Genomic DNA, 435,127 nt, shown 5'->3' with positions numbered 1-435,127 from the left:
AGTCACCGGAATTCCGTGCGCCCTACGCCCTAGCCAACAGGTAGCCCTCCCCCCCCCTACTCGGGGAACGGTTGCGCTTTTGGGGAGCAAAGTGGGACCGCCATTCGGGCGTTTCTAGGTCTCTCTCCAGACATACTCTCACCCTCCGCCCCCATCCCGCCCCACAAGAGAGTGTCTGACTCTTGGATCCGAGCATCCTGGGACCCATTTAAAATGCATTTTCTGGACCACAAATCCTCAGGCAGAAGCCGGCGGCCCCAGCCCTCCTGGAATGCGTGCGGGAAATGGTAGCAGCCCGGTGCAGTGGGCTGATGGGGGTGAGGAGGCTGCCCAGGGTCCTCGCTCTTGGGGAGTGTGGGCCGGTGACCGCAGCGCGGTGAGCCAGAGACTGCAAGCCAGGCCTGGAGCCTGAGATTAGCACAGGAGAAGAGGTGTGATTCGGAGCCTCCAATCAGCCAGGAGCCCTGCTCAGATCTTCCCCTGTCCGAGAGAATCAGGATGGTCCCGACTCTTGGCTCACGGGGCTCTCAGGAAAATCAGCCCCTCCCGGGAGTCCCAGAGTTCAATCTCAGTCTCTTGCCTTGGGCACCAAAGCTCCCTCCCCAGAGTACCAGCAGCTAGGAGTAGTCACCTCCTCATACACCCGCTGTCAATGAGGGACATTTAGGGCGGTCGGCTTTGTTTTGTTTTGTGCAGTTACAGTGATTCATTGAGCTTTCTAGCGCTGTCTCCCTGTGCCCCTCTACAGAAGTTCTCTAAATGTCTGCGGTGGCATCATTGGACCAGCTACGTCTTGGACTTTATTCGAAGCTGCCAAATTGCTTTCCAAATACCTGGAGCAATTGACCTCTCACCTTACAGTGTGCCTGGGTTTGTGGTTCTCTATTTCCTGGCCAGCACTGGTGTCCTCAAACTTCTGATTTTCTTTCCATTTATTTTACTTTGTTCATCTAAATGGGTATGAAATAATATCTCTGGGCTGTTTCATGTCCATGGAAATTTCTCTGTTGTAAATGTGTGGGCCAAAGGAACTGCACCTTGTCCTCAAGAGATTCAGGTTCAAAACTTGGCCCGGGGGCCCACCAGCAGTATGGCTTTGGGCAGTCACCTAATGTCCCTGAGCTCAGTTTTCTCATCTGTAAAATGGAGATGGCATGGTTCCCATAGGGTTACCGTGGGAATTCGAAAGCTAGGCGCCCAGCACTCAGTAAGCGCTCGGGAAGTGGGAAGTAATGTTACTGGAAGCCAGCCCCACAGGGAGGGTCATGGATTCCTGCATGGAGACGCCCAGCCCTCTGCCTGTTGGAATAAACATTGCCACCACTCGTATGTTCTACTTTTCATTTCTTCCATTTTATTTCCAACCCTTTTGCTGCTGAATCAGCAGCCCTCCTTCACACAAGCAGTGGATTGCAACTGAGATCCTTTTGAAACACGGTGGTTGCTTCCAAGCAGTTACTGGTCAGCACCTTCCACCTTTGGCCAGTGCACGCTCCGCTCCCTTGCAGTTCCAAGACCCCCATCTCCAACTGACCCTCTCTCATCTCCTGCAGTCAGTTACTCCAGCGGTGACAGGCTCTAGTCTCTGAAATGCAGATATTAGAGCCATTTGTTCTGTGCAATTTGGAAATCACTCCCCCATAAAGTAGGGCTGGCAGTATTGATTTCGTTTCGGAGGAAACTCTCCAAGCCTATAAACATAGTACCACCCAGCCATTTAAAAACAAAAACCAGGGAGAAGGATAAAAAAGCTGTAACCCACAAGTGAGCCAGGCACTAGGATGAAGACCTGACATTAGTCATCTCATGGACTCAGGTGGTTTGGAATTACACTCTCCTTTTTGAAAGAATCACTTTTCCCCACCAAGGTAAAGTGCCTTGCCAGAGGGAAAAAAATGACTGGGCAGGATTCAAGCCCAAGTCTGCCTGCCCTTCCAGCCTGCACCCTTTCTGGCCTCCAGGCATGGGTCCTTGCTGTCTCTTTTGCCTGGTGCCTCTTCCCATGACAGTAGAGCTTTCTGCTCTCAGCTCCAGAGAGGCTTCCTGACTGTAGTGCAGAAAGAAAGTTCCCCCTTCATCCCCACAAAAGCCTATTGATCTCCTTCAAAGAACTGAGCCACAATCAACTTATCTGTGCTTGTCTTCTTGTCTTTGCCTGTGTTTACCATAACACTGTGAAATGTCCACAAGATCCCCCATTCCACGTGATCTTCTTTCAGTGTGGTGTTGACACACCTCCTGTTGAGGGACTGCTTTGGGGGAGCAAAGTGGGACTGCCATTTGGGCGTTTCTAGGTCTCTGTTGAGAGGTGGGCTCTGCATTCCCTTCCCCTGAATCTGGGCCAGCGTGTGATTATCACAGAAGTGACAGGATGTGACTTCAAAGGTCAGTTCATACACAGCAACACAGCTTCTGCCTCATGCTCTTGCGGTGCTCAAGCTTGGAACCAAGTTGCCATGATGTAAGGAAGCTCAAGCAGCCCCTGGACGTGCCAACAAGGAGAGATACACGGTCCTCCAGCCCACAGCTCCAGCCAGACTCCCAGCCAGCAGCCAGCACCATTTGACACCCATGAAAGTGTACCATCTTGAAAGTAGACCCTCCAGACCCCAGGCAGGCCACCCCAGCTAAAGCCACATGCAGCTGAGACAAGCATTCCCTACCCCATCTTGTCATAATTTCAATTTTCTGGAAGAAAAAAAAAAGAAGATTGTTGTTTTAAGCCAGGCATCACACAAGCCATAACCCAGAGGCCAAATCTAGCCCACTGCCTATTTTCATAAACAGAATTTCACTGAAGCACAACCATGGCCATTCATTTGTGTGTCCAGAGTGGCTTTTACACTGCAACATAAGAGTGGAATCGTTGTGACAGACACTATATAGCCTACAAAGCCTAAAATATTTACCATCTTGTTCTTTACAGAAAACGTTTACCACTCTTGGCTCACGGGGCTCTCAGGAAAATCAGCCCCTCCTGAGAGTCCCAGAGTTCAACCTCAATCTCTTGCCTTGAGCACCAAAGCCCCCTCCCCAGAGTACCAGCAGCCAGGAGGACAGTCACCTCCTCATACACCCGCTGTCAATGAGGGACATTTAGGGCGGTCGGCTTTGTTTTGTTTTGTGCAGTTACAGTGATGCAGTGAGCTTTCTAGCGCTGTCTCCCTGTGTATTAGTCTTCAAGGGCCATCATAACAAAACACCGCAGACTGGGTAACTTAAACAACAGAAATGTCTTATTGTTTTGGAGGCTAAAAGTCCAAGATCAACTTTCTGGCTGATTCAGTCCCTGGTGAGAGTTCTCTGCCCAGCTTGAAGATGGCCACCTTCCCACTGTGCCGCGACCCAAGCCTCTCTCTTTTACTGGGCCCTACATCTCTGCTCTCAGCCAGCCTGCCTTATGTTTCTGCCCTCCATAGACCAGCTTTCTCTGCTGCAATCTGCTCTTCCCATCCTGATAGTTGCTAACCTGGACTCTGGAGATCCTGATTCCTGAGTCTTAGGAGAGACATTCAGCCTGGGTCAGGTGTCCCTTTCTGACTCGATTAGCTGTGGTCAAGTAGTGGGGTCCAGGGTCCTCCCTTGTGATGGCAGAAAGATGTGATCAGCATTTCTAGTACAAGTAGAGGAAGCAAATGGAGCCAAAAATTGGGAAATGGGGTCTGTCGATAAGGCATGATTTAACATTGAGAATGGAAGAGTGTTGAAAAAATGTTGAGCATGATTTTACTTCCTTACTTACTAAGATCTAGAACTATCCATGACTCCAGGTAGTGCTGTTACAGGTCATTCAATTTTCAGATGAAGATAATTATGAAAAGAGAGGTGGGAGGAAGGAAGAAGAGGGGAATAAAGCAGAAGTAATTTGGATGGATTAGCAAGAAGGAAAAATAAACTTTGTGATGATGATGATGATATAAAGGATAGTGAAGATGATGATGTGTTATGATGATGGGGATATGGTGGTGATGGAGATGATGGTGATGATGGTGTTGGTGATGGTGATGATAGTGTTAGTGATGATGATGGTGGTGGTGATGATGGTGATGATGGTGTTGGTGATGGTGATGACAGTGTTAGTGATGGTGATGGTGGTGGTGGTGATGATGGTGATGGTAATGAGGACGGTGACAATGTTAGTGATGATGGTGATGGCAATGGCAATGGTGGTGATGGCGATTGTGATGATAGTGATGATGATGGTGGTGATGATGGTTATGGTGCTGATGATGATGGTGATGATGGTAATGATGACAGTGATGGTGATGTAGTGGTGGTGATGGTGATGATGGTAATGATGGTGATGCTGGTGATGGTGGTGATGATTATAATGATGGTGATGGTGGTGGTAATGATGGTGATGATGATGGTGATGTAATGGTGGTAATGGTGATGGTGGTAATGACAGTGATGGTGATGATGGTGATAATCGTAATGATGATGGTGATGATGGTAATGGTGGTGATGGTGGTGATGATAGTGATGATGGTGATGATTGTAATGATTATGATGATGGTAATGGTGGTGATGATGATGGTGATAGTGACGATGATGGTAGTGATGATGGTGATGATGACAATGATGGTGATGAGGATTATGAGAAGGGTGATGATGGTAGTGATAATGATAGTGATAATTGTTACATGTATGTGCCTGGCTCTGTGCTGAACCTACATTATCATATCGTATTTAATCCTAAAGCAACTTTATGAGGCTGGTAGTAGTACTATCCTCATTTTACACATGAGGAAATCTGAAGCTCATAAAGGCCAACTCACTAATCTAAGGTGGAAGTGAAGAAGCAGTTGGCAGCACAGCACAGGCTTGCAGCCACCACACTCTTCTGTCTCAAGTGTGTAAATGTCCCCTCACTGGGAAAAAATGAGTTGTCTCTGGCCAAGCCACATATCTGTATAATTTAACGAATACTTAAATAGTAAATGCTCAGATCATGACCACCCAGGTCAAGGAATTAGACATTATTGGAACCCCCAAAACCCACTGTATGTCCCTCTCTAATCATAACCTTCTGCTCCCTCCAGACAGAGCCATTAACCTGAATTTATGATGAACTTTGCTTTTCTTTATAATGTTACCACCTGTCTATGTGCATCTTAAGCACTGTGGCCTAGTTTTTCCTGTTTTTGAGCTTCGTGGGACTGGAATCATATCAAATGCATTCTTTTCTGCCCAACATCATGCTTGAGATTCACCCATGTGCCTGGGTCCCTTAGGTTCATTTGTTCTCTTTGCTGTATAATATTCCATCCTATGAATATTGCCAATGTGACTGATCCCTTCTACTGTAGGTAGACGTAAGAGTTGCTTATGGTTTGTGGCTGTTTTCATTAAAAACAACTGCTTTTGGCCAGGCACAGTGGCTCACGCCTGTAATCCCAGCACTTTGGGAGGCCGAGGCGGGTGGATTACGAGGTCAGGAGATCAAGACCATCATGGCTAACATGGTGAAACCTCGTCTCTACTAAACCCATAATACAAAAAATTAGCCGGGTGTGGTGGCGGGCACCTGTAGTCCCAGCTACTCAGGAGGCTGAGGCAGGAGAATGGTGTGAATCCGGGAGGCGGAGCTTGCAGTGAGCCTAGATCACACCACTGCACTCCAGCCTGGGCAACAGAGTGAGACTCCACCTCAAAAACAAACAAACAAACAAACAAACAAACAAACAAAAAAAAACTTTCACTTTCTTGTCTGTGTATTCTGGAATGTGTGCACACATCTCTTTACTGCAGAACACTCATTTGCTCTCAGCCTTCACCATAAACACCCTCTCCAGGGGTCCCCTGGAGCCACTTTAGGTGTCTCTGAGCTCTGTCCGCACCCTGTGCACCCCCATTATAGCATATACCGCTCTGCCACATAACTATCTTCTAACTCATGGTCTCGTCCACTCAAGTGGGGAGAGGGGAGTGCTGCCAGATTTCTCTTCTCTCTCCTCTCTTCTCCTCCTCAGCACCTGACACGATGTCCGGCACACAGCAGGGATGCAATCATTACATTTTTGAGTGAACGATAAATGAACAAACAAATACATGACTGGGAAGTCAGCCTCCTCTAAACATTTGTTGAATCAATGCTTGTCACATTAAGTGAAGGGTGCTGTCTGAAAGTGCTTTTAAGACACTCAGCTGTGGCTATTTCTGTGATCTATGTTTTGACCTCGTTTGACATGAGCTGATATTGCCAACACGGCACTTGGGGACGGCTGTAGAGAGAGTTACAGAGGTCCCACTCACCCCTTCCTGCTTAGCAGATGATGCCAAACACATAAAGACATCCAGACCGGGCGCGGTGGCTCACACCTGTAATCCCAGCACTTTGGGAGGCTGAGGCGGGTGGATCACCTGAGATCAGGAGTTTGACACCAGCCTGGCCAACATGGTGAAACCCTGTCTCTATTAAAAATACAAAAATTAGCCAGGCATGTTGGCACACACTTGTAGTCCCAGCTACTAAGGAGGCTGAGGCAGGAGAGTTGCTTGAACTCAGGAGGCAGAGGTTATAGTGAGCTGAGATGGCATCTCTGCACGCCAGCCTAGACAACAGAGTGAGACTCCATCTCCAAAATTAAAAAAAAAAAAAAAGAAATGAAAAGAAAAAAGAAAAAGACATCCAAAGAAACGCTTCCCCGGATGGATTGCTTTTATGTCTTCTCTCCTCCTTGTCTGGCTCCCAGGGCTAACAGGTATGATTAAACCTCATTAGAATGAGGCGGCTAGAGGTTTTCTCGAGCCTTTGTCTTACCTACCGTGGATCTGACTCACTGTAGATCGTCACTTACCTACCGTGAATCCGTCCATCCCCGTGGAAGGTCACTGACCAGTGTGGGCAGCTGGAAGAGGTTCGTGAATCTGCTGGTTCATCCAGGAAGGCAGCGACAGTTGTAGAGTCTGGGCAAGGCTTTCGAAAGGGGCTGAGCTACTCCAGGAGGGTCGGTGCACCCAAAAGTCAAAGCCAGGGTGGAAAGGCTCAGAAATTGGAGAGATGAACCCAAAAGTCTTAACAGTGCACTGGAGCCCTGGCCCATGTAGACCAGCTTCCTGCAGCGTGCAGGCGAGTTCCCACCTGTCCCGTCAAGGTAGATTTTCGTCAGCGCTCACTGGCCTCAGGATAACGCCCGGTCTCCTTCACACGGATCCCAAGGCTCTCCCAAGCTGCTGTCTGCCGAGCCCTCCTGCCTCCCCGTCATCACCCCATGCTCCGGTTCCCATATCCCACCTGCTTGAGCTGGCTTCTGCCCGTACATACTCTGTTCCCTCTGCCTGGTCTATTCATTCAGGTCTCTCCTTCTTCCGGGAAGCCTGCCCGGCCCCCCACCCCACCCAAGGCCAGGATGGGTGCTCCTGCCCTGCCCTCCCATCACCTCTCGGGCCCTTTGTGTCAGCACTCGGCACCCCTGTGGCTGGGTTTGTATCATCATCAGTGCTTGTCACAAAATGCTTCAGGCAGGGACCAGGTCTGCTGTGTTCATGTTCTCTCCCCGGAGCAGTAAGTGTCTGTATACAGTAGGTACTCAATAACTGTGTGTGGGCCACCAAACGAATGAATATGGTGGTGAAGCATTTTCTTGGGATCACAGAGCAGCTGAGAGTAACAAGGGACTGAGGACAGCTCCCTTTGTCTTCCAGAACTTCCCCAACCTTGCCTTCTGCCTGGACGGGCCGGGAGGGCCTTGCCTCCTCCTCCCCTGTGCCAGCGCAGTCTGCAGGGGGCTTGGGTTGCCCAGGGGCCACTCCCCTTTACTGGGGCAAAAGCACTCAGGTGTCTCCGTATACTTAGCCATTGTGTGGGACAGGCTTGGCCTGGGTGCTGACAACCTGTTTCAGACCCTGGATCCAGCTGTACCTGAAGCCAAACTACCTCTGAACTGACCCATTTACCAAGGAATAGGCACCAACAAATTCCCTTTTTGCCTAAATCACTTTGAGTTGGATTTGCTAGCACTTGAAAATGAAAAACTTTTTTTTTGAGATGCAGTTTCACTCTTGTTGCCCAGGCTGGAGTGCAGTGGTGCAATCTTGGCTCACCACAACTTCCGCCTCCCAGGTTCAAGCGATTCTCCTGCCTCAGCCTCCTGAGTAGCTGGGATTACAGGCGTGCACCACCACAACCAGCAAATTTTGATATTTTTAGTAGAGACAGAGTTTCTCCATGTTGGTCAGGTTGGCCTCAAACTCCCAACCTCAGGTGATCTGCCCGCCTCGGCCTCCCAAAGTGCTGGGATTACAGATGTGAGCCACCGCGCCTGGCTGAAAATGAAAAACTTTTAAAAAACATTTATTGAGATATAATTTACGTTCCATACAGTTCACCTGTTTGAAGTGTACAGTTCAACATTTTCAGTGATTCATCAAGTTGTAAACTATCACCACAATGTCATTTTACCTTTTCACTACCCCAGAAAGAAACCCCATACCCTACCAGGCAGAGTGGCTCACGCCTATAATCCCAACAGTTCGGGAGGCTGAGGCAGACAGATCCCTTGAGCCCAGGAGTTAGAGACCAGCCTGGCCAACATGTTGAAACTCTGTTTCTACCGAAAACAAAAAGTTACCCGGGCATGGTGGCATGTGCTTGTGGTCCCAGCTACTCGGAAGTCTGAGGTGGAAGAATCACCTGAGCCCGGGAGGTCAAGGCTGCTGTGAGCTGTGATGGCACCACCGCACTCCAGCCTGGGTGACAGAGTGAGACCCTATCTCAAAAAAGGAAAGGAAAGGACAGGACAGGGCAGGAAAGGGAAAAGGAAAGAGGAGAGGAGAGGGAGGAGGGGAAGGGAGGGGAAGGGAGGGGAAGGGAGGGGAAGGGAGGGGAGGGGAGGAAGAAAGGGAGAAAGAGAGGGAGAGGAAGGAAGGAAGGAAAGAAAGAATGAAAGAAAGAAGAAAGAAAGAAAGAAAGAAAGAAAGAAAGAAAGAAAGAAAGAAAGAAAGAGAAAGAAAGAAAGAAAGAAAGAAGAAAGAAAGAAAGAGAAAGAAAGAAAGAAAGAAAGAAAGAAAGAAAGAAAGAAAGAAGAAAGAAAGAGGGCAAGCCCATACTCATTAGCAGTCCCTCCCTCCCCTTTCCCCCACAGTGCCCTCAGCCCCTGGCAGCCACTCACCTGTTTCCTGTTTCCCTGGATTTCTTAGTTCCAGAGATTTCCTGTGAATATAATTCTGTGATATGTGATCTTCTGTGTTGGCTTCCTCCACTCAACGTAGTGTTTTTGAGGTTGCTCCGTGTTGTAGTGTGCATTGGTGCTTTCATCCCATTTCCATCCAGTTAATCTTCCACTGTGTGGCTGGACCACACTTTGTTCGTCCATTCATCAGTGGATGAAATGTGGGGTGTTTCTAGTTTGGGGCTATAATGAACATGCACGTACAAGTGTTTGGGTGGACACACATTTTCAATTTTCTTGGGTATATACCCAAAAGTAAAACTGCCAGGTCATATGGTAACTGCATATTTTACCTTTTAAGGAGCTGCCAAACTGCTTCCACTGGGGCTGCATCATCCTTCCTTCCCACCAGCAGCATACAAGCATTCCAGTTTCTCCACATCTTCTTTGATACTTGTTTTTGTCTGTCGTTCTGATGACAGCATCCTCACTGGTGTAGGGGCATCTGTCCAGCATCCTTGCTGGTCTGGGGGCATCCAGTGTCCCCGCCGGTGTGGGGGCGTCCGTCCAGCATCCTCGCCTGTGTGGGGGCATCCAGCGTCCTCGCTGGTGTTGGGGTGTCCAGTCGGGTTGTGATTTTCACTCCCTGATGATGAGAGGTGCTGAGCATCTTTCCAAGCGCTTCTTGGCCACCTGTATGTCCTCTTTGGAGAATTGCCTGTTCAGATCACTTGCCTATTTTATTTTATTTTTCTCCAAGTTATTGGTAGATACTTCACCCATTTTAAAATTTGTACTTTTATTACTGAGTTATAGGAGTTCTTTTGTTTGTTTGTTTGTTTGTTTGTTTTTTTGAGACAGAGCCTCATTCTGTCGCCCACGCTGGAGTGCAGTGGCACCACCTCGGCTCACTGCAAGCTCCACCTCCTGGGTTCACCCCATTCTCCTGTCTCAGCCTCCTGGGTAGCTGGGACTACAGGCGCCCGCCACCACACCCGGCTAATTTTTTGTATATTTATTAGAGACGGTGTTTCACGGTGTTAGCCAGGATGGTCTTGATCTCCTGACCTCGTGATCTGCCCTTCTCAGCCTCCCAAAGTGCTGGGATTACAGGCATGAGCCACAGCACCCGGCCTCACTTACAGGAGTTCTTTATACATTCTGGATACAAGTATCTTATCAGATATATAATTTGCAAATATTTTCTTCGATTCCATGAGTGGTCTTTTCACTTTCTTCGTGGTATCATTTGCAGCACTTATTTTTAATTTCAATGAAGCCCAGTCTAAAATGTTTCTCTTTTTTTAGCTCCTTCTTTGGATGTTGTGGCTGCAGGAGCCTATGTGATACACTCACCTTGTTTGTGAGGATGCTCACCCGCATCCATCCTCTTCTGCTCCGTGCCCTCACGGCCCTGTGAGGACAGGGAGTACAGCGTGTGATGCTGGCCGCCGCCATTTCAGATGTGGCAGCCCTGCCTCTCAAATGAGAGCCTTGTGCCCTGAGGATGGGGCATGTGTTGGAACCAAGACATCAGTCTCATCTCACCCCCATGACTTGTTCTTGGAGACAGTGACTCAGGAGCCTGGACAGACCAGGATAGGCCCGGCTCTGAGACACTCACTCCTGCCCCACACTGTGCCCAGAGCTGATGGGATATCCAAGGGCTTCCTGGAGGAAGGGCTGGTCCCAGGATGGCCATCGGGGAGTGGAAGACATGGTTGAGGGGGAGGTCACAGAATGAGAGCTCAAGTGGAATCCCACCCCTTTGGGGACCAAAGGTCGTGGAGCTCCCTTAAGCCTCAGTAACTCTCCCACCCCATGACGGCTTCTGTGAGCTCCACCTTATCCAAGAACACGTCTTGCCTTGTGCTAGCAGGAGTGAGTCTCTGCCCTTCACCAGGTGGGGAGCTGGGTGGGATCAAGGCTCTTCTGTATGCTCCGACCCCCGCCCCACCCATCCTTGCTGCCCCCAGACCAGACCCTCCACCCTGAACGTTCAACAGCTCACTCTGTTCATCCAAGAAACGTGAGGTCAGGGCTGGGAACGCAATCGAGAATAAAACGGACGCAGACTTTACCTGTGTGGCTGGCGCGTGACACCACTGTAGAAGCTCAGTGCATTCATTTGGCCAATGGCGAGTACAGTTGCTGATGACTTGAAGACCGGATCTGGCTGGCAAGCAGTCACGTCAGTTTCAGAATCTCCTAACTGAATAAGAACTAAAGAGCTTCTGGAAGCCCGAAGTGCGCTCTGAAGATTGGTGTTCAGTCCTGACTCTGTCCCTTGCTAACTGTGTGGTCTTGGGCAAGTCACACAGCTTTTCTGAGCCTGTGAGTTGTCAACTGTCAAATGGGAAGAAGAAATCACCCCCTCCTCTCTGCACAGAATGAGGTTGTGTGCACATTGCAAATGTAAGTGACTGTCCCTGTTAACAGCAGCAGTCCCTGCTGTCCATGTACAAGTGTGTACCAGCACTAAGGACTAAGCGTGACTCCACTGCATCCACACAGCCCCGCTCGGGAGGCAGGACCAGGGCTAAGCACGACTGCGCTGCACCCACACAGCCCCGCTCAGGAGGCAGGACCACGACTAAGCGTGACTCCCCTGGGTCCACACAATCTGACTTGGGAGGCATCCCCAGGAAAAGGAACAGAAGCCTCAAGAGGTGGGAATGGCAGAGCCACTGGCCTGGAAGCTCTGTGTGTTTCCTGGAGAGTTGGGTAAAGAGGACATGAACGTATTACAAGGGAGGGTGGTACTCATGCCCCAAAGTAGAGACCAGGATGCCAGTTGCGTAGACAGGCCCTACGCTCCTAGGCAGCCCCTGTGCTGGAGCTGGGATTGCCCCACTGCCTCACGATTGTAAATAACGCCATTGCAGGGACCATGTGCACATGGAGGCTGCTGAGGCGGGTGGTGGGGACGAGTGGTCTAAAAGCTGGCTGTCTGAATTAAACTCCTAATGCCACTTCATTCTGGCTGGGCAACCGGAGGCTCCTCAGGGCCCCAGAGCCTCAGTTTCTTCCCTGTCAGAGCAGCCGCCTCCCAGGGTTGCTGAGAAGAGGAAACCGGAGCCTCCACCATGGCCAGGGTGCCATGACATCTGCGGTGAGCACGGAGTCACTCTTCCAAATGTTTCCGTGTGTGTGTGTGTGTGTGTGTGTGTGTGTGTGTGTGTGTGTGTGTCTGCTTCCTTCCAATAAATCCCAAAAGGTGGAACAGCAGAGCATGTGCACTTTGCAAATTCTCTGTCTGTTGCCCGGTGGTTCTGTATGTGCCAGGCTGCCACACCTGCCCACATGCATCAGAGTCCCCTGGACTCTTGATCAAATGAAGGTTCTGGTGCAGGAAGTCTGCGAGGGGCCCAAGACTCTGCATTTCTATGGTGGTGCTAATGCTGCTCTTCTGGGGCCCACACTCTGAGTGGCCAGGGACCCAGGTGTACACGTCTCCCCCTACCATCCCTCTTGCAGGAAGCAGGAGGCAGATGACAGCCCAGGGCTGTGTGCTCATGGTCAGGCTTGACATGTGGTCATCAGGCTGGAGAAGCCCATTCTTGGGATGCTGCCTGCGTCTGGGCAGGGCTCCTGCCTTCTCCGTGGTACCTGAATCTCTGCCATCAGCCGCCAGTCCAGCCCGGCTGTTGATGCAGCCAATTCCTGCCAAGCCGATCCGCCCCAGGGAGGATCAGAGCCACCCGCTCTCCGTATGTGGACCAGGCAGTGAAGGGCCTGGCCGGAGGCATCGGGAAAGGCCGGAGCCCTGCGCAGAGGGGCTGGAAAGCTCTCCTGCAACTTCACAGCCTGTGGGCCTCCGTTCCTGAAGCCGCCTGGCGAGCAGGCCCAGAGAGGATCGCGGACCAAGGGAGACCCCGTCTGGACGGCAGCGACCGTGCAGCGCTGCAGCTGCCTTCTCTCCATGGAAATTCCCGTGTGCGCGATTCCACCCCCAAAAAGGCTGCAAATGCCCGTGCACTCCCCGGGCTTGGGGGGAATAATAACCCAACTTCTTATCCACATGGATGTTGCGGGAGAGAGTGCAAAATATTTAGTTTGTTTTACTTTTCTTTTTTTTTCTTTTTTTTTTTTTTGAAATGGAGTCTCGCTCTGTCGCCCAGGCTGGAGTGCAGTGGTGCGATCTCAGCTCACTGCAAGCTCCGCCTCCTGGGTTCACGCCATTCTCCTGCCTCAGCCTCCCCAGTAGCTGGGACTACAGGTGCCCGCCACCATGCCTGGCTAATTTTTTTATATTTTTAGTAGAGACGGGGTTTCACACTGTTAGCCAGGATGGTCTCCATCTCCTGACCTCATGATCCACCCGACTTGGCCTCCCATAGTGTTGGGATTACAGGCGTGAGCCACCGCGCCTGGCCTAGTTTGTTTTACTTTTCAAATGAACCATATGAAATTGTCAGCATTTGGCTGTTTTACATCTCTTAAAGGGCAATTTCACATGGTCTGATGTGAACCCTCCTAGCAAACCTTCAGGGTAGTTTTTGTAACGACTGCATGCACAGGACGCGTGATGCCGGCAGGCCTGTGCACAATCATCATCACACAATTGCTGATGGCCTTTGCCATACACTCCATGGAACCTAAGATGCCACCAAGCGTAAGGGGCTCTGGGCCCCTTTGCCTAGTGACAGCCGAGGCAAGCCGCTGACCAAGCTCTGCAGATTTGCAAACAGTTTGCTCTCCCCAATGTTTCAGGGCTGCTGTGCATGCCCAGAGCCACACACCTGTGAAGACTAATGAGCTGGCCCAAGAGAAGGGGTCCCCCACCCACCCACGAGCATCTGCCTCCTGCAGGCAGGGGCAGTTCTTACCACCAAGGCCTTGAAGGGCAGTCCTAGGGGAGAGCCATGGACCGGGGCGGGAAGACGGAGGCCAGACTGCAGGCTCTCAGCGAGGAAAGGGTTCACCCAGGGGCTGGGGCTGAGCTGAGGCTGAGCCCAGGAGATAAAGGCGCCAGTGCTAGCTGATGGAGGCCTGACTCACCTGGCCCTGCCCTTCCAGAAGGAGGCTCTCCGGGAGAGGAGGCTGGCTTCCCAAGCCAGGCCAAAAATGGCCACAGGAGCAAGAGAAAGAGACCCGCTGGGGGCTGTGTTGTGGTTGGCGTGTGGGGTGGGTGAGGGCTTCCCCACACATGAGAAGGTCTGAAGCTCGTGCTCGCACCAGGTCTAGTGGGGGACACCTGGGCCTTCTTATCAGCTTGCCAGGGTCTGGGGCAGAGAGCAAGGGGCAGTAAACACATATGTGTTCACACGTGTGTCACTGAGGGAGTGTGACAGCCCCCATGAGCCCTGGCACACCAGCATCCCCGTCAACATGGGGGTGTTCAACCCGGGCCTCTCCCTAGAGCATCCTCACAGCAGTGAGCCTGTCAAAATACACTCACGATTTCCAGCTATGAACAGTTCAACATGTACCAGAAACCCCTGTACCACCCCCCAGCTTTAACAAATGTTCATCTTTTCCATATTTGCTTCGGAGTGTTCTTTAAGGAGACGAAAGTTAGAGTTGCAGCTCTCCCCCACCCGCCCTGCCCCCTGCAGAGGTTACCCCTCCCTGAAGCTTTGCGTGCCTCTCACGCAGTTTTGCTACCATTGCTCCTATGCCAACACCCGGAAACCACGCGGCACGCAGGATTCGCGTACAGGGCATCACGCTGTCAAATTCTTTAACAACTGGCTTTTTTCTACTCGATATCACGTTTTTGTTTGATTTCTTTTGTTTTGAGACGGACTCTTGCTTTGTAACCCAGGCTAGAGTGCAGCTGCATGACCTCAGTCACTGCAACCTCCGCCTCCCAGGTTCAAGTGATTCTCCTGCCTCAGCCTCCTGAGTAGCTGGGATTACAGGCACCTGCCACCATGCCCGGCTAATTTTTGTATTTTTAGCAGAGACAGGGTTTCACCACGTTGGTCAGGCTGGTCTCGAACTCCGGACCTCAAGCCATCCGCCTGCCTCAGCCTCCCAAAGTACTGGGATTATAGGTGTGAGCCACCACGCCCAGCTGCTGTAACATTTTTGGTTAATCACCATTGACTCAGGTAGCTCTCATCGTTCACCTGCAGTGTGGCAGGGGACGCTCCTCCACCTGCAGCTATGCCACAGCTCATGCGCCATCCTGCTTCCTCCCGGCAGACAGGTTGTTTCCACATTTCCCTTACCGTCCTTGTTTTTAGAAGAAGAGCACAAGACTGCACAGCCAGGAAGTGGCAAGACTGGGACACGCACACAAGGCTGCAGACCCCACATTTCCCATTCTTGCCACGTCATAGGCCAGAGTTTACACAGCAGCTCACGGAGCCTGGGTGAAACGACAAACCTCTGGCTGAGCGCACCCCTGGTGCTGGTTTTAGAGATAGGTCCTCAAATTCCTGGGCACTCTGCTCCTCAAGACGAGAGCTTAATTCTCCTGCCCCTGGGTGCAGGCTGGACTTAGTCATTCACCTCTAACAAGAGATTATGGCAGGCATGGAGCCATGTGGCTTCCAAGATGAGGTTACAAAAAGACCGTGGCCTCCGCCTTACTGTCTCAGCCTCTCTCGCTCTCTGTGGCAAGCTGCTGTCACGCTGTGATCTACCCTACGGAGTCTCAGGTAGCAAGAAACAGACACTTCCCGCAAACAGCCAGCAAGGGCCTGAGGCTGGCCAATGACATGGAAGTGGGTCCCGCAGCCCCATTTGGAGCCCCGTGACCCCGGCCCCGGCCCCGGCCAATGCCTTGACTCTGACCACATGAGATCCCTGGGCCAGCACTACTCAGCCAGGCAGCCCCACATTCCCAACCCACAAAAACCGTGAGATGATAAACGTGTGTTGTCTTAAGCCGCTGAGGCTGGGGGTGTGTTAGGCATCAGCCGATAACAGATGCACGCACTCAGCACAAGGAGGCCAGGCGAGGGGACATAGATGAACTTGGGCCCAGCAGCTTCCACCACCCACAGCCTCGAGACGGCTCTTCCCCATCATGTCCTGGCCTCAGAGGGCATGTGACAGCACACACCCTGGGCCTGAGGTCGCAGCCACCAACGTGGACCCCGTCACAGTGTGCTGAGCTGTGCCCATGCCAGAGCCGACCCCCAGCATGTCGATGTGCACAGGGATGTGGGGATAGTGAGCGCCTCCCTCTCGCAATTTCCCTCCCTCTCCTAGGCCAGCTGCCCTCTCTCCCCCATCCTCTGCCAATTCCCTCGCTGCCTTGAGTCTAGAATCAGCACAGAGCCAATCCCGGTTTGCAGGGAGCCAGCCCTCAGTGGAGCTTTCTTCCTGAGTCTAACTTGCTGACACCAAACCCGGCAGGCTTCGCCACAGGAAGGGTTTGGGACTCCTCCCCCCAAGTGCTGAGGGGCTTGGGAGTCAGACAGACCTGGGTTTCCCATCTGTGCCCACCTCACCCTTCTCCCTGAGCCTCAGGCCTCACTCCCCTCATCTGTGAAGTGGGATCAGTCACCTACATACCTTCAGATGACAGAGATCCCAGGAGATGAAGCAGCCAGTGCACCGGGCGTGCCACATCTCAGGTCATGGTCCACGCGAGCTCGGGGATTGGCCAGGAGGTTCCCTCTTGCCCACCCCCGGCACCCCACCTCCTGCTCTCGGTACAAGGCCTTGCTGCTGCCTTGGGTACCATGCTGAGCAGCGCCTCTGTCCCCCAGGCCCTAGTCATGCTGATCCCTCAGCCTGGAATCCCCCCTGCTCCCTGCTAACTCTTTTTATTTAGGCAAAATTCACATTAAAAAATGTATCATTTTAACCATTTTATTTTACTTATTTGGTTTTATTTTTTAATTTTAGAGATGACATCTCACTCTGTCACCCAGTGTGCACACTGGCGTGCAGTGTTATCACAGCTCACTGCAGCTTCTGACCTCCCGGGCTCGAGTGATCCTCCTGCCTTGGCCTCCCGAGTAGCTGGGACTACAGGCATGTGCCACTGCGCCCTGCCTATTTTAACCTGAACAATACAGTGGCATTTGGTACATTCACAGAGTTGTTGCAAAGAGCAGCACCATCCATCTAGCACCAGAGCACTCCCATCACCCCAAAACATCACCCCAAAACACCCTGTCCCCGTTAGCAGCCACTCCCCCTTCCCCTCCTAACCCCTGCCCCAAGCCCCTGGCAACCACTCATGAGCTTTATGTGTTTATGGATTTGCCTATTGCAGACATTTCACATAAATGGAATTGCAATATGTCATCGTATTTTATGATTGGATCACAGTTTCCAGGGCATGCTGTGGTGTGACTCAGAGCTTCTTTCCTTTCCGTGGCTGAATAACACCCCATTGTATACACACTGTGTTTATCTGTTCATCCATGACAGACCCTTGGTAGTGTCCAGCCTCTGGCTGTTGTGGATGATGCTGCTGTGAATGCGGGTGCACAGATATCTGTCTGAGCGCCGGTTTGAATTCTCTTGAGCAGACACCTAGAAGCAGAATTGCTAGGTCATAGGATGATTCTCCATATACCACCCCCCATACCCAATTCTTACCCATCCCGCAGAGCTCAGTGCTGTCTGGCCTTTGTCCACCTCCTTCACATCCCTCCCCCACACTTTCCCATTCTACTTGGCTTTGTGAAACCTTCTGGATGAAGGGGGTAAGCCTCCTGCAGGCAGGGATGTGTGCCTCGCTCCCCTGAACCCTGGCCTGGCACATGAATGCCTGCAATCGAGTATCTGTTCATGTGTGAATAGAGGACCACGTCTGGCCAACACGTGTGCAGAGATGTCGCCAGGCAGCCCATGAATCTAGGAGCGAGGGCCACGCCAGAGTCCGGGGCACAAGGTAGGCTGGAAGTGCTGGGAGTTTACGCCCCAGGAGCAGCCCTTGTCCAACAACAAACAGGAGTCAAGGTTTGCGGTTTGTCCTACGACTGCCCCCTGCCCCCACACTGCAGCAGGACAGAGCCCCAGCTGCTCACTGCCACATCCTGTCTGGCTCCTTCCCTTCCCCACCGCGCCCCCGCTCTCCCACTGTGCTTCTTGGATCCCCTCCCGACAGACTCTTTCTACTCAGATCCCAGCTCCCAGGGAACCGGCTCCCCAGGGAATCCAATCTAAGACAGCAGGGCCAGCCTCTGGCCCAAGGGAGGAACCGCTTTGTCATTAGTAAGAATGAATAATAATTTAGAAGGAGAATGAATAACAACTAGGGGACCTTCCCAAGGCCACTGCGCCAGGCACGGCGAGGTTTCTCCTTCTCTAGGGCTGCACGTGGTCCTGGTCCAGATTTTAGGTGACTCACATGTGTATGTGTGTGTGTGTGTCAGAGTGTGTCTCTGTATGCATGTGTGTGTGTACATGTGTAATGTACATATGTACAGATGTATGTGTGCTTGCATGTATATATATGTATATATATGTGAACTGTCCCTGTGTGCATGGCTGTGTATATATGTGTATGTGTGTACTGGTATGTGCGTACATGCACGAATGAGTGCGTGTGTGTATATGTATGTATTAGTGTATGTGTGCATGTGTGAGTTTGCACACCTAATAATATCAAGTGCTTATCATGAGCCCAGTATTGTTCTAAGAGTTTTATTTTTTTTAACCCACTTAATTCTCACAACCCTATGATTCGGGTCCTACAGTCATCCCCATTTTACAGATGAGGGAACTGAGACTCTAGAAGCAAAGTGGTTTTCCTATGACCACACAGGTGATGGCCAGTGGGGCTGGGATGCAAAGCCCTCCGGCTGGCTCCGCACCCACCTCTTCCTGGGCCTCCGAGGCAGATCCTGGAGATGGGAGCAGGGCTGTTTCCCCTGAGCCACACGGCACAGGGACGCTCTGGGCCATCTTTCCCTTGGTTCTAGCTCCTTCCCGTGCTAGGAAGGCAAGAACGCCAGCGTGTATCTAGCGCGTGTGCTCATGCCACAGCCAGGAGGAAGGACTCCAGGAGACAGGCGGCTCCTGCAAGCTCACGGGGCCGGGGTGGTGTGGGAGACAGGGAGGCTCTAGAACGCCTGCCCGCAGCCTGGCCTCGGAGGGGAGGGGGAGCCCCACCTGTCCTCCAGGCTGCAGAGGCCTTTCCGTTTCTGCTAAGTCCTGGGAGCTTTGCTCCAACATCACCCGAGGTCTGCGCAAGCTGCACGCCTTCTTCGACGGCCAGTAGCTGGCAGGGCCGTCTCTCTGGTCTGAGGCAGCCCTGCCCTGGCTCTCGGGCTCGGCCGCTCTCCAGGGCACCTCCCGCCTGGCCTTGGTTCCGTCGGGGGAGCTGCCTTTGTTCTCTCGAACCTCCGGCTTTAGTGGGAAAGAAGAGGGCCAGGAGGGACCCACAGGCCGAGAGGAGCCTCCCACACGTATATTTAGCTGGAGCTGGGCTACCTCCCGCCTGGCTCCACGCCTCATCTGCCTGCTGGAGTTGGATCACGGGACCCGAGAGGAGCCGCCTGCGGTGACGCTGCCGACAGACAGGCTGGCCCAGGCCAGAAATGGTATGTTCTGCAGCTTTTCCTGGACCAGAGGTCCCAGGACAGCGCTCGGTTTTTGTTGTTGGAAAATCAACTTGTTTTTTTCTCCATTTGATTTTTGAAAATTTGTTTCCTTATGCAAGCAATATATATTCACTGTAGATTAATGAGAAATATAAATCATCATAAAGAAAAGTTGAAATCGCCTCTGCTCCACTATACAGCAAGGAAATGAACAGCTTCGTGCACACACAGCAGGGATGACTCTCACAGCACAAGTCTGTGCGCAAGAGGCCAGACCCTGGGAGGCTCCGTTTATGATGACTCAGAGGCCACAACCTTGGAAACCAGCCTGGCGCATTCGGAGCTGGGCTGGCCACCCTTGGGAGAGGAGGGAGGGCATGGAAAGGGGTCTGGAATGTTCTATGGCTTAATCGGGTGTTGATTATACATGGGAATTTCATTTGTGAAAATTCATCAAGCTGGACGTTCACAGTTTGTGCACTTTTCCATATGTATGGGCAATAAAATGTTTACTAATATTTTGCTAAAATTTTCCCCCTTTCTATTCTCAAGGAATTGTCACTATTAATATTTTGGGGTGTTTCCTTATACACATTTTTCCATGCATATACATATTTTTTTTTCACAGAAAAATAAAATCAACTTCTACCTCCTGTGTGGTCACAGGAGGCAATAAATGCTGAAGCCACAGTGTGGGGGTCCCACGCTGAACCCTCCAGCCAAGCTACTCACCTCCCGAGTTGTTGATGTGTTGGCGACAGTAGGAACTCTCTAGGTGTGAGCTCTTTAACTTGCTTTTTTCACTGAATCTAATGAAAACATCTTTCCAAACCAAGAACTAACACTTGTGCCTTACATACAAGGAAACCGTAAATACAGGGCAATGTCCAACTGGATCCTCTAAAATGTTTTTTATCCATCTTGAAGATGTAAATATTTTGATTGTGACTTCGAAAAGTCACAAGAGAGCTTATAAAACATAATTCATTGATTAAATTAGAAATGCATTTTGAAATCAAAAGTGAGATAGGACAGGGTGTGGGGTAGAGACTAGCCAGTTGTTCATCAAATTGCTTCCTCTTACTCCTGACAGGACAGGTTGTCTCCATTTCCCAGCCTCCCTTGCAGTCCGGACAGTCACATGACAGAGTCTGTCCAATGAGATTGGGACATAATGGTGGGCACCGCTTCCATGCCTGGCCTTGGAAACTCCCCACACCCAGCCTTCCCAAGTCTTCCCCATCTTCTGGCTGGATGCCAGGAATCCTCCCCAGACACTGGAGCCTAGGTGATGGTGAATCCACCACAAGGAAAGGGTCTGGGCCCTGAGTCAGCATGTGGAAGATCACCCACACACACCCAACTAGAACTTGTGTGAAGAAACCCATGGCACGACCTCTCGTAAATGTCTGGGTTGACGGTGCGGCGGTTGACTCACCCTCATGCAATGCATTAATTTAGAAGACATGCTTCTTCCGCTTCACATTTGGGTCCCTTTACTCACATCCATCACCTGTGTCATCAACACTGGTGCCATTATCTTCAGGAACCACTTCTTGAGTCTTCTCACTCTGTTTTCGGAAGCACATCATCATCTTTTCGCTTCTGAGTTCTTTGAGATTTTAATCCACTTGGGGCACGGTTGAGGGTCATTTTATCAAGACACAACTCTCTGCCAGGCACGGGGCTCACACCTGTAATCCCAGAACTTTGGGAGGCCAAGGTGGGTGGATCACTTGAGCTCGGGATTTTGAGACCAGCCTGGCCAACATGGTGAAACTGCATTTCTATAAAAAATATAAAAATTAGCTGGGCGTGGTGGCATGCACCTGTAGTCCCAGCTACATGGGAGGCTGAGGTGGGAGGATCTCTTGAACCCGGGAGGCAGAGGTTGCAGTGAGCCAAGATCACACCACTGCACTCCAGCCTGGGCGACAGAGCAAGACTTTGTCTCTGGAAAAAAAAAAATTATGACAGGTTTTATTCCGCGCCCGCCACACCCCCGCCCCTACCAACCCCTGCTTTTTGACTTGTAGGCTTCAGTTCTGCTCCTCACAACCAGTGTTTCTTCTTTTTCTTTTCTTTTTTCCCTTTTTTTTTTTTTAAGACAGGGTCTCACTCTGTCACCCAGGCTGGAGGCAGTGGTGCTATCATGCTTCCCTGTAGCCTCAACCTCCTGGGTTCAAGTGATTCTCTTGCTTCAGTCTCCTGAGTAGCTAGGACTACCGCCGCCCACTACCATGCCCAGCTAATTTATTTTTATTTTTTGTAGAGAGAAGGTCTTGCTGTGTTGCTCAGGCTGGTCTCAAACACCAGGGATCAAGTGATCTTCCTGCCTAAGCCTCCCAAAGTGCTGGGATTACAGGGGTGAGCCACCGTGCCTGGCCCAGTGTTTCTTTTTAAAGACATGTTTAAAAGGCTTATTCATGTCAACATCTACACTGGGAGGTCCTCCCCCAGGAAGAGCTGCTGAATCTGTGGGGTGGTTTTTTGTTATTGTTTTGTTTTGCCTCCTTTGTTATTGCTTCCCTCAGTTTCTCCTCTCAATTTCTTCGTAGAGCCTCATTTGAGGTTGTTTCAGAACCACGTGTCTTCCGCAAACAATACTTGGTCGTGCAAAGTGAAATCATTAAAACACTAACCTGTAAAGACTCAATTATTAGATGACTTTCTTTTTAAACTGATATAGTTTGTTTTTATGATTATTTTATTTTTATTTTGGAGATTTGCAAGCCCATAAAAGGGTAGGGTCAGTAGTATAATAAACACCCATGGCTGGGCGTGGTGACTCACGCCTGTAATCCCAGCACTTTGGGAGGCCAAGGTGGGCAGATCGCCTGAGGTCGGGAGTTCGAGACCAGCTTGGCCAAGATGGTGAAACCCCGTCTCTACTGAAAATACAAAAATTAACCCAGTGTGGTGGTGCGCACCTGTAATCCCAGCAACTCGGGAGGCTGACACAGGAGAATCACTTGAACCTGGGAGGTGGAGGTTGCAGTGAACTGAGATGGTGCCATTGTACTCCAGCCTGGGCAACAGAGCAAGACTCCATCTCAAAAAACAAATATAAAAACAAAAACAAACAAACAAAAACACCCACGTACCCACCACTGAACTTCCATAATGATCGATACATGGCCAGTCCTTTTTTTTTTTTTTTTAGACGACGTTCCCCTCTTGTCGCCCGGGCTGGGGTGCAGTGGCACCATCTCAGCTCACTGCAACCACCGCCTCCCGGTTTAAGGGATTCTCCTACATGGCCAGTCTTGTGTTCTTGTGTTAGCTCCACCACATCCACCACACCCCTGTTGAAAGGGATCTGTTTTGGGAGTGGAGGGAAGCCTTGCCTGATATTTAATGTTATCTCATATACTCACTCAAGATCATTGAAAAAAAACCATTTACTATGGAAAATGACAAACACGCATCTATCTAAGAAGGCAGAGTGAAATGAACCCCGTGTGCTCACCTAGGGTGCCACCTGGGGTGCCCATCTGGGGCCCATCACCAGCTTCCACCTGGGAGCCATCTTCTCTCCTCTATTCTCCCATTCTACCTCCCCCAGATGGTTCTGAAGCGAATGACAAACCAGCTGTCCTCCATCCAGGCGGTGTTCAGGTGGCGTCCAGGCAGTGTCCCCACTGACAGCTGTTTCTGTGCACATGTTATTGAAAGATATCGGGGGGAGGGGGGAGGGAAAGCATTAGGAGATATACCTAATGTAAATGATGAGTTAATGGGTGCAGCACACCAATATGGCACATGTATACATATGTAACAAACCTGCACGTTGTGCACATGTACCCTAGAACTTAAAGTATAATTAAAAAAAAAAAAAGAAAGGTATCAGCGGGACAGCCCTGGAGATATCCAGGGTTTAGGTCTCAGCACTCCATTTAGGTCTCAGCTGCGTGCCCTTGGGCAGCGACTTCCCATCTCTGAGCATTCTCCCTACAGGGCCTTCCTCAGAGGGCTTCTGAGGGCTCTGTGTGAAAACATCTGTGAAATGTGGAACACAAGAGATTCTGATTAGTGTGATTTATGTACTTATTTATTTTATTTTTTTGAGACGGAGTCTCACTCTGTCACCCAGGCTGGAGTTCAGTGGCACCATCTCGGCTCACTGCAACCTCCGCCTCCCGGGTTCAAGTGATTCTCCTGCCTCAGCCTCCTAAGTAGCTTGGATTACAGGCATGTGCCACCATGCTTGGCTAATTTTAAAAATATTTTTGGTAGAGATGTGGTTTCACCATGTTGGCCAGGCTGGTCTCAAACTCCTGACCTTAAGTGATCCACCTGTCTTGGCCTCCCAAAGTGCTGGGATTACAGGCATGAGCCACCGCGCTCAGCCTATTTTTGAGACAAGGTCTTACTGTTGCCCAGGCTGGAGTGCAGTGGCGCAATCACAGCTCACTGAAACCTCCTGGGCTGGAACCATCCTCCTGCCTCAGCCTCCTGAGTAGCTGGGAGCAAATTTTTAAATATATAATTCCAGCTAATTTTTTTTAATTTTTTATTTTTTAGACATGAGGTCTCTCCATGTTGCCCAGACTGGCCTCAAACTCCTGGGTTCAAGTGATGCTCTCACCTTGGCCTGCCAAAGGGCTGGCATTACAGGTGTGGGCCACTGCACCTGGCCTGATCAGTATTTCTTGATAACTGCTTTTTAAAGTATTTTAAAAGCTGAGGAGGGGTGGCTGGTGCCAGGGTGTGGAGGACAGGTTCGTTCATTTGCAGTCTGTGCCTCACTGAGGGGTGGGAGGGGTAAGCCCCTCATTCAGCTAGGAGGCCACAAGACCCCCCAGTGGATGTGTGGGAGAGGGTACCTGCTCTTACCCAGGGAACACGAGATGCTGGTGGCTGCCTTGCAGGGGTTCAACTGGAACACCAGCCATTCCTCCCAGGGCGCTATTGCCATATTGGGGCAGGCAGCATGAATCACTGTGTTCACCCCCACGGGCTGCCTGCCCCATAGATGCCCATGGTGACGCCGAATCCAGAAGGCTGGGATTGGAGAAAGAGGCCGGGCGTGGTGGCTTACGCCTGTAATCCCGGCACTTTGAGGGAGACAGAGGATCCCAAGGAGGCCGAGGCAGGCAGATCACTTGAGGTCAGGAGTTCAAAACCAGCCTGGCCAACATGGTGAAACCCCGTCTCTACTAAAAACACAAAAATTACCCGGGAGTGGTGGCGCATGCCTGTAATCTCAGCTACTCAGGAGGCTGAGGCAGGAGAATCACTTGAACCCGGGAGGTGGAGGTTGCAGTGAGCTGAGATCACACCACTGCACTCCAGTCTGGGTGACAGAGCGAGACTCCGTCTCAAAAAAAAAAAAAAGAGAGATGGGGTCCTGTGGTCATGAGGGTGGGGGCCACCATGGCCCACACTGTTGCTCGCACCTGCTGTCTGGGTCACCCCCACAAAAGCTTTCTGCACCCAGCTCCGTCATCCGCCCGACCAGTCCGCTGTCCACTCCCTGCCATGGGGGAAGCTATCGTACGAACTCCCCCAAGTCATAACCCCTGTACCTCTGAATGTGACTTTATTTGGTGACAGGGAGGTGATCAAATTAAAATGAGGTCATTAGGGTGGGCTGTAATCCCATATGACCAGGGTGTTTATAAAAAGGGGAAATTTGGACACAGACATGCTCTGAGGGAAGACAATGTGAAGAAACACAGAGGGAAGGTGCCGGCTATAAGCCGAGGAGCGCAGCCAGGACCAGGTGCCCCCTCACTGGCCTGGGAAGGAACCAGCTTTGCCCATGCCTTGATCGCAGCCTTCTGGCCTCCAGAGTGAGAGAATGATTCTCGCAGCTTAAGCCCCCGGCTGTGGCATTTGTTATGGCAGCCCAGGGAAATTCATGCACTCACTAGCCAGGACTGATTCCTGCCGGCTGTGGGCAGGCGGTTGATCGGAGAGGCTCGTCGATGCCAGGGAACGCCTCCTCATGAGTCCAGGCTTCGAGGAAGTGGGCAGTCCCCCGGCTCCCCCCGCAGACTCCTCTCCCCTGTCATACCCAGCGTGGGCGTGACACCATCGTCTGTCCTCACACAAACCAAGACACTCACTGGAAAAAAATACCAAGCCCATTCTGGTGTCAGCATGATTCGATCTGGGGGACAGGATTGCTGTCTCCCGCCCCTCCAAACCCAGCTTGGGAATTTGAATAAACTGAGGCTTGCTGGAGGGCTTGTTGTTATGGAATTGGAGCAATGAGAAGGAAAAACCATGGAGATGGCTATTTTCTTCCTCTTTTTAAAAATTTAAATAGTTCATGCAGGGAATGCACACAGATTTGGAAGTATATCCTTAGAATTCAGACATGGGCCTTAAGATTTTCACTCTCACCTCTACAGTCTCACACTGTCTGCCTTCCAGAACAAGGAATCCTTTTCAGAGCCAGTTCAAGAATAGGCCACTAAATGAAATCGGCTTTAAATTTAAATTGTAAATAATTTAGGTTGGGGGAAGAGAGGCTCCTACAGGTTTCTTTCTCTTTGTCCTGCTAAACATGTAGCACAGGGTTTGGCCAACTTTTCCTGTAAGGGCTGGATAGTGAAGATTTTTGGCTTTTGCACAAATGGTCTCTGTTGCAACCCCTGGGCTCTGCCATTGGAGAAACAGAAGAGCCATAAGTAATATGTCAATGCACAGGTGTGGCTGTGTTCCAATAAAACTTTATTTGCAAAAGCAGGCTGCAGTGGGATTTGGCCCAAGGGACGTGGTTTGCCGAACCCTGATACAGCTCCTCTAAGCTCAGAGGAACTCCAGCGTCCACCCGGGTCCCGCTCTCTCAACCCTAGGGGAAAAAACAGCGTGACCCTGAGGCCCTGCTGGGTTTGAATCCTGCCTCCAGAGGTTCATTTCTGCGTGACTCTGGGTAGGTTATCGACTTCTCTGAGCCTCATTGATAAAAATGAAATTCCCACAGTCCTCTTCTTTCTGGAGCAGAGCATGGCTGGCACGTAAATATCATTCAGGAAGGGGACCAGGGAGGCTCCTCCCTTAGGCTGGGGTGTTGGAGGTGTGGGAGCTGGAGAAGCTGGGAGGCCGCGGTAATTAACGAGGCGGCCCACTGGGGACAGGAGGAAGGGATCGGTGCAGGGAGGAGGAAGCAGGCAGGAGCAGGCTGGGGGAGGCTCCTCGCCTCTCAGCAGAGTCTGCAGCGATCAGCCACTCTTTTTCTAATGCTTGTCTCTGCTCTCTCCTCCTCTAGACTCTGCTGTCCACATGGCAGGGACCAGGGTCATCCTCAGGAATGTACCCCACTCCTCAGCACAAGGTGGCTGCTCCTCGAATCTTGGTTGGACACACAGATGGGAGATGGGAAGGCCGCTTTGCACGGGGAAAGTGAGTGTCCCTGCTGCCTTAGGGTGGGGTAGGCTAGGGAAGCGGGCCAGGGAGGGAAAAGCAACAGAAACACAAGATGCATGGCATGGATAATATGTGGATCCTAATTTTAAGAAATCACATAAAAACATCACTGGGGGCTGGTTGCCGTAGTTCACGCAGAGGCGGGAGGATCGCTTGAAGGCAGGAGTTCAAGACAGTAACATAGTGAGACTCCCTCTCTACAAAAAAAAATAAGAACTAGCCCAGTGTAGTGGCACGCACCTGTGGTCCCAGCTACTTGGGAGGCTGAGGTGGGAGGATCACTTGAGCCCGGGAGTTTGAGGCTGCAGTGAGCTATGAATGCCCCACTGTACTCCAGCCTGTGTGACAGAGTGAGACACTGTCCCAAAATAAAATAAAAATAAAAAATAGGCCGGGCATGGTGGCTCACACCTGTAATCCCAGCACTTTGGGAGGCCAAGGCAGGCGGATCATCTGAGGTCAGGAGTTTGAGACCAGCCTGGCCAACATGGTGAGTCCCTGTCTCTACTAAAAATACAAAAATCAGCTGGGCATTGTGGCGGGCACCTGTAATCCCAGCTACTCAGGAAGCTGAGGCAGGAGAATCACTTGAAGCCTGGAGGCGAAGGTTGCAGTGAGCCAAGATCACACCACTACACTCCAGCCTGGGCAACAGAGCAAGACTCTGTCTCAAAAAAAAAAAAAAAAAAAAAGACTTTGAGGACAGGTCTCATACTGTGTTCTTACCACAAATAATGGGGACATGGGGAGTGTTCAGGAGGTGCTGGATGTGTTGCTTTCCCTGATCATGGTGTTGGTATCATGGCTGTTTGCCTATGTCCAAACTCATCAAATTACGCATTAAATATGTGCAGATTTTTTTTTAAGACAGAGTCTTGCTCTTTTGCCCAGGCTAGAGTGCAGTGGCATGATCGTGGCTCACTGCAACCTCCGCTTCCCAGACTCAAGCAATTATCATGCCTCAACCTCCCGAGTAGCTGGGATCACAGGTGCGTGCCATCGCATCCGGCTAATTTTTGTACTTTTTGTAGAGACAGGGTTTCGCCATGTCGGCCAGGCTGTTCTTGAACTCCTGATCTCAAGTGATCCACCCACCTTGGCCTCTCAAAGTGCTGGGATTACGGGTGTGAGTCACTGTACCTGGCCAGATTTCAATATATTAATTATATTTCAATAAAGCTTTAAAAAAGAAAAAAAGCACTGGCTGAGCTAAAAAAAAAAATTTAAAAGCATTCAACCATGCCCAAGGGTACATCTGCCCAGCTGGTAGTGTTCAACCCAACAGATCAACCTCCTCCTCCTTTTTTTTTTTTTTTTTTTTTTTTGAGATGGAGTCTCGCTCTGTCGCCCAAGCTGGAGTGCAATGGCGCAATCTCGGCTCACTGCAAGCTCCGCCTCCCGGGTTCACGCCATTCTCCTGCCTCAGCCTCTCCAATGAGCTGGGACTACAGGCGCCTGCCACCACGCCCGGCTAATTTTTTTTTTTTTTTTTTGTATTTTTAGTAGAGACGGGGTTTCACCATGGTCTCGATCTCCTGACCTCGTGATCCGCCCACCTCGGCCTCCCAAAGTGCTGGGATTACAAGCGTGAGCCACTGCGCCCGGCCCCTCCTTTTTTTTTTTTTTTTTGAGACGGAGTCTCGCTCTGTCACCCAGGCTGGAGTGCAATGGCGCAATCTCAGCTCACTGCAAGCTCCGCCTTCCGGGTTCACGCCATTCTCCTGCCTCAGCCTCCCAAGCAGCTGCGACTACAAGCGCCCGCCACCATGCCCAGCTAATTTTTTATATTTTTAATAGAGACGGGGTCAATCTTCTTCTTTGCAGCAAATAATTTTACATGTCCATTGCTATCCTGAAATGAAATGCACGGAAACCTGCAAAACACCTTCTTCAACTCCACATAATGCCCCAACTGTAATATGCAGCTGATCAGAAAGGAATAAACATAAATATAAAATAATGGGGTTTCCACGCCTCCCCGGGGAAGAGAGAACAGGGCTGTCATCTGCTTGCCACGGTGGCCCACAGTGGCCATGACAGCAAACGGTGGCAGCCAGCCCCATTGCGGCACCGGGAGCACTCACCCACCTTACCCCACTTGGCCACTGGGGATGTGGTTTTCCAAAGTGTGAAAAGCTCTGTTCTGAACCAAACGCAGTCTCCCCTCCATCGGCAAAATCCTTGCATTCCTGGTAACGGGTGGAGTAAAACTGTGCAGTGCACGTTTGTGTGTACAATGAAGTTTGGTCCTAGATACACATGGTTCTGAACAGCTTTCTCACCTGAGTGAACATCCTAGAGGCAGGATCTGGCTGAAGGTCAGGGGGCAGGTGCGCCAGAGACTGCAGAGAACCAGGTGGCCCGGCTTCTCAGGGGCATCTTCCTGGGGAGGGGAGTGTGGGTGGGAACCAGAAGCATTGGGCAGACCCCAGCCCAGGCAGCAGGGCGATGCCAGCGGGCTACACCTGTAACAAGAGGGAAGGCGGAGCTCTGGAACAGAGCTTCGGGTTAAGTCCCAGCTCCACCACCTGCACCTGTGGGACCTCAGAGAGACACTCAGCCTCTCTGAGCTTGTTTCCTTATTCGAAAAGCATAGCTTCCAACAATCTCATTTCCAGGCCTCCCTGTGAAGTTTGCATGTGCTTTTGCCTGTGCCTTACTTACAGGCCGTGCACTGTCCATGAGCCCCAGTGGGGTTGTGATGATTCCTGGTAGGAGGCCGGGGGCAATGCCAGAAGCCTGGAGGCCGTGTGAGGATCATGGCCTCATGAGTCAGGTAGGAAGCTGCTGGACAGAGAGATCTCAGAGTGCAAGTTGCACAAATGTACAACCGAAGGCATGGGCCGGGCGCGGTGGCTCACGCTTGGAATCCCAACACTTTGAGAGGCTGAGGCAGGTGGATCACTTGAGGTTAGGAGTTCAAAACCAGACTGGCCAACATGGTGAAACCCCTGTCTCTACTAAAAATACAAAAATTAGCCAGGCGTGGTGGCAGACGCTTGTAATCCCAGCTACTCCAGAGGCTGAGGCAGGAGAATTGCTTGAACCCGGGAGGCGGAGGCTGCAGGGAGCCGAGCCTCTCCTGCACTCCATCACTGTACTCCAGCCTGGGTGATGGCGTGAGACTCCATCCCAAAAAAGGAAAAGAACTGAGGGCATTAAAATGGCCTTGACCAGTCATGGGTCTCTCCTGGCCCAGCACAGCCCCTCGGTGGGTCTCAGCCAAAAAATGACCTGGATACGGGCTTCCCAGGACGTCCCCTGGCCCCTGCCTCATTCGTCTTCCCTCTGCTGGGGCTGCTCTGCTTGTCACCTCTGGTTAGATTTTAAAAATCCTGCCCGCTTCCCACCACGAGGCCCCCAGGGTGGAACAGGCCTCACCAAGCGGCCAGCTGTCCCGTGGTTCACAAAGCAGCTTCAAAGTCCAGTGATAGATGGCCTTGTCCAGGCCCGAGAATGTGACTCAGAAGAAAAATGAAGCCAGGTGTGAGTGGCATTCAAGTGAGGGAAAGGCGGCCCCTGGCCCAGCACTGTTCCCAACAGCCTTGCCTCTGTCACTGGGCAGGAGTCACCCTCATGTAATGACGGTGCTCACCTTTCCCACCCCGCCTCCCCTGTCTCCAGGCGAAGCCATCCCAGGAGCTGTAAGCACCTTGTGCTATATTGTCACCCCCCTGCCGAGGGCACCATGGGGGCCACACCAGACCATGCTGGAAGGACACGGCCCACAGCTTTGGGCTGCCTCTGTGGCTGCAGCTTCTGACTGTAAGATTTCAATCTTCTTGATTGAATAAGCAAATGAATGAATTCATTCATTCGATAAATATTTGTTAAACTCCTGGTGTCAGTCCGTGAGCTCAAAGCTGAGCAAATAAAGGAGGGAAGGAGAACCAGTCTCCATGCTCGGAGCAAACCCTCATCCTGATCACAGTGAAGACGTCTGGCATTTTCCAGCAGCTGTTCCTTCTCCCTCCTCACCACTGGGAGGCCCAAGGGCTCCGTGGACACGGGACAGTCTCCGGCCAGGGTGGCTGGCCTCCACCACCAGGCGTTCCTGGGATCTGGAATATAGATTCACATGGCCTCAGGGACAGCCACCACCTGGCAAATGAGCCTGGAGGATTTTTACCCAAAAAGAGCTGGTTGCTTTGCGGTTCATCCCAGCTTCCCCAGAGAGCTCAGGGCAGGAAGAGCCCTGGGCATTGCGAGGTGTACCCTGTGCCCCGCTGACGGGCAATGCGGAGACCCAGGATGGGGAGGGACTTGCCCAAGGTCACTCGGGAGTGAGGGGCAGGCTCTGGAACTCCCAGGCCCTGTCAGAGCAAGGAATGCAGGGCTCGGGCCAGAAGGTCAGTGGGCAGCCCTGGGAGCTGCCTTTGAGGGTCTCCTCTCTGGGCAGGAGACTGTGCTGGCGCGTCCACGTGGACTGTCCTGCCCCCAGCATCCAGTGTTTGGCACCAACCTCCGTCACTGCTGCTGGCTGTGAGGCTGTGCGGCCTCCTCTGTGTGTTTATCTAAGGGCCGTTGCCTCTAGGAGCTTCTGTGTTCTCACAGGCAGGATCCAGAACCCCCTACTCTTGTTCTGGGGAATTTCTCCACTCCAAAGGGAACTATCTGGATTACAAGAGACTAAAGACAAAGGGCCATCTGAGGCCCCTTCTCCAACTGGCTGGAGTGGGCTTTGAGCACACATGGCCTTGGAACAGCCCATTGGGCGGCCTCCGTGAAATTCCCTAGAAATGATGAGACTTCCCTGTGCCCAGCCCCTGCCCCGCACGGGGAGTTCACACCAATTGTTCTTCCCCGGAGACTCCTGCCAACCAGGGAACATGACACTTCACAGTGAGGGGCCCGAGGCTGTGGGCAACAGGTCCCGCTGGGGACTCTGGGCAGGATGCCACCTTGAGACGTCACCATGGCCACAGCAATCATGCCAGACCAGCAAGGGTGTCCTGGACACTGCCCAGGTGCTGACCCCATCATCAAAGCAGACACTGGACACTGCCCAGGTGCTGACCCCATCATCAAAGCAGACACTAACTGTCCCTCCCCCCTGACACTGCCCAGGTGCTGACCCCATCATTGAAGCAGACACTACCTCGTCCCCTCCCGCCCCCCAGCAAGAAGATGCCAAGCCCTGCGAGGTTTGCCTGTGCTCAGCACTTTGTGGAGGAGCGGCATGTTTTCGTGGGCACAGAGACAGCTCTGGTGAGGATGTAAAATAGTGCAACTGCCATGGAAAGCCATCTGGCAGTTCCTCAAACAGTTTAACCTAAAGTTATCGCATTTTGCGCCCCCCACTGTGCTGGATATCTACCCAAGGAAATGGAAAACATCTGTCCATATAGAAGCTTGCACGTGAATGTTCACAGAAGCCGTGTTCATAATAGCCAAAAGGTGGAAGCAACTCAAATGCCCATCAAATGATAAATGGTTAAACAAAACGTGCTCTATCCATGTGGTGGAATATCACTCAGCCATGAAAAGGAACGCATCCTGACACATGCTACAATGTGGATGAACCTTGAAAACATCATGCTGGGTAAAAGAAGCCAAACCAAAGACAAATATCGCATGATTCGATTTGTATGAAATACCCAAATCGTAGACACAGAAAACCCGAGTGCTGAGGGATGGAAGGATTGGGGATTGACAGGTAGGGGTTCAGGAGTGATGAAAATGTTCCAAAACTGACTGTGGTGACGGCTGCACAGCCCCGTGAATCCACTGACTGCTCTTGGCCTGTAAACTTTAAATGCATGAACTGTATGGTATGTGAATTGTATTTCAATAAAACAGTTAAAAACAAAAACAAAAGTTAATGGAAGGCAAGAATGTAGAACAACTGGAACTCTCTGATACAACTAGAGGGTCTTTAATTGCAGGACTTTGTAAAACTGGCAACATCTATGAAAGCTGACCACACACAGCCCATGACTTCAGGTCCCACTCCCAGGACTCAACAGATGTGAGTCATTTGTCCACCAAGAGGCATGTGCAAGAATATTCACAGCAGCATGAATGGTGTCAGCCCTAACCTGGGAGCAACTCACACAAATGAATACACTGATTTGCTCTATTTGTACCATGGAATATCAGGGAATACTATGCAGCAATGAACATGAATGAGCTAAAACAGCATACAACAGCGTGCAAGACTTGCACAAATGTGGCAATGGGCGAAAGAAGCCAGGCACACAGACAGCACATGCTGTCTAATTTCACTTACGGAAATCTCAGAGATAAATCGTTTTTTTTTTTTTTTTTTGAAATGGAGTCTCACTCTGTCACCCAGGCTGGAGTGCAGTGGCGCAATCTCAGCTCACTGCAAGCTCTCCCTCCCGGGTTCACGCCATTCTCCTGCTTCAGCCTCCTGAGTAGCTGGGACTACAGGTGCCCACCACCACGCCTGGCAAATTTTTTATATTTTTAGTAGAGACGGGGTTTCACCATGTGAGCCAGGATAGTGTTGATCTCCTGACCTCGTGATCTGCCTGCCTCAGTCTCCCAAAGTGCTGGGATTACAGACGTGAGCCACCACGCCTGGTCTTTTTTTTTTTTTTTTTTTTTTTTTAATATGAAGCTTTGCTCTGTCTCCCAGGCTGGAGTGCAGAGGCTTAATCTCGGCTCACTGCAACCTCCACCTCCCAGGTTCAAGCAATACTCTTGCCTCAGTCTCCCAAGTAGCTGGGATTACAGGGACATACAACCACACTCAGCTAATTTTTGTATTTTTGGTAGAGAGAGGGTTTCACCACGTTGGCCAGGCTGGTCTCGAACTCCTGACCTCAAGTGATCCACCCACCTTGGCCTCCCAAAGTGTTGGGATTACAGGTGTGAGCTGCGGAGCCCAGCCTAATCTCAGAGATAAAGCTGATTAATGGTCAGATTACTGGTTACTGTCAGGGAGTGGACAGTCTAGGAGGGGACATCAAAGGGGCTTCTGGGGGCTGGTAATGCTCTATTTCTTGGCCTGGGTGCTGTTACATGGCAGTGTTCACCGCGTGCAAATTCAGCTCATGACGCATGTATGACTTGTGAGATTTTCGCATGTATGCCACACTTCTATTAAAACTCTACTAGTAGGCCGGGCCCGGTGGCTCATGCTTGTAATCCCAGCACTTTGGGAGGCCGAGGCGGGTGGATCACGAAGTCAGGAGATCGAGATCACGGTGAAACCCCGTCTCTACTAAAAATACAAAAAAAATAGCCGGGCGTGGTAGCGGGCGCCTGTAGTCCCAGCTACTCGGAGGCTGAGGCAGGAGAATGGCGTGAACCCGGGAGGCAGAGCTAGCAGTGAGCCGAGATTGTGCCACTGCACTCCAGCCTGGGCGACAGTGCGAGACTCCGTCTCAAAAAAAAAAAAAAAAAAAAAAAGTCGCCGCCTGCCCCTGCCGCTGCCGCCTGCCTGTCTTTCTTTCTTTTTTTCTTTCTTCCCTCTGTGGCCCAGGCTGCAATCTACTCAGCTCGCTGCTGCCCGCGCCGCGGACTGCCTGGGACTGCCGCCGCGCGCCACCGCTGCCTGCTTTTTCTCGTTTGGCTGCAGGCGCGCGGTCGCCATGTTGGCCACGCTGCTCACCAGCTCCCGACGCCGAGTGCTCTGCCCGCCTCAGCCTCCCGAGCCCCTGCCCGGCCACCGCCCCGTCTGGGAGGTGGGGAGCGCCTTCGCCCGGCCGCCCCGTCCGGGAAGAAGTGAGGAGCGCCTCTGCCCGGCCGCCCCGTCCGGGAAGAAGTGAGGAGCGCCTCTGCCCGGCCGCCCCGTCCGGGAAGAAGTGAGGAGCGCCTCTGCCCGGCCGCCCCGTCTGGGAAGTGAGGAGCGCCTCTGCCCGGCCGCCCCGTCTGGGAAGTGAGGAGCGCCTCTGCCCGGCCACCCACCGTCTGGGAAGTGAGGAGCGCCTCTGCCCGGCCACCCACCGTCTGGGAAGTGAGGAGCGCCTCTGCCTGGCCACCCACCGTCTGGGAAGTGAGGAGCGCCTCTGCCCGGCCGCCCCGTCTGGGAAGAAGTGAGGAGCGCCTCTGCCCGGCCGCCCCGTCTGGGAAGAAGTGAGGAGCGCCTCTGCCCGGCCACCCACCGTCTGGGAAGTGAGGAGCGCCTCTGCCCGGCCGCCCCGTCTGGGAAGAAGTGAGGAGCGCCTCTGCCCGGCCGCCCCGTCTGGGAAGTGAGGAGCGCCTCTGCCCGGCCGCCCCGTCCAGGAAGAAGTGAGGAGCACCTCTGCCCGGCTGCCCTGTCCGGGAAGAAGGGAGGAGCCCCTCTGCCCGGCCGCCCCGTCCGGGAAGAAGTGAGGGGCCCCTCTGCCCGGCGGCCCCGTCTGGGAAGTGAGGAGCGCCTCTGCCCAGGCACCCATCGTCTGGGAAGTGAGGAGCGCCTCTGCCCGGCCGCCCCGTCTGGGAAATGAGGAGCGCCTCTGCCCGGCCACCCCGTCTGGGAAGAAGTGAGGAGCGCCTCTGCCCGGCCGCCCTGTCTGGGAAGAAGTGAGGAGCGCCTCTGCCCGGCTGCCCCATCTGGGAAGTGAGGAGCACCTCTGCCCGGGCGCCCCGTCCGGGAAGAAGTGAGGAGCGCCTCTGCCCGGGCGCCCCGTCCGGGAGGAAGTGAGGAGCGCCTCTGCCCGGCCGCCCCGTCCGGGAGGAAGTGAGGAGCGCCTCTGCCCGGCCGCCCCGTCCGGGAGGAAGTGAGGAGCGCCTCTGCCCGGCCGCCCCGTCCGGGAAGAAGTGAGGAGCGCCTCTGCCCGGCTGCCCCGTCTGGGAGGTGAGGAGAACCTCTGCCCGGCCACCCATCGTCTGGGAGGTGAGGAGAGCCTCTGCCCGGCCGCCCCGTCTGGGAAGTGAGGAGCGCCTCGGCCCGGCCGCCCCGTCTGGGAAGTGAGGAGCGCCTCTGCCCGCCCGCCCCGTGTGGGAAGTGAGGAGCACCTCTGCCCGGCCACCCATCGTCTGGGAAGTGAGGAGCGCCTCTGCCCGGCCACCCATTGTCTGGGAAGTGAGGGGCGCCTCTGCCTGGCCACCTATCGTCTGGGAAGAAGTGAGGAGCGTCTCTGCCTGGCCGCCCCGTCTGGGAAGTGAGGAGCGCCTCTGCCCAGCCGCCCCGTGTCTGGGAAGAAGTGAGGAGCGCCTCTGCCCGGCCGCCCCGTCTGGGAAGTGAGGAGCGCCTCTGCCCGGCCGCCCCGTGTCTGGGAAGAAGTGAGGAGCGCCTCTGCCCGGCCGCTCCGTCTGGGAGGTCTACCATGGAGGCCAGAAGCAATGTGGGGGCTGGACGTGGTGGCTCACACCTGTGGTCCCGGCACTCTGGGGGGCGAGGCGGGTTGATCACTTCAGGCTAGGAGTTCGAGACCAGTCTGGCCAACTTGGCGAAACATGAAAAATACAACAGACAAACCAACCAACCAACTCAGTGACAACAAAACAGGTCTACCCTGGAGTCATACTCTAATTTTTTCTATTTTCCTCCTTTCTGATCCTTTATCCACTTTCTTTTCTTCCTCTTCCTTCTCCTCTTCTTTGTCAAATAGAGGATTGAGTTATTATCACTGATCCACATAAAGTCCCTCTCTACCTTATTTTAACTCCCACACCCCATTTCTATTCCCCGACTTCCCGTGTGTAACCTTCCTAATATGTTTGATACGCATCTTTTTGTTTGTATGTATTTTTAGAAAATGTTTATTGTTTGTGTGTGCAAAAAAAATTAATTAAAAAAAAAAAAAAAAAAAAACTCTACTACTAGAGGGCCGGGCGCGGTGGCTCACGCCTGTAATCCCAGCACTTTGGGAGGCCGAGGCGGGTGGATCATGAGGCCAGGAGATCAAGACCATCCTGACTAACACAGTGAAACCCCGTCTCTACTAAAAATACAAAAAAATAGCCGGGCGTGGTGGCGGGCGCCTGTAGTCCCAGCTACTTGGGAGGCTGAGGCAGGAGAATGGCGTGAACCGGGGAGGTGGAGCCTGCAGTGAGCCGAGATCATGCCACTGTACTCCAGCCTGGGCGACAGAGTGAGACTCCGTCTCAAAAAAACAAACAAACAACAACAAAAAAAACTCCACAGTAGAAATACATTGGCCGGGCGCAGTGGCTCATGCCTGTCATCCCAGCATTTTGGGAGGCCAAGGCAGGTGGATCACGAGGTCAGAAGTTGGAGACCAGCCTGACCAACATGGTGAAAGCCCGTCTTTATTAAAAATACAGAAATTAGTTAGGCGTGGTGGCATACACCTGTTCTCCCAGCTATTCAGGAGGCTGAGGCAGAAGGATCATTTGAACCCAAGAGGCAGAGGTTGCAGTGAGCCGAGATTGCACCACTGCACTCCAGCCTGGGCGGCAGAGCAAGACTCCATCTCAAAAAAAATAAATAAATAAAATAAAATAAAAAGAAAGATGTTTTGGCAGTTAATGAAAGAAAATATCCCAATGTCCTTCAATGGATGAGCAGATAAGCTGCGGTCTCTCCATACGATGGAATAGTATTCAGCTGTAAGAAGGAACAAAGCATCAACACGCTACAACATGGATGAGCCCTGAAAACGCGTACAAAGGGGAAAAAGCCACACACACAAACTCACACGGTGTGATTCCACTTACATGAAATCTCCAGCACAGGTAAAAGCCGACGAGGGGTGGCCAAGGAAGAGAGGGGACAGGGAGGGACTGCTCATGGGGACAGAGCTTCCGTGTGGGATGATGAAAAGTTGTGGAATTAAATACTGGTAATGGTGGCAACAACTCTGTGAATGCACAAAATGCACACGTTAAAAAAGGAAAAATGGTTAATTTCCTATTTAAAAAGAAGTTAATGCAGTGCCAGGTGGAGAGCCCAGTGTAAGAAGGGCCCAGACCCCTCACGGACAGGCCGCTCTTGACAACACCTCGGTGTGTATTTTTATTTGGGGTCCTCACTGTCTGCCAGGCTCTAGGATAAACCCCTTTCCTACTGCCCTGGTCCATGTTCTGTGGATTATAACAGAATACCTGAAACTGGGAAATTCACAAAGCAAAGGAATTTATTTCTTACAGTTATGGAGTCTGAGAAGTTCAAGGTTGGGAGGAGCCTTCTTGCGGGTGGGAGCCCTCCGCGGCGCCCCGAGGTGTCGCAGAGCATCCCCTGATGCAGGGGCTGAGTGGGCAAGCTCAGGTCTTTTGAATAAAGCCACAGTCCACTTCCATGAGAACTCACTCCTCTATTAACCCATTAACTCAGGAATGGCACAGTCCTCACGACCCAATCACCTCTTAAAGGCCCCACCTCTCAACACGGCTGCACTGGGGATTAAGTTTCAACATGCAAGGCCGGGCGCGGTGGCTCACGCCTGTAATCCCAGCACTTTGGGACGTTGAGGCGGGTGGATCACCTGAGTTTAGGAGTTCAAGGCTAGCCTGACGAACATGGAGAAACCCCGTCTCTACTAAAAACACACAAAAAATGGCCGGATGTGGTGGTGCATGCCTGTAATCCCAGCTACACGGGAGGCTGAGGCAGGAGAATCGCTTGAACCCAGGAAGCGGAGGTTGTGATGAGCTGAGATCGTGCCATAGCATTCCAGCCTGGGCAACAAGAGTGAAACTCCGTCTCAAAAAAAAAAAAAAAAAAAAAAGTTTCAACATGCATTTCAGAGGTGACAAACATTCAAACTTCAGCACCTACAATCTCTCGTTTCATTCTTGACACTGTCCTAGAGGCATTGCTGTCACCACCCTCATTTTACAGAGGAGTCAGATGCCCAAAGAAGCCGAGCTTCCTGTCCAGTCACAGAGGGCAGAGCCAGACTTGAACGATTCTGCCAAAGGCCACACTTTAGCTGGGCTGGGCTGCTACAACTCTTGGTCTATACAGATGCCTGGCTTCCTACCACCGATGGGAGATCGGGACTAGGGTTCCTCAATCCACAGCTCATCTGGGGTGGCGGCAGGGTGAGCCACTTGCTGACAGGTAGCAAGAAGATGGGTGGATTGTATGGCCCCCCGGCAAAACACCACCTCCCCACCAAGCCTTCCCCTGAGGGGAAAGACAGGGAGGAAGGCGGGACTTGAGCCACTTCCTTAAAATAAATGCCCCTACACACACACACACACGCACGCACGCACGCACGCACGCACAACGATGAGGATGCCGACGGCCACGGCAGCGTTTAGTTCATGGACAGCCCTCTACAGCCCAGGCCTGCGGCAGACAGTTCCTGCCTCCTTCCCTTTGATTCCCACAGGAGCCTTGAAGCAGGTCCTAGTGTTTCTCCATTTATAGCTGAGGATACTGAGGCCCAGGGTGGCTCCGCCTGCCATGCACAGTGGGGATTCCAGCCAGACTTGGACTCCAGAGCCCCCATGTGACACCACTCGCCCACAGGTAACCTGGGTCCCGAGTACTCCCCTGCGATGACAAGGTGGGGTTAGCACGGCGAGCCTTGGAACCCTCCCCAGGTGGCAGGTTACATAATGAGAGAGAGAAGCCAAGATGCAGGCCCAAGGTCAATGTCTAAAAACAAAAGTCTCCGTCATTCCCCAGGAGGTGGTGGTAGGTGTTCAGAGGCCACCACCTGTGAGAACCAAGCTGGCATGCTTCAGGAGAGGCCACCAGCATTCTGGCCGGAACTGGAGACGCCCTGCAGGGCTGGGCACGACTGCGTGCGGAAGCAGCGGGCAGGAGTCAAGCTGGCCCCGGCCTGGACTCGTCTCCTCCAGCAGGCAGCAGGTAGGATCGCAGGACTAAGGCCATAGAAAGAGGCGGCCACCCGGGCAGGTGCTCACGGGCCACAGGGAGCTTCTTCAGATCTGGGTTCATGCTCACGAACGAGGAATCTGCCCGGACGGAACCGGGCCTTGCCTGGCCCCGGGAGGGATCATTTAGTCATTCAACAAGTAGTTACTGGGTGTTGTGATGGTCAATTTTATGCATCAAATTGGGTGGACGATGGCGCCCACATGTTTGTCAAATGTTATTCTGGATGTTTCCATGAGGGTGTTTTGGAATGAGAGGAATATTTTGATCGGCGGACTTCCAGTAAAGTAGGCCGCCCTCCAGAACGTGGGCCTCATCCAGTCAGTGGAACAAAAAACACAAAACAAAAAAACTGATATTCCCCAAGCAAGAAGGAATTCTGCCAGCAGACGACCTGGGACTTGAGCTGCAACATCAATGCTTCCCCAGGTTGTCAGCCTGGTGGCCCACCCTGCAGACTGTGGACTTGTCAGCCTCCACAATCACTTGAGCCAATTCCTTCAAATAAATGCCTCTACACACACACGCACACACACACATATGCACACACAAGCATGTGCACACACGCACACACCCCAACACATACACGCACACACATGCACTCTTTTGGTTCTGTTTCTCTGGAGAACCCCACTATAGACACCTACTCTCTGAAAGGGCTGGAACTCAGAGTGGTCACCCAGCCCCTAAGGCCTCAGTCTGCCCTGTGTGTTAAAGGTGGGTAGCAGCACTAGACCTTCAAGTACGTTGCAAGACCAAACAGGACAGGCCAAGCGCGGTGGCTCATGTCTGTAATCCCAGCACTTTAGGAGGCTGAGGCGGGCGAATCATTTTACGTCAGGAGCTCGAGACCAGCCTAGCCAAAATGGTGAAACACCGTCTCTAATTTAAAAACACAAAACGTAGCCAGGCATGGTGGCACGTGCCTGTAATCCCAGCTACTCAGGAGGCTGAGGCAGGAGAATTGCTTGAACCCAGGAGGCAGAGGTTGCAGTGAGCCAAGATCGGTCCATTGCATTCCAGCCTGGGTGACAGAGTGAGATTCCGTCTAAAAAAAAAAAAAAAAGAAAGAAAAGAAAAAAGAAAAAAAAAACCCAAACAGGACAGAGCAGCTGCAAGGCCTTTACGGGCCCGGGAGGCCAAGGCTGTCTGCCAGGTGCAGGCTCCTCCGGAAGCGCTCTCTGACCTACGCCATGGGACTGCACCTCTGGGCCTGCACTTCCTTGTCTGTGAAATGGGGTGGTGATAGTTTGACCTCATGGGTAGCGATCCTCTAGTGAGGACCAAACAGAACTGAATGTGTGCAGCAGGTATACGCCTGTGCCCACCCACAGAGGTACCCAAGAAACTGCATCTGGATATAAATCTGTAGTCAAGCCAGGGACTTTCTTCATCCCAATCACCTGGGAGCTTGTCTAAAAATGCAGGTTGAGGCCGGGCACAGTGGCTCACACCTGTAATCCCAGCACTTTGGGAGGCCGAGGCGGGCGGATCACCTGAGGTCGGGAGTTTGATACCAACATGACCAACATGGAGAAACCCCGTCTCTACTAAAAACACAAAATTAGCCGGGCATGGTGGCACATGCCTGTAATCCCAGCTACTTGGGAGGCTGAGGCAGGAGAATCACTTGAGCCTGTGAGTTGGAGGTTGCAGTGAGCTGAAATCACACCACTGCACTCCAGCTTGGTCTAAAAAAAAAACAAAAAAAACAAGAGCGAAACTCTGTCTCAAAAAAAAAAAAAAAAATGCAGGTTGCTGAGCCCCTTCTGACCCACCAGGTTTCAGTCTCTGGGTAACAGAGCTCAGGATCTGCATGTGAAGCACACCTCCGGCTGACCAGGAGGCACTTCTTATAGAGGGGCAGCTAGGACCCTGCATGCAGACAGGGCTGTGCTCTCTCTAAATGGGCAGCAGCAGGTCTCCACCCTGGGCTGAGCTGAGTTGGGCTGGCGCTGAGTTCTCGGCCACAAACAAACATCGCCTGATAATGAGCTACCTCATTACTTCCCAGACTGGCACCCCCCTCTGCCACCATCTGCCATCTCACCTGTCACCTGGCACGGCCCCCATCCTCCCATCAGCAGGAAGCAGGGCCCTGCTGCCTCGAACCTCCTTCCACCAAGTCGTGCCTGCCTCTGCTCCCACAGGAGGCGGGGGGACGGTCCTGCATCCAGGCCATGCCACAGACATGAGCTGGGGGTGCGGATGGGGGGACAAGCAGTTGGCTCCCCTGGGCACGTTCTCACATGGTTCCTTGGCTGATGTTGAATTTATTAGGCAGGGAACTGGGTTACAGAGTGCAAAGTTCCTGAGGTGCAAATGTGCCAGCCCCAGCTCCATGCTCCCTTCCTACAGAGCTCCAGCTCTGTCCAGTGCACCAGGGTGCCGCTGAGAAATGACCTTCTCTGTGGCTGGCAGGGCCATGTTTCCAGCGCTGCCAGTGAGACGTGCAGGTCAGTTCAGCGGCTTCTGGAAAAGCCTTTCCCTCAGCTGTACCGTACACTGCTCTCCCTCCAGCCTGGTACGCCTTGTGACCTTGGCGGTGGAGCCACTGTCTTGCAGTCAAGAGGACAGGAATGGGTGAGGTTGCTGTTCCAGTGGAGCTCCTGCCTGGCCAGGACTGCCTGTGCCTGGATGCCACCCGTCCTGGGACGAAACCCTCACCTTAGCGCACTGAGCCCTGTGTCTGCTTCTGTGGCCCACAGCGACACGCAGCCCCGGCTGGCTCAGGAATAAAGTGAAAATACAGTGAGACGTCTCCCTCACAGCCCTGTCCCGTGCCCAGCTTCCTAGAGGCAAGCAATATGACCACTTTCTTGGGGTCTTTCCAGAAATTCTGGATGCGCAGATAACCACATGATCATATGTTGTTTTGTTTTTGTGCCCAAATGGTGGCATAGAGCATGCAGACCACGCTGCCTGCCCTCGTACCTTCTACCAGACGATGCACCTAGACGTCCTCCACAGGGCAGTTACACTGGCTGCGCATCACTGCGCAGTGTCAGTCACCTTAATCGGTTTAACCCATCCCCTGCCGATGGTCGTTTCCAAACCTTAGGAGCAAACGCTTTGGCAATGACTTTTAAAGGTACTATTTGGACAGACGTTGACGAAAGACGAAGGCGCCCTGTGAAAACCAGGCTGTGAGGCTCAGCCAGAAAGCCAGCAAGGAGGCGTCGCTTTTGATTTCCTTCTCCAACCAGGCCTGGGCTTGGCCCTCCCCAAGCGTAGACCCGCCCCAGGATTGGCCCCACCCTCTGGACCTCCCATAGCTCCCAGAAGGCCTGGCCCCACCCCTCCTTGGCCCTGCCCACAGGACAACTGGCTCCTCCCTCAAGCATGGCCCTACCTCCAGGAGTCCTGGCCCCACCCAAAGGCCTGGCCCTGCCCCTTGAGGTCTGGCTTCTCCTCCAGGCCTGGCTCCAGCCCCAAGATCCTGGCAACCGCTCCGGTCCTAGCCCAACCCCTAGGAGACAGGGTACCAGCCCAAGGATATCTGGCTCCTCGCACAGTCATGGCCTCATCTGGAAGCAAGGCACCACCCCAGGAGGACTGGCCCCGCCCCTTGAGGTCTGGCTCCTGCTCCAGGCTTGGCCCCATCCCCAGGAGACCTAGTTCCGCCTCAGGGAAATCTGGATTCTCCCCCCAGTTACGGCCCCAACCCCAGGGGACGTGGGTTCTCTGCAGGAGCCTGGCTCCACCCCCAGGCCTAGATGCACCCTAGGAGGCCTGGCTCCCCCCCTTGAGGTCTGGCTCCTGCTTCAGGCCTGGCCCCATCCCCAGTAGACCTAGTTCCACCTCAAGGAAATCTGAATTCTCCCCTCAGTTATGGCTCCAACCCCGGGGGACGTGGGTGCTCTGCAGAAGCCTGACTTTGCCCCGAAGCCTAGCCCCACCCCAGGAGGCCTGGCTCCACCGCCAGGAGACCTAGTTCCACCCCAAGGAGATATGGCTCCTCCCCCAGTCATGGCCCCACCCTGGGAGGTCTGGCTCCTCCTCCGAAACCTTGGCTCCGCCCCCAGGCTCTTTCTCCCTCACTGGGTCCGGCCCCCACGGCCTAGTTCCCGGGCCGCCGAAACTGCCTGCCTGCTGGTCTTTTCATCGCCACTCCTGCCCCCTTCTGACTCCCCATCCATGCCACTCACTCTTCTTAACACCCTCCAGGGGCATTGCGCCCCCAGAGTGAGAACCAAGCCCCAAGACTGGTTCTGGGGCTTTAGGGTACTTGCCTTCCTGGCTTTTCTGTGACTACACACATGCTGCTTCCAACCCCGCCCCTGCTGCGCCCTGCTGCCCAGAGCGCCTCTACCCTGCAGACCCTGCTTCCAACGGCAGGCCAGGTATCTGCTCCCCCAGCCCCCGGGTCCCCCAGCCAGAGCCAGCCACTCATCTGTCGCCTGGTGCCCCCCTCCTCTGCGGAGCTTACAATTCTAAGAGCTGACGACGTCTACCGCGCGCTCGCATTTTGCTCGGCGCATTTCCTAGCATTGTCCGTCTCACTTAATCCTCAAACCGCTTAGGGAGGTCAGACCATTGTTACTCTCGCCCCAGAAGAGGAGACAGGGGCTGTTTGCATCCGTGTCCCCTGGGCCCAGCACATGGGGTTTTGTTGGTTGAAAGAATGCGTAAATGGGGTGGGCTAAGGAAGAAAAAGAGGCAAAGACAATTCCGGTTTCCATGGCAACGGAAAGGCTACAGGACCGTGAACAGAGCGGACTGAGGAGGGAGGTGACCTGGGGAGCAGGATCAACCGTGGAATTTCAAGGTCGAAGGGACCGTAGGTTTCCTCTAGTCGAGATGTTCTCGCCTGGGGTCAAGTTCACCCCCCCAGGGAACATTTGGTAATGACTGGAGGCATTTTGGATTGTCATTTTGCTTAGGGGGTGGATGCTACTGGCATATAATGGATTGCGACAAGAACTATTGCAGGATGCCCTGCGGTGCACAGGTCAGCCTCCACAACAGAGTTATCCAGCCCAAAATATCAACAGTGCAGAAGCTGAGAAGGCCTAATGTGGTTTAACCCTGTTCTGGGTTAAATTTTCTCTACAACATTCCACCCCCACCAGAGCTTCTTTCAGTCTTTGTTTAACCACTTTCAATGATGGCGAGCTCACTACCTCTACAGGCAGCTGGTCCAAGGTGATGGGCTTGCACCAGTGCCAGAGCTGGTGAGACACCCAGAGGAAGTTAAGCAAAAGCCTCAACAACAATAAAAGCAAGCGCTTGGCTGTCACTGAAGGGCTTCAGGAGGGGCAACCCCCCCCCACCCCGCCGCCCACCACACACACACCGCCCAACTTCAGGCTGTCCTTAGATTCTCCTCCATAGAGGAGTCTCCAGAAACCAGGGGCCTGGGAGGAGTTCAGAGGGTCCTGTTGGTTCTTGCCCTAGGATATTTCAGCCTGGAGCGGCAGGGTGGGAGTAGGGAGAGGCAAGAAGGAGGCAGGACTTGGCCACCTTAATTTCTAGAAGTAAAATTAAGTTTCTGAAATATTAAAGCCTCATTAATGATTTGCATGTGGAAGTATTGAGGGGGAAATGTATGTATTCTGAAACACATTGAAAAATAAAATGGATGGGTAGATGGAGTGATGGGTGGAGGAGTAGATGAATAGATGGATGGGTGAATGAATGTGTGGGTGGGTAAGTGGATGAGTGAATGGATGGATGAGTAGATGGGTGGATGGGTGAATGATGGGCAGATGAATAGGTGGATGGGTGGATGAACTGATGGCTGGGTGGGTGGAGGAATGGATGGATAACTGGACAGATGGGTGAATGGATGAACTCATGGGTGGGTGGATGGCTGGCTAGCTGGCTGGCTGGATGGATGGATGGACGGATGGATGAATGGGTGAGTGAATGGTCTAATGGTTGGATGGGTGGGTGAATAAATGCACAGATATGTGATCAAGCAAATGTGGAATATTTTTTATTGTTCTATGATTAAGCCTATGTCACAGATAAGGAAACAAGGGCCAGAAAGTTTAGGGAAATCAGTCAAGGTCACCCAGCTAGTGAATCATGGGGCCAGGATTTGCACCTGGACTGGTTTTGCAGCGCCATTTCTCCGCACCCCTCTGGAACTCACCACTCCCATAGGTACTTATTGAGGGGCATGGCTGCTCCAGGATTTATATGGGAAAATCGTCCTGACAGCAGCCTCACCGGAAGGGTTTGTCTTGAGGCTGCATTTGCAGGGCACTCTGTACAACAGCCTTGATGGTACCGATGGGAATAGTGAGGTGGGAACAGGTAACAGGTGTCAACTTAGGGAAATCAGATGCTGTTCCTGACCAAGCGCTCCTTTAGATGCCAGAAGGAGAGCAGCGCGCCGAGACAGGCAGGCCCTGCCCTCATGGAAGTGGCACTCTATTTTCCACCTCTTCATTAGTATTTTACCAGCAGGTTCTAAAGCAAGGGTTCTAAACCCTTTTCATGCCATGGATCCTTTTGCCATTCCACTGAAGCCTGTGGATCCCTGCCCAGAATAATGTTTTAAATGCATAAACAAATGCATAGACTATAATCAAAGCCAGTTACATATATAGCTCTAGATGGAGATTTAGTGATAGGGGTTTCTTTATAGCACATCAAATAACCAGCTCTAACCATCCCATCTCCTCTGCTAGAGGTGGGCCTGTGTGGGGCGGTCAGCCGCTGTGGAATCCTGCAATTCTGGTTTAGTGCTTTAACCCCAGGGGGTCAGTTGGACCTGGGCTTGAATATACCAGTTCACAAGCTGGGGGACCCTGAGTAATGACATCACCCAGCCTGGATGTTCTCATCTGTAAAGTGGGGGTGATCACGGCGCCTGCCTGGAAGAGGAGGTAAAGACAGTGCTGCTATGAGAAGTCTGTCTGGACACTAGCTGCGGGGTCCCTATCGAGGTCTCTGTGAGCAGCAAAGTCACAGCTGACTGATGCCCCTGAGTCCAGGGTCTGTGTGTGAGATAAAGGTTGGTGAAAACAGGCACATACATTTTGCTTGCTAGGTTCACAGGCCCCCAAAGTCCTCCATGAGTCCCACGGAAATCCCTGTTCCTGGGGGAATCAGACATCCACTGCCTGCACCAGCAGACACTCTTGCCCTGTCCTTGTCCTCCAAGCAGTGGGAACTTTTAAACCTCTTGAGCCCAAGTGGCTGCAAGAATGTCCAGGCTGTTAGAGGACAATGACTCCCGCCCCTCCCAACCCCCAGGGGCCAGCAGGCTGATGTTTTGCTTTCTGTTCAGCCTGGAAGGGAAGCAGGGTCAGCCCTGAGCAGGGACAGGCCTGTCAGGGTCCCTCAGACCTTGAGCCAGCAGCTGGGGAGAAGCGACGCTGTTTTTGTGCCTGCTGAGTCCCTGGGGCCAGCCAGCCAGGAAGGCCACCCGGGGCCAGGCCCCTCTACTCACCAGCCAGACAGCTGTTTTCTTAAAAGTCCTGGCAGGATGGAAAAGCTCTGGCCCCGGCGGGAAGTGGAGACATTACACAGCTGAGTGATCCCAGCTGTGGCTGGGGCCCTGGGCCTCTGTGATGTGGTCCCAGGCTGGGTGTCCGCCTTACCTGTGGGGGAAGGAGTGTTGCCCACTCACCTCCCTGCCACTGGGGCCCTGGCATCCAGCCCTGCCGCTCCTGCCTGGACCAGAGGGGAAAATTGAGGGCACTCGGGTAGGGGAACAACCACGCAAATGGCAGGAGCCGTCCAGATTCCTGGGCGGGGAAGAGATTTCGCTGACCAGAGAGGAGCGGTCCTTCCGGGGAGACGCAAGCCTCGCGTACCCTGTGCCACTGGAGTTCAGCAAGGTTCAAAGCCTGTTTCTGGCTGAGCGGTCGGGGGCCAGTCCTGTAACTTCTAGCGTCCTTCTCCATTCGGTGGGGATCGCAGGGCATTCAGTCCTAAGAGGGAGCAGGTGCGGCAGGCCCGCATGGGGTGGGGGAGAAAAGTGCGCCAGCACTAATTAATAACAGTTGCCCTCTGGGCCTTGGCTTCCCCCCGGTTGTAAACTGGGAGAGCCGACCTCTAGAACTGACCTGACCCCTTCCTCTTCCTGGAAACAGAGCCCAGACTCCCGCTTGGCCAATCATTGAGCCTCCTGCTCTCCTTTAAAAGCTCATTTGGGATCAGGTGCAGTGACTCACACCTGTAATCCCAGCACTTTGGGACGCCGAGGCAGGAGGATTGCTTGAATCCAGGAGTGCAAGCCTGGGCAACATGGCAAAACGCCATCTCTACAAAAAAATACAAAAAGTAGCCGGGCATAGTGGTGCATGCCTGTGGTCCCAGCTACTTGGGAGACTGAGATGGGAGGATCGCTTCAGCCCAGGAGGTCAAGGTTGCAATGAGCCGAGATTGTGCCACAACACTCCAGCCTAGGAGACAGAGCGAGACCCTTTCTCAAAACAAAACAAAACAAAACAACAACAACAACAACAACAACAGCAAAAAACACCGTTTGGTTTAGTTTTGTGCCTGGAATGTGGAGAAAGAACAAAAGCATCACCCCCCACGTGGCCTCCACCCCATCGGAGTCCAACTCCTCCGATCCATCCCAGGCGGGGCTGCTTCCCCTCACACATGTCCTCACTCATCATCACACCAAACACACACTCACAGCGGGCACTGGACTGCTTTTCCCACCTCATGTCGTGCCATTAAGCATCAGTGCACGTTACGCTGTAATTCTCGTAAACGCTGCTTGTCCTTGCAACATTATTTATTTATTTGTTTATTGCAAAATAGCTGTTTTTCTCATTGTAAGAGCCGTACATACTTATTGCAAAATATTCAGAAGATTGAAAGTGTAATGAGAGGAGGGAGGGCAAGAAGCTGCCATAGTCTCATGACCCAGGAATCATCACTGCGAGCCCCGTGGTGCGCGGATTGCCAGATCGTGATTTTCAAAACTCTCCACGTAAATGTATTGATTGATTGATTTCCAAACTTCAGATCATACCTACAGATCTGCTTGCCAGTATATATATTTTTACATCATCTGCATGGCTATGCACATGTATATGCATACACTCATATGTTCACACTATACATCTATGCATATAACATTTTTATTTCATTTTATACTCTTGCAATTCCACTGAGATTAGGACAGTGAGGATACTAAAATATGTCACCTTTAGAATTTCTGTACACACACGGGCACCTTTTCAGATGTGGTGCTGTCTTTCTGGCTTGCCCCTATGTGAGGCCTCTCCTGCCAGCCCCGCCACATCCAATCTCCTCTCTTTTCCACCCGCCCCATGCTCTGGAGGCTGACCCACCCCACCCCACTGAGCTCTCTGCCTTTCAGTTGGATTTAACCAACAGGAGACTGGGACACAGCAGAGAGTGGGAGGAGAGGGAAGCGTGCCTACCCCCTGTCTCCTCCTGGTCGCTGGCGGTGGGTGGGAGCCTCCTTCCCTGCTGAAAGCCTCAGCTCTGTTTGGGCCTATGGGTGGTCCCAGCTTCCCTCTTTCCATTCCTGTGCTGCTTCCTATCCTTCGACAACCTCCTTTCACCCCCTCCTCAACACATCTTTATAACCCGCCCCTTCACTAGGTCCTAGAACCTGCCTGACTGTTTCTAATCTAACGCTGTTACTGCATTCCATTCTGTGCAAGTTCATCGGTTCATGTCACCAAGCCTCTACGGAGTGACCATGAGTGGTTTCCGACTTTTCGCAATAATTGTGAAACCCCATTACTCTTGTTTCTTCATGCTTGCCCTTGTGCCTGTCTTTGGGATAAATTCTGGGAAGTGAAATTGTGGGGTTCCAGGATAGGCACATTTTAACATTTCTAACCATCGCTGTCTCCTTTTTTAAACCATCTCTTTTGTTGATCCCACAATATTCCATCTAGAGAAAATGGCATCATTTATTCTACCATCTCCCCCAGTTGGACGTGTAAGTTGCTTCCAATATTTTCTATTGTGAATCACACTATGATGAGCATCTTTACGTGTGAAGCTTCTTCTGTACCGAGGATTGCTTTCTGGCTGTGTAGTTTTGTTGAATCGGCTCAGAGAGGACACACGGGGACCTTTAATGCAGTGTTTGATGGTTCATTTAAAACAATCATAATTGGCTGGGCGCAGTGGCTCACGCCTATAATCCCAGCACTTTGGGAGGCCAAGGCAGGCGGATCACCAGGTCAGGAGATCGAGACCATCCTGGCTAACATGGTGAAATCCCGTCTCTACTAAAAAAATACAAAAAATGAGCCGGGCATGGTGGCAGGCCCCTGTCGTCCCAGCTACTCAGGAGGCTGAGGCAGAAGAATGGCGTGAACTCGGGAGGCGGAGCTTGCAGTGAGTTGAGATCGTGCCACTGCACAGCAGCCTGGGCGACAGAGCAAGACTCCATCTCAAAAACAAACAAACAAACAAAAAAACAAAAAACCATACTTGCCAAAGTTCAACTCTGACCGAGTGACAAAAACTAACAATTATAACTGCTTTATCTCTAGATGTCTGTGTGTATTAGTCCGTGTGGGCTGCTATAATAAAAACTCCACGAACTGGGTGGCTTCTAAACAACAGAAATTTGTTTCTCACAGTTCTGGAGGCTGGGAAGTCCAAGATCAAGGCCCCGGGAGACTCGGTGTCTGGTGAGGGCTTGCTTCCTGGTTCACAGATGACGGCTTCTCACCGTGTCCTCACACGAAGGAAGGGGGCGTGAATCCCATTCACGAGGCTCCCTCTGGACCTCATCGCCTACCACAGGCCTCACCTCCCAATGCCATCATTTTGGGTGTTAGGATTTCAACATAGGAAATTTGAGGGGGACACACTCAGCCCATATCACTGTGCGTCCATTGGTATCAAGGCCAAAGCACCTCCACTAGAAGAGCACGTGCAGTCGCACAGAAATATGTAACCTTAAAAAAATAAAGAAGCGGCCAGGCACAGTGGTTCACACCTGTAATTCCAGCACATTGGGAGGCCGAGGCGGGTGGGTCACCTTGAGATCAGAAGTTTGAGACCAGCCTGGCCAACAGGGCGAAACCGTGTCTCTCCTAAAAGTACAAAAATTAGCTGGGTATGGTGACGCCTGCCTGTAGTCCCAGGTACTTGGGAGGCTGAGGCAGGAGAATCGCTTGAACCTGGGAGGCGAAGGTTGCAGGGAACTGACATCACACTGCTGCACTCCAGCCTGGGTGACAGACCAAGACTCTGTCTCAAATAAATAATAAAATAAATAAATAAATAAGCAACAAAAATCTAACCTAAAGCTTCCCCCGGAACTGCTGCTCCCGCTCCCTTTCCTCCTACAAACAGAAGCTAAACGTGCTTGGCTGCTATGTTCCAGCCAGGCTAAGGGCGCAGGGAGAGGCCCGGGCTCGGGGCCTCTGGGTGGTGTCCTCTCCCTCGTGGGGCTCCCGAGCCCTCTGTCCAAGAACAGAGCCCTTGCTGATTACAAGGGGTCTGTCATCCATCGCTCCTCTCGGCATGAATGAATTTCAGAACTCATTGAAAAAGTGAGTCACTGGCAGGGAATCTCTGACACGTGCTGCAGAAAACCTCGTGATCCAGCGTGCACCTTTCATTCCACCCGATTCAGAAATCCTCCTGCTGGATCCGACGCCTCCAAAGCGCTCGTGTTCCCCTCTGGAGCCTCAGAGCATCGTCTGTTCATCTGACTCCAGCGTTCCTCCAGCGGAACCTTCGCTTTCTCTCAAATACGTGGGTGTTAGGTGGACTCTCCCCTCTCTGCCCTTGAGGAAATCTTGTCCCTCTGAGGGAACGCCAAGCCGGAGCCACATGCACATCTGGGCTCTGATCCCGCCCCCACTCCAGGGGACCCTGCTGACAGCCCCCCTACTCCAGGGCCGGGTCACTTCCCAGTGGAAAACAAAGGGCAGGTCATCTTTGCATTCATTCATCCATCCTTTCCAGGAGCGTTTGTATGTGTAATGGGCATACCTTGTGCACCTACTCTATGCCACGTACTTGACAGGCAACGTCCAGTCTCACCTGTACAACAGCCCTGTGAGCTGGGTATTATTAGCCCCTTGTACAGATGAGAAGACTGAGGCTCAGGGGTAAAGTCCCCCACTCATGCTTGAGAGTGGTGGAGGCAGGACTCCAGGGCTGACCCACATAGGCGGAGCCCACCCTTTCTCACCATGCCTGGAGCACCTCCTCAGGCATGCCCTCAAACCACCCACAGGCCAGGGAGGGGGAAGGACACCAGGGCCCAAGTGCAGTGAAGGTGCTGCCACCTGGAGGGCTGTGTGCAGCAGCTGGGCACAGCGCTGTGCCGAGTCAGGGTAGGAGCCGTCTGCTCCCAGCCCGAGCTGCCCACCTGACCCGGGTGCAGCTACCACCAAGCTGGGTCTCAGAGCCATAGGGAGCTGGGAGCCAGCCTACTTCTCAGCCCTGCTGTAGCCGGACTCTTGTGGGGGCGCCCTGCCTCCTCCGGTCTCCTGTCCTCTCCCTCTGCCTGAGCCCCTGGGACTGTGTAGACGAACGACCACACTCTGCGTGGCTTACAGCAGAAATGTGCTCTCTCTCTCACAGTCCTGAGGCCGCAAGCCTGGAATCAAGGTGTGTGCTCACTCTGAAATCTCTAGGGGAGGACCCTTCCTGCGCTGCAAAGTGGGGACAGTGATTGGCACCACGGGGGGTCCTGGGGGAGACTGACTGGGCACGAGGGCACCCTGCAGAGGCGTTGGGGTCCCTCCATGCAGGCACAGTGGCCAGACCTTCCCTGGTTTTACTGGAGAGGGTAGAGCCATGTCTAGTGGCTGCAGGCATTGCGGGGCTTGTGGCTGCGCTGCCCCGGTCTCCTCCTCCGTCTTCACATGGCCTCTTCTGTGTGTGTCTGTTTGCCTCTTATAGGGACACCCGGCATTGGACTTAGGGTCGCCCCTCCTCCAATACGGCCTCATCTTAACTAATTACATCAGCAAAGGCCTCATTTCCAAATAAGGTCACATTCCCAAGTACCAGCGGTTTTGACTTCAACATATCAATTTTTGGTTTTTTTTGAGACAGGGTCTCGTTCTGTCTGTCACTCAGTCTGGAGCGCAGTGGCAAAATTTGGCTCACTGCAGCCTCCACCTCCCAGGCTCAAGTGATCCTCCTGCCTTAGCCTCCCTAGTAACTGGGACTATAGGTACGTCCCATCAAGCCTGGCTAATTTTTGTATTTTTGGTAAAGACAGAGTTTCGCCATGTTGGCCAGGCTGGTTTCAAACTCCTGAGCTCAGATGATCCACTGAGCTTGGCCTCACAAAGTGTTGGGATTGTAGGTGTGAGCCACTGAACCCGGCCTTAGACATATCTTTTTAGGGATTCCCCTCTCCACACCCTCCAATAAAAGCAGGGACGGTCTGGCCGCGGGCCTGTGTGGGGAGACCGGTGCCTTTGCAAGACACACCCGGTCAGCACCCCCACGACCCTCTGTGGTGGTGACCATCATTGACCCCACTTGAGAGGCCCCGCAGCCTGCCCATGGCTGCACAGCTCGAGCGTGGTGGAGCCTCATGGACCTGGTGTGCGGACCCTGTGCCCCCCCACTCCGTCCACCAGGATGGACTGCCTGTCCCCGAAACACACGGAGGTGGAGAAGACGGGACCCTCGCAGGGGTTTTCGGGCCAACGGGAGAGGTGCGCGGTGCACAGCAATGGCTGTGTAGGCCCCAGAGCGGCCCAGGGCTGCAGACGTTGGGGGTCTCACGTGCAAACTGTGCTGGGTGTGGGGTGAGCGGCAGTGTCTCAGGGTCGGGCGCTCCCCACGGGGACGCATCCCAGTGTCCTCACAGGGATGCAAACTCCAGAGGGGGAGGCCCCGTCCGTTCTGCTCACCATGGCTCCCAACCCCAGAACCCAGCCAGGCCCCATAAGCACGTGGACTGACGGAATGGATTTCCTGGTATTCAGGGAAAGGAGAAGTCCAGCCTCAGTTTCCCCGCCTGCAAAAGCGGGTGGGCGGGACGCCTGACGTCCTTTGGAAACTGCCCGGGCGAGCCACCTGCTGGACGGCGAGGGTAGCACACCCGGTGGGAGTCGTCTCCAAAAAGCCCCAGGTGCTCAGCCTGGCCTTGCATGACCCGCCCTTCCCTCAGAGGCCACTCCCTCGGGCAAAAAAGGCCAGGAGCCTCATTCCCCCCGAGCCCCAGGTGGCACAAGTGGCCCCATCCCTGTGACAGACAGGGGCCGAAGGGGGAGTCAGGACCTGGGCAGTGGCCCAGGAAGGACATCTGCATCCAGGGAGCTTTGAAACCTCGTCCTCGGCACACTCACACTCACACTCACATTCATCATCACACACCACGCACACTCAGACACACACAAACAATGTCACACACCCACACAAACACGCCTTTCACATACACGCTGGCACACGTACACAGCCACACGATCACACATCCATGCACGCACGCTGCCACGTTCTCACACATACGTGCATGCACACTGCCACAAACACACATCCACGCATGCACACTGCCACACGCTCACATACAGGCATGCACACTGCCACACGCTGACACATACGTGCATGCACAGTGCCACGTGCTCACACGTATGTGCACACATACTGCCACACACCATCCATGCACCGCCCCCACCCTGCACACCCCCACCCCACGCCACACTGCCCCCCATACAGGCATGCACACTGCCACACGCTGACACATACGTGCATGCACAGTGCCACGTGCTCACACGTATGTGCACACATACTGCCACAAACACACATCCACGCATGCACACTGCCACACGTTCACACATCCATGCATGCGCACTGCCACACTCTCACACATACGTGCACGCACATCGTCAGTCACATATCCATGCACGCACAGTGCCACACGCTCACACATCCATGCATGCACCATACCACGTGCTCACACATACGTGCACACACACTGCCACACGCACCGTGCTCTCCCCATGCAGTTCTCCCTGAGAAGGGGAATGAGGAGCAGGAAGGAGCTCCCAAGCTCCCTTGTAGCTCCTTTCCCGGGCATGGTTCCAGCCCTGTGTACACAGAGCTGTGCAGTATGCACCGTGCAGCCTTTGTGCCTTGACATTCTGCTTTGGACCTGTATCCATGTAGCCTTAGTTCGTTTCTTGTCATGGCTCCAGTGTCCCACTGTGTGAATTTGCCATAATTTATTTATTCATTCTGTCAGTGGTTGCTTCCAGGTTGCCTGCCATCCTGGGTGACACTACTGTGAACCATAGAGGCTTGTGCTTAAAAGAGGGGCATCTGGCTGTGGGGCGCATACACTGTCCGCTCCACTGGCCATTGGATGTAGCCACCCTCTTTTCAGCAAAGTGCACGATGCCCGCTTCCCTTCCTCCCCTCCATCACTCAGGTGGCCAGGTTTTTAAAGTTTTGCCAATGTGCTGGGTGTGGACAAGCATCGTGTTGTGGCTTTGACTTGCAATGTGTCAGCCAGCAAAGGCACTGGTTCTTCAGACACTTAGTAACCACATACGTTTTCTCTTCTCTGACTTGCTTGTGGCTCCTTTTGCCCGTCTTTCTTTCTTTCTTTCTTTCTCTCTCTCTCTCTCTCTCTCTCTTTCTTTCTTTCTTTCTTTCCTTTCTTCTTTCTTTTTTTCATTTCTTTCTTTCTCTCTCTCTCTTTCTTTCTTAAGACAGAATCTCACTCTGCTACCCAGACAGGAGTGCAGCAGCCGGATCTTGGCTGACTGCAACCTCTGCCTCCCAGGTTTAAGCAATTCTCCTGCCTCAGCCCCCTAAGTGGCTGGGATTACAGGCATGTGCCACCACGCCCAGCTAATTTTTGTATTTTTAGTAGAGACGGGGTTTCACCATGTTGCTCAGGCTGGTCTTGAACTCCTGAGCTCAGGCGATCCGCCCATCTTGGCCTCCCAATGTGCTGGGAGTACACGCGTGAACCGCTGCACCCGGCCTCCATCTTTCTATTTTCTTGCTTGTCTTTTATGTGTAGATTTTCAGAAGTTCTTTACAGAGTGTGGACACTTACTCTTAGTCCATTACTTGCATTGCTGATAACTTCTAATCTCTGAGACTTGCATTTTCACTTTATTTACGAGAATTATTTTAAACAGAAGTTTTAAAATTTTGACATCAAAGTCATCAGTATTTTCTCCTACAGTTTGTGGTTTGGAGATCTTGTTAAAGAAATCCTTCCCTGCCCCAAAGTCATAAAGATATTATAGTTTTTTCCCAAAAAACCTCAACATGTTTTGATTTCTGCAATTAGAGCCCTCTTTGCTGTTAATAGCTGACTCTCCAGCAGAGGACTGTCTGGGACTGCGGGGTAGTTAGCACTCCCAGCCCCCTGCCCTCTCCCTGGTGCCTTCTCCCCTCTCTCCACCCCCATTTTCTCTTCCTTCCTCCCTCTGATCCACATGCCCCCCGCCCCCACGCTAGAGTGTGGCCCAACCCCACCGTCCCCAGCACTTCCTCCCAGCTTGGCTCCAGCCCACACCATGGTCAACAAGAGCACGGCCTGCAGACATCGGCCCCGCCCACAGGAAAGTCAGGGTGGCTTCAGATGGGAATTCCTGCTCTGTCTGCTACAGCAGGAAGGGGGCACTTGGAGGCAGAAAGCCCTGGATCTGAGCCCAGCTCCATTGCTTGCCTACAGTGTGATCTTGGCCACGTTTCTTAGCCTGCCACCAATGTGTGCCACAAAACATGCCACCACCCACTCCAAATGCCCTGCCCCATGAATGCCACAAAACATGACACCATGCCCACTCCAAATGTTCTGCCCCATTCCAGCCACAGACCATGCCACCATGCCCACTCCAAATACCCTGCCCCACGCCTGACACATCATAAGGAACCAAAACCACCAGGGATCCCGTGCCCCATGTCTTCCATGGCCCTTCACATCCATGTCTGCCCCTGCCCACTCTGTTCTCTGCTCAAGGTGCTGACAGCAAAAGTAGACCCTGCTGCCCTATGGCCTCTGGCTGGCTGTGAGGTGCCCTGGCATGAGATCAGCACAGGGCAGCAGCAGGAGGCTGGTGCTTACCTCCCCAGAGCCCTTCAGTCCTTCCCCAAAGGTCACACCCTCAGCAGCTCTGAACCCCACACACCTTCCCCTCCAGGTTCCAGCGCCACAGCCTTCCTCCCTCAGCCCGAGGGATGGCAGCTCTGCAGCCAGCTCCTGAGGGTTGCTGGGCCTGCTGTGGTCCCCACCTGCCCTCACCTTGTAACCCACACCTCTATAAATCATTCCCTGGTGTAGTTCTGAAGCAAGCGTGCCAGGCATTTCCTGACCGAGGGACCAAGATCGCCTTTCTCCTTCGGAGATCCCCAATCCCTACCAACCCAGAGAGAAACGCCCCAGGAAAGTGAGTAAGGCCTGGCAGCAGGCGCCCTAGGAGGTCTCAGAGGCAGTTAATGCAGTGGTGGATGATGGCTGTGTGTGTCCAGGTCGGATCACTGTGCTCCCCAATTTGGCTGTCATAAACACAAACGGACATGGTCAGCACACTGGGGCAGGCTAGGAGGTCAGACCAGCCCTTCTCTGCCCTGAGCGCTGATGAAAGTAGCGAAACGGGGTGAGGGGAGTGGTGGGGGGCATGGGGCACGAGGGCCTGGCTTGCCAAAGTCTTCCCTGGCACTTCATCAAGGTTAAAGGGGGTAGCCTCTTCCCATTATCCCCCTGCCTGCTGGAAAGCTAGATTCCATCAGGGAGCAAGGACAGTAGGAGAGAGGGTGCCGTAGCAGGAAGGGCCTGGCTCTGAAGTCCTACCTGCCCTCGCTGAGCTGCCCGCCATGCTGTTTCCTACTTGGGTGGCTTGGGCAGGTCCCTCAGCCTCTCTGAGGATTACACAAAAAGTGTCTGTGAAACATTCAGCCCACGCGAGCTCTCAGCCACCCTTAGCTTTCACAGCTGCAGTTGGGAGCATTCTTACGACTAACACAAAAAACAGAGCTAAACATGTTCTCCGGACACAAGAAAAAAAATGCATCAATTTCAGTGTTAAATTAATGACCACTGACCTCTATGGCTTTGCTGGACAGAGGAGGACATCAAGGCCCAACAGAGGCGAGTGGCCGGCTAGGGCACCCAATGGTGGCAGAAATGGTCCAGAAGCACAGGCCTTTGGAATCTGTCCTCACCGTATCAGGGTGTGGCAGACACATTCCAGGGTGACCCTCAGGGAATGTGTGGTCCCCTCACCTTGAGAGTGAGCAGGGCCTGGAACGTGCTTTTGAACAACAGAAAGTGGCAAAGTGAGGGGCAGCTCCTGTGAGCACATTCCATTATGTTAACTCCATTTCAGCAGGCCGGAGTGAGGAGATCTCCTGCCAGCCTTGAGGAAGGAAATACCCAGGTCGTGAAATGCCCTCAGATGGGGTCACACAGTAGGGGACAAAGGCAGCTCCCAGGGGACAGTCAGTCATGAAAGCAGGCCCCCAGCTGTACAACCACAGGAAATACATTCTGCCAACAGCCTGGATGAACGCAAAGCAGACTCTGCCCCAGTCGGGCCTGCAGATGAGAATGCAACTCAGCAAACACCTCAGATAGAGCTTCGGGAGACCCTGAGCACAGACCAGCTAAGCTGTGCCTGGATGCCTGACCCAGAGAAATGGCAAGATCATAAATGTGTGTGTTTTGTGTTTTGGTTTGGTTTTTTGACATAGGGCCTTGCCCTGTCACCCAGGCTGGAGTGCAATGTTGCAGTCATATCTCATTACAGCCTTGACTTCTTGATCTCAAGCAATCCTCCCACCTGAGACTTCCAAATATCTGGGACCACCACCACAGGCACGCACCACCACACCCAGCTAATTTTTTTTTCTTGTAGAGACAAGAGGTCTTCCTATGTTCTGTGATTTCAAACTCCTTGGCTCAAGCTGTCCTCCTGCCTCAGCCTCCCAAAGTGCTAGGATTATAGGCCACCCCACCTGGCCGTGTGTTGTTTTAAGCAGTTAAATTTGTAATACAATGCAGCATAGGAAACTAATACACACAGGATCACTCTGCGTGCTCCCAAGCCAAGAGAAAACATCCCGTTCTTCCTACCAGCAGCAGGCACTCTGCTCCTAATCTCTCCTTCGCTCATGCACGGATTTGCCGAGCACCGAGGCTGTGGGCTGGCTCATCCAGGTGCCAGGTGTTACGGTCTTCCCGTTGATCTCATGGTGAGACAACACCTGACTTCTAAACACGCTTATGGCTGCACCCCACAGCCTCCCTCGAAGGTAGATATGGCCACATGATGAGGATGAGGATGAAAAGTGATGTGTGTACCTTCTGAGCCTCTCCCTGCACAGACTGGGGAGTCTCCCCCTCCCCTGCCCCTTCCTGCTGGCTGGAGTGCGGCCCACTCTCAGCTCTCTCTGGGAATTACCCTTAGCAGAAGAGAGCTGGCTTGCACAGAGGCACACCTACTCTGGGAGGCTATAGAGGCCAAGCCCCTCACTCCCATTTGGGACAACTGTGATGGCCCATGCCAGCCTCAGAGCCCTGGCGGGAGCATCTCAGCCACCTCCTCCCTGTGCTGGTCCTGGCTCTCCCTGAGAGCATGCCCAGGTCCCTCCTGCATGCAAATCTCCCCCACAGCTCTGCTTCCCGGGATCCTGCCCTGCAGCACATGGACAAGGACCACACACAAGGGGAATTGTGGAACGACAAATGAGAAGGTGCCCCGGCCACAACAGCTCAACCTCGGTGTAAGAGACAAAGACAGAAATCACCTTCCACCTCTGGCAGTCTCTGCCACTTTGATTGTCTTTGTTAGAGCACCCAAACCAATGCCCTCGTTAATATCCCAGGTTAATGATGCATGGGTGTTCAGCGTGGATGGAGTCCCTACCATCCTGGGGCACCTATAAAAATCCCTCCACACAGAAAACCATGCCCTTCCAGGCTGAGTCCACTCAGATAGGGAGTGCTTCCTTAGTCTGTTTTCTGTTGTTGGTAACGGAATACCTGAAACTGGGCGATTTATAAAGAAAGGGAATTAATTTCTTACAGTTATGGAGGCCCCAAGTGGCACAGGGCATCCCACAGTGTGGAGGCTGACCGCTCACTCAGGTCTTTCTTCCTCTTCTTATGAAGCCATCAGTCCCACTCCTGTGATAACTGACCCACTCCTAGGATAACCATTAACCCATTAACCCGTTCATCCGTGAGTCCACCAATGTTAACGTGTTCATCCGTGAGTCCACCAAGGGATTCATCTACTGATGATGGCAGAGCCCTCTCAACTCAGTCATCTCCTCAAGGCCTTACCTCTCAATGCTGCCACCGTAGGGATTCAATTTCAGCATGACCTTTGGAGAGGACAAACATTCAAACCCTAGCACGTCCCTTTCTCTAATTTGCAGAAAGACACCTCATGCCCTGGCCAAGGCCCCACTTCATGGGCTCGAAGACCCACAAGGGAGAAAGCAGCGAGGGCCGCTTCCTGCCCACAGGAACCTCGGCACAGACTTGGGAATGCAAATGAGGTTGGTCACCACACAAACGGGTGGCCCACAAAGAGTAGGAAATCCTTATATGGAACTTCCTACACAGCCGCGTCTTGGCTGAGAAACATGCGGTTCACACAGAACCGTGCAGTGCCTGCCTGAGTGTAAGCTTCCATTTTTAGGATGATTTTTGGACCACACGTGGCAGCCCTACATGGGAAGCGGCAGAAACGGGCTCCAGAGGCCGTCAGGAGGCCTCAGATCCTGGAATCTGTGCCAGCACCTTCAAGGGCTCTGCTTATGGGAAAGACCTGAAACTTTGTGGATGAAACGTTGGAAACGTATTACAAAGTTTATCACACCAGTACACATGTTTTGTGCTGAATGCACAAACAGAGAAACAAAACTTGTTGACGAGCAGAGTGTTCTCTGCAGTGCTTCTCAGCGCACCTCAAAGTAAGGAGGTGCAGTGAGGTAGGTCGTGTCGTTTCTGAGGAAGCAGCAGCAGGGTCGCCAGCATGCAGGGGCCACTAGCTACCTCCAGCTGCAGAGGCCTTCGGCCCTCTCCTGCCCAGTGCCACACCCCTGGAAGAAACGCGCTGGGGTCCACACACCCGGGACTCCCTGGTCTAGCCAGGGCCTGGTTCATGGAAGCGCTGAGTAAATGGGTGATAATTTGCTCATGGATTGTCCCTAAGCCAGGGCAGCTCCCTGTTTGAACCAGTTTCAACAGAATCCATTGGAAATATGTGTTGGATAATCTCAAGGCCCCTGCCGGATCCCTGGATCCCTTTTTACCATTTTTGTGCACTCCGAAGCTTTGGAGTGTTTATACCTCCAACAGCCAGCACCAGCGGCTGCTTAAAGCAGTGGTTCCCAAACTTCTTGGCACCAGGGACCGGTTTCGTGAAAGACAATTTTTCCATGGACCAGGCAGGGTGAATGGTTTCAGGATGATTCAACGTATTACACTTACAGTGCACTTTATTTCTATTATTATTACATTGTAATATATAATGAAATAATTATACACCTCACTATACGGTAGAATCAGTGGGAGCCCTGAGCTTGCTTTCCTGCAACTGGACAATCCCATCTGGGGCTGATGGGAGACAGTGACAGATCATCCGACAGGAGTTTCTCGTAAGGAGTGCACTGCCTAGATTCCTCGAATGACAGTTCACAATAGGGTTCGCGTTCCTATGAGAATCTAATGCTGCAGTTGATCTGACAGGAGGGGGAGCTCAGGCCGTAATGCCAGCGATGGGGAGCAACTGTAAATACAGAGGAAGCTTCACTCACTCACCTGCCACCCGTCTCCTGCTGTGCAACCGAGTTCCTAACAGGCCATGAACCAGTACCAGCCATATTTCAAAGGCTCAAAAGCCACATGGGACTAGTGGTCACCATATCGGACAATGCAGATCTAGAACATTCCATCAGTGCAGAAAGCTTTATTGGGCAACACTGGAGTGTAAGCTTCATATGGGAAGGGATGTGTGTCCGTGCTGGTCACTGCCGTGTGACAGATTATCATGCATTAGATTCTCATAAGGAGTGTGCAACCTAGATCCCTTGCACATGCAGCTCCCAATAGGGTCCACGCTCCTATGAGAATCTAAGGCCGTCACTGATCTGACAGGAGGCAGAGCTCAGGCGTTAACGTGAGCCATGGGCAGCAGCTGTAAATACAGATAAAGCTTTGCTCACTCACCTGCTGGTCACCTCCTGCCGTGGCCCCGGGGGTTGGAGACCTTTGGTTTAGAGGGTGGCCCATGGGCTCTCTGAGGCCGCTTCACCCTCATCCATGGAAATGCCTGGGAATTTAGACCTCCCTAGACCGCCCTTAACCAAAGACAGGTGAGTTCTGGGTGGGTGTATGAAGCCCTCAGCTCCCTGGTCTCAGGCTGGGACATCCCTGGGTGTGATTGACCCTCCACAGTTCCCCTGTGGGGTCGGGCATGCCCTGCCCACCCCAGCTCCTTCAGGCTGCGGAAGGACAGTACCCACATAGCACCCTGCCCAGCTTCCTTCCTTTTCCAGTCCAGCTTCCCACCCCCAACCTGTGTCCCCAGGGAGTACTCCCTGAATAGTCGCTGCGAAACACATTCTCATCCTAGGGGCTGCGTCTGGGCAACAGCTCCTAGGAAAAAGGTCTGGTTACGCAAGCAGATTCCTTGGCACACCCACCCACAGGAGGGAACCCACACTGTGCCGCCGTAAAAGAAAAAAAATAAAGAAGCGGCGAATTTGGTGACAGCTTTGGAAAATAGTATTTAGTGAGAAAAGCAAGGCGTAGAAGCCTGGCTGTGGCATCTTTATTTTCTAAGCAGGGAAAGGTAAAAGCGGACGGCATCTTGTACTTGCTGCCTCCCTAAAGAAAACAAACCAGAAATACAAGAAGCCAATGAAAGCGGACACACAGGGCGCCAGAGTGGGGTAAGGGTTCCCAGGCTCTCTGTATGTTTGGATTATTGAGTCATGTGGATTTGCACAGATCCCAAAACCAAAACAGATCCCTAGGCCCCGCCGTCCGGGAGTCTGACGCAGCTGCTCTGCGGTGAGGAGACGGAGGCTGTGTTCCCGAGAGGTTCCATGGGGGACAGTTGCACCGCCAGTCTTGGGGACATTGTTCTAGATGATTTCTTTGAGAGGTCTGAAACAAAACTGAACCACTCACCAGCAGCACTGTCTTCCTGGATGCAGCCAGCCCTGCTGGAAACGGGTGGGAAGCCTGTCTTCTTCACTCCTGGGGGCCTCTGACGGTGGGTGTGAGTCAGGGGCTCCTGGCAGAAATCGACCGCCCTTGCCGGCCTCCACGGGCCCTGGAAAGCCTGAGAGCCTGGCGCTCCTGCCACATCCCCATTGCCATGGCAACGGCAGACACAATGGTTTCTGTGGAGTTCGGATCTATAAATAATTTCTAGATCAGTCTTGGCGAGGTGGATGGGGTGGGCACTGAAGGGAGGTTCCTGGTGGCGGGCGGGACGGGCTGCTGTCCACAGGCCATGCCAGGCCTGGGGCAGCGAGGTGACAGCCCCCTGAGTCAGATGCTGTGCCCAGGCCAGTCGGCAGGAGTGGCTTTGGCAGGCTCCACAGCAGTTTCTGCCCCAGAGAACACGCGTGGGACAGTTCCATCTAATTTGTGAGTCCTGGAGATGTGTGGACCCAGGGTGGCTGCACAGAACCCAGGGTGGCTGGGTGGAGGGGCTGTAAAAAAATCCCTGCTGGTGATCTGGGCACTGAGGAAGGCTCAGGGGTGGGAGTTGGTCACCATTGTTTCACCACTCAGGAGGCCCCTGTTCAGTGTCTCGGCGTTGCTGGATGGACCCTGGTGGGGTGATAACAGGGTCTGAGTGTCTGGACTCCATTCTCTCTGCTTCCTCTGTCCATGTTTTAGGAATGCCCTATTCAATGAGCCCTCTCTCTCTCTCCCTTTTTTTTTCTTTTTCTAGCAGTGTTTCCAGGGAAGGGCTCATATTCCCCACACTAGGGGCTGAGAGGGTGGATGCTTCTGGGTAAATCATTTGAAAATCAAGCAGATCCAACACCTTTGCTATCTATGATTAGAGTGAGCTCCCTGGGAGGGGCCCCCAAAGGGCTCCTGAATGGCTGTGTGCTGCCTGGCATTAGGAGTGAGGGGCATGGCCCTGACACTGGGAGGGCAGGCGTGTGAGCAAGTGCAGCCTACGGGGAGGCAATTTAACCACAGCCCCGGCACTGACAACGGCAAATCCTCCTGCGCAGCAGTTCCCCTCCGAGGATTCTTGCTGACTGAGGCACTGGCATAGGGGCACGAAGGCATGTATGTGCCAAAGGCATGACCCACGCCACGCATTGATTACAGCAGAGGCTGAGAGCAGCCTCATGCCTGTTGGTGGAGAGGAGTGGAGGACAACCCAGTCCCCGTGCGCTGAGAGCTCTTGTGCAGTCAGCAAAAAGAGTGGTGGCTCCACCCAGGTGGACACAGAACAGCTTTCAAGAGAAATGAGAAGGGCTAGAGGTGGAAGCTCACGCCTGTCATTCCAGCACTTTGGGAGGCTGAGGCGGGCAGATCACCTGAGGTCAGGAGTTCGAGACCAGCCCAGCCAACGTGACAAAACCCTGTCTCTACTAAAAATACAAAAATTAGCTGGGTACGGTGATGGGCACCTGTAATCCCAGCTACTTGGGTGGCTGAGACACGAGAATTGCTTGAACCCAGGAGATGGAGGTTTGCAGTGAGCCGAGATTGTGCCACTGCACTCCAGCCTGGAAGACAGAACAAGACTCTGTCTCAAAAACAAAAAAAAAAAAAGAGAGAGAGAAATAAGAAGAACCAGAGGCACCCAGAGCATGGGCTGCTACTGTCTGTGTAGGAGGCCATGTAATGTATCACACATGCAGAGCTAAGTGTGCATACACATACGTGTGCACGAGCACATATGCACACACGTAGCTAGCAAAAGGGGGTCTGGGACCCTGAAGATTTGGGGTGGAAGGAGGCTTACTTTTCAGGGCATCCGTTCCTGTACCGTTTGGTTGTTGTATTTTTTAACCATTTGCATATGATAATCTTTCAATTAAAAATAGTTGAGCAAGGTGTGGTTGCATGCACCTGTCATCTTAGCTACTCAAGAAGCTGAGGTGGGAGGATTGCTTGAGCCCGGGAGCTTGGGTCTAGCCTGGGCAACATAGCCAGACCCCCATCTCCAAAAAGAGTTTTAAAAATAGATGAATGGAAGTTTGGAGAAAAAGGAAGGAAGAGGAAAGGAGGCAGGAGGAAGAGAGAGAGAAAGGTGTACCCCACACTGCGGAGGCAGCAGACCCTCACCTGAATTCGGCTCCCCGTTTCCCAGCTGTGTGACTGTGGGCAAGTCACTCGGCCTCCCTGCAACACCACTTTCCTGCCTGTGAAATGGACCCACGGATAAACCAATCTCACCAAGTTGTTGCCAGGATCAAATAAGTCACAAATGAGAAAGGATTTAGGAATCTGCAGCGGGCGTTTTCCCTTGAAAATGGCCCATGGCTCTTGCGCACACGCGTGTGCCAAACAGATCACATAATGATTTTCATTTACTCTAATCCTCAGGCTGCCCGAGCTGGCTCTCAGGCGTACGCTGCGGGAAGATCTGAGCACACAGGCCCCGCCGGGGTTCAGATCTGGACACCCAGCAAGGGCTAATAAAACACAAACTAAATATTCCTCTGGCCTCCCCCACGGAGTGTTTTTCTCTGATTCCGGATCGGCCCTTGGGCTGTTAGAAAACATCTTCTGGGGACAAAGGGCAAGCGGTGGATTTGTGTCCCCTACAGAGAGGAGGGCTGGAGTTGTGGTTCTCTAAGAAGCCACGTGAACCAGAAGCGTGTCTCAGGGGCGGCGGCGTCTGCCCTCAGCCACGCTGGAGTCCGCTCCAACTGGCAAGTGGAGAAAAGGAAGGAAAAAATGAGTCAAAAGGAATTGGAAACTGTGTTGCTCACAGTTGTGAAATGAATGTAGGTCTCCAACATACGCTCTGGCCTGGAGCATTGTTGTCTCTGCGTTGCTGTGTTGACAGTGGCGGAGGAGAACTCACAGCAGTGGTGAACATCAAATGTCAAGTGTCATTAGAAACCAAGAGGGGGGCAGATTTAAAAAGAAAAAAAAGCAGGGAAAGCATTCCACCTTTAAACAGAAGCCTTGGGCAGGGTATGATGCTCGAATCTCATACTTCAAAACGTTTTTGCATCTTCAGGAAACCATACAGGAACTTGACTGTGAGGAGCTATAGGGCTGCCTGGTCATTTGGACGTGGCCATGTTCACATAAAGACTCAGTGCTCGTCAGCTGGAGTTTTGGATTCAGGGAGGTGGAAACAATTTAGACTTGGGGGTGTTTGTGGTCAGCGGTTATAAGCGAGTCTCAGGGTTTTTCCCACAGTTGATGAAAACAGTTTCATTGACATCAAAAACATATATCTATTTTGAAACAGGGTCTTGCTCTGTCCCCCAGGCTGGAGTGCAGACGTGCAGTCATTACTTACTGGCATCTCCAACTTCTGGGCTCGAGGGATCCTCCTGCCTCAGCCTCCGGAGTAGCTGGGACCACAGGCGCATACCATTTCCCCTGGCTAATTTTTAAACTTGTTGTAGAGATGGGTTCTCACTCTGTTGTCCAGGCTGGAATGCAGTGGCGTTAGCCCACTGCAGCCTCTGCCTCTGGGTTCAAGCAATTCTCCTGCCTCCGCCTCCCAAGTAACTGGGATTACAGGCATGTGCCACCACATCCAATTTTCTTTTCTTTTCTTTTTTTTTTTTTTTGCATTTTTAGTAGAGACAGGGTTTCACCATGTTGACTGGGTTGGTCTCAAACTTCTGACCTCAAGTGATCCACCCGCCTTGGCCTCCCAAAGTGCTGGGATCACAGGTGTGAGCCACCACGTGTGGCCTATATATATTTTTAATGCAGCCATTGGGCTCCGTCACCAGAGCTGATCCAGTTAATCTGGGACGAGGCTCAGGAAGCTCCATTTTAAGAGTGACACAAGTGATGGGGATGCACGCCAATGTCAGAGAAACCCAGGCTGGAATAGGGGGACCCCGAGCCCCAAAGGGCATGCAGGACAATACACCGGAAGTGCAGGAGAAAATTATTATCACTTTAGCTTCAATTTATCTCATCCTTTTACACTTTCTCTTTTCACACTTTATAATGTGCATGAAACTCAGCTGCAGAGCCCAAACGTATGTTTTATAAATAATGAGGATAAAAACGAACCCCTGCACTGCCGCTGTGCCACAGCCCTGTTCTAAGCCTTGTAAGCATATTCACTCATTTACTCCTCAGGACTCTGGGAGAGATTATTACCGTCTGCTATGAACTGTGTGCCCCTAAAATTCATATGTTGAAGCCCTCACCCCCAGTATGACGTTTGGAATACGGAAGGGATAAAGTTTGCCGAGGCTGTGAGGGCAAGACCCAGATAAGGTAAGGATTAGTGCCTGTATTAGCATGTTGTCACACTGTTATAAAGAAATATCCCAAACTGGGTAATTTATAACGGAAAGAAGTTTAATTGACTCACAGTTCCACATGGCTGGGGAGGCCTCAGGAAACTCACAATCACGGAGGAAGGCGAAGAGGAAGCAAGGATCTTCTTCACAAGGCGGTGGGAGAGAGAAGAGCAAGGGAGAGCAGGGAAAACTGCCTTATAAAACCACCAGATCTCGTGAGAACTCCCACTATCACAAGAACAACAAGAGGGAAACCACCCACATGATCCAATCACGTCCCACCACGTCCCTCCCTCAACACTTGGGGATTAAATTCAAGATGAGATCCGGGTGAGGACAGAGAGCCAAACCATATCAGCATCCTTGAGGCAGGAGAATAGGGTCTGGAGGCAGGGAAACTAAGGCTCTTTCACGCGGATTTCGTAGAACTAAATTGAAAGGAGAACCCTAACTTTCCACACCTAAGTAACAAAAGGACCACAGGATACCCCTTTGCAAATCCCCACCTTTTCTGCTGGGCAGATGGGAAATTGAAAGTACCTCTGATTCGTTGCTTTTTGCAACCAATCAGACGTTTGTATAGGAGTGTAACTTTGTAACTTCACTTCAGCCTCTGATTGGCTGCTTTCCACAACCAATCAGATGTTTGCATAGGAGTGTGAGCCTTGTAACTTCACTTGACCAACCAGACTGATTGCAGGCCGCCAGTTCATCTACGTGGGGTGAACACCAAGTGGTCACTGGGGAACCTCTAGGGGGTATTTGCACCCGAGGAGATACTGTATCTGGGGCCCTTGAGTCCCTATGCTGGAGCCTACTTTCACCCTGTGGAGTGTACTTTCATTTTTGATAAAACTCTGCTCTTGTTGCTTCATTCCTTCCTTGATTTGTTTGCACATTTTGTCTTATTTGTTCAAGATGCCAAGAACCTGGACACCTTCCACCAGTAACATTCTCATCGGAGGGACATCAGAGCACATTCTCTCTCTCTCTCCCTCCCTCCCTCTACGCCACGTAAGGACCTAGGAAAAGGTGACCAACTACAAGGCAGAAGAAAGCTTCATCAGAACCTGACCCTGTTGGCTCCCTGATCTTGGACTTCCGTCTCCAGAACTGTGAAGTCTAAACCACTCAGTGTATGGCATCTGTGTTATGGCAGCAGGAGCTGAGACATCCTGCATCATGCAGATGAGGAAACAGAGGTGCAGAGAGGTGAAGCAGATTGGCCGAGGTAGAACAACGAGAAAGCAGGAGAGCTGGGATTTGAATTGAGGTAGTTTGGCTGCGGGTCCAGGCTTTTAATCATGTATTTGGGGCATGCTCCTTTAAAACAAGGAAACAAAAACTCCTAGAGGAATGTGTTTGAGGAAGTCTGGAAATGCCTGGGTTGGAAGGAAAGGGTGTGAGAGTCTATGGTAGACAGAATAGTGACCCCCAAAGTTGTCCATACTTTAACCCCCAGAACTTGCGGATATCTACCTTGCCAAGTAAATTACCAAGTAATTTACCTTAGTTGGCAGAAGAAACTTTGCAGATGTGATTTAAAAATCTTGAGGTTGGGTGGGGGGGGTTATCTGGGATTATCCTGGTGGCCCCAATGCCATCACAGGGATCCTGGTGACAGTGAGGCAGAAGTCAGCAAGGAGAGAAGATGCCACCCTGCTGGCTTAGAAGACAGAGGAGGGGCCATGAGCCAAGGAATGCAGGCGGCCTCCATGAGGTGCAGAAGACAAGCAGACAGTTCTTCCCTGGAGCGTCCAGAAGGAGCAGGCCCATTTTAGACTTCAGAACTCCTGAACTTTAAGATAATAAACGTGTCCTGTTTCAAGCCACTAGTTTGTTGTAATGTGTTGCAACAACGATAGGGGAAAAATGCAGATTTGGAGAGCGAATGACTGGGGGGATGATGTGTTTGCAGGGAAAGTGATTCTTGGTTTGGAGCTGAAATAAGTTGGCCTGTATACAGGTTCCTTTGCAATGTGACTCAGCAAATCTGCAAAGGGCTTTGTGATATTGTGATATAATAAGAAATATATATTTGGTCTCCATCCTGGTTCCGGACACAGAGCTCCTAAAATCCTCCGAATTCCCTGAGTGATAAGGGTGGGAAGATCATCTTTTGTTATTCATAATGACAACTGTCTTCATCCATTTGTGTTGCTGTAAAGGAATACTTGAGGCTGGATAATTTATGTAGAAAAGAGGTTTATTTGGCTCACAGTTCTGCAGGCTGTATGGGAAGCAGGGCACCAGCATCTGCATCTGGTGAGGACCTCGGGAAGCTTCCACTCAGGGCAGAAGGTTAAAAAGAGCAGGTGTCATGTGGAGAGGAGAGAGGCAAGTGGGGGAAGTTGCCAGGCTTTTTAAACAATCAGTTCTCTCAGGAACTACTAGAGCGAGAGCTCTCGAGAACTCACTCATTACTGCATGGGCGGCACCAAGACATTCGTGAGGGATCCGCCCCCATGACCCAAACACCCCCCAACCAGGCTCCAGTCCCAATGTTGGGGGTCAAAGTTCAACATGAGATCAGGAGGGGACAAATATCCAAACCGTTATTAGTAACCACATCTGAGTTTATGCTGATGAGGTGACTCTTGGAGGATGGGGGCTGGTCGCCAGAGGAGGGTTAGAACTTCAGTCCCCCTGCTCCCCAACCCCAATCTCCAAGGAGGGGAGAGGGGCTGGAGATGGACTTAATCCTCAACGGCTCATGTTGTCATCAATCACGCCTGTCTAATGAGACCTCCATAACACCTGTCAATGACTGGAAGGGGGTTTCAAGAGCTTCTGGGTGGGGTTAGTGAACACATCAAGGTGCAGGGAGGGCAGTGCACCCGGAGAGGGCACGGAAGCTCTGCACCCCTCCTGCACCTCCGCTACTTACCCCGTCCATCCCACCCTGTCCATGACTTGACTGTTCCTGAGTCATATCCTTTATAATAAACCACTAAACATAAGCAAAGTGTTTCCCTGAGTTCTGTAAGTCATTCTTGCCAATTTTTTTGTTTGTTTGTTTGAAGCAAAGTCTTGCTCTGTCACCCATGCTGGAGTGCAGGGGCTCCCTCTTGACTCACTGCAGCCTCTGCCTCCCAGGTTCAAGCAATTCTCCTGCCTCAGCCTCCCGAGTGGCTGGGACAATAGGCATGCACCACCATGCCTGGCTAATTTTTGTGTTTTTAGTAGAGACGGGGTTTCACTATGTTGGCCAGGCTGGTCTTAAACTCCTGACCTCATGTGATCTGCCTGTTTCAGCCTCTCAAAGTGCTGGGATTACAGGCATGAGCCACTGTGCCCAGTTTTGCCAATTATTGAACCTGAGGAGGGGGTCATGGGAACCCCTAAATCAGCTATAAATCATAGCTGACCAGTCTGGAGGGAGGCTCAGACTTGCATTTGGCATCTGAAGTGGAGGCCATCCTGTGGGACTAAGTCCCTAAATCATGGGATCTGATGCTAACTCCAGGTAGTGTTGGAAATGAATTGAACTGTAAGACGCCCAGCTATGTCAGAAAGTTGGAAGATTTGTTGGTGTGGGGAACCCCTACGCTGCCATTTGCTGTCAGAAGTGAAATGCTCCATATAGAAGAAATATTTTTTCCTTTCTAAGCTTTGACAAATAAATAGAACGTGGCAAAAGCGATGTTGTGTGACTTCAGAACCTCAGTCCCAAGAGAACTTGCTGTTGCCACTCTCAACCCTGACGAAATGCTGTGAAGATACCAAGGCTGCCTACTGGAGGATGAGAGGCCATGTGGAGCAGAGGAGCTCTATGTGAGCAGAGCCAGCAACCAGCATGACCACCAGGCCTGTGAGAGAAGCTTCTCAGACCATGCAGCTCCATTAGCCACCAGATTACTGCAGCCACACAGGTTATCCCAAGTGAGACCAACAGAACCACACAGCAGAGCCCAACCCAAACTGTCCTGCCTAAGGATACATATATGATAGAGCCGGATCGCATTGCTTCAGGAACAGAGGTTGAGTGAACACCTGACAGATTACCTTCTAGCTTTTTATCCTCTCATCACTTTCCTCACCTCCTACCAATTCCAATAACATCAAAAGCAGTGAACATTGGTTCAACCTCAGTTATCCTCACAACCACCCTTGGACATGGTCAGTTGTATTATCATTTTACAGATAAGGAAACTGGAGCCAAGAGAGCTTAATGGACCTGCCCAGGATCACTCAGCAGGCGAGCAGAGGGAGTGGGATCAGGACCCCGTTTTATCTAATGCCAGAGTCACCATTATTGTGGCTTTTGCTAGCATGCTGAATTCACTCATTCATTCAAGGCCAATTTATGGAGTCTTTTATGTCTGGTGCTTGGGATGGAAAGATGAACAAGAGGGACGTGGTCCCTTTGTCAATAGCTATCTAACGAAGAATCACAAGTCATGATCGTCACTGGGCTTTGTGTTGGCTTCAGTGATGAATTTAGGGTGCCTGTGAAAGTGGCCATTTGTTCCAAGTATAAATTATGATTGTGTTCAGCTGTGAGTCACAGGAACCCTCTTCCAGGAGATTCTACAGCTAAGGGTGGAATTTTTCACATAAGAAGACTGAAGAGGGAGGCCAAGGTGGGTGGATCACCTGAGGTCAGGAGTTTTGAGACCAATCTCACCAACATGGAGAAAGCCCATCTCTACTAAAAATACAAATTTAGCCCGGCATGGTGTCACCTGCCTGTAATCCTAGCTACTCTGGAGGCTGAGGCAGGAGAATCGCTTGAACCCAGGAGGCAGAGGTTGCAGTGAACCGAGATTGTGCCATTGCACTCCAGCCTCGTGACAAGAGTGAAAGTCAGTCTCAAAAAAAAAAAAAAAAAGTAAAGGAGGCATTTTACATGCATCTTTTGCACTAAGTACTCTCAACTCCCCTGTAATTGGGGAATACTATTAACCCAATTTTACAGTGAAGAAAACTGAGGCTCAGGGAGACACTAAGGAACTTGCCCATGAGCCCACAGCCAGTCTATGGGAGAGCCAGGAATTGGGCCCAGGCCTGTCTGATTCCAAATTATTGCTCTAAACTCTTCACTATAGTAAAGCAACGTCCAGGTTGCTTGGGATTGTCTCCTTCCAGGATGCTAGTTCAGTGGCACGGCAGCTCAGAAGGCTACATAGGCTGGAAGCTTCCATGTCTCCCAGCCCTCTGCCCTCCCTCAGCAGGAACGAGGGACTGGTGCTGGGAGGGAAGAGCCCTGTGCTGAGGGCGTCCCAGGCCCGTCCGCCACATCCCTCCAGGACACTCGGTTCTGTTATGACTCGGCTGTGTGGCGTTCGTTAGGCCTCATTTTGCTGACCTTAAAAAGTGACCAACAGCAGAGATCAGTGGTCCTCTACAGAGGCTGTGCTACCCCCGGGGGCCTTCTGGAAGTTTTCAGGAGTACAACAAGTGGGACAGTCCCCCAAATGAAGAGCTCCCCCAATCCCTCTGCTTTTCGATGTCCCACGAGGCCCTGGTAAATGAAAAATCCTCTCGTATAACATGGGTATAGAACCGAACTCCGGGTGTGTCTGTTTTTTGCATCATTGTCATATACGTTAGATATTCTGGGAATGCAACCACCGTGTGATTAGGGGAGAACTCCCTCTGGAGTTGCCCAGGATTTGGGAAAATCCCATTACCAGCAGCAGTACCTTCCTGGTCTTTGAGCCTCCACAGGACACACCTGTGTCCACCTGCACCTGTGGCTGTCACATTTATGTGACTGTCTGTCTAGGTACAAGCATCAGGCCACTTCATCATGTCACCTGACATGGCCAGACCCTAACATTCACCTTGTACAATCCACATTATTTTATTATAATTGACTATCCTTTTGCAATTTTTCTCTATGTTACAGTCAGGGCATTATATTGATTTCTTTTTCTTTTTGCAATTGGTTTGTAGGTGGGTTAGATTTTCTATGAATTTCATTGCAGAATAATAAAAGAAGCATTACAAAATATTCGATGCTAAAAAAAATAGCGTTGGTCATGTGTGATGGCTCACACCTGTAATCCCAGCACTTTGGGAGGCCAAGGCAGGTGGATCCCTTGAGCCCAGAAGTTTGATACCAGCCTGGGCAACATAGCAAGACCCCATCTCTATGAAAAAATTTTTAAAAATTAGCCTGGCATAGTGGTGCACACCTATAGTTCCAGCCACTTGAGAGGCTAAGGCAGGAGGATTGCTTGAGCCCAGGAGTTCAAGGCTATAGTGAACCATGATCTCACTACTGCACTCCAGCCTGGGCCACAGCGTGAGACCCTATCTCAAAAAAAAAAAATGTATTGAGGCTGATACGGTTCCGGGAAACACCGAGATATATGATTTCTTAAGATCCCTTCCAGTTTTTAAATAATTAAACCTGACCTCATAAAACTTTTTCCATAATTCTAGTAAAACCAAGTGCATAGTGCCTTTTAAACAATCCCCAAAGCATCGTTGCACCACTGTGACCCAAGTGTGTCCAGAGGCTGATTAAAATTAACAAACCCTGAAGACTCTTAAGAGGCTTCCTTCTGGCCCTTGGTAGAACAATCTCTTCTGCGACGTTCAATGACAACATCTTTGCCTTGTTTATTTCCTTTTCACCTTAACAAAGAGAAGAGCTGATGCCCTGAACTCAAACTTTGTTATGCTGTCTTTGTGCTTTGACAAGTTCAGTGCTTAACTAGAATATTTTTGTTTTTGTTTTCACTGAAAAGAAAAAAAAAGAATAAATAGAACTCCAAGGAACTTTGGTAACATATTTTTATGTGCTGGAGTGAGTTCATGCCGTATGACATTCCTTTCTATTAATTATTTCTCCTGGATTTGTCTTTCCCTCATCTCTTTTCTAACTGATAATATTCTTTTTTTTTTTTTTTTTTTTTTTGAGACAGAGTCTCACTCTGTTGCCAGGCTGGAGTGCAGTGGCGCAATCTCGGCTCACTGCAAGCTCCGCCTCCCAGGTTCACGCCATTCTCCTGCCTCAGCCTCTCTGAGTAGCTGGGACTACAGGCATCCGCCACCACGCCCGGCTAATTTTTTGTATTTTTTAGTAGAGACGGGGTTTCACCATGATAATATTCTAACAGCAGCCTGCAGGACATTCTGGATGGGCACGGCCTTTTCTGTCTGCACAGAACAGACTGTTCACAATGGCTGGTGTTGGAGATGCCTTGCAGAACCGGCAGATGAGCCAGGGAGTGAAAAAAAGCAAAAAAGAGAAAGTGGAGAACAGAGTCAACCAAAACCAGGCAGGGAGCGCTGCAGTACCGAGGTGTTCAGGGTGAAAGATATCCCCCAAAAATGCATGTCCACCCGAAACCTCAGAATGTTGCCTCATTTGGAAATAGGGTCTTTGCAGGTGTAGTTAGTTAAAAATGAGGTTCCATTGGAATAGGATGGGGCTTAAATACAATGACAGTGTCTTGAAAAGAAGAGAAGAGGACACAGAGACACACAAAGGGGAAGGTGCATGAAGATGGAGGAAGAGATGGGAGTGATGCATCTATGAAACAAGGAAAGCCCAGGAATGCCCAAAGCCCACAGAAGCTAGGATAGGCTACGAAGGTCCTGGCCACAGAGCCTTAGGAGTGAGCACAGTCCTGCTAATGCCACACTTGTGTCCTGCAACACTGTGGGAGAATAAATGCTTATTCTTTTAAGTGACTTAGTGGATGGGCATTTGCTATGCAGCCACAGAAAACCAATCCCAGGATCACAGGAAAAGTAATCTTAACACTAACCCTAATCGTACCCCTAAACACTAACCTTAACTCTAACCCTAACTCATGACCTTAACAATTAACCCTAACAGTAAACACAAATGCTAACCCAAAGAGCTAAAGCTAACCCAAAACATAACCTAACCCTCAACCTAAATACTAATCCAACCCAACCCAGAAACCTAACCATAACCCAAAGCCATAACCCATAATCCTAATCATGACCCTAACCCCAACACAGACCCTAACACGAGCCCTAACCCTAGCCCGAAACACTAAACCTACCCCTAAAACCTAACTCTAACCCTAGCCCTAACCCTAAACACTAACCCTAACCCAAAACCCTAACCCTGCCACTAAACCATAAACCTAAGCCAAAACCTAAACCCTAACCCTAACACTAACCCTAAATCTAACTCCTAAAACTAAACTCTAACCTGAACCCTAAACCTAACCTTAACAATAAACCTAAACCGTAACACTAACCCTATGGCCTAACCCTAACCCTAACTCTAAACCGTCACCCTAACGTTAACCCTAAACCCTAACCCTAACCCTAACCTACAGGTGGGAGAGCGATCTCCACCTGCTCCACTCTCCCTCCATCTAGCTAGCAACCGCAAAGTTGATTTTTAGAACCTGAGTGATGTGTAGGGTGGAGGAAGACCCTGCCAGGCTCTTTGCCTCACCCACAGGTGGGTGGTTTAGAGGCTGACCCCACCCTGGGTATTCCTTTAGCTCCAGATAAATGAGCCACTTCCTACATGCTGGGGGCACTTGGTGATAGGAATAATGACTGACATTTACTGAGTTCTTACCATAGTCCTGGAACTATTCAAATGAATACATAGGAATTTAAACACTCTATATTCTATTGTATTAATAATTTTATTAATAGAATATGTATATTCTATTAATGATGTTATCATCAAAATAGCAATTGTATTTTATAAAATACTAGTCACCATTAGTTGTAAGATACACCATTATGTTACTATGGTTTTAAGAATTAAAAAAAGAAAAACCTGTCAACTAAACACATCATTACTTGTAAACACATCCTAATTTTAGAGATGTTAAAATTCAAATCTTAGAATCAATAAAATACGAAGCCTGGTACAGTGGCTCATACATGTAATCCAACACTATGGGAGGCTGGGGTGGGAGGATTGCTTAAGCCCGGGAGTTCAAGGCCAGCCTGGGCACCAGAGCAAGACCCCATCTCAACAAAAAGATTAAAAATTAGCCAGGCATGGTAGCATGCCTGTAGCCCCAGTTACTCAAGAGGCTGAGGCAGAAGGATCACTTGAACCCAGGAGTTTGAGGCTGCAATGAGCTCTCCCCACATCCCTAGGCAAGAACTCTAAAAAAAAAAAAAAAAAAAAAAAAAAAAAAAAAAAAGACTTCCACATCTGGGCCAAGATGAAACTCCCCGGCTGTGTGACTCTAGGACCCAAGCTCTTTTTTTTTTTTTGAGACAGAGTCTTGCTCTGTTGCCCACGCTGGAGTGCAGTGGTTTGATCTCCGCTCACTGCAAGCTCTGCCTCCCGGGTTCAAGTCATTCTCCTGCCTCAGCCTCCCGAGTAGCTGGGACTACAGATGCCTGCCACCATGCCTGGCTAATTTTTTGTACTTTTAGTGGAGACGGGGTTTCACCATGTTAACCAGGATGGTCTTGACCTCCTGACCTTGTGATCCACCCACCTCGGCCTCCCAAAGTGCTGGGATTACAGGCTTGAGCCACCGTGCCTGGCCTCTAGGGCCCAGGCTGTGAACCACTGTCCCACAGGGGCTATCATTAGGGCACTACCAGCTCTTCAGCTTCAAGTGTCTTAGGCTGAGTCTACCAATTATCATCCAATATCCATCTTCTCACTCTTCCTTTAGCATCAGAGCCCTTGAGTTTCCATGGGGCACAGGATCAAGCGCTAAAAGCTGCATCGCCAGCCTTTCTTGCAGCTAGACGTGGCTGTTACAGAAAGAAGAATATAGGAGAGCCAGGGTGACATCATTTAAAAACTCAGCTCCGGCGGAGTGCAGTGGCTCACACCTGTAATCCCAGCACTTTGGGAGGCCGCAGCAGGTGGATCACCTGAGGGCAGGAGTTCGAGATCAGCCTGACCCACATAGTGAAACCCTGTCTTTACTAAAAATACAAAAAAAAAAACAAACGGCCAGGTGTAGTGGCAGGCGCCTGTAATCCCAGCTACTCGGGAGTCTGAGGCAGGAGAATCGCTTGAACCTGGGAGGCAGAGGTTGCAGTGAGCTGAGATCACCCCATTGCACTCTGGCCTGGGCAACAGGAGCAAAACTCTGTCTCAAAAACAAAAACAAACAAAAAACCTCACCTCTATCTTAAAATTAGCAAGACACATTCCTGGCTGGTCACACTCCATGGTCATAAGATGTTTACAGTTGAGGAAACAGCCTGATGATACCTGCAAGAACACACTCCACTGACAACGGAATGTCCAGATGTCCCAATACCCATAACAGTGCATGCTTTCAGGATCATGATAGTCGTGCTGGGATGTATTTATGCGCTAAGTGCCAAGGACAGTTTTCTTTTTTTTTTTTTTTTTGAGACAGAGTCTCGCTCTGTCGCCCAGGCTGGAGTGCAGTGGTGCCATCTCGGCTCACTGCAAGCTCCGCCTCCCGGGTTCACGCCATTCTCCTGCCTCAGCCTCTCCGAGTAGCTGGGACTACAGGCGCCCGCCACCACGCCCGGCTAATTTTTTGTATTTTTAGTAGAGACGGGGTTTCACCGTGGTCTCGATCTCCTGACCTCGTCATCCGCCCGCCTCGGCATCCCAAAGTGCTAGGATTAGAAGCATGAGACACCGCGCCCGGCCTGACAGTTTTCTTTAAATCAGGAAACTAAGAAACGTTGTCATGCTGTGAGCCCATCCACATGCAATAGACACAGCTTAGCTTTTCCATAGATAAGGCCTCTTAGTAAGAGGAATTTAAAACGACGATGAGGCACTCCTCCTCTTGCTTTCTGAGGGTATAACTTTCTCTCTGGGCTGTAACTTTCTGGACTTTCTGGGCTGTCACTGAGTAGTGTTCAATAAGCCATTTCTTCTCACTGCATTCTGAGACTCACTTTGAATTCTTTCCTGTGAAAGATCCGAGAAGCCTCTCTTGGGTTCTGGATCAACACGGCCACGTGACACAGTCCTGGCCAGTGAGATGTAAGTGGAATACACGAATAAAGCTCTGGGCCTTGCTCTCATTTCCTCTTGCCTCTTTGCCTGGATGGAATGTGTATGTGCTGGCCGGAGCTGAGGCAGCCCCATCTCAGATCTTAAGATGGAAACCACATATTAGGTTGGCAGACCAGCCAGACAAATACCAAAGTGCACCCAAAGTTGCTAGGCTCAATCTGGGGCTGTTTCATGAGAAAGAAACAAGCTTCTATCTTGTTTAAGCCACTGTCATTTTGGCCTTTTTTCTAGCAGCCAGAACGTGTCCTGATGAGCACACTCAATGCTGCCCTAGAGGCGTGGTCCTGGCCCTCCAAGAGCTGCAGGCTCATTAAATGAGAATGAACAGAAAACACCTAATGCGGGGCTGGGCACAGCACGGGCCCTGGGTAAATGTTAGTTCCTCATAAAACATGGCTGACTCTGGCATGAGTTGCTCGGCTAGCTTGTCATTCTCCTGCTTTCTTCAAATCCTATCCATGTATGGTAGGAAAAGCAGTATTACTCTTGTTTTTCTTTTTCTTTTTCTTTTTTCTTTTGTTTATCTTATTTTTTGAAACAGAGTCTCACTCTGTTGCCCAAGCTGGAGTGCAGTGGCATGATCTTGGCTCACTGCAACCTCTGCCTCTTGGGTTCAAGCGATTCTCCTGCCTCAGCCTCCCAAGCAGCTGGTTTTACAGGTATGCATCACCACACACAGCTAAGTTTTTGTATTTTCAGTAGAAGCGAGGTTTCACCATGTTGGCCAGTCTGGTCTCCAACTTCCGGCCTCAAGTGATCTGCCCACTTTGGCCTCCCAGAGTCCTGGGATTATGGGCATGAGCCACTGCACCTGGCCATGTTTATTTTTAGAGAGGGTCTTGCTTTGTTGACCAGGCTTGAGTTTTAGTGGTGCAATCGAGGCTCATTGCAGCCTTGATCTCCTGGCCTCAAGAGATCCTCCTGCCTCAGCCTCCTGAGCAGCTGGGACTACAGGCACATGACACCACACTCGGCTAATTTTTGTATTCTTATTTTTCTAAGTTCCCCTTCCAAAACCTCCATCACCTTCCCCTTAAGAAATAAAACGTTTTCTTGAGAGGCAGGGCAGCAAGAGTCAGCTCCTGCCTTTATACGACAATGGACTTTGGCTGCCATCTCTCCCTGTCCATCTGATACTGGCTTCCGCCTCTCCTCAATGGCCACCCCCAGCCAACTCCCTGTGGTCCTGACAAGGTCAGTGCTCCTTGTCCCTACCCTTCATCAAGCCAGAGGATGCTCAACGGTGCAGCCTAGCCAGCCAGAGTTCCCCATCCCTCTGGCTACAGTCACTGATTTAGGGACGTGACCTGCATGCAGGCTGGATTGATCTGAATCTTTACTAAGAATAGGCCAATGGTGTTGGAGGGATGAAGGTCTATTTCCTCAATTCTGACCTATGGGGATCACGAAAGCTATTGCAGGGCACATTGCAAATTACCCCAAAACGTAGTGGCATAAAACAAGTATTGATTAAGCTTCTGGACTCTGGGGATCAGGACAAGGCACAGTATGGTGCTGGCTTCGAAGGGCTAAGTGTCCCCAAAGAGAGGGATGTCAGCAAAACTGGATTGCCTTTCAGGACCCAGCCTCAGAAGTCATAGAATGTCGCTTCCAACATTTTCCATTGGTTGAGATGGTTACAAACGACACGTGGATGGGACATATGTTGGTGTGGCCAAATTTAGAATACACAACCTGCCACAGAGCCTGGAGCTACTATCATCCTTGCTCAAGTGGATGAAGATATCTAGAAAGTGACATCACCACAGAGAGGAAAGCAAAGCCGAGAGAAGGGGAGATATCATTTGAGTCCCTGGATCCAGTTGCGCCTGAAGCTAGACTCACCTGCAGGGGCTTTTTTTCCAGTTAAGTGAGCTATTGATACTATTTTTGCTCAGCCGGGCACGGTGGGTCACACCTGTAATCCCAGCACTTTGGGAGGCTGAGGTAGGTGGATCACCTGAGGTCAGGAGTTCAAGACCAGCCTGGCTAACATGGTGAAACCCTGTATCTACTACAAATACAAAAAATTAGCCAGGCGTGATGGCAGGCGCCTGTAATCCCAGCTGCTTGGGAGGCTGAGGCAGGAGAATCACTTGAACCTGGGAGGCAGAGGTTGCAGTGAGCAGAGATTGCACCATTGCACTCCAGCCTGGGCAACAAGAGTGAAACTCCATCTCAAAAAAAAAATATATATATATTTATATATATTTTATAATATATAATATATATTATTTTTGCTGTAAGTGATTCAGGTTGAATTTCTGTCATTGGCAGCCAAAAGAGTTCTGAGCTCACTAAGGGGCTCAACTGAGCCAGGACAGGATACTCTGGGACTTTTAGCAGCACAGAGCACTAGCTGGTGCTTGGAAATGATGTTTCCTCTGCTCTTGGCTAGCTGGAATCCCCAGGCCAGCATCTCCAAAATGAAATGTGCCCCTCCCTTTAGAAGGCAAGAACTGATGACGGTGAGATTTTTGTTTGGTTTGGTTTGAAGTAGCCCAAATGTCCCCTTCCTGCCACGAGGGCAATGCAGCTTCCATCTTACGGCATCTGGGAGGAGGCATTTTTATGGCCTGGATCACTGAGACGGGAAGAGGGAGAGCAAACCGGGGGCTGGCACATTCCTTCCGGCTGGGTCCAGGGAATGTGGCTATTAGGAGGGGGACAGCCGCCACACCAGGCCCCTGTGATGAACCACGCCTCTGCTTTTGCACGCCTGATTCCTGGCTGTTAAACCCTGTAAAGAAGGTCTTATCCCCATGCTACAAAGGAGGAAACTGAGGCAGAGAGAAGGGATGCAACTCGCCCAAGATCTACAGCTGGGAAGTTGTGACACCAGGCGTTGGATTTCTGACTGCAGAGCGTGAATTGTTTCATGCCACATTCACGGAGATAGGAGGGACACGGGGGAAGGGCGTTCAGGGCGAGGCGGACAGAGGCTTGGCGTTGTGTGGCGATGGGGCAGCTGGCGTGTCTGCTGTGGCCGCAGGAAAGAGAGGAGGGCCTGGGTGTGGAGTGGACACTGACCAGGCGGCCTTTCTCCGCTCAGATAAATGAGGTTTGGCGTCCTGCCGGGCCATTCTTTGGTGGCCTCTGTGTAAGCTGAGGCCTGGCTGTCCTCAGCCTGGCTTCTGGCTGCTGGTGAGTGGCTGTGGACCGTCTCCCACTTGCCAGCATCGCCTTTGGTGCTTGGCTGGGTAGACAGAAATGAGTCACACTCCCCAGTCCTGCCCAAGCTCTCCCTCCCTCTGCCCGGGGCACAGGCTGCCCGGTGTAATCCAAAATAAGCAATGTGTGGCCTCAGGGGTTGCGATGGGCAGGGAGGAAGCCCCATTAGGCATTCCTGTGAGGACAGCGTCCCTGAGCTGGGAGGACCCCGGTAGCTTTAGACTGGTCAGAGGACGGCGTCCGTCAGAGGTCTGAGTTCGGAGATTGTCCGTGCCTCCAATCAGCCACGCGGCCCTGAGCAAGTCCCCTCTGTAGCATGGAGCAAACTGATCCCGGCAGAACCTCCCAACCAGAGGCTGCTTGTTAGTCCCCATCTTTCAGGCCCCCAACGCTGTTCCACTCCGGCCTTCCTGTGGGCTGGCTCTCATCTTACCTCTCCTCTCTGTAGCTAGCTCAGGTCCTGCCGGTAAACCCTTGCCTACAGCCCCAACACGGTTAGCAAGAGCCAGGTTCTGTTGCTTGCAACCCCAAAACCCTAGCTGGAGGAGCAACTGAGGCGTGTTCCGTGTCACCCCACCCGTCCCACTGCCCACGTAACGGCCAGCATCCCGATGGGGCCCAGCGTGCTCAGCCTTGCATTGCACAGCGTGTTCTGCCTCAGTCCCATGGCGGCTCAGAGCCCACGCCAGGCCGGAGCCAGGCTGAAGGAATCCATGCTGGCGGCACAGATCCAGCATGGGAAGTGTCGCGAGAAGTGCTCTGCAGAGCCTGAGCGGGGAGCTTTCCAGAAGTGGGGTGCGGCCACATGTGTCAGAGCTGCTGGGGAGTGCCAGGCAGGATGTGATTAATGTCGGCCGTGGGTGTGACAGCCAGCCAGCCCTCAGCCTCATTGTCAGAGTGGCTCGAACGCATCCCCCTTTCCTCTCCCCACCCCTGCTCGCAGCACCCACCCCTGCTATGTGTGGCATCCCCTCTCCTCCCTCCAAGTGTACTGATCCACGGTGCCAGTCACTTAAAAATAGCATCCTGCCCAAAACGTAGGCATGAGACGGAACTCCAGAAAAGGAGACAGCACCCCTCTTGTGCCTTGGAGCACACAGATTCTTGAGCAATCTGTCCCTGGCGCTGACGAGGAGGGCCTCTCGCCGGCACCTTCTGTTCCGCTGGGGAAGGGAAAGCCCATGTTGTAAGTCCCCCCATCTAAAGCCGGCATCTCTGCTCCACAGGGGTGGGGTGCTGGGCCACAGGGCTGCCCAACCAGGGTCACTCTCTCCCTGCCCAGGGGCTGGCCTGAGAACCCTACCCTCACCCTTCCTCACCCTCTCTGCTTCCCCCTGGGGGAGCCCTGGCACGAGATGTGAGGGAGAGCGGGGAGGGAGGCTGGGGTACTTATCCCCCATCTTTCTCCCTACAAGGTCAGCACAGGCTGGCCATGACCTTGACAGAAATTCTCAGGTCCCTCCACCTTCCACCCCACCTCCATCCCTCAGGACCCATCGACCCATCGAATTGCGTTTCCTGCAGACTTTCTGTTGGGCGGCGTGGTGGGTAATAGTCAAAAAAAACAGAAGGAGCCAAATCGTCCGAAAATAGAGGTCAATTGAGTTAATGACAACAATGGCACTGAAGAATCCTTTGTGGAATTTAAGAAGGATCTTTTAGGCTGCTGTGTTTCTTTGAATCTGAGAGGCCATCATTTGTTATTTGTATTATCAGTGTTATCATAACCCCCATTTTGGGGGGAAAAAAAGAAGAAATAGCTGGCACATTGCTTTTGACATTGATTCTAAAACACATCCTTACTTTGAAACATTACAAAGTGAAAAAATATGCAATATGGTAAAATGTAATGATTTGGAGAATGTGTTCTCCATATATTTTTAAGTTTTAAAAAAGTGGGTTAAGATATATTATGCCTGGTATTAAGAAAAAACTAACATGTCTATACATACATAAACTATCCTCACTCAACAATGACCAGATCCTATGAAATACACACGCATACACACCGACAGGAAAAAAAAACAGGAACGAGAGCTAACAAAAGGCCAGCGGTGCGGATCGCCGGGCCGTGGGGCTACATGCACTTTTGATTTTCTTCTTTGTATTTTTCTATTTCTGATTTTCTGATTTTATAAGCAGACAACTAAAATAATAATCGCTACCACTGATTATCTCCTTTCTGCCTATCAGCACTTAACCTGTGCTGAACGCTTTGTAATGACGAAGTCATTCAAGTCTCCAACACCCATGGGAGTAGGAATGCTGGTTACCAGCTGCTCCACACACTGGGAAACGGAGGCTCAGGCAGCAATGGAGCTGGGACCCAAACCCTGGTCATTCCGACTCCGGAACCGAGGCCCTTAACCGTTATATTCTAGACACAAACTTCACCCTAAGGGTTTGCAGCTTTTTGAGAATTTAACACAGTGTTGCAAGAGGGCACCCAAGGAAAATGTCACCCCTTTGCTGGCCAGGCAGGGACGCTGAGATGCTGACCACAGAGAGCCAGCCTCACAGCACAGCCTAAACAGAGGCTCGGGGGTGCAGGTGAGGACCTCCAAGTCTCTCTGGTCCTGAAAAAGCAACGTGTCTTGTGAGCCAATAAGGAGCCCCTTGGATGCCAGCCGGGCTGACGTAGCTCAGGGCATCTCCGAGGCACTGTCAGCTGAGGCAGGACAAAGGAAGTGGATGTTCCCATGGCGCCACGCTACGATGCCTTGACAAGGCCCCCTGCACCCCGTTTTGTGGTTCATTCTTGTTTTGCTGAAAGGAGCTCTTCCACTTCCTCCGAGATAAACATTCCTAACATCATTTCTTCTGAGCCGGCCAGCCAAGAGAACAGCTGGGAGCTCTCTGAGCACGGGGAGAGTGCGTTCATTTTCTGGAACTCAGCTGAGAATCTTTTCGCCAGGAGACCCCAAGAAGCCATTGCAAATAAACAAAATGAAGTTGCTGGGGGAACTGGCGGCCAGGAAGCTAGAGCTGGTGCAGCCCTGGGGAGAAGAATGGAGTCAGCCCCCAACCCTGGGGTTGCTGGTGCTGGGCGCTGCAGTTGGCGGGCACTGGGCTCCTCTGGATGCCAGGCTCTGCATGTCCAGAACTGCAATCCTGCATGTCCATGAGGCTGCCCCATTGCACAGAGGAGGAAGCTGAGGCTCAGAGAGGTGATGCGAGGGATCCCATGGCTGGAATCCAGCCTGAGCATGGCCTTACAGCTTTCCCACTCTTAAAACTCTCCCAGGTCACAGACTCCTTAAGAATCTGGTGAAAGTTACAGACCCTCTGCTTTAAAAAAAAAAAAAAAAGTAATCCTAAAGTGCCGAGATTGTAGGTGTGAGCTGCCATGCCTGGCCCCAGTGAAAAAACATTTAAAGCTTCATTAATTAAGACATGCCTGTCACCTTCCACCAGGACTGTGAGGCTTCCCTAGCCACGTGGAACTCTCCAGCCCCAAGAAAGGCCTAGTTTAAATGCCACCTTTTCTGTGAAGCCCGATTGGACTTTCTCAGGCTTGTTTTCCCTTTGGACTTCTAGAGCATCTTGTAGACAATGGCAATTATCAAGGCCCGGATATATACATTATATGATTGTTATGTCATTATTCATGTGGCACAGAACAACAAATACGGATCTTGCAGACAGAAAAAAAATTGTGGTCATCCTCTTTATGAACTTTCCTGATTGATTTCATAAAACATCTATAATCATTGTTTACTCTGAGTTTTTTATTTTATTTTTTGAGATGGAGTTTTGCTCTTGTTGCGCAGGTTGGAGCGCAATGGTACAATCTTTGCTCACTGCAAGCTCTGCCTCCTGGGTTCAAGCGATTCTCCTGCCTCACTCTCCCAAGTAGCTGGGATCACAGGCGCACACTGCCACACCTGGCTAATTTTTGTGTTTTTAGTAGAGACAACGGTTTCACCATGTTGGCCAGGCTGGTCCTGAACTCCTGACCTCAAGTGATCCGCCTGCCTTGGCCTCACAAAGTGCTGGGATTACAGGCGTGAGCCACCACACCCAGCCTGGTCAGGGTTTTTAGATAACTCATAGACGTGAATTCTTCAGGGCAAGAGCCACCAAAGTGTTTAGATCATAGATCCTAACAGGCAAAACCTTTCCCACAGGTGCCCACCATATAAGTGCATCTTAAAACTTATGAATTATATATATGCATTGCTGCTCTCATATTTTAATAATCATAAAACTCCTGTCAAAATGGATTTTTTTTGAGATGGAGTCTTGCTGTATTGCCCAGGCTGGAGTACAGTGGTGTGATCTTGGCTCACTGCAAACTGCACCTCCCAGATTCAGGATTCTCCTGCCTTAGCCTCCCGAGTAGCTGGGATTACAGGCGCACACCACCATGCCTGGCCAATTTTTGTATTTTTAGTAGAGACAGGGTTTCACCATGTTGGCCAGGCTGGTCTTGAACTCCTGACCTCAGGTGATCCAAGGGCCTTGGCATCCCAAAGTGGTGGGATTACAGGCGTGAGCCACGCACCCAGCCAAAATGGAAATTTCTAAATGCTGAGTAAAAGATTAAACAAACAATATTCTTTTTAATGTCTTGCTAATTATGATGGTTTCCATTACATCTCAAGGCAAAATACGCATTTGGGGTGAGGATTACTGTCAACAGTGATGGATTTTCTAATCTGTACTTCGAATAGACTTCAGGATAATTAGGGTTTGTGTGACTGTCCTCTGCGGGGCTGACTGGCTGGCTGTCTTTGTTTTTACCTTGGGATATGTCGCATAAAGAGCTCAGGCCAGGAATAAGACAGCTGCTCTGATGCGTTCTCTTTACTCTGCCTGGCTTATTAGTGTTTCCTTCATTCCACAGTTCCTTTGTATGAATCTTTTTAAGGCATACACCGAATTTAGTTAGAACCAGACAAGATAGGTACCAGAAGCTACAGATCCACTCTACTAAACCAATACTTCACCAACGTATGTTGCCATATTTTAACATCTAACAGACAGGTGTGCTGGCTCACGCCTGTAATCCCAGCACTTTAGGAGGCCAAGGTGGGCGGATTGCTTGAGCCCAGGAGTTCAAGACCAGCCTGGGCCACATAGTGAGGCCCCATCTCTACAAAAAATATAAACATTAGCCAGGTGTGGTGGTGCATGCCTCGGGTCCCAGCTACTTGAGAGGCCAAGGCAGGAGGATTGTTTGAGCCCAGGATGCAGAGGTCGCAGTGAGCTGAGATCGCACCACCGCACTCCAGCTTGGATTGACAGACCCAGACCCTGTCTCATTTAAAAAAAAAAAAAAAAAAAAAAAAGAGCTAACAAACTGGCAGATGGGACTTCACCGCGACACTCCCGTTCATCATGCAAGGTTCCCTTGGGTGACAGCTGAGGAGCCACCACCGCAGTGCCACCAAGCCTGAGGGGTGTCCCCCCCTGTGACCTCAGGTCCCCCTTCTGCCTCTTTGGTCCTCCATTCCTCGTTCCACCAATGCCCAATATTAAATTCTCTCTGCTAAACTAACCAGTGCGTTTTCCGTTTTTCTGACTAGACTGTCATGGGTACAGAGAGCCAGTGTCAGCTCAGAGTCAATATTCATAAAACCTGATTTCTTGCTTAACCTTAAGCAATAATCTCATCCCTTCTTCCTGGTCCTCAGTGGATCACCTCACACCCCAGGGGCATGATCACGGCTCTCGAACATAGAACACATGGGACATTTAATGCTAACTTAATTACCCCCATCATTGGCTTGCTGTGTACCCACTATGACAGACTGAATCACGGCCCCCAAAAAGATGCCCACGTCCTAATCCCCAGAACCTGTGGATGTGACCTCACGTGGTAAAAGCGATTTTGCGGATGTGATTAAGTTACGTATCTTGGCCAAGTGCGGTGGCTCATGCCTTGAATGCCAACACTTTGGGAGGCTAAGGCGGAAGGATTACTTAAGGCCAGGAATTCAAGATCAATCTGGGCCACATAGTGAGATCTTGTCTCTACAAAAATAAATAAATAAATAAATAAATAAATAAATAAATAAATAAGGGAAGGGCGCAGTGGCTCATGCCTGTAATCCCAGCACTTTCGGAGGCTGAGGTGGACAGATCACCTGAGGTCAGGAGTTCGAGATCAGCCTGGCCAACATGGGGGAAACCTCATCTCTACTAAAAATATAAAAATTACCCAGGTGTGGTGGCCCGTACCTGCAATACCATCTACTGGGGAGGCTGAGGCAGGAGAATTGCTTGAACACAGGAGGCAGAGGTTGCACTGAGCCGAGATCATGCCACTGCATTCCAGTCTGGGTGATAAAGCAGGACTCTGTCTCAAAAAAAAAAAAAAAAAAAAAAAAAAAAAAATCCCAGGTGCTTTAATCCCAGCACTTTGGGAGGCTGAGGCAGGCATATCATGAGGTCAGGAGATTGAGACCACCCTGGCTAACACGGTGAAACCCCGTCTCTACTAAAAATACAAAAAATTAGCCAGGCATGGTGGCGGGCGCCTGTAGTCCCAGCTACTCGGGAGGCTGAGGCAGGAGAATGGCATGAACCTGGGAGGTGGAGCTTGCAGTCAGTGGAGATCGTGCCACTGCACTCCAGCCTGGGTGACAGACGGAGACTCCATCTCAAAATTACATAAAATAAATAAATAAATAAATAAATAAATAAAAATAAATTACCCACTCTCGGGTATTTCTTCACAGCAGCCTGAGAACAGACTAATACAGTAAATTGGTACTGGGAGTAGGGTGCTGCTATAAGGATACTTGAAAGTGCAGAAGCGACTTTGGAACTGGGTAACTGGCAGAGGTTGGAACAGAGGACTCAGAAGAAGACAGGAAAATGTGGGAAAGTTTGGAATTTCCTAGAGACTTGGAGAGCTCAGAAGACAGGAGGATGTGGGAAAGTTTGGAACTTCCTAAAGACTTGGTGAATGGCTTTGGCCAAAATGCTGACAGTGATGTGAATAAATGAAGTCCAGGCTGAAGTGGTCTCAGATTGAGATGAGGAACTTGTTGGGAACTGGAGCAAAGGTGACTATTGCTGTGCTTTAGCAAAGAGACTGGCAGCATCTTGCCCCTGTCCTAGAGATCTGTGGAACTTTGAACTTGAGAGAGATGATTTAGGGTATCTGGTGGAAAAAATTTATAAGCAGCAGAGCATTCAAGATGTGACTTGGATACTCTTAAAAGCATTCAGTTTTATGTATTCACAAAGGTATGGTTTGGAATTGGAACGTGTGTTTAAAAGGGAAGCAGAGCATAAAAGTTTGGAAAATTCGCAGCCTGACAGTGTGATAGAAAAGAAAAACCTATTTTCTGGGGGTTTTGTTTGTTTGTTTGTTTGTTTGAGACAGAGTCTTGCTCTGTTGCCCAGGCTGGAATGCAGTGGCATGATCTCGGTTCACCGCAACCTCCACCTCCCAGGTCCAAGTGATTCTCCTGCCTCAGCCTCCTGAGTAGCCAGGATTACAGGCACCTGACACCATGCCTGGCCAATTGTTGTATTTTTGTAGAGACAGGGTTTCACCAGATTGGTCAGGCTGGTCTCGAACTCCTGAGCTCTGGTGATCCACTCACCTCAGCCTCCCAAAGTGCTGGGATTACAGGCATGAGCCACTGTGCCAGGCCAGAAAAGCCTATTTTCTGACAAGAAATTCAAGCCAGCTGCAGAAATTTGCATAAGTAACAAGAAGCCAAATGTTAATTGACAAGACAATGGGGAAAGTGTCTCCAGGGCATGTCAGAGACCTTCACAGCAGCCCCTCCCATCACAAGCCTGGAGGCCTAGGAGGAAAAAGTGATTTCGAGGGGCAGGCCCTGGGCCTTGCTGCTCTGTGCAGTCTCGGGGCTTGGTGCCCTGCAACTCAGCTGTGGCTAAAAGGGGCCAACATACAGATCAGGCCATTGCTTCAGAAAGTGCAAGCCCCAAACCTTGGCAGCTTACATGTGGTGTTGGGCCTGCAGGTGCACAGAAGTCAAGAATTAAGGTTTGGGCCAGGCATGGTGGCTCACGCCTGTAATGCCAGCACTTTCGGAGGCCGAGGCGGGTGGATTACCTGAGGTCAGGAGTTCAAGACCAGCCTGGCCAACATGGTGAAACCCCATCTCTACTAAAAATACAAAAATTAGCCAGGCATGGTGGCACACCCCTGTAATCCCAGCTACTCAGGAGGCTGAGGCAGGAGAATTGCTTGAGCCCGGGAGGCAGATGTTACAGTGAGCTGAGATCATGCCACTGCACTCCAGCCTGGCCAACAGAGCAAGACTCTATCTCCAAAATAAAAAAAAAAAAGAATCGAGGTTTGGGAACCTCCACCTAGATTTCAGAGGATGTATGAAAACACCTGGATGTCCAGGCAGAAGTTTGCTGCAGGGGTGGAGCTCTCTGCTATGGAGAACCTCTGCTACGGCAGTGCAGAAGGGAAATGTGGGATTGGAGTCCCCACACAGAGTCCCCATTGGGGCAGTGCCTAGTGGAGCTGTGAGAAGAGAGCCACCATCCTCCAGGCCCCAAAATGGTAGATCTACCAACAGTTTGCATTGTGCACCTGGAAAAGCCACAGACACTCAACGCCAGCCCACAGAAGCAGCTGGGAGGGGCATGGGAGCCCACCTCTTGCATCAGCGTGACCTGGATGTGAGACATGGAGTCAAAGGAGATCATTTTGGAACTTTAAGGTTTAATGACTGCCTTATTGGATTTCGGACTTTCATGGGGCCTATAGCCCATTTGTTTTGGCCAATTTCTCTCATTTGGAATGGGTGCATTTACCCAATGCCTGCATTCCCATTGTATCTAGGAAGTAACTAACTTGCTTTTGATTTCACAGGTTCATAAGTGAAAGGGACTTGCCTTGTCTCAGATGAGACTTTGGACTTGGACTTTTGGGTTCATGCTGGAATAGTTAAGACTTTGGGGGACTGTTGGAAGTGCATGATTGTGTTTTGAAGTGTGAGGACATGAGATTTGGGAGGGGCCAGGGGTGAAATGATATGGTTTGGCTTTGTGTCCCCACTCAAATCTCATCTTGAATTGTAATCCCATAATGCCCACATGTTGTGGGAGGGACCTGGTGGGAAGTAATTGAATCATGGGGGCAGTTTCCCCCATGCTGTTCTCATGATACTGAGTAAGTTCAAGACCAGCCTGGGCAACATAGGGAGACCTTGTCTGTACAAAAAATTAAAAAGTTAGCTAGGCATGGTGGTACACATCTGTGGTCCCAGCTACTTGGAGGCGGAGGCAGGAGGATCGCTTGAGCCCCAAGAGGTCAAGGCTGCAGTGAGCTGTGAACACACCACTGCACTCCAGCCTGGGTGACAGAGTGAAACCCTGTCTCAAAAAAAAAAAAAAAAAAAAAAAAAAAAAAAAAAAAAAAAAAAAAGAAAAGAAAAGAGGGAGACAAGAAGTTCAAAGGTAAAAGAAGGGGACGTGACTGTGGAAGCAGAGGGCAGAGTGATGCACTTTGGAGATAGAGAAAGAGCCATGAGCCAAGGACTGTAGGAAGCTTCTAGAAACTACAAAAGACAAGGAAATGGATTCCCCTCTGAGCCTCCAGAAAGAACCAGCCCTAGCCAAGTGCGGTGGCTCACACCTGTAATCCTAGCACTTTGGGAGGCCAAGGCAGGCGGATCGCAAGGCCAGGAGATCAAGACCATCCTGGCTAACACGGTGAAACCCCATCTCTACTAAAAATACAAAAAATTAGCCGGGCGTGGTGGTGGGCACCTGTAGTCCCAGCTACTCGGGAGGCTGAGGCAGGAGAATCACTTGAACCCAGCAGGCACAGCTTGCAGTGAGCGGAGATCATGCCACTGCACTGCAGCCTGGGCGACAGAGTGAGACTCGGTCTCAAGAAAATAAAAAAAAGAACGAGCCCTGATGACACCTTGGTTTTAAACTCATGGAACTCATTTTGAACTTCTGGCCTCCAGAACTGTAAGAGAATAAATTTGTGTTGTTTTAAGCAACTAAGTGTGTGGTAATTATTGTTATGGCAGCAACAGGAACTTACACGCCTACCCAGAAGGCAGCATAAATCCCTTAAATTTTTCTTTCCCAGTTCCCTGGACAAAGCAAGGAAGCTCGAAAGACTTTGAAGCCTGTCCTCATAGAAAAATGTCAACCCCTGCTTCAGTGTATGCTAACATGCCAGCTGACTACTAGGAGATTCAACTCTCTTCATTAGAGTCCAACCCAGGCCACACCCCAAGGGCTGTAATAAATTGGCACTGAAGTTCATAAAACTCAATGGTTTCGGCCAGGCGCAGTGGCTCACACCTATAATCCCAGCACTTTGGGAGGCCCAGGAGGGTGGATCACTTGAGGACAGGAGTCTAAGGCCAGCCTGACCAACATGGTGAAACCCCTTCTAGACCAAAAATACAAAATTCAGCTGAGCGTGGTGGCATGTGCCTGTAGTCCCATGTACTCAGGAGGTTGAGGCAGGAGAATCGCTTGAACCCAGGAGGTGGAGGGTTGCAGTGAGACGAGATTGCACCACTGCACTCCAGCCTGGGCAACAGAGTGAGACTCCATCTCAAAACAAACAAACTAACAACTCAATGGTTTCACTTAGGAGCCTTGACTTCCTCCCTGTTTTACTGGCCCAAGTCCACTGATAATGGTATCAGTGTCCACCACTCTTGGGTGCCTACAATGCGCTGGATCCTCAATATTCATGGTCCTCGAGCCACACAGCAATGCTGCAAGGCATTACCCATTACACAGCGAGAAAACGAAGTCACAGAAGGAGAAAGGCACACCCAAGCCCACACAGATAGGAAGTACAGAAACCAGGTTTCCAAAGCGCTGGCCTTTTCCAACGTTCTCACTTATTAACAGCTGCTAACCATTAACAAGCCAACAGGGTGAGGAGCATTCCAGCGCAGCCTGCTTGGAGCCGAGGCGGGGCGGAGGCTAGTGTTCATGCGCGTGATAATCACGGCACAAGATCCAAATGAATGCTGAGGACTAAGAATGTTGTGGACAACGTGCCTATTCCGCAGGTGTCCTCCGTCAGGGCCAGCCGTGGGCTCAACAGCAGGAAACCACGGATAGACAGCCTCTCCAGCCTCCTCCTGGTCACACTTCCTCGGAGATGCTAATGAGTGACAAGACTCAACAACTTCCTTCCCTCCTCCTAGCACTGCTGCTGGTTCTCAGAGAAATAGCCATGTGAACAGGAAGGAAGAAAGTGTGTCCACGGGCTGCGCAATCCATTGCCAGTGGGGCGGGGATTCATCTGGCAGACCTGGCCTGCAGACAACATTGTTGGAATGAGTCCACGCAATGATCCGGGAGTGTGAGCGTATCTGCCCAGCTGAAAAATGAGTGATTACTGAGCACCTACATGATCGAAAATGGGCTGTAATGCAGGAGGATGACCACGAAGACTGTGGGAGCAGCAGGGCAGCAGCAGCCCGGGACGACAGCAGCCCCAGCCCACCACCCTGTGGAAAGCAGCCGAGGTCTAGGGGAGATCTGGGGTCAGACAGATCCGGGTTGGAAACCCGGCAGTATAGCTTACCAGGTGTGACCTCACACAAGTTATATAACCTCTCTGAGCCGTACTAGCCTCATATACAGATGGAACTCTGATTGTGTTCTGGCACTCAGACTCTTTGCACAGCCATGGCCTTCAGGGGAGCCTGGCTCCAGCCCCAGAAGGCACAGTCTAACTGCTCAAGGGTGGCCATGGTGACTCTATTCTCCCGGGTGGTTTACGTGGCCAAGTGAGACAATCCGGCCAATGAGAGTCTGCAGAGGGGCTTCAGGGAAAGGTATTTTTTTGCCTTTATAGTCTTTCTTCTGCTACTGGCTGCTGGCTGGAATGGCTGCAGCCACTTGAGTGTATGAGGACAGCCAGGCTGAGGCTAAGGCTGACACGCTAGGAGGGCAGAATGTATAGACGGAAAGAGCTTGGGTCCTCAGTGGTGTCCTTGAGTTAATGAGTCAACCAACCCTGGAGAGCCTCAGACCTCAGGACTTCTTGACAATGGCTTAGGCCCTTTGAGCTGTATTTTCTGATGCGTGCCGCCCAACGCACCCTACCTGGGGCAGGGCTGTGTTGAGGATTAAATGTGTAAAAAGCCTAACATGATGCCAGGCACACAGTAGGTCTGTTGTTGAGGAGATGATGACATGAAAAATGTCACAGCAAAGCAACATGATGCTGGGGCTTTATTTACTCATGCATGCGTCATGCTCGCCAGCTGGGGACATAAATTCCTCAGGGGAGACACTGCCTTGAGCCTCTTTCCTATGCCCCAGTGTCTGCCTTAATAAATGCTCTGATACTGACCCCATGGTAAACAATGAAGTTTGCCTTCTGTATCCATTAACCATGGCTACAAACATACTGAATAAGAAATCATTGACAAAAAATACTCATTAATTCTCACACATCTGCGGGCAGGGGAGGCTGAGGGTCAGCTGATCTAGACTGGGTTCAACTGGGCAGCTCTGGACTTACCCATCTTGGGGTCCACTAAGGCCTGCTGATCTGGGCTGAGTTCAGCTAGGATGGTTCTGATCCCTCTGTTTCTCACGTTTCTCGTGGGACTAGAGGGCCAATTTGGGCATGTTTCTCTGTGGGTGACGGCAGAGGCATAAGAGAGCAAGCTCAATCACAAAGACTTTGGTCAGATCCTGCCCACTGTCCTTCCTCATCTCCTTTGTTTGCAGCTATGCGTGGCCATTGGTACAGTATTGGCAAATGAGATTGAAGCATAAATCTATTAGAGGGTTCCTCAGGGGAAAAAAGAAGCATTTGCTTTTCCTCATCTGCTGGTTTCATCCCTTACTCCCTTTTTCTTGCACTGAATGCGGGATGTGATGCTTGGAGCTATGGCAGTCATATTGCTACCATGAGGAAAAGCCAAGAGAATTGTGGCTGCTGGCCCAACATAACTGAGCATCATTGCTGGTGCAGCATTAGCAACTGCCCATCTCTGGACTTCTTGTTCTGTGAGAAAATAACCCTCTGTATGTTTATGTCACTGTTAATTGCAACCAAAGGCATTTATCACTAAAACCCAAAAGCAACTAAACAGGATAGTACAGCATCTATACTAAGTGGACTGTTGGAATAAATGAGAAAGTAATATACTGTGTTTCAATTCAAGTTCCATCAGCCATTCATTCAACAAATGTATATACTAGTCACTGTGAGCAAACTGACCCAGCCCCTGCCCTCCGAGGGTGTCTAGGTAGCAGGTTACATGGGTGAAGTCTTATCTAATGACAGAAGCTTGGATGGATAGTGAACAGAACACGTTACTGAAAAATGTTCTCACATCTATTACAGAAAAATTTGGCCAAGCATATAATTGATCCAGAATCTGAAGATGTTGTGAATCGGATCAGTTATTTTCTGCACCAGCAACCAGTTCCCAAATACAGGTTACTAAGTGGATTTGCCGGTTGACCCCTGGAAGTCCCTCTGACATGTTGAACTTTACTTTCCTCATTTGCTAATTAAGAGTTAATCTGGATGACTGCTGAATTCTCTTCCAGTTCAAGTCTTTCCCTTCCTGACATGAATGCCATGTTATAAGAAAATATTAACAATATTTTGGGAAAATTCCACTTTACAAGCATTTGGGTAAAACCATAGTTATACATGACAAACCATAATTGATAGATGAGATAGCCCACTCTTTGGAGAAATTAACGTAGTACCATAATCTTTATAGAAGAAAATGTTTCTGTTTGGCAGAAGCATTGTAAAAATTTATGTAAGAAGCCAGAACAGGCTGGGCATGGTGGCTCACGCCTGTAATCTCAACACTTTGAGAGGCCGAGGGAGGCAGATCACCTGAGGTCAGGAGTTCAAGACCAACCTGGCCAACATGGCGAAACCCCGTCTCTACTAAAAATACAAAAATTAGCTGGGCGTGGTGGTGGGCACCTGTAATCCCAGCTACTCAGCAGGCTGAGGCAGGAGAATCACTTGAACCCGGGAGGCAGAGGTTGCAGTGAGCCAAGATCGCACCACTGCACTCCAGCCTGGGTGAAAAAGCGAGACCTCGTCTCAAAAAAAAAAAAATGCCAGACATGGTGGCTCACGCCTGTAATCCCAGCACTTCGGGAGGCTGAGGCAGGTGGATCACTTGAGTTCAGTAGTTCGAGACCAGCCTGGCCTACATGGCGAAACCCCATCTCTACTAAAAATACAAATATTAGCTGGGTGTGGTGGTGGGTGCCTGTACTCCCAGCTACTGGGGAGGCTGAGGCAGGAGAATCACTTGAACCCGGGAGGCAGAGGTTGCAGTGAGCTGAGATCGCACCACTGCACTCCAGCCTGGGTGACAAAGCGAGACTCCATTTCAAAAAAAAAAAAAAAAAGGCAGAAAGACCACCAGCAAACATTTAATAAGCACCAACTACATACATGGTACCCATCTGGAGCTGGAAATCCAAAGTGACAAACTTAATCAGCCGCAGCCCTGACTCCTACTCTCAAGGAGCTGAGAATTTAATTAAGCCTCTGGTCTATGTGTATTGGCATGGCCAGCTTCCACAGGAACACACAGGTGGCCTTTACTGTGTCTTACACCAGTGGTCATTCTGATGGTTCTGTGCCAGCCTCCTAGTGAAGAGCCATCCCTGGGTAAGAGAAAAGAAGCAGGCATGCCAAGACTCAAATATGTGCAAGGAATCATATGTACGACACATGGACCAGCAGGTTAAAAAAGTGTTAACCCCAAACCACTCTCAAAGTCTTAAGCTGAAGCCAGCTTTCAGATATATATTATTATATAGTAATACATGTTAATATACATTAATATGCAATTTGTACATATTAGTATCAATAGGAACACAGGAACCTACATATGCACACACACATACTTACTAGAGCTGCTGTGGCTCAAATGCAAGGGCAAAATCCTCTGCTTCCTCGGAAACCCCCTAACGCGATTAGGATCACACTGCAGAGAAGACACTGGCTTCATCATCAAGCAGACCTGGGCCTGTCCTTCTCGGCTGTCTACACTGGGCAAGTGGCTTCTCTAAACCTCAGTTTCTTCATCTGTAAAAGGAGAAGAATCTTCTACTTGCAAGATTGCTGTGAGGGCCAAGCGAAATTAGGACATGACACCCCACCCACCAGCAGGTCTCAACAGGCGTCAGCATCCGGGACACCAGCCACAGCTGTGCGGCTTCAGGAACCTAGGCCACTTGACCCGCCTCGCCAGAGTCGCCATCCAGACCCAGCCTTGATCCACAGCCGCTCTGGAGGGGACGGGGCAGTGGGATTTGGGATCCGGAGACCTTGGTTCAAGTCCTAGCCCTGCTGGTATCTGCTGGCCTTCCCCAGGGCCTGATTTCCCCCTCGGCCAGGTAAGGATAATGATCTATTGATTTTAAAGCATGTAACCAGGGCTAAATGAGGCATGAAAGTGCTTTGTCCCCTGGCACTTCTGCCCTTCCTGTTTTTGGTGCCAAAACCCTTAGCCTGGCCAGGCTTGGCGAGAGGCACCGTGAGGCTGCTAGCCTGAGCCCTGGCTCTGTCCTGGCTGGCGGGCTGTCCTTTGCAAGTGACCACTCTGCCCCAGTTTCATCTGCAAATGATAACAGCCAGCACCAGCTTCGCTCATGACGGAAGCCCCGGTGTTAAGCCCCTGCCTCCGCCTCCACTCGGCCGGCTCCAGGCAAGGCGGCCACTGTGGCGGTGACTGTCAGAATTGCTCTCTTACAAGGCGCTGCTTCCACCAAACTCAGGTGGGGGTGCCTGTGTTGCAAACACAAGCACAGACACTACACACACATACACAGCACATGCCACACACATGCACACACCACACACACCACACATACCACAGGCATACATATAAACACACAGCACATAGAACACACACACCACATGGAACACACACACCACATCCCACACACCACACACATACACCACACCCTACACACATACAGCACATGCCACATGTATGCATGACACACACACATACCACAAACATACATAAACACACATCACACATACACAGCACATGTCACACACATACCACACATATACACACCACACATACTACACACATACATAAACACACACATCACACACATACAAAGCACATGTCACACACACCACATATACACACCACATAGCACACACAACATTCACACATTTCACACATACCACACACACCACACAGATAACACACATACCACACATAAACACATACACCACACATACACAGCACATGCCACACACATATACACACCACATAGCACACACAACACACAATTTCACACACACCACATGGCACATACACACCACACACATACCACACACACATATACACACCACATAGCACACACAACACTCACACATTTTACATATACCACATGCCACACACACACTACAAACACACATACCTCACACATAAACACATACATCACACACACAGCACATTGCACACATAGACATACACACCACATAGCACACACAACACACACACATTTCACACACACCACATGCCGCACACACACCACACACAACACATATACCACACATAAACACATATGCCACACACATACCACATACACACATATACACACATACACACCACATAACACACATCACACATGCCACACACCACATACACACCAATGTACCACACGCATACACACACTTGCAGACCACATACCACACATGTGCCCCTACACACATATGCACACACACACACACACACACACACACACACACAGGTAAGGGGTGTTCATTTGGCGTCAGGAGCTTGCTCACGGCTCCAGTGCGATGGGATACTTCCCACCCGGGCACTAGCTGCATTTACGTTGTTTACGTGATGGAGCCTTTCGAAGGATCCCCACCTACCTCAAAACACCAGGGTGGCCAGGCATGGTGGCTTACGCCTGCATTCCCAGCACTTTGGGAGGCTGAGGCAGGCAAATCACGAGGTCAGGAGATCGAGACCATCCTGGCTAATACGCTGAAACCCCGTCTCTCCTAAAAATACAAAAAATTAGCCAGGCGTGGTGGTCACCTCTAGTCCCAGCTACTCGGGAGGCTGAGGCAGTAGAATGGCATGAACCTGGGAGGTGGAGCTTGCAGTGAGCTGAGATCGCGCCACTGCACTCCAGCCTGGGCAACAGAGCGAGACTCCATCTCAAAACAAAACAAAAAACAACACCAGGGTGAAGACCTTCTCAAAGTGATGCCAGCCATTGTTTCCTGAGCACCTGCTAAGCATTTGCTAAGCATCATCTCAACTAATTCTCCCAGCCATGCGGCGAAGTACATATTTTTATATCCATTTCACAGAGGAAGTGGTGGGGGGACTGAGGAGGTGAATTGCAAGCTTGGGGAGGTGAATTTGGACACAGACACGTAGGGGAGACAGTCACGTGAAGACAGAGGCAGAGACTGGAGTGATGAGTCCACCAGCAGAGGCCCCCCACAGATGGCTAGCAGCCCTTGGAGGCTGGGAGAGAGGCCCTCAGAACCTCAGAAGGAACCAACTCTGCCAACACCTTGATTTCTGGCCTCCACCTCCAGAACTCCAAGAGGATTAATTTCTGTTGTTTTAAGCTATCCAGTTCATGATCATTTGTTTACAGGCACCCTAGGAAACTGTGTTTAAAAAAAAAGAGAAAGAAAAACAAGGCCCAACGCAATGGCTCACACCTGTTCCCAGCACTTTGCGAAGCTGAGGCAGGAGGATTGTTTGAGCCCAGGAGTTTAACACCAGCCTGGGCAACAAAGCAAGACCCCATCTCTACAAAAAATTTTAAAAATTAGCTGAGTGTGGTGACACACATCTGTGGTCCCAGCTACTAGGGAGGATGAGGTGGGAGGATCTCTTGAGCCCAGGAATTCGAGGCTGCAGTGAGCTATGATCGCACTACTGCATGCCATCCTGGGCCATAGAGCAAGACCCTGTCTCTTAAACAAACAAACAACAAATAGTTTTAATCTCTGACTGGCTACAAGCCTTGCCACCCCCTATTTTATTATACCATCCAGTGTCACTCATTTATTGTTTGCCTGGCCCTTAAAGGCATTTATTTATTTATTTATTTAGCTTTTGTTGTTTTTGTTTTGTTTTGCTTTTTTGAGAAGAAGTCTTGCTCTGTCACCCAGGCTGGAGACGAACTCTTGCTCTGTCACCCAGGCTGGAGTGCAGTGGCGTGATCTCAGCTCACTGCAACCTCCGCTTTCCAGGTTCAAGCGATTCTCCTGCCCCAAACTCCCAAGTAGCTGGAATTACAGGTGCCCACCACCACACCAAACTCATTTTTGTATTTTTAGCAGGGATGGGGGTTTCACAGTGTTGGCCAGGTTGGTCTTGAACTCCCAGCCTCAAGTGATCTGCCCAGCTTGGCCTCCCAAAGTACTGGGATTCATGTACTGCCACACCCGGCCAATAAAAACTGTTAAAAACGGAGAGAAACATAGACCAAAAACCTGATAGAAAAACGGGCAGAAACAGGCATCTTATTGAACAAGATACAAAAAATGGCATCCCCACCTAGTTCTCTGACCCTTCCAGAGACTTCGAGATGTCGTTATAACTTAATAAATCTGTTTCTGCTCAAGCTAGACATCATAGATTCTATTGTTCCTAATTTATTTGGTGGGCACAGGCTATTTACAGAAATCAATCCACCTCGAATCATGAAGGCTTTCCTGCCTGCAGTACATCCAAATGTTAGACACCAGATCCTGAAACAGTTTTAAAAGAGGAATTCATAGATGTATTTTCAAGCAATTACAGTTTTATCCCAATGTGAGTACTGCCTTCTAGAGTGACGACTTTGAAGGAGAGAGAGTTTTGGGTTTGGGTGAGCCCTGGTATGTTTGTTCATAAACAGAGCTTTTAGAGTCACACCTCATCACCCAAACAATATGTTAGATGCCTTTGGAATGTTTTTTTTACCCACACTTGAGTCTGGGAGTGTCTCATGTCTTGAGACTTCATTTCGAACAAAACAGTGATGGTAACGTGAAGAGGATTCAGATGGCACTGGCAAGCTCTCCAGTTCTTCCATTTTCTTGATACTTCTCTGAACCCTACACAGGATCTAGGGGTGACAGATCGGGTGTCAACCTCTTGAAAATTCCAGGGTAAGCAGGACTGCCTTTGGAAACCCTCTCAGCATAGAAACAACCTGAATGCCCAACAAGAGGGGATTCTTTGAATAAATCACGCTACATCCAAACAAAGATTTGTGTTGCCCTTAAGAGCCATGATTTAGAATAGAGTCATGGATATGAAAAGACATTTGGGATGTATTGTTAAGTGAAAAAAATAGATTGCAAAATCTGGAGTACCATCCTATTTTTGTGTCCTATACTATTTTTTTGTAAAAGTATGTGTGCATAAATATATTTGAATACAAAAGTGTCTAGAAGAGTATCTTTTACAGTTGGTTATGACTGGGAAGTGAGATGATTTGTGGCTTTTTATACTGTTTTTTAGCGAGGTATAAGCTGTTCATAAGGAACATGTATTGCATCATAATGAGACAAAACAACACAGTCATTTACATGTTTTTAAAAATCCTGTATTCGCTTGAAAATACTCCAGAAAGAACATGTGTGTATGTCGGGGGTGGGGTGACAGAAATGGATGGAATAACAGTGGCAAAATGTCATCTTTGCTGAAGCTGGCCAAAGGGGACTATGAGAAATCACCATATGATTCTCTTGACTTTTGAGTGTGTTTGCACATTTCACAAGAAAAGGTGAAAACAAACTAATAAAACCAAGGTCAGCAGTGAGTTCATCCTTGGCTTTTAGAGGATATCACAATTGCAGAGCAAGAAACACAGAAATATGAGAAACAAATATACAACAGAAATAAGGCTGCAAAACTTAACGCTAAGAACCCAGCAGCCATCAGCTGTGCGACCTCAGGTCAATAACAGCCTTGTAAAGCCTCAGGTCCCTCATCTGTAAAACGGGAGGAAACCCTTGTTGCGTGGCAGGCTTGTGGTTCACACTGAAAATTCTAATTATTACTGTGGTTGCCGTTGTTCAATCCATAGGCCCTAGAAGTCTGGAAGCAAGAACTCCACACCCCAACAGTGGTTTCAAACTTTGGTGTGCACTGAGATGACCAGGGTTACTAGCAAAAATGCAGATTCCTGGCCAGGCACGGTGGCTCATACCTGTAATCCCAGCACTTACGGAGGCCGAGGCCAGTGTATGGCTTGAGGTCAGGAGTTGGAGATCAGCCTGGCCAACATGATGAAACCCCATCTCTACTAAAAATATAGAAAATTAGCCGGGCATGGTGGTGCGTGCCTGTAATACCAGCTACTCAGGAGGCCAAGGCAGGAGAATCGCTTGAACCAGGAGGTGGAGGTTTCAGAGAGCTGAGATCGCGCCACTGTCTGGGTGACAGAGTGAGACCCTGTCTCAAAAAAAAACGTGGATTCCAAGGTCCTACCCCTAGGGATCCTGACTCCATATGTGGGGCCAGGCCTAGGAGCCTCCACTTTAAATAAGACCCCAGGCCGTTCCCACTGGGAAATGCTGCATCTAGCCCCACACCAAAGACACCTGGGTAAGCAGGTCTGCCATGGACAAAAACGCCTCGTTGTGCAGAAACCGGGGCTGGACGTTGTTCGGGGCTGATTGCCCACTTATGACTCTAGGTGGACTTTGTCTGCAGTCAAGGCTGGAAAAGCTGGCAAGCAACAGACGTCTTTGCAAAAATAGCAAATAAAGAATATGTCACATTTGTGGTTTCCTCCTGGGAGGGGCAGAGTCTACGGGCAATTGACTTAGGGCAGAATCCAATTCCAACACGAACTAACTGTGTGGCACGGGCCGAAGCCCTTGACCATTCAGTATCTGCATGTTGGGAATTTTAATAGCAGTATCAGAAACAGCCCCATGGGGTTTTGTCAATTACACGAGGCTGTCAGGAACCGAGGCCTGGAGCCAGGACCCCATCAGGAAGTTTAGGGATCCACTGGATTTATGGCCTCCATGCTCAGCGTGTCAGGTCCCAAACCTTCTCAATCACAGGAAAGCAGGACTCAGGCCAAGGGAAGGAAGCGCACGTCGCAGCTGGAGACCACACACACCTTGGCAGCACCGCAGGGAGAGACAATTCCCTGCCGCGCCAGGCTTCTCTGTGCACTTCCAGCCCCGATCACTTAAGGAGTCCCTGTCCCACTCTGAGTCTTTTTCTGAGGCCTCCGTTTGTGTTGTCCTGCTCCTGGCCTGGCCTCCAGATCCCTCCTCTCGTGGGGTCCTAGGTCGGAAGGAAAAGCAGGATGGTGGCAGTCTGGGGGAAGAGCACGTGCTTGGGGTCCCCGTGGCCCATTTCTGGGCTTGGCCTGGTCACCTGCTGCAGTCAGTATCACTCATTCAGACCTAAGCAGCAACGCCAGGCGGGTCATGTCCTCCTTGTGTAAAATTGTTTGGGGAATTTGTGGTGAACTCCAAATCTCTCTCTCTCTCTCAAAATTAATACTATTAGAGTCATTTGTGCTCGACTGCAGCCCTATGGAAGGGACAGCCCCCACTTCTCCCCTCGCCTCTTTGTGGTTATTTGTAGGGTAGTCACAGGAAACCAATACAACGGCATTTCCCCCTAAACATGAATGTGGCTCTCAGCGCAATCCAGTTCACAACAAATAGTCCATCCTTCACCTATAGGACCGGGCCTCGGGAAGGGCTCAGGGGCCTCAGAGGCAAATGACACCCAGCCCTTCAACCCTGCACAACCACAGTCCTCACACCCAGTGGTAACCAATTTGGCTGAACAGCACCCTAGACTGTGGGCTCCCCCTGGTGCTGGGCCCCCTCACAAGGAGGCAGGGCCCACCCTCCTGATCTAGCCTGAGCCCCTGAGTCCTCTCCCAACCTCCTCCCACCGATCTCAGCCACTCCAGCAAGGCGTGGGGCTGGTGTCCTTCAGCTGCCTCCCTCTCCAGAGGAGGAAAGGTGGCAGATGTCGAGGCAGAGGTGGAGAAAAGCTCCTGGCACGCTTGCAGCCGGGGTCACCTTGTGCACGGGCAGTCAGGGAAGGGGGAGACAGTAGGTGCCCCATGTGGAAAATCAGAATCTCAGGGCCAGGACCCAGAGAATGCTGGAAGGCCCGGGAGGTCAGCGCCTGCCCTCTCCCAATGAGGGAGGCCCCCTCCCTCAGGCAGCCTGCCTGCTTCAGAGTGGGGAGTCCAGGTTGTCAGTTCTGTAGGGTCGATGGACCTGGTCTCGTTTGCCTCTGAGGCCCCCAAGCCCTTCCGGAGGCCTGGTCCTGTAGGGCAGGGATTTCATATTTGTTGTGAACTGGATTGAGCTGAGCCACACTGACGTCTGGGGGGAAATGACATTGTTTCAGTTTCCCTGGCTGCCCTACAAATAACCACAACACGTGTGAGTGCAGGGGGGTGGGGGGATGGGGGTGGGGGAAGGGTGGAGGCTGGGGGCTGGGGATGGGGTGGGGGAGGATGGGGGAGGGATGGGGGCTGAGGGTGGGGGTGGGGGATGGGGGTAGGCAAGGGTGGAGGCTGGGGGCTGGGGCTGGGGGTGGGGGAGGGGTGGGGGCTGGGGGATGGGGATGGGGGTGGGGGAGGGGGAGGGGCTGGGGGTGGGGGTGGGGGATGGGGGTAGGGAAGGGTGGAGGCTGGGGGCTGGGGCTGGGGCTGGGGGTGGGGGAGGGTGGGGGGGTGGGGCTGGGGGGTGGGGTGGGGGGATGGGGCTGGGGGAAGGGTGGAGGCTGGGGGCTGGGGCTGGGGGTGGGGGAGGGTGGGGAGGGATGGGAGCTGGGGGTGGGGGTGGGGGATGGAGATGGGGAAGGGTGGGGAATAGGGGTGGGAGTGGGGTGGGGCTAGGGATGGGGGAGGGTGGGGGATGGGGGTGGGGAGGGGTGGGGCTGGGGGTGGGGGGGGAGGTGGGAGATGGGGTGGGGGATGGGGATGGGGGTGGGTGGGGTAGGGTGGGGATGGGGGGGGTGAAAACAATAGCAAGTTATCTTCTCACAGTTCTGGAGGCCAGGAGTCCAAAGTCAAGGTGTGGGCAGGGCTCTGTTCCCTCTGGAGGCTCTAGGGGAGGGTCCTCCCTGTCTCTTGCAGCCTCTGGCAGGCCCAGGCACTCCTCGGCTCCAACCTCTGCCATGCTTGCACATAGTCTCCTTTCCCCCGAAGTCTCTATGTGTTCTTTTCTGTATCTTGTAAGGACAGTCTCATTGCATGTAGGGATCACCCTAATCCAGTGTGATTTTATCTTGACTCTTACCTTAATTATATCTGCAAAGACGCTTTTTCCAAATAAGGTCACATTCTGAGATTTGGAGTAGAGATAAACTGTGGGGGGACATGATTCAACGTACTAAGCCATTAAATGACAAAGAGCACGCAAGAAGGACCAAAGAGGCAGCGGGAAGTGGGGAGGACCTTGATCCAAGGACTTCCACAGCTCAGGCCTCCCTTGTTCCAGCCAGCAAGGGCTTTCCATGAGCACCTTTGACTTCCACTGCTAGCCAGGATGACGGGTTCCTGGCTCTCTTCTACAGATGAGGAAACTGAGGCTCAGAGGCCTTTGAATGTATAGCCAAGTTCACACAGTCAGCCAGAGCTGGGCCTGGAGCTCACTTGGTACCAAAGCCTGGGGGTTTCACAGCCAGCTCGGGCTGGATTGAAGAAGCCCCACCCCCACCCCCAGCACTAATGAGGTTCCAAGATCTTTCTCCAAGGAGCTTGCTTTATCAATAAGAAATGAATCTTTTGTTTTGTTTTTTAGACAGAGTCTTATGCTGTCACCCAGGCTGGAGTGCAGTGGTGGGATCACCATTCACTGCAACCTCCCTTTCCTGGGCTCAGGCAATCCTTCCACTGCAGTCTCCCAAGTAACTGGGACTACAGGCACATGCCACCACATCTGGCTGATTTTTGTATTTTTTGTAGAGATGGGATTTCGCCATGTTGCCCAGGCTGGTCTCGAATTCCTGGGCTCAGGGATCTACCCTTGGCCTCCCAAAGTACTGGGATTACAGATGTGAGCCTCTGAGCCCAGCCAAACTGTCTTGATGTTCACGTTCTTTCACTACCTTAGATTATGAATATTGGAATGTGGCTAGTTCCCTGGAATCATATTAAGAAGTGAGGTCCAGGAGAACAACGATTAATTATTAATAGAAATCAGCCTAGACCTGGGAAATAAGATGAGGAGACCCAACTGTCCCAGGCCTTGCCCTTGTGCCCATGTGGGAGGCCATCCTGACTCCATTTAGACTTTTGCTTCTTCCTACACTGACAAAGAACACTGGGGCAGCTCCAGGGAAATGTGTCCAAGGTGTGGAGGGGGCTGGGGGAGTGGAGAGCAATTTTTTTTTGTTCCCAACTGTGCCTTTCTGCAATGTCTGTTCATCCTTGAAGACCTAAGACTGGAGAATGTGGGGTTTGTCTGTTCTGGAGAGACTGGGTGGGGAAGGGGGGGTCTCACCATGTTGCCCAGGTTGGCCTTGAACTCTTGGCCTCAAGCGATCCTCCTGCCTCGGTCTACCCAGTAGCTGGAACCACAGGCGTGCCAGATTCGGCTGAAGAGTTTTGTTAGGAAGTTTTCAGCACCTTGGACCATATCGTGAAAAAGTTCATTCACTGATTCAACCAATCTCTACTGTGCACTGCCCAGAACCAGAGTCTGAGCTCCACGGGGTAGGGAGGGCGCCAGCTTTGCTCTCAGCTGCCCCCGGGCGCTTGGGACCTGGAACCCAAGAATGAACAGACCCCGTTCTAGATCAACAGACATTCAAAGCAGCGCTCTAGGGGTTAGGGTAGGGGAGGAATGAGCATCCAGCCCCGCGGCTCTGCTGCTTTGCCTGTGTGTAAGTGGTGGGATTTAAAGGTGGCTGGGTGCACCGGCCCTTCCTCCACCTGCAAGCCGGTGCCAATGCAAGTGCCAGGGGAGGGTGTCGTTTCTGTTTACTTCCAGCCAGGTCAGCTCCCTTGCCCCCGCCCCTGTGTTTGCATTTTCTCGGTTTGGCGAGCTGGTGAAGTAGCCGCGGAAAGAAGGCGGATTTAAAGGCTCCATTTGGAAGAGGCTTTTGGAGAAAGCTTGCACCTCCCATCACACCCCCAGGGCAAGTCAGCCGCCTCAAAAGTGCCGGTGCCGGCCCTCTGTGAGCTCAACACCTTCGCACAAACCCCCGGGAGCGGTTATTATTACCCTCATTTTCCTGGGGAGGCGCCTGGGGCTCAGAGAGGCCAAGTGACTCGCCCAAGGTCACACAGCTTAGCAGTGGCCGACCCGAGATTGGAACTCGAGGCTCCGGACCCCGCGGCGGCCGTTTCTCGAAGATACCCCCTACCTCCCTCTTACACCGCTCAGGAATAAAGCAGGAAGGCCGAACGCCCCGTTTTCGCCCAAAAACAATGCTCCACGCAAATTTGCGGGAACAAAAGCAACCAGAAATCCAGCCCGGATTTTCCGCCTCTCCGATCTCCGCGGACCAATCGCGTCCCGACGGCCGCCGAGGGACGAGAGGCGGTGGCTCCAACATGATCGACAGCCCCCAGGGAGGCGTGGCCGCAGCACGGGCGAATGGGAATGGGGACCCAGCACAATCACGGGCAGAGAACGGGCCGCCTGAGCCAATCAGCGGGGGGGGGGCGGGCCCGGCCGGCCCGGGCTGTCGCGAGAGGCGGCCACCCCGCCCACTTCTGCTGGTCCCGGCCGCCCGTCAGCCGCGAGCGCGACGATCCCTCCGCTCCTCGGCGGGCGCCTCCCCCGCCGTCGCAGCCGCCGCCGCCGCGCTCGGGTCCGGATCCGTCCGCCGCGCGGGAGCAGCAAGGCCGGCAAGTCCCGGCAGGATCCCTCCGCGCCTCCCGCCGCGCGTCCCTCCCCCTCCAGCGCCCGTTCCGCGGCCGCGGCCCCCAGCGCTCCCCAGGCGGCGACGCCGCGCCCGCGGCCCGGGGTAACGGCCGGCCTGGGCGGAGGCGCGGGCGGCGGAGACGGCATGGCCGGGGCGGCTCCGTCGGGGGGCGGCCCGCAGTGACAGACCCTGCGGCGCGGGGGGAGATGGGGGCGGCCGCCTCCCGGGCGACGACGACGACGACGACGAGGAGCAGCCGCCGCCGCCGCCGCGCACCGGCCGCCGCTGGGCACGGGCGCGGGGAAGGCGCCTCCCCGTGAGCGGGGGGCCCGAGGCCGCTCGCCGCCCCCGGCCGCCCCGGCCGCCCCGGGCCCCCCCGGCGCCCCGCGCGCGCCCGCCCGCCGGCCCCTGACGGGAGCCTTGCCCGGCCCCGGTCCCCGCCCCCGCCCCGGCGCCCGCCCGGCCCGCGGCGCCCGCGCGCCCTCGCCCGGACCCGGCCCCGGCCCGCGCGCCCCCGGTCCCGGCGCGCCCCGGCCGCGGCCCCAGGCGCCCCCCGGCCGCCCCCGCGCGGCCCCCGGCCCCGGGTCGCGGCGCGGCGCGGGCGGCAGCATGGTGGAGAAGCGCTGCCCGCTGCAGAGGGACGGCGTGTACCGCTGGTTCTCGGAGCTGCCATCGCCGCAGCGCGTGGAGTTCCTGTGCGGCCTGCTGGACCTGTGCATCCCGCTCGAGCTGCGCTTCCTCGGCTCGTGCCTGGAGGACCTGGCCCGCAAGGACTACCACTCGCTGCGCGACTCGGAGATCAAGGCCAACAACCCTGCCGACCTGGGCAGCCTCACCAACCTGACGGACGAGGTGGTGCGCAGCAAGCTGCTGGTGTCGCTGGCGCTGCTGGGCTCGGAGCAGCGCGAGGCGGCGGGCGTGCTCTACCGCACACTCACGCACATCGACTCCATCATCCACAACTACGGGCTGCAGCTCAACGAGGGCCGCACGGGCGATGAGTTCCTGCTGCTGTTCACCATGGCCTCCAACCACCCGGCCTTCAGCTTCCACCAGAAGCAGGTGCTGCGCCAGGAGCTCACGCAGATCCAGAGCAGCCTGAACGGCGGCGGGGGCCACGGCGGCAAGGGCGCGCCCGGGCCGGGCGGCGCGCTGCCTACCTGCCCGGCCTGCCACAAGGTGCGTTCCCGCCCCGAGCTCTACCCTGTACCCGAACTCTGCATCCCCAGCTCTGCACGCCAAGCCTCCAGCCTGCACCGCGAGCCCCCACCCAGGCCTCCAAGCCTGCACCACGACCCCCCACCCACGCCTCCATCCTGCGCCGAGAGCCCCCACCCAGGCCTCCAGCGTGCACCACGAGCCCCCAGCCCGTGTCCCAAGCCCCATCCTAAGCCTCTATGTCGCACCCCAAATGTCTGCCCCACCTCTCCAAGCCTCCACCGTACATCCCAAGTCCCCACCCCGTGTCCCAAGCCCCCATCCTAAGTCTGCACTCCTCACCCTAAGTCTGCACTTCAAGCCCCAAGACCTCACCGTGGCCTTGAGCCCACACCCTCAGTTCCCTCTGCGTGCCCCAAAGCCTCCAGACCTCCGCCTCGCGCCCCTTGGGCAGGAGCGGCTGCAGGGGCCCTGGGTCCGAGGATCCGCGGGAGCGGTGCGGGAGACGTCCGCGGTCAGAGCTCACAGTCTCAGTGCCCTCCTTTCACTTAGCCGGCTGCAAACGCGATAAGGCCTTTGTCCCCTTAATGGGGCCCTTGGGTGACAGATAACAGACATTGCGGCGCCTTGGTTTCCCCAAATCTGGTATTACCAGAAAAGGAAGGAGCCGTGGCCATGCCAGAAGCCGCTGATGAGGTGAACATTGCAAGGCGCTGGGCTTCGCCGTCTGAGCCGCTCCCTCCACACAGGTGGAGGGCCTGCTTGGGGCCTTTGTCGCTGGGGGCTTCCGCGCGGGACGTGGCTGTCCGTGTGAGCTCATTTATGGACACGTGCATGCTGTATGATGTACGCGTGTGTCGCATGTGGGCATGTATGTGTGCACGTGTGTATGAATGTACACATGCCTGTGAACGTTGTGTGTGGTTGTTTTTAAGAGCCGGGCTACCTGTAACTGACAGAAAAAGACTCCTAGAGCCTTAAATGCCCGTGAAACCTATTTATTGGCGACTCTTAGAAACAAAACCCAGGCTGACTTTTGAGTGGGAGAGCACTGGTGCCTTAAAGAATGTTAGGTTAGGTTAAAGATCTCCGGTCTCCAAATTGAACCGGAAGGGCATCCTGGCCATCCACTTAGCGATGTGAACTTTTGTCTAAGTGTTTCAGAACTGAAAACGCAAAGTGTTTGGGGCTCCAGCTATTTTGAACAGCCCCCTGCAATCCAGTGCCAAACTTTTGCTGCCGGAAGAGATTACTTTGACCTGGTGTGATGTGTATTTAGAATACAAACCGATTATTTTTTTGGAAGGGAATAGGTTGCAGTCGGGACCAGTCTTGCTGAGTGCCTCTTTGCAGTGTCTTTAAGTTCTTTGAAGTTAAAACTTTGCTTTTATGAGTGGCTGAGAACACCGTCTGGTTTGCTAGGTTTTGTGTGTGTGTTTTTAAAGCAGTCTTTCAATCCTAGATTGTGGCTTTTCCTTTTTAATGTCTTCCTCTAAGAAGTGGTTGTGGTACATACATTGGTTTTTTTAAATTGATTTTTTCGTGTGTGACATTTACCTCCAAGACTATAGTTTTCTTTTTAAGTTCAGCTCCCACCCTACATTTCAGGCTGTGTGCTGCGCAGAGGGTCCTAGGAAATGTAGTTGTTTCTAGTAATCTGTGTAAGCCTTGACATGCCAGCAAATTGTCGCCTATTCATGGAATCTCAGTCATTTATGGTCAGTTTCATGTGCTGTTACTCCTTTGTGTAGATTCCACCCACTAATAATTTCTATGGCTGTTGCTACAGTAACGTCATCTCTTTAAGGGGATTCTTAATGTGTGAGCACGGGTGCATCACTTTATGCAGACAGTGGTGATTATTATTTTGGTTGGGCAGTGAGCTAAATCTAGAACAAAAATGTCTTTTATAGGAGAGCCTTTCTGTCAAGCAGAAATCCCTTTGATGAGACGAAGGGGCTAATCTATTCCTCTCAGCTCGGCCCTGCACCGCTCCCCCGCCCCTCCCCAGCCCCAAGGCCATGGGCACTGAATTTACCAGCCCTGCAACCTTGGCCAGGATCCTTCTGCCTCTCAGTGTTGTCCCTATTGCAGTGGAAGGGATGTAACCTACCTCACAGGCTTGTGTTGAGGATTACATAGGTAACATACGTGAGCTTCCAGCAGAGGTGCAGGAAATGCTGCTTTCTCCTTTATGGCCTCTCCGGCTTTTAACATGCATTTTTATAGAGGTATGCTAACTTAAAGCAAGGCATGTTTTATAGATTGAATTATTTACATCTTGGCTATGACCGTTTATGTGTTCTAAATTGGTTTTTGAATAGTTACTTGGAGCTGACAATTTTTTTGTTTCATCTTTGGAAAGCTGGAAGATTCTGTGACCCTTAATGAGAGGATTATTATAAGGAGTAACCTTGGGCTGTCATTTCCGTATTTCAAAACAACCGTGCTTTCTAGTTTTCCCTACATCCCTAGTGTCACTGCAAAGCTAATTTCAGCCCCATTCATTTAACTTTCCTTTCTGTTGCTGCTTCAAAGCTAAGGCTGACGTTGATGAACCCTTTATTGCTTGGAGCAGGCAACTCAAATGAAATCTAGCACTTAAGTATTTTGCTTTCTTAGTTTCTAAATCTAACATTTGGTGTATTCCTGAAAAAGCAGCACCATTAAAGCTGTCTGCATTCTTCTGTAAGCTGTTGAATTTTGTTTTGAACTCTTTGAGCTTGGAGACTTTGTATTTTTCTTTTAGAGATACAAATGTTAATTGCTTTTTAAATTCTTTATCCAATTTGAATTTTTATTTCTTGGCCTGGCAAGGTGGCTTACGCCTGTAGTCCCAGAAGTTTGGGAGGCTAAGGTGGGCAGATCGCTTGAGCCCAGGAGTTCAACACCAGCCTGGGCAACACAGCAAAACTCTGTCTCTACAAATACAAAAATTAGCCAGGAGTGGTGGCACACACTTGTAGTCCCTGCTACTTGGGAGGCCGAGGTGGGATGATTACCTGATCCCAGGAGGTAGAGGCTGTAGGTGAGGTATGATCATGCCACTGCACTCCAGCCTGGGTGACAGTGAGACTCTGTCTCAAAAAATTTTTTTTAAATTTATTTTAACTGGATTTTCCGAAATAGTCATTATTTGCAATTCCTTATCCAAATCCTGTGTTTTTATTTAAAAATTCTTATTATTCTGAGGACTTCTAGAGGTGTAAAAGTGGGGGGAGTATAAAGTAGAGATACCTGTATTTTACTTCAGAAAGAAAAATACTTCCAGTAGCCCCACTGATGGTAGACTGAATTAGTTGTACTCTGCCTAGTGGCTGGTAATGCTGCTGCTTGCTGCTCCTGCAGTCGCCTGTTCCAGGTTGCCAACTGTGGGGGATAGTTGGCTTAGACTTTCCAATGCCTATTTTACGTAAATAAAAGACCATAGTTTTGGAAATAGTTAAAATAAATCCTTTGCAGTTTTTTCTTTGTGTCATTGATAATTAATATGCTATGGTATATGCACATGCTTATTCGTGTTTTAAAAATAACAGCTTTATTGAAAGAGAATTCATATACTATGTATACCCCACCCTTTTAAAGTGAAGTCATTGGTTTTTAGTATAGTCATATAGCTGTGCAAGCACGACCACTGCCACTGAACATTTCCGTCACCCCAAAAAGAAACGCAGTGCCTATTAGCAGTCGCTCCCCATTCCCCCTCCCCCCAACCCTTGACCACCCCTTTTTGTCTCTATGGGTGTCTTTTTTGGACGTAGCATGTAAGGGGACCACACACCGTGTGGCCCTTTGTGACTGGCTTCCTTCACTCGCTGTTGTGATGTCAGGGCCCGTCCGTGCGGTGGGTGTGTCAGCACTTCCTCCTCTTTCAAGACTGAGTGGCATTCCCCTGTGTGAAGAGGCCGAGCTGTGCTCACGCGTTCTTCAGTGGGTGGACCTTGGGGTTGCTTCACATGCTTGCTTGTAGACTTTTGTCTTCATGGTTAATAGGCTCTTTGTCTTCACCCCCGTGCACTGTGCGTAACACTGAGCGTGTCCTCTATGGACCGCTGGCGCACGTGTCGGTGCAGGGCTGTCCTGAGGGCTCCTGTTCCACCTGGTAGATTGCTAGGTGCCGTGTGCAGAGAGCTGTGTAGGTGTGGCCTCAGCTAGCCTGGGGAGCTGCAGTTGGAGGTGGCAGGGAACTCTGTGCTGTCGGTACAGAGCCTCCGGGCTGGTGCATTTGGTCAGCGACAGGTATGGGGGAGCAGGGCCTGGTGGGCAGGGGCAGGGCCCCGCCTGAGCTCCAGCTGTGAGGGCCCTGCCGTTTGTGTTTCAGCATCTTCAGGGTATGGATAATGAACTGCTTCATGGGGCTGATTTTTTTAAGGGGGTACTAAAAAAATGATGTTTTTAAAGTTTTTAGTGCAGGGGTGTGGTGGGGTGGTGGTCTTCCTTTAGGGGTATGTTCTGTGGAACAGTTCTCGAACTCTCTGTGGCTTGCATTGTGAGTGCCTGAGGATAAGCACTGTAGAAACTTCAGATAGACACAAATACTGTGAATAAACCTGCTGAAAATGTCTGTCCAAAGATGAGCAACAGCTTTTGCTTCGTTGCTTTTCGTAAGCTGTTGAAAGTCATTGCAGTTCAGAGGTGAAACATGGGATAGTTCATCCTCTGGTTATCAGGCAAAGTATAAGTGGTTTCTTTTAGTTTCTCCTTTAGCCCTAAACTCTGGGCCTATTGCAGCCAAGAGTCATCTGGCATTCCATAAGAACGGATTCTCTCTGGAGCAGCTGTTGTCACTGATGGTTAAAGGAATAGCTGTGACCTAAAAGCACTGTTTTGTCTCCATCTTTTACACTTGTTCTCCTGGGCAGCTGGGAACTGCCTGGTCTATGAACTTGTCTGTGAACTAAGTCTTCTGGCTGTCTTTGTATACATTGCTGTTTTTGTTATTATTATTGCATTACAGGAGATACAGGAGATAATATTCTAACACATAGTGGATTTTTTTATTTTTATTTTTGGCCAGCTGTTACAGGTCTAAAACACTGTCCTGTTTCATAGTACAGTACAGTACATGATACGGGAACTGAGGCATACAGTCATGTGCTGCTTAAGGACACAGATACGTTCTGAGAAAAGCGTCCGCAGCTGATCTTGCTGTGTGAGCACCACAGAGTGCACTTGCACAAACCTGGGTGGCAGAACCCGCTACACCCCTAGGCCACATTGCAGAGCCTGTTGCTCCACGGCTATAAACCTGTACAGCATGTTACTGTACTGAATACTGTAGGCAGTTGTAACCCAGTGGTATTTGTGTATCTAAACACAGAATAGGTACAGTAAAAACGCATTGTTAGAATCTTAGAGGACCCCTGGTCCGTGCGGTCTGTCAGTGATGGAAGCATCCTTATGCAGTGTGTGACCGTGCTGGGATGCAGTTCTGATTGTTTTCTTGGTGGTAGTATTTTTGTTGATGCCATGATGGAGCTGCAGTAGCACTGCCATCTACTGTGTAATGGCTTGGATTATGTGGTACTTTAATTACTGTCCTTTGCCCTCACATTACATGAAGGCCATTTACTTTGACATGAGCTAGTTCACATTTGCCTCATTTAGTTGAACACACATTTGAGTTGTGCTGTTTTATACTGTGTTCTGGAGCACAGTTGTAGAAACTGGAAATTCTGTGTCATATTTGGATTTGATGAGTAATATGATGGTATCATTTGTTCAAGTGCGAAGATAATTGGAGATAAGCATCTGCGTTAGTCTTGTCACTGCAGGTGAAGCTTACCGCTTACTTAGGCTTTAGTTTACCCATTTTCTCTTTAGTCCTGTAAACTTCATCTACCTTTTGGGTTAACATGCTTTTCCAACAAATCTGTATGAGTCTTAAAACTTCAGAGTCCAGCTAGGAGAATAGAATAGTAAGAGGTACTTGTGCTGGGGCATCTTTGTTGAATTGATGACGAAGAAATTTTTGTTATGCTAGGAAAAATTTCTACTTTAGTATTCTCCCCCACCCCCCACCTTAGAGGGATTAGATTTTAGAAAAAGATCCTTCTTTTTTTCTTGTTGTTTTTTTTGTTTTTTGAAAAACTGCCAATTGGAACAGTAGTTATCTTGTTAGTTTAAGTAAGAAGTGTAGCTGCAAGTTACCTAATTAGGGTACATTATTGAAGGGCTTTTGGTTTTGGACTTTAGTCTTAACATACTCAGTTTAGAAATTAGTTTTAGCAAGGTAATTTTTTTCTCCAGTCTCTGTAGATGTTTTTGTCGTAGAGAGACCTTACACATTGTAGAAACATTTCCTGTCAAAGGTAAAAAGAGATCATCCAGAACTAACAAAATAGGTTAATTCTTAGCAGTTTCTGTTTTGTTTTGGGTTAAAAGACCTGAAGCTACTTAAAGTGAGAGGACAGAAGCAAGACAGAGTTGCTCTTCTAGCAGCCGTGTGTCGTGTCTGATCAGGGCATGATTAAGCAGGACAGGATTTCACATGCCGGCCACAAAGCCCTGGACCCGGCCGCCCACTCTCAGAGAGGGGCACTGTGGACCCCGCCCGCCATTCACTACCCAGCTTGCCAGTGGGGCGGGTGCTTTGCAGGCTCACAGAAAAATCACTTGCCCTTGAAATGTCTTATCTGGGCCTGGACACCTCCCTAGTTTCTCTTGTGTTTCCTTTCTGTGTAAGGCTGGTCCCTCACCGCTGGTTTGGTCACAGCCCTCTGTTTCCTCAGGGTCACTGGTAGGTCAGCGTTTGAACTTCAGTCCAATCTTTGACCTCTAGCTCCACCTGACCCATAAACCATAATGGTTCTCTGATTTGTATTTTCAACAAAACCCCACCTTTAACACCACTCACCTCTACCAGCCAACAAAACCCCGCCTTTAACACCACTCATCTCTACCAGTCCCTCTTCTCTTGGTCGCTTCACCACTGAGCCCTCCCTGAGCAGGTAGCAGAAAAGGCTTTCCATCCCGCTGAGTGGTGCTGGTCCCCGCGAATAGGTTGGTGTGTGTCTTTCCAGACACGTTTGTGCACATATATGTTCACACGTTCTTTCAAGACACCATACACATGCTTAGATACACGTAGGATCTTACGTACACGCTGTTCTTCATGCTGTAACACAGCCACGCTTCGTGAAGTCAATCCTGCTGTCTCTAGTTCCTCACCTTCAGTTATTCCTCAGCCTCCTGTGACCTGCCTTTTGCCTTGAACCTCTTTGACAAAAACAATTTTTATGGAAGAGTATTGAGCAATCTCTTCAGCGAAGAAGGATTTTAAATCAGTAATGTAACCAGAGGTAGGAAATGGAAAAGTGCCAGAGGCTGCTGCATGGAAAGTCCCTTCTCCCACAGATGGCAGGGAAGGGCACCCAGGACGTTTTAAGGGTCAGGCAAGGTTCTCCTTTCCCTGGGTGTTGATAACTTTTATTTCACATGTGAAAAACATGTTTCTTACCCTCTTCCCAGCCATCCAGTTCCCCTCTTTGCAGATAGCACACTTCCTCATAGAACCTTCCAGATAAACCATATGTATTTACAAGTAGGTACCTGATGTCCCACTGCACACACAGGTGCCTCCTGGTCTTCTCTTGGCAGTCTTTCCAGATGAGGCTTCTCCGTCAGTCCATAAAGAGCTTGTTCAGTGGCACAAATGTGTTATTTAACCAGGCCCTGTTGATAACATTTTGTTCCGTCGGATTATTACAAACCAGTGCAGTGTCATTTACATATTATATACATATCACCTACATGTTACAGACAACAGATGGGACCTTTCACATTCAGGTAAGTCTACCTGTGGAGCAGAAATCTGGAAGTGGAGTTGGGTCAAACGGTCTGTGCTTTTGTAATTATTTTACGTGTTGCCAAGATCTGCTTTTAGAATTCCCACAGCCACGTACAAGGCCTGTTTCCCTAACCTTTAATGAGCCCAGTGAGTTAGCCACTTGCTGGTTGCGGCCATTCAGTTAGGTGGAGACTTACCCGGTGTAATAGTTTTATCTTAGGAGTGAGGTTGAATACTGTTTCAGGTAAACTATTTCATTGATATTTGGTGAGCTGTTTGTCTCCTTTGCTCATCATCTCTGTTGAGTTGTTGGTCTTTTCTTTTTTTAATTTTTACTTTATTTGAGACAGAGTCTCACTCTGTCACCCAGGCTGGAGTGCGCTGGTGTGATCTCGGTTCACTGCAACCTTTGCCTCCCGGGTTCAAGCAATTCTCCTGCCTCAGCCACCCAAGTAGCTGGGACTACAGGCACCCGCCACCACGCCCGGCTAATTTTTTGTATTTTTAGTAGAGAGAAGATTTCACTGTGTTATCCAGGATGGTCTCAATCTCCTGATCTGGTGATCCGCCCACCTCAGCCTCCCAAAGTGCTGGGATTACAGGTGTGAGCCACCGTGCCTGGCCCTACTTTCTTATTTTTAACTTTATATTTTTCAAAAGCTGGCATGCAAGGCCAGGTGCACTGGCTCACACCTGTAACCCCAGCACTTTGGGAGGCCAAGAGAGGTGGATCACTTGAGGCCAGGAGTTCACGACCAGCCTGGCAACATGGCAAAACCCCGTCTCTATTTAAAAAAAAAAAAGAAAAAGAAGAAGAAAAAACTGGCATAGAAAAGCTTTCATTGGGAAAAACTCTCTGACACGAGGGTTGGGCTTTAGGTTACCTGGGTTGCACGCATACAAGGTTGTGATGTGTCAGCTGAGAGCTAGGAAGAAGCTGCGTGGCAGCATGATGCTTTGGTGGCCTTGTCTCCTGTGGAGCCTGTGGAGGCATGTGTGTGGATGAGTTCATTTCCATGGAGTAACATTTTTAGTTCTGCAAGTAAGTTTGTCTGGATTATATTTCTTTAATGCTTTTAAAACTTTAAATCATGGTAAGCCTCGATGTTTTAGTTTGCTATATAATGTCTGTTTTAGTTTGCTGCATAACGTCAATAAATTGAAAAACTGTTACTCATTCTAATTAAGGTTTCATTTGTATTTTACACTTTCAACAGTGACATCAGATTAACTCTTAAGGGAGCATTATGGAATCATTTGTCTAATTATTTGGGACATTTGCATAAAAGCATCAATAGAATTACCAGAAAGAAATTATATCCTTAGGTTTTTTTATTTTTTTGAGACGGAGTCTCGCGTTGTCGCCCAGGCTGGAGTGCAGTGGTGTGATCTCAGCTCACTGCAACCTCTGTCTCCCGGGTTCAAGCGACTCTCCTGCCTCAGCCTCCTAAGTAGCTGGGATTACAGGCATATGCCACCACACCCGGCTAATTTTTGTATTTTTAGTAGAGACTGGGTTTCCCCATGTTGGTCAGGGTGGTCTTGAACTCCTGACCTCAGGTGATCTGCCCACCACGGCCTCCCACAGTGCTGGGATTCCAGGTGTGAGGCACCACGCCCAGCCTATCCTTAGGTTTCTTACTGACTCTAATTAAAACATGTATGTATAGGAACTAGTGCTAGAAGGATTATAGTCTAGACTTGAAAAAAGATTAAACTGTTTGAAATAGGAAGAGATTTAGTGTATGCGGAAGAGGAACAACCCTCACCCCTACTCTGTTTTGGGCATTTTAATAAAATTTAGAAGCTTGAGAATAATGCTAACAACCCAGTTATAGTAAAATTAGTAAAATTGGCCGGGCGCGGTGGCTCACGCCTGTAATCCCAGCACTTTGGGAGGCCGAGGTGGGCGGATCACAAGGTCAGGAATTTGAGTCCAGCCTGACCAATATGGTGAAACCGCATCTCTACTAAAAATACAAAAATTAGCCGGGCGTGGTGGCGGGCGCCTGTAATCCCAGCTACTCGGGAGGCTGAGGCAGGAGAATCGTTTGAACCTGGGAGGCAGAGGATGCAGTGAGCCAAGATGGTGCCACTGCACTCCAACCTGGGCAACAGTGAGACTCCGTCTCAAAAAAAAAAAAAAAAAAAATTAGTAAAGTTAATGAGATACTTTGAAAGCATGGAGTATTGAGGTTGTGTGGGAAGCACTGTGTGGTGTGTGAACTCTACCCGGACACAAATAGATACTCACAGAACTTGCATGCCACCTCTGGAGGATTCTCCTGACTCCAGGTTCCTGGTGGAGTGTCTTTCATATGTGAGAACTCAGGCCGTTTTCCAGTTGGTTCCCACCTTCACTGCACCCCGAGTCCCGGGCCTTGTTTCTGTTCTTTTCCTCGATTCTGTTTCTTTTCCACCACTGATCAGTTTTGCCTATTCTAAAACTTCCTTTAAGCAGAATCATGGAATTCCTGTTGGCTTACTCTCTGTTGGCTTCCTTCGTTGCGTGATTTGAGTGGCTGGTCTAGGGATGACAGTGTAGATTCTGAGCTTTCCACACTGCATTGTGCCACACGTCATGCAGTGTGTCATTTCTCAAAGCACTTATATGTGTGAGTTGAGTTGTTTTTTAAATAGGTAGAAGGCTTTTAAACCAGCATACCATTACTATTGTATTGAGGAAGTTAATTTATCAATGTTATTTTTCCTTTTACAATTGCTGATAAAGATATGAGGTGAGGAGCAGCAGGTTACAGAGAGGAGCGATGCCTGGGGGTGTGTCAGTGTTTCTAGGCGCGTGCAGTGATGGGCAGCAGACCGGGGAGCGATTCGGTGGAGGCATGTAGGTGTTTCCCAGGTGTGTGCGGTGAGGGGCGGCAGGCTCAGGGGTATGTGGTGGGGGTGTATCATTGTTCCCCAGGTGTGTGCGGTGAGGGGCGGCAGGCTTAGGGGGATGCGGTGGGGGCGTGTCGGTGTTCCCCAGGTGCAGGAGGCTGCTCTGAGGGTGTCGCATGTATTTCATTTAATCCTCATAACAGCTCCATGAGTTAGGTTCTATTTTTGTCCCCATTTTAGCAATAAGAAAACAGACACAGAGAGGTTAAGTATAAATAATTTGACAAAGGTGAAATTAGTAACTGGCTATTTTTATTATGTGAAGTTAAAATTGTTTGTGTGTTGACTTCATCATTTAAAGTGAGAGGAAGAACCTGAGGAATATGAAATGAGACGAGGCGGAGAGCCCCAGACTCTGTGGCTGGTAGAAGTAGGGAATGTGACCTCATCCCCGGATTCTGCCAGCTCTGCTGATGCCCGGGGCTGCCCCGTGTGCGCGGCCGGCCCTGGGCGGGATCCATGGTCTTGGTGACAAAGCTCCTCTCCCTGCCTTTTTCCCCAGCGGCTCATTTTTATTCATTCAGCAGAGAGTACGTAACTGATAGTCCTCAGGACCGCAGTCTAATATTTTGTTGGGGTTCCTTTTTTTCTTTTCATTTAAAGGTAAAACCTACATTTAGTGAAATGCACATATTTTAAGTGTGTCATCTGAGTGTTTTCACCACTTCAATCTTTTTTGGTTTTGTTTTTTGTGTATTTTTTTTTTTTGAGACGGAGTCTCGCTCTGTCAGGCTAGAGTGCAGTGCAGCGATCTTGGCTCACTGCAACCTCTGCCTCCCGGGTTCAAGCAATTCTCCTGCCTCAGCCTCCTGAGTGGCTGGGATTACAGGCATGCACCACCATGCCCGGCTAATTTTTGTATTTTTGTTACAGACGAGGTTTCACCATGTTGGTCAGGCTGGTCTCAAACTCCTGACCTTGTGATCTGCCCTCCTCAGCCTCTCAGAGTGCTGGGATTACAGGCGTGAGCCACCGCGCCTGGCCACCACTTCAGTTTTGACAGAAGCAATAAGCCTTGATAGGGGTTTGTGCAGTATGACCGTTGCCCAGAGAATTCCCTCCCGCCATTTTCCAGTCAGTTCCCACCTTCTCTCACCCCCCACCCCCAGGCCTTAAAAACTCTTTTTCCTCTGTTCTGTTTCTTTTCCACCGTTGATTAGTTTTGCCGTTTCTAAAACTTCGTTTAAGCAGATTGATGGAATTCCGTTTTATCTGTTGGCTTCCTTTGTTGCATGATCTTAGTGGCTGGTCTAGAGATGACACTGTAGATACTGAACTTTCCACAGTCTGCTTAGAGTTAATACTGTACCCCGCCTCATGCAGTGTAAGAAGCTGGTCACTGTCTTGCAACCAGGTGCCTTCCCGGTCCTTGCTGTGGCAAGTGTACATATTACATCTATGCTATAGACATAACAATATATATAGTATTGTTTGCTTCAGTACGAATGTACCTTTAAAAAAAATACGAGGAAAATATTGTCTTTTATGTATACTCACATATTTACCTTTTTTTCCCCAACTCCTAAGTGGAACCAGGCCTATTTACCATTTTGGTGCTTTTCATTCCTTACTGATGCAGTTTGTTACCATATCCTTTCAGTCTGGCAAATTCGCTTTAGTATTTTCGGGAGTGTAGGTGTGCTGGCAAGAAAGGCTCTTAGTTTTCTTGTATCAGAACATGTTTCGCTTTCACCCGTACTATTGAAGGATGTTTGCACTGGACGTGAGGTCCTTTATTGGCAGCTTTCTTCTACTGGGGCTTTGAGAGAAGTCGAGACCCTGTCTCTCCTCCAGGGCGCCGCTGTTGGCTGCTCCCTTGTGCTCACGAGTTGTTTTTCTCCAGCTGGCTCTAAGATGGTCTGTGTCTTTGGTATTTGAGCAGCCTGACTGTGATGTGTCCAAGTGTTATATTGAATTTATCTTATTTGGTGTCCTGAACTTACTGGATCTGTAAATTTACGCCTTCTGCCAACTGTGGGAAATTTTCAGCCATAATTTCTCCAAAGTGTTTTTCTACCTCAATCTCTCTCTCCTTATGGGACTCCAGCTCTAGGTATGTTAAACTGTGTGATATTGTCCCTGAAGCTTTATTCGATTGTTTTCCTTTCAGATCTTTTTTCTCTCTCTGTTCTTCGGGTTGGATACTTTTTAATTGATCCATCTTTAGATTCACTGAGTCTTCTGTTATCTCCAGTCTGCTGTTAAAGCTCGTCCACAGGATTTTTCTTCGTTTAGAAATAGCATTTTTTAGTTCTGGAATTTCCTTTTTTTTTTTTTAAGACAGAGTCTTGCTCTGTCACCCAGGCTGGAGTACAGTGGCACACTCTCGGCTCACTGCAACCTCCGACTCCTGGGTTCAAGCGATTTTCCTATTTCAACCTCCCGAGTAGCTGGGATTACAGGCGCCCACCACCACACTCAAGTATTTTTTTTTTTTTTTTTTTGTAGAGACAGGGTTTTGCCATGTTGGCCAGGCTAGTCTCGAACTCTTGACCTCAGGTGATCCGCCTGCCTTGGCCTCCCAAAGTGCTGGGATTACAGGCATGAGCCACTGCACCTGGCCCTGGAATTTCCATTTTTTAAGAAATGTTCTGTTTCTCTCTTGAGACCCGTTTGGCTTGTCCAGCCCAAGTCCCTTTGCCTTTCTGTTCCTGAGCCCCATTGTAAGGGCTGCTGAGTCCCTGCCTGTGCTGGCAGCGTGCATGTGTCCTGTGCCTGGTCTCCAGAGCTAACCCTTTCCTCTTTGTACAGGTTATGTTTTTGTTTCTTTCCATGTCTAATAATTGTGGATTGCTTCTTGGATTTTGTGAGCGATCCGTTGTAGAAACTCTGCACTTCATTCTATCCTCCTGAAGATTGATGATGCTTTGTTTTAGCAGGCAGTCAGTTTGGCTGGACTCAAACTCCAGATACTCTTCCTGTGTTATCAGCAGCTAATATCTCACTCAGTTGCTGTAGTGTGACCTTGCTGTCCTGGACCTGCCCCGTGCCTGCCTGTTTGAGGGCTCACACAGAGTTGATGTGCAGAGCGTGCTGTCCCCTCCCAGGGTGCTCTCCCTTCCAGGGTTTCCCCTGTCGCTTTCCAGCTGCGATCATCTACCAGAATTCTCCTCTCTGGTTTTTCAGGTGAGACTGGGGCTCTCTCTGAGCTTTAGGTGCCCCCCTTCTCTGATGAGGACCAGGTTCTGCTCCAGGACAAGAAACCCAGGCAGTGCTCAGCTCGCTCTGGGCACAGGCCCCCTCCAATTTCTGCTTTTCTTGGTCCTGTTCAGTTTGATTTTTTTTATGCTTTGTCCAAAGTTTATCGTTACCTGCAAGAGGATTGGTCCAACGTCTCAGCCATTACTGAAAGTAGAACCACCTGCTTTATATACTCCAGGGGTTGCAGAAATAAATATGAACCATGTGTTCTAGGAAGGATTCATTCTCCCTGAGGAAGGGAGGCTATGAAGGGGGGTTTTATACTAACTGGAACATGTGCTGTTAAAAGGATGAGGTGCTGTGCAGAGAGAAGGCTAGGATGGCCCAGTGCCTTGCAGTTCACGGGTCCATATGGAGGATGTCAGTGGAATGGTTGTCTACATGCTCTAGCCCCTGGTGGCAGTCAGCCATGGGAAGGAGAGTCAGGCGTGTGGTGAACTTGCCAGAGAAGCAGGCCTGAGCTAGGATTCACCTGTAGCCGTGAAGTTCACTTGGGCACATACCAGGTGCCTGGGGGGTGAGAGACTGGTCATAGCTGCAGTGGGAGGTAAATCTGAAACTTTTTGGCCTAAATGTCTTCTGTGATCAATCTAGGTGGGCCCTTTCTGGTCTGATCTTTTGTTGCATGGCTGACAGTAAGAGATGGGGTCCCTGGCTCTGAAGCAGTGATGCCTTGTTCATAATAGGGTATCCCAAGAAGACTCCGGGAATAGAGTTTGTGGTGCCTGCAGAAACAAAGCCTGTAGCCGATTTCACTGACACTTTCTGGACCTTGGATGCACTCTTGTTTTCAGCCAGGGGTTCTCGCTCCTGGCCTCTGCAAGTCCTGTTCTTTCCCATCCTAGATGCCTAAATGTTCTGACACTGAACCTATACTGTGGCTAGTATCCCCAAAGGGCTATAAAACAGCCATTTGAACGTGCTCACTGCTTTGAATGGTCCATCTCAGGGAGTTGAATATTATAGTGGGAACCAAAATGGTCGTTATAGCATAGTTTATTTACTGTGATTAGACATTTAGCCAGCTTCTCTAAGAAAACCCCAGTATTTAAGCATATTCCTGGCCAAATATTCACAATAACAATATCGTATGTAGTATGTACTTAAACGTCAAAAGTCCTGAAGATGGGCCGGTCACAGTGGCTCACACCTGTAATCCCAGCACTTTGGGAGGCCAAGGCAGGTGGATCACCTAAGGTCGAGTGTTTGAGACCAGCCTGGCCAACATGTTGGAACGCTGTCTCTAGTAATAATACAAAAATTAGCTGGGTGTGGTGGTGCCTGCCTGTAATCCCAGCTACTCGGGAGGCTGAGACAGGAGAATCACTTGAACCCAGGAGGCGGAGGTTGCAGTGAGCTGAGATCACACCACTGCACTCCAGCCTGGTGAACAAGAGCGAAACTCCATCTCCAAAAAAAAAAAAGTCCTGAAGATAAAGATAACCTTAGGGAATGTCTCATCTGCCATCCTCTTGGATGTGGCATCAGTGGAGTTAGATTACACCTATGCCTGCAATGGAGAGGGTGCTGGCTGCAGCCTCTGCCCCTGAAGCTGTTGCAGCTCACTGTTTCTAACGTTACGAGTGTCACATAATTTAAATTTTTGCTTACACTGGGTGCAGTGGTTCATGCTTGTAATCCCACTCACCACTTTTGGGAGGCTGAGTTGGGAGGCTCTCTTAAGGCCAGTAGTACAAGACCAGCCTGGGCAACATAGGGAGACCCCCATCTGTACAAAAAATAAAAAATTAGCCGGGCACCGTGGTACACGCCCATAGTCCCAACTACTCAGGCGGTTGAGGTGGGAGATTGCACTGAGCTGTGATTGTGCCACTGCACTCCAGCCTGCGCAACAGAGCGAGACCCTATCTCAAAAATAAAAAATAAAAAGTGAATTTTTCTTGAGGGGGAAGGGACCATCATGGTGGCTGTTTTCTTTACTTTAGGACGGTATCGTCTTCAGAGATTATTGAGATTGGGTTGTTTGTTCCCACGTGGCCATGTCCTGTCAGTTTGCTTCTGTGTGTTCCCTTGCTGTCACCTGTTGCTCCTCAGTGTTGACATTGTACCTTTTTCAAGCAGCCTCTGATTGGTTTCTCCCCCACCCCGCCCGCGCCATAGCGGTGCTGCTGGTGGTCTGCTCTGTGGGGCCGTGTTGAGAGGGAAGCTCTGAGGGAGGGGCTTTGCGTGCATGCCTTGGTGCACGGTGCCAACCTGGATCCCTGTGGCTGTGGAGTGGGCGTTTGCTGTTTGCCAGGCTCCATCCTGAGAGTCACGCATGGTGGACCGGCTACTTCAGTCCTTGCACCGACCCTCGGAAGTCAATATGGTGACTGTCCCCACTTTACAGATAGGGACACAGGCTTGGAAAGGTCACATCACCTGTGTCGCACGGCTAGTGATGGGGGCCGGCCCTCCCGAGGGTCTGACTCTGGGGCCGGCATCTGGCATCACTGCAGGAAGTTGACACTTTCACTATTATATTCTTCTAACTTACTTCAGTTCCTGCCCTACCCCCAGCCCAGTTTTACTGACACTTGCACTTGTCTGTGCAAGCATTTTCTCTCCTGTTGCATAAAGTCGTCTTTTTTTAGTGGAGGGTAGTAGTTGCTCAGAAACACTAGAAGACAGCAGTGGTCAGAGCCTGGTCAGCAGTGAAGGTAAGCGCCATTGCCGGCCTCCGACCTAGTGGTGAGTAGGTCGCTGCTGGACAGGAGGGCAGGGAGGGGCTAGGAAGGCAGAAATGAGTTGTTGCTCCTGAGTACAAGCAAGATGCTGGTGTTCTCGCTGAAGTCAATAAATCTGTTAAGATGCCCTTTTAACCCTGTTTTATGGGATTACAGGACTAGGAAGTATGTCTTTAGCCTACCTAGGGCTCTTGACTTCAGACTCCCCGCTGTTTCTGCAGGCAGTGTCTGGAACAGGGATTCTGGGTGTGTCGGAGGCTGACTGTAGGCAAGCCCTACTCCAGAGGTCCCATGTGGTTGGCCCCTGAGACCCTATCTCAAGAATAAAAAAAAGTAAATTTTTCTTGGTGGGGAAGGGACCATCATGGTGACCATATTGCTTTACTTGGCACCTGGAGGTCTGGAAGCCCCCGTGGGTGGGCAGTTAGGGCCGGTGTTCCTAGAGGAGGCTGTGATGCCCTGTGGCTATTTCTGAAAGAGATTTGCATCTGGTCACCCTGGGAGCCTGTCTAGTTAAGTACTGGGTTCCCTTTGCTGAGATTTTGAGCAGTGATCTTTTTTCTCTCTTTCTCTTTTTAATGAGTAGAGCTCTAGGTTAAGAAATATTAAAAGGAATGTTTTTACATGGAAAATGTTTTTTTGGTTAGCGTTGGCTTTCACTTGGCCTAAGTCAGCAAATAGCTTTCACTCTTAAACTATCTGTCTTCTTGTTCTGGTTTTTTAGAGACACGTAATGACTATTTTAGTAAAATGCTTACAAATCTCTTTTGTTTTTATGTTTTATGTTTTTTACGTTGACTTAAAAGTATTTAACAGACGTTACTCCTTCCTGTGTAGAGGTAGGTTAATTGGAAAACAAATTGAAAACACTATTTTTTCATAGTGATGTTTACTGTATTTTGTTTGTAGGGGTAGACACTTTGGAGTAGTTCATGTTAGCCCCTGATGCGCCCGGCCCTCGAGATATGTGTGGAAGGAAAGTGTGGTTATGGTTTTAGAAGCTTGCTTTTTCTATACTTTTCATATCATTCATATCTTGTAGGGAGGTATTTATATTTAGACTTAATATCTGTAACTTTTTTAAATTCTAAAAGTAGTGATTGTTCCTCACAGAAAAATTGGAAAACAGAAAAATAAAATAAAAATTACCCAGAGATAAATGCTATTAATATTTCGGTGTACCTTTGTCTTTTCTCAGTGCCTGTTTGCACACAACTGACGTACGTTCTGCCCATTTTCACATTATCTGTGAGCATCCTGCATGCCTTTTAAGACTGCATAATATTCAGTCATCTGGAGATACACATTTATTGACCTGTTTCAATAGTAATCTGTTGCTGGGATGTTTATGTTGTTTTTCTTTTTGCTCAAAGCTGAGATAAATCTCTTTACACACAAACCTTTGACTGCATCGCTGATTGACTGTATCCTAACAGCAGACTCCTTCCAGTGGGATTAGTGGGTGAAAAGCTACAGATGGAAAGAAAGTTCATCACATCCTGCCTTGTTGCTGTCCAGACAATGGCCCCAGTTTACACTCAGCTGAGGACGAGGCCACCCCCCTGTAGCTTTATGAGCATTTGACTCTTGAGAACATTTTAACTGTAGTCCAAGTAATCAAATAATTATTCAAGCTGTAATGCGCTTGTTTTCATTATTTATTTATTTATTTATTTGAGTTGGGGTCTCATGCTGTCTCCCAGGTTGGAGTGCAGTGATGTAATCATAGCTCATTGCAGCCTCAACTTCCCAGGTTCGAGTGATCCCCCCACCTCAGCCTCCTGAGCAGCTAGGTACAGGCACATATCACCACACCCGGGTAATTTCTAAATTTTGGTAGAGATGTGTCTCACTATGTTGCCCAGGCTGGTCTTGAACTCCTGACCTCAGGAGTTCCACCCACCTAAGCCTCCCAAAGTGCTGGGATTACAGGCGTGAGCCACTGTGCCTGGCAAGTGCACTGGTTTTAGAACAGACGATCACATGTCATGGTAGAGTTTCTACTTGAGAAGATGGGCCCGGGCCCCCAGTGCAGAGAACACAGAGCTGGGGTGGCTGTGGGTGGCTCTGTCCTCATCCCCAGTGCTTCTAGGGGTGTGCTGCCCACAGGGGTGCAGCAGATGCTGCAGACACGGGGAGCCCTGCCTTCCGGGAGGCCCAGTTCACAGTGCCTCACCTGGGTCCTCCCAGAGCTCCAAGTCTCTGTGACAGCACTGAAGCAATTTTGTTGTCCTCCAGCTACACCACAAGCACCACAATAATAATAGCAACTAACATTTTGGATGCTAACATTTTTCCAGTTCACAGTACTAGAAATGCATTTTATTTAATTCTCACAGAAGCCTTAGGTAGGTGCCATTATTTCCATCCCATAGCAGAGGAAACAGGGGCTGCCCTGGGTGGACGCAGCACTGGCCGCCAAGATGGCTCCTGACCGCTGTGCTCCGCTCGCCTCCTTGGATTTAATCTGCGCAAATCACAGACCTCTGTAGTTACAGGACCTAAAGTCTGCAGTTGATTCTGCTCCCTACTGGCCAGATGACCTTGGGGAAGGCATTTAGGAACTGACATTCAGTTTTTCTTGTTTTTAACATGGAAATAATTTGATCTGTGTACATGACGCTTACTGCAGGGATCAGATGGATGATCGCATATGCCCGCATAATGGATACTTGGGAAGAACTGTACAAAAGGTGGTTATAGCCGGGTGCATTGTCTCATGCCTGTGGTCCCAGCTGCTCAGGAGGCTGAGGCAGGAGGATGACATGAGCCTGGCAATTTGAGACCAGCCTGGGCAACATAACCATGTCTGCAAAAAAACAGACAAAAATGCGAGTACTTTTCGTTTTTTTATTCTCCATGGTCTCTCACAATGTGTCTTGACATCTTAGGCATTCCATTGGCACTTGGCTTTTTAAACTGACGGTATTCTTTTCAAACATGATAGACCTGGCTTTCTCAGCCTGCGTGGTTTGCCAGCTCCCGGGTCTTCCACATGCAGATGCAGTACTCAATATTAGGGAGAATAAACTGTATCAGGGAGGGCCTCTCAGCCTTGGCACTCCTGAGGCCTGGGGCCAGGTACTTCCTTGCTCTGGAGCTGTCCTGGGCGCTGCAGGATGTGTAACAGCATCACTGGTCTCCACTGGCTGCATGCCACGAGAATCCCCACCCCAGTTCACAGAAAATGTTTTCAGACGTGGCCAGATGTCCCCTGGGGACAAAATTGCCCCCAGTTGAGAACCACTAGGTTAGGGAATAATAAGACTTTATAAGTTAAGTTAGGAAAAACATCTAACAGTGTCCTAAAAAACGGGGGAACGGGTTTGAACCTGAGGCACTAGATGATAAGGAACTGTTTTTAGGTTAAGCCTGGCACGGTGGCATGCGTCTCCTGTAGTCCCTGCTTCTCCGGAGGCTGAAGTGGAGGACCGCTTTTTTTTGACTATGTAATTAAGGGTATCGTTTATTGTAATATAAGAACATATTCTAAAACAGCTGAATGAACATGCACAACACAATATGATGAGACATACTCTCCTGAATTTATATAATTTTTCCTTAGGATATCTCTTAATGAGCAATATTATCTTTAAAATGTTAAATAAAATCCTCACCGTTGGCCAGTGGGATACTGAATACCAGTATTTAAGGAAGAAACCTGAAATGGTTACGTACAGATGTCACCATCTGTACCTCTACCCTTCCTGCTTTCAAAAGGCCACTTAAACTTATTCATATAAAAAAACACATGAATCTTTAGAGAACACATAGAAATAAATGAAGATTTACATCTATTAATCTGTCTTAAATGTACCATTCTTAAGAGACAGAAAAACACTGATCTTACCTTGAAATAGCTGTTAGAAAAAACCGTTCGGCCGGGCGCAGTGACTCATGCCTGTAATCCCAGTACTTTGGGAGCCAGGCGCAGTGGCTCACGTCTGTAATCCCAGCACTTTGGGGGCCGAGTGCTGTGGCTCACGCCTGTAATCCCATCACTTTGGGAGGCTGAGGCGGGCGTACCACGAGGTCAGGAGCTCAAAACCATCCTGGCTAACATGGTGAAACCCCGTCTCTACTAAAAATACAAAAAATTAGCTGGGTGTGGTGGTGCGTGCCTGTAGTCCCAGCTACTCGAGAGGCTGAGGCAGGAGAATCACTTGAACCTGGGAGGTGGAGGTTGCAGTGAGCCGAGATCGTGCCTCTGCACTCCAGCCTGGGCGACAGAGCAAGACTCCGTCTCAAAAAAAAAAAAAAAAGAAAAAAACCGTTTGACCGGGGAAGTTCAGAGTCCCCAAGGAAGTCAAGTTGTCATCTCCAGATCCTTGGCAACTATTCCAATTTTCAGAACCAACGGGAATTGGTGGGATGACATTAAAAATAGGCTTCTGATCCTGCTGTTGAGAAAGGGATGCTGTATTCATGTCATAGTGGTAACATCCGTCTTCCACAGGTACTCACACCGTGAACAGAAATGGCAGACATTTTATTACCAATCATATTTGCTCCAGGAAAGCTTGCCTGACAGTAAACTGTGCCCAGTTTCTCTTCCTTAATTACCCCAGGGGTGGCCGGGCATGGTGGCTCATGCCTGTAATCCCAGCACTTTGGGAGGCCGGGGTGGGCGGATCATGAGGTCAGGAGTTCGAGACCGGCCTAACCAACATGGTGAAACCCTGTCTTTACTAAAAATACAAAAATTAGCCGGGCGTGGTGGTGTGCGCCTGTAATCTCAGCTACTTGGGAGGCTGAGGCGGGAGCATTGCTTGAACCTGGGAGGCGGAGGTTGTGGTGAGCTGAGATCGTGCCTTTGCACTCCAGCTTGGGCAATAAGAGCAAAACTCCGTCTCAAAAAAAAAAAAAAAAAAAAAATCACCCCAGGGGTGCAGAGTTCGATGAAATCTTTTTCTGTTTTTGCTTGGGGCAGTGTTACATTATTGGAGCTTGACAAAACCAGATCTCCGTTATCCTTAATTTTGGGTTTAGTGTCCAGTAAAATGAGAGGCTTGCAGTCGTCATTTGAGTTTCCTTCCGAAAGGAATGAATTGTCTTCTCCCGCCACAGGAGAAGGCAGACAGTTTCCATCTATCAACAGGTCTGATCTGGTGGAGGACCACTTTTGAGGCCAGGAGTTAGAGGTCAGATGGGGCAACATAGCGAGACCCTGTCTCTTTGGTAAAAAAACAAACACAATTTTTTTTTTTCCATGAAAAACACTTGACCTCCAAAGTGACTGTGAGGGTTTTCCAGGGCTTGTTTTTATGTGGCATGCTGATGTGAATACTGTTCAGGTCCTTCATATTTGTAAAGAAACAAGGTGAGGAGGGCAGTGGCGAGCTGCCCCTCTGGTGGGCACGGTTAGATGTGACTGTCCCAGTAGGGGCTCCTAGGCATGGAGAGTGGAAGCCATCACAACTTCAGTTTCTCCAGCCTCTAACTGGGAATTGAGCATTCCCTGCCTTTATGGAAGCAGGCAGGAATCCACAGTCATACGAACAGTACCTGTGACTTGGTCACAGATGGAGTCACAGACACTTTCATTTCACAGTTGTGGAAAGCATCTTAAAGTCTCCTTTATCCTCAGTGCTCCTGTGAAGTGACCTGAGACCCACCTACTTTGTTGGAGAAGCCCATTCGTCTTCTAATACTTAGATGACGGTTTTCAATATAATTGGCTTTGTTTGCAGTCCTGTGTATTTTATGCATTTAAAATAGTTTTCTTAGAAGGGCTCAGTAGGTGTCATCAAACTGCCAGAGAGGTCTCTGGCACAAAGAAAAGGTTAAAACCCTGCTCTAAAAGCTCACTGCCGTTTTTCTGAGCAGTTTTCAAATGCCCACCAGTGGGGTGCAGCGAGTCTTCTGGAGACCCAGGCTGCCGTCAGTGTTGGGGGGGCTGTGCTTCCATCTGACTGCGTGAGCACGTCCCACTTGGATGACTTTGGAGGAGCTTTCAGGAAATAGATTTTTAGAAATTAATTCTCTTCTAAAAGTTATGGTCTGGTCCGTGAACATTAAAGTGGGTTGTAAGCACAGAGCTGTAAAGAAGCCTGTGTGGTGCCAGGTTTTTTCTGTTAGGCGGCATGAACTGAGGAAAAACCTTTTTTTAAAAAAAGCGTAAATACCTGAGGCGGGGGGTAGTTAGCAGGGGTCACAACCCACAGCCAGCGTCAGCTCTTCTGCAGGCGTAGCTCCTCACCCTTGCCTGGAAGGGCCTTTGATTCCCTCTGGTCTAATTGGGCAGTGCGGGGATTCCCTTTTCCATCCCATCTAAAGGGACGTTGCGGAGACCAGGCTTGGTGGCTCACGCCTATAATCCCAGCCAAGGCGGGAGGATGGCTTGAGCCCAGGAGTTTGAGATCAGCCTGGGTAACATGGTGAGACCCTGGCTCTGTTTATTTTTTTAAATAAAAAAATAGGAGGCTGTCAAGCCTTTGACTGTTTTGATCATGGTGAAGATTTATCTTGAAATACTCATGGAGCATCATTATCATCTGGGAGCTAGTTAGAAATGCAAGATTCTCAGGCCCACCCCGGACCTTATGAATCAAACCTGCGTTTCAACCAGATCCGGAAGCATTTTGCACATTAAAGTTTGGAAGCAGAGACCTCGTCTCTTTAAACTGTAACAGTAAGAAGGTTAATTGCATAAGAGCCAGAGGCGGGCTGCCCAAGTCCAGGTGCCCCTAGATGTGCGGCCAGTGTGGAACCTCAGTCAGCTTTCCTGGAAGAGCCACAGAGGCGGGTGTGCCCCGTGACTACCAGTAGCTTGCTTCAGAGTCATATTTCATTCCTGGGTTAGCCCTTTGTAGATCTGGTGGAACACTCTGATTGTCTGTTACATAATGTAGATTGCAGAAATTTTTCTTTGAAATAGAAGTGCTTTTCAATTTGTTTGATTCTGAATTTGATTAAAATTTGGTGATATCGTGATGTATTTTACAGATCCTTATTAAGGGCCTGCTTCATGCCAGGCCCAGTTCGAAGTGCAAAGGAACAGCAGTGAACAAAGGAAACCAAAAACACAGCTGCCTTGCTGAGCATTGAGAAGTCTTGCTAAGAAGGACATTTGAGTATAGATGGGAAGACACAGGGGCGCTTCTAGGCAGAGGGGACAGCCAGGGCAAGGGCCCCAGGCAGATGTGACTGCTGTGCCCAGGGCAGCAGTGCATGGAGTGAAGAGCTGGGGGAGGACTTGATGTCAGGTTGCAGGGGCCAGGCAGAGGGTCTTTGTGGGTCTTGGGAAGAGGCTGGCTGTGGAGAGGAAGAGAGCAGCTTCTCGTTGCCTCCCTAGCAGTAGCAGAAGGCAGCCTTTGGAGCCGGTCAGTCTTCCCTCTCGTGCACATCAGGCCAGATGACGAGTCCTGCGGGTGAGCCTGAGTCAGAGAGCACTTGAGTGGAACATAGGTCACGTGGAGCAAGCTAACTTCACCAAAAATAACTCCAAAACAGCATTTCTGGGAAACACAAGTGAAGACAGATTTCAATGTAAACAAAGGAACAAAGTTACGATAAAGGCTTGATTGGAAAAAGTGAACATTTGGAAAACTAAGAAATGCGTTGGGAAAATATACGGAGGAAAACAGGTCTTTCTTTTCCAGCAGTTGCCATTCTGAAGAGTTTTCCTTCCTGTCTTGATGTCAGATGCAGTGCGTGTGTTTTGCTAGGGTGGCTCATGGGCTTTCCCCTTCCACTTGTGGTTGTGGCAGAGGGACCTACAGCCTTTAGCTCTTCCTGTCTGTGTGGGGAAAAGACTTCCTGTTTTCTCTGGGTCTCCTCTTTGTCCTTGTCGGGAATGGACCGGACGATGGGTGCAGTGTAAAACCTGGACTTGGGGTCGTGGTTGGTTCTCAGCCTAGCCGCAAATTAGAATCACTAGAGAAGCTTCAGGCACAAAACAAAAGAAAGAAGCCCCGTTTCCAGAAACTTCGATTTTGGTGGGGAGCGTGGGACGTGGTCTTCTCAGGGCCTTGGTGTTCCAGTGTGCTGTCAAGGCTGGGAAGCACTAATCAGTACTGCTCTCCTTCTCTCCAAGGCTGTGTTCTACCCTGCTCAGCCCTCCTCTCCCCTTCCTCCCCCAGCAGGCTGAGAGTTGGGAGGCTGGCTTTTCTTTGTGTCTCTTTGGAGTGTTTTAGGGTGGGCAGGCGGTGCGTGTGTGCGAGAACGCACTGATCACACGTATTTCTTTTTGGGGCAGGAAGGTTTGCCACTGCCAGCAAAGTTGGAAATGCTGATGCTGGCTGTCAAGACAGCTCACTCTCAACTGTGCGTGGTGGTGTGCACCTGTGGTCCCAGTTACTCAGGAGGCTCAGGTGGAAGGATCACTTGAGCCCAGGAGGTCGAGGCTGTGGTGAGTTATGATTGTGCCACTGCATTCCAGCCTGAGTGACAGAAGAGACTCCGTTTTGTTTGTTTGTTTGTTTTGTTTTGTTTTTCTCCTGAGACAGAGTCTTGCTCTGTCACCCAGGCTGGAGTGCAATATGGTGCAATCTCAGCTCACTGCAACCTCCACCTCCCGGGTTCAAGCGATCCTCCTGCCTCAGCCTCCTGAGTAGCTGGGATTACAGGTGCCCGCCACCACACCTGGCTAATTTTTGTATTTTTAGTAGAGATGAGGTTTCATTCACCATGTTGACCAGGCTGGTCTTGAACTCCTGACTTCAGGTGATCCGCCTGCCTTGGCCTCTCAAAGTGCTGGGATTACAGACATGAGCCACCGCGCCCAGCTGAGACACTGTCTCTTAAAAAAGAGAAAAGGCAGCTCACTTTCTGTTCTTAGAACCAGGACTTAGAATATGTACCAAAGTAGCTAAGAGAATGTGGAGGTTCATGCATCAGGCCAAATCCATCTGCTGTGGTTATATTTCTTTTCTTGAGATAGGGTCTCGCTATCGCCCATGCTGGAGTGCAATGGTGCGATCATATCTCACTGCAGCTTCAGACTCCTGGGCTCAGGCGATGCTCCCACCTTAGCTTCCCAAGTAGCTGGGACTGCAGGCACAGACCACGACACCCAGCTAATTTTTGTGTTTTTGTAGCGATGGGGGTCTCAATATGTTGCCTAGGTTGACCTTGAACTCGTGGCCTCAAGTGATCCTCCTGCATTGGCCTCCCAAAGTGCTGGAGTTACAGGTGTGAATCACTGCACCTAGCTGTGTTTCTTTTTTCTTTTTCTTTGAGACAGAGTTTCATTCTTGTTGCCCAGGCCGGAGTGCAGTGGCACAATCTCGGCTCACTGCAACCTCCAACTCCCGGGTTCAAGCGATTCTCCTGCTTCAGCCTCCCCAGTAGCTGAGATTACAGGCGTGCGCCACCACGCCTGGCTAATTTTGTATTTTTAGTAGAGAGGGGTTTCACCATGTTGGTCAGGCTGGTCTCAAACTCCTGACCTGAGATGATCTGCCTGCCTCGGCCTCCCAAACTGCTGGGATTACAGGAGTGAGCCACTAAGCCTGGCCTCGGCTGTGTTTGTTTCTTTTCTTTTTTCTTTTTTTTTTTTTTTTTGTGAGGTGGAATCTCACTCTGTTACCCAGGCTGGAGTGCTGTGGCGCGATCTCGGCTCACTGCAAGCTCCACCTCCCAGGTTCACACCATTCTCCTGTCTCAGCCTCCTGAGTAGCTGGGACTACAGGTGCCCGCCACCACGCCTGGCTAATTTTTTGTATTTTTAGTAGAGACAGGGTTTCACCGTGTTAGCCAGGATGGTCTTGATCTCCTGACCTCGTGATCCACCTGCCTCGGCCTCCCAAAGTGCTGGGATTACAGGCGTGAGCCACTGCACCCGGCCTTGGCTGTGTTTCTTATACAGTTAACGTGTTAACCTCCTGAGTTGTCTTGCAAAGTAATATTTACTGTTTGGAACTAAAAATCTCCTTGTGTAGGATTTGTATCGTACTTGTATCGGTTCTGTTATCTTGTTTAATGGGAAAGGAGTTCGTTTCTGGGTTCTCTAACCATAGAATAATGAAAGAGACTTTGTTAAATCAGAAGGAAATCACCCAATTTAAATTACAAATATAAGGAATTCAAAAATTTAATTTTCTTGATAACATGTTATTAATGTTATCCAAAGAATTGACTTTCTGGAGGAGTTACCGCATGGCTAGGACTTTTTTTTTTTTACTTTTTAAAAAATTTAAATAGAGACAGGGTCTCGCTATGTTACCCAGGCCAGTATCAAACTCCTAGTTGCAAGCAGTCCTCCTGCCTCAGCCTCCCAAAGTGCTGGGATTATAGCCATGAGCTGCTGCGCCCGGCCTTGTTTTCCCGAGTTATATAAACTTCCCAATTATGTAGCCCTTTGACGAGTTGCTTTTCTTGGAAGGCATCTGTTGAGCCGCGTGGGATCTGTTAGTCCCTCTCCCTGCATGCACAGCCCAGGAGGGCTTCCTGCTGGGGGGCAGGGGCTTTGACAGAGCTGGGAGCAGAGGATCTTGCTATGGACTGGGTGTGGCCCCTGCGGCTCGCTGTCTGTGGGATACAGCAGGTGCTGGTCCTGCCGGAGTGGCGGCAGTCTCCACCCTTTCCTCTCAACTCCAGCCTCCGCCTCCACTTTCATCCCGTCTGAGGTCGAGGCCACGCCTACCTGGCCAGCCCTCTGCAGAGCGAGTGCTGGGATCTGTGCTTGTGAGTGAACTTAGGGGATGTCTTGGTCAACTGCCACCTACCGTCCAGGTATGAGATGAAAGAACAAGCGGAGGCTGCAGAGGTCAGGCCATTTTCCGGGCTGCTTGTGCTGTGCACTTTCCCATTCTGTGAATGCAGCATTGCTTATCAGCTCTTTTGATGAACTTTAAAATCTTACGCCTCTCTCTCATATCCTCCGAAATTTTGAAATACATTGAGACTGTAAAGAAGTTACAGCATTGGCCATTTTTATTCTTCTAAATCCTATAAGTTATAAATGTGTTTTGGCTGTGAAATTTTAAAATACTGATGTGGGGGGGGAATGAAAGTTACTGCTAACCTCCTCCCTCGCCCCTCTGGGCCCCTTCTGGCTTACTCCACATTCACAGCGTCACTGAACCCAGGAAGCAGGAGGGGTGGGACGAGCCTGGCTAGCCCCTGGCTTCTTTCTGCGCTTGTTGGGAGCACTAGTGGTCAGGAGGGCCTTCCCTACCCACAGCTTGGGGGCGGCCGTCACCTGCAGGTACACTGTCTGTGCTTAGCAGGTCTCTGTCTGTGGGGACTGAGGGTGTGCCCCACTTTCCCTATCACAGACACTCCTGCAGTGGGCACACCCCATTAGGTCTTTTTCTCACGTGTGAGTACTTGGTATGGTGAATTCCTAGAAATGGAATTGGGATGTAATTTTAGGATATGCTTTTTCAAACTGTACCCCAAATAGACCCAGTTGTATTCTGTTCTTTACTGTTGTTTTTAAAGCATTTTATGATTTAAGATTTATAGAAGGAGAATGTTAAGTCCTGTTGCGTAATTCATTTTATAGGGAGCTATTTGATTTGAAGAAATATGAAAATAAAAGTTTGCCTCAAATAAAAATATATAATTCACGCCACCTTGGCTAACATACTTTCTTTTTCTTTTTCTTTTTTTTTCTTGGAGATAGAGTCTTACTCTGTTGCCCAGGCTGGAGTGTAGTGTCGCCATCTTGGCTCACTGCAGCCCCTGCCTCCTGGGTTCAAGTGATCCTCCCACGTCAGCCTCCTAAGTAGCTGGGACTACAGGCACTTGCCATCACGCCCGGCTAATTTTTGTATTTTTAATAGAGATGGGGTTTCACCCTGTTGGCCAGGCTGGTCTTGAACTCCTGGGCTCAAGAGATCCACCCGCCTTAGCCTCTCAAAGTGCTGGGATGACAGGCGTGAGCCACCGTGCCCGGCGTCTTTGGCTACCATAGTTTCTGTGCACCCCGATGAACCTCAGCCACAAGACGTAAGCTCCCGTGTTTGACTCAAGTTATCTGAGCTCTTTTGCACTTTCAGTGGAGAGTAGTAGGTGAAATTTTCATCTTTCTTGGGGAAAGATTATTATTATAGTAATACATGTTTTGTAGAAAAATGGAAACCAAGGTAATTATGAAAGACTTAATTAACAAATAAAATTGTCCCCTATTAACTCCGTGGGAGAAAATAAGGTGATTCTGTTTCTGTTCCCTCAGATCACTCCAAGAACTGAGGCCCCTGTCAGCAGTGTCAGTAATAGTTTGGAGAATGCCCTGCACACATCAGCACATTCCACGGAGGAGTCGCTGCCCAAGAGGCCCTTAGGAAAACACAGCAAAGGTGAGTGCACGCGCGGGCTTCAGGAGGACGTCTGACAGACGGAGGATGGGTACACCCCAGATCCCCGTGAGGGCATTGTTAAATGCTTTCAGATCTTTCATAAATGCTAATCTTATGTGTATTTTTCTAAATTCTATAAGCAATACACGAATATGCTTTGGCTGTAAAAATCTCAATTATTGATGTTTATTAAGGAGAAGTCCAGACATGGTTTCTCACGCTTGTAGTCCCAGCACTTTGGGAGACTGAGGCGGGCGGATCACCTGAGGTTGCGTGTTCGAGACCAGCCTGACCAACATGAAAAAACCCCATCTCTACTAAAAATACAAAATTAGCTGGGCGTGGTGGTGGGCCTCTGTAATCCCAGCTACTCTGGAGGCTGAGGCAGGAGAATTGCTTGAACCCGGGAGGCGGAGGTCGTGGTAAGCCAAGATCACGCCATTGCACTCCATCCTGGGCAACAAGAGCAAAACTCCGTGTGAAAAAAAAAAAAAAAATCAGCCTGGCCTGGTGGTGCACGCCTGTAATCCCAGCTACTTGAGAGGCCGAGGCAGGAGAATTGCTTGAACCCAGGAGGCAGAGGTTGCAGTGAGCTGAGATCGTGCCACTGCCCTCCAGTCTGGGTGACAGAGATTCCATCTCAAAAAAAAAAAAGGGTGGGAGGAATATGCTTTACACCCTCCTCCCCACCCCACATGGAAATCATCCTTAACCAGTGGAGCGGTGTTGTCCTGAAGCGCTCTCTGTGGTGACGGAGTGTTTTCCACCTGCACTGAGTTGGTCGTCACCAGCCACACGTGCCTTCCTGTGCACTTGAAACATGGCTAATGTGACTGGCTACCTGAGTCTTTATTTTTCTTTCATGTACACATGGACAGCTCAGTGTGGGTAGTGAGGCGCGGCCTGAGCCCTTGTGGCTCTGCACACCAGCCTCTGCAGTGTTATGATCAGCTGCAAAGTTGGTAACCATGCCATGGTAGTAGGGGCTTTGGGGAGGGGAGAGTAAGGTGGTTTGTAGGACTAGATGGACCAGATAATGCATACCCGGTAAAATAAATGCTTGTGTGGTTTGCAGAATCGTTAGTAGTGGGGAGAGAGAGACCAGGGTGGCGCTTTTCAGTGGAGTCACTGGTCCTGAGCCCCCATGGCATGGAGGTACCGAGGCCGGCTGTGTCCACATCTGCTGGCCTCTATTCTCCCTGTGTTATTTACAAAGATGTTTGTCTCCTAGCAGGTGCGCCACGTGAGGCCCGGAGCTGTATTCGCTTGCCCTGTGCGATGTCTGTCCCCCCCGTCCCCCCCATCCCTGTCCCTGGCGTGGCGCTTCGTGCCTTCCACAGGCTTCATAACTGCTTTGTTTCTAAAGTCCCGTTCTGACAAAGCCTTGGAGAGCCACCTGTCTCTGATTTAGATCCTAACTCAGGAAGGACCCATTTCCCCAGCAGCTGCAGCCTCTGTTGATGTAATGAGCACGGTATGGTATGGAGACAGTAACTCCTTACTGCAGCCCTGCGACGGCTCCTGTCCCCACTTGACCCTCGTATTAACCCCCTGAGGTCGCAACAGTCTTTGTCTTATCCACTGCTCTTGGGAGGGTCTGTGGCTCTTGGTTGAGCATCTTCACTGCAGCCTCATCCTGGTGATGCCGCGGTGCTCCAACCCCAGAGCAGACACTTGGCATCGGAATGGCAGGGAGTCCTTCCACTGTAGAAAAGGCTCCTCCTCTTCCTTCCCCACGCCATCCCAGGAGAAAGGCCTGCCGTGGAGTGCCTTTTCCTTTGTCCCTAGACAGTCCAGCCTAGGAATCTGTGCCCTGCACACCCTGTGAATCTTAAGGGATGGACCCTTCAGTGCTTTTTCTTCAGGACGTAATTATTGACATCCCCATTCTTTTTTTTTTTTTTTCTGTATAATTTCAAAGTAGCGAGTATCATTGTCTTGTCTGCATGCTTTGGTGCCCAGAGAGACAGAGGGTGAGCTGACTCTCATGTGAGCTGTGGCAAAGCCTGCGTAGGCTGGCGGGTCGGCTCTGAGGCCACGAGTGGTCATTCTCAAACCCCACAGTGCTTAAAATACCGCAGCGAGCAGACGCTGTTCATTACCTGCAGCATTCTCCATTCATTGGTCATAGAGAGTTGTGGTTTCTCTTGTCCAGAAATTGGCAAGCGAGTTAACTTGGTTTTCTTAGTCACTTTTCATGTGAATCCTTTTAATATTCTGTTGGGTGCAGGTTATTGCTCTTCAGAAAGTCTAAAGTCACTCTAAGTTGTATAGTTTTATTACTATAAAGTTTTTTCTCTGTCTTTTCTGTATCCTACTTCTGTTTTGGTTTTTCTCTGCTTCTTCAGAAGTCTTACGTGATACAGTTTAACTTACAGAGTGGTCAGACGTTTAAAAAATTTCTTAGTATATGAAAGGTTAGGGAAGCTTTTCTATACTTGAACAACAGTCCAAGCACATGACTAATTCACATAACAGATAACTGACTTACATCATCTTCATAACAGCCTTGTGAGGGTTGATTATACCTATTTAATTCTAACTGATCCCATGTGATGATTTTTACCCCATTTTACAGATGGGAGAACTGAGTCACAGATAAGAAATTTTCCTGAGGTCAGCTGGGATTCAAAGCCAGAGCTAATGCTCTTAACCCTGTGGCCGGCTGAAGAAAATAGCAGAGGAAAAGAAAGGTGGGACTGTACTGAAAGTGGGAAACACACCGTTGTATGGGCAGTGCCTACGAGTACACATGAACTAGTGAAACCATTCTTTTTTTCCTGACCTATTTATTGTGAACATTTTCCAGTTCAAAAGTAGAGATCGTAGCCTAGTAAACCCCGTACCTGGTGCCTGGCCGCAGCTCCAGGTCACTGTGTGTGGCTTCTGAGCCCCCTGCCCCTCGTGGATGTGCTGAGAACTGCGGTGCGCTCTCCAAGCGCTCTCGTCCCTGTGTTGATGATTTACTGACACTCAGGGAAGCTGTCATAGCGTACAAGCTGAGATGGAAACTGCTTTTACTAATACTCTCAACAAAGTAAGTTCTGTAACTTTGGACTTTGAGGAATTATAATTTTTAAAAGTTTTCTTTTTGTGAGACAGTGAAGGAGGTATACTTTAATTAAACTTGTTTATATACCAGTAGTTCTCAACCTTTTTGGTCTTAGGACCCCTTTGCACTCTTAAAAATTAGAGATTCCAAAGAATCCTTGTTTATGTGGGTCATATCTACAGGTATTTACCATATTACCGATTAAAACTGAGTTTTAAAAAATTATTTTAAATGAATGTTTTCCATTGTGTGCCCCTGGAGTTTGTGTTTGCCATGCAGCATTGTTACAACCAAAGAGAGCTAAAGACCATACTCCAGAACAAAATCTATCCCAACCAATTAGAACATGAGTTCTAAGAAGACAAGAATTCACCTAAAATCTAAATTATTATTTTTTTTTTTGAGACGGAGTCTCGCTCTGTCGCCGAGGCTGGAGTGCAGTGGCGCGATCTCAGCTCACTGCAAGCCCCGCCTCCTGGGTTCACGCCATTCTCCTGCCTCAGCCTCACGCGTAGCTGGGACTACAGGCGCCCGCCACCACGCCCAGCTAATTTTTTATATTTTTAGTAGAGACGGGGTTTCACCGTGTTAGCCAGGATGGTCTCGATCTCCTGACCTCGTGATCCACCCGCCTTGGCTTCCCAAAGTGCTGGGATTACAGGCGTGAGCCACCGAGCCCGGCCCTAAAATCTAAATTCTAAAATGCCCACAGTCTGTGGCCTTTCCTGGGTTGTGCTGGGATTCCAGTGTGCAGCTGGAATCGAGAAGCCTTGATAGTTTGAATTTCTTTATTGGTTCTTTATCTAACATTTTATTATGAGGACTTTGAAACACACAGTAAAGTTCAAAAAGTTTCGCAGTGAGTACCCTTCACCTAGATTAGACAATTTCATTTTACTGCATAGATGGTTTTCAACTTACAGTGGGGGTTGCAAGTTGAAAATACCACAAGTTGCAATGCACTGAATACGCCACACCTACTAAACATCTTGGCTTAGCCTAGCCTACCTTCAGTGTGCTTAGAACACTTGCATTAGCCTACAGGTGGGCAAAATTATCTAACACACAGCCTACTTTATAGTGCAGTGTTGACCCTCTCATGTAATCTATTGAATCTGTACTGAAAGTGGAAAACAGAATGGTTGTATGGGCACTCGAAGCAGTTTCTTCTGAATGCATGTTGCTTTTGCACTGTTGTAAAGTCGAAAAATCATTAACTCCAGCCATCTTCAGTCGGGGGCCATCTGTACTTACTATTTTTAAGCTGGTTGCCTGTAGCATTCCTCAGCCAGGGGTTCTGATTTGAACCCCAGGGCACAGAGAATCATTTGAGTGACTGTTTTCTCAATTTCCCTAAAGAAAATGTGATTAGAGACATAGGAGGAGTAAAGTTCTTCATCGTATAAGAGCTTCTGTGGGACAGTAGGACTTTGCGCCCTCTATGAGCTCCCCAGTTAAGAGAAGCAACAGGAATGTAATACACATCTTTACCTTTTCAGGCTCTACTCTGAGTTAATGTTGAGCCACTCCAGGTGACACAGAAGCCTCTTGTCACTGTGTTGTTCAGTGGGGTGCCGAGGCCAGCTCATGGTATCTCCTGAGAGCCGGTTGTTCACTTTCCAGTATTTTTTTTGGCGGGGGCGGGAGGGCGCGGGCAGAGTTTCACTCTTGTTGCCCAGGCTGGAATGCAGTGGCGCGATCTCGGTTCACCACAACCTCCACCTCCCGGGTTCAAGCAATTCTCCTGCCTCAGCCTCCTGAGCAGCTGGGATTACAGGCATGCGCCACTACGCCTAGCTAATTTTGTATTTTTAGTAGAGATGGGGTTTCTCCATGTTGGTCAGTCTGGTCTTGAATTCCCGACCTTAGGTGATCTGCCCGCCTCGGCCTCTCACAGTGCTGGGGTTACAGATGTGAGCCACGGCGCTCGGCCTCCAGGATTTTTTAAAGCCCACTGATGTTGCATTGGTGGCTGATGGTGGCATGTCGTCAGCCGTGGCAGAACATTTATGCTTTGTGGATCGGCAGATGACACAGATCAGGGGCTGCCCCATCCTCACCAGCTGTCAGCCGTTACCAGGCATCATCAGTGCAGCTCTCCCCCATCCCCTATGTGTACTTGTCACATGGGTCCAGCTACGTGTGCTCTGCACCATGTAAAACACGCCTAGGATTTTTGCATCTATTTTAAGAAAGGAAAAGGAAAAAGATGATATTCTTTTATGTTGTCCATACTATTTACTATTCCCACTGCTCTTCATTTTATCCTGAAAATTGGAATTTCCATCTGGTCTCATTTCCCGTTAGCCTGAAGAACTTCCTTTCACATTTCTTTCAGTGCAGTTCTGCTGACAGTGGATTTTAGTTTTCATTTATCTGAAAATATCTTTGTTTTGCCTACATTCTGGCTAATTATGGAATTCTTCATTGAGAGTTTTTGTTTTAACTTTAACAATGTCATTTTGCTCTATTCTGGCTCTTGTTTTTCTAAAGAAAAGTCCTCTAGCATTTCTATCACTTTGTGCCGTGGGCCATTTTTCTCTGGCTGCTTTGAGGATGTTATCTTTGGTTTGGAATGGTTTGTCTATGATGTGCCTTGGTATAATTTTCTTTTATTTCATTTTTGTTTGCTGAACTGCTTGTCTGAGCTTATGTTTTGCACTACAACAAAAACTTTTCAGCCAGTATTGAAGTATTCTTTCTTCCTCATTCTCCTTCTCTTCTCCATCTGAGACTCCAGTTTTCATGTATGAGAAACCTTTGGTCTTGTCCCACAGATCTGAGCTGAAGCTCAGTTCATTTTTCAAATTCTTTTCTCTCTCTCCCTCAGACAGGACATCTTCTTTTTATCTATGTTCAAGCTCTTGTACCCTTCTATCATTTTCAGTCTGCTGGTACACCAAGCTAATGGATGTTTTCATACCGGCTACTGTATTTTTAGTTTTAGAATTTCTATATGGTTCTTTTTTATAATTTCTGTTTCTCTGCTGAGATTCTATCCATTCATTTATTGTGGGCATTTTTGTTTTACATCTTTGAACATCATTATAATAGCTGCTTTCAAATCCTGGTCTGCCAGTTTCAGCATTGGGGTCACTTAGGGCTGGTGTCCATTCATCGTGGTTTCTCTTGAGTTTTCCTCACATTTTCCTATTTTTATGAGTGTCTAATTTTAGATTGTGCCATTGTGTGTGATTATAGAGTTTCCAACTTTTCTCGTGTTCTGAAGAGTGTTGTTGTTTCTCTCTTGAAACAGGGAATATTGTCTGGACAAGGTCGAGGCTTCTGCTGGTGGGGGCGGGCAGCAGATGGAGGTGCCTTAGTCCTTAGACCGCACCAGCTGTGTGAAGTCGGCCCTCCATCCGTGGCTGGGGCAGCAGGTGTGCGGTGGGCACGTGCAGAGCCTGGGCTTTGTCTGGGACGCTCTCCTTGGTGAGCAGCTGCGCTCATCCCAGCCCTATCCCCTCTTCCCAGGGCTGGGCACTGACGGGAGCACTGACAGGGCCCGCCCTCGGGTGAAAAGCACAAACCCGCACCCTCCCGTGTTCTGCGGCCTTCCTCCAGGTTCTGCCTGCTCCCAGTACTCTCCAGTGACTTCAGAGGGGTGTTTTGTTCTGTAAATATATTTTTTTCCCTGAATTTTTCTTTGTTATTTGTGGAAGGGTTGGTCCTGTAGGAGCTGTTGCTGTGACTGTGGCCCAGCGGGCCCAGGTCATGCCACATGCCCCTGGTTGGGCTCTGCATGAGCGCTGCTCACTCCCAAGCATGGCTTTGTCCCCCAGGAGCACCCCCTTCCTTCCAGCAGGTGGCCTTGCTGGAGGTAGTCACAGGTCAGCGTTCCATCTTCCAGCTTGTTCGGAAGCCAATCTGCCCCTCTATTTCACCTCCCCTCCCAGGCTGTGTCCCCTCCTCTGTCAAGGGAGACGGGTGCTTGGCGTCCACCTGTGTGTTCAGCCTTCTCTCCTTTCTCAGGGTCCCCAAAGTATCTCCACTTGGGCGTGGGCACATGTGTGCACTTGGGCCCCGAGCCGTCCTCCCTGTCACCTCACAGCCACGCTGCCGGAAGGCATGGGGCTTCGCTGTTTCTTTTACCTGCACCACTCACCCCAACCTCAGCATCTGCACCTCCCTGAAACTGCTCTCACGAGGAGGGTCACCAGGGACTTCTCAGCTGACCAGCAGGGTAGGTGCTTACAGAGCTCACTGCCTTTTCCTGGCATTTGTGACTACCCTACCCCAAACTCCATCCTCCCTTGGCTGCTTCTGTTTTTTTCAAATTGTGAAATGTCGTCCCTGTGAAGCTGGTAGGCTCCATTAAATCGGAGTCCTGAGAACACCCTTGCCTGGCTTTCCCCTTGCCTCTCTGTTTCTTTTGAAATTCCCTCTTCTTGTGTCCCTCAAAGGCTAGTGGTCCCGATAGCGCTCTTCTGTACTCCGCTTTACGCTTTCCCTGAGCCGTCTTACCCAAGCCTGTTTTGCAGCCACTTTCCCTCTCTTGGTGGCTTTCAGCTCTGAGTTCAGCTGAGACCCTTATAGACTCCCAAGTCCTCATCAGCCACTGGTAACGTGAATATTTCCACCCATGCAGGCAGTGGGTACGCAGTCGCCCACCCAGCATGGAGCTGCCAGCTCCTGCCTGCCCTCGACATGGTTCCAGCGTTTGTGATTGATCTCAGCATTCGAGTGCTTAGAGCGAAACCTGTACGTCGAAGGCAGCTCCTCTCGCACATGGTGGCTCTGGCCCTGCAAGGCTGTCACCGTCTCTTCCCCCTCATCTGGGCCTCCATCTTATCTGTCACTTCGGGGGTCCCTCTGTCTCTGGCCTTGCCCCTCTTCAGTCTGTCAAGCAGGGACCAGTCCAGTATACACTGCGTCACTGCATGCCCCTGCTTACGGCTTCTCCGTGGCGGCTCAAGAACGCTGCAGTCAGCCCACACTTGCCCAGCCCCGCGCCGTGCAGGGAGAGCCGGGATTCCTTATGCTCAGGCGAGGACATGCGGCTCTGAGGGGTGACATAACTGCCCAGGCTCATGAGCTAGAAGGTATCACATTTCAAACCAAGACATCTGAATGCAGCGGACCTGCAGGATTTCTTTCCATGTTCACTATGGTGTCACCAGCCAGGGAGCTGCTGCCTTTGTGTGACCTTCTTCCTTCCCTGTATCAGCTCCTGACACTCCCCTTCCACTTCGATGACAACAGCACTGCCCTGCTCCTGGGCCCTGACTGCAGCATCCCTCTGCCCAGAATAGGCCCTGCCCTTGAAGCCTAGCACAGCATCACTTCTTTGAACCTTTTCATTTTTATATCAGTTATGGCTGGCGCTGTGCTTAGAACATGCTAATGCCGAACATAATGTTTACCTTCGTATATAAACTAGTGACCTTCCTAAGTCCCCTAAATTCAGGTGCCACATCACTAATCGTTAAAAATGGAAATTTGTCTGGGCACGGTGGCTCACACCTATAATCCCAGCACTTTGGGAGGCTGCGTTGGGTGGATCACCTGAGGTCAGGAGTTTGAGACCAGCCTGACCAACATGGTGAAACCCCGCCTCTACTTGAAATACAAAAATTAGCCGGGTGTGGTAGCCACGTGCCTGTAATATCAGGTACTTGGGAGGCTAAGGCAGGAGAGTTGCTTGAACCCGGGAGGCGAAGGTTGCAGTAAGCCAGGATCACGCCATTGCATTCCAGCCTGGGCAACAAGAGAAAAACTCTATCTCAAAAAAAAAAAAAAAGGCTGGGCGCGATGTCTCACGCCTGTAATCCCAGCACTTTGGGAGGCCCAGGCGAGAGGATCACCTGAGGTCAGGAATTCGAGACCAGCCTGGTAACATGGTGAAACCCCATTTCTACTAAAAATACAAAAAATTAGCCGGGCATGGTGGCACGCACGTGTAATTCCAGCTACTCGGGAGGCTAAGGCAGGAGAATCGCTTGAACCCGGGAGGCAGAGGTTGCTGTGAGCCAAGATCGTGCCATTACGCTCCAGCTTGGGCAACAAGAGCAAAACTCCATCTCAAAAAAAAAAAAAAAGGAAAGGTGTTTACTTCCTGTTTTTGCTACTTTAAAAATATTATCAGGCCAGGTGCAGTGGCTCATGCCTGTAATCCCAGCACTTTGGGAGGCCAAGGCAGGCAGATCACTTGAGCTCAGGAGTTCCACACTAGCGTGGGCAACATGCTGAAAATCCTTCTCTACAAAAAAAAATGGCACATGCATATAATCCCAGCTACTCAGGTGGCTGAGGCAGGAGAACTGCTTGAGCCTGGCAGGTGGAGGTTGCAGTGAGCTGAGATCATGCCATTACGCTCCAGTCTGGGCAACAGGAGTGAAAGCCTGTCTCAAAAAAAAAAAAAAAAAAAAAGTCTGTTACCAGCTTTATGTTTTCCCAGTTATTCACTACTTTTGTTTCTCTTTGTGAAGTACTAACAAATGAAATTAATGCAATGTAGCTAGATAATAAAAAACCAAAGAAAAATAAATTATATCATATTCTTAAGTATAACATGGCACGTCCTAAAAAGATGTAGGGAAGAAGGAGCAGCTTAATCACTGTGATGGTGAATGTTCAAATTCTAATAACAGCTAGAAGAAGTAATGCTTCTAAAAATTATCCCATTAACATAGACAAGTAAATGAAAGTGAGAAAGTAAGTTGATATTTTAGGAAAATTATTATTTAACTGCAAGTCTTAAGAATACAGTTTTCCAATTTTTTTTTTTTGAGATGGAGTCTCGCTGCCGCCCAGGCTGGAGTGCAGTGGCACAATCTCGGCTCACTGCAGGCTCCGTCCCCCGGGGTTCACGCCATTCTCCTGCCTCAGCCTCCCGAGTAGCTGGGACTACAGGCGCCCGCCACCTCGCCCGGCTAATTTTTTGTATTTTTAGTAGAGACGAGGTTTCACCATGTTAGCCAGGATGGTCTCAATCTCATGACCTCGTGATCCGCCCGCCTCGGCCTCCCAGAGTGCTGGGATTACAGGCGTGAGCCACTGCGCCCGGCCTCAGTTTTCTAATTTTTAAATGAAAACTGACTTTTGGTAATAACATTTTAAAGCAGGAGTTATCTGCGGTGTGATTGTGGTACAGCTTTTAGTTCAAGTGTGAAGACATTTGGTTGTATTGTATAGGACTTAGAAGAAGGGGCATCTGCTGGAAAACAATGCTGGTTCTTTTTCTCTCTTTTTTTTTTTTTTTTTTTTTTTTTTTTTTTGAGACAGGGTCTCACTCTGTTGCCCAGGCTGGAGTGCAGTGCCTCAGTTTTTCAGCTCACTGCAGCCTCGACCTCTGGGGCTTAAGCAATCCTCCTGCCTCAGTCTCCCCAGTAACTGAGACCACAGGCACACACCACCACACCCAGCTAATTTTCTTTTTTTTTTTTTTTTTTTTTGAGACGGAGTCTCGCTCTGTCGCCCAGGCTGGAGTGCAGGGCGCGATCTCGGCTCACTGCAAGCTCTGCCTCCTGGGTTCACGCCATTCTCCTGCCTCAGCCTCCTGCATAGCTGGGACTACAGGTGCCCACCACCACGCCCAGCTAATTTTTTGTACTTTTTAGTAGAGATGGGGTTTCACTGTGTTAGCCAGTATGGTCTCAATCCCCTGACCTCATGATCCGCCCGCCTCGGCCTCCCAAAGTGCTGGGATTACAGGTGTGAGCCACCGCACCTGGCCATTTTCATATTTTTTGTAGAGACAGGGTTTCGCCATGTTGGCCAGGCTGGTCTTGAACTCCTGGGCTCAAGCCATCCACCCACGCCGGCCTCCCAAAGTGCTGGGATCACATGCGTGAGCCCCCACGCCCGGCTTATCCTGGGTGGGGATTTTTTAAACTCTTCCCTCTACCATAAATAATATTCCCTTTACTGTGATTTTTTAAGCATAATTTTGTTAATTGTTGAAGTGGTTTCTTATTGTTGGGAATGTAGATTAAACCACTTAATAAAGATACCTTGAAAGCAAATTAAAGAAAGACATTTGGCAGAAAACTACTGGTTTTTTTTCTCTAGCTGTCTGTCGACCTAAAGAGAAAGGGATTGGGTTTTGCCCGCTTGTTGGCGCTGCTGAGTTGGTGGGGGGTCTGTCGCTGTGCCTCTGCACCTGTGTGGTGATTTGCTGAGTGCTCCTCTCTCCTCCCTCGTGATCATGGATGGAGGGCCTAGGAGCCCAGCAACCATGGTGTCCTTACCCCTGCGCTGTGCCCCTCAGCCTCTCTTCCCTGCATCCCTCCCTTTCTACTTGTTTGCAGAGTTTTAGAGATAGGAACAATTAAAATGTGCCCAATTGTTTTTATGAGGTTTTGTTCTAGAGAAAGAATGTAAGGAAGCTTGTAAAGACAGACCGCAACAGGGTTAAGAGACGCCTGGGATGTGTTGGTCAGCTACAGCTGTGTAACAGCCAACCAGCAGAGCTCAGGAACACCCGAGATGAGCGCCTTCCTCATGGATGCGTGGGCTGGCTGGTGTCACCTGGGCTATGCTGCGTGACTGTATAGGCCGTAGTGGTTGGGGCGGCTCTGACTCGGGTGTCCCTCATCCTCCTTGAACTGGGGACCAAGGGCACATGGGAGCCGTGAGGAACGTAAGGCCGAGCTTGGGCTGGCACACGGTCGCTTCTGCCTCTTTCTGATGTCCACAGAGAGTCTCATGGCCACAGCCCCAAATTCAAGGATAGGAAAGTCTACAGCACCGTAAGCCAGCTGCAGCATGGGTTTCAGTGTGATGAAGGGTAAAGAACTGTGGCAGAGAATTCAGACTACTGCAAAGTACACAGAGAATTCAGAGAACAGAGGCTGATCTTTTTGATAAGCATCCTACTTAGGGAAACTCCAATTAACATTCTGTGGGAGGCTGAGGGGATATTTTATTTGTCAAATGAAAGCTGGGTGCCATGAAAAAAGAAAACATGAAGACCAAGGAAGAGTTGTTGGGATGTAAAAGTGACCACCAGAACAAAACATTCAGTAGTGTTCGAGGATTGCCGAATGTGGAGGTACAAGGTAGAAGGTGAGTGGCGCAGATGGGCAGCCAAGCTCGGCCTCTGAAATGCAGGGTGGCTGGAAGAGAAGATGAAAGGAAGGAGCGTGTTTAGTACGCACGGGAAGGCCTCGTGAGTCTTCACACGAAAGGGCAGACTGAGTGCTGAGAAAGGTGAGTTCAAAACACCCATGTCGAGACGCATTGTTGTTTTTTTTGGTAAGGGATCAAGAAATGATCTTACTTGTTTTCGAAGGAGAACAGCAAAACAGATTTCACCTGTGAAGAAACCAGAATCAGGCTAACATTGGACTTGCCATTTGCAACAGTGGATGCCAGAGGACTGTGGAAAGCCAAGTTTTGAATGAAGGTTATTTTCATTCAGAATAAGTCAAAATGTTTCAGGTTTTGGAGCATTTTGGATTTTGGATTTTCAGATTAGGAATACAACCTGTATATGGAAATGGAAGAAGTTAATGATTGTGAAGAAGATTATCTTCTTATGGAAGAATGGTATGCATTCCAAGCAGTAGATTACACATACATTAATGCAATTAGGTTTTTTTCTACCAGCAGAACAAAGAAAGGCAGTTAACTCCAGAGGACTCATACCTGCTTGTACACACGGATTGTCCAGGGATGTCATGATTCAAGTCGCCAGTCATCAGGGAAATGTACATCAAAGCCACAGGAGAGTATCATTTCTATTCACTGAGGTAATGAAAGTCAGAAGGACAGAATAGCAAATGTTAGGATCAGAAGCAGCTGGAGCTTTCATCCACCGCTGATAGGAGGATAAAATGGTACAACCATTAAGGAAACAACTTGGCATTTCTTATGAAGTGATAAATGTATCTTATATTCCTGCAGTTCTCGTCCTAGGGAATTTATCCCAAAGAAATGAAAGCGTACTTCCACAACAGCACTTGGAGATGAAGGCTTATAGCAGCTTATGCATAATAGCTCCAAACTGGAAACAACCCAGATGTCCGTGAGTAGGAGAATGGATAAACAAGCTGTGTTGTATTTATACAGTGGAAGAGAACCCAGTCATTTTCAAAGCTAATACATGTAACCACATAGGAATCTCAAAAATACAATGTTGAATGAAAGCAGGACCCATGTATGGTCCTCTTTATATGACGTTCAAGACTTTTTAGAGAACTGAAAAGCACTGCATCTTGATTCAAGGATTAGAGATCACATGGGCATATAAATGTACCCAAACTCATTGAATTGTACACTTCAGATCTCTGCATTTTGCTCTATGTAAATTTTGCCTCAAATTAAAAAAAAAACAAAAAACACCTGACCCCCTTGCCGTTTCACACAGGCCCTTTGCAGTCTGGCAGGTGTCCAGGCTGCCTGCTTTGTTCCCCCTTGCCCAAAATATGTGTGGGTGGAGGGGTGAGGTCTCTTTCTTCCCCTATCTTTAAGAATATTTATGTGTCTTATAAGGCCGTGCCCCAAAAGAGCTTTACCGGAATGTCGTTTCCTGGTCTATTGGCAGAATTCTGTCATCTTCTTCAGTCTTAGATGACGTTATATGTATTTTGAATGTGAAAATTCTCACGTGCTATTTGTGTTACTAAATTGTCTTCCCATATAGAATGTCGGTTTGCTGGCCGGGCACGGTGGCTCATACCTGTAATCCCAGCACTTTGGGAGGCCAAGGCAGGTGGATCACCTGAGGTCAGGAGTTCAAGAGCAGCCTGGCCAACATGGTGAAACCCCCGTCTCTACTAAAAATACAAAAAAACTAGCCAGGCATGGTGGTGTGTGCCTATAATCCCAGCTACTCGGGAGGCTGAGAGAAGAGAATTGCTTGGGAGATAGAGGTTACAGTGAGCCAAGATCGCACCACTGCGCTCCAGCCTGGGTGGCAGAGCGAAACTCTATCTCAAAAAAAAAAAAAAAAAAAGTCCATTTGCTGACCTTGGCTATAAACCAAGGAAAGCAAAGCCACTTTTCCATCATCTCATTTGCTCAAAAGGTAGAGTTTCCTGTCAGCATTTCCACTGGCACTCTGATTCAGGAGCTGGCAAACTTTTTCTGTAAAGGGCCAGGTAATTCATGTTTTTGTGTTTGTGCGTCATGTATAGTCTCTGTCTCATAATTTATTTTTTTTTTTTTTGAGATGGAGTCTCCCTCTGTCGCCCAGGCTGGAGTACCGTGGCGCAATCTCAGCTCCCTGTAACCTCCGCCTTCCAGGTTCAAGTGATTCTCTCACCTCAGCCTCCTGAATAACTGAGATTACAGGTGCGTGCCACCACTCCCAGCTAATTTTTGTATTTTTAGTAGAGACGAGGTTTTGCCATGTTGGCCAGGCTGGTCTCAAATTTCTGACCTCAAGTGATCCACCTGCCTTGGTCTCCCAAAGTGCTGGGATTACAGGTGTAAGCCACCACACCCTGCCAATTTTTTTTTTTTTAATAACTTTTTTTTTTTTTTTTTTTTGAGACGGAGTTTTGCTCTTGTTGCCCAGGTTGGAGTACAATGGCGCGATCTTGGCTCGCTACAACCTCCGCCTCCCGGGTTTAAGTGATTCTTCTGCCTTAGCCTCCCAAATAGCTGGGACTACAGGCACGTGCCACCATGCCTGGCCAAAATTGTTGAAAGTTTAAGAAAAATACTGTCGATGTTTGGAGTAAGGAGTACCTAAAAATATTTTTTAGCCGGGCGCGGTGGCTCACGCTTGTAATCCCAGCACTTTGGGAGGCCGAGGCGGGCAGATCACGAGGTCAGGAGATCGAGACCACGGTGAAACCCCGTCTCTACTAAAAAAAAAATACAAAAAAATTAGCCGGGCGTGGCGGCGGGCGCCTGTAGTCCCAGCTACTCGGAGAGGCTGAGGCAGGAGAATGGCGTGAACCCGGGAGGCGGAGCTTGCAGTGAGCCGAGATCGCGCCACTGCACTCCAGCCTGGGCGACAGAGCGAGACTCCGTCTCAAAAAAAAAAAAAAAAAATTTTTTAAATCAATTGATCAGGAAGATGATAGGACCTAGAAAAATAGGTTGATTTCCAAACAGCATGCGTAATTAGAATCTTCTTTAATTAAAAAATTAGTTTTCCCTCAATCATTATTTAATTTGCTTTATTTTAAAATTTGGCATCAAAAGAGACGCTACAACCCTTTTCTGGAAAAATATTTGTGATATGCTGTGGTTTTGCCCGGTCTTCAGTTCTTGGCCAGATGGTTAGCACGTGTGTTTCTCTGGTCAGCGCGTCATCACATAGTCGTAGCAGCTGAGCCCACACGCCGTGGCTTGAGGGGCTATCTGGTAATAAAATATCAAAGGAAACTTCAAAGGAACATCTGATCACATGGTGGCCTGTTAAAACTTATACGGAGTAATTCCTGAGGATTTGGAAGAATGGATTATGGTCCTTCAGAGTAAAAACAAAATACAGGAAGATAACACAGCAATCATAATTAACTAGAAAGAAATAAATTTAACCTCTCCAATCAAAAAAATAAGAAGCACTGACAGACAGTGCCTTTCTTCTGATGGTACACACTGAGGGAATAGATCTACGTCTTTAAAAATGGTTCATTTTAGGCCGGGCGCAGTGGCTCACCCCTGTAATCCCAGCACTTTGGGAGGCTGAGGTGGGCAGATCATGAGGTCAAGGGATCGAGACCATCCTGGTCAACATGGTGAAACCCTGTCTCTACTAAAAATACAAAAATTAGCTGGGCATGATGGCTCACACCTGTAGTCCCAGCTGCTTCAGAGGCTGAGGCAGGAGAATTGCTTGAACCTGGGAGGCAGAGGTTGCAGTGAGCCGATGTCATACCATGCACTCCAGCCTGGTGACACAGCAAGACTCCGTCTCAAAAAAAAAAAAAAGTTTATTTTGAAAAACAAAATCACAAATTTTTAGAAAAGTTGTCACTACAATATAAAGAACTTTCCTGAAACATTGGGAGTGAATTGTTTATCTGATCCCCCAGCATCCCCAAATCTTGATCATGTGTTTTCTGTAAACAATGGCTTTCTCTTACATCACCACATAGTACAGCCATCAAGATCAGGAAGTTGGCATTGAGATGTCACTATCCTCTAGTTCTCAGGCTTACGTCCATTCCGGCCATTGTCCCAGTAATGCCTTTTATACCCAGAGGATCAAGTTCTGAATCCCAGGGTGCATTTGGCCTCCTTTGTATCCTTCAGTAGCTGCTCCTTCGTCTTTCCTTGTCTTTCATGACCCGGATACTTTAGAAGATTATGAACCACTGATTCTGCCAACCATCCCACAATCTGGGTTTGTTCAATACTTCTCCTGACTAGATTCAGGCTGTACATCTTTGCCAGGAACACGCTACGCTGCTCTCACTGTGTCCTGTCAGGTGGTACAAGCTCTCAATTTGTTCTGTTACTGATGACAGTCACTATATTAATTTTCATGCTGTCTGCCAGGATTCTCTTGTGTAAAAATTACTTTCTAACTAGATAAATAGTCTGTTTCTTATCAGACTTTCAGCTTAATCATTTATTTAAGTTTGTATGGGATTATTGTTTCCTGTTTTATTCAGTGAGTTATAATCCATTAATGTCATTACTCTGAAGTTGAAGCTGTACCAAATTTGGCTGGTGGGAGCCCCTGAAAACTGATGTTTTGTGTCTTTTTGATATGTCCTGTCATTCTATGAGCACTTCCTTGCTTTCTGGCATAATAAGATGTTCAAGGCTCAGCTTTCTTTCCCCTAGCCCTGAAATCAACAATTTCCAAGGGCCTTGGTTCGTTTCATGGGAAATGGGTTTTAGAAGCCAAAATGTGATGCTGTGTGTGTGCCCTGCTCATGGAGTGTGGCTGCTCCCAGGCCTTCTTAGTGACAGTCTAGCACCACGGGGCCCTTTCTAGTTTTTTCCTTTTCTTCTTTCTTTCTTTCTTTCTTTCTTTCTTTCTTTCTTTCTTTCTTTCTTTTTCTGTGATAGAATCTCACTCTGTCACCTAGGCTGGAGTGCAGTGGCACTGTCTGGGCTCACTGTAATCTCTGCCTCCCAGGTTCAAGTGATTCTCATGCCTCAACCTCCTGAGGAGCTGGGACTACAGGCATGGGCCATCACATCCAGTTACTTTTTGTATTTTTAGTAGAGATTGGGTTTCCCCATTTTGGCCAGGCTAGTCTTGAACTGCTGGTCTCAAGTGATCTGCCTGCCTCAGCCTCCCAAAGTGCTGGGATTATAGGCATGAGCTACAGCTCCTGGCTTTTTTTTGTTTTTGAGATAGTATCTCACTCTGTCACCCAGGCTAGAGTGCAGTGGTGTGATCACTGCTCATTGCATCCTTGAACTCCTGGGCTCAAGGGATCCCCCAGCCTTGGCCTCCCGAGTAGCTGGGGCTATAGGTGTGTACCAGCACATCCAGCTAATTTTTTAAATTTTTAGTAGAAACAGGGTCTCACTATGTTGCCCAGGCTGGTCTCTAACTTCTGAGCTCGGGCAGTTCTTCCTCCTTGGCCTCCCAAAGTGCTGGGATTACACGTGTGAGCCCCCATGCCTGGCCACTGTCAGCATCTTTTAAATTCACTGATCCCAACTCAGCTGAGTTACCTGGTAGCAAATAAAAGGCTCACTTGACAATTCCTGCATTGATAAAAAGCTGCCCACTAAAAAAAAAAAATTAGGTTTCTTGGAAGCAGGAGTGCTTTCTCATTGAATCTTTTGTAGAGCCGTCAGTGACCCCAGGGCCTGGAGCCCACTTACCAGTGCCGGTGGGAGGTGGAAACCCGACCACCATCCAGGCCTCTGCCCTTCCGGTCACAGTTGTCTGAGGAATTCTATCCCAAGGCATCGAAAGCTGCTTGGGACCACGTTAATGATTTTTGTTTTCAACCATCAAACCTATTTTGAACAACTCGAAAGCAGAATAGACTGCTTTTATATTACCCACATATTTCACATTTCTATTGCTTTTCTTTCATTCCTGATGGTCCAAGTTTCCTTCCAGTTCATTTTCCTTCTATTCAAAGAACTTTAGCAGTTCTTTCAGAGCAGGCCTGCTGATAGACCGTCCTCTCAGTTTTCCTTCATCTGAGGATGTCTTATTTCACCTTCACTGGATGTAGAATTACAGTTGGTAGTTATTTGCCTTTAGTACTTTAAAATATGGTTCTACTCTCTTCTGGCCTTCATGGTTTCCGGTGAGAAATTCCCAGCCATTTGAATGGTTTTCTCTTATGAGGTAGTGTATTGTTTTTGATTGCTTTCAAGATTTTTTTGTCTTTAGTTCTTAGCATTGTGCTTATGGCATGTGTGGGTGTTTATTTGTTTGGGCTTATCTTGTTTGGATAAGCTCATTGAGCTTCCTATGCATAGCCGTATGTCTCTCACCAAATTTGGGAGTTTTTCAGCCATTGTCCCACCCCTACAGTTGTAATTTTTTTTTCTGTAAATTTTCATTTGGTTCTTTACATCTGAATTTGCGCAGGCTTTCTGTCTGTCTGTGCACCTCAAGAGTGTTTGCCCCTCCCTGTTGGGGCATTGTGACAGTAGCTGCTTCAGTGTCTTTGGTAGTTCTAGCATCTGTGTCATCCCAGTGTTGGGATCTGTTGATTTTCTTGAATGATATGATATGAGACTCTGACTCATCTTTAATCCTGCAGAGAATGTTGATGCTTTTGGTTTGGAGCAGTTGACCTGTTTGAGTTCTGACAGCAAGTTCTGTGCAGCCTTCTGTAGGGTGTGGCTGTGGTGCCAGCTCCATTTTCCCAGCTTTGGTGGTGCTGTTTGGCCTCGTCCTTTTGGGGGCATTGCTGGCCGTCCAGCCTGAGACTGTGGTGGAGGTGTGTTCTGCAGTTCAGATTGTTACATGTGCAGCCCCTGGGTGAACGCATCAACAATGTCACTGGGTTGCTTCCCTGAAATCTTCCCTCTCTGCTGTCCTTCTGTACTTCCAGTTCCCAGGGGCTCCCCTTTTTGGTCCTCCAGCCAGAAAGCTGGGGCTTTAGCCCTCTCTGCTGTGCACTTCAGTGACCATCCCCATCTTCATGGGAAGACAGAGAGAAGAAAAGGCAGTGAGGAGGTGTCACCCCACCTGGAATCGCAGCCCCCACATCAGAGAGGAACGTCTCCCTTCCAGGGGCTTTCGTTGCTGCTCCCTCTTACCTGGAACCAGAGTCCCCCAACACTACGTTTTCATAGGTCATCTTTAGTTCAGTTTCCCTGAAACACAGGTTGACTCCAAAAAAGTAAGAGGAAAGCCGTAACAACTTTATGAGAGTGCCTTTTTAATGCATTAGAATATGTGGCTATTTATTGATGAATTATTTTTAATCTCAGAGTTGTCGATTGTACCTTTAAGAAAAACATACTTTCCTACAATAAGGCCCCTAACTTTATTTGCTAAAATCAGAATTCTAATTCAGATTTTGTTTTGTGTTCTTACTCTGGAGGCACAAATGGAGTAACACTGGTATGTTTATGTTGGAGAGGAGTTTTGTGTTGCCTTTCAAACTTGAATCCAATAGAACTACAGACTTAAACAATAAATATGAATGGGAGATAAGGAAAATCAAAGACAAAAAAAAAAAAGAAATGGACTTAATAAAAGATTTTTGTACATAAATACTTCTGACCCCAAGACAAAACCAGGAAAAATGAAGCATATTAAGGTAATGTAGGTGACTCTATTAGAAATCAGCTTGAGTATGTATATGAAAATGTATGGGAGGCCGGGCGCAGTGGCTCACGCCTGTAATCCCAGCACTTTGGTAGGCCGAGGCGGGTGGATCACGAGGTCAGGAGATCGAGACCATCCTGGCTAACACGGTGAAACCCAGTCTCTACTAAAAATACAAAAAATTAGCTGGGCGTGGTGGCAGGTGCCTGTAGTCCCAGCTACTTGGGAGGCTGAGGCGTGAACCCAGGAGGCGGAGCTTGCAGTGAGCCGAGATGGCACCACTGTACTCCAGCCTGGGTGACAGAGCAAAACTCTGTCCCCAAAAAAGAAAAAAACACTGTATGGCAACAGTCACATATATATAATAGCAGATAGAAGACTGATGTTAGAGAGTATTTCTGTGCTTTCGTCTGAAAACGAAGGGCAGGGCTGGGCGTGAAGGTGTAGGCCTGTAATCTCAGTACTTTGGGAGGCCAAGGCAGGCAGATCACTTGAGTCCAGGAGTTCCAGAGCAGCCTGGGTGACATGGCGAAACCCCGTGACTACAAAAAAAAAAAAAAAAAAAAAAAAAAATATATATGTATATAAAAATCAGCTGGGCATGGTGATGCATGCCTGTAGAGTCAGCTACTCAGGAGGCTGAGGTGGGTGGATCACTTGAACCCAGGAGGTTGAGGCTGCAGTGAGCCAAGATCACACCACTGCACTTCAGCCTGGGTGACAGAGTGAGACTCTGTCAAAAAGAAAATGAAGGGTATTTTGTTGTGAGGAATCAGTTTATGCATAGTCTGGGATGTGGCCAGTGACCTCTGGAGACTTCCCTGTTCGGTGCCTTCCTGAAACATGTTGCAAATTCTGTTTTATAAAATGTCTGCTCTCTGTCTAAAACTTTAGAATCAGCTGGGCACAGTGGTTCATGCCTGTAATCCCAGCACTTTGGGAGGCCAAGGTGGGTGGATCACTTGAGGTTAGGAGTTCGAGACCAGCCTGACCAATACGGCAGAACGCTGTCTCTACTAAAAATACAAAAATTAGCCAGGCGTGGTGGTGTGCGCCTGTAATCCCAGCCTCTCAGGAGGCTGAGTCACAAGAATCGCTTGAACTCCGGAGATGGAGGTTGCAGTGAGCTGAGATTGCACCACTGCACTCCAGCCTGGGTGACAGAGCAAAACTCTTGTCTTAAAAAAAAAAAAATCGTAAACATAAACGCATACTGTTGCATGCATTTCAGTCAGTGAATTCAAAGTGCATGTTAGGCCGGGCATAGTGGCTTTCACCTGTAGTCTTGGATGTGTAGAAAGCTGAGGCAGGAGGATTGTTGGAGCCCTGGAGGTCGAGTGCAGCCTGGGTAACATAGCCAGGCCGTGTGTCTAAAATAAATAAACTTTTAAAAATGCTTGTTGGTAGCATAAAATTGTGTGGGAAAATGTTTGGTTCCTTTTAATTAAAGGATGTAGAGAGCTGCTGGTAGACAGCAAAATAGTTTACAACTATTGGGCTGGTTGTCCTGTGGTTTGATTTACCAACCTAGTCATTGTAGAATTAGGTATATAAGATACAGAATTGATGTGGTTACCTGTATTTTGACTTTGTAACATTTTAATCATCCTCTAAGATCTTGTTTGTTTAAATTGTATGTGGTTTCTTTTAATGTAACTTGTAAGATGTATTTATTTTCTATGGATATCTCATTGTTATACCTACATCTTTTGGGTTGGAGGTATATGTGATATTTTGATATGTGTATGTAATGTGTAATGATCAAATCAGAGTGAGGTGTCTATCTCAAGATTTCATCTTTTTATTTTTTAATTTATAGGAATATCATAGGTTTTTGATTCGGCTTTGCTTTACTTTGGAAATCGCACTTGGTCATTAAGGCGAAATGCGAAGTGGGAGACTGCTTAGCAAAGTGAGGAGTAAGAACTTGTGGCCAGGCACAGTGGCTCATGCCTGTAATCCCAGCACTTTGGGGGGCTGAGGCAGGTGAATCACAAGGTCAGGAGATTGAGACCAGCCTGGCCAACATAGTGAAACCCCCATCTCTACTAAAAATACAAAAATTAGCTGGGCATGGTGGTGTGTGCCTGTGGTCCCAGCTGCTCAGGAGGCTGAGGCAGGAGAATCACTTGAACCCAGGAGGCAGAGGTTGCAGTGAGCTGAGATCACGCCACTCCAGCTTGGGCGACAGACCAAGGCTCCCTCTAAAAAAAAAAAAAAAAAAAAAAAAAGAACTTGTATGAGGGTTGTCCTCCCAGGCCTTTTGGAATCCTATAAAGAAGATTCCATAATCCATACCCAGGGCACTTCAGAAACGAAACTTACTTAGTAATATTCGTGGCTTGTTGTAGCTTGTTTAAATAGCAATACAGTGGTAAATTTAGCTCCTAGGTTTTTGAGTCCCCTATAAACCAGAAATACATCTTAACTAAATAATACAATCTGCTCATTAGTAACAAAGATGAGGCAGGACACGTCACTTCTGGAGCCATAGGCTCCTTGGAGATAAGTCAGTTGCATTTCAGGGACTCCACTGTAGGGCCCTCTGCTGTTCCTCAATAGCGGGAGGAAGACCGGGGCAGTGCTGATGGTGGGCCCGGGCCTCATGTGAATGCCCCAAGGGGAGGAAGACCGGGGCAGTGCTGACCATGGGCCCGGGCCCCGTGTGAATGCCCCAGCAGGGCCCTTTATTTCTTAGGGATTTTATATCTTTATACTTATTAGGACCATTTCCTGTTTTTATTCATATTTGGTTACAAACTATTGGCATTTTAAGCTACTATCCCCATTAAACAAATGAGGAAGCAGACACAAAACTGACCTTAGTTACTGAATGAATATTCGAACTCAGGCCATGAGAGGCATCATTCCGTCTCCTTCCCGTGTGTCATTAACTGTGAGTTGCTACTGGCTGGAAGACTTGCTCTGTATCTAAAAAAGTAAACACATTGCCCACAAAACCAACATGCTGCTTTTTATTGGTCATAGTTTTATTGAAAGAGCCCTTTCAGACTTGGCTGCAGAGTTTCATAATATCATTCTTATACATGCACAGAAAGGAAAATATCCAAATAAATGAGGTAAGATGCTCCTGCAGTTGACGCACAGAGTCCAACTCTCGTGCATCCTGTCCAGCCGGCTGGGTCGAGGTGTCCATTCCTCATGTGCAGTGGGCTCTGTGTGCCATGCAGTGCTGCGGCACCACAGCATTGGAGCACGCGCCCAGTCGCTGTTTCGGAGTTTCTCCTAAGCTACTGTACCTGCTTTCTGGGTGGGTTGCTGGCTCTTTCCTCATTTTCTCCATAGGTGGCAGGCTGTCACAACCATGTGATTCCTGCCACATGGCCAGCAGCAGGTGTGAGATGGCCCTGGCATCTGATTGTAGAGGTATTGACATGTAAAAGGAAAAAATCAGAAACTGTACACCTTGGCATCGAAACACCACGGTGTGGTGTAGTTGGACCAAAGGGAGGCCTGATTTCTGACATCACCATTCTTATTCCAGCTTCCCTCCCTTTTTCAGTTACATTAGAGTACTGGTTTCTAAATGTAGGTGTTGATTCAGTTACAAAATGACAGTGTATGTGATTATACATTTTATCGAAGGCTGTGTGATCTAACTTTGTAAGACTCGAGGAAAATGCCTATTGTGTACCTGGAATGAGAAAAGAAGAAAGGTTTGAACAGACAAACATTTCAAAGGGAAAAGTATATCATCCTTTGTGTTCTTATTTCAGAAGGAGGGCGCAGGCCTGGCCCAGCCTCGGGTCCCTTTGCCCCAGCCCTGTTTGTCCCCACACAGGCCTGCCTGGGTGCGGTGCTGACCAGCCTCAGTGCTCCAGGAGAGCCTCCTCATGGCCTTAGCTGCCATGCACTGTGGCCGAATCGCCGTTTTTAGGCACGCTGAACGCTTTCCTCACGGAGGCTTTCTGGCCAGCGCGGATCCTGTCTTTGTGGTCCCTCTGGCTCTGCTCTCTCAGGTGATGGGGTGACATTTGCCCCTGAATTTTTTTGTTTTTTTTTGAGCTGGAATTTCACTCTTGTTGCCCAGGCTGGAGTGCAATGGCGCAAATCTCTGCTCACCGTCACCTCTGCCTCCTGGGGTCAAGCGATTCTCCTGCCTGAGCCTCCCGAGTAGCTGTGATTACAGGCATGTGCCACCATGCCTGGCTAATTTTGTATTTTTACTAGAGACGGAGTTTCTCCATGTTGGTCAGGCTGGTCTCGAACTGCTGACCTCAGGTGATCCACCTGCCTCAGCCTCCCAAAGTGCTGGGATTACAGGCGGGAGCCACTGCCCCCGGCCACCCCTGAGTTTATCTAGGCATTTGCTTACGCTCCGCAGAAGGCAGTGGGGCTGACCAGGGAGGGAGGGGAAGGCGGCCACAGTGGGGGCAGACTGGAAGTGGGTTGTAATGAGTGTCTGCGTGCAGATAGGTATTCGCTTTGAGATGGCAAAACCACATTACAGAAATGTGGTGAAAAGCTACTCTTCACTTCGCCACCGTACACAGCTGTTCCCATCACTTTCGATCGTTTAGTTTTAGTGTTTTCATTTCCATTTTAAACAAAACTGTCATCATGTTATGCGTAGAATTTGTAATTTTCCAGTTAATATCCAAGCCTTTTTTCTTTTTTTCTTTCAAGTTCTGGGGTATGTGTGCAGGATGTGCAGGTTGTTACATAGGTAAATGTGTGCCATGGTGCGTTGCTGCACCCACCAACCCATCACTTAGGCATGAGCCTGGCATGCGTAAGCTATTTATCCCGTTGCTCTTTAAGCCTTTTTTCTGGTTGTGGTTTTTAGAATCACAAACTCTAATGGCTCCGGAGTTGAGAGCGTGCTTAAATCTTTCCTGACCTTAACTCAGGCTGGTCACGCAGCCCGCGCACTAGCCCAGCCCCTCACTCCTTGTACCTGGTCTTCCCTCTCTCCCAGGCTCCTCTTTTCAGCTTTCAGAGCCCGTGGAGCACGTGGGGTCCAGGGCAGGAGTAGAGGGAGCCTCGCTGCGTCCCTCCTGGGCCCGGAGGTGCCGTGGCGGGGGGTAGCCATTCTGCAGAGGGATGCGCCAGCATTTGGGGCCTGGAATTGGAAATGCCTCTTTTATTGGAAAACAGCTGAATAACACTCATCTGCTTTTTCCCATTTTCCTGTCCAGATATGAAATATGAGTGAGTCACTTCCTACTCTCAGTCCAGATGGGTTTTTTTTCTTTTTACTTTTTTCATAGACCCTAATATTATTCAGTCCTGGGACATGAGGTACACATGGTGTTTGTGGCCAGGGAGAATGCTGACTACATGTTTCTGTTTTCATTGACACTATATGTTGTTTTAAAAAGTAAAATATATGGATTAGAGTGATGTCATTGTGGGAAGTTTTAGAAGTACTGCTTCAGAAAAACATAAAAGCTATGTATTTGCTGACAGTCTGACTGAGGAAGTCAGGCAGGAACAGCATGTAGTTTCACTGAATGAACATCAGCAGGGCTCTGCAGCCTCTAAATGTGCTGTGCTCTTTGTTTTGCCAGAAAGGAAATAAACATTTGTATTTTTTATAGTAATTCCTTCCTGTGAGGTGCTATTTTAAGCTTAAAGAACTCTAAACCGAGTGGACTCCCGCATCTGTGAGATGCACGAGGTTCCCTGGCGGAGCAGGTGGTGCCGCTGGGAGCGCCGCGCCCGCTGCCTCGTGCTCCACGACCCTCGCAGCACCTGCAGGGTGACCTGTGACGTGGCTGGGTGTTTGCGGCACATGCTGGGGAGCGAGCGAGGATGGTTGGTTCACGCAAGGTTGGCTGGCTCGTTCTGCAGAGACACAGGGAGTCAAGGTCGTTGGCTCCGGGAGCAGGGTGGTGCCTGGCACAGCTCCTCAGCCATGGTGTCATGGGGTGGCCACAGAGGACATGCAGATGAGGGGCGTGTGGAGGCCCACAGAGGTGCTCACGGACCGGCGGGAGCACACCGCCCAGCGTGGCAGCCACGAGCCTCCCATGGCTGCGGAACCCTCAGCGTGGTTCTTCAGGACAACTGGGGGTTGAACGTTTAAATTTATTCGTTCTTAATTAACTTAACTTGTCACGGGTGATTTGGGCAGTGCAGGCTTAGAACCATCCCCAGAGTGTGTGCACAGAGCAGGTCCTTGCTCTAGGGGAGGTTCGTGTATGTTAGGAGAAGAAGTTGCCAAAAAATGTGGGGAATCGTTTAAAAAATTATTATGTACTGTAGCACTTCTCAGAGCCCTTAATATCCTAATGTACATTGACAGTTTACAAGGAGTTTCTGAGATTTTTTTTTTCCAAAAAAACTTCTTTTTTTTTTTTTTTGAGATGAAGTCTCACTCTGTTGCCCGGGCTGGAGTGCAATGGCGCGATCTCGGCTCACTGCAACCTCTGTCTCCTGGGTTCACGCCATTCTCCTGCCTCAGCCTCCCGAGTAGCTGGGATTACAGGCGCCCGCCACTACGCCCAGCTAATTTTTTGTATTTTTAGTAGAGACAGGGATTCACCATGTTGGCCAGGCTGCTCTCGAACTCCTGACCTTGTGATTCGCCTGCCTCGGCCCCCCAAAGTGGTGGGATAGCAGGCGTGAGCCACTGCTCCCAACCACCCCAAGAAGCTTTTTGGCTATACAGTTTTTTGAGGTGGCCGTGACCTTGTGTGAGCACTGGCGCCCATGGAGAGAGGGCTTTGGAGAACGGTGGTGCGGGAGACCAGACGGTCTTTGGGTGCCTGCAGGAAGTGTCATATTCACAGTTCTGAGAAGTTGTGTTGAGTATTTCACGTTGGACAAAGTTAGATTCTACAAATTAGCAGACATCCCTGTCGCACACGGCCAGGTGGCCTCCAGACCCAGCAAAGGCTGGTGGAGGAAGGCGGGAGAATGCTCCCGTAGCCACTTTCCCACTTATGTGTAAAGCTGCGGCGTGGGGCTCCTGGCGCCTGGGAAGTGTGGAAGCTGGCAGAGCTGGGTGTGTTGGGCAACGAGAAACATCAGCGCTGGATCAGCAGGGCAGGCCTGCCTTGATGCGGCTGAGTCAGAAACTACAGCATGTTCGATACGCGGCTGTTTTCTTTTGAGCAGATATTTGGGCTCATTTAAAAATAGTGCTTAAAACCTAATAGTATCATCTTATTTTTGATGAGAAAAACACACAGCAGTGTACGTGGAAACGGGGCGACTAGGCCGATGCCTTCCGGGCTCCCGCGAGGCCGCTCGTCGCTCTGGCTGTCCATCCTGTGCAGCTTCATTCACTGCAGCTTCGATCTGCTCCAAGACAGTGCTGTCTTCCTGATTCCCCCAGGACTGCTATTCTGGTCTCCTCATCTTTGCCCTCGCAGAGAAGGATGAGAATGAATTCTCTTGAAAAGAAAGGCCAGGCACGGTGGCTCTCGCCTGTAAATCCAGCACTTTGGGAGGCTGAGGCGGGCGGATCACCTGAGGTCAGGAGTTTGAGACCAGCCTGGCCAACATGGCAAAACCCCGTCTCTTCTAAAATTACAAAAATCAGCCAGGCATGGTGGTGCATGCGCCTGTAATCCCAGCTACTGGGGAGGCCGAGGCACGAGAATCGCTTGAACCCAGGAGGCAGAGGTTGCAGTGAGCCGCTGAGACAGAGTGAGACTCCGTCTCCCAAAAAAAAAAGAAAAAGAAAATACATAGAAGAGGCTCCCCAGGTGACTCTGTTCTTGGGGAAATATTGTCTAAAACAGTCACAACTGAAAATGCTGAGCATTAGCTTTTCAGAAGTTGGGACAGATGTGTAACGGTTTTGAGGGTGAACTCGGGAGGCCGCACAGATACTCCGTTGTAGCTACTGCTGGGCTTTCGCTGGGTCCGTAAACGTATGTCTATACTCCAGTGCTGTTCCTGCTCTTCCATTGCCAGGTGTGGCTTTGCTTTCCCTCCTTTCGGTTGTGAATCTGCCCTGCATTGGTGCTGCTGCCCGCCTTCCTCTCCGGGCTCTGGTTCTAGGTGAGATGCCACCGAAGTGACAGGACAGCCTTGCGTGCTGAGAACCTCGTTTTGAAAACTGCTAAATATCAAATGCTAAATAATCGTGTGTATACTTCAAGCTCTTATTTCATTTTTGTTTTTTGTTTTACTTTTACAGTGAGTGTTGAAAAGATAGACCTGAAGGGATTATCACACACAAAAAATGACAGAAATGTTGAATGTTCCTTTGAGGTAAGATGCTAAGTTTTTTCCCCTCTCTCCTGTAAGGGTAGGAAGAAAACACTTACCCTGGAGATTCTTTTCTTTCCTAGCTAAGGCTGTGCCTTGTGCAAAGCCCTGTGCCAGTGCTGTATGGGAAGCTGGTCCTGGGCTCCGGGTGGGCCACCTCCAGGGTGGGGTTGTTGGCTGCGGGGCTTCTACAGGCGGGAAGGGTGGGGGCTCGGGCAGGGCCTGGGGTTGTCAGTGCAGGTGTGAATGGTGCATACTTCAGGGGGTCTAGCAGAACTGGATGAGGCAGCCTGCAGAGCAGTGCACACAGAACCCGGGGCTGTGGTGCCTGTGGAGACTGATGATGAAAGCTCCTTGGTCTGGGCGGGGAACACTCCTTAAACTGACACATTCAGGTGCTGGGAGCTGGTCACTGAAGTTGGGTACCACAGAGAATCAGGAGAGATGAGCAGTGTTGTGTTTCCGGGTGACCCACAGTGACCAGGGTCGAGACGGCCAGAAGCCCATTTCCCTCTCACAGCAGGGCGTGCAGGAGGCCACCCCGCTCCCTGGACGCTGTGCCCCATCAGAACCTGAGGATGCCCTTAGGGGTGCAGGCCCCTTCTGGCTGCTCTGTGACATCCCTAGGATGTGGCCTTCTGCTCCCGGCCCAAGGTGCCAGCCAGGGCACCAGTCCTCAGTCGTTCGTCCTGGGCAGCAGGATGCAGGAGGAAGAAAGGCAGGCTTGAATTCTTTCTCTTGGGGAACATTCCTGAAAGCAGCCTCTAGACACTTCACTTATATTTTGTTGGACAGATTTACTTTCTTGGTCCCACCTGGATGCCTAACAGGCTGGGAAATGTGTCCCGGCTGATGGTGCCGAGCTCCCAGTCAGGCCTCTGTTAGGAACCCTGGCAGGGGACATTCTCCTTGGACCACGTGTGCTTCGAGTGCTGACTGCTCTTGAAGGTCGGTTCCCAGCGTCATAGGAGAGTGCTTTCCGGACAGAACTCCTGTGAGCATCTGGCATGACTCATCTGTGCAGCTTACTAATTTTTCGAAGAGTGTAGCTACACCAAAATACTTCAAATCCTTTTTCCACTAAAGGGGCGAGTCTCCACTTGGTTTGGGAGACTGTTGTGACAAGCAGTTGTTACGCTGTGCGTTTTTCTTTTGAAAATGTAAGGAAAATCCTCAGCTGCTGAGGTTTGGAGGTTGCTGGCGCCTGTGATGGTAGTGCCAGAGTCTCGGCGCCCACGGAGTTTCTGGGTCTCATGTCGTGCAGCCCAGGCGGAGCCCAGGGAAAGACCACAGGGGCCCTCTGAGTGCCCTGGAACCCAGCAGCAGTCCCAGTGACCCTAGGTATTTGCTGACATTTTGCAGTGGTCGCGTGTGACACCTTCCTTCATGCCTTGCATTGCGGTGTCAGGCCTCTTCAGATACTGGTGGGGACTGCGTGCTTAAGAAGGTGACGTGCACAGAGCTGTCTGCGCATATGGTCGTAGCACAGTGGGCTTTGATTTGCTCCTGATCCTTAGTCCAGTTATTTGTGGTGAGGAAATTGGGAGTCAGGTCCACACAGTGTAAGGTGTGAGAACTTCGTACAACCTGACCGGCCATAGCTTTGCTTTGCTGTTTTTCTCTTTTCTTTCTTTTTTTTTTTTTTTCTAAGACAGAGCCTTGCTCTGTCGCCCAGGCTGGAGTGCAGTGACGCGATCTCGGCTCACTGCAAGCTCCACCTCCCGGATTCACACCATTCTCCTGCCTCAGTCTCCTGAGTAGCTGGGACTACAGGTGCCCGCCACCACACCCGGCTCATCTTTTGTATTTTTAGTGGAGACGGGGTTTCAGCATGTTAGCCAGGCTGGTCTCGATCTCCTGATCTCGTGATCCACCCGCCTCGGCCTCCCAAAGTGCTGGGATTACAGGCGTGAGCCACTGCGCCTGGCCTTTTCTTTTCTTTTCTTTTCCTTTCTCTTTTCTTTTCTTTTTTCTTTCTTTCTTTTTTTTTTGACACTGTCTTGCTCTGTTACCAGGCTGGAATGCAGTGGCATGATCTTGGTTCACTACAGCCTCGACCTCCTGGGCTTAAGCAGTCCCCTCACCTTAGCCTCCTAGTAGCTGGGACCACAGGCACATGCCACCATACCGAGCTAATTTTTTGTACTTTTGTGGAGATAGGGTTTTACCATTTTGTTCAGGCTGGTCTCGAACTCCCCTACGCAAGCAATCTGCCCACCTCAGCCTCCCAAAGTGCTGGGATTACAGGCATGAGCCATCACACCTGGCCAGATTTTTCTATTTTAGAAATCAAGTTGATTCAGAAAGTTAGCGGGGCACAGTGGCTCACATTTGTTATCCCAGCACTTTGGGAGGCCAAGGTGGGTGGATCACTTGGGGTCAGGAGTTCAAGACCAGCCTAGCCAACATGGTGAAACCTTGTCTCAACTAAAACTACAAAAATTAGCCAGGCATGGGTGGCGGGCAACTGTAGTCCCAGCTTCTTGGGAGGCTGAGGCCAGGGAATCGCTTGAACCCGGGAGGCAGAGGTTGCAGTGAGCCGAGATCGTACCACTGCACTCCATCCTGGGCGACAGAGCGAGACTGCATCTCAAAAAAAAAAAAAAAGAAATCAAGTTAAAGTGATATGGAAAGAACTAGAGTAATTAATTTTGAAAAGAAGAAACAAATTGGAAGACTCGCCCTACCTGATTTCAAGACTCCTTGAACAGCAGGATCACAACGCTGTGAGGTAGCAAAAGGGAAGGCAGCACAGATGAGTGGGACAGAAGAGGCTCCAGACAGACTCACACACACGCCGGGTATGAAGGAGTGCCACAAAGAAAGGATGCGCTTTTCAGCAGACACCCTGGAACAGATGTCCGTATGCAGGAGAAGCGAGCCTTGACTCCCGCCACATCCCTTACGCCAAATTAACTCAGAAGTGATCAGAGACCTAAATGTAAACCCAAAACAAAAACTACTGGGAGGAAACAAACTTTGTGATTTTAAGTTAGGTGAAGATTTCTGAGATACAGTGCCGAAAACATCTATAAAAGACAAAGTCGATGAATTAGAATATATTAAAATTTAAAACTTTCTCTTTGAGAGACACTATGAAGAGAATGAAAAGGCACAGATTAGGAGAAAATACTTGCAAGTCATGTAGCTGATGAAGGATTTATATGTTCAAAATGTATAAAGAATTCTCAAAACTTTTTTTTAAGAGATAGGGTCTCCAGCTGGGCGTGGTGGCTCACGCCTGTAATCCCAGCACTTTGGGAGGCCAAGGCGGACGGATCACCTGAGGTCAGGAGTTTGAGACCAGCCTAGCCAAGATGGCAAAACCCTGTCTCTAGTAAAAATAGAAAAATCAGCCAGGCGTGGTAGCCGCTACCTGTAATCCCAGCTACTCAGGAGGCTGAGGCAGGAGAATCGCTTGAAGCTAGGAGGTGGAGGTTGCAGTGAGCCAAGATCATGCCACTGCACTCCAGCCTGGGCAACAAAAGCAAAACTGCCTGGAAAAAAAAAAAAAAAAAAGAGAGATGGCGTTTCCTTCTGTCACCCAGACTGGTCTTGAACTCTTGCCTCAAGGGATCCTCCTGTCCTGGCCTCCTAGGTTGCTGGCATGAGCCGCCATGCCCAACAAGTTGCTTCTTCTTATTAAGTTTTGAGAGTTCTGCCAGGTGTAGTGGCACATGCCTGCAGTTCCAGCTACTTGGGAGGCTGAGGCAGGAATATCCCTTGAGGCCAGGAGTTCAAGACCAGCCTGGGCAACAGTGAGACCCTGTCTCCACAAAGAAAAAAAAAGATGATTTGCCAAGGAAGATACATGGGTGGCAAATAAACACATGTGAAAAGATAGTCACCATCGTCATCATTAGGAAAATGCCATGTCAATCACAGTGAAAGGACGCTGCACACCTCTTAAAATACTTGAATGAAAAACGCCGGCCCTACCCACCTCAGGCTGCCGTGTGGGGGAGCTAGAATCACATTCACCGATGGTGGGAATGTGAAGTGGTGCAGCCACTTCGGAAAACAGTCTGGCAGTTTCTTAAAAAGTATGACCCGTTCGCCGGGCGCGGTGGCTCACGCCTGTAATCCCAGCACTTTGAGAGGCCGAGGCAGGCGGATCACGAGGTCAGGAGATCGAGACCATCCTGGCTAACACAGTGAAACCCCATCTCTACTAAAAATACAAAAAATTAGCCGGGCTACTCGGGAGACTGAGGCAGGAGAAGGGCGTGAACCCTGGGGGGCGGAGCCTGCAGTGAGCTGAGATCACGCCACTGCACACTCCAGCCTGGGCGACAGCAAGACTCTGTCTCAAAAAAAAAAAAAAAAAAAAAAAAAAGTATGACCCATAAGTTCCAGCCTAGGTATTTACCCTGGGGGAATTAAGCACATGTTCATAAAAGATTCATGCATGAATGTTTATAGCAGCTTTGTTTGTAACATTCCAAGAGTGTAAACAACCAAGACACGCGTTCACAGGCGTGTGGACAGGCCAACCCTGGTGTTACATCCACGCAGTAGAATACCACCCAGCAATAATGCTGAGGGGTCTCAGAATGGACAACTGAGATACTCAGCCATATGCATGAATCTCATGTTGTGTGAAAGAAGCTAGACAACTCCTTCCAAAAAGTTTATATTCAGTCCGTTTATGAGTCTAGTTACATAAAATTCTAGAAAATGCAGACTCATCTGTAGCAACAGAAAGCAGTCAGTGGTTTCCTGGGGAGGGGCTGGAGGACACCTCAGGGGTGATGCTCCCTGCCGTGGTGGGGCATGGCTCACAGGTGCCCTCAGATCAGAACAGCAGATGGACCCCTTTAAATATGTGCAGTTCATTGTCAGCTATAATTCATTACAACTCCTTTTGTTAAAAAAAAAAAATACTTGAAGATTCACATTTTCCTTTTGTCCATAGAACCTTGACTAATGAAAATCAAATTGTTATTTAAATAAATTGTCCTTTGTAAGTGGAAATAAATAGCAATTATACTGTGACCAGAGCAATAAACCAGCATTCGTAGGAATGTGTGCTGTACTTCGGTGAGGTGGAACAGTCAGTTGCTGACAGTATGGCAAGATTCAAAGAAACATTTTTTTCTAAAAACTTTTACTTATTCAGGGAGAAATAAATAACTTCTCCCTGTCCCACTGATTTTCTCAACCTTGTTTCTTGTTTTAATTTTTATGTATCGTTGTTTTCCAGGATACAAAAAGGTTACTGTTTTATAGGAAGATATAAGTAACTGGATTAAGATGAGTTCAACTTTGTTTTCTATGGAGTTGGTTTTGATTTTGCTGAAATTGTAATTGCTAGTTCCTAGTTGCTGAGGAAATCAAATCAATATGCAGGAAGCAAATGATGGAACCTTTTTGATATAAAGTCAGCATGTAGGCAGCTGAGGCAGGAGCATCACCTGGAGGCCAGGAGACTGCGACCAGCCTAGGCAACACAGTGAGACCCGTCTCTTAAAAAAAAAAAAGAAAAATCATAGAGGCCAGGTGCAGTGGCTCACGCCTGTAATCCCAGCACTGTGGGAGGCTGAGGCAGACGGATCACTTGAGCCAGCCTGGGTGACATGGTGAAACCCCATCACGACAAAAAAATACAAAAAGTAGTTGGTCATTGTGGCACTCACCTATATTTCCAGCTACTGAGGAGGCTGAGGTGGGAGGATCACTTGGGCCTGGGAGGTCAAGGCTGCAGTGAGCCAAGATCATGCCACTGCACTCCAACTTGGGCGACAGTGAGAGACCTTGTCTCAAAAAAGAAAAAAAATGATAAAACAATACTAATAACTCTTACTAAACCATCCTTTAAAGTCACCCAGACATTATTTTAGTGTTACCTTTTCTTTGAAAGTTTATTTTTTCACTTGGGTGGCTGAGGCACAAGGATCGGTTAAACCCGAGAGGCAGAGGTTGGTTGCAGTGAGCTGAGATCGCGCCACTGCACTCCAGCCTGGGCGACAGAGCAAAACTCTGTCTCAAAAAAAAAAAAAAAAAAAGTTCATACCCCGAGCACCACTGACTGCTCCGAGTATGCTGTCAGTCGCTATTAGCAAAGAAGGAGTCCTGGCAATTGTGGTTTCCCTGAGTTTATCACGTGCACATGTGCACAGCATAGGGCCCAGTGATTCCTCAGGCATTGCCAGAGCAGCAGGCACTAGGTAGACCCTGTCCCCCAAGGTTGGGGGCCTGTGGTGATGAGTGTGGATGCAGAAGGCGAGCCCTGGCGGAGCCAAGTGGAGATTCTGGGTGTCTTCATGTCTCACCCAGTATCCAACACTATTTACACTGGAGCTGTTTTGTGTTTGTTTGCTGACTGACAGGGACTTAGAAAGCTGCTCCTTCGCCCACATCTTCCCCCGTTGGCTGGAGCTCCTCTGGCGTGCATGCGAGCACGCGTCCTGTAGGGGTTTTGCTCTGCTCAGTAGACCGCTGCCTCGTCTTCCTGCCTTTAGTTGAACATTTCATTCCTACTGGCCTGGTTTTCATTTCAGAGAACTCTTGAGCTCTGACAGTTCTTTTTTCATAGCATCCTGTTCTCGGATATGCCTTCTTCTCTTAGCTTAGTAAGAGTATTAATGAAAATTTTTTAGTTTTCTTAGAGTCCGTGCTTTCCCTCGGCTGCTGTGTTCTCCTTACTGGCTTTGCCTGTCTCTGTGCTGGGCCTTGGCTCTCCTCAGGGGTCTCCAAAGGCCTGGGGGGTCCTGGGCTGCCTGTCCCCTCAGGGGTGTGGCTGGGCCCTGCCCCCAGAGGTGCCTGGCTGAGCCTTTTCTTGTGCAGAATGAGGCCACATGGCTCCCGTGGCTCCGGAGGGGGAGGCTGTGTGGAAAAACACTGATGTTCAGAGACAGTCCACAGTGAGCCGGAGGAACTAGACTCTGCCTGTGAAGACGTCCTGAGCATGCGTGAGCTGTGTGCACATTTGGCTTTGGGGTATGATTAAGAGGCTTTAAAATTCGTACAGATAAGGCTAAGTAGCTTTTCAGGGACGTGATAGAAAATGCTGTGCCAGAATCTAATTGGCAGCACTTTTTCTTGGTGAAATGTAAAGTAATGGGGTAGCTGGTTGTGGATGCTTGCGAGTTTGGTTGGACACATGTCCCCATAGTACAGGTCAGGCAGGTATGACAAGAGGACACTCTTCCCGCCCCCACGCCTCTCCAACGGCCGGTTCCCCTCCTGGCGCTCTGGGGCAAGTGGGCAGGTGAGGTAGAAGGCTCGGCTGGGTCTGGATCACGGCTGCTGCAGCTTAGCCATCAGCCAGCGTCACCTGCAGAGCGACATGGGCAGGTCTCCGCCTGGCTGTGCGATCTCTGTTTCCAGTGCTCACTTTCTGACAGCCTTAGGGAGGAATGTGAGCTGCACCTGCAAGTCAGAGAAAAATGTATCCGAATACAAAGTAGAAGAGTCCTGTGTAATTAAAGTGCGTAACTGTTGGAAAAGCAGGTTGTCTGTTTCAACATAAGATGGTCTGTCCACACCACGTTTTATCGCTGGGGTGTTGGATTTCACATCTTCCCTGGGTTAGGGCGCAGTAGGAAAGATTCAGCCTAGAGGCAGGTGTGACAGCTGTGCAGAGGAGACGTTTTCTATGACACGCTCTACTTTGAAAGAGACACACTGTCAGCAGCGCGGGGGCCAGCCATCTTCACGGCAGGGGTTTGTGCCTGTTGTTGGCGGTGTTCTTGGAGTTCTGTGTGGGGAGCAGCTTAGGAACCTCTCCCCAAGATTTTTGGTGTTGAAAGATTTTAATACTTAAGTCAGAGAAGTAGCTTAAACATTTTCTTTTCTTTTTTTTTTTTTTTGAGACGGAGTCTTGCTCTGTCCCCCAGGCTGGAGTGCAGTGGTGCGATCTCGGCTTACTGCAAGCTCCACCTCCCGGGTTCACGCCATTCTCTTGCCTCAGCCTCCCGAGTAGCTGGGACTACAGGCACCTGCCAACACACCCGGCTAATTTTTTGTATTTTTAGTAGAGACGGGGTTTCACCGTGTTAGCCAGGATGGTCTCGACCTCCTGACCTTGTGATCTGCCCGCCTCGGCCTCCCAAAGTGCTGGGATTACAGGCTTGAGCCGCCACGCCCGGCAAACATTTTCTTTTCTTTTCTTTTCTTTTTTTGGATGGAGTTTCGCTTTTGTTGTCCAGGCTGGAGTGCAATGGTGCGATCTCGGCTCACTGCAACCTCCACCTCCCGGGTTCAAGCAGTTCTCCCGCCTCAGCTTCCCGAGTAGCTAGGATTATAGGCACCTGCCACCATGCCCGGCCAATTTTGTATTTTTAGTAGTGACGGGGTTTCTGCACGTTGGTCAGGCTGGTCTCGAACTCCCGACCTCAGGTGATCCACCCACCTCAGCCTCCCAAAGTGCTGGGATTACAGGTGTGTGCCACCGCGCTCGGCCTCAAGCTTTTTCATTTTAGGTGTGGAAGATTCTGGGTGGCAAGGTGCATGCCTTGCAGCCGTTAGTTCCAGGGACGTAGCTGCTTGCCTTGATGAATTCTGGTAGGCACTGGGGTTCTGGTGAAGAAGAGGTGGCCCTTGCCTGTACTGGCCTGTGTGTTATGAGGGCATGATGAAACAGACCCAGGAGTGACTGCTGCGTGATGTGACGAGACTGGCCTCAGTTTCAGCAGACAGGAGGGTGGATGCCTCGGGGACTAGACTCTGCAGGCCGGTGGGTATGGGTGTGAGCGTGGGAGCAGAGGTGGTTTGGGTGCCTGTGAGCTCTCTTTGCTCTAAATCAGTGTTAATACAACGTTTTCTTTTGCATAATGTATTTGGTCATTTTATTTGCCGACTTGAAATCCCCCGGCTTCTTGTGGACTTGAGTGCAATTTGCATTTGGTGCTTGTCCCTTCCTGACCTGGCCTCCTCCCTGTCATTTCAGGCCATCCCTTCTGTCCATCTCATTCCTGTAGCTAACTTCTTATTTGCCTTTCAGAAGTCAACCCCAGCTCTTCTCCATGGAGAAACTCCCTCTAATGTGCAAACAGTACACTCTCCTTCCCCCTCAGTCAGCTTTGGTTAGCACCTCATGTGATGACCATTGTGATAGCCGGGGGAAAGCTGAGCAAAAAGACACCGCCCCTTCCCCCTGGAGCTTAGTGTGCGTCTGGGGAGGTGGACGTCCGTGGAGCCATGCAGTGACACTGCCCACTGCTGCATGCTGGGAAGGAAAGCTGATGCTCACAAGGGCTGGGCACACCAGGCGTTGCAGAACCCCCTCCAGAAAGCTCTTTTCACTCCTCTTCCCCAGACCCCTCCTCTGCTGCCCTAGTGATCACCGTCCTGTCCTGTTGCTATCAGTGGACTCACACTGCCCCCACAGCTCTGCAGTGTCCTGAGAGCAGGGCCTGGGCTCACTGTGTGCCCACAGCACCTGGGCGGGCGCACCACGGGCCCTTACTTGTGGTGGAAGGGCTGCTCTCTGGGAATGTGTCGGTCCTGCATCTGAGGCACATAGGCTCACCTAAGAAGAGGAGTTCCCCTGAGAAAGTTAAACAGGGCACACACAAGCAGTTGTCAGGGATTTTCTAGAACTTACAGGAGGCAGCTGTAGACCCCAGTCTGGAGTAATTTGGTGATATCTGAATAATTGCATAAAACAAGTTAAACTTTAGGGGGCCTGGAGCTCTGTGACTGTTCTTTCTGTAACAAGTCAAGGGATGCTTAGGTGCTTCCCACAGCAGGTGCACAGCCCACCGGGCTCAGCTGCCGACTGAACGTGTGCCCCAGTCGTACCAGGACACGTGTGCTGGGAACCAAGTATGTGGTGTCTGTTTCTAAGGTTTGTTTGTTTGTTTGTTTGTTTTTAAGGTCTTATGGTCTGATTCTTCAATAACATCAGTAACCAAATCTTCCTCTGAAGTGACTGAATTTATTTCAAAGGTAAGGTAATCAAGGGCTCTTATAAAAATTGAAAGAATCACATTCCCCAGTGGCTGATGATACCACAGAGTAATTTCAGAGGCCACTCCCTTCAGCTAGCGAGTGAGCGTGTGCAGGGCGGGGCCTCCTGCCCAGCCACAGTGGAGTCCCAGGCCCGCTGCCGACAGGAGCGCTGCTGCGAGCACAGGTCCGTGACCCCGCGGATCCCTCCTTCAGTTGTTGAGACTGAGATGAGGCTGAGAGATGCGCCAGGCATGAGCGACTGATGAGGACGTTTGGTTTCTTTTGTTGCTTTTCATCCCCCAAGTTTTCTTGGCAAAGGCTGGAGGAGAGAGGCACGCTCAGGTGGCTGAGTGGGTAGAGACTTCACCTGGTTCTACCTTTATCTGTTTTTTTAATTAATTAATTAATTTATTTATTTATTTATTTTTAAGAGACTGGATCTTGCGCTCTTGCCCAGGCTGGGTTGTGGTGGTACCATCACAGCTCACTGCAGCCTTGACCTCCTGGGGCTCAAGTGGTCCTCCCACGTTTATCTTTACAAATATCTGGTTCAGCAGATACCATTGAACAAAAAGTTCCGCTACTAAATAAATGCCTCTTTGCCTCCATGTGCTTGTATACACACAGTTGTAACTGCACACATGTTTAGGGCCCACTGGCCTGTGCTGTAGCGTGAACCACTGTCTCAGCCAAAGTGATGCATCTCAGGCAGTCACCTTTGTGAATGGGATAACATATGTAAATGTCTCCAAAGAGAGTCTTACTTTTCATTATAAAGCCAAGGCCTCCTCCTGCAGGAGAACCGTGGAGTGAGGACGATGTCTGATTACACTTATCTTTTTGGCCTCTCAGGCATTGAAGAACACAACAGTGCCCCACGCCTTCGAGGGTAACACACACCCCCCCGGGAATCTGCTTTTCCCTCTGTAGTGTTTAAAATACTAGATCTCCTCGCCTCTGCGTGTAGTTTCCCCTTTTGTTAAACACAGCTTCCCTGGACTCCACTCATGCCAGCTGGAACTTCGACCTCTCATTGGGCTTTTGTCTCAGTGTTTTTTTTTTTTTTTTTTCTTTGAGATGGAGTCTCACTCTGTTGTCCAGACTGGAGTGCAGTGGTGCGATCTCGGCTCACTGCAACCTCCACCTCCCGGGTTCAAGCGATTCTCCTGCCTTAGTCCCCTGAGTAGCTGGGATCACAGGTGCACACCACCACGCCCAGCTAATTTTTTTTTTTTTTTTAATTTTTAGTAGAGACAGAGTTTCACCATATTGGCCGGGCTGGTCTTGAACTCCTGACCTCGGCCTCCCAGAGTGCTGGGATTACAAGTGTGAGCCACTGCATCTGGCCTAACTTTGGAAAATTCTTATCCATTTTCTCCTCAAGCATTTCTTCTGCCACATCCTCCCCTCTCCTGGACTCCGGCAGCACGAGCCTTAGATCCCTGGTGCTGCCGCCCCACTGCTCTCCCATGCTTGTGCATTTTTCTGTGTGTGCGTCTGGGTGGTTCCTGTGCCCGTTTCCACGCCAGCCGATTCCCTCCGTTCTGCCCAGGCTGCTGCGGAGCTGTCCGTGTACTCAAGTCCTCATTTCTGCTGCCAGGGGTTTCTTTTGTGTTTTTTCCCCTAGGTTTTCCATTTGATGTGTTTATGAAGTTTCCATCTCTCTGCTGAAAGTTCCTGTGTGTTCGTGCATGTTGTCGTTTTCACTCGGTCCTTTAGTACGTCCATCATAGCTGTTCAAAGTCCCTGTCACGTAGGTCCCACATCTGAGTTATTTCTGAATCTAGTTCTAATGATTGCATTATCTCTTGACAATAGTTTTTTTTCTCCCTTTATTCCTTTTTTTTTTTGGTATGTCTTGCAAATGTCGAGTGAATGTCAGACATCTTTAGATGACCGTGGAGCCAGAGGAGAGTGATATTTATGCCTGGAAAGGGTCAACACCTCTTCTGCCAGGGCCCTTAGTGGGGTCCTGGAGGCCGTCTGGGCAGGACGGAGCTGGCACTGGGCTCTCCTGCTGCCTCTGTTACCGCAGGGCCTCTGCAGTGGAGGCAGCTGCTGCCTGAGTCTGGAGGGTCTTCTCCGTCGTTTGCTTCCCTCCCAGCTTTCAGCCATCCCTGCAGGCCTGTGGCACACAGCAGGGCACTCTCTACCCTCTTGGCCCCTTTTCGGGGGTAGACCGCTGCTGCTTGTTTGCGACCTGGTACTGGGCTTGTGGTGGCAACGGCCTTCACTCTCGCAGCCCAGCCTGATCCTGGGCAGGCCTGTGTGCCTGGGCTTTGGGGCAGCACTTCCTCAATGCCTTGCCCTCCCTGGCAGGAGCTGACCTCCTCCAGCGCCAGAGCGCTTTTGCTTTTCTCCTTCTTCCAGGAGCAGCAGGTCTTCTCGTGACTGGTGGCAGAGGAAGGGAAGTATTGCCCTTGCCCCACTCCTAAAATCTGGGGCTTTGGTTTGGGCTCTAGGGCCAGGAGCAATTTTTGTCCCTCCTGCAACGTCTTAAGGGCTTTTCCTCAGATGCAGAGAGTGGTCCTGGGAATTGCCCTAGGCCTGGTGCCCCGTCCCCAGGTGCCACCGATGGGGCTCTCTTTGGCTCCTCCTGCGGAAAAGAACTTGGAAAGAAGGGCCCACTTGCCCCGCCTGGGGCTCCGGCGTTTCTGTTGGCCACGTCAGCCTGTGGCAGTGTGTCCATCAGAGCCTGTCTCTCCGGACCTGCTGGTGTGGCAGCCACCGGGACCTTGTGCCCTGGCTTCTCGTGGGGGCAGGTCCCGTTTGAAATTAAGTTGACTAGGGCCGGGTGCGGTGGCTCAAGCCCGTAATCCCAGCACTTTGGGAGGCCGAGGCGGGCGGATCACGAGGTCAGGAGATTGAGACCATCCTGGGTAACACGGTGAAACCCCGTCTCTACTAAAAATACAAAAAATTAGCCGGGCGTGTTGGCGGGTGCCTGTAGTCCCAGCTACTTGGGAGGCTGTGGCAGGAGAATGGCGTGATCCCGGGAGGCGGAGCTTGCAGTGAGCCGAGATCGCGCCACTGCACTCCAGCCTGGGGGGGACAGAGCGAGACTCCGTCTCAAAAAAAAACAAACAAACAAAAAAGAAATTAAGTTGACTTAGTGGCCCAGCAACTCTCAGATGGGCTCAAGGAACGCTGTGATTGTGCAGATTGTCAAGCTTTTCCTGATGTAACTGTGAGAGCGATGTTCTTTTGTGACTTTCTACACCCTATGTGGATGTGGGCCCCAGAATAGCTCTGACGGGAGGCGTAAATCGTATCAGACCAGCAGGCGGCACCATGGAGCCCCTACCCCAGGTTTTCCTGCAGTAGCAGAATTCTGCTGGTGTTGGATGGGTCTGGACACACCTCCTCTGCCCTGTCCTCTCTTCCAGCTATCCCAGCTCTACCCTGAAGAGAACTTGGAGAAACTCATTCCTTGCTTAGCTGGTCCGGATGCATTTTATGTGGAGCGAAACCACGTGGATCTGGATTCAGGCCTGAGGTGAGACCCTTACCAGGCACCTGGCGCATCCACAGCTGGCAAGGACAGGCTGGTCCTGTGGCCAATGCTATGGTCCTCCAGGGAGCTCCGGAGGACACGCAGCCACCTGGACCTGTGTCTCTACTTTGCCTCTAGGGATTTCCATTAGTTCTGGACGATTTGGGAGCCCTCAGTAAGCTAAGGGTGGTTCTGAGTGTGTGAGGAAGGGAATTCCAGGGTGGGTCCCACCACGTCGTGGGCTTTGGCAGTCCTGTGAAATACTCCTGGGCTGCTGTTTCTATCCTGTAGCCCAAGGTTGAGACGATTCCCAGATAAAATTGGCATCTCTTAAATAGTTTCTCTGGACCGTCGATCGTGTCTTGGCTCATGTGGCACACGAAGTAACATGGCCTACCAGTTCCGTAAATGTGCTGCTGCCGGGGCCCTGGGGACCAATGTCCAAGCCCCTTTCTGGCTGGTGGGTGGCACTGATCTCACGTCAGAGGGCATGACTCCTGTCGTCGACCTTGGTGACCATGAATACAGCATGGAGGGGAAGGGCTTGAAGAAGCAGTGGCAGTCGGGCAAGAACTCAGTTGAATTAAAGCAGGAAGAATATGAGGCTCTGGCACTTCTGGGTTTTTTCCCCTAATACACATTTCTCTTGATTAAAAATTAAATTTATTTCTTTCAATTCGTCAGCAGCAATGCCATTTTAATGTTGATAAGACCACTTGTTTGCCTTTTAGGTACCTGGCCTCATTACCTTCTCACGTGTTGAAAAATGACCATGTCAGGAGGTTTCTCAGCACTTCCTCTCCCCCCCAGCAGCTTCAGAGTCCAAGTGAGTTTGTAAAATATGATTAAATAAAAATTTTAAAAAAAGGAAAAAACAGCTGGCGCAGTGGCTCATGCTTGTAATCCCAGCACTTTGGGAGGCCGAGGCGGGCGGATCACCTGAGGTCGGGAGTTCAAGACCAGGCTGACCAACATGGAGAAACCCTGTCTCTACTAAAAATACAAAATTAGACTGGGCGCGGTGCCTCACGCCTGTAATACCAACACTTTGGGAGGCTGAGGTGGGTGAATCACGAGGTCAGTAGTTCAAGACCAGCCTGGCCCAATATGGTGAAACCCCATGTCTACTAAAAATACAAAAAAATTAGCCAGGCGTGGTGGTGTGTGCCTGCAGTCCCCGCTACTTGGGAGGCTGAGGCAGAAGAATCACTTGAACCCGGGAGGCGGTGGTTGCAGTGAGCCGAGATTGCACCACTGCACTCCAGCATGGTTGACACAGCAAGATTCCATCTCCAAAATAAAATAAAATAAAAAAATACAAAATTAGCCGGACTTGTTGGCGGGTGCCTGTAATCCCAGCTACTCAGTAGGCTGAGGCAGGACAATCACTTGAACCTGGGAGGCAGAGGTTGCGGTGAGCCGAGATCGCATCATTGCACTCCAGCCTGGGCAACAAGAGCAAAACACCGTCTCAAAAAATAATAAAATAAATCAAATATTTTCATTGTCTATACATTTTTATGGTGTTTATTTTTAAATTTATAGGTCCTGGCAACCCCTCCCTTTCTAAAGTAGGTACCGTGATGGGCGTGTCTGGAAGGTGAGAAATCTTCTATGTAACCAGCACAGTTCAAATAAGCATTTTACAATGTTTACTTTGAGTTCTGTGTAAAGTTGGTCCAAGAATTAAGTCATGCTCAAGTTGAGTCTTGGATGATATTGAGAAGAATTGGGTAGAGAAGATTCAATTTACGATTTCCAAAAACAGAGTTCTCTAAGCCACTGGAATCAGAATTCCCAGGGACTCCTCCCCAGTGCAAGGTCCTGGGCCCCGTCCCGGATGTAGAAAATCAGAATTTCCAAGAATTTGCCTGTGAGAAGCCTGCTCCCAGAAGCATGGGGTCACGCTCCTGAGGAGCGTCCCCTGTCAGTGCGGGCCCTGGGTAGCCGCAGTCGCATGCCGGCAACACAGAGGCCCCCCATCTTTGCTGACAGTGAGGTGGGCCGTCGCAGACCGCTGCACATGCACCCCCATAGGGAGTCTCGTGGAGATGTAGTCTGGGCGCGAGGTTTTGAGGAATAGACTGGCATCCTCCTGGTGTCGGGGTAGGGTAAGCGCCCAGTCAGCGGGTGTGACTTTGCAGTTAAGGAGCAAGGCCAGACTGGAGTGCTGGTCATACCTTCTAGCCTTCTACGTTTTACTTTTCTAAAAAAGTTGTATTTGAACATTAAAGATTTAATAGTCTGTTTTGATTTATGATTTATCAGTGTCATTCTGTGACTTAGAAGTAACAGAAATACTTATTGGAGTAGCATGTTTTTAAAAAATACAAGTAACAGAAAGTTAGCAGCTAAAGCAGAAGTCTGGTGGGGACAGATACATGCACATACATAATACACATATGTACACAGAAGTAGACGCATACTCCCAAGCATAGGCAGAGGCATGTGTGTCTATATGCACAGCCGCCGGTATACACACATGTACACAGGCATGCACTACAGAAACCTTAGCTGCAGAAAGGTGGTTGGGGACGGAGGGCAGTCATAGCACACCAGTGTTTGCAGTTCAGGGTGGCCTGTGACGACAGGGCCGGCCAAGAGGCAGAGGCTGGCACAGAAAGGCCTAGAAGTGAGGTCTGTGGTGGAGTCTGTGGTTGTGGAAGCCACAATCTCTCTGTGTCCCGCCTGCCCCTGTCCCACAGGCCTGTGTGTGGAGTGGCTGGTATCCCGTCCTCGCAGAGCGGAGCCCAGCACCATGGGCAGCACCCAGCTGGCTCAGCCGCCCCCTTGCCCCACTGCTCCCATGGGGGCAGCGCGGGCTCAGCCCTGGCCTACCGGACCCAGATGGACACATCGCCTGCCATCCTCATGCCTTCCAGTCTGCAGACCCCTCAGACCCAGGAGCAGAACGGGATTCTAGACTGGCTTAGGAAACTGCGTTTGCACAAGTATTACCCCGTCTTTAAGCAGCTCTCCATGGAGAAGGTATGTCAGTTGCCTGGCTGGCCGTACAGAATTGCTGTTTTCTCAAGACCTCCCTGGGGGAATTGAGTTTCCAAAACCAACACAAGGTGGAGGAAGTAGGGAGGCCGAGGCTCCGCGCCTGTTCTTAAAGGGGACGATGGGCTTTGCAGAGGCTGCCTGCAGCTGCAGCCAGACAGAAACAGGACATGTTGTAAACAAACAGCTTGTCTAGGTGCTTCGAGACCTTCACAAACTAGATGCTCTGACGGGAGGGACAGTCCTTCCCCAGAGCCCTGCTGTGGACAGAAATCCTGAGCTCTGGCACGGTGCCCCTTTTAGACATCTCTCGGCATAGCTGGCGCAGTCATTGCGGCGGGCCAGATCTAGAGGAATGGGTGCATTTTACATCTTCCAAGCAGTTGTACCTATAGAATTCTTAGGAGGAACATTTTTTCACTGTTAAAAACATACAGAAATTTCTTAAGTCTTGATGTCAATGATAAAACTAGATTAAACCCATACAAGGTATTTGAGCTCTGGACTCCCTCTGCTGGGCAAACCGGCTTGGTGGCTTTTATCTATGTAAAAATTTCGAAAAATCTACAGTTGAATCTAGAAATCAAGCTTTTACTACACAGTTAAATCCAAATTGTAAGTATATTTGTAATACCCTTTGTTTAGGATTTGTGAATTTTTTTTTTTTTTTTGAGTTGGAGAGTCTCGCACTGTCACCCGGGCTGGAGTGCAATGGTACGATCTCGGCTGCCTGCAACCTCCGCCTCCCAGGTTCAAGTGATTCTCCTGCCTCAGCCTCTTGAATAGCTGGGATTACAGGTGTCCACCAGCACACCTGGGTAATATTTTGTATTTTTAATAGAATCGGGGTTTCCCTATATTGGCCAGGCTAGTCTCGAACTCCTGACTCGTGATCTGCCCACCTCGGTCTCCCAGAGTGCTGGGATTACAGGCATGAGCCACCGCACCTGGCCAAGGATTTGTGAATCTTAAAAAGCAGAGATTTTACTAACCTTGTTCATAATTAGTTTTAAATGTTTTATTCTTGTGTTTGCATTGAGATGGCCTAAATCACAAATCATGTTAGGAAATAACATGAAAATTAGAGGCTGGTGTGTTTGCGTAGCACCAGCCTACACAATGGAGTAGCCACACAACCATTCAGCATGGATGGCATCTGCTTTTCTGGATCACTTGCTACCTGACAAAGTTGCTGTCATCCCTGGCCAGGCGCGGTGGCTCACGCCTGTAATCCCAGCACTTTGGGAGGCCGAGGCAGATGGATTATCTGAGGTCAGGAGTTCACGACCAGCCTGGCCAAGATGGTGAAACTCCATCTCTACTAAAAATACAAAAATTAGCTGGGCGTGATGGTGGGTGCATGTAATCCCAGCTACTCGGGAGGCTGAGGCAGAGAATTGCTTGAACCCGGGAGGTGGAGGTTGCAGTGAGCCGAGATCACACCACTGCACTCCAGCCTAGGCGACAGAGTGAGACTCCATCTCAGAAAAAAAAAAAAAAACCCAAACAAAATAAGAGCAAGATTTTTGTCTCAAAAAAAATAAAGGAAAAAAAAAGACAAGCATCCTGCAGAGGGTGGTGGGTTCTGAAGGGACTGCACTGTGATAGGGCCATCCTGGGGAGGGTGGGAGTGGCACGCTATCATAACTCGCATCTCCACGGTGCTTCAAACTGTGACTTATGCAAGACGTTTTCTTTAGTCACCTGCCCCAAAGCAACTACCTGCTGGTATTTACTCACAGAGCAGAGGGCAAGTGGGCGCCTTTGGCAGAGCCGCCAGCCTGTGAGGTGGTGCACCCATCCACACGGCCTGCACAGAAGGTGCCCTGGAGGGGCTGGGGACACTCTTGCTCAGAACCATGTCTCGGAGTTGAACCGTTGACACCAAGTCATTTAGCAAGTAAGCGTTCTAGGATTCCCCAGCCTGTAATTGCTGAGTTCAGCTGGTTCTGTTTGCATATTCCAGAGGTAGAATAAATGTACTGAATTCAACTCCAAGTTCTTTGTTCTCAGAGTCCTACTTATGTCACCATAACTTTGTAATTTGTTTTTTTCTGTGAAAGTTTTTGAGCCTTACTGAAGAAGATCTGAATAAATTTGAGTCTCTCACCATGGGGGCAAAGAAGAAGCTCAAGACCCAGCTGGAGCTGGAAAAGTGAGTGTGAAGTGGGTTTTGAAACCTGTATTTATTTCCGTTTCTCATGTGCCAAATGGAGTGCTGAGGCTTCCAGTGCTAAATACTAGTGATTGGATTAGTTTCTGTTGCTTTTCCGGTCCTTAGAAGAGCTTTTATTTATTTACTTATTTATTTTTTTGAGACGGAGTCTCACTCTGTTGTGCCCAGGCTGGAGTGCAGTGGTGCAATCTCGGCTCACTGCAACCTCTGCCTCTCGGGTTCAGGCGATTCTCATGCCTCAGTCTCCCAAATAGCTGGGATTATAGATACCTGCCACCACGCCCGGCTAATATTTTGTATTTTTAGTAGAGATGGGGTTTTACCATATTGGCCAGGCTGATCTCGAACTCTGGACCTCAGGTGATCTGCCCGCCTGGGCCTCCCAAAGTGCTGGGATTACGGGCCTGAGCCACTGCGCCCGGCCTAGTCATGCTTTTAAAGTTCTACAAATATGTCTTAGGTTTGACAGGAAAGAAACTTTATAGTAAATTTGACCAATCAGAATGATTTCCTTGCCTTAATGCTCTGGGGGGAGTTTCCCCGTGGTGTGGAGTAGACCTGTCTCGAAGCCGCATGTGAGGCAGCACCGGGAGGCAGTGCTCACTTGTTCCTGTGCTTGATTATTTCACAGGGAGAAGTCAGAGAGACGGTGCCTGAACCCCTCGGCCCCGTCGCTGGTCACCAGCAGTGGTGTGGCTCGAGTGCCCCCCACCAGCCACGTCGGGCCCGTGCAGTCGGGGCGGGGCAGCCACGCAGCAGGTGAACAAGGGTGTGCCAGGCAGATGGGTTACTCGTACACAGAGAGGGCCGGTGTGCCGGGCAGGTGGGTTACTCGTACACAGAGAGGGCCGGTGTGCCGGGCAGGTGGGTTACGCAGACACAGAGAGGGCCGGTGTGCCGGGCAGGTGGGTTACGCAGACACAGAGAGGGCCGGTGTGCCGGGCAGGTGGGTTACGCAGACAGAGAGAGGGCCTTGTGTTCCTTTTGATCATCAGATTTCGAATCACACCTATTTGATTTTTACATTTTTAAATCTTTATACTCATTTTCCATTAACTATTATAGTCTCTGCCATAAGAAAATCGAAGGGACAGTTGGCTTAGGAGCTAGAGGGCAGTCACCTCCCTGAAGTTGCTTGGGCAAAAGGATCAGGTCCAGAAACTGCGACAGTGAGAGTGAGCTCGTGGGGGTGAGCAGAAGTGAGAGGGGAGTAGCCGGCCCTCTCCCCAGGACTGGTGCCCAGAGGCCACTTTTAAGTCAGTGCCTTTAATGTTGACCCATCAGTGACATGGTTCTCCATGGACCTTCCTGCTTTGGGGAACCCGCAGTCTCAGCGATTTGGTTTTCATCCTCCCCTCTCAGAAAGGGTGGGACACCTGGCGCGCTTGCTCCGTTGTCTCACAAGAGGAGCCCGGTTTTCTCCACAATAGAAATAGGAGGAGCAGTAGCTCAGGAGGAAAAGAAAAAATAAACCTGGCAGGATGGATTTTAAGTGGTGATTTGACTGAAAAGATCTCCGTGACTGGGCCGGCCTCGTGAGGGGGTGCAGTGTGGTGCTGTGATAGTTCCTGGTGGTGCACTGGGGGTTCCCCACACAGGGCATTGTTCTGGGGTTGATGGTGGGGGCAGGCAGGGCCCTGGCTGAGGGGGTGTTGATTATCGCTGCCATTTGAATCTCTGCTGCATCCGTCACCGTGCGGCCTGGGCCGGCGTGTTCGTTTTCTGACTCTGAGCCCTGCGTGCCCCTGGAAGGAGCACCTGCCGACAGTGCGATGCAGGGGCACGGAGTGGGGCTGAGCCTGCGGGGGCGCTAGTTGAAGGCTGCTCCTCTGTCCCTTTTCTGCAGAGCTGCGGGTGGAAGTGGAGCAGCCCCATCACCAGCTGCCCCGGGAAGGCAGTTCCTCGGAGTACTCCAGCTCCTCCTCCAGCCCCATGGGGGTGCAGGCCCGGGAAGAGAGCTCCGACAGCGCTGAGGAGAATGACAGACGTAAGGGCACGTGCGCGGCGCTGGCTCGACCTGGCCCAGCTGTGGAATGTCACTGACCGCTCTGTTTCCCTCTCTAGGTGTGGAGATTCACTTAGAGAGCTCTGACAAGGAGAAGCCGGTGATGCTACTGAATCACTTCACTTCCAGTTCCGCCAGACCCACGGCCCAGGTTCTCCCTGTGCAGAATGAGGCCAGCTCCAATCCATCAGGCCACCACCCCCTGCCCCCGCAGATGCTGAGCGCAGCCTCACACATCGCACCCATCCGCATGCTGAATTCCGTGCACAAGCCGGAAAGAGGGAGCGCGGACATGAAGCTCCTCTCGTCTTCCGTGCACTCTCTTTTGTCTCTAGAAGAAAGGAATAAAGGATCTGGACCAAGAAGCAGCATGAAAGTGGACAAGAGCTTTGGCAGCGCCATGATGGACGTGCTGCCCACGTCCGCACCCCACCAGCCTGTGCAGGTTCTCTCTGGGCTTTCGGAGAGCAGCTCCATGTCACCCACAGTCTCCTTTGGTCCCCGGACCAAAGTCGTGCATGCGTCCACGCTGGACAGGGTGCTGAAGACAGCACAGCAGCCGGCCCTGGTGGTGGAGACCAGCACGGCCGCCACAGGGACGCCCAGCACAGTCCTCCACGCCGCCCGTCCTCCCATCAAACTGCTGCTGTCGTCATCTGTTCCTGCCGATTCTGCCATTTCTGGGCAAACTTCCTGTCCTAATAATGTGCAAATAAGTGTGCCCCCTGCAATAATAAACCCCCGGACTGCTCTGTACACAGCCAACACCAAAGTTGCCTTTTCTGCAATGAGCAGTATGCCAGTGGGCCCCCTGCAGGGTGGCTTCTGTGCAAACAGCAACACTGCCTCTCCCAGCAGCCACCCCTCCACGTCCTTTGCCAACATGGCCACGTTGCCCAGCTGCCCAGCCCCCAGCTCCAGCCCTGCGCTGTCCTCCGTCCCTGAAAGCAGTTTCTATAGCAGCAGTGGCGGTGGCGGCTCCACAGGAAACATTCCTGCCTCCAATCCGAACCACCACCACCACCACCACCATCAGCAGCCCCCGGCACCCCCGCAGCCTGCCCCGCCCCCGCCGGGCTGCATCGTGTGCACGTCCTGTGGCTGCAGCGGCAGCTGCGGCTCGAGTGGCCTGACTGTCAGCTACGCCAACTACTTCCAGCACCCGTTCTCCGGTCCGTCCGTGTTCACCTTCCCGTTTTTGCCCTTCAGTCCCATGTGCAGCAGCGGCTACGTCAGCGCCCAGCAGTACGGCGGTGGCTCCACCTTCCCCGTCGTGCACGCCCCCTACAGCAGCAGTGGGACCCCAGACCCTGTCCTGAGTGGGCAGTCCACGTTTGCCGTGCCACCCATGCAGAGCTTCATGGCAGGGACAGCAGGGGTGTACCAGACCCAAGGACTGGTGGGCAGTAGCAATGGCTCCAGTCACAAAAAGAGCGGGAACCTGTCTTGCTACAACTGCGGGGCCACTGGCCACCGCGCCCAGGACTGCAAACAGCCGTCCATGGACTTCAACCGGCCAGGTAAGCGCGCACCATGGCCGCGCCCACCAGGCTCCCGCGGGACCAGTGCACGCGAATGCTTGGTTTTTATGAAGAGTAAACTTACTTCTTTGTAAAGCAAATAATTTTTCGAATGCTTTTTGAAAGCGCGTGGAAATCTTCATGATAGGCTGTGAGGTCCCCAGAAGGGCTGCTGTTGAGTCGAAAACGGTCATGATGATTTCAGACAGCCTCTGGTTCTAGAAGGTGCTTAGCCGGTGTGGACAGGGCCTCCCTGGGCTGCCGTGTCCTGATTCGAGCCCGGAGAGGCAAGTGTGAGGGATTCAGTGCTGCCCCCTGGCTTACACTGGGGCCCTCAGGCTGTGGTGCATCATCAGTCCGGACCCTCTGGGGTGGGGCTCGCTGTCCCGTCTGCCCTTTCCTGCTGGCGCGGCTGTGGGTGTGGGGGGCTGTCACCCCTCAGCCATGCTGCATCTTCCGTTCCCTCCTGTTTTATCTCCACTATTTTTTTGTCTTCTTTAGTCAAATCCCAGTGGATGTCTGATGTAGTTATTATAATAGATTTCTTCTTGCTGTTTTGGAAACTGGGGACTGGGAAAGTGGGTCCCAGCTCTGACAACTCACAGTGCCACCTTGCCAAAGTCACTTGATCTCTGCAGACTTCCAGTTGCTTCTAAGGGTTGCACTAGGTCTGTGGTTCTCAGACCTACCTGTACATCACGGTCACCTGGAGAGTTTTTAGAAACAAACCTGCTGACTCAGCAGGTCTGCAGGCAAGGTGGGTTGACAAGTGCTCTGCCATGCGGGCCCGGGTGAGTCTGTGCCTCCCTTCATAAAGCTGGCTGCATCTCCAGAGGCACGGGGCACTCACCAGCGCTCACCTGCCCTCACCCAGTGAAAGGACGCGTGTTAGAGCAGCCCGCCTGACGTGTGCAGAGCCTGAGTCCCAGAGGAAGCTCCCAAAGAAAAAGATTGCAAACTTTTCCTGAGTCATTTCACCCCGGTCGGATTGGATAAACTCGTAAAATTAGGTCCCATTTTGCAGGGGCAGGAAGGGAGTAGAAACGGTCAGGACGGGTGGCCTAGATTTCCAGCACCAGAATCTTGCCCAGTGGCTCTGGAAATGACTGGACAGATTGGTGGTTGGTGGTGATTCTACAGTCATTCAAATTTGACCTCTTTTTTCCCCCTCTCTCTAGGTACTTTTAGGTTGAAATACGCCCCTCCAGCAGAAAGTCTGGACTCCACAGATTGATATTTTTCTCTGGCAACAGAACATTATTAAGCCATGGAGACATAAGGAAAATTAAATACAAAACTGAGAAGTCTAGTTGCTGTTGAGCTTAATCTTTTTAATCCAAAGGTGCTTTACTTTTCCTAGACTGGATAGAAAATCTAGCGTAGAAGTGCATCAAACTCGATTTATTGCCAAAACCCTAGATGGGAGCTTGGTGTCAGAACTTGCCTAGTGGGCGTCCCCGTGGCTGGTGAAATCAGCCACCTACACTTCTGGTTGCAGTGCAGAGACGCCATGTCTGCCGAAGAGCATTGCCAACACTGGCCCTCCTAGGCTCACACGTCAGTTCCAGGGCAGCTACACGTGGTCTGAATCGAGAACTGAGCTTGGAGTTCTCCAAGTGGAGTTCCACCCGCCGGACTCCTGACACCCCTGGGCTAGGGAAAATGTCGACTTTGTTTTGTTCTGTTCCTAAAGTGATTAGCACTAATCTCTGGGATTTTTAAGGATTGCACTACAGAAGAATGTACCCTGATGTAAATCTCTGCAGTTCTGGGAGCCAAACTCCTCTGAGAACAGTCAGTGCAAGAGACTCCAATAATCCGTATTTAAAGAGTCAGCACCAGCAGGCTACTCGACTTAGGACACAACAGAGATTTTAGTATTTCCTTCCCTCCTCCAAGCACTTGTAGCAGTTTCAGGTTTTTGATTTTTTTCTGCAAATAAATCTAAACTACATTATTAAATAGAGATAGTTTACTCGCAACAACTTAATTTCTAAGGGTCCAAGTCCCAGAGAATCCATAGTCGTCAAAGCTTTGAGAGTTTATCTTTCTTCCCAGCCGGTCAGTGGCTTTGAGCCCTATCTTCCACTACAAATGACCTCTCGAGGGGGCACGGCGACAGCGCGGCTCTGTGAGTGGCTGTGAGGATGCTGCACGTCCTTAGCAGAGTTTGCAAGTTGCTTTATCTCCCACGGGCTCCCCAAGAACCTCCAACCCCGAGGCTTATCGCTAGCGGATTCACACCTGAGACAGACATTTCAACAACGATACAGTCCTGTCATTTATCAGCAAAAGATTGGGGATTTTCTCCTGTCAACTTCTTTTGTATTAGGCTGTGTATTGATAGTTAATTCCGTTAAAAATTACTTGGAAAACAGTGGGAAGTGGTAGGACTCTGGAAGAGGCCACACACCCGAGAGCTACGACATGTGTGCAAGTCTGGTTTTGGTTAGGTAGTAATAAAAGTCCTCACCGTCGATCTCTAAATTTCAACCCACGGAAATGAAAGCCTTTTGTCAGAAATTTACAGACTTAAATCTTCAAGGTTAAAGGGAATTTTCTGCTCAAATAATACTCATATCTAAAATGCTAAAGTCTTCAATGTTAAAATACTGATGGGTAAAATCTTGCTAGGGATTTTGCAGTTGGATATTTTTTAAAAAATTACAATATTCAGACTATTCTTAAAATGGGACAATCAGCCTCATGAATAATTGATGTAAATCAAAAGAATACCCTAGAATGAGGCATTGTGATGTGAGGGTTCAATTTTAAGAGCAGTTCCTAACTTCAGAGAAACTAAAGCAGAAAGTTGTTACATTTTTTTTATGACAGGCTTTTAGTAGAATTTTTTAGTTTTGTTTTAGTTCAATTTTATTTCTATGCAATGCAGAATTAACAGACCTCTTCTCCTCATGGTACACAGTATTACAGTGTTGAAGTAATGGTGATGCTTATTACAACAGCTATTTAGGGGAATGTTACGTTGATCTCTTAAATTATAAACACTACAAAATGTCAAAATAATGAGAACTGACACAACTTTGCCTTAAAGAGTACTAGACTGGACCTTCTCATATTACGTTAAAGGAAGACTTAGAGTGTTCATTGATGTTTACGATTTTAATATTTCTGAAGGCCATTACAGTGGCCTGGATATGTGCTGAAAGCCAAACTTTTAAATTTTTTGGTTTTTTAAACAAAGAAATATTTTAAATAAATCCTATTTCAACACTGAAATTGTTGAAAACCGTCTCATAACGAAAGGAAAAAACATTTAAATTTTTGTTTTAGTGGTCAGTATAGGGGAATGAAAGCGTCTGTTGTTACCCATGTAACTATTTTGATAAATATTAGAGGTTAACCTTAAATCCAGCAAAACATTAAAACAGAAACTTTTCAACTTGAAGCCTGCCATTCAGCGTTGAGGTAAATGAGTTCCGACATTGTCACGGCTGTGTTCCCGGCAGCGAAGGTCTCTGCGGAGCTTCCAGTCGTCTTGAACGTGCATGGGCAGTGTGTGACATCTCCAGGGAGGCTGTCCGAAGTCGAGAATCGTGAGCTGTAAATAGAAACTACACAGTGCAGAGCAAATGGAACCACCCATCCGTGAGGCCTCTTTCCTGAGGGAGCCGCACACTTGGACTTGAGAGAATTTGCCAGCAGTGAGCTCGGATGCATCTCTCCGAAAGCAACCAAGGTCGGTGCGCCTGAAGAGCGTTTTGTGTTCATCGGACTTCCTCATCTGAAAACACAGAACATACTGACCCTTTCAAGTACTTAGTCATTCTCCTGAAATTGTGGTCTGTTTCAGAATGCTGTGGCAACCAGGTAGGTGGGGCACTGGCCACGTGCCACGTCTCTGCCCTTTGTAGTCTGTCAGATATTAAAGTTTCTAGCCCTGTTTTTTTAATCTCCAAGAATGGGGAAAGTGGAATGTAGAGATGGAAGCAGAACGTGATGTTGGGATACAACAGCTATTTAATCCTTCTTTTTATTTTTTAAGCAAAACACTCAATTTTCTACCTTATTTTCTAATGTTGATTTCGTGGTAATATTGACAGTTGCAAGTGTTTAACATGAAACTCGTTGCTAAAGAGCACTGAGGAAATGGGAGCTAGCACTTGTAATAAAAATGAAGACAAAATATTTTCTCGAATGCATACATGTGATTGGGTATTTTGAGAACCAATATCATCTGTCATCTCCAAAAGATTACAGGAGTCAGCTTCTAAATATAGTAGTGTTAGAAGGTTTCGTATTTTTAATTCAGTACTTAGAATTCTAGGTGCTTTATTGCCCAAAGTCAGCACAGTTACTTTATACCACAGCCTCTGTCCTGGGGCACAGTAGTGGGGCAGGGTAGTGACTTTGCCTGAACATCACCCAGCTGGAACGCCTCCCCCATCTGAAGAGAGGCTGAGCCGGGCTTTAGACACTTGCCAAATGGGAACTGGGTTGCACCCTCCTTGCTCTCTGTCATTTTCTTGTCACTCTTCCTGCTTCCCAGTGTTTTGTTTTATGCCTTGCTCGTTGTACATCGTGATGACTGATGGTCTTCAAGGTTGTGAGGAAAGCCGTCTCCCTGCTTGACTCGACTGCTGTCCCAGAGGAGAGTTCTGTGCGACCTGAGCGGCGGTGGCTGCCATTTCCAGGATGCAGGTGACTTCCAAAGAATGAGTCAGGTGGCACTGAAAGCCATGGGTTCTGAAGAGGCGAATTTGTTGAAAAGTCCCAAGGGTCTGAATGAAAGCATCTTTAATCAACACTCAACACTCGCAATATTCTAGAAAACCATATACTGTGCTGGTTGAGGCCAAAGGTTAACATTGCTCCACTTGGTTCACCAAGGAAGGGGGCAGTGGCCATCCGCCGCGGCCTCACGTGCGTTGTAACAAGCCCTCATCACATGTATGAGTCTCACGTGCACAAAAAGAGAAGGCTTTGGTACTGAAACTGGACACCTTGTGTACTCAAGATACCTTCACAGCTTCTATTGGACATATTTTCTTTTTAGGAATGAAGGAAAATTCTCCCATTTTTGAGCCATTCTTTTGTCAATTCTACAAAATTGCATGTAACTTTATAAATATTTTTAAAAGATATAGTTTTGTAAATATTTAATATTCCGCTAATTTGATTTTGAATTGTAAATGTCAAGTATTCTGTTTTTGGGGTTTTTATGTTTTATTATACTTTGTTAAAAAGGACAAATTGTACATTTTTAGAATGTTTTTATGAGTAAATTTAATGTACTGAAAATAAAAATTTTAAAAAAGACTGATTTCACTAGGTTTTTGTCTCAGAATATGAAGCACACACCTTTTCAAATCAGTCTGTCTCCAAACTAGGGGTTCCATCCTTTCTGCCCTCTCAGATTTACAAAAGGGATACCTGATTTTAAATCTATTGATTCTCTATCAAGTCGCCAAGTTGTTTTTTTTTTTTTCAGATGGAGTTTCGCTCTTGTTGCCCAGGCTGGAATGCGGTGACACGATCTCGGCTCACACCAACCTCCCTGGTTCAAGCGATTCTCCTGCCTCAGCCTCCTGAGTAGCTGGGATTACAGGCATGCGCCACCACGCCCGGCTAATTTTGTATTTTTTAGTAGAGACTTGGGTTTCTCCATGTTGGTCAGGCTCGTCTAGAACTCCGGACCTCAGGTGATCTGCCCGCCTGAGCCTCCCAAAGTGCTGGGATTACAGACATGAGCCACCACACCTGGCCAAGTTTTGTATTTTTTTTTTTTTTTTTTTTTTAAGTATCCCTGTTAATAACAAAGATGTAAATTCCTGATTGGGGTTAAAGATGTTCCAGCACGAGTTTCCATAAAAATGAAAGTTGGCATGAATGGATCTCAGATACCTTGGGAATGTGGCCCTACCCTGAAGTGGCTCTTTCCCAGGGAAGGAGCAGGCCTGCCGTGGAGGGGGGTGACACAGTGACACAAGCCACCAGCTGCCACATCAGCCTGTGACTGACTTGGCAATGTACAGAATCACTCCCATGGCATCTAAGACCACACCCTTCTGGATTTGGGAGGTGGCAACATACTGAGCATGTGCTCTGGTGATGTCAGGGAAGTGGGAGGGGATACAGCACCCACGGGGAGCTCTGAAGATGGGACAAGGGACACAAACGCTTCTGTTGAGCAGCTGGCCTGGGAAGGCAGTTTTCTCAGGTCACTCCCTTGTATTTTTCAACAGACTTTTAGGTGCCTACTTAAACCGGAGCTGGGCTCAGAGTTCCCTAGATGATGAGGTTGGCCACTTTTTGTCTGGTCTGAGTGCTGAAGTGTTTGTGCTGAAGTGTGTTTGTACATGGTGCCAGCAGCTCCCCACTGGGTCCCCCAAGGGTACACTTTCTCGACCACACACACATACCTAATACTTATGGTGGTGGGTGGTTTACAGCAGTAGGTTGTTGGGTGTTTGTTTATTCCCACAAAACACGTAGGTCAGTTCGCATCCATCCTCATAGCCCGTGGCACGTGAGTTCTCAACAGGATTTGGCTTTGTAAAGGCCAGACCTGGTGGTAGGGCCTTGGCCAAGGTGGAGGGTGCCCTTGACAAGGCAGAGGCCCTCAGAGGGCGGTGCTCCTCCATGTGAGTGCCCCCTCTGCATGAGAGGACCAGCCTGGATGCCCCTCCTCGGAAATACAAGGACCCGCTTGGCTTTGGAAAGTACAAACAGTGTGGGATCCAAGTCTCAAATACGGATCCCATTAAATTGAGCTTTGATGACAGTTTTTAATTGTGCCTTTATTCAACTTAGTTCATTAAAAATGTACTTGTTTTAAAGATCCTATAAATAAAGTGACCACTCACATGGGATATGGGTCACCCCTCAGCATGTTATTTTTTGTTTTAAAAAGCAGTATTTCTTATAGGAATCTTACTGATCACACAGTAGTTACAATAATGTCAGATATGATGTATACAGTCTAAATGAGACAGGCCAGTTAAGAATTTACATAATGTAAAAATACACATATTAAAAGTTAGCCAAGTGGACAGACGCATGCGGGGCGGTGGGGAGAGCAGGTGACAGGAACTCCTTTAACAATCAGTAGAGGGCCCAGATGCAAACAATCTGGTTTTGCCCGTTACAGTAAACAGCTTTCACTAACGTATACAGGTATTTCATACACATCTAAACACATAAGGGTAAGTTGTGACCTGCTACACATAGGGTCTAAAGTGGTGTAGTTGTGATTTTCCTGTGATACTCCCAAGAAAACTGTAAATAGTGAACCCCCATGCAAGTAGTGGGAAGCACTAGTCTTTTATCACAGGTTGAACCTGAGGAGGTTTAACTCTTGACAGTATCTGTAAAGAGCGTTCGGCTCTTTTTGCTGTTTTCTCCACAACTGACATGCATTTGGTGTGGGAGAATTCTGATGGCTGTCTGACCTAACAGTGATAACTACTATTCAAAATGTGGGAACCTTTTCAGTAATACTGAGTTACACATTTAACATTAAAAAAACAAAAACATGGATCATCCACAGCTTTAAGCCAGAAGGCAGAAGGGAGTGTGTCTGAATGTTAATGTTTTCAGTTACACTATTTTGTGGTTTCTCCCTCTGTACTCCAGAATGACACTGGTACACTGCTGCTTTCTGTAACAACACAGGCACTAGTTTGAACTCAGACAAAACCTGAAACGGAAGAAATGCCACTCCTTCTCCAGGGTCTTTTAAGAAACTACATCAAAATTATAAATTATTCAAGTTTCCTTTTGAGTGGTGTCTTTATGTGTGTAACTATCTAGAGAACAAACCAAACCAGAAATGTCTACCCCTGCAAGAGTGTGGACTTGGGGTGTGTGTGGTTCTGTTAGGAGTCAGGGACCTTCAGCAGTTTACAGTCAGGGCCGTTTTCTTACACAGCCCGTTTACCCTGCATTTGTGCCAACTGTGATGATAAATGCGTTTTGCGGGGATTACGCTTCACAACTCAGGCCTAAAGATCCTCTTAGGGAGATCTCTCTAGCTGACTAGAAAAATTCTACCCAAAAAGGCGGCGGGTTCTGTGAACCTGAAGAGAAGACTCAGGGTCTCTCTGAAAGCCTTTAAATTACTGCTGGAATTACAGGTTCCTATTAATGAGAAAAGAGCATTAAAATAACTTGAAGGTCTATTTTATTGGCAACTTAGAATGCAAAGTATTTTATTTTTAAACTTTTAAAATTTGAAAACAAGCTAGCCTACATTAAATAATATAGTTTCCAAAGCTGAATGTGCTCACTTGGAGCTCAGTTTTTCTGCTTGAAACACAAACACAACTTCCTAACACTCCTAGGTGGGAACACTACTGTTTGATGATCTGTGATTAGATGAACTGATCGACCTCAGATGGTAACATCCCTTTTTTTTCCTTGGTAAGGGTTTAAAAAATTCTAGAATAGATGCATTTTTTTCTAGTTTTACACTGACAATTTCATCCCAAACGTCTCCTGGGAGGCATAGACCATGTACAGGAATCCATCTTCATCCTTCTCACTCTCATACACCTCTGAGATTGGTGTGGAGACGCTGACCATGCTGTGTCCGTTCACCAACAGGAAGAAGGCCTGATTAGCATTGAGCTGTAAGCGCCTTCTATTGAAAGAAAACAACGTGAAGAAATATTGGCAACAATACAAGAAGGATGAAGCATGTGTTAAAATATCACCCAATCTGATCAATAAAATATGAATATGTTCTAAATGCTCTTGAATCCAATACTTCTCATAAAGCACAGGACATTTCCTTTGATTATACTGACATGAGCTATAATCACTGAAGATTACACATTAGGCCGATTTTAAACTAGTATGCTATCTGAATAGCTGTTAAAGTGTCTAACATGAGAAAGCAGTTCAAATACAGTTTCCAAACTATTCTAAGATCTAAGCCTCTGCCACTTACTGCCACTCACTGAGTCTACATTCTCTTTAACTAGCTTTGCTGTACAAAACCCTGTAACATTGATTTTAAACAGGAAACATCTACACGATATGATGAAAGAAATGGGATCTGCAGTCTAGCAAGTAATATAAAACCTCAAAAAAACCATTTTATAGTTTAATTAAGTTCAGATGGTTTTAACCATAACTGAATCAGAACTAAATTCAGCTGAAAAAGATTTTTTTTAAAGATTTTAACCAGAACTAAAGATTTATCTGTAAGTTTCGTAAAGAATAAGAAGTTACTCAAAGGAAATTTATTATGAAACAAAGGTGACTGAATACCTAATTATCTTGATGAGCTCACTCATGTTGACATGGTCAGGTACAAGGAACTTCGTTTTATCCAGGACAGGAAGCTGCTTCTCACCCTTGTATCGTTCTATTATCACCTGGAAAAGAAGCCAGAAGTGATTTTAAAATAGTCATCAGGGCCAGGCACGGTGGCTCACGCCTGTAATCCCAGCATTTTGGGAAGCTGAGGCAGGCAGATCACGAGGTCAGGAGATCGAGACCATCCTATCTAACAGTGAAACCCCGTCTCTACTAAAAAGTACAAAAAATTAGCTGGGCGTGGTGGCGGGCGCCTGTAGTCCCAGCTACGCAGGAGGCTGAGGCAGGAGAATGGCGTGAACCCGGGAGGTGGAGCTTGCAGTGAGCTGAGATCGCTCCACCGCACTCCAGCCTGAGTGACAGAGCGAGACTCCGTCTCAAAAAAAAAAAAAAAGTCATCAGGCTGGGCATGGTGGCACATGCCTGTAATCCCAGCACTTTGGGAGGGTGAGGTGAGCAGATCACCTGAGGTCAGGAGTTCGAGACCAGCCTGGTCAACATGGCAAAACCCCATCTCTACTAAAAATACGAAAATTATCCAGATGTGGGGGCAGATGCCTGTATTCCCTCCCAGCTACTTGGGAGGCTGAGATAAGCTTGAACCTAGGAGGCGGAGGTTGCAGTGAGCTGAGATTGCACCACTGCACTCTAGCCTAGGGCATAGAGCTAGACTGTCTCCAATAAATAAATAAAATAGTCATCAACAATTAAAAATATACAAAATGCCTCCTACATTCTAACTGGCACATGCCAAAATGGGTTTTGAAACAGCACATTCACTAGTTTCCTCATAGCTCTCCTGTGAAGAGTGATCGTTTGCTAGCTTAGACATCTACCCCTTACAAAATATGGTACAAGAGACACGATATGGCTGCCACCAGGTAGGAAGTTGGGGAATATACTTTACTATGTATCCTTTCATTCTGTTTCAGTTTTGGAACCATGAAAAATATATACCTAGTCAGAAAAAGACCTCATGCCTTATTACCGAGGCAGAGAGGCTGGGAGCTAGCAGCAAGCACAAAACATCTGAAACTCACAATTCCAAAACTACCATATCCTGAGACATGGCTGAAGTTTTTTTTTTTTTTTTTTTTTTTTTTTTGAGACGGAGTCTCGCTCTGTCGCCCAGGCTGGAATGTAGTGGCATGATCTTGGCTCACTGCAACCTCCGCCTCCCGGGTTCAAGCAATTCTCCTGCCTCAGCCTCCTGAGTAGCTGGGATTACAGGTGCCCGCCACCACGCCCAGCTAATTTTTGTATTTTTAGTAGAGATGGGGTTTCACCATGTTGGTCAGGCTGGCCTTGAACCCCTGACCTCGTGATCCACCCACCGCAGCCTTCCAAAGTGCTGGGATTACAGGCGTGAGCCACAGCGTGTGGCCAGCTGAAGTTCTAATGAAAGTAAATGCATGTGTTTTGGGAGCCGCAGTGACTCAGGCTGGTTGTTCTGGTGCATAAGGAGGTGAGGCTATGCGTTCCAGGCCAACCTGGGAAACATAAAAACTCTCATACATTAAAAAAAAGTAAATGCATGTGTTTTAATAAATGTGTAAGTTCCTAATTACAGTAATATGCTCAATGTTTTTCCACGCTAGAGACTGTCTAGTTGACATGAAAAAATTATATTTCACAAGGCAAGTAGAATCCATTATTAGCTGGTTCTAGAGATAAAGTTTTGTGCATAATGACCTGGTACTTTCATTTTGATAAAATATTTCTTTAAATGAGGTTAAAAATACAAATATTTGAGGCTGGGCACGGTGGCTTATGCCTGTAATCCCACCACTCTGGGAGGCCGAGGCGGGCAGATCACAAGGTGAGGAGATCGAGACCATCCTGGCTAACACAGTGAAACGCCATCTCTACTAGAAAAATACAAAAGAAACTAGCCGGGCCTGGTGGTGGCTGCCTGTAGTCCAGCTACTTGGGAGGCTGAGGCAGGAGAATGCCGTGAACCCAGGAGGCAGAGCTTGCAGTGAGCCGAGATCACGCCACTACACTCCAGCCTGGGTGACAGAGCGAGACTCCGTCTCAAAAAAAAAAAAAAAAAAAAAAAAAAATTATACATATATATATATACACACACGCACACACACATACATACACACACACACACATATGTATTTGAACTACACAGGGAACAAATGTAGTTTCATATTATGAATTTAAATAAAGCCATCAGGCCGGCGTGGTGACTCACGCCTGTAATCCCAGCACTTTGGGAGGCCGAGGTGGGCGGATCATGAGGTCAAGAGATCGAGACCATCCTGGCCAACATGGTGAAACCCTGTCTCTACTAAAAATACAAAAATTAGCTGGGCGTGGTGGCACGTGCCTGTAGTCCCAGCTATTTGGGAGGCTGAGGCAGGAGAATCACTTGAACCCGGGAGGCGGAGGTTGCAGTGAGCTGAGATTGCACCACTACACTCCAGCCTGGGCGACAGTGCGAGACTCCGTCTCAAAATAAATAATCCATCAGCTCCTCACCATACTTCCTTTCCATGGAGCAAAATATTTTGTTTTTTTAGTTCTAAGCTGCTATAATATCTGACCACAGATGAGCCTCTGAGTCTCATTAGCATCTGTGTTTACTGAACGCTGCGGACATCTCTATATACAGTAATTCTTCTACCCTGTCACAACAAAGAGAAGTTGAGTGGCAGGAATGGGAAATCTTTACATGCTTCTTTGGGAAAGAAAAATGCTTATTTGTACATTGTTCCATTGTGTGAGACCTACATAGGGTTCTGTATAAGGCTGAGTCAAGCTGTCATCATCTTCCTTGGTAAGTTTCAGAGCTTTATCTAGCGGGCACGTTCAGAAATGTGATATCCACAAGGAAATATCAGTGTGTAGGCTCCACCTGCCTGAGTTTAAGTGGTAACACAAATTAGAGGCAGTACAGAAATCTTGGCTCCTGAGGCCAGCCAGGGGCTCATGCCTATAATCCCAACACTTTGAGAGATCAAGGTGGGAGATCATTTGAGCCCAGGAGTTTGAGATCAGCCTGGGTTGTTAAACATAGCAAGACCCTGTGTCTACAAAAAACTTAAAAAATTAGCCAGGTGTGGTGGCATGCGCCTCCAGTCCCAGCTACTCAGGAGGCTGAGGAGGGAGGGCTGCTTGAGCACAAGGTGGCTGAGACTGCAGTGAGCTATGATCGCACCACTGCACTCCAGCCTGGGAAACAGAGTGAGACTCTGTCTCTTAAAAAAAAGGATACCTCTCTCTAGTTTGTGAAACTGACACCCAGGGCTTGGCTGTCTGGTGATTCCTGTAAAAACCCTGTCAAGTGCATGCACTTATGCAGTGCTCTCCTCTGCGAACATTCATAACTAAAACCGAGGCCTGAGACTACCTACCGGGATTTTGGTTGGATGCTGCTCTCGAATAAGTCGGACATCTTCTACTCTTTGTTCTGCAGTGAAATGAAGAGATAGAAGCATTATTAAGGGCCGGACAGCTTCTTCCCAGCACTGCTGCTGGTTCTACATCCAAGTTCAGCTGTTAGCTGTGGCACAGCAGAACCGTGAAGACATCTTTCCTAGGACTTAAACAAACAAAACATGAACACTTCAAATCGGATAAAGGTTTGTATCTAAGGCCAAGGGCAACATAACATACATGGCTCTATCAGGTGATAGGACAAAGACCAGGAACATGGAACAACTAGTTTCAAGGAATTGGGAGCCCAAAGTTTGTCGTCAGATATACAAGGCAGACCCCCTGCATGAGTCCCAATCCTTCCTCCAAAGACCACTACCACCTATAATATTAACTTCAATTGTTGTTAATTTTCCACACTTGAAGTTGGAAATGGAATCCGTTATCAATCAGGAAATGCAATTTTTCCCTTATCACTTCCAGCTTTTTAATGATATGGGGCTTAAGAGAAAATAAACTGCTCAAGAGAATGGAATATGATGCCTGTAATCCCAGCACCTTGGGAGGCTGAGGTGGGCAGATCACTTGAGGTCAGGAGTTCGAGACCACCCTGGCCAACATGTTGAAACCCTGTCCAGTCTCTACTAAAAGTATAAAAATTAGCCGGGCATCATGGCACATGCCTGTAATCTCAGCTACTCAGGAGGCTGAGGCAGGAGAATCACTTGAACCTCGGACACGGAGGTTGCAGTGAGCAGACATTGCACCACTGCACTCCAACATGGGCAACAGAGCCAGACTCCGTCTCAAAAAAAAAAAAAAAAATCTATTCTCCCTTTTAATAGAATCACTTACTGATACTTTCAACAACGTACTAGACTGTGGGCAATATAGAGAAAAAAACAAGCCAACTCCAGTTCTCAGAAACCCAAAAATACAGTTAGAGAGAAGTTATTTACAAAGCAATATGTGTATTTTTAAAAAAAGGCAATATGTGAACACATGACTTAGATGGCATTATTTAAAATCTCCAAAAAAAAAAAAAAAAGAGCAAAATAACCTTGATGTACTATGGTAGGATTGATTCTCATGGTAAGGGCAAATAAATAATCAATGTCATGAACTTCCTGAGACAGAAAAAATATGGTGTGACCTACATAAATATGACGTTACTCTAATATCATTGCCAATCTCATTTGGATTAAAACAAATTTTAGTATCATTCGTTTTTTGAGATGGAGTCTCACTCTATTGCCCAGGCTGGATTGCAGTGATGCAAATCTCCGATCACTGCAAGCTCCGCCTCCTGGGTTCACACCATTCTCCTGCCTCAGCCTCTCGAGTAGCTGGGACTACAGGCGCCTGCCACCACACCCAGCTAATTTTTTTGTATTTTTAGTAGAGGCGGGTTTCACCCTGTTAACCAGGATGGTCTCAATCTCCTGACCTCGTGATCCGCCCGCCTCGGCCTCCCGAAGTGCTGGGATTACAGGCGTGAGCCACCATGCCCAGCCCAATTTTAGTATCACTCTTTATAAAAACTTTTAAAATTCCTATGTTCAAGTACAGCCATAAGTTCGACTTCTGTTTCCCCATCCAAAACTTTAAAATCAGCTTCTAAGATACATTACTAACCATAAACATCTTTGTGACAAAGACTGCAAACTCATGGATTTCTACCAGTGCATATTCCTATTGAATAAATATGCAAATGATAAATTTAGTGGCTGGGCACAGTGGCTCATGCCTCTAACCCCAGCACTTTGGGAGGCCGAGGCAGGTGGATCACAACGTCAGGAGTTCGAGACTAGCCTGGCCACAATGGTGATAGCCCATCTCTACTAAAAACAGAAAAATTAGCCAGGTGCAGTGTCCGGCGCCTGTAATCCCAGCTACTTGGGAGGCTGAGGCAGGAGAATCGCTTGAACCCGGGAGGCAGAGGTTGCAGTGAGCCGAGATCACGCCACTGCACTCTAGTCTGGGCGACAGAGCAAGACTTTGTCTCAAAAAAAAATGAAAAATAAAAATAATAATGATAAATTTCGCTATTGTTAATAGTAAAATTAACCTAGTGGCTCTTATCCTTTGACTCCTTCTCTACTTCCCAGTGAGGTTTTCAGTGACCCCTCATCATCACCTCTTCTAAGTATGAGACCTCTTCCTATGCCTGTCCTACCCCAGACCCTCTTCACAATAAAAACCTCCATGTGTCAGTGTAGATTATTTCAGTGTATAGGGTAAATCACGATTTAATTCACTCCAGCAAATAAGTTCTCTTTTTTTTTTTTTTTTTTTTTTTTTTTTTTTTTGAGACGGAGTCTCGCTCTGTCACCCAGGCTGGAGTGCAGTGGCGCAATCTCGGCTCACTGCAAGCTCCGCCTCCCGGGTTCACGCCATTCTCCTGCCTCAGCCTCTCCGAGTAGCTGGGACTACAGGCGCCCACCACCACGCCCGGCTAATTTTTTTGTATTTTTAGTAGAGACGGGGTTTCACCGTGGTCTCGATCTCCTGACCTCGCGATCCGCCCGCCTCGGCCTCCCAAAGTGCTGGGATTACAAGCGTGAGCCACCGCGCCCGGCCAAGTGGTACCTCTTTCATACATCCTGGAATGTTTCACATTTAAAAGCTTATCCTAATAAATCTACAAGTAGAAAAGTTCAGGCAGAGGCGAAAAATTTTTTTTTTTTTGAGATGGAGTCTTGCTCTGTCACCCAGGCTGGAGTGCAGTGGCGCGATCTCTGCTCACTAAAAGCTCCGCCTCCCAGGTTCACGCCATTCTTCTGCCTCAGCCTCGTGAGTAGCTGGGCCTACAGGTGCCCGCCACCGTGCCCGGCTAATTTTTTGCATTTTTAGTAGAGACGGGGTTTCATCATGTTAGGCAGGATGGTCTCGATCTCCTGACCTCGTGATCTGCCCACCTCAGCCTCCCAAAGTGTTGGGATTACAGGCGTGTGTCACCATGCCCGGCTGGAAAGATTTTTTTTAATATAGGAAACTAGGTTTGGCTGGGTGCGGTGGCTCCGCTTGTAATCCCAGCACTTTGGGAGGCCGAGGCGGGCGGATCACCTGAGGTCAGGAGTTCAACCCAGGAGGCGGAGGTTGCAGTGAGCTGAGATCAGGCCACTGCACTCCAGCCTGGGTGACAGCGCGAGAGCCTGTCTCAAAAAAAAAAAAGGAAGAAGAAAAAAACAGGCTCTATGAAGTTTCAAAGTCCGAAACTATAGCGTTTAAAGTTATCTTTATCCTCATTTATTCCCAAAACACGACCTAAAAAGACAAAAATATTATTTTCACGAAAGGTGGGAAGTATATAAAAGACAAGTTATTTCCTTAAGCTGTAAATCACACCCACGTCCCATAGGAGCATCTTAGCATGCTGTCCAGCAGCAATGAAAATCCAGCACGGAGCCTGGAGTAAGTGGCTGTGCACGGTGCACACTGATGCTCCACTCTCATTCTTCAGGAGACAGCTGTTTTAGAGGCTAACAGTATATTTAACAAAAGCATTTATCAACAGCACAGTCAATGGCATAGAAGGAGGGCAAGTCTTTTACTCCCTGTTTCGTAATGCTGTAATCATCTGTTTTTGTCTCTCTCAACAGACTGTCCCCCTGGCAGTCAAGGACCCAGCTCCAGTCCAATCTGTGTTCCCCCAGGGCTCAGGCTTGTACACAGAAGATAGTTAATCAACAACTGAATGAAAGCTGTAAAATAGACATGAAACACTGCTCCAGATGCACACCAAAATCTAATCTACTTCCCCAGATTTCTTTCTTCTAAAACAAAAAAGAATCCTTAAAAGCCTTTACAAACATTCAAACAAGCGGTAGGAGCCTAAAGTGTCCTATTTTTATGAACACGTTCTTTGCAAACTTGTTTTGAGATTATCTTCAGTCACTTTAAGTAAAATTTCAGTTACACATATTTTCCAGGATTTACTTCTCAGAGAGAAACTGAAGTATTCCCCCTCCCCCAGGCCAGGCGTGGTGGCTCATACCTGTAATCCCAGGACTTTGGGAAACCAAGGCGGGAGGATCACTTGAGGCCAAGAGTTCAAGACCAGCCTGGGCCACACAGCAACAACTCTGTCTGTTTGGTTTCTTTTTTTGGTAGAGATGAGGTCTCACTATGTTGCCCAGGCTGGTCTTGAACTCCCGAACTCAAGCGATCCTGCCTTGGCCTCCCAAAGTGCTGGGATTACAGGTGTGAGCCACCATGCCCCACACAATTTTAATTTTTGAAGTTTAATTTTTCCAATACATCTCCAAGGACACACTATGTCTCCTGACTCACAGTCTTGGTCCACTTAATATACTGGAAATGATGGCTACCTACTGGAGACTGGAAGAATTCATGCCAGGTTAAAGGTACCAGTCCAGACTCTGCCACTAGGTGGACCATGATCTTCACCACCAGGCCCCACCCAGTTTCTTTGGCTACAAAAGGAAGGGGTTGTTTTCCGTAATCCTTAAAATCCATTTCAGCTTTGAGAACCCTCTCAATCCTGGTAGAGTTTATCAGCAGAGTTATATTCAGTTTTAACCTTAAACTCACTCGCTTGGAAAGACAAAGTACCACTCAAGCTAACTGGGGCTAATCTTAGGCTCCATAAACAGGTTCTCTCTAAAGATTGATTTCCCTCACTTACTGTGCTACACATGTCTGGAAACTGTCAGTACTCATGATCAAAATTACCAAAATATTCACGAACTAGAAAGATTTTTTTTTTAATTACCAAGATCAGAAGCAACGAAAGGTAACAGCTGTTAAGATATTTGACACGTTTCTACAAAGTGACTATTAAAGAGATATTTAAAGGGGAGGGGGCAAAATAAAGGTGAGCCAAGGGAAAAACCCTGAAAATACAGTATATATAAGATACATACATCAATGGGAAAAAAATGGGGCATTATTGCTGGTCTACCCTCAGGGCCACTTTTAAGTTCCAGGAAATTCCTTGTTTGGATGTGTTAGTGTCACATTTCCTACCCTTACTACCTACTCTTCGCAGAGATTTTTCCAGAATAACCCAAAAAAAGTACCAAGCAAAAAAGAAAATAACTATAGTTTCTGTTATGAGAAAAAGGGCAAATCTCCTACACAAATGTTCCCAGTTAACTTTTCATTGGTGAAAACAGACGCCAGGTCTGAGGTGGGCTGCTGGTTCGCTTTAGCCTGGGAGGTCGATGCTGCAGCGAGCTATGATTGCACCAGTGCACTCCAGCCCAGGTGACAGAGTGAGACACTGTCTCAAAAAAAAAAAAAAAAAAAAAAAAGGAAAAGAAAATCTGTCTTAAATGCTGCTCTCAGGGCTTAATAAGCATAGATACTAGTAAAGAGTTCATTAAGATTACTAACAAGAAAACTGCTAACAAAAAAGGCATGTGTAAGTCTTGCTAACCAACGGACTGCCTCAAGAGGCTGAAAAGATGCTTGGTAAGCCAAGGTCCATTTTCATTTACTGAAGTTTCTCAAGCACAAGAAATAAAATAATAGTCAATGAGACCTGCAAAACTATATCCAAACTCAAATGAACGCTAAACTCTTTCTAGACTCCGGGAAACTAGGCAAAAGCAGACAAACAGCACCACTGTGTGGGCTCCCGACGAGGATAGCGGGAGGCATTCGCCGTCCACCGCGATGAACACGGTGCTTCCCTACCAAACCGGTGCCTGGAACTTAGGCAACAACAGATATCTGGATCTGCTGCGTTCTCTTGCTCAAACGAGGAACAATCACTTCGCATCATCTGCGTGGAGTAAACATTGCGATGGTGACACCTGCATGTTTAACCAAATGCCAGGACACCTAAGTTGGGTTTCCAGTCTGAACCGGCAGAAAAGGGATGTATTCGGTATTCCTGGTGTCAAGGTGAGAACATAATCGCAAACCCAAGAGAAGTCTCCCACCCCAGCTCCTGGGCTACAGACAGGAACTGTCAACAACGCTGTGGGCCGTCCCGGGCGTGGCGGGGCCGGGGCCCAGCACGTTGCCCTCCTCTCCACCGAGGCACTGGGGTCTGTAAGAGGCACTCGCACCCGGGCGGGCTCCCTCGACGGGAAAACTAGCCCTGAAGGTGACGCGCTGGGTCCCGGCGCAGCCCCGCTTCAGAGCCGAACTGCCCCGCGCGGCCCCGGGGGCTCTTGGGCCCCAGAAGCGCGACCCGCGCCCGCAGCGCGCTTACAGGGGCGGCGGTGGCCGGGGTACTGCAGGGACCCCGCCGCGGAGGGCGCGGGGTGATTCAGCAGGCCCGGGGCCCCGAGCGCACCGGCCCCCGCTCGCCCTCCGCCAGCTGCCTCCTCCCAGGCCTCCGAGCGGTCCGCAGGCCGCCCCGGCCCAGACCAGCCCCCGGCCCTCCCGGCTCGGCCCCGGCCTGGGTCCCTCACGGGGCCCCGGGACCCGCGTCCCTCGGCCCCGCCGGGCGGCAGACACCGGCCCCGCTCGGCCTCCCGGCTCGGCCCCGGCCCCTCGCGGCGTTCCAGGCCCTGCCGCCCTCCACAGCTCGGACCCCGGCCCCGCCGCACCCGCCGCCCTCGCGGCGACACTCACCGAAGGTGCGGCGCTGCTTGAAGGTCTTCTCCGACGGCATGGTGCGGGGATCTGGGTGGCGGCGGCGACAACGACGCGAGGGTCCCGGCGGCTCCTGGGGGAGGCGACGGCCGCGGCGGCGAATCCGACTCTGGCGATAGCGACTTCCCTTGAATCTCCTCAGCCCGCAGCCTAGTCAGGTGACTCGCAGAGCGTCATCGGGGGGCGGGGCCAGAGCCGGCCGGGGCCGCCGCCATGACGGGCGTGGCGGAACCCAGGTGCGGCACGCAGCGTGGAGGCGGGGCAGGTATGTGCGCGTGCGCCACGGGCGAAACGCGCGCTCTGCGCATGCTCCCGGTCGTGCCCCAGCCCCGCCCAGCACCGCTGGGCGCCTGAGGCGCCAGAGGTGACGGTTGTGGGCTGGCCCGCACCCCGGGGCTGTGGGCGCTCCGGAGCCTGCTGCCCGGCCCTGAGGAGAGGGCAGTGCCGGGCGGGGGAGGCTGAGCCACAGGCTGCGTGTCCCGGGGCACTCTTGAGGGAGCGGTCAGAGGAAGGGACAGGGAGCAAACCCGACCATCCCTTCCCCTCCAGAGAGAGACTTGGCGGTGCTGGCCGAGACGCCGGCACCCCGGGCTGAGGCGCGCAGGGCAAGCCGCGCCCTCTCTGGGAGGCAGGGTCGCCGCTCACCGGTGGAGCCCTGGCCCCCTCTGCGTGCAGGGGCGCGCGTGGTCCTTGGGTGGCTTCCGGGGAGCGGCCACTGGTGACCTCCGCCCGCGGTCACTCGACGCCCAGCCTTGGGGCGTCTGCGGAACTGCTTTTGTCCGGAGCCTTCATCCTAGGCGCAGTCCCCTCTCCCAGTCCTCCCGCCGCGGCGCTCGGAACGCCCTTGGTGACTGTAAGATCTTCCTACCGTTAGGTCGCCTGTGGCGATCGCCGGGCCTGCCCACGTCGCTAGCCGCCCTGTCTACCCCTCAGCCTCCCAGCCGCTAAACTCGCTGGACAACCTTACACTAGTGACAGTTTTTCAGTCTTGGACTCAACTGTGAAAGGGCAGTCATATTTGAGGACTCCAAATGGTCTGCAGTGCGTAAACCACCACGCGATATTTGGTTGCTATTGCCTGCCTCAGCCTGTGGCCAACGTGTCTCTGTAGGAACAGCACTAGATTCTTTGGGGTTTTTTTGAGACAGGGTCTTGCTCTGTTGCCCAGCCTGGAATGCAGTGGCACGATCATAGCTCGCGGCGGCCTCGGCCTCCTGGGCTCAAGGGATCCTCCTGCCTCACCTCCCGAGAAGCTGGGAGTAGAGCCGGGATCTCGCTGTGTTGCCCAGGCTGGTCTTGAACTCCTGGCCTCAAGGGACCCTCCCGCCTCGGCCTCCTTAAGAGTTGGGATTACAGGCGTGAGCCACTGCTCCCGGCTATTTGGCTGTTTTTGTTCTTTAACATCTAATACTTTGAAAGAGCCCTGTAATTCCAGGATTTCTCCTTGTGACTTTGCAAAAGGCTTTCTTCTATCCCAATTGGTTAAAGTAATTGGATTAGGCTGATACACTCTACACTGTCAGCTTGAATCATAGAAAACATCTGAAAATAGCCAGGAGCGGTGGCTCAAGCCTGTAATCCCAGCTCTTAGGGAGGGAGAGGCTGGGAGGATCGCTTGAGCCCAGGAGTTTGAGACCTGCCTGGGCAACATAGCAAGACCCCGTCCTCCACAAAAAAGAAAAAAAAAGTATGAAAATATATTTATCGCACCGGGTGCGGTGACTCATGCCTATAATACCAGCACTTTGGGAGGCCAAGGCAGGAGGATCACGAGGTCAAGAGTTCGAGACCAGCCTGGTCAACATGGCAAAACCCCATCTCTACTAAAAATACAAAAATTAGCTGGGTGTGGTGGTGGGCGCCTGTAATCCCAGCTACTCGGGAGGCTGAGGCAGGAGAATGGCTTGAAACCGGAAGTCAGAGGTTGCAGTGAGCCAAGATCGTGCCACTGCACTCCAGCCTGGGGGAAAGAGCGAAACTCCGTCTCAAAAAAAAAAAAAACAACAATGAAAATATATTTCTCAAAGTGGTTTTATACAGTTGGGATTTCTTCTAGAGAAGCCAAGTACTGTCATAGATCCTTGTATAATTAATTACTCCCACCATCAGAAAAATGATGTTAGTTGCAGTTCTTTATTGTACCACTGTTTATTTTATTTATTTATTTATTTGTTTTTTGAGACAGAGCCTTGCACTGTTGCCCAGGCTGGAGTGCAGTGGCGCAATCTCAGCTCACTGCAACCTCCACCTCCCGGGTTCAGGTGATTCTCCTGCCTCAGCCTCCCCAGTAGCTGGGATTACAGGTGCCTGCCACCATGCCCAGCTAATTTTTGTATTTGTAGTAGAGGCAGGGTTTCACCATGTTGGCCAGGCTGGTCTTGAACTCCCGACCTCAGGTGATCCACACGCCTTGGCCTCCCAAAGTGCTGGGATTACAGGCGTGAGCCACTGCGCCCAGCCAATTCTACCACTCTTTGTGAAATAACGGTGCATTTGTGCAGGTGGCACTTTCTGTCCTTGATTTTTTTTTTTTTTTGGTTATAGTTCTTTACCTCAGACATCTCTGATAGTCATACAATTAATAAAGAAGAGTACTTAAACATTCTCTCTGGTTTCCAGATTCCCAAATTTTTAACCTCTAACGCTGTGCCTTCACGTGATCTAGGACAGAGTTCAGAAGATGTCTATAGTCTGTTGGTTTGTATTCTGTGAAAATAGAAAAAAAAATCCGGTAAGCGCATATTATGTACCTACCTTCTGCCAAACACAAAAGTATCAGTTTTGAAGTCTTAAAAGAGAGTGGAGTCTGTGTTGCTTTCTTTTCTGGATTTTTATGATATTAAGTATTGACTGGTGAGTACGTTCTTGGCTGAGTTGCTGCTTTGTAAGAAATGGGCTTTTTCTTTCTCTTGCTGGACAACTGTTCCAAATGCAAGAAGAAGGGAAAAAATCAATATCTGGCATATGGAGATGGGGGAGGGGAAGCAGAGTCTCATATTTTCCTACCCTTGGGCATCCATAAAGCTTTACCAAATTACTCCAGGCCTTGGATTCATTGCCAGAGGAAGTAGCATCGACAGTTGTGTAGTAATGGGCCAGGGTTACTCTGCGTGTTTTTGAAATATAGGACTGAAGTCCACATTTGCAAAGCTGACACTTCTACGCCTAACTTCTAATTCCAACTTGAATCTAAAGCCACATATCCTTCTATGGCTTTCAGAAAAGAATCCAAAGCGATTGGGGTATAAAGATGGCTCATAGGTTTCATCCCCGTGTAAGAATAACACATTTAGTTAAATAATTATATCTATTGTATATATATTATAATAGTGTACATTCATATACAAATAAATATAAGAAACAACTTCATGTAACTTTTGGAAGCATAAGTGTGCTTGAGTATTTATGAAACATTTCATGTGACCCAAAAGACTGCAGTTTAGTAGAAATTTAATGTAGTGAACGATATTCAGAGTGGTAAATTAATATTACTCATGAATTACTTTAAGCTAGTTAATATAAGCATAGTGTAATATAAACGTTAATGTTCCCTGTAATAATCCATGTAAAGTAGAAAAGGAAGAACACATCTTTCATTTTAATTTACTCAGTGTTTTCTCTAGGAATTTCATGGTGCCTTTAAACTACCAAATAATCATTCATTCTCGAAAGTCCAGAAGTGGCACCCTATTCCTTTTTTCATACCATGAAATGACCATAACCGTGGGGAAATGATGTAACCGCTAAGAATTGAATGTGATGGCCCAGCATGAGTGATGTAAGTGGCTGTAAATCATGCTGTCTAGCTGTGTGTAAGAACCTGTCAAATGAATCACACAACATTAACCTGACCTACAAAAAGCATCGGGGTTATTTTTTGCCACACTCAATATGGACGGCAAGTCACGCGTAGACTTTGCTCCGGGCCTCAGGCCTCCTGGGCCTCTCCCTCCTCTCCTCTTTCTGATTGGAAGAAAGAGGCCACCGGCTTCGTTGTCTGCACCACTATAGGCCCAGTGTCCTATCCATCGTGGTGTCATCGCTTTGCTCTTGAGAGCAAGTAAACAAACAAGTATTGCTCAAGAGGAGTGCAGGGAGCTATTCTCAGAAAGGATTTGGTCAGGAGGATTTAGGGGTTGACACTGAATAGACTGCAGTCTTCAGAATGTCTTCCCTGGATTCTCCAGGGAATAAGGAGCCGGAGCAGGCTGTATGTTGAGTGTCCCCCTCCCCAGGGAAGTTTGGCCTGTTCAGCTTCAAGAATCTGCAAAGTAGAACGCGTGGTAAAGCATTGACAAATCAGTCACGCGATCCGCAGCTGTAGTTCTTAAATGAGTGTGTAACACCAGGTGGAACGAGCTGAGGTTCCACTACGTTTTTCTTTGCCTGTTTAATTCTAAACAAATTCTGTAGGACTGCTGTGTTTATAGCTTTTGCTGCATTCCCGGACTGTTAACGTGTGCAACTGTGGAGGCTCCATCAGCCCGCTTATTTTAAACTGCAATCCTCTTGTTAAAAGTTTGAATATTTTCCCTTCTTTCCAGTTAGTGTGACTAGTTCTTTTGAGCAGTGGGTAAGATCCCATTTTTTCACATTCGGATTTTGAGAACTCATTGGGATACAGTTAACGTGGCTTTCTTACTTTCTTTTTTTTTTCTTTGAGATGGAGTCTCACTCCGTCGCCCAGGCCAGAATGCACCGATGCCCAGCGCATGTGCCGTAATCTCGGCTCACTGCAAGCTCCGCCTCCCGGGTTCACGCCATTCTCCTGCCTCAGCCTCTCCGAGTAGCTGGGACTACAGGCGCCCGCCACCACGCCCGGCTAACTTTTTGTACTTTTAGTAAAGACAGGGTTTTACCCTGTTAGCGAGGATGGTCTCGATCTTCTGACCTCGTGATCCGCCCGCCTTAGCCTCCCAAAGTGCTGGGATTATAGGCGTGAGCCACCGCGCCCGGCCCAGTTAACGTGGTTTTCCTCAGTCCAAGAAATACTACTTGTGACCTTTGAGGCAACCAACTGGAAAATGCCCAGCCCTATATTCGACTTATTTCCTTAGATGTTATCAGTTCTCACTAACAAAGAGGTCATTATTGTAAAGCCTCATAATAGTGTTAAAACAAATGATCTCTTCTATCTAGTTCTTCCTCGTTTTAGAATGCACGCACCCTCCTTATTCTTTAAAGGATACATTTCTACATAAAGGATTGTAAACGTGTTCCAAGGATGTATTAAGCTGTCAGGATTCAATGTGTAGTAGTTTTCTGCTGGCAATGTCTTTCCCCTTGGGTTCCTTCCCACCAACAGGTATTGCGGAAGCTCTCACAGTCATTCTTTTCTTTCTATTATTATTATTATTTTTGTAGTGATGGGGTTTCACTTTGTTGCCCAAGCTAGTCTCCTGGGCTCAAGCAGTCTTCCCTGCGCAGCCGCCCAAAGTGTTGGGATTCCGGGTGTGAGCCACCACTCCCAGCCTTTTCTTTCTATTCTAAATGGTCAGTGCTAATTCCATCCTTCCACAGCTTTGGGTACATGGCCTTCCATTATTCTTGCTGTCTGTCTTTTGTCCCTCTAATCCTGTGGTTTTCATCGTTGGTTATTCATATATCACCAACCATCTTCTATGGTTACCATTTTCTTTCAAACAGCTCATTTTATATTTAAGGTATATCAAAATAGATTTGCCATTTCAGTAATGACCCTGCAATCATAAATTTGATGTACTAGTTACATGTTTCAAATACTAAACCACAATAAAGGCTGGGTGCGGTGGCTCATGCCTGTAATCCTAGCACTTTGGGAGGCCAAGGTGGGTGGATCACCTGAGGTCAGGAATTTGAGACCAGCCTGGCCAACATGGCAAAAATCCATCTCTATTAAAAAGACAAAAATTAAGGCTGGGGGCGGTGGCTCACGCTTGTAATCCCAGCACTTTGGGAGGCCGAGGCGGGTGGATCACGAGGTCAGGAGATCGAGACCATGATGAAACCCTGTCTCTACTAAAAATACAAAAAATTAGCCGGGCGTGGTGGCGGGCGCCTGTAGTCCCAGCTACTTGGAGAGGCTGAGGCAGGAGAATGGCCTGAACCTGGGAGGCGGAGCTTGCAGTGAGCTGAGATTGCGCCACTGCACTCCAGCCTGGGCGACAGAGCGAGAGTCCGTCTCAAAAAAAAAAAAAAAAAAAGCAAAAATTAGCCAAGTGTGGTGGCACTCGCCTGTAATCCCAGTTACTCAGGGAGGCTGAGGCAGGAGAATAGCTTGAAATGGGAGGTGGGGGCTGCAGTGAGATTGTGCCACTGCATTCCAGCCTGGGTGACAGAGTGAGACTCTGTCTCAAAATAAATAAATAAATAAATAAAAATGTTTCTGTACCACATAAAATCGTCCTGCATACAATTCATTTGCATACCACGCTGCTCACTGAAGCCTGAGCTGGCTTCCCAAAACACCACTTTCATCACTGTGTCATTCCCGAATTTGCGAGGGCTTCATCTGGTCTTCCACGAGTTCACATTCTAACTCCATCCTATATTTTATCCCTTTTTCTTGTCATTTTTCTTTTCCATCCTATATTTTCAGCTTCTGCTCAGACCACACCCTGGACTGAACCAGCCTCCTGTTTCCCTCAGGCCTCCTGAGTCCCTGATCTCCGGCAAGTGATGCTCCTTCTCACCATTGTCTATGCCATTGTGTTGAAAACTCCCTTCCTGGCCTCGCCTACTACATGAGCCAGGGACAACCAGCTGTCCTTTTTTTTTCTTTTTCTTTTTCTTTTTTTTTGAGAAAGAATCTTGCTGTGTCGCCTAGGCTGGAGTGCAGTGGCTCAATCTCGGCTCACTGCAAACTCGGCCTCCCGGGTTCAAGCAATTCTCCTGCCTCAGCCTCCTGAGTAGCTGGGATTATAGGTGCCCGCTACCATGCCCGGCTAATTTTTGTGTTTTTTTTAGTAGAGACAAGGTTTCACCTTGTTGGCCAGGCTGATCTTGAACTCCCAACCTCAGGTGATCTGCCCGCCTTGGCATCCCAAAGTTCTGGGATTACAGGTGTGAGCCACCACGCCTGGCCGCTATCCTTTTTTTCTAGAACATTCTCCCATCAAGTGTTCTCCTCCTGGCTAACTCCAAATTTTCCTTTTATTTATAAATGTTATTTCCTCAAAGAACCTTTGATCATCCAAAGTCTGGTCTCTGTTATAAGATCTTGTTAGTTTTACTTATTGTTAGAGCATTACAATTTATAATTTATGTATTTATCTATGTGGTTACTTGTTTAATGGCTGATCTCCCTGGTAGATAGCAGGATGTTATTAGTTGAAACTATTTTTTTTTTTTTTTTTGAGCCACCATGCCCGCCTTTTTTTTTTTTTTTTTTTTTTTTTTTTGAGATGTACTCTCCCTCTATCATCCAGGCTGGAGTGCAGTGGCACGATTTCAGCTCACTGCAACCTCCACCTCCTGAGTTCAAGCAATTCACCTGCCTCAGCCTCGTGAGTAGCTGGGATTACAGGCACACACCACCACGTCCGGCTAATTTTTTTTTTTTTTTTGAGATGGAGTCTCGCTCTCGCCCAGGCTGGAGTGTAGTGGCACGATCTCAGCTCACTGCAAGCTCTGCCTCCCAGGTTCACGCCATTCTCCTGCCTCACCCTCCTGAGTAGCTGGGACTACAGGCGCCCGCCACCAAGTCTGGCTAATTTTTTTGTATTTTTAGTAGAGACGGGGTTTCACCATGTTAGCCAGGATGGTCTCCATCTCCTGACCTCGTGATCCACCCGTCTCGGCCTCCCAAAGTGCTGGGATTACAGGCATGAACCACCGCGCCCGGCTGATGTCCGGCTAATTTTTCTATTTTTAGTAGAGATGGGTTTTCACCGTGTTGGCCAGGCTAGTCTCGAACTCCTGACCTCAGGTGATCCGCCCACCTCGGCCTCCCGAAGTGCTGGGATTATACACGTAACCCACCGTGCTCAGCCTACTTTTTAAAAAGAAAGACATACATATATTTCTGTAGATATATTTGGAGCTTATGTTGAACAAGAGAATATTCCAAATTGCTAATGGTGATTATCTTGAAGGATGTGAGGGGATTGAACGGTGATCAACAAAAACTTTTGTTTTACCTGTAGTGTTTGTGTTAACAGTAAGGAAATATTTATATATTATTTGTATAATTAAGAATGAAGCCAGGTGCGGTGGCACGTGCCTGTAATCCCAGCACTCTGGGAGGCTGACCCGGGCAGATCACTTGAAGTCAGGAGTTAGAGACTAGCCTGGCCAACATGGTGAAACCTTGTCTCTACATCCTTGTCTCTTCTAAAAATACAAAAAGTAGTGAGGTATGGTGGTGCACACCTGTAATCTCAAGACTTTGGGAGGCAGGAGGCGGGTGGATCACTTGAGTCCAGGAGTTCCAGACCAGCCCGGGCAAAATGGCGAAACCCCATCTCTCCAAAAAAACAAAACAAAACAAAACGAAACAAAAAAATCAGCCTTGATGATGCTTGCTTGTAGTCCTAGCTCAGGAGACTGAGGTGGGAGGATCACCTGAGCCCTGGAGGTCGAGGCTACAGTAAGCTGATATTGTAGCAGAACAAGCCGTAGACAAAACTCCTGAGACACCGGATTAAAGAAGGAAGAGGTTTATTTTTCGGACGGGAGCGTCGGCAGACTGGCGTCTTAAGAGCCGAGCTCCCCGAAAAAGAAGTTATTGGCCTTTTTAAAGGGTTACAACTTTAAGGGGTCCACGTGAAAGGGTTGTGATACATCAAGCAAGCATGGGAAATGTAACTGGGGCCTACATGCATCAGCTAACAGAACAAAAAGTTTCACAGTGCTTTTTTTCATAGTGTCTGGAATTTACAGATAACACAAGTAGTTTAGGTCAGGGATTGATATTATTATTATTATTACTTTTTTTTAACTCCTAGGGCCGGGTGGTGGTGCCAAGGTTGTCTGGCTATTTATCTTACTTTTGTTTTTTTCCAACTTTTTGCTTTTTCTCTCTTCCTGTCTTGTGAACTAGGCAAGGTGGGGGGAGGAGGGCAGCAGGAGTAGTAGTGGTCTCCCTCCTTAATATTGCACCACTGTACTCCAGCCCGGGTGACAAAGCAAGAGCCTGTACGGAAAAAAAAAAAAAAAAAAAAAGGCTGGGCGCGGTGGCTCACGCCTGTAATCCCAGCACTCCGGGAGGCCGAGTCGGGTGGATCACGAGGTCAGGAGATCAAGAACATCTTGGCTAACACGGTGAAACCCTGTCTCTACTAAAAATACAAAAAATTAGCCGGGCGTGGTGGCCAGCGCCTGTAGTCCCAGCTACTTGCGAGGCTGAGGCAAGATAATCGCTCGAACCTGGGAGTTGGAGGTTGCAGTGAGTCAAGATCGCGCCACTGCACTCCAGCCTGGCAACACAGTGAGAGTCCCTCTCAAAAAAAAAAAAAAAAAAAAAAAAAAAAAAAAAAAAAAAAAAAAAAATTGGTAGTAGTAAATAATACTGGTAAATTCACCTGGCACATGTATATACACAATATATGCAGTGAATAGATGTTCATGGTGGTCACTGATTCATCCAACAATGATAAATTATGCAACTACTATGTGCCAAGCACTATGCTGTGTCTGTGGCTATAACTATTAATAGTATAATAGTTCCAACTAGGCTAGGTGTGCTGGCTCATGGCTCATACCTGTAATCCCAGCACTTTGGGAGGCCAAGGCGGGTGGATCACCTGAGGTCAGGATTCGAGACCAGCGGGCCATGACCTACCTGTGAATAAGTGGGTCAACCTTGTGAAAGGAGTTTGCTTTTAGGTCACTGGAAGGAGGAGCATTCTGACAACTGGGGGATGGACTGAAAAACAAGGAAAAACAAGAGTAATCAGTCAGGTACTGTTTTTCAATAGTGTGGGCCTGAGATGCTCAAGGTTTGGACATAGGCGCATCTGTATAGTTTTTTTTTTTTTATTATTATTTGGTTTTGGTGGGGCTTTTTTTTTTTTCTGAGACGGAGTCTCGCTGTGTTGCCCAGGCTGAGGTGCAATGGCGCGATATCAGCTCACTGCAAGCTCCACCTCCGAGGTTCACGCCATTCTCCTGCCTCAGCCTCCCCAGTAGCTGGGACTACAGGCTCCCGCCACCACGCCCGGCTAATTTTTTGCGTTTTTTTTTTAGTAGAGATGGGGTTTCACCGTGTTAGCCAGGATGGTCTCGATCTCCTGACCTCGTGATCTGCTCTCCTCGGCCTCCCCAAATGCTGGGATTACAGGCATGAGCCACTGCGCCCGGCCTTGGTGGCGATTTTTTTTGAGACAGGGTCTTGCTCTGTTGTCCAGGCTGGAGTGCAGTGGTGTAATCACAGCTCACTGGAGCCGCCAACTCCCCGGCTCAAGCGATCCTCCCAACTCAGCCTCCCGAGTAGGCACCACCATGCCCAGCTAATTTTTAAAATTATTTGTAGAGATGGGGGCGTCTCACTATGTGGTTAGGCTGGTCTCCAACTCCTGGGCTTAACGGATCTACCCGCCTCGGCCACCCAAAGCGCTAGAATTACAGGGGTGAGCCACTGCGCCTGGCCTGTGTGGTTTGTTTAAGAGTCAGGGTTTCACCATGTTGGTCAGGCGGGTCTCAAACTCCTGACCTCAGGTGATCCACCCTTCTCCGCCTCCCAAAGTGCTGGGATTACAGACGTGAGCCACCGCGACCAGCCATTTGTGGCTATTTTTGGTTTTTGTTTGTTTTGGAGACAGGGTCACGCTGTGTTGCCCAGGCTGAGTGCAGTGGCGCCATCACGGGTCACTGCAGCCTCGGCCTCCTGGGATCAAGCGATCCTCCCGTCTCAGCCTCTCTTTTTAAAATTTTGTTTTGTAGACGGGGTCTCGCTGTGTTGCCCAGGCCGGTCTAGAGCTCCCGGCCTCGATTGATACTCCCGCCTTGGCCTCCAAGAGATGGGGTCCGAGGCGAGCCCACGGCGACGTGCGCCGCTGCTCTGGTGAGAGGACGCCTTCGCGGTCACCACCAGCGGACCTGCAAGACGACCCCCCTCCGCGGCCTCCGTGGAGCCCAGTTGGAGCAGGCGTGCGCGGCTCCCAGCAGCTGCAGGAACTAGCGCCGTTTGGGCGGCGCCGCGTGGCAGGGCCTCCCCTTCCAGACCGGGCGCGCATCCCCGGATCTCTTGGGCCGCGCCGGCCGCCGCCCCTCCAAGCCCTCCCCGGGGCTTCCGCAGGGAGCTCGGGACCCCCGAAGGTCCCTGCAGAGCACCGCAGCGCGGGCCTTTTGGTTACCATAAGGCGGAGACGATGGAACGCCCGTTGTTTCGATGGACAAAAGGGTTTCTAGGCGCCCTTTGGGGGTCTGGCTGCTGTCTCTGTATTTGGAGGCTGTAAGGCGCATCTTTCTACTCACGGGCCGGCGCGGCACAGTTTAGGACGCCGGAATTGGGGTGCACGGACGCGAGGGGCGACCCCTGTCTCCACAAAAGCCGCGGCGCGAAGTGATTACCCAGCAGCCTCGTTAGCGCAGTAGGCAGCGCGTCAGTCTCATAATCTGAAGGTCGTGAGTTCGAGCCTCACACGGGGCAGCTTGACGTTTTGCACTCGGCGCCACCACTTTCTTTTCCCATGCCCGCCACGGGCGGCGCCCTCAGGCAGGAGAGGATGGCAGCGGCGCCGGGTCCCGGAGGTCGCCGCCCGGCGGGGAGGGGGTGGTGCGGCCGGGGCGGAGCTCCAGGTAGGGGCGGGGCTGCGCTCTCCAGGGGGCGTGGCGGGCTCTGCGGCGGAGGCGTGGCTCGGCGTCGCCGCGGCGGGGCCGCGCTGGAGCGTGCGTACAGGCGGCGGCAGTGGCCGTCACTGGGCGGCATGGCGGTGTGCGCTGGCCTCTGCGGCGTGGGCCCGTCGCGCGGATGCCGGCGCCGCCAGCAGCGCCGGGGTCCGGCCGAGACGGCGGCGGCCGACAGCGAGCCGGACACAGACCCCGAGGAGGAGCGCATCGAGGCTAGCGCCGCGGTGCTGGCCGGGGTGGGGGGCGGCTTGTGTGCGGGCCCCTCGCCGCCGCCCCCGCGCTGCTCGCTGCTGGAGCTGCCGCCCGAGCTTCTGGTGGAGATCTTCGCGTCGCTGCCGGGCACCGACCTACCCAGCTTGGCCCAGGTCTGCACGAAGTTCCGGCGCATCCTCCACACCGACACCATCTGGAGGAGGCGTTGCCGCGAGGGTGAGCGCGCGGGGGCGGCGGGGCCGGGAGGGGTGGGGGTCCCGGCCGGGTGGAGTCCTCGGACCTGGGAGTGGCGGGGAGGTGGCCCCGGCCCGGGGCCACCATATGGGCGCGGGGCCCGGCGATGTGGTGTTTCGGGTGTGGGTGGGGAGCGGCCGCGGTGCCACCACGTTGAGGGGCCAGGGAGGTATTTGAGGGGGTTAGGGAAGGTCTGAGGGGTCCAGGGAGAGGCAGACGGGGCTACCGAGGGGTTGAGGGCGTCAGGGAGGCATCGGAGAGGCGCTGACGCGGGGCACAGGACACCACGGGGCCGAGGCCGTTCCGCGAGCTGGGGCTGGGGTCCCCCGAGGTCTGCGCGGGGCCTAAGCTGACCTCTGGGGGCCGCCTCCTCTGCCCCTGCCTTGGAGGCGAGCCGAGGGTGCCTCGCTGGCCCTGACCAGAGACGAGGTGAACTTGAAGAAATCGGGAGCAGGCCGGGCGCGGTTTCACGCCTGTAATCTCAGCACTTTGGGAGGCCGAGGCGGGCGGGTCACCTGAGGTCGGGAGTTCGAGACCAGCCTGGCGAAGATGGTAAAACCCCGTCTCTATTTAAAAATATACAAAAATTAGCCGGGCGTGGTAGCGGGCGCTTGTAATCCCGGCTACTGGGGAGGGTGAGGCAGAAGAATGGCTTGAACCCGGGAGGCGGAGGTTGCATTGAGCCAAGATCCGGGCCATTGCACTCCAGCCTAGGCAACAGAGTGCGAATCGGTCTCAAGCAACAGCAACAAAAAAAATCAGGGGAGCAGAGGAAGCCCAGTGTCGGGGGCTCCTGATGGTGGGGGCGTAGAGAGACGGATGGATCACAGCCGTGGGGCTGGACTTTTGCCTTCAAAATATTGGAGGTAACAGATCACAGGAGGAGATGTTTATTTTATCTGGAGTTCAAGGCTCTGTCTGTTTAAAGGTTGACAGCTCTTTGATGTTCAAGCAGCTCATATTTAGGTAAAAAGGACAGGTTAGAAAACATCCAAACGATGCAGAACAGCAAAAGGAACAAAGTAAATACCATCAGAGACCCCAGCAGTCAAAGATAAACCACTCTTAACATTTTAAAAAACCTCTCAGAGTCATGTGTACCTTCTTCCCTAAAGGAAATAATGCCATATATAATCCCTTAGAGACAGTGTAGTATAAACAGTGCTACAGAGTATTTCCCTGCCTGCATATAGCACAGACTCGTCCTTCACTGATAAGCTTTGAAGTCTGCATTTTTTCCATGCATAAACAGTGCTTTGAAGACTGCTTTGTGCATTTTATAGAAATTTAGGAGATTGACATGTATCCTTGGGAACTTCTGAGATTGTCTTGGTGGGGTGCACTTCCTTCTTTTTTTTTTTTTTTTTTTTTTTTTTTTTGAGACGAAGTCTCACTCTGTCACCCAGGCTGTGGAGTGCAGTGGTGCGGTCTTGGCTCACTGCAACTTCCGCCTCCCAGGTTCAAGTGATTCTGCCGCCTTAGCCTCCGAGTAGCTGGGACTACAGGTGCGTGTCACCATGCCCAGCTAATTTTTGTATTTTTAGTAGAGACAGGGGTTTCACTATGTTGGGCAGGATGGTCTCGAACTCCTGATGTTGTGATTTGTCCGCCTCAGCCTCCCCAAAGTGTTGGGATTACAGGCGTGAGCCCCCGTGCTGGCTGGTAGGGTGCACTTCCTCAAGTGGGATTGTGGATTTGCAGGACTGCATGTTGATGAAACCTTTGCAACCTATTGTCGGGCTCTTTGAGTTTTCACCCCAAGGAGGTCTGCATGAGAAGATCCCTTTCTTCAAGTCCTCCCGGAAAGTAGAGTTCGTCGTAAATTATTTTTGTTGCTTAATGGTCAAGGCCCCAGATTTGGAGTCAGCTGACTTGGGCCCCAGCCCAGGCTCTGTTTATCTGCTGTGAGATCCTGGACAAGCTGCTTCACCTTCCCAAGTCCTGTTGGAAGCATGGGTGGGAAGTGCTGCTCCCGGAGGCGCTTGGAGGGTGAATGAGGTGATGCATGTGAAACCCTCTGCCGTAAATGGTAGCTGGTGGGTGTTGATAATTCTTGGCTATTTTTATTGTGCCTTTTTGCGAATTCCCTATATCTTTTTTTCTCTTAAGATGTCTATTTTTGTCTTTTTCTCTTAGAGTGTCTATTTTTGTCTTACAAATTGTGAGAACTGAGTATTAGTAATACAAAATTTTTGTCATGTACATGGAAAGTAAAGTTCTTTTTACATTTTAAAATTGAGACAAAGGCAATTCCACTTTCTCTTTCCCTGTGAAGTCTACCCATTTGCTCTGGTTGGCACTGTGTGTAGCTGTAAGACTCAGATTCCCCACGGATGTGTCCTTGTGCTTTGAAGTTTCTCCATCAGGCAGCCAGACCTGTGTGGTGACCTCTGGGGGGTTTGTTTGGGAAACCGTAAGGTATATATGGCTCAGCAGAGGGATAACAGAAGGTTTTTTGTGTAATCAAAAATTCAGAGGTATACCGTAGAATAGAACAACTGGAATTAACAACTCAGAATAAATTCTTAGAATTGCTAACAGAAATATGAAAAGTCCTGATGGAGATGTAGAAAGCTACTGGGGACAGATATAGGACCCTTCAATCCTTTCTTTCCCGCTGCTGCGGTTCTCAGTTCAGCTGTCCTGGAGCACCAGAAACTGTGACTTGGAATGAAAGCATCTTGTTCACCCAGGTGACCTGCTAACGTGAGAATTCTCATTTTGAGACATTAAAAACACACTTTGGCAGGCCAGGGCTGGCGGATCACTTGAGCCCAGGAGTTCAAGACCAGCCTCCGCAACATGGTGAAACCCCCATCTCTACAAAAAATACAAAAGTTAGGCCGGGCGCGGTGGCTCACGCTTGTAATCCCAGCACTTTGGGAGGCCGAGGCAGGCGAATCACGAGGTCAGGAGATCGAGACCACGGTGAAACCCCGTCTCCACTAAAAATACAAAAAAATTAGCCGGACGTGGTGGCGGGCGCCTGTAGTCCCAGCTACTTGGAGAGGCTGAGGCAGGAGAATGGCGTGAACCCGGGAGGCGGAGCTTGCAGTGAGCCGAGATCGCGCCACTGCACTCCAGCCTGGGCGACAGAGCGAGACTCCGTCTCAAAAAAAAAAAAAAAAAAAAAATACAAAAGTTAGCCAGTGATGGTGGTGCATGCCTGTGGAAGGCTGAGGTGGGAGGATCACCTGACCCTGGGGCGGTCGAGGCTGCCGTGAGCCGTGAACATGCTACTGCACTCCAGTCCGGGTGACAGAGTGAGACTCTTTCGCAAAAAAAACCCATGAAAAACAAAAATGATGAACCAGGCATGTTTCCAGCCATCCCCAATAAAGGACTTTAATCATTTGTCATACTTGCTTTTGGTTCCTTTGTCTTTTTTTTTTTTTTTTGAGAGGTAGTCTCGCTCTGTCACCACGCTGGAGTTCAGTGGTGCATTCTTGGCTCACTACAACCTCTGCCTCCTGAGTTCAAGCAATTATCCTGCCTCAGCCTCCCAAGTAGCTGGGACTACAGGCGCCCGCCACCATGCCCGGCTAATTTTTGTATTTTTAGGAGAGACGGGTTTTCACCGTGTTGGCCAGGATGGTCTTGATCTCCTGACCTCATGATCTGCCCGCCTCGGCCTCCCAAAGTGCTGGGATTACAGGCATGAGCCACTGTGGCAGGCGTTTTTTTTTTTTCTTTTGGAGCGGAGTCTCGCTGTGTCGCCCAGGCTGGAGTGCAGTGGCCCATGTTGTATTTTTAAGTTCTATTCATGTTAACACATTTTAGTTCTGTCTTTTTAAATGGTATGCGGGCCGGGCGCAGGGGCTCATGCCTGTAATTCCAGCACTTTGGGAGGCCAAGGCAGGCGGATCACCTGAGATCAGGAGTTGGAGACCAGCCTGGCCAACATGGTGAAACCCCGTCTCTACTAAAAATTCAAAAATTAGCTGGGTGTGGTGGTGGGCGTCTGTAATCCCAGCTATTCTGGAGGCTGAGGCAAGCGAATTGCCGGATCTGTCCCACAGACCCTGGCTGATGGATGAAATGAGTACTCAGACACAGGTGTGCAGTGTAAGAACAGCTAGGTGACTTCCTGGCTCTAGTGGCTAGAGAGAAGCTGGAGCTGCTTTTTTTTATACAGTGCGGGCACAATGCGGAAAACCTGGGGCAAACACAACCGGCAGGTAATTAACATTTATTGTTCCCCTTTCAGGGAACATCATGCGCTGATGATCAAAGGTCAGTTCCTGGTCAACAGAAGTAAACAAGCCTGTTTAAGATAAATTCCTCCACACTCCTTGTACCTACCCCATGCCTTCTGCCTGAGGGTTATAGAAAAGCTGCCTTCAGCTATTCTCCCCCAGGGCTCTGCAGAACCTTCCCACCTTTCAGAAGGTTTCCGTCCTTTCCCTTTAGTTTTTCCCACCACTCTGACTGATCTACAGAGAATTGCTTGAACCCGGGAGGTGGAGGTTGCAGTGAGCCAAGATCATGCCATTGCACTCCAGCCTGGGCTACAAGAGTGAGACTGCATCTCAAAAAAAAAAAAAGGGGGGGGAGGTATGTGATGGTTCATAACTCTGAGTGGTCACAGAGTTATTTTGCTTATTTTTATTTTTTCACTAGGTGCAGTGTGGCAATGAACTCTCATGTCTTTGGATGCGTATATTTTTGAACATTTCTATGAAGATTATATCCAGGAGTGGTGTTGCTGGGGTAGGCAGGGGTGAGATAAACAGTTTTGCTAGATGCTTCCCAGAGTGATTTCCCTTTGTACACTTGTCACCAGGCCATGGATGGGCAAGTCACAGAGTGAGAAACTTAACTGCCCAGATGCAGTATTGCGCAGTAGCTGCCGTGTGTCTTCCCAGCACTTGAAGTTTCTCATTTAATCCAGTGAATTCTCTAATTCTGCTAAATTCTCTCTAATTTTAATGATTCGTCTTTAAAAATTGATGCCAATTTGGGTGAATTTTATTCACCATTTATTTTGCATTTTTATTTTGTGCCATTTCATTTTGCATTTGCCTGGTAACTAGTGAGGGTGCACATTTAAAAATATATTTATTGACCATTTGGATTTATTTTATTTGTTTATCTTTCATGTTTGCTCCTTTTTTCCTTTCTTTGATTTGTGGATTTTATTTATGTAATCTGGATAGATTTCTGGTTTTGTTTTTTTTTTTTTTTTTTTTTTGAGGTGGAGATTCGCTCTTGTTTCCCAGGCTGGAGTGTGCAATGGCGCAATCTTGGCTCACCGCAACCTCTGCCTCCCGGGTTCAAGCAATTCTCCTGCCTCAGCCTCCTGAATAACTGGCATTACAGGTGTGCGCCACCATGCTTGGCTAATTTTTTGTATTTTTAGTAGAGACGGGTTTTCTCCCTATTGGTCAGGCTAGTCTTGAACTCCCAACCTCAGGTGATCCGCCTGCCTCGGGCTCCCAAAGTGCTGGAATTACAGGCGTGAGCCACTATGCCTGGCCTAGATTTCTGTTTTTTTATATATACATGTTTTTTCTTTTTTCTTTTTTTTTTCCAGACTGGGTCTCTTTCTGTCACCCAGGCTAGAGTGTAGTGGTGCAGTCACGGCTCACTACAGCCTCAACCTCTCAGGCTGAAGTGATCCTCCCACCTCAGCCTCCCAAGAAGCTGGGAGTACAGGCGTGCACCACCACACCCAGCTAATTTTTTTGTATTATTTTGTAGAGATGGGGGTCTCACTGTGTTGACCCTGCTGGTCTTGAACTCCTGGCCTCAAGTGATCCGCCCGCCTCGGCCTCCCAAAGTGCTGGGATTACTGGCGTGAGCCTCCGTGCCCAGCCTAAAATTTCCAACTTTAATCAAAATTATAGATTTCAAACTTTATGCTTAAATGATCAGTTTACACCCCAAAGTTACGAACATGGTAAGCAGCTAGATTTTCAGTTTCACGAGTTCATTGTGGCAGCTTTAATTCCACCTCATCTAGGTCAGGCATCAGACCGTGGGCAAGCCTGTGTGGTATTACAGGTGTCTTACTTTGTTAGTCTAATTGTGTTTGGAAATACAGATAGGAATAGTCGTATATGAGACAGATCTGGTCTTAGTTCTCTGAGCCCCGAAACTTCATCTTTCCTAAAATTTGGTTATGGTGGTTATTGATAAGGCCAAGGGCAGGCCAGTTCAAGTGAGAAACAGGGCTGGCCCCAGCCTTGTCAGCAGGAGCAGAGCTTGGGCTGCCTGGGAGGTGCATGGTCCTTGCCCACCTGGCATCCTGGCAGGGGTATAAGGGTGGCTCCACTTTTTAGTGTCTTGGGGGGTGGTGAGTGAGGCTGATTTATGTGTTTACCACCCAGTGTTTACTTGTCTGCTTTCTGTATTTATTTTCTTCTTTTCACAGATGTTGAATACTTTCTATAATTTAATAATGGGGCCAGGTGTGGTGTCTCATACCTGTAATCCCAGCACTGTGGGAGGCCAAGGCAGGCAGATCATTTGAAGTCAGGAGATCGAGACCAGCCTGGCCAACATGGTGAAACCCCGTCTCTAATAAAAATACAAAAATTAGCTGGGCGTGGTGGCTCATGCCTGTAATCCCAGCTACTTGGGAGACTGAGGCAGGAGTATAGCTTGAACCTTGGAGGCAGAGGTTACAGTGAGCCGAGATCGTGCCACTGCACTCCAGCCTGGGAGACAGAGCAAGGCTCTGTGTCAAAATAAAAGAAAAAAAAAAGAAAAGAAAAAAAAGAAAATTGAGTTTCCCAGAACAGAAAACAAGCAACAAAAATGGGAGTGGGAAAAAGGGAAACTCTGCTTGTCTTTTAATGCTTCAGATAATTTTGGGCCATGACTGACTTTAGGATGTGGGTGAGGCTTGCGTGTTTAAGGCTCTTTCTAAAGGGATGGGATGCTGTGGCAGTGGCGGGCAGAGGGAATACACTGGCAACTGGAAATGAGGTGGTTATTTATTATATGTTTGGTCAGTGAGAAGCTGAAGATTTCTAGTGTCCTGTTGGCAATAGTAAGTTGGTTATTTTTATACTACTGTGGCCTCTCTGGCCCCTGCATGTCGGGAAGTGGAGTGACTCAGGCTAAGGGTGGTGGCGGGGGCAGCTTGGAGCTGGTGGGTTAAATCTTTTCTAATAGTGTTTCTTTGGGCAGGTGAAGGGAGTTCCCACTGAAAGCCATGTCTGTGCTTCTGATGTTGGGGCAGGCAGATCACAAATAAGGGCTCCTTCTCCGGATAGGAAACAAAACCAAACCCACTCCAGCCTGCAGGGCCTGGCAGGGTGGGTGTGGGACCCTTCTTTGATGTGTCACCCTCTTGGCCTCTGGCAGTTCCTTGCCTGAGGACTGTAAAGAAGCCTTCACTTTCTGGGGTGCTGGGGCAGGAGCTGGCTGTCTCTTGCTGTGGCCCTCCCTGGGCTTGTTTTGGTTAGTCGTTGACCGTTTAGTTGATGTGTTGTGAAATGCCAGCCCGTTTTGGCACTGTTCATTTATTTATTTACTTATTTTTTGAGACGGAGTCTCGCTCTGTTGCCCAGGCTGGAGGGCAGTGGCATGATCTCGGCTCACTTCAGTCTCCACCTCCGGAGTTCAACCGATTCTCTGCCTCAGCCTCCCAGGTAGCTGGGATCACAAACACGCACCACCATGCCCAGCTAATTTTTGTTTTTTTGGTTTGTTTTTTGAGATGGAGTCTTGCTCTGTCGCCCAGGCTGGTCTGCAGTGGCGCGATCTCGGCTCACTGCAAGCTCCGCCTCCTGGGTTCACACCATTCTCCTGCCTCAGCCTCTCCGAGTAGCTGGGACTACAGGCGCCCACCACCATGCCCGGCTAATTTTAGTAGAGATGGGGTTTAACCGTGTTCTTGATCTCCTAACCTTGTGATCCGCCTGCCTCGGCCTCCCAAAGTGCTGGGATTACAAGCGTGAGCCACTGCACCCGGCCTAACTTTTGTATTTTTTGTAGAGCCGGGGTTTCACTATTTCGGCCAGGCTGGTCTTGAACTCCTGATCTCAGGTGATCTGCGCCCTGGCCTCTCAAAGTGTTGGGATTACAGGCGTGAGCCACTGCGCCCGGCCGGCTCTGTTCATTTATGAGCTACTTCATGAAGTCTGCCTAAAGCTGATATGCTTTGGAAATTCAGAGCATCATTCTGAATCAAAATATTCAAATAATAACAAAAGATTACATTTAAAAACAGGAATGACTCAGGCGCGTAGTCCTCCGTGAACTCAGGAGAGTGAGGCACACTAGCCAGCATGGTCCCTACAGTGCCTAAGTTTGAACTTAAAATTCATAGCTTGCCATTTCCTCGGTGAATGGTCGATACTTTAATGTTATGTGGAATACTATTTGTACACCATTTTTGTCCGTTGTAAGCCTAAGGTGGGTCTAAATTTCATCATCGCTAGAAATACCCTTTTCCTATACAGACAGTCGGACTTAGGACTGTCCGGCCGGCATGAGAGTCACACGCATTCAGCAGGAACTGCTGTGCCTGCCCATGCAGCCATTCTGTTCCCACTTTCAGTGCAGTACCCAATAAATCACAAGACAGTCAACGCTTTATTATACAATAAAGTGATTTTCAATGATTTTGCGCAGCTGTAGGCTTAGTTAAGTGTTCTGAGCTCATTTAAGGTGGGCTAGGCTAAGCTGTGATGTTTTGTAGGTTAGGGGTAGTCAAGTAGTCAATGCATTTTCAACTTACCACGTTTTACTCTCTTTTTTTTTTTTTTTTTTTTTCTTTTTGTTGAGACAGGGCCTCACTCTGTTGCTCAGGCTGGAGTGTAGTGGCACGATCATGGCTCACGGCAACTTTGACCTCCTAGGGTCGAGGAATCCTCTTGTCAGCCTCTCAAGTAGTTAGGACTGTAGGCATGTGCCACCATACCTGGCTACATTTTTTGTATTTTTTGTAGAGATAGGGTCTCACAGTGTTGACCAGGCTGGTCTGGAAGTCCTGGCCTCAAGGGAACCTCCTGCCTTGGCCTCCCAAAGTGCATTACAGGTGTGAACCACCATGCCCGGCCTTCATATTTATAGCGGGTTTATTGGAACGTAATCCTGTCACAAGTTGAAAAGCATCTGTACTGTCTGATCTGTATGATAAAAATGAGAAATATAAAGCCAGTACTTAATGTTGTTTTTGAATGCAGAAGAAAGTGCTATTTCTGTTCTCTTTTGATTTGCTGATGCACAGTATGAGAGCTACGGCTTTGGTTAAACGTGGCTGAAACTGGAGGGGTCATCTCGGGAAGAAGTGAAAGGGGCAAGTTAATGGTTTAAAACTTGTCTTGGCCGGGCGCTGTGATCCCAGCACTTTGGGAGGTCGAGGCGGGCGGATCACGAGGTCAGGAGATCGAGACCATCCTGGCTAACACGGTGAAACGCTGTCTCTACTAAAAATACAAAAAATTAGCTGGGCGTGTTGGCGGGCGCCTGTAGTCCCAGCTACTCGGGACGCTGAGGCAGGAGAATGGCATGAACCCAGGAGGTGGAGGTTGCGGTGAGCCGAGATCACACCACTGCACTCCAGCCTGGGGGACAGAGAAAGACTCCGTTTGAAAAACAAAAAAACAAAAAAAAAAAACTTGGCTTTAGGGCGTGGTGTAGCACACTTGTAGTAGTCCCAGCTCCTCTGGAGGCTGAGGGAGGCTGGAGGATTGCTTGTGCCCAGGAGTTCAAGGCTGCAGTGAGCTTGTTCATACCGCTGCACTCCAGCCTGGATGACAAAGTGAGACCCTGTCTCAAAAAAAAAAAAAAAAAAAAGTTGGGTTCCGGTATATATATATACTTTTTTTTTTTTTTGAGATGGGGTCTTGCTCTATTGCCCAGGCTGGAGTGCAGTGGCACGATCTCGGCTCACTGCACGCTCCGCCTCCTGGGTTGACGCCATTCTCCCGCCTCAGCCTTCTGAGTAGCTGGGACTGCAGGCACCCGCCACCACGCCTGGCTAATTTTTTTGTATTTTTAGTAGAGACGGGGTTTCACTGTGTTAGTCAGGATGGTCTCAATCTCCTGACCTTGTGATCCACCTGCCTCGGCCTCCCAAAGTGTTGGGATTACAGGCGTGAGCCGCCGCGCCTGGCCGGCTTCAGGAATTGGCTGGGTGCTGTGGTTCACATATGTAATCTCAGCGCTTTGGGAGGCTGAGGCAGGAGGATCACTTGAGGCCAGGAGTTGGAGACCAGCCTGGGCAACATGGCAAGACCATGTGAAAAAAAAGGCCGGGTGCGGTGGCTCACGCCTGTAACCCCAGCGCTTTGAGAGGCTGAGGCGGGTGGATCACCTGAGGTCAGGAGTTTGAGACCAGCCTGGCCGATATGGTGAAACCCCGTCTCTACTAAAAGTACACTGATTAGTGGAGCGTGGTGGCGTGTCTGTAGTCCCAGCTACTTGGGAGCCTGAGGCAGAAGAATTAATTGCGTGAATCCAGGAGGCAGAGGTTGCAGTGAGCCAAGATCACACCACTGCACTCCAGCCCTGGTGACAGAGCAAGACTCTGTCTCAAAAAAAAAAAAAAAAGAAATTAACCAGGTGTGGTTGCACACATGCCTGTGGCCCCAGCTACTCAGGAGGCTGAAGTGGGAGAAACTGGAGCCCAGGAGTTTGAGGCTGCAGTGAGTTGTGATCTTACCACTGCACTCCAGCCTGAGTGATGGAGTGAGACCCTACCTCTAAAAAAACAAAAAGAAATGCTTCATGATTCTTGTTAGCAGATAGTTGTTGAGCCCACTGGTTCTGATGGAATGGGTGGCGGGTGGGCAGCTGGATAAACGCACTGTCCAGACAGCAGCAACACCGTGACTGAGCCAGGAGATGGGAACACTGGCCCCTATCCTGACATGCAGTGGGGTCTCAGCACTGTGGGGAAAGCCTTTTTCCGTTTCCTCTGCCTTTCCACTGGGAAGGAGGGCAGTTCTCTATATTTTTGCAAGTTGAATCTCATCCACCACTGTCTAGAGAAATGTAGTCATTTCACTTAGCAAAGCACAAGGAGAATAAAGGAAAATGGTGCTTATTAGGGGAACACTTTATTTTTCCCTCCTCTGTTGCCTAGATTGGAGTGCAATGCAACGATCTCGGCTCACTGCAACCTCCACATCCTGGGTTCATACGATCATCCTTCCTCAGCCTCCCCAGTAGCTAGGACTACATGCATGCGCCACCATACCTGGCTAATTTTTGTGTTTTTAGTGGAAATGGGGTTTTGCCATGTTGTCCAGACTGGTCTCGAACTCCTGAGCTCAAGCAGTCTGCCCACCTTGGCCTCCCAAAGTGCTGGGATTACAGACATGAGCCACTGCACCCAGCCCAAACTTTTTTAAGACTATTATTTTTTTAAGTTAAAAAAAAAAATTTAAAAACGAAAGTGAATTTGGCACCCGGAAGGTGTTGAGTCCAGGTTTCCCCTTCCCCACTTCTCACAGGACACGCCCTGAGACTTGCCCAGGAGAACAGATTGGTTGCTAGAGGTCCTGGCGCTGCACGCTCACTGATCCTGTTTGTAATGCAGTGACGTAATGCATCTGAGGGTCTGGGGTTTGTCTTTCTGTCTGGAAAGGGCATGTACACGCAGGGCATCTTGGGATCTTGGAGCGGAACAAGTGTCCTCTCAAAAAACAAGTGTGTCCCTGCTGTCTCTCCCCTTTCTGGATCAGCGTCCTTTGACAGGAATGCCGTCCTGGCCACCGGGATGATGGAGAGAATTAGCCACGACTCATCAGGCCTGCCTGGCATGAGTGGAGGAAGAGGACGCGTCTGAAATCTCGGGCAGGTCCTGGGTTATAGGATTGTAGAGTCAGACTCACAGAAGGGTGGTGAACAGTGTCACCGAGTGATTGTTTGTGCCCTTTGGGAAGGAGTGGTATCAGGGATGACCACTGCACCTTAGCGTGAGGGGACTACCTTGGCCAGTGGGTGCCTGTTGTGGGTGCCAGAGGAGGGGTGGAAGTCCTGGCTGGAGGAGCCAGGCTTCTCAAGGCTCCTGTCCACACGGAGACTGTCACTGCAGGGATGAGACTGAGCAGGAGGCACCCTGGCTCAGTGGTCACCTCATTGTTTAGCCCCCGCATACTCTGGTGTTTGATAGGAGACGCCTGGGGGCTGCGCCCAGGCTTTGTTTCTTCCATTCCATCCTGAGGGGACGCTGGCTGCGGGAGTGTTTGCAGATCTGCTGCATTGTTTAAAAACAGCAAGTTTTCCATGCAGTCAGGCTGGTGGCTGCAGAGCTGGGAGTGTTGGGGAGTGCCGGGCCGCAGTTGGGGCGCTGTTCTTGGAGCCCGGGGCATGTCCCCCCTGCCACCGCCAGCTCATTCCCTGTGCCTTAACTTCCTTTTTAGCCTCAGAAGCAGAAAAATGTAAGCCATATTTCCTACCGATTGTAATTATCCCCTAATTTAGCGCAAATACAAACGCAGTCTTTCCTATCAGTGTCGTCTTTTGGTTTTATTTGGAAAACTGAGTGTAAAGCTGGTAGGTCACCAGCCAGCAGGTCCCTCAGCACTCGCCGCCCCCTCTTCTCCCGGCTTCACTCTGCTCCAGGGAGGCTGAGGCCCAGCAGTGTCCCAGGGGCCACAGTGGCTGCCTCTGCCTGTCTCACAGGGCCCTCTCCCTCAGGTTCCCTGCCTGCATGTCCAGGGTCACCCCACTGGCTCCTCAGTCATCCCCACCCACAGGCTTCTGTTTCCCTGGGTCTGGCGGCTGGTGGCTGGCGCAGCCCTTCCAGCTGAACTCTGCAGTGCTGACTGCGGTCCCTGGTGTCGAGTGCCCTGGGGCTGGGCAAAGCTCTCTCCACACTCAGGCACCTGCCAAGTTGCCCCAGATGGCATCTTAGTGTGGTGCCTTTCTCAAGTGGTGGTTTTGGGAGGATGATGCCAAGTGCCTTCTTACTGCAGTCCCCCCTAGTGCCAGTGCCGTGCACAGAATAGTGACTGTGCGTGTCCCTGTCCCTCCCATGCCAGTGTGCTGAGTGCGGGCTCGGCCATGCTGGCCAGGGTGCCACCGCCCGTCCTCTTCATCTTCCCTTCCCGGGGGTAGGGGGTGCTCACGAAGCAGATGAGTCTTCCCCGGGCCCCTGAGAGGGAGGGGAGAGTGGGACAGGGGGACAGTAAGGGCTCTTCCAAACCATTCCCACCGGAGAGATGGACTAGATGCAGGCCCCATGCAGGCCTGTGCTGCAGGGACGGGGTTTCCAGTAAGTGCCACCCACTCAGCAATGAGATCTGTTGGACAAGAAGACCGTGTGCAGAGGTTGGTGGCCCCTGGCAGTTGAGTCATGAAAGGACACAGCTTCAGTATAGCTGGACTCAGGTCAGGTCCCTGGGCTGTTTTGTTCCTCTTGGCAAAACAGCTTTTAAATAGCATTTTTTTTTTGAAATTTTCTTATTTATTTATTTATTTTTGAGATGGAGTCTCATTCTGTCGCCTGGCTGACAAAGTGAGACCCTGTCTCAAAAACAAGAGAAATTTGTGAAAAATAGTCACGCTGTGGAAAACAGTATTGTAGTTCGTAAAAAATTTAAACTTAGAAATACCACGTGATCTAGCAAGTCTCCTTCTGGGTATATACCCCCCCAAAAAGAAAGGAAGGGACTCAGACATTTTGACACCTATGTCCGGAGCAGTTTTATTCACAGTAGCCAAAAGGCGGAGCCATCCCAAGTGCCCATCCATGAATAAACGATGAACACAGTGCGGTCCCCGCAGGCTGGAATACGATCTATTCTCAAAAAGGAAGGAAATCCTGGTGAGGCGCGGAGCTGAAGGACATTATGCTAAGTGAAGTAAACAGTCACCAAAGGACAAGTACAGCATGGTTCCACTCGGATGAGGTGCCTTAGAGTAGTCAAAAGCAGAGACAGAAGGCAGGATGGTGGGTGCCGAGGACGGGGCTGGGGAAGTGTGGAGTTGCCGCTCTGTGGGGACAGAGTTTGTCTGGGAAGATGAAAAGGTTCTTCGCGTGGATGGTGGAGGAGGCTGCATGGCGATATGGAGGTGGTTAGTGCCCCTGAGCCATACAGTCAACAGTGGGTAAAATGGTAGCTTTTATGTTTATTTTTACCATGATAAGAAAACTAAATTGCCACTTCAAATATTCCAATCAGAAAATGTCCTCTTACATGAGCAAATGAAAAGAATAAAAAATAAAAAAAAATAAAGGCCGGGTGCAGTGGCTCACGCCCGTAATCCCAGCACTTTGGGAGGCCAAGGCAGGCAGATCGCTTGAGGTCAGGAGTTCGAGACATGGTAGAAACCCCGTCACTACTAAAAATACAAAAATTGGCCAGGTGTGGTAGCGGACCCCTGTAATCCCAGCTACTCCGTAGGCTGAGGCAGGAGAATCACTTGAACTCGGAAGGTGGAGGTTGCAGTGAGCCGAGATGGCGCCACTGCACTCCAGCCTGGGCAACAAGAGCGAAACTCTGTCTCAAAAAGACAAACAAAAAACAAAGAAACCATCTAAATTAAATCCTTAGCAATCAGAACAGCCGCTTCACTAGATTTTGCCACCTGCCAGTCATGTTGGACTGAGGTTATCTGTTCCTCTTTCTGAAGCTATTAAGATCAATAATTACCCAGAACACTTCCTCTTATAAAGCCAAAAAAAAAAAAAGGTAATAAATTAGTAAGGAAACTTTGAGAAGGACACTGTGCGTGAACAGCCTGCAACACTGAACCTGTTGCCTGGGAGCGGGTAGGCAGCACAGGTCAAGGTGTCCGTCTGGTGTGGGGTTGGGTCTGTGCAGCACGGTGGGAGTGAACACTTGCCAGTCTTTCTGGAAGGAAGGGTGCATGGTTGCTGGAAAGGACACTGGCCTGAAAGCTGTGTTAAGGGCAGTTTCCCTTGATGACTTATGAGAAGGTTTATAGAACAATAAAAGGATGTGTAATTGTTCTTAACCCCTGTTTTTTAAAAGACTTTTTTCATCATGTGGAAAATACCGAACATTCCTTATAGGAGCAGTTGGGTCAGAATGACATTTATTCTCCATTGTTTCGTTTGTCATGACCTTTTGGTGACGGTAGGAAAAACCCACTGAGGATTATTGTATTCATTAGCACTGTGCCATCATTTTGGTGGCATTTTTGTGGATGCTTTATCAAGTTGTCGAGTTCATCTCCTACCTGGTATTAGCAATACATTTGCTGGTGAGGTATGCAGAGAATGATGGTGGCCATGGGCTCTGTCGATGTGGCTATCCTCGCTAAAAACGCTGGACTCATTCAGAAGTCCAAGCAGTTAATGAAAGGCTACGTGCATTGTTTCTGTCAGGTTAGAGGATCCATTGGGCTCAGTGAAAATTCATGAAACTAAGTCACCAGCCTTGAGCAATCTGAGCAAAGATAAACTGCCTCAGGAATAGTATTGACGGCTTGCAGAGGACTGGCTTATGACTTCAGGCGGCGTAAACAACAAGCACAAATGGATGGGTTTTCCAATGTCCACCCATCTAGCCATTGGCGCAGGGAATCAGAGCATCTTGCCTGCAGCATTAAGGCAGCTATGAAAATGCGTCAGAGGAGAAGCACCCCCAGTCCAGACTGCTTTGTCAGTAAGGTGTCATGTGCACTGGTGGCATCTGGAACCTGGAAAAGGGCTGTCCTTTAAACCACGCAGCAAACTGAAGCTCCAGTCTCATTATGCAGTAATGATTTTGAAGTGCATCATTTGTGTAAGAAGAGGACAAAGTACTTACGGAGAGTCAGAGGAAATAGTGGAAGCTGACTGGTGGGTCTCAGGAAGAGCCACCTGATCATCAGGGCACTGGCGGGACCCCCTGGGAATCTTGATGTGCTTCAGTAGTCGGGGGGGGGGGGGGGGCGGGGTGGTGCGGAGCTCGGCTCAGAGCAGGTAGGCCAGTCGTTATTTCCTGACTTCACTGAGTGTGACCCACTGAGCTGCTCTGAGGGTGAGTGGTCTCCATGGATATTGAGAACCCACAGTCCCTCAGATTGACAACCCATGTTACATGCAAGTATCATTTCATCCCTGCTTTGGATTCACAAACACCGTATTTGCTTCTGGTTTTTTTTTTTTTTTTTTTTGAGACAGGGTCTCACTGTGTTGCCCAGGCTGGAGTGCAGTGGCTTGATTGTCACTCACAGCAGCCTTGAACTCCTGGGCTCAAGAAATTCTCCCACATCACAGTGCCGGTGTTACAGGTGTGCCAGTGCGCCTGGCTAATTAAAAAAAAAAATATTGTAGAGATGGCGTCTCACTGTGTTGCCCAGATTGGTCTTGAGCTCCTGGGTTCAAGCAAGCCTTCCGCCTTGGCCTCCCAAAGTGCTGGGATTACAAGTGTGAGCCCTTGTGCCCCTCTTGTTGTTTCTTTTTTATTTTTCATGTTGCTATTTTGGAGGTCGCCAGAGATGGTTCCATCTACCCCTAGATGTCTGTGCCCCTTTCTTTGCAGAAGAGTGGATGTCACACTCCCAGCAGCCGGCCCGTCCTCCCTCTGCCTCCCCTCTCTCCATGTAGCAGCCCATCGTGGATGATCCTGTTGGCTGGAGCTATTTCATCCAGTTTCTTTACCAGCAACTGTGGTACATAAATATTTTCCCATTTTTCCTCAGTGGCAATCTCTGTGTCCACTCCTTTCCTGGAAGCCAGTCCTGCTCCCTGGCTGTTTCCAGGTGACCCCTCCATGCCTCCCTCTGCTGCCCAGCTCTGCCCTCTCGGCTCTGCCGCACCTGGAGTCCTCAGCGCCCTTCCCACTCTGTCTGGGTGTTTCCAGGCCTCTGTTCTGCCGTGATCCTGCCCGCTGTCTTCACCTCTGCCTGGGCCCTTGCCACCACAGCCGTGGGTGTTGCCTCCTAGGAGGTGTTTTATGATAAGGAGCCTTTTTTTTTTCCCTAGATAAACTAAATATTATAGGATTTATTAAAAAATTGCAAGGAAGGGCAGAGAGTTCCCATATGCTCTGGTTTCCCCAGTTGCGACCGTCTTCTGTTAGTATGGCATATTTGTCACGGTTAACAAGCCAATAATGATCTGTTATCATTAACCACGCCTGCACTTGGTTCAGATTTCTGCAGTTTTCACTCACATCCTTTTCTTCTCCCAGAATCCCGTCTCAGAGCCCCTGTGGCATTTAGTCCCCGTGCCTCCTCTGCCTCCTCTGGGCTGTGACAGTTTGTTAGACTCTGCTTGGTTTTGGTGACGTTGACCGATTTATTTTTTGTTTTGTTTTGTGTTTTTGAGAAGCAGTCTCGCACTGTTGCCCAGGCTGGAGTGCAGTGGCGCAATCTTGGCTCACGGCAACCTCCGCCTCCCAGATTCAAGCGATTCTCCTGCCTCAGCCTCCTGAGTAGCTGGGATTACAGGCGCCCGCCGCCACACCCGGCTAATTTTTGTATTTTCAATAGAGACAGGGTTTCACCATGTTGGCCAGGCTGGCCTTGAACTCCTGACTTCAAATGATCTGCCCAGCCTCCCAAAGTGCTGGGATTACAGGCGTGAACCACCTTGTCTGGCCTACACCCAGCGTTTTTGATACAGTTTTTTCATAAGCTGTCAACTAAGAGAAAACTGTATTTTGCTCAGAACTTTTCCCGAAACTGTGTGGAAATGCTTTACCATGGCAGCGCTGAATATGGTGGGCCGCATGGGCAGAGATGTTCACAGCCCGTGCAGGACTCCTCCAGCCATCCCAGGTATCTTGCTGAGATGCTGATGCTGATACAGTGGGTCTGGGTGGGGCCTGGGACTCCCTGCTGAGCCTCCCAAGGAGGCGGTGCTGCAGGTCCTTGGACCACGCCCAGAGCAGCCAGGCTCTGCTGAGGTCTCACCTGAGCATCACATGTCACAACGTACCTTGATGGATTTCTGTATTCCTTCCTGTTACAATTAGGACAATATTAATTGTTTACAATTGTGTATAGAATCGTTTCTTTGCTTTCATGAGGATCTAGGAGGTGTTAGTAATATTTGTTTTAAGGAGTGGGATTGGTCTAGGGGGTTGAGAGCCACTGCCTTGCCAGGGAGCTCGCTGCCCCTGCTCAGGAGCCTTTCCAGGCTCCCGTCTGCCTGCAGCAGAAGTCCTGACCCCTTGGCCTGAGGCTCATTCCGCCTGCCTCTGTTTCCCTCCGTCTAGTCCCAATTTGGATCTCGCCTTAAGTCAAATTGGTTTTCTCTTTCTGTCATCACTGCAAAGACCTTTATATCATCACAGAAAATGCTGTAATTATTGCTGCCTAATATATATATATATATATATACATATATATTTTTTATATATATGTGTATATATATATATATATATATATATATATCTATTTGGAGATGGGGTCTGGCTCTGTCACTCAGGCTGGATTGCAGTGGTATTATCTTGGCACACTGCAGCCTCGACCTCCTGGACTCAGATGATCTTCCCACCTCAGCCTCCTGAGTAGTGGGGACCACAGGCGTGTGCCACCATGCCTGGTTAATTATTGTATTCTTTGTAGAGATGGGCTCTTGCCATGTTGCCCAGGCTGGTCTCTTAACTCCTGAGCTCAGGTAATCCGCCTGCCCTGGCCTCCCAAAGTGCTGGGATTACAGGCATGAGCCACCAGATAAAATGTTTTATAATCTGCAAAGTGAAACTAAATGATGGTGTTAGTGGCGGGATTTCCTCCTGGGGTTCACTGTAGCTGATAAGTCATATCTAGTGGTTGTACTGCATTCTGGAGGGCTGTGGCCTGGGGTGACGCGTCCCTCAGTCTGACGGGTGGGCAGTTAGATGCCCCCACCCAGGCCTCTGGTTCAACCTTAATAGTTAGTTGATCTCGGTATTTGGCCTGAGCATTCTGACTTCCACACTGACAGGTGCTCCCTGGACCTCTGGAATGGAGAGGAGTCGGCGTGAACTGGCCCAGGTCTGGCTGCGTCCTGGTGAACCCCCTGTGCCTCCCCACTGCACACCTGGCCATCCAGGGCCTCCCGGCTGCCGCAGCACTCACTAGAGCGCCCTGTGATTCTTCAGGGCAGAGTCTGGCAGCTGCACAGAGCACGCAGGCCCCTTTTGAGCTTTGTGCTGTGTCCTGGTGACACGTTTCCCTGGGGTTAGCCCTCCTGTGCGGTGAGGCGTCTTGCGGGATGAGCTCCGCGGCCTGGTGGAGTCCCTGTTGCCGCACTTCGTCTGCAGCCCCTTCCTGGTCGGCTGACTTGACAGAAATAACTGGACTCCGGTGATCACTTGGAAGGACAGATTGTGTTGTATCAACATAACTGAAATAAGACTGTAATGGAACAGGAGGTGGGGTGGCTGCCAGGCTGCGGCCGCAGCTCTCACCCCGCCAGCCCTGCCCTCCCCGTCCTTGCTGTGCGTCAGAGTCTTTCCCCTTCCCCCTCCCATTTGTAAGCATTTGCTGGTGAATATTCTTTTATCTCCAACTAGAATCGTAGGATGTTGAGACCTCGGAAGGGGGAGTTGACAGATGATCCGGTCCAGTTCCTTTAACTTACAGATGAAAAATGAAGACGTTGCTCCACTTATTTGTAACACAGACCAAGTCTTTTATTATCATTTGCCTTTTTCCTCCACAGCTCAAGACAGTGTTGGTTTTGCTGAGAGTCTCTCTCAGGAGACTCTCACAGAGTCCCTGTGTGTTTCTCTGATCATTCTTTGATTTCCCCGTAGCAGTTAACCATGTAGCAAGACATTTTCATTAAAAACCGATTTATTCCTGCCATTCTAGCTAGTCACCCTGGACAATTGGAGAGCTCCTCTAAAACAAATTTCTCTGGAGGCAACTGGAGAATTTTCTTCATTATTATTCTATCATTGACAAATTTTCACTTAAGAAATTCTTACCAGTCCTTGGTCCTCCTTGGTAGGCAAGTGTCAGATGCCCCAAGTCAGCCAGGAGGCCCCTAGACCCTGAGGCAAAGGAGATGAGCCGGTGTTGATTTTTTTTTTTTTTTAAGGCAGAGTCTTGCTCTTGTCGCCCAGGCTGTAGTGCAGTGGTGAGATCTTGGCTCACTGCAACCTCCGCCTCCTGGGTTCAAGCGATTCTCCTGCCCCAGCCTCCTGAATAGCTGGGATTCCAGGCATGCACCACCATGCCCGGCTAATTTTGTATTTTTAGTAGAGATGGGATCTCTCCATGTTGGTCAGGCTGGTCTCGAACTCCCGACCTCAGGTGATCCGTCCACCTCGGCCTCCCAAAGTGGTAGAATTACAGGCGTGAGCCACCGCACCTAGCTTTTGTTTTATTTTTAACCCGCACCTGGTGTTGGTTTTTTCTCTGTCATTATTAGCAGGAGTCAGCCTGGATGGTTGTCAGAGCGGCCCTTGGGCTGCTTCATGCTGCATGTCAGCTCCTCATCCCTGGCCCTGACTGAAGGGAGGTCAAAGGTCCTGGTCCCCAGGCCCGTTTGTAGTGAAGACAGGGGTCCCTGACTCCCCTGGTCATTTGGACAAAGTAATTGATAAATAAATGTTTAAACTCTGGCCATGCACAGTGGCTCACGCCTGTAATCCCAGCACTTTGGGAGGCCGGATCACTTGTGGTCAGGAGTTGGAGACCAGCCCGGCCAACATGGTGAATTAAAACCCCATCTCTACTAAAAATACAAAAATTGGCCCAGCATGGTGTTGTGCGCCTGTAGTCCCAGCTACTCAGGAGGGCGAGGCAGGAGAATCGCTTGAACCTGGGAGGCGGAGGTTGCAGTGAGCCGAGATTGCGCCACTGCACTCTAGCCTCAGCAACAGAGCGAGACTCCATCCATCCATCCATCCATCCATCAATGTATGTATGTATGTTTTACCTGTAGCCACTATGCTATAGGCTGGGCAACAGAGCGAGACTCCATCTCTAAATGAATGAATGAATGAATGAATGGTATGTTTTAACTATAGCCACTACACTACAGCCTGGGCAACACAGTGAGACTCCATTTCTAAATAAATGTATGTATGTGTGTATGTATGTATGTTTTACCTGTAACCACTGCATTACAGCCTGGGCAACACAGTGAGACTCCATTTCTAAATAAATGTATGTATGTATGTTTTACCTGTAACCACTGCATTACAGCCTGGGCAACATAGTGGGACTCCATTTCTAAATAAATGTATGTATGTATGTATGTATGTTTTACGTGTGTATGTATGTATGTATGTATGTTTTACCTGTAACCACTGCATTACAGCCTGGGCAACTTAGACCCTATCTCTAAAAAAAAAAAGATAACTCAGTAATGACTGCATGTTGAAATGACAATAATTGGTTATATTGAGTTAAATAAAATATTACCATGAATTTTACCTGTTTAATTGTACCCTTTTTGATGTTGCTACTAGAAAATGTAAATGCTATTTGTGGCTCACGTTGTGTTTCCATCAGGGCAGCCCTGGCCTAGATCTGGAATCAGCAGCTCACTGGGCTCTGTGGGAGATCTTTAAGTGACTCACTCTTCTCATTCCTGTTTTTTTCTCCAAAGAACTAAAATGCGTCTCCTCGCTGGGTGTGTTCATTAGGGGACCCACTCTGGGCACTCCTCACTGGAGCCTGCTGGATTTAGGATGTGGTTTCCAAGGTCCTCCCGCTAAGGGGGACCCGTAGGCCACAACTGAGAGGAGACAGAGGCCTTCTAGGAGCCTTGGGCTTCAGAAGTGGAGGCAGGGGACATGCTGTCAGGGCAGGAGCCTGGACGGCCCCACTGGAAAGAGGTTTTCTGAGTAGCAGCTACCTTGCCTCAACTGCTGTCTCCACCCTGTCTGCTTCTCGAGCTTTACTTTGAGTACTGTCAGTGCTTCCATTTATAAAAGGATTTGGGGTAATAGCATCCATGTTATTGAAAAGAAGGGATGAGGCCTCTGGGTGAGTAGTGCTTATCAGAAGGCGTGTGATGAGGGACAGCACTTTGGAGCTACCTGGCTAGCCTGATACAGGAATCATATTGACATTCCTGTATTGTGACTGCTGAGTGAGCTCTGATGGCCATCAACTTCGCTGGGCCTCAGTTTCCCTCTCTGCCACAGGGAGGGTCCTGACCTTCAAGGTCACTATCAGGCTCTCATGCCTGCACAGGGCATAACACAGTCAGTGTGAGCTGCGGTGGTCTGTGTGGAGACCCAGCCACCCCGTCCCGTCTCCTGTGTTGTGTCCCTGCCACATTCTCACTGCGAAGGAAGCTTTTTGATCTAGGCTTCAATTCTTGGTCCCAGCTGACCATAAGCCCGAGGTCCTTTGTGGAGTCACGTCACCTCTCTGCGCTTGTTTTCTCTGTTAAAATGGAGACGACAGCAGTGCCTCTCTCATGGGACTGCTGTAGGATGCAGTGAGGTGATGCCCAGCATGGCTTGGCATGGTACACAGCACGTGGAAAGCTCAACGCAAGTGTTGCCAATAGCAGCTCTTGGCCCACGTGCAGTTCTGTAGTTGTGCGGATTAGCCCCTGGAGGTCTTTCCTTTCTTTTTTTTTTTTTTTTTTTTTGAGATGGAGTCTCGCTCTGTCGCCCAGGCTGGAGTGCAGTGGCGCAATCTCGGCTCACTGCAAGCTCCTCCTGGGTTCACGCCATTCTCCTGCCTCAGCCTCTCCGAGTAGCTGGGACTACAGGCGCCCGCCACCACGTCCGGCTAATTTTTTGTATTTTTAGTAGAGATGGGGTTTCACCGTGGTCTCCATCTCCTGACCTCGCGATCCGCCCACCTTGGCCTCCCAAAGTGCTGGGATTAGAAGTGTGAGCCACGGCTCCCGGCCAAGGTCTTTCCTTTCAAAGGCTAGCGGAGACCCAAGCTGGAGGACTTGGGGTTTTGCTTGGGACGTGCTGGGTGTTGGTGATTGTGAAAAGTGGAGCTGTGGTGGGGTGGGAGTAGGGGACAGAGAGGAGGGTCCCGTCAGCAGGTGAGGGTGTGAGGACAGGGGTGGGGGGAGGTGTCCAGGAGCCCTGCACTGGGCCCTGGCCAAGCCTAGCCAGTGGAGAAGGGACAGTGTTCACCCCTTCCCCCATGTCTTGCACGGTCCCCTCTTGGCCTTGGGCTGAGTTGAACACACAGGCAGCACAGGGAAGTACGTGGGGTGGACTGGCCTCTGGCACTGTCTGACCCCTAACACCAGTGGTGAACTTGTTTCCATGGAAACATGGCACTGTGTCCAGACAACTGAATTCTGCCTCACCTTGTTCATAAACTAGGGATTGTCTGATACTGGTTTGTGTGTTTAGGCTTCTAGAGCTTATTAGAATAGACAACGCACATTATTATTTTGTAAAGGGTGACATTGACTAAAATAGAATGATGTCTTCATGGGTGAACAAGGGTGTTGACTGAATGTGGAGAAGTCAGTGAAATCTCCACACTGACAAATGCACTCTGGAGATGGGGCTGAGGCTAGGTGTGCACCTCCCCTGCCAGCCATCAGCAACCTGCCCATGTCTGTCGCATTATGACTTGTTGATCTTAAATTTCTGCAAATGTTTCTTGTTACAGAGTATGGTGTTTGTGAAAACTTGCGGAAGCTGGAGATCACAGGCGTGTCTTGTCGGGACGTCTATGCGAAGCGTGAGTGAATCTATTTGTTATCATCCATGATTAACTTTGTACCAGAAGCAGACAGTGCATATCAATGACAAATAATAAAAGTGATTTAGTACACACTTTTGTTTTCTCAGACACCATTTTACAGTCACATTTTGAATAGGGCACTGGTAGTAACAGCACTAAAATTAGGGAGGGGACACTCGGTTCTCCCATTCTGGGCATCGTGGATACTAGTGTCTTTTACTAGGCATCAAGGCCCTTTAGAGCTGAGAAATGTAGGCTGCACCAGAGCGACTTGGGTGTTCCTGGAGCTGCCTGTTTCTCTGGCTTCTGGGCCTCCAGCCTTCAGGATGGTACTGCCCGTGGTAACTGGGAAATGAAGCTGTGGTGCCTTCTGTCCAAGCCCCAGGTACGGAGAGCAGCCCCCCACTAGAGTTCTCCTTCCCTTCAGCGTTCTGTGAGCAGGCTGAGCCCCCCAGCCCCGTTTCATGTTTCTCCGGTTCCCCCGCTTTCCACAGTCACCTGTGACACTCATCGAGCAGGCAGAGGCTCCTTGGCCCCAGGCTGTCTTCCCGCGGGTGTTTCTTCAGTGCCAGGGGCTTTCCCGTTTCTTGCTCACTGGACGAAGCTCTTGGTTTTCTGGATGGTCAGAGGGTTTCTATGAGTGTATCATACCACAAGTTTTCATCTTCTGACTGTTCTTTGAGCTTCTTTTCTTTTTTCTTTTTCATTTCTGCAAGGCAGTTGCTCTTTGAGTTTCTTAGGCCATTTGGGCCATATTATCTCAAAGTGACATGAAGACATATTTCTCTCTAAGAGTTGTCAGCACCAAAAGTCATGTCCTGGTAGGGACACGGGTGTTTGGCCTGTCCGGGTGTTAGAGTTTCCTGTAACAACCAGAAGAGTGTACACATGGATGCTCCTTCCAGCCGTGGGGGTCGGAGGTGTTTCCTGGGCACTGAGTCCTGCTCTCCTGTGGGAGAGGCCATCTGGGCACAGGTGGGCAGGAGGCAGTGTGGCTGAGGGCAGGCCAGGGGGTGGGCACAGAAGAGGGGATAGGAGGACAGGGCATGGGGAGATTTCTTTTCACTGCTGATTCTTGACCCATTGAAAGTGTTTGCAGAATGTGGTGAATTCACACGATCTGTTTCCTACAGTGTTTATTCCCCGCAGTGTTAGTCTGCACTGGCCAAAGCAAATGTCAGTGTTCATTTTCACAGCGCAGCAACTGTGTTTCTGTGAATTTGCTTTAAGGCTTATCCAGGAGAAAATTACTTAGCTTTGGGAACAGGTGGTGGAAGAAAATCAGCCTTAGCTCCAGAAACGGGTGGTGTAGTCGGCCAGCCTTGGTTGACCTGTGACGAGGCTGGCCTGAGTTAGTAGGCTGGGAAACGCCAGGCGGGTGCTGGGCAAAGTGAGTGTGTTAGTCAGGATAAGGGTTCTCTAGACGGTCATCTCAGATGCTCACCGGCCAGGACACCTGCCCTGCCACCTCCTGAGCCCCAGTGAGCTGTGGCCTGGGGCCTGCCGGGCGTGTGCTGGCCCCAGGAGGAGTGTGATCGAATATGGAAAGGATTTCCAAGCTTGCTGCCACCATGAGTTTCTGGTGGCACCACTGATGGAAGGAAAACGTGTCACAGTGTTCTCTCCATCAGGCTTCTCAGAGCCACCTCCCTGTGTCCTGGGTGGCTGCGTAAACACGAGGGGATCGTATCACACTGGTGAGGGGCGGGCACTGGGTCGTATTCACGCTGTTTGCACAGTCCTGTAAAGGGAGCCATCCTTAGCCCTTTCCCTGCTGTGTCTGTTCAGGTATAAACCCTCGCGTGAAGTCGGGACGTTTTGTGAAAATTCTCCCTGATTATGAGCACATGGCGTACAGAGACGTTTACACCTGCCGTATGTACCTCCTGCGAGCTTTGGCTTTTGTGGCAGCCAGCACGGCCAAGAACTGCATGGGGAGGGCCCTCTAATTCACACATGGGACAGCTTTGGTCCTGGAGCAAGCGAACCTCGTGGCTTTTTGTCATTCTTTCACGTTCACTTGCCGCAGCGTGGCTCTGGTTCAGCTGTGACAGAGATCACACCTGTGTGTTGGACCCAGGCCGCATTTGGGTCACCTTTCTACAGTGGTTTCTGGGTAGTATCAGTTGAGATCACTTTAATGCACATTTTCACATGTATCGTTTATTGAGGAGCTACTGCAAAAATTCATGCAAAGGCAGGAACGAACAGTAGAAGCTTTAAAACTTTTATTCTCAAGTGAAATATGAATAGTTGACTTCTGACGTTTATTAGTTAATCACATTTTAATAGCCTATGTGAATTAAAAATCACGTATGCATAGACCCTCAATAGGCAAAGGCAGGTAGCAACAGTTGACTCTTTTTTTTTTTTGAGATGGAGTCTCACTCTGTCACCCAAGCTGGAGTGCAGTGTCACAGTCTCATCTCGCTGCAACCTCTGCCTCCTGGGTTCAAGTAATACTACCACCTCAGCCTCCCAGGCAGTTAGGATTACAGGCGTACACCACCATGCCCAGCAAATTTTTTTGTATTTTTAGTAGAGATGGGGTTTCATCATGTTGGCCAGGCTGGTCTCAAGTGACTCTTTAGAACTTAATTCTTCTTTTTGGCCAGGCGTGGTGGCTCATGCCTGTAATCCCAGCGCTTTGGGAGGTGCAGGCAGGTGGATCACCTCAGGTCAGGAGTTGGAGACCAGCTTGGCCAACATGGTGAAACTCATCTCTACAAAAAGTACAAAAATTAGCCGGGTGTGGTGGCAGGCACCTGTAATCCAGGTACCTGGAGGCTGAGGTGGGGGAATCACTTGAACCCGGGAGGTGGAGGTTGCAGTGAGCCAAGATCACACCATTGCACTCCAGCCTGGGCGACAAGAGCGAGACTGTCTCAAAAAAAAAAAAAGAACCGAATTCTTTTGATGGAGCTCTGGAAATTTTTCTAAGCCACAGTCATAGGAATTCAATGCTGTCTCCACTTTTTTTTTTGAGACAGGGTCTATCTTTTTTGCCGAGGTTGGAATGCAGTGGCACAATCACAGCTCATTGTATCCTTGAACTCCTGGGCTGAAGCGATCCTCCTGCCTCAGCCTCCCTAGTAGCTGGGACTAGAGGCGTGTGCCACCATGCCTGGTTAATTTTCCAGTTTTTGTACAGACAGGGGTCTCACTGTGTTGCCCAGGCTGGTCTTGTACTCCTGGGCTCATTCAGTCCTCCCACCTTGGCCTCTCAAAGTGTTGGGTTTGCAGGTGTAGCCATTGCACCTGGCCTGTATCCAGTTTTTATTAGCTCAGAGTGGTTGAGTGGTGATGGAGACAATGAATCTCAGCTGTCCAGAAAGAGATTCAAAACACCTACCTGCCCTAAAAGCCGTGTTGCAGTTTCTAGAGGCTCTGGGGGGCCCCTACTACTGCTTTCAGTCCACCAGATGGCCCATGAGTCAGCATGGTCTGTTGGGAGCGGACCTACATCTTAAGTTTCATAAATGCCCGATTTCTAAAAACACCTACTGAAAGCAGAAAGAGTAATTTCACCTAACGTCCTGCCAGATCTCAGCAGATCACTGCAGCTGGGGAACTGGGTCCCGCTTTACTGAGGGGACCTTCCTGCAGTTGGTGCAGAGGTGCCTGGATTTGGTTAGCACGCTTCAGGGTAGTGTCTGAACGCTTTACATGCCTGCTAACAACACTGCCTTGTTGAGGTGAACTGTCTAGCTGAGTGGAGGTCAGAGCCAAGGGACCTCTCAGGAGTCTGTGGACAGGGAACACGGGGCTGGAAGGGGCCAAGGTGGGAAAGGAGGGGTGGGCAACGTTTGAAGACACTTGTGCTGTTCTAGACTGACCAGCCCTTCCTCTGAGCAATCAGTGAGGAGAGCTGTGGGAGGGGACGGTCAACTTAGCGTTGGCAAGAACAGTCTCCCCTCGGTGCCGGCAGGAATGTGCTGGCTTTTCTTTTCTTTTCTTTTCTTTTTTTTTTTTGAGATGGAGTCTCACGCTGTCACCCAGGCTGGAGTGCAGTGGTGTGATCTAAGCTCACTGCAATCTCTGCCTCCTGGTTTCAAGCAATTCTCATGCCTCAGCGTACCAAGTAGCTGGCACTACAGGCGCCTGCGACCACGCCCGGCTAATTTTTGTATTTTTAGTAAAGACAGGGTTTCACCATGTTGGCCAGGCTGGTTTTGAACTCCTGACCTCAGGTGATTGGGCAAGGGCTTTTCAGTATAAGGGGACAAGCACTGAGAGGCTCCTCATGTCGCATGTCTGTCTCACGATTTCTCTGGAATGTGCATTGTGGACCTAGGATGGAATTCTGACCAGCCTCTGGGAAGGCTGCGCAGCTGGGGCCTAGCAAGTCTTCAGAGTTGCACTGGGGGCGGGGGACATTCCTTTTGTCCCCGAGGCAGGTGGAGGGAAGCTTCATGTAGCTTACGAGGAAGGGACCTCCTCCCCACGCTGCTGGGCTGGCCTCTCGAGCATCCAGGCTGGGTAGCCTCATGACGTGGTGCCAGTTGCTTCGACCTGGCGGCTTTATCATAGGCGGGTTTTGATTGACATACTGTTGTTCATGCTGAAGTTTGAGTGTAGTTATAAAAACACAAAGTCATTGTAGAAAACTTGAGAAATTTAGAAAATATAATGAAAAACAGCAGTTAAACATTGGTTGCATTTCTCTTTGGACAAATTTAAATGGATGACCTACTAGAATATCAGGAAGAAAAATTTCTTGTGTGTGAAAAAAGAAAGCGAATTTCAGCAGCCTCAATCTGATGCCTGTGATTTGTTCGTGTTTTCAGTATTCAGGTGCTCTTAGTGTGTCTTAACGGAGAGCATCTCAAAATTTGTTCTCTCACAGCAGCCAAACCTTTCGGAAAAGTCTGCTCTGATTGGCTTCTGAGTATTTTGGGGCCGTGTGTGGCTTGTGTTTCCATCATTCACGTGGGCCTTTAACTGGTCATGTAGCAGTCCTCTTGACCTTGCGCTGTGGGCCCCCCACATCTTATTTTATGATAGAGATGGGGGTCTCGCTTTATTGCCCAGGCTGGGCTTGAACTCCTGGCTTCAAGCAGTCCTTCTGCCTTGGCCTCCCAAAGTGTTGGGATTACAGCTGTGAGCCACTGCGCCTGGCTGAGCTGACATCTCTGAGTGTAGGACTGTCCTGGGTGGGAACAAGCCCATACAGTAGAAGGCTGGGAGCCTAATGTTGAGGAGTAGTTTTTTTTATTTTTATTTTTTTGAGATGGAGTGTCACCCAGTGTCACCCAGGCTGGAGTGCAGTGGCGCAATCTCGGCTCATTGCAACCTCTGCCTCCCGGTTCAAGTGACTCTCTTGCCTCAGCCTCCTGAGTAGCTGGGATTACAGGCATATGCCACCACGCCCAGCTACTTTTCGTATTTTTAGTAGAGACGGGATTTTGCCAGTTTGGCCAGGCCGGTCTCAAACTCCTGACCTCAGTTGATCCATCCACCTCGGCCACCCAAAGTGCTGGGATTACAGGCATGAGCCAGCGTGCCCAGCCTGTGGAGTAGTTTTGTGACCTCAGAGTCACTACTTTTGGGGTATCTTTTCTTTTTCCCTTGGGTGCATGAGGTTGCCTGGCACTCTGGATAATGAGCATTTGTAAGGCGTTGGGAGTGTTAAGGGGAAGCGTGTTGTCCTGACAGCAGATCTGATACATCTGCTTCTCTGCATGTTGGTGAAGCCAGTCAAAGTGCATTTTTGGGTTTTTTTTGAGACAGGATCTTGCTCTGTTGCCCAGGCTGGAGTACTGGCACCGTCCTGGTTCACCGCAGCCTTCATCTCCCTGGGCTCAGATGACTGACCTCAGCTCCTAGTTAGCTGGGACTACAGGTGTGTGCCACCACACGTGGCTAATTTTTCTATTTTTTTTGTAGAGACAAGGTCTCCCTATGTTACCCAGGCCAGTCTGGAACTCCTGGGCTCAAGTGATTATCCCGCCTCAGCTTCCCAAAGTGTTGGGATTACAGGCGTGAGCTACCGTGCATGGACTGTGTTCTGTACGTTTTAAAATATGTAAAACACCGATTCATTTTCCCCTTTACTCAGATATTAACAATGATATCTTCTAAAAATGTGGAGTGCCTTGCTTAGAAATATAGTAGAATTCCTTACAAATGTCCTTTCCTCTGAAGCTGGAGCTGATCGTGGAGCAGGCGCACATGAGGCAGAATCCCGTTATGGAGCTGTGGGAGCACAGCAGGGGCCGCAGAGATGTCCGCATCCTAGTCCCCAAGCCGGTGGAGTTGTCATCTAATCGGTGTGGGGGTCTCCCAGGGCTGCTGGAGCAGATGAACACAAAGGGGGTCTAAAATAACAGAAACCCACTTTCTCACAGGCTGGAGGCCAGAGGTTCAAGACAAGGTGTCCTGGGGCCCTGCTCCCTCCGAAGGCTCTTGCGGAGCCTCCTTCCCGCCTCTTCCTGCTCTGGCTGCGTCGCCACAGCCCCTGCCTCTGTCCCCACATGGCCCCCTCTGTCTCTGCGTCTCTGTCTTCTCGGAAGGACAGCAGTCAGTGGATCGGGCCCTTTCTGTGCCAGCATTCGTTTATCCTAACGTGCTCACGGCTACGTTACATCTTGATTACTTCCACAGAGGGCCACATTCTGAGGTTCCAGGGGACGTGAATTTTGGGGGAGACACTCAGCCCAGCCTCCATGGTAATGGGGACTTTGTGGGTAAAGGTGCGGGTCCTGAGGCGAGGGGGGCATCCTGGACCACCTAGGCAGGCCTTGTGTCATCGCAGGGTCTTTGTACAAGGTGGGGTCCTCGGGGGGAGTAGGAGTGAGAAGCAGGAGAGGCTGCGTGCGGCTCTGAAGGTGAAGCAGGGCCCAGGAGCTGAGCAGGGCAGCAGCCTGGGAAGCTGGACAAGGCAGGGAGTGGACCCCCGCAGCCTCCAGGAGGCAGCAGCCCTGGCCATGCCTCGGCTGACGGAAATATAGCTCATGTTAATCCATTTTCTTCCATAGAGTCCCTTGAGCAACATAGGCCAATACCTTTAGTTAGGGGCATCCACCTACAAAATCTCCATCTCCGCCAGTCTCCTGGCGTGGAGCCCACCTGTGGCACGTGGGCCGAGGTTCAGGGACTCTGAGTCAGGACGGGTGTGCGCCAGAACCCAGTCTCTCCCAGATGTGCCGGCGCCTGGGCCGGTGCTGGAAGGAGAAAGTGTAACCCCACCTTTCACGGTCCTTTCCCGTTTGGCTTCATTTTGAGTTCATTTCGGGAGCATTTATGCCAGGGCTCCCAGGGCAGACAGATGGCTACTTTCAGTGCCTGGAATTAGAGGAATGAGTTCACCTCAAAAGATTATTCTGACGTTCTCCAGGCTCTGCTGTGAGGCCAGATCTGTGCTCCCAGAGTGGGGTCCTGGACAGCGGCATCCACGTCTTCTGGGACCTTGATGGACGCAGCTTCCCTGGCCTGTTCCCACGCCTGTCGTGTCTGGACCTCCAGGCTGGACCTGAACCGGCCTCGGGGATTCGGGTGACGCTCAAGTTTGTGGACTTCTGGCCTGGATTATTTTCTTTCATTTTAGCCTTTACTCAGATATTAACAATTTTTTTTTTGGTTATGTTATTTTCTTTTTAAAAAAGGTTAAAATCTTAAAAGTCTCAGCATCTGGTAATTCACTACCTGATGTTAAAACGACATTTAATAAGAGGTAGCGATGTCCTTAATCCCATTCTCATCTTTTAAATCATCTGTTTAATGTTTGGTACTGAAAAACTGCGTAACGTTCAAAGCAGAAATAAGGTTGTTGGTTTTCCTGTGTCGTCGTTTAGCCTCCTAGATGGTCAGAGAAGCGTTTATTTCTTTATAACTGACAGATCATAATTGTATATATTATGTCTTTGTGGGGCACAGTGTGATGTGTTGGCATCTGTGTATGTTGTGGAATGATTAAATTGCACTGAGCTTTTCAGCCTGGCCACACGTCACAGTCACCTGGGAGCTTCTCAGAAACCCTGACAGGGGCCCCCCACCCCACCCCACATCCCCTTGCTGATGGACTTGGCTGCCGTGGGGCCTGGCGTTGACGTTTTCCCGTGTCCTTAGTGATTCTGATGCGCAGTCAGGGTGGAGAGCTACTGTACAAACAAAGGAAGATCATCTCTCCATGTGAAGCTGATGTGTATATATATATTTTTTGTTGTTGTTGAGACAGAGTCTCGCTCTGTCGCCCAAGCTGGAGTGCAGTGGCGTGATCTTGGCTCACTCCAGCCTCCGCCTCCCGGGTTCAAGCGATTCTTCTGTCTCTGCCTCCCAGGTAGCTGGGATTATAGGTGTATGCCACGATGCCTGGCTAATTTTTTTATTTTTAGTGGAGATGGGATTTCACCATGTTGGCCAGGCTGGTCTTAAACTCCTGACCTCAGGTGGTCCGACCACCTCAGCCTCCTAAAGTTCTGGGATTACAGGCGTGAGTGAGCCACCGCACCCAGCCCTATCTCTTGCTATTTCATATGGGAAGATAATGTGGCAGCTGCCCAAAAGTGAGCCCTCAAAGTGGCCTGGGCTTGCGGGAAGGCCTGACCATCTGCTGCCCTTGACTGACACACTCAGGAGCCTTGTGGGGCACTGAAGTGCAGAGAAATTGTTCCTAGCTCCTTTTTCCACCCCCCCCGAGCCCACTTTAGGGAGGACTGGGTCCTTTGAATTTAGAAAGATAGGCATCTAGATGACATGTTTATAATAAAAATGGTGAGGCATTAGGGTATAGAGATCACGCTCACGTTCATACGTGTCCAACTCTACTCTTGACTGTTTGAATGGGAGCTTAATTCTTACTGAAATTCATGGATTTGTCTCTTGAATGAATACATTTGCTTGTGCGATAGCCATGCTTCGTAAGGACTTTTTAAAGTGCATGTTCTCAGACACAGGCTTTGCGATTCCACGAGGAAGTCTGTGTCCCCTCTGGGTCTGCGCGCTGGCAGCCTATCTGTTTCTCTGACTCATCTCTCGGGATGGTTTTGGTGGCTGTCGCAGACTAAAGGAGCCGACATCTGGTCAGCAGAGGCTGTTGCTTCCAAAGTACAGCGAAGGTGTCGCCAATTTGACCAACATGCAGAGCTTCAAGATGCAGGGAGGATGTTGCTTTAGAACTGGCATCTCGGGAGGCTGCTGGGTTTTTATTTCAGAAATGCTGCTTTTCGGCACAACAGGGAACTCCCACTTTGGGATTGCCAGGCGTCTGAGGCAGGCTCATTGGGCAGTGTTCCTGCACTTAAAGCGGGAGCTGAGGGAGGGGAGGAGAGAGCGCCATGCTGAATAGTGTTTTTTTTTTACCCCAGTATTTCATGATGAAATTTTGAAAACAGAAAAGTTGGAAGAATTGTCCAGTGAACCCCCATTTTGTTATCACCCACCCACCCAGCAGTCCGTTCGTGCAGCCATCCGTGGACTTATTTTCTGATGCATTTCACACTTGCAGGCATCAGTAGATTTCACCCCTAAATGCTTCAGTGTGCATTTCATTGTCAAGGTCAATGTGTGTTTATGGTTGCTGATCACACACCCATCTAGGTATGACCGTAAAGTAACAGGACCGGCTTGACTGTGTCCTGTAAATGGACTCAGGATTGTTCTGAAAGGGGTGTCCGTGTGTGGGGTGGCTGGCAGCAGCCTGCACACAGCCCGGGCTCATTTAGGAACTTCCGAAACGATGGTCTGGGCTGAATCCTGGGAGCTGTTGGTGGAGTCTAGCGTCCTCCCCAAAGGCTCGAGAAGTTTCTTATTCCCTGTGCCCTAGATCCAGGTGGCAACGTACTTGCTGCCATCCTGGCTTTGTTGCCCTCCCTGCTCCATCTTCCTTCCTGTGGTCTGGGGTGGTCTTGCCACTCCAGTGCTCTGAAACCCCCATGGCCCCCACTGCCTGCAGAGCCCCGAGATCCTGCCCATTCACTCAGTCACACGTGCTCACTCAAGCAGATACAGGTGCAGGACAGCAGACGTAAACCATGTTCGCCAACATGTTGGCTGTGCGTGTGGTCTGTGAGTGATGGGATTACTGGTGAGCTTTAGGTTTCCTTTTTCCAAATTGTCTGTGTATGTGCTGCTTTTGAAATAGAGGGGATTATTTTTATTTATTTATTTTTTTTTTGAGATAGGGTCTTGCGCTGTTGCACAGGCTGGAGTGCAGTAGTACGATCATAGCTCACTACAGCCTCCGCCTCCCGGGCTCAAGTGGTCCTCCTACCTCAACCTCCTGGGTAGCTGGGACCACAGCGCATGCCACCACACCGGGCTAATGGAAATTTATTTAAAAAAAATAGCTGATCCAGTTGATTTTTTTTTTTTTTTTGAGATGGAGTCTTGCTCTGTTGCCCAGGCTGGAGTGCAGTGGCGTGGTCTCGGCTCACTGCAGCCTCCACCTCCCTGTTCAAGCGATTCTCCTGCCTCAGCCTCCCGAGTAGCTGGGATTACAGGCACCTGCCACTACGCCTGGCTAATTTTTTGTATTTTAAGTAGAGACGGGGTTTTACCATGTGGGCCAGGCCGGTCTCGAACTCCTCGTGATCCACCTGCCTTGGCATCTCATAGTACTGGGATTACAGGCGTGAGCCACCATGCCCGGCCCGGCCTCCAGCTGAAATTTTAATCTGCAAGCCCATGACATTTTGTCCTCTGCCCCACCCGTTCCACAATCCCTGACTTCCACGGTTGTGTCAGCTGCCACTGGGGCTTCCGGGGGACTATATTTTATTTTCTTCATATCTCATTCTGTTCTTGTTTTGATTGCTGTAGTCAGAATAGTTCATTTTCATAGCACTTGTCTTTTAGAATTTGGAGTATCACTGGCTGCTCTGACCTCTTCATATGGACTTTGGAATCATTTTGTTAAATTATTTTTTAAAACCTGTGGATTTGAGTTGGGATGATATTATTGATGATTAGCTGGGTGTGGATTTGAGTTGGGATGATATTATTGATAATTAGCTGGGTGTGGATCTGAGTTGGGATGACATTATTGATGATTAGCTGGGTGTGGATCTGAGTTGGGATGATATTATTGATGATTAGCTGGGTGTGGATCTGAGTTGGGATGATATTATTGATGATTAGCTGGGTGTGGATCTGAGTTGGGATGACATTATTGATGATTAGCTGGGTGTGGATCTGAGTTGGGATGACATTATTGATGATTAGCTGGGGGAGTTTTTGTCTTCACAGTGTTTTCTCCCCATGTATGAATGTTTCCCGTCTCTGTCTTTACTGAAGTCTTGTAAAGCTGTGAGTGGACTTATGTGCCTCCTGCTGCCGAGCCTGGGTCTGCTGCTCCTCCCACGAGTGAGCGATGCTTCTGCTGGATTCCTGTGTACTCTCTCATTAGCCACCTTGCTGAGCGCTCAGTTGTTCTGCGGGACCCGTGGTTTGTGGGAGCTTTCCAGGTACACAGGCGCCAGGCGTGCTCCTCCACCCTGCGCTGGTCTTGCGTGCTGCTCTGGTGGGTTTTCCGGGTGAGTGCAGGCCCCCCCTCATAGGCAGCCCTCATATGATGGCTCCCAGCACTTTGTGTCCCACCGTTAGGGGCCCTGGGACCTGTGCTTCCAGTGACCCAGATGGGTGAGGCTGTAACAGCCCGGGCCGGCCGCCTCTGTCCTTTGGTGACCGTGATGGGGAGGTGTCCACAAAGCACCCTGTATGTTGGCTCATCCTTCTGCCAGGTCTGTACTCTCTACCCGGTCACCCCTTCTTCCTGGGACCATCCCCCAGATCAGCTGCTACCCCCAAGCTCTACCATTAGGGGACCCAGACCTGTTCAGGGAAAGTCACTGGATGCCACCTTCTCCCCAGTTGTCACGCTCACTGCTTTCTCTTGATCGGTAAGGCTTCCCGAATGATGGGAACTAACAGTGGTGGTGAAGGTGAGGCAGACTTCATCAGGCATTTAGCATCCAAGGGGTGGCTCATGAATGCAGATACAGTGCAGGGGCTGGAGAGGGGCTGGACTGGGCTGACCTGGGAGGCTGAGGCTGATGGAGAGCGGGCAGGTAGGGTGGAGAGGCAGGAAGGTTGGTGGCAGCCACATGGCTGAGGGCCTAGAGCCTGGCCAGGGAGCCGTGGAGAGAGGCAGTGGGTGGGCTGGGGGTTCAGGTCTGCCTGGAGGGGAGGCAGCTGGCACAGTGGCTCATACCCCATGGGGTGAAGGCCTGGGCAGGGCCCAAGGGCAGCTTCGAGGGTGACCTGGAGCTGCTTAGGAAGTGAGATGGCCCAGCCTGACCTGGCCATTGGCTGGCAAGGAACGGGATGGAGAAGTTGCATCCTGGGCCTTCGGCGAGTGTAACATTGTCATTGTGTGGATAGCTTTAAAGATCTGATTGCTTACGACATGCCTTGTAGCGCTACCAGCGTCTCGGCATTTGGCAGGTCTAGTCCAGCTCTCTGTTTGCACGTCTTCTGTCTTATTCCTAGAAGAGAGAGTTCCCAGCCTTGCTTGATTTCCCCCACTGATGGGAGGCTCATCACTTTACGGGAGTCTCATTTTACTTGGGCCTCCTGAGGATAGTTTCGTTCTGATAGATTTTTTTTTTTTTTCGAGACGGAGTCTCACTCTGTCGCCCAGGCTGGAGTGCAGTGGCTCGATCTCGGCTCGCTGCAAGCTTGCCTTCCAGGTTCACGCCATTCTCCTGCCTCAGCCTCCCGAGTAGCTAGGACTACAGGCGCCCGCCACCACACCCTGCTAATTTTTTGTAGTTTTAGTAGAGACGGGGTTTCACCGTGTTAGCCAGGATGGTCTGGATCTCCTGACCTTATAATCCGCCCAAAGTGCTGGGATTACCGGCGTGAGCCACTGCGCCGGCCTCGTTCTGATAGATCTTTAGGGGCTTGGTGTGCATGTGTTTGGAGGGCTCTCTTGCAAGCCTTTTGTGAGTCCTCATGCTTCCTTCCTCCATCTCGGGGTTCCTGGGCTCCCTGCGGCACGCTGGGTCTAACACAGAGACTTGCTCTTTCTCTCCTCCTGTAGTGCTTCACCGATATAGACACATTTTGGGATTGTGGCAGCCAGATATCGGGCCATACGGAGGACTGCTGAACGTGGTGGTAAGTCCCGGAGGCTCGTGACGGGGTCTGTGCACGGGCAGGAGTGGTGCCTTACGTGGAGGAATTTGAGGGCCTCTTCTACCTGGGTACAAGCTGGCCCAGATGTGCGTTTGAGGTAATTACCAAAAAACTCTTGCTCTGTCACTTTTCAGGAGCCAATTTTATTTTCCAAATGAGCAAAGATTTGCTTAGAGCAACACTTTGGCCTTGTGGCCCGTCTGTGGACTCTCTGGTCTGAGGGGGTGGCTTGTGAGGGCCTTTGCTTCCTGGACGCCGAGGCCCATCGCGCACACGTTGGCGGGGTCTGGAGCCCGCCCTCAGCCAGGTCCTTCTGTTCCTCGTCTTTGCCCCCCATGCTCCAGCCATGGTGCACTCTGACGTCTGTTTCCTTGGGTTCTGCTGTGGACCCCCTCTGACCACCCTGCCTCCCGCCCCCTGTGCCCTCCTGCTGGAGCTTCTTGAACGGAAAGCCCTGCCCTGACTTTGTTGAGCTCTGGGCTGGTGGCAGAGTCGCCTCCGTTTCCCTTCGCCCCGCAGCCTGCTTGCCGTTGGGGTCTGAGGACCCATGAGGACATTTCTTTCCTGTTTGTCAGGTCTGCCGTGGCAGTGCCTGTCTAGTCTTGGGTACTGGATCATGGCTGGAGATGGAAGTCTGGCTTTCTTTTTTATTAAATTCCCGTTTTTCGGTGAAGTTTTCCTTCTCTTTGTTAATCTTTTTGGGTACAGTAGCGAAAGTTTCTTTGAAGTCTAGCCCCCGCCTTTTCTCCTGATCTCCAGGCGTGTCGGATGCCCCCACCCCTCACCGTGCGCCTGGGAACTTGTCTGGGTGCCGTGGCCTGGTCTCCTCAAGAGGCCCTGGCCCCAGCCTGCAGGCAGAGCTGAGTCAGGGCACCTGCTCTGCGCAGGTCCGTGGTGTGTGTGCATCTCAGGCTTGGGGAAGCGTCTCGTTCTCATTCCGGGTCGCTCTCCTTCCCAGGACACAGCCCTCTGTAGGGCCCAGCCGGAGGCCCTCCGTGCACTCCTTCCCCAGGCCCTGATTCCTCCTTTTTTCTTCCTGGCTTTGTGAGTCACGCTTCGCTTGGCCCCTTTGCGTCTCAGCAGCCACTCTGCTTCCCTCCTCCACCTCCCACCCCTCAGGATTCCGCAGGTGCCTCTTGCAGCTGCCTGTGTGCAGCGTAGGGCTGTGTTCTCTGGTTGCTATCTTTGGCGTTTGGCCCCGGTAGTCCTGGCTCCTGTGTAGCCCTGATCTCCGTGTGCGCCTCTCCAGCCTGCGGGTGCCAGACATGGGTCTTCCTCCACAGCCAGTGGTCAGTGGCCTCAGAAAGCGGGGAGAAGGCCCTGCTCCTTGCCCCTCAGCCTGTCCCTTCTCTTCAGGGCCTTGGGTCCTCGTCTCTGGGCTACCTTCATTGCTCTCTGATGTGTTCAGTCTTTTTTTCTTTTTCTTGTTTTCTTCCTCCTGGAATTAGGAGAGAGTGTTCAGTCTTCGCGGCTGGTCTTGGCAGGAGGGCAGGTTTGATATGAGCTCTGGGGCCAGGACCAGGAGCAGATGTCTGCTTGTAGTTCTAGTTTGTTTGTTTCTCGGTTACCTGCCAATTTATGTTGAAAAGTAGCTGCTCATTCAACACAGTGAAGTTGTCGGACTTTTCTTGGAATTTGCAGGTGTTCCTGCGGAGTGAGGAGGTGGTGCTCTGCGGGGCCTGCATGGTGGGTGCCGGTGTCTGCATGGCTTCCAGTCTGCCCTCCCACGCTCTTCCCCTCCCTCCCTCCCACCCTGCCTCCCACCCCTGCACCCTCCTGCTGGAGCCTCTTGAATGGAAAGCCCCGCCCTGACTTTGTTGAGCTGTGGGCAGGCGGCTGGACCCTGAGGTGTCGCTGTTGCCATCGTTCTTGCTGTGTTGAGAATCCGGTGCTGGTGTTCGGATTGTGCTCCGCTCCCTTTTGTGGGACTAGGGGCTGAGCCCAGTGAGGGCGGGTTTGTCTGTCTCCCCATGGCTTCTGGGCAGGTTCTTCCAGGCCTGGCATGCATGGCCCCTGGGCAGATGGCCCCTCTGTAGCTCTGGGCTTTGTTCCTCAGGTGGGGTTTGGGGCAGGGGTGGGGTTTGGGGCAGGGATGGGCTCTGCCCCCAGGTGGGATTTGGGGCAGGGATGGGCTCTGCCCCCAGGTGGGGTTTGGGGCAGGGATGGGCTCTGCCCCCAGGTGGGGTTTGGGGCAGGGATGGGCTCTGCCCCCAGGTGGGGTTTGGGGCAGGGATGGGCTCTGCCCCCAGGTGGGGTTTGGGGAAGGGATGGGCTCTGCCCGCAGGTGGGGTTTTCATCTGCTGGGAGTGGCTGTGGAGAAACCCGCTTTGCCTTTGTTGTGTGGGGCGTCGTGTGGTCCAGCCTCGCTTTTAGGATGTTTCCTCCTAGAGACCAGCCTGGCAGCTCACAGGGTGGGCAGATTGCTTTCCTTTCTTTTAGTGGAGGAAGGGTGGTAATTGTTTTACTTACTGGCAGTGAGTAATAGAGTAAAAAAAAAAAAAAACCCAAAAAACGAAAAGCAGTGGATAATTGGGGAAAGCGGAGTCCGTGAGAGAACAGCACTAGCTCACTCTTGACCCAGGCTCATTAGCTCTAGAAATGATGGAATTCTCTCCTTGGTTGCTGGAGCTGGAAGTCTCGTGGGTCCCAACTCTCCCAGAAGGGGGCAACGCTAGGCTGTCCTTCCTTATAAGCATGTGGCCGCTGTACCCACAGCATGCTGGGGCCCACCCGCCTCTGCGTTTGCACAGTCAGTGCCCAGACACGCGAGGATGCACGGGCAGTGCACTCCTCGGCTCTTCCCGCTCCTGAGCTCCCCTCTCAGGGTCTTACCGTCTCTCTCCTTCCCTGCACTTCGGTTTTGAAGCAAATCCCAGGCCCGTGGCATTTCAGCTGTCTGTCCCTCTGGGCAGCACCCTAAGAAAGGGGGTGTTTCCTGCATCTCCGTATCACTGCCGCACCTGACAAAAGTGGCAAATGCTCATTCTGTTGCCTGTTGCCCAGGCCATGGGACGCTTCTCTGATCATCTCAAATCCGCCTTTGAATGGCAGTTTGTTCAGCTCAGGATGCGAACGAGGCCCTCGCACTGCCGTTGTTCACGCTTTCCTGTTGGGAGATGCACCCCCATTCCCTCTGTCCGGTTGGCACCTCACCCTGTCTCACTTTCTGGATTATTCTGCCTCCTCCTGGTGTCCACCTGCGTCTTAGAGCTGGAAGATAGTACTGGGATTCGAGGCACCTCGAGGGTGGGCGTGCAGGTCCCATGTGCTGGCCTGGCAGGAGCTTTTCTGTGTGATTGCAGTGCGGGGAGCCGTGCAGGGCCGCCCTCACTCTGGCCCGGTAGCCACTCGTGGACCTTTGCCCATCTCCTCCTGTAGGTGGACGGCTTGTTCATCATCGGGTGGATGTACCTGCCTCCCCATGACCCCCACGTCGATGACCCCATGAGATTCAAGCCTCTGTTCAGGATCCACCTGATGGAGAGGAAGGCTGCCACAGTGGAGTGCATGTACGGCCACAAGGGGCCCCACCATGGCCACATCCAGGTGTGTGCAGCGGCGGGGCTGGGTCCTCACTGTCCCAGTGCTGTCCTGTGTGGGCTCCAGCCAGGCCTGCCGTGCTCTTCTCAGCTGCAGACCTGGGCTGTAGCAAATCGGCGGGTGGGAGGGAGGCTCCGCCCTGCCCTGCTGTGGATTGTTCACGCCTCCATGGCGCGGTGGACTCCGCAGGGGTCACTTGCCGGACCCCTCTTGATTCTGCCCTCAGTTGGGGCCGATGGTTCTTTGCAACTTCGGTTCCTCTGTTTCTTTTTCTCCTGTTTGCAAGAATGTCAGTGTGGAATCAAGTGCGCTCTCTGTTCTGGGATCGGGTCTGGCAGTGGCCCCCATGGTGAGCACAGTGTGTCATCTGCCACACCCTGCTTGTGAGATGCAGCCCTTTTGCTGCTCTGTGTCACGCTGGGAAATGCAAATGCCCCTCTCTGAGATGTGCCACTGCCTCCTGCTCTTGGGGGAGTGTTGCTCAGGGAGACTCAGCTCCCTCCGCTGGCACCACATTGGTCGCATCTTGGGTGCCCGCAGCGGGGTTTGGTGGGTGTGGTGAGGGAGGGGTCGTGGCCATCTGCCTGGCGTGGGGGATGGTGTGACAGACTCTGTTCCTCACTCTCCTCTTTCCTTGCATTGCAAACACTGAAGATTGTGAAGAAGGATGAGTTCTCCACCAAGTGCAACCAGACGGACCACCACAGGATGTCCGGCGGGAGGCAGGAGGTGAGCCCACCAGCCGGCCCTGTGTTCACATGGTGCGGACCTTTCCTTTCCTCACAGGGAAAGTACAGACCCATGCGGGAGAGAAGTAGCAGCATGCGACCTGCATGGTGGCCGTTTCACATGGTTCAGCCAGTATTGTCAGTGCAGACTGTGCATCCAGCACACTCGAGGAACACCATCGTGCTGGCGGGCAGGTTGCCGGTCCCCTCCCCCTGCAGAACGAACGAACCACACAGGCCGTTTCTTTAGTTGGCTCTACTTTGCCCGTCTGGTGGGCACATGCACTTGCTGCGGGGTTGCTGGGAGGCTGCTTCTAGGATGTGAGCTGCAGGGAGACCTGAGGGCTGCACCCAGAGTTCCTGTGTTTCGCACCCTTGGGCAGATCGTGTGGAGGCTTCCGGATTGTGCCAGTGCAGTGGGGAAGCCTGTGTGTGATTGTTTGCCTGAGTATTTTAATATTGCCCTTGAGTGTTAGCTTTCAAGGATCTAAGTCTTACTGCCCTCTCAAAATACTCTTAAGAAGGAAGGTGCGGTGGCTCACACCTGTATTCCCAGCTCTTTGGGAGGCTGAGGCAAGAGGATCACTTAAAGTCAGGAGTTCAAAACCAGCCTAGGCAACATAGTGAGACCCTGTCTCTATAAAAACCAAAAATATTAGCCGGGTATGGTGGCATGCCAACTACTCAGGAGGCTGAGGTGGGAGGATTATCTGAGCCCAGGAGATGGAGGCTGCAGTGAGCTATGATCGCACCACTGCACTCCTGTGTGGGTGGCAGAGTGAGACCCTGTCTCAAAAGAAAAAACAAAAAATTAGCCAGGCATGCTACCATGTTACGGGGTTATGCCATGTTGCCCAGGCTGGTCACAAACTCCTGGGCTCAAGCCATCTTCCCACCTTGGCCTCCCAAAGTGCTGGGATTGCAGGTGTGAGCCACCACACCCGGCTAGGGTGTGCGTTTCTTAGCTAGTTTGAGTTCTGGTGGTTTCCCCATCAGCCAGAGGACTGCAGAGAAGGTTTAGATGAACCAAATATCCTGTTTCTGGGAATCCTTTGCGGGTAAGTGACGTTCTTGTTTTTTCGAATAGATGGCATGTGAAGATGATCAATAACGGAAATGTTTTAATTACGCTGTCATTTTAGATTTGATTTTATATACAGAAACACAACGTATGTGTGATTGCTGTGGTTCACGTTTTTTTTTTTTTTTTTTTTTTTTTTTTTTTTTTTTTTTTTTTGAGACGGAGTCTCACTCTGTCGCCCAGGCTGGAGTGCAGTGGCACAATCTTGGCTCACTGCAACTTCCATCTTCCCAGTTCAAGCAGTTCTACTGCCTCAGCCTCCCGAGGCGCTGGGCTTACAGGCACCTGCCACCATGCCCGGCTAATTTTTGTATTTTTAGTAGAGATGGGGTTTCACCATGTTGGCCAGGCTGGTCTCGAACTTCTGACCTCAGGCGATCCGCCCACCTCGACCTCCCAAAGTGCTGGGATTCCAGGTGTGAGCCACCGCTCCTGGCCTTATGATTCACATTTAAGTGAAAAATGTCAACAGATTTTTCAAGAATAGAAACTCCTCAGCTGTTGAGCCCTTAAAAAAGAAAACCATATTATATTTCTGGTACTGTATACTTTGAGATTAGGAAAAATTTCTGTAAGCCAACTTCTGTGTGTGGGCTCACTGATTTTGAACTGGAGTAGTATTTTTCCTGATTGTAAATATAACAACATATGCTCCTTGTGGAAATGAGAGAAACCCCCAGGAGTGAAGGTGAGAGGGAAGGTCTTGCTGGAATCTTGATGGGGGGAATTTATGTTTCCCTTATTCCGAGTGAGGCCAGCCTAGTGTCTTGGGGTCAGGAGCTCTCTGTGGTTTCACGAACTGTCTGGTCATAGCCTGTGCCTCTCTTTTTGCTTGATGTTGGCTGGTTTCAAGTGGGTTTGTAGGAGCTTGTTAACTACGTGGAAATCGAAGCCCTTCCAGATAGGAGTTGCCAGGTTTTTTTCTTATTCCTTTTTTTGTCTTTGGATTTCTCTTATGGTGTGTTTTCATCCACGGAATTTTTTATTTTTAATGTTAATTTTTAAAAGATGGGGTGTCTCGGCCGGGCGCGGTGGCTCACGCTTGTAATCCCAGCACTTTGGGAGGCCGAGGCGGGCGGATCACGAGGTCAGGAGATCGAGACCATGGTGAAACCCCGTCTCTACTAAAACTACAAAAAAATTAGCCGGGCGTGTTGGCGGGCTCCTGTAGTCCCACCTACTCGGAGAGGCTGAGGCAGCAGAATGGCGTGAACCCGGGAGGCAGAGCTTGCAGTGAGCCGAGATTGCGCCACTGCACTCCAGCCTGGGCGACAGAGCGAGACTCCGTCTCAAAAAAAAAAAAAAAAAAAAAAAGATGGGGTGTCTCACTTTGTTGCCCAGGCAGGTCACAAACTCCTGGGCTCAAGTCATCTTACTGCCGTGGCCTCCCAAAGTGCTGGGGCTACAGGCATGAGCCACCATGCCCAGCTGTATTTTTAATTTTTACATAAGCAGATATATCCATCTTTCTTTAAAAGACTCTCAGTTTAGTGCCATCCTGAGATCTCTCCCTGGCCCATATATGTTTACAAATGAGCTCATGCTTTTATTTTTCTCTCATGCCTGTGTTTGGTTCTGTTGGATTTATTCTGATGTGAAATGTAAAGCTTAGCCCCAGCCTTGGTTCTGTGAAGACCTGCTCTGTCTTCCCCACACTGGATGTGGAATAACCACACTGTCTCCATCAATTTGTAGCACTGCTTTTGTCCTAGGTTACCCTGTATACTTGGTTCATTTCTGGACTTGATATTCTGATCCATATGTCTGTCTACATGTCAGTACCAAACTATTCTCATTCTTATAGTTTTTGTTTGTTTGTTTGTTTGTTTGTTTTTGAGATGTAGTCTCGCCCCGTCCCCCATGCTGGAGTGCAGTGGTATGATCTTGGCTCACTACAGCCTCTGCCTCCTGGGTTCAAGTGATTCTCCTGCCTCAGCCTCCCTCCCAAGTAGCTGGTATTACAGGCGCCCGCTACCATGCCTGGCTAATTTTTATATTTTTAGCAGAGACAGGGTTTCCCCATGTTGGCCAGGTTGGTCTCGAACTCCTGACCTCAGGTGATCCGCCCACCTCGGCCTCCCAAAGTGGTGGGATTACAGGCGCGAGCCACTGCGCCCGGCCGAATTCTTGTAGTTTTATCTCTGTATTTTATTTTATTTATGGCTTAGAGACAGGGTCTCACTGTGTTGCCCAGCCTGGGCTCAAGTGATCCTCCTACCTCAGCCTCCCAAAGTGTTGGGATTACAGCCATGAGCCACTGCACTGGCCTATCACTGTATTTTAGTTGCCTGTATTCCTCTTCTATTTTGGAATGTTCCTGGCTCATCTTGTTTATTTGCTGTGTGAACTGTAGAAGCAGCTATTTCAGGGAAACATCCCCTTGCTGTCTCTTCTTGCAATTGGAATCGCAGCACGCTTACGGTCAGTGTATGGGGTGCTGCCATTTGTGTGATGTCCACACCCCCATCCAACGTACTCCCTTGGCTCGTCCCCCTTCTGAGCTCCCCTCGGCTCGTCCCCCTTCTGAGCTCCCCCTCCTGGAGTTGACAGGGTGAGGGTGCCACTGTCCCAGGTAGGGCAGAGGCTGGGGCTGGTGACGGTGCTGCACTGCCCATCCTAGAGTGAGAGCGGCCTCTCCTCTCCTGCAGGGGCTGCACTGGCTGCGCCCTCCTGTGGTACTTGTCACCTGTTCCCACAGTCACTTTGTTCATCTTGAGGCCTGCAGTGTCCTCGCTGCTTTTCTCTCAGGACATGTAGGGGTTCAGAGGGTGGGGCTGTCTGTGGATTCATGCATCAGCTGGGAGCTCCTCTCCACTAAAGGCCAGAGAGCAGGTAGGTCACCAGGAGAGCTGTGTTCCAGGAAGAGGATGTCCCAGGAGGTCTGGACATGGTGACACATCCTGATAATTTTCACAACTGAGGTAAAAGATCAGGCACAGGAATTCCGTACTGCCCTGAGCTCTGCTGGCTGAGAACTTCTGGATCAGCACTGTATTAGTCCATTTTCATGCTGCTGATAAAGACATACCCAAGACTGGGTAATTTATAAGGGAAAGAGGTTGAATGGACTCACAGTTCCGTGTGGCTGGGGAGGCCTCACAATCATGGCAGAAGGTAAAAGGCACATCTTACATGGCGGCAGGCAAAAAAAGAACTTGTGCAGGGCTCCCTCGGGGGGGGGGGGGGCGGGGGGGGGGGGGGCAGGGGGGAACTCCTCTTATATACAAACCCGTCGCCTGTAAACCGTCGCGTCTCGTGAGACTTATTCACTATCATGAGAGCAGCATGGAAAAGACCCCACCCCCATGATTCAGTTACCTCACTAGGTCCCTCCCATGACGTGTGGGAATTGGAAGAGCTACAGTTCAAGATGAGATTTGGGTGGGGACACAGCCAAACCATTTTAAGCACGTTCCAAGGGAGTGGAGTCCTGTCTGCCCAGAAAGGTTGGAGGGGCCAGGCTGTGGACAGGGGAGGCTGCGAGGGCAATGCAGTCTCTTTGGCATCCCTGCATCTCTGTGTGGGTCACCCCCGCCCCGGGAGGTCATTCCTTGTACCCAAGCTGCCTCACTGGGATGATCTGATGATGTTCCCAGGCTTGTGGGTTCCCTCAGCCATGGGTCCTTGTGAGAAATGGGATGCTCGGGCCCACCCAGACCTGGCCTTTTCTGTATGGGTGTTGGGCCAGGATTAGCCACCATGTCCCTTCCCACCCTTATGTGTTTCAGGCCCCTCCCCTCAGACTGAGGCTTTTGGAAATCTCAGGCCTGCAAAAGGAGCAGAGAAGGGAGGATGGGCCATGCTTCTGTCTCAAGCAGCCAGCAGGCATCCTTGTCACCCTCAACCCCCTCTGCCAGGGCTGCCATGAGGGTCACGAGTACAGTGTGTTTAGTGCGCAGTCCCTGGGTAAACGTGAAATTGATCGTTGTCGTGCATGTCCTGGGCTTCCTGTTTTTTTTTTTTTTCTTGTGGCTTGTATGGGTTGCTCTGATAGGTAATTTCATAATAAACGAACTTGGGACGGCCTTCTTTTGGGTAACAGGGTCTGGTTGGTAGTCCCGTTGCTTGGACCTCTTTTTGTAAAGTGAGGTCCTGGCTACACATGCTCATCTTCCTGATGGTGTCGAGTTGAAGTGTCAGTACTCACGGTGGTAAGATTGAAATCTTTGTTCATTACATTCTGTTACTTTTGTTTCTGTTATTTAAAGAGCCTTTCCTCAAGTTCAGCCACTCAGGTTTTAATTCATTTGATGAGGCCCAATTTGTGAAACTTTTTGTTTTCTTTTATGGTTATTTTCTGAATCCTAAAAAAGTCCTGAAAATTGGGTCCTAAAAAACTCAGTTTGCAAAGATAGGCTCCATTTTTTTTTTTTTTTTTTTTTGAGACGGAGTCTCGCTTTTTCACCCAGGCTGGAGTGCAGTGGCGCAGTCTCGGCTCACTGCAAGCTCCGCTTCCCGGGTTCACGCCATTCTCCTGCCTCAGCCTCTCCGAGTAGCTGGGACTGCAGGCGCCCGCCACCACGCCCGGCTAATTTTTTTGTATTTTTAGCAGAGACAGGGTTTCACCGTGGTCTCGATCTCCTGACCTCGTGATCCGCCCACCTCGGCCTCCCAAAGTGCTGGGATTACAAGGGTGGATAGGCTCCATTTTTTTTTTTTTTTTTTTTTTTTAAATAGAAGTTGGTTAGCATCACATCAGGTTCTGCATTTGTGTGGAGGCCTGTGCCCCATCTTGAATGATAATTGTGTGTGGTATAAGGCCGTGTCGTGGTTCCTTCTTCTCCATATGAAAACCCAACTGACGAGCACCTTGCTGAAAACCTTCCTTTCCTGAGGGGCATGCGTGGGCATCTCCACTGCAATCAGGCAGCTGGGTCTGCATGGGGGTTTCTGGGCTCCTGGCTCTGTTGGTGCCCGTGTGAGGCATGAGGCTTGCACGCCATCTCATGACGGGAGCTTATACTGGGCAAGTCCTGAGAGCGGCCTGGTCCTTCCGCTTTGCTCTTCGTTTTCCTGATTGCCTGTCTGTCCTGGTTCTTTGCTTTTCCGTAGGAATTTCAGACTTGGCGAGTCCAGTCTGTGTAGTGCCTGGTGGGCTTGTGGTTGGCATGAGGTCGGATCTGTAGATAAATCTGGAGAGAACTGCTCTTGGAACAAGGCCAAGATGGGTCCCAGACCCCACACATGGCGTCTCTATGTACCCAGGCATTTTTACTTCCTTTCAGCAGTGTTTTGTGGTTTTCAGAATAGATCTTAAACGTATTTTGTAACATTTATTCCCAAGTCTTATGTTTTTTGAGGATTTTGTACTTGGAGTTTTTTTAAATTTCATTTTTATATTTTGTGCTGCTAGGACATAAAAATCCAGGTGGCTTCTGTGTTGACCGTGTGATCCTGCCAGGTGCTCAATGCCACCCCTGCAGTGATTTCTGTTTCTTGTCGGAGTTTGGAGCAGTGATGTATGAAAGCGATTGACCATCGTGTTTCCTCTTTTTTGTGAGTTGCTTATGCGTCCCTTTCAGAGTTAAGTCTAGATAATGACTGGAAACACTGTATTGAGCTAGGAACTTGGAAGTTTGGATGAATTCTGTAAATTGTGTAGAATCAAACCATTAAGCACGAAATATCCTCAGCACCATGTGATGGCAGAATGCAGGGCGCACTGGTGGGGCTGTGGAGTTTTTGGGAGCCCCCTTAACAAACCTGCTTTTCCTTTGAAAGGCTGAGGGCTCAGTGCATCGTCCTTGGCTGACTTGCACGGCTCAGGGTTGGTGGTGAGAGCTCCTGGAACACTCAGGCTCCCAGGAGCCAGAGAAGCAGGCTGAGGGGCTGTGCAGTGCAGGGCCAGAGTCTGTGTAGATGCTGTTCCTGCCCCACCGGTGGGCACGGAAGGGAGGTCCACCCTGAGTTCTGGTCATGGCTGTGGTCCCCGCCTCATCTGGGCTCCCTGCAGCCCCTGCTGCCTCCCACCCAGCAGACCGAGGGCCCGGAACCTTCACTTTTTGTTGGCAGGCACCTCTGACGTGGGGTCAAATCCGGCAGCTCCCCTTTCTCTTCCCAGCACCGAGTCCTTCCTGCCGCACCAGGAGGGCCCTGCAGGTGCCTGTGCGCCGACAAAGAAGGACACACTGTGTCCTCTCAGCAGCACAGCCGGCAGCCTCTTCACAGCCTCCTGTCATGTGGATATTCATGACCTGTGTTCTTTTGGAAGGAGTTTCGGACGTGGCTGAGGGAGGAATGGGGGCGCACGCTGGAGGACATCTTCCACGAGCACATGCAGGAGCTCATCCTGATGAAGTTCATCTACACCAGTCAGTACGAGTGAGTGCGGCTCCCGCTCGGCGCTGGGGCAGCCCTGTCCCGGTGGGTGCTGGGGACCAGCCCTGTCCCGGTGTGTGCTGGGGACCAGCCCTGTCCCGGTGGGTGCTGGGATGCAGCCCTCCAGCTGGGTGCTGGGGTTCAGCCCTCTCTCCTGCTGGGGGCTGGGAGTGCAGCCCCTCTCTCCCTGGGTGCTGGGAGCATAGTTCTCTCTTTCTGTGGGTGCTTAGAACACAGCCCCTCTCTCTGGGTGCTGGGAGTGCAGGCCTCCCTGTAGCTGCTGTGGCACAGCCCCAGACCCCATCCTTCACCCGGGTGCCTGTTTTTGTCTGATTTCCTGTCACCCCCGCCAACACTGGCAATCTAGAGCTCAGCCCCGCTCAGCCCGGTGCGGGGATCCCCTCCATGGTGACTTGGGCTCCTTTCCCACGGGTAATGGAGCAAACTGGCACTTCCTTTCCGCTCCCGCCTAAAGCTCTGCCCTGGCGCTGATGCCTCCCTTAACCCCAGAAGTCTTGTTCGAAGCGTGAGTGCAGGTGGGTGGGTGGGGGTGAGGGCTCCCCCAGGCGCATTGCTGCCCACAGGCCTGGTGGACACCTGGCCCTGGTTGAGCTGAGCTGCCCACCCTACCCCACCCTGCAAAGCTCATCCCTGGCACCTTGGGCATTCTCAGTCCTGCCTGCCCCGCGAGGTCTCCTGTACTGACCCGTCCGCTCCCCACAGCAACTGCCTGACCTACCGCCGCATCTACCTGCCGCCCAGCCGCCCCGACGACCTCATCAAGCCTGGCCTCTTCAAAGGTACCTATGGCAGCCACGGCCTGGAGATCGTGATGCTCAGCTTCCACGGCCGGCGTGCCAGGGGCACCAAGATCACGGTGAGTGGCGGCTGCCCTGGTCGGCGGGGCTCTGGGAGCACGTGGCCGAGCTGGGCTGTGGAGTCAAGGAACTTGGGCAGACACAGATCCCCGGCACCCTTGCTCCTCAGAGGAGGCTTGCACCGCAGCCCTGGGAGCTTGGGAAAGCAGATGCTTGGGCCCCAACCAGCCCCACTGAACCAGAATGGCATTTCCACGAGACCCTCAGGGAGTCTGTGTGCTTCCAAGGTGGCCTTTCCAGACCACCGCTCAGCCCTGGCCACCCTGGCAGCCCTGCGGGGTTTAGGAAGTCTGGACAGCAGACCCCACACAGAGGCTCAGATTTAACTGGGGACAGCCTGGGAAAGGGGCCCCTCCAGCAGCTGCATGGAGACCCTTGTGCTTGCAGACAGCTCCCACCCTGTCTGAGCTTCAGCAGCTCCTCTGCTTGGAGTGGCCTGAGGGTGGGCTGTGTGGTGAGCCCAGCAGTATCGCCCCTCTTCTGGGGTTGTGAACAGGGGCTCTGTCCCATGCCAGGGCTCCTGGCACATGCTGCCCGCCTGCCCTGAATGGTTATTGGGGATCCTGGCGGACAGCGCCTGAAGGGGCAAAGCCTCTTCCCTGAGCCTCCAGAGATCAGGGCCACATCTGGCATGATGGGGCATTCCCTGGACCCTAGAGTTTTGGTTCCTGGACTCCTCACGGAGTTTTGGGGCCGAAGCATCTTCCTGGGGCTCGGCTCCTGAGCTGTGCCTTTCAGGCAGACAGATGTGGGCTGCCCCCTTGGGCTGCTGCCCAGCTCTGGGATGTTCTTTGAACTTCTCTGGGCTCAGTTGAGCAGGTGTGAGCCACCGTCCTCAGGGGCACTTATAGGTGTTGTTGGCCCTGCCACTTTCTAAGGGATTCTGAGACTACTTCCTCCGTAAGGGATGCTGCTAAGTCAGTGGGAGGGCTGGTGCCAGCTCGCTCAGCCAGAGGTGGATCTGGGCTGGAGCCCGCACAGCGGTGCTGCTGCTGCTGCTGGCCCAAGCCCAGCTGACCGCCACCTCCTCCACAGGGCGACCCCAACATCCCCGCCGGGCAGCAGACGGTGGAGATCGACCTGAGGCACCGGATCCAGCTGCCCGACCTCGAGAACCAGCGCAACTTCAACGAGCTCTCCCGCATCGTCCTGGAGGTGCGCGAGCGGGTGCGCCAGGAGCAGCAGGAAGGCGGGCACGAGGCGGGCGAGGGTCGCGGCCGGCAGGAGCCCCGGGAGTCCCAGCCAAGCCCCGCCCAACCCAGGGCAGAGGCGCCCAGCAAGGGCCCAGACGGGACACCTGGTGAGGATGGTGGCGAGCCTGGGGATGCCGTGGCTGCGGCCGAGCAGCCTGCCCAGTGTGGGCAGGGGCAGCCGTTCGTGCTGCCCGTGGGCGTGAGCTCCAGGAATGAGGACTACCCCCGAACCTGCAGGATGTGGTAAGGATGCGGCGGGCACTGGGGCCCGAGGGTGGGACAGCATGGGCTTCAGCGAGGGCCCCAGCCCCATACCTAGTGCAGGCGGAGAGGGGCCCTCACAGAGGGTGACAGCCGGTGCTTTGGGACAGGAGTGGGGCCTCTGACCCCTTGGGCCATGTCCCCCAGCAGCTGAGCAAGCGGCCGCGCAGCTGGGTCCCGTCTCGGAGGCTCCTGTCCTTCCACCCTTTCTGGGGTACCTCAGAGCTGCAGGGGCATGAGGCTTCCAGATGCCTCACATCCTGCAACAGTGCCGCTCCCCCAGTGGCTTCCAAAACTAGTTGTTGTAGTCAGTCAAGTGAAATATCATGTAAACTGTCCAGCAGCTTTGAAAGTAGGAAATGAACAAGGCCCCTTCCCCACCCACCCTGTGGAAAGCCCGCCTGGTTTGGTGTCCTCCTGGTCAGCGTCTTGCTGGTCACCTTCGGCCATCTCCCAGTGCGTGGTTCAGATGTGGGTCCTGCTTTCCCGCCCCCTCCCTCCTCTGTGCCTGCCTGCCTCTGCTGTGCCGGGCCAGTGCCTGGGTGGCCAGTGGAGTGGATGCCAGCTGCGACTGCGTGGGAGGGGCTGGCATTGCCGCTGCCACTGCAGGGCTTGGGCGGCTGACATGCGACGAGGTCTGCACAGCTGCCAGCTGGTGTCTCGCTGACTTTTTTTATACAGTTTTGTCTGGGCTGCCGCCTTCAGTGCCACGGGCCCCCTGCTGTTCAGGCTGCTCCTCATAGATGAACAAGTCCCTTGCCCCGTGTCCTTACCCTTTAGAGCTGTTTAAATTCAAATGAACTGAAATTGAATATGAAAAATCCAGGCCCTCAGCCGCCCAGGCCATGTTTCAAGTGCTTCATGGCCACGTGTGGCTGGTGAACAGTGCAGCTCTAGAACATTCCATCACCACAGAGGGTTCTGCTGGACAGTGGCCTTGGGGGCTGTTTTGAGGGTCCGCCTGTCAGTCTCCTGGCATCAAAGTCATTCTGTGATTGTCAAGTTACAGTTATTTTCCTTTTACCTCCAACCCACTATGTGTGTATGCCGCTATGTGTCTGCATTTCCTGCTAAACTTGCTGTCACGGAGGGAAGGGTGCCACAGGCCCAGCTCCCGGAAGGGGTTTGGATGTCTGGGCGGGGCTTTCTGCATGTTCCCATGTATGATAACGGTAACGGGGGTTTATAGAGAGAGGCATACAAATAGTATTGGAGTGTTGTTTTAGCTGATACAAATGTTTGAATAGCTGAAAAAGGAAAAAGCTCTGTTACCCTTCAAAAATCTCAAAACTCCTCACAATGGGCTGAGCCAGTTTGCGAGTCACAGCATGTGTTGCAGCCACTGGCCAGGAAGACCTGTCCAGCTCGCCTCCCCAGCTAACCTGCAGAACAGTCCCTGCTGTGCTGAATATGGGGGCTTCCGGGCCCTTCCCTGTCTAGTTTATGGATCTGCAGGGCCTGGCCGTGGCACCTGTACAGGGAATGCCTGTTGCTTTTTGTCTGACCACAGTGCCGATGGCTGCACCTGCCTCTGGGCCCTGGAACTTTTCTCCGCACTTGAGAAGCCCTCTGAGGCCCAGGCCCTGGTCCACGAGGGCTGTTTTTTCCTCAGGCCTTCGGAGCCTCAGTGGGTGATTGCAGGCCAGCCCCTTCTTGTCATCTGTTGGAAGAATTTAGCTGCTTGCGAAACAGACATAAGTGTCTTCCTGTCTGATGTTGACCTCAAAGCCATAAATGGGCGTTTGCGAGTTCTTCGTTCTGAGTTAACGTCAGCTGCAGGCTGCCTGTATTAGAGCTAATTATATGGGGATATAACTCCCAGACATTAAGATTTTTTTTCACGTTGGGCCTCCTTTATGAAATGTGTGTTTTGGAACAGAGCTCTTCGGGCCTGCAGAGATCTCGTTTTAGTTCAGTGATTCGGCAGTGTGCAGTCAGTGGGTGAATCCCTCACGGGCGCTGCGAGTCAGCGCCCATCCCCCGAGCAGCCCCGAGCTCTGGGCTCTGCGTCCATCATCAGGTGGGCTCGGCCTGCGCCCTTAGCTACCCCTTCAGAGACAGGCTCAGCCCACACCCCCAGCTGCCCCTGCAGAGACAGGCTGGCTCTCGGAGTCAGCTTCTGGCTGATGAACAGTGGATGTGGCTCTTGTGGCACAGAGGGGGGTCGCAGAATGCTGTACGTGGCGTGCACTTGACTCAGCCCTCCTCCCAGCTCACAGTTTCCCTCTTGTTTCTGTTTAGTTTTTATGGCACAGGCCTCATTGCGGGCCACGGCTTCACCAGCCCTGAACGCACCCCCGGGGTCTTCATCCTCTTCGATGAGGACCGCTTCGGGTTTGTCTGGCTGGAGCTGAAATCCTTCAGCCTGTACAGCCGGGTGCAGGCCACTTTCCGGAACGCAGATGCGCCGTCCCCGCAGGCCTTCGACGAGATGCTCAAGAACATTCAGTCCCTCACCTCCTGACTGGCCACATCCTTGCTGCCACATCCCGGGCGGCTCTGGGGCTCTGAACTCTGACCTGTGAATAGAAGCAGCATGCACTTTGGAAATCCGGCCTTTTGACCAGAACGCACACCTCGTCGGGGGGCCCAGCCCAGCCACCCACCAGCACTTTATGTAGAGAGTGTGACGTAGACCTGCATATTTGTCAGTGCCATGATGGAAGAAGCTGAGCATGTCTTACCGAAAAAAGAGAGAACGAGCCTGAATACAGCAGATCCAGGGGACAGCCGCAGGACCGCGTGAGAATTGAAGCGGTGGGGTTGCCGCACCCTGGGCTGGCTGGCGGTTTTCTCGGGAAACAGGACCCTCCTGACTGGCGCTCTTTTCCTGTGAGCGGATAGGATGATAGACTGGGTCGTGTGTGAGACACATGTGCTCCACCCCACTCCTGCTGGGGGAAGCCGGGCAACAGTGGCCTCTGGGAGGGGGTCAGGAAGAGGCGAACAGCTCAGGCAGCGCAGGTGTGATGGGCACAGTATGCAGAGAGCAAGCTCGGGAAGTTGGTAGGATCTCAGGCTTGGGGCTGGGACTCTGGAGTGAATCCCCATTTCTCTACCGGCTTGCTTGGAGTTTGGACAGAAGTGTTTCACCTCTGATCTCAGCTTCCCCACCTGTGGAGTGGGTTTAGTGACCTGAGTCACTAGGGAATGTCACTTGAATGCACAGCCCAGCCCATGCACCTGCCCCAGCCCCTCTTCTCCAGCTTTGGAGCCAAGGCCATCGTTTCAGCCACTTGACTGTCCTCGACGGCCTGTTACAGACAGGGCGTTTGTTTTGTCCATGTCTTCATCCCTGCACGCACACGGCATCAAAACCAAGCTGCCAGCCACTTTCTCCAGAACTCAAGGCTCCAGGCCTGTGTGTCTGAAGCAGTAAGTGGTCCACACGGGTGCCAGGAGTGCCCAGATGAGATGACGAGGAAACCCCTTTGCAGGTGAGGGGACAGCTTTCTAGAAAAGCCACACCTGCATCTGGGGACACACTTTGGAAAGTGGGACCCTCCAGCTTGGAGACCCCATGGACTGATGCCACCACTGCTGTGTGCCCCATGTCGTGTTAACACCTGCGTGTGGGGAACCCATCTGAGGTCTTGGCTGAGGTTGGCATCTCCTGAAGAACGGAGAGCACAGTGCCTGGAGCTGGCCCTTCCCCCAGCCTGCAGCCAGCTCCGTGCCCGAGTGGGCCTCCCCAGCGAGCCTTCCCTCTCTGCCGCTTGTCCTTGTGTCTGGGCTGCTCCAAGCCCTTGTGCTGGGCACCCTGGACACGTCCTGCTGGTGAGGGACCTCGGGAAGGTGACAGTCTGTGTGCCTTTGTGTGGAGACCAACCTGAGGATGTCCTGGGAAATGTTTTCCTGATGAATTTCTCCTTGACTGGCCTTTAAAAAAAATAAGAATTCCCATTGCCCAGCCTCAGTGCATTTGGCAAATTCTTACTTCGCTTCCCAGAGTCAGAGAATTGGCAAAGATTCCTAAATGGTAATCTGGCCGGCCTGGGAGAAAGACTCAAGAGAAAAGCCAGTGGAGAAAGTGCCCTTTCAGGGCGGCAGCAGGGTCGCCCACCCGGGAGCCACGCAGACCCCGAGGCGCGCCTACCAGTTCTCGTTTGTGGCCCCAGTTTCTAGCGGCTTTTGCAGCATTAGCCTAGAAGCTTTGTCACTTCCTGCCCTCTGTGGTGGTCACTGTTTTTCTCTCGTGCCAAATGAGGCAGTCCCTGAGTGACGGTGACTGTGGCCTTGAAGCCTGGAGGACCCTTGGGCATGTAGACTGGCACCGTGAAGATGCACCATTGTTTAAATAAAATCAAGCAGATGCATTTTTTACCAAGAGCCCGAGGCTCGCTCTAAGGGACACAGTCCTAGAGGCGTGCCCTTTGGGGCTTGAAGAGCACACTGTGGGAGGCACGTGCTTCTGATTAAAGGAATCTCAGATCTCAATTACGCTTCCAGTGTTTGGGTATAGAAATGGCTTCCACCCATCATGTCTCAGCCATGGGCTGTTGGTCAGTTCATGTGGCTCCTGGTTCTGGTGTGTCTGTTGGGGGGGTCTCTCCATGGTGGTGACCTGTGGTGATGCCAGGCAGGGCCACAGCCACACAGCCAGGAAAGGGAGGCCTTTTTGGCCGCACAGCCAGTCCCTTCAGTGATGACTTCAGGTCTTGTTTTTTCCACTCGGATGTGTCCTTAGCCAGTTCTTGGCTCCGGTTCTGTAGGGACAGGCACTGAATCTGTGCGCCTCGAAACAGCAGCTTCCCTTCTGGGGGAAGGCATCCACCCTCTCAGGGGAGCCTGCAGGTGGTCCATTCCCTGCAGGTGAGAACTTGGAAGGGCTGATGTCATCATTGGAGGCCTAAGGGCAGCTGAGAGTTGGATAAGACCATTTCCAAGGAGGAGGCTGAGTAACCCAGTTCAGGACAGCCAAGCGCATTGGGCTTGATTGGGGAAGGTGGCAGGTGGAGTTGGGCGGTTGGGACTCTCCATCTTTTGCACCATGCATGTCTTTCCGTCGCTGTCTCACTCTGGGGCAGGATCAAGTCTGCTCTCTGGAGTGGGGCTGCCTGCAGCGCAGCTGTGCACACCTGAACGTGTTCTTTGTCACTTGTTTGGAAATGATATGATTGAAGATTTCAGAGAGGTCACTGGAGGCTTTTCTGTGCTGGCACTGAATGTTCGTTTGCATGAGGAAGTTGCAAACGACTTCTGTAGGCTGAGATTCAAGGTGGGTGGTATTGGGGTCCCTCAGCCCACCTGGGCCCTGACCTCAAGTGTCCGCTGCTGAGTGTGAGTGGCTTTGCAGGCCTGGTGGTGGGAGAGCCTCAGGCTCCCTCTTTCCTTGTTTCTGACCATGCCCTGGGCCCCTTCAGTCTGGCTGCGGCTCTGTGGCATCCCTGCCCTGACACTGGGCACCTGCACCCCTAGCACGCCCACCTGGCACGTGAGGAGGGAGGGGTGAGTGGCCGTGGCCTTCCTCTAGCCACATGCCCTGCTGGCCGCTCCATTCTCAGCTTTGTGCAGAACCGGGTCGGAGCTGGAGGTTTTTCTCTGAGAACCTGCAGTTGTGCTGCAGCCGCACACGAGGGCCCTTCAGCCGCTGGCTCTGGCTTCCCTGACTCCTCAGGGCTTGTTCACCCCGGGCTTTCTCACCTGCACACGTTTAGGCCTTTTTCAGTGCTCGTGGGCAGTCACAGACAGCAGCAGAACCTCCTCAGCCCCTTTGTTACTTCAGAACGCCTGCCCACGTGCATCTCCTGAGCTTGTGTTGTCCTAATGGCCGTGGGGTCTTGGGTGCGAACAGGAGATGCTGAGCTGTGGTCCACCGTCCAAGACTCTGCAGAAAGCAGCTAGGCTTTTTAAGGATGTTTCTATTCTGGTTGCTACCTTCATGGTGTAACTTTTAAGAACACTTATGGGAATGTGCTCACAGAACCATCACCTGCCCTGAGAATAAAACTCCTCGAATCATGATCAAGTCCAGTGTTAACATGGCCCAACCTGTCTTTACTTCTGGGGAGAGACCAGAAATATCACTCGACTACTCATCCCCATAATTATTTAGAGAAGAAGAAAGCAGCAGATAGTCTCCATTCGGCTGGAATTTTTGTTTGTTTTTTGAGACAGGGTCTTGCTCTGTCACCTGGGCTGGAGTGCAGAGGGGCGATCATGGCTCACTGAGGCCTCAACCTACTAGGCTCAAGCCATCTGCCCGCCTTAGCCTCCCAAGTAGCTGGGACCACAGGCACCCACCACCACCACGCCTGGCTAACTTGTTTGTGTAGAGATGGAGTTTTGCCATGTTGCTCATGTTGATCTTGAACTCCTGGGTTCAAGCAATCCACCTGCCTCGGCCTCCCAAGGTGCTAGGATTACAGGCGTGAGCCACTGCGCCCAGCCTTGGCCTGTACTTTGAATGGGAATGAGACGGTGCAAACCGTGGAATACCCTGTGTCACCCACAGCTCAGTGGCCTGCATGCCAGCCCTCAGGGGCTGCTGGCCAGGAGACCAGCCAGAGCATGAGGGGGTCAGAGCCGTGTGGGTTTTGGCCTGATTCTGCATTTGGTTGTTCCTGGAGGCCACGTAGCCTGCCTGCATTAGGAAAGCGCTGTGCCGTCTGATCATGCGCCCCTCCTTACCCCCTGGTAAGGTGACCTTGCAGCAGGAGCTGTACCCTGCCCGGGTAGGGACCCACTGGGTAGGACCGGAGCAATCCCGGCAGCCGCCACCCGCACCCATGCACTTGTTTCTCCTCACAGTTTCAAGTAAATCCATTTTTGAAGGCTTGTTGTGTGTTTTGTGATTTCTTTGGGAATGAGTCAGATGGAGGTGAGAGCCTTAAGCCATGCGGGCTGTCGGCCTGGGAACCCAGACTTCCCAGCTTCTTGACAAAGTGTCAAATTTCCTGCGTTGACAGAAGGGAGCATTGAAGGGATGCCTTGGAGCCCAGACAGTGGTTGTCCCTGTGTCCTTCGCTTTGACCTGGCATCAGAGGTGTCTCCAGTCCCTACCCAGGGACCCAGAGGGGTTCGGGCCCCAGTGGATTTTCTTAGATTTAAGCCAGAGTGAGTTGCATTATCTGCGACGAGGACAGATATGGGAGGGAATGTGCTCAGCCAGGCAGACGAACTGAGGCTCTCATTGACCTTTCTTTTCTGTTTACTAAAGTAATGCGTTCTTGTGAACAGTTCAAGTATTTCGCATAGACAGTGAAAGTACCTCCTGTTCTCATCGCAGCCTCCCCGTGAGTCACTGCTGCTAATTAATGCTGTTAGCTTGGAATTGTAGAAAAAGGATGTTTTCCATGGAAATGCACTCAAAGTACACCCTCGATTGGCAGAAATGGGCAAGTGTGATTTTCCAAGTGTTGGCAGTGATGCAGGGGAACAGGAACGCAGGTGGGGCCGCTGTTTTGGGGACAGCTGGTACTAGCTCATGGCACTAAGGACACGGGCCTAGGGACTGGCAACTGCGTCCTGAGGTGTCCACCCTAGGGCAACGCGAGAGCCCGGGCATGGGCCATGCGGGGATGTTCATTGCTACACTGTGACAACTGTCACAGGCCGGAAGGAGGCGGGTGGACTACGGTGGAGCCACCCATGCTGTCACCTGGCAGACGGGCACACAGCCTTGTTCCATTGCAAAACAAGCGAGAGATGGTATTGGTGTAACATGTAAAAATGCAAATACTTAATTTTTATCAATTCATGTGTAGTGAAAAGCGGAAGATACGCATGGGAATGGTATGGTCACTTCTAGGGGTGTCGGAGGGTAGAACTTCAAGTCTGTTTTGCTTTAAAAAGAGTAAGGCTCGCATGGCAGAACTAGCGTCTGTTCACCTGTTCATCCTGATACCGTTGATTATGAGACCCCTCTCTTTTCTGTGTGGTTCAGAAACAAGCCCCTCAGACAGGACACGGTGCTCAGGGGCAGTGACCTGCACGCCCACCCGCTGCCATCGCTGGTTTTGGGGTTGCCGCATGGCCTGCCAGCTGCGGCTGCTTCCTGGGCACTGGGTGCCTTCCAGGGAGAGCAGGGGATTGTGGGTCCCCGGCAGTGGGTGTTTCCTTCCCCGGGGAGAGCAGGGGATAGTAGGTCCCCGGCGGTGGGTGTTTCCTTCTCTACTCTCAGGTTTGCTGCTTATTTCCAGGCCTTTCTGTGGGGCCTGGGTCCTGTCCGGGGGCCAAGCCACGGGGTCATCCTCAGCTGCACGGGGCGTGCCAACCACAAACGAGTCACTCACTACAAGCAGCACCATGCAGCCTCCTGTCTGGACGAGACCCTGCACCCCGCAGACTGGAGATGTACCCCGATTTCCCAGGTCACAGGGGGAAGTGTGGATCTGATAAGGGACTAAATGTGGTGTCTTTCATACGTTTCTCTTACGTATTTTATTTTAAAATGAAAAAAAAAAAAAATCAGGTCATGGGGAACGAGTAGAAGGCTGCTGCCTGTTGCAGTTCCCCTGTTGCTCCGAGAGCGGGGACGGCCCAGCTGGGGGAACCTGCTCCAGGCCTGGGTTCCGCAGCCTCACCTAGACACAAGGGCACAGGCTTTGTTCTCCAGGGATCTGTCCGACACCAGCATCCCCCTGGGGGCTCAGACCCTGTAGTTTTCTGTCTCCTGCTGGGGTTGAGGGGACAGCAGATGAGCAGCGAGGGCTGGTGGCTGCCCAGGCTGGCCGTGCCCAACACCAGCAGGTGAGGCTGAGGCCGAGAGGGTGTTGTGGCTGGGTCACCTGGGCCCATATGGAGCTCACTCCTCCCTCTGGGGGCCGCTTGGCTGTGCTGACGGAGGCATGGCGCTTTCCCCAACTGATGGATGGCGGGGCTTCATCCTTCCCCCACTTGCAGGACTCGGGGTGCCCGGGGTCCTCCCTTTGTCCCCTCTCCTTAGGGGAGGTCCGTTTTTGCGGTGTGACCTCTAGTGGGCATTTAGGGTCACTGCAGAGGGCTTGCCCCCAGCCACCGATGTGAAATAATGCCATTTGGATAGTTTCCAAACCTACCCCGGCCCCCTCCCCATTTTGACTTGAAAATCCCCAAGTGACAGAAGGCACAATGCGTGTCCTTCCTATCTTTGCCTCTGTCCGTCTTCTTCCTGAGGGGGGCAATCCCTGGCACCTTCCCTTCTTCCTTGTGTGCCGGCGTGGGCCCTCCCTGCTGTCGCTGAAGCCCACCTGCACTGCCTCTGAGCCGCGGAGGTCCTGGAAGCAAGTTGGAAAGGTGCTGGAGGGCCAGGGGGAGGCGCCCCTTGCAGCGCTGTCCCTCCCCAGCAAACAAGAAGCTGGGCTCTGCTGGGTGTTCTCCATGGCACCGTGTTTGGCAGACATTAACCACGGAACAACCAGGGGTGCTGGTGTGGCTGGGATAAGCCCACTCCACAGGAGAGGAAGCAGCAGCTCAGAGAGGCTGAGTACTTTGCCCAGGGTCACACAGCCAGGGAGTATTAGCGCAGGGCCCCAGCCCCACAGCCTCACCTCTCCTGAACATGCTCCTCTAGGAAGAGCCGCCGCCGGTGACACTCAGTGTCAGTTGTTCTGGGACGCTTTCACCACGTGCGCTGTCGAATCAGAAGCGACAGCTCACACAGCAGGTACGGCCAGAGCAGTCCCGGCCGAAGCTGGGCGCTGATGAACTTAGATAGAAAATCTTAACTTGGGCTCAGCCAGAGAGTGTATTGCTTATAAAACCACGACTTTTCCCTTCCCATATGAGGACTTCTAGTACTTTGAATTCGGTTTTCATATAAAAACACGAGGGTGCTGTTTTACAGAAACACAGGGAGGCTAAGCCTGGCACACCGAGGCCGCATGGGAATAAAACTCGGGCTCTTGGGACTCACAATTCAAGCCCAGAGCCAGCTAAGGCCTCTGATGGCGCAGCCCCCCATGCCCCTCACAAATGTGGGCGGAGCTCGGTCAGCATCTGGCTTCGGCATCCCCATCTGCCGTGCGCCCCTGTCTTTCCAGCCTGTGGCTCACCTTGCCCAGCGCCACGGCCTGATGCCCTGGCTGCATCCGCCTTGGCTGGGGCTCCTCTGGGCATCTGGAGTTGCTGCTTCCTGGTTCCTTCCAGGATGTTTACAGAAACTGCAGGACTGTCCTCCTGCAGAGGACAGATGGCTCTGCCTGCAGGGAGGACAGGCACCTGGTGCCCCTTCCCACACATACCTATGCCACTGGCCCCGGGTCTGGCTGTCCTGAGCTCTCCCTGCCTGGCCCTGCTGATGAACATGCTCTTCCCAAGGAGCAGAGTCGGTGGGAAGAGGCACTGGACCTACCCAGGGCGTGAAGGTGCTCCTCAGAGTGAGGCCTGAGAAGCAGCTTCCGGCCCCAGGGCCAAGCAGTAGGAACTGACAAAGCACGGAGGGTCCACCTGTGTGCACAGCTGAGCTGCAAACCCAAGGTCATCACGTGGGAGTCCTACCCACTCTGCCTCAAGGGAGAAAACAGCTTGGCTCTAGGCGTCAGGACTGCGGTGGGGCCCAGGCAGCCCCTCACTGACTGAGACCCTTGCAGTGCTCTCGATGCTCAAGCCTTGTCCGCTTCCCTCGGGGCAGAGCATCACCTCGGCACAGTTGGTGTTTGGGGCCAGGTGAGTCTGTGCGCCGGGCCCCTCCATGCGTTGTGGGAGGTTGAGCAGCATCCTTGGCCCCAACAATGGATGGCAGTCCCTCCCACCTGTCAGCCAACAGGCCCAGACAAGCCAGGTGTCCCCGGGCCACTGGGCACTACTGGGTTGTGACCTGCACCTCCCATGCGGCAAACAGTGCTAAGCATTGGGGACACGGCAGTGAACACCAGTGGCTCTGACCCCACACAGACCGCAACACATCATGTCCCGGGATATGTGCTCTTGTGGCCGCCCCGGTCACAGACACATCAGGAGGCAGTGGACTCCCAGGTGCAGGGAGGGTCAGGGCTGAGGTGGAAGTGGGCAGGGGTGCTCGTGTGCTGCTTGGCTCGGGTGACACCTGGCCTGGCACCTGGTGGATGAGGAGAGGCTAGTGAGATGCTGTGTCCTCGGCTGTCTTCCTCTCCACCTGGGAGGCACATAATTCCCAGAAACCTCAGCAGGGGCCGACTCCGCACTGGCCAGAGCCAGCCCCACGCCACCCAGGAACGAACTCTGCCCAGGGAAAGGTTTCCGTGAGGCTTGAGTCTGTCATGGCTCCCCTGCAGTTCTGGAGCTACCTTCCCCGGGCACGTTCCACCCAGTTCCCGAGTAAAGCAAAGAGGCAATGGCCACTGGGCCATCGTCTGCCATGCAGGCCAGTCGGATTGCTCCCATGGATTGGGTGGGTGTGAAGCTCGGCGTCACCAGGAAGCTGTTGGGAGAGATGCACACCCCAGTTTCCGCACGCTGAGATGTGGCCTCTGGGGAGGGGGGTTGAGCGTTTGTAGTTTCCAAGGCCCCCAGAGCAGCTGTCCTGTGGCTGTCATCTGCCGCCACTGCACTAAACAAAGCACCTCCGTTTCAACGTCTCTGGGGAAGAGGATTCCAGGGAACACGCTTGAGGAAAATGCACAATTTTACATGCCCAGCTAGCAGTCCTTTGCCCTTTAGTGAGAAAAGGTTGAGATGTCCTCTTTTTTCCTTCCTTTTAAAAAGCATCTGGGCTGGAGCAGTGTCTCACGCCTGTAATCCCAGCATTTTGGGAGGCCGAGGCAGGGGGATCACTTGAACCCGGGAATCAGAGGTTGCAGTGAGCAGAGATCACACCACTGCACTCCAGCCTGGGCAATAATGAGAGATTCCATTCCCCCACCCCACCCCCGAAAAAAAGAAATAAATAAAAAGGGTTTGGTTAGGTTTTTGAGGTGTAAGCTATTTACAGTGAAATTTTACTGTGTGTGCAGTTCTGAGTTGACAGATGGTTGTAAATAAGCACCATCAGGACATGGAGTGCTCCAGCCCCCATCAAAATCCCTTCATGCTGATGCTGCAGTCTCTGCCTCCCCAGATCTGCAGCCCCTGATCTGCTCTCCACCCCGTAGTTCTGCCTCAACCAGAACGTTTGGGGAGTGGGCTCTCCCCGCAGGCAGGCTGGCTCAGCCTTTGTGCATTATTGCTCCTCCAAGGAGCCTCATCAGACATTTTTCCTATGCCCTCGTGAAATTTTACCACTACAGACATACCGTTTGTGTGCTGTGTGTATACCTGTGCTTCCTACTTCAAGAGAGGAAGACAGTTCCAGCTACTGAGGAGGAGGCAGGAGGATTGCTTGAGCCCGGGAGGTTGAGGCTGCAGTGAGCCACTACCACATCACTGCACTCCAGCCTGGGTGACAGTGGGACAACCTGTCTCTAAAAAAAGAGCAAGATGTGTTAAACCCCTACCCACCAAGGACCAGCGTTTGCCCGTCTGCGGGAAGCAGCACCTTGATGAGAATGCGGGACCTCCACATGATGCCCTGAGATCCATCCGCGGTGTTGCCTGAATCAACCGCTCATCCCTCGGATTGCTGAGCAGGATTCACAGGGTGGAGGCGCCACAATGTATCTGTGTCCCCAGAAAGAATATTTGTAGTTTCCAGTTGGACACTTTATCAATAAAATCACTATAAACATCTGTGTGATTTTTTGTGTGGACATAAGTTTTCATTCCTTTAATTACCTAAAAGTGGGACTGCTGTGTCACATGTTAAGCACACGTTGCATCACAGGAGAAACTGCCACATTTTCCAGAGCGGACGGAGGAGTCCCCCTGTGCCACATCCTCGCCATCCCTTACGATGTACTCAGTGTTCTTTTTTTGAGACGGAGTCTCGCTCTGTCGCCCAGGCTGGAGTGCAGTGGCCTGATCTCAGCTCACTGCAACCTCTGCCTCCCGGGTTCAAGTGACTCTCCTGCCTCAGCCTCCCCAGTAGCTGGGACTACAGGCGTGCACCACCATGCCCAGCTAATTTTTTGTATTTTTGTAGAGATGGGGTTTTGCCGTGTTAGCCAGGATGGTCTCGATCTCCCGACCTCAGCCTCCCAAAGTGCTGAGATTACAGGCGTGAGCCACCGCGCCTGGGCCTCAGTATTCTTTATTTCAGCCATTCTGAGAGGTGCGTGCTGAAAACTCATCGTGAGTTTAGTCTGCAATTCCTTAGGGACTAAAAAGGCTCAGCCTTTCTTTGTGTGGTCAGCTGCCATTCATGTTTGGCAGCATGTCTGTTCAAAACTTTTGCACAGTGTGCCTTTAGTCCCAGCTACGTGGGAGGCTGAGGTGGGAGGATCTCTTGAACCTGGGAGTTCCAGGCTGCAGTGAGCCGTGATTGCATCACTGCGCTCCAGCCTGGGCGCCACAGGGAGACACTGTCACAAACAAAACAAAAAACACACAAAACCCCAAAAAACCCCAAGACTAGCACAATCCTTGATAGAAAATATGAATTAGGGGAGGAAAAGCGAGTCTGAGTAGGAAGACGCAGGAGTTGGCGGGTGAAAGGGAAAAGTGCAGGGAGAGACTGGAGAGCTCGTGAGACGCAGGACAAGCCCCTGCACGCGTCAGCAGCTTGGGGAACTGACGGGCAATTCTGCAGAGAGTATAGGAGCTTCTCCTGAAATTCACAACAGCCCAATAAATCCTTCTTGCCTCTCAAGTGTCCCTAGGAGCACAGCCTGGGTACTAAGAAAAAAGTCCATTAGTGAGTTTCACTTGCCCAAGACAGGGAAGTCTTAAAGTTTCCTCATCTGTAAGATGGTGACAGTGGCTGGGCGCGGTGGCTCACACCTGTAATCCCAGCACTTTGGGAGGCCGAGGCTGGCGGATCACGAGGTCAGGAGATCAAGACCATCCTGGCTAACACGGTGAAACCTCGTCTCTACTAAAAAGACAAAAAAATTAGCCGGGCGTGGTGGCAGGTGCCTGTAGTCCCAGCTACTTGGGAGGCTGAGGCAGGAGAATGGCGTGAACCCGGTAGGCGGAGCTTGCAGTGAGCCGAGATCGCGCCACTGCACTACAGCCTGGGCAACAGAGTGAGACTCCGTCTCAAAAAAAAAAAAAAAAAAAAGATGGTGACATTAACCTGCCTCATAGGTTACTGTGAGGAGTAAATGAGTTAAATACAGAAAGCCTACAGACTAGTACCTGGCACATAAGAAACTTTCACAGTATTAACTACCATCAGCATCATCATAATCACAACCATAATCACCACCATCATCACCACCACCATCACCATCACCTCCATCCCATCACCATCATCAGCACCACCATCACAATCACCATCACTATCAGCTGCATCCCATCACCATCATCAGCACCACCACCACCATCACAATCATCACCATCAAATCACTATCACCACCATCATCATCACCATCACATCACCATCACCACCACCACCACCATCACAGTAACCATCACCATCACCTCCATCCCATCACCATCATCAGCACCACCATCACCATCACAATCACCATCACCATCACCTCCATCCCATCACCATCATCAGCACCACCATCACCATCACAATCATCACCATCAGCACCACCATCACCATCACAGTCACCATCACTATCACCTCCATCCCATCATCATCATCAGCACCACCATCACCATCACAATCACCATCACCATCACCTCCATCCCATCACCATCATCAGCACCACCATCACCATCACAATCATCACCATCAAATCACTATCACCACCATCATCATCACCATCACATCACCATCACCACCACCACCACCATCACAGTAACCATCACCTCCATCCCATCACCATCAGCACCATCACCATCACAATCATCACCATCAAATCACTATCACCATCACATCACCATCACCACCACCACCACCATCACAATAACCATCACCATCACAATCATCACAGTTGTCACCACCACCATCACCATTACCATCACGATCATCACCATCACCACCGCCACCATCACCATCATCACCACCGCCATCATCATCATCTGAAAACTCAACCTGTTTTGCCTAAAGTCTACTCTTGGTGGCACACCCGTTGAGTGGACCTTAAATAGGGAGCTCAGTCAAGGCCTCCTTGAGAAGACGACACAGTAGAGACCTAGGTGCAGTGAGGCAGCCCTGAGACACTTGGGGAAGAGCAATTCAGGCAGAGGGAGCAGCAGGTGCAAGGCCATGCTAGTGTAAGAAAGCAGCACTGGGCATCGATGCTGGAACAAGGAGGAGGAATGCAGTAGGAAATGAGGGCGAGGGTGCATCAGTGTGCGGGCGTGTGATGTGGAAGCATGCATGCATGTGCACACATTTGTGTGGGTGCATGTGTGTGCTGTTATTAGCTACGCACAGATATCACAGTGCTCTGTGGGTCATAGCAAGGACTGTGGCTGTCTCTGGGCCCCACAGGAGCCTGAAGTCTCCATGTTGAGAATGGTCTTCAGTCAAGGAAGGTGGAGGTGGGAGATGCTCACTGAGGAGACTGCTGCATACATTCTGGTCTGAACCCAAGTGGAGTCGCTGGGAAGTAATGAACTCTGGGTGGAGTTGGGGACTCCAATAATTTCACAGACAGTGCTAGGATGCAGGTCTTCGGTGCCATGTGGTGGGGGTAGGAGGATGAGATGGTTACAGAGGTATATGGAAATTAAGCAAACTCAGAATGTGGCTGTTCTGTGTGGCTATGCCCCTTTTCATGCTGCTCTGGTAACAGCAGGGAGGAGGAGGATGATGAGCCTGTATCTGCCTCAGCAGACGGCACAAAGATGAAGTAAGGGAAGACCCAGATGGCCCTTGGAAGACGTGTAAACTGTCACGATTGGAGAGACTGGGAGAATAAGGGGAGATGATGAAGCCAGCGACCCCTAGAGGAATGGATAAGGGTTTACACCAGCAGAGGTGCCCAGAACGTCTGTAATGGGCATCTTTCACACGACACAGGTCATTAAGGGGCGGTGAACACAAAATGCAAACAGACACAAGTCAAAGGCACCTGGGTGACCTTGACCTCATCACTCTGGGATCCAGCCTGGGAAGGAACTGTTCAACTTCAAAGAGACCCCAAAAGTGTCTCCAGTCAAAGGCCTGAGATTTTTATTACTTTCATTTCTAGTTTTTTTTTTTTTTTTTTTTTTTTTTTTTGAGACAAGAGTCTCGCTCTATTGCCAAGGCTGGAGTGCAATGGCGTGATCTCGGCTCACTGCATCATCTGTCTCCTGGGTTCAAGTGATTCTCGTGCCTCAGACACCGAGTAGCTGGGATTACAGGTGCGTGCCACCATGCTGGCTAATTTTTTAATTTTTAGTAGAGACGGGGTTTCACCCCGTTGGCCAGGCTGGTCTCAAATGCCTGACTTCAAGTGATCCACCTGCCTCGGCCTCCCAAAGTGCTGGGATTACAGGTGTGAACCATCATGGGCAGCCAAGACCTAAGATTTTAGAAAATGACAGTTCTTATTTAGGTTTCATTTTACTTTTTTGAGATGGAGTCATGCTCTGTCGCCCAGGCTGGAGTGCTGTGGTGCGATCTTGGCTCACTGCAACCTGCGCCTCCCAGATTAAAGCGATTCTCCTGCCTCGGCCTCCTGAGTAGCTGGGATTACAGGCGTGCACCGCCACACCCGGCCTAGGTTTCATTTTAAAAACCACAGTTTTACTTTATCCCCAAGACTTGAGTTTGTAGAACCCCTTTTCTTGAGTTTGTAAAACTTGAGTTTGTAGAACCCCTGCCATGGGTCGAATTAGGCAAGGTTATCCTGGAATAACAAGCCAGCCTGAAAGAAAATGACAGACTGTCAGCTCTTTTCTGGTTTGGTGGTGCTGTGTGCGTCTGTGGAAATGTCTGCAAAGCTACAGAGGGAAAAATGTGCAAATGTGTGGAAGTGGCGTCCTCCCCAGTCAGGCCTCTGGGGGAAGCGCTGTGCAAGGTCTGGTGGAGCTCTCCCAGGCCCTGCTTTGCACACTGACACTGTGTGGCTCTGCACGGGGGCTGGGGCAGCACTGAGGACGGCGCCGTTCCTGGAGGATGTGTCTGTCTTCCCTGCTCCTCGTCCACCCACAGGGCCTTAGGGGCTTAAAAATCACCTTTTTTTTCCCCTAAAGGATATGAATGTTATGCTTTTCTATTTTTTTTTTTTTTTGAGACTCAGTCTTGCTGTAACGCCCAGGCTAGAGTACAGTGGTGTGGTCTCAGTTCACTGCAACCTCTGCCTCATGGGTTCAAGCAATTCTCCTGCCTCACCCTCCTGAGTAGCTGGGATTACAGGCACCTGCCACCATGCCCAGCTAATTTTTGTATTTTTAGTAGAGACAGGGTTTCACCATGTTGGCCAGGCTGGTCTCGAACTCCTCACCTTAAGTGATCTGCCTGTTTCGGCCTCCTCAAGTGCTGGGATTACAGGCGTGAGCCACCGCGCCTGGCCAAGGATGTGATGCTGTCTTGGCGACCAGCTCTACTGTAGGCAGAGAGGTGTCCCCACTCTGTCCCCAACCCCTGGCCTCTTCAAATCCTGACAGAGGGTCAATGACAGCTCTTCCCTGTGGGATCAAGCCTTCATTTTCAGTGGATGACAAATCCTTTTCCCTCTCCAAGGGAGCTTCACATCTCTAAGAAATCTCAAGTCGGAAAGTAAGTGTCTGGAAGGCAATGTGCCACCTGCCACCCTCTTGGTGTTCTGGAAACCTCAGCAGGGCCGCTCCTGCCCTCCTTCCTGCTAATTTCCCTGCATCCACACAGGGTGTTTTCTTCTAAAGATCTTGCTAGTGCTTGCTGAGCCTCATACTACTGCAGCCAGCCAGTGACTCATGCAGCAGTGACTGGCACACATCTCCCTCTGCCCACCAGGTCTCGGAGGGTCATTGCTCTCAGCTCTAGGTGAAGCAGCCCTGGCTCTGGTCGCTGGTGTGTGGCACAGATGCAGCAGCATCATGGTCAGAGGTTGTCTTTGTCTGGGTTCCCCTAAGAACAGACGGTGAGATGAGGACGTGCAAGTGGTTAATGGGACAGATGATCTGGAAACACACGTGGTGGGTGGGGAGGTGGGATGGGAAGACAGGAGGCGGAACAACAGGCATGACCAAGAAGGTCAGGACATAGGCGGCTGGAGCCGTCCTGCGGGGGATGCCAGGAGCCAGTGCAGAACACGTCCTGAAGTTGTCCTGACTGCAGAGTGGAGTGGCTGGAGCATTCACCCCACCCTGTCACTGCTGATGGCTGTCCCCACACATGGGTCAAGCAACTCTCGTAGTTGGAAGGAGCCATTAGCAGGTGAAAGTGAGGCTGTTTGCCTCAGTGGCCCACTGCTTCTCTGCCCTGTCTAGCCAGGTTGATAGTCCCCTCTGGTCTGGTGGTGGCTTCTGCTACTCAGGTGTCAGGCCTCTCTGCAGGGCCACCGCTAGCCCAGAGTGCTCCTGTGTAAATTCACATATGGTGCTGCTTTGGAGCAGGCTAAGGCTCAGGCTGGGGTGCATGACTTGGTTAGCTGAGCATAGGGTAAATGCAAGCCTCACTTGGGTTCTTGGCAAGGGACCCTTGATTAGTGAAGAAACCCCACAGCTGTGCCCAGGAACCCTGCTTCTGTCTGGGTATAGGCTGCCTGGGGAGGTGTGATCTGGGAGGAACCTGCAACTCTCTCCCTGGGATCAAGGTTCTGTGGGTTTGGCTTGGGTCCCCATTACCTTGGGTTCACAGAGATCTCATTCTGCTCCTCTTTCCCTCTACTTGGGGGCTTTGGAAACAAAAGCCTAGAACAGGCAGTGGTAGTGGCCAAACTTCCAGCCTGAAGCACACTCACGTCACAAACTGACGTGTGCTGGACTCTGTGTCTGACTTTTTTTTTTTTTTTCTTGAGACAAGGTCTGGCCCTGTCACCCAGGCTGGACGGAATCATGGCTTATTACATCCTCAACCCCCTGGGCTGAAGTGATCCTCCCACCTCAAACTCCCAAGTAGCTGGGACCACAGGCATGTGCCACCATGCCTCATTTTTAATTTTTTTGCAGACATGAGTTCTCACTATGTTGCCAAGGCTGGTCTCAAACTCCTGGGCTCAAGTGATCTTCCCACCTTGGCCTCCCAAAGTGCTGGGATTACGGATGTGAGCTACCACGCCAGTCCCTGGTTTTTGAGCACTTTTCATGCTCTTTCATATTTGATCTTCTGAAACTTCCTTGGGATTTGTTCTATGGTTGTCATTATTTTAGACATAAACCTGAAGCTCAGAAAAGTTAGGCAACTTGTCTGATACCTGTCTCTGATAAGAGGCAGAGCGAGGATTGGGATCTAGGCCTTGTTACTCAGAACACAGGGGCAGGGTGGCTGGAGTTTCCTTCACATCCCCAGCCTGTGTCATGATGGATTTGCTTTCCTGGTTTTGAACATCACACACGTGGAATTGTCTGTACATTCTGGGGTCTGACTTCATTGTACGCTTCATCCACATTGTTGTGGGTTGTGGTTGTGTGCCCTCTTCCATTGTTGTACAGAATTTCTTCTCTGTGAACATGCCATGCTTTCTTTTTAAAATCTTTTCTCCTATGGATGGACATCTGGATCATTTCCAGTTTGGGGCTATCAGGAAGAAAGCTGCTGTGGGTAGTTTTGTTCATGTCTTCTGGTACACATAAGCTCTCATTTCTCTTGGGTGAGGTAAGGAATTAGTTGGTCGTTGGATATTCATATGTTTAGGTTTTGTAAATACTATCAGTTTGCCAATGTGGTTTTATCAATTTCATGAGCCACGTATGAGGGTTCCAGCTGCGACATCCAGGACAAACTGGGTATTGTCAGTCCTTTTAATTTTAGCCATTCTTGGGTGGGTGAGGGCAGTGAAGATCTATTCTTGACATGGAATGACAAGACCTAGTGTGCCAGAGGTGAAGGCCTGAGCGTCCAGGGGAACATGAGCCTGTCTTCTATGCCTTGCTGTGCTATGGCAATGCTTCAGTGTGCTCAGGAGGAAAACAGACAGCAGAGAAGTGCTCCAAAGTGGGCAGAAATGAGACAGGCATAATGTGCTAGGCTAATGGTGACTCTTGGAATTTTGTCATTAGCTACAAAGAGGGCAGTGACATGATTTACACACAAACACACATGGGGCGGGGTATCTGAAATATTAGGCAGCTAGTACGGCAGAGGCACCGCCTCATCAGCATGGATGCTGGCCAGGAGAGGATGTGTGTATGTGCTGGCTGGAAACTCAGTCCTGCTCATAGGTCATGATCTTAATGATTAAATAACAAGGCAAGAAATCCGAGAGGGCAGTGCCTGGGAGCACCCTGTTTGCTCTGTGGCCAGAATGCAGCACACTGAAGTATTGCCCATCAGGGTTAGAGGTGCTCGTGATGGTTTGGGCAAATACAGATATTAATCCAGAGTATTTGAGTCTGCATGAAAATACTGAAAAGTGAGGGAAGACCCAACCGTTTCCAAGAAATACAAATCGGAACTGGTGATAACTTAAAGAACATAATCAGAGAGGCAGAGAGCACTGGGTTTTACTAAAATATGAAGACATATGTCCTGTCTACACGTCAGCAACTGCCCAAAGTACACGCGTTCAAGCGAAAAGAGCGGGTGGGGTGGGGAGGCTAAGGGCCAGCCAGAGCTTCGGCACTTGCACGCTCAGGTCTCCGGGTGACGACTGTTTCCAATTCCGCGGCCTTTCAACCCCAGGTTGTTTAAAAAAAAAAACAAAACCTATTTCTCTAAAAGTCACGGTTCGAACCCCACCTGAGGACGCAGCGATCCAGCGCCAACTCATTATCTGAGATAAAGGAGTAATTTTAACAGAAGCGCCTATGCAAGACGCAGGGCCCCGCACGGGCTGCTCCCACCTCTTTCTCTCCTTGCCGGGTACGGAGACCCTGGCTGGGGCGGCCGGCGGCCCCTCCGGCCGATTCGTCGGAAATGATGAGTGGTTCCAGTGGCCGGGGTCTGCATGACCTACCCCAGCGGGCTCCGCTGGAGCCCCGCAGTCCCACACAACCGCCCTCTGACCCGCTGACCCCGCGTCTGCTTGACGGACCAATCAGCCGCCAGCTAAGTTCACATACCTAGAAGGCAAATTTTGATTGGCTGGGCCTGGGCCAATCAGCGGGACGGGCGGGCGCGCGGGCGCTGTTGGGCTCCTCTGGGGGGTTGAGGTTGGGGCTGGGGCTGGCTCGGTTTAGGTTCTGGCTGGGGCAGGAGGGAAAGGCGGGGTCCAAGGCGTCAGGGCCTGCGGACGACGTGTGTGTGAAAGGGCGCGTCAGCCATAAGAAGCCATACGAGTGCGAGCAGGTCCCCACTGTCCCCGCGGCGTTGTCACCATCATCATGAGGCCACTGGAGCAGCCTCAGGCGCTGCTGACGGGGATCCGGGCGCGGGGGGCGTCGGGCTCTGCAGGTTGGCACTCACACTCAGCGCGCAGGATGGCAGGCAAGTGCGTCCTGAATCCTGCCCGCGGCTACCCCACACCGCGCCTGTGAGTTCCCGGCCCGGCATTGCTCCATGACCTATGCATAGGCGGAACTCTTGACCACCACCCACAGGAACCTCACTTACATTGGCGTAAGAACAAAAACGCGACTGATGCTTCCACATAACTGAAAATGTCAGAAGTAGGCCTTCAGGCATGGATGTATCCCGCTGCACATTGACCATGGTCCTGGAAGTTTTCTCTCCGTCTCTCAGCTTCTTTCCTTTTTACTGGCTTCCCTTGTGGAGGCAAGATGATCGCCAGGACCTCCTGAGGTTTACATGTTATCAGATTGTCAACCTCAACAAAAAGGAGATTCTTTTTTTCCCAGCCTTCCAGGCTGGGCAGTGGTGAGTTTGGCCCATCTGAACTACAAGGACTGAGATGGGTGTGGCCCCCCCTCCCCACCAGGAATATGGCAGTGCTGCCCTTACCAGAAGGGGCCTTGGGTGCTATGGAGGGCAATGTCCCATCCTCTGTTTTCAGGAGAGTTGATCCTTGAATCTATTACTCTCAAAAATAGTAATAATAATAATGGTTATTATGACCGTGAAACCCAAAAACACTTCTATCGCTCTTACGGTTTCCACACTACAAAGCGCTTTGCCCCCCACCGTCAGGGAAGCAGGGCTTTGCACCCACTGGAGACGCTTCATCCGGCCAACATTCAAGCAGTTTGCTGGGGGGTGGAACAGGGAAGAGTAACAGAGCCAGTGTAACCCCAAATGCTTTGTCAACCCAGAGACAAAGCACCTGGGTTTTTATGGTGGAAGGAGGTTCATTAATGGACAGTTTGACGATGTTTTTTCTTCAGTATTTCAGTAAGTTGAGGGTGTCTGAGAAACCATCATAGGTGATGTGATTGGCAGCTCCATGTCTTGGAAAGTTCTCACCAGGTTGGAAGGCTTCTGTCTTTTCTGATGGTTCAAGCACAAGTTTAGCTGGAGTCACCTTGAAACTGGTTGGCTTGGGAATGCAGGATTCCATGACAGCCAGCCCCCAGGAGCCCCTAGACATTAGCGCACGAGCGAGCACACGCCTGCTTCTGATGTCACCCTCTCACTCTTCTTGGGCTCAGAGGATCCCCCGCGTCCCCGCCACCCGTGGGCTTTATTGTTGAGAGTCAGTTCTGAGAAGACAGGCCCAGGCCTGTGCCCTAGCATCCCTACCCCCTGGTTTACGCAAACCCTAAGCTTTTCTGTTCTTCTTTTCTAGGAATAGCACATTTCAAACCTACAAGAAAGAAGTGTGCCTCCCAGGTAATTCAGTAAGGAAAGCAAGTCCTCAGCCACTTGGCCCTGACCCCAACATACCCCTGTGGGGTGAGGAGAGCAGAGGATGTGGGTCCAGAAGCTGCATCCCATGAGAGAATGCTCCAAACACAAAAGTCTGGTTGTAGGAGCTATCCCTGGGCCTCCGGAACACCTCCCAGGCCCTCACAACGCCTGAGTTCAGGAGGCCACCTAATGTACCTGCCTTGGGCATCAGCTTCTCCGTCTGCCCCTGGAGGTGATGGCAGCCCCTCTTCTTCCTGCCTGAGGGTGTAACGCAGGTCACTTGGGATGGATGTGGAAGCTCTTGCAGACCAGAGTGTGACAGATGGCCATAAAGGCAGCACTCATGTGCCCATAAGCTCTAGAGCTCCTTGTACATGCCCATTTTCAGAGGGGACCATGAGACTTGCTCATTGTAGCACAGCAGGAAGCGCCCGAGAATCCCAGCGCACCTGATTTGCAAGCTCCGATGCATTCCCCTCCAAATGATCTTGGAGGCCTCAGGGCGAGCCACGGTAGCCTGCCTCTTTCCAAGCTGCAGTAGGAGCTGGGGACCCTGCCCCCAGACACCATCTTCCTGAGCGCGCATCTCCTGTGCCCGAGAGCCTCCTGTCTCCCTGCAAATGCAGCATCAAGCTCAGTTCTGTCATTTCTGGATCTTGCTCAGATGCACCCTGGCCCCTGGGCCATCTGCTGTGAGTGCCAGACCAGATTCGGGGGCCGCCTGCCTGTGTCCAGGGTGGAAGCAGCACTGCCTTACTGGGTCCCTCTGTCCCTGAGACCCGGAAAGCAGGTAGGGACTTGAACCAGGAGGTCTTCACCTAGGGTCCAGGGTGAATGTCAGTTGACCAATCACCCCTCAGAATTAGAAGTATTATATGAATGGATATTTTAACATTTCAGGGAGACAGTTTGAGATTATTTATTTATTTATTTTCATGTCAGATGGGTAATGTGCTGACATTGTAGCAAGGTCTGAGGGAGGCACACCTCACACATGTGCATGAGTACCCAGTTATCATGCTTATGTACTATAAAAGGATCTGTGATTTTTAAACAGTTTTTTCTAAAAACTAGACTTCTAAAGGTTTGATTGGCATGTGATAAACTGCACGTGTGTAAAATGTACAATGTGGGAAGTCCTGCCATGGGTATTCCCCCCTGAACCTACCACCATCATCAAGATAATGAGCATATACACAACACTTAATCATGTCTGTGGGCTCCTTGTAACTTTACCCAACATTCCATACCCTGACATCCCCAGGCAACCACTGACCTGCTTTCTGTCACTGTAGATTACGTTGCATTTCTGATAATTTTATATAAATGGGGTCATAGACTGTGTACACTTTTGTCTGGCTTCTTTCACTTGGCATAATTATTTTGAGATTCTTCTATGTGATCATGGGCCTCAATAGTCATTCTTTTTATTATTGAGTAATGCTGCGTTATATGAATAGACCACAGTTTATTCATTCACCCAGAAGGACATTTGGGTTGTTTCTACTTCTTATGTGTTACACACAAAGCTGCTATGAACATTTGTGTACAAGGCTCTGTATGCACATATGCCTTCATTCTTCTTGGGTAAATACCAAGGAGTGGAATTCCTCAATCATATGGTAGGTGTGTATTTAACTTTAAAAAAGAAACCTGTTGACTGTTTTCCACCATTTTACATTTCTACCAGCAGTGTCTAAAGTTCCAATTCCTCCACATCGTCAGCAACACTTGGTTTAGCTGATGTTTGTAATTTGAGCCATCTTAGTGGGCATCTGTCTCATCGTAGTTTTCATTCATATACCCATGATAATTGGTGATGTCAAGGATCTCTTCATGTGCTTTTGCCATCTGCATGTCTTACTTGATGAAGCATCTGTTTGTTTTGTCCCTTTAAAAGAACTGACTTTTTAAATTACTGAGTTTTGATAGTTCTTTATATATTCTAGATACAAATTCTAAATACAAGTTCTTGATCCGAGATTCAATTTGTAAATATCTTTCCATGTCTTTGGCCTGCCTTTCTTTTTCTAAGACGGGGCCTCACTCTGTTGCCCAGCCTGGAGTGCACAATCATGACTCACTACAAACTTGAACTCCCTAGCTCAAGCAATCCTCCCCCCTTACCCCCTCAAGTAGCTGGGACCACGGGCGTGCGCCACCATACGAGGCTAATTTTGTTTATTTTTCATGGAGATGAGGTCTCACTGTGTTGCCCTGGCTGGTCTCGAACTCTTGGGCTCAAGTGATCCTCCTGTGTCAGCCTCCCACTGTGCTGGGATTAGGGTGTGAGCCACCACGCCTGACCTGGCTTGTCTTTTTATTCTATTATCAGTATCTTTCAGAGAGAGAAGTTTTACCTTTTGATGAAGTTCAGTTTATCAATTCCATCTTTTCTAGATCTTGCCTAGGTGGGCCTGTCCCCAGCACAGCAGTGGATCACGCTTCAGGTGTCGTAGCTAAGAGATCTTTGCTGAACCAGAGGTCAAAAAAGGTTTTTTCCTATGTTTTCTTTTAGAAATTTTATAATTTTATGTTTATGTCTGTGATCCATTTTGAGTTAATTTTTGTACATGCTGTGAGGAATGGATCGAATTTTTTTTTTTTTTGTCATGGAGTCTTGCTCTTTCACCCAGGCTGGAGTGCAGGGGCACGATCTCGGTCATTCTTTTCATTATTGAGTAATGCTGCATTATATGAATAGACCACAATTTATTCATTCACCCAGAAGGACATTTGGGTTGTTTCTACCTCCCAGGTTCAAGCAGTTCTCCCGCCTCAGCCTCCCAAGTAGCTGGGACTACAGGCACACACCACCATGCCTGTCTAATTTTTTGTATTTTTAGTAGAGGCAGGGTTTCACCATGTTGGCCAGGCTGGTTGAACTCCTGATCTCAGGTGATCCGCCCACCTCAGCCTCCCAAAATGCTGGGATTACAGGCACGAGCCACTGTACGCAGCCTTGGATTGGGTTTGTTTGCAAATGACAGTCTAATTGTTCTAGCACCATCTGTTGTAATGGCTGTATTTCCTCTACTGACTCACCTTTATACCTTTGTCAAAGATCAGTTGTTGCTGTAGTTTAGATGTTTGTCGCCTCAAACCTCATGATAAAATTTGATCTCCAGTGTTGGAGCTGGGGACCCACAGTGTTGGCGTTATTTGGGTCATGGGGGGCAGGTCCCTCCTGAATGGATTGGTGCTGTCCTTGTGGTAGTGACTCAGTTCTCTATTAGTTCCCAAGAGAGCCAGTTGTTAAAAAGAGCCTGGCATCTCCTCCCCTCTTTCTTGCTTCCTCTCTTGTATGTGATCTGAACATATGTGGGCTCCCCTTCACCTTCCACCATGAGAGGAAGCAGATACCCAATCTTGAACTTTCAAGCCATAAGAATCGTGAACTAAATAAACCTCTTTTCTTTTTTTTTTTGAGACGGAGTCTCACTCTGTCGTCCATGCTGGAGTGCAGTGGCATGAGCGATCTCAGCTCACGGCAATCTCCGCCTGCCAGGTTCAAGTGATTCCCCTGCTTTCTGCCTCAGACACCTGCGTAGTTGGGATTACAGGCACTCTCCACCATGCCCGGCTAACTTTTATATTTCTAGTAGAGACAGGGTTTCACCATGTTGGCCAGGCTAGTCTCAAACATCTGGCCTCAAGTGATCCACCCGCCTTGGCCTCCCAAAGTGCTGGGATTAAAGGCATGAGCCGCCAGCACACCTGTCCAAGCCTCTTTTCTTAATAAATTACACTGCCTCAGCTTTTCCTTTATAGCCATACAAGTGGACTGACCGTTGTTAATATATGTATGAATTTATTTCTGAACCCTCTTCTCTTCTGATCTAATTGTCTATCTTTATGCTAATACTATACTGTCTTGATTATTGTATCTTGACTTTATAATGTCTGGAAATCAAGTAGTGTTCATTTTCAAACTTTGTTTTTCTTTTTCAGAGGTGGCTGTTCTCATTTTTTTTTTTTAATTTGCATGTGAATTTTAGAATCAGTTTGTCAATTTCTACAAAAGTACCCTACTGGGATTTTGATTGGGACCGTGTGGGCTTTGTAGATCAGTTTGCAGAGAATTGTCTTTTGAAAAATATTGAGTCTTTTGACCCATAAACGTGATACATTTATATGTTTATTTAGGTTTTCTTTAATATTTCCCATAAATATTTTGTAGCTGTTATTATATAGGCTTTATACATCTTTTGTCAGATTTACCCATAAGTATTTCATAATTTTGATGACATTGTTTTTGAATTTCAATTTATGACTTTTCATTGCTGGTATTTAGAAGTACAACTGATTTTTTGTCTATTGTTCTTGTATTCTACAATATTGCTAAACCTATTTATTCTAGTAGCTCTTTTTGTGGATTCCATCAGATATTCTACATACATGATTATGTCATCTGCAAATAGAGATGGCTTTCTTTCTCCCTTTTCAATTTGGAGACTTTTATTTTTCTTGCTTGATACACTGGCTAGACATTTCACTACAGTGTTGAATAGAGCAGTGAGAGGAGACATTCTTGTCCTGCTTATGAGGGATGGCATTCATTTTTCTTTTTCTTTTCTTTTCTTTCGTTCTTTCTTTTTTTTTTTTTTTGAGATGGAGTCTCACTTTGCTGCTCAGGCTGGAGGGCAGTGGCATGATTTCGGCTCACTGCAACCTCCGTCTCCCAGGTTCAAGCGATTCTCCTGCCTCAGTCTCCCAGGTAGCTGGGATTACAGATGCCCACCACCACTCCCAACTAATTTTTGTATTTTTAGTAGAGATGGGGTTTCACCATGTTGGCCAGTCTGGTCTCAAACCCCTGACCTCAAGTGATCCACCTGCTTTGGCCTCCCAAAATGCCAGGATTACTGGTGTGAGCCACTGCTCCTGGCCTTCCTCCCATGTCTAATAGCCTCTACCATATGTGCAGAGCTGTAACTCCTCCTCCTGCTGTAACCTCCTCCTCCTGCTGTAACCTCCTCCTCATCCTGTTGCCCGAACCATGTGCCTCGTTGAACCCGCAGCTGAGAGGTGGGACCACCTTGTCTTTCTGCTGGAGAAGCTGCAGGGTCACAGTGCCAAGGGTGGGCTTTAGGGAGGGTGAGTAAGTCAGGCAAGAGTGTAATTTGCTGTAATTCGCATACATGCGATTGCATGTACATTCTTTTTTGAAAAATGCAAATGGTAGTGTACTGAACTTATGGTGCTGCATTTTCCTCAGTTTACATCCTGTCTCAGAGTTTATTCCATGTCAGTCCAGACAGTTCTGTTCCAGTCTTCCCAAGGCTGCCTATACCCTGTTGCCCGATGTCTGTCATTTATTGTCTCTTACTGAAAGGCATTTGGGCTGTCCAGTCACTCCTGACAATGGTGCAACAAATATTTTTGTGCATAGGACACTTTGCAGATGTGAAAGTATCCTCACAGGACACATCCCTGCCACATCAAAGGCTGTCTATTTTAGAACCTGATAAACTTTGTTAAGATGCCAGCAGAGCCCTCTTCATAGCTGAGAGCACTGAGGCACAGGGATGCTAAGTGTCATGCCCAAGGGCCCCAGCTGGAGACCACCAACCCAGGACAGAGCCAGGTCTCCCAATACCAACCTGTGTGCTCTGCCAGGGCATAGGTACAGATGGTGGGTAGGAAGGCCAGGTGAGCCACGGAGGTCCCATGTCTCCCAACAGTGGGCATGTTGTAGAGGGTAGACCACAGTCCCTTATCTGGAGTGGTTGGGTGTGCTTGTGGGTGGGAACAGCTCTCCAGGGCCTGCCCTGGTACTAAGAGCGAGCCAGGGAGTCTTCCGGGGGATGGCTCCATCAGGGAGTCGTTGGGGACAGGCATGGCTCCATCCCCTTCTGAATCTTCTCCTCCCATCCTTTCTGTTCGAGTCAAAAGATGGTTCAGTTTTATATCCCCCAAACCACCAAGATGTGCCGCTGCCTATGCCACCACTTTGGGGGCTGCCTCCCGATGCCTAGGGACCAGGCAGTGATGCCCTACTGGGTGTCCCAGGTCCTCAGGTCTCAGCAGCAGGTAAGGAGGAGGTGCACACTGCAGTGAGAACTGAAGAGTGAGGTGGGGGCTGGGGGAAGGGGAGATGGGAGGAAGAAGGGGAAGAGGGGTACCTGGGTTCTGCTTCCACAAAGGCCTCTGCTGGTGTCCAGAGAAGATACCCTGGCAGCTGTGGCCATGGGCTTGGGAGCACAGATGGCAAGTGTGGCTCAGGGAGGGCCGGCTCAGGTCTCCCAGTTGGCACTGGAAGGGCAGGGCCGCGCTGCTCTCTGCAGAGGGGTGATTGTTCTGGCACCCACTGCTGCTGCTGCTGCTTTCCTCTGTCTCTTCCTCCCCCTCTGCACTCTCCCCGACCTCTCTCACCTCCCTGCCTCCTTCTTCCCACACCACCTCCCTTGCCTGGCCCGGCCTGTCCTCTTACTCTCTCCCCTGGTCCTGGCTGCATGGAGGGAGGTGGGAAGGAGGGTGCGTGGGATGGACCACGACTAGATGACTTGTCCTCTCTGCTCTTGCTGGCCCCCTCCACAGCGCTAGTTCCGGGCAGCGGCAGCAGGCCTCTTCCTAGCCCCATGGGCCTCTCGCTCCCCTGCTTTCCCTGTGTCCTGGGTGGTGGACAAGGACTTCCTTCCTTCCCCCTGACTTTCAGTTGCTGGTTTTCCATCATTGGGTGGCAAGCTGTCCTCAGAGAAAAGAGCCCGCAGCCCTCATAAGGAGGAGCCCTTGGCTTTTATCTTGAGCTGGCCAGCGCCCCTCCTAGAGGTTTGGAGTCCCAGTCACCAGGCCCTCCCCCTTGGAGGGTCGCCAGGCTGACTGCTTGCCTCCATTCTTGTCTTTTAGATAGTCAGGAGGCAGCAGAGTTTGAAAGGCATCCAAGGTAACTCCAGTGTTTGTGTGTCTCATGTCATCCCCCTCCCCAGAAAGGCGGGGTTCGTGAGCATCATGGTGGTGGGGGCAGACCTCTCATCCCCAGACACCTGCCCACAGTGTAACAGTGACATGCATGTGGCTTCCCTTCCCCTACTCAACAGTCATCCCTGGTCACCCACTACCTTCCGCCAGTGAGCCCAGAGAAACCTCTGCTCTACAGGCAGACCCTACCCATCTGCAAGCATCGGCTCTCTGGATGAAACCAACTCCCAGCCTGGGCTTGGATGAGACCTAAAGTGGTTTTATTAAGCTCTAATCTTCTATAATTTATGACATAGTATGTGTGTGTATATATATTTATGACAGTACATATTCCTATGTATATCCTATTATATACTCATACATTCATATATTCATGGCACGTTGTGTATTCAAAACATAATAATTTTGTATCTATTCATTACATAGTATGCTCATACATTCATGTATTTGTGACCTAGTGTATATACATTCATATGTTCATGATAGACATAGTATATACTCACATTCATGTATTCACAATACAATATGTATTCATATGAGGGGCTTTGAAAAAGTTAATGGAAAATGCATATAATGTGCTGGGTGCAGTGGCTCACGCCTGTAATCTCAGCACTTTGGGTGGCTGAGGAGGCTGGACTGCCTGAGCTTAGGAGTTTGAGACCAGCCTGGGCAACATAGTGAAACCCTGTCTCTACTAAAATACAAAAAATTAGCTGGTTGTGGCGGCACATGTCTGTAGTCCCAGCTACTTAGGAGGCTGAGGCGTGAGAATTGCTTGAACCTGGGAGGCAGAGGTTGCAGTGAGCTGAGATCACACCATTGCACTCCAGTCTGGGCAACAGAGTGAGACTCCGTCTCCAAAAAAAAAAAAAAAACAACAACAAAAAAAGAAGACAAAGAAAATGCATATAATAAAAAAAGCAATGAAACAATGTATGGATTTCAATTTTTTTTTGTACTAAACTGGTACTAACTTTTTATAACATATCTGAACAGGGTCTAATTTGAGGTGCTAAGAAGGAAAAGACATCAGTTTAAAAAGAGTCCCTATCAGAGCAGCATGAATTCTGCTAAAATTGAACCCAGAACAAACATCACATTTATGGTGAAGTTTGGGTGGAACAATGGTAAACTCATTGATGCTTTATGACAAGTTTATGGTGACAATGCACCACAGAACAGCAGTTTCCAGATGGGTGACTCATTTAAGAAGGGGTGAGGCGATGTTGAAGGTGCAGTCTGCAGCGCCAGCCCATCCACATCAGTTTGTGAGAAAAAACATTCATCTTGTTCATGCCCTAACTGAAGAGGACTGATGATTACCAGCAGAAACACTAGCCAATGCCATAGACATCTCAACTGGCTCAGCTTACACAATTCTGACTGCAAAATCAAAGTTGAGCAAACCTTCCACTCAGAGGGCACCAAACCCATTGTGTCCAGATCAGCTGCAGACAAGAACAGAGCTTTCAGTGGAAATTCTAAAGAAGTGGGATCAAGATCCTAAAACATTTCTTTGAAGAATTGTAACAGGAGTGAAACATGGCTTCGCCAGTACCATCCTGAAGACAAAGCACAACCAAAGCAATGGCTATCGAGAGCAGAACGTGGTCCCATCATGGTAAGAGTGGATGGGACAAGAGCAGAGGTCATGGCAACAGTTTTTTGGGATGCTCAAGGCATTTTGCTTGTTGACTTTCTGGAGGACCAAAGAATCATAACATCTGCTTATTTATTTATTTATTTATTGAGATGTAGTCACCCTGTCACCGAGGTTTGCAGTAGCGCAATCTCGGCTCACCACAACTTCCGCCTCCTGGGTTCAAGTGATTCTCCTTCCTCAGCCTCCTGAGTAGCTGGGATTACAGGTGTGTGCCACCACGGCTGGCTAATTTTTGTGTTTTTAGTAGAGATGGGGTCTCACCATGTTGGTCAGGCTGGTCTGGAACTCCTGACCTCATGATCCTCCCACCTTGGCCTCCCAAAGTGCTGGGATTACAGGCGTGAACCACTGTGCCCGGCCAGCATCTGCTTATTATGAGAGTGTTTTGAGGAAGTTAGCCAAAGCTGTAGCAGAAAAACACTCTGGAAAGCTCCACCAGAGTCCCTGTCTACCACAGCAAGGCTCCTGCTCATTCCTCTTGTCAAACAAGGGCAACTTTGTGAGAGTTTTGATGGGAAATTATTAGGCATCCACCTTACAGCCAAATTACAGTCCTGATTTGGGTCTTTCTGTCTTCTTTGTTTTCTAATCTTAAAAAATCTTTAAAGGGCACCCATTTTCTTCAGTTAATAATGTAAAAAAAGAGTGCATTGATGTGGTTAAATTCCCAGGACCCTCAGCTCTTTCAAGAAGGACTAAATGGCTGGTGTCATCACTGACAAAAGTGTCTTGACCTTGTAAATCTTATGTTGAGAAACAAAGTTGATATTTTTTATTTTTTATTTTTATTTTTATTTTGTTTTAGGATGGCGTCTCACTCTGTCACCCAGGCTGGAGTGCAATGACGTGATCTCGGCTCACTGCAATGTCCACCTCCTGGGTTCAAGAGATTCTCCTGCCTCAGCCTCCCAAGTAGCTGGGACTATAGGAGTGTACCACCATACCCAGCTGATTTTTGTATTTTTATTAGAGATGGGTTTCACCATCTTGGCCAGGCTGGTCTTGAACTCCTGACCTCAGGTGATCCACCTGCCATAGCCTCCCAAAGTGCTGGGATGACAGGCGTGGGCCCCCGTGCATGGCCTGTTTTTATCTTTTGATTCCATTTTCTACAAACTTTTTGCAGTCCCTTTATGTATTCATAGTTAAGTATATTTATATATTTGCGTGTCTGTGACCTGGTATGTAGATTGATCTGTCTGTGACCTGGCACATATCTGTATTCCTGCTTTCATGACATAGTATATGGGGAGATCAGGACCTCTACCCCCATTGCTTTCTTTATCTCTAAAAGGAGTGGGCTGGACTTGATCTTGAAGGTTTTTTCTGGTGCGGAGGACTGCTGTGTCTGTGTTTTCTGGTGCGGAGCACTGCTGTGTCTTTGTTTTCTGGGCTGGCATCATGTCCTTCTCTTGGTGCACCAACTCTTTGTAGTGAGTTTGCCTTGATGGAATCTATGAATGAGTAAATCTGTGAATGGAGTTGGGGTCCCTGGAAAAGGTGAGTAATTTGAGTGGAATCCCCAGAGGCAGGGGTCAGGGAATGCTTGGGAAACAAATAATCACCAACCATCTGCTCACCTCTTATGGCTCTTCGAACTGTATAATCACACATTTTGGGTTTATTTTTTTTAAATATTTTTGGCTTTGAAAACTTTGCATCTTTTAAGAAAAGCTAAAAGCTTAGTTGACATGCATCATCTGGTATCTGATACTTAAAATAAAAACAGCATTAATTTTTACTCCAATCAATGTTTTGTAGTTTAGGTGACTTATATAACTAATGTTTCAAGCCTCAAACCCATTCACGCCAGAAGATTTCCCAGCACAGAATTAAGAGAGCGGGTCTCATTGCTGCCAGGAGAATTATGATCGTTCTCCCCTTTGGCCGCAAGTACAGAGTGATTTAAAAACGTGAGACATTTTCTTTGGCCGCAAATCTGACTGATTTCCATTTTAACGAGAAAGTTCACATTTCTGATCTTACATTTTTTCTTGTAAAGACAGACTTAGGTGCTTTTCTCCTCTATGTTTTTGTGGCATAATTTTTCATAAGGAAAGTATATTTATGATATTTACATTAATGTAATTAGTGTATATTTTATATTAGTAGCATATTAACAGTGTAATAAAAAATAAAAACCAACTCTAGTATCCAGAGGATCACATGCTGACCGGACCCCGTGTGGAAAGTGCTGAAGAGCATCGAGGAAATGGAAACGTCGGAATTCCATCTGTGCTTGTGGCTTTCCTTAAACTTTTATTATGGAAAATTTCAAATACACCCCAAAGTGGAGATTGGCTTAAATCAGCCCCATGTGCCCATCACTCAGCTCCAGTCATTATCCAGCGTGGTTCCTCTGATCTTCACCACCCACTCCCGCTCCAAAAAAGAGGGTTTGGAAGCAAGTCCCAGCTAGACAGTGTACGTGTTCCATGTGCGGTTCTGAAAGAGAAAGCCTCTTGTAAAACAGCCCCAAGGTTGCTGTTACCCAGGAAATCATAAACCCGCAAGACGGCCTTTATCTCGTGAGCTCCGGGTCAGTGTCCCCACCCCAGGGCTGTGGCTGGGTCCTGGAAGTCCCCATTTCCCAGAGGCTCTGGGGCTGGTGTTGCAGCCTCCTTGTGGCTCACAGAGTCCCGGGGAACATGCCCTGTCCTCAACCCACCTTTTCTTTGCCTAGCACCCCTGCTGGATGCATGCTCCTGGCGCAACTGCTGGCGGATCTGCGGTGATGAGTGCCTGCTGCCCAAGTGCCAGCAGCTCCAGGCCCCCTACCAGGACCAGCTACCGGCTCCCCCAGTGCGTCTGCTGCCCCTTGGCCTCCTGACCCTCCTCCAGGCCATCCTGAGGGTCATCATGGCCATTCGGTGAGCAGGTGGGGGATGGGGGACAGCGGGTGGCCCTGGCATGGTGACGTCCACCTGAGGGAGGCTTGGTGGCCATCAGGGATGTGGGAGTGGGGGGTGGGGGTTAGCTTGACAGGCGGCCGAGACCTGGCACTGTGAGTGTGTCCTGTGGTGCTCTACACAGCGCAGGCTCTGCCCCGCCTCACCTAGAGATGCCAGGGCAGCCTGGGGGCGGCGGGGGCCTCGTGGGGGCGGCAGGGGCCTTGTGGGGCACTTCCACTCCTTCCCTGTTCCCAAGTTCTAAAATGTCCCTGCTCCCAGGACACAGGTCCCAGTTTCCATAAATTTCCATTGTTGGGGTTGACGGTGCATCTTAACAGCCACTCACCCTCCAGCCGCTGAGCTCTGAGCACCCCCTCAGGTATGGGGACCTCTTACCTGTCCCCAGCTTGAGCCCTAGCTGCCAGACTCCATACTAGAAAGCCCGTTCCCCTGGTCTCTAGTCCCTACCCTCTCCCAGGCTTCAAGTTTTGCCCCTGGCACCCTTGCTTCCCACAGCCATGGCTTTCTGCTGGGGTACCTCCCCCAGGAAGCCTCCAAGGCCACTCCCTGGGCCACAGCTGGGCTTTGGGGAACAGCTGCTTCTTCTTCCCCCTTTACTCTCGGCCTAGGTAGTGGCTCCTCCGCAAAGCCTCTCTTCCCTCCTCCTCCTCATCATTGCCCAGTGCAGCTCCTTCCTGCCTGGGGGCCTGCATCACTGCATGGATGAGGAGACCTGTGAACAAACGCACACACACAGTTGAATTTACATGCATTTACTTGTTTGCTCGTTGTCTCCTTCACGCAATTGCAAGAGGAAGATTCTAGAAAATGTGCAGTGTCTGCAGATAACTGCCAGGTGTCCTGCCCCATTTTCTAGTTGTTCACAGCAGGAGCTTAGCTCGGTCTTGGTCACTCTGCCACGGCTGGGAGCGTGAGACTCTCCCCTGTTTTTCAGGTTATCCGTTCTCCTAGAGTTGGACGTTGCCTCCCACTCCCTGGGCAGTCACAATCAAGGCTGTGATGTGCATCGGGGTATGGGTCCCTTGTGGGCCTGGGCGCCAGCCTCTCCAGGCCATGCATTGGGAAGGGGGCTGGGAGCAGGTGCAGTGAGCTCTGTGTGGTCTCTGAGCATGAGCAGTACCTGGGCAACAGCGAGAGCTTTCCTTCTTTGTCGTTTTTCTTGTGGATTTATCTTTCTTTTTATGTTTGGCAACTTGATGATCACATTTAGTTTGACTCCTTTGTACCGACACTGGGAGGAGCAAAGAAGAACACTTGGCCTTAAAGGATGGGCGAGGCCTGGTGTGGTGGCCCACAGCTGGATCCCAGCCTTAAAGGATGGGGGAGGCCAGGCTCAGTGGCCCACACCTCCATCCCAGCCTTAGACGATGGGCGAGGCCGGGTGTGGTGGCCCACAGCTGGATCCCAGCCTTAAAGGATGGGCAAGGTGTGGTGGCCTACACCTGGATCCAAGCACTTTGGGATGCCAAGGTGGGAGGGTTACTTGAGCCCAGGAGTTCAAGACCAGCTTGGGCAACATAGCAAGACCCATCTCCACACAAAATAAAACAATTAGCTGAGTGTAGTGCTGTGGTCCCAGCTACTTGGGAGAATGAGGTGGGAAGATTACTTGAGCCCAGGAGAGTGCAGTTGCAGTGAGCTGATTGTGCCAGTGCACTCCAGCCTGGGCAACAGAGGAAGATCCTATCTCTAAAAGAAATTTAAGAAACAATTTTAAAGGATCAATGTTAAGTAGATGGTCAGGGGGCCCAAAAGGGAATTGCTAAGCCCTGGCCTCAGGCTCAAATTACCTGGTAAGATGGAAGGAACGGAAGGAAGGAGAGGGGAAGAAAAAGAAAGATGCCTGGGCTTCGTCTAGAGATTTGGAGTAACTGTTCTGGGGAGGGCCTGGGCATGCTTTTGTTTTGAAGTTCCCCAGAAGTGCAGTCCAGGTGGAGACCCGCCTGCATGTTGGTGCAGCTTCCTGTTTTCCAGTCCCTGAATCCTGGCACTTGGAGGGCCCCATCTCTTCCCGTCCTTATCAACAGCTTGTCTAGAAAGACCCGGGAAGTCACTCACTCTGTGGTGTTGGTGATTCGTACTCTTCCATAGCAGGTGTCTGCTTCTGAGCCAAGCTCCCAGCGCAGCAGAGCAGGCACCAACCAGCATCCCAGGGGAGGGCACAGCTTGTCCAGCTGCGATGTTTTGTTGCCCTATGAGGTGCCCCAAGCCACACACCTAGCTTATCTCAGGAGAAGCCTCGGCTGCCGTCTGCCGGCCTGGAGAGATGTGCTACAGCAGCCGGGGGGTGGGGGGAGAGGGTGGGCTTAGAATGTCTTGGCAGGGAGCCCCCAAGAGCAGGGTGAGACCTGCCTTCATTTCACCTGTTCCCTTCACAGTTCTGCAAAGCCAGCATTATCATCCCTTTTCAGAAGGAGTGGACACTGAGGTGGAATGCCTCGCCCCAGTCCTGCGGCTGGAAAGCAACGTGGCCGGGACTGCACCCCACCCCTCGTCCCTGCACCCCTTCCCTGCCTGGGATTCCTCCAGCCCTGTGCACTGTGGAGCACCTCTGCCTTCCGCTCCTGGAGGTTCCCCAAGGGCACGCTGAGGGCAGCTGGTCTCACCCTGGGGCCGGGTCCTAGTAACTGTCTCTCTTTGCTTTCCAGCCAGTTTTTTGGGGTTTGAAGTTGGAATCTTCAGCCACTGTCAGGAACAACCACAAAAATGTGTCACGATCAAGATCTTTAACAAGAGTCCTCCGATCAGGAGGCATCTGTGACAGTCGCTGTCTTCTCATAGAACAGGATCCACACCCAAGATTCAACCCAAATTATTTCTCATCAGGTGAGTCTTGGTTGTAGCGAAGTTCATGTGAATGTGGGTGAGATTCTGTTATGAATGTGGTCAATAAATGTTATTTGTGAAACTCTATACTGGCCACCTTTTAAATGATAACCTCTGATTTCCCTTCATTAAGGGGGGTCTTGTCCCCATCTCCATGTCCCTGGGGGAGGGTACCTATTTCCGAATGTCTCTTCTGGGACAGCAGACCCACTGGATGAGGGCCAGAATATGGTTTCAGCACCTGTGTCAGGTGGGTCTCACTTTAAGTAGCATAACGTTGTATATGTGAATTGAATTTTAAAATCTGAGATCTCTTTTACATGTCATAAAATTCACTCTTTTAGAGTATACGATTCAGTGGTTTTTCATATATTCACAGAGTTGTGCAATCATCACTTCTCATTCTAGAACATTCACCGCAAAAAGTCCCATAGCATTAAGCGGTCACTCCTTCCCGTTTCCCCCAACCCCTGATGACTTCTGATCTACTTTCTGTCTCTGTATTTGCCTGTTCTGGGACATTTCATCTCAATGCTGTCATCCGATAAGTGGTCTTTTATGACTGGCTTCTTTCACTCAGCATTAGGCTTCATCTGTGTTGAGGCATATGTCAGTACGTCATTTCTTTTGATGGTTGAATTTTGGGTTGTTTCTACTTTTTGGTGATTCTACTTTGTGAATAATGCGGTCATGAACATTTGTGTACAAGTGTTTGTGTGGATAGAGGTTTGCATTTCTCTGGGATGTACACCTGGGAGCGGAATTGCTGGTTCATTTGTTACTCCATGTTTCATGTTTTGAGGAACTGTCCAGCTCTTGTCCACAGCAGCTGCACCATTTTCTACACCCACCAGCAGTGCATGAGGGTTCCCATTTCCCTGCATCCTCACGACACTTGTTTCATCTGTGACTTTGCTGATAGCCATCCTAGCAGGTATGGAGTGATGTCTCATTGTGGTTTCCATTTGCATTTTCCTAATGATGAATGATGTTGAACGTCTTGCCATGTGCTTATTGGACATTTGTATAACTTCTTTGGAGAAGCGTTTATTCAAATACTTTGTCTATATATAGGTATATAGCTACACACACACACACATATATATACACACACACACACAGACATATACATATATATAGATATGCCCACCCCCACCCATATATATATTTTTGAGACAGGGTCTCACTCTGTCACCCAGGCTGGAGTGCAGTGGTGCAGTCATAACTCACCAAAGCCTTGACCTCCTCTGCTCAAACAATCCTCCTGCCTCAGCCTCTCATGTAGTTGGGACCACAGGCACATGCCACCATACCCGGCTATTAGTAGGTTTTTTTATTTTTGTAGAGATGGGGTCTTGCTTTGTTGCCTAGAGTGGTCTTGAACTCCTGGGCTCTAACGATCTTCCTGCCTCTGCCTCCCACAGTGGTAGGATTACAGGCATGAGCCACCATGCCTGGCCCTTTGTCTGCATTTTAATTGGGTTGTCTATCCATCTTTTAATTATTGAATTGTAAGTATTCTATGTATATTCTGGACACTAGACCCATTTTGTTGATGATGTTCTTTGAAGTTGATGTGGGTTTTAAATGTTTGTGAAATACAGTTTATTTTTTCCTAGGTTGCATAGACTTTAGGTCGTTTGCTCATATCTAAGAAACCATTGATGGATTCAAGATCACAAGGGCTTGCACTTGTGTTTTCTTCTTTTTTTTTTTGAGACAGAGTCTTGCTCTGTCGCCCAGGCTGGAGTGCAGTGGTGTGATCTCAGCTCACTGCAATTCTCAGACAATTCTCCTGCCTCAGCCTCCCAAGTAGCTGGGACTACAGGTGACTGCCACCATGCCCAGCTAATTTTTGTATTTTTAGTAGAGACAGGGTTTCTCCATGTTGGCCAGTCTGGTCTCTAACTCCTGACCTCAAGTGATCTGCCTGCCTTGGCCTCCCAAAGTGCTGGGATTACAGGTGTGAGTCCCTGCACCTGGCCCTGTGTTTTCTTCTAAGAGTGTTATCATTCTAGCTCTTACATTTAGGTTTTTAAAATCTATTTTGAGTTTAATTTCTGTATATGGTATGAGGTAGGGGTCCAGCTTCACTCTTTTGCTTGTGGATATCCAGTTGTCCTGCATAACACCATGAAATGATAAAATTATAGAAGTGGAGAGCAGATTAGTGGTTTCTAGGAGCTCAGGAAGGGTCTGGGTCTGGTGGGAAGGAAGGGCCTGTGGTTATAGAGGGGCAGCGCGAGGCATTCTTGTGGCCGGAAGCACATCAGTGGCAGTGTTCTGGTTGCAGTATTGTACTATTGTTTTGCCATGGGTTTTCAATTGGGGCAAACTGCATAAAGGATAACATGGGGCTTCTCTGTATTATCTCTTTTTTTTTTTTTTTTTTTTTTTTTTGAGACTGGGTCTCACTCTGTCGCCTAGGCTGGAGTGCAGTGGCGCGATCTTGCCTCACTGCAACCTCTGTTCCTTGGGCTCAAGCGCTTCTCCCGCCTTAGCCTCCTGAGTAGCTGGGATTACAGGCTCACACCACCACTCCTGGCTAATTTGTGTATTTTTAGTGGAGATGGGGTTTCACCATGTTGGCCTGGCTGGTCTCAAACTCCTGACCTCAAGTGATCTGCCTGCCTCGGCCTCCCAAAGTGCTGGGATTACACGTGTGAGCCACCGCTCCTGGCCTCTCTGTATTATTTACTGTATGTGTATGTGAGTCTGTGATTATCTAAAAATGAGAAGTTTAATTGTAGAAGCAACACAACTCACTGTGAAAGACTTTAAGGATACAGAAAGCTACAAAGAAGAAAATAGAAACCACTCAGGTCCTCCCCCGAGCAGATCTCTGTTATTACTGCCTGGGCAGGAAGGAAAGGACACATTCCTCCGCGGGTGACCAAAGGGAGGACCTAAAGGTGACAAACCGCCTTGGACAGTAGTTTGCACCTGTAATCCCAGCTACTCAGGAGGCTGGGGAAGATTACTTGAGGCCAGGAGTTCGAGACCAGACTGGGCAACATAGCGAGACCCTGTTTCTACAAAAAATATAAAAATTAGCCAGGCATAGTAGTGCATGCCTGTAGTCCCAACTACTTGGGAGGCTGAGGCGGGAAGATCTCTTGAGCCTAGGAGTTTAAGGCTACAATGAGCTGTGATCACACCGCTGCACTCCAGCCTGGGCAACACAGCAAGACCCTGTCTCTCTAAAAAAAAGTGTCAAACAGGAACCAGACTCTGGGATGCTTGAACTTGGGGGTCCACCTTAGAGACAAGGAAGAAAGACGTGGGAGTCTCAGATATGCAGAACCAAGAGGGCTACAGTGAGCGAGCCAGGGCCTCAGTGTATCTTGGGCACATCCGTATCTCTGCAGTGGCCACCATGGAGGGAATGGAAGCTGTGTTCTCCTGGGGCACATCTTCAGTGGCCCTAGGGCAACATTAAATATCATTTATTCAATCAGCAGATATTTATTGGAAGCCTGGCACCAGGGAGACAGCATAAGAAGACATGTGCTGCCCCCAGGATGCCACTGGGCTGCGAGGGTATTGTAATTGAGGCGAGGGTCATTGCCATCATGACTGAGGCACACATGAACACAAGGAGGGCCCAGGAGCTCTGTCAGTGACCTGCTAACCATTCCCACATTGCCACAAGGACCAGCAACCTCTGTCTGGGGTGTTCTCGCTGCGGGAGCCACTGCAGGGACAGGCTGGATGTATAGGAGGTGATGCCCCAGGAGCAGCCCTTGGCCGATGATGGGTGGGAGGTGTGGGTCAGCACTTCTGCCCCCTCGTCCTTCGATGGGGATGACTCTGGGCCGTGTTTCCAGCAGGACTGAGCCCCTACTGCCCACAGGGGCCACCTTCTTGCTAATGTCGTTCATCCCAGCTCTCCTTCCTCGTCTCACCTCCCCACTCCCTCACAGGGCTTCCTGCATCACCTCCCCCAGAAAACACTTGCACTCAATCCTTGCCTCAGGCTCTGCTTTTGGGGTGACCTCAAGATAAGACAAGGTGAGCAGATGCCATCTCCAGTCAGGGAGGAAGCGCCATCGGAGCAGAGACCTGAAGACAATTCCCGGAAACCTGGCAATGAAAGGTGAGGCCAGAATGCCAGGGCACAGGCACAGCAGGGGTGAACAGTCTGGAAGTGACAGGCGGGGGCATTCCGGCCACATAAGCCAGTTAGGGTGGCTGGGTCGTGGCATGGGCAGCCAAGATCACTGGAGGATGAAGTGGATGGCAGAGAGCATGGGAGGCTTTGGGAGGCTGTCAGGGCATCACCCTTGTATGGCTAAAGCCTGCACCACAGCCAGGTTCAGGGCACATTCGAGAAGGCTGTGAAGCCTTGGGCCCCCTGGCCCTGTAAGTGGCTGGAGAGGACAGGTCAAGGCAGGGGCCACAGCAGCCCGTGACCACAGGCTGCATTTTGGAGAAACCACTCCAGCTGAAGAGTGTTGGATGGAATAGAGTGGCGAGAGCGGACACGCGAAGCCAGCTTGGAGGCTGCAGCAGGAAACCTGGTGGGGGACAATGGTGTCTGGACCTTGGTGGTGGTGGCAGTGGCTGTGTTCCAGGTGCGTGGGGGTATTTGGCTGTGTTGTCTACATCTGTGCAGGTGTGCTCTTGGGGAGTGGTACCTGAGGCTGCACCACGTGTCCTGAATAACCCAGGGACAATGTCGCTGCAGCCCACACGGGACCACGGCTTCCATAGACGGGCCCCAGGCAGCCCTCCGCCTGCAGGCGTTGTCGTGAAACTTGGCGTTAGGAGCCACAAGAGGGCACTGTTGAGAGACTTTAGCACAGAAGCCCCAGAAGGCCAGGGCTGGAGGGGGCTTCAGTTGCCCAGGTCAGCCCTTGGTTTGTGGGAGAGGGAGCTGTGACTTCCTGGACCTGGTGAGGCCAGGGGAGGTGAAATGTGGGGTAACTGTTTAAAGGGTTTTGGAGAAGATGCTCTTGTTGTCTGCACTGTGGACTCAAGTCAGGAGCCCAGAGAAACTCCGTCCCTTCCTCCCCATCTCCCCTCTACCCAGCCACACAGCCCTCCTTCCTCGTCCGCTGCTCCCTTCCTTTTCCCTCCCCTCTGCCTCTTTTCCCCTCACTGTGCCTCAGGCCATTAACTGGGTAATGCCCACACAGCCCAGCTCAGCGATGTGTTCCCAGTGGAACTTTCTGCGATGGTGGAAAAGTTGGTCTGTACTGTCTGGTTCAGGAGCTATGAACCACGTGTGGCTGGAGTCCCACTGGCCCAGCCAGGCCGCCATGGCAGGTGGAGGCACTGCAGTCTGCCCAGCCCAGCCCCGTCCAGGCCTTGGTGGCTTCTCGGGCTGCTCCTGGCAGTGCCTGGCCCCACCTTCTGAGAGATCTGGTGACGCATGTGCCAAGACTTGGGGCCTGGGAGGGGCCGTGGGGTCACTGGTCCAATCACCTCATTCACAGATGGGGACACTGAGGCCCAGAGAGGGCCATGCCCTGTCCAAAACCGCACAAAAGCTGGTGGCAGATGCGAGACTTGGCCTTGGCTCTCCTGCAGCCCATCCAGGCCACCTTTCCTTTGGCAGCCTCCCAGTTCCAGGTGTTGCCTCTGCACTTGTCCACTCTGGGGAGACCCTTTCCAAGCCTCCCAGTTGGAGGAATTGCAAATGGGTTGTGCTGCCTGGGCACTGTAGCAAAGACCCCTGAGGTCACCCAGGCCTTTGAGGAAGCACCTCTGGGATCACTTAGTGATGTTTGGTCCAGGCTGGGCTGAGGCTCAGTGATATGAGTGTCATGGAGCTTTTGTAGCTGTCCCAGGGACTCTTGCCGTGCTTGACACCCAACGGGTGCTGCATAAGTACTTGTTGATTTTGGATACCTGCTGTTTTCTCTGGTGGGCCTTGCCCTGGGGGGTCTGGGAGCCCTGGGAGACCACTGGGGCACTTGGAAGCTTCCTGTTTTCACTTTAGTCATTTCCAAGAGAGATAGCGCTGTTTGAGGCCCCCCCCCCCTTTTTTTTTGAGACAGAGTCTCCCTCTGTCGCCCAGGGTGGAGTGCAGTGGCGCGATCTCAGCTCACTGCAAGCTCCGCCTCCTGGGTTTACACCATTCTCCTGCCTCAGCTTCTCGAGTAGCTGGAACTACAGATACCTGCCACCACGCCTGGCTAATTTTTTGTATTTTTAGTAGAGACGGGGTTTCACTGTGTTAGCCAGGATGGTCTCGATCTCATGACCTCATGATCCGCCTGCCTTGGCCTCCCATATTGCTGGGATTACAGGCGTGAGCTACCGCGCCCTGCCAAGGCCCCGTTTTTATGTTAAAACAACAAACCTTCAGGCCAACCCATGAGCAGTGGAAGGGGCAGCATTCCGGAGGAGGCCAGCTTGGCATTCCAGATGTGGGGGATGTTGTCTCAGTACCAGCCAGGCAAGTGTGTGCTTCCCAGCACACTGGCAGGGTGTGAGATTCCAGAAATCACAGGACACCAGCTCCCTGGTCCCAGGTGGGGAGCAGGAGGTGGTGGAGAGCAGGTGTCCACGTGCGTCTTCAGCCAGTCTACCCTGGCTGCTGAGGTTAGCCCTTCACATCGCCGACAGCATGGGCTTTGGGCAGTGGGAGATCCTGGGTTCTGGGGTGCTTGCAGCGCCAGGCAGAGTCACCTAGGAGGTGATTGTGAAGCACAGCTCCTCGCCCACGTGAGCTTCAGGAGCCTCAGCCTCAGCCCTGCACCCCCAGCTGACCTCTGCTCTCTGTCTGAGCAAGGCCTCCCACCTACTGCCCTTTATACTACCTTCTCTCCTTCGTCCCAGAAACCGTTCTGCCTATAAAAATAGGTATATGAATCTGAAATTTTTTAAAGGGGCAAAGATTAAAAAAAAATCTAACCACAATGCATTTTCCCTCTTCTCTGCTCCGTGTTTCCTGTAAACTTGTGGTTCACCTAAAGGTTTGATAGACTGGCCTGTCATATTTTCTGTAAGGCGGCTTCCTGGGCCGGGCTCTGTGCCCGCCATGCATGTGTCAGCAGGCTCGCGACGCTGTTGGCCTCATTCTTGAAATGCAAAGACTGACCAGGAGGCCCTGGCAAGTCAGCCCGAGCCCAGGAGACCTTGCCCATGGCTTTAGCATCCCTTGGTGATCATGGACTGGATACACTGTTTCACTGGGGGCTGCAGAATAGGACTCGAAAGCTTTTAGAGCCGGGCAGAGTGGCTCATACCTATTATCCCAGCTCTTAGGGAGGCAGAGATGGGAGGATTGCTTGAGCCCAGGAGTTTGAGAACTGCCTGGGCAATATACCGAGACCCTGTTCTCCACAAAAAGGTGTGTAAACTCTTGTGGTGTAATGAACATTCAGCAGGCTCCTCCCCTTAGATAAGGAAGTGTATATAAATTCCCGTGGTGTAATGAACCTTCAATAGGCTCCTCCCCCTAGATAAGGGAGTGTGTGTAAACACCTGTGGTGTAATGAAGCTTCATCAGGCTCCCCCTCTTTGCTATCTGTTTCAGACATGAACTGTGAGCAGAATAGTCTGGTTCACGTCCTGATTCCACAGCTTACTGTGTGTTGGATCTCTGTGCCTCAGTTTCCTTATATTTAAAATGGGGATAATAATGGCTTCTACCTCATAACGTTGCTGTGATGATTTAATGAATTAATAATTAAAAGCACTTTAACAGTGCCTGGCAGGCAAGTGCTCAGGAAGTGTTTGATAAATAAATGACTAAATCGTTGGTATTTACCATTGAGGTACATTGTTTGCTCTGTGTGTTCATGAATGGTCCTGGACTCTGAGCATTGTGGTCCATGTTGCACATGGCCCAGGGGATGGTGAAGGGCAGCGTTCGGGACAGCCCTGTCGTTGGACTACTAATCTGACTCTCTTGTTTTGGTTTACGCATTTTACGAGGTGCCTACTGTGTGCTAGGGGACGTCCCATCACCTCGTGGGTTGCTGACAACCAGTGTGAGGCCTCTTAATTGGCTTCTAACATAACTGCACTCTTCCTGAGCTGTTTAATGGCCTTGGGTAACGAGCTCTCCCCATCTCAGTATTTGTTTAATGCTGTATTCATGGTCATAAATAGTGGCACCATTACTTTCAGGAGAACTGTAATGATGTATGTGTTTGGTGAAGTTTCCAGCTCCTGACCCTTAGGTGCTAGATCTGTTTGAGGCCATGTGAAATGTTTTGCATCACTTGCAAGAAAGAAAAAAGAGGTGCTGTTTTTCCTCAGAAAAGGAAGAGGCATTTTACAGCCAAACCTTGTTCGACTGTAGAACATTTGTCAAAGACTGCAGAAAACAAACATGGACATTTCTAGTACTTCTCCTAAAGGAAGGAGTTGGACTTCTTACAACCAGAACAATGATTCTGTTCCTCCATTTGCTAATCTGTTCATCAATACCCTCATTCACTCATCCATCCATCCATCCATCCACCCACCTATCCATCTGTTCATCATTCATCTACCTATCCACCCATTCATCCTTCAGTCACTCATTCATCCATCCACTGACCCGTCCACTCAACCATTCACCCAGCCAGCTAGCCAGCCACCATCCATTCATCTACCTATCACTCATCCATCCACCCACCCATCCACCCAACAAATCATCCACCATCCTTTCATTTACCCCTCCATTTACCCACCTACTCACCCACCCATCTACCCACTCATCCATTCATCCATTCACTCACCCACACTCTCATTCACCCACCCACTCATCTGTTCATCCATTTATCTGTCCATCCATCCATCCATCCATCCATCCATCCACCCACCCACCCACCCACCCACCTATCCACGTACTCATCCATGCACCCAACCACTCATTCATCTGTTATCTATCTATCTGTTCACCTACCGATTGACTCATCCACCAATCTATGTAAAGTCAAAACATGGTTAGGCCCAGCCATCGTAAGCCAGGGCTGCCTGTCTGTTTTTTTCTTTTGTGCGTCTTGTGTCCCATGTGTCTCCTTGCACTGGAGTGTCAGCTCCCAGAGACTGGGTACTGCAGCTGATTTGCTCATCCTGAATGGGACATAGGTGGGGACAGGATGGAGGAGGGGCAGGTGCGGCTGTGTGGGGGAGGGGCAGGGGCAGGGGAGTGGAGGAGAGGAGGAGCTCAGTTGGAGGGGCCTCTGAGACACTGAGGGGTGACCGTGGCTCACTGGTTGGATGAAGAGTAACACTGAGCTGCCCAGGCTGAGACGCAGTCTAGGGTCCAACAGCCCTGATGGCAATTGGTGAACGTAGCCCTCTGGGCAAGGCCAGCGACTTCAACTTTCTGGATGTTCATTTTTTTACCTGCTAAGTGAGGTAGTGCTGGTGACGTGCTCAGCCAGTGCCAGGTACAGAGTGAGCTGCAGGTATTGAATGCGTCCTCCATGGTAATGTGATACTCTGAAGCAGGTACCATTGGCATCCCCATTTTCCAGGTGAGGAAATGGGAGTATAAAGCTTGGATTTTGGCTCTGCTGCCTGTCACAGTGTGGATGTGAAATGTTCAGGGGCCTGGGAGAACCAGAGCCCTGGAACTGCCCTTTGCTACCCAAGTCACTGTGACTTCCTTCCAGGTCCCTGGGGTCCCTTAGGGTCCTGGTTGCAAGGGCTTGCTTGGAAGGAAGCCAAGAGGCTGCAATTTTCTACCTCTGGAAACAGTGAAAAGATGAAAAACGAAAATATTATCATGTCATCATTTCTTTTCTATGGAAATAGTTACTTTCCTTCCCACCCACCCCACCTTCAACTGCTCTAAATACGTTTTCTTGGGGTTTCCAAACATCTCTTTTACTTTTGTCCTCCCAGGTGAGAGAGAAGCTGATTACGGCCAGGTCTGGCACAGAAAGCCGCTGTTTGTGCAATCCTGCATTCTTCCTCTTTAAATAAAATTTAAGACCATCTGAAACAACTTGCCAGCTTGACCTCCCGGCTCTGGTTCTCACTTGAGTTTCTGAAATGCGTATGACTCCAGCCTGCTAATGTGCTGAAATGACTGTGCTAACCTTAGGGAAGTGTTAATGCCTTGAGCATTTTCCCACCAGTTGTCTTGCAGCTGGTGAGAAACATACGCACTAACCTCGCCCATGGACTGTGAAGTCACAGCCTTCCCATATTTTTCAGGAGCTGCCATCTCAGCTCTTGATTCTAATGGATGGCAGCCACACTTGAAGATGCAGCAGAGGAAGACGTAGGTGCTCCCATCTGTGTTCCCAGATGGGATGGTGTCCTTGGGAACTGATCTCAGACATATTGTGGTAGCCAGCCTCCAGGATAGCCCCCAGCAGTCTCACCCACTGGAATTCATGTGCTTGTGTAGCCCCTCCCACATTGTATCACATAGGTCTGTGTGACCAATAGAATCTGCAGAAGTGATGCCACAATACTTCCAAGATTAGGTCATAAAAGTTCCTGTTGCTTCCCTCTTGGTTTGTTTCCCTCTCCCTCTCCTCTGTCCTTTCTCTTGGACCCTTTGCTCTGGGTGAACCAGCTGCCACATCACCATCAGCCTTATGACCATGCCACATGGTAAGGAGCTGAAATCTCAGCGGCCACACAAGCGAGCTCGGCAGTGGATCCTTTAGGCCCCGTCATGCAATCCCGGATTGCAGCCCTGGACATCCACTTAATTGCAAGACTGGGGTGGAACCACCCAGATGAGCTGCTCCTGGATTCCCAACTCTCAAAAACTGTGAGAGATGTTCAACGGTGGTTGTTTGAAACTGCTGAGTCTCAGTATAATTTGTTACACAGCACTAGCTAACTCATACACATCACATTTCTGCAGCAGAGTACCTTGAAGCTGGGCAGAGCTGGAGATAGTCACCCTGTACCACCCAGTACATGGGAAAGTGATTACTGACAGGCCCAGAAATGTAAGAAGATGCTTAAAAGAAATGGGCTCACGAGCCTTCTTTGCTGAAGTATTAATTACTAGATCTGAATGTTTTGCTTTTCGGTGATGGAAAAGGTGAAGAAAATAGGGCTTTTTTTTTTTTTTTCTTTTGAAGAGGTGGGATTTCCTTCTATCACTTAGGCTTAACTGCAGTGGTTCAGTCATAGCTCACTGCAGCCTCAAACTCCTGGACTCAAGCAAATGACTGATATTTTTTGAGCACTAGCAGTAGCAATAGTTACTATTCACTGTTTTCTCCCTGCCGGGTGTTCCACAGACATCCTGCATGCATGACATTAATTCACTCTTACATTTGACAGGTGAGGAGACTGAGGCTCAGACAACCACACCATTCTATGGGGTTTGTTCAAAGGGGTTTGGGGCCAGAGTAGGACTGAGTGCAACTTCATTGAGGCAGACCATGGGGAGGGCAGGGCACCTGCATGCCCAAGAGAATCTCTGCAGGATGTAGGAGTTCAGAAACTAGCTACTTAAAGGGGTAATGATCTCTGTCAGGGGTGCTAATTAAAATTTGGGGTTTTAAAGAAAAAGTTGGCTGAGTGTGGTAGCTCACGCCTGTAATCCCAACACTTTGGGAGGCCAAGGAAGGTGGATCACTTGAGGTCAGGGGTTTGAGACCAGCCTGGCCAACATGACGAAACCTCGTTTCTACTAAAAATACAAAAATTAGCTGGGCGTGGTGGCGGGCACCTGTAGTCCCAGCTACTTGGGAGGCTGAGGCAGAAGAATCGCTTGAACCTAGGAGGCGGAGGTTGTAGTGAGCCAAGATCATGTCACTGCACTCCAGCCTGGGGGGCAGTGTAAGACCCCATCTCAAAAGAAAAGAAACGAAAAGAAAAGAAAAAAAAAACAACTTTGCAGTTCACGAAAGGAGTGCTTTCACTGAATGCAAGAATAGATTTTCCCTCTTGGTGTGTAAAGTTCTCAGTCATCTGACCCTCTCTGCCAAGAGAGCCCTTCCTGCCCCATTTCTGCCCGTTTGGGCTCCTGTTCCTGGAGAGGCTGCTCCCTGGTGCTGTCCCATACTCCCAGCCTGTCTTCCTTCAGGGTCCAGGCCCGAAGCCTCTGGGGGCAGTGTTGGGGCTCTGCATGTGCCCAGTGCTCAGCCCACTGCTGGGGCAGAGGTGGTGCTCAGGAAGGATCTTGAAAAATGAGCAGGTCTCCAGCTGAGGGGAATCTTACACCTTCCAGCAGTTTCCTCAGGATTGCAGGAGCTCCTCAGACAAGATCTGTGGCAATAGTAACAATAAAAGCATCCCATGCTGACCAAACTCTTGCTGCAGTAAGAGCTAAACATATGGTGTCTTACTTTGCCCTTGTTATTACCCCTGAGGGCAGATGGTGCAGCCCTTCTTTATAGAGAAGGCTATAGAAGCCCCAGAGCCATCAGGAATTGGAGGTGATGCCTAAAGCCGGCAGCGCCCAGAGCAGGGCGTTCAACCTTGCAGGGTTGTTAGGGCAAGACGATTGAGGGGGGAGGGGGAATGGGCACAGCACACCCTCCTCCCCATACCACCTCACTTTGTCTCCCACTGCCCCTCCCAGCATCAGCAGCCCAGGCTACTGTGTGTGCCAAGTCTCCTGTATACCTTTTGCCTTTTGCTGAGGAAATGCTATTATGAAGACAAAATGAGGATCAGTTACTTAGGGGCCAGGTGCAGTGGCTTATGCCTGCAATCCCAGCACTTTGGAAGGCCAAGGAGGGCAGATCACTTGAGCCTGAAACTTTGAGACCAACCTGGGCAACATAGTGAGACCCCGTCTCTATAAAAATTAAAAAAATTAGTCGGGCATGGTGGCACACGCCTGTCGTCCCAGCTACTCAGGAGGCCGAGGAAGATCTCTCGAACCCAGGAGGTCGAGGCTGCAGTGAGCCGTGATCGCGCCACTGCACTCTGGCTTGGGGGACAATGTGAGACCCTATCTCAAAAGTAAGCCCCACCCCGCAAAAAACCCAGTTACTTAGAGCTTCGCAGAAATCTTCAAAATCTATCAAAACCATCCCATCCAATATAAATTACTGTACACGTTATAATGAGCTAAAATAAGCATATTTTTGGTAAATTACTAAATTTGGTAAGTTCCACAAGTTGGTTTCATCCAGCAAAATTCTCCCTTTGGGGAAGTGGCACGAGGAGAATCAACTCCAGCCAGGGCTGCCGCTTGTCCTGGTGGGCAGTTGGGACCCAGTTCCGTCAGGGGCTTTCTGAGGACGTGTGCAGGCTCCTCGGGGGTTACTGCTCTCTCCCCGTGCTGGTGTGGGCTGTCCCACAGGGTGACGTGTCCTTGGCATTTCTGTAGCTGGATGGCTTCTGCAGGTCCCATGAGGCGGTGGCAGAGAGGCTGGGCTGAAAGCAAGATGTACATGGTGCAGCTAGGCAGGGTGCTGGCTACACCTGTGCACAGCTGGTTGGTGCAGAAATTGCTGGAGCAAAATGGCATCAAGGTCATGGAGTGTGCAACTTGCCAGCCTCAGAGACTGACCTGCTCCTCCCCGCCATGCCCTGGGCTTTCCCACACACCTTCTTTGCTCACACAACTCCCTTTCTATCCAAGCAGGATCACGTTTCTTCTATGCAAAGTGGAAAATGGGCCATTCCATTGACCAACACCCCGTTTGAACATCTTTCCATGGACTTTACTGGCTGCTCCTAGGCCTAGGATTTGGGCATAAAGCCATTAAGATTCATGGTAACATTTACATGTCAAGGGCAATTTGGAGAATATTTATTGGCTGGTTCGCTGTGAAATTTGCGTGTGGTTTATACATTTGTCTTCAAACTGGCCAGACTTTCCAGGGTCTTCCCAAGGTCAGACACAGAAGTGCAATTGCTCATCACAGGATAAATGTGCATTACAGATGTCGAGGAGATGAAAACATTCCTTTTCCCGACATAAGCTGTTTGTGGTTCTCTTTGTCCCTTTCTCTAGGGAAGTTTATTTTTCCTGACTGCCATTACTAACTAAACTCTGTCTGCCTCACTTACAAGCTCCTGGGAGGGAACCGAGTCTTGGGAGGTAAAATTGATGATGGACTGTTTTCCAGACCAGGGCTTGAAGACACAATGCTTGTTGGCAGTTAACCAACTTCTTGGTGAACCCCATATAGGAAATCTACGTTCAGCTTTTTAGGGAGAAATCCTGACTTTCTTTTTTTTTTTTTTTGAGACGGAGTCTCGCTCTGTCGCCCAGGCTGGAGTGCAGTGGCGCAATCTCGGCTCACTGCAAGCTCCACCTCCCGGGTTCATGCCATTCTCCTGCCTCAGCCTCTCCAAGTAGCTGGGACTACAGGCGCCCGCCACCACGCCTGGCTAATTTTTTTGTATTTTTAGTAGAGACGGGGTTTCACCGTGGTCTCGATCTCCTGACCTCGTGATCCGCCCGCCTCGGCCTCCCAAAGTGCTGGGATTACAAGCGTGAGCCACACCGCGCCCGGCCTCTGACTTTCTTATAATGAATAAATGTATGACACTAAACACTTCACTTGTCCACTTAACAAATATTTACCAAGCACTCACCACACATCAGGCGCTGGGCTTGGTACTGTACATGTGTGAAGTCATTTAGTTCTTTTCATAATCCTATGACATAGACTTTCTTCTCATTTTACAGGTGTGGTTGGTTGGTCAAACAGAGAAGAGTAAAAATTTCTTCTACCCTTACCTTCCTGCTGTTTTTTCATACATTTCACTTCTACATGTATTACAAATGCCACAATACATTGTTATTACATTTTTATTTTTATTATTTTGTTATTTTATTATTAGTAGTAGTATTTGAAATGGTGTCTCACTCTGTCACCCAGGCTGCAGTGCAATGGTGTGATCTCGACTCACTGCAACCTCCGCCTCCTGGGTTCAAGCGATTCTTCTGCCTCAGCCTCCAGAGTAGCTGGGATTACAGGTGCCTACCATGCCTGGCTAATTTTTGTATTTTTAGTAGAGACGGGTTTTCACCATATTGGTCAGTCTGGTGGCGAACTGCTGACCCCAAGTGATCTGCCCACCTCAGCCTCCCAGAGTGCTGGGAATACAGGCATGCACCACTGCACCTGGCCAGTATTGTTATTTTTATACCTGTTTTTCCAAATGATTGTATTTGTATTAAACAGTTACCAGTATCTCTTTGGCTGTCCTAGGGTTTACAGTATACATCCATCTTTAATTTTTCACCATCTACCTACAAATAAGATATCATGCATGTGTGATGTAAGAATTTCATAGTTCCAGTTTCTCCCTCCCATCTTTTGTATATTGTTGTCTTACATGCACTTATGAATCCATAATCCTTTGCTTCTATTTTTGCCGTAGACCAGGGGCATCCAATCTTTGGCTTCTCTGGGCCACATTGGAAGAAGAATTGTCTTGGGCCACATATAAAATACACTAACACTAACCATAGCTGATGAGCTAAAAAAAAAAAAAAAGAAAAAAGAAATAAAAAAATATCTGATCATGTTTTAAAAAAGTTTACAAATTTGTGTTGGGCCACATTCAAAGCTACCCTGGGCTGTGTGTGGCCTGTGGGCCATGGGTTGGACAAGCTTGCTTTAGACATTAAATATGTTAGAGTGATTTAAAAGTTCTTTCATACAAACCTTCATTTGAACAATTTCTGGAGCTCTTTATTTCTGTGTATAGAACCAAGTTTCTGTCTGGTTTCATGTTCCTTCTACCTGAAAAAGTTCCTTTAATTTATTGTAGCACAAGTCTACTGATAGTCATCTCAGATTTTATTTTTCTAAAATTAAAAAATTACTTTCACTTATGAAAGATATTTTTCCCTGGGGTAGAAATCTGTACTGACAGTTATTTATCTCAGCACTTTAAAGATGACACTTCATTATCTTCTGGATTATATAGTTTCTGATGAGAAATCTGCTGTCATTCTTAACTTCGCTCTTTAGTTTCTTGGGCTGCCCTTAAATATGTCCTCTTTCTCTTTATTTTTTAGTAGTTTAAATATTATGTGTCTTTAAAATCCTGCTTGGGGTTCTCCAATCTTCTTGGATTTATGACTTGATGTCTTTGATTAATTTTGTAAAATTCTCAGCCATTGACTGCAAATATATCTTCCACTGTTGTTGTTCCCTCTTTTGCCTTCTTAGATTCCAGTCACATGTGTGTTAGATTATTTATATTGTCCCAAGTGTTTTTAAAACATCATCATTGTCATCATCGTTACCCTCCTACCCCTCTCCCTCCTCCCCCATTCTGTCTCCTCCCCTTCCGCCTCTCCTCTCCTCTTTTCCACCTTTTCCTCCTTCCCTCCTCCTCTTTCCCCACTCCTCCCCCGATCTTCCTCCTCCTCTCCCACTCCTCCCCCTCTCCTCCTTCTCGAACTCTTACTCCTCTTCTCCTTCCCCTCCTCCCCCCCTTGCCCCTTCCTCCTTGTGTTTAGTTTGGACAATTTCTATTCTTCTGTCTGAAGTTTGTTCCTTTCCTCCGCTGTGCGGAGTCTACTGATGTGCATGAGAAGGACATTCTCTATCTCTGTCACCACCTATTTTATTTCATAGGCCTCACCTTGTTTCTCCTCCTGCAGGCATGATCTCTTGAATTGATGACCGTTTCATCAGTTTCATTTTCTTAGCTCTGTAGTATGGCAGGATGAGTCTGGTATTTATTATTCTAGCATTGTCAGAACCATGCCTTTATTTCAAACTCGTCTATGCCTTTGATGTTTATTTCTTGTAGGTAGCATATCACTGGTCTCCCACCTGCTTGGATCAGAACGAGCAGGATTTTTCTGAGTCTAGGCCAGCATTGAGAACAATCTCGGATACATTCTTTATGTGCTCATAGAGACTGCAGCTTGGTTTCTGTGAGGTGAAAAGGGAGTGATGGATGTGCATTGTTAGGACTGCTGACTCTGGGATCAGACAGACCAGGTTCACATCCCAGCTGGGCAAGACACTTAGCCTGTCTGAGGCTTGTTTTCCTCATGCATGGAAAAGAATGACAAATGATTGTTGTGAGAATTAACTGCAATGATCCCTATCACCCTCTCTCTCCTTTACCACAGGCCTGGTGTTCAATAGATTTTTTTTTTTTTTCTTTTGAGTTGGAGTCTCGCTTTGTCACCCAGGCTAGAGTGCACTGGCACAATCTTAGCTCACTGCAACCTCTGCCTCCCGGGTTCAAGGGATTCTCCTGCCTCAGCCTCTTGAGTGGCTGAGATTATGGGTATGCATCATCATGCATGGCTAATTTTTTTATTTTTCATAGAGACAGGGTTTCACCATGTTGGCCAGGCTGGTCTTGAACTCCTGACCTCAGGTGATCCACCCACCTCAGCCTCCCAAAGTGCTAGGATTACAGGCATGAGCCACTGCACCTGGCCTCTTCAATAGATGCTTGTTAAATACTTTTGAGTGAATGGGAGCTTTTTAAAGTTCTACTGGTTTCTTAAGATAAATATGTAGTCCCAAATCATTCATTCTGTTCCTTAAGATCCTGTATCTGGAAGATTCCACTTGCCTTGCCACCAGTTTTACTGCCTCCCGTCATGCTTGCTTTCTCCAACATGCTTTTTCAAATTAATTGGAATATGTCAATTTATGCAGCTCCTATCCTGTGATATGCCATTTGTACATTGCTTTACCTGCTAATAGAGACATTCAATTTAGGAGACTCTGATATTATAGAAAGAGCCTGACTTAGGAGTCATGAAAACAAACATTTTCTGCCAGCTTGCTTGCCATGTGACCTTTTAGCCTTTTCTGAGCCTCAGTTTCTTAGTCTGTAGAAGAGGGGGATAATAATTATAAAGAGGCATAAGGGGCCTGAGGTTTCAGAACCAGATCTAGGGGAAGTCCTCAAATACATTTCTTTCTCATCCTCCAACCCCCCAACCCCCATTTCTCCTGTGATTCCATTAGATGTAGGCAGGGGGTCGAGTCAACCAAAGATCCCCAGTGAGGACGGGTGGGAGAGGTAAGGAAAGAGAGGCGTGCACTATGTTTTCTGGTCATCACTCGGCATTAGCTGTTACCTTTTTTTTTTTTTTTTTTTTGAGACGAAGTCTCGCTCTGTTGTCCAGGCTGGAGTACAGTGGCGTGATCTCGGCTCACTGCAACTCTGCCTCCCGGGTTCAAGCAATTCTGCTGCCTCAGTTTCCCAAGTAGCTGGGACTACAGGCACACGCTGCTATGCCTGGCTAATTTTTTGTATTTTATTAGAGACAGAGTTTCACCGTGTTGCCCAGGCTGGTAGTGAACTCCTGAGCTCAGGCAGTCCACCCGCCTTGGCCTTCCAAAGTGCTGGGATTATGGGCGTGAGCCACTATGCCACTATGCTAGGGCTTTTTTTTTGAAACAGAGTCTCACTCTGTCACCCAGGCTGGAATGCAGTGGTGCGATCTCAGCTCACTGCAACCTCCATCTTCCATGTTCAAGCGATCCTCCTGCGTCAGCCTCCCAAGTAGCTGGGATTACAGGTGCGCACCACCACGTCTGGCTAATTTTTGTATTTTTAGTAGAGAGAGGGTTTCACGATGTTGGCTAGGCTGGTGTTGAACTCCTGACCTTGTGATCTGCCCATCTCGGCCTCCCAAAGTGCTGGGATTATAGGCATGAGCCATCGTGCCCAGCCTAGCTGTTACTTTTGATTTCCTTTCATACTCTGCTAAACTAACTTTTAATTCACTTCCTGTATTTGTCTCTACCCTCCTGAAAAGAAAGCAGAATATCAACCTTAGAATGCACAAGAATTGCAAAATTCTACCCCTAAAGAAAGATGGTTGTCTTTCTTTAGAGAGCAAGCTCTGGGGATGGGAAATTACTCTGCTGGTGCTCCACAGGCCCCTCCCCTTCCATATCTCCAAATCCTGACAGCCTAATTGTCAGCAAGGAGACAAATCCGATCCACGGACACTGCCCGCAGAGCAGAGCAGCTTCCCCAGGGCCTCTGGACATCATGGGGAAGCAGGTGGTCCAGGAAGAGAACCTCATAACCCATTGCTTGATTCAGTAGGAGGGTTTTCATGATCTTGTAACTCAACGTGTGTTCCATGGACCAGGCTTTGTCATCCCTTGGAGCTTAGAAACACAGAAATGTAGCCTCATTCCCGACTCCAGATGCAGAATCTGCACCATAACCAGACCCAGGTGACATGTCTGTGCATTAAGGTTTCAGATGCGCTGCTTTGTATGGCTTTGTATGTGCTGCTCTTGACGAGCCAGAGCTGCAGGCATGGAGTGGGTGGCATTTGGTACAGCCTGGGGTTGTCAGGCAGGCTGCACAGCAGGTCCACAGGAGCCTGTGGAGAGGTAGCTCGAGTGGGGGCAGCTCTGTGCCCAACAGGCTGCAACCCAGTTGAAACCCTGCCTCCCATTGCTCCCCTAGTTATGGGGGCAGGGAAAGTGTCACCCTGTAGACAGGGACAAAGAGACTGCCTGGGTGTTCAGGGAATGCTGGAAATGCCAGCCTTTCGGCACCTGGAGACCTGGAGGGGGTCTTGTGCCCTGGTGGTGGTTGGGGGTAAGGAGTAGCCTCTCCTGCTGCAGGGAGAAGAAACCCAGTTCAACCCTTTCCCCAGTCTAGTGATCAGAGAGCCCCATGGGCAGCTGTTCTTTGGAGATTTGCTTGTCTTTTTCTTTTCTTCTTTTTCTTTTTTTTTGAGATGGTTTCACTTTGTCACCCAGGCTGGAGTGCAGTGGTGTAATCTCAGCTTACTGTAACCTCTGCCTCTCAGGCTCAAGCCATCCTCCCACCTCAGCTTCCCTAGTAGCTGACACTACAGGCACATACCACCATGCCTGCCTAATTTTTGTATTTTTTTGTAGAGACAGGATTTTACTGTGTCACCCAGGCTGGTCTTGAACTACTAGAGTGAAGTGATTCATCTGCCTTGGCCTCCCAAAGTGCTGGGATTACACGTGTGAGCCACTGCACCTGGCCACATTATTTCTTTTTAAGAGATGGCATCTTGCTCTGTTGCCCAGGCTGGAGTGCAGTGGTGCAATTATAGCTGGCTGCAGCCTCGACCTCCCTGGCTGAAAGTATCCTCCCGCCTCAACCTCCTGAATAGCTGGTACTACAGGCATGCACCACCAAGCCTGGCTAATTTAAAGAAAAAACTTTTTTTTTTTAGAGACAGGTTCTTGCTGTGTTGCCCAGGCTGGTCTCAAACGCCTGGCCTCAAGTGATCCTCTCGCCTTGGCCTCCAGAAGCATTGAGATAACAAGTGTGAGCCACCAGGCCCAGCGTATGTGCATGTTTTTATGGACAGAGGTTTGCATTTCTCTTGGGTATATACCTAGGAGTGGAGTTGATGAATCCTATGGTAAATCTATAGCTAACATTTTGAGGCACTGCCAAGCTGCTTTCAATAGCAGCTCCACTACTGCCTTCCCACCTGCATTGCGTGTGGATTCTAATTTCGCCTCATCCTTACCAACTATTGTCTGTCTTTTTGATTCTGGCCACCCTAGCAGACATGGCGTGTGGTATCTCATTGCGATTGTGACTTGCTTTTTTCCTGATACATCCTCTCGTGTGCTTATAGGTATCTATCCATTTCTGAATCTTCTTTGGAGAAATATCTCCTCAATGCTTTGCTCCATTTTATTTATTTATTTATTTATTTATGAGACGGAGTCTCCCTCTGTCTCCCAGGCTGGGGTGCAATGGCGCCGTCTTGACTCACTGCAACCTCTGCCTCCTGGGTTCAAGCGATTCTCCTGCCTCAGCCTCCCAAGTAGCTGGGCACAGGCACGTGCCGCCACCCAGATAATTTTTGTGTTTTTAGTAGAGATGGGGTTTCCCCATGTTGGGTAGGCTGGTCTCGAACTCCTGACTTCAGGTGATCGGCCCATCTTGGCCTCCGGAAGTGCTGGGATTACAGGTGCGAGCCATTGCCCCTGGCCCTTTGCCCCATTTTAAATTAGCTATCATTTTATTTTTATACTGTAAGCATTCTTTCTATATCTTGGATACAAGTCCTTTATTTGTTATATCTATGTAATATTTTATAACCCACTTTTTTTCCCCACTACGCAATATGCTATGACAATTTCCATGTCAAATTTCCTTTATGATTTCATCTTCAGATGCGTAGCACTCCATGGCATGGTTTGGTGCACCGTGATGCATTTAATCACTACCTAACGTTAGTCATTTAGGTTACATCCCATCTTCTGATATTATTAACACGGCTACAAGAAACATCTTCGTTGTCCAATCTTTATATCAAACTGTGACTATTCCTTTAGTGTAATTTTCTAGAACTTTCCTGGCTAAAGGGGTGTACCCGGGTTTAAGGCTTACGGTTGACAAATCACCCTCTGGAAAGATGGTTCCAATGTTCACTCCCAACCCAGGCGTGCATGAAAACGCTCATTTTGCTCATACCATATTGAATCTTGGGTGTAATTTTGGCAACTATTGAGAATCTTGGTGAGCAGCAAACTCCTGGTCTGGAATTTCCCAAACTTTGTGCCATGAAAACACTAATCTAGAAGATGGTTGTTGGGGGGAAATCAATGCTAGTACAGTAGTAATTTTCTCTCTAAAAATGACTATTGTCCTGAGTGTAAGCACCATAGTAAATTGTGTGTGTGTGTGTGTATTGTTTTCATTAGTTCATTTATTGGACAAGTATTTATCAGGCACCTGGGTTATTTATCTTTTACTTATTGAGTTGTAAAAATTATTGATATATTCTAGGCACAAATCTCATACTAGATATATCACAAAATGTCTAGTACAAGGTACTGTAACTATTTATTTCCATCCATGGATTATCTTTTCTCTCTTTGGTAGTGTCATCGGAAGCTTTTTAGGTTTGATGAGGTTTATATATACATTTTTTCTTTTGTTGCTTGTGGTTTTGGTGCCATAGGTGAGAATCCTTTGGAAATCCCCAATGTCATGGGTATTTATCCGCATGTTTTAAGAGCTTAAAGTTTGGGCTCTTACATTTAAGGGCTTGATCCACTTTGAGTTAATTTCTTGTGTACGGAGTGGAATGGGGGTTCCACCTTCACTCTCTTGCAGGTGAACACGTTTTGCCTTCCTTGTTTAGAAGTCCTCTCTGAGTATTGCGGGGAGAACGAATTGCAGGGGCAAGAAGAATGCCGGGAGATGGATTTCCCACTCCTCGGTGAAAATCTGCCTTGAAGAAGGTCTGCTCCAGAGCCAGCTGATGAAGATAGAACGTGATTGGAAAACCACAACTCGACCGCCATCGTGGTAATGATTGATGTTGGAAAGAGTCATCAGTAGATGCTAAAACTAGTGGGTGAAAATTTCATAGGTAACAGGATTTTTACATAGTCTCAAAGAACCTCTTCACAGGATACTAATTACAAAGGGTGAAGTCTTAACTTTAAAGTGAAGAAAGCTGGCCGACAACACCTTAATCAATATCAGCATCATCCATGCATGGACGGATAGACTTCATGGCCTCCCGACATGCGGCACTGAGAAGGATGCAATGAAACTTCTGCGGATTTCCTGCCTGGAATGCAAACCCTGAGTCTAACCATCGGGAAATATCAGACAAACTCCAACTGAAGAACTTTCTATCAAATAACTGGCCTGAGAGAAAGGCCAGAAAGACTGAGGAATGTCCCAGAGGAAGGAGACTAAAGAGATAAAAAAGATGTGACAACTGACTACAACGCATAGTTCAGTATTTTCTTTGGTGCCCAAGCCTTTATTGGTACACTTGGTAAAATGGGAGTCAGGTCAGCAGATGTGATAGTAACACTGTATCCAAGCAATCCTCCTGGTTTTGAGGATTGTGCTGTCTTGAGAAAGAGAATGTCTTTGCTTTCAGGAAATACACATTGAAGTATTTGGGGGCACCAGGGGTGTTATGTCCTGGGTATCAGATCTTTTTAAATTTTCACACCAACTTATTTTTATCCCTGTTTTCCAGATGAGAAAACTGAGGCTCAGGGCCATGAGACGCGAGCCGGGGTGGAGGCAGCTCTGCTTGGTGCCTCTTCTCTTGCTGGTTTGTGCATCTGCGCCTTCCCTCTGCCGATCTGCTTGGTGTGAGCAGGTGCAGCTCTGTTCTGGTCCCTGGTGTAGCCGCTGAGCCTGGCTCAACTGCCTGCCCCGTGACAGGAGCTCAGTAAATACCTTCTGCGTGAAGGGCCACCATGGAACTTAGCACAATTGATATCTTGGCTTTGGGGCTGAACCGTGGCTCAAATTCCAGCCCTGCTACTGAGAAGCTGTGTAACTTTGCGTAAGTTAGTTAACCTCTCTGGGACAGAGTTTTCATATCTCATTCCTATCACATGGGGGTTCTGCTGAAGATCTAATAACACAGGCTGGGCATGGTGGCTCACGCCTGTAATCCCAGCACTTTGGGAGGCTGAGGCGGATGGATCACCTGAGGTCAGGAGTTCAAGAGCAGCCTGACTGATATGGTGAAACCCCATCTCTACTAAAAATATAAAAATTAGCCGGTTGTAGTGGCGTGCACCTGCAATCCCAGCTGCTCGCGAGGCTGAGACAGGAAAATTGCTTGAACCCAGGAGGTGGAGGTTGCAGTGAGCTGAGATTGCACCATTGCACTCCAGCCTGGGTGACACAGCAAGACTCGTAAAAAAAAAAAAAATCTAATGGCACAATGATGCGGATACAGTGCTTACTGCAACACCTGGCCTGGCACAGAAGTGCAGTTCCCATTTACTGAATGAATGAGTGAGCAGGTGAATGAATGAATGAAAGGTTCAAGTGACTTCTACCTCCGGGGGACGCTAGCTTGTCCTTCAACAGTATTTATTGGAAGTGCCAGGGAGAGGCTCGCTTGGAAATTTAATTTAACAAATGATGCATCCCCATCATCTGTGTGCTTGCGCATATCCTTCCTGCTCTCTCTCCCACCCTGTGGAAGCTCCGGGCAGTGGCCCCTGCCTGCCTCATCCGTGTCTTTCCCCAGCACACACACACTGCCATGCGCGGCCGGCGCACATGCCTCCTTGCTGACAACTCCTCCTGTTTCTCTTTATGACGTATTGGCTAGGTGTGTCCCGGTGTCAGGTCATACCCAGGGCACTGAGCGACTGTGGCTTCTGATTTTGTCTGCCCTGCACCTCTAATTTCTTCTCCTGTGGCCCCCCAATCTTGCTCATGGACGGGGCTCCCTTGGCTCGGTCGTCCTCCTCCTGGATCCCCCCTGGGCTCCTCTCCAAGGTGCTCCCTGCTCCCAGCTGCAGGAAGCCCGCGTCCTCTGGCTCATGGGCCAGGCTGGTTCCTGTCCTTTGACGGTGCAGCACCTGCAGTCTTGCATTGCCGCCCGAGCCCAGCGAGGCCAGCCCACTCTGCTTTCCTTACGAGCACCTTGTGCCCTGTTGACTTCCTCTGCTAACTGGGACTGGAGAGGCTGGCAGCTCAGGACGTCCGAGGCAGCTGCTGGGTCCTGCAAGCCGGACACCAAGCGGGCGCCACATCCCTGCCGGCCAGGAGGTGGTGCTGTCTCCCGGTTTATGGCCCGAGGTGAAGGCGAGTAGAGACTCTCCCGCTTGTCCTGAAAATGCTGCCTTAAGATCAAGGGAAAACAATAGGTATTTGAGCCAGTTATCTAGAAGGAAAAATCGAATAAAATCAATGAGCGCAGGCCTCTATTCAGGTCCTGCATCTGAGCTTTGAGGACTTGTCTTAGAGTGAGGAAGGGACTTCTTTGAGCCCTGCCTGGAAATCCTGTGGGAAAGGATGGCAGGGCTGAGACTCAGGGCTGCTTTTCTGAGAGATGGAGACAGCAGCTCTGGGCTGTGCACAGTCCCTGCCTCTTGACGGGGCCACCCGAGCCTCAGGTCCTCACCTGAGAAATGGAGATAAAAGTCTAGGCACCGTGCCGCGGTCGAGGCGTGTTTGGGCACCGTGCCGCGGTTGAGGCATGGTTGGGCGCCGTGGCGTGGTCGATGGCTATAACTGAGCCTGTGAACATGCAGCGTGGTCCTGGCCTGCTGCCTGGGACACCCCCACTTCGACTGGGATGTTGGTCCTGTTGCTATGGTCAGAGACTGTGGGGGTTTTGAAATACGCTTGTCACTGAGAGGGGCTTTGTTAAAGAATGTAGCCCTCTTGATGTCTACGGGAGTGGGCCTGACATTTATGGAGCACCTGCTGTGTTCAGGGACCAAGCGCACACAGATGAACACCCGACCCCGCCTCTCAGACTCACAGGGGTAAGAGTGTCCTGCTCCCTCTGTAGTTTCTGGGGAACACGGGCAGAGTGTGGTCTCTTCTGTCCCAGGCGCGTTGGAGGAAATGACTTTTGAGGTGGGTGTTAAGGGACAATTAGGATTTCTTAGGGGGAAGTCGTGTGGGAAGGGCATTTGACAGAGGGAACAGCCTAGGTGGAGGTGTGGAGGCGAGAAAGCATCCTGCGTGGCTGAAGGGCTGCGGGGCAGCCTGGAGGAGGAGGACAGGTGGTGTGTGGTGGGTCCCTGCGAGTGTGGGCATCGCCCTAGGCCCATTAGTGCAGGCTGGGGTGTTCCTTAACCCAGGGCAAAGAAATCCCTGACAAGGAGGGACAAGCGCAGGCTGCCCCAGTGTTTGCTCTCCTCTGAAAAAGGGTGGAGGCCACTGGCAAGATTCCAAGTGGCTTTTCTCAGAGCCCAGAGATCTCAGCCTGAAAGTGCAGAAAGGGAAAGAATCCTCAGATTCAGCAAATCTACTATTTATGTCTCTTCTCTTCCTGCTTCTTTCTTTTTTTTTTTTTTTTGAGATGGGGTCTTGCTCTGTTGCCGAGGCTGGAATGCAATGGCGTAATCTTGGCTCCCTGCAACATCTGCCTCCCAGATTCAAGCAGTTCTCCTGCCTCAGCCTCCCGAGTAGCTGGGATTACAGGTGCCTGCCACGATGTCCAGCTAATTTTTGTATTTTTAGTAGAGAAGGGGCTTCGCCATGTTGGCCAGGCTGGTCTCAAACTGCTGACCTCAAACGATCTGCCTGCCTCAGCCTCCCAAAGTGCTGGGATTATCAATGTGAGCCACCATACCCGGCCTTCTGCTCCTTTCTTTTCATTTTTATTTTTTTTGTGGCGATGGAGTCTTGCTCTGTTACCCAGCCTGGAATGCAGTGGTGCAGTCACAGCTCGCTGTAGCCTCAACCTGCTGGCCTCAAGCAATTCTCTGGCCTCAGTCTCCTGAAGTGCTAGGATTATGGATGTGAGCCGCTGCACGAAGCCATTGCCTCATGGTTTCTCCCTCTGGTCTCAAGGCTTGGGTGTTTTTTCCTTTCCTCCGACGCTCTCTGCAGCTTAATGCTTGGGCAGCGACTTGCGGAGCTGTCTTTGCTCTGGGTTCCTGGGCCTGGGGCCTAGGGTACCTCTGTTCCTCGGACACCCCAGTCTTATGCTCAAAGAAGCACCCCTAGACTTCAGAGGTGGTCATGGGAGGTGGTCGTAGGCCCCAGGCCCCTTCCGACACCTCCTCTGTGCTTTCTCCCACCCGCCTGTGCCCACCACCCAGGCAAGGTTAAGTTTGTAAAAGCCCCTTTTGAATCTCCCAGAGTTTTATCTGGAGGGCCGTCTAAATCACTTCGAAGGCTGTTGGCTGAACTCAGTAAATAAACACAGGGAGCCCTGGGGGTGCTGTGACTTATGGTCTCCTTGTCATTTCCCCCAGAATGCGCGTCAGTGAACAGTGCCTGCCATTCTAAGGGGCTCTTTGACTCTGAACACACACAGTCTCCTCTTGGGCTGATTCCCTGCACGCTGGCATTTGGCTTTCTGTAGAGAGCCAGCGTCAGCCGTGGCCAGGGTTGATTCACTGTGGTGGGGACAGTGCCAGGGTTGTCTGGGCTCAGGACCCAGGGATGGCGTGGCTGCCTCCGTGTGTCCATATGGAGGGTAGGAGGGATCCTGCTGGTGGGAGCACCCTTGGATTTAAATGCTTCGAGGTGACGCAGGGCAAGATGACTGTCCCCAGTCACGAAATCGTCTCACTGGAGTGCTTGGGGGAGGGGGCAGGGCCGAGCGTTCACCTTGCCTCGCAGAACAACATTTTGGTTTTCACACTCACCACTGAAAAGTCATTAAATTGAAAGGAAACCTGTGCCCCATTCCCTCCGCAGTCACGCCAGTGCCGTCCCCAGGCACCTCACAGTGTAGCTTTTGTTCGGGGGTCCGGAGTGTAAAATTGGAGTGGCAGATTGTCGGTGCACACATTTAGAATTTCCTGGCTTTCATCAGCTGTGCCACTCAAATGACAATATTTAATCCCAAATGTTTCCTTCCCTTTCCCTACCCCCCCATTTCATAAGTCAGAGGGCTTCCCCCACATTTACAAAGTACACTTCTCTTCCATTTCTTCAACCGTAATGAAAAGTATATTTATGATTTTTTCCCCTATGTATTTGCGATTATACGAACTCTCCTGAACATTTTAAGGGGACTTTCTTAGGAGAAGTTGACTTCCTGGTTTTGAGTTGAATGTAACTCTCCTTTGCTGGCCTCTCCGCTCCCACCATTCATTTCATAAGGACAAGGTCGTGCACATTTGAATTCTACGGGTCGGATCTCGCAGCATTAATCTTGTGCCATTTCATTCCACTGGATGTGGCTGGAGTGATATTGCTCATTGATTTGAGTCAGCCGGCCTTTCTGTTATTTAGGGATTTTTTCACTGCAGTCATTTTTATTAATGAAGGGTTAGTTGTAGATGAGAGAATTAGCTGAAATTTAAAACTCGAAGTTTCTTTTTGTTGCTTGGTCACTTTGTAGAATCCATTGTTTAGCAAGACAGCCCTTCTGAGGCCACCCAACAAAAAGATTTTCAACAACACGTCGCATGTGGATCCCCTGATATACAGGCGCATATGCATACGATCGCAGTTTACGTTTTGCAGCGTGCTGGAGAGTCTCCATCAAAGAAAGCCTGTGAAAGCGCATCTACAAGAAGCACTTTGGAGTGAGAAGCAGGTGTGACTCCTTGGTGTGTCAACCCGAGCGGGTTCCGATCGTCTGGTATCACTGGGTCCTGGGTTCTGACACGCGAGTGGCTTCTTATACCCGGGCGGGTTCTGATACCTGGCTCAGACCCTGATGAGCTGACGGTGAGGTTCACATGTCCTGTGGCCAGGCTCCCGTGCCCAATGGTCCAGTCAGACACCCGTCTGGGTGCTGCTGAGAAGGTGCTTGTGGATGTGGTCAGCCTCTCCCATCAGCTGACCTCAAGGGAAGCAGATTACTCTTGACAATGTGGGTGGGCCTTATCCAATCAGGGGAGGACCTTGTGAGCAAACTCGGAGGTTTTTCTGGGAGGGAGGAATTCTGCCTCAATACCGTAGCATCAGCTCCTGCCTGGGTTTCCAGCCTGCCGGCTTGCCCTACACATTTCAGACTTACCAGCCTCCACAGTTATATGAGCAATTCCTAAAAATCTCTCTATGTTTCTTTACACACACGTGCACACACATATTAAACCTCCTGCTAGTTCTGTTTCTCTGGAGAGCTGTGGCTGACACTGGCTGAGAGGAGCAAGAGTTTCAGGCTAGAGCTGCATAACAGTGGTCTCTGGCCACTGTGTGTCTGCAAAAATCAGAAATGTGCTTCTCCATGCCTCTCTAGGTCTTCTAGGGGTTTTGGGTTGCTTTCCAGTACACACATGTTCATGTGCATGCATGTATGGGGGCAGTGGCATGTGCATGTTCATTCAGGACACACGCCACTGCGGGTAAGTTCCCTGGTGGACACACCCCCTTCAGTAGACACAGGCTATAATGCCCACAGTCACTGCCTTGGGCAGGGTCCTGGGAGAGGGCGTCTGAGGCAGTGAACTTTTGAGTGGGCCATGATGACCCCTTATGGACCAAGGCTAAATCAATGGCGGCAAGCCACAAATATCTACTAGAATGGCATTGTATGTGGGCCAAATGCAGAAGATGTTGGGGGACCGTGCAGCCACATCGTCAGATCCCCATCCAGCTCCTCCCCTCGTGAACTTGTACCTGAGCCAGCTGGCTGACCCCCTACCCCCCGGGCTGCAGGTATAAAAGGGGGATGAAATTAGCAGTTGTCTCATTGGATGGTGGGGAACGGGGCGGGTGGGAATGCGTTAATGTAGGTGAAGCCCTCAGAAAGGTCTCCCACTTTGGGGCACCACATAGGATGAGTGCTTTCATTCTTGGGAGGACAAGCTCCTGCTTGGAGGTCAGGCGGAGTTGGGCTCATGCTCCAGGCTGGCCCCTCACATGCTCTGTGGCTTTAGGGAAGCTCCTAAACCTCTCTGAGGCTCATCTGTAGGAGGAAAGTTAAGAGACTGAGATGTCTCATAAGCTTGCTGAGATGATTACGTTCAAAGAGAAGGAGGACAGTCTGTGGTGAGATGCCAGGCCTGGGGGAAGCTGTCTTTGGCAGCCTGCTGTGCTGGACACTGCTGTGTGTGCACACATTGTTAGGGCCCAGCCAGGGCCAGGACAGTGAGGCAGCCAGGTGTAAAACTGGAGGTGACACCTGGTCTCAGGTGCCAACCCTGCATTGCATGGCTCTGAGAGTGAGCACCTCCTTAAATTTTGCACTGGCGGGTACCTCTCTTGCTTCACCCTAGTCCTGGCCCTGCACGTTACCCCATGGAAATGCCATAACAGTTTTGCAAGGCCAGGGGATCGGCCCCTCGCACAGATTAGGACAGAGGCTCAAAGAGATGGGAAAACAGACCTGAGCCCACTGCCCCCGACCTCCTGGGTTACTGAGATCTTGGCAGGTGGCGACCGCGCCTTATTCATCTCATGTAATCACATACAGCTCCTGGCATGTAGTGGGTGTCAAATAGATTCTTACATGTATGCAGTGAGTGAAAGGGAAAAGGGAGGACTCAAACTCTGATATGGCTTCATAGGAACCTGGCCATCCACTCCACCCACCTGTCTTAGCAAAGTGCCCTTGGTGAGGCTGAGGGACTGGGCAGCCAGGACTCCTGAGGGGACCTTGTCAGAGGGGGAAGCCACCTCCGACTGAGCGGTGAGTGCTGCTCCAGGACTGCCCTAAAACTGGATTTGAACAGAAGACCACATGCCATATGACTCTGTTGGAATGAAACATCCAGAACAGGCAAAGCCACAGAGGCAGGAAGCAGGTGAGTGGTTGCCGGGGGCTGGGAGAGTGCGGCCAGGAAGTGGCTGCTCAGGGAATGGGCTTCCTTTAGGGGTGATGAAAGTGTTCTACAACTAGAGGGTGGCAATGGTGGCATAGCTTTGTAAATGGGCTAAATGCTACCGAATTCTACATTTTGAAAATAGTTAAAATGATACATTTTATTTTGAGACAGGGTCTTACTGTGTCTGGCAGGCTGGAGTGAGTGTGGCTCACTGCAGCCTCAGCCTCTCTGGGCTTAGGTGATCCTCCTGCCTCAGCCTCCCAAGTAGCTGGGACAACAAGTGTGTGCCACTACATCCCAGCTATTTTTTTTTTTTTTTTTTTGGTAGAGATGGGGCAAACCTGTGTTTTGCCCAGGTTGGTTTTTTTTTTTTTTTTTTGAGACGTAGTCTCGCTCTGTCACCCAGGCTGGAATGCAGTGGCGCGATCTTGGCTCACTGCAAGCTCCGCCTCCCGGGTTCACGGCATTCTCCTGCCTCAGCCTCTCCGAGTAGCTGGGACTACAGGCGCCCGCCACCACGCCCGGCTAATTTTTTGTATTTTTAGTAGAGGCGGGGTTTCACCGTGGTCTCGATCTCCTGACCTCATGATCCGCCCGCCTCGGCCTCCCAAAGTGCTGGGATTACAAGCGTGAGCCACCGCGCCTGGCTTTTTTTTTTGTTTTGAGATAGAGTTTCGCTCTTATAGCCCAGGCTGGAGTGCAATAATGTGATCTGGGCTCACTGTAACCTCGTCCTCCTGGGTTCCAGCAATTCTCCTGCCTCAGCCTCTCAAGTAGCTGGGATTACAGCCGTGCATCACCACATCCAGCTAATTTCTTGTATTTTTTTTTTTTTTTGTAGAGATGGGTTTTCACCTTGTTGGCCAGGCTCGTCTCGAACTCCTGACCTCAAGTGATCTGCTTGCTTCTGCCCGCCTCATCTTCTCAAAGTGTTGGGATTACAGGCGTGAGCCAGGCTAGTCTTGAACTCCTGGGCTTAAGCAGTCTACCCAGTTTGGCCTCCCAAAGTGCTGAGATGACAGGTGTGAACCACCATGCCCAGCCTAAGTTTTATGTTATGTATATTTTGCCAAAATAAAAACTCTGGAATCAACAGAACACTTAAGTGAGAGAAACAAGATTCAGGCAAGGCAGTGAGTAGTTCCTAGAATGGAAGCTGAGGCTGAGCAACCAGATTGCAGGAAGGGTCTCAAAACTGCCAGACTCTGTGACATCTCCACTTCTGCCTTGTTTTCCTCTGTGACCAGCATCCCCAGGTCACCAACACCTCTGGAACTGAGGCTGGCAGAATGTGGTGGGGGCTCCTTTGAGAGCATGGCAGCTTCTAATGGACCCGCATGGTTAGTTTGAGAGGAGCAGTCGCCAGAAGACAGCTGTATGTGTCTGGGCTGGGAGACCCAACATTTCAGAGCCACCAACCCTGCATCATTGGCTGACAGGTGGCTGGGCATCGTGTCACCACTGTCTTCTGGGAATAAACATTTCTCAGCTTTCCATGGGAAGTCTGTGTGTCTTGTTCCAGCTCATTTAGAGCAACTATCATTTATCAAATATCCTCCCCTCCAAAACCTCCTGGATGCCTACAAAGGCTTGGGCCAGATGGCAGAATTCACCAAAGATACAAAGGCCCCAACATGGGGATGTACTTGGAGAGGGAGAGGGATGAGGAGGTACATGTGGGGAAGGGGTCATGCGTGGGAGAGTTGGGTTGGGAGAAGAAGAAGGTGCTTCTAAGGTTCAGTCTGAGACACAGCTGGGGGTTTTCCAGCTCACGGAGTGTTTGTGCCAAGGCAAGACAATGGAATAGGTTCCCACAAGAACAGAAACAGTCCCCACACCCAGAAGCTGTGAGTCTCCAGGGAGAACTGGGCAGTTAACCGATAAATTGGGGCCTTGCAGACTTGCAGCTCTGCTCACCCGCAACGTGGTCCCAGGAGTGCACAGCGTGGGTTTGGGGCGTAGCTGTGCCGGTTTGCAAATCCGTAGGTGCTTGTCCCACAATGGGTCTTGGTGGTTGGGTCTGTTGCTGCTGGAATCTCTGTCGGCTCAGCTTTTCACTAAAAGCCAGTGGAAGATCTCCTTGCCAGATCCCCCAAAATAGTTTTACCCATTGTTCAGGAAAGAGATTGGAAGAGCTCTAAGAGAAACAAACAGAAAACCAACATCAAACATGCGTAGTGTCCTGGGGGATTTCCTTCCTAACCTTGGTTTTGGAATTAATCTGCTTCAGAAGTTCTTTGACTGGTGTGTGTGTGTGTGTGTGTGTGTGTGTGTGTATGTATGTGGGCATGTGTATTGTGTGTGTGTGTGTATATGAAAAGAAATACTGAGAATAAAATGTTCTTATTTATTTAGTTATTTTGAGGCAGGGTCTTGCTCCGTCACCTAGGCTAGAGTGCAGTGGCCCAGTCATGGCTTGCTGCGGCCTTGACTTCCAGTGATCCTCCCACCTCAGCCTCCTGAACAGTTGGTCCCACAGGTGTGCACCACTATACCTGGCTACTTTTTGCATTTTTTTGGTAGAGATGGCATTTCGCCATGTTGCCCAGGCTGGTCTCGAACTCCTGGGCTCAAGTGATCCTTCTGCCTTGGCTCCTAAAATACTGGGATTACAGGCATGAGCCACTACACCCAGCCTATCATGGTCTAATAACGCCTTGTTGCTCGCCAGAGTTTCCTCTCTGTACCTTGGGGATACCCCTTGCTTGGGTAGAGAGGAGGGAAATTACTTTCCTTCTTACCTCTCCATTCTTCTTGTGCACAGGCTTTGAAGGAATGAGAGAGAAGTGGGCCAGTGCATTCTCATTCCTGTAAGGCTCTGTGCCAGGACTCACCCCATTTGTATATTTTGAGCCTTTTATTATTAACCAAAGTGATCTTGATTGATAACAATACAAAGGCAAAGCTGGGAGTGCTGTGATTTCTAGCTTCAGCTCCTTATTCATTGATTCATTATTCATTATTGATTAACACCTAATAATTCTTTATTTTATTTGCCTTATCAGTTCCTCACTCCTGGAAGGTTGGAGAAGGGAAGGGTGCTGCACAAATTTCTTCTTGGAATTTTAAATTTTACTTTTAAATTATGGGTCCTTAATGACTCTTTTTCTAATAACTCCTGAATTCTTGTGATTCAACAGAGGGTATTAATCACAAGTGTGTTTCTTTCTCCTTTTTTTGGCGGGGGTGGAGTCTTTATTTCTTTATAGATTGCTTTATAGATTATACAAGCCAGGCAGTAATTTATCTTCAAGGTTAAACATTCAAATAATTCTGAAGTTCACAGAAAAAGGTGATATCCCCTTTCCTCCCCAGATAATTGAAACCTGAATGGTTTAGATGGCTCCTTCCTGGGCACTTCTGCATGTGTATGGAGAGTAAGCCTTTTCTCACAGGTTGCCGCATCAGTGGAAAAATCCCATACCTATTAATAGGTTCAATGGCCTTTCCCAGCACCTGTTGTGTGTCAGGTGTAAAGCTGGGAGCTGCAGATTGAATAAAGAACAAAAATGGGAGGCCGAGGCGGGCGGATCACGAGGTCAGGAGATCGAGACCATCCTGGCTAACCCGGTGAAACCCCGTCTCTACTAAAAATACAAACAATTAGCCGGGCGAGGTGGTGGGCACCTGTAGTCCCAGCTACTCGGGAGGCTGAGGCAGGAGAATGGCATGAACCCAGGGGGAGGAGCCTGCAGTGAGCTGAGATCACGCCACTGCACTCCAGCCTGGGTGGCAGCGAGACTCCATCTCAAAAAAAAAAAAAAAAAAAGACAAAATGGTCCCCTCATTCCACAGCTCACAGGCTCCAGGCATACGATGCTGGAACTTAGTTTTTCCTTCCCATTTCACAAAATATCTAGGATTTCTCCCCATGTGTGTCTGCCCTGTACTCTTTAATGTCCAGAGGTAACATTGAATTTTGATGGACCTCAAATTGACTTCTAACTGATTTGCCGTTATTAAAAAGCAAAGCAGCAGAAGTCTTGGTTTACATCTCTTTGAGAACCTAAGTATTTGATAAGATTTAAAGATTTTTTTTGATGGCAGGACACAATACCCTGATAGGACAGGACACTATTATTACAGCTGCAAATGGGAGCTGGCTGCCAGGCAGGGCCATGCAGGGGGCTGCACCCAGGCATGGGTAACAGTGAGTGGCTGTAGCCAGCAGCTTATATGTGGTCAGTGGAGTGTACTTAACCAGGTTTTGTGGGCTCCTGTGGACCAATTTGAAAAATTTCGTGGGCTCTAAAGCATAGCGCTATCCCTAGCTGTCAGGTACCTGGCCCTGGGGACATAGGTAAGGCATTTAGGGGCTCAGGGCATGAGCTCTGATAGGACAGTGGATGGAGCATGGGCTTGTTCAAGAGGGGACTTGACAGCATCTCAAACTGGTTCAGGACAAGATTTTTATTTTATTTTTAAAAAATTATTTATTTATTTATTTATTTATTTTTGAGGTGGAGTCTTACTCTGTTGCCCAAACTGGAGTTCAGTGGTGTGGTCTTGGCTCACTGCAACCTCCACCTCCCAGATTCAAGCGATTCTTGTGCCTTAGTCTCCTGAGTAGGTGGGATTACAGGTGTGCACCACTACCCCCAGCTAATTTTTGTATTTTTGGTAGAGACGGGGTTTCGCCATGTTTTCCAGGTTGGTCTCGAACTCCTGACCTCAACTGATTTGCCCGCCCTGGCCTCCCAAAGTGCTGGGATTACAGGCGTGAGCCACTGTGCCTGGCCAGGACAGGATTCTGAAGGAACACTGTATTACACCTGACCAATGCATGGTAGAGTTTAAATGAGTCTCAAGCGGGGGAATCACTGCATAGATTTCATTTTTTTTTAAATGAAAGGTCTCACATATTTATTATAAACCCAGCCAAAGAACGTGTTCGTAGCAGATTCAGAGAAAAAAATATATATTCCCAATAAAACATGTCTAACTCTCCTGATAGTGGTGACATTTTCAGCTTGATTTGGTAACGTGATTGTGACCTTCAGATAGCATAAATATGTGTGCCATCTCATGTGCAGTTCCTAATAGACCCAGCTTAGTTCTTCTCCAGTGTCTCCTTTTGGAGTTGTACCTGATTTTATTACCACTTTTCATCCAAATCCACTGAGGAATGGGACGATTTTGCTTTTGTTTCTTGGCCAGGAATCGCTTAATTCTGAAAGTCTTGTGAGAAGACACAGCAAGAAGTGGAGTCAAGCACACATCATGATGGCAGAAAAAGGAAGGTGGGGGGGCTACTCCATAGATTTCTGAGACTGACCTTCTTTCCTACAAAGCTTTACTCTCTACACTCACAGTCAGTGAGTGACAAGTGGTATATCTGGGTCATTCCTGGGCATGAATGAAAAGAGAACAAACAAATCCATTTTCTGGGTAAGAAGAGTAACAGTTCCCATTTGAATGTTGTGTAACAGTTTATAAAACATCTTCAAGTACAAGGTCTCACTGAATCTTCACTGCAAACCTGTGAAGTAGGTAAGGATATTTCTGTCATCGAACAGATAAGGAAATGGAGGCTCAGAGAAGTCAAGAAACTGGCCCAGGGTCACACAGCTCTGAAGTGGAGAGTGAAGGCTTGAATTGGGGTTTTGTGGTGCTTCATCTATGAGCTTTCAATTTCAGCCATCATGGGTTGTACCTTCTCTGCTCCATGTTTGATCTTTGCTCCACGTGGGTATGTCTGGCTGTTGCCATGAGTCTGAAGAACATGCCCATGGTCACATAGGACAACCACAGTCTTCAACAGAAAGCGCCGTCTCTCTGCTTCATGCCCGTGGTGATTTTATACCTATAAAAGGACACTTTCCTATTCTAGGGCTGCTGAGCCATGGCGACCTTGAAAGTTATAATACCATAGTATGAACGATTTCCAAATGTCCCTTGTCAATGCCCAGCACAGCCCTAACACCTGGAGAAGTGAAGAAGATTCCAGTGGAGGAAAGATGGCCTTTGAATCATTTTGTCAGGCACATGTCACTCCACTTGAATTATGTTTCACGAAGGCGAATGCTTTTCAATCGTCCAAGGCAGGGGTCCATCACTTTCAAGTGCACTTGATATGTTGCTGTTTTAAAAATTAAATACTCAGAGTTTGCAGAATGGACACGGCCTTTCGGTTTTTTAATTTAAGGTTTAAAAAGTGCTTTCACGCTGTAATCCCTGAGGGGACAGGAAAGGCTGTTTGCTGCAGCCCTTGGCCTCCAGGAAATCTGGCCAGACCACCTACGGGAAATTAGCCTCCATCACTCGGCTTCGCTGGGAGGTGACAGCAGCCCCTCTCTCCACTGCGGCCCTGCAGTCCGAGCTACATAATCTAATCTTTCAAGATATTTTTCTCTGGAGAGGCAGGGAGCTGAGTAACTAAACAGACACACCACTGCTAATGCCTTTTTCCTGAGGATGAAGGGTTTAACTCCTTGCCTTCTGTGTTAAGGCAGTGAGCTCAATATGGGCTGTTGGGATTGACATCAGAATTTTTTTTTTTTTGAGATGGAGTCTTGCTCTGTCGCCCAGGCTGGAGTACAGTGGTGCGATCTCAGCTCACTGCAAGCTCCACCTCCCAGGTTCATGCCATTCTCCTGCCTCAGCCTCCCGAGTAGCTGGGACTGCAGGCGCCCACCAGCACACCTGGCTAAGTTTTTATATTTTTACTAGAGACAGGGTTTCACTGTGTTAGCCAGGATGGTCTTGATCTCCTGACCTCCTGGCTAACCTGATCTGCCTGCCTCGGCCTCCCAATGTGCTGGGATTACAGGCATGAACCATCGTGCCCGGCTGATGTCAGAATTTTTTAAACAGCACTTCGTTTTGTGTTCTTTGTGCAAATGGAATAATCAGAGCTGACGCTCCTCAATTTCCCTGGACCTACCGTGTGTCTGGCACTGCTCTAAGTGCTTCAAATAGAGGAACTAGGTTACTCCTACTTCAAGAAGTGGGTACTATAATTATGCACAGAGATGTTAAGTACCTTGCCCAAGTTCACACAGTGGTGGGGAGCAGGTTCAAAGCCAGGCCACTGCATGGGAGTCTGTGCTCTTCATCCTTGTGCTCCTTGTTAAACAGGAAGAGCTCAAAATGGCTCTGAACTGTCCACTAGTCAATTTTCTTTCACTCATTGATTTGTTCACTTGCGGTTTGTATTCAGCAACTGCAGTATGCAAATGCCAAGATGGTTTAGATCGAGGCACTCATGGTCTTCCCAGGAGCTGACAGCCAGCTGTGGAAATGAACAAATCCATAACTAATTATGCTGCAGAAGGCAGAGGGCACCCATAGCTGTGCTGGAGCCAGTGGAGTAAGAGGAACCTTTAGCCCAGAGGAGGCAGGGGAGCCAGGGAAGGCTTTTCTGCAGGGTCAGGAGGAGGGAGAGAAGGCACCTGCCAGGATGAGGTGATGGGGTGCATTCAGGGCAGTGCACTCTGGGAAACTCCCTGGGCCCAGCTGGTATTGCCCCCTCCCTTGGAAGCTGGTGATCAGCATGGGGCCTACAAGAAGGAGTAGAGCCACGGCAGAGAGGAACCTATGTTTTATTAGCTTGGCATGGGCAGGGTCTTAATCAGACTGTCTTGTAAAAGCAGGTCAAATGAAGGATTTCACCTGACCTTATAGGTCAGTGTCTTTGGAGACAGCATTTCCAGGTGTTGTATGGTGCAGAAGGGTCCCTCCTGACACCACACATGTAGGACTCTATCTCTGCTTGTCAAAGTATGCGTAGACTGCTCCTGACAAAGGCTTCTCTAGACAGCTCAGCAGCTTTTGCTGTGAGGCTCAGCTGGCTTTATTTCCCTCCCCCTAGAAGACTCTGGGGCTCCAGTAAAGCCCCTCCCACTCCAGGACACAGGCTGGGGGCAGGTTCTTGACCCTCATCCATCACAATGCATCTACTTGCTGGTGTAAGATGTGAGTAGGTTCCAGCTGGTTCCATCCCAATGGCAGCAGACAAACCATCCTTGCATTCTCTCGCCATGGTCTCAGCCTGGGGTGGCACGTGGAGCGACCCCGGTGGAATGCCTCTCTCTTCAAGCCCAGGCTGAGATGTTTTCCTTCAGCTTGGCAGAGCTAATACTGAAAGCTGCTCTCAGCCTGCTGGATTTAGAGGCCAATAGGCTATGCAGCAGGGGAGCACAAAGATATTTGGAACTGGAAGTTGCTGTCAGTTGTTTTGAAAGGTGCAAAATGTTTAAATAATTACTTCCAAACGTGGAGACCACTTTCCTCCTCCCACCTGAGCTGGGCGCTCCTTCCTCCAGATTTGCCCTCCCTTTTGATTTCTCCCTGCTCGATTTCCTTCCCCATCTTTATAGCCCCTTTCTTGCACCTGGTTTCCCCTTTGCTCCCCTCCCTCCCACTTGGAGCTTGGAGTGATTTCTAAGGGTGCCTCATTAAGGACTTGGATTTCTCTTGACTACTTCTTTCTTCTCTTGTTTGTTTTCACTGTTTCTCTTAAATAACCATGTGGAGGGGGCCCTGTTTGTTTTTCTTGCCTAGTGTCTCCCTGCCAGTCAGTTGTTCAGCAAACAAAGGCTTTGTGAGTCCCCAGGGCTTGCCAAGATGAGAGGGAAGGGAAGAGCTTTTCCTAGAGGAGAGGATTCCATCCGACACACCTGGGGAAAGGGCCCATTTGGAAGTGCTCTTTTCCAGGTGGTGGAGTGTGCAGAACAGCTGTCATGTATAGATCAGGAAGCTGAGGGGCCAGTTGCCCGGGGCCAGTTGCCCAGGGCCACACAGTGCATGATGCAAGTGGTTTGACTCCATGGTCTGTCTACCCCAGCACTGTCCTATAGAAACATAATATGATCCACACGTGTGATTTTAAATTTTTCAGCAGCCACATTCTAAAAAGTGAAAGTGAAATTAAATTTATTTATTTATTTTTATTTATTTTGAGATGGAGCCTCACTCTGTTGCCCAGGCTGGAGTGCAGTGGCACAATCTTGGCTCACTGCAACCTCCGCCTCCTGGGTTCAAGTGATTCTCCTGCCTCAGTCTCCTTAGTAGCTGGGATTACAGGCGCGTGCCACTATGCCCGGCTAATTTTTGTATTTTTAGTAGAGACGGGGTTTCTACATGTTGCTCAGGCTGGTCTCAAACTCCTGGCTTCAAGCGATCTGCCCGCCTCGGCCTCCCAAAGTGCTGGGAATTACAGACGTGAACCACTGCGCCCGGCTGAAATTAATTTTAATAATATATTTTATTTAACTCATCATATCCAAAATATTACCCTGTCCACATGTAAGCAACAGTAGAATATTAATCAGATATTTACATTCTCTGTTTCATATGAAGCCTTTGAAATCCAGTGTGTGACTTACTCTGAGGGCGTGTCTCAGTTCCAGCCATGTTTTAGGTGCTGTGAAGCCACAGTACGAACCATTTTCTGCACCACGGTGTTTACCCCGCCTTCTGTGTTCCTCATCCTTAGTTCCTGTGGAAGCCTGTGTCTGTGTGGCTTAGTGGGGCTAGTGCTGACTCCAGGGCTGGACAGTGCCATCTGAATCCTGCACCGCCTCTGGGTGGTTTGGACTCTTTGAATCTCAGCCACGTGCTTCCCCTGCTTTTTCTCTTACAACCTTCACAGTTCTGCAGTGGTCCTCTCTCTTTTACAAATGAGGTAACTGGGGCTCAGAGGGGAAGAGCTGCTGACTCACCCAAGGTCACACAGTATATGGCAAGGTGGGGACAGAAAAAAAATCCCTTCCATCCCAGGTCACCTGATGCCAAGTCCTGCCCTCCTGACGACGTGGTTTGCAGTGTTAGGCCATAGAAGCTTTATGTATTCCAGGATGCCCCATGCCCTTTGTCTCCGCTTCTGAGACATTCTGGGCTTCCCTGGCTCAGAGCAAGCAGCAGGACTCAGCCTTCCACTGAGGGCCCCCTTTTGCCAAGCCCCAGAGCTGGTCATCCAGCTTCCCTTGTGCCCACTGCTCCAGGAATGCCCTGGCAGGTTGGTGGGGATAGTGCGTGAGAATGCACCAGGGTGTCAGATTCTTCCCCATGGGAATAGTTACTAAAGAATAGGTCACTGACCGGGCATGGTGGCTCACACACCTGTAATCCCAGTACGTTGGGAGGTTGAGGCAGGAGGATCCCTTGAGCTCAGGAGTTTGAGACCAGCCTGAGCAACACAGCAGGACCCATCTCTAGAAAAAAATACAAAACTAAGCTGGGGATGGTGATGCACACCTGTAGTTCCAGCTATTTGGGAGGCTGAGGTGGGGAGGACTGCATGAGCCTGGGAGGTCTAGGCTGCAGTGGGCCACGATCATGCCACTGCACTCCAGCCTGGGCAAGAGAGCAAGACCCTTTCTCAAAAAAGAGAAAGAAAAGGATGGGTCAGCATCGAATGATAGAATCTAACATTTATGGAACAATGACGATGCACAATGAACCGGGCAAATTATAGACCCCCTCACACAGCATCCGTTTGATGTGTTCCGCCTGCAGTCTGGGAGCTGGCGCAGGATACCTCTCTGGAGCGTGTATATTGTGTCATGTCTGTGTGAAATCAGCTGGGCTGGTGGCATTCACACCACAGCAATTGGCATATGCTGCGAATCAGGGTTCCCTGACTTTAGAGCCGGCTGTTGGACACTGGCCCGCACACCACTGCATCTTCCCAGAGTAGGATCAGCTGAGCCTCTTGATTTTGTGGAAAGAAAGCTGAAGCAGCATGAGAAGTTCAAGTTCAGTGTAAAGCCTGCCTATGACCATTTCAAGGTATTTTTTTAATCAAGAAGGTAAAATTAATTTCAGACCCTTTCCTTGTCAAACACAAAGAAAAAAAAAGAAAAGTGATCATGTATGTTCTTAGTGTTTCACTTTTATTTGCCTAGAGTGACCCTGGTTTTTTTATTTCTTGAGAACTTTATTATATATTTTAATAGCAAAAAGTATTACTTTGGAACAATGGGGAAATATTGAAAGCATATCATAAAAATATTAAGTTGTCCTTAGAGGCAAATTTGCACACATGTGCATTAGTAGTTTTATAAAATATGTAATGTAACCATATTTTTTGATGCTAATTAAATACACCAGTCACTGAAAAACTTTTTTTTTTTTTTAATAAAGAGATTAGTCCTTTATGTGAACTCACTTTACCTGGGTTTCTAAATTTGGAAAGCAAGAAAATGGGAAGATATAAGAGAAAAAAAGGTGAAAACATTACTTTTCCTATTGATGTAATGCTACTGAGCTTCAACATCATCTTTGGAATCAGAGAATTCTGCTTGCACATTTTGTTTTCTTTCTAATCATTTATTCAGCAAATATCTGAGTCAGACTTTGTGCTAGAAACTGGGGAAACCCCAGAGAATAAGACCAATGTGGTCACAGCTCACATAGGCCTGAGCCCAGGAGGGGAGATGGACAAATGCTGTAGAAGCACAATGTGGTTAGAATTATAAGGGGAAGGTGCAGGAGTTTGTGAAAGGGAGCCCTAAGCTAGTAGAGGGCGGGATTGGTGTCTGCGCCCTGGGATGTTGTCCCTGGAAAGTCATGCTTATGCTGAAACCTGAGGAAGGAAGGAGATGGCTGGTGAAGAGCAGAGGGAAGGATGTTGTAGGTTGGGGGAACAGTGTGTGCAGTAGGAGGGATAGCATGTGCGAAGACCCTGAGGCTGGAAGGTTCTTGGTGAGTGTGACTCAAGTCTACCCCAGGTGTAAAGTGATGGAGAAAGCCCCTCGTGGAAGGCCTAAGGTGTGGAAGGAGCCATATCCTTCACTGCCCCATCTGCACCCAACTGCCCAGTGGCCAGGCTTCGTGCCATGGTTGCCTGTGTTAGATGCCAGATTTCCATCCCAGAAGGCAGACCTGGAACTGGGTGTGTGGAGAATCCTGGGAGCAGCATGGGGAAAGGGTGTCTTCCCGTGACAGCCTCTCCTCCCTCCTGTGAGCACCATGAACCCCTGGCAGGGCTCTTCCTCCACTGGGCAATGCCTGGCTCTGGTTGCCTGCTGTGCTGTGCAGCTCCTGGCACACAGATTTAGCTTGGTGGTTGTGTCACATTCTGTATGAGTTTACCCAGTATCCATCGCTTCTTTTCCTTTCTGCCAAAACTGTGCCTTAGTCAGAGCACCCAGCCCCACTGCTGATCCATGGTATGGTTTGGTCCTCACCCAAATCCCATGTCGAATTGTAATCCTCAGTGTTGGAGGAGGGGCCTGATGGAAGGTGGTTGGATCATGGGGGCGGATTTCCCCCTTGCTGTTCTTGTGATAGTGAGTTCTCATGAGGTCTTGTTGTTTGAAAGTCTGTAGCACCTCCCTCTTGCCTCTCTCTCTTGTGCTGCCCTGTGAAGATGTGCCTGCTTTCCTTTCACCTTCTGCCATGACTGTAAGTTTCCTGAGGCCTCCCCAGTTATGCTCCCTATACAGCCTGTGGAACTGTGACTCAATTCAACCTCCTTTCTTCATAAATTACCCAGTCTCAGATAGTTCCTTATAGTAATGTGAGAATGAGCTAATACAGACCATGACCTGTCTGACCCTGCAGCCCCCATTCATAAGTGAAGTATTATTGGAATGCAGCCACCCTTATTCACTGAGGGGCTGTCTGTGTCTGCTTTTGCATTACAACAACAGAGTTGAGTAGTTTTTGTTTGTTTGTTTGCTTAATTTGGGAAGGAGAGCTTTATTTCTCATAAAGGGTTGCAGCCTGCAGGGTGGCCAGTCCGACAGGCTGGGAAGCAGAAACAGATACTTCAAGGGAGGGGAAAAGGGAACAGGAATTTATGTGGAGCAGGGAGGCCAAATATACATGTTCAATAAGCTATAGGAGGAGTCTTGAATATTCATGAAAGGAGAAACACACATGCACGATTGAGCTTCATGCTCCTTCATGGGCTCCATGTAGAAAAAATTGCGGCCTTGGCATAATCTGAGGGTGGAGTTTTCAGCGCTCTGACGTCAAGGGTGAAGTGGAGGATGGGAAAACCCTCACTGCGCATCCGCCACACACTGGCCAGAACCACTCCGTGGTCGGTAGTCTCTTATCAGGCAAAAAGGAGGGGCAGCATCAGGCAGTAGGTTGATGTCAGCGGTGGAGGCTTTTGTAAGGACTGCTTTCTGTGTAGCCCTTAGGGGAGAAAGCGTGATCATGGCTAGTGAGGGAGGGGTATAACGAGTGTGTCTGACCCCCCCATGCCGTCATGGCTGAGAACTCAGTTTTCAAGTTTACTCTGGGGTCCAGGGTTGAGTAGTTTTGATGGAAACTTTTACTTCCTCTTCCCAATTATTATTGTTATTTATTTATTTATTTATTGAGATGAGGTCTCGCTCTGTCACCCAGGCTGGAGTGCATTGGCATGATCACGGCTCATGGCAGCCTGGAATTCCTGGGCTCAAGTGATCCCCATGCCTTGGTCTGCCAAAGTGCTGGGACCACAGGGCTTAGCTACCACGACCAACCTCCAATTATTTTGGAGGCCCATAAATTTCTACCATCTGGTCCTTTATGAAAACGTTTGCTGCCCCTGGTCTGAGTCAACCGTGATGATCCTGTACTCGGATTTTCTGGTGTCCCTGGTGGCTGGTGCACAGACCTGGAGTGTGAAACATTGAATGAGTTCAGTAGCTTCCCAGAATCTCCATCTGGATCTGTGAACACTCTACGTACGTTATTTCAGATGATAGTCACAACAGCCTGTGAGGCAGGCACTATTGTTATCTGGGAGCTGAGGAAATGGAGGAACAGAGAGGCCTAGTAACCCAACTGAGATCATACAGCTTGTGAATGGTAGCTGGGATTTTTTTTTTTTTTTTTTTTTTTTTTGAGACAAGGGCTTGCTATGTTGCCCAGGCTGGAGTGCAGTGGTGCAATCTTGGCTCACTGCAACCTGTGCCTCCTGGGTTCAAGCAGTTCTCCTGCCTTAGCCTCTCAAGTAGCTGGTACTATAGGTGCATGCCACCACGCTTGGCTAATTTTTGTATTTTTAGTAGAAATGGGGTTTTGCCCATACTGGCCAGGCTGATCTCAAACTCTTGACCTCAAGTGATCCCCCTGCCTCAGCCTCCCAAAGTGCTGGGATTACAGGCAGGAGCTACTGTGCCCAGCTGGTAGCTGGGATTTGAATCCTGCCTGGCTCCTGAGTCTGGTTCTTAACCTCAGAACACTGGAGTTGATGGCAGGTGGGAGTGGGAAGGAAGGTGGCAGTGCCGATTCCTACTGATCTTCAATAGGAATTAGGGTTTGTGTTTAGAGAATGATTTGGCCTAGGTCCCTGTTCCTGACCTTTCACAGAAGATCCATGTAGCATGGAGTAGGGGTTAAGCTCAGGGGCTTTGGGTCTAACCTCCTGGGTTGAAATCCTAGTTCTACTGCTTACTGAGCCTCAGTCTCCCTATCTGTTGAATAGGGAAATAACATCAGGAACTCACAGGGCTCCTGAAAGGGTTAGGTGGCTGCTGATAGGATAAACACTTGGTATATAGTAAGTGGCCAATAAAACCAGCCGTGATCGTTCACTCAAAACCAGTCTTTGGCAAAGAGAAAAATACAAGCTTAAACTCAACCATGTGGTGAGTCATTTGTTAGGTCAGTACAAAAGTAAAAGTCATCACGGTTTACTTTTGCACCAACCTGATATTAAAAAATAACTGGAAGCTGGGCATGGTGGTTCTCATGTGTAATCCCAGCACTTTGGGAAGCTGAGGTGGGAGGATCACTTGAGACTAGGAGTAGGAGACTGCACCGCTGCACTCCAGCCTGGGTGATGGAGCAACAACCCACCTCTTAAAGGAAAAAAAATTGGGAAGAGGAAGTAAAAACCATTGCATGGAGTCCAGTGTGGGGTAAACCCTTGACCTGTGAGTCCCAGTTTTATCAGTTTTTTCCTTTTTTTCTGAGACACAGTCTCACTTTGTCACCCAGGCTGGAGTGCAGTGGTACAATCATAGCTCACTGTAGCCTTGACCTCCGGGGCTGAAGGGATTCTCCAACCTCAGCCTCCTGAGTAGTTGGGACTACAGGCACACGCCACCATGCCCAGCTAATTTTTGTATTTTTTGTAGAGACGGGGTTTCACCATGTTGCCCAGGCTACTCTCGAGCCCCTAGGGCCTCAGCCTCCCAAGGTCCTGGGATTACAGGCATGAGCCACCATGCCTGGCTCCCTTTTTCATCTTTTAAAAACTTTTAAACTTTTTCCTGGCCTTCCTGACTCACTCAGCAATCCCAATTTTGTCTCGTTCATTTTGATAAGAGGTAAGAGGGGTGCTTTGTTACGCCCACTTTTCTGCAGAGGAAAGTGAGGCTCAGGAAGGAACATTCTCTAGCTCGTGGTCTTTAGTGGGTGAGTGGCAGGTGGGCGCTGTGTGTGGAGCCCCAACCTTGCCCTCTGTGCCCAAAGTGGACAGCAGGTGGACGCTATGTGACCAGTCCCAGCCCTGCCAGCAGAATCCACAATGATTTTTAATTCTCTCTGCAAAGAAGTGGAAATCCAGGCCTGAGTCACCTGCGAAGGACCACAGTGGGAGTTAAATCTGAACCCAGAGCAGCACTGGGAGCCGTGGGGTTTGTGGTGTGAGGCCAAGGTTACCAGCTCAGGCCTCATGTTTTTGGCCTATGAATTTCTATGGAGTCCGTTAATAAGCAAATAGATCTATTTAAGTGAAAACGCTTAGAGGCAGGGAATTTAATTACTCAACAACTTTTTCTTTCTTTTTTATTACTGAAACTAATTAAAAAATAATTTTGAAATGTATGGCTGACACTTTGCCAGGAACATGCTATGTGTGAAATCATTCCTCTGTACATCACGTATTCACAAATTCATTTTCATTAATTCATGTATTCAGACTGGTCACCTGTTTCTATAGATTATTTGGAGCCCACCTTCAGGGATTTTTTTTTTTTTTTCTCAAACAAATTAAGATTTGTAACTTTTCCTTGAGGGAATAAAATCCTGATTGACAAACACAGATTCACATTATCTATCTATCTATCTATCTATCTATCTATCTATCTATCTATCTATCTGGTATATATTTATGAATGTGCATATATGTACTCTGTATGGATGAGTATATACATTCAAATTATCTTGATATAGTTTTTTTTTTTTTTTTTGAGATCTCGCTCTGTCGCCCAGGCTGGAGTGCAGTGGCACGATCTTGGCTCATTGGAACCCCTGCCTCCCGGGTTCAAGCTATTCTCCTGCCTCAGCGTCCCATGTAGCTGGGATTACAGGCACATGCCACCACGCCTAGCTAATTTTTGTATTTTTAGTAGAAACAGGGTTTCGCCATATTGGCCAGGCTGGTCTCAAACTCCTGACCTCAGGTGATTTGCCTGCCTTGGCCTCCCCAAGTGCTGGGATTACAGTATGAGCCACCTCGCCTGGCCCCTCTTAAAACTTTTTTCTACCTACTACCTAAAGTATACATACTTATTAAAGAAATGCATGTCCATCTTTTCAATAGGCAACCCTATTAAATGTGATGTCTTTCTTTCTTGTGAGTATCTGTTTTTTGGTGCCTCAGTATGCATACTTAGAATTTTATATTTTGCTTTTTGTGCTTGAAATTATAAGCATTTCCCCAGGTATTACACAATCTTTAAATTATTTTTGGTGGCTGCCTGATAGTTCATCAATTGGATACTTTGGTTAATTAATCACATTCCTATTATTGAACCTTGAGCTGCTTCTGACTTTTCAATATTACCAATAACATACAGCCATAAATAGCATAGTATAACATATTTTCTCCCCGCATTTAGTATTATTTTCTTAGGGATAGATTCCCCAAAGTGGGATTTCTGGATCAAAGAATGTGAATATTTTCTTACATTTTTAAATTTAAATTTAAATTTTAGTTTTTAGATTTTTTTTTTGAGACATGGCTTTGCTCTGTGTCCTAGGCTGGAGTGCAGTGGACATAACAGCTCACTGCATCCTTGACCTCCTGGCTGCAAGTGATCTTCCTGTGTCAGTCTCCCAAAGTACTGGGATTACAGGTGTGAGCCACCATGCCTAGCAGAGTCTGAATATTTTGGAGGCTCCGAAAATAACAAGAATAAAAATCATGACAGGAATTGATGTTTATTGGCATCACCATCAATGGACGGGCCCTGCACTCAGTCTTTTTATCAGCATGAGCTCGCTGACCTTTCACAAAACCCCTCTGAGGAAGGTCCTATGCTCCCTGAGCTCAGTGAGACCCTGCATCTGGGGAGGCTGAGCCAGACCTGAATCCACATGCTTCACCTCTGTCCCTGGGCCTCCTGCTTGTTTACAACTTGGCCCATGTCTACACATCACCAGCTTTGCATTTTATTTTTTAATTAATTTTTTTTTTTTTTTTTCCTGAGACAGGGTCTCGTTCTGTTACTCAGGCTGGAGAGCAGTGGCATGATCCCAGCTCACTGCAACCTCTGCCTTCCAGGCTCAAGCCATCCTCCTGTCATAACCTCATGATTAGCTGGAGCTGCAGGTATGTGCCACCATGCCTGCCTAATTAAATTTGTTTTCTTTTTTTTAGAGATGGGGTCTCACTGTGTTGTCCAGGCTGGTCTCGAACCTGTGGCCTGCAGTCCTTGGCGTTCCTCCGATGGTGGCTTCGTTACTCCAGTCCTGGCTCCGTCTCCATGCGGCCTCTTCCCCGTGTGTCTGTGTCCTGTCTTCTTAGAAAGACAGCAGTCGTTGGATGAGGGCCCACCCGGCTCTAGTATGGTCTTGTCTTCACTTGATCACATCTGCAAAGACCCTTTTCCAAATAAGGTCACATCACAGGGCCAGCGGTTTAGGACTTGGGTATATCTTTGGGGACATGATTAAGCCCACCAGTGGAGAAAATAAAGCAGGGAGAGGCAGTGCCAGTGTTGAAGGGGGAGTGTGATTTTGGAAGCAGGGCTGCTCCAAGCATCGGCACGGTGTGGCTGAGGCACCAACATACCCATGTCTGTGGCCTTAAGGTCCAGGACAAGAGTGACCCACCTGCTTCTGACCCAATGAGTACTGCTGCCCATCCCCATCCCCTTTTCATTTTATTCTTTCCCTTTGAAGCTGAGATGAAAGCCCCCAAGGGTGTCATTTGGTCACCAAGACACTCTCTCCATCTCCCACTTTCTTGCCCCTTCTTTGTGCCCTGACAGTTGCCTGGCTTTGCAGGGCAGGGCTCTTTTCAGCCTGGGCTTCAGGTGAGAAGTTGACACATTCCCTCTAAAGCTGCCTCATAAAAGCTGGAACTATATTGAGCAAAGGATTCCATCTTCTGTCCTCCGCCAGCGGCAGTGTGTACCCGGCTTTCATTCCTGGCCAAGTACTCCAGGGAGGTAGCACTGCAAATCATGTTTCTGAATAAATGTTTGCACTGTATAATTTTCCTTTGGTGTAAAGCATTCCGTGCACACAGCAAGAAAGGTAGAAATAAAGCCAGTCTGGCTGCACGAAGACAGTGAATCTACGAGACTGAGGAAGGAGGAAAGAGGACGGACACTGAAGGAGGGAGGTTCACTGTGGCTGCTTTGGACGCCCCTTGGGGTTCCTTGTCCTTGCTGTGGAGCGGTGAAACAGGGCACCCCATGATGTATTTCAGGAGGGTGGAGAGAGGGACACATTTGTCCAGTTTCCCCTGTGCCTATTTGTTACAAATGTTTCAGGTAATTTTTTCACTTGTTAATGCTCCTTTTGGTTGAGATGGTGAACTAGCTCACAGATTTTGTTTTCTTTTTGTGTGTGTGTTAATAGACTGTTTACTGCAATTTATAGAAAAATGAAGCCCATGCACCACCACCCCCAAGCCGCCCGTATTGTTACCATCTTGCATTAGTGTGGTACATGTGTGACAGGTAATGAGCCAGCATTGACACACTGTTATTGAATGAAGTGCATAGTTTACATGAGGCTTCCCTCTGTGTTCAACATGCTGTGGGTTTGGACATATGCATCCTGACAAGTCTCCAGCATCGTAGTATCCACAGAGGAGTTTCACAGCTCTAAACATCCTCTGTGCTCCGCCTATTCATCCCTCCCCCTGTTCCCTTTCACCCTGCCAACCCCGATCTTTTTACTGTCTGCATAGTTTTGCTTTTTCCAGAATGTCCTAGAGCTGGGAATCATGTAGCATGCAGCCTCTTCAGGCTGGCTTCTTTCTTTCTTTTGTTTTGTTTGTTTGTTTGTTTTTTGAGATAGAGTCTCACTCTGTTGCCCAGGCTGGAGTGCAGTGGTACAATCTTGGCTCACTGCAACCTTGCCTTCCCAGGTTCAAGCAATTCTCCTGCTTCAGCCTCCTGAGTAACTGGGATTACAGGTGCCCGCCACCACGCCTGGCTAGTTTTTGTATTTTTAGTAGAGATGGGGTTTCACTATGTTGGCTAGGCTGGTCTTGAATTCCTGACCTCAAGTGATCTGCCCCCATCGGCCTCCCAAAGTGTTGGGATTACAGGCGTGAGCCACTGCACCCGGCCAGGCTGGCTTCTTTCTTATGCATTTTTATGCATTTAACTTTCTTCTATGTCTCTCGAAAAAACATTTTATGGAAGTAAAACATACATGCAGATATGTGCACCAATCATACTTGTCAGTGCACCAAATAGATCCACCCATGTAATCAGTCCCAGAATCAGTGGCAGTCAGTGGCCAGCCCTGGGAAGGCCTCATGTGCACTCCCATCACTCCCATTTCTTCTCGCTAGAGGTGTCCACTCTGGTGGTCACCACGGTTTTTCCTGTTTGTGCGTCTTTCTGTGTCTGGCTTCTTTCACTCAGCGTCATATCTGTGAGATTCATCGGTGCCATTGGGCATGGTCGTAGGTGGTTCCTTTTCACTGCTGTCTACTACTCCATGGTAAGCCTCTCCCTTGACTTTTTATCGGTTCTATTGCTGATGGGCATTTGAATAGTGTCTAGTTGAGGGCTATTATAAATCATGTTAGACCTGACTGTGGGGGAGTGCAGGCATACAACTACTTTCGGGCCACGAACATGGCAACTCCAGATGACTCATCTAATACATGTTTTTTGGCGAGCACATGCTCACGTTTCTGTTGGGTGAGAGCAGGTTTCAACGACATCATTTTGCAGTGAGGGTGTGGCAAGGGGCTGGCTGCCACCATGTAGGCACTCTTATCTGTGCATCTATGAATGATACACAATTTGGCATCTCTTGAACTATGAGGCTGACTAAGGGTGGGCTTTGGCTTAAAAGTAGTTTTTCATTCTTTATGTCTATTGTCTTGGTTAATCTTTGAGTGTTATGAGATGTGTGGGTGGGTTGGCTTTGAGTGGGACTTCAATGCATGCCTTGATCAAGGAGGTTCTGGGGAACCCCAGATGTTTGCCCCCATACCCCTCCCCCTTGTCCTCAGCTTATGTTTGGCTGTGGCCGAGTGCAGTGGCTCACGCCTGTAATCCCAGCACTTTGGGAGGCTGAGGTGGGCAAATCACTTGAGGTCAGGAGTTTGAGACCAGTCTTTCCAACATGATGAAACCCTGTCTCTACTAAAAATACAAAACTTAGCCGGGCATGGTGGCTCACGCCTGTAATCCCAGCACTTTGGGAGGCTGAGGTGGGCAGATCACTTGAGGTCAGGAGTTTGAGACCAGCCTGGCTAACGTGATGAAACTCCGTCTCTACCAAAAATACACAAATTAGCTGGTCATGGTGGTGCGAACTTGTAGTCCCAGCTCCTTGGGAGGCTGAGGTGGGAGAACTGCTTGAACCTGGGAGGTGGAGGCTGCAGTGAGCTGAGATTGCACCACTGCACTCCAGCCTGGGTGACAGAGTGAGACCCTGTCTCAAAAAAAAAAAAAAAGAATATTGGGGGGCCCTGCTCCTCACGTGGTTATTTCATGCTCCAGTTTTGAGAGTCCTGTCACTTGATTTTCAATTTGATGAAGAAGCCATCAGGATGTGGAAGCCCTGGATTCCCCTTCACACCCAGAGCCATTCTCTCCAACGACCCAGCTGGAGACATTGCTGCCTCCCACAAAGAGATGAGAAAGGGTGTCTTGGCAATAACATAACTACTGTTGATTGAGCACCTGCCTGGAATGTGCTGTATCCATACCTGGATACGAGCACGTATTCCAGGCACCATGCTGAGGATGGTTGAGCCAGGTGGTTGGACTCTGCAGCCCACGTGCTTAGCGTGTACCTTTCACAGGTTCTCAAAGCTCATGAAAGGGCAGCTGGGCCTTTCTTAGATGACATTCTAGCTTCTCATTGGTCAGTTTCTCATAACGGTGTTTGCATTTTCTAATTCTTCTGAAGACCTTAAAATTGTTCTTAGCATCTGCTCCCCTCTTCTGAAGATGCAGCCTCTTGGAAATTAGACGGAAGGTGTAGGCGTCCCATATGACCTTCGGGGGGTACCAACTCCTGAGGGGATCAGATTTTTTTTTCACCTGTTTTAGGTTCAGTGTTGGGTGTGATGCCCAAAGACTGCTGTGTGCTTTGAGGGGCTTCCCTCAGAGTCTTCCTGTTGGCTGGTTCCTGCCCCTCTCAGCTCCTGGAGTCAGTGGTGTGTAGGGGACCTCCATTTATTTCACTCTGCCCGTGGCTGAGCCCTTTCAGCCCCATTATCTCAGTCAATTGAATCTTTTCTGCTGAAGTCCATGCAGCTGCAATGATCCCTCCAGCCTCTTGCCCAAGTTCACTGCTGGCCTTGGCACTTCTGTGTGTTCACACCCTCCTAGTGTTTTCTTCATCCTTTCACATGAACTAATTGTGTTTGGCTGAAGGAAGATAAACACATCCAAGAACCCTAAGGATTTAAAATTGGCCAGATTATTGAGGGCTCAATCTCATAATATTTTTGGCATAAATATACACTTAAAATTAATTTTGGTTGAATATCCCACTGGTAAAATCTGGACTTATCCATTGCATTAAATATAATCTAACTGGATGTGTTAAGTATCCTTTAAGTGAGTATTTAGCGAAATGTGCTGTTATCGTGCTGGCAGGGGTGGGAATACAGAGATGAACTAGAGCTGGGTCTGGCTGTCAAGTTGCTCACAGACTGATGAGTAAATTCCGTCCGTGGGGTGCTCACTATGTGCAAATGCCCATGCGGAGACCCTACCCGTGTTAGTGCCAAGCTCAGTCCCATTATTTTCTAATTTTACAGGTGTTGAAGAAAGTGAGCCTTTTTGTGTTGGCATTGATGGTAAAAACCATTTCTTCCAAATCATTTTCTGCCAACAATTGCTTTTTCTTTCTTTTGGGCTATATTGTTAGAAGAGATCTCTTCAAATGGGGTTGTATGGCCATGGCAACATCTTTTTTAAAAAATATTTACAATTGTTTTACAAATGTCATAAATATTAAAAAAAACTTGTTAAAAACTTTTAAAAAACTTTTAGGTTTAGGGTATATGTGTAGCTTCATTATATAGGCAAGTTGCATGTCATGCGCATTTGGTGTAGATTATTTCACCACCCAGGTGATAAGAATAATATCTGAGAGGTAGTTTTTTGATCCTCTCCCTCCTCTCACCCCCTGCCCTCACATAGGCCCCAGTATCTATTGATCCCTTCTTTTTGTCCATACATACTCAATATTTATCTCCTACTTATAAGTGAGAACATGTAGTATTTGATTTTCTGTTCCTGTGTTAGTTTGCTTAGGATAATGGTCTCCAGCTCCATCTGTGTTGCTGCAAAGGACATGATCTTGTTCTTTTTTATGGCTGCACAATATTCCATGATGTATATACACCACATTTTCTTTATCCAGTCTACTGCCGATGGACACTTAGATGGATTCCATGACTTTGCTATTGTGAATAATGCTGTGATGAACACATGTGTGCATATGTCTTTCCTGTAGAATGATTTATATTCCTTTGGGTATATACCCCATTATGAGATTGCTGGGTTGGAATGGTAGTTCTGTTTTAAGTTCTTTGAGAAACTGCTGCACTTGTTTCCACAATGGTGGAACTATACAGCCCCACCAGCAGTGTGTTAGCATTCCCTTTTCTCCCGACCTCAAGAGATCCACCCACCTCGGCCTCCCAGAGTGCTGGGATTACAGGCGTGAGCCACTGTGCCCGGCCAACAGGTTCCTGTTGAACAGAGTTGCTGGTCACCCCGGCCAGCTGAACTAGAAGGCCACTGATTTGTCTGTAGTGACTCAGCTTATGTTGCTCACAAAGCTTCCGCTCGGCTTTTCTCAGGGACAGTTTCTGGCATGTTGTCTAAACCCTCCTGGTGTCTCTCATGAGTTCTGGCTTTGCCATTATTCATCTGTGGAGTTACCAGTGGGGTGGTGGGTGACTGTCGTAAATGATGTATTCACTTACTGAAATTTGATTGTGTCTGCCAGGTGCTCGGTTCAGTGGTGGGGCAGGCAGTGCAGGGGTGAGTGCCGTCAATGTGGCTCCTTACGCCGAGTGCCCAATCTCGTGGATGAATCTCAGCAAAGCCTCAGTTGCTCCATTTGCAGAAAGGGCTTGGGGTTATTTCCCGGCCTCTCTCCCAAACAAAACCTCTGAAAACACACTGGAAGCCCAAACATTTGAGCCTCCTCATTACCAAAATAATTTTAGGTGTGTTATGAGTTGCAAATAGTGCAACCCAAATTAAGTGGCAAGAAATGTATTGGAATAGATGAAATTGTCGGGGGGATTTTGTTTTTCACTTTTACTTTTGAAATGACTACAGCTTCATAGGAAATTACAAAAATAGTACAAAGGGTCTCCCGAGCCCTCCCAGCAGCTCTCCCCAACGGGGGTGTCTTATGTAACTGCTGCAAAATAGCAGCCCCAGGAAATTGACATTGGGACAATACTAGACTCCAGACCTTGTTCAGATTCCACTGGTTTTTACATGCATACGTGTGTGTGTGTGTATGTGTGTGTATGTTGCTGTGCTCTTGGTCTCTTGTATAGATCTCTGTAACCACTACCACCATCAGGATACAGGATGATTTAATCACCAGATAGGAGCTTGCTGGGGCTACACGGGAGAGATTAAAAAAACTGACAAATAGGCCGGGCACAGTAGCTCACAGCTGTAATCCCAGCACTTTGGGAGGCTGAGGCAGGCGGATCACGAGGTCAGGTGTTTGAGACCAGCCTGGCCAACATAGTGAAACCCTGTCTCTACTAAAAATACAAAAAATTAGCCGGACGTGGTGGTGGGCACCTGTAATCCCAGCTATGCGGGAGGCTGAGGCAGGAGAATGGCTTGAACCCGGGAGGCGGAGGTTTCAGTGAGCCAAGATCACGCCATTGCACTCAAGCCCGGGCGACAGTGCGAGACTCTGTCTCAAAAAACAAACAAAAAAACCCCCAAAACCAAACAACTGACAAATACAAATTGCATATATTTATGGTGGAAAACATGTTTTGAAATTTGTGTACATGGCGAAATGGCTAAATCAAGCTAAGTAACATGTATTACCTCATATACTCATTTTTTTTTTTTTGGGTGAGAACACAGTGTACTCTTGTAGCGATTTTCACGTATATAATACGTTGTTATTAACTATAGTTACCATGTTACTTACAATAGCTCTCTTGAACTTATTCTTTCTCTCTCTTTTTTTTTTTTTTTTTGAGACAGAGTCTGGGAGTCTGGCTCTGTCACCCAGGCTGGAGTGCGTGGCGCGATCTCAGCTCACTGCAAGCTCCACCTCCCGGGTTCATGCCATTCTCCTGCCTCAGCCTCCCGAGTAGCTGGGACTACAGGCGCCCGTCACCGCGCTGGGCTAATTTTTTGTATTTTTAGTAGAGACAGGGTTTCACCATGGTCTCGATCTCCTGACCTCGTGATCTACCTGCCTGGGCCTCCCAAAGTGCTGGGATTACAGGTATGAGCCACCGTGCCCGGCCTTGAACTTATTCTTTCTCTGTAACTGAAATTTTGTATCTTTGACCACATTTTCCCAATCTCTTTCCCCCAACCCCAGCCCCTGGTAACTACCATTCCCCTCTCTACTTCTAAGAGTTCAACTGTTTCAGATTCCACAGATAAGCGAGATCATGCAGAGCTTGTCTTTCTATGCAATATTATGTTTGTATTTTAATTAACATAATGACCTCCAGGTTTATTGATGTTGTTGCAAATGATAGGCTGAATAGTATTCCATTGTGTATATACAACCCTACTTTTTCTCTGTCCATCCTTCTATGATGAGCACTTAGGTTGATCCTATATCTTGGCTGTTACGAATAGTGTTGCAATAGACACAAGAGTGCGGATGTCTCTTCAACATGCCAATTTCGTTTCTTTTGGAAATACTCCCTGTGGTAGGATTCCTGGATCATAGGATGGTTCTATTTTTAATTGTTCGAGGAATGTCCACACTGTTTTCCATAGTGGTTATACTAATTTACATTCCCACCAACAGTGTATGAGGGTTCTAAGGGGGAGAATTTTGAATGTTAAAAAATGTTATGTGATTAGAAAATGTTTATTATCAGAGAAAGACTTCTGATACACGACCTCTACCAGTCAGAAGTGGGGGTGATCTCTTTTTAGTTGTCTACCAATTGTTGTTGCTTCCTTACTTTAATAACTGTCTTACTTTTCTTCTAGGGATTTTCTTTAGAAACTTCTTCTCCATGGCTCCTTTCATTTTATTTTCCTAAAATTTCTACTTGCTTGTTTGCTTGCATATCCATCCCGCCTTTGCTGGGCTTGTTTTAAGTAGGTTAAGGCTGAGGGCTTTGTTTCCTCATATCCTCCATGACGGCTAGGACTCTTGGTTGTTCAATAAATGCTTCAGTGAGTCTGTTCCTATGAGGACAATGGGCCCACTGTTGGAGGGTGGAGCGTGCAGGGCTCTGAAGTCAGAACTGTTGGATTCAATCCCCGTTTCACCTGGTCATGGATGGGAGGGCAATTTGCTCAGCTTTCCTGCACCTTGCCTCATCCTTCTGAAAATGGAGGGAACGTGCTTCCTGGTACCCAGCCCTGGGAGGGTGCTCAGAAAAGACTCAGCGGCTTCCTTTGTGTCCAGGGCAGAAGGATCTAGGGCTGCTTGAGGCATGGTTCCCCCAAATCCAGGGGTGCCACCCTCACTGTGTGTTCCTGATGGACTGGGAAGACGGAGAGGACTGTGGGAAACTGGATAGAGCCAATGAGACCATTCCAAAGCAGAGGTGGCCCCGGCTGTGTGATGCACAGATGAGCATTGAGTGTCTCAGCCTACGGAAATTCTGTGGATGTCTTGCTGTTTGTCTCCTGTCTGCACGATCGATTGTGTCAACAAACAGTGGGCAATTAACTGCCCTCATTTTCGGAACGGAGCCACCGGGGAGCTGGTTGAACAGTCTCCCACTGCTTTGATTAAAGAGGTGCAGTTGCTGAGCCTTTAGGCCTTGTTTCTGAAAAATGGATGTGAAAGCCGTGGTTGGAGCTGCTTTTCCTCTTGGGATTTTCACATAAAATCAGAGACTAATCCCTCATCTAATACCAATTTGGTGAGGGCTGGGTTAGAACATAGTCAACTCCACTTACGAACACCGGTTAAGATTTCTTTATAGAAAGCTATACTATTTTCAGAAGCATTTCAGACAAACATCCTAAGAAGACTTAGCAGGCTCAAGATGTTTACCTTGGGCCTGAATCTTATTTCTAATTAACCGAGTCTTCAACAGTCCATCAGAGAATGCAGTTACCTGCCAAATTTCACACCTAAGGGGAAAAAATATTCCCAATAAAATTTTCCTTAAAAAAAAATCCACTCACTTTTACCACTAAGACGTTCTCGGCATATTTAAATCAATCATTTTCCACGAACGCACAGAAAACTAATGTTCTGGATCCCAAGCCTGTCTTTGTGGGTCGCAGGTTTCCGGGAAGCCATTTTATTTGACGCTAAGTTTTCAGCAGACACTAAGGCAGGATTCAGCAGAGACCCAGGGGCGTGGAGCGTGCGAGTGCAGCCCGTCCAAGCTTTCCTGGCTGAGAACGGACATTCCTCTGATACCACATATTTCGTGGGGGAAAGTTTAAATGATCACATTGTTTTAATTCACCTTACAGAAACAACCGCTAATGGAAAGCCAAGCTTTCCTTTCTCTGTGTTAAAAAAGAAATTGGTTTCACCGAGAGGCTGGGGGTTTCTCTCTCCAGTCCCCATCAAGCAGAGTTTAGAGTTTATTTGGAGACATTCGGTTGGGCATGGTATTTTTTTTCCTCAGACGTAAGCTTCCTGGGGTTGACCTGTGAGCTCCCTGGGGGTCCCACAATTCTCTGTTTTGTTTACTGCTCTCCACCTCCGTGGTGCTGGGTAGACTCTTGTTGAGCATTTATCGAATAAAAAATGTTAACTGAAGGTGTCACAGCTTGTTTTAGCAACAATTTCCTATAGTTTAGTTGTAAAGATTTTACACACACACACACACACACATGCACATACAGAGAGAGAGAGAGAGAGAGAGAGAGAGAGAAAGCACAAGTTTGGGTATTGTCATAGACCAGACAGTAGAAACAGTCTTTTTCCTTTTACCTTTTAGGTTGGCCTGAAAAAACAAAACCAAAACTTCTCATGTCAGTGATTTAATTTCCTGAGTCTGTCTCACATGGTTTGGTGGAATCAGTCACACTGAAGAAGGAGGGCATGATACTCTAGAAAGAACCCTCAGCTTCACTGCTTCCAAGCTGTGTGGCCGTCGAGAAGTTGCTTGCCCTCTCTGGGGCTTAGGCTCCTCATCTGCGAAATGGTGGAGCTGGAGTTGGTGCTCAGGAGTTTTCCAGCGCTGACATCCTGAGTGCAGAGGAATACAGTTTACACAGGCTGAAGGTTAAGAATTAGAGATGTGCTTTGCTGCCTCTGTGTGGTGGTTAACCACCAGAGTAAGACAGGAGGTTTACGGTGACAACTTTGTGATTTTCTAAAGGACTGGCCATTAACGAACATATTGGATTTCTTTGGCCGGCTTTTTTGTGTATGTGTGCATGGGGGAGTTCTTTTTGTAATTACTTTTGAGTTTTCCTTGCACTTGGCTATCTAGAATTGAGGGATTTTGTCACTTATTTTGGTTTGAGATCTGAGATAACAAGTATTTATTTATTTTTCATATTTATTCTTTATCCATTTTCAGAAAAAAATGGAAATGTTTTACTTAAAAATACAAGGCATAAAAAGCATTAACCCAGAATAAAAGGCAAGTGAGAAGAGAGTGAAGTGGCAAAGGCAGAAACCACATTAAAACATCTAGACTGAGGAGGCCAGGTGCGGTGGCTCATACCTGTAATCCCAGCACTTTGGGAGGCTGAGGCGGGTGGATCATGAGGTCAGGAGTTTGAGACCAGCCTGGCTAACATGGTGAAACCCTTTCTCTACTGAAAATAAAAAATTAGCCCAGCATGGTGGCACGCGTCTGTAATCCCAGCTACTTGGGAGGCTGAGGCAGGAGAATTGCTTGAACCTGGGAGGTGGAGGTTGCAGTGAGCTGAGATCGCGCCATTGCACTCCAGCCTGGGTGAGAAGAGCAAGACTCTGTGGCAAAAACAAAAAAAAAAAAAGAAAAACAACAGCAACAAAAAAAACAAAACAAACTGGGCTGAGGAAAGCGATAGCAATTAAAGACAAAATTTAGCTTTGTACTTCCTAGCAGCCAAAGCAAAGAGTAAAACTAGGAAAACGTTGCTGTTGACATTAAATGTAGGGAAGCAAAAATCCAGAAGAGGGTGATCGTCTTGGGTTGCTTCACCAATTGTGAGCCCTCAATAGTTCCTGGAACCTTCTTGCTCCCAGTATGAAAGGAATATTTTTGTGACAGTTTGCAATCTTTTGCTAAAGTTCAAATGCAAGAGGCTGAAAATTATTGACCTAGGTAGTCAAGAAATGTTAAAATTTGCTGCCAAAAGTGTAGATGATGTTTGTTCCAGGAATTAAGAGTTGATAAAAACAAACTTTACTAAGAGAGGGCTCGTGGTATGGGGAAAAAAAACTTTGTGGGCAAAGAGGCCTAGATTTGAATGGCAGCTCTGCGGATCATCTTTGTGTCTTAGGGTCAGCCCTGCAGCCGCTGTGAGCCTCAGCTTCTTCATCTGCAAAATAAGAAAGTTCAACCACGCTTCTTTGAGATCTCAGATAGGACGATTCTATGCGTGCGTCTATAATGAGCTCAGAAGGGAGCTTTTTGTTGTTGTTCTCTGCAACCGGACTTGCTGAGGACACAACCCCCATAGAGCAGCAACCGCCTTCAGACCTTTGTGTCCTGCTCCCTAGAAAGTAAAGTGGCCTACTTTTTATACCTCTTGAAAGAAAAATGATCTTTTCTCATCACGTGGAATTTCCCAACTGAAGCACATTTCTGTGATCCGAGGCGCACTCGCTTGGCTGCAGGTGAAATAACCCCATGTATTCTCAGGCCGCAACACAGCCATCCCAAGGCTGGAAGCTTGCAAAGACACTTCTCCAAGAAACTGTCCCTGGGCAAAAACGTTGCCACTTTCATTGGGGGAAAAATGGTTTCAAATACTGGCTTTTGTTTTTATGGAAAATGGTGAAAAATTTGAGGGAAAACCACAAAATCCTTTCCTTTTATTGAAACCACAAAAATTGATTAAATTTTTATTCTAAAAAAACAATTTTTTTGCTGAGCACTGAACTTTCTTCTTTGAAAGGCTCTACTTTCCTTTCCTTTTTTTTTTTTTTTTTTTTGGAAATATCTCCTGAGGGCCTAATGAAAGGTCTTTCTGTTAGCTTGGCTGAGCCGAGCCCAGGCGTTCTGAAGCTCAACACAGAAGTGTAGTTTTTGTGCCCAAACACAGCCTTGTAGGGATGTCTTCATGCACAGACCTCCAGACGCTGCTGAACTCTTCCCAAGCCCCCAGTGGGGCAGGAGCCTCTGAGGCTGGGAGCATTCCCTGGACAGCACCTGGGGCACTCACTATTGATGGCGACCTCAACCAAATCGGCTGGTTTGTCTTGTTGGGCATTGCCACTGCCTCCTGAATAAACGGAAAACCGTGTGCACAGTTGCTGCCTTCGCTAGCGAGGGCCTCGCAAGCTGACTTCATGAATTAATTGGTCCCCTGCCTGCCTGGCTCGGGCTGTCCCTGGGCAGGAGACAAGCTGTCTGTCCAGGGTGAAATCTGTCTTTCACTGCGTCCACAGTGGACACATCGCTAGCTCAGCCAGGGCACCACTATATTCACAAGACATTTAATTTTTCTTAATAAAGGAAGCTGGGAAGTTCTTCTGTGCCACGGGAGAGGGAGTTGGTTTCTGGCCACCAGAACAGATTTGGTCTTAAGGCAAGTTGGGAGGTGCAGGAACCAGAGGCCTCTTGGGTATCTTTGTGGAGTGCGGGGGGTCTAAATCAGCTCAGAGGCAGTCATTCAGACCTGGTGTGCAGAAGGGCCTGTTCGTGACCCAGAGGTCTCCATCTGGGTAGTGTTCCATCTACCCTGTCTCTATTTACTGATGTGTACTTTACCAAAGGGACCTTCCATTCCCGGCGCCAGACCCTTGGGCATGTGTTCCAGTTGGTCACCGTCTTCTCCTGGCAGGTTCATTTGTCCTTATGGGTTGTGGCTTCCCCTTCTGTGAAATGGGGATCATGAGAGCCCCTGCCACATAGATTTATTGTGAGAGGTGAATGGAGCCATGGCCGGCGTGTAGTAAGTATTATGTGTTATTATTTTAATGTCCTAGAAATCATTATTCCTACCCTTCCTGTTGAATCCAAGTTTTATTTTATTTTACAACCGAAAAGACAACAAAGCAACAAAATTCAAGACAGATTTGAAGAAATAATTATGAATAATCTGCCGCTATCCTGGTGCAACAATCACATTCAACTTTTGCATTTTGCCTTAATACCATTACGACTCATCATGATCACCATAGTGTTGGAGTGCCATTGAGTAGGAGTTCCATTCAAGCCTGGCATCACGCAGCCCACTCACTGGCCCCGATGCTGGGAGATGTTCACTCCCTTTCCAGATGAGAGACCAAAGGTTTGGAAAGTTGAGCCAACCCAAGGTCAACAGGCAGAGGTTGCAAGAATGTGATCCCTGACTTCAAGCTCTCCGTGTTTAACCACAATGCTACACAACTTCTGTTCCTCATATAAGAGTTTTAAACCAATTGGGTTGCATTGTTTAAAAGAAAAAAGCAGGGAGTTTAAGTCTGAAGCATTATTCTGATGTCTTCATAGGAGGTGCAAAGCTGGAGAAGATTCAGTCCCTTGTCCATCTAGGAAAATCTTTCAATCTCACAGAGGTCCAGAGGGAACGGAGCCAAGAGCCCACCAGGTCTGGTGGATGTCCCTCCCCTGGCTAGCCCTGCACGCACTGGCCCCCGACACCGGTATGTCAGAGCCCGTATCCAAAGTCCAGGAAAAGGCTCCAGAATGCTTCCCTCCTTTTCCTTCTCGAGGTCACTAACACTGAAATGATCCTCGGATACTGGATCTTCCCACAAAAGCTCACCCCTTCCCCGTTCTGTCCTGGATTATTATTTTTCAAAGCACAGCCTGCCCATTTGTCCAGGTAAGAAGAGCCCGTTAACAGGCAAAAACTGCTCTCCTGTTGGCTGACCTGTCATTTCATTCACTTTTGAATTTAATGTAAATATTGCACGATCATGGGCTTGGGTGCAGTTCAGAGCGAATCTCTCTTTTGCTTCCTTATCTGATTATCTTTTAAGAAAACACCTCATTGTTCAGATTCAAGAATAACAAGTTTCCCCACATCCAGCTCCTCACCTCTTCATTTTTATCTGTCCTGCTTAGCATCCTGTAATTACAGAAACATGTCTGTCAGTGATTTGCACATCTGATAATCAGATTTTCTCTTGTTCCCAGCTCTTCCTCCATCCGCACCCCACCCCCACCCCATTCTGCCACATCTGGAGCAGTCCCCTGCCACTCCATGCCCAACTGACTCCTCAACTGTTTCCAGATCACATCTGTCTTTCCCGGTACTGGCTTCCTGATACACTGGATCATAAACTAGTCAGACCCTAAATTCTGGTCATCTTAAATTCCTCTCTCCGTAGATGATAACTCTGGAACAGAGCTATTGCCTCATTTCTTCTGGTCTGCTTTGGCCATGCTAAACGATATGATTTTTAAAAGGTAAAATCAAGGCTCTTATGCAAGTATAAAATGGACACATTTAAGAGATTTTACATACATCATTTATAAGTGATTGAGACATGAAAGCTGACTCAAAGAATGTGAAGAACAGGCATGAGGAAATCAGGAAGAACCGAAATGAATTCCTGAATAGGCACACACCTAGTTTATGCCTCTAGGGCTGAAGATGTAATGTGTGGAATCGAGTTTTCTACAGGGCGAATTAATCGTATCTTCATAGGGCAGAAGTAATTTGGATTCCTAGGGGTGAGATTCATGCGTGTTACTCTCTGTGTTCTATAATGTTGAGAGTGGGTGACCAGCTTGCTCCAGCAGTGTACAGCTCTGCAGAACCAGGTGACCCCTCTGGGCTTGCTAGACAATTCCCAGCGTTGCAATTTGTATCATTGGAATCATTAAAATTAACTGATTGAAGTATCCACTGATACTTGATTGGATATCATTTGAATCAATGAAAATAACTGAAGAATCCATTGATACTCGAGTGAATATTATTGGAATCAATAAAGTTAATAAAATTAATTGATATTAATTGAGGAATCATTCCAATGATATCCAATAACCTTTTTTTCCCTACTTCAAACTGTTTTATAATGTTTCTTCACAGTCATTTTCTGTTTAAATCTATTCTGAATATTCAGTTGAAAGAATTGCAGTTTCCAAACCTCATTTTAGGAGAAGCTTAGGAGAACACAGAGAGGCAAGGGGATCAGGAGGGAAGTCATTCGTTCCAGGTAAAAAACGACACTTTTGCTCAGGAATCTCTTGGCTCAAAACCTTCCATGGTCCCCTCCTCCTTGCATGATAATTTCAGATTCTTCTCATGGCATTTAAGCTTCTCCACAACCTGGATGTCATATGTGTTTGATCCTCAAAAACGTTTGTTAAAATAATACTGGCAATGGCAAAAGTTAAAGATAACGAAACCACATAAAATGAAGACTAAAACCTCCCTCACTTCTGCAATCTCAGCCTGGACACAAGAAAAAAGAATAACTGGTTAATAAACATTTATTCTTGACCGAGGGTTGACTTGAAGTTTATCTGAAAATCAAGTTAATGCATTTCATAGAAACACCTATTTCTTCCCAGAAGGAAGTTGTGAATGACATCGGTTCTTTCCCAGACCAGGTTTGGGGCAATTTTCCATTGTTCTCTCTAGAAAATTTCTGATGTATAAAATCATATTTATGTTTACATCTGTACTTACATAGTTTAGTACATAAATAATACCATTCTACCTGTACCATTTTCTTCAATAATTTTAAAAAATGTTAACAATGGATCCTGAGTATTGTTAGTTATAAAATATATTTAATATATCTTAGAGCTTCCTCTGTATCAGCACAGACAAAGCTACTCATTCTGGAATACAGAATATTCCACTGTTTAGAGGTTCTTTAATTTATTTATTCCTCACAAATTCTTACAGCCTAATTTCCAACTATGTGGTTTCTCCCATTGAAGCCAGACAAATTCATCCCCTTTCCTTAAAAACACCTTATCCAGGCCCGGCACAGTGCTCTCGCCTGCAATCCCAGCACTTTGGGAGGCCAAGGCAGGTGGATCACTTGAGGTCAGGAGTTTGAGACCAGGCTGGCCAACGTGGTGAAACTTCATCTTTACTAAAAATACAAAATAATTAGCCAAGCATGGTGGTGTGTGCCTGTAATCCCAGCTACTCGGGAGGCTGAGGCAGGAGAATTGCTTGAACCTGGGAGGTGGAGGTTGCAGTGAGCTGAGATCATACCACTGCACTCTAGCCTGGGTGACAGAGCAAGACTTTGTCTCACAGAAACCAAAAGCAAACCCCCCCCCAAAAAAAACCCACTTTATCCATTCCTGCGAATCTATCTTTCCATCCAATATTATTTTGCCTAATAGTAACATTCAAAATACAGGCACTGTCATGAGCCCGAAATTCCTGCGTTGAAGCCCTGACCCCCAGTGCGATGGTATTAGGAGCTGGGGCCTTTGGGAGGTGATTAGGCTCAGATGAGATTATGAGGTTGGGACCTTATAAGATACGATAATCATGGGATTAGTGTCCTTATATGACAAGGACGAGAGCAGCATTTACTCTCTGTCTTTCTGGTGAGGTCACAGGGAGAAGGTAGCTTTCTGCAGGTCACGCAGAAAGCCCTCATCAGGAGCCAAATCTGCTGGCACCTTGATCTTGGACTTTACAGTCTCCAGAACTATGAGAAATAATTCCTGTTGAAGTCACCCAAGCCATGGTATTTTGTTGTGGCAATTCAAGCTGACTACAACCAGCACCAGCCAAGTGGAACAGAATGATTGGCATGGGTGTGGCTTTGCTGGTGGAGACTGGAGTCCTGCCCCTGCCTGGCATACCCACCCTACTCAGGTGTCTAAGCTGTCTGTCCCAGCCCAGCTGAATGTAGAACTTCCTTAGGAGGCCATCCGTGATGATATTTGTTAAAGTATAGTATTACAATTAAAACCATGACTCCACACAATTAGAGAATAAAAACATGCCAGAGAGTGATGGACTAAGTCATTGGTCAGGGAGATGATGTCATGGCAGGACTGGAAACAGTAAGATGGCAAGGTGCATTCAGGAACAGGGGTTTATAGATTCCATCGGGAAAGGCTTTTGGAATACTGTGTGATAAGATTAGCTACCAAGCTAGTTAATGTTATATGGGGCAATAAACAATAACCTCTGGCCCGGCACAGTGGCTTACGCCTGTAATCCCAGCATTTTGGGAGGCCGAGGCAGGCAGATCACCTGAGGTCAGGAGTTCAAGACCAGCCTGGCCAACATGTTGAAATGCTATCTCTACTAAAAATACAAAAATTAGCTGGGCATGGTGGTGGGCGCCTGTAATCCCAGCTACACAGGAGGCCGAGGCAGGAGAATCACTTGAACCCAGGAGGCGGAGGTTGCAATGAGCAGAGATCACACCACTGAATTCCAGCCTGGGTAATGAGAACGAGACTCCATCTCAAAACAAAAACAAAAACAATAACCTCTGGGGTTGTTTTTTTCTCCCAGCCAGGTTCATTTGCATTGCCACCCACACAAAACTCGTGTTCGTTTCTGTCAGTATCTTTCAAGTTAGGTGCCTCCCTTCCAAGAAGAGGGGCTTCCCTCAAGGGAGGGGTAACTGGACGCCGGTGCCCACACCTGTCCTGCCAAGGGACAGGATTCTCAAACAGCCTTTGGCAGCCCCCCACCCACCCACTTCTATCAAAGTGCTAGATCCAGAGTCCCAGCACCTGCCTGGCCAGCCCCTGGGGGTCCCTCACCTGCCCGGGTGCAGCCAGAGGTGTGGGAGCGGCTGAGGCTCAGGTCTGTGGCTGCCGTGTTCTGAGGTTGGGGACCTCCTCTAAGCAGAGGCAGAGTGAGCTCCATTGTGCCATCTGGGGAATTAGGGTTCCCCCAATACTTGTAGAAAATGTGAGTGTTCTGTAAGTGTTAAGGGGGAGGGTGGCAGGGGTACAGGGTGCCCCCAGGGGACCTGGGGGAGAGGCCCTGTGGCCAGGGCAGGGTGAGTACAACTGGGTCATTCAGGCTCCTTTGGGCCACAGCCACAAGTTTAGACTTGATTGGATGTTGAGTCAGAGCACAATGCACAGACTCACAGCCTGACCTAACTGGGCTGCATTTTTGGGGTGCCTGTAGCGGGGGCCATAGGCTGATGTGGTTAAAATTGGGGCTCAGGAGGCTGGTTGTGAGTTCAGAACTGGCTGCACTGCCCCTGGCCACGTGGCTGTGCTGAGGCTCCTCCCCTCTGCACCTTTGCTTCTTTGTCACTGAGATGGGCAAGATGACAGCCCTGATGCTCGGGGTGAGGCCCGGCCAGTCCTTGGCAATGCGCAGTGTGGCAGTATCCGCCAAGTGCACCGTCATCGCCATTGTCCTCATGTGGTCTTCCTCTGGAGACTTAAGGATGCAGATCTCTCCCCAGGCAGAGGGAGGGGCGGCATAGGTTTACCTGGAGCTCGCCGGCCTCTGCTTATGGTCCCTGTGCCAAGTCAGGTCCAGTGTTTCCCTGCAGGGTGCAGGGCATGATCCAGTGGGAGAGGTGGCTAAGCATGAGACGCTTTTCTATGGCGCAAGCTGCCCAGACCTAAAATGCGAGAGCCAGAGGTGGGACCACTGGGCAAGGCAGGTCTCAGATCCTCTGGAAGGGAGTTCCTGGGTGGAGAGCACTGAGCGTGGAGGCATGGGGAGTGAAGCTGAACTCGATGGACCCAGTTGGGCTCACATTCCAGGGGACCTGAAAACAGGTGGTTCCTGGAGGCCCCTGCACGCCTGAGTTGCTTCTCTTCTGCAGCCTCCTAGTGGCTGCCTGTGGCCGCTGTGGTAAGGGCTAACTTTCTTCCCGTGGTCTTCACAGCACTGCCAACCCTCCACCCCAACCCAATCTCCCTGGCTGCCCCCACACCTGCCTTGCCCATCCGGGGGCTGCTGCCCACTGGTCTTCCCCACCCCGTGTACCGCATTCTTTTGGCCAAGCAGGCCCAGCCTAGGGTCAAGGGCAGGGCCTTGGTCTGTGCTCTGTCCTCTGCCTGGAGCCTCTTTCTTCTTCACCTGCCTGGTTAATGTCTATGCAGTGTTTTGATTTTACCTCGCAGGTCATCCCACCCCTACCTGCACTACAAGTTCTTGGCGTCGGGCACCTTTCTCTCATGGGGCTTCCAGAGGCTGGGATTTCACCTCTGACTACTGCCTCTGTGTTTTCCCCTCTCACTGGGATAGCAACATCCCAAGGGCAAAGGCCAGGCCTCCTTCCTTCCTCCTTCCAGGCCTCAGGTCCCCCTCTAGCACCCTGCCTGGACTGTTGTAGGTGCTCAGTGTATTCGTCAACTGACAGGATGAGCAGTGGCTCCAGGAGGAGAAAAGGAGCAGACGGTGACATTTTGTGTGACCCCCCTTGGCTATTATTAGTCAGACTGGGGATAGACATTTGACTCCAGGTTGGCCAACAAATTCTCTCACTTAGAAATTTGGAATTCAGAGACACTGCTCTCTGGGGGTGACCTGAATTGTGGCACATCATTTGGGGGCCGTGGGGCGTTCATATTCTGCTGTGTGTACTCACAATCCCAGAAAGAGGGTCTGGAGTGGGAGAGAGGTAGGAAGTATACACCCAAGAACATGGGACACAGAGGTGAGTGGTCAAGCAGAGGGTGGCAGACAGACAGACAGACAGACCATGCCTGCCTCACTTCCTGAAGACCTCTGTCTGCCTGAGGGTCTTGTGAGCTTTCTGGGTCCCCTTACAGCAAAGCCTTCTCCTTGGCCCAAGCCGGTTCAATTCCGAATCTGTCCCCTACAAGTCCGCATCTGTGCCCTGCAACCCTAAGGGGCTTTTCCAAGACCCCTGTGCTCCCTAAAGCCAGCTGCTCAGGGAGCAGGCCAGAAGGAGGCCAGAAACCCAGACAGCCTCACGTGTAGCAAGAGCTGTCTTCGCCCCGGTGTGAAACCCTCCCCACTCCCATGCTCCTAGACAGCTGGGAGCGAAAGGGGCTCCATTCACCCTAAGCTCCGGAAAAGGATTTGCAGAACTTCATAAAGGGACACAGCAGCCCAAATGGGCAGGGTCTTGACAGGCCTTCCACCCAGGGACTTGTGGGCACTCATGGAGCTGTGCGGACCTCCTTCAGGGTCCTGCCAGGGCCAGGATGCCAGGCCGGCCCCAGGAGCTTTTATTGGCACTAACTTTCCATTTAGATCCACGTGACTGCTCCAAGCTTCCCCCCAGGATGGCGCTGGCTCCCCCTCCACATTCACACCTTATAAACGACCATGGTGACCCAGCTGGGGTGCTTTTGGGAGGCGATGCACAGTTCCTGGTTACAGAGTAAATAACTCAGCAACATGTCCTTGCACTTTTTCAGCCTTCCTTCGGTCTCAGAAGAAATAAAACAACTTACTTAATGGCGTTCTTTAATCTTCTGCACCAGTGGCTTTCTTTACAAGGTGTTATACAGAGTCCGTGTAAATCCAAACTGCGCAATGGGGTCAGTGTTTCTCAACAGGTGTTGGGTGGGTTTGGGGTAGGAGGTGCTCTCCCCATCGCCTGAACAAATACAGAAGCAGGAGCTTGCTTTCCAGCACCGCTCTCATTTACAAGTGAGAGAGCGGCTTGCAGCCAGCTGCTAGGACCTTTTCTTCCCTCACACCCTATTTCCACTCCAGCTCGATAGAATTCCAGACTGTGGAGAGGGCAGGAGTGGACCTGGGTCTCTGTGACAGTTCAACTAGAGAGCATGAAAAACCTGTCTCTCTCACACCCATTTCTCTCTGCTCGCCCACTCAGTTCTGTCTCCCAAAACAGCTTCTTCCACATGGGGGCAGAAGTGACTGCACCAGAACCACGCATCTGCCGGCTCCTGCTGGCCTTGGACGGGAGGAAACGGCTCCTGTTCCCAACCCTGTGAAAAATCTCAGAGGAAGACTCTGATTGGATCATGTGGGTCATGTGTCCACTGGACCAATCAACTGTGACCCATGGAGGCAGAGTCACAGGTGAATATGGCGGCCCCCACAAGAAAACGGACTTGAAGAAGGGAGAGAGAAGTGGTTTATATCAAGAGGTGGGGTCATGCCTAGATGCTGGGTGCCAAGACAGGAGAGGCCACTGCATGCCCCTAACATGATCTTGCTCCTCCGCGGATCCCAGGGAGCTTCGGGGTTCCTGGAGCCCACAGCACCTCCAGCTGACAATGAGGGCATGGATGAAGGGGCCAAGGGTGGTAACCAACGTGTCCCCATCCTTTCCTCAGCCTTCCTGAACTCCATTACTGCCCAGCCATGCCCACAGTCCAAAGGATTATCCCAGCTTGGGGTGTCAGGATTCTCATTTGTGAGAAAGCCCAGATGTCAACAGGCCCTGATGGGTGAGTCACCCTGTTGCCCCCTGCACCCCATGTGTGGTCTCTCTGATGCTTACACTGCTGGTCCACACGCTTTCATCTGCAGTGCCCAAATCTCAAAAGATCAGTACAGCAAAACAGTTTTTGTAGGTTTGTCTCAGACTAATTAGGTGGCAACACTTGACTTGAGTTGATATGAATCTATTTAGATCTTTGTTTGTCCCAGTTAGTGAGGGATGTTCATATGTTTTCCTGAAGAACTATTAATGCGCTTGATTACGGGTGCTTCTCCAGGCTCTGGTGAAGTGTTAAGATACACCTTATTGACTTCTAAAGTCCCGACACTCTAAACTCTGAAACATATCTGGCCCCAGAGGTTGCAGATAAAGGTTTGTGGACTGGGTAGAGTCCTGCCTCCTTGGCATAGTGCTGGCAACCTTAGGTGGGGTAGCAATAAAGCTGTCCTCGTAGGGTGTTTTGACATTAAATGCAGAGGAAGCACAGAACAGAGTGGAGCAAAGTGCTCCTCCCGTCAGTGTTAGCTGTTAGCATAACATGCTTGAGATTGTTCAGTCTTTGCGGTCTCTCCCTGAGGCTTAGTCACTTTACCCATGCAAAAGCCGAGGCTGGGAGAAGTGAAGTAACTTGTCTAAGGCAGCAAAGCTAGGAAGCAGGACCACCATGATGGCTGATTCTGGAACAAAGCACTTCTTAAATCAGCATGCAAGAAGTTGCATGGTTGCTAGTCCTTCTTGTGCTCACTGGGATTCATTTGTAGGTGAAAGCGTCAAAGGTCATGTAATGGAAGCCAGCGCGTGATGTGCTGGTCTTGTCCTAAGCAATTTGTGTACATTACCTAATCCAATTCTTGCTACCCCTCTGTGACGTCACTGATCTTGTTATTGCCATTTAACAGCAGGGAAACTGAGGCACAGAGAGGGTGAATAACTTGCCCTGGGTTATACAGCCAGAAAGCGGGGAAGCCTCTGTTAGAGCCCAGGTGGTCTCCCATTTTGCTTGAGGGTCTGCAAGCTTATCCATTCAACTGGGTTGCCTCAGTGTGAGGAGTGAAACACCTGAGTAAATAAGACCTTCCCTCCACACTTCGTCACTGTGCTTCAGGCTTCAGTTTCCAAAGCACTTTCATAGGGTAAGTGCAAGGAGAAGGTGTTGTTCTGTGTTATGGAGGCTAAGACAGGTCAAGTGATTAGCAAGAGGTACACTGACGATGTCGTGTATGTGCCACCCCACACTCCTGGGGGCTGTCTGATCAAGCTGAAGGGACTTAAGAGCAAAGAACTCAATTTGGTAAGAGTGGCCACCAAGGTGATTACAGCACCACATGCACCTGCTGTGTCAGCCTTTGCTCAGTGAAGAGACCCTGGTTTCATGCTGAACAGTGCATGGGAGTGATGTTTAACACATCTCCAGAATAAACCAGTGGCTTAGCATGGAGCATCAACACTGCTAGCATCACAACACAAGACACCAGAGACTCTTGATGGCAAAGCACACCATGGCTCATGAAGCAGCCTTGCAGCCCTGAACCTAACTGGGCCTCCTGATCCAACCACCAGTTTTCAGGAAACATGAAGGACAGAAGCACAAGTTAAATGACACTATGATGATGCAGCCAGCTGCACTTAGACTATGGGAGACTCTGATGGACAAATGTCCTGGTTTCTTTAACACTTCTCTCTCTCTCTCCAAATATATATATATACACACACAGAGATACACACACACACACACACACACACACACACACACAAACTCACAGAGAGAGAGAGAATGAATAATCCATGTAAGAAAAAGACTTAAAAGTCATATCAAGCTATTATAACTTGGGGCCTTTATTTGGATTCTGATTTGAATTGTTAAAAATAATTCATAATGTTACGAAGGATTGGAAATTAGAACACTGCCTAGATATTTGATAGCATTAAGAAACTACTGTTATGTTTGAGTGTGACAGTGGCACTGTAATCTGGGTGGATAGGGTAGGGGTGAAACAGGATTGGACAGGAGTTGATCACTGGCAAGGCTGGAAGCTGGGGAGAGGTACACTGGGGTTTGTTACATTGCTGTTTGTATGGTTGCATGTATTTGAATTTTTCCATAAGAAAAAGTAAATAAAGGACTTGTTTACTTGCCTAAAGCAGTACCGCTCTTGGAAATGATTCAAACAATATAAAAGCAAAGTAAAACATTAAAGTGTCTAATTCTTCCAGTTAATTTCCCTTTCAGGTAACCACTGTCTAAGAGTTTGATGTAAATCCTTCTAGACTTTCTAATGTCTGTATAAACAATCACATATCTTTATACTTCTTTTACACAATTGGGATTATACTACACACATGGATCTGCAATGTGACTTTTTCTCTGAGCAATGTCATGGCCAATCCTTCGTGTTCTAGCTGCATTTCTTTCTTTTTAACTTCACTGTATGCCTTTGTATGGATGTACCATGATTTATTTCACCATTCCCTTTGGGTAAACTTTTAGATTGATTTGAGCCTTTTGCTGTTGGAAGTTGTGCTTCAGTGAATGTCCTTGCACATATACCTTGGTACATTTTTGTGAGGATTTGTGTCAAATGTCATCTTAGAAGGAGAATTGTTCTGTTGCAACATGTGCTGCCAGAATGTCCTCCATAAAGTTGTCCTCTCTGATGCTAATGAAGTGGGCTATGTCCCTGCCCAGCCTTAAAAATATGGTTGAGTTTTCCCCCGATCATGTAAGAAGTACATGCATTTTGAAGGAATTTGGAAAATACAGAAAAGGAAAGAAGAAAGTAAACACCAGCCAGATTTCCACATGTCATACCTATTGCTGTTCATTGAGATTGTTTCCAAGTATTTGCTATTCGAAGTCACGCTGCGAGAACAGCCTTGTGTATAAATCTTTATCCACATTGTGCTCATTTCCTTAGGGTCTATTCCGCAGCAGGAATTATTGAGTAAAACCTTTGGGCTAATTTTAGGATACCTGCACTATGCCATCCAAGCAAATACTAGGATGTTTGTATAAATGGTGACCACCACAAGCAATGCAGTAGAGGGCCTGTCTTTGTATATCTTGTCCAGGGTTCAGGATTACCACCAAACCATTATCTTTTTCTTTATTGCTCGTTTGCAATAAAATATGCTCTTTCACTTTTTCTCCTTTTGATTTCTGATGCTCAATCAAAGCCATAGGTTAATTACTAATATGGTTAGTGAGTTAGTGACACAGGCTCTGAACTTGGGCTACCTGAGCTCACAACCCAGCTATACCTTGTGGCTCACCTTTTTGTAGCCTCATGTTCTGCAGACTGGGGACATCGTCATATCTATTATGAAATGAGGCAACCCACATGAAGCACGGGGCTGAGTGTCTGAACACAGGGCAGGCGCTGAGTTGTGATGACGCTGATATCGTCTACAAGAAAAACATGAGGTATGGGATTTTGGAGCTTAGGAAATAGCTGCGAAAACAAAACTTAGAAAGATTAGATTGGAGACAGGAGGTTAGGGTTATATGAGCGGTATCTTAAGGTATCTTCATTGGATGGAGATGGGAGAGAGCTCCCTGGGGGCTTCCTGGAAGAAGGGGAAGCTGAGCAGAGTCTTGAAGGGCAAGGACAGGGAGGCAGGGGAATGGAGCCAGCAGAAACAGGATGGATGGGGGCGTGCACACTCCCCTCCTTCTCTCCTGCCTGTCATTGTTCATGCTGGGCATCCATCATCCTGATGAGGGCCGAGGGGAGAGCTGGGCCAGCGACCAACAACTGCACAGCAGGAATAAAAACACTTGACCCTCTGGTGGGAGGAATTCAGTTGGAGTGGGAAATTTTATTTTGAATAATTAGCTAATATCACTGGGGAGATTTCATAACAAAGACAGGGAAATATGGAAAAGTACTTCGCAGCAGAAAAAATTAGCATTTTCCCCACCCCAATTCCATTAGCACCGACAAGAATAAAGCTCCTGTATTATACAATGTCTTGGTTTCTCAGAGGAAGCCTGCAGAGTGTGGAGTGCATCTGTAAGGCGTGAAGAATGGGCTCGGCTGACTGCATGGCTGCTCTTCCACTTGGGTGGAAGGTCCAGGAATGGCAATGTCATGTTGAGAAGCCTCCCAGGAGCTGAACGTGCCCAGAATTGGCACACAGTGGGGGCAGGAAGAGCTTTGCTGGGAGGAGGCCCGGGGGGTGAGCAGAGTGACGCTCCCCAAGGGCTGGAGGCATTGATAGTGGAGGCTACACTGGGCGACAGCAGTGGGTTCCTCAGTTCTTCTGACAATTCGGGGCCAGCTCACGTGGGTCCAAGAAGCCCTAATGGGCAGAAGGAGAAGGTTGACAAGACCACACGCAGAAATCCTGAGACACAGCTGATGCTTTCTGAAGGTCTGATAAAGAGTGGGGGGTCTGACAGTGAGGGTCCGAGGGAGCTTGTGGGTTTGTCTGTAACTGAGGATGTTTTAGGGGTCCAGGGTACTGGTTAGGCTGGTCTCGAGTATTTAGTGTGGTTTTGGACATCATCATTGTTTGGGGTCTGTAAAATGGGTATCATGATGTCCCCATCACAGTTTTGATGATAAAGAAGGGGGCGTATGTCAGGTGCTGTCTGGCCCTCTGTGCCGGATGACAAGCCATCCCAAAACACAAAGGCTTAGAATGACAACCTTGAACTGTGTCTTGTGATTCTGTGAGCTAGTGGGGCTTGGCTGGTGGTTCTTCCACTGTCTGTCTTGGGGTCTCTCATGAGATTGCCGTGTGGTGGTGGCTGTGGCTGTGGCAGGAGTGGCCTCTCCCTCTAGGGATAATCCATGTGGCTGTTCCCTCCAGTGGGATGACCTGGATTTCTTGCCTGATTGTCCAAGAGAGAGGAAGCAACACCGCCAGGTCCTTTTAATACCTGCCGTGGAAGACCCAAAACTTGCTTCCTCTGTGTTCCGTTGGCCAAGCAGGCCCAGTCCAGGGTCAAGGGCAGGGGTGCAAGCTCAGCTTTTGATGGGTGGCCAGGGGCTCCTGTGTACAGGGTGAGTGGAGTCATTTGGGGGTGTTTGGCAATCACCTTGCCCAAGTGCTTTACCCTGGGGCAGACACTCACATGCAAGGCACCTTACCATGACTGTGGCTAAAAGATTGGATTTTGCCACACTTTTTTGAAAATAACCTCTGCCCTGAGGCACTGGGCCTTCCTTTTGCAGCAGCCATCCCCCAGTATCTCCCCTCCAGATGTCCTCATAATCCAGCAACTAAGGGGGTAACGCCTGGCATAGCCAGGGAGAGGGCTGCTGAGACCAGTTCCAGTGAGTTCTGATCTCCTACTGCTTGTGGTTGTTGAGTATTTTGAATATCACCTGCAGGGCAGTCTCTCTGTATAGTAGCTGCTCAAGTAATGGGAACGTCTTTCATTCCTACTAGTGTTGCTATTGTTATTTTAAGACAGGGATTTAGACATTGCACTTTGGGAACAAAAGAGAATATGCTACCAGCCTCCAGAAACTCTGCACCATTCAGTTTTCCTTTTGGAAGAAGCAGTAGGTGTCAAATAGGAAAATCAACTCTTTTGACTTGATTTTCTACTTGGTCAAGGTAACGAAAGCCCCAAGCTGCAAACTGAGAGAGAGTAGGACGACATCAACACAAAAACAACCTCTGCCCTGGCGGTCCCTTGGCTCTTCCTCCCTGACGGCCTGTTCCAGGCAGCCTGCGCGCTGGCCCAGATCTGGGCCCCGGCCCAGCCTTCGGCCCCATTTCCTGAGCTTGCTGACTGAGCCGTCTCCTTAGCACTCGGGTGCACATTCCAGGGAATCTTGACGGCGAGGCCCTTTCTCCCAGCCCAATTTCAACAAACACAGGCAGACCACCACAATCCGGCTTGCGACGTGGGGCTGGCACCGCAGGCCTTGGCAGTGGGGAACGCACATCTCCAGGGCCAGGGCAGCAGATGTGGGCCTTTCAGGCTGCACCAACTCCAGGCAGAGCAGGAGGCCCTGGGGGTGGCCAAGAGGGGAGCAGAGCTATCGGCCTCTGCAAAGCGACTCTGGCACTCCTCCCTCACTGGGGCAAAGCCGCTCTGTCAGGGCAGCTCATCGGAATGTCCAAATGCACTCTGCAATTCCCATGGCTGTGGCCCAAAGGCAACCTCCAGGCAGATGGGAAAGTCTGCCTTTTTGTATGAACGTGAAACATTCTTTAAAGACTGCTCATCTTTGTGTCTTGTTTGGAAATGTCGGAGGCCTGAGAAAATGGAAACCGCCTGTTCCATTAGCGTCCCAGGTCTGGAGTTGGGAAGGATGGAATTTGGACTTTTCTTGGGAAGTCCACAAGAACTAAACCTGTTTAGAGAACATTTCCTGTTGGGAATGGCTAATGCCTGGAATATGTTCCTGAAAGTCTCACTTTTTGGAGATTTTTATAAGGAAAATAACCCTACAGTTCTGGGGGGGATGATCATATGCTGTTCTTGTGGGAGAGTTGACCTCATCTGCATAATCCAGGTTCCCCAATGTTTAACCACAGCAGACATGGCTGATTGATCTCAGAACTCTGTCCCACTGACCTTAGATTTAACCTCATTGTCCTTCTTTTATTGATTGATTGATTGATTGATTGAGCTAGAGTCTCGCTCTGTCGCCCAGGCTGGAGTGCAGTAGCGCAATCTCGGCTCACTGCAAGCTCTGCCTCCCAGGTTCATGCCATTCTCCTGCCTTAGCCTCCTGAGTAGCTAGGACTACAGGCATCCGCCACCATGCCCGACTAATTTTTTTTTGTATTTTTAGTATTTCGCCATGTTAGCCAGCATGGTCTCGAACTCCTGACCTCGTGATCCACCCGCCTTGGCCTCCCAAAGTGCTGGGATTACAGGCGTGAGCCACCGCACCTGGCCTAGCCTCAGAGTCCTTCTTAACACAGTTCTCCACTTTTAATCCATCAAACTTAAGTGGAGACCTTTTTTGTCATCTCTGGATTCCACTTTTGCTGTGTTCAAGGTTCCTTCCATGACCTTGTCCCTTGGGATGGTCTCTCTAGACTGTATTCCACCTGTCTTGTCATTACACCAAAGGTAAGGATTTTTTTGGTTTTAATAGTATGTTATTAGCTTTAATTTATTATAGAATAAATAATTGGCGTCAAGGCATTAAATTTAACTTTTTGTAAAATAATGGTATTTTATTGGTTTTAATAATGGTTTGTGCTTTACCCACAGTTGCTCAGAACCTCAGGTCCATGCTGGAAGGACATTTATGGAGGTCCCCTGTCTTCTTTAGTTTCAACTCCTTGTCAGTGGCTTCCTTCCAGTTTCAGAGTTAACTATTAGAACCCCTGTTCCTCGGTGGACCATCTCCTCCTGGGCTCTGATATGAGGCAAGTCTATTATGAAATTTAACGAGGGGAGCCTTAGGATGCAGCTGAAAACCACCAAGGCCTTTGTTATACACTAACTTTCCTTTGTGGGCTTAAAAAATTACAGAAATATTGGAGTGTTGTCTCAGTAGCTCCAAGAATCAGACGGAAATTTAGGGAAAAAGTTTATTTGTGTAATGGTTGTTCTTAGGTGTTCCATAGATGTGGGCATATTTTCAACCCAGGAATATGCGTGGGTGAAGTGATACATTGCATGCATTTGAGTTTCTGTAAGCCAAACAAAAGTACAGGCTGTTGCTGTCTCTAAAACATACCATAATAAAATGATAAAGGGCAGCTGCCATCTACTGCGCGAGAGTTGGACTTGGGCAGATCTAGGTTCAAATCCTGCTTCTACCATGGAGAGTTGGACTTGGGCAGATCCAGGTTCAAATCCTGCTTCTACCATGGAGCAACCATGTGGGTCTGAGAATGTTTACCTGTCTGAGCTTTGGTTTTCAAATTAGTGCAATGGAATGATGATATGGATTAAATGAGATAATAGCCACAAACATGCCTAGCATGGTGTAGATTATATCTTAATAAAGCTGTTACTTAAAAAAGGGTGATGGGGTCCTGCTGAAAGGGAGAACATTAAATGGAAGAACATGTTTTTCTTTATACATGGTGACCCTTCCATTGGTGCGTTGAGTTGAGAAGATGTTAAGATGCTTGGAGCATCTTAAGTTCTAGGCTCTGTTGCTGTGAATGGTGAGCAGCTATTCTGTTGGTCGTTTCTTTCAAAGGGAAGCAGACGTGGTTTTTGTCCAACGAGGGCTGCTGTCTTCATCTGCTGCATGTTTCAGGGGCTATGACTTGGCTGCTGTTGGCTTTACCTATGAAGTTTACAAAATGGTTTTATTTTGGCTAAATTACCTACTTTGGTTAGGAACGATTGCTGTGAAGTTCAAACACATCAGAGTTGGAATTGTCAGCTCTGCTTCTTAAAGGATGTGTGACTTTGGGCAAGGCTTCTTACTGGTCTGAGCCTCAGATTTATTATCTGTGCAGTGGGCCCAAGAGCACCTAAGACAGCAGGTTGCCTGGAAGATTAGTGGGATCGTGTATATGCCCAACTGTATGTAGGGAGGAAAAGTGTCAAAGGGTTTCATAGAGGGTTTTATATATTCTGTCATGGTCATTAAGTTTGCAGTATTTAAAAATAGGTGTGTAAAAGATACACAGTGTGGATGTCAAGTCATTTTATGCACCAGTAACGCAGCATTCCCCTGAGCGGGCAGAGGGGATGTGACATTTGAATGAAGTTTTAACAAAACGATTAAGGAAACTTGAGTGGGAACCTCTGCGGAGAGCAGGGTCTCTTAGGAACTGATGAGCTGGGTTGAGACATCCTCCCCCTCCCCTGGGAAAGAAATGTCCAGCCTCTCTAATATGTCCAGCCTCTCTCATATGCCCAGCCTCTCTAATGCTGCCTGGTGGCTACCACTGAGGAGCAGAAAGAGGAAGAGGGTGTCTGAATGGGCTGATGAGAGGAATAACTGACATTTGCCGAGCACTTTCTAGAAACACTGAATTGTGTTATCCTGCTGAATCCTGACAATGACTGTAGGAGGTGTGACTCCAGGGACCACACTCTTAGCCCCTTGCTCGACCGTCATTTTGTCATCAAGTTTTGCACAGACACTGTCCAAACTGCATGTGTTTTGACTTGGCTGAGCATGGAGGGCAGGGCCATTATGTATAATTTTTCAGGTTGTGCACTGCACAACCCCAAGGGCTCCATTCTCATCACAGATATAGACAGAAATGCTTATTATAACACTTTTCTGGCAGATGGTAGTCAAGTGACTTGTTCCAACAAAAAGTATATTGTGGCCATTTTTCTTACAGATTGAAGAAGGAAAAGCTTTCTTGAATTCACACCAAAGTTCTGTATGGGCTGGTTGTAGCACAATTATTGGATGGAGTCACTGCCTGCGTCATCCGGAGGGAGGGAATTGTATTCTAATGGGGAAACTGGGGCCATAATGTTGTCTCTATGTCTGGTAACAAAGTCCCTACAGTCCAGTCCAGCCTTGCTGTTATAACAGAGGCATTCCCAAGAGGCAGGGGAGCAGGATGGTTAAGAGCAGAGTGCAGAGATAGTTGGCTAGGGTTCAAAGTCTGGCTCTGCCACCTACTGCTGTGTGTCATTGGGCAACTTGCTTAACCTCTCTGGGCCTCAGTGGCCACATCTGACACTGAATGACAATGACAGCACCCGCCTAACAGATCTGTGCTGAGTCTTAAATGAGTTACTGTATATAAATCAGTTAGAACAGTACCTGGCTTGCGTTAGGTGTTAGCTGGTTTTTTTTAAATGTGGCCTAAGGCCTTTCTTACAGAAGTGTGGTTTTAAGAACATGGGCTGGTCCTTGGAATTTCTGTAGATTGACTTTCACTCAGTGGCATCTGATCATTTGTAAGTTCCTGCATTTCATGAAGAAGATGGGTTTACAACTGGAGCAACCATAAGGAAGAAGAATGTCTGGATATTAACTCATGCAGCTTGTTCAAAAGAGGACTGACTTAGTACATTTCAGTGTTCCTCCATCACTGTCTAACAGCAAGGACTGCAGATTTTTACCTCCTAGATTTTGCTATAATTTTGTAGATGGAATTTCATAAAGGGTTTTATATATTTTATCGTGGTCATTAAGTTTGCAGTATTTAAAAATAGATGTGTGAAAGATACACAGTGCAGGCTATAAAACACCCTCAAACGACATAAAAATGGGAACGAATCCATTCATTTGGGTTTCAGCTGAGTTTATCTTGTGTTATATATTTTTTAATATGCAAAGACCTGTAGAAATAGGTTATTGAGTAGGAAGTTGGCCAAGCCAGAGCTCTACACCATGTGGGCACTTGTGGGCACTGGCAAAGCCCTTGGAATTTGATCCTGATTGAAATGCAGTCATTTTCCACCTGCAAAAACAGTTTTCTCCAGCAAACCTGGGGTGGGGGTGGGGTTTATGTACTCCTACCTTCTCTAGCATAGATCTTTCACTTTCCATTAGGCTGAATGTCCTCACGTTGATGCTTATATGATGGACCTCTTAGAAAATATTTAATACTTGTTTTCATTTCTAAACTTAAAAAAAGTTTGTCCTGGTATTTGCCATCAGAACGTGATTAAATGAGCCATGTAAAATCAAACTCCAGGTCTCCGGGGTCTTGAACAACCCCTAGGATCTAGTAGGTCTTTTTTTTTTTTAATTAATTAATTTATTTTTTATTTATTTTTTGCACACAAAACAATAAACATTTTCTAAAAGTACATACAAACAAAAAGATGCATATCAAACATATTAGGAAGGTTGCCCATGGCAAGATGGGGAATAGAAATGGGGGGTGAGAATTAAAGAAAATAAATGAGAGAGGGACTTTGTATGGATCAATGATAATAACTCAATCCTCTATTTGACAAAGAAGAAGGAGAAGGAAGAGGAAGAAAAAGAAAGTGGGATAAAGGATCAGAAAGGGAGGAAAATAGAAAAAATTAGAGTATGACTCCAGGGTAGACCTGTTTTGTTGTCGCTGGGTTGGTTGGTTGGTTTGTCAGTTGTATTTTTCATATGTTTCGTCATGTTGGCCAGACTGGTCTTGAACTCCTAGTCTCAAGTGATCAACCCACCTCGGCCTCCCAGAGTACTGGGACTACAGGCGTGAGCCACCACATCCAGCCCCCACATTGCTTCTGGCCTCTGTGGTAGACCTCCCAGACGGGGCGGCCGGGCAGAGGCGCTCCCCACATCCCAGATGGGGCGGCTGGGCAGAGACGCTCCTCACTTCCCAGACGGGGCGGCCGGGCAGAGACGCTCCTCACATCCCAGACGGGGCGGCCGGGCAGAGGCGCTCCTCACTTCCCAGACGGGGCGGCCGGGCAGAGACGCTCCTCACTTCCCAGACGGGGCGGCCGGGCACAGACGCTCCTCACTTCCCAGATGGGGCGGCCGGGCAGAGGCGCTCCTCACATCCCAGACGGGGCGGCCGGGCAGAGGAGCTCCTCATAACCCAGACGATGGGCGGCCAGGCAGAGACGCTCCCCACCTCCCAGACGGGGCGGCGGTCGGGCAGAGGCTGCAATCCCAGCACTCTGGGAGGCCAAGGCAGGCGGCTGGGAGGCGGAGGCTGCAGCGAGCCAAGACCACGCCACCGCACTCCAGCCCAGGCAACACCGAGCACCGAGTGAGCGAGCCTCCGTCTGCAGTCCCAGCACCTTGGGAGGCTGAGGCGGGCAGAGCATTCGAGGTCAGGAGCTGGAGACCAGCCTGGCCGACATGGCGAAACCGCGCCTCCAGCCAAAGGAGAAAAACCAGGGAGGGGTGGTGGCGGGCGCCGGCAATCGCAGGCAGCCCTCAGGCCAGAGCAGCAGAATCACGGGAGCCTGCAGTGAGCCGAGTGTACTCCAGCCTGGGCCACAGAGGGAAGAAAAGAAAGAAGAAAAGAAGAAAGCAAGGAGGAAGGAAGGAAGGGAGGGAGGGAGGGAGGGAGGAAGGAAGGAAGGAAGGAAGGAAGGAAGGAAGGAAGGAAGCAGGATCTAGTAGGTCTTAACGAACTTTTGCGAAGTGTATAGATGAATGTATTTGGGCCCACATGTGAAAAGAGTGGACTTTAAGGTGGCAGATCTGAAGTCATTTGGCGGAGAACTCAGCATGAGAGGCATAAGCCAGCACCTGAAGTGGACAGAGGGTGTCAAATCTGTGTCCTGATGTCAAACCCGTGATTTTCCAGTGGTGGGACCAAAGGCAGGTCTTATAACCTCTGTAGACCTCAGCCTCTCATCTACCAAATGGGAACAATGATTCTACCTATGCCTATGAGGGTTTTTGTAAGAACTAAATGAGTGAATGTAGACAAAGTGCATAAGATTAAATGTGCATGGTAAGTGCTCAGTACATGTTAGTTGCTACTATTTGTAGAAATAATGATTATGCTGATAGTGATGATGATGGTGAGGGTGATGATAGTGGTGATTATGATGATGGTGATGATGATAATGGGTGGTGATAATGGTTGTGGTGGTGGAGGTGGTGATGATGGCGATGATGATGGTGAGGGTGATAATGGATCATGATGGTGGTGGGGATGGTGATGGTGATGGTGATGGTGATGGTGGTGATGATGATGATGATGGCTGATGATGGTGGTGATGATAATGGATGGCGATGATGGTTGTGTTGGTGGATGTGGTGAGGATAGCGATGATGGTGATGGTGATGGTGATAATGGATGATGATGATGGTGGTGGTGATGGTGATGGTGGTGATGACGATGATGGATGATGGTGGTGGTGGTGATGGTGATGATGATAATGAATGGTGATGATGCTTATGGTGGTGGAGGTGGTGAGGATGGTGATGATGATGGTGAGGGTGATGATAATGGATGATGATGATGATGGTGGTGGTGATGGTGATGGTGGTGGTGGTGGTGATGATGATAATGGATGGTGATGATGATGGTGAGGGTGATAATGATAATGGATGATGATGATGACGGTGGTGATGATGATGATGCATGATGATGGTGGTGATGGTGATGATGATGATGGTGATGATGATGGTGAGGGTGGTGATGATAATCGATGATGATGGTGGTGGTGGTGATAGTGATGGTGGTGGTGATGATGGTGGTGGTGGTGATAGTGATGGTGGTGGTGGTGATGGTGGTGGTGGTGATAGTGATGGTGGTGATGGTGGTGGTGGTGATGGTGATGGTGGTGGTGGTGATGGTGGTGGTGGTGATGATGGTGGTGATAGTGATGGTGGTGGTGGTGACGGTGATGGTGGTGATGATGATGGTGGTGATGATGATGATGCATGATGGTGGATAGTGATGGTGGTGGTAGTGATGGTGATGATGATGGTGAAGATAATATTATGGTAATGGTTATGATGATAGTGATGACGATGGTGATAATAAGTGTTTCTTGATAGGCTGAAGACTTTGACAGAATATATTATTGCATTCTAGGATGATTTGAAGGAATTCAGCCACTCTTGGATGTTTTCTCTGCTTACTGCTGAAATGCCAGTATTGAGTCCTTTATTGGGACTCAGCCTCATAACCCTCCTCAATCTCCAAATGTATTATTTTTTCCTTTATGATATTGTCTTTACCTCTTGTTTAAGAAATCTTTCTCAAAATTTATAAAGCTATTTCCTGTTTTTTCCTCCACATTTAAAATTTTTTTTGCCTTTCATATTTAGTTATTTAATGTATCTGGAGTTTACTGTTTTTCTATAAGATGAACTAGGAATTTAATTTTTATTACTTTATAATGGAATTCCTACTTTGCCACATCTCCAAGTATCCGTTAGTGCTTTTTTGTTGATCTGAACAATTTCCAGATTGTTAGGGTTTTTTGTTTGTTTTTTTTTGTTTGTTTGTTTTTTTGAGACAGAGTCTCACTGTGTCACCTAGGCAGGAGTGCAACGGTGCAGTCATGGCTCACTGCAGCCTCTACCTCCCAGGCTTAGGTGATCCTCCCATCTCAGCTTCCCAAGTAGCTGGGATAACAGGCACTCATCACTATGCCTGACTAATTTTTTTTTTCTCTTTGTAGTGATGGGGTCTTGCTGTGTTACCAGGGCTGGTCTTGAACTCCTGGGCTCAAGAGATCCTCCCACCTCGGCCTCCCAAAGTGCTGGGATTACAGGCATGAGCCACCATGCGCAGCCCATTTGTGCTTTAAGACATTGACCATGTGTCTCAGTATTGGAAAGACAGCTTGTATCTTGTACCCTGCTGTGTGACTTATTTGAGTAACTTTGCTTCTCTGAGCCTCAGTTTCCTCATCTGTAAATGGGGAGACTAATTGAGTCCTGTCTACCTTTCAGGAGTACACTGAGGGCCACATGACATTATATATGTGAAAGTGCGTTGCAACCTGCAAAGTGTTTTGGATGTTTCTAAGTCATGTGCTGGTGACCTTTGGCAAACCTTCTCTCTATGAGATGTGTGTATTTCGGGCTAGTCATTAATCCCAAATGGCCAAGGAAGGGGGCTTTGAGCTCCATGGGCTTTGAAATTCCTTCAAGAGTTCTGTGCACTTTGTAAGTTATAGGCTGACTCATATTATGCAACGGTTGTGATTCCTATTTTTTTCTCATGGGCCTATGTGGAGACGGTGTGCAGAATCTCGAGTGATGTCATGTTGGGGGTTGCAGGAAAGATGTCTTACACACTCCTGAATCTAATCCTTCATTTCCATGTTGAATAATAGTGACAGTGTCTGCCATTTGCTGAGTGCCCTTAATGTCCTAGTCACTTTATGTGTGTTAACTGCAAAGTAGCTACCATTATCCCTATTTTACAGATGAGGAACCTATGGCGTGGAAATGTCAGTGTGAAGGGGCTTTCTCATGATCACAGAGCTTGGAAAAGGCAGAGTTAGGAGTGGGATTCATGCTTTCTGACCCCAAAGTCCATGTTCTGTTTAGGGTACCATGGTGGCTTATCTGGTTTTTGTTTTCCGCCAACCAACTAACATCACTAACCAACCAACTAATGAACAATGATCCACCCAACCAACCAACTAACCAACCAACCAACCAATCAGCTCATCAACAACCAGCCACCAACCACCAACCATGCATGTTAGCACCAGTCATGTGTTCAGCACTGAGCTTCGGGAGGGAGAGGACATTCTGTCCCGTTCCCGGAGGAGCTATGGGTCTGTGCTCTATTGCATTGCGTTGTAGAGGTGCGTTAAGCGTCCTCGGCTGGATCGTCGCTTCTTTGGGGCGGGAGTTACAACCTGGTGGCTTCTGTATTGTTAGTGCCCAGCACAGGGGCGTGTGGCCGTCTGGGATGGGAGTGGGTATGGGGCTCAGTAAATATCACACACACACATGCTGTCACACATTCACCCTCTCACACACACATGCAGTCACACACGCTTATGCACTCTTCACACACTCATACACGTGCACTCACATTCACACATACACTCTCACACACATGCTCACACACCCTCACACACATGTGCAGTCACACACTCATGCACTCTTCACACATACACTCTGTCACACACATGCACTCAAAGACACACATACACACACACATATGCTCTCACACTCACCCTCTCACACACACTTGCACTCACACACACTTATGCATTCTTCACATACACATACACTCACATTTACACATACACATATGCACTCACACATACACTCACACACATGTGTACACAAATTCATACACATGCACTCACACTTATGCAGTCTTCACACATACACTCACACACATGCATTCACATGAATTCATACACACATGCACAAACTCACATTCACACACATGCAGTCACACACATTCACACACGCACAATCTCACATTCACACACACATGCAGTCACACAAATACGTATGCACTCATATGCACTCACATATTCTCACATATGCACTGACACTCTCACACTCTAAAAACACATTCAGCCTCAAAACACATGTCTGCATGCACACATTCATCCAGAGTCACTTTCATACACTTGCACACTCCCTGTCACACACTCACACACTCTATTCTCAATCTCACACCTTCACTCTCACACTCTCATACACACATTCATGCACACTCTCACACATAACTTTATCTCTCTCTGTCTCATACAGACACACATATACACCCTTCCTTGAGCATGAAACACAACATGTAACACACTGTGGGAGGAAGGAAGGGGCCGCACAGCTTTCAGAGCCTTAATTGAATATGCTCAGAAGTCAGATCCCTACTGGGTGTCAGATCTTCACTCTGACTGGGGGTCAGATCCGAGCTCAGGGTCAGATCCATGCGCAGGGGTCAGGTGCATGCTGTGGGTCAGGTCCACGCTCAGGGTCAGATCTAAGCTTGGGGTCAGGTCCGAGCTCGGGGGTCAGGTCTGTGCTCTGGGTCAGATCTGCTTGGGGGTCAGATCCACGCCCGGGGGTGGGGCAGGTCCGTGATCTGGGGTCACACTCGTGCTGGGGGTCAGGTCCGCACCCTGGGGTCAGGTCGGTACTGGGGGTTAGGTCCACACCTGGAGGTCAGATCCGTGCTGGGGGTCAGATCCGTGCTGGGGGTCAGGTCCGTGCTGGGGGTCAGGTCCGTGCTGGGGGTCACATCCGTGCTGGGGTCAGATCCGTGCTGGGGATCAGGTCCTGCTGGGGGTCAGATCCGTGCTGGGGGTCAGATCCGTGCTGGGGATCAGGTCTGTGCTGGATGTCAGATCCATGTTGGGATCAGATCTGCGCTCTGCTCTGCGGTGGGATCCATGCTGGAGGGTCAGTTCCGCCTCAGGTGGCTGAGTGAAAAGCAGGTGGGATGGTGCCTGCCTGGAGCCCTCCCCTTAGGGGAGCAGAGCAGCCTTTCTAGGGCAGCCGCCTGGCTTGGGGAAGCTGTCAGGGGCTCTGCGCGGGTGGTGGGCTTGCCATAGCGGAAGGAGCCCTGAATTGGGGTCAGGGGTCCCAGCCCAGCTGTGCCACTCACACGTTGGGTGGCCTGCCCTGGCCTCAGCCACCGGGATCGGCCCTCATTTTCTGCACACGGCCACTGAGACCCCGGGCCCGAGCGCCCGCTCTCCAAAGCCCCTTCCTGGAAACTCTGGCGTTTCCCGTCTTTTCTGGCTGCTCATTAACAGGGCATTTTCATTTTCCAGTCCGCTTTCCAGCTTCCTCCCGTGGGCCTCACCCCTGGCAGGGAAGCGGGCGCTGCGCGGATTCTCCGAAAGGCCCCAGGAAAGGGCGAGGGGGGCGCCTTAAATGCCAGCCCCTCAGTGGGCACCAGGGACACCGCGCCTGGGTTCCGGGCCCCTCGGTCCCAGTCTGCTGGGAAACCGGGTGTTTTCTTATCCAAGCCTGAGTCACCGCCGGTGAGGTGGACCGGCGGAAAGTCTGGGGCTCAGGGCAGACCACACAGCGAGTGCGCGCAGCTCAGCCGGGGCCTGGACAGCCCCTCCCAAGTTCCCGCTGCGGGAGGGGCTGTGGGAGACCCGTGTGTCTTTCTCCAGTTTCTGGGGCCCGTGTGAGCTCCCTGGAGGCTGACAGATGCCGCGAAGCTCTGCTTCTCAGCCTGTCCTGGGGTCCCGGCATCGAGCCCGGGAGAGAGTGAGAGATCCGCCCGCCTGTCGTGCGTGGCCGGCAGAGCCAGAGCCGGTGGGGAGGACAGCCTGGCAGCAAGGTCTTGTGCCACGTTCGGGGAGGCTGTTCCCCATCCAGCACCCGCCCGGTTTCAATCAGCCTCCTTCATCCGCACAGGCCAAGAAAAAGCTATAAAGTCAGAAGCCGCGCTGGCATCTGCTATGCGCCAGAACAGAGCAGATATTGTCCCCGGCTTCCAGTTCGCGGCGGCCCTCATTCTTGTTGGCCACACAAATGGTTCTAATCAGTTTTCAGAGGCTCTCCGTGGTGTTTTAAGATGTTTGCTCGCTGCATTCTTGGGCAAATTACCCTCCAGTCTTGAATGTCACCTTTCCACCTCCTTCCCCAGCTGAAGCGAAAGGGAGGATGAGGTGTGAGTCAGACGTGTGTGTACACGCCCGTGTGCCATGCATGTCCTTGGTAGATTTTAACTTCTGTGAGCTGAGAGGCAAGTCGGAGGAGCTGCCACCCCTGCCTGGGGAGAGGGCATGAGGCCTCCTGATTATCTGTGGGACATCCATGTGGATGTCTCTGTCCTTGGAATTTGGGCGTGTGGCCCAGCACCTTCGAGACCGCACCTCACCTCTCAGGTGACCCTTACCTGTCTGTGTGGCCACATCCACTTTCTGGCCTTGTCCCCAGGGGTTTGGGGCCGCTCTGGTCTGAGCCTCCAGATTGGGGGTGATCATGGCTGTGTCAGCCACCTTCCTTCTGGTGAGGAAACAGGGCCTCAAGGGCTCTCTGACGTTTTCCTCCTGCTGCGGAGAGCTCAGAGGGTGGCCGTCAAACCCAAAGGCCTTTTCTGCTGAACTGTCAATGGAAAGGTGAACTCGGTGGGAGGGATGAGGGTCTCCTTGTTACCAAGCAAAGTGGGATTTGTTGAGCCAGCAGCAAACCAGAAGTCAGGCCCTAAGACGGGAGGTTGAGCTCTCTCCTAACTCCTGCACAAAGGTATGTGTTGAAGAGTGAGGTTGTGTACACGTAAGAGTTATGGCCTGACATGCTTTCATCAAACAATGGAAATAAGCCTGGAAAATCCCTCACCATGGGGCAAGAACAGCTGCTGCTGCCACACAGGGCCTAGGTGCCAGGCTCAGCATTAAAGACCTCCGTGTTCCTGATCTTCTTCTGGGCTTTAAGACATTTTTCTTTTCAGTTGGGAAAAGGAGTGATACATTGATTGCCTGCAGTGTGTTCAGTCAGGAGGGAACTGTGGGGTCTGGGGAGGTGCTGGCTTCTTCCCTTCTCTTTCTCTCTCTCCCTTCCTTTTCACTCCTCTTTTTTTCCCTCTTTCCTTCCCTCCTTTCTTCCTTCTTCCTTTCCGTCTCCATCGTCGACCCACAGCCCTGACTCAGGGAACTGAAGGTATCAGAGGTGGGTTTGGGAGGATGTCTAACAAATGTACCCATGATCCACCCACCTCGAGACTGTACAACTGAGGGGAAAAAGGACAAAATTCTTCACCGTATCTGTCACAGGTTGGGCTCTCTGGGAATCGATTCTAAGACAGTTTGGGGTACAAGTTTTTCTTTGGATCAATACCCGTGAAAGGAAGGCAGAACAAACAGGATTGGGCAGAAGGAGAAGTCAGACTTTGACGTAATCTGATAGAACCTTGGCCAGTCTGGTGGGGTGCCTGGAGCAAGAACTATCTGTCCATCAGAGCATCTGCCTTGGACTAAATGCCAAGCTGCTTACACTCCGGCCTTTTAGACATGAGATGTGGCTGCTGTAGGAAGGGTGTGGCTTGGGCTAAGTGGCTCTCTGAAGCTGGCATAGGCCCCCAAAAGGGGCAGACGGCTAACTGACCACATTCCCTGCAGCTGAGGACCTCGATGATACACCTTCATGTCTCAACAATATTATTCTAGATCAACACATCCCATACTGTACCCTAGGACGTTGAGACCTCTGTGAAGGTGATAAAGAAGGGCCCATGAATTGTTTTAAAATTCCAAAACATGTCTTTATACTGACATAAAGCCATAACCAAGAGTTGTCTTTGCTTTGGGCCAGACATGATGAGCATATGTTGGCAGCTTCGGGTTACACAGTGGAGATGTGTGCAGGGTGGAATTCCAGCTCAGATATTCTCCAGCTGAGGGAACTGGGGCAAGTCACTTAACCACTGCTTTGTAAAATGGAGTTGAAAACCACACAAGCCCATCAGAGCTATGTGGATGAAATTAGAGTTAAATGAAGTGATACATGGGAGGTGCTTGGTATAGATCCTAAATGCATGTGCCTGTCATTATTGTTGTTTCTATTGCCATCATAGTTACGCCAGTTGGAACTACATTTCCCAGATTTTTGTGTCTGTGGATCCAGGTCAGTGGGGGCTACAGGAGACCCTTCTTTATGCCCCAAAGGTGGCTACAGGGAAAGTGTTGTTGCAGCTTACACACATTGTCACCGATCTTCTCTCTCACCTGGCTGGTGTGGGGTGGCAGTTGTTTGTGGCTTCTCCAGCAACCTGGGTTTCCGACTTTAGGTGTCAGAATCTAGGAATGGGGTGAGAGCAGCTTCATGATGAAAGGCACTAGGTTTTCATGTGGGAGACCTGGATCAGCAAAATGGGAGGCTGTGAGAAGCAGATGTGGGGCCGACTTGTCTTTGCTCTCCCTCATTTCATATCCATCCTCTCGACTGTCTGCCTTGCTGACTTCAGGGCCAGCACCAGCCACAGCCCGTAGCCTTCCGTGGAAGTCTTGGGAGTTTAACCAGCTGCCATGAATGAGTGACACTGAGTACTTATAACAAGTCCCTTGTTCTATATTTCTGAGTGCTTCCACTTCTGTGATTAAGCCCTGACACAACATCACCATCACCACAATAATCCTTATTAGCACCATCACCATCATCATCAGCTCACCATCACTGTCATCACCACATCACCATCAACACTGTCACCATTTTCACTATCACCACCATCACCTTCACCATCATCATCACCATCACCATCACTGACGTCCTCGCCATCAGTATCACCATTCTTTACCATAATCCTTACTGTTATCGCCACCATCCTTATCATCAAGTAAGTACTGCATGCAGAACTGACTGCACCACTGGAGCTCCCATCCTTATCATCATTTACCATCATCACTGTCACCATTATCACCATCATCCTCCTTACCATCACCATTCCCCCATCCTCCTTCTCCTCACCATCATTAATGTCACCATCATCATCACCAACCATGCTATCATCATAATCATGATCATTTTCACCACCATCACCAAAATCATCATCGTTTTGCCATTGTCACACTATCACCACCACCACCGTGATCCTCATCATAATGGGAAAGACAACATCTATGTATAGAAAGTAGAGCTATTGATCAAGGAGGGCAGAAGTCACAGTTCACTTTTACAAAGAGCCACCTGACAATTAGGACTAGCATTTGGTCATGAACTCTAACAACTATCGTAACCAGGCAGATAACATACCTGATTGGAATTTGGAGGTACATGGAAATGTGGAATGGTGAGACTATGACAAGCTGCCCAAAGATAATCAAATCCAAATTTTTACCAAACAAGGTGGTGGCCAAACAGAAGCCACCTGAGGGGTGAATCCAGCTGAAGTCCCCAGTTTGCACCCACTGGACTGGAGGGTCGTTTTCTTTAGTTTCAGTGATATTTCCATTCCTAGGTGAGGAGACAGAGAAAAACCATTTTTCAGGTAGTGGGAGGCCGCAGAATCTGGTGGGAAGATTGCAGTTTAGGAATCAGACAGATTTGGGTTTGAGTCCCAGGTCCAGATTGCAATGTTGGCCACTTTGGTCACCTTTTCTGAGCAGCAGTAACATCATCTGAAATAAATAACAACAATAGTCCATCCCTCACTTCATTTGGCTGCCCTGAGATCAAAGGAGACAAGATTTGGAGAGCACTCACTCCATGCCTAGTGCATAGGACATGCTCAATGAATACTTGCTATTACCGTAATTAGTTTTAGAGGATTCGTTTCTAGGATGACCTGAAGTCTCCCTACCCTCTCCCTCTCCCTACTCATATAATATCACACACACATACATACACACACCCTCTCTCACACTCACATATATACACATTCTCACAAATACACTCAAAGTGAGGTAGATTAATAATCCAATGCACTGAGTCTATGGATTACTGAGTAAGCATACACTTTATCCACTATATAAATTGATGAAACTGATGTCAAGAACAGTATTTCATGCTACAAGTCCACACTTAATTCTTTCTTCTTCTACGACACATTCACACACGTTCATTCACACTCCACTTTCAATTCTGCAGCTCCTGTGATCTGCCTAATCTCAGAAGCAAACTTTCGATTGTGCATTCCTGGGGGAAATACTTTCTTTCCTCCTCCAGAAGAAAGATGCCTCATGATATCACTTGAGAAGAATGAATTCAAACCAAGGGCTCTCAGGGGACAAACTTTGACCCGCTGGTTTGCTGGCGCTGGTCTTTCTGAGTAAGGAGACCCACCCAGCATACCTTGCCCTCAGGCCACCCAGTCTTTTCTGCTGTCCTACAGGAAGGCTTCGGTTAAACATTCACAGTCGTGGGTGGGCTCCTTCCCATCGCTCTGCCCAACTGTGCAGTTCCTCCCCTTCATTGTGAGTTCATTGCTGTAATGGAAGAACCAAGGAAGGGGATGTCTTCTCTCATCCAAGGCTGTGGTGGCCTAAGCCTCTCTCTTAGGGGCTGGGTAAGAAGCCCAGTTTCTTCAGTTCTACTTGGGTCTTCTGCAGGGGATACGCTGAAGAGCACAACACCCTTGCTTGGTGTATGCCAGACAGTCAACAGGTAAATAGATGTTTTCCCTATTGAGCAGGCTTGTCCAAGCCACGAACATGCAGTGCTCAGCTGTTGATTGTGCCCTCTCAGCACTCATCTCTCCTGTTACTAGCACCTGAGTTTCCCTTCAAAGAATCATGTTCCCTCCACTTCCAGTCCACTTGGTTTGGGGTGGGCATGTGACCCAGTATCAGCCATGAGAACACTCCATCCTAGGCTGGGTGTGGTGGCTCATACCTGTAATCCTAGCCTTTTAGGAAGCCAAGGCTGGAATATCCCTTGAGGCCAGGAGTTCTAGAATACTCCACCCTTTCTCACCATTTCGATTGGTCCAGAGATGTTATTTATCCCAAATGACTCTACTGAGAGCCCTTGAGGAGTCTTTTGCTGTATCCCCGAGAAAAAGAAATTCTCTTTGTCCTGGGATTGCTGAACTGTGAGGATTTGAACTTGAGGATGCCAGAAGCTCCTTACCACCCCCAGGGAGAGCCTACTTAAAATGACACTGGCTCAGAGAAAACCATCAGAGGGACAGAGAGAGACCAAGATTTGGAGACACTGTTTGAGCCTCTTAGTCCATGTTAATGGAAGCTAGACCTTCTAGTTAAGAGAAGCAGTTAATTTCCCCAATTGGCATAAATCAGCTATTTACAAACTAAAGGGTCTCAGTTAATACAGGTCACATATTGAGAAATGCTTATAAATATACATAAAATTGCTTAGTCAGATTTAAAACCAGAATCTTATTGCAATAACAGCAGTTGTCATAGCTGGCATTCACTGAGGGCTTATTATTGCTAAGAATTGTACAAAGCATTTTTAATACTTTTCCTGAATAAATCCTTAAGGCCACCCTGTGCCATGCATATTGTTACCGTCTCTATAATCATCATCATCATCATCGTCACTATTATGGAGTGAATGTTCCCCCACCCCAAATTTGCATGTTGAAGCCCTGACGTCCAACATGATGGCATTTGGAGATGGGGCCTTTGACAGGTAATTAAGTTTAGATGAGGTCATGAGAGTGGAGCCTCCATGATGGGTTTAATGTCAGTATAAGAAGAAACATCAGAGTGTACATGTGCTGTCTCTCTCTCTCTCTCTCTCTCTCTCTGCCCCCCCGCCTCCCCTTCTCTCTCCCTCTCCCTCTCTCTTTTTCTTTCTCCTCTCCATGTGAAGACACAGGGAGATGTAGCCATCTACAAGTCAGGAAGACAGCCTTCACCAGAACCTGACCATACTGGCACTGTGATCTTGAAATTCCCAGCCTCAAGAACTGTGAGAAATAAATTTCTGTTGTTAAGTCACCCAGTCTATGGTATTTTGTTGTCACAGCTTGAGAAGACTGAAATAGTCACCATCATTGCCATCACCACCATCACCATCAGCACCATCATCATCACCATCACCATCATCACCACCATCACCATCATCACCGCCATCACCATCATCACCATTATCACTATCACCACCATTACCATCATCCACATCACCATCACTAACATCACCACCATCATCACCATGATCACCATTATCCTCACCATCACCACCATCACCATCATCATCATCACCATCACCATCATAATCACCATGACCACTATAATCACCATCACCATCATCACCAGCATTATCACCACCATCACCATCACCATTATCACCATCACCACCATTACCATCATCTCCATCACATAACTAACATCACCACCATCACCATCATCACCATTACCATCATCACTATTATCACCATCATCATCACCATCATCACCATTATCATCACCATCACTATCATCGCCACCATCATCACCATCACCATCACCACCATCATCATCACCATCACTATCATCACCACCATCATCACCATCAGTGACACCACCATCACCATCATTACCATTGTCATCACCATCACCACCATCATCACCATCACCATGATCATACCATCATCATCACCATCATCACGGTCACCACCATCACCATCATCACTGTCATCATCTCCATGATGCAAGTTTTGCATATTTCTACAAGCATACATGTATTTTAGTTCTCTGCTCCTTTGCTCAGGTGAACTCTTTTCACCTGGGAGGTGGTAGAAGGAGTGAGTATGAGCTGGGGCTCTGGGATTAGGCTGCCCAGGTTCATGTATGAGGTATTAACTGTAACTCCTGGACAAGTGGTTTAGCTTTCCCAAGACTTGTTCATACAACGGGAATGAAACCAGGCTTGCAGTACAGATATTGACTCACAATTTCTTGTTTTATTGTATTTTATTTTAATTTATTTTATTTTATTATACTTTAAGTTCTGGGGTACATGTGCAGAACGTGCAGGTTTGTTACATAGGTAGACACGTGCCACGGTGGTTTGCTGCACCCATAAACCCATCACCTACATTAGGTATTTCTCCTAATGCTATCCCTCCCCCAAGCCCCCACTCCCCGGCAGGCCCCGGTGTGTGATGAGCCCTGCCCCCCCCATGTCCATGTATTCTCATTGTTCAACTCCCACTTGTGAGTGAGATCATGCAGTGCTTCCTTTTCTGTTCTTGTGTTAGTTTGCTGAGAATGATGGTTTCCAGTTTCATCCATGTCCCTGCAAAGGACATGAACTCATCCTTTTTTATGGCTGCGTAGTATTCCATGGTGTATCTGTGCCACATTTTCTTTATCCAGTCTATCACTGATGGGTAATTGGGTTGGTTCCAAGTCTTTGCTATTGTGAACACTGCTGCAATAAACATACGCGTGCATATGTCTTTATAGATTTATAATCCTTTGGGTATATACCCAGTAATGGGATTGCTGGGTCATATGGTATTTCTAGTTCTAGATCCTTGAGGAATCGCCACACTGTCTTCCACAATGGTTGAACTAATTTACACTCCCACCAACAGTGTGAAAGTGTTCCTATTTCTCCACATCCTCTCCAGCGTCTGTTGTTTCCTGACTTTTTAATGATCGCCATTCTAACTGACAAAAAATGTCACATTTCTTTATATCCCTATAACAAAATTCAGTCTGCTCTGAGCCTTTCACCTTGACTCACAATTTCTAAGTCAGGTGTGCACAAATGTGTTTTTCCTTACTTGTAAATAATTAAACTGAACTCTTGAGGTTTCATTTTCACTCAGAGCTGTGAGACCAAATCTTTCTGTTCCAAGGAACTCAGTCATATCTGGTTTAAAATTCTGTCTCTTTTTTGGGTGGGGGTCAATTTTTTCTGCACCCTTTCTCCTTCCCTTTTTGCCGGGGATTGTAAGTTCCTGCAGGACTTACGCATCCTTCTAGCATGCAGGATGGGATCCCTGGTTTGTGTTTTTCTCTGTCCTTGTTGGTATTTCCTAAATGTAACTGCCGAGGAGGTAATTTAAAAATTGAGGCGATGTTCATATAAGTGTACAAAATTAGCCATTTTAAAGCATTCAGTTTGGTGGATTCAGTACATTTACAGTGTCCCCCAGGAATTTGGTGACGCCCTTCCACATCAGGGTGGAGGAAGCAGTTGCTTCTTACTTTTTTTTTTTTTTTTTAATTATACTTTAGGGTTTTAGGGTACATGTGCACAATGTGCAGGTTTGTTACATATGTATCCATGTGCCATGTTGATTTCCCGCACCCATTAACTCGTCATTTAGCATTAGGTGTATCTCCTAATGCTGTCCCTCCCCCCTCCCCCCACCCCACAACAGTTGCTTCTTACTTAAGCGTCACTCTCTTTTCCTGACCTCTTGAGCAGTCACTAATCGGGGGTGGTACCACCCAAGGGCTGTTTGGAAATGCAGAGGATGGTTTTGGTTGTCATAGTGACTGGAGAAGCTGCTGCATCTAGGCCCTGGGGCCAGGAGGGCAAACCGTCCTGCCACGAGTGTGCGAGTGTGGCAGCTTTGCAGGGTCAGGAACCATCTGGTGATGGCAGAGGTGTCCGGTAGAAACAACGTGGGGAATTTTATCCACAACGTCTGCCCTTTGCAGCAGACATCCACCCCCACCCCCATCACCGCAGGTTCAACAGTGCCCTGGCCAAGAACTTGCAGTCTTCAGAAACAACGCAGCCGCAAGACCTCTGGTCAGGCTCACGTTTCCCAGTCTAGGTAGAACTTCTCCTCTGCTGGCTTTTGCTGGGGTTTCTCCTCCACGCTGTTCAGATTCCTCAGGCTGTATAATTATTACCTCATTTGGAGGTTCAGGATGCAATCGTCTGAGCAAGAGAACTATAGTTATGCAACTTCCAGCAAACATGCAAATTTTCTCCAGTTTGCAAGGGAAGGAGCTCTCCCCTTTCCCCAGACATCAGCCAGTGCAGTCAGGGTTGCACTCTGCTGGGCCTGACTCCCATGGTTTGGGGGACATTTCTGTTCATCAGCACTGGGTTTAGGGTGAGGGCCGGGGGGCTGGGGAGCGGTGATGCTAATCACTCTCTTCTGCTTACTTCGTTTTGTTTGTTTTAAAAATGACAGGAACATTGACTTTCTTTTTGTTGTACATGTTAACACATGTGTAGATTTGTGCAGCCCTCATCACAGTCAAGACACAAAGCGGTTTCATCACTCCAAAAACTCCCTCGGGCCATCCCTGTGAAGTTCCACCCTCCCCTCATCACTCACTCTTGGCGCCCACTATCAGTTCTTTATGACAAGATTTTGTCTCTTCCAGAATGCCTTATGAATGGAATCCTAAGGGTATGGAACCTTTTGAGCCTCACTTCTTCTGCTCAGCGTAAGGCCTCTGATCCATCCAGGTCATTGTGTGTATCACTGATTTATCCTTCTTCTCTTTCTGAGTAATATTTCATTGTTTGGACGTACGATATTCTGTTTATCCATTCACCAGTTGAAGGACATTTGGGTTCCTTCCAGTGTGGGGTGATTATGAATAAAGCTGCTACAAACATTTGTGTGCGGGTTTGTGTGTGAACATTTGTCTTTATTTCTCTTGGGTGCATACCTCGGAGCGAGATTGCCAGGTCCTATGGTAGGTATATATTTAACTTTAAAAAAAAAACTGCCAAACTCTTCTAGTGTGGCTGCACCATTTTACACCGTGAGCAGCATATGACTGTTCCTGTTTCTTCCTCTCTTCACTGGCACTTGGCATTGTTGCATTTTTTCGTTTTAACTGTTTTAGTGAGTGTGCGATGGGGTGTTATCATGGTCTTAATTTGCAATTCCCTCATGTCTAATGAGGGAGACTTCTTATGTTCTTACTCATCATCCATGTATCCTCTTTGATGAAGCAGCTGTTAAAGTCTCTTGTCCATTTTTAATTGGGTTATTTTTCTTCCTGTTGAGTTTTTAAAAACGTCCTTGCATATAACGGACATACAATGAACTGCACATATATAGATCATACAGTTTGGTGCTTTGACATATGTAATCACCTATGAAGCCATCACAGCAGTTCAGACAGTGAATATGCCATCACCTTCAAAGTGTCCTGGTGCCCTTTTGTCTTCTCTCTCACCCTCCCCCGACCTCTTTCCTGGGCAACTATTTTTTTTTTTTTTTTGTGACAGAGTCTTGCTCTGTCACCCAGGCTAGAGTGCAGTGGTGCTCACTGCAACCTCCACTTCTCGGGCTCAAGCGATTCTCCTGCCTCAGCCTCCTGAGTAGCTGGGACTGCAGGTGCCTGCCACCATGCCCAGCTAATTTTTGTATTTTTAATAGAGACGGGGTTTCACCATGTTGGCCAGGCTGGTCTTGAACTCTTGAGCTCAGGCAATCCTCCCATCCCAGCCTCCCAAAGTGCTGGGATTACAGGTGTAAGCCACTGCACCTGGCCTAAGCCTCTTTTCTTTATAAATTACCCAGCCTCACATATTTCTTTCATAGCAATGCAAGAATAGACTAGCACAGTAGTATTCCCTTATTACCCCTTTAGTGTCTGAGGGTCTCGTTGAATATTTTCTTGAATTTCTAATACTGATAATATATGCCTTTTATTTTTCCTTGCCACTCTTGCTAGAATTTTATTAATTATTTTGAGTCAGGTTTTTGTTTCATTGATTTTTCTCTGTTATTTTTCTCTTTTCAATCTCATTGGTTTGTGCTTTTCTTATTGATTTCCTTCAGCTCGCCCTGGCTGATTTTGCTCTGCTTTTTATAATTTCTAAAGTTGGAAGCTCAGAGGATCAGTCTAAGCCCTTTTTTCTTTTTTAATGTAAGCATTTGATGGTATAAATTTGTCTGCCAGCACTTGCTTTAGCAAATTTTATATCTTGTAGTTTCACCCTCATTCAATTAAAAATATTTTCTAACTTCCCTCCAGAGTTTCTCTTTGACCCAAGAATAATTTAGAAGTGTTTTGTTTAGTTTCCAATGTTTTGGAAATTTTTTTTGTTATTTTTCTGTAACTGACTTCTGTTTTAATTTCATTATTTTCAGAGACCATACTTTGTATTATTACAATTGTAATTCTTTTAAATTACTTTAATTCTTTTAAATTAGTTGAGGTTTTATGTTATGAAGCAGAAAAATAGCTCTGCAATTCATTTGTTTTTGTTTTATTTTTCTTTTTCTTTTCTTTTTTTTTTTTTTTTTTAGAGACAAGGTCTTGCTCTGTTGCCCAGGCTGGAGTGCAGTGGTGCGATCCTAGCTCACTGCAGCCTCAATCTCCTGGGCTTAAGCTACCCTCCTGCTTCAGTCCCCTGAGTAGCTGGGACCGCAAGCAAGCACTAGCACACCAGGCTAACTTTTAAATTTTTTGTAGAGACAGGATCTCACTATATTGCCCAGGTTGGTCTCAAACTCCTAGCCTCAAGTGATCCTCCTGCCTTGGCCTCCTGAAGTACTGAGATTAGGCTGGGTGTGGTAGTTCACACCTGTAATCCTGAGGCCCCTATCTCTACAAAACATTTAAAAACTAGCCAAGTGTGTTGGTGTGTGCTTGTAGTCCCAGCTACTCAGGAGGCTGAGGCAGGAGGATTGCTTCAGCCCAGAGGTTGAGGCTGCAGTGAGCTGAGGTTGCGCCACTGCACTCCAGCCTGAGTGACAGAACAAGACCTTGTCTCAAAAGAAAAAAAGTGCTGGAATTACAGGTGTGGGCTACCATGCCCAGCCTTTGTGCATATTCTATGTGTACTCAAAGAGAAGGTTTTTCTTTTTCTTCCTTTTTTGCTGTTGTTGGTGTGGTGTAAATGTAAATGAAAATGACATCCAGTTGCTTCATGGTGCCATTCTGTTCATTTTTATCTTTGCTGACTTCCTATTTGTTCTCTCTGGAGAATAAGATTGAAGTCTTATTCTAGAGAATCTTATTCTATTGAATCTTATTCTAGAGAATCTTACTCTATTCAATCTTATTCTAGAGAATAACATTGAAGTCCGCAACTGCAACTGATCATTTGTCTGTTTCTTCTTTTGGTCCTATCAATTTTTGCTTCATTATTTTCCTGATGAAGCTTCATTGTTTTTCTCTGGCTGCTTTTAAGATTGTTTCTCGGTTTCTGCTTTCAGCGTTTTGACTCTGATGTGTCTAGGCATGGGTTTCTTCGAGTATATCCTTTTATGGGATTCACTGAATTTTTGAATTTGAAGGTTTTGCTTTTTGACAAATTAGAGACATTTCTTTCCTCTGATGTTTTTCTACCCTGCATTCTTTCTTTTGTCCATCTAGAATTCCCGTGATGTGGACGTCAGGCATCTGGTACAGGTGCTTCAGTCTCTGTTCGTTTGTTTTTTTTCTGATTTTAAAATTTTGCTTCTTTTTCCCTTTGTTATTCAGGTTGGACGATTTCTATTAATTTATCCTCCCATTTAATGACTCATTGCTCTGTTATCTTGATTTTGTTATTGAGCCCATCCGGTGACTTTTAACATTTTGGTTATCATATTGTTTAGTTCTGACAGTTCAGTCTGGTTTTTCTGTATATCTTCTCTTTCTTTACTTACGTTTTCTATCTTTCCATTTGCTTTACCAGTGTTTGCTCTTACTTCTTGGAGTATTTCTGTAATAACTGCTTCGAAGTCTTTTCTGATCCTTCTTCTTCTTATTATTATTATTAATATATATTTTTTTGGGGGCGGAGTCTCACTCTGTTGCCCAGGCTGGAGTGCAGTGGCATGATCTCAGCTCACTGCAACCTCTGCCTCCTGGGTTCAAACTATTGTCCTGCCTCAGCCTCCTGAGTAGCTGGGATTACAGGTGCCTGCCACCATGTCTGTCTAATTTTTGTTTTTCTGGTAGAGACAGAGTTTCACCATATTGGTCAGGCTGGTCTCATACTCCTGACCTCAAGTGATCTGCCCACCTCGGCCTCCCAAAGGGCTGGGATTACAGGCGGGAGCCACCATGCCTGGCTTTTTCTGATCATTCTAACGCTGGTGTTATCTTGGTGTTGGGATCTGTTCCTTATCCTTACTTGTACAAGTTTAGATTTTCCTGTATTTTCATACGCTGAGTGATTTTATCTGTATCCTGCTGGAATTTTGCATCCTATATTATGAGGCTCTAGGTCTTGTTTAAATGCCATGGAGAATGCTGATAGTTTGGTTTCATTGGCCAATCAAGGTGGTTGGATTCAGGCAACAAGTTCTGAGCAGCCTCTGTGAGCTGTGCTCCTAGTGGCCACTCAGTCGTCAAAGCAGGGCAGTGCTCTTCAGAGCTGTCCTGTGCGTGCACCACCCAGTGGCCAGGCCTGGGCCTGGCGATGGTTTATCCTCGAGTTCAGTTCTCAATGTCTTGGGTCTGCTTTGTAGGGTCAAATGCGTGCCTGTGCAGTTTAGGGGTGAGCCCAGGATTCATGAACAACTTTAAACTCTCTCTTTCCTGATCTCTGCCCTCTCTGCAATCTCCCCGGCGTTTTTCAGGTTCCCTGGGGCTTCCTTTTGGGGTCGTCCACTCAGAAAGCTGAGCTGTCAGTTATTCTGCTTTGCCACATACTTCTCATAACTGTGGCCAAGTCCGGGACTGGGAGGTGGGAGGACAGAGAGAGAGAAAGAGAGAGAGAGAGAGAAAACCCCTGGGGTCCAGTCTGATCTCCTGGAAACACAGATTTTTCTTATCAGAGAGGAAGGTTCTGCCCACTCTGAGTTTCAGGGGCCCATGGGCCATGCTGTAGTCACTGTCATTAGTAAAGCCACGGAATTGTTGGAGAACTGGGGTGCAACAGAACAGAATAAAATAAAAAGAAAAATGAGATTTCCCTAATTGTCTCACTTCCCTCTCTTGAAGCGCTCTTTCTCTGAGCCTGGTATCCGTGTTTAGTTTCAGGTGACTTTGAGTCTAGGCTGGGGTTACTGGGGGAAATAATGGGAGATTCACCTCTAGTTCAGTGAAACTGAATTTTTTTTCTAGTCTGCCTGCTGGGTCTACAGTTCAGAGTCCTCACACAGCTGCTCCATGCATTCTTGTTGGACATCCCGGCTGCATTCAGTGGAGAAGAGGGTGGAGAGTGCTGACTCCACCTCATCCTCCATCCCAGGCCCTTCTGTTGTCTTCTTCACTGTTTTAGTTGGGACAGTTATGGCTGCAAGTGGAAGCCTGCTAAATTCAAAGCTTAAGTAAAACAATGTTAATTTACTCAGTTAATTGAACCGGGGAAAATGTAGGAATGGCTGGTCCCAGGGAAGTCTAAATCCAGAAACGCAAATGCTGTCATGTCCCCATCTCTCCCCTCCATCACAGGTCTCCACCTCTCTCTGAGTTGTCTTTCTGTTCCCACCGTTGCATTGAGGCTTTCTTCATAAGGTGGGGTGCCTATGGCCAGGGAACACTCTGAGCTCTCATCCTGGCAGCATTTTCCTCAAATTTCTCCCAAATTCCAGGATACAAATCAAAATTACTCAACATACAAAAAAATCCAGGAAAATCTTAACCAACTTAATGCATAAAAACAAGGAAGGGACAGAGAATGTCTGTCCTTTTCTATGATGGAAAATCCCAGGGCAGACTCTCATTGGACTGGCCTAGATCACATGCCTACGCTTTGGGCCAATCATGTGCTCAGGTGTGTGAGTGCCCCAAGGCTGGAGCTGGGAGGGGCAGTTTCCCCAAAGAAGGAAGCGAGGATAAAACACAGAGTGGAGTGCCTGTTACACTCCATGGTTTTACATGAAACCTAGTGTGCTTGGAGAATAAAAGTCACTAGAGGTATGGCAGTGCCAGCAACAGGGCGTGAGGGACTGGAACACAGGGGCAGGAACTGGGAGGTCAGAGGTGGGTGGTAGGGTGGTTGTGATGGGTTTTGAGGGGCCAGGAGTTTTTAAAAGTAGCATGAGAGCTGGGCCCAGTGGCTCACACCTATAATCCCAGCACTTTGGGAGGCCAAGGCGGGTGGATCTTAGGTCAGGAGTTTGAGATCAGCCTGGCCAAGATGGTGAAACCGCATCTCTACTAAAAAAACAAAAATTAGTTGGAAATGACATGAGCCTGTAATCTCAGCTACTTGGGAGGCTGAGGCAGAAGAATCATTGCAACCCAGGAGGCAGAGGTTGCAGTGAGCCAAGATGGCGACAGAGCAAGACTTTGTCTCAAAAAAAAAAAAAAGAAAAGAAAAAGAAAAAAAAAAAGTAGCATGAAAAATTCATGTGGCTTCACCTCCACAAACAGTTAAGACGGATGCTGTTCTGCTCCCTGGGCACTGACTCATTCCAGAGTGTGGGCTGCCAGTGTGACGTGGCTCAGCCTCATGAGGCTCCTGAAAAACGTACAGGCTTTGGAATCGGAGAGCTCAGGTCCGGCTGGACACTGCTGCTTATGAGCTGTGTGGCTTCAGTCTCCACCTCCTTAAAATGGGTGTAGTCAATAGCAAAGAGATAGAATCAACCTAAATGCCTGTGAATGGTAGGCTGTATAAAGAAAATGTGGTACATACACACCACGGAATAGGACACAGATATAAAAAAAGAACAAGATCCTGTCGTTTGCAGCAATATGGATGGAGCTGGAGGCCACTATCCTAAGCAAATCAGCGCGGGAACAGAACACCAAATACTGCATATTCTCACTTATAAGTAGAGGCTAAACATTGAATGCACATGGACACAAAGAGGGGAACAGCCCACCTTCTTCCCATCCCATCTCCCATCCCTCTCCCTGACCCCTGGCAACCACGTATCTGTGTTCTATTTCTAAAATGTTGTGTAACACTTTAAATGTTATGAAATGTTTTATGTAACATTTCAAAAATGTTACATAGATGGAATCGTAGGGTAACCTTTTGAGATTGTCATTTTTCATTTATCATAGTTTCTTGGAGGTCCTCCCAAGTTGTCCTGTGTGTCATTAGCTCCTTCTTTTTTCTTTTGTTCCTTTTTCTTGCCGAGTAGCACCCCACAGTACAGATGAACCACAGTTCATGTCTTCACCTGTTGACGGGCAACTGGGCTTGGTCTACCTCTTGGCTGTTACAAGCAGAGTTGGTACGAACATTTGTGTACAGATTTTGCATGAACCTCAGTTTGAACTTCTCTGGGGTAAATGCTCAGGAGATCAATGATCTAGGGGCAAGCGTGATCATTCTCTCCACTTTACAGGTGAGGAGACTGTGGTTAGGGGAGGTTTCTTGGCTGAGAACACTGGGCGGAGATATGGCAGGTCAGAGTGGCGCCTGGGTGTGTCTGACCCAGCACCTGAACTCTTAGTGGCCACACCTGATGGCCTTCTTCCATGTCTGTCCTAGCCGAGACCCAGCGCTGAGGGATGGAGGGGATGTAGAGTGGATGGGACTGCCCCTCAATCACAGATGGCTCTAGTGTTCCCTCCGAGTCTTGCTCTCTGTCGCAGCTCTGGCTGTGGTAAGTGCATCCTCAACACTGCCTTTCTCATTTAAGTTGCAGCTCAAACTTCTCTTTGGCTGATCATTCTCGCTCAAGGACCCCCGCCCTGGCAGTGCACCCGAGGGCCACAGTTCCGGTCCTGAGCAGGGCTGCCAAAGGCCTGTCCTGGCCATTTGCAGATGTGCCTTTTGTGTGTGTTCCCTCATGAGACCGGGAGTTGAGGGCTGGGTCTCCATTGGCTGACGGGTCCCTGGGGCTGAGCACAGTGCTCAATACATGGTGTGCGCTTAGTAAGTACTTTACTACTGACCAACAGCGTTGTTTAGGAAGATGCGTGTTGATGCTGGGAAGGCTGGGTGGGCTGCTCTGGAGCTCTGAGACTGTTTATTACGGAAAATGAGCCCAAGAATGAACGTTCAATAGCGGGAGTCTGAGGGCGAGATCTAGTGCCTGAGAATCCCTCACAATGCAACCGAAATGGTGTGGGTGTTTATTGTTGTTGTTCTGGGTGTTTTTTTTGTTGTTGTGGGTGTTTTTTGTTGTTGTGGGTGTTTTTGTTGTTGTGGGTGTTTTTGTTGTTGTGGGTGTTTTTTGTTGTTGTGGGTGTTTTTTTGTTGTTGTGGGTGTTTTTTTGTTGGTGTGGGTGTTTTTTGTTGTTGTGGGTGTTTTTTTGTTGGTGTGGGTGTTTTTGTTGTTGTGGGTGTTTTTGTTGTTGGTGTGGGTGTTTTATTGTTGTTGGTGTGGGTGTTTTTGTTGTTGGTGTGGGTTTTTTTGTTGTTGGTGTGGGTTTTTTTGTTGTTGGTGTGGGTGTTTTTTGTTGTTGGTGTGGGTGTTTTTTTGTTGTTGGTGTGGGTGTTTTTTGTTGTTGGTGTGGGTGTTTTTTGTTGTTGGTGTGGGTTTTTTTTTTTTTTTTTTTTTTGTTGTTGGTGTGGGTGTTTTTTTGTTGTTGGTGTGGGTGTTTTTTTGTTGTTGGTGGGTGTTTTTTTTGTTGTGTGGGTGTTTTTTTTGTTTTTTTTTTTTGTTGGTGTGGGTTTTTTTGTTGTTGGTGTGGGTTTTTTTTTTTTTTTTTTTTTTTTTTTTTTTTTTTTTTTTTTTTTGTTGGTGTGGGTTTTTTTTTTTTTTTTTTTTTTTTTTTTTTTTTTTTTTTTTTTTTTTTGTTGTTGTGGGTTTTTTTTTTTTTTTTTTTTTTTTTTTTTTTTTTTTTTTTTTTTTTTTTTTTTTTTTTTTTTTTTTTTTTTTTTTTTTTTTTTTTTTTTTTTTTTTTTTTTTTTTTTTTTTTTTTTTTTTTTTTTTTTTTTTTTTTTTTTTTTTTTTTTTTTTTTTTTTTTTTGTTGGTGTGGGTTTTTTTTTGTTTTTTTTTTGTTGTGTGGGTTTTTTTTGTTGGTGTGGGTTTTTTTTTTGTTGGTGTGGGTGTTTTTTTTGTTGGTGTTTTTTTGTTGTGTGGGTGTTTTTTGTTGTTGGTGTGGGTTTTTTTGTTGTTGTGGGTGTTTTGTTGTTGTTGGTGTGGGTGTTTTGTTGTTGTTGTTGTCATTTGGTTTTGAAGCAGGTCTTGCTCTCTTGCTTAGCCTGGCGTGCAGTGGTGCAATCACTGCTCACTGCAGCCTTGACCTCCTAGGCTCAAGTGATTCTCCTGCCTCAGCTGCCCAGTGGGACTACAGGTGTGAGCCCCACACCCAGCCTGGGTGGTGGTGGTGTTGTTTTCAGAGACTACTCCTTGTTGAAATTATTAGAGACTGTGGTGTTTGTGGGTCCCACATGGTCAAATACCCCTGTATTTTATCTCGTCAGTTTCAAGGTGCCCCCTGCACTGCCCCGTGGTCGTCTTTGGTCATTTTTATTGCAAGCTTTTGAGAAGTAATTTTCAAGCAGAAATAGCACCCACTGAATGGCTCATGGGCTTCCCGAGGGGCTGCGATCTGTCAGAGATTGAGCCTGTGATCCAGGCTTTGTCTCCAGGCATCACTGTCACCGCATCTGCTGCCAATGGGCTGGGAGAAGTAAAACCCTGGGGATGCTCTCCTATGGGTCCTGCAGTACAGATGCCGCTGAGCACTCTGACTGGCCAGGAGGAAGCCTGTCTTACTAGACCAATGTAATCGGCAAAAGCAAACAGGATGAGGCATTCAGTTGACTGAAAAGTGATGAGAGTTCATGCTGCCCGAGGGGCTCAGGCAAGACTTCATTTGCAAGTCACACAAACAGCTTCGTTGGTCAGAATGGGCTGGGCTCTGTGGCAGTGAGAAACAGTCCCACGTGTCGGTGTCACAGTGTAGCCAATGCTGATTTCTCACAGAGATATAGTCAACTGTGGGCAGATAGATATATATCTGTGACTACATCACAGAGATACAGTCAACAAATGCTCCCCAGGACAGCTGCCACCTATAAATGTGCTCAGCGTCCAGGTGGCTTTGATCTAGGGGCACCTCCTTGTCAGCACACACTTCCTCTGGGCTGGGCAAGGGAGAGCTACAGAGCAGAGGTTCCAGCCACAGGATGCTTCTGCCCAGGGAGCACATGTCACTTCCATTCCCATTTGCTTGGCCAGAGCAGGTCATGTGGCCACACCTGACACCCAGGCTCAGGAAGAGGTGGCTCTGGCTGCGGGTTGGCAGTAGTGGCTCCCGCCTTCGAGGCTCTCCTGAACTGCAGAACACCAAGGCAGCAGAGAGGCCTGGCTTCAAACCCTGGCTCTGCTCACTGGCTCTTTTTCTTCTTTTTCTTTTTTTTTGAGACAGTCTCACTTTATCTCCCAAGCTGGAGTGCAGTGGCACAATCCTGGGTCACTGCAACCTCTGTCTCCCAGGTTCAGGTGATTCTCATGCCTCAGCCTCTGAAGCAACTGGGATTACAGGCATGTGCCACCACTCCTGGCTACTTTTTATATTTCTAGTAGAGACAGGGTTTCACCATGTTGGTCAGGCTGGTCTCAAACTCCTGGCCTCAAGTGATCTGCCCGCCTTGGCTTTCCAAAGTGCTGGGATTATAGGTGTGAGCCACTGCGCCTGGCCTGCCTACTTGTTCTTGTGAGCTTTGTGCCCTGGTGTGAGCTGTTCACCTTTGTGCTGATTAATTTAATGTCAACTTGACTGGGCGAAGGTATGCCCAGGTAGCTGCTTAAACATGATTTCCAGATGTGTCTGTGAGGGGGTTACTGGAAGAGGCCAACATTTGAATTGGTGGACTGAAGAAAGCAGGTGGCCCTCCCCAGTGTAGGTGGGTGCCATTCAATCCACTGAGGGCCTGAATAGAACAAAAAGGCAGGGGAGAGTGGGGTTTGCTGTCTGCCTGGCTGCTTGAACCGGGACATCCATCTCCTGCCTCAGCACGCTTGGTTCTCAGATCTTCAGATCTGGACTGGAATCTATACCCTTGGCTCTCCAGCTCTCTGGCCTTCCCACCACACCACCTGGGCCAACTACAACTGGACCGACTTCCAACTACAGCACCACCACCAAGCTTTCCTGGACCTCCAGCCTGCAGACAGCAGATTGTGGGACTCCCCAGCCTCCATCGTGGCATGAGCCAATCCTTATAATACGTATACATTGGTTCTGTTTCTCTGGAGAACCTTGATGAATGCAAACTCTGCATGCTTTGTTTCATCAGCTATAAAATGGAGACATAAATAGTGTTTCCTCGCAGGAGGGCTTCTGCGGGGTCAAATGCGTTAATCCATGTGCAGCACCCAGGACCGTGCTTGACATCTTGTAAGTGCTCAGGAAATGCACATGGTCAGAATTTCTTCCAGACAGCATAAGGGAAGCAGGGCACTGCCTCATCTTATGGGAAGGGCACTTGGGGAGGTGGCTTAGACGCACCCAGAGCTGGAGACTGCAGCCCTATCAGGACCCTGTCTCTGTCTTGCCTTTCTGTTTTTGTGTATTGGTTCCCTTCTCAGGACAGCTATCCCACAGGAGTTCTTTTTCCCCTAGATCCACATAGAAAAATCCCAGGGAATAACATGATTGGTCTAGCTTGAGTCACATGCTGTTCCTTGGCCAATCACAATGGCCAGAGGGTGGAGTCCTACGATTGGCAACCCCACCATAAGGGAGGAGGGGCCGTTCCACAAAGGAAGGGTTGTGGGTTGGAGGAGGGGGAAGGGAGGTGCTTGGCTGATAAAAAGCCCCCGGACTCAGTGGATTTTGCTCAGCTAATGGCCCACCTCATGCTGGTGGCTCTCTTGGCTCCTCTGTCTTGTTGGCAAGGCTCTGAGGAAGAATGGGGCTCTTCCTGGCTACTCTCCCCTGCCTATTCCTCACAGAGGTCTGAATGGCAGCCTCCCTTACAGGCTATAAAGGGGATGGCTGAAGCCAAGCTTAGACATTCTAGATTATTTTGGTGATCATGGAGGAGCCACAAGATCATGTAGGGGCCCAGACATGGTGCTGTGTGGTCTCCCCTTCCAGGCCTGGTTGGACTGGGTGTAGACCTGCCCAGTAAGCTTGGGGTCAGGGCAGAGGCTGACTCACTGTGTCCAAGCTCAGGATTCACTGTGTCCAAACTCTTGGAATTCAGGCTGCAGGCCCACACCCTGCACCTGCTGAGCCCAGAAGGCTGTCAGGCCCAGTGCCCGGCCACATGGCTGCAGGCGCGACCTCGCTCTGTGAGGCCGGGTCTGCGAGGGAGCAGGACTGCGAGGAGGTCTTGGCAGCCTCTGAGCCCCCTGCTACCCAGCATGGAGTGTGGAGCTGCATTCCAGGACCTGTGAGATGCTCTCTGCAGCTGGAGAGGGGGCAAAACGAGGCTCTCGCAGGAATGAGGTTCAGGACCCGGCCAGTGCTCAGGAGTAGCAAGCCCTTGTGGACCCTGGAGATGGGTGCTGAGAAGTGGCCGGGGAGGCCCCTGAGAGAGCACTGAGGGGGACAAGGAAGACAGCCAGCCCCACCCACTCGTGTTCCCCATCCACTTGTCTCTTACAGCTGCAGCATTGGTCCCAGCAGCATGACCGGCAGAAAGGGGGCCTTCGAGAAGTACTTGTTGAACACTAAATTTATTTAGAGGCACCCCAGGATCTGCCATTCCGACCATAGGACCTCAAGCAGGCCACATTGCCATTCTGAAACCCCATTTTCTCATGGATAAACTGGAACCACAAGGCTGATCTTTGCAAGGTGCTGCAAAGCACATGGTGGGGAAGGGTGTGCTCTGAGTCCCTCACATGCACCATGCATACCTGGTTGCCTCTGCCCTTTCCATCATCCTAGGGCTGTGGAAAGTCTGCTCAGAATGTCTTCTGAATCCTTTGTTAGTTGGGGGCTTTCTAAGCACTCGCAAAACATTATTAAATGCACAACACCCTGAAAAAAATTCAGTCTTGCTTTTGCCGGAACCTGTGGGATATGAAACCCACCCGCTCAGAGTGTGTGGTTTTTCCCAGGTCTTTCTATCCAGGTCCTGACTCTCCTCATCTCCAGCTATTCCCTGTTCTGGAGATGCCCCTGAGGCAGTGGCATGAATCATCTCTCAGGCTAGCCATGACCACCCTGCTGAAAAGGGGGGTTCAGGGAAGTCAACAGAAGCCATGAGGTCATGAGGTCTCTCTGTAACAATGACTGTGGCCGTTTTGTCCTGAGGGGTTTCTCTTTCCTTTTGTGGCTTCCTTGATCTCAGGCTGCACTGTGGCTTTGCGAGTATGAAAATCCAGTCCAGCAATGTCGCCAGAAATGTGTTTGGGGTGTTCATTTTCTACACCTTGAGCCAGGCACCAAGTGCGATAGAGCCTCCCAGTCAGGAGGTTCCACTCCATTTGTGGGGTGAGTCACATCCACAAGTGACGGGATACATCACGTGCTGTGAGATTCAGCAGGAAAGGAGAGGGACAAGCCCAGGACACAGAGCCAGGTAGATCTGGGTTCAAATCGTGACTTTGCACTTGCTGGCTGTGACCGTGGACAAGTTCCTTAACCTCTCTGAGTCTGTTTTCTCATCTGCAAAATGGAGATTGTAATATGCAAATTAAACGCAAATCCCAAATGCAAATTAAAGCCACGGTGAAGTATGTGCATTTCACCTATCAGATTGGCCAAAATTGAATAACTCACCATATTGGTGATGCAGAAGTGGGCATTTTCATAAATTGTTGGTGAGAGGATAAGCTGGCAGCATCTCTAAAGAAACACTTTGGAAATACCTATTGTGATGTATAGTCACATATCCTTTGACCCACAATTTCAGTTCTAGATATTTATATTAAGATTATACTCATACACAGATGGAATGATTATAACTATTTCAATTTCGGCATTGTTGCTGATAGCAAAAAAATAGAAGCACCCAATGGATCTATCAATAAAAAATATATTAAATCGTTGTTGGTTTAGTCACACAATGATATATTATGTGGCTGTAAAATGGAATGAATCAGAAATTTACGAAGTGACGTAAAATGATTTCCATGTTGCAGACCGTGTGAGTGCTTTCTGCTACATCCTGCCAGCCCACTTCTGATTTCTCTGGACAGTTCCTGTGTATGCCATCTGCGTCTCTTCCCAGGACCCTGCAGGCCTCAGTAATCTCCAAGCTGCAGCCAGAAGGGTGGGGAAGGTGAATTCCCCAGGAGGTATCCCTAGGCCCATTAGGGGATGGGAGTCCATCCCTGCCTCCTGTCCTTTAGAGCAGGGGTCCCCAGTCCCCCAGGCTGAGAACAATACTGGTCCATGACCTGTTAGGAACCAGGCCGCACAGCAGGAGGTGAGCAGCAGGCAAGCTAAAATTACTGCCTGAGCTCGGCCTCCTGTCAGATAAGCAGTGACATTAGATTCTCATAGGAGTGCAAACCCTACTGTGAACTGCATATGCACGGATCTAGGTTGTGTGTTCCTTCAAGAATCTAATGCCTGGTGGTCTAAGGTGGAACAGTTTCATCCTGAAACCATCTCCGCCAACCACCCATGGAAAAACTGTCTTCCATGAAACCAATCCGTGGTGCCAGAAAGACCGGGGATGGCTGCTTTAGAGGACAACTCAGGTACAGCTCGAAAAGTTCCTCGGAATCTCCCAGCAGGGCTGAGTCCCGGCGTCTCATGGCAATGATGAACTCAGTCACTAGGGCATGGGAAGAGCTCGACAAATGTTCCCTGAACTGAGCAACGGGTGATGAGAACTTGTTTTCAGTGTATTAATTTTTTATAGTTGATTTATATTTATGGTAAGTGATAGATGGCTTCTATTGTTGATGGTAACATGAAGTTTCCTTTTAAGATGCATTTAGGCTGGGCCTGGTGGCATTTAGGTTGGAAGGCCAAGGCAGGAGGATCACTTGAGCCCAGGAGTTTGAGACCAGCCTGAGCAACATATACTAGTGAGACCCCTTCACTACAAAAAATAAAAAAATGTAGCTGGGCATGGTGGCACCCGCCTGTGGTCCCAACCACTTGGGAGGCTGAAATGGGAGGATTGGTTGAGCCTGGGAAGTTGGGCTGCAGTGAGCCGTGAATGTGCCACTGCACTCCAGCCTGGGTGACAGATTGAGACTCCATGTCTCTCTCTCTCTCTTTCTCTCTCTCTCTCTCTCTCTATATATATATATATGTGTGTGTGTGTGTGTGTATGTATATATACGTATGTGTGTATATGTATATATGTATATATATGCACTTGTATCAGTTTGAAAAGTAATGACTGAAATAAATCAGTCACAAAGGGCCACATATGATACAATCCCACTGATATGAAATGCCCAGAAGAGGGAGGTCCTAGAGACAAAAAGTGGATGAGTGGTTGCCAGGGGCTAGGGAAGGGGTGTGGGGAGTGACTACTCATGGAGATGAGGTTTCCTTTTGGGGTGATGAAAAGCTCTGGAACCACATAGCGATGATGGCTGCACAACACTGTGACTGTGCTTAATACCGATGAATTGTGGACTTTACTGGGGTTAAAATGGTAAATTGTATGTTATGTGCATTTTACAATAAAACAACAATGACAAAGTAATGGATGGATGTGATGTAAAGGCCAGTACAGGTGGCCCTTTGTTAGGCGTAGTCCCGAAGGGGTGAGAGGGTGGCTGAGGCTGGGGGGCCTAGGCCGGCCCCATCAACGGGCGGGCAGCTACCAGGTGCTCTTGCCTTCCAGTGCCTGGCCGTGCGCGCCCTGTCCCATGGTTTCCAGCCAGGCTCCCTTTGATCTCCTGTCCGGGTTTCTTGTTGATGTTCTGAAACGGCAGCCCTGAGCGGGGAGCCCACTCTGTGAGGCTCAGTCTTGGAAGTTGGCCCTGCCTCAAGCCAAGTGAAGGTCAAAGAAAACAAGATTCATTTCCAGGGAGAAGCCAAAACTGTGTTTGCTGTAACATCAGGAATCAAATGACGATGTGGTCTCCCCCACCGTGGAAAAATACTTCCATCTAGTTTCTTCTATTAATAACGGTGGTCAGCCCGTAAAAATTAATGTGTCAACTGCTTCAGAGCCGAGCTGTCTCACAGCCTTTGATCCCCTCATCGCGGCTGCTGGCCCTCAACAATGTTTTCTCTCCACATTTTCCCTTGATGGGTTTGCAGGAAGGTAATTAAATTATTAAAACTTTAATTGCCTTCCTGTATATAATTATCGCCTGCTAAAGGACGCTTTTTATTCGCAGGCTGAAAAGCCCAATTTTTTCCCCCGCTTTTTCTCTCCAGAAGCGGCCTTGCGATGTGTCTTTTGGGGCATTCATGTGCTGTGGGATTTTTTTTTTCTTCTTTTCCGTCTTTAACATGGGTGAACGGGAAATGGTGCTTTTTGATTCTAAGGATGAAGATGGAAGCTTTCTCTTTTCCCTCCCAGTGCCCAGACCTTTTCTCACCCTGGCTTTTGTATGGAAGGACCTGTCATCAACAGGAGCCAAAATACCATCTTCCAGGGGTTCCCCGAGGAAAGAGCATGATTGCTTCCTGTTAGGGATTTTGAGTCCCCTGGAAATTGTTCTTAGTACAGACAAGAAAGCGAGAGCTCAGAGAGGGGCCTGATTTGCTCTGGGTCACACAGCAGTTAGGCAATAAGGATGATGGCCAAAGTGTGCTCCGGGCAAGTCAAAGACGTATTTTGTCAATTGATTTTACCCTGTGCATACAGGATTACAGCGTCTACAGGGCCTTATGATTTTTTCAAGAAACTTCCACCCTTCCCTGGATGGCACTAGGGACCCAAGCCCATGTAGCACCATGGTTTTCAACCTTGTCAAACCCAAGGATCCCTTCTTTTTTTTTTGAGATGGAGTCTCATTCTGTCACCCAGACCGGAGTGCAGTGGCACTATCTCAGCTCACTGCAAGGTCTGTCTCCTAGGTTCACGCTATTCTTCTGCCTCAGCCTCCCGAGTGGCTGGGACTACAGGCGACCGCCACCACGCCTGGCTAATTTTTTTGTATTTTTAGTAGAGGCGGGGTTTCTTCATGTTAGCCAGGATGGTCTCGATCTCCTGACCTCGTGATTCACCCGCCTTGGCCTCCCAAAGTGCGGGGATTACAGGTGTGAGCCACTGCACCCGGCCCAAGGATCCCTTCAAATGCAACTATTTTATAACAGTTCCTTTTTATTCTGAAATGGAATTCATATAACATCATGTACCTACAGATGGAATTTCAAAAACAATGGTGTAACTCATATGAAAAAGAAATAAGAGGATCTTATGTATTTAAAATATGTATTTTAATATGTAAGGGCTCACGGTCACCTACGCTAGAAGTCTTAACCAAGTAGTCAGCTGCTTCTACCTATCATGAGTGAATCTGGACTTTAAAGAAGATACTACTCGATGGCATATTGTCAGGCCTGTCTATTGATATTTGAGGTTTTAAGATCGGGATTAAACAAGTATATCTGCATATGGACTCGCAGACTTGCCAAGAGGGTGGTAGCTTCAGAAGCAGCTCCTCTGAGTGCATGTGGGTGACTCAGATACCACAAGGGCTTGCCAACTTTCACTGTAATTTTCTGAACAATCTTTAATGAGGTTATGAGCCAAGCAAGTTGTTGTCTTCCTTTGATTTATGTGGTAGTTACATATTTGAAATATTCAAAGTATGTTAAAATTATTAAAAAATGCTTTGCATCTGTATGTAAGAAGAGCTATGTCCCAGGCTCAGATCATTACTCAATGAACGTTCATCTCTGTGAATGTCACAAGTTGCACAGGGTGTGGGTCAAATTCTTTGTTGAATGAAGCTGTCTTGCCCATTGCAGGATGCCAAGTGGCCCTTGCTGCACCTCCTTCTGTAAATGCCAGTAACACTCCAGCAATATTTCAACCAATAATGCCCTTGGTTTCCAAAACACCCTCTAGGCAGCAGTATCACCCACATTGAGAATTTCCAATGCAAGGTAACACAGTGACAGGAATTTGGGTAGTGGGAATTAGGAGTAAAACTTTTAATTCTGTATCTTGATTTTGTGGGTCAGGAATTGGACAGGGCTCAGCTGGGTGATTCTTCTGCTCTCTGTCGCATGGATGGAAGTCACTTGGTGATATTCAGCTGACAGATGGGTTATTATACTGAGGGTCCCAAGTCTGCTTTACTCTCATGTCTGGCACCTTGGCAAAGAGAGCTGGAAGACTGGCTCAGCTGCTGTCACCTACAGATGGCCTCTGCAGGGTGGTCTCAGAGTGGGCGAACTTCTTACATATCAGCTCAAGGTTCCATCAGTGTGTTCACAGAAAAAACTGAAGGTGGAAGCCTGCCTAGGATCAGTCCTTGGATATCCCAACTCATCACTGCCACAGTTCATTGGCCACCAAGTCACAAGGGTGGCCTAGATTCAAGAGAAGAATTAGACTCTGCCTGTCAAAGGGAGGAGGAGCAAGGACTTTGTGTCCATTTTAATTGGCCACAGCCCCTTCTTTTAGGCTATCTTCTGTAGAATGAAGCTGACTTTTCTCAGTACAGCCATTCAGGTGCTGGGCTAATGCAGATGAAATGGTCTCACTAACCCTTAAAAACACAGAGTTAAAGCCATCCACATACCTACTTTCCAAACACAACTCCAAAGCCTGCATTCCCACTGCTGTGTTACAGCCCAACAGCAGCTTCCAGCTTTGTCCCAAAGGCCTACAGCTTCAGCTCATGGGGTGGCCAGTCTGGAACCAAAGAAAACAAGTTGCATTGCAGAGGAGCAACTTCCCTGCAGAGCAGAATCCAAGCAGAGGTGATTCTCCTGAGGAACCCTAAGGAATTAATACTCAGCTCGTGTCATTCTGCAGAAACACCTTGTACTTTGGGTTGTCTCTCCAGGAGTCCGATGTGCCTGTGGTAGGGTAATGGCCACCCAGGAAACCTCGGCCAACCTCGGGGCCACCCAGGCGCTGGAATTGCGGGGCCTTCATCAGGGGCTGGAGATGCTTGGGGTGCAGTGGCCAACTATTTTTTTAAAAAGCCTTACTGAAATAAAATTCACCTACCATACAGTGTACCCATCTAAAGTGTATAATTCAGTGGTTTTTAGCATATTCACAGAGTTATACCATCAGCACCACTGTGTAATTCCCAAGCATTTTCATCATCACAAAGAGAATCACTGCACCTGGTGAGCAGTCGCTTCCCACTTCCTGCTCTCCCCAGCCTGGGCACCCACCTCTCTGCTTTCTGTGCTTGTGGGTTAACCTGTCCTCGATGTTTAGAGAAATGGACTCACACACGATGTGGCTTTTGGTGACTGGCTTCTTTCACTCACCATCATGGCTTCAAGGTTAATCCACGATGGAGCCTGTGCCAGAACTTCATTTCCTTTCATGTCTGAATCACATTCCATTGTGTGGAGAGACCTCGTTTTATTTATCTGTTCATCAGCTGGACATGGGGCTTGTTCCACTGTGAGGCTATTAGGAATCATGCTGCTGTGGACATTTGGCTCATCCCTTGACAGACTGAGGTGTTTTGACGGGTGCCTGCCACTAATGTGGGTGCTGGTGAGCAGCTCACCGTGGACCTCACGTGTGGACAGAGCTGTGAGGCCAGGAATGAGAAGCAATGTCCGGTCCCACTGGGTTTGGACATGCCCTTGGGCTTCTAAACACCTATAGTTTTCCCACTGAGACACTGAGGGGGTGTCAACGACAACATTCAGACCCTGTCCTTGTGATTTACTGCCTGTTTTCTGCTTAGGCAAGCTGGTGCCTCCTGCCCACACTCCTCTGTTCAAAATTCAGAACTAACCGTTCAATTTTGGAGGATGTGGGACCCAAAAGGAAGAATGATGTGGACTTTATTTTTTTTTCCTATTGGAGTTTTTGTATAATATTTATTTATGTAATACCTTACAAATACGTACATATTATATATCTAAAAGTTATATACATATAAATATATATAAAAATATACATACTTGTATATATTTAAAGCACGCAGAATCCATTAAGGAAGATGTATTTCATAAAAGTTGCTGTGAGAACTTGGAGGTCATATGACGGGCTCTCTCTGTCATCTGTCTACACATGCACACATGTACACACACATACACCCACACACGTACACATGCACCAACACACATGCACACATGTACACACACCCCCACACACATGCACACATGTACACACGTACACCACCCATGCACACATGTACACACACACTCCCCCACACGCACACATGGACACACATATACCCACACCCACATACACATGTACACACACATGCACACATGTACACACACCCACACCCCCCATGCACACATGTACACACACAGCACCCACACCATGCACACAGGTACACACACATACACCCACACCTCCCCATGCACACATGTACACACACACTCACACCCATACGTACACATGTACACATACACCCCCACACACATACACGATACACATGCACACATACACACAATACACCCACACCCACACACATACACATGTACACACACACCCCCACACATGCACACATACACATACACACACACGTACACACAATACACCCACACACACGTACACACATACACCCACACACGTACACACACCCACACACGTACACACACCCACACACGTACACACACCCACACCCACACACGTACACACATACGCCCACACGTGCACACGTACACACACCAACACACGCACACGTACACACACCCACACACGTACACACAATACACCTCCACCCCCACATGCACACATGTACACACATACACCCACACCCACACACGCACACATGTACACACACCCACACTCAACATGCACACATATACACACATACCCACACGCACACATGTACACACACCCACACTCACATACACACATGTACAGATACACCCACAATGCACACATGTACACAACACACCCACACATGCACATGTGTACACACATGCACATGTACACACACACACCCACACGTGCACACACACATGTACACACACGTACACCCACACACATGTACACACAATACACCTACACCCACACACGTACACAAGTACACATCCATACAGCACACCCACACACGTACACACACATACACCCGCACATGTACACACAATACACCCACACCCACACATGCACACATGTACACACAATACACCCACATCCACACATGCACACATGTGCACACATACACCCCCACACATGCACACATGTACACACACCCACACACGCACACATGTACATACACATACACCCCCACACGCATGCACACATATACACACACATACACCCCCACACATGCACACATGTACACACATACATGCACACACGTGTGAACTCTACCCTGTGTCCAGATCACACATGCATGAAGTATAATAATGTAGCTAACAGTCATGACCAGATATGCAAGGTTGAGGAAAGCTCTGTGAGGGTCGTGGCTGGTGTTGGGCGGCAGGGCTGTGGTTTTGTGACAGGGCCATGGTGTGCCCTCGGCCCTTGGCCTGGCTGACCTTGGGAAGGGCAGTCCCTTGAGGCGTCCACCCCCACTAACGGTGTGGCTCATGCTGTCCTGTGTGCCCCTGAGAAGGGGCCCCTGTCTCCGGGAGGGCTCCATCCTCCGGGAAGCCAGCCTGTGGCATAGGCTGGAACTCCTGCTGGGGGTGTGTGGGCGGAAAAACAGCTCACAATGGGAAATGGGCCGGACTCGGCTGGGAGAGAGGAAGTGCCGTCCGCAGGCCCGTTTGGTCTCGGGGTAAGATTTCAAAGGTCTCTCTTTTGAAATTATGAGACCACCAAAAAAGCATGCCAGGGCCAAAAATGACTGTAAAAGGTAATAATTATTAATAACTTGGCATCCGCTCGGTCATTCGAGCAGCCTGGTTTTGGCAAACGTAAAGGACAACATTGTAAGCAATAGGAAGGCAACAGCCTGGCCCATAAAACCATTAACCGCACCATAACTGCATATTAAATGTGAGTTTTAATTCAATTTATAGTTTAAATAAGGATCTTTGCACCGGCTTAGAGGGGAGGAGGGATTGCGAGGCTCATAAAACACACGGAAACAGCGCTCTGCCCTTGGATCATCGCACAGCGTCCTCGACCCTGGCCCTCCTGGGAGGTCGTCCTGGGCGTCCCTGTGTGCTGGGGACATTTTCAACACGGAGGGAGCCCCATGGTGAGAGGCGGGTGCCCACGCCTCCTGGCTGGTCGGGACGGTGGGCCTCGGCTCTGTGGCCTCCAGGTCCCCTGTCCCTCCTAGGTGGGCCGCCAGGTGCCAACCACAGCCGGACTTTCTCTCTAGGTGGCATTTTGGTCTTGACCTTCAAGGTGCCCCAGCAGACCCCCCGCGGCTCACTAGGGCGGGATTTGAGGAGTCATGGAAAGAAAGAGTCCTCACTTTGGGTGTTGGCAGCATTGTGAGCTGCTTTCCCTGGGGCCTGGGAGGAGCCGAGGTTGACTCCTGCGGTCCTTTGCTGCGCGCTTTCCGGCCAAGCAGCGGAGGTCAGGACTGTCAGATGCAATGGATTCCATCTAAAAAACTGTCAACTCGCTCCTTCGCATTCTGTAAAAATTACATGTTGATAGTAGAAAATGTGGGCAATTCAGAACTTTATCTTTAAGAAGGTAAAAATCATGTGATTCTAACAGGGGTAAATTTTGTTTACAATTTGGTCTATTTGCTCTTGTTCTTTTTTAAGCAAAAATATCTTTATTTTACAGCAAAAATAGTGGCCACGGCCTGTTCTTACAGCGTGCCAGGGACTGTGCCAGCTGCTTTCTAGAACTGGCTGCTTTAACAATGGGAGCCCCCTTGTGGGGTAGGTTTTTATGGACCCATTAACGGGAGCCTAGGGAGACCAGGCAGCTGGTTCATTGCACAGGGAGCATTTGATGAAGTTTGAATCCAGGTCTGCCCGATACCAAAACTCATCCAGTCATTGTGCTCTGCAGATTCCTTAAATCCAACGGCTTGTTCAGGCCGGTCCAGCACTTAGTTATATCATTGCTATATTTACCCGTGAATTTGTCCCTGTGGCTTCATGGGCTTGTTGAATGAACGAAGCGATGGATGGACGAATGTAGTCAACAGTGCACGAATGGTATTTCCAAGCTAGCCCGATGCGGGGAGCCACGGGGATAAATAGTGCACCCCGGAAGTCCTTTTGCACTTGGGCAGTTCATTTTGTATGTTACTAACAAATATAATGCTTTACATCATTATTTAATATTAACATTATTATCCAAGTTGCATTGCTCTCCAGCCTTTATCATGTAAGATTTTATTCCCAGCATTGGCTCAAATTTTTTATACACACACACACACACACACATATATATATTTGAGATAGGGTCTCACTCTGTCCCTCACGCTGGAGTGCAGTGGTGCAATTATGGCTCACTGAAGCCTCAACCTCCCAGGCTCAAAGAATCCTCCCACCTCAGCCTCCCAAACAGCTGGGACTACAGGCATACACCACCCTACCTAGCTAATATTTGTATTTTCTTTTTGTAGGGACGGGGTTTTACCATATTTCCCAGGCTCAAACTCCTGGGCTTAATCGGTCTACCCACCCCAGCCCCCCAAAATGCTGGGATTGCAGGCGGGATCCACTACACCCTCCTGGCTCAAGTTATATTTTTGACAGTTATGTCGTTTCATTTTATGAATAGTAATCCAAATAAAGAGATTAACATGTTAGAAAGGGAATTATCCAACTCCAGGGATCCTGGACCCCTCTCCCCACCTTTCCTGCACCCACGGCCCCTCCCCCTTCAGACCTCCATGGGAAAATGCCCCATGATGGCCCCTCTGGCTTTCACTTCATTTGTGCCTCCCCTGCCTTGCCCATTAGTGTCTCAGTGCAACTCTTTCCCATCTGAGACCCCCTCCCAACACCTCCACACACACATATTCCTTCTGCCTGGAACACCCCTGGCCCTTTCCTTGGTCGACTCATTTTCATACCCCATGTTTTGGCCTAAATCCCCCTTGTCCGACCATCCAATCCAAGGCAGGTCCTCCCCTTCCTCAGTGCTTTCTGTCTTTACCTCCTGTCACTTCTTTACCAGCTCCCATTGTGGTTTGCAGCATGAGTTTTTATTTGTCTAACATCTGGCTCCCCCATCAGACTGTGAACCCTGCAACAGCAGGGGCTGCAGTCTCTTGCCCACTGCCGCATCTTCAACACGTAGCACATGGTGATAAAGATTTGAGTGAATGAGTGCATGAAAGGTCGTTTCCAGGGGTTACCTTTCTGCATTGGGCTGATCTTTGCGTTGGATTTTTACTACCCAGAATATTCTTGTAGATAGTCAAGAGAAAAAGCTCATGAGCGCTCTGGGTGTCCCTTCAAGTGGACACCTTGGCGACAAGTGGACACACTGAGGCGAGTTTACCTGGACCTGCCCTGTGTCTCAGTGCTCTGTTGGGCAGGTGTTATGGCCAAGCAGGTATCATCATGGATGGACACCAGGTGGTGCAGCTGGCAGAGGGCGCTCAGTGTTGGCGGCCTGAGAGCCCTCCCTCATACAGTCTCCCGTGGTCTGGGGGCCACACCTGTACCCACCTTGGAGTTTTGCCTGGTGCCTCCTTCCTAGAACCTTCCCACCCCACCCCAAGGCTCAGCTGAAGCCCACCACTCCAGCAACTGATGAGTCAAGAAAACGTGGCCTGTCCACACAGTGGACTAATACTCAGACCTGCAAAGGAATGAAGTGCTTCAACATCGATGAACCTTGAAAACATCAGGCTAAGTGGAAGAAGCCAGTCACGAAAGACCACTGTATTAGACTGTCCTTGGATTGCTATAAAGAAATACCTGAGACTGGGTAATTTATAAAGAAAAGAGGTTGAATTGGCTCACAGGTCTGCAGGCTATACCGGAAGTGTGGTGCTGGCATCTGCTTGGCTTCTGGGGAGGCCTCAAGAAAACTTACAATCACGGTGGCAGGTGAAGGGGGAGCAGGCACATCACATGTCTGGAGCAGGAGCAAGAGAGAGAGCCACGTGCCACACTTTTAAATGGCCAGATCTCACGAGAACTCACTTTCTGGAGACCTGCACCGAGGGGATGGTGCTAAACCATTCATGAGAAATCCACCCCCATTATCCGGTTACCTTCCGCCAGGCCCCATCTCCAATACTGGAGATTACAATTCAACATGAGATATGGGTAGGGACAAATGTCCAAACAATTTTGGCCATATACTGCATGAGTCCATGTCTGTGAATTTTCCAAAATAGGCAAATCCACAAAGACAGCAGAAAGCAGGGGCCGGGAGGAGAGGGAATAGGGAGTGACTGCTAATGGGCATGGGGTTTCTTTTGGGGTGATGGAAACGTCCTGGAATCTGATAGTGCTGATGGCTGCACAATTTTGTAAATATACTAGAAACCACTGAATTGCATACTTTAAAAGGGTGACTTTTATAGTATCTGAATTTTATCCCAATAATTAAAAAAAGAATCCGTTTCTTCTTTGTGTCTGACTCCCACCCTTGGACTGTAAGGCTATTGTTTTTTTCTAGTGAAGTATTCCCAAACTGTTGGCTTAAGAATAGCCAAGGAGGTTAACACATTGTACAGTTAAGTCTGAGGTCCTCCTGGGCAGAACAGTGGGAGTCTAATTAAAGGGGCTGGGGACTTCTAAGACTGTGGTTTTGTTTAGACTGGAAGGCACTGGTGAACTGGGGCAGGAGGGCTTCCCACTGGGCCTCCCAGTTTCTCTCCGGCTCCTCCAGAGGGGCAGACGAGTAAAGGGCCTGCGGCCACTTCTGTGCTGGGAGCAGAGTGTGGGGCAGGAGGCCTAAGTCAGGAGTTAGCTGGTGACTTCGAACTCTACAGGCCCAGAAAGCCCTGGGCTCCCTTCAGAGGCACCTGGAACTGTAAATCATTGGGAAGTTGCTGGTGTTTGGTTTGGATCTCGGCTCCACCACTTCAGCTTTTTCTTCTTTAACATGGGGATGGTGACGAGGAGGGCTCAGTGAGTGAAGATGTTTCAAGCCCTCCCAGCCAGGCTCGTGGCTGCAACTGCTGTGCCTAGAGGCTGTCAGCAAATCGGAGGGCAGCCACTGAAGGCAGTGGTCCTTACCCTCCTAGAGCAAGGGAAGATAAAGCACCAATCAGTTCCCCTTGCTTCACCACCCGGTCTCACCATGATATGCACTGGAAGGGCTCGGGAGAACTGGGGTGCACTCCTGGGTTAGCACTGGGGGAGCGTCGCTCTGTGCTGGGTTCTGGGATGGCCACAGGTGTAGGATGTGACCCCCCTCAGATGGACATTATTTCGTTCTTACTTACAACTGGTGAATCTGAATGGGCAAATGTTCCCATAGTTTGAAAATCAAGCTGGGATGGCTGCTGAGACGCTCCGCTTCAGTTCCCGTAGGTCCACCTGGACCCCGCCCCCTCCACAGGGCAGCAGCCTCAGTGGGATCTGCTTCTCTGGGGCCCTTCCTGAGCCCACGCAGCACATGTGGGGAGGAAGCAGAGTCTCTTTAAGAACAACTTCATTGTGGGATATTTTACTCATCATAAAGTTCACTCATTTCAGGCCAGACGCGGTGGCTCACGCCTGTAATCCCAGCACTTTGGGAGGCTGAGGCGGGCGGATCGCCTGAGGTCAGGAGTTTGAGACCAGCCTGGGCAGCATGATGAAACCCTGTCTCTAATAAAAATACAAAAATTAGCCAGGTGTGGTGGCAGGCGCCTGTAATCCCAGCTACTCGGGAAGCTGAGGCAGGAGAATCGCTTGAACCCAGGAGGCGGAGGTTGCGGTGAGCTGAGATCACACCACTGAGCTGCAGCCTGGGCAACAGAGTGAGACTCTGTCTCAAAAAAAAAAAAAGTTCACTCACTTCAGGTGTGGAACTCAAAGATTTTTTAGTAATTTTACCAAGTGGTGCAACCATCACGCCAAATCAGCTTGAGCCGGGTATGATCCCCCCTGCCCGTTGACAGTGAATCCCTGGCCCCCTGCAAACACCAAGCTGCTTCCTCTCTATGGATTTGCCTTTGATGGATATTCCATAGAAATGGAAGCTGCACTGCATGGCCTTTGTGACTGGCTCTTCCACTCTGCGTCGTGTTTTCAGGGCTCCTCCAGGTTGTAATGTGTGTCAGCCCTTTTTTTTTTTTTTTTTTTTTCTGAATTTCTCTCTTGTCACCTAAGCTGGAGTGCAGTGGCGTGATCTCAGCTCACTGCAACCTCCACCTCCGCGGTTTAAGCAATTCTCCTGCCTCAGCCTCCCAAGTAGCCACCACACCCGGGTAATTTTGTGTTTTTAGTAGAGAAGGGGTTTCACCATGTTGACCAGGCTGGTCTCGAACTCCCGGCCTCAGGTGATGCGCCCACCTCGGCCTCCCAAAGTGCTGGGATTACAGGTGTGAGCCGCCACACCCGGCCTCCTTCCTTCCTTGTTATGGTAAATAATATTGTGTGGTCTGAATCTGCCGTATTTTGTTTATCCATTCATCTGTTGATAGACACTTGGCTGTTTCATAAAATCAGATTCTTTTCTTCCCTTTCTTACACCCTATGTATCTATGATTACATATATGAATACACATATATGTGTCTATGTGTATGTGGGTGTCTGCATCTGTGTGTGCGTGTATGTGTCCATATGTATATGTCTGTACATATACATATGTGGTTGTACTGTATGTATATATGCATATGGGTGCATGTATATGTGTGTGCTCAGGTATGTGTGCATGCACACACAAGCACATTTACATGCATGTTGGTATATATGTGTGCATGTATATGAATATGTACACAAGTGTGTACTGTATGTGCACGTACATGCATGTTTATGTATGCACATGTACACACGTGTGCATGTCCATATGGGTGTATCTATATTTACGATCTTGCACCTTGGTTGCTTCACTTAACAACACACATGTGATTCTTCTTCAAATTGTTGCCAGCGCTGATTTACTGTCCTTCTTCCCAGCTGTGGGCACAGCCCCCGGTGCGTTTTCCTTCCTCCTGGTCTCTGTGTTGTGGGGGGTGCAGCCTTTGTCCCATTTCTTGGCCATGAGTAATACAACTGGTATGACCTTGTGCTGTTGGCATGGCACCCTCAAGTAGATGGTGAGCCCTTGGGGCAGGGGCTGCCCTGAATCTGAATCTGTCTGGCATGTGCAGGAGCTCGGGGTTGTCTGTTACTGATCAGAGGAAGATGGCTGTGGCCCCCACACATGTTCTCCGAGGGCTTATCCTGGCTCGGATGCTCTTGGCTTCTTTGGGAAGGGAGGGGTGGGGCTGTCTTCCCGCTGCTGTGCTGCAATCTTGGGGACTCTCTGAGAAAGGACTTGTGTTGATGGGGAGGTGTTCGTGGCCCCTGCTGCAGGTGCCCATGGCACGTGTGTGATGTCCGCCCTGGAGGCTCTGGAAACTCCGTGGGGCCAACACAGAGATTCACTGGCCTCCGATGGTGATGGAGGTGAGGGCTGTGGCGATGATGGCAGCAGCTCACATTGGTGGCACCTGTTCTGTGCCAGGCGCTCTGCTGAGCCCTGCACGTGGATGGACCCATTGACTCTGCCCGAGGACTCCATGAAGGAGGTGTTGGTGCAAAGCCATTTACAGACAAGAACAGTGGGCCCTGAGCCGATACTCTGTGCACCTGCCGTGCCTCCTCCTCCCGCTTTCCAGCCTCACGCCTGCTCTGAAGTGACAACTGGAATACGGGTGACAGCAAAACAAACCATGCATGTGCCAGGCTTCCTTAGGGACTTTGCACGTGCACCCCACGGCAATGCTGTGCCTTCCCATTTACAGATGAAACCAGCAAGGCCAGCAGGGAGGATGAGGGGCTGAGGCTGCACAGCTGGAAGGGGCGGCTGAGCAAGGCAGGATTTGAACTCAGCTCCAAGCCAGAGGTCAGCAGTGTCCCCCTCCCTGTGTGCATTCAGGCTGTTTGGGGGGGTGGGGCAGGGGCTGTAGCTCTGCCTCCCTGGAAAGTTCCCATTTCCTGCAGTGGGCTCTGGTCAGTGACCGGGCAGGTTCCTGCCCCTGCCCTCCCAGCCCCTGTCCTGGCCCAGGGCCCAACACTCCAGTCTGTTTTCCAGACAGGAAACATGAATCAAAATAGCATGACACATGAAACCGTAATTAGGGCTGTGCTGTGAGGCCCAGGGAGCCCTAACGAGTAGAGGCCTCTGCCATCGAACCTGCTGTGGGTGCCCTCCTTCCGCCCTCGGAACCCTCTCCCCTGAAACAGCATTCCATCAGCCCCCCTCCTCACCCAGGAGACCAATGGGGGGAAGGGGGGTGGGAGTGGGGAGGAAGAGGGAGAGGGAGGGAAACGGAGAGACACAGAGACAGAGGGAGAGACAGAGGGAGAGAGATGGGGAGAGGGGAAGAGAGAAGGGGAGACAAAGGGAGAGATAGGGAGAGAGAGGAGGTGAGAGAGAGGGAGAGCGGAGAGAGGTAGAAAGGGAGAGATTCATAAGAGAAGAAGAAAGAAGGAGGGAGAGGGAGAGAGAGAGGGAGAGGGAGAGAGATGTAAGGAGAGAGAGACTGAGAGAGAGAGGGAGAGGGAGATGGAAGGAGGGAGAGAGACAGAGAGGGAGAGAGAGACCGGGAGAGAGAGGGAGGCGGGGAGAGGAGGGAGAAAGGGAGGGGGAGAGAGAGGGTGTGGGAAGAGGAGGGACAAAGGGAGGGAGAGAGAGACAGAGGGAGAGGGAGAGTGAGACAGAGGGAGAGGGAGAGTGAGACAGAGGGAGAGGGAGAAGAAAAGGAGTGGGGGAGAGGAGGGAGAAAAGGAGGGAGGGAGAGAGGGGAGCGGGGAGAGAGAGGAAGAGAGAAGGAGGGAGAGGGAGAGAGCTACAGAGGGAAAGTGGGAGAGGGATGGGGAGGGAGGGAGAGCGGAGGGGCTCTCTGTGCCTGGTTTGGTTGTGCTGTTTCTGAAAACTCTGGCCCCGACCGACCGACCATTGCTTATTCTGAACGTTTCCAGGGTCTCTGCATTTAGGGCCCGTCTGAAGGTTTCTGTGATGGCCTCGGTGGCTCTAAGGGCAGGTGGCCCTATGGCTTCTCCTAGCTCTGAGGGGCTCCTCTCAGCCTCTGTGTGTTTTCGCCTCTGCCTCTGCCTCTCTGTCTCTGTCCCTGTCCTGTGCCTGCATCTTTCTGTTCCCTTCCCTATCTCTGTCATCTTCGTTTCTCCCTTTTCTTTTCTTGCCTTCTCCCTCCCGTTGTTTCTTCCCTGAAATAAAGGCCACGGGAGGCAGAAGGAAGCTTTGGGGACTTTCGGGCTGCATGGATGCCCACTTCCGACCCAGCCTCCTCCCTGCACCCCCCGCTAGCTGTGCCCCCTGTGCCCCTCGTCCCGTCGCTCTCCTCTGTCCAGCCTCCCAGCCCTTCCTGCCTGCCGCTCCCTCCCTTCCTGCCCGAGACCCCCCAGAATCCCCCTCCTGGAAATGCCATCGCCCCCCTGGGGCCTGACCCTCGCTGGCAACCTTCCACTTCCCTGGTGGTCTTCCTTCTGGTCAGCCGGGTGAAAGGTCGCCAGCTGTTGCAGGGGCCGGGTCTTTGAGGGCATCTAACTGGGTGTTCCCCACATGGGGGCCTTGAACCCTTAAGGGGCCTCGAGGGCCGCCGCAGTCATGGGAGGAGGATCCGTGCGCGGTTCCTTCCTTCATACGTGATCCATCTTCGCTCTGCACATGCCATCTCTGCTCCTTGTGGGATAACGCAGGCGGGCCCAGTGTGAAGTGGACCTCGTCCTCTCTCTGCCCAGAGGGGACCACTGAGGACCGTGGAGAGTGAGGTCTGATGGAGATGGGCTGTTTCATCCCCGATTTCCTCACTTGGCAGCGTAGTTTTGTAGCTCAGAGTGTGGCTCTTAATGGTCAGATCTGGACCAGGCTGCTTAGTCCCCTAAGCTGACGGCACTGCTGTGAGCAGGGCAGGCCTGTTCTTTACTCTCGAGGGCTTTCCGTCCAGTGGGCAGACACTGGACACCGTCCCGCAGGGGCCTTCCATGACCCAGCTCAGATCTGTGAGCATGGCTGACCCGGCCTGCAGGTGAGGCAGGACTTTCCTGAGCAGGTGGCCACGGTGGTAGGATTGGCCAAAGAGGTCAGCCGGGGGCAGCAGGCAGAGTGATGGCGTGGGCAAGGGCCCTGCGGTGAGCAGAGCTTGGTGCGATCCTGGAGCAGGGCTGGAGTGAGCAGAGAAACATGGAAGGTGAAGTCTGGGGTGGGTGGCAGAGCAGACCCTACAGGACTTGCAGGCCCCAGGCTGGGGTGGCCGTGCCTTGTGCTGTGGTGACCGTTCTTGCCGTGAAAGTGCCAGGTGTCACCCCCTCCATCCGGGGAGGCAGTGGGGAAACCTGAAGCCCAGGCCGGCCTTGGCTGCCAGCAGCCTGGTGTCTGACAGTGCACCCAAGCTGGCTGGTGGGAGTCCTCTGAATGTCTGTCTTCACCGGTGTTGGGTTCTCCTGTTCTCATGAGGTCATGGTGGTCTTTGGGGGCACTCAGCTCACGGCAGGCTGCCTGGATCAGGGATGCTCGCGTGTCCTGCAAAGAAGAGCTTTATCGTCAGTGATTTCTAACCAGCTTTATTGAGCTGTGATATACACACCCTAAAAGTCACCTGTTTACAGTGTACAATGGAATTCAACTCAATAATGAAAAAGAATGAGTTACCGATACGTGTAACAACACAACCAAGCCTCAGAAGCATACTAAGTGGAAGAAGCCAGGTGTGAAAGGGCACGTATGCAATGCTTCTATCTACATGACTTTTCTAGAAAAGACCCTGTCTTTCTTTTGAGATAGTTGATCCAGAAAAATTCAATTGAATTCGAAGTCTATTTGTATCAGCCCCAGTCCCTTTAACATCACTTTTGTCTGTGATGGGAGACAAAGCACAGCGAATGTCTTCAAAACTCTCAGTTTTTATACATTTAAAACAAGTTAGCTGGGCATGGTGGCTTACACCTGTAATCCCAGCAGAGGCAGATGATTATTTATTCATTTATTTTTGAGATTATTTATTCACTCTGTCACCCAGGCTGGAGTGAAGTGGTGCGATCTCGGCTCGCTGAAACCTCTGCCTCACGGGTTCAAGCGATTCTCCTGCCTCAGCCTCCCGAGTAGCTGGGATTACAGGCGCTTTGGGAAGCCATGGCTGGTAGATTGCTTAAGCCCAGGAGTTCGAGACAAGCCCGGGCAACATGCTGAAACCTTATCTCTACAAAAAACACAAAAAGTAACCAGGCATGGTGTTGCATGCGTGTAGCTACGCTGGAGGCTGCACCATGATTGCACCACTGCACTCCAGCCTGGGCGACAGTGAGACCCGGTCTCAAAATAAGTATAAATACATAAAATCGTTGTCAAAGTTGGTTAAGAGTCTTTAAAATCACGTGTTTCTGGTGTGGCGGGGTGGCTCACACCTGTAATTCCAGCACTTTGGAAGGCCGAGGTGGCAGATCACTTGAGCCCAGGAGTTTGAGACCATCCTGGAAAACATGGTGAAACCCTGTCTCTACTAAAAATACAAAAATTAGCTGGGCATGGTGGTGGGTGCCTGTAATCCCAGCTACTCAGGAGGCTGAGGCAGGGGAATCGCTTGAACCCAGGAGGTGGAAGTTGCAGTGAGCTGAGATCCTGCGACTACACTCCAGCCTGGGCAACAGGCAACACTCGGCCTCAAAAAAATAAAAACATAAATAAATAAATAAAATAAAATCACCTGCTTCTGCAAACAAAATGTGTCTTTGAGAATGATTATCAAGAAGTGGAAGAATTCACCACAGAAATGTCCTGACTGGGGCTGGATGCTGCCCATGCCTGTCCTGCATCCCTGGGCCGCCCAGGACCCTGCAGCTCTGTAGGTTTCCGGGGAAGGCAGTGGGTGATTCGGGAGCATGTTCCACATACCCCTCAGAGGCCCCCAGTAGGTCTGATGTCTGGTGTGCCCCTGGACCTGCCTTTAATGCACCCCAGAGGCTGGCCTCTTTTCTCTGCCTCAGTCTCCTCGTTCCTCCCTCGTGCTTGCTGGGGCCACCGGCCTCCCTAGCCGCTTCCTCCCAAGGCCTCATCTCACCTGTGCCTGGGAGGAACACAGACCAGGAGAATCCCGCTGGTGTCCACCCATTCTGGCATACGCCTGATTCCAAAAAATTATATTCACAAAAGTAGGATCAAGAGCTTATTATTATTTTTTTAATGGACTTGCCTTTATTTGGAATTTTATGCTCTCAATGTTTAAAAATCTTCCCCAGCTGGGCAAGGTGGCTCACACCTGTCATCCCAGCACTTTGGGAGGCCGAGGCGGTGGATCATGAGGGCAGGAGTTCGAGACTAGCCTGACCTACATGGTGAAACCCTGTCTCTACTAAAAATACAAAAACAATTAGCTGGGCATGGTGGCGCGCACCTGTAATCCTAGCTACTCAGGAGGCTGAGGCAGGAGAATCGGTTGAACCTGGGAGGCGGAGGTTGCAATCAGCAGAGATCGTACCACTGTACTCCAGCCTGGGCAACAGAGGGAGACTCCTTCTCAAAAAAAAAAAAAAAATCTTCCCCACCTTTGAATTTCATTTTTTTCCTTAGCTTAAGTAGAAAATAGGACGTTCAAGAAGGGCCAGGCTGAAGAGGGCAGTAGGGCGGGTGCCACAGTGTAGGGAAGTGGGTTTAGGAAAGCTCTGGGATGATGGTTTATGACCTGGAGCAAGTGAGAGATGGAGCCACGCTGTTGCCCCAGGGAAGAGCAGCCCAGGCAGAGGAAGCGGGACTGCAAAGGCCAGGAGGTGGGCAGGGCTGGGCCAGTAAGGAGGCCGTGGTGACAGGCACTTCCAGGTGGAGGCAGGGGATGGGGCCGGATGAAGGGCCTTGCGACTGTGCTTTGGCCCCGGGAGATGGGTTGCTTCAGGGTGCTGAGCATGGACGACGGGGGCTGCCCTATAGCACAAGGGACCCCCCTGCGTGTTGGGGACCAGGCTGCTGCCCTGGGAGGGGAGAGACGGTGTTGGGGGCCGTGTGAAGTGCCCAGCTTCAGCATCTATTCTGAAGGAAGAGCTGAAAGGATCCCGAGGGGGTGCCAGGAAGAGAAGGCTGAGTTCATGGTGTCACACTCAATCCTTGGACCCTCAAGGCATGTGGCCTGAAAGGTTAGTGAATGCCACCCTGAGGATTAGTGCTGGCGACACTCCATGTACCGGGGACTCGACC

The 435,127-nt window shown here is 49.5% G+C and overlaps 4 protein-coding genes, 1 long non-coding RNA gene and 2 other non-coding genes across 12 annotated transcripts; 4 read left to right on the top strand and 3 right to left on the bottom strand.

The window, feature by feature from the left end:
* Positions 1-82,715: 82,715 nt before the first annotated feature.
* LOC115836915 lies at positions 82,716-105,554 on the bottom strand. Its single transcript, XR_004031920.1, has 4 exons — positions 105,506-105,554; positions 95,930-96,106; positions 93,548-93,759; positions 82,716-84,378 (listed from the first exon to the last, which is right to left on the bottom strand). It is a non-coding gene; the product is annotated as an uncharacterized LOC115836915 (long non-coding RNA).
* A 1,164-nt stretch (positions 105,555-106,718) lies between these two features.
* ZCCHC14 (zinc finger CCHC-type containing 14) lies at positions 106,719-192,066 on the top strand. 2 transcript variants are annotated; one of them, XM_030819792.1, is made up of 13 exons: positions 106,719-108,053; positions 136,729-136,852; positions 164,621-164,694; positions 174,511-174,582; positions 177,972-178,081; positions 178,810-178,904; positions 179,624-179,678; positions 180,784-181,066; positions 183,145-183,236; positions 183,889-184,016; positions 185,104-185,244; positions 185,322-186,782; positions 187,961-192,066. In XM_030819792.1, the coding sequence occupies exons 1-13, from the start codon at positions 107,484-107,486 to the stop codon at positions 188,014-188,016; spliced, it is 3,261 nt and encodes a 1,086-aa protein (XP_030675652.1). In that variant the 5' UTR covers positions 106,719-107,483; the 3' UTR covers positions 188,017-192,066. The 2 variants fall into 2 exon arrangements, with proteins under 2 accessions (XP_030675652.1, XP_030675648.1); XM_030819788.1 differs by lacking the exon at positions 187,961-192,066 and having other exon boundaries at positions 107,462-108,053; positions 185,322-186,883.
* Positions 192,067-193,522: 1,456 nt separating this feature from the next.
* MAP1LC3B (microtubule associated protein 1 light chain 3 beta) lies at positions 193,523-206,670 on the bottom strand. Of its 2 annotated transcripts, none has more exons than XM_003272516.2 (4): positions 206,001-206,670; positions 199,430-199,485; positions 196,017-196,123; positions 193,523-195,384 (listed from the first exon to the last, which is right to left on the bottom strand). In XM_003272516.2, the coding sequence occupies exons 1-4, from the start codon at positions 206,038-206,040 to the stop codon at positions 195,210-195,212; spliced, it is 378 nt and encodes a 125-aa protein (XP_003272564.1). In that variant the 5' UTR covers positions 206,041-206,670; the 3' UTR covers positions 193,523-195,209. The 2 variants fall into 2 exon arrangements, with proteins under 2 accessions (XP_003272564.1, XP_012360818.1); XM_012505364.1 differs by having other exon boundaries at positions 193,523-195,381; positions 206,001-206,186.
* Positions 206,671-217,517: 10,847 nt separating this feature from the next.
* Positions 217,518-217,590, top strand: TRNAM-CAU. Its single transcript has one exon. It is a non-coding gene; the product is annotated as a tRNA-Met (tRNA).
* A 234-nt stretch (positions 217,591-217,824) lies between these two features.
* Positions 217,825-273,222, top strand: FBXO31 (F-box protein 31). Of its 3 annotated transcripts, XM_030819756.1 has the most exons (10): positions 217,828-218,219; positions 241,638-241,709; positions 243,501-243,587; positions 254,692-254,768; positions 258,165-258,332; positions 258,981-259,055; positions 266,347-266,456; positions 267,177-267,330; positions 268,367-268,767; positions 271,027-273,222. In XM_030819756.1, exons 1-10 carry the CDS (start codon positions 217,868-217,870, stop codon positions 271,247-271,249), a joined length of 1,719 nt encoding a protein of 572 aa, XP_030675616.1. In that variant the 5' UTR covers positions 217,828-217,867; the 3' UTR covers positions 271,250-273,222. The 3 variants fall into 3 exon arrangements, with proteins under 3 accessions (XP_030675625.1, XP_030675616.1, XP_030675637.1); XM_030819765.1 differs by lacking the exon at positions 243,501-243,587 and having other exon boundaries at positions 217,825-218,219; XM_030819777.1 differs by lacking the exons at positions 243,501-243,587; positions 254,692-254,768 and having other exon boundaries at positions 218,147-218,219.
* A 16,640-nt stretch (positions 273,223-289,862) lies between these two features.
* C2H16orf95 (chromosome 2 C16orf95 homolog) lies at positions 289,863-306,000 on the top strand. Of its 2 annotated transcripts, none has more exons than XR_004031914.1 (5): positions 289,863-290,503; positions 291,369-292,220; positions 302,698-302,884; positions 305,575-305,752; positions 305,886-306,000. XR_004031914.1 is itself a non-coding variant. In XM_030819750.1 (5 exons), exons 1-4 carry the CDS (start codon positions 290,011-290,013, stop codon positions 302,842-302,844), a joined length of 432 nt encoding a protein of 143 aa, XP_030675610.1. In that variant the 5' UTR covers positions 289,863-290,010; the 3' UTR covers positions 302,845-302,884; positions 305,575-305,839. The 2 variants fall into 2 exon arrangements, 1 of the variants encoding a protein (XP_030675610.1); XM_030819750.1 differs by lacking the exon at positions 305,886-306,000 and having other exon boundaries at positions 289,863-290,117; positions 291,369-291,420; positions 292,095-292,220; positions 305,575-305,839.
* On the bottom strand, positions 292,367-292,470 carry LOC115831964. Its single transcript, XR_004027454.1, has one exon. It is a non-coding gene; the product is annotated as a small nucleolar RNA U13 (small nucleolar RNA).
* Positions 306,001-435,127: the final 129,127 nt, after the last annotated feature.

Source organism: Nomascus leucogenys, chromosome 2 (genome assembly GCF_006542625.1).
Source record: "Nomascus leucogenys isolate Asia chromosome 2, Asia_NLE_v1, whole genome shotgun sequence".
In the NCBI taxonomy this organism is placed as follows: domain Eukaryota; kingdom Metazoa; phylum Chordata; class Mammalia; order Primates; family Hylobatidae; genus Nomascus; species Nomascus leucogenys.
This window is presented reverse-complemented; position numbering and strand designations above follow the sequence as displayed.

What these genes read in the sequence shown, in the direction of transcription:
- ZCCHC14 (XM_030819788.1), top strand. Translation starts at nt 107,484, where the DNA reads ATGGTGGAGAAGCGCTGCCCGCTGCAGAGGGACGGCGTGTACCGCTGG. An exon ending in CCTGCCCGGCCTGCCACAAG is followed by an intron (nt 108,054 to 136,728) that starts GTGCGTTCCCGC and finishes CTGTTCCCTCAG; the next exon opens with ATCACTCCAAGAACTGAGGC. An exon ending in GCGGGGCAGCCACGCAGCAG is followed by an intron (nt 184,017 to 185,103) that starts GTGAACAAGGGT and finishes CCTTTTCTGCAG; the next exon opens with AGCTGCGGGTGGAAGTGGAG.
- MAP1LC3B (XM_003272516.2), bottom strand. Translation starts at nt 206,040, where the DNA reads ATGCCGTCGGAGAAGACCTTCAAGCAGCGCCGCACCTTCG. An exon ending in CAAGCAGCGCCGCACCTTCG is followed by an intron (nt 199,486 to 206,000) that starts GTGAGTGTCGCC and finishes ATTTCACTGCAG; the next exon opens with AACAAAGAGTAGAAGATGTC. An exon ending in AGCATCCAACCAAAATCCCG is followed by an intron (nt 196,124 to 199,429) that starts GTAGGTAGTCTC and finishes CTTCTTTTCCAG; the next exon opens with GTGATAATAGAACGATACAA.
- FBXO31 (XM_030819756.1), top strand. Translation starts at nt 217,868, where the DNA reads ATGGCGGTGTGCGCTGGCCTCTGCGGCGTGGGCCCGTCGCGCGGATGC. An exon ending in GAGGACTGCTGAACGTGGTG is followed by an intron (nt 254,769 to 258,164) that starts GTAAGTCCCGGA and finishes CTCCTCCTGTAG; the next exon opens with GTGGACGGCTTGTTCATCAT. An exon ending in ATCTACACCAGTCAGTACGA is followed by an intron (nt 266,457 to 267,176) that starts GTGAGTGCGGCT and finishes CGCTCCCCACAG; the next exon opens with CAACTGCCTGACCTACCGCC.
- C2H16orf95 (XM_030819750.1), top strand. Translation starts at nt 290,011, where the DNA reads ATGAGGCCACTGGAGCAGCCTCAGGCGCTGCTGACGGGGATCCGGGCG. An exon ending in GCGCGCAGGATGGCAGGCAA is followed by an intron (nt 290,118 to 291,368) that starts GTGCGTCCTGAA and finishes CTTCTTTTCTAG; the next exon opens with GAATAGCACATTTCAAACCT. An exon ending in CCCTGAGACCCGGAAAGCAG is followed by an intron (nt 292,221 to 302,697) that starts GTAGGGACTTGA and finishes TTCTTTGCCTAG; the next exon opens with CACCCCTGCTGGATGCATGC.